The sequence below is a fragment of the Anolis carolinensis genome, chromosome 2 (assembly GCF_035594765.1).
Source record: "Anolis carolinensis isolate JA03-04 chromosome 2, rAnoCar3.1.pri, whole genome shotgun sequence".
Classification (NCBI taxonomy): Eukaryota; Metazoa; Chordata; class Lepidosauria; order Squamata; family Dactyloidae; genus Anolis; species Anolis carolinensis.
In genome coordinates, this window is record NC_085842.1 from 45,075,329 (window position 1) to 45,596,875 (window position 521,547).

Here is a 521,547-nt window from a genome sequence, read left to right on the forward strand (position 1 = left end):
CCTATGAGATTTTATTGGCTAGACTTTAGTCATAGGTGGGCTTTCCGTTGCTTTCTACTGAGGCTGACAATATGTGACTTTGCCCGAGGTCATCCAGTGGGTTTTCATGGTTGAGCAGAGATTTGAATCTTGAATGCCAGAGTTGTAGTCCAACATTCAAACCACCCTACCACTCTATCTCCCTATGAGATAAAATGTTTATATATAACATTGTTAGTAAACTATTATTTCATTCCAAATAAAAATAAGATTCCATTTGGTTCCAAAGTAGTGATTAGACTCTCACCACAACCCTACCTTTCTGTGGTGGTGAGATTGTATTACAAGAGCCAGTTCGGACACAATCCAATATTCCTTAATATAAACTCAGAATTTGCTTTTTAGCTGGTTTGATAGCAAGGCTTAAAGAGGTTTCTTATCACCTCAAGAATAAACACCATATACCTAAAACCATTTGAGGATATTATTTTTGATTGTTTTGTTTTGTACAAATAATTTGAGTATCCTTTATCTGAAATCAATAAACCCAAAAAATCCCAAAATTGTCCACATGGGTCAGTGACATAGTGACACTTTTGCTTTCTAATAATTCAATGTATACACATTTTGTTCCACGCATAAGATTATGCATTATGAAAAATATTTCATAAATTACTTTCAGGCTATAAGTGTTATGGTGAATATCAAGCATAAATGAATTTAATGTTTAGAATTGTGTCCCATATTCATTATGTAAAATACAGCTATTCCAAAATCCCGAACACTTCTGGTCCCTAACCATTTTCGATAAGGAAGCCTCAACCCATCAACGATTAGAGCACAGTTTATATTTAAGAAAACTATAAAACACTATTAAGTCAAATATTTTACTCAGACTGAGATTTAAACAAGTTTAAACTATTTACATACATTAACAGCTTAATTTCAATAACATTAATGTACATACTTCATACTAGTGTGGTCTTTTATTAAAAAGGTCAAATTTCTTAAGCCACAAAAGGTTAAAGCCTAACACAGTTGCAAAGGTGATTGACCCAATTTATACACATACCCAAACCATTTTTCTTTGCTAGAGATCCAATACTGTTCTTGTTTGACACTAGACAATGCTAAGCCTATGTTTCTGACTTAAATGAGTTGAGAAACTGAAGTTCCCATTTGTGCTCATTTCAATAGTTTGTATGCAGTGTAATGCTGTAATGTGTTTAAACGCAGGTTTCAAACACCTACCTTAAATATTCTTCACTAGCAAAGGTACAACTTTGACATGTCTAAAGAAAAGTTATTTGTATAATGCAAGTAACGACACTGGCATTCTACAAAGGAATTCCCTTTATCTTGCCCCATCTGTTTTTACATTAACAGCATGAAGATGCCTTCCCATCCAATGAAGCAATTATTTCCATTTCTTTAGCTACATTAAATCTTTTGATTTGACAGCCGAGGATTGGAGACATCCAGAAATAACCAACTTCTCACAAAAACAAAGTAGGAGTCCTGAGAAAAGAAATGTTACAGCACCATCTAGTGCTTTTAAAAACTGCACAGTAAATTTAAAGACATAGGTAGTACCTGCAAATAACATCTCTGATTGTCAGACATGAGGAAATAGATGAAGGGCTGGCTGCAAAGGACCTGGAAAGTCAAACGGCCAACATTATATAGCAAAGCATGGCTCATAGTCTAGTCAAAATCTAATAAATATTTGCATTTAAAACCAGTGAAGAAACTGTGTGTGTGCCTGGTGTATGTAAAATATCTTATGTAAAAGCTGCAAAATTCTTCAAAGTTTGGATAAAACATGTAAGGCTTTTTGTTCTTAATGTAGGCATATAAATTCTAGTTACCCATTATGTCTGGGATCCTGGTAGTTACTCCCATTGACCAACTGTTGAATGGTGCGTCACCATATAGGTAAATCCATTTGATTCTACAGGCCTACACTAAAATGGACCTGTTTCTTGTTTAAAAGTTGATAGTGTTTGTTATGAACAGCATTATAAATTCCAAAATTGAGCTAATATGCATTTTTTTGTGAGGAAAGTCCTGATTTGAATTATCTGCATTCCATTTTGAACTTCATATTAGTTTTTACAATGTGTTCACTCATGTAGTGTCTTTTTAGAAGATAAAAGAGTAATTTCTATTGTCGCCTGTCATTGTTTACTCCTGCTGTTAAAGAACTACTAATGCAGAATTGTTTTTGAAACTAAAAAAATGAGGAAACTTTGAGTATATTGTACTATAGTATTTTGTCAGCAAGATGGCTGCACGATAAAGAATACTGTACACAAATTTCAATTACCATTTGCCACATACATGTCATATGGCCCTCCTGCATATGTATGTGAAGCTTTCTGTATTAAAAGTGTCACCAAAACCAGGAAAAAATAACATTTTCAGAAAGAATCCAACTCACAAGAAGTCAATGCTAGAAATTTGCTCCCTGAGACCTTTCTCAGGAAGTTGTATTTTTTGAAAAAGATAACAACCCTGTCTATTAAAGATCTTATTTCATATTGCTCTCATGGTGAAAAAGGAGAGATTATTTGAGTCCACTGACTACTTCTTCCTCATTATAAGTAAACTGATGACTTAAGTATTCACTTTACCAAATCAAAACTTAATTTCTATATATCAGTTTAGCAAGATCAGCTCAACAAAAGTGTGTCTTGTGTATTAACACTGGAGATTTTACAGTGAATTAGCTATCAAGTGGTAAACTTCTTCAAAAATGTTGGAAGTGTAATATTTATCTCTGTATGTGTTGCAACTTGATATTGAAATCCCACTAACAAAACTTCAATTTCCAAAGAATTTTAAAAAGATTTTTAAAAGATAGAGTAGAACAGAAAGAATGGTCTCATAACAAAAATTTGCTTAATTTTTTCTTCACAACCACCTAAATGTTTGGCAAGAAATAATAAACTGAAACAATACTTGTTCCTTTTGCAAAAGCAACTTTTTTGATTTGGTTAGAATAAGTAGCTGGAAAGGCAATTGAAGGTACTATTTCTCACTTGTTCCAGGAAATCTTTTCTAACAAGCATTTTCAAACTATTTGATGGCATCTTGAATGTATTTATTCACTTTTGAAAACAAAGTGCACAATGCACACACATACACTAAAAGAATCAGCAACAATTATGGGGAATTCCTCCCCTTGACTGCTGCATTGCCTTTTCACTGAAATTGAAACCCACTGAAGTTGAAAGGCAGCTTACCTCTAAGTGGCAGTGTATTATGCTTTAGGAAGACTGCCAAACTTTTTTTTTTAAAAAAAACAAACAAACAGAATACTAGAGTTGTATTTACTTAGTAGGAGAGAGTTTGGTTACTATTAACATGTAAACCACTCTGCTTTGCTGGGTGGAAAGGCAACTGTCTGGCATTATGGGCAGCAAACAGTCTGGTTAGGGCACCAAAATATAAATACAAATACAGCTTTTTTAAATGTCGTAAAAGCACTCAAGCCTCCCATTTCAGACTGCAAAAGAAGTGAATACTATCTGTACAGCATGTATCTTTTACAAAATCAATATATTTCTCTTCCAAACATTCATTTCAATAGGAAAAATTCAGCATAGCCAGGTAATTGTCACAGAATTATCACAGGGATTAAATAGTTGCGGTCAAAGTTTCTTCTATCTGAAAGATCTGTCACACACTACTATATAGACTTAAGACAGTCTGTTTGCCTTTTAAATTAGCTTTAAGGTATAGATATAAAATTTTTAATATTAACAAATAATTTAAATGCACACAGCTGGCCATCATGAAACCAAAAGGATTCCGGCCAACACGTGAACTCTACAGTATCATCACTCTTTAGTACAAATTTTACAAGATATTTGAATTTATACACTTCGACAGTTTAATGCAACAGTTTTTTTCAAGTGGCAATTCCTGAATTAACTGTGTCTTTGTTTCAGAAGTTCATCGATCTGGGTCTTGTACATATTTTTTACATCTTCAAGGTCCAACCTCAGTTCTTCTGCCTCTTCTGCTTTTTCACCATACATCTGGAGAATTGTATTGTATCTCTGATCCAAATCCTGGACCAGGGGGAGGGGGAGAGATAATGCAATACATATGAAGTTAGCTTCCCCATTTATGAAAATATATTTTTGTCACTCAAGAAATATGCTAACTGCAAACCTAGCTAGCCAACAGTGCTTAGGGAAATTGCAAAGTTTGCAGAACTTATCTTCCCTCACTCAAAAATCCCAAAAGGCCTAAAGCATGCTGAGTGGGGAGTGAAGGCTAGCTGATATTTGTGAAGGAAAACATGGCAAACAAATAGATTTAAATGAAAAAATCTGGAAAAAGGGATGGAAGATAATCTGGAACACTGAATGGAAGTTCTTCACACATACAGAAAAGAAATATGAAACTTGCTATAAAATTACTGCTGTTTCCATTATACAGGTTGAGCATCCTTTATCTGGAAATTCAAAATCCTCCAAATTCTGAAATTATCCAAATGGGTGGATGAGAGAGTAACACCTTTGCTTTCTGATAATTCAGTGTAGATAAACTTTGTGTAATATGCAAAGGTATTAAAAACATTGTATAAAGTTACCTTCGTGCTATGTGTTATAAGGTGTATATGAAACAAATGAATTTCTGATTTCAAACATTTTGGATAGGAAGTACTCAACCTATCCCATCCTTAGTAACAAATCTACTGATTTAAACTTAAATGTAGCTCTAAATAAGTATATGTGTAGCTTTAAAAAGCCTAATATGCTTCTTAGAAAATAAACTTATTTTTAAAATTTGGCGAGGGAAAGGACTGGCGCCTGCTTTCTAAAAACAATGATCAGAACTGGGTCTGAAGATATACAGTAGAGTCTCACATATCCAACACTCGCTTATCCAACGTTCTGGATCATCCAATGCATATTTGTAGTCAATGTTTTCAATATATCATGATATTTTGGTGCTAAATTCGTAAATACAGTAATTACTACATAGCATTACTGCGTATTGAACTTTTTCTGTCACATTTGTTGTACAACATGATGTTTTGGTGCTTAATTTGTAAAATAATAACCTAATTTAATGTTTAATAGGATTTTCCTTAATCTCTCTTTATTATCCAACATATTCTCTTATCCAACATTCTGCCGGCCCGTTTACGTGAGATAAGCTAGACTCTACTGTATATTCATTTCCCTACCATTTATACTCCTTAGCTGCATCCTGTAGGTAGTTTTTTCCCAATAAAACTATGAAACATATCTAACACACAACCAAGAAGAAAGTAATCATGACTTAAGGCTTGATCTCCCTCATTATCACCTTCTGCTTGCCTTTCCAGTTAGGAATGGAGCCACTATAAAACAGTGCCCTCAAATCCCATCCCAGAAAGACAGTCCAAAGGAGCATTGTGGTCAATGGTCTGAAGGTTGGGGAGAGTTCGAGCGAGCAGTATCAACAAAGACACACTCCTCCACCCAGTTCCCAAAGACCATCCACATTTCATAATTATGCCTGAAGCCAGACTCAAGTGGATCTAGAGTAAAACTGTCTTATTCAGGAGACATGGAACTAACTTTTTAAAAAGTAAGCCTTGAATAGGCATGGGCAAACTTTGGCCCGTCAGGTGTTTTGGACTTCAACTTTCAGAAATCCCAGTCAGCTTCCCGGCTGTTAGAAATTGTTGGAATTGAAGTGCAAAACACCTGGAGGACCAAAGTTTGCCCATGCCTGAGCTAGCTGCTTAAATTGTTTTTGTTTTGTTCTGGGTCCTGGATTATTTTGCTTCTAATTCTAGAATATCTATTATATTACCTTTATTACATATTTTACATTTGAATGTTGAACACATTTGAATGGCTTTTCTATATTATGACAGTGGTTCTCAACCTGGGGTTCCTATATGTTTTTGGCCTTCAACCCCCAGAAATCCTAACAGCTGGTAAACTGGCTGGGATTTCTGGGAGTTGTAGGCCAGAACACCTGGGGGCTCACAGGTTGAGAACCACTGCTCTAAAGCATTCCCCTTCAAAAATCTGGAGAGTTTCTAAAACAAAGTTAAACTCATAATAACATGACTATATTTCAGACTACCCCTATCTAATATTGCTTGGGAAAAACAGTGGAAGAAGACTGTTGACTTCATATATCAAACGTGGTGAAGCACTGTGGAAATCAGAATGCTGGATCAAGAACATCTGGGGACCCCAGGTTGAGAACCACTGTATTATGAATTTTTTTTTAAAAGCTTGGGGCTTGACATGCAAGATCTAAATATCTAGATAATTAAAAATAAACATTGTGGTAATTTATTTATGTGGTTTTCTGGAAAAACTGTAAGCTTAAGAGTGCAGCCCTTTACATGTTTATTCAGAAATATGTCCCAATACCCTCAATGGCACTTATTCCAAAGACAGTCCGCTTGTGATTGAAAATTATCTACATTGGCACAGCAAATTATTTATTTATTTATTTACATCATTTCTACCCCGCCCTTCTCACCCATAGGGATTCAGGGCAACTTTAAAATGATGACTCTTACAAAAAATAATAAAACCAAGGTTTTATTTTTAAAAATATTTGAATCTGTGGATACAAAGGACCAACCTTATATAGCAGGGAAACATTTATACAAGCTGCAGATTTTATTTTAGATTTTATGTAATTTTAGAACCTACCCTTAATTGTGCACGCAACTTGGGAATCTCCTTTACTTTTTCTTCCAAGTCATCATTTTGATTTGTTAATTTTACCAACTCCTCTGCCATTACTGACCGAGTTCGCTCAAGGTTTCCAATCTCCAGCTGTAATAAGAAATATCTGATAGTTAGAGCTTGAAGAACGTTTTGTTTTCATTTAAAATATGAATTTTGAACTTGCACGCTTCAATTCTTTATTAGTGGCATTCAGATACACAAGAGAGTTCTAAAAATGATCATAAATGCTTTTAACGGAATACCTAGAGCACTTGTATTCTAGACAAGCTCTGAAAGTCCTGTATAGCTTATGTTGTTGTTTTCTTTTAAAGAAGATGTTGTTTAGGAAATAGTAAATAGGGACACAGGGCCTTCTCAGTGGTGGCTCCTTGGCTGTGGAACTCCCTCCCTAGTGACATCCGGCAGGCTCCATCCCCTTTGAGTTTTAGAAAGAAAGTGAAGACCTGGCTATGCGAGCAAGTGTTCAAAGAATAAGTTTCGTTGGCTTCAACTCGGACTCGACTAAGGTTTATGTACAAGGTTTTTTGGATGAATGGCTCAAGTATTTTGTATTATTTTAAATCTGTTTTTAATTGCTTATGCTTTATTCTTGTATATTGTTGTATATTGGCATCGAATTCTGCCAGTTTTGTAAGCCGCCCTGAGTCCCTTCGGGTGAGAAGGGTGGGACATTCATCCAAAGTCCAATTTTAATGCACCAGACACTTTAATAGATCTCTCGTGCCTCAAGAACGAAAGCAGTCCTATATTTCCAGCAGGCCTTTCTGAGCAGAAACAGTGAAGACTGTTTGCCCTAAATGTACAAACTGAGAAGATATTATAGGGTGCAAGCCGCATCGCGTTCCTAACTTTCTTGTGTATCAGTATCAGCAAAACACAGGATTTAGTTTAAGGTTTCATAAAAAATGTCCTTGCGGTCCATATTAAAATATTCTTTTGAAAGATATTTTCCTCTTGAGGAAGATGAAGAGAACGTCAATTACAGGAAGTCCCCGAGTTACAAAAATCTACCCCTCGTAAGGGAAATTCATGGGGAAAGGTGTTTCAACTGAAGCTTTATCACCAATCCATGTTTCCACACCAAGTCATTTTTTCAAATCCAATTATCACAAGAACAGAAAATGAGGTGAAATTTTCTGAACAGATACACAATGAAACCAACACTACAGGGGGCTTAACCCTTCCCCATACTACCCAAAGCTAAAACTAATATACCTGTTCTGGCTTACGTACACATTTAGCTTAAGAACAAACCTACAAACCCTATCTTGTTTGTAACTTAGGGACTGCCTTTATGAAGGTTACAGTGATATTTAAGCAGCTGCCAACATGATTAGGTCATGGATCCTTATGCTCAATTTTTTTCAGATTCAATACTTTAATAAGAAGTTGTTGGAAACAATTCAGCTTTGTGTCATTTCTTGTGATGCTTTCATCAGTAGCAGAGCTAAAAATGTAGAAGTGGATTTGATTTGGCTGCTGTCATGCTGTCAGGGTTTTAACCTATTCTAAGTTAATAAGCACTGACATTAAATTGATAAATGTTCCAACATTTGCGGATTGCTGGGCTTAGCAGTAAAAACCTAACTATTTATTTAAAAGTGAATGCTAAGGAATGCTAATACAAACTCACATGAACACATAGACTGGGATTAGATAGTGGAACAGATTGCTTCAGAGATTGGATGGCCGTCTTTTGTATGTTCTTTAGTTGTGAATTTCTGCATAGCAAGCAACTGTGTAATACAGCCCTTGCTGTTCCTTCCAAGTCTATGATGCTGAGTAAAAGGCAAGTCTTATAAATAGGCAGCTGGAGTAGAGCATTGTGTGCAACTCTGGAAGATCCTCTGCCCTCAGGCATGGTTGATTAATAGCTAAATTTATTACAAGTAGCTATTTTTTAGTCCCATGATCCGAATTTTGGATCCCTGCCTCACACATGACAGTGGACTTGTACTGATTAAGTGCACCAATTTGTAAGGCTGAGTTTATAAGGCTCTGCAGTCAGATTAGATAAAAGGCTATTTATTCACTTGTATGATCTATCAGAATAAAGACATTTACTAAATCCATGTTTTCCAAACTTCAATACAACATGGATGTAATAGGCATGATTTTAAAAAATAACATTGGAACATTCAGGCTAATGGTAGATTAATACAGCCAAAGTAGAACAGACTCTCTTATTTCTTTCAAGTATGTCACCAGATGTTTCAAAATGATGTACCCAGTTTTCAAGGCAGTATATTTTACAAATACAGAAAAGGTTTCAATGGTTTAAAATATACTTTACTAATTTTGAGCCAGGAACAAATTTAAAACAATAACCCTGCAAATAGAGAATATTTCATTAAGCCTTATGTTACAGAGTCGCCATTTGTAAGTGACTGATGCTAAGTGTTGTTTGTGTAGTAATCATTTGAAACTCAATAATAATAATAATAATAATAATAATAATAAAAAAACTTTATTTATACCCCGCCACCATCTCCCCAACGGGGACTCGGGGTGGCTTACATGGGGTCATGCCCAGGACAATACAATATAACAAAATATAAAAAACAGCATATCATAATACAATTAAACAATACAATAGATAAAAATGTGCAGTACAACACAAAGTCAAGAAAGCAATATAACAAGGACGGGCCGCATGAACACTAAGTTAAAACTCGGGGTGAGAAAGGGATCAGAATAAAAACCTCGGGGGACAGGGACATCAGATAGTGAAACAGTCTAGAGGATAAATGTTGGGGGGAGTAACAAAGGAACTCTATATCCCACTCTTTCAAGTGGTAAGGATTTCATTTATGGGAGGTTCACAGTTGGAGAGATAAAGCAATTTCAGATTGGCTCCATGTTTTTGGAACACTCTATATTATGGATCTTCATTGCATATTCCTTTATCTATACTGTAATTACCTGTAGGTGAGAAACCTCTCCATCTCGTAATTTTAATTGTGACTGCAGATTTTCAATAATACTTGATCCTGCTCCCATCCTGACAGCATCATATAAATTGTTTCCACTTGTAGACAATGAACCAAAGGAATGTTCATGAGGGTCATCCTGCAAGTGAAATGTGACACAGCCATTAAAATGAACATTTAAGACTCCCATCAGATGTTAATCCAAAGTGATGATTTTATGTTCAGTACTAACACTTCCAGACATTTGTAATGTTGATAAAGAACTACCTGGGCTTAAAATGGCCAGCAACAATTTAAAATAATTTTTCCTCACCTGCCCCACTGAAAAATAATAAACAAAATGATAACATTTAAAGATTAAATTAGACTTCCCACCTCCCACCTCAATTACACACAATTAAACATTATTATAATTCCAGTAATAATTTTAAACAGTTTTGTCATCCTATCTTAATTTTTATGCAGTCTTCAAAACCCGCAAGCATTTTTATGTTTTGTTTTTTTAGTAAATGTGATACATAGTTCCTATTCTTTTTTAAATTTATCAATTGACTTCTCCTCTATCAAACAAGACAGCATGTCAATTTCTGACAATTCTAAAACTTTTGGCTCCAATTTTCTTTTAGAATGTTTGTTAGTTTTCCATTCTTGTGCACAGAGTACAGCAGTCCTGCTGCAATAATCACACAAATGCATGTTTTTCACTTGATCATTTGCAAATTTCAGTAGAAATAAAGTTGGATCTAATCGTAATCGGATTTTAAATATCTCTTGTAACTAATTTTGTATCAATCTGCAATATTCTTTGGCTTTATTAGATGTCCATCACATGATTACCTTTCAGAAATATGTCATATCTGCTATCACTTGAGCAAGGAGAGTGAAATGCATTCGGAAAAATCTAAGAGCAACACTTAAAACACCATGATTTCCTGAACAACACAAAAGGAGCAAACAGAAGTAATTACCTGAGATATGAGGGATGCCTGTAGACCAGCCATATCAACCCCACTTATAGAGCTTGAACGTGAAAGTGATGGAGTACTTGAGACAGTTTCAATTGCTGATGAAATGTATAATTTACGTTCCTTAGAAAAAACATACAATATGCTGTGTAAAATAACCAAGAAAGAGTGTGCATTTCAGAGGAATAATCATTTGATCAGGTATTATGGCTATTAGAGTTGGCTTTACTCTCTTAAGTCTTCCACATGAACTTGTTCACAGAACTTGTTGCTTATTGGATGCAAAGTAACTTCATTTAATATTCACACAGAAGAATGAACTGTTTTCTCTCTGCAATCTAACATATTGGTGAAAATGCAGATTTTCTGTTTGTGCCAGTCTAGGAATTTATAATGTATATCAAAACAAGTTAAAGCTTTTCAAACTATGTCTCAGTGAGTAACTCTCTGTGAAGAAAAATGAAGCATGCTCAAATGGGATGCCGAGAAAAAAAAAAGCAGGAGAATCTAGTGGTAGCAGTCACAGCAGTGACGCCCAATGGGAAATTGAAAGAAAAGGAAAGCAGGTCAGGCAGACAGGCCATTTGTACAGATTGGGGTCATAGAAGGAAGCAAAATGCCCCTAAATGTGCATGTGTGTCTGTGTGTGTGTGTGTGTGTGAGAGAGAGAGAGAGCGCGCAAAATAGCCACACACCAATTCCAAATCACTAACTTTATTTTGAGCACTATCAAAGACACAAAAATTGACAAGCGAATATTCTAGGAAGCCCCACTTTTTCTTAAGTCTTTAAGATTTGTGTCACATTAAAATTATAGGAACTCATAAACACGATCAAGTACCTTCTCTCTTGCTGTTTCTTGTACAAACACAGCTTTCTTTTTTTCTTGTTCAACCTTTATTTTCTCCATTTCTAGCTGAGTAGCTAACAGCATCTGAAGAGAGGAAAAGAGACTTCTTTATTTATTGAGATCTCTACTTGATGAAGCAATTTTGTATAAAAGAGCTGTATATGTCAAAGAAACCTTTTCTTTCTTTGCTTCTTCAACCGTTTTCACATATTCTTCCTTGAGGTTTTCTAGCTCAACTTCATACCTGTGTATGAAAGAGAAGGCACTGTCAATAAAAAAACCCTGAAATGTGCTGAACTAGCACACAAGTTCTACTCTTTGGCAACGACAGAAGGAGAAATAACTATTTACACTGTTTTATCTCTTCTTTTTAAAACCTTTACCTTTTAATGTTTTAACTGTTTATTATTGTTAGATCTATTAGTGAACATGTCCTAAATGTTTGATTTATATATTGTTTATTTTACTGTTTATGATTTGATCTGTTTTATATGTTAAGTCGGCATTGAATGTTTGCTAATTTTCTGCTGTAAGCCGCCCTGAGTCCCCTCGGGAAGATAGGGCGGGATAAAAAGAAAGTTGTTCATTATTATTATTATTATTATTATTATTATTATTATTATTAAAGTTAGTCCATCAGCCAGTTAGTTCCTTTTCTTTCTGTGCTGTGGTTCACCCTTTCCCCCTGCATCTTAACAATTTCCCTTCTCTTCCCTTCCTTAAATCTTTGTTTTTCTCTTTGTTGCTCCTTTCTTCATCATCCTTCTCAAAACTCAAGTCCTTTTTGTGGTTCGGGAGTATCTCTATTTGATTTCTACCCAAATTCTCTTTATATTACTTAACTGTCCAAAACTTGTTTCCAAAACACTACACAAAGACTTTTCCATCATGGAAATAATCTCAGGATTTGGAATGTCCCTGGCCTGCCCAATATAAAACTTTCTTTCCCAAATATCTATTTTAAGTTGCTATTACTATAAACTTTAGAAATAATTTACCTGTTGTTTTCATTTTCTAGTTTCTTAAGCCTGGTTTTCTCTCCTTCTAGTTGAGCTTGAAGGCGGCTATTCTCTTGCCTCAGGATACTATTTTGGGATTCAGTGGAAGAAAGCTGGATTTTATTGGAAAGAAGTTCTTCTGTAGCTGCACGTTCTCTTTCAGTCTGTGCTGCCAGGGCAGTTTGAGATTCCCCTAGTAGCAAGAGAGCAAATATGGTGAATACTGGGAAGGGCATCTTCAGCAGCATGAAGGATTTCAGAACAGCTTAATTTGAACAGGCAGATAATTTGTGAAAGAGAAAGAGAGACAGACAGACAGACACTCAAAGCTTCAGAGGGGCAAACAATCTAAAAGTAGGTAATAACATGTCCTCTCATCCACCCCAGTCTGAGATGAGAGCCACCTAAGCAAAGAAAGAGAAAACTTCTATTTTCAGGATACTATTGCTGCCTGCTGATCATCAGGAGAGGAAAAGTATGATAATTCTTAATGGTCCATAGGGACAATTCTAATTATCTTGGAAATAAAGCAAACAACTTTCTAATTTTGGGGGAAGTACTTTTATGTACATTCTCACACCAGATCCAAGAACTATATAATCTTGGGCCTTGCCCAATTCTACTGCTCTACTACTATTTCTACCCCATCTTTCTCCCCATAGGGACCCAAGGTGGCTAATAAACAAATACAACCAATAAAAATTCAAAATAAGTCAGATACACTAAAAAAACCCCAAAAACCAATGTATAGGGCCCAAGTGGTCTACAGTAGAGTCTCACTTATTCAACATAAACGGGCCGGCAGAACATTGGATAAGTGAATATGTTGGATAATAAGAAGGGATTAAGGAAAAACCTATTAAACATCAAATTAAGTTATGGTTTTACAAATTAAGCGCCAAAACATCATGTTATACAACAAATTTGACAGAAAAAGTAGTTCAATACGCAGTAATGCTACGTAGTAATTACTGTATTTACGAATTTAGCACCAAAATATCACAATGTATTGACTACAAAAATGCGTTGGATAATCCAGAACGTTGGATAAGTGAGACTCTACTGTACTTTTATACAGCAGAAGGGGTTATATTCAGAAAAGCAAAATGAAGAATATAGGTCAATTAAATCAGATAGAGCATTAAAGCTGGTTCCAGATAGAGATCTGGATCTATTATAGTGAATATTTATGATGAATCCATCAAGGTTCTTGACTCCCACCAAGGGATGACAACTGGATGCCTTACCAAGCCTATCAGAGAGGTTCTTCTCCAGCTTCTCCCAGGCCAGTGTTTGTGCTCCCAAGGTTGCTTGCAAGTTTTCTATCTGTCGGAGCAGAGGCCGTGTAGCAGATGTAACGCTTTGACTTAGCTCTTGGTTACGAGACTCTGCTTCTTGAAGTCTCTGAAATAATGATATGTATAAGTAAAGGACACAATCTAAAATACCATTAATAAGATGATTTAAGGTGATTCTGGTAAATGTAATACAGTACCACATTACTGCTATGACCATTAGTGAAACGGTCCAAGAGCAAATCAAATCTGAACTTACCCCAGAAAGCTCCCTAGCCAAGATGACTGAACTGAAATTGTCATACTTTGGTTATATTTTGAGATGACATAACTCTGTAGAAAAGACAATAATACTTGGTATGGTAGACAGAAGGCAGAAGGAAAAGAGGAAGACAGCATTCCAGATGAATGACCTCAATCAAGGAAGTCATGTCCCTGAATCTGCAAGACCTGAGGCAGGACTATTGATGACAGGTTGACTATGATGTGTCTCACTCATAGGGTTACCATAAGTCGAAGCCGACTATATGACAGTTATCAATAAATATAATTATAAGTATTTTGTATTAACAAACATCTACAACAGAAGTTTCATCCAAGTATGGAATTCAGAGTCATTAGTAAATCATTTCTGCTCCACTTCATGAACTTAAGTAGGAAATTGTGTTGGAATAATCTAAAGCAGCTATTCTTTAAAAATAAATAGATGAATCTGTTGCCCCTGAAATAAAGTCAGCTCACTCAATATATGCTGCCCTAATAAATTAATTCATGATTAAAAGAACACAGAAATACAGGGAGGTTTCTGTAACATGTTCTCTTTTTAAAATGTTTTCCTGCATGTTTTGACTCAATAGAATAAAAGATTAAAGGTACGTTTTGCATAAATTAGAAACATAAATTAGAAATTGGAAAGGTAAACTGACATTTTAAAAATAGCTGCTACAATACCTGCTGAAGTTCGCTAATTTCTTGGCGCAAGTAATCCTCCTTTCTAGCTGTTTGTTGCTCTGCACGTTGCAAGGCCAGTCTCAAGTCTGCCACCTACAAAGCCGGAATAAAGAAACAATATATTGCAAACATTTTCTTGTAGCAGGTATCAGAGATGTTCAAGGTTTCCAGTTTTCTTAAAGGATTAATTGGGTACATGTAGTAGTGGTAAATATAGGGCCAAAAATACCTCATTTCTGCTGTAAGGTCTGGGGTGTAGTTAATTTGGGTTATGTCCTTTAAATTGGCTTATAATGTTTTAGTTGAATATATATTTAATGCATTTATGTATATGTATTTATGTTTTTAAAACCTTTGTGTGCCACTTTGATAAGTTTATATTTTATCATTGTTTGTATTTCGATTTTGCTGTAAGCCGCCCCGAGTCCCCTTCGGGGGAGATGGAGGCGGGATACAAATAAACTTATTATTATTATTATTATTATTGATTCCCACCCATGGGAGAAAAACACGATAAAAATGAATAAATAATAGTAGTAGTAGTAGTAATAAAATGCTTTCCATGTAATTTAAAAACAAACAGGACTTGGCTATGTTATGTTGTTTTATATTTTGTTATATTGTATTGCTCTGGGCATGGCCCCATGTTAGCCGCCCCGAGTCCCCGTTGGGGAGATGGTGGCGGGGTATAAATAAAGTTTTATTATTATTATTATTATTATTGGCTTCATGTGTTCCTGCCTGTGATTAATTATACCAAATTTTGTGGGATCTACTTGTACAACTCTAAGTTCAAAGTCATACACTGACAATAAAAAAACACTTGCAAGCATTAGTCATTCTACCTTCAACTGACCTGAATTGCTAATGCTTCTTGCTGCTGCCGAGCTTCCTCTTGTGCTTTTTCTAAAGCTAAGCCCAGTTCTTCCTTCATTTTGATTTCATGACTTAGGGCTGCTTCTTGGGCCACGCAGTCCTTTGCAGCATTGGCTTTATGAAGATCTGCAAGTTCTCTTTTTTTGCGTGCGCAGGAGGGGGCGGGGGAGATAAAACAACAGAGTTCAGATCAGGAACAGCATTTCTATATTTTGAAATACAACCCAAACAAATCATCATACATGGAAGATTACAAATAACATTTTTTTCTACATCCATCATTGTTTGTTTGGGGTTTTTTTGGCTTGTTATTTTAATCAATGGAACCTTACTTGTATGCACCGTCGAGAGCTGCTTGAACACTTCGGTTTCTCTCTTCAAGATCTTCAAGATCAGTATGGAGTCTGACAAGATCTTTCTCTTGGCGTTCAACCAGGCTATTTAGCTGCTTGATGTTCTCTCTATGCTGCTTCTCAAGGTCCTCTTTGCCATCCAATACCTGTTTGGATTGGCATCCATTATACTTTGTTTGCCAGCAGTTAAAAATAGTGAGCAATTTAAGTAATTATTACTAATTTAGGTAATAAAAAAAGAATGACATAGATACAGGGGAAGAAGATGAAGTGCCAAGTTGATGTTTCTTGCACAGTGTTTGCATGAGATGGCAAGTGGAGTTGTTGTGTTCGCTTTAGCTGTATACCTTCAAGTCGTTTTTGACTTATGCCAAACTTACAGTAAACCTATCACTGGTTTTGCTTGACAAGATTTGTTTAAATGAGGCTTGCCTTTGCCCTCCTCTGAGGCTAAGAGTGTGTGATCATGTGTTAAGTTTCCAAGGCTGAGCAGGGATTCAAATCCAGCTCTCCAGAGCCTTAGCCTGGATCTAGACTGGCCTGATTCCAGATTGTTTGCTTTGAAATGGATTATAGGAGTCTCCACTGCCAGGTAATCTGGGATCAGATCTTGGGATATAAGGCAGTGTAGAAGGAACCTTAGTCTAATGTGCAAACCCCAGTCTTCCAATATCCTGCCCAAACACTACATCACACTGAATCAGGCAACTGGAGGGAGAAGACTTACTTCCCTTACCAAACACTTCTTGAGTTTGCAATTGAAATTGTTGTACAACTGTCTCACTATACTGCCATTTGCGATCCTTACTGAATTCGTCAAAAAACCGATTAATACAGAATGCTGCGGTACATGCCTGTTATATATATATATATGTGTGTGTGTGTGTGTGTGTTATAAATATTCATTTAAAATTAATGTTTCCAAGAGAACTAAAGAAAAGTATGTAAATATATATATATGACTACTGTAGGTTTTCTTGTTGAAAATATAGTAGCACAAATTTAAACATTAAAACAAAACTTTGGCTGAGATCTTGCATCACTCATGTAGTTATGACTGCATAACTATGCATCATCTCCTGGCCTCACTCCTTAAACCTAACTTAAAAACGGTGAAGGCATTCTGCAACACAATGGCTCTGACGCTTTGGAAGATTTCAGTGAAATTCATAGTTATTGTGCATGTATATTTTTCAGATTGGGTGCCCTACTCCTCTTCAGAAAGTAGTATGGAGGTTGACAGTTATTCATGTTTATTTCTTTTTGGAATCTGCCTTTGGAGACACTTTACCAGCACTTGAAATTTTAAAAGTGAATCGCCCTCACTGCAACCCAAAGACCCAGTCAAAGCTGCCCTTCTATAAATTTGGCCAACCTGCTTCAGATGCTGCAACTCATCTTCAAATTCCTGAATTTTTTTACTCTGCTTTGTATTAATACTTTCTTTTTCCTTTTCTTTTGCTCGTAGCTTCTTGATGATGTTAGAACTTTGCAACTGCTGTTTTGAAAGCTTTTCTCCTGAAAAAGACGGAAGGGCTGGTTAGCTGACATCTGTGGATATTTAATATACAACAATGACTCTCTACAGTCCACTTCAAAACCCAGTTCACCAGATGATTTGGACAAATTTCTCAACAGCAAGGAACATAAACATTATAATGTTTTAAATCTGTTTACTTTAGCTTCATTACATTCTGTTGATATACTATTTGGCAAGACAATCAGGCCTCCTATAACACCGTAAATAACAGATATCATGAAAGATTAACCCTGTTCTAAGATTTTTAAAGTGTGTTGTAATAATACATGAAGAGGAAAGTGTAGTGTCACCCTTTTCTGCAACAGCCTTACTCTCCCACTTGTGTAAACTGATCTTATGAAAGGGAAAGGCTTATGAAAAGGAAAATTTTCTACAAGAACTCTGCAGATATTAAGCTATCAAAGGCGATTTCTATGTTAGGCTAAGATACATCTTCACAATTCATACTTCTAGGGGAAATAAAGCTGCTAAGGAAGTCACATAAAACCTGAACACGGCCATGAACACCACTAAACACAAACATACACATAGAAATGTAAGCTAAAAGACAGCTTCAGGCTTAAAGCTAAAAGATGTATTCTCAAAATACAGGATTACCAATGTGAGGTGATTCTACTTGAACCTTTATAGCGCTATAATAACAGTATGTTAGGAAAATGGAGTTGCAAACAAGTATGGACAAAGTAGGTTTTACCTGTATTTCAGCAGTAAATGTCCAGCCACAAAGCAAGCTATTTACCCACTGATATGCATAACTGCATTCCAAGACCTTGCTTTTTGAGATGCTAACTACACTTCTTTGATTCCATATCAGACCACAACAATATGTTCAATTTGCAAGCCCTAAATATTTTCTAGAAAATGCAGTAGTTCAGGAGTAACCAGCCTTGTGCATTGAAGTACTGTAATCACATGTTAACAAAACCCTGGCTTTTAAATGAACAGTTGACAACACATATTAAAATCGTTTTCCCACATACCCACCTTCTTCCAATAATCCTTTGATTTGTTCATCTTTCTCCTTTAGTAATTCAGCAGTTTCATTACTGTTCAATCTGGTTGCTAGATCTTCTTTGAGATTCTTTACTTCCTAAAAAGGATAAGAAATAATCCATTCTCTTATTTAGTTTTATATCTTAATAGTTGTACTGCAAGCTTTCCTCACTCAAAAAGGTTCATCACTACTCTAATAAAAACACTTATATCAGAATTTGGAAGAATACTGAACATGCTGATTGGGACAATCATGATAGGTATTCATCCAAGAAAAATGGAGCCACACCAAACTTATTTCTTTTCTTTAAAAAAATTAAGTGACAAAATTCCCCTGATCCGTCTTCCACCTGTACCATATCCAAATCATTTGTTCTGCGTGTTTTGAAAACTCAGCCTTGATGTGGTCTCATAGTTTGATTCCAACAAACTTCCAAATGACACTGTAAAGAAAATACATTTCATACATGGAAGAATTAATTACCTTACCTTTTTAGCAGCATCTCTCTCTTTGCATGCTAATTGAACCTTTTTCTCTGCATCTGCGATTCGCTGAGCAAACTCCTCTTTAAGAGATGAAATGCTACTGTTCTCTTCCTTCATTTTGAAGACTTCACTAAGCATAAAATGTAAACATCATTAATAACATACTTCACATATGCAATATTTATGCTCACAACTGTCCTCCTTGCATTCACACAAATAGGCCCGCTTCCCAGGAGACAAGACATAGTAGCAAGTAGCTTACATTCTTCAGGGGAAATTTGAGTTTGACATGTTTGCATAAAAATGCATGCATATTGCCTCTACATTCTTCATTCTAGCAGATCTGATGAGCTCCATCCATGCAACAGTATTTATTTCAAAGTCAGATTTTCCTCAACACGCTTCTTGTAAACAACAACTGGCACCAGTTCTTATCAAATTCCTAAAAGCACATTCCTTGTTGATAAACCTGGGTGTTGTCAAAATCAAACTGCAACTAAATTAATGGAAGTATCTCAAGAGCTGGGTCAAAACTTGGAACAGCTTTATCTAACCTCAAGTTCTTCATTTCCATTTGTAACAATCAGTAAAAGAAACAAGCCTATTTATTTTCATCCAACACACAAACATGTCACTATTAAGACAGATTCCATTTTGTTCTATACCCTTTATTGATATTAATCAATTCTTCTCGATTTTTAAAAATAATCTGTTACAATCCATTAAAATAAAAAATAATAAGTGATATCATGTAAAAAGGAACAATGAGCGATGCATTTCTTAAACCAAGGGACTGAACAACCTTCTTATTTAGTCTGTACAAATCCCAAACAAACATTAGTCACTGAAACTTACTCTTTAAGGTTATCATAAGCTTCTTCTAGGGATGCCTTCTCTTTACTAATACTTAATAGTCTAGTTTCCCTCATTTCCAGTTTCTCCATCAATGAATCAATAATCTGAAAAACATTTCAAACAGGAGGTGAGAAAGCTAGTCCAATGGCTATAAAGTCTTTTTGGGCAGTGCTGTACAACCACATTTTAAAAGATTCTCGATTTTATAAAGCAGATAAACATATTTTATATTACAAGGCTATTGCTGTTTTGGAATTTTCCTAAATATTATTTAGTCAGTGACAACTAAATAGGGTTGCCTTAGGATGGACATATGTCAAAAATGCTTTGAAGACATGCAAGAAGCAGTAGGGATGTGCAAATTTAGTATTGTTCTCAGCCTGGACATAAAGTGACATCTATAACGAGATCAAGACCAAATGTATTTATAGCAGAATAATGTTCAGAGACCAATAATTTCACCTAGATTTTAAACAAGTGCACCTGAACAAAATGGAAGCAGCTGTGGCTTAATGTTAGAGGTAACTTAATCCAGTGCTTCTCAAGTTGTCACATGTGGGGGGGCCACCACCTCCCCATCCTCTGTGTTCCAAGGACAAGTACTACTTTTGTCCCTAAAAGCTATAGCTACTTCTTCCTTTCCTGGAAATTCTCTGTGGATTGGCTTCTAATGGCTTCCTGGCCCACAGACCACCGCATTGATAGTAGTGATTTAAATCCTCAAGATTCTCTTGTGTGGACATATAAAGAGTAAAGGTGCAAAAGTAATCATACCATAAAGCACCTAAACCAATTTTCTCCTTCCTCATTACATATTATACAGTGTATTCATAGCAGGCAGAGAGATGCCCAAAAATCAGTACATTACATTCAATGACATTACAGAAACAGCCCTACAATCAAATCAATGTTTGCATTTGACAAGAAAACCATACTTTTTTTCCCTGGAACATTAGGTGGCCAATTAATACTTTGAAAGGGCAGCTGTAAAATGCAATGAAGGTCAATTCTGGTATTACCTTGCACAGCTCTTCTTTTTCACATTCTGCATTGCTTAACTTTCCAGGGCTGGGCTGAAATACCGCTGGTTCCTCTTTCTGTATCTGTCTTTGATCAGTCTGTAAAGAAACAGCCAAGACATCTGGCTGCTCCGAATTCACAGGCGTTGCACTTCTCCCACTTTCCTCCATTTCTATTTCTTCTGCAGGTAGCACAAGAGACTCATTTTGGATTTGATCAGGCTTGCTTTTCACAGATTCTGTCTCATCACTTTTCAGTACAGGGGTGCTGATGTTGACAGATGCCGAAGTGCATCCCCTACCTGACAATTCATCATCTGAGTTTATTTCACTTACGCTTCGACTGTCTAAAGACTGCACACTAAATGAGTCAATCCTTTCAAAAGCATCAGAGGAGCAGCAGCTTTCAGTCAATTTCTGAAAGTCATCTAGACGGTTATACTCGGTGCATGCAGATGCTGAGAGGAGCTGAAATGAAGTTTGCATGAGATGAAGACTAGCTTTTGAATCAGAAGCCTCTTGCCTTGAACTCACTGAGCTCTCGCTTATTACACTTTCATGGTCTAGAACTTCAATGTCACTAGTTGTGGATGTCCCTGAGGAAAAAGTGCTAACTGGAGGGGAAGGTGTATTACTTTGCCGATCCTCACTTTTGCGTTCTTTTGTGTCCAGAGCTACATTCTTTGCCTCTGAAGACAAAGATTGTGCAGAGAGTTCAGGCCTAAGTTCAGGCCCATTGCTTCCTGAACTGGATTTCACCATAACAGTGGAGTCTGCTTCTTTTGGATTTTCAGGAGATTCCGTTTGATCGTCATCTTTAGGACTATTTTCATCACACACATTTTCAGTAATAGAAACAGAATTATTTCCTTCTACTGTTTCCTGGGAATCACTGAAGTCTATCAGTTCCACATTTGAAGTTACAGGGAAATCCTCTGCTTCTGGCGGGTCAGCATCAAGAGAGTCCTGTATTGTGTTTTTTACTTCTTCTTTGGGTCGCTGGGATTTGGTGGGTGGTGTAGATACCACTGGACTTATTTGTATGTTCTGTACATCGGTTGGTGAGAGAAAGGCACTAAAGAAGGTATCTGATTCATCCACCACAATCCTCCTAACTGGCTTGGTGATGGCTGTTGGAGAAGATATTGGCTGACTTTGAGGTTCTACGGTTGAGTTGGCTCCCCATGTTGAAGTATCCCAACCTCCAGTTGTAAGAGAATTGGTTCCTATGACGAAAGAAAAGTCAAATTTTAAAAAAGGAAACAGGTTTTACATGCATTTAGATAAATATGCACTATCTAATAGTCATATCATCATCCAGCCAGGTCAATGGAACTTCAACAAGAAAAAATATAACAATATATGGTAAATATATAATGTTTACTTCCATTTTATAATTTAAAATATATTTTGTGTTCTATCACTCTAAGTAGCCTAATTGTTCATGTGCTGATGAAAAATAACTTATACTACTATTTTACTATGGTATATTTGTTAGTACTAGTTAATACATATTTGCCATTTATATAGGAGCTCAAGTGAAAATCGAAGGTTTGGTGTACTAATACCATAGCCCTGCACCCAACACCAATAAAATCTCATACAGTGAATATAATTATGGTTACAGCAAGTTTGGTAGCATCTAACCACAATACTTTTCTGTTAGCAATGAGCTTTCCAACATTTTACCACACATTATATATATAAGCTCTAAAGAAGCATAACTTAATGTTCCACTTCTCATGACTTTGGATTTCTCAAACAGTAGTGGATTCTGCTGGCTAACAGGATCCTTAATATAACTTCCCATTGCCATGATTTCAGTGTGATTCCTTGTATAAGCCCTACTAGCTAAACTAGATTTGGAGGTATATGTACACTGTGGAAGGACTGGGAGAGAAGTCTTTTGTAGTTCATGATGATGTCAACTACATTTAGCACTGCAATAAACTATGTTACTGAGGAACCAAGCTTTCACCTTTCCTTCTAGAAGCAGTTGGAAGAATACCGAATGTTTACAGTCTTATCAGAATTAAATATAATCTACTGGAAGAAGTCTTATTCAAATATTTATGAAGCTGGCTTTCAAGAAACTTTAAAACTGACCACATCTTAGATTTAAAATAGAACACTAAACCAGCTAATAGCTTTCTCGCTGGAGTGCTGAAAGAGAACACACAAGCCCAAGGTTTGTCTGTGTAACTATAAATCAGAGTTTACCATATGTACTGTCTGTAAAGTGTGGGTAAAATGCATCTTGCAGAAAATTTGTTTTGCTCCATAATGCCTAAAATGATCTCCAGGGGTGTTGAGAGCATTCCCACATGTTTGGAGACCTCCCTGAGCCTTGAAGTGTCAAACATTTTTTTTACTCTAGGGGCTAGGAAGCCCCAAAAGCATTTCTCCATATCCCATAGAAGACATTTTGGGCAATTCTTTTTTTCTGTAGGAACAAGGACTCTGGTGGCTGAATGACCCACTTAGTCTTCTACAATAACCCATCCCTCCTTTAGGACACAACAATCCCTCCAGTATTCTACTGTTCATCCATTATTCCAGTGTCAGGTGCGATCTTTCAATTATACCCTCTCAAAACTCATACAATATAATAAAAAAGAAAAGGGAAGGAGAAAATAGAAAAAATGTGATAGTAACTTTAAGATTAATTGGGGGAAAATAAAAACCACATTTCTTCGGATACAATGCAGAGTTTTGATTCACTTAGGTTAGGATCTTTAGTAGAGTTTTTCTCTTTGTTTGGCTACCATAACACCCTTATGCTATGTCCTAAGCATCTTTGCAATGAGTATTTCTTATATTCAAAATATTATTTTTTGCTTCTTTGCTGTCGATCTTTATTTTTTAAAAAATAAATAAATGAGACTTTTTGTATTTCAAAAGATTGGCACGTTCCACTATTACCACCAAAAAACCTAATTAAACATCCTAACCTTTTCAAAGGAACATAGAGGAAATGGTCTGTTTACAAGAACAAATAGATAGCATATGCACACAAGGAATTAAGATCCGGTAACTAGAATAGCTGAAAAAAATAAATTAATCAAAACACATGCCTAGTAAGCACTTAAATGTTGGCTCACACAGATCTGGACAAGTTCTAAGAACTACTGTGTATTAATCCTTATTTCAACTTCCTACATCAATACACTTAAAGGTGTCTAGACCTCTTTATACCCCCCTGGCCTGCTTACTCCACTCTTGTGCCTCAACTTCAAGAAGGGTTTCTCTGAACGGAACCTCTACTCCTTTCACCATGAACCTACTCTGATTTTGGGGTTCATCTACACTGTAGAATTAATGCAGCTGGAGATGTAATCCTAGGAGTAGTAGTTTGGTGGGGCACCAGGACTGTTTGGCAGAGAATGCAAATGACCTTGCAAAACTATAACTCCTATGATTCCATAGCATTGGCCCGGGGCTGTGGCGCAGACGGGAGAGCAAGCCATTGCAATTAACTGCAATGGATCACTGACCAGGAGGTCATAAGTTCGAGGCCCGCTCGGAGCTATGTTGTTGTTTGTCTTTGTCCTATGTTAAAAGGCATTGAATGTTTGCCTAATATGTGTAATGTGATCCGCCCTGAGTCCCCTTCGGGGTGAGAAGGGCGGAATATAAATGCTGTAAATAAATAAATAAATAATAGCATTGACCCATGGCAGTTAAAGTGATGTCTAACTGAATTAATTCTGCAGTTAAGATGTACCCTTAGATATGATCTAAAATGGAGTACAGTTACATTCCAGAATCCATCATACCAACATCATGAACACAGAAAAGTTAACATTCTTCGCTGTCCTAATACAATGCTATGCTTATATTCAGTGCTATAATCCCAAAATAGATCTAAGACAATCCTAAATTATAAATGAGTAGGATTTTTGACACATTTGCAAAATGTACACACATCACATCAAAGGAAGCTGTAGTAAAAATATGTATGCATTGCACATTCATGTTAAATAACACAGGTTTGTTTCCACTGTAGATATTGGGCAAAACCCTCAAAATACTCTATGGTAGTCATCACTTTATTCCCTCACACCTTGCAGAAATAAAGAATGTGGAGCTAGTTATGAGATCTTTACTGGAGGCTTATTCATCATCCCACAACATACTAATAAAATGTAGAGTGCAAACAAGATATAACAACGTACATCTTGCTTCTTTAAACAGCCATTCTTCCACTGTCAGCCAAATGCTGCCATTAAAAATGACCTTTCAAAACAGCTCAACTGAAGAAACAGAATTAGCCATCTGGAGACTAACAAAACAAACAAGCGTGAGGATAGAAGGAAGAGAAAAAAGCACAAGGATAAAGTAAATAGATCAGTTTAAAGGTGCACAAGATAATTTGTGAAGAAGAAAAACAGGAAAAAGAACAAAGTTGATGAAGGATGTGAATCCAGGATTTCAATAATTATCATTCTGTGATTTTAGGCCCACAATAAGAAATGGTATCACCCTGACACAAGTGCACAGGAAATATGCATTATAGCTCTTAAACCTTTTATCAGTATTCATTCAAGTTTCTAGCTTGTATATCCTAAATGAACAAATAAAGTAAAGGTAAAGTGGAATGAATAACTGCATAAATTAGCCACCAAATACTGTCAAATACTACCACCATTATTCCTAATCATTGGCCATGCCGGTTGTCACTGATGGAAGTTGTAGTTCAAAATCTGGGGAAGGGGGTTTCTAAGTTGTAGAAGACAAAATCATAGCTGACCTTTACTATTATGGTAGTGTACCATACAATTTGACAATTTAGGTAAAATTGTCTATATCAATGAGCGTCACACTGTGAGTGAATGTAAAGCAGGGCAGAGGCAATAGGTATGTGGTTGCTATGGAGAACATAGCTATATACTGCTAAAAGAAATATATTATGCTGATTATTTATGGGCTAATTACACAAGGTGAAGCATGCATATACACTGTGCACACAGTTGAAATTAAAAAAACTCTTAGCTATTACAGGTTGTGTACCCCTTATTTGAAAACTCAAAATGCTTCAAAATTGGTGGGTGGGATAGTTACACCACTACTTTCTAGCAGTTCAAAATACATAAACTTTGTTTCATGCACAAAAAACATTGCGTATAAAATTATTTGTGTTCAAGGTGCATAACTGAATTTTGTACTTAGATTTGGGTCACAGCTTTTATATATCTCATTGTGTATATGCAAATATCCCAAAATTCAAAACACTTCTGGCCTTAAGTATGTCAAATAAAAATCATTCAATTTATATTTTAAGCTAATTTTTGATTTGCAAATAAACACACACAGATGTGTGTGTCTACAGGCAGATTCCAAACACACACACACTAAATATAAATACATACATACACACACACACACGCTTTAGACAGAATAGAGAAGGGTAACACCCCTATGGGATTTGTGTTGCTGTTTGTGCCCCTGTTCAGAAAATTTCACCTCAATTTCTGTCCCCGTAATAATTGGATTTTGAAAAATTTGGCTTATTGTTGAAACAAGGATTGGCGACAAAGCTTCAGTGGAGACAGCTTTCACCATGAAAACCTTTTTAGGAGTGAATTTGCCTTCCAAGGGGTAGATTTCTCTCACCTCCTGTTGTCTCACCCCTGTTTGTAACTATGAGTCATTTGTAAGTCAGATGTTTGTAACATGGGGACTGCCTATATACTAAAATATGCCAAAATCCAAAACACTTCTGATCCTACGCATTTTGAATAAGGGATACTCAACCTGCATCTTATGCTGATCTTTTTTTCCTAATTACACACAGTGGAAAGAAAGAACAATTTGCTGCTGTTAAATCTCAGCTATTCCTCGCAGCATAATCTTTTTTGAACATTTATTCCAAAATGCCACTTCAACTGGCAGAGTAGGAGCCGAATTGGTGATTTGAGCATTGTATTATTATTATTATCAGACAAATGTTTCACAATTCTCTGATGTTGAATCTAATATGTTATTATTTGATTTATGGTTTTTTGGGGTTTTTTTGTTTGCACTTTACGGCATGGAATGTTTGCCGCTGTATGTTGTGAACCACCCTGAGTCCTCATTGGGAAGATAGGGTGGGATAGAAGCATTTTTATTATTGTTGTTATTATATTATTCTGGGTTTGAATCACCACTTGGCCATAAAACTCACAGGGTGACTTTGGGCAAGTCACATTCTCTCAGCCTCAAAGAACCTCTTCTGAACGAAAGATGCCAAGGAGATCCTGTGATCTGAAAGCGCAGAAGTGACTTGTAGGCATAATAGGAGAATGGTCTGAATAAGGATGAGGAATGAGGAGAGAAGAGAAAAACCTTGAGTTCTACACTGTAGAATTAATGCACTTCAAACCTGAAACTGCCATGGCTCAATGCTATGGAATTCTGTGAGTTGCAGTTCCATCTCTGTGAAAGATCATAAATTTACAACTCCCAGGATTCCACAGCCATGAGCCAAGGCAGTTACAGTGGTGCCAAAGTGTATTAGCTGTTCTGTGTTGTTTTGGTTGTTACTATTACTATGTATATTGTATTTTTGTTGTAAGCCGCCACGCGTCCCTTTTTGGAGAGGGGGCGGGATACAAATAAAGTTTATTATTATTATTATTATTCACACAACAACATAGTAAACAAGATAGATATGCTGGATTTCGTATCACAAAATCACAAGTCAAACACTTCCCAAGTGTTTAGGACTGTGTGATGTATTTTCAGAGGATGCGTGCAGATCCCAATAATTTGGAAATTGCTTCCAAATGCCGGCTGAGAGCTTTTGGCACGGCACCCAATGTGCCGATCACCACCGGGACCACTTGTACTGGTTTCTGCCAGAGACATTGAAGTTCAATCTTGAGGTCCTGATAGTGGCTGAGTTTTTCCTGTTGTTTTTCGTCAATGCGACTGTCACCTGGTATGGCGACATCAATGATCCAAACCTTTTTCTTTTCCACAATTGTGATGTCTGGTGTGTTGTGTTCCAGAACTTTGTCAGTCTGCATTCGGAAGTCCCACAGTATCTTTGCATGTTTATTATTATTATTATTATTATTATTATTATTATTATTATTATCATCAATATCATCATCATCATCATCATCAACAACAACAACAACAACAACAATGCAAATGCATCTCTAGAAACCAGAAAACATAGCCATTATATCCATTAGGTGCATGAAGATCGAATTGCAGCTGGAAGAGATCCCAATGGCCATCCAGTTCAATCCTATTCTGCCATGCACAATCAAAGCACTCCCGATAGATGGCCATCCAGTCTCTGCTTAAAAATCTCCAGAGAAGGACTTCAAAGCAGCATATTCCACTGCTGAACAGCTCTTACAGCCAGGAAGTTCTTCCTAATGTTCAGGTGGACTCTCTTTTTTTCTTTAAATTAGAATTCATTGCTCTGAGTCCTAGTCTCCAGAGCAGCAGGAAACAAGTCTGTTCCCTTTTCCTTATGACATCTTTTCACAGATTGTACCTCAGCTCATCTTTTAAACTGTTTTAATGATAATTATTTAAAGTTAGTGTCACTATCTTTTTACTTATTGTACAATGTTGATTATTGTTATTGTTAATTATTGTTTTTGTATACATTTTAGTTCTTTGTTTATATAGACACTAAATGTTTGTCTGTTATTATGTTGAAAACTGCTGAGTTCCCATGGGGAGATAGGGCGGGATATAAGTAAATTATTATTATTATTATTACTATTATTACTATTATTATTATTAAGTATGACGTCACACTCAACTCCTGAAACGATTCCATCAGCGTTGCCTTCGAAAAATCCTGGGTATCTTGGGTAGACAGTCGGACAAACATTAGTGTGCTGGAAGAAGTAAAGACCACTAGCACTGAAACAATGCTGCCATGCCATCAACTCTGTTGGACTGGCCACGTTGTCTGAATGCCCGATAACCGTCTCCCAAAGCAGTTACTATACTCCCAACTCAAGAACAGAAAATGGAATATTGGTGGACAGGAAAAGAGATTTAAATGGAATATTGGTGAACAGGAAAAGAGATTTAAAGATGGGCTGAAAGGTAACCTTAAAAACTGTGGCATAGACACTGAAAACTGGGAAGCCCTGGCCCTTAAGCTCTCTAGCTGGAGGTGAGCTGTGACCAGCAGTGCTGTGGGATTTGAAGAGGTACGAATGGTGGACAAATGGGAGAAACAAATGGGAAGGCACATCAAGTCAACCCTGACTGTGACTGCCTTCCACTTGGAAACTGATGTCCTCACTGAGGAAGTATATGTGGGTCAAGAATAAGGCTCTACAATCCAAGACACTACACATCCACTGTCAAGACACTACACTTGGAAGGCCATCATACTCGGACAACAAGGGATCGCCTAAGTAACTAAGTAAGTATCATTATTATATTTATACATGGCTGTCATATCTCTTCTCAATCTTCCTGCCTCACCAGCTCAATAGACATCTATCTTGAGCAATGATCAATCTATTTGCCCCCAAGGAACTAAGAATGTTTCTGTTCGATGTTTTGTTTTTATATTTGATATAACAGGTTGCATTTTAATTTAATTCTAGTTGTTGAGTCATAATTTGCTTTTATATGTTGAGTTGTCAATTTCCATTATTGTGGATGTACTGTTGTTGTGTTCAGGCATTGAATGTTTGCCTTTTATGGAATGAGTCCCTCTAGGGAAATAGCACAAAATATAAAGATTATTATTATTATTATTATTATTATTATTATTATTATTATTATTATTCTGCAGGCTAAACAGATCCCTCTTTAAGGGATTCATGGGCTCCAGACCTTTATTTATTTATTTATTAGCAACATTTATATCCCGCCCTTCTCACCCCGAAGGGGACTCAGGGCGACTTACAAGCCATACCGTGTTTCCCCGAAAATAAGACAGTGTCTTATATTATTTTTTACTCCCAAAAATGCGCTAGGTCTTACTTTCAGGGGATGTCTTATTTTTCTATGAAGAAGAATTCATATTCATTGTTGAACCAAAAAAAATGAACATTTATTCTATACTGTACAGTAGTTGTCATCACAAACCAACATAACTAAACCAGACAAACCGTGACCTCTGTCAAGAATTTCTTGTTACTGCCATTATTTACATATACAACTGGTATGTAAGCCGCCCCAAGTCCCTCTGGGGAGATGGAGGCGGGGTATAAAAATAAAATTATTATTATTATTATTTTATTTTATTGTATGTCGCAGCAAACAAGATAGATATGCTGGATTTCGTATCACAAAATCACAAGTCGAACACTTCCCAAGTGTCTAGGACTGTGTAATGTATTTATTATTATTATTATTATTTTATTATGACACAGCAAACAAGATAGATATGCTGGATTTCGTATCGCAAAATCACAAGTCGAACACTTCCCAAGTGTCTAGGACTGTGTGATGTATTATTATTATTATTATTATTATTTTATTATGACACAGCAAACAAGATAGATATGCTGGATTTCGTATCGCAAAATCACAAGCCGAACACTTCCCAAGTGTCTAGGACTGTGTGATTTTTATTATTATTATTATTATTATTATTATTATTATTATTATTATTATTATTATGTACATTTACCAACCCTGCATGCTACGGTGTTTTGTTTGACGGGCGCCGGGCATGCTTCCAAACAAAAACTTTACTAGGTCTTACTTTCAGGGGAGGCCTTATATTTAGCAATTCAGCAAAACCTCTACTAGGTCTTATTTTTTGGGGATGTCTTACTTTCAGGGAAACAGGGTATGTACATACAATATATTATATTATTTGTATAGCACAATATAAGCACTATATATTACTATATTGTACTATAACACTATAAGGAGCCCTGGTGGCGAAGTGTGTTAAAGCACTGAGCTGCTGAACTACCAGACCAAAAGGTCCCAGGTTCAAATCCCGGGAGCGGAGTGAGCGTCCACCGTTAGCTCCAGCTTCTGCAAGCCTAGCAGTTCGAAAACATGCGAATATGAGTAGATCAATAGGTACCACTCCGGCAGGAAGGTAACAGCGCTCCATGCAGTCATGCCGGCCACATGACCTTGGAGATGTCTACAGACAACGCCAGCTCTTTGGCTTAGAAATGGAGATGAGCACCAACCCCCAGAGTCAGACATGACTGGACTTAACGACAGGGGAAACCTTTACCTTACTATAACACTATATAATAATACAATTTAATAATATTAATTATATATTAAATGTAATATTACTAATAATATTACAATATAATGATATAGTACAGTATAATTATTTAATGATAGTATTGTACTATGCTAATAATATAATGTATTGTATGTGAATGTAATTTGTAAGCCGCTCTGAGTCCCCTTCAGGGTGAGAAGGGCGGGATATAAATGTTGCTAATAAATAAATAAATATTGTAATATTATTAGTAATATTACATATAATATAAATATACCATTATAATAATGTATAACAGTAGAGTCTCACTTATCCAAGTTTCTGGATTATCCAAGCCATTTTTGTAATCAATGTTTTCAATATATCGTGATATTTTGGTGCTAAATTCGTAAAAACAGTAATTACAACATAACATTACTGCGTATTGAACTGCTCTTTCTGTCAAATTTGTTGCAAAACATGATGTTTTGGTGCTTAATTTGTAAAATCATAACCTAATTTGATGCTTAATAGGCTTTTCCTTAATCCCTCCTTATTATCCAAGATATTCGCTTATCCAAGCTTCTGCTGGCTCGTTTAGCTTGGATAAGTGAGACTCTACTGTATTATTATTATTATATTTTATTACATTTTGATCATTTCAGTTATCCTTCCAGCTTGTCAATATCTCCTCTGCCAAGAATTGGACACAGTTTTCCAGGTGAGGTCTAACCAAAGCAGAATACAAAGGCACCATGACTTCCCTCGATCTAGCCAGGCATGGGCAAACTTGGGCTCTCCAGGTGTTATCGGCTGTTAGGAATTGTGGGAGTTGAAGTCCGAAACACCTGGAGAGCCCAAGTTTGCCCATGCTTAATACAGACACTAGACTCCTTTTGATGCAGACCAAAATCCCATTGGTTTATTTAGATGCTGCATCACACTGTTGGCTCATGCTCAGATTGTGGTCCAAGGCTCCTGGAGCCCGTTTACGTGTATCATTCCCATCCACTCACCCGCCTCTCCAGGCCTGGCCCGGAGGCTTCCTTCCTCCTCTTCCTCTCCGGCCTGGATGTCCAGCACCCGGTCGATGGACTTCTGCGCTTGCGACAGGGCCTGCTTGGCGAAGGTCGAGAGGTGCGAGGCGTTGAACCAACTCATCTCCTTTCCCTCAAGCCGCCTTCCTTTGGCCCTCGGCAGCCATGACAGAACCACAGGGAAAGCGAGAGAAGACCCAACCGCACGAACCAGGACAGAGCCACTGCTCTCTTCAGGGAGGAGAATCGCCCCGACCGCGCATGCGCCGCGGCCGCCCTGCGCCCGACTGCGCACGCGCCGCGGCCGCCTCCTTTGCTTCCACGTCGCCAAACAAGCCGGCGCCGGCGCTCTGGCTGGCGGGAGTCTGTTCACGTGACGGGGAGCTCCCGTTGCCATAGTGACCAAGGAGCGTTCAAGCTGGAGACGGAAAGCAAAGCCAAAGGGGAGGCCTGGAGCTGACGTCACTCTGTTGACGTCACCTAGATGATCATGATGACGACATTTATTTCTTGGTTTAGCGCTTTCTCCTCAAAACTGGGGCCCAAGGTGGCTCACAATTTAAAAGAACAACTGAAAACATACAACTGAACCTTAGAATTAAGGTCCCTGAATAAAATCCCACATTATCTGCTTTGAACTGGAATATATGGCAGTGTGGACTCAGATAATCCAGTTCAAAGCAGATAATGTGGGATTTTCTGCCTTGATATTCTGGGTTATAGGGCTGTGTGGAAGGGCCCTTAACTATGAGATGTTTGTAACTCTGGGACTCTTGGGAGACATCTACACTGACCATTTAATGCAGTTTCTATACCAGTATTGAAGTAAGTGGTTTCGCGGTGCAGATTACATACAGTACTAAATTCTGCAACCAGTTTGAGGCCCAGATGGTGAATAATACACAAACCGCAGAGCATTAAAGCCCATTGTGGGCTTTCTTTTGCACGTTTCTGTGGAAACATTGTCTGGCCACCGCAATTGAAACTATCTTTGGACTGCATGACATGGTCAGTGTCTGTGAATGCCTTATCGTGGCAAGGCAATTTTCCATACTGCCTAAAAGTTTTACTTTAAAAGGGCTTGATTTTTTTTCAGTCATGTCAGAAGCAACTTGAAAACATCTTGCAAGTCGCTTCTGGTGTGAGAGAATTGGCCGTCTAGAGAGACGTTGCCTAAGGGATGCCCGGATGTGTTAGCTGGGAGGCTTCTCTCATGTCCCGTTATAGGCTTGAGCTGACAAGCAAGAGCTCACCCCAATTTATGGATTCAAACCAGCAACCTTCAGGTCAGCAGTTCAACCGGCACATTGAACCGACTGCGCCACCACGGCTCCTTAACGGCTCGGTGAAATGATTGGACAGTCTCCTGCATGCATATCTCGGGCAAGGTTCTGGGTTCATGGAGCAGTTTTACAATGGTTCCAATCTGTCTTGGAGCAGCAAACTCCGAGGATGTATTCAGTTGCTTGTCTTCCAGGTTCACTTCTCTTTGCTTGCTGTTTTAACACAAAAAATAATTGGGAAACGATATCCAGAATTTTAGATTTTATTGCACCAGTATCCTGATGGCACTCAACTCTATCTCTTATTTCCATCTAATTTCAAGGGAGTGGAAGCTCCTCCTTTGGAGGCTTTTAATCAGAGACTGAATGGTTATCTGTCAGGGATGCTTTGAGTGTGCTTTTTCTGCATGGTGGAGGGTTGCACCAGATGGCCCATGTGATTTCTTCCAACTCTATTATTCTATCATTCCAAGTGATTGTCATGCTAAAACTGTGTCCGATGTTCATAACGGATTGGAAGAACATTGAACACATTGAATTTGGTAACAGATTCAGTTATGCTCACAGCACGGTGGTTCTCACCTTGTGGGTCCCCAGGTGTTTTGCCCTACAACTCCCAGAAATCCCAGCCAATTTACCAGTTGTTAGGATTTCTGGGAGATGAAGGCCAAAACCTCTGGGGACCCACAGGTTGAGAACCAACTGTCATAGCATAAGCTTTTCAGAAATTCAAGATGCATTTACACTGGAGAATTAATGAAGATTTATACCACTTTAACTGCCATGGTTCAATGTTATGGAATCATGGAGATGTACTTTTACAAGGTCTTTAAGCATCTCTGCTACAGATACTGCTGTCTCACAAAACTAAAATTCCTGTGATTCCATGGCACTGAGCCATGGTAGTTAAAAGTGGTGTCAAACTGCATTTGTTCTATAATATAGAGCCAGGCTCATCTGAAGCAGACTTTGGATAGTGTTTTTTCCCCCATGGGTAGCTGTGCTGATCTTCAAGCAGGCATCACTAACATGCTAACAGGTTGAGGTAATCCTTGTACACTTTTTATTAATAAATACTCTAACTGTGAAACACCAGTCCTGAATAACAATCAAGCAACTGCATGCACATTAACAATAGTATTTGCAAATATACAGAGGAATTTCATTTTTTTATCTACAGGGGAAAGTAAAACTTTTCCATATTGTGAAAAAATACACTTACGTTTTGGCAATTTTTAATATATAACAAGTCATTGAAGACATTAAATAAAGCAAGAAATACATCCCTTATTTTATTCTACTATCCGGCTGTCTGAACTAAGATTTTGAGATTTTAGAAAACAATTTAAAAATCTTTGTTTGCTTTTTTATTGTATGTATTTGGAGAATTTGCATGTTTCTAATTCATAGGTACTACTAATCTATTGACTACAATGAAATTTCCACATGCAGGAGGAAGTGTTGTCATGACTTAAGTGTAATAACAATTTTTCAAAAAATTGCTATACATCAAGATTTCTGTACATTACTGAGATTTATACAGATAACAACCAAATATTGGTTTTCAAAGTCAGTTCGAAAGTAAGAGCAATTTACTCAGAGTAAACTAATTTCCAGCAATGCTTGCAACAACAGGAATAATGTCTGGGTAAGTTGTCTTTCCTCCTGGTATAGTGCATAACAGTAGCTTTACAGGTTGTGCAAGCTTTCTTCAGTGCATATCAACATCCCTTGCATTTTCATCAAGTAGTAAAATGAAGTTTGAAGAGTACAGTTTGTGGTGTAGTGACATCTGCAACTGCAAGTTCCTGGCCATCAACAAGTCCTAGCTCTGCAAACAAGAAAAAGTTATAAGCACAGAATGCTCCATAGTAGTTCTGTAAAAAGACAAAGAAGTTCACATTTTGTTTTTATCTGAGTAGTTGCTGTTGCATTAGTATGCAAGCATTAGGGCAATTTGTTGATTAAAGCTTCAGATTAAAATGGAAATAACTGAATGAATACAAATTGGGATCTCCTTAATATGAACTCTGCCTTTGGGGAAGGGGACTAATTACACATGTCTTCTCTTTCCTCCATAAGGGTCCTTGAGTTTAAAACTTAGTGGGCACTGGGTGTGCAACTAGCCCTCCTTCCCTTTATTCTTCATTTACTGTATATGCAAAACTATTCCAAAATCCCCAAGAATCCAAAATCTGAAAACATTCTGGTTTCAAGCATTTTGTAGAAGGGAGACAATCTCTACTTTGCTGTACCCAAGAAATCTCTGGATTCTGCCAATTTTCTTTAACTTGCCTCATTTTTACAATCTAGCTTATATACTGCAATTTTAATATGAAGAACCAACAGCTATCTTTGAATAGATAATGAATTAAAGAGTCTCCTTTGTTTTGTATTTTCATGAAAGCAGCCAAAGTAAGTAGGGAGCCAGCACAGCAATTCTTCAAAAGAAGGAAATCACAAATACTGGGATTCAGTGATGTGTTTTTGTTGGATTCTACCATTTCTGCCAGAATCCTCATTTATATAATTAGATACATAGCCATTCCCCTGCTTCCGTACAAACACCATCAAGTGAAAGGTGCTTACATCACATTAATAGCTGTAAAAGACAGTTAACACATAATTTTGATAACACTGAAAAACTGCAAGGGCTCAGCTGTGAAGTTCAGTATAGCCAAAGCAGTCATTCCTTTGACTACCAAAGATCATGAAGGGGCACCTTGTTATTTACTAAGGCCAGTGATGTCTTATACATCTGATACTCATGTTTAGGTGGAAACTGAAAACAGGGGCATTAAATCTCTATTCCATTAGCTTCTCTGTCACATTTATAGGCAAAACTTTTTTTAATAATATGGCTGTGCTGTTGATTCCTAACTATTTTGTTAAACCTGACTGGGCAAATCGAATTAAATAAACGTTTAGTGATATAATAATAATAATAATAATAATAATAATAATAATAATAATAATAATAATAAAACTTTATTTATATACCGCCCTATCTCCCGGATGGGACTCAGGGCGGTTTACAGTCATAAAAGCAACACAAACATTACATAACAACATAATAACACATTATTAAACAAAGTAAAATAATACAATTATAACAATAAACAACATTTACATGACCAGATCAAGGGGACGGGAACCATAAACCCAATATATTAAAATGCATCATTTTAGGCTAGGGAAATCTTGTGCAATATATTCAGGCCCAGAAATCAGCGGTAGTCCAATGTAATTACTCAAAAACCTGCCGACACCACCAGGTCTTCAGTTCCTTACGGAAATTGGATAATGTAGGGGATTGTCTAATCTCTTTTGGCAGTGCATTCCAGAGCCGGGGAGGGCCACTGCCGAGAAGGCTCGTTCCCTCGTCCCCACCAGCCGCACTTGAGACGGTGGTGGGAACGTGAGAAGAGCCTCCCCGGATGATCTCAAGGTCCACACTGGCTCATAGGAGGAAATGCGATCACGGAGATATGCACAGTGTATATTTCACCATATGACTTTATCAAAGAGGAATCAGTTCCCTCTACACAGCTGTTTTACAATTGAGTTATATGCTTCAAGAATTTTTAAAAATGTTTTATTACCTGTCTTTTTATTGCTCTTTGTCCCTAGACAATATCCCCTTAGACCATCTTAACAGACAACGGAAACAACACTGGAGAAGAAATATAGGCCTGTGTTTATGAACATTGCGACCTTTCTGCTGTGGAACACCCTTCCCAGAGATATACAGCAAGCCCCAACCCTTTTGAGTTTTAGATAAGCCCTAAAAACATGGTTATGTGCTCAGGCTTTTAACGAATAAATGACAAAGAAGACCCAGACTGATGTATGGCTAAAGCACGAGGATATTGGATGAACGGATTTTAACCATATGTTTTATTTTATACTGTATTCGTTGTTTGTAATGGATTTTAAATGCTGTTATGATTTTAATTATGTGTCGGCATCGAATGGTTGCCAATTGTACGCCGCCCTGAGCCCCTTTGGGTGAGAAGGGCGGGATAGGAATATTGGAAATAAATAAATAAATTTCTTCTCCTGTATGATTATTAACATCTTAGTCTGATGGAGGCTTTCCACTGAAGTTTCAAAAGCGTGCATGATAAATTTCCTGCATTTTGATTGGAAAATGAAGGCATTGGTCCTGTATAGATTGTAGATTTTGTCATAAATTGCTGTAAGGCCAGCAGAGTTTGTAGTGATTGTTGTGTGCCTACAAGTAATTTCCGACTTATGGTGACCACAAGGCAAGCCAATATTGGGGTCTTTTGGCAAGATTTATTCAAAGGAGGCTTTGCCTTTCTCTGATGCTGCCAAAATGTGACTTGCCCAAGGTCACCTAGTCGTCTCCATGATAAGATTCAAACCCTTTTTCAAGAGTTGTAGTCCAATGCTAAAACCATTCCACCTCACTGGCTCTCCCTGAATATGTTTTTTTTTTTAAAGTTACCTTTTAAGGTCTTTGTAAGATTTGGCCTTGTTCGTTCTTCAATTGAAGCTACTGACTGGAATGGAGAGAAGAAAAAACATACACTTTATAATACTTTTGTTTAAACTGAAATAAACAGCTTAACTAGTCAGCTATATTGATCACCTGTATATAAAGAGTTTTATTTCTCCCATATACCGTGGCTGTTATTGCAGGAGATTTCATTTGTCTGTGGAAGAAAAATAATAATTAGTAAGACTGCAAACCAAAAATCCTAGTTTCACCACACCAAATCTGGTAAGAATGTGTTTTTAGAATTTCTGGTAAAGGCTTTTAAATAAACAGTGTATCAATCCACTTACAACGAAGCACTGTTGGTCAAATAATCCAAGACCTCCTGCAGTTTAGCTGATGAAGAAAATTCTATGTTTTGTGGAAGCTGGCTACAAGCCAAACAGTTCTCCTGTGAAGTTGCAAATGGAGTAATCAGCATCTTTGTGATGTAAATGGTATAATTCAAATTAGCACACACACTCTCCCAAAAAACACATGCAATATACAAAAGAAATTTCTGCAAATGAAGATATTATCTTGTGTTTTGTTCACCTTTTTGCAACACCATGCTAAGAATTAAAAAAAAAAACCCAGGTAGGTACACCTTTTAAAATGTGCCTCATGACTTTTGGAGTTGACATATCCTAGATTTTAACTTTGTCAACAAGATAGGAAAGAGATTGCTTTTGAAGTTCAAATATTACATACAACATATAAAATAAATTGGCAACATATACAATTTTTTTTTTTAAAAAAAGGGCATTAGCTTCCCAAAGAAAAACAACCAAATATTTCGAATTTCAGATTGAGTCATAAAACAAATGCAGATCTCTCCCTCTCCCTCCCTCTATCACTCTATCAATCTATCTTTAACAGTTGCAGTTCCCATCAAAAAATTACCACAATGCATTCCAGTTTTCCTTCTTTAATTTTTTGGAAAATGTATTAGAAAATAAGTCCAAGGAATGTCAAGAAGAAATAAGACATTTTTTCTGCATCACCAACCTTCTTCTCGGCTTCAAAAGTGTATGTGTAGAGACCATCTACATCATTAAACATCAAATAGTTGTTCAGAGGCATATATGCACTGTAATGGGGAAAAAACAACCTGTTAGCCTTTATAAACAACACATTTGCAAAAATATTTAATTAGGAAGCAAATTACCTTGTGGCTATTTTGAATACTTCCGTGGCACATATAGCTACATGGAAAAGGAGAGAGATGAAAAACCTGAACTATTTAAACATCAAAGAAGGGAAGATAATAATCAACTGTCAGATTTACAGAACCACGGACAATGAACATTTTAAGGTGTCTAAAGCTTGGATATCACCAAATGCTGCTATGCAGGAAACCTGGATTTCACTTAAATGGATCAGAGTCCATTAACTTGGAAAATTACTCTGTATCAGATACTGAATTAGATGCCAGCAGAATCTGAATCCCCATGTTGATGGCATCTAGCTTCCCTAAACTATCCATTTACATGTGTTTTTCTAAGGCCTACACCCAATTGTTAAGTCTCAAATAGAAGAGAGTCATTGAATCTCTTCTGAGGTTCTTCTGGTAATTTTCTGGTAATCTTTTGGTAATTCAACCACTCTACACTAATTTAGGTTTTACTGATGAATGGATTTAGTGTACCCAGAACAAACAACTGGATTTAGGCCTAAAGCTTGAACACTTTGGAAATCACCTTCCCAGCTGCAACATTTCCATTCTATCAGCCTAATTTTGGCCTAATTTATACATAAATAAATTCCATTGCCATCAGTGTGATTTACTTCTTAGGAAATCTGCAGAAGACTGCAACCTAAACCTCACATCCTATATATGCTAAGCATAGGTACATAAACAGTGCATTGTAACTTGTTTCCTTTTATATACACACACATTCAAGTCAAACATAAAAGTACCAAAATACCATCTCTAGCTGAAATGTTAAACATATAACTAGAACCCAAAACTCAGAGCATTACTGTACCTGCAATCACAGCATTTGTAGAAGCTACTGCTGGAATGATTCGCTTTACAACTCCTGTATTGAGAGAAAAAATGCCACACACCATTACACTATTGCTATGTACAACAGTATGTTTAACAACAGCATGAAAGATTTCTGTAGACTTAATAAAATCTACAGATGTAGTATCAACAGCATCTTGAGATAGATAGGACTCTTGTTCGAGCTGGTGCAGCTCTTATGTAAAATGCAGAAAATTAATTAGTTTGCCACCAGTTTCCCAGAGGACAACAATACAATTTGAATAGACAGCTTTTAATCAATTTTACCTTGTGTGAGCCTATAAGTTACACCTTTGATACTAAACTGTGATGCTCTTTCTAATGATTTTTCAAAAATCCACTGAATGTGTTCTGGGTCATCTCCATCCAGAGAAACACCTTCTACAAGAAAAGGTATAACTAATATTAGTCCTTCACACCCACAATTTATCATGGTTCATAAACCACATATCCTTGGAATCTCATTGAAAGAGTGACTAACAAGAAAACATTTACAGGAGCATTATTTATGTATTTGATTTAATGTATACCTCACCTTTCTACCAAAATGGGACTCAAGGTCAAGGCTTATTAAGAACTGCAATTTCTGCTACAAACACAATTTAGAGAATCAGGAAGTCACAACATGATGAGGGAGTTCTATAATTACATTTAGGTAATATCTTGCAAGGTGAGTAAAATAAACAGGACAAGGTTTTTACATTACTCAAATTTATATTTTGATTGAAATGCAAAGAATTCACCGATTACCTCCAAAAGGCTGTTCCTTGGGCCACTGCAATATTCTGACATACTCAATACAGTGTTCTGGTAACCGAGGCATTGAAGCAATTGTACACATGGGAAAATTGACCTGATGGAAAGAAATCCAAAAATTATTTATCATGCCTTTGAATAGAGGAAAACCCCACCTGTATCCGCTCAATTCTTTTTAGCTACCTGTGGTGGATAAAGCTCAAGAGTACACTCAATACAAGCTGTCATTCCAGGAATGATCACACGAGCATTTCCTTTAAAGCCTTCTGTTCCACCATCAATCAACGGTATAATGGAACTCGGATCCAACACCCCATCTTCATAGTTTAAAAGAGAAATCTGCAGAGGAAATCAGAATTCACTGCATTAGGATCATTCCCTCTACACTTAGCTCCTTATCTTAATTTATATACAGGCAGACTCTGAATGACAAACATCCAACTTACAAATGTTACAAGGGGGTAAGACAACAGGAAGTGAGAGAAATCTATCCATAGGAAGGAAAATTCACTCCTGAAAGAGTTATCATGGGGAAAAGGTGTCTTCACTGAAGCTTTAGCACCAAATCCTTGTTTCCATGACAACCCACAACTTTCAAAATCCAATTGTCACAATGACATAAAGTGAGGTGAACAGGGGCACAGACAGCAAAAGAAATGTTACAGGGGTGTTAAGCCTTCCCTATGTTATCCAAAGCTAGAATACACACACACACAGATGCATGTATATTTGGCTGGAACTACACTTTAAAAATGTACCTGTTCTGACTTACATATAAATTCAAGTTAAGAACAAACCTATAGAACTTATCGTAACCGAGGGACTGCCTGTACTTAATGTTCAGGCCTCATTTCAATTGTCTGAAGTAACTGTAGCAATAACTATGCGTAATTCTGTTGCAGAAGGTGTCCACACTAAAATATGTTGCCTTTCAAAATCCTACATTAAGTGATTTAAATGAAATCTATATATTTTCGCACTGCATAAGCTTAAATCAACACCATCCACCCTCTACATTCCAGTACCCTTTTGTATACCAAATCAGGAAAGATATTATTGTAGCTGTGGGATATATGGCAGATACACACACTGGAGATCTACCAAGACATTTGAGATACGTTACTGACACAACAGATTTCTTTGAAATGGCACAGTATGACTGGAGGTGGCATCTATACCAATTTTCCAATGGCTTTGGTATACATTTCTTAAGTATCTTATTACAGGGACAAGAAATAGCAATCCACATGGCAGTCCTGCCTCCAACACTCTTACTCAACTTTTAATTGAGATATTATAAACTTTTGCCTACAGTTTCTGAAAGGTTGTGGGAGAAAGGGAGGAATGTAGAAAAACATCTGAAAAAACACAAAATGTCCTCTTTCATTTCTCTCTCTTGATTCAAGGCAAACTGCATATGCTGTGAAAAATATATAGATTGCATTTCATATCCTGAATAGTTAATAATTAAGTGGAATTCCACTGCTCATATTTTGCAAATACTGAGCAACTTTACTATTTAATTATCAAAAATATTTACCAGCATGCCATTTATCCATCTTCTTGCAATTATTGAATCCAATCCACATACAATGATATGAAATTCTAGAAGAAAAGATATGAATGTTGTTATATTGACATAATATTTATGCCACCATCCAATATTGTTAGGATATTTTCCTGCTGGTTTTATAAATGAACTACACTTTATAAACTGAGAGTTCTGTTTAAAATATTATATTACTTTTTCAGTATACATAGCCAACATGTGCCCCTTCGGAACTTTTGCCACTACGGTTTCCATAATCCCTTATTATTGGCTACGTTGGCTAGAACTGAGGAAAGTTGCAGTAATTTTGAGCAGGGATTCTTAAACTTTTTCTACCCATGATTCTTTTCCACCCAAAAAAATTATTTATGACCTCGGATATATAGGTATTTAAATATAAAATAGGTATAAAAACCTAAACCTTTACTGACAATACATCAACATTTGCAAGACTTAATGAACAGGCTGATTTTCCATTTTATGAAGCACAGCTGAAACATTTTCTACAGAATCCACTCTAGACACTGCATGCTTTTGCTAAGAGGTTCGTGTAAATGAGTGGCGCTCAGAAAACTTTTACTGTTGCCAAATTTTTCGCAACCCCAACATTGAGCTAAGGGAATCCCATTTGGGATTGGGACTCACAGTTTAAGAAGCCCTGATCTAGAGAACAAATTGTTTTAGTCACAACTTCTCAGTCTGAGAAAAAAAATCCACAACTTACGTCTATAAAAAGATTCATCCAGGTCCTGAATCTTTTTGTAATGTCTGAAAGCAAGTTATAGTAAAGGAATTTTCTTAGGTTTACCAGTTTAGTACATAAATAGCACCGAACTGAGTATACAAGTCATACTTTAAACACCACAAAATCCAAGTCTCAAAAAACAATGTTTTAAAATGGCTCTAAAACAGTGGTTCCCCAGATGTTTTGGCCTTCAACTCCCAAAAGTCCTAACAGCTGGTTAACTGGCTGGGATTTCTGGGAGTTGAAGGCCAAAATATCTGTGGACTCACAGGTTGAAAACCACTGCTCTAAAACATTCCCCTTCAAAAATTTGGAGAGTTACTAAAACAAAGCTAGACTCATAATAATATGACTATATTTCAGACTACCCCTATCTAATATTGCTTGGGAAAAACAGTGGAAGAAGACTATTGACCTCATATATTAGTGAGGGATTCCTATCAAACATGGTGAAGCACTATGGGAAACAGAATGCTGGCTCAAGACTTTCTAATATAACTCACTCTGAATTTTCTGGTGCCTTAAAATAGATCAATATTCAACCCTAGAGCAAAAAATCTAAAAATCAGTTTAGAAAAACGTACCCTTTGAGAATGTAAATTATCTTTTAGTCATGCAATACAATAAGTCAAACAAAACATCAGGAAACATAGGAGACTGAGCATATGAAGTATAAATCCATGTTATCATGTCTTCATAAAAGGATACGGAACAACAGCACAATTGGGAATTCGGTTATTTAAAAATTCAGCAGCAACATCTGCTTTAGGCCGTCCAACATCCTTAGGTCTGTAAAATCAAAACATGTTAAAAAGCAAAATCTGTTTGCCTTTTGCAAAGGTCCAAAGGAGTTTGCTAATTATAAACAGGAAAGGATGACACTTAGTGATTCTGTCAGAGATGGCACTATCCTTGAATCCATTTCAGTCTAGTATAATACTATGTTGTAATAATAAATTCATTGTTTTAAACTACAAGTCATAGTGTTTTACTTTCTATGAATATTAATATTTCTTTATATCTACTCTTTACAGACACAGGAGAGTGAACCCAGATTTAATCATATTTAAACCAGATCTGATGAAATCAAAATATTTATTTCAATGAGTCTCTACAATATATAGTCAAGCCATCAAATCTCATTTGGTTTGGGAATCTAAGCAGGATCAGCCCTACTTAGTTCTTCGACGGGAGACCATCGTAAGTCTTACTGAAGTGAAAGAGGGTTTCTGTGATGCCTAGGGCACCTTTGGCCCCTGACCCTGTGGTCATTACTGTCCAGGACGAAGAAGACTTGGGTTTTCTCCCATGTCAGCAAGATTCAACTCCTTTCCAGATGCCTCATGTTGACATCTCCGAGCCAGAGCCAATTAACGATGCCCTTGAAACAGTGCCGGCTCTCCCAGATTCTCCAGAAGGTTTAGTGTTTGATCGTAGGGCATTTGTCCAAACAGAGAGATCGCAAAGACAAAGCTTGCAGAGAAGCGCCAGATTAGTGGAGCGTGGCGACTATGGCTAAGCCCTGTTCTCTTGGGAAGAATTTGGGAGTTAGACACCTGGTGTGGTGACTGTGACAAGCTCAGTTCTCTTGGGAAGTTTTAGGGAGTCAGGCACCTGGTTTGGGGGAACTTATGAACTTCAATAAAAGTATTGCGCTGAGAACTTTCTTTCATGGTGTCAACTTTACTTCTAACTGAGAAGCATCATCGTCTCTAGCTCTTGAAATCCAAGTGGCCTGAAGGTGTGCTACTCTTGAGTAGACCGGGCGCCGGTCTACCTCCTTGCCAAGTTTGGACTGCGTTTCAGCTCCTGCACATCCAGTTTATGCCTTGCCCTGAAATCCTGCTTTTGGACATTTACTCCAGAGAACTCTTCTTGCCACTTTGCTCCTTTTCCCCCACTCAATACTCAAGCCGAGTTTGAGTGTGTTTCGGTTTCTGGATTTTGGACTCTAACATTGGACATAAGACTTTCACTTATTGGACTAATTTGATCTTTCCTGAAAGGTCAATTGCTTATTCAACTTTGCTGTTTAATTCCTTTTGGAACTTATTTTGCTTTAATAAAGATATTATATTGTTATTGACCTCTGTGTTGGTTTTCAGTGCTCTCACTGCCTAGGGGTGTAACAGTTTCTTGTAGATGACAGCTTCATTTCACACTGCATGGGCAAACAGGAAATTTAGAAGTGTGACTTACCGAAACAGGAACTGTCTATTCAAGTTAGATACATCAATGGTGTCCATATCAATGACATGAATCTGTCTAAAACCAGACAAAGCCTGCACAGATGAAGAAATCAGGGTTACAAAAAGCAAATCAGAAACCTTTCATTTGTTAATATTTCTGGAAAAACTAATACTTGTCAAAGATTTAGCATTAAAAAAAACCCACCTCCTGGTAGGCACTTCATTGTTCACTCATTTGCTCCTCCTTTTTTAACAGCCTGGTGGCCTGCCAAGCAAAGGACTTGGTTTGCAGCCACCTGTTATCTTCATTCTCCTTTTCTCAAATGCCTCTGGATCCCTTGTGGGATCTAAAGAAGATGGCAGGTGGCAGCAAGTGGGTGTAGAAAAGGCATTTTGCTTTTAAGCACACCATGGTCAGTCACTAAACAGTAGTCTGTTTTTCAAACAAGATGCATTTTAACTTAATTAGTTTCCTTCTGGGAGTTGCTGAATTGGCTGCACCCACCACAGCAAAATTTTAAGTATTATAAAACCTCTCCTTTGGCAATTGTACTTGCAATGATGCCAATGATACTTACTAAACATTTCAGCTATACCCATTGATTCAAAAACTTTGGAGATCCCTGCTTTATACTTTATTTAAAACATTCACCCCACCAGCTCAATAGACATTTTGAGCAATGATCAATCTATTTGCCCCCAAGGAACTGGGAAATTGATGCTTCTGTTTGATGTCTTATTTTATGTCTGATGTAACAGGTTGCATTTTTAATTTAATTTTAGCTGTTAAGTTATAATTTGTTTTTATATATAGAGTTGTCAATTTTCATTGTTATGGGTGTATTTAGGCATTGAATGTCTGCCTTTTATGTTTGGAATCTGCCCTGAGTCCCTCCGAGGAAACAGGGCAGAATATAAATAAAGTTTTATTATTATATTATTATCCTACTGATGCATCAGCCCCAAAGTCAAACACAGAATGCTAACATTCCTGTTACATAAGGGATGTTTTTTAAGAGAATACTCTGGCAGACTTGATAAAATGCTTATAGAATGTAACTTGGAGTTCTGCCAGCTCTGAGATCATATATCTTTCCAGTACTTGTTTTTTGTGAGCAAACTCTGATATTTTAAACTTTGTTGTTCCAGTTTCTACTATACTTAAGAAAGGGCCAATGAAATCACTTAAATATGTATGGTTTCCATCTTAATATGAAACTTACAATTGAGTATTGAAACTCTTTTCTTAGGGTGCATCTGCACTGAAGAATTAATGCAGTTTGACACCACATGAACTGCCATAGCTCAAGACTCTGGAGTGCTGAGAATTATAGTTTGGTGAGCCAGCAACACACTTTGGCAATGAAAGCTAAATATCATGTAAACCTACAACTCTCAGGATTTCAAAGCATTGTGACTTGGCAGTTAAAGTAGTGTCAAACTGCATTAATTCCACACTGTACATGCACCCTCAGAAGCTCAACTGCTTTACACAAAATGTGTTCCAAAGTCTAACTAGTTTCATCCAGCCATAAATCATACATTTCCCTAATCTGCTGGGCCAGGTGCTGCCTGGCTTGAAATGTCAGGTTTTAGTGTATAGATGTACCTACGATAACACAGCCCCATTACTCAAACCACTACACCATACTGGTTCTCATTTACTTTTGCGCAGTGACAAACTGGAAATATGGCAATCTCAACATCAATTTTGGAAATAGCCAGAAGACACATAGAACTAAATGAAAAACAGAAATATTGCCAAACAGAAGGAAAGCACCTGATCATTTCCAATAATTATACATACAGCCAACTTTAGTTAAGAGTTGGAAAGGCAACAGGAGATCACTGTGTGTCCTGTTTCTTTCTAGGCCCTAAGAACCAGCAAGCCAAATTCAGTGGTCCTGAGTAAAGCTGGTTGGCAATTTAATAGTCAGAAGCAAATAAAAAAAAGCTGAATCTATTGAGAAAACAATGTCTTAAAAGAAGCTAGATTCCGAAGGCTCTGAAACTTAACGAGGTCTCCAACACAATCTGTCTTTTAAAGCTATCTAAAGGTAAAGGTAAAGGTAAAGGTTTTCCCCTAGCATCCATGGATTTGAAAGGCTATTCAATACTGCCAGGCACTTAGTGATATTATCTTGCAAATGCATTAGATATTCAGTTTATCATCATGTTCTATGCTCCCTGAGTATGGCATGATATTGATCTAGTAAAGGATGAGTAAAATTACACTTGTATAACAACACTTTCCTGATTCTCCACCATTAGCAGAATGTAAGGAAATCTCAGGAATAGTGTGGACTGTAGATTTTAGGAGAGCACTGGATACTAAATTTAAAAAATTCAGTAAGGGTGCCTTGTACAACGAAAACCCAGGCTTTGTTCAGACAAGGTGCCTTTAGATTCAAGGTGACGAAAAGAACCCTTGGGGTGCATCTACACTGTAAAACTGATGCAGTTTTACACCACTTTGATTCCTAAAGTGCATTGCTATAGAACCATGAGTTGACATTTACAAGCTTTTTAGCATTGTCTGCCAAAGAATACAGATGCCTCACCAAACTGCAAATCCCAAGATTCCATAGCACTGAGCCAAAGAAGTTAAAGTGGTGTCAAATTCCATTAATTCTATAGTGTAGATGCACCCAAAGGGCAATTTTGAATAGTTTGGGTCCAAAGGTGCATTGTTTGAACAAACCATGAATTTAACTTATACATGGCATTACAAAGGCCCAGAAATGACACTCCAGAGGACATTAAGACAGAACTGTCTTTGATTTTATTTTTGGACAAGCTTTCTTTATACAATTCAAATATAGTTCAACATCTAAGAAACATTTTGTAAAAGATTCTAGCATTCTGAAGCTACAGGGACCACTACTGAAATAACTATGCACATAATACTGGGATTCTTGTATGCTTTTATAGATCTGGAAAGACTGCATAACCCACTATATGTGAAGTACATCCTTCATTCATTATAAGATTGCACTGGCTTTCATTGTTGTAAGTCATTTACATTCTTAGATGCTGAAGCAATTTATTAATATGCATTATATTGTTAGATAATATTAAACCCAATAAGTCTGGATAATTTCATAGGCATGGAAGAAAAACATGCGAAATAAACATCTTCTATGTAAATAGAGCAGGTTTTCAACAAATAAAAATGAAACTGTTACCAGATTTTTCAGAAGTTCACATCCTAATCCTCCTGCTCCAATAACTAGAACTTTACACGTGTTTAACAGAAAGTCAAGGGGCTGTAAAGAACCAAGACAAACAGTTTGTTGAAAACAGGGAAATAGATTCTAACTAGTACAGTGGCACAAACTTACTACATAACATTATAGTATTTTTAAAAAGTCAAAATCAAAGTAAGTTACTGTAAATGAGTCTTTATTTATTCAGTATAGATTAGATCTGCACTGTCGCATAATAATCTGATTTTCTAAAATATCAAATGTATATAAAAACAAATATTAATAAGGACACACTAAACAAAATATATTCAAAATTTAACATACATTACTATCATATTGACTGCTTAATCTACTATTCCATGCAGTGAGAATCTACATAAATACACTCTTGACCTGCCACCTCTACACAATAAAAAGGACCTGGCGTCCTACTAATCCTTTTCAATATAATCCAAACTATTCTGAGGCCACTACTATGCCCATTCCTGAATCAATGTACATGTGAACATATCTATTCAATGGAAATATCAATTGGGTAAAGGTTTATAACCAGGTACACACAGGCATACATTTACAGTCAGAATTCTTCCTTGTAATGAAGTAACATATTTTTTAAAATGTAATGGTAACTCAAATTAAAAGGACAGATACAAAGAATAACATGGCCACATAAGCAGGAGCAACTGGTATACATATGCGGAGTATGTTAAAGCATACCAATTCCAAAAAAAACCATCTAAACCCAGTTATCATTACATATATTTCAACCTTGGACTCTATCACTCTATCAATCTATCTGCAATCTACTTGGGTATTAACAGGCATTAGGTATAACACAAAGACAAATAAGCAATTTGACATCATCTTGCTAGTTCACACACTGTTTCATGTTTACTGTTTCACAGTTTAGTTAATTATCATAATTTGCTCTTGCATACATGAAAAATTCAAGAGGTTCTTGGTATCCACAGCTACCCTTTAACCTATCCTTCATTATGCAAGATCACTGGTCAGTCACAGACAAAACTATTTTGTTAATTTCAGACATATAGTCTTGCTCACCAATGAATGCAAACAGACAGATGTGTACACAACAACAGACAACACAATACTAGAGACATTTGTATTGAAAATAACATTTTCTCACTTGAGTGCCTGGCTCGAAATCAGGGTGTGTGAATGGTCCAGATCGCTCGAGGAACTTCTTTACATGGTTCCAGCGACCGTCCCAGTCTCCATTGTCCCCACACCCACCATCAACAGCCATTCTGCACAGAACACAGAAATTCAGCTGCAAAAAACCAGTAAGAAAAGAAACACATGCACAAGAACAGTGTCTCCACAAACCTAAAAGATTTCCATTTTGCACTGTTGAGGTATTTCTCACACAAACCTTGATGAAAAATGAAAAATATTCTATTCATCTATTTTATTAATGATGAAAAATATTCTATTCATCTATTTTATTATAATTACTGGGAATACACAAAATCTTTGGGATTCAATTGATTCAATTAACATTTAAACACTTTAGCGGATAAAGAACGTATTTTCCATTCAAAAGAATTCACTATATGGGATATGTTACCAAGACAGTCTTAGAAATTGAAAGGATATAGAAACTGCCTTTGTATAATGACATCTTGAAGCTTCAGATTTGTGTTCCTCAGACAAATAGTCCGGGGAACTATTTCCTACAGGACACCTTATTGACACTAACAGAGAGAAAGAAGTTGGTAGCGTAAGCTTTCATAGACTACTGTATATACTCATATATGTCAATGTCATGTATAAGCCATATATAAGGTTTTGAGAGAAAATTATGCATTTTGATGTGGCCCATTAATAAGGGGAGGGTTATTCTGTAGAGAGGGGAAAGTGTTAGTGCCACATACAGGAGTCAGCTGTCATGACTGCTGCCATTTCCCCATCTAAACATTCAAAAAGCCAGAGGAAGTGGAGGAAATAAAGGGAGTTAATGCTTCTTTTAGGTTCTCCCAGGACAGACAAAGCTCTTGCCTTTTGTCTCTTTGCTCAGATATTATTCTTTTTTTTAATAAGAGTTAAGACACAAGAGTTACATTGGCACCTTAGATAAGTTAATCCAAGTTTTGAGGCCTGACTAAAATTTCTAGATGTATACATGAGTATATAGCAGGCATGGACAAACTTCAGCCCTCTGGATGTTAGGAATTGTGGGGGTTGAAGTCCAAAACACCTGGAGGGCCAAAGTTTGTCCATGCATGGTATACTGTATAGGGTAAGACTACTTCTTCAGGTGCATGAATTGAATATTTTCAATTAAGAAAGTGAGAAGTAAGCAGTATTTCTAAAAATGAAGTCAGCTATTTCTGGCTTGATATATAAGGTAAGCAGACAATGAAGGGCAGAGGGAGGCCAAAAAAAAGTTCACCACTGAATTTGATAAGGTGATTGAAAACAGGAGATACAGTATGACCCCCCAAATCTACATATTTGATATCCACGGTTTCACTTACCCCATGTTCCAACAAATATTTCCCTTGGAAGTGTTTGTGAGCCTATCTAGTCCTCCACTGCAATTCTGTGGTATGCTTCCAGACCAAATATAGTCAAAATGTATGGGTTGATTATTATCCATGGTTTTAAATATCAATGAAATGGGGAGGGGTGTATGGATACTGTTCACAGAAAATGAATGCAAGTCTTCAGACAAATCCAGAGGAAATTAGAAATTGATGTATGTGGCTTTAGAATCAGGGGATATTGTAACTTGCTTAAATAAATATTTTAAAGCCAAGAAAAATGCCTTTATTAAAAATCCAAAAGGAATGTGGCATGCAAGGCATTCACTTCTTTCATGACAGAGTCTTATCAGTTGCTACACATTAACAGTAGATTCACACATTAGCTGGCAAATATCTTAACTTTTTATATATAAACTGGGAATTCCTAGACTGGAAAGTGGCTTAACTTAATTGGTGCAATTCTGTAGTGTCTTCATAAGTGTACAACATGCCCAATATGATTTTGTACCCAATGCAACATTTACCTTAGAATTACGCAGATTTTCTAGTTTTTTAAAGGAAGCAATTCCAACCACTGAATGCAAAAAAAGGTGAATGCACCCACAACTACAACTCTCATCAGAATTAATGCAGCCTGAGACCACTGTTAACTGCCATGGTTCAATGCTATGGAATCATGCAAGCTGTAGTTTTACAAGGCCTTCAGCCAAACTAAAATTGCATTAATTCCACAGTACAGATGCAACCAATAAGAAACTGCACTGATGGCTGAAACAGACTTTAGAAACATTTTTGAAGTTTCAAAACCAGAATCATCTTAAGTGCAGCCATTAAGTGGGAACCACCACATTTCCTTCCTGATAATTCTTTCTCTCTGATAGAATATAAGTAGCAAAATGATAGAATGTAAGTGAGATTGTATGAAGTCTTATATTATAGCAGAATGTTGCCCCTTGATTGTAAGCTTTTTACAACACATTCTGTATACTTCGCTCCCTGGTTCCTGTCCATAATGAGTGGCCTGTAGCATGGGGAGCTTGTAGATCATGCTAATATGGAGGACAACTTTGAAATGACATGGATCTTGTCTAAATAAACCAGGCCTACTTTTTTTTATAAATACACTTGTGCCTTCCAGTGATTGCTATTTAGATTGCAGTGCCTTAGATCAGTACATGTGCCGGTAACCTCAAGGCTGGACTTCTACAATGTGCTTTACATTGGGCTATCTCTGTATCAAAATTGGAAACTCCAATTACAGTAGTTTGAAACATGGCAATCAGGTTCGTTAGAGGAACAACTAGGAGGGGATGGATTGCGCCTATATTATGGTCACTTCACTGGTTGCCAGTTGGTTTTCAGGCAAAGTATAAAGTGTTGGTTTTGACCTTTAAAGCCCTACATGGTTTGGGTCTAGGTTACCTACAGGATTGCCTTCTTCTGCACAATCGGCCCTTTAGGACACTTAGGTCCTCTGGGTGACACTCCACCCTGAGTCCCCTCGGGGAGATAGGGCGGAATACAAATAAAGTTTTACTGTTATTATTATAATTGAAGACCTGTCTCTTCCAGCAGGCCCATACAATCAATTTTAAACTGTGAATTTTAACTTTATAATGTATCAGTAATGGTGCTTTAATCTTTGCCCTATGTATTTTTAAAATATGTATTTTAATAGTATTATGTTTTTATCTGTGTGTATTAATTATGTAGTTAGGCTGTTAGGAATTGTGGGAGTTGAAGTTCAAAACACTTAGAGGGCTGAAGTTTGCCGATGCCTGATCTAAAACCTGAGAAACTGTAGTTGATTAGTTTATTGTGCTGGTGGCCTTCTTTTGGGATTTGCAGGCACAATTCAAAGTGCTGGCTTTAGCCTACAAAGCCCTAAATGGTTCGGGCCCTGAGGGACCAATCTCCTTCTATGAGCCCACATGAGCCCTGAAATCGTCAAGAGAGACCCTTCTCTCAGACTCACCACTGTCACAAGTGCATTTGGTGGGAACGAGAGACAGGCCCTTCTCAGTGATGGCCCTAAAACTCCCTTCCTAGGGAGGTGCGATCAGTCCCCTTCTTGCTGGCCGAATGTGTTGCCGAAGGCTTTCATGGGCGGAAACACTGGTTGTTGTGAGTTTTCTGGGCTTTATGGCCATGTTCCAGAAGCATTCTCTCTTCCAGAAGCATGTATGGCAGGCATCCTCAGAGGTTGTGAGGTCTGTTGAAAACTAGTCAAGTGGGGTTTATATATCAGTGGAATGTTCAGGATGGGAGAAAGAACTCTTGTCTGTTTGAGGCAGTTGTGAATGTTGCAATTGGCCACCTTGATTAGCATTGAATAGCCTTTCAGCTTCAAGGTCTGGCTGTTTACTGCCTGGGGGAATCCTTCGTTGTCTAGTTTCCAACAAACCTCCCAACCTCTGAGGATGCCTGCTCTAGATGTGGGTGAAACGTCAGGAGAGAATACTTCTGGAACATGGCCATACAGTCCGGAAAACTCACAAGGCAATAATAATATAATATAGGTAACCTTGTTTGGTCTAACTTCAGTGTGCCTGAGGCCCCCGTCTCCACAGACCATTTAGCGCAGTTCCAAGTACTGAAGACAGTGGTTCCAATGGATGGTGGTGACACAAACCTCCCCCCGAGGCGCATGAAGGGCTTTCTTTTGTGGGAGTTTGAAGCCAGCTTGGAACTGCGCTACACGGTGGGTGCAGACGAGGCCCTGGCCTCCCTTGCCCTTCCTTCCTTCCTTCCCTTCGCTGTCCCCGCACTGACCCCATCTCTCTCTGCCGCCGCCGCTCCTCTAGCCTCCTTCTTTTCTTCTCCCTATAATAAGGGGAGAGAGAATAAAAGAAGGGTCAGTCCCTGGCTCCCGCTCCGGCCAACACAGGCGGAGGGGGAGCCCCACCCGGACCCAGGGCGACAACGGCGGCAGCAGCGCCCGCCAAGACACTTACGGCTCCTCGCTCTCCGCCATCATCGCCGCCGCTGCTACCGCTCTCGCCCCACAATGCACCGCGCGGCAGGAAACCCGTCGCCGGCCGGGGGCGCCATCTTGCGGGTATAGAGGCAGAGCCAAGAAGGACTGCAGCTGCCACTTCCGGGCTTCCATCGCCGCCCTTGGCAGGGCCTAGACATCAAGAGGCCACGATCCTTACGCGCCACGGAAGAGCTTTCCTCGTGGGGCCCTTCCACACAGCCACACAACCCAGAATATCACGGCAGATAATCCATAATGTCTGCTTTGATCCGGATTACCTGAGTCCACACTGCCATATACTCCAGTTCAAAGCAGATACAGTAGAGTCTCACTTATCCAACCTTCGCTTATCCAACGTTCTGGATTATCCAACGCAGTCTGCCTTTTAGTAGTCAATGTTTTCAATACATTGCAATATTTTTGTGCTAAATTCGTAAATACAGTAATTGCTACATAACGTTACCGTGTATTGAACTGCTTTTTCTGTCTATTTGTTTTAAAACGTGTTTGTGGTGCTTAATTTGTAAAATCTTAACATAATTTGACGTTTAATAGGCTTTTCCTTAATCCCTCCTTATTATCCAACATTTTCACTTATCCAACGTTCTGCCAGCCCATTTATGTTGGATAAGCGAGATTCTACTGTAATGTGAGGTTTTATGCAGCTGTGTGGAAGGAGCCTGAGTTTGCTGCTCATGATGGGTTCTCCTTAAGGTTGCTGTAAGTCAAGGGCACAACAACAACAGATGTTACAGGTCTTTTCCATTGAGGGCTCTCCCACACAGCTGAATAAAATCCCACATCTGCTTTGAACTGGAATATATGGCAGTGTGGGATCAGATAACCCAGTTCAAAGCAGATATTGTGGGATTTTCTGCCTCAATATTCTTGGTTATAGGGCTGTGTGGAAGGGCCCATGGAATCTTGGAATAATAGAATTGGAAGAGATCACATGAGTAAACCCCCTGCCAAGCAGGAAAAGCACAAAATACCCCAGCCTCTGTTTAAAACTCTCCAAAGAAGGAACCTCCACCACACTCTGAGGCAGACGGTTCAATGGTCGAAGGGCTCTTATAGTCAGGAAGTTCTTCCTGATGTTCAGGTGGAATCTCTTTTCCTGTCAATCGAACCTATTATTCTGAGGGCCCTCCCACACAGCCATATAATCCAGAATATCAAGGCAGAAAATCCCACAATATCTGTTTAGAACTGGCTTATCTGAATCCACACTGCCATATATTGCAGTTCAAAGCAGATAATGTGGGTTTTTTTCAGCTGTGTAGAAGGGGCACAGTGTGTTAAAGCACTGAGCTGCTGAACTTACGGACCAAAAGGTCTTAGGTTTAAATCCCGGGAGCAGAATGAGCTCCCGCTGTTAGCCCCAGCTCCTGCCAACTTAGCAGTTCGAAAACATGCAAATGTGAGTAGATCAATAGGTACCCCTCCGGGGGGAAGGTAAAGGCGCTCCATGCAGTCATGCCGGCCATATGACCTTGGAGGTGTCTACGGACAACACTGGCTCTTCGGCCTAGAAATGGAGATGAGCACCAACCTCCAGAGTCGGTCACGACTGGACTTAACGTCAGGGGAAACCTTTACCTTTTACATAGAAGGGGCCACAGTTGGAAGAGACCACAAGGGCCATCCAGCCCTGTAATTATAACACTAGTAGTATTTAGTATCACTACAATATTACAAGTAGTAGTAATTAGTATCATCATAGTAATGGTATCATCATAGTATCAATAAAAAAATGAGGCAGGTAATGATGACGGAAAGCCATTGACAGTTAAAGTGGCGTCAAAGTGTTTTATTAATGTTTTAATTTATTAATTTGTCAAATTTGGCTTATTCTGCTTAGCTTGCTTAGTAAAAGGTAAAGGCTTTCCCCTGACATTAAGTCCGACTCTGGGGGTTGTTGCTCATTTCAATTTCTATGCCAAAGAGCCGGCGTTGTCCGTAGACACCTCCAAGGTCATGTGGCCGGCATGACTGCATGGAGCGCCTTTACCTTCCCCCCGGAGGGGTACCTATTGATCTACTCACGTTGGCATGTTTTCGAACTGCTAGGTTGGCAGGAGCTGGGGCTAACAGCAGCGCTCATTCCGCTCCCAGGATTCGAACCGCTGAGCTTTTGGTCAGCAAGTTCAGCAGCTCAGCGGTTTAACCCCGCTGTGCCACCGTGGGCTCCCATATATATAGCTTGCTTATATGATTTTGTTGGTTGTATTTTTATGCTATGTAATTTTGTCATTTAACTGTTGTAGGATGCTTTGAATCCCACCCATGGGACAAAAGAGGGATATAAATAATAATAATAATAATAATAATAATAATAATAATAATAATAGCACAGACAAACTACAAACAGAGGCACAACTATGTGGCCCAAATGATTCATTGGAACTTATGCCTCAAGTACCACCTCCCAGCAGCAAAGAACTGGTGGGATCACAAACCTGCAAAAGTATTGGAAAATGAGCACACAAAGATACTGTGGGACTTCCGAATCCAGACTGACAAAGTTCTGGAACACAACACACCCGACATCACAGTTGTGGAAAAGAAAAAGGTTTGGATCATTGATGTCGCCATCCCAGCTGACAGTCGCATTGACGAAAAACAACAGGAAAAACTCAGCCACTATCAGGACCTCAAGATTGAACTTCAAAGACTCTGGCAGAAACCAGTGCAGGTGGTCCCTGTTGTGATGGGCACACTGGGTGCCGTGCCATAAGATCTCAGCCGGCATTTGGAAACAATAGACATTGACAAAATTATGATCTGTCAACTGCAAAAGGCCACCCTACTGGGATCTGCACGCATCATCCGAAAATACATCACACAGTCCTAGACACTTGGGAAGTGTTTGACTTGTGATTTTGTGAAACGAAATCCAGCATATCTATCTTGTTTGCTGTGTCATACAAAATAATAATAATAATAATAATAATAATAATAATAATAATAATAATAATAATAATAACTGCATTAGTTCTACATCACAGAACCAGCCAAGGTGCCTCACTGGAAAAAAAAAAGAACAGTGAGAAATAGAGAAAAATACAAAAATATCCCGCCCTCCCGCTTGATTTCTGTCCGGCTTATTTGTCAGGCAACCATAAAAACTACTCGATTTTTCGGTTGCTCCGCCCGCCTGCCGCTGCTTATGTAAAGCCCGCCCCCTTTCTGACGTCACGGCTCAGCTGCTGTGGAAGGAAGGGAAGAGAAGTGGAGGCGGCTTCGTGATGGACGTGCAAGTGGCGCCGCTCCGCTCCTGGGACGACTTCATCCCGGGCCACGACCGCTTCGCTGTCCCGGACTTCAAAGACATCTCCAAATGGAACAACCGGGTGGTCAGCAATTTCCTCTACTACCAGACCAACTACCTGGTGGTGGCGGCCACGGTGATCTCCATTGTGGGGTAAGGAGGAGGCCCGCTCTCCTTATAAAGCCTTGGTGCATCCTCACTGGGAAGGGGGGGGGATCTTAATGCAGTTTGATACCGCGTTCACTGCTATGGAATCATGGGATTTGTAGTTTGGTGAGGCACCAGCACTCTTGGGCAGAGAAGGCCCAGGAAGACCTTGCCATTCCATAGCATTGAGCCATGGCTGACAACGTTCATTCATTCTGTGTGTTGTCGAAAGCTTTCATGGCCGGAATCACTGGGTTGCTGTGAGTTTTCCGGGCTTTATGGGCCTTGTTCCAGAAGCACACTCTCCAGACGCCTGGATCTATGGCAGGCATCCTCAGAGGTTGTAAGGTATATTGGAAACTGGGCAAGGGAGGTTTATATATCTGTGGAAAGTCCAGGGTGGGAGAAAGGACTCTTGTCTGTTGGAGGCAGGTGTGAATGTTGCAATTCATCACCTTGATTGGCAATGAAAAGCCTTGCAGCTTAAAGGCTGGGCTGATTCCTGCCTGGGGGAATGTGGACCATTTCAACAGAAAGGAAGACACCACAAAAATGAACAAAATCTGGCTAACAATATTTTTTTAAAAACTCAAAAATCAGGACAATAAATAAAGAACAACACCCTGAAAGCAGGGGAATTCCAGATATGAAACAATCAGGGCCAGCTAACATCTTCCAACAAAGAATTTCCCCAGCAGGAATCAGCCAGGCCTTGAAGTTGCAAGGCTTTTCAGTGCAAATCAAGGTGATTAATTACAACATTCACACTTGCCTCCAACAGACGAGAGTTCTTTCTCCCACCCTGGACCTTCCGCAGATATATAAAACTCCCTTGCCTAGTTCCCAATATACCTCACAACCTCTGAGCTTGCCTGCCATAGATGTGGGCAAACGTCAGGAGATAATTCTTCTGGAACATGGCCCTGCAGCCAGGAAAAACTCACAGCAACCCTGCATTCATTCTGCCCTGATTCATGCCCATTCATTCCTGGGCTTGTGACTCACTCTGCTTTGAGGCCTATGACTTGAATATGCTATTTGGCTTTCCAAAGACATGTGTGCCTGCCTATCTGCTTATGGTGACCCTAGCGATTTTGTAGGGTTTTCTTACGCAAGGAAGGTTTGGGTGGTTATGATATTTATTTCCTTTTGAAATAGAGCCTACACACCTGATACTCATTGTTGGTCTCCCCTTACTTAACCAGATCTGGCCCCGCTTAGATCTGCCTTTAGGGTAGGCATTCGGCAAACTTGGGCCCTCCAGGTGTTTTGGACTTCAACTCCCACCATTCCTAACAGCCTCAGGCCCTTTGCTTTCCCCCCTTGGCCGCTTAAGCTTAAGCTTAAGTAGCTGGGGGGGGGGGGGGAGGAAAGGGCCTGAGGCCTTGAGGAATGGTGGGAGTTGAAGTCCAAAACACCTGGAGGGCCCAAGTTTGCCCATGTCTGATCTATACTGTAGAAGGAATGCAGGCTGACATCAATTTATCCCTATGGCTCAAGGCTATGGAGTCATGGGAGTTGTAGTTCGGTGAATCGCCAGCCTTCTTGGGCAGAGGAGGCAAAAGACCTTGCAAAAAATGACAACTCCCAGGCTTCCCTTTGCACCGAACCATGGCAGTGAGAAGTGGGATCCGACTGCATATTTCTTGCAGGGTGCAATTTTGCTTAAGTGGCTGAGGGGGAAAAGGAAGGGGCTTGAGGCTGTTAGGAATTGTGGTAGTTGAAGTCCAAAAACATCTGGAGGGCCCAAATTTGCCAATGCCTGCTTTAGAGTGTTCTGGATTCTGTGTGTGAACATACTTGTTAGTATTAGGCAGATGTAATTTTGCCAGTTCCTTCCTGAAATACAGCCTACATCACCTTGATGGTTCCCTATATTTCCTTTAATTTCACTCCAGCTTTCTCTTCTTAGGGACTAGCCACAAACAAGCATTGAAAATGACAACCTTCTTCAAGCCTTTTCTAGTAATGTCTATCTGTGATCCTGTTGCTTACTGTTTCCTGCATGTATGTTCTGGTGTGCAGCTTCCTTTACCCTATGGTTCCTGAGAAGTTATAAATAGGGCTGCAGACCACATGCTGTTGTCGAAGGCTTTCACTGGCCAGAATCACTGGGTTGCTGTGAGATTTCCAGGCTGTATGGCCATGTTCCAGAAGCATTGTTTCCTGACGTTTTGCCTGTATCTATGGCAGGCATCCTCAGAGGTTGTGAGGTATGTTGGAAACTAGGCAAGTGGAATTCCATATATCTGTGGAATGTTCAGGGTGGGAGAAAGAACTCTTGTCTGTTTAAGGCAGGTGTGAATATTTCAGTTGGTCACCCTGATTAGCATTGAATGGTCTTTCAGCTTCAAGGTCTGGCTGCTTACTGCCTGGGAGAATCCTTTGTTGGGGTTGTTAGCTTTATTTATTTATTTCGTGTCAAAAGCATTGCAATCGTTAGCAATGGTCTTAATAAAGACCTTTGGTATTCATCCATTCATCCAATGCTTTTGGGGTGGAAAGATTGACCGCTTACAAGAAATGTTGCCCAGGGGATGCCCAACTGAATTTGCTCAATCTTCGAGGAGGTTCTTTCCGTGCCCCCCGGGGTTGTTAGCTGGCCCTGATTGATGCATGTCTGGAATTCCCTGTTTTCTAAGTGATGTTCTTTATTTATTGTCCTGATTTTAGGGTTTTTAAATACTGGTATCCAAATTTTGTTCACTTTCATGGTTTATTCCTTTCTGTAGAAATTGTCCACATGCTTGTGGAAGTCAATGGCTTCTCTGCAGGTGAAATGCCAGGAAAGAATGCTTCTGGTACATAGATATACAGCCTGGAAAACTCGCAGCAGCCCATACTACATGCTCTCTCTCTACTTTTTGACTATGTGACCTGTTGATAGCTGTTTTGTTCTAAGAGAGATGCCCTGGTCAGCTGGCACAGGGATCCATCTCAAACATATCTGAAACTGATAGGTTTTTGTACCTGTGTATGCTGAACACATGAGTTGTGAGTTCATCAAGCTAAAATGATCAAGGGTCTGGAGAACAAGCCCTATGAGGAGTGGCTTAAAGAGCTGGGCATGTTTAGCCTGCAGAAGAGAAGGCTGAGAGGAAACATGATAGCCATGTATAAATATGTGAGGGGAAGTCATAGGGAGGAGGGAGCAAGCTTGTTTTCTGCTGCTTTTGAGACTAGGACACGGAACAATGGCCTCAAACTACAGGAAAGGAGATTCCACCTGAACATAAGGAAGAACTTCACTGAGAGCTGTTCAGCAGTGGAACTCTCTCCCCGGGACTGTGGTGGAGAGCTTTGGAGAGCTTTTAAACAGGCTGGATTTTTGTTTCTTGAATGCATGATATAAAACAAGTTGTTTTATGGGAGAATATACATACATACATATACATATACATATATAGGCAACTGAAAAACACTTCTAAACTCTGCTGTTTTTAGGCACTGGCAAATATCTGTTTTTCTAACATATCAGAGATAACTGGTTATTCAGTCTAACAACTGAAACAATTGCCTTGCATAATTATATCTTGGTTGTATGCCAAAAGAAAAGATTCTACTATAAATGTGGTTTTGACTCTTCTCTAAAAGGCATTTTCCAAAAAGTTATGAATTTCATTTTCCAAAAACATGACACAATACATGCTAAAATAACACAAGCAAATTAGAATCAGAATGAGTATAGAATTTTAAAATAGTAATTCCCCACCCATGTACTAACCACACTTAGCCTTGCTTAGCAACCAAGATCAGACAGGATCTGGTGCCTTATTACTGCCTCATCACACTACAGCATGGATCCACTTTAAATCTGGTTTCTGCCCCCTGCAGAATTCTGGGGTTTGTAATTTAGGGAGGCCCAGGACCAGCAGTGTAAAGGCTCCTCCCTAAACTACAAGCCCCAACATTCTACAGGAGGCAGAAAATGGATTTAAAATGGATCCATGCTCTGGTGTTATTACGTCCTTTAAAGTATGTAGGTCTTAATAAGGCCTCATCACACTTGAGCATTTATCCACTTTAATCCACTTTAAATTATGTGACTGTCTTCTGCAGAATTCTGGAGTTTATAGTTTCGGGAAGCCTAGGGCATCTCTGGATGAGCAGTTTAAAGGCTCCTCCCTAAACTACAAACCCCAGAATTCTACAAGAGGCAGTTAATAGCATTTAAAGTGATTAAAGTGGATAAATTCTCAAGTGTGATGAGGCCATTAATATTCAGAATATTCCTCATGGCACAAAAATGTTTTGAATTTCACGCATTGTGGTGGGATAGGATAACTAATCATTGCAGAAAGTTTTTGCCAAATGACACGTTGAAAGGTTTAAAATGGCAGCTGCAAAAACAAAGTTTCTGGAGTATAACAACTACTTTCAAAGGAAATACCACACAATTCAACAGGAAATAACACTTTCAGACCAGGAATAGAAAATGTTTCAAGTTTTGTTATACAGCCTTGCAGAAAGTTTTTGCCAGCCAGCCCTCCATATTCATAGATTCAATCTTCCATAGCTTGAAAATATTTTTTTAAGAATTCAGAGAACAAACTTTGATTCCTCCCCCCCCACCACCACCACCATTTTGTATTTAAGGGATACTATTTTACCATGCCATTGTATGTAACAGGACTTCAGTATCCACAGATTTTGGTATCCAGATATTTGCTGTCTCAAGATTATGGGATTATGGAAACTGGAGTTTCACAAGGTCTTTGGCTTTCTCTGCCATGGCTATAAAAGTGGTGCTAAACTGCATTGATTCTACAGTGTAGATGCCTCACAGTTAATATAGAGTCAAAGCACTATAATTGTATAGTATGAAGGGAAGTTCACCTTTTTCTATTGGAGAAATCAAGGACCATCAAAAGGCCTTGAGTGCCACCTGTGATCCCAAGGCCACAATTTACCCACTCCTGTGTGCAAACATTTATTTGGGAGTAAAAGCAGTTGAATGAAGCATCATCATGTTTCAGCTTCTGTGCCTGTTGATAAGAGATTAAAGTTGAAAAGATTGTCATTTTTTATTTGTTTTATACTCTTGTTTACTAAGGGAATATATGGTGTTAGATAGGTGGTTGCAAACAATCTCTTTGTGGTTTATAAACACTTTGTCCTTAGCTTGTTTCTTGACATCACTGGGCTTGTTCCCATCCAAATATTTGCCTTAGAATGGTCATCTTAACCATGTAGACTCAAAGGGTATTATCTCTCAACACCCAAAGTACACTGGCATTCCTCTTCAGTGTGACCGAATCCATGTAGCTGCTAGAAAGTTTATATCTTTTTTCAGTTGAATACACTTCTGCAAAATGGATTTGAAATTAATCATAGATATGGCACATACATTCCTTGAGGTGAAGGCCTTCTCTTTCCTGAATTTCTTCTGAAAAATGTAGCCTACGAAGAATATATAGTATGTGGCTTTAAATTAAATGGTTTCCAAGCTAACATTTTGTTAATTTAAAATGTGACTTTTTGCACATTTGCACATGGATTGACTATTGAACAAAGTTCTGATTTATTCAAGTGTTTCAGATTTGTGTGTTTTCTTTAATAAACATAAACCTGGTGGTAAATATATCTTCAAAAATGCTTCCCTAGGCAACTTTTCATCATGTTAAATCATTTTAATCTTTAAAGTGCTTAGATAAAATTCCTTCATCTGAAGGTGTTTTGTGAATTTTTGGAAAGTCTTGATAAACTCTACCATGCACAAAAATCCTATCTAAAATGTTGCAAACCAAACCCAAACTAATAGTTCTGGTTTTGAAACTCCAGCTGCCACTTTAAAAAACCATGTCATGATTCACGTGGCATTTAATCTTTAGAAAGTAGCTCCTTCATGGCTTCCTTGGAAGACATGAATGAAAAGCTTCCCAGCTGCTCTTACGATTTTAACTTTGGAAATAATCCAGAACCATGCCATGCAAGTACTTCAGAATTATGATGTCCAAATGCTCCTAATTTGGGGTCCTTGCAGCACTTCGAATGACTTCTAATTTTAGGATATAATTCTGTCCCTTTGCAACTTGTTCATGGGGGATCAAATCTCAATTCTTCAGTGAAACTGAATATCCTTGGGCTACATGATTTGAGTATATAACTCTAGGTCGAATACATCTGTTTTGTTTTCCTGCTTTCTGCTATTATCATTGGAGATTATTCCTTCTATTGCCATGTGGCTTCAAGTGTGTTAAAAGTATCAGGGTGATATTCTTTATGTATCAAAGAGTATTGATGTCAGCCTGATGTTCACAATAATTCCTTTTTGAGTGGAGCTGGGAAGATTATAAGAATCTGGGAACTGCTCATTTTAGAGGAGTATTTTTAATCTTACAAGTAAAATAAATAAGCAAGAAGCTTTTTTTATTTTGTCTTAAGATAGATTCATCACATTTAGCAGGAACATTTGCAAGCCCATTTACACAGTTTGCTGAAGCAACATTTAATCCACTCAGAAGGAAAGTGAGACAAGGTAGAATTGGTCCTTGATGTTGCTGCCAGATATTGATGAACCGGATTTTTTGCTTATTGAGGAAGGGATATCTTGATTTTGCAGTTACTGGAACCAAGATTACTGATACTTTAGAGCAAGTTTCGGTTTGAATCTTTCTGCCTTTTCTCTCTTGCTGCCCTGTCTGCTGAGAGACAGCCTTTAAGAAAAACCAGTCTTACTTTATACAGCTTCCCCGTCATAGCCATTTTTTCCACTGAAGGCTTTGGCACAACCCTGTATTTTCCACAGCATACTGTGGTTAAACCTAAGATACATTGGCAGCCAGACATGAAAAATAGCTGTTCTATGACTTATCAAGAACAACCAGTTTCTCTCCCTCCCTCCCTTTCTCTCTTCTTCTCTCTCTCTCTCTCTCTCTCTCTCTCTCTCTCTCTCTCTCTCTCTCTCTCATAAAAGTGATATAGAAACTGGTAATTGTTTTTAACATATCTCTGTGTTGTTTCTTATAATAAACACTTCAAAGACACTAAAGTAATCATAGTCAATGGGGAAAATTGTAATTACTCCAAGCTTTATAAAATGAATATGTTTAACAATCATGGTATAAGTCTCTAAAATATGCATTTCAGAAAAAAGAACACTTGGCAACTATAGACAGCAAAATTAACATGAGATTGCATTAAAAGGATGCTGTACTGATGCGAAACATAGTCATGACAATGAGATCCGAGCTGGAGGATTAGAATGTATTTCAGATTCATTTTTAAAAAAATTAAGAGCAATGTTGATGAGGATGTGGCATGCTTAGCATGATTTCTAAATGTTTTGCAATATTTGCAATACTGTGCTGAACGAAGCAAGTATGTTGACAAATGTAGATACTAATAATAGTATAATGCAGGCAGGAGAAATAAAGTATGGATTTCCCGTGTTGCAGTGTATTAAAATACTGTATGTGATAGCCTTATTTATCTGCTGATAAGTATCCTAGTTCTCTGTTTTACTGATTCTGCATTGCATCACAATTAGCATAAGATTCCTAGTATTATATTTCTCATTTAAATGGGACAACAAAGGTCACATGTGATAGATATTTAGCTCATTTACTGGGAGGAATGGCTTGCATCACAATTCAGGCAGCATCAATTGCAAGTCATTCCAGAAGGGAAATATCTGCTGTTGAAATTGTTAAAGAAGTAGCAGTGTTATTCCCTGGTAGCATAAAAAAGGAGGAAGGGAGGGGAGAAAAAAGAAAGGTGGTATAATGGTGCTTCCATGCCCGCCTTCCTCATTTTTTATTTGCTGTTTGGTAATGGATTTATGCAGTTCATTTTATAATAATGCCACTGTAACATAGCATACATACTTAAACTGCAGTTGAAAAGTAAATGCAGTAGACTCTCAGTTAACTGGAACTCTCAAGCAACTAACAAGAAATAAAGGAATAACACATTGAAATACATGCATAATATAGTAAAAGTGTTACATTGTGCCTTTATTGGTCTTAACTGCTTTTTATTAATTTCAATTTCAATATTAGTATCAAATCAATACAGAGTGTATAGTATTGTATAGGATGGGGTGTAGTACTACTTCTCCGTGGCGGCCCCCCGCTCTGGAACGCGCTCCCTAGGGGAATTAGGCAATCTGCCACCTTGGAAGTGTTCAGGAAGAGCCTGAAAACCTGGCTTTTCACACAGGCTTTTGAATAAGTACCGCCCACTGTACGCTAAATCCTTATACTAGCAGTTACTTCTGACCAGTTGTACATGTTGGTTAACTTCTCGACATAGCCACAGAGTTCACCCCAGTTTAAGGTTCTCCCCATGATCTTATAGCACCTTAACTTCCTTCTTGTTTACAAGTTTCACTCAGTGCACTTTGCCCAGTCCATTGTATGATTTTATTGCTGTGTTTTATCATGTGTTTTATAATGACTGTGATTTTATTTTATGCCTTTTAATTTTATTTGTGTGTTTTTTGTATTTGATACTACTGTATGCTTGTTTTATATCTGTGAGCCGCCCCGAGTCCCTTTGGGGAGATGGTGGCGGGGTATAAAAATAAAATTATTATTATTATTATTAGGCCCATTTTTAATAGTAACTCTCAAGCAACCAGAAACTACATTTATCAGGCATCAAGCAATCCCCGTGGGTGCCAGTTAACTTAAAATCTACTGTAGTTCATAAATGGAAGAAGGCCTGTTAACAGTAAAAATCTCTGCAGAAGTAAGTTTCAGTCTGTGCACCTGGAAAGTGTTCTGTAGCTTAAATATGTGTCTTGTAAGCACCATATCTCTTACAAATTCCGTTTTGTCAATTAGAATCATGCTTACAGTACCTGCCGATCAATCAGGTTTGTGTAAAATCCTTGAATTTCTTTGAACCCTTGCTCATAAAGGGCATCTGCAGGAAGCAGGTGCGCTGCCTTAACTTTCTCATGTCAGTCTACCGTCTTTGTTTACACACTTGGCTCACTCTCTTCAGTGTCGCTTCACATTTTCATCACTACAGTAAACCTGAATTAGCGCTCTCTAGAGCCAAATGTTGGTACTGTAATGCCTTGTACTGTGAAAACTTCTCTTTCCCAAGCATTGTGATTAACTGTCTAGGAATAATCCCTGAGTATCAGTCTGCAAAGTCACACTTGTTCACACTCATGACAGTTCTTCAAAACCTAACAGTGTTATTATAGAAATATGATAACCCAGAAAAAGTGCTTGAAGTTGCCTATTTTGTTGAAGACCTCTTCATCATTTGGAAAGCAGCTTGGCTTTCCTCTTGAGCCCAGAAGCACCTGACCTGTTTACCTGTCATTTTTTCTGACTTAACCATATCGGCCTTTAAAAATTCAAGTATTTAAGCACTGGAGCCAGATGAGGGAATGCGGCTCTACTGTAGCATGTCATACACTGGCAATGTTATATTTGAAGATCATAGAAGAGCACTGGCTATGAAATTAAGCTTGTACTACTTGTTGTTTACCTGGTAGATTGTTGTTGTATGCCTTCAAGTTGACTCTCATTTATGGTGACTCTTATATAGGGGTTTCTTGGCAATAATTAATCAGAATGTATTTGCCATTCCCTTCGGTTGGTCAACCCAGTGGGTCTTAATGGATGAGTTCAGACCCTGGTCTTCCAGAATCCTAATCTAGCATTTAGACCAGTACACCACACTGGATCTGGTTGATAGTAGTTGAGGGACCTTATTATGAAAACTATTTAGTTACGACTTTACTATCAAACCCCACTGTATGAAATTTTCCAAGACTGTATTCAACCATCAGCTTTTAAGACTTGAAATTTTCTTTCTCTTCCTGCTTCATTTATATAAGGATTTCCTTCTGATTCTTCAGGCTACCACCAATAATAATGTTTCACTATAGAAGCAAATTTTCTGCAGTATTTTTTAAACTTTATAGTCCGCTGCATCTGTTTGCAAAGTGAATCTTTCAACAGAAACTAATCTTTTGGCTTGTTCACATGGAGTAACATAAAGGTTGTCTGCAGATCCCTTCTCTGCTCTTGGTTTCATTTCCCTTGTTCTCTGCGCAGTAGTTTCCTAACAGATACTCAGTCAGTAGTCTGTTTATGTTACGTGCTTTGCACCTCCATGTTATCTCTGCCACTTCTATATCACCTATTACTGGGTAATAAAAGCTAATCATCATCTTTCCAAGTTTTTGTTTTCATATGTTGCCCAGGTAACATGGTCAACCTCAGATTATGAGACTACTACCGCTCTGCTAGCAGCCTGCACGTATCCTGTTGGTGTCTGCTGCATTCAATAAATCTCTCTAACAAGAGCTATATTTAGAGCATATCCTATAACCAACCTTGCTTCTAAGTCCACCTGCGATATCTAATGACTTGGATTTGGAAGACTTCTCATCACACTTCAGACATGATGGATCACTTGTCTTATCACCTTAGTGGAGATGGTATCAGCATGGACCACCTGCTGTGGAACATTATCTTCTATTCATTTGAACATGTTTCAAAAAGTAATGAGCACATACCTTTCTTGGCCATTTTAGTGTTGTGACTGTTATTTCTGGCAAGTGAAATCCAGAGAATTGTCGATGGACTGATTACTTAAGATTAGTTTTCAATCAGAGGAATAGTTTTGTGACTACCCTTTGAAATATATTTGAAGATTTGAGAGAATTAGGCTACGATCTAGGATTTAAATAGAGAATCAGTTCTATTCAGCAAGTGGGATATCTTGCTGAATAAGCATGCATAGGGCCACATTTCTGAAATAGATTAAGAGATCATACAGGATGCTGTTTGAATTATGGTTCATAATTCATAGCACTGTAGAATCAAGCTTACCATATTTTGGATCAGAAATGGATCACATAATTTATAAATAAACTTTATACCCCCCCCTCTCTCTAAGGGGACTGTAATTTGCCTTATAGTAAGAGAAGCAGGACCTGTCCCCAGGAATGGTTAGTAGAAACTTGGTTTTGATGAACTGTAAGCTTCAAGCAGGAACATATCCTTTTCTTAGTCTGACTCCTTCAGAGTTTGTGAAAATGGTATTGTTGATTGGGCTTGGACTTGAGGCTAGGCATTCCTCATCTTTATATCTGAACCCTTTAAGAAACACTATTGCTCAACATTTCACCTGTCATCTTATGCTGACCTCATGAATTCGATAAGGAATACTCAAACAGGTTTTTTCCAGTTCCTTCCTCTGAGATAAGGCCTACACCATCTGGTATTCATTGAGTCTCCTATCCAAATATTAACCAGGGCTGATCTTGAATTAGCTTCCATACTCAGACAGGATCTAAATTTCAGAAGAGGTAACTGGCAAAACCACCTCTGTGTATTCCTTGTCTATAGAAATCATGGGGTTGCCATGGGTCCACAGGGAAGTTGAAGATACATTTCATCTGTTTTTGACCTGTGCATACTGATGCCCTTCCTTTGTTGATTAAACTCACCGTCAGCACTGTATGTCATCAGAAAAGGTTTGTTTACATGACTTAATTACTGTGACTGTTTTTTTGCCCATGGCCATAGTAAACAAAGTTAGCTTGAAAAAGTCCCACTTTTAATCTCTTGCACTCTAGTTAAGTTTCATTTGCTGTTGGGGATGCATAGAAAACTTGTTAGGCTACATTTTCTGAATTAGTTATGTTGGTTCTTGTGTATAATTCCAGTGAAATGTGTACATCTAAAGTGCAAAGATACTAATTGTCATGAACATTTTGTGAGTTACATCCATTATATTTGCTCAGCAAATTCTGAGAGCACAATAACTAATTGTATGGGATAAAAACTATTGCCTCGGCACAAAACAAAAATGACTTGATGCTATATTACTTTGGCATTGGCAGCAGATCAACAAAAAGAAATGATATAGTGGATAAATAAATCATTTGAATGACTCTTGCCAAATCTAGAAGGGATGCTAGATAACTACTAGATGTCTTTAACTCTTCCCCCAATAATCCCTAGAAAATAAATTATTAAATTCCCCCAAGTAATGCTGTGAGTATATTTGTTTAGGAGATGATGACTTCTCTTTGCCTATGTGACTCAGCAGATGGTTGAGTCAATGCATACAGGAATACTGTAGCTTCCATTTCATATAGAAACCAGAAACACGGTCCAGCTTAGGGTGTGGTGTTCAGCACACAATCTCAGAAATCCCTTGGTATGTTTAGAAAGTGGAAATTTGTGACTCACTAACCTAACACAGCCATCGGTATGTGGAGGGCTCCTGTATTCACCATTGAGACTATTAGAAAGAAGTTGCTAGTGTAACTTTTCTAATCAAATAGGTTTAAGTCTACAAAAGGTTGAACAATTGTCCCTCCACATTGGCATTTTTTTTTACTTTTGCAGATTTCATTATTAATGAATTAGATTGAAATCATATCTAGGGACCTCTAAGTCATCCACTGACTATAATCAATTCCCTCTAGTCATGTTGGAAGACAGAGGGATTTCTGGAAATAACACCTTTATAGTGAGTCCTGCTGGATGACTTTGAAATTCTACAGAGATATTCTCTCAAATTTTTTAAAAATAGCATTTTCTTTATTTGCAGTTTGTCATTATCGTAGGCGTTCATTGCCCCTAACCCCAGCAAATGTGGAGAGTTGACTGTACTATCAACTTCATTCTCACAGGTGCTACAATATCCTTTCCCATAGCGATATTTCAGACAAACTTAACCATGTCTTTGAATTCTACAATCCACCAGCTATGTATCAGGGCCTGAGAGATTTTTGATAAATTTGCATATTGCCCGTGGTTTGTTGACTGCATTGAATCGAGCTGATCACAATCTGATTTAAGTGGTGTACCTGAGGTAATTTGAACTGTGTCTTTTACCAAATGCGACATACTAGACCACTTCTATATAATGAAGATTCTGCTGAAACATTAGAGCAAAATGCTAGTGGTGTGATGCTCTTGTCAGACTGACTTTCTCCCTGGAGTTACTATTCAGCTTTTCTAGGCAGAACATTCAGAAAGTTTTGATCTAAATATAGCCTGTGGCTGCCCAGAAGTGACTCAGACACTGGAAACAGCAAGCAGATCTGGCCTGTTTTTAGTACGCTCCAGAATGGAGTCAGATTGAGCAGCAGGAGCAGGTGGGCAGTTGACTTGAAGCTGCTTCTCTGAAGGAAAGATTGATCTCTTGCTTTTTTAATCAAAGAAAGAGTTCTTTGTGTGTGAAGTCCAGTACATATTGTGTAATATGTGTGTGTGCATATACTTTCCAAGTGACCTCTCAGTTTATAATGGCCCCATGAATTTCATAGGGTTTTCTTAGGCAAGGAATACTCACAGGTGATTTTGCCAGTTCATTTCTCTATGTTATAGCCCACAACACCTGGTATTTGTTGTCCATCTCCTGTCTAGGTTTGCCTCATAATTAATATAAAACTTGCCTTTGTGTGTGTGTGTGTGTGTGTGTTGGGGGGGGGGGGTGTATAAGGATCAATTCTTAAGTCACATAGGAATATAGTCTCTAGATGAAGGGAAATAACATTACTTCTCTATAATGTGTCTAGTTCTGGGCTCTAGAATGCAAGAAGGATATTGATAAACTAGAATGTGTCCAGAGGAGGTCAAAGGTCTTGAAATCATGCTGTCTGTGGAGCTGGGTATGTTTAGCCTGGAGAAGAGGTGACATATGAAAGGAGGTCATATTAAATATTAAACCAGTTTGTGTTCTGCTACTCCAGAGACTAAGATACAGAACAATAAATTCAAAATTCAGGAAAAGACATTCCACTTCAACATTAGGAAGAACTTCCTAGCCATACAGTTTGTTTGACCATGGTATACATGGTGTGGTGGAGTCTCTCGCTGGAGGTTTTTAGACAGCCTTGGTGCCATTTGTCAGGAGTGGTTTGTTTATATTCTTGTATGACGGGGTTTGACTGGATGGCCCTTGTGATCTTGAAGCTGTATGATTCTATATATTTAATGACAACAAACAAAATCAACATAAAATTGTATTGAAACTGACACTAAAATTACTATATCATTTTCAATGTTATTTATATCTTGTGTGTGTGCAGATTTCTGAATCCGCTGAGCATGATCCTCGGTGCTGCCGTGGTGGTCCTGGTGTTCCTGGCGTTTGTGTGGGCATCTCACAACAAAGACTTCATTCGCAAGTTTAAGAAGCACTACCCCTTTGCCTTTGTCATCGCTATTATTCTGTTGAGCTACTTCCTGATCTCCTTTTTTGGAGGCGTCATGGTCTTCATGTTCGGAATTACATTTCCTCTGTTCTGTGAGTTCTTCTTGTGGGCCAGATACTTTTAAAATGGTTTCCATTTTCATAAGATTAAATGCTGAAGCTTCGTGTTAATCACAACCACATTGAGAAACTGTGGCTTGTGGTTTTTCATTTCTTGTCAAGAAGACTCCTAGCAGTTTTTCATCTTTGTGTCAGTTGCTTGTCTGCCCACTTTCCTTAACCTTTTTTCACATATACTCCTTATTGTATCACATAGTTATGATTTTTCATATCTCTATTTTACCTGCAAGATTTGGAACAATTGTTGCTGAATTACTGTGTCCCCCTGGGGGAGAAGAGCGGTATATAAATTGAATAAATGAATGAATGAATGAATACTATTGCCTGACTTTACTGTTGACACAAATTTGTTCAAAGCCCCACTTCAAGTATCTTAAATCTAAATTCTGTGATTTCTCCCTACACAAGGCCATTTTCACCAATTACCTCTGCTTTGCATCAGGCAACTATGGCAGGTACTAGTTTTCTGTCTTTAAAATCTTCCAGGGAATAGATTTCAGGGGCAGAAAACCCCAACAGTTGGATGTCCACTTCTGGTTCTGAGGAGTGTATGTGTATGTACTTGTTCTTAAACAGTGTTGCAATCTATTTGAAAGTTACATTAGACATCCACAACAGGCTATTTCTCTATTTTGGACCAGAATTAAAGGGCAGGAAGCCTGAAGGACTGAAGGCCAAAAAAATTCTTTGGGCTTTGCCCACCACTGCCTTATAGTGTGTCTGTGTGTGAATTTTTTAAAGCTTTTTTCCCCCAGGTGACAAAAACGATAATCTCAGATGAATTAATAATTTGATTTCCTTTTTGGCAGTGATGTTTGTTCATGCTTCCTTGCGGCTTCGGAACATAAAGAACAAACTGGAGAACAAGATGGAAGACATTGGCTTGAAGAAGACTCCGATGGGCATTATCCTGGACCTTCTTGAACAGCAAGAAGAAGGTTTCACTAAGCTGGCTGACTACCTGGCTAAAGCGAAAGAATAAATATGCATGCTGCTTGTTGTTCTTAGCTTGGGGAAGTATTTGGTCACGTCCAACATCACTTTTCAGTCTGTGAGTGTAATAATGCACAGACCGCAAAGCTGACATTTGGCAAAATGACATCTCATTAACTTTTTTGGGGGCACCTCTGAGCAAGGTGGAGAGAAGACATTATACACAAATGCATTTGATAGTTCACAGCACTCGCTTGTTTCCCAAGGGATGGGAGAGGGGATGAACAACAGGGAATGCCTTCTCCAAAACTATTTATATTTTGGTGTTTTTTCAGAAGTCTGTATTTTATGGAAACACTTCAGATGCAAAGCAGCACTTCTTTTTAGCCTCCATGTAACCAGGATGACATCACACTGACCTCAAACTAATATGAACTAGGCTAGAGAATGAGCAATGATAGCTCTTGGCTCCCAGGTTGAGTGGCTGTTGAATCTAGTTTGGGTTTTAGCCTTGAATTTTAAAGGAGTTAGCTAAGGTAGTGAACCCTGTCCCACAAACTGATTCAAAACCTTATATAGCTCCATTGAAATTCAGAGTAAAGTCTAGTGTCATGCCCTGACTGCAGACACTCCAGCCTCCGTTGCATCTTAATGAACCTCTTGAGTGGTCTATATTTTCAAAAGGAGAAGTGGAGACTCTCAGTTTAGTCAAAGGACATTTATATTTTCTTGTGATAAATCTGGATTTTTCCCCTCCTGTTTACCAACTGAACCTTTATTTTTTGCACAAAACTTCCAAGTCTACATAGATAACATCTAGCAAACAGACATTCCTTCAGTAAACCTATGGAGAGTGATCATATTTAAAGGCCAAGTCATATAACAAGACAAACATGATTTTCTCTGCATGCCACATTCAACTGCTCTACATGCTTTGATATATATAATAGTTACGTATGTATTTAACTTTGCAAAGCTTGGGATCTGCTGTTAAATTTAATTATGAATCTTAACAGTATTTGTTTAGTCCACCGTGATAAATATATATATATTTTAAAGAAAAATGAACTGGAAAGTAGAAGTTTAATTTTTGATGTCATCTCATACTTGTATTTGGGATGGGGCTATTCAGCCATTCTCCTCCTGTCTCAAAGGGGATGAAACAGTTCAAGATACCTTCATCCATCATGTGTTAAGCACCTCTTGAATATAATTTCAGTGGAATTAAATTTCATGTAAGAAAAATAGTCAAATCCACACTGCATATCACACACTCCCTATTTTTCCTTTTTCTGTATTTTTCTCCATAGAGTTGTTACAGTGGCAGAGAATATGTGGCCTTCCAGAAGTGTTTGGACTGCATTTCTTATCAGTATTAGCCAGCTTACTTGACCAGAAGAGATAATGAGAGTTGCAGTTCAACTTCATCTGCAAAGCCACATGCTCCCTGTCCTTCTATTGTTTAGGTAGTAAATATCCTCAGGTCTCCCTTCACAAACCATGGACTTTTTCCCTTTTGAACTGAGAATTGTAACATCTCATTCCATATTTTACTGTTACATGATTGATATTTTGTTGGAATTATGTCTCTAGATTCCAGGATTAAAGATAAATAAATTGGTCTTGATATGTATTTTGTCTTACTTTGTGATTAAATAGTCCCTCTAATATCTGAGTCTGAAATGTTAGAAATACTGAGAATACAATTACAGTAGAGTCTCACTTATCCAACATTCACTTATCCAACGTTCTGGATTATCCAACGCATTTTTGTAGTCAATGTTTTCAATATATCATGATATTTTGGTACAAAATTCGTAAATACAGTAATTACTATGTAGCATTACTGTGTATTGAACTACTTTTTCTGCCAAATTTGTTGTATAACATGATGTTTTGGTGCTTAATTTGTAAAATCATAACCTAATTTGATGTTTAATAGGCTTCTCCTTAATCTCTCCTTATTATCCAACATATTCGCTTATCCAACATTCTGCCGGCCCGTTTATGTTGGATAAGTGAGACACTACTGTATTTATAAATCAGTGATTTCCAAATTCTATTCCTCCAGGAATTCTCAAAAGCTTTAGCTGCCTTGACACTTACTGACCACTTAGCGTACTTTGAACCATCATAGAAGCAGCTTCTGTGTGCAGATGATTACATTAGAAACCTTGAAACCAGTTTGAGTCCCAGATGGTGATTACACAAACTGCAGAGGCAGGTCTTAAACTAGTTCCAGAATCCACAGAATCTGCCACTTGACATTTGTGGTGAATGGAGGTTTTCTTTCAACCCCCACTCTCCTGAAATGCGTACGTCTAGATCAGCGGAGCACTGCGAGTATCCACACAAAAGTTCACTTTCTGTGGAGTCACTTTTGCCATGTGATGGTGGTTTATACTAGAACAGGACTTCTCAACCTGTGGGTCTCCAGATGTTTTGGCCTTCATCACCAGAAATCCTGACAGCTGGTAAACTGGCTGGGATTTCTGGGAGTTGTAGGCCAAAACACCTGGGGACCCACAGGTTGAGAACCACTGTACTAGAGCAAGCTGATGTGCATTAAGGCCGTTATTTTAGACTTTCACCCATCTTTGTTTATAGCAGTTTTAAGCTTTTAAAGCATGCTGCAGCACATTTTTGCAGGATGCATTGTATAGCTGTCACACTCTCAAGTTGCCTTCAAACTACATTAAATGGTTAGTGTAGATGTGCTCTTAGATCAGGCCTGCACAGCCTGTGGACCTCTAGCAGTTTTGACCTCCAACTCCCAGAATTCCTGGCCATTGGACAAGCTGGGTAGGGCTTCTGGGATTTGGAGGCCAAACAAGCTGGAGGTCCACAGGTTGTACAGGCCTGTTTCTAATTGCCTTCATCAGCAAGATAGTACATAGTTACAGTGATACATTTCAGCTCTAGGAGTTGGAGGCTTACCTTTCTTTTGCCTCCTCTGCATGTGTTGTTCCATCACCTTTTATCCAGTGAATGTACGTATTGTGTAAGGTGTGCTGCTAACTAACTGAAGAGATGCATGAGAGATGGCACAATGTACAGCATCCAAAACGAAAGGTACGGCAGCTGCAGCTAGTGCGTCCTTTTGACCTGCCAGTCATACTTGTTGAAAGGACTTAGAGGCATGCAACTTGAAGGCCTCGGGCCTAAATTTACAGAGCAATGTCATGTTTAGAAACTCATAAAGATACTGCCTGAACCTGCTGTCAGCAGCTGTTATGAACAGCTGCTCGTAGTTGGCTGCTGCCACCATACTGCTTAAAAGCTGCACCATTATTTGTGACCCTTTCCAAACAACTTCATTTGAAATCAACACTGGGTAAAAAATAATAGGACATACTGCACTATGGCCTGTCAGTCCAGGTCTTATGAAAAAAAGGAATGACTTAGATCTGAGGCTCAAGAGGAAGATGTTAGGGCTTTTTTGTTTTTTCAAATTTGATATATCTTTCATACATACGTGGGAATACATTGAATATTGTATAGGACTTGAATACTCAACATGTAATGTGGGTTTGTACAAACCTTTACAAATACATGAACACAGGGCTGTAGCCAAGGGGGGGGGGGGTTAGGGGTTCAATTCCCCCCCCCCTCGAAAAATTTCAGGTTAAAAAAACCCTGCTTTACTCATGAATTTTACCTGGTTAACCAAGTCCCCATGAGTGTCCACTGATATTTATCTGTCTTAAGTGTCCACTGAAGTTTATCGATGGAGCCTGATTTCTAATACTTTTTGCTGCTTAGTAAGGACACTTTGCTCATTGTTGTGAGTATTCTTGAATTACATGTTTGTTTTCTTTTGGTGTTGTTTAATGATTGTGCAAAACCTATGAGGTGTGCAAGAGAATATCTGAGAATAAAAGGACACTTTGGATAAGACACTAAGATGTATGTATATATATATATATATATATATATATAGAGAGAGAGAGAGAGAGAGAGAGAGAGAGAGAGTCTGATAAGAAAAAAGTTCAATTAATAAGAAAACTGATCTGTCACGCTAGGGATGTTCAGTTGGTAAGGTGTTTCTATAAGATCACTACATAGTCATCTATACTTATATTCATCACTTCATAGTTCTTTACCCATACATTTCTGAAAATATTTGTCAGACTCTCTTGTCATTAATCCAGTCTACCCTTCCTAACACCTAATCCCCCTTCCCCATGTTTTTTTGCCAGCAACATGACCATAGGTTTGGCTCACCCACCATTTTTACTTTAATATCATTGGGGATGGTGATGATGCTCGAATCATAGCTGGCAAACACCAGAAGAGCTAACCCTATTCTGCCATGCAGGAATGCACAAAATATTCATGACAGACAGCCATCCAGCCTCTGTTTAAAATCCTCCAGAGGAGGATAGGCTACCACATTCAGAGGTGGTGCATTCCAGTGTCTACAGATCTTACTCAACATTAGGCTATTTTCCCAAACGTATTAACATTAGGCTATTTTCCCAAACGTATTATGATGTACTGGTAGTGATCCTACCAGTTGTGTAAGCCGCCCTGAGTCCCCTCGGGGAGAAGGGCGTGGTAGAAATATTGGAAATATTGGAAATAAATAAAGTAAATTAGTTGGAATCTCATTTCCTATATATTCACTTCATTGCTTTCTGTCCTAGTCTCAGAAGCAGCAAAAAACAAACTTTCTCCATCTTTGATATGACATCTTTTCAAATGTTTAAACATGGCTATTATGTCCCCTCTTAACCTTCTCCAAGCTAAATATATCAAGCTCCCTAACCAGCTCCTCGTAGGACATGGCTCCCAGAGCTTTTACCATTTCAGTTGCCTTCCTCTGAAGACATTCCAACTTGTCAACATCCTTCTTGTTTTTGTGCTGCCCACAACCCAACCCTATATTCCAGGTTAAGTCTGACTTAAAGCAGAATTGAGCGGTACTATTATTTCCCTCAATTTAGACACTATACTTCTTTTAATTTAACTTAGAATCACATTGGCTTGTTTAGCTGCTGCATCACACTGTTGACTAAGACTTTAAATACCTTTTGCATGTACTGTAGTCAAGCCAAGTATCCCCTATCCTATATCTGTGGTTTCATATTTTCTGCCCAAGTATAGTACATTCTATTTCTCCCTGCTGAAATCAATGTGGTCGGTTTTGGGCCAATCAATTAAGGTGATTTGTATTTTGATTTTGGCGTTTGGTGTATTAGCTCCCCTTCCTAATTTGATGTTATCTACAAATTAGCCAAATGGAACTGCTTGACTCAAACATAGACAACATATGCATCTATACGAAACTTGGCTTGACTGTAGCAGTGTTAAATTTTACGGGAGCAGGTGATAACTTTTAGTTTTGAACAGTTGGGTAAATATTATTTATATAGACAGGAAGCTTTTTGTCACATCAAGTGCTCAGCTGTTTGTGAAATGTTTAACATTGTCTGTAGTGATGAAATGTAGTTTCCCTGTAGCAACACAGAAGGGAGCCAGCATGATACAGTTGTTAGAAGGTGTCAGCCTATGCCCAAGGAGACCTAGTTTAACTTTTCACATAGCCATGAGTTACCAAGGCCAATTAATTTATTTTGGCCTAACCAACTTTATAAACTTTAATGAGAACAAAGTGAAGAGAAGAAAGAATGAACTATGCATGCATGCATGTTGTGTTCGTTCAAGGAATACATTAAATAAAAGGAAATAAACCTCTCAGACAATCATTCTAGTGAACCAGCTGGACTGTTGAAGTGTTAGCAGGCAGCACTCCTTTTCTACAACCAGAATTTTCAAGTATTCAGCACATCAAATCCAGCTCAGTGGCATGAGACACTTTCATATTCTCCTCATGGCAAATCAATAATTCAACACAGGTAGAGAAATCCCTTGAGCTAAGCAGTGGTGTGTGCAGCCCCATAATATAGCTGCATACCTGATTGTAAGGTGGGAGAACTGAAGGGACAGACAAGCTGCATAACTTCAGTTAAGAAATAAATATGCTGTAAGTACTTCATGAATTAGAAGCATGGACAGAAACACATATCTGTCCTGGTCAGCAACATATATTGTAACATCCTCATTGCTGATGGAACTATGCATTGCTAGAAACATAAGTCATAAATGAATGATCTTATGTGTACTTAGGATCTCAAAATGGGTCCTTTCCTCATGGACAACATGGAAAGGAGACTGAGTGTTTTCTTTCTTATACAGGTAATCTCCGAGTTGCAAACATCTGACTTACAAATTACTCATAGTTAAGAACAGGATGAGAAATCTACCCCTTGGAACTTCTGACAGAGTTAACATAGGGGAAAGGTGTCTCCACTGGAGCTTTATCACCAATTCTTGTTTCCACATCAAGAACATTTTTTCAAAATCCAATTATCACAGGGACCGAAAGTGAGGAGAAATCTTCTGAACAGGGGCACAGACAGCAAAACAAACACCACAGGGTGTTAACTAAAATATACTTTTGGCTGGAGTTACACTTACAAATGTACCTGTTTCAACTAACAAATTCAACTTAAGAACAAATCTACAGAACCTATCTTGTTCATAATTTTGCCTGTATATGCAAAAAGTGTATTTTGGTTTCCATCTTCTTCATGGCAGTTTAAAAAAAAAAAAATCAAGCAGCCAAGCCAGATAAGCATTTGCCATTTTTGTTGTTGTATGTCTTCAAGTTGTTTCCAACATTTGCAACCCTGTAATGGAGTTGTCTGGGGTAAGAGCATGTGACTTGCCCAGAGTCACCCAACTGCTATATAATTGGACAAGGATGGATTAGCACCTTGCTTCTAGTGACTAATCTCCAATTTTCTTCAAAGAGCCAACTTTCGTCCCCTTCAGCCTGTAGCAAACTTGCAATTTTGAGTTGGGCAGTACACCAAGCACCTGAAGTAAGCCATCTAGTAAAGATCGTGGCATCAATCATTCCCAGATTCTCCAGTCAATTAACAAGTGGTCCCAAGGGCTGTTCTGCAACAGTGCTACTCCAAAAGTGATGCTCTGTCAAATGAGGTTGGTCTGAAAGCCATGAAATGAAGGTCTCTGAAGTGTTTCCAGGAAATAAAGAAGCAATGGTAACCAATGGGCGAGAATACAGTGCCAGCTCCTGACACATTGGCGGTTAAAAGTCTGCTGATCTACCATTTCAGAAAATTTAAGAAGCACACTTCTACAGTTCAGTTTTACTGTGTGATTATAGAAGGTGGTCTTGATTGGGAGGAAAGGAATGAAAAGTTCAGAGATGCAGCAAGAACAACATGGGACTTTCAGTCAGGAATATGGAAAACCATACCTCTTTGAGAAATATTTGAGATGCCTGGTCCCATAGTTGACAGGCTGCATTCTTGGCAATTTCAAGAAAGCTAGTCAATGATGCTGACTTTCTTAGAGCAAACCTGGATAACTTGCCAGATCTGCCTTGATTATAACTGATTATAACTGAGATAACTGCTGTAATCTCAGTTATAATCAGGGCTTTTCCTCACAACAGTGAAATTTTATATTTCACAATTTACCATACCTAATGAAAAGCAAAAGCATTGATAAGAATAGTATGGTCAGACATCTGTCACAACTTAAAACGATAGAGATCTTATTGTCAAGAGCCCTAGCCAGGCAAAATCCTGCCATTATGCAGAGTGAAGTATCCACCTCAAGGAGAACACTTTGTCATGAAAGGGCAGCAAATCACTAGCTATTTAATTTGCTGTTATTTTGATTATACTGTTGGGATGCCACATGTACCAAAACATTTTGGTTGGTACAAGGCAGTGTCATTTGCCAGGCAACCAAAAATCTTGAGCAGAGTTTAACCCTCTTTTTCTTGCTCACCAGACCAAACTCTTTGGTCTACAGAAATTCAGTGATATATCTGTGGTACATATCAGTTTGCATTTTGAGAGACCCAGTACAAGTTGGCAGAGGAGAAAATGACAAACAAAAAAAGAAAGTATAGTCAGCTGTCTGTATCCACAGGTTATGCCTTCGTGGATTCAACCAAGCACAACTTGAAAATACCTCCCCCCCCCCATTTTTTTTTTAAAAAACAACCTTGATTTTGCTGCGTGTTGAGGATACACTGATGTCTAGGCATACCTTGCTGTAGCATCTCCCAATTTCAGTCTTTCTCCTGCATTATTTTATATGAGGGATACCATTTTTCTACACAATTGTATACAATCATGGATGTTGGGATCCACAGGGGGCCTGAAACCAAATCCTGGCAGATACAGAGAGCCCATTGTATAAGGGATGATGGTGAGCAATAGACTCACAAGAAACTGTTGTTTGAAGGAGGAAAATGAATTTTCTTTCTTGCAAAGATATGGTTGGACGCACAAGTAAGCACGTCAATGGAAAATTTAGTGGAGAGAAGCGGCAATAGCTGCCACCTCACAATGGGGAGGAGGATGAAGAAATTTATTCTTTTTCTAGGACCCCCCTCCCCAAAAACCCTTCTTATTACATCTCCACAGTCCTTGTCTCTTTTTCTCAACCCCTGTAGCACAGGAAAGATATACATCAAACCTTTCTAAAAGGAGGCATTTATTTCTATTTTGGGGCTCTTTTGAAGAAGAACAGACGTAGTTATGGTTTGCAAAACAATTTTTTTTGAGGCTGGCAGACATTCTACAGACCTATGGGAGAGTGAATGAGGGAAAAAGGGAAAACTCTGAAAAGGACATCACATGCTTCTGTAAATGACATGCTTGTAATGAGATTTACTGAAATAATCTATATACAAGTGGTAACATAATGAGGGAAGGTAAAGTATCCCTTTCCACTCTACCGTCTCAGACGTTAAATGTAGATGGCGGCTATAGGGCCATGGCACCAGCTTGTTACTTGAGATTAGATGGCTATTATTAACCATTCATACTGCTTCCATTCTACTCTTTTCAATCATCACTTCACCAGACAGCATGCTTCAAATGTTGTTCCCACGTCTTTATCGCTTCCACCTGAAGGAAAAACTGCCCTTGAAACAACCTGAAGTAACACTTGAACAGTCTGTGTTTGTTACTTTGTTTCTTTCCTTCAAGTTGTCTCCTTCAGCTGAACCGGGTGCCTTATTCCAGCTCTTTGGGTACAGGTACCTGTGCAGGAAGAGCAGGAAGACATGTGAATTGAAGAGAGAAAATATGAATTAGCTCCTCCGTTTCTTTCCAAAGACACAAAAGAACATCTACAAAAGATCTTCCAAATTAATAATAGAAACTGAAAGCCTAGATTTAGTACCCCCCTAGACTGGGGCATTTTTGGCATCTTTGGACACACATGTCCCAAAGGATGTTGAGTGTACTTTGAGGAGAATAGCTCCTTCCCCAAAACTTTAGATCCCAGTATTTTTTTTACAGAAGAAATAATATCTCAAGACATGCTCCGATTTCAGTAAGTCAAAATGTTGTCCTGTGTTAAAGGAACTTGTTAAAGATAAGAGTGGGTAGGATCCAAGACAGCAGTTAAAAACTCTGCCCTGAATTGCTATTACATAACTGTTATTTGTCTATAGTATTTTATACATTAAACCTACCTACTGACTGTCTGGATCCAGTAATCTTTCAATGAGGTCATCATGCTTTGTGAATGAAACTTTTGTCAATTCTATCATTACTTCTGCTTTCTTACTCTTTCTAAGAAATATATAGTTATGTATTTTGTATGGGGAGTTTAAAAAGCCAACCAAGATTAATCATGTTGCTGTTCTTCAAGTGTGATATTTTTGATGCCTTCATCCTCATATTTATTTTAGTGACGTATGGCAAAAAGGCATTCTACTATATTTTAGACATTGATGAAGTTAAGAAACGATCTTATACTGTACTGAACTGGACCACTGTGTGATTTAGCCAAACATTTCTCACACCAATTTCAAAACCTAACCAGTGTTTCAGGCAGAATTGTTTCTTAGTTCTACCTGGAGATGTAATGGATTAAAGACTTGGATCCAACACACTTGCTCTTTCAATGTATTACAACGTTGTGAAGAGTACTTAACAATTCAAGGTACTTGAGGAGTCATAAGTACAAGAAGATGGCTTTCTGAGTTAGCACATTGGTCCACATAGCCCAGTATTGTCAATTCTCACAAGTAAGGGGTGTCCAGAGTTTATTTATTATTTATTTCTATCATTTCTACCCTGCCCTGTCTCCTAGCCCTACCTGCAAATCTCTGACACTGGCTCATGGACTCCTATTCGGATACTAACCAGGTCCAAACCAGTTTGATATGTTGAGATGAGCATATTTGTTTTAATTTTAAGGAAAATGATTCTGACTAAGGACCTCATTAACATTGACAATTGGATAGCGGAGGGAACCATCTTAATTCATTCCTTACCATCTTTCCCTGTCTTTTGGGATGACCGGCCATGTACTTTTCCATCTTTTCCCATTCTTTCCCCCATTTCTTCCTCATTTTATTGAGTCAGGAATTAGGGAGCATCAAACTCCTGACAACAAACTCTTCTCTCCATTTAACACACTGGCAACACGGATTCTCACAGGCAGCCACTGGAAGTGGCCATGTGTCATGGGGTAGCCTCCGATTGACTTCATATTGCCAGCATGTTAAAATGAAGAGAATACAAAGACTGTGTGGGACAAAGTTGTAAGAGATGTTGACTGACAAATCTAAATCTAGTTGGCTACTCACTCTGCACATTAGCATAATGTTAAGATTTTTCCTAGGTCTCCTACTGCTCTGAGAACAGGTGATGATCTGGTGCAGGCCAAGATGTTTACCAAGTAATGCTTTAAGACATATTAGATTCTGGGCTAAATGGTTATACGTACATGTCATTAAACTGATCTTGCTGTATTTGGGGGCCCATTATTTTTTACCAAGACCTGGATTCCAACCTCAAGAATTCTGAGGGCATTTCTGTTTCCCCTACACTGTAATGGGGAGTAAACCACTACATTCAACTGGAATGTCTAGATCAGTGGTGGCGAACTTATGGCCAGAGCCAGTCCAACAATGAGGTGAATTAAGCGGTCGCTTTGAGTGCAAAACATACGGGGGCGCAGTCGAGACTGCTTTTTCTGTTGATTTCTTGTAAAACATGATATTTTGGTGCTTAATTTGTAAAATCTTAATGTAATTTGATGTTTAATAGGCTTTTCCTTAATCCCTCCTTATTATCCAACATTTTCGCTTATCCAACGCTTTTATTTTTCAGTGATTGGTTTGGGGGGGGGGGCAAAATTCTGTTAGTCTACACTTGAAAAATACCTAGGGCCGGCTCTGCTTATGGCACACATGCCAGAAGGCCACATAGTGCCCTCTCTCCTGGCACATGCACCATCATCCATCTCACCGCTCGTTCACCAGTCCCACTCACCGTCTTGCCGCTGCACACCCAACCCTCTGCCATGTTGCTCCCCCACCTGCCCTGCTTGGCATCCTGCCCCGCCTGCTCACTTGGCCATCTGCCCTGCTCACTTGCTGCCCCCCTGCTCTCCCATTTGCTCGCCCCATCCACTCACCCCCCCCCCCCGCTTCCCCAAGTTCCTCCACCCCATTTGGGGACTCACTGGTCTAGATGGAGCCAATATAATATAATTAATCATTCATTATATTATGAATGAACAATTTTGAGAAACTCCAGTATTTGGGATTCAATCAAAAGTGTAATACTGTATAAGGGAAGCAAAGGAAATTCAGTAGCCACTGGGAATTACCAAATAAAATGTTCTTACTTTCCAGTGGTTTTCAACCTGTGGGTCCCCAGATGTTTTGGCCTTCAACTCCCAGAAATCCTAACAGCTGGTAGACTGGCTGGGATTTTTGGGAGTTGTAGGCTAAAACACTTGGAGAACCACTGCCTTAGTCCATCCTGAAAAACCCTAAAAGAAGCACTCTTTATTCTCTCTGCCTCAGTGCTGTTTCTGGCCTTTTTGAATGGTGAGAAATGACTGCTGGCCCCTGCAGGTGACATTGGTGTTTTCATCTTTCTGCAGAATGACCCTCGATATATCCATGAGTCTTATAAAATTCCATAATGTTAATTTCCAAAATCTGCCTTTGACTGATATGAGGTAGACTTAAACATGCGTTTATATGGGTAGCTATTTTTCTATGCAGGGAATTAGCCTTAGTGTCTTAAAGTGAGGAACTACCAATAGCTTGATTTTCAACCTTGGGAAATTATTTCTGTGCTACTCAGGAAGACATAATTAAACACAGCTACCGTGGGTGACCTCCATGATTAACAGGTGCAACAGATTAGACTTTGGCCAAGTGAAAAAATCTGAGATACGCAAAATAAGGATATGCAGGCCAGCTTGTTCAGTCAGCAGCATCTGAGGTATGTAAGTGAGAGGAGAGGGGGATCTGTCAGGAAATGCACCCCACATCATGCCACACACTATTTGACTGACATTGGAGATGCCCTACCTCGGGTCAGAAGGATTTTATAAAAAATGCTCTTCAAATGTAGCAGCTAGAATAGGAAAGCTAAAAATACTGAGTTAATGAATCCCCCATCGTAGTGTCTGAACACACACGTCAGGCATATATTCTTGTGTGCTGTAATGCAAATACTGCACGTCTTGGTGCTCAGACACCCTCCTCATAAAACAATGTGATATCCTTCATGATATCCAATTAAGAGACTGGCTATTTTGGTCAGATTCAAGAAGGCAATGACACCGCTAGGCATACTTTTCAAAAGATCACAAATGATTTTCGAGCTCTGGGAACAAAGCTAAAACTGTATAATGTACATGTGATCTTTTCATCCCTCCTCCCCGTTGTAGGACATGGCTCTACAAGGGCCGGAAAAATAGTACAGGTCAATAACTGGCTCAGAAAATGGTGTCAAGAGGAGCATTTTGGCTTCCTTGACCATGGTCTACTCTTCCAAGAGGATGGACTACTGGCAAGCGATGGGGTGCATCTCACACAAGTAGGAAAACATCTTTTTGCACACAGACTCACAAACCTCATCAGGCGCACTTTAAACTAAATCCACTGGGGGAGGGGAACAACAGCCTGGCGAACACTATATTACCCACGACCACAGGGAACCGCCGTAAGGCTAAACGGAGGGCTGCACAAACACAGCAAGGACCAAGTACAGAGAGCACAATAATCTCAAATAAACAGTTCGAGGGGAGGTCACAGGGGCTTACATGTCTTTACACTAATGCTCAGAGCATGGGAAATAAGCAAGACGAACTCCAACTCCTAGCACAGCACCACACATACGATGTCATAGGCATCACTGAAACCTGGTGGGATGACTCCCATCACTGGAATTTAACCATTGAGGGCTATAACCTCTTTCACAGAAATAGAACAAAGGGGAGAGGAGGGGGAGTAGCTTTATATGTCAAAAACAGTTACGTTGCAGAAGAAATGCAAGACTGTAATCCGGGAAACCAGCTTGAAAGCATCTGGATAAGAATCAAGGGAACCGGGACTCAAAAAGATCTTGTCGTGGGTGTCTACTACAGACCTCCGAGTCAGGATGAAGGACTTGATGAAGCCTTCTGTCAACAGCTGACCAAACAGGCACAAAGAAGAGATATAGTAGTCATGGGCGATTTCAATTATCCCGATATCTGCTGGAAAACAAACTCAGCCAAGAGTACAAAGTCCAACAAATTCCTCACTTGCCTTGCAGATAATTTTATGGTCCAGAAGGTAGAAGAGGCAACAAGGGGATCAGCAACTCTTGATCTAATCTTAACAAATGTGGAAGACCTGATCAATACAGTTGAAGTGGTTGGATCCTTAGGGGCAAGTGACCATGTGCTCCTGCAGTTTGCAATACAAAGGAATGCTGAAACTAAGACAAGTCAAACACGCATTCTGGACTTTAAGAGAGCTGACTTCCAAAAAATGAAGGAATTACTGAGCGGCATTCCATGGACGCCGATATTAAATAACAAGGGAGTTAAGGATGGATGGGAGTTTTTCAAAAGTGAAATACTCAAGGCGCAAATGCAGACAGTGCCAACAAAGAAGAAAAATAAGACAAGTGCAAAGAAGCCAGAATGGATGTCCAAAGAACTTCTAACTGAGCTAAAGCTCAAAAGTGACATGCACAAGAAGTGGAAAAGGGGAGAAATCACCAAAGAAGAATTCAAACGTATAGCCAACTCCTGTAGGGAAAAGGTTCGCAAGGCTAAAGCGCAAAATGAGCTCAGGCTTGCCAGGGACATAAAAAACAACAAAAAAGGTTTTTTTGCTTATGTTGGTAGAAAAAGGAAGAAAAAGGAGGCGATAGGGCCACTGCAAGGAGTAGATGGGGTGATGGTGACAGGGGATAGGGAAAAGGCAGAACTGCTTAATGCCTTCTTTGCCTCGGTCTTCTCACAAAAAGAAAGCCATCTTCAACCTCAGCAACATGGAATGGACGAAGGATTGGGGGAAATCCAACCCCAAATAGGGAAACAAGTTGTCCAGGAACACCTGGCCACTCTAAACGAATTCAAGTCCCCAGGGCCAGATCAGCTACATCCAAGAGTATTGAAGGAACTAGCGGAAGTTATTTCAGAACCACTGGCAATCATCTTCGAGAGTTCTTGGAGAACAGGAGAAGTCCCAGCAGATTGGAGGAGGGCGAATGTGGTCCCTATCTTCAAGAAGGGAAAAAAGAACGACCCAAACAATTACCGTCCGGTCAGCCTCACATCAATACCAAGCAAGATTCTGGAAAAGATCATTAAGGAAGTGGTCTGCAAACACTTAGAAACAAATGCGGTCATTGCTAATAGTCAACACGGATTTACCAAAAACAAGTCATGCCAGACTAATCTGATCTCTTTTTTCGATAGAGTTACGAGTTGGGTCGATACAGGGAATGCCGTGGATGTAGCATATCTAGATTTCAGTAAGGCCTTCGACAAAGTCCCCCACGACCTTCTGGCAAACAAACTAGTAAAATGTGGGCTAGACAAAACTACGGTTAGGTGGATCTGTAATTGGCTAAGCGAACGAACCCAAAGGGTGCTCACCAATGCGTCGTCTTCATCATGGAAAGAAGTGACAAGTGGAGTGCCGCAGGGCTCCGTCCTGGGCCCGGTTCTGTTCAACATCTTTATTAACGACTTAGACGAAGGGTTAGAAGGCACGATCATCAAGTTTGCAGATGACACCAAACTCGGAGGGATAGCTAACACTCCAGAAGACAGGAGCAGAATTCAAAACGATCTTGACAGACTAGAGAGATGGGCCGAAACTAACAAAATGAAGTTCAACAGGGACAAATGCAAGATACTTCACTTCGGCAGAAAAAATGGAAATCAAAGATACAGAATGGGGGACGCCTGGCTTGACAGCAGTGTGTGCGAAAAAGATCTTGGAGTCCTCGTGGACAACAAGTTAAACATGAGCCTACAATGTGATGCGGCAGCTAAAAAAGCCAATGGGATTTTGGCCTGCATCAATAGGGGAATAACGTCTAGATCCAGGGAAGTCATGCTCCCCCTCTATTCTGCCTTGGTCAGACCACACCTGGAATACTGTGTCCAGTTTTGGGCACCGCAGATGAAGGGAGATGCTGACAAGCTGGAAAGCGTCCAGAGGAGGGCGACTAAAATGATTAAGGGTCTGGAGGACAAGCCCTATGAGGAGAGGCTTAAAGAGCTGGGCATGTTTAGCCTGCAGAAGAGAAGGCTGAGAGGAGACATGATAGCCATGTACAAATATGTGAGGGGAAGTCATAGGGAGGAGGGAGGGAGCTTATTTTCTGCTGCCCTGCAGACTAGGACACGGAACAATGGCTTCAAACTACAGGAAAGGAGATTCCACCTGAACATCAGGAAGAACTTCCTCACTGTGAGGGCTGTTCGGCAGTGGAACTCTCTCCCCCGGGCCGTGGTGGAGGCTCCTTCTTTGGAGGCTTTTAAGCAGAGGCTGGATGGCCATCTGTCGGGGGTGCTTTGAATGCGATTTCCTGCTTCTTAGCGGGGGGTTGGACTAGATGGCCCTTGAGGTCTCTTCCAACTCTACTATTCTATGATTCTATGATTCTATGATTCTAAGGGCTCTACAGTCAATTAGGAGCCCAAAATTCTACCCATGGTTCTTTTGAAAACTGAACATTTTAGAACCAGATATCTGAACAAACTTAAATCCTCCTCTTGGAGAACTGCCTTTACTGAGCTGCAATTTCAAGTAATGTTGTGTTAGATGGACCCTATAATCAAGTACAATAGGAAAATAGACTGTTGTCAATACCAGTGGGAAGATATTGTGCATTACATGCTACACTATCTCCAGTATAGTGACTTCAGAGAAGAATATCTCAAACTCTTCTGGACAAATGGAAGTGGGAATTTTCTGGTAGAAGTGATTCAGTTTTTTTCTGAGTTAATCCAAAATAAAGTGGCCCTTTTTACTTTGGCTGTAAAAAAGATCAGAAAGAGAGAGCTCGATAAAATTGCCACGAGGACTTAAAGTATTAATTTGATTTTTTGATACAAGTTAATCTAGAACTTGGAATGATTTTATTCTTTATAGGAGTGTGGTAAGAACTTAAGTTACTGTCTTTTGTCCTTCTTATCTTGAATGTGCAATGTATAGCTCTTTGTCATGGCCTTTGGTTAGAACAATAAGTGCATTGATTGGTTGGTATATTCTGCTTGTTGTGATTGATTACCTTATTTTGTTCAAAGAACCAGAGTAATGAAAATTTAGCAAAGGTCAAGCAACAGAGAACGAACATTGTTGGGTACCTGCCAAGGCCCACTCTTCTGCAGAAGGCTCATGGCCAAACCCTGGCCCTGCTGTTTCTCTCCCTTGCGCTTGCTGCCTCTTCACCTATCACCTTTCAGCAAGAGACAAGTGGTAGGATAACCAGAAGGCGCAACTGTTTTGCATTACCTTCCCATCTCCTGCTGAGCAATGGTGTGGATAAGGTCACAAGTGAGAGGTCAAGAAGATGGACAGGTTTAGCAGCAGCAGGGTATGGCCCCATGCAGAGAAAAAGGGTCTAAAAAGAGCATTTCACTAATGGGACCTAAGCCTGGCACACAAGGGGCGTTTTCTCCCAGAGCTCCAAAACCAAATGCCCAGATACCCCATACATCATAAATTTGGAATTGTAGCCAAAAGGTTCTGCAAAACGCAAAGGGGCTGAAATTTTAATCTAAATTTAATAAATAATCTAAAATGGATTTGTTGATAGCCCAAAACATTTTTCTCCTCACTCCCAGAATCCCCAGCTAGACTGGGTTCTGGGATCTATATAGTCATCCTTCCATATTCTGTGGTGTTAGGGGAATAGGATCTCATAAAAGTGGAAAACCACAACGGATATATTTTTACTTGAATTCTAGAATCTAGGTTCTCCAGGCCAACGATATGATAAATATTTGATGGATGTTGACCAAAGAATTGCACTGGAGGACCTAGACATTCCTGGAAAGGTCATTTAATGGTCAAATCACCTCTCGGGCTTTTGGCTAAGATCAAGCATATTCATTTTATGGTCAATGTTTGGCAAATGTTGATGGTAGAGTTGCACTGTCTCTTCCCACTGTATAATTCTATGAGTATATGACCTAGAAATTCCTACAGAAAACCTTTTAATCAAATTTGTGAATGATGAAATCCACAAAAGTCAAACTTGCAAATGTGGAAGGTTGCCTGTAGTTTCAAAATGAACGTTTCCAAGTTCTGCTAAACAAGCAGATTCCCAAATAACCACTTTTGTCTAGCCTCAAATGGTTTTACTGATATTCCAATATTTCCCTATGTCTTTTTTTGCCCTCGTCATTTGTACTCACTGGTTTCAGATAAGCTACGTTGCTCTGACGAATATCATTAAGAAGCTTATCTCTAGGAGTGATTTCCATCAGGGGAGGTGGCCGCCTTCTTGGGATAGGCTTTAATGTCTTGATCACATCTTTGAGATTAGTTTTTTCGGCTGGCTCCACATATTCTGGTATAGTGGGTTTGCGCTGTGTTCGCTTAAGTTTCACTACTTTGAAGGAGGGAGTGTTATCGTTGTCTTCATGTGCAGGGGCTGGCTTTCTTGCAGGTTCATTTTTTCTGCCAATAGAGGACACCTTGGGGATGGATGGCATTGGAGATGCCATTGGAGGAGGCATCATTGCAGCAGGCACTGGTCCTCCTAGTAGTTCCCACATCCCAGGAGGCAACCCAAGTCCATTCTCTAACATGGCTATTAGCTCCTTCTGCTGTTTTAACTGTTGCTGCTTTTGTTCTTCTATCCTCTTCTGCCTCTGTTTATCAAGATTTCTGCTGAGCAAATTAGTAACCACCATTCGAGGTCCTGGAAGCTCAAAGTGGTAGCCTATCTTAAGTAGTGTAGGGTTCGCTTTCAATAGTCTAGCAATCTCCATTTCTGCTTGATGACCCAACATACTCCTCTGATTGTGGAAACGTAGCTCGGTCAACTTTTCATTGTACTGCAGACACCTCATAATGGCAACAATTCCTTTGCCCGAGATGAAATTAGAATCAATATTCAAAGTAATAATGCTCCTGTTTTCACGTAGCATGTTGGCCAGGGCAAAAGCAACATTATCATCTGCACCCACATTGGCTAAGCTGAATGATTTGATGTTCTTGTTCTTTTTCATGGCATTGACAAAGTCCACCAGCATTTCCTTGGGGATGTTCTCAATGTTATTCAAGTTGAGTTCAGTTATGTTTGGGTCATTTCTTCGCACTTTTGCCAAACTGTCATCTAAGTTTGTTTGATTTCCTGAAGGCCTTGCACTTAACTTAATAAAACTGGTATCGAGTGCTAATTTTTTGGGAATAGCTAACTTTGATACTTTCTTCTCAGTATCTTCTTTTTCATCTGATTCTGTATAAGATGCCTCAGTATCTTGTTTGCTTTTGTTGTCTTTATCACCATATGATTTCTTGGTTACCAGATCATCTTTGTCTTTTTTATGTTCCTCATATTCTTCATTATCATCATCCTCTTCTTCCTCCTCCTCCTCCTCCTCCTCTTCGTCTTCCTCCTCTTCTTCCTCTTCCTCCTCCTCTTCATCACTTTTGTAATCTCTTATGTCTCCATTTGTTTTCTGTGTAACACTTTTCACCTTTTGATTCTCATCATTAGCACCAGAAACTTCTTCAGACTTTTCTCCACTGTGTCTCTATAGGAAACAGAATACTAAGAGCTGAAATAATTTAAATAGTTTTGACGCATTTGTTAAACAAATAAAGCTGATACAACCTTTAAATTTGCTTTCCCACCATGTAGATGTCATACTTTGAAACAAAATACAAAACTCTCAATTTTAATGTCACATATCATATGCCAAGAAGCAAAAATTCTTACTTAAATCATACTGTACTTTACTATCATTCAGATATAGATTTAGGATTAGGTAATCCTAAGGCACACATATTTACTCAGCCCAGTCCAAAAGATGTCCACGGAGGTTGGATTGATCCTGTCGTGAGACTCCTGATGTCTCCTCTATATTCACATATACAGTATCTCCCATCACCCCATGTACACACATATACACATTTCTGAACCTCATGTCTGTTTATCATTCTTGATCAAGGAAAGGGAATAGTGGGAGAGGGCCTATCAGCCATTTGCCATCCCAGATCATGGAAGATGGGCAACCAACTTAGCTGAAACCACAAGGAGCACCAGCAAAGTAAACAGCCTATTTTTCTCTCCTTCTTCTCTTTTCTAGCTGGGGAAATGGTTGCAAAGTAGGAAAACTGACAGATATGACATCGCAGTGTATTTGTACCACCTATTATGGGAGACAAGGATCCCTCTTTCCCCTTTTAAAGCTGAAACAGGAATAATAAAACTTCCAACAGTGAGAGCATACTTTCTGAACCATCACACGCACAACAAACAAATGATGCCACAACTCCACCTTCTTAGGGGCATTCATAGTAATTATTTTGTATTGTAATGCACAAATGGATGAATCAGAAGCCACATAATTTTTCTCCGACACAGTTCTATCACAGGGTATCTGCAAAGAACACACAGAGATTTCCTGGGGAAAAGAGAGAGAAGTAGCCAAGAAGAAAGGCAAGTATATACAGGCAAAGATCCTTTTGCACAGGCAGGTCTTTGGCATGGTCTTCTGTTGAAAGAGGGCTAACTAATTTGACTCTGGCTCCATCTCTCATTATTTTTTAAAATGTGAGATTTAATTAATATTTTATTATTCATTTTGATTTCATTATGGAGAATATGTTCCCTAACATCAGCAACAGGAGACTGTAATAAGCTATAATACAAAGGAGCTATCTTTCCCTCAATCTCAGTTCCAATGCATGACTACCTAGAGCACACATGTGCAGATGTCTAACCAGGTGAAGAGCTTTTATTGTACATACAAGGGATCTTTGGTTTGAACCCAAAGCATGGGCATAGCTGAACATGTAACATTGGCCAACCAAGTCCTTTCACTATGGAGGGGGGACCTGAAAGTGTTTTGTTCTCTCCAAAGTAACAACCATACACCAGGCTCTGCTTACTGTATTTCCAGAGTCTTTGCCTCTTTTTCTTAACCCCTGCCACAAAGAAAAGATGTGTATCAAGTTCTTCAAACTGCAAAACAACTGCAGGTGAGTGAGTGAATGAGAGAGAAGACACTCAAAAGCATACCACATGCTTCTGTAAATGACATGCTTGAAATAAGATTTACTAACAGTTGGGTGAGTGGGCTTATTAACAAAAGACACTCCCCATAAATGTACAGCAGAGTAACTTATTAGAAGCAGCGTGACTGAGCACCAGTAACCAAGAGTGATAAAAAGAACAAAAACACAGACCAATGTTATCTCTTCCTTAGGAAGCTTTTCTTTGGAGCAAACTAATATGGTTGCACTATTTAGAAAAACAAGGTTTCCGTAACACAAATAACATTCTTTATACTTCCTTCTTTGCTTCCAGATTGGGTTTCTTTCTCATGCAGATAAACGGCTACCAGCTTCGCTCTCACAGAGCCTCCTCTCACACCGAACTTACACAGGAGCTTCACACAGTAGCTTCACACACATCAGCCTTCACACTGGAGCTTCTCTCACTGAAGTTTCTCACACCAGGCCTTTTAACACTGAGGCCTCTTTCACAGAGGCTTACTCTCATCCTGAGGCCTATTCACACTGAGGTCTACTAAACTACAGGCACACTTGCTTATATTGAACTGCAGCTTTCCTGAGCCATTGCATCCATTTAACCCTTTCAGTGCTTGACTCACATTTTTGTAATTTAAAAAACCTAGTTAATTTTTAATATTTCTGACACTAACATCATGAGGGAAGGTCAAGTATGTTACAGGTTTGTAGAAAAACAAACTGCGTGCAGTCCTGTCCAGACTTATCCAGTCCTTTGTTGTATCCACAATGAGCAAAAGAAAAACAAGCCACGAAAATGGAAGAGAAAATCAAAATTTACTCTTAAGTAGCAGAGTCAAAAATCATAATAAAACTTCCAGCAACAAAACTCACATAAAGTCTCTGGCATTAAATTCATGCATCTTCATAGTAGGCTCTCAGCAAGCATTCAGTAAGTCCCCCAGTAAGTCCCCAAAAGACATTGTAAACATTTCCCAGATATACCCCATTCAGGGAGTGGCTCAAGCCTGTTAGCCCTGATTGTTCCAATTACTCAGCCATGAGTTGTAATTAGCCAGGTGTTTTTCTCTTAACACACACTTACACAAGTATTGATCCCACAGAAACTTAGTCACATACATGCATATACAGTAATACCCCTCCTTGTGTTAGGAGGAAAAACATAATACATTTTACATAGTACATTCAAAAAATTCCTAAATCATTTAAGACCTGTTCATGTTTCTGAACACTTAGTGGCTTTGTCAATATATCAGCCAGATTTAGAGATGTGATACAATACATTAAATCAATCTCACCATTCATTACTGCATCTCTTACACAACTGTATTTTATATCTACATGCTTGCTTCTTTGTTTTACTCTGGCTTGTGTTGCCATCAAAATGCATGTTTGGTTATCTTCATATATTTTTGTAGGATCTTCAACAGGTATTTGCAAATCTTTCAATAATTGTTTTATCACACAGATTTCTGTATAAGCTAAGCTGAGAGCACCAAATTCAGCTTCACTGGAACTTAAAGCAACAAACCCCTGCTTTTTGGATTTCCAATCTATGACTGTATTAGAAAATTTAACTAAAACTCCAGTTGTTGATTTCCTATCTGCACTGTTTCCAAAATCACTGTCTGAATATACTTCTAAAGACAGTGAGTCATCCGGACTTAAAACTAAGCAAAAATCTTGAGTTTGTTTTAAATATCTTGCCACTCTCTTAAGTCCATTCCATGCTGAAATGGATGGATTGCTTGCATATCTACTTAAAAAAATTACAGCAAATGCTATGTCTGCTCTTGTGTAATTGCTTATGTATAACAACTGCCCAATAATGCTTTTATACAAAATCGTTTCTTCAAATGGATCAGAATTTTCTACTTCATTTGTAAAACCTAAAATCATGGGTGACTGAACCCCTTTACAATCTTTCATGTTTAGCTTTTCCAAAATTTGCAATATTTTTCCTTTTTGACTCAACATAAAACCTTGTTCAGTTCTCATAATTTGTACTCCAAGGAAATACTGTATTGGACCAAGGTTTCTCAGTTTGAAATGTTTGCCTAGTTCTTCTGCAAACTGATCAATTTCTGATTGACTCTCAGCTGCAAAACATAAGTCATCTACATATACAAAAAGTATTTGATAGTCGTGCTGTATATTTCTTATATACACACATGGGTCTGCTCGGCTTCTCTGAAAACCCATTTTGGTCAAAGAATCATTCAAACAATCATTCCAGGCAAGCCCTGCCTGTTTAAGACCATAGAATGCCCGGTTTAATTTGAAAACTGTGTTGGTATTTCTGCACTTAGAACCTGGTGGAGGTATTATATATAAGTTTTCCTTTAAATGAGCATTCAGATATGCTGTGCTTATATCAAAATGATATGTTTTTAAATTTTGACACGCTACAAGACTTAAAATTAATCTTACAGAACTGGGGCTCACAGTGGGTGAGTACACCTCTGTATAATCTATGTCCCTGATCTGTGTAAACCCTCTAGCTACAAGACGCGCTTTGTAGCGTACCTTACCATCAGAATCAATTTTCTGCTTAAAAACCCATCTTGTATCAATAGGATTACTTCCTTCTGGTAAAGTTGCAGGTTCATATACATTTAACCTTTCCATGCTTTTTAATTCTTCATTTATAGCCTCTAACCATTTTTCTTTCTCCCCTTGTGGCAAACTCTCTATTTCCTCAAAAGTCTGAGGTTCATGGTTGACCAAACATACTCTTACATTTTGAATTTTAAACCTCTCAGGTTTCTTCCTGGTTCTTTCACTCCTTCTGAGACCTATGTCCTGGCTAGTACTTGGCATGGCATCTTGTTGCTCATTTACTTCTGGTCTTATAGCTACTTCTTCAGATTCACTTACTTCTATCTTGGGATGCCTAGTTCTGACTAGCTCAGGCTGAGTAACTTGACTACTTGAGAGTTGGTGACTAGCAGATGTTGGCTTTGCAATACTACTCTGCTCTGATTGTTTACCTTGCTCACGAGTTTTTTCATTTGAAATTGGAAGGAAAACTTCATGATTAGCATGTATTTTATCCCAGTTTTGGCTACGAGCAAAATTTGCAGATCTAGATATTACAATTGTATCATCTTTGTCTAAAAACTGCCAAGCTTTGGCTCCTTGAGCATACCCAACCATGGTTAACCTCCTGGCTTTATCTTGTCCTTTCTTTCTTATTGCTTTGGGTACAAAAACCCATGCCTGTGTTCCAAAAGTTCGTAAATGCCCTAATGGAGGTTTCTTACCATATAACATAAAATAAGGTGTGTTCTGAATAGGCTCACACCAGAGTCTGTTTATAAGATAACATGCAGTTAACATTGTTTCTCTCCAAAGATTTTGTGGTAACCCTGAATCTTCTAATAATGAATCTTTCACTGTTTGTATTTTCCTCACAAATCTTTCTATTTTTCCATTTTCTGCACTCTGATAAGCACATGTAAGTCGGTGCTTTATCCCCTCCTGCTTTAGAAAATGTTCCAAATTGTGTGAGGTAAATTCTCCTCCTCTATCTGTTTGTAGAGCTTTTACTCCAGCTCCAAACTGCCTCTTAACATATGCCACCCAATTTTTAAAAATTTCAAAAACCTCACTCTTTTGTTTTAATAGAAAACTCCATGCAAAATTTGAATAATCATCTAAAATACACAAAACATAAATTGCTCCACCTTTACTTGGCTGAAAAGGACCAATTAAATCAGCATGCACTAATTGAAAAGCTTCTTCTGAGTTTCTTAAGCTTTTCATACTAATTGGAGCTGACTGTGCTTTTGTTTTCTTACATACATTGCAATCCAGAAACTTCTTGCAATCTTTCAGATTAATGCCTTCACTGAAATCTTGCATTTTATATAATACTTTGAAACTTGGGTGACCTAGTGCTCTATGTAAATCATGAATGCAACCTTGATGTAATGGAGCATTCTTACTAATTACATTTACCTCATTTGTATTACCTCTTGGGGTTAAGACATACAAATCTCCCTGTAATACCCCAATTCCACATAACTTATTCCCTTTCAAAATCCTGACCTTGCCTCCAAAAAAGTTCACTGCATACCCTTCTTTATCTAGTTTCCCAACAGATAAAAGATTATAGTCAATTTCTGGAACTAAAAATACATTTCTTAATGTTCTCCCCAAATGTTTAACAAAAACTTCCCCTTGACCATGAACTGGATAAAGCTTTCCATCTGCAAGGGTAACATTTGAGCATTCAGGATCTACAGGATTCTGAATTAAATTTTTGTTGTTCACTATGTGCTGTGAACACCCAGAGTCCACATAAAATATGTCCTCATTTGCTGAACTTCTTTGGGACTTTACAATTCTTACATGCGATGAACCCCTCCTTTGGTTCACCTTCTTCCCTTGCTTCCCTTGTTGCTTTGGACAGCTTCTCTTTAAGTGGTTTGGAGACCCACAGTTGAAACACCTTTTCACCACACAGACTCTCTCTGTCTCTTCCTCGTGTGCAACTCCAGATGACTGCTTCTCCTGGGAACGTCCTGCTGTGTTTGCAGACTCCAGGCCACGATCTCTCCTTCTCTCCCAATCTGCCAAAAGTCTCGCACAAATGTATTGCAGGTTTAATTGTGATTGTGGGAGCGACTCTAGGGAATTCACTATTCCGTCAAAAGATTCATCCATTGAGGACAACACAATAAAACATTTGTTTGCCTCTGTAAGTTTAAAGTCTCTCTCCTCTAGCTGCAAAAACAAACTCTGCAATGTCTGTAAATGGTCCTTGAGACTTTCATTTCTCTTCAGTCTCTTTCTATATAGTCGTCTCGCTAGTACAGCCACTGTTGCTGCTGAGTCTGAAGCATGCACCTCTCTCAGTCTTACCCAAATCGCATTGGCAGTAGGCAGGCTGCATATATGGACGAGCTGGTCATCGTCAACACCCAGGATAAGCGTTGCTTTGGCCCTTTCCTGTGCCCTTTGTTGCTCTGCTGTAGCTGGTTGTTGGACTGGGTTCTCTGTACATTCCCATAAGGATTCCCTCCTTAAATAACTTTCCATTCTTACTTTCCAAATGGATTAGTTATTGCCATTAAGCCTGGCCATTGGGAAAGCTGCAAGATTCACCCCAGGATCCATCTTCCTTGTTTGCAAGTAAATACAAAATGCAAAACAAAACAATTTCTTCTTGCTACAGTCTTTTGTGGATTACTTCTGGAACTGGTCTGAAACTGGACCTGAGACTGGGCCCATAACCTGTTACGGGTTTGTAGAAAAACAAACTGCGTGCAGTCCTGTCCAGACTTATCCAGTCCTTTGTTGTATCCACAATGAGCAAAAGAAAAACAAGCCACGAAAATGGAAGAGAAAATCAAAATTTACTCTTAAGTAGCAGAGTCAAAAATCATAATAAAACTTCCAGCAACAAAACTCACATAAAGTCTCTGGCATTAAATTCATGCATCTTCATAGTAGGCTCTCAGTAAGTCCCCCAGGAAGTCCCCAAAAGACATTGCAAACATTTCCCAGATATACCCCATTCAGGGAGTGGCTCAAGCCTGTTAGCCCTGATTGTTCCAATTACTCAACCATGAGTTGTAATTAACCAGGTGTTTTTCTCTTAACACACACTTACACAAGTATTGATCCCACAAAAACTTAGTCACATACATGCATATACAGTAATAAAGTATCCCTTTCCACCCCACTGCCACAGAAGTTAAATGTAGATGGTGGCTATAGGGCCATGGCACCAGCTCAATTTGAACCCAAAGCACGGGCACAGCTAACCATGGACCAGCAGCCAAACAAGTACTTTATATTGTCCTCAGCAACCCAAGTGTTGAATCCATCTATTGCTGTTGTAGTTGATAGCAGGATCACTGCCTCTTTCGCTTGCTTCACCTTTCTTCCTTCTCCTCCCTCAGCTGCCCTAATACCTTGGCACTAGCAGCCACCCCATCTGTGCAGCCTGAAATGCCAGTCCTGACAAAGTGAGAAGAGAATGAAGGGTCAAGCTCCCTGCTTGCTTCCCTTGGAATCCTCTCCTGAGGCCAACTCAAGCCAAGTCAGAGGGCGAGGAAGAAGGGAATGATCCCTGCTGTCATTCCCTGCAGGAAACAACACCTGTGGCATAGCCTCTATTGATAAGCATCCAGGATGGAGGCATGGTGAATGTCAGCCATGGAGTGCTTAGTGTCAACTAGAATAGAAAAGCAGAAAACCTGAGAACATAACATTCTGGAGGGGGCCATGAGAGGCTGATTGATATTCTGCAGGCACCTCTCTTCCGTCCAGACCTCAAGAACTAGTTTTACCCTGAAGTGAGTAAAGAAGGAAGGTGGTTAAAGAGACCACACCACTGAAGGAATAGGATATATTGTACAAAAACAAAAATGTGGGTGATACCACTACATAAAAGACATGGTGTAGCTCTCCTATAGTACCTTTTACTTCTGTGACAAGAACAAAGACAGTAGAAAAAGACAAGAGAGTGGCAAATTGAGCATCCCCACTTCATCCCATAAATAAAGCCTAATCTGAAAGTTTATCATTGTTGTTCCTATGCACCTTAAAGTCATTTCTGATTTATGTTGATTCATAAGGTAATCCTATAATGGGGCTTTGTTGCCAGAATCTATTGCCTTCCTCTGTGACTAAGAGTGTGTGACTTGCCCAAAATCACTCAGGAGGTTTCCATGGCTGAGCGAGGATTGGATCCTTGGTCTCCTAGTGTCCCATAATCCAATATCTCTTGCTCTCAATCTAGAAGCATCCTGTGGCACATCAGTGCTCTGGAATATTTAAAGAACAGAAAATGCTCCAAGGCAAGTGTTCTGCAACCTTGATACTCCTTTTCATCTTCAAATTCCTTTGTAATAGAGCCTTAGATACTGAAAAATATTTACGCATTGAACTATAAGTAGCAAATAGATGCGGACAAATGTTTGGAATAACCAGAACTGCCTTGCAGAAAAGCAGATATAAATTCAACAAACAAATAAATACATTAATGTTCAGCGCTATATAATTACAGGCATCTCTCCATATTCCCTGAGGTTAAGGGCACTGGATCTCCATGAAAGTTAAAAATCAGGTATAAACAAATTGCTACTTCTCAGCCTGAGGAAAAAAAAATCTCCCTATGAATGTCTAGTTTTTACAACCAAGGTAAACGTCCATTGGAAGCTAATCATAGAATTGCATTGCTGGACCTGGAGATTCCTAGAGGAGGCTGCTCATTATGACTCATTGGAGGATCTAGAGATTTCTAGAGAAAACATTTTTAATCCAACCCATGAATCAAAATCACAGAAGTCAAAAATGCAAACGTGGATGACTGTTTACACCATTTTTATCTTCCAAAGTAGTAGCATCACAATCCTATAATGTGTATGTTTAAGTGTATCTATATAATAGGTAAAGGTAAGGCTAGTCGTGTTAAACTCTGGGGTGGTGGTCTCATCTCCATTTCTAAGTTGAAGAGCCGGAGTTGTCCATAGACATCTCCAAGATCATGTGGCCATCATGACTGCATGGAGCACTGTTACCTTTCCACTGGAACACTACCTATTGATCCCCACTCCCCAAATTTGAACCACTGACCTTTCAGTCAGCAAGTTCAGCAGCTCAGCGGCTTAATCCGCTGTGCCACCAGGAGCTACATACTTTTTGCTAATATTGTGTCCATATATATATGTCACTGGCATAACCATAAGCGTTTAGGATGGTGCTATGTGAAAAACGATACAACTTGTGCATCTTTAATCATTGTTCAGAAGGGATAGCTTCAGCACTTGTAACAGCAGCTATTTACAATGTAGGAGCATCTGGTCTTAGCGTCTGGTGAGAATATGTGAACATTTTAAATGAAAGAGACCTTGTAACTTTTGATATTTCAATAGTAATGTCTAGTATCTATCATTTGTGAATGCCCAGTGCATTTAAGCAATAATATTTGAGTAGTTCTTATAACGCCAAAAGGCACATCAGTTACTTTTGGACTAAGAGGCAGCGACTTGCTTCCACACTGAGTATTTCACCATTTAGAAAAGAGGAATGTGATATCAGAAAACACAGTCTCTTGATATAGTCCAGCATCCTATTATGCTTCATATTGTGAATTCTTCTAGAGTTCTGAGTAAACCAACTTTGCTCGTGCTCCAAACATGAAAGTTATTCAAATACGGAAGCATATTTTAGCATCTGAACTGTTATAAGATTTACTCACGAGTGAATTATGCTTCATATTGTGAATTCTTCTAGAGTTCTGAGTAAACCAACTTTGCCCGTGCTCCAAACATGAAAGTTATTCAAATACGGAAGCATATTTTAGCATCTGAACTGTTTTAAGATTTACTCACAAGTGAATTGCAGAATGCCACCAAACTCATTTCTGCTAAGCACTGTGATATATTTAGTGTATACAACAAATTGTGTGTATACATCAAATGTATATCAATAAACTACTGTCCAGAACATTATCCCTTTCTTTTAAAAAGTATTTTAATATCACTATGTTCAGGTTTAAATTACATTCATTTGGTTGGTAGTCTGTTTCTTCTATTTCTCCATATCTCCCTACTGCTCTTCCTACCACTCCATGGATCATTTGTTTTTAACACCTAGTTCCCCAAGAATATGTTATTCAAGAATGACCCTGCCATCATTACCTTTCTTTTCTCTGTAATCTCTCATAAAGACACAAATTAAATAAGACCTGAAGAATACTGTCACAGACAGAGGTATAGGCTACTTTTATGAGTTTTAAAGAACCAAGGACAATCTCATATTCAAACTAGATTATACTTACAGTATTTAGAGATTTTAATTTACCAGTAATTTAATTTTAACAGTTTAAATCAGTGGTTCTCAACCTGTGGGTCCCCAGGTGTTTTGGCCTACAACTCCCAGAAATCCCAACCATTTTAGCAGCTGTTAGGATTTCTAGGAGTTGAAGGCCAAAATATCTGGAGACCCACAGGTTGAGAACCACTGGTTTAAATGGATGAGGCTATGGAACATTCATGTAACTCTTATGGTTTGTTTTAGATAATGGTTTTATGTATATTGTACATTTTTAATATGTTGGGAGCCTCTTTGGGTCCGCCACGAGAAAGGCGGCATAGAAATTTCTGAAATAATAACAATAATAATAACAATAATAGTTTATTGCAGATTGGGTATCACTTATATAAAATACTTGGGACCAGAAATGTTTTGTATATTGTATTATTAATTTATTTTAAAATATTATTACAAACACAATGTGATATCTTGGAGATGGTCTCAAAACACAATTCATTGTCGCGTACAACTTATTATATACATAGTCTTAAGTGAATTTTATTATAAAATATTATAATAGTATAGTATAGTATAAAATATTTTAAATTATTTTGTGCATGAAACGAAAACAGTGTACACTAAACCATCAGAAAACAAAAGTTTAGTATCCCAGTCAACCATGTGGACAACTTCAGATTTTGAAGCTTGTTGAATATCAGATTTCAGGATAAGGGTGGCTTGATTTGTACTTTCTAATAGTCCTTACGTACCAGAAACCATACTAGCTCCCAAATCAAGATTTTACTGGAACTCTGACAATAAGGTAGGCCTGTTGAGGCAACCATGGGAAATATGGGATTCACTTTATTTACTCTTTCTAAATAAGTCATTATTAAAAACACAAATAGGCTTTCTCTGGGGCACTTGAGAACCATATAGTAATGGACTGATACGTATTAGTAGAGCAATATCTGAAGTGGACAAGCATCAGATCCCATGCATTAACATTATTACACTAAATGACATCAGAAAGGCTATAAGGTTCCTTTTCCTGAATAGGAAGTCACAAAGATGCATTCATACTGCTCAGTTATAGCAATTTGATGTCATTGTAACTGTCAGGACATGAGAGACGCCTCCCAGCAGGATGGTAACACATCAGGGCGTCCCCTGGGCAACGTCTCTGTAGACAGCCAATTCTCTCACGTCAGAAGCAACTTACCTCAATTCACTTCTGACATGATTTAAAAAACAGTAACTGTCATGGCGCCATTCTGTGTAAACCTGAGATTTATAGCTTGAGGGGGGTTTTACGTAGAAAACTATAGTCCACTCCCCTGGACTACTGCACTTTTGCTTTCCAGAAGAGAAATCTTGTGTTCCTTTGACCAAACTACAAAGCTTACAAAACCCAAAACTGAGCCATGGCAGTTAATATGGTTATCAAATTACATTAAATATGTAGTGTAGACATATCTCTAATATAATTTCAAGGACCTTTCCCAGGGAATAATGTAGGAGGAATGTTTTCATTTGCTATATACCTAGCCTTCCCACAGTGGCAGGCGGCTTTGAGGGTAAATGCAATAGCCCTCAAAGTAGAATGAGATGGACAAGCAGCAAACGGAAACCTGTAGTATGACTTTGTAAAACAGTGTGCTGCATACATGAAGGGAGTTGCAGTATGTGTATGTGGGTGAGAGAGACAGAATGTGGGAATGCATGGACATATGAGGATAAGAGGCAAATAGGAGACTAAAAGAAGGAATGGTGGATATGGCTGTAGAAAGAATTGATGGGAGTTGTTTCAGGAAAGAAAGAGAGGGAGAAACAGGAAAGAAAACCAAACAGTATATGGAGGACAGATGATCATGACATGCAGTTAAGCACCTTTAGGTACTAAAAGTAAGAAGAAAACAGATTAAGTGCATGGAAGAAACAGGGCACTAGAAATGGGCAGGGATGGCAATACCACAAATTTCACCCAAAACTATAGCAGAGGAGGAAAAATTTCAATTGAGTTCATAAAAAGTGAAAAGGGATGTGTTCAAAGGTGGCATGAACAAAGCAAAGCAAGGCCTATAAAATCAATGATCATTTTGTAAGTGATACAGAGAATTGTTGTAAAAATATTGAGCCATCTGTAGGTAAGATTCTAATTTTCAACAACAACCCAATAAGTCATGACATTGTTTCGAAGTTCAGTTCCATCCAAAAATGATTACACAGTATCACTTTATTTGCATAAATGTGTTTTAAAAAGGAAACCTTCAATATTTGTTGATGGACCATGTGATGATTCTTGTTCAGTTATTGATAAAACAAAAGGACATGAAATTGAAACAATGCATCTTTTGTTAATTCTCATCTGATCACTGTTAGGGGTAGTTATTTGTCAGTAAAGGTTTTTGGAAGGTGCCCTGAGTCCCCTTGGAGAGATACAGTGGCCTATAAATAAAGTATTTATTTTTATGTGTTCTGTGTTCTTCTTTTACATGTAAATTTATTTTTAACTTCATTCATTTTTCCAGGTTTTTTTCCGTGTCAGAAGCGACTTGAGAAACTGCAGGTCACTTCTGATGTGAGAGAATTGGCCATCTGCAAGGACGTTTCCCAGGGGATGCCAGGATGTTTGATGTTTTACCATCCTTGTGGGAGGCTTCTCTCATGTCCCTGCATGGAGCTGGAGCTAACAGAGAGAGCTCATCCAGAGTGGGAAGGTGAGTTATGGGCTTTTCCAAAGTACATGCAGCTGATCTCTTTACTTTCACCACCTAAACATAGATGGGGGAGTCAAATCATAGGTGAGATTTTCACCTTCGTTGGGGTAGGCTTTTTGGGCAATGATATGGCATAAATTAAAATGACAGGTTTTAATTAAGTTAGCTAAAGGAAATCCCCACTTTTCATCATAGATATCATTAATGTATGCAACCTGCTACTAACTTTCCCATACATGTGTTTAGAGTTATCACAGGAAATGAGAACAATCGTTTTGAGTAACTACTTTGTGTAAGATTCAGCCATATTCTAGTCAATGGTTTAAGTTTGATCAGTACAATAATTAAGGATTTTGTCATATAGACAACACAATAGCTGGATTCTGTAACTCTGTCTGGATCTACACTTACGTATATCCCAGAATATGATCTCAGATGATCTGCTTATCCCAGATTATCTGGCAGTGTGGACACATATAATCCAGTTCAAAACAGATAATCCAGTATCAGATCCTGGGATATGGGGGAATGTAGATCCAGCCTCTAACTGCAGTTTTTGCTAATTTTATTTGTTGTCATATTCGCAAAAATGAACAAAACCCAATTGTTATTTCCAACTAGCCTAGGCCCATTAAATTAGTGAAGACCTTATCCATCAACACAAACACACATAATTTCCATTGATTCAAAGTTTCTGTTCTAGTTGGTAATAACAACTAGAATTTAGGTCTAAACCAGGCATGGGCAAACTTCAACCCTCCAGGTGTTTTGGATTTCAGCTTCCACAATTCATAGCAGCCTGTAACCTGTTAGGAATTGTAGGACCTGAGGTCCAAAATACCTGGAGGGCCGAAGTTTGCCCATGCCTGGTCTAGATGTATAATTTCTAAGCGGGTGGAACAGTTAGTATAACACAGAAGATGGCTTTCCTTGTTTCTGACATTCTTCCATTTGTGCTTTTTGAACACATTGTTTTTTGCCTGTACAAGCTCCCCTTATCTATTAATTGAATCACTTTCCTCTTTTCCAGAGGTCTTTTCCCAACACATCCAGAAACACATGCACACAAACACTTTGGCTACATTGTAATTGATGTTTTGAAATGTTGTGTGCACTTGTGGCTCTCACATTCCTGGTATTACTTTTAGCTAGATGAATATTTTGAACATTGCTGGGTTTCAATTGGTGTTTCCATCCCACTTTCATGTTTTGTTTTAAAGTCATTTATTGCATTAAAAGAAAAGTGAGATATTTAAATAATCTTCTAAAGCCAAGAATGAAGAACGTTATTGTTTATGGTTAGATGCAGGTATGATGCTTTTTATATACTTGCCTTGGATCTCATGCCAGAAGAATGGCAGGATATAAATTCAATAAAACAAATAAATAAACTTTTGAGCCACTAAGTCCATCCCATCTTATTGCAGTAGTACCTCAAAAGTTCAGGTTCTTCCAGACATATTTCTATATTGAGCATATGCTTGTCTCATAGACATTTTAATGCAGAGAAGGTCTTTCTTTGATTTCTGACTACCTTTTCCAAGTCAGAGATTTGTACCTAAATTACGAAGCAAGTTCTTTTTTAGAAAATGGAAGATATCTCTGTTCCTATCTGTGCCTATATTTATAAAAATTTAAAAAACAGTTCCCCCCAAAAGCAGGCTGAACAATTGCATTAGTTGATTCTGGAGGATACTTTTGGGAATGGGTGGCACAGTTATTGCCACTTCAATTTGTTAAAATTAAAATATAACAATCAAGATCCAATGGATTGACAGTGGAGTAAAAGCCACCCTTGGCTTAGTAAAATTGGATCACCATAGCTCACACATGATCACCATAGTAGCAAAGGGATGTCAGCATTTTGTAATTAGGTCTTGATGTCTTACTACACATAGAATCATGGATAAATGCAGTGTGATTGTCAAACTATGGTCAGATGTGCAAGAAGTGTAACACAATGGAAGTCTGGTCAATGTATCTTGATAATTTCCCACTGAAGTAAATAGCAGTCCTCTGAGATAAACTGATGGTGCATCTACATTGAAGAATTAATGGAGTTTGATACCACTTTGACTACCATGGCTCAATTATATGAAATAATAGGAGTTGTAGTTCGATGAAGCACCAATACACTTAGGCAGAGAAGGCTAAAGACCTTGCAAAACAACTTCCATGATACCATAGCATTAAGCCATGGCAGTTAAATTGGTGTCAAACTGTATTGATTCTACTGTGTGGATATACCCCGAGACTGTATGTTTCATTCATAAAAAGATCTTAAACAAACAAAAAATCAGTTTGTAACATTTTCTCTAACTAGGTACAAAACACTGAAAGCCTATTTTAAACAATACTTGTTTATTCCATTGTTCCATTGATTCTTGGCAATAGCTAAAGTTATATAAGGTTTCAGTACTGGGATATATCAGAATAATATATTAAAAATAAGGACTGGCATTTCCTGCTTCTTACCTCCGATGGTAGGAGTGTGACTGGCACCCTCTCGTCTTCATGCATCCGCCTGGATGCCTTCTGCCAATACAGGTAGTCAACCAGCGATCTGTGATCAAAATTTCCTGTTGGAGGTTTCTCAGTCTGATCTTTCTGTATCATCCCAACTGGCACTTCAGGGTCTGGAGCCATGACTTCCATTTCACTCTGTAGTTCCTTCAGTTCTTCTGGAGACAGGTTTGCTAGAATTTCATCTTCATCAATCTCCCCGGAACAAATTTCCTCTTGGTCAGAGTTTTGGCTGAACTCGGACATCTTGCTGGCTGATCACAGCTCCAAAAAAACAAGCCCTTAAAGAAAAGTTAAAAACAACAACCAGAGCTGGTGAATAGTACAGTAGTTCTTCTACAACTCAATGAAAACCCTCTATGTTCCTATCTGGCTTTTGTCAGAAATGATAGGACAACTTGATCATAGAAGAGTCTTGTGGACGAGTGAGTGGGGACTGGAGCATATGGTAAATCTATATTAAGCTGTGCTTGGCTGGAGGAAGAGAATTTATGGAGGTGCTGCCATATTCTGTTTTGAGCAACTTGTGTCAGCTGTGTAAGCCCTCCTGACATTTCAGTACAGCTGCTGTGGAGCTCTGCAGCATCTTCGTCGTAATTTTCTAGAGGAGTCCCCTTGGAGAATGAGTTTTCATGGCTCATGAAAAAAGGTAATATTTAAATTTAGGGAAATGAATGCCACTCCTGGTGGTCACTGTTTGAATTCCATACTCTTTATTCAATTCAAGCTTAAGTAACACTTGGGCTTTGGTCCAGCGATTTTCACTTTCTGTCTGACAAATCTTTTGGGAAGTGATTGATTTATGAGGACCAGCTTAAATGACTTTGGCAAATATCATGGTATTTATTGTCCCTAGCATTTAGAAATACTCTCTGAGCAACACGCTATAGAGTCACTGGCATTCTGGATAAACAAAGCAAGGGACTAGAACAACAGCTGAAACAGCACCAGGTAGCTATTTTTAAAGACAAAATAGTAAGTGGTAAAAAAACTGAAAACATTTGAGTAGGTAACACACGTCTGGTAACACCTGTAGTTGCATATATGTATATAATGAGATGGGAATCAAGTCTAAACATGAAATACATTTATGTTTCATTCATTATACACATAGTCTGAAGGTAAATATATACCTTCTGTCTACATTAATTTGTGCATGAAACACAATTAGTGTAGACAGAACGGTCAGACAGCAAAGGTGTCACTGTTTCAGACACCTACATGGACAATTTTGGATTTTAAAATTTCAGATGCTTAACTTGTAATGACTTCAATTTAGTGGTATAGAAAATTATAGAGTTGCTGTGCAAATGCGAGTTTCTAATACTCCCCATTCCTTTAAACCTCGCAGTTGACTCAAATATTCTAATGTTTGAACGGCCACAGTCAAAAGACATATTGAACATGCAAAGCCGATGATAAAGCATCTTTCCAGAAAACAACACAGTCCCTCATTTCTGGAAAAAAGGATAGCAAGACCCAACTTTATCTGAAAGCAGAATTTTGTGACTTGGAATTGCTTTTGCATGCCCCTTGATGATGTATGAAGACTCAAGTGCTTTCCAAACATTTGAAATTCTGTCATGCCAACAAATGGAGAAGACAGGCAACTTCACACCAGCTGTCCTCAACCCTCATGTTGTTGTCCACACATTGATAGACTATATATGCACAGCTAATCAACATGTGAAAATCAAGGGCACAGAAAGTGGACTGAATCCTGCTCTCCTTCCACCTATCAGATGTAGTCTACCCATGTTGAAAACAGTTTCCTTGCAAGCACTGATGGGAAAAAGACACTCCTGATTTATTCAAGTCCATTTCCAACTATTTAAGAAAATGTGTTCCAGGTCTGGAATCACATACCAGTCTTGAACATATATTTTGTGATTGGGATAAGTAAACCTGAATCTTGCTTGGCTGTTGCATAGTACATAAAATATAATTTCTCATGAGAATAATGCAATTATCCGTTTATGGTGATGAAAGATGAACACAACTATATATTCTGCCTACATTTCCAGTCTTCAAAGGCTCATGTATTGCTTCTTCTGTGCATAATTAACATTATACTGGTTGAGTATCCCTTAGAATCATAGAGGTGGAAGCTACTACAAAGGCCATCAAGAATGCACAATCAAAATACTCCCAATAGATTAGGTTTGGGTAAACTTCGGCCGATAGGCTATTAGGAATTGTGAGAGTTGAAGTTCAAAACACCTGAAGGGCCAAAGTTTGTCCAGGCCTGCAATAGATGGTCAACCAGAAGGTTTCTGGATTTCAGATTTTGGGGGGATTTGAGAAAATTGCATATATATAATGAGATATTTTGGAGATGGGTCAAAAAGTTAAAATTCATTTAAGTTTCTTATACTCCTTATACATATAACATGAAGGTCATTTGATACATAATATTTAAAATAATATTGTGCATAAGCCAAAGATTGTGTAGATCATACCTCAGAAAACAAGGGTGTCTCTGTCTTAGCCATTCATGTAAATAACTTTGGATTTGTGGAGCATTTTGGATTTCAGCCCCAAAGCAGGATGACAGTTTATCCCTCCTCCTAGCAGCAGCTTTCCATGCAGTTCTTAACACCTGGCTAGTTTCCTGATTTGTGTAGAGAGGAAATTGGATCTACACCCTAAGGTAGGGAAAGGAAAGCTGAGGAGACAGTAGTTGTATTTTTCCTATGCAGAAGAAAAATAGTGGCTGGCCTATGAAGAGATGAGTTTAAGGACTTCATCACATTGATGTTTTTCAGCATCCTGGTGGCACAGTGTGTTAAAGCACTGAGCTGCTGAATTTGCAGACCAAAAGGTCCCAGGTTCAAATCCCAGGAGCAGAATGAGCACCTGCTGTTAGCCCCAGCTCCTGGCAACCTAGCAGGTTGAAAACATGCAAATGTGAGTAGATCAATAGGTACCGCTCTGGCGGGAAGGTAACAGCGCTCCATGCAGTCATGCCGGCCACATGACCTTGGAGATGTCTATGGACAACGCTGGCTCTTCGGCTTAGAAATGGAGATGAGCAATAACCCTCCAGAGTTGGTCACGACTGGACTTAACGTCAGGGGAAACTTTTACCTTTTTTAATGATGCTTGCAACAAGCTGGGAGGACAGAGCCAGCTGGATGACAGAGCCTGCTGGATGATATCAGACAACACACGGCAACTTCTAGTAGGGCTCTGTTCTTCTAGTGTGCTGCAAGCATCCTAGGACACTGAAAAGAGAACAGGGCTACTGTGGGGAAAAGATGAGCAACAACGCTTTCCCTGTGGAATGAGTAAGTGGATGATGCAGGTGATGCAGGGTGCAGGGTGACCACGATGTATGGCAAATCCACCCCACAATTGCCTATAAATTGGACCTCAGTATAATGAGGTCCTAAGATGAAATGTATAGTAGCCTTGGTCCCCATAAAAAAGATCAGGACAATTGAACAGTGGGGTGGCTTTTAAATTTTCTTCCTCCACTGATTAAAAGCCTTCCCAGTTCTGAAGCAGCTATTTACACCAGAAGGCAATCTCCAACTTGGACTACATCTACAACTGCTGAAATACTCCAGAGTAATCTGCTTTGGAGCTTTTGGAGTCCAGACAGCTGGCTGATAATGCATTGGAGTTCAGTGTCACCACTGTTTCACCAAACAAAAGCCGATCTTGCACAGAACCATTCTGGCAACATTGCATTTGATGAGGTCCCAACAGGGCACCCAACCATGTGAACAACAGAAACAACTAGGCTTTGCTAAGTAGCTGCTTCAGAGTAGTGACACAGCAGTGGGCCTTTTTGATGGACATATACTGATTGCCCTGGATCCAGCCCACACTTATCCACACTTTAAAAACATGGAGTCACTCCAGAGTTTCCTGGAAGCTCTGGAGTAACTTGCATACTCCTTGTGCCAGAACACTGGCTGGAAGCAGTAGTTCTGTGACTAAACAGTGGACTGCTCACAGTAGTTGCAAGTTGAGCTTGCTTAATCTGGCCTATATAGGGGTAAAAATCATGTGGCCCTCCAGAAGTTGTTGGGTTGCAAGTCTCTTGCCAGCCTACCCAATGGTGAGAAAAGTTGAAGAACTGCAGTCCACCAAAATATGGACGGCAGCATAATTCCTATCCCTGATCTAGAAATATTAAAGAGCAAAAGTGGCTATATGATTCATAAATCGATATCATCAAGAATATAGCAAGACAGTGTCCATATGAGGATCATGAGGCTCTTGGCATTAGTTGCTTCCCATCTTTCCTGAAATGGCTAATAGAGTAACAGGACATTCTAAAAATTACAGGAAGAACAGAAGGCGGCCTGCCCCACTTCTTCAAGTTTAGACAAGTTGTCATAGAGAAAGACATTTTGTTTACAATTCTATTGCTCTAGAGAGTGAGGGCAGGCCACCTTTCTGTCTGTCTACCTTATAAAATCTAAGCAAACATCCACATTAATTTACAGTTAGAGTTCACAAAACAGTGTGGGTTGGTTGTGTAGTCAAACGATGGTAATTGGGCTGGCATGGACTAGGAGAGTCCAAATCCGAAATAGTTCTCAACCAGGGGCCTGATAGCGACCTCTCATAATCTAACCCTTCTCCTCTTCATATGCTAGTGAGCATAAGTAGGTCTTCAGTTATTTTTTGAAGGAGAGAAAGGATGAGACCAGCTTTATTTCTTTAGGGAGGGAGTTCCAGAAGTGGGGGGCGACCACAGAAAAGTCCCTCTCTCTCGTTCCCACCAGCCGTACTTGAGATGGGGGTGGGACCGAGAGCAGGGCCTCCTCCGCTGATCGCTGGTCTGTAAGAGGAGATGCGGTTGGTTAAGTAGCCTGGACCCGAGTCATTTAGGGCTTTAAAGGTACTAACCAGCACTTTGTATTTAACCCGGAAGCAGACAAGCAGCCTCGTATATCCCACCTTTCTCCCAGAATGGTACATATTTAAGGCAGCTTCAAAGTATGATAAATCAAAAACATAGTAAAATTTAGAAAGAATTAAAATCAGTTCATAATACATTTTAAAAGCATACAAAAGGTCTAAAAGATGAAATATAACTGATAAAATAGAAACCCCTCTCAATACATCAAAGGCCTGCTTAAATAAAAATGTCTTTGGCAGTCAGTGACCTCTCAAAAAAGGGCATTCTATCTTTCAATTAAAAGAAAGGAAAAGGGAGAAGAAATAACATTATAACATGAGGGGTTTTTTCTCTCTCTCTCTCATGTAATTTTAAAAGGTTTTATATCACTGCAAAGTGTTTCTCTATAGTACATATTCCAGAGTATAGAAGTATGGTTTGCAATGATACAATGTAAATGAGGATGAAAGAGATGGATAGGGACTGAGGGTTCAAACGGACAATTAAGAAATAACTATTATGAGAGAAATATAGTATGACCCCTGTATTCTTGCAAGATACGCCCCAGGGCTTCACGTGGATAGGTGAAATCATGGATAATAGCAAACTCTATTGAAATGAAGGACTTCTGCCTCAAGAATAACATAATGCTGGAGAACATGGAAATGCCTAGACAGAACCAATTTTGTCAGACGTGAATAAATGTAACTGAGGATATTGGTCCCACAGATACATCGGTCATACTTTGTGCTCAAGATTGCCCCATCAGCTGTTTTCTGTCTCTCCATTGGGAATCAAATACTATTTTATATGTAAACTACTTTGATGTTTCATTAGGTTAAGTGATGTATAAAAGTTTATTAAGTTGCTATTGGATTTTGGCTATATGTTTTTTTGTCTCATAGTTAAACACCTCTCCATATTAGAGATTCTTTCCATAATAAATTGTCTGTTCATTTTTGCACCTCGGTTGTACAGTTTTTCTCCTGGTCTTTGCTAAAGACCTTGACCTTTCAGATGAATCCGAGGCTGCTTCAGTTACATAGATGTGATCTGAAAAAAATGGGTAGGTTTTCCTTCTGGGAGAACCAAGCAGCTAAGCTAGTCCAGATGGTTGCTAAGGCGGTTCTTGTTTGTTGTGGCGAGAAGAATGTTTAGCTGGAATGATAAGAGGAGATCAGACATGACGTGTCTAATGACATCTATCGGTGTCTTTCAGATGTCCAAATAGGATGCAGAATAAGGAAAACATGGCAATTGGACATCTCTGCTTTCAGGTAATTATCATAATTTTAATAGAATCATCAGAATGTCATGGGTGCTTCTATCCTTGGGCTGCAGTAGATTCTGCCACTATCAAAGTTTGCAGTCATCACTCAACAGAAACAACACCTGATAGAAAATGTTAGCCTGTGACTACAACACCATCACTTTTTTTGTCCTTTATGATTTCTAAACATCTTATCCCTGATGAAGAAGGCAACAAGGCTCTGAAAACTGGCATATCTTTTGTGCATTTTGGCTGGCTAATAAAATTATCACTCTTTTGTAGAGTTTGTATTTTGTTTTAATTTATTGCATGGCCAATACAACTACCTCTGTATGCATTTTCTAATCATAATTCTTGGGTTGTCTACATCACATTGCTTCTAAAACTGTAGGTCCCAACTTCACACTGGGTTTTCTTAGCTCAATGTTGGGGTCCCAAAAAAATGAGCAAATAATTAAGGTTTTCTGAATATCACTAAAGACTTCTTCACACAGGGCCTCATTTTGCTGCTTTTAATCATGGCAAGGATGGGGCCTGCCATGTGCCATCATATGGTGCATGACATTCCTCCCAAAGCGCCTTTCGGTGCTTCATCTCTACTACGTGGAGGAAAGTGTAGTTTGGGTAGCTTCAACAGAGCTACCCACACTTTCCTCCCCTTTTTGCCATGTGATGCCAGAAAGGGTGTAGGAGCAATGCACATTGCCACCCTTTCTGCAATCTGATGAGGGGAGGGAAAGAGTGCCAAAGCACTCTCCCATTCCTTCCATGAGATAAGGGGAAGAGGGAGGTCCCTGGGGTGTCATGAGTGATTGCCAGCACAATGGCATGGCCCGAAAGGGCAGTGTAAAGACATCCCTAGTGGCTGTTTTAGACATTTACATGAATCTGTTGTGCAATGTTTACAGTGGTCTCTGCAGAAGATGCTTCAGCTGTACTTCATACAAAGGAAAACCAGCCTGTTTAGCAAATGCTGGTTTCTTATCAATAGATGTTTCATTTTTATACTTATTTTATATATTTATATTGCTGGAGTCATGTAAAAATTTCACAGGCCAAAAACTGTCCCAAGAGGGAAAGGTTAAGAAGCCCTACAACCTCACTGTATGGGGGAGTTCCCCTGTGCCATTTCGCCAGCAAGTGTGATGAAACGGCAGGCACAAGGGATGTTAATAGCATCACTTTGGTCTGGGAAAATTCATTGTGAAAAATTTCTGCCAGATAAGCCCCCATTCACACTTCAGCACATACTGGCAGGCAACCCTTGTTATTTCTGGGCCTGATTTACCTTGCAGTTCAAAGGGTGGCTGGCAGTAGACTATATCGTACTACATTCCTATGCGAGGGCAAAACATCAAACAGTGATGCTCTTTTCTTCTTCTTTTCTGTTTTGCTAATCTAAAAAATAAAAAGGATGAGTCAATATCCCACCATTTCTGAAAGATGGAGCAACAATTTCACTGGAAAACTCTTAAAATATAGTGCTACCTCTTGATTCAGGATGAGCAGAATGAGAAGCATAGGACTCTGTCTCATATGAAAGCAGTCTGGGTCCATCTCTTTGACTGACAGGCACTGGCTCTCTGAGTTTTTGAAGGCAAGCCTTTCCCAGCTGTTCTCGGTGCAGCTGGTGATTGAACATGGACTCTGCTATGCGTAAGGCATGTGTTCTGCCTCTGACCTCTGGCTGTTTTCTGAACTAGAGGGACTACGTGTGCTGCACATCGTTTTAGAAGAAGACCTCCCATTACCACATGGGGGTAAATAGAATTTATCCAAATATAGTGGTTATGATGGGGGGAAAGAGTTTACATCTTCCCTGGCTTCATTTTTTTCCTTGTATTTTAGTCAATGTTCTCCAACTCCATTTGCATTTGAGAACATTTAGATAGGATTTACTAGAATTCAAATATTACTAGTCCCATGGCCTAAAGGATAAAAGGGAGTTTTAAATTCTTTTTCTTTAACATACTCACAATAAACTATTTTAAAACAGTGTCAGAAAAGTTCCAAAATCAGCACTGATGAAGCTGAGCATAAGTAATAAAGTCTATGGCCACTGGTGTTAGGTTAGTATAAAATCACTTTTTCCCAAGTGCTTGTATGAATTTTTAGGCAGACAAGTAAATTAAATTACCAAAGAGAAAGTACTTATTTTCAAGAAATAGAAGCAAACTATACAAAACATTCTGTACAGAATGAAGAGTTTGAGCTACTTCTTTGCCTCCAGATGATGTCATTTGTGCCATCTACCTGGACATTATAAGTCCCTATAATTAGAGTAATAGTGTACCATGTTCATCTAGCTCCTATCATTGACACTGAATAGGTCACTGCCAGGAGGAATGTCATGAAGCTTCAACACCTCTTTTTGCTGTTTGCTACTGTATCCTTTGCCTACTTCACACTGCTCCATTAACATTCTCAAGTAGATATTCATGTCTAGCCAAAAGACGTGCTCCCATGCTCATCATAATCATGATTTTATGCCCAGGTGAGTGGTATGGAGCTGGTTCATAATGACTCACCTCAGAACAGTATATAGAAGAGAATTGCTTTCCTCACTAAGCCCAGGAAAAAGGAGAAAATCATAATGGCAAATCAAGGATTCAGGTTTATAGTATCTCATTGCGTTTTTCATCCCAACATTATAGCAGTATTTTTAACATGGGGCAACACATGAGTCCTCTCAGAGAGAAAGGGTGGGTTATAAATAAAGTTTTGTTGTTGTTGTTTGTTGTTTGTTGTTGTTGTTGCTGCTGCTGCTACTGCTGGTACATTGTAAACTAGCCAGTCCTGTAAGATGGTTTGTTTGGTTCCTTGTTCCTTATAACATACCTTCCTGCTCTGTACTATGTTGTATTGTTTCTAGGTTGCTTTTGGAGATGCGGAGATCCAATATTATATCAATGGGCTCTATATCTCCTGTTCTACATATCCATCTGTTTGCACCTCTGGAAGGTATCTGACATTTAGAGGCACTTTCCTGATTATAGTCTCTGATGGTTTATATCTGATTGTACAGTCAGCTGTCCAAATGTGCTGGGTTTAGGGGCCCCATGAAAGTGAAACACTAAAAAATGCTATTTTTTTACCTGAGAGAACACCTCTTTAGGAAATTCTTGGTCCTCCGGCACAGGTTCTATGGTCAAATTCTGCTGGAAGATGTCCATAGAATTACACTGGAGGACCTAGAAATTCCTAAAGGGGTGTTCTGTCTAGGTCCTCCAGTTATGAACAAATAATGTTGACCATAGAAATGTTGTCACAATGTTTTCCTTATTTCAGTAGTTAAGAGCATTAGAAACCTAAGCAGAAACATAGCAGAAAGGGAGGTTTCTGACCCATCTTTGTGTTTTGTTGCCGAAACAACCTTGTGTAAATGGCAAAGACCTTTCTGAATAGTATTAGAAGAATATGGAAATTTCATCACAAGAAGAATGGACAATTACATTGTTTAAAGTAGCAGAAATTGATAATGTATCAGTTTTAAGAAAAGATAAATCACTGAACAGCTTTGGGAACCTTTAATGGTCTTTTTGCAAAAAAGAGGTGAGAAATTGGTAAATGTGGGTTCTGAGAATTAATAGGACTTTATTGCATGAATGTGCTATTTCACTATAGTCGCACTAGCATTGAAAACAGATATATACCAAATTGTGCATCTTCAATATCATACCTCTCTTCAGTCATGCAATTTTGCCAGTTTAGCAGTTCATGATCTTGTGATTGTACCCCTCCCTACCTTTGTAACCCCACTTCTCATACTTTGGCAGAAATAACCACAATTGTAGATTCTCTCTTTTCATTGTTTGTATGTTAATTTAGGGTGAAGTATTGCATACCCACCAACATTTTGCAGATGAAACCAGGATATGTAGCCAAGCAACTTGAGAAGAACAAGCTATGAGAGGCTCCTGCAGTTTGCTTTTGCCTGCATCTACATGGAAGGATGAGATTGCACTCTTTTGGCTCTCTCTCCTCATTGAATTGAATGAAGGAGGAGAGAGACAACTGGGACATTTTGAAAGCAACTGAAAAATGAGAAACAGAGAATTGATCAGGATAGTTGCTGTCAAATCAGGACACTTGGAGAGCATGCGATTGACTGGAAATAAATATTGTCATTTCCTCTCTTTTTGGAAAGAAGAAGCTGGCTTTTATTTTATATTATGCTTCTGTAAGCACAACATCAATCTCTCTTGTAGCACAGTCATCCATAAATGGATTCCTGATGTTATCGAATAAATCAACTGTGGTCTCTTAGCTGGCATCTTATTCTCTCAAACCATGCCATTTGGGTCATCGAAGCTATCCTTTCACCGCTTGCAAATCTCCTGCTGATTTCTTGCCTGTAAATAAAGTGCTTAGCTGTCCTCTTATATTTCCCTGATCTGCATCCATTCCATCTTGAAGTCATGAGGGCCTCTGATCTCTGAAGTTAAGGTCAAGACTCTTGTTTGAGCAGAGCCGTAGTCAAGGATAGCAGATATTGTTGGCACTAAGGAGCGGCAGATTAAATGCGTGATTTCCACATTATCTGGTGACTGACAGAACTGTATTCTTAGGAGAACTAGTGAGACCCAAACAGTATGCACTGATAGCATGGAGTTTTGCTTTCTTTATATATCATTGCACTTGTTTAATACAGCAATAAAGAGCAAAAACTATGAGCCTGATAAGTAAATTGGTCTCCATCCAGGACTATCCAGGCAAGCACCTTACAAAATACACTGTATAATATAAAATCTACTAAACCACAGTGTGTCAGTGTGGTGTGGCAGTTTGAGTGTTGAACTATGACTGAAGGAGGCAGGAATTTGAATCCCAGTTCCATCATGGAAACTCACTGGGTGACCTTGGGTAAGTCACATTCTCCTAGGCTCAGAAGGAAATGATGGCCAACCTCTTCTGAATAAATCTTGTGAAGAAAAATGTTTATAGGCTCAATTTAGGATTGCCTTAAATTGGACACAACTTGAAGGCTAACAACAACAACAACGCCTCCCATTATCTTCTTTGCCGCACTCTTCTGTAATAAGAGATTGAGTGATAATCCATTTCTATCCATTGCATATTGAACATGATAAACAATATGAAATAGTAGCATATTGTCAGAAGTAGATGAAATCTTTTTTATTCTTGTAATAAAAAATATATTGGTTTTCATTATTTGAACATTCCAGTGTTTACTTAATCTAGAATTGTAGGTTCTTTAGAATTTGTTTTGTTCTTCCTGCTGTTCTAGAACCAGATTCCCATTCAAATAATCTAATGTTTATGCATTAATTCATTTCTATAAGTAACTCTTCATCAATTTTTTATTGCTGAGAAATTATCTTTCTGATTTTACATTTAGGCTTACAGTTTAAAATTATTTGGTTTATAATACATTTTCTGTATGTATATGTGTGTATCTATTGTTACTTTTAAACATTGACTCCTAATGTAATTCATTCTCAATGTACCTTACATGTTCCATCTTTAAAACAAATATATTACATTATTTGTCTCTTTTCTATTACAGTAGAGTCTCGCTTATCCAACGTAAATGGGCCGGCAGAACAATGGATAAGCGAATATGTTGGATAATAAGGAGAGATTAAGGAAAAGCCTATTAAACATCAAATTAGGTTATGATTTTACAAATTAAGCACCAAAACATCATGTTATACAACAAATTTGACAGAAAAAAGTAGTTCAATACGCAGTAATGCTATGTAGTAATTACTGTATTTATGAGTTTAGCACCAAAATATCATGATGTATTGAAAACATTGACTACAAAAATGCATTGGATAATCCAGAATGTTGGATAAGCGAGTGTTGGATAAGTGAGACTCTACTGTACTCATAAAATTACATTAATCAAGGCATCAGTAGGTTAAATGTTTTTGAATATTTACATAAAACTGTAATTTAAGATAATAAGACTTTAATAAGATAAGACTGTCCAACTCTGATTACCTATATACTCAAGTATAAGCTAACCCTAATATAAACTGGCCAGGACCCTCTTTTGAGTATAAGCTGAGGGGGGCTTTTTCAGCTGTAAAAAGAGCTGAAAATGTGGCTTATACTTGAGTATATATGGTAAGTAAGCATTACTCAATACATGAATGAAAAGTAACAGCATTACCTATTGTTACTCTCTTATTTTGGAAAAAAGCACTGTTATTCCCTAATTACTCCCCTCGCCAACAATAACATGCAATATCTGGATCCTAACTAGAGTAGAATGATTCAAGCAATTATTGAGCGATAAGTGAACACTTATGGAAATCTCATTGATTCAATGAATCCACTGTATTTAAGTAATAATGCAGGTATTGTCATTGTGTTATTTCCAAGCTATGGAAGTGTCCACACATGTGTATACAGAAGAATAAATTTCTTATTCAGTGTCTGTTTCCTCCTATGTTTTTTCCCATATGCACAAATAACTATAGCAGGAATCAGTCAAATCAGAAAAACACAACAATGCTGATAAACTATTTTGCAGGGCAAAAATGATGGTGAATTTACAGGCATAGCTGCTTGTACAGGCATAGCTGCTTATTAATTTTGAAAGAGTTATCATTTCCCCTATTTTCATACACAAAATCTTCATCAAGCTAAGGCATTCTTGATACATGGCACTTAAAAAATGGAGGAAATTTTGTAATGGTTATGTTTAAAATAAACCATATGAATTTTGAGGAAAATGTAGTATTTAAAGATAACTGTTTCTAGCCAATTTTGTTCAGGAGGAGTTCCTGTTGTCACACTAGCAATTGCTGGTAGAAGGCACTCTCTAACACAAGTGCCACTTGAGTATCCAGGCACAGAGCTAAATCAATCAGCAGCTTCAGCAGAAACACACAAGGTCAAGCTTGTACTGTGAACATTTCATCTGTAATAGTCCAGCATTAAGGTACAAGCTTTTAAACATTATTCACAGGAAAAAAGATTATGCATTAGGTATTTTATAAAAACACCTTCAAGCGTCCCTGTCTTCATCTGTTGGTTTCTTTGCACAGAACATATCAGAAGATATGAACACACGCACGCACACATGAAAGCAAATACATTTGAAGTTTTTCTCAATAAATGTTTGGAAAACTAAAGTTCAAAAAGGTAGGTGAGTGAAAAATTGTCAGGCTACAATTTTAATTTGCAACACTGAAATAATAGGTGAATGGATAAATGGAAATAAAGAGAAAGAAAGAGAGATGCTATTTATAATGCTGCCCATTTCAAAGTAGGCGTCCCTCTAAGAAATGCAATTTAGTTCTGGATCAGTACTTGAAAGATAAAGAACTTGTCCCACACATACTTAAGGTAACATAGATAACAGTAGCTAAGTTTGGACTTTCACAATCAGCCATGTCTTGTGCGAAACATTAAAGCACAGCATGGGTTTATGGTTCCTAATGCAAGAACTTACCTACAACATATGCAGGCCTATGCATCCCAAGAAAGTGAACTAAACCACCACTTTTCACACATTTTCAGCATCTTCTCTAAAAGTTTCAGTCGCTCATTCCATCGGCAAATGAAGAGCACTGGTGGATGAAAGAGAAGGCAATGACAAACACATTCACCATGGCCTCCTCATGTATCACCATTTTAATCCTAAATAGTGGGGTCATCAAAACATGCCTGAAGTGCCTTAAATGTTGAATGGGTGCTATTTTTAAGATAACTGATGGGACAAGTGCTGACTCCAAATACTTCAGAGCAAATTCTGTCCCACTAGTCTTTCAATTTTGCTGATCCCCCTCCCCTTGTACCCGTCTCATTTATTGCTCTCGGTGTGCATGCCTTCTGGTTGTGCCAGAACACTTTGCAAGAGCCAATTGGAGAGAATGTACCCATGAAATCTAAACCGTGTCTCGTTTGTAAACTACTTTGTAACTAAGAGTGATGGCAGGGAGTGGAGGGGGGACCTAATGTGGAAGAACAGTCAGGCACTACATTATGCCTCTCAGTGCTCTGTAATGTAATATCAGGATTATAAAGGCTCAGATAGCAACATCAGCCTTGGTTACCAGACCAGTCACAGAGATGCTTGGAAGGGATCCTGGAGATCAAACCTGGGCATAGTAGATTTCTACATTCTAGGTGCTCAGCTCTCTGCTTTAAGAAACTACATCTAAACTCTTTTCTGAACCAACTGGACACTTAACACTGAGTTCAGACCACAAAAAAATTCATTTCAGTTCTTCTTAGCCATAATGACCTTAGACTACTGGATCTCAGACAAACCCTGACCTGTCATCATTATATTGACCCACAGATTATCTTGATCTATTTGATCAGGGCTGGTTATGGCATGTCACCTTGGTGGATAATCTTGACCAGCAAAGTTCCCGTTGGTTCTACTGGACCTCACCGTAGCTTCTGATATTATCAAATATGGTATTCTCCTTGGACCACTCTGCTGGGATGAGATCTGGAAGCAGTGTTTCATAGTGGATCATTGCTTCTTGAAGGAGCAAGCCCAGAGAGTGGAGATCAGAGATTCCTCTTTGACTTCTGGTCTATTAAGTCCCTTAGGGCTCATCTTAATCCCCCATACTATTTAACATCTGTTAGTCAATGTGCTGTATTGAAAGACCAGAACTTGAAACTTGGTAGGTGGCCATGTGTAAGTTACATTCTTCAGCCTCTAAGATAGACAAATCTTGCCAAAAAGTCCCAGTGATAAGTTTGTTTTAGGGTAGGAACAGGCTCAACTAAGTCAGGCATGACTTGAAGGCATGTGATAACAACTATTAAACAGCTACATGAAGCAGCTGGAAGAGGTTTCTAAAGGTCTGGCACTGATGGTTTCCTGAAGATACCCAGCTCTATTTCTGCTTTCCAACAAAACTCAAGGAAGTGGTTTCTGTTTTAAATTGGTGTCTGGAATCAACAGAACAAACTGAATCTTAATCCAGGAAACACAAAGGTGTTTTGAAAGGCAGATCACAGTACAGGGATTCAGCCTGTGCTGGATAGATTTGCACTCTCCCTGTAGACAATGGGAAAATTAACTTTGAGATAAGAGTGTTTTGAGTTAAGAGTTCAGTCATGGCACAAATTAAACTCTTAAGTCAAGATATCACTGTATTAACTATATTTATGTATAGAGTTTATCATTAATTCATTAAAACATATATCTACAAACAGGACTGCACAAAGATTTTCTCCACTGCTTTTCTTAAAAATAAAAATCTAAATGATTCTATCTGACTCATCAGTCAGGAACAGAGTAATGGACTAAATGGACCTTTGGTCAGATCCAACAAGTCCATTACTGTGTTCGTACATTTTAATTTTTGGCTAGCACAGGACATTGTGTGATATGCCCCTCAGGAAACTTTCAAGCAGAACATGCTGGTCATGTATTGTCATTTTCTCCCTATATCTTGAAAACAGAGGTCAGCTGCCCCCTGAAGACAAAGCATCTATCATTTGGATCAAAAGTCATAGCTGTTGATAGATTTACCTTCCATAGACTCTTCTAGCCTTTTTAAAAAGGCCACCAAAACTGGCAGCTAAAGAGAGCTCCAGTTCCTCAAATCTAGCCAACCCAATCTGTCTGATGATAAAAACAGCTCTGCCTGTGCCTTTTTCCAATTATATAATAATATAATAAAACTTTATTTGTATTCTGTCCTATCTCCCCGAGGGGACTCAGGGAGGATTCCAACATGAAATGGCAAACATTCAATGCCTCCATAAACAAACAAATACTGAACATAAAAATTCCAATTGAATTTCCTAGTTGATGAGGAGGCAGATGTTCTTTTTTTTCTTTTTCTTTTAACTTTTTTTGGAGTAAAACTACCTCTTGTGAGGAAAATATTAGATTGCCAATCAATATTTTCCCTAACAAGAAAACATGGGATTCTCAACCAAGTATTTTCTTCACAGTAGTACACACTTCCCAAATGAATAATTATTTGATGAGAAAACATGGGGATCTTGAATAACTATTTTTCCATGACAGAAACATGGGGTTTCTAATAACATCGTTTTCTCTTTCATGTTAAATGATCCACAAGAGATTATCCATCCAAATGATTTCTTGAAGGTTCTGGTTCTGGGGCTAAGTCAACACTCATGTCTGGGGCTTCATGTCTGTTATGGCAACTATGGACACTTCTCAAATAGTATCTGCCTGGGAGATACTGTCAAAGTTCTGACTGATTTGTAAACAAATCATAGAATCATAGAGTTGGAAGAGACCACATGGGCCATCTAGTCCAACCCCTTGCCATGCTGGAAAAGCACAATCAAAGTATCACTGACAGATGGCCATCCAGCCTCTGTTTAAAAATCTTCAAGGAAGGAGCTTCCACCACACTCTGAGGCAAAGAGTTCCACTGCTGCTAATGGAAATGTTTGGGTTATTTACAGTATTTATCCTAACAACATACAGAGCTCTTGCCAATGTTATGGGCTGAGGCAAAACCACATGCACATGTGCCCAACTTTGTCTAGGCCCGGGGCTGTGGCGCAGGCTGGAGAGCAGCCAGTTGCAACCAGCTGCAATGAATCACTCTGACCAGGCGGTCATGAGTTCGAGGCCCGCTCGGAGCCTATGTTTGTCTTGTCTTTGTTCTGTGTTAAAGGCATTGAATGTTTGCCTATATGTGTAATGTGATCCACCCTGAGTCCCCTTCGGGGTGAGAAGGGCGGAATATAAATGCTGTAAATAAATAAATAAATAAATAAATAAATAAATAAATAAATAACATATTCTCCTTCCTATCAGAGCATATGAGAAGGCTGGCTTAACTGGGGTGAAAAGAACAATGGAATAGGAGGGACAATAGCTAGAACACAGTTTAATTTTTCCAATTCAACAACTAGAAACTGGAAGGCTGAACTCAATCACCCTTGGCATCCATTTCAATTCTACGATGTTGTGACTCTATGAAATTTGAACAAGCGTTACAAATTCACATAGTGAAAGGATCCTGTTGTGTCTACATCCAAACAGATACAGCATAAATAAATGCATAATTGTCCACTCCATTTTCCTGGCAGGACATTGGACTAGATGCCCTCTGGGATCCATTTCAATTGTATGACTCTATGATTCTCTTCCTTTCTTGGTCCATAGATTATCAGACTTCCTTCATAGGAGGTACCTTAGCTACTGCCTTGCATAAAGCACAATGATAACATCATAATCTAATATGACATCAACTCTACCAATGTACTGTCATGTCATCTTGCATCTCCTCTTTCCTTCGCTTTGCAGAATGAACCAGAAATCCATGATCTTATACTGTTTGAGAAGCGCTTTAGCCTTGTATTTCCATTCTTTTCATAGTTTTTCACTTACTTTTGTCATTTAAGGAACACTGCGATCTGTTCTGTTCATGCATTCAGTGTTCAATTATGCTGATGATGGTACAGCCCGAACCTTCTTTATTCTTATCTTCTATGATGACAGATATAGACAGAGTTTGACAACTGTTCTAAAAATGTTTGTCTCTCTCATAGCTGTCACTTTAAGGTTTATCAGGTCTCTTACAAAAAAACAAATATTTTCAGATCATTGGCTGCAATCGGAGGGCTTCTGAGGCTCACCCCCACCCCACTCGGCTTTTGGGCTAGAGGGATAAAAATCACCACACATGGAAGGCATTTCGACCCCTTTTAGCCCACCAACTTTTAAAACGTTTGGGTCTTCCCCAGAGTGGTGTTGTTGTTGTTGTTGTTATTGTTGTTGTTGTTGTTGTTGTTGTTGTTATTATTATTATTATTATTATTATTATTATTATTATTATCATCAAGAACCATTGATACACATCAGATGTAATTGGGGGACACTGTTCTCCCAGACTCAGCTTAGGGTGCCAGAATAACTGCTGTTCTTAATATTAATATAAATATTATTATCAAGACCCATCGATACACATTGGATGTAATTGGGAGGCACTGCTCTCCCAGACTCAGCTTAGGGTACTTGAGCAACTATTGTTATTTACATTAATATTATTATTAACACCCATTGGTACACATCAGTTGTAATGGGAAAGCAGCCCTCTGTCAGTACCTGTTTATTGTTACGGGGCTGAAATGGAAGGAAAACGAAAGCAAGCGCGATGATTGTGCAGCTTTTATTTTTGTCTCACCTCTAGTTTCCTACAAAAATGTCGTCATTTGTTTTGTGTAGATGAACTGTTGAAACAAAATGATAGCATGAAGGAAATTTTTAATGCACATCTCTAATGTAAAGCTCCATCGTGCCTATGCCCAGAAGCAGATGAAAGGCCCATCCTGCATACCAACTGCCTCTGCCCTATCTTTTAACCATCATTGACCATAAAATTGTGCTGGCCAACCTAGACATTCCTCAAGAGATGTTTTCATAGGTTTTTAAAAAAACCATTTTTGTGGGGGTCATATGCTGCTAACCTCAGCAAATGTGGAGGGCTGACTGTGTATATAAATGTTGATTTTGGTTATTAATAATTATATTTTATAGAAAGAAGGTTGATTATCTAATGTATGAGAAAAGCATTGAAAGCTGTTATACATTAATTACTGCTGAAGAAAAAAAAATGGAATTCACTTTCTTTTGTTTTTTCCTCTTTTTTGGTATCTATTTTATTTATTTTCTTTTTTTTCTTTCTGTTTTTCTTGTTTTATACACTGTTATCATTTTGTCTTTAGAAATCTTTAATAAAAAACTCAGTACAATCAAAATAATGAATGGCCAATGTCACTGTTTTTAACAGTAATATAACTAATACATAGTTTTAGAAAAGATATTATAAAATCTGATCTGAGCAGATTAGCAGTATAGAAAAACTTAGTGCTCAAAATGAAAAGATATAGGTGGAACATCTCTTAACACTATGCACCCATAGGTTAACATTAATACATTATCTTCAAATCCAGACTGCGGCCAGTAATATTGGAATATTCATATACATACTTAGCAACTTTTCCCAATATGGTTTATTTGTTTTAAAAAACCGAACTCTCATCACCAAAGACATCGGAAATGCTGTTTAAATGGGTGTTGCTGCCTTTAACTCGTTTCTTACTTAAGGTGACCCTAATGTGAACTTAACACAGGGTTTTCCTGGCCAGATCTATTCATAGAAGCTTTGTCATTGCCTTCCTCTGATCCTGACAGAGTGTGGCTTGCCTACGATCATCCTATGGGTTTCCATGGCCAAACAGAAATTTGAACCCCAGTCTCCCAGAGTCCTCGTCTAACATTCATATCATTATACCACATTGACTCTTATGGTTAAATGGGGTTTATAATTAGTAATTAGAAACATCTGGACTTTCCATGTTAAGAAGGTCTTCCTATCTCAATTCTTGAATGGATTAGTGAGATATTCAGGGTAAAATTCACAAATGAGAATATTAATGTTGATTGATGTTAGGTATCATGCTGTTTTAATGAATGGAAGGCGGTTATTATTTTTAATCAGAATAATAAAAAGATAGTCCCCAATTCAATCATACATTTAAATGGTATTTAAACGAATAATTGCCATTAGCTCCAGTTTCAGTCAACGTAGCAGTTTGAAAACATGCAAATATGAGTAGATCAATAGGTACCACTCTGGCGGGAAGGTAACAATATTCCATGTAGTCATGCTGGCCATATGACCTTGGAGGTGTCTTTGGACAATGCCGTCTCTTCGGCTTAGAAATTGAAATGAGCACCAGCCCTAGACTTAATTAAAAAGATAATGAATTCCCTAAATCACAAATCCACAAATCCACTATGAACAATAGTTAACCAATCACAAAAGTAAATATTTTTTTACAACTTATATACAACAACAATGAACATGTATACAAAGAACATAAGTCTGTTATATTCACAGTGACTGATTGTAGCCAAGAGAGTTCTACCAAATAATCTTATAACAATAATTTTCTTCTGGAGAGCTTGTAAAGATCTTCAAAGTACTGTATGTCAAAAGTTTATAACATACTGCATTAGATGTTCTTTCTTGCATGGGATAAAGGTACCCAGCACAAATTCTTTGGAGCAGACTTCTACTTAATGGCAGTAGTTATTTTACTTTAAAAGTTTATAACATTTGCTGTCCTAAATGTTCTTTCTTCCTTGTGGGGTAGAGTTATCAAGCATGAATTCTTTGCAGCGAACTTCTCCTTAATGGCATTAGATTCCTTACTCTCTTGTAGATAGAAGTTTATAAACCCAAATGTCTATGAAAAGATATTCCCCTTCTACCTTGCTATGGAATCAGATGAATGCAGAGCATAATTTAGGAGAACTTGATGTCCACTTCATTTTGTAATTTCATATTTTTTCCACCTGAGGAAGACTTAATATAGTTGAAACTGGTCTGGAAATCCTATACGTGGAAATCCTCCACAAGGAAGCGGAAGCTCCACACAAAGCATTATTAGAGGAATATCTTTTCATAGGCATTTGTTGTTGTATATAAGTTGTAAAAAATATTTACTTTTGTGATTGGTTTACTACTACGACTAGACTTAATGTCAGGGGAAAACTTTTACCTTTTACCTAATATGAATAAACAAACAGTATCGAGAAGTTCTACAAGAGCCAACAAGGCTTGAAATGGAACAGGTATGGAATGTTTGTTGCTTTTCTATTCAAGCTGGGGTGTTTCGTGAATAATTTTGGAATATTCTCTCTGCTTTTCATGGGAAATTTTTCAGGCTGTAGTAAGGCTTGCATGGCGCTAGAGGTCCTTGTTGCTTCAGGTCAGAAAAAATGACAGGCTTTTGGTTGCAAATACTACAAGCAACCCAGTAGGTTTTCTAACTTCTAGCTTTAGGGCAGAAAGGAGAGTACCACTGTGGCAATAGTTGGCAAGTTTTGAAGAAGAGAGATTGTGAGCATCCAGTTTACATGGCTTTTAGATTTGTCACTGTTGTGCACTTTTGAGTAATTTCTGACTTACAGTGAAAGTAAACTGAACTTATAGGATTTTCTTGGCAAGATTTGTTCAGAGGGGGTTTGCTTTTGCTTTCTTCAGGGGCTGCAAGAATAAAAACCTTAACAAAGATTGGAAACCATTTGTAAACTATGTTAAAAAAAATAAAGAAGGAAAAGTTTTTATAAAAGGCTTCATAATTTAACCTGTTAAAATCTGTATCAGACCAGAAGGAAGAATATAAAAACAATGTAATAGAAAGAAAGAACGGAATTATATATGAATGTCTCCAACCCAAGGGATGGGAAGTCACTACATTGGGAGGGGTGGGAGGAGGGGAGAGCATAACCAAGCATAAATACTGTATAGATGTTAGGAAGTATTGTATTGGTTCATGCATATATACATGTATATAGATTTGTTTCACTGTGTTTTATGAATATGTTAATTGAAAATAAAAACATGGTAATCATTAAACTGAAAAAAAAACCCTACCCAGGTTTCCCAATCAGTTGCCATGATTGAATGGGGATTTGAACCCTGGTCTCCAGACTTGTGGCCCTGCTGAAACCATTACCCCATGTAAAGGTCAAACAGGCTCTTACCATCATATGTGGTGGAGCTGTAGGAAAGTACAGAAATACTGGGCAACTATTCTAAAAGAAAGTAATAAAATTTTACAAACTAAATTTGAGTTTGAACCTGAGCTTCTCCTGCTAGGGCTTTATGACCCTCAAATTAAAATTAGTATTAACACAGATAAACTTTTTATTTTCTTTATCACGGCAGCAAGAATGGTGTTAGCGAAACAATGGAAATCCGGAAAAGCTCCTGCAAAAGAATCCTGGATAGATAAAGTGTTGGAAATAAAAGATATGGACAACTTAACCTTTTTGATTAGAAGAAGCAATGGAAGAGCGTCGAAAGCAACAGATTGGTCATGTTTTGAGGACTACTTGAAGAAAGAAAAATAAGACGCTAATATTACACTAAGAACCATGATGAAACTATCTGGAAGTCAACCCTACCCCTCTCCCCCGATTGTTTAACCCAACCTAAAACCCCCTATCCCGACATGTCTCCTCCACCCCCTTCTAACCCACCCCACCCTTTACGGTACCCCCCCACCCCAAGTCTCTCCCCCCCCTCCTATCCCATCCTCTCTCCCCTGTCTTAGTCTATGTGTTTGTAAAGAAATTCTTCAATAAAAATTATTTTTTTTAAAAAAGAAGAAACCATTACCCAATATTGGATCTCGGCTTTTTAATTACTGAAGATACGAGGGCTGAATGAAAGTAATGCCTCCTCAACAGATGGCAGTACTGGTATGCGGCAGGCACTGGCTTGTTCAGTAGACTCTCCTCTACAGTTCCATCTGGCAGGAAGCCTTAGCATTGAATGGTTGTGTTGTTAAAGTGTGAAGTATTGAACCCTGCACAGATGGTCGGTCAATGTGACTTAAGTAACGTGCAGTCATTGAATTCTTGGCAGCAGAAGGTATCACCCCAAAGGAAATTTATCAGAGAATGCAAGCTGTTTATGGTGATTGTGTTGATGTGAGTACTGTGTGTCACTGGGCAAGTAAGTTTAAAGATGATGAGGTGGGAACATCTGACTTGCGTGACAAAGAGTTTGTGATAGCAACCACCGACTTTCACAAGCAAAAGGTTGACAGATTGATTCAGGACGATCATTGTATCACTCAGAGAGAAATTTCAAGCATAATTGGCATTTCACAAGAACATGTGGGTCACATTATTGCTTTGCTTGGCTATCGGAAGATCTGTGCACGATGGGTACTGTGAGACGCTGGTTGCGGAAACAGAGTGTCGACTTCTTCTGTGACAACTTCAGAAAACTTGTTCATTGTTCTACCAATGTAGCCAATTGTCTGGTGATTATGTGGAAAAGTGAATAGTGGTAGTTAAAGAGCAGATTCTAAGGATTATTTCTGCGTTTGATTTATTAAAATATACCCATCCAAACCCAAGTAACGAAGGTGGAGACATTACTTTTCATTGGACCCTCATATAAGGAGCATCAATGGAGCCCCTGGTGATGCAGCAGATTAAATCACAGAGCTGCTGAATTCACTGACCGAAAGGTCAGCAGTTTGAATCCAGGGAGTGGGGTGAGCTCCCGCTGTTACCTCCAGCTTCTACCAAATTAGCAGTTTGAAAACATGCAAATGTGAGTAGATCTGGGAAGGTAACAGCGCTCCATGCAGTCATGCTGGCCACATTACCTTGGAGGTGTCTACGGACAACACCAGCTCTGTGGCTTAGAAATGGAGATGAGCACCACACCCCAGAGTTGGACACCATGCTCTGATGGGAAGGTAACAGGAGCATCAGTGGCAAAACCTGATAGTTATATTTCTATATATCAGCTCCTAGAACACTTGATCCAAGATGAGCTCCAGTTAGAAGATTCCGGATGTTGTTATCCAAAATGTTAACTTGTCCAAACTCTGAATGGTTATTAGCCACAAGAACCTAGCAGTCGTTTCATGTTAAAGGGAGATTTAGAATAATTTCTCACTATGGTTATAGTACTTTGCTTCCACTTGAAATATGGCCATCATTTCATGCTATGAAATCCTGAGGTTTGTAATTTTGAAGATCTACTAGAAGAGCATTCTGGCCAAGAAGTCAAAATGTCCCTCCATAATTTGCAGATCCCAGGATTTCATAGGTCAAGAAACATGGCAGTTAAAGTGAAGTCATATTGCTAAAATTGTGAAATGATAGTGTGTGCAGAAATGCCTTCAAATTGCCCGTTGATTTATGGCAATTCATTAATTTCAAGGGTTTTCTGAGGCAAGTAACCCTTAGAGGTGGCTTTGCCAGTTCTTTTCTCCGAAATATAGCCAACAGCACATGGGATTGATGGGCTCCCACATAAGCAGCCAAATGCTGGGTTAAAACAAGAAAGGAAACCTTTGTCTCCAGGCCATTCTTGTATAATCTCTGAAAACATTTCATTGGTCAGTGTATGTATTAGAGTGACTCAATATAATGTGAATTGTGATTGTCATATACCTTAAAGCTATTTCCAATATATGATGACTTTAAGGTGAACCTTATTGTAGGTTTTAATACCAGCTTGATACCAAACATCTTGTAAGCACATGGAATACATATCAGGTAATTTTGCCTATAGGCCCTACCCACTTATCTCTGAATCTCATCAAGATATCAAAATGTTGTGTTCTAAGTACAGGGCCGGCCCTAGGAAATTTTCAAGTGTAAGCAAGCAGTAATTTTGCCCCCCCCCCCCCCCCGACAAACCAATCACTGAAAAATAAAAGGTAGAAGGTAGAGGTGAATAGAACACACACACGGCACATATGGTCCCTGCATATGTGTTTGTGTGTGTGTGTGTGTGTGTATGTATCTTATATATACATACACATACACACAATGTGGAAAATATGTGGCAAGGTAGATAGATAGGTAGGCAGCCACGGCAGAAGAACCCTCCCTGGAGCAAGGCCTAATAATAATAATATTAATAAATCATCCCAACAAAGGATTCCCCCAGGCAGGAAGCAGCCAAGCAGCTGAAACATTTATACCTGCCTCCAACAGACAGGAGTATCTTTCTCCCATCCTGGACATTCTGCAGATATATAAACCCCACTTAATTAGTTTCCAACTTCTAAGGATGCCTGCCATAGATGCAGACGAAATGTCAGGAGAGAATGCTTCTGGAACATGGCCATACAGCCCAAAAAGCTCACAGCAACCCACTTGTATTTATTGTATTACACAAATGTAATGTGCACCTCACTTTTGGAATAGTCACTTAGGCAAAAAAGGTGTGGCTGAGATTGATGTAATATGGTAATTTTGGCCTTCTTACTCTGATAGAAGCTTCAATAGGGCTACAGTAACTAGGGTTTGGCATTTTAGAGAATATACTCAGCATAACTATGGTGCTTATCCTCTGCTGAGCATGAGAATGATGAGCAGACATTCTTTTCAACCTCTGACAACTCTGATGGCAAAGCTGGGGTGATTTACTTGAAGTGGGGACAAACTTAGTAGATGTGGGCGAAACGTCAGTATTTTAAAAACTCTAAAATCAGGACAGTAAATAAAGAACACCACTCAGAAAACAAAGGAAACAATCAGGGCCATCTAACACCGCCCAACAAAAGATTACCACAGGCAGAAAGCAGCCAGGCTTTGAAGCTGCAAGACTATGTAATGCTAATTAAGGTACCTCAGACAACAGTTCTTTTTCCAACCCTGAACATTCCACAGATATATAAACCCTGTTTGCCTAGTTTCCAAGAGACCTCACAACCACTGAGAGAAGAAGGAGGGAGAGAGGGAGGGAGGAAGAAGAGGGGGATCCTCAATCAGGGCAAGCTAACACCTCCCAACAAAGGATTACCCCAGGCAAAAAACAGCCAGGTTTTGAAGCTGCAATGCAACTTAATGCTAATAACGGTGGCCATTTGCAACATTCACATGTGCCTCAGACAAGAGTTCTTTTCCCCATCCTGAACATTCCACAGATATATAAACCCCACCTGCTTTGTTTCCAACAGACCTCACAACCACTGAGAGTGCCTGCCATAGATGCAGGCGAAAAGTCAGAAGAGAATGCTTCTGGAACATACCTATAAACTCACCAGAGAGACTGGGAAAACTGCCAATGAATGTCCATGCAGTAGAAAGGAGATAAGGAAGGAAGGAAGGAAGGAAGGAAGGAGGAAAGAAAGAAGGAAGGAAGGAAGGAAGGAGGAAAGAAGGAAGGAAGGAAGGAAGGAAGAAAAGAGTAAAGGATGGGAGGGAAAAGGAGAGGAGGGAGAAGAAGGAGGGAGGAAGGGAAGGAGGGTGAAGAGGGAGGGCGCCAGGGGATCCTCAATCAGGGCAAGCTAACACATCCCAACAAAGGATTACCCCAGGCAAAAAGCAGCCAGGCTTTGAATCTGCAAGGCTATTTAATGCTAATAACGGTGGCCATTTGCAACATTCACATGTGCCTCAGACAAGAGTTCTTTTCCCCACCCTGAACATTCCACAGATATATAAACCCCACTTGCTTTGTTTTCAACAGACCTCACAACCACTGAGAGTGCCTGCCATAGATGCAGGCAAAACGTCAGGAGAGAATCTTTCTGGAACATTGCCAGATAGCCCATGAGCCGCCATCTTGATTGGGCCAAGTGCGGGCTAAGGAGGGGGCGGGGCCAAAGGGCACTTCCAAGGCACTCCTTCGGAAGCAGGGGGCGTGGTCTCCTGGGAGGGGCGTGCCCTCCGTGCCCTTAGGCCCCAGCCCTGCCCCCTCCGCAGCCTCAAAGCCTGGCTGCAAGGCAGAAGGGGAGAGCAGGTAAAAGAGGAAGGAGGGAGGGAGAAGAGGGAGAAGAGGGAGGGCGCTTTTGGGGGATGGTGCTGTGCGTGCACGTTGGTGCACGCACAGAATTAGGCCTCAACAGCGCCCCCTTCCACGTGCGCCCGAAGCCGCGGCTTCATCCGCGTCAACGTTGGACCGGCCCTGTCTAAGTAATAAGAATAATCTTGGCTAATGTTAACCCTTTCTTACTTTTCAGGTTCAAATTAATTCCGGCTGCATCGTTCCATATTCTTCTCTCCCCATCTCCAAGCTCACAAAGAGTTAGAAACCAGGCTATCTCATTGTTATTACTAATAGTATAATATTTATTTATATATTACTGTCTTTTCCCCAGATTAGAGCTCAAAGTGTACAAAAAGTAACTAGTTACAAAAAGTAACCAGTTACTCAAATAATGCATTATTGTAGTGCATTATTTGTAGTGCATTATTTGTTGTAGTGCATTATTTGTAGTTGCAATGCATTATTTGAGTAACTAGTTACTTTTTGCAGAAATGACTGAACTGAAACAATATTGCATTTTTTGCCTGAACAGCCAGAGCTCTAATGCACTTCTTTTCAGAGTAATGTATCAGGTATCTTTTATTTATCACTCATTACTGGGTGTGTTCTGAAGAGGTTAGTCTGATTATAGTATAAAATAGAAAATATTTACATTACAGAGGTATAAAATAATATAGGACAATAATATGTAATTTAAGTGACTATAATAATATGTAATCTCTGCATCCTACAACAACTTACCACTGTTGCTGTGCAAAAACTGGCTACCTTTGTTGTACTATGAGGGGACGGATAAGTCAGAGGATAATCAGGATAAAATAAACCAGCTTTTCCAGGTATACTTTGTAAAACTGGAGTAATAAAATAGTGTTGGAAGTCACAGTAAAAGGAATGATACTATAAAACTGTTCCCACGTCTTAGGTATAAAAGTTCACAATCTGGAACATGACTACATCTTCCCATTAGTACTCCAGATGGCAGCACATGAAATTTGCAAACACTTTCCTAGATTTGTGGATATTTATTTTTATTTTGTTGTATTTTATTTACAACCCATCTTTTTCCAGGTGGGGGATAATTAATTAATCAACTAAACTTCAGGAATAAAAGCTCACCTCCTGTCTCTGAAGGCCAAATGACTAGAACGTGCACTCATTTGATTTGCAACTGAATATCCCAAATACACTGTCATATATTTTCTTTGGCTGTGCTGTAACTCATAGCAGGACAGGCATTTTGTGAGAACTCGAGACTAAGCACTTTCTCATCTGTCTTTTCGCACCTTAATTAAAATGTGTCAGTAAGAGTTAGGAGGGCCAGCCTTTTGTGCATAACTTATACATCCAAACCATAAACTCTGTAGAAATTTGACCAATCTTTAAGCATAAAATACATTGCGCACACAGCTCATGAACCTGAAAATAATGTCTCAAAAATGTTTAAATAGATTTTAAATTTTTGAATGGTTGTTGTGTGCCTTCTGGTTGTTTCCAAGTTATGGAGACCCTACAGCATACCTATCATGGGATTTTCAGAGTGGCTTTGCTTTTCTTTGCTCTAAGGCTGAAATAGTGACTCTTGTTCAAGGTCTTCCATGACTGAGCCTGGTACCCAGTCCTGGCCCAATGCTCAAACCAGTACACCACACAAATGTATTGATATTGTTTGATACCATATCTTTTCTTCCAAATTTCATTGCCTTCTCATTTTAGGTTTTAAAATAAATCTTACAGACGTGTTGTTTGAGGGAATGGGTCTACTTAAGTTTAAACTAATTTATCTGGTTTTATTTTGTTTTTAAGTATTGTAAATTGCCACGCCAAAGGAACTGCAGTGATATGGAGGGAATCCAAAGAAATGCAATGGAGATATCTGATCCCACCATATGTGGTTCAGGTCAGAATGTATATGCCTGTGTCAGCAAGAACTATTTCCTCTGCAGGCCCATTCTGTAGCGCATCTACTCTGGCATTAGAGAGCATGCCCAGGTGGCTCAAGGGCAGATGCTTCTGTGTGGAGAAGCTTGCATCTTAAAGACATATGGCCCTTTCCATGGTGAATCATACAGTTCCTGGCCACAGTTCTCATTGAAGAATATAAGTCTCCATGAGAGTGTTTACACTAGGTTTCTCTTTACACTGCCTATACCACCTTGCAAGATAACTTTTCAGCACCATCTAGAATACATGGAAGAGGGTAATAGGGGGCTCTGTTCTCCCAGCTATCCCAGCTTCCCTGTAGTGTTGCTTCCAATATCGTTGCAAGAACTGTTGCAGGCCTGAGAGACGTGTAGACATTTTCTCCTAGATTTCTAAACACCTATAGTGCTTTGTTAATTGCAAAGCTATATGACCATACTCCTGTATGATGTAATATTTGTTGTGCTTTGAGGGAAACTAGGGGTGGGGGAGAGCTTAGAGAACCATAGAAAAGGGACTGAGGGCACATCATCTATGGCTCACCCTTTCCCTACCTTTGCTTTTTATTGCCAGAGAAAAAGAGAGACACATGTGGATTTTGTCTGTCTCATGTGGTGTGTTTACTTTTTAGATATTATGCATCTTGATTAAGAAGAGTGAGAGGTATTACTTGTAGAAACGTATCTTGGGCCACCCCTGCTAGTGCCCCATTCTGTGTGAAAGTGAGTTGCAGCCAGGACTGCCCTTTTGCAGCAACAAAGTAATTCCAAGATTAAATCTTTGGCTGCAGTGTGTCAACACATTTACTTCTACCACTAATAGCTGCTGTTGCCCAAGGTGTGTTGCACTGTCATGGTGAAACACATGCATCAGCAAATTATTTCTGCTGGAATTCAGGCCAGGAACTGTGGCTCCTTTCATGGGCATATTAAAAACTGCCCTATATTGAGTCAGGGCTTTGAAGTCCTGTCTTGTGCTCCCTGTTTGGTAGAGGCTCCTTCCTTGTCCATCTACTTAGGAAGCTTTTTGTTAGAAATGCCAATGAATCCTAGGCTTTCTGTTTGGGTTTTGTAACTGAACAAGAGTCCATCTGGTGAACCCCAGCATCATGTAAGGTTCTGGCTCGAGTGCTGGGACCAAAACATTATATTTAATATCCTTGCTCAAAGTCATATAACAAAGCTCAAGCTTCTATGTTAAGGACACATGGTATACACTTCTTTTAGATCAATTGTTCTCACCCTGGGTTCCCCAGTTGTTTTTGACCTGCAACTCCCAGAAATCCCAGCCAGTTTAACAGCTGTTAAAATTTTGGGAGTTGAAGGCCAAAACATCTGGGGACTCCAGGTTGAGAACCACTGTTCTAGATGGAACTAAGTTACACCTCACATCTCTGTTCCCTGAAATCTATATTGGCTAGTGGAAAGTGAGGACAGCTGAGAAGCGTCCAGTTATGTGATTATAGCCTGGTATATACAACAACATATATCACATGATGGTATTCCTTATCACTTATCACATGATGTATTCTTATCCTTTTCTCATCCCAAGTTTTAATTAAGTGTCTCATGCGGCCCGCCCTGATATATATATATATATATATATATATATATATATATATATATATATATATAGTGTTGCAGTGTATATGATTATTTATTGTATTGTTTAATTGTATTGTGATATGTTGTTTTATATTTTGCTATATTGTACTGTTCTGGGCATGGCCCCATGTAAGCCGCCCCGAGTCCCCGTTGGGGAGATGGTGGCGGGATATAAATAAAGTTTTATTATTATTATGATGGTATTCCTTTCCTATCACTCTTCTAGTAGGAGACCATAGGAAGTTTTTTTTAAAAAAAAAAATAGATTAATTTGTGTTAGAAAAATAAACACTTTTCAAGATGATGTCCAACATCATGGGATAAGCCCCAGCCAAAGATGTTATTGCTCTGTTAGAATTGCAATCTGCCTGCCTTGTGTGATAAACCTCTAGGAGTATACACTTAGAGAGCCTGACCAGGGGAATCCCAGGCCAATCTGAAGGTGATATCAGTGGCCATATAAGCAGAAACACACTCCAAAGAGTCCAAAATCAAATGAGGCAAAGAGTCTTGGACTGAATCCAAAACCAAGAAGAGAGCTGCCAGAGGCATTAGTCCAAAGTCAAGGCAAATATCAGAGTTACAGAAAGTCAGGGAAACCACACACAGTAGGAGGCATTGGATCAATTGTCCACAGCAGCAGAATCCTCAGGGATACCATACCCTCCATCCATACCTCACAACCTCTGAGGATGCCTGCCATAGATGTGGGCGAAACGTCAGGAGAGAATGCTTCTGGAACATGGCCACACAGCCCGAAAGACATACAACAACCCTGTGATTCTGGCCATGAAAGCCTTCGACAACACATTCCTCAGGGATAATTTATAACCAGCAGTAAATTAGACATGTTGGCTAAGCATAATTTATTTAAGGTGGATGAGTGTCTTTCTGGAACCTGTATTCTTGGCATTTCAACTGTTGGCATTTGATAAGATGCAGGATAAAGGTATGTGAATTTTGGATGTTGTATTTTGTCCATGGAGGCCTTCTCCAGGTAAGGCATGACAGAAGATGCAATTATTCTGTACATAGGCATATAGCCAGATGTTTTTCAGCCATACCCTACTCTCTGACAATCACTACATGGCCATGTGAAGGTGTTCGGCATGAAAAGGTAGGGACAGGTCATCGCTTGAGAAGGGTAGAGAATTTTCACCTTATCAGTAACTAAAAAGACAGAAAGGATCTATATATGTACTCTTCAGCCTGTCTGCCTATGGCACTGACAAGGTGTCAACTCTGGGCCAGACTGTGGTGCAGCTGGTTAGTAGCCAGCTGCAATGAATCACTACTGACCAAGAGGTCATGAGATAGAAGCCTGGGTCGGCTGGAGCTACCAACCCTTAATAGCCTAGCTCGCTGTTGACCTAAGCAGCTCGAAAGATAGCTGCATCTGTTGAGTAGAAAATTTAGGTACTGCTTTATTTGGGGAAGCTAATTTAACTAATTTACAACACCATAAAAACTTCCAGCAGTGTGTGGAAAGGAATGAGGAAGTACTCCACCAAAGACTCTGTCACAAGTGGACGATGAAGTGGCAGCTCCCCCTGTGGCCAGAATCGAGCATACCCGCATGAAGCTGGAAGCTGGAAAATGTTAAAAAAAATTTGCCTCTGTGTCTGTCTATATGTCATAATGGCATTTAATGTTTGCCCTGTATATGTGCATTGTGATCCGCCCCAAGTCCCCTTTGGGGTGAGAAAGGCAGAATATAAATATTTTAAACAAACAAATAAATAAACTCTGAACCACCCATAAAGTATGTCACACAGCAGAGGTGGGGAGGGGGCCTAGCATAAAATGGGAAATGCAACAGCATATTCCAACACATGCAGTATATTTTCACACTGATACACCCATATTCATACTTTCCACTCCTACCCCCAACATAGTCATTCTGTGGTCCTTCTGTGTTGAGTTGGTGGGTTAGTTTTGTTTGTAAAAACACCAAACCCTTTAGTTACATCTGAAAAGATCAGGGTTTTCCTGCATGTGTTGACACTTCTTTATTTCTCTGTGGTGCCTTTTTGCTTCCATTTTTGTTGACACTCAGTGGAGCAATTAAAAAGTAATTGGATCATATTCTTTATAAAAAAAACAATACTTCATCATTTGAAGTTGCATGCATTCATTGCATAAGATACACAAGAGTGTGTTAAGATTGTTTTATTCATGGTTTTCTCGCTTTTATGAGGCTCCTGCACTAACTCCAGCAATTGAGGATGGTTTGAATGCAAATGTGTTTGTGTGTCTAAGAATGCAAAGAAACTGACAGCCATACTTGCTTGTTTTGTCAGGGAAAATTTCTACTCTTTTGATCATATGGAAAGAACAGGGAAAGTAGAGGCAACATATTGAATCATACTGAAGAGTCTATCATAGGAAAATATCATTGCATTTCAGTGATTAGTTATATATGAACTGGCTCAGTATTTCATTATCTTGCAGTGCATGGTGCAGATGACAGAAAAGTTGGTCGAGTTATGTAGTTTCAGTTTACAGAAGTAAGGACTGTTGGGTGAAAGTCCACTGGCCTTTATCCAAAAGTAGGTGGTGAAGCCAACACTCTGATTCATATGACCTAATTTCCTCATTACCTTTATTCACACAAACATTAGCTCCGTTCTCCTCTTAAAGCTATGCCTCACATCAGCTGCCTGGTCATTTGTATAAAGAGATGCAATTACAGAAAACAATACATATCATCCTCACTTGTTTTTCATGTGAATGCAAACAATAAATGCATTCCTCACATAGAATGCTGGAACTAGCATGATTGTTAAGAGCTGTGTCCCTAAAATACATCTTTCCCAAGCTCTGGTGTTTAGTTGCACGAAGGACCTATCATACACTCCAGCATACTCTTACTTTATGGCTCTTGTCAAGGGCAAGAAAAGTTTTTCCCAAGAAAACTATTCCAGAACCAGCCTGATGTTGAAAGCAAGGTTTGCTTTATATTTTCAACTTTGAAGTGTCAGTGTACCAAGCAAGAGGATGGTTGAGTTGCCTTGAGTTTTCCAAGCTGTATGGCCATGTTCCAGAAGCATTCTCTTCTGTCGTTTCACGAACATCTATGGCAGGCATCCTCAGAGGTTGCGAGGTCTGTGGGAAACTAGCCAAGTGAGATTTATATATCTGTGGAAGGTCCAGGGTGGGAGAAAGAACTCTTGTCTGTTGGAGGTAAGTGTGAATGTTGCAATTGGCCACCCTGATTAGCACTGAATGGCCCTGCAGCTTCAAAGCCTGGGTGCTTCCTGCCTGGGGGAATCCTTTGTTGGGAGGTGTTAGCTGGCCCTGATTGTTTCCTGTCTGGAATTTCTGTTTCCTGAGTGTTGTCCTTTATCCTGATTTACTGGTAGCCAGATTTTGTTCATTTTCATGGTTTCCTACTTTCTGTTGAAATTGTCCACATACTTGTGGATTTCAATGCTTTGTTGTCATTGTGTGCCTTCATGTATGGTAGTTTCTGACCAATGACAACCTTGAGGAGAACCTACTGAAGGCTTTCCTTTGGCAAGATTTATTCAGAAAAGATTTGCCATTGCCTTTTGCATTTTTGATCCCCGGGCCTCTTTTCTGATCACTCCTGCCTTTTTCCCACCCTCTGTCAATAGATTTGGGGCTAGCTAGTGTTCAGTCTTGTATTGCAAAGAAAAAAAAATTCTGGGTCCCCCCCCCCACCACCACCACTTATAGTTTTTGACAGTGCCCCAGTTCCTAACCTGTTGAATTAGTGGGAAGGCTTTTTGAAAAAAAAAATCTGTTCCTGGTTTAGAAGTGTTATTGCTGTTTAATTGTGCAGTACTTACTTTGAACATACAGTAGAGTCTCGCTTATCTAACATTCTGTATTATCCAATGAAGTCTGCCTATTAGTAGTCAATGGTTTTGTAGTCAATGTTATCAATACATTGCAATGTTTTGGTGCTAAATTCATAAATACAGTAATTACTACATAACGTTACTGTGAACTGAACTGTTTTTTTCTGTCAATTTGTTGTAAAACATGTTTTGGTCTTAATTTGTAAAATCATAACGTAATTTGACATTTAATAGGCTTTTCCTTAATCCCTCCTTATTATCCAACATTTTCACTTATCCACCATTCTGCTGGCCCTTTATGTTGGATAAGTGAGACTCTACTGTAGTTGTTATACTCCAGAAACTTCATTTTTGTGGCTGTCACAATTTTGTTGAATTGGTTAAGACTCTATGAGATACACATGGAAAAGGTAAAAGGTAAAGGTTTCCCCTGAGGTTAAGTCCAGTCATGTCTGACTCTGGGGTGTGGTGCTCATCTCCATTTCTAAGCCGAAGAGCCAGCGTTGTCTGTAGACACCTCCAAGGTCATGTGGCTGGCATGACTGCATGGAGCGCCGTTACCTTCCCGCCAATGTGATCTACTCACATTGGCATGTGAAAATTATAGCAAAATGTGCTGCACGATGTCCCATCAAAAAAAGAAAAGAAAAGTTTTTGCAGTTTAATAAACCTTTTCCATGTTTTTATGATAGAACCAATTAGGAAATGACATTTATAACCCAGGAACAAAAATCGTGCTACATAGTGTGATCAATGCCATGAAAAGATATCCCCCTCCTATTCCTTTTTTTCTAATATAGAAGAAATGTGGCTGCGGCTTGCTACATTTTTCCAGTTGTACTAGTTCCTATCTCTTTAAAGATGACTAAAGGTGATCATGATAAAACCTACATGACCAAAGCATATTGAGATGACCAAAGCATATTGTGATCTGCCCACAGCTGGTGTTACCAGCCAGACCAGATGAGCAGACATTGACTCCTACCTCAGATAATCATCTGGGCATCACTCATTCCAACAGAGACACCCTTGCAAGATGTGAAGAAACAGGGGTGACTTCTCGGGTGCAAAACATTTTAAGAAGTTTCCCGTGAAGGATACTGGACAGGAAACACTTGGCGCCACAGGGATGCCTTGACTAACAAAACTGAGCAGTCTTGGGTTGAGACATTGTGAAAAGAGTGATGTTCTATGAATGAAGCACAGACCAAGTGGAGAACCTAAACTATAAATGCCTCAATTCCACAGGATGCAGCCATGGCACTTAAAGTGGAATCAGTGCTGTAATTGTGTTGTGTGTTGTATTAGTTGAACAAGGGTTCAATTAATTGTATTTCAAGATACTTAATGAAGTTTTATTTCGTGTCAAAAGCACTGCATTTAAATAAGTTTAAAACAGATAAAATAAAGGGATCGCAACCAGCTAAATAGTTTTAGACCAAAAGTGGGCAATAGCGACCGCACTGTCTGTAGCTTTAAACAACTCCTCCTTCGTACATGAGGCAGGACATTGTGGACAAGCATACATATGTGGAGTTGTTTGTTCTGTTCCAAAGTCACACAAGGTGGAGGATTCCTCCAGGTAGTGCCATCTTGCCAGGTTGTCTTTTGATCTGCCCACTCCACTTCTGAGTCTGTTCAGGGCCTAACAAGTTGCCCATTCTTGGTTTGCCCCTGGAGGCAGATCCTCATGAGGGTTCATTTGGGATTGTCTGGTTTAGCTGCCCAAAGGAACATTAAGAGAAGTGGTAGTTCTCATGAAGTTTTTCCTTGATTTGAGTCTACTGGGAGGAGGCTGATAGCTATGCAGTGGATGGCTTTCACAGTGTTCAACCTTCTTTCTCTTACAGTTAGCAGCAACTTCCCATTGCACACAAGAAGGCGCAATGCCAGTTAGCTTGTAGTGTTTATCAATAGGTGTAGGTTTAAGGCATCCTGTGATTATTTTGCATGTTTCGTTCAGTGCTATGTTCACCTGTTTCGCATGGACAGACTTGTGCCAGACAGGGCAGGCATACTCAGGTGTTGGGTAAGACAAGGCCAGGGCTGATGTTATTAATATTGGGCCTGCAGCCCATACACTGCCATCATTATGCACTTAAAAAAGTCAGTGCGATAGAAATGAGATGTTCTACCAAACAAAATATCAATAAGCTCTTAAGGCAAAAAAGAGATAATTTGGAAATACTTAGCTTCTTCTTGGAAAGTTAAACTAGATGTAATGGTGTTGATACTGGGCCTCTTCACATCAAGCAAATTCAACAACTATAATTCCACATAATAAATACCAAAAAGAATGGCAGCCATATGTCTGCGCTCTATATAGGTTTTGATTTTATACTGCAACCAACTCTAGTAAGAGATTAAGATGTAGAAAAGCGTAAGTAAATTAAGGCAATAAAATAGTGAAAACATTTAATAGCATATTTGTAAGTTTATTGACCTATACAAAACCACAGGTCCTTTTAAAAAGTCAAGAGCAGTAAAAGAATAAGCAAAAAAGATATTCTTCTTTCTAAAAGGCTATACAAATATGCACAAAAAGAAATAAATTAACTTTGCTTTAATTTTCCATTTTTATTCCAAACGTTAATTCTAATAATACAAATGACTAAGGACCAGCTTAACAAATGCAAAACTTCTCTGTGGATATATATACATATCTATATATATATACGTTTGTATGTGTGTGTGTACATAACCGTGTGTGCATCTTTATAGAGTTCTTCTTACATGCTTTGGAATCATCAGTAAAAAAAGATCGAAAAACTGTTTTCCAAAAACTTTCTATTTACAATATGAACAAGGAGTGATGCATCCTACATTTTTTGTTTAAAAAAAGATCCTTGAACAGCACCATTGTATAGCATCGCAAAGCATAATATGGCTGAGAAATAAGTGTCTTCCTTGACAGTTTGTAAAATTACATAGATAATCTAGAGCAAATTTGTTCCTACAGGTAGATGATATGAGGTAGGCTGATCCCTCCCAGATGAAACCTGAAGCTGATTGTTCATTTTATTTTCACAAAAAATCCCTAATAAATATCCACCAATTTATTAAAAGGTGTTATCTATCACATTGTTGCTTCAGTCTGTAAAAGTCAGTCCACACGTGGAAACAGGCTTCCAATCACAGTGTATATTCTAGAGCAGGAATGGACAAACTTCGGACTTCCAGGTGTTTTGGACTTCAACTCCCACAATTCCTAACAGCCTAGTGGCTGTTAGGAATTGTGGGAGTTGAAGTCCAAACACCTGGAGGGGCGAAGTTTGCTCATGCCTACTCTAGAGAGATGTGGGGCAACATGTGATCCATACTATCAGCTCTCAGTCCAATTCAAATTGTGACTAAATCCTGATGATCTCCCTCCTATTTTTTGTCCTCTGGTCGTAAACAGTATAGACAACATTTTGAAGCCAGTGGAGGAGCAGTGGGCATGCTCTGGGCCTTTTTCACTGGAGCAAGCACCTGAACAGTGCACCTATTTTTCAGGTAACATCCATTTCACAATTATAATGCCCTTTGATTTTAAGGCACTGTATGGGTTTTTACTATTAAATGTATTTGCATCCATCTCAAAAGTATGAGTAATACTGGCCAACACAACCACATTGTTCAGTACATTGGACATCTTGTTACATTGGTAGCTCATTCTTAGGCTCATACCCAAATGGAGGAGGCTTCAAGATGGAGGAATACCAAGTACTAAAATATGACATCTTTCCCCCGTAACATATTTTTGGAAAGAAAAAAGGCAAAAGAAAACACGGAAAATTAAAGATGGCGTTATCTAAATCTGCCATAAAATTCCTCAAAACAGGGGAACTGCACTATAAAATCCTTGCCTGGGAAAACAAATATTTCCCAGAACATTTTATTGTGAAACCTGCATGCGTTTTTGCATAAATGAACAGATATAATGAAAACCTGCTCAAGTTGAACTCTCATTGTCCAGAGAAGAACCTTCTGTAGGCTCAGCTTTATGTGGGCCATTGCAATGTGCAAATGCAATTTATTCTCCCTCTGTGAACACAATTAGCCAGCAAACCTTAAAACCCTCTTTAAACCTCACTCAAAATACTGTTTAAAAGCACAAATATCCTTCAAGTAGTTGCAGTCTCAGTTAGTCTTCTTCTCCATTTTTGCTTTGTTCTTTCAACGGGTCACAAACAGATCAAGACGATGTGATGGAAAAAGGGCTCCAAACACTGCAATTTTCTTTCCCATTGAATTGTGCTGCTAAAATAGTCCCCACAGGAATCGCCTTTCCACCTTTTTGGAGCTTTGCAATATCAGCAACTTTCCGCCTTCTTAAAAAGAAAGTGTTTTCCAAAAATACTTTAACTACATGTGGGTAGGAAAGGAGATTTAAAACCTGGCTGCTGAGGCTCCTGCATTATTTGGATTCGTATTTTTGTGCTTGTATGGATAAGGATTTTTCCATCTTTCTTTCATTGAGCAATTTTTATCATTCCATGATGATGTTCCTTTTACAAGTTGTACCAGGAAGCTTATATTTATAGGAAGAGCATAAGGTGCAAGGCACATAAAGGTAATGGAAGTAGAGGGCTGGTTCACACTAAAGTCCCAGGCTTTGCATCCTCATGCCAAAACAGTCTTTGCTCACTGTCTTCCAAATTACCTTCCAATTGGTTCCGGTCACCAAGCTCATTGGTATCAGCATATGTCCTGTAAAAGAAATAGGTTCATCAATGACATAAAAATGAATTTGGATTTCAGGTGCAGCTCTACTTGGTTGTCTGTTGGAAAGATCCTCTTACACTCAATTATCACCTCCCGACTTATTTTAAAACTAAAATGAACAGGACTTCCACCAGGGAGAAAAAATTGCCAGAGTCATTCTGGATCAAAATTGGAAAGCAAATCTATTGTAATAGAAAAAAGCCAGTGAGGCAACATTTCTGCAGGTAACGATGTTTTCAGTGAATATGGGTTTGGGCGAGAAATCATGCACGAGGCTTTAAATTATAGGTCCTGACCCCTAGCACTGGTAAATGATAACGTTTGTAATGTAATAATTTACTTCTATCTCATTTCCTCCTGAAGAGTCAGAATAGGTGAAAATAACGACTAGCATTTTGTTGGTGAATCACAATGGCATATGTTGACTATTGTCATAACTCACTTTTTTGGTTGCTGGGGAGATCAGAAATTTATTCCAACAATGCAACATACCTTGTAGTTAGCCTAGCACCCACAGCATGGCAATTTCTACCCTGTGTCCCCCAAAATAAAACCTACCCTGAAAATAAGACCTATCATGATTTTTCAGCATTTCTGAGGATGCTTGAAATAAAAGCCCTAGATATAGTTCATTTAAAAAGTCAATTTGGAAAAATAAGTCTGGCCCTGACAACAAGCCCTAACACATTTTTGGAGCAAAAGTTAATATAAGACCCTGCCTTATTTTGCGGGAAACAGGGTATGGCCAGAGCAGGAGATGAGCAGGGATGCATCCAACTAAATTATTGTAGCTACTATTTGGACATCAAATATAGAGATTTCCTGGGGATCCCTTTGAGATATCTACTGATACCTGTTGAAGCACATCTAGATATAAGAACATTGCTGGACATCTCCTTGCTCATCTTGATGCTCTCCAACACTATGGAAATGTCTACGTTTTTGTGAGAAGGCTGCATGGTTTCCAAGTTAGTTGGGAAGAAACCATAAAATGGAGGAGCTAGCACGTTTCATACTTTCAATGGCTCTATGCCCAGGGTGTAGTCTGTTAAGACCCTAACCAGGACTATGTTATTTGCCTATAGGCAAAGGGACACTGTTTCTAACAAGTAAAGAAATGTTGGTGCAATATACAATCACATTTTAGTGATAGTGTGGGGGCAGAACAGAGAGAAAGCATGAGCCCTTGGAGGCGTTAATGGATCATAAAGCAATTGTACCACAGGAGAGTACCTCTTTTCCCTCTCATCTTCCCTCCTAACATTTACTTTAAGCTGACTGTGTATTCTGGGGCCTTTGGTCCAGTTTGCCCTTTTGGTTTCATTTTGAGAGAAGGTTCCATTACACTAGATTATGTTTTTCAGAGTTCATTCTTTCACTCATTCATTTGTGCAGGTCTTATTAATCCTTTGTTACACTTTGGGGAGATTTTATTTTTCCTAATCATAACTCTTCCTAATAATTTCTACATAGGCCTAGACTTTCTTGGATTTCTAGCTGGTGGATATAGAATCATAGAATCATAGAGTTGGAAGAGACCTCATGGGCCATCCAGTCCAACCCCCTGCCAAGAAGCAGGAAATCGCATTCAAAGTACCCCCAATAGATGGCCATCCAGCCTCTGCTTATATTTCATATAGTGTGTGAAATCTAATTTCTAAAGGCTTTTTTAAGGTTCTACCTCCCATCTCTTGAAGAGACTCATACTTCACTACAGTATTTTACATTTCATCATATTTTGTTTCTTTTTAGCCTGATGTTTCTATCTGAATGATTCTCAAAGCAGTCTTCCTTGATTTGCACTCAGAGTCTCTAGGGACTTTTACCTTGTAACAGTTAGCTCAACCTTTTCTTCTTTAGCCTTTTGGTCAAAGTCCTTAATGGGTGGGAATGTAGTGAAAGTTTTAACTAGAGTCCTGGTGAAAGTTCAGAGGTGACTGTAGGGTTTTATAAAATGCAGTTTATGCTCAATTTTGCATACTTTGTATAAAGAGATCCTATAATGCAAGTTATTGTCTACTTTTTCTCTCTCATCTCTTTTATTTATTGTACCTTCGTTCCTGTTTCCTTGTTCAATTGTTGTGACTTAAAAATCCATGAAATATATTGTACATATATCTCTAGTCATTCCCTCTTACTTACTGGGCTGAATGAAGAGCTGCATTTTTCAAGTCAGTCCATTAAATAAACACACTAAGGCTAGCATCCTATTAGTGATTTATGTTGACATTACTATCCTTTATGCCAATGTAAGGCACTTTTTGGGACAGTGTGAGGGAGTGGCAAGGTGATACCAGAAAGAGCTGTCCTGCTTGGTATAAAACAGACTGCTTTCAATGCTATCCTCTCCTAGATAGTTGCAGAACTTTGGGTCATTTAATCCATCATTGGACCTGATCATAAATATAGTTTGGCATAGTTATTCAAGCCAACGGTTCTGCAGCCCAGAAGTACAAGACACAGAGCTAAAAATCAGCTGGGATAGTTTACACACCTTTGTAAGGATGCCAATACCACCATCTCACTAGATATGTCAGAAAACCAGCTCAGTGATGGCATGGAGATGGAGAAAGCAAGCTAATTATAAACCAGACACAAAATGACCATGAGTACTTGTTATACAGAGCTAACCACAGTGAGCACAAGTGTATTTAAATATGACCTCATATCTGCAAGCACAAGGAGTCCCTTTGTTCCGTTGGATAACAGGTGGAGTTAAGAAAAAGAAGGAAATAAGCTGCTGACACTGAACTAAAATCATAGGTGGGTCAATATGAGAGGTTGCATGGCAGTAATTGAGTCTATCACCAAGTTATGACAGATTTGCTATGAAAACAAGGAAAAATGAGAGTGGAAATTGTCACCCCTAAAGAAATGAGGGTATCAGTTGTCCGAAACTAGTATCATGTGAATGTGTTCTCACTATATTTTATCTTACATAATGATTATCATTATGCTACTAAGAACCATAAATCAATCTATATTGTTCTGGCCAAAGACCCTGTTAGTGTTCTAGAGATACTGATATACATGTGTCTTCACCACGCTCATAAAGTAGTATGAAATGAACAGTTCACATATAAATAAGAAGCACAAAGTGAAAGAAGACTATCCTACAACATGCTAATATACTGTAATATCACAAAATACAACTTTTTCTTATGCATTTTAGGACTCTTGCCTAGTACTGCAGGCTGATACAGCAATACAATTTAATTCCATTAGATTCTTTATATATGCAGTTCCTTGATTCCCTAGATTTCGGCTAGGGCTTTTGTTTAGGGCTGATTTGGTTTCTAATTTTCAGCATTGAAATTCATGAAGCAATTTGTGTTTGTAAAGCATAAAATATGCCTGTTTAAAGTGCCCAGCATAAATGTCGGTATGTGGTGTAGTACTAAGAAAACAGCTACTGTTCTGAGGCAAAAGACTAGCCTAACAAAAATAACCTAATAAGCTTGTGAGAAAAACATAAACAGTGAATTGACTTGTAATGAACCAGAGAAAGGTACCATATGAAAGTGTTATTAAAACATCACTGACTGTTGCAATTGGAAGGAACGCAGTCAAGAACTAGTAGTTACCAGGTGTTACATCACAGATGAAAGACCACTGAGATCTTTAGCTTGATTAAAGGAGAATATTGTTTACATAAATAGAGATTGCTAAAGATCTCAGCTGAATTGACAGAGAAAAGTAGCGTATGATATTAAACTGGCTCAGAAGAGACAAACAGCAGCATGACTGCAAGTGTCAGCCTCCCACATATCAAGATAGCTGTTTTGTAACCACTGTTGTCGGCTCATAAAAGCACATACAATGTTGGTGAAATTTAGGCTATAACAAATATATGTTTTCCATTATGCTTGTAGTGGAAACTTCTATGGATATAGAAATGCCTAGGGACACTACCTCTCTTGGATACCTTTGTGTAATACCTCACATGTAATGCAAAGTATATATTATGTTACCTTCAAAATAATGTTACATGGCAGGTAATTATATTACTTGCAATGTGATGTAATGAAGTAATATGTCTAGACATTTAAAATATATGTTCCTCCCTAAGAGGAGTATATATCACTGTGAAGAATAAAATACTGTAGCCTAAAAGGCTAACCGGTGGCCGAGCCCCCAGTGGGGCAGTGGGTTAAACCACTGAGCTGCTGAACTTGCTGACTGAAAGTTCGGCGGTTTGAATCTGGGGAGCAGGGATGAGCTCCCGCTGTTAGCCCTAGCTTCTGCCAGCCTAGCAGTTTGAAAAGATGGAAATGTGAATAGATCAATAGGTACCGCTCCGGTAAGAAGATAACGGTGCTCCATGGAGTCATGCCAACCACATAACTTTGGAGGTGTCTACGGACAATGCCGGCTCTTTGGCTTAGAAATGGAGACAAGCACTAACCCCCATAATCGGACACTAGACTTAATGTCAGGGGAAAACCTTTATCTTTAAAGGACTAACAGATAGTCTGCTCAATCTTCCATATCAAATAGCTTTAGATTACAAGACTTAAAAGTGCTTAAGTGGCTTGTTGATTGTAACTCTGCCTGGACTTTACTGCAGTCCATGAGTTAAAATAATTCATAGAATCATAGAATCATAGAATAGTAGAGTTGGAAGAGACCTCAAGGGCCATCTAGTCCAACCCCCCGCTAAGAAGCAGGAAATCGCATTCAAAGCACCCCCGACAGATGGCCATCCAGCCTCTGCTTAAAAGCCTCCAAAGAAGGAGCCTCCACCACGGCCCGGGGGAGAGAGTTCCACTGCCGAACAGCCCTCACAGTGAGGAAGTTCTTCCTGATGTTCAGGTGGAATCTCCTTTCCTGTAGTTTGAAGCCATTGTTCCGTGTCCTAGTCTGCAGGGCAGCAGAAAATAAGCTTGCTCCCTCCTCCCTATGACTTCCCCTCACATATTTGTACATGGCTATCATGTCTCCTCTCAGCCTTCTCTTCTGCAGGCTAAACATGCCCAGCTCTTTAAGCCTCTCCTCATAGGGCTTGTTCTCCAGACCCTTAATCATTTTAGTCGCCCTCCTCTGGACGCTTTCCAGCTTGTCAGCATCTCCCTTCATCTGCGGTGCCCAAAACTGGACACAGTATTCCAGGTGTGGTCTGACCAAGGCAGAATAGAGGGGGAGCATGACTTCCCTGGATCTAGACGTTATTCCCCTATTGATGCAGGCCAAAATCCCATTGGCTTTTTTAGCTGCCGCATCACATTGTAGGCTCATGTTTAACTTGTTGTCCACGAGGACTCCAAGATCTTTTTCGCACACACTGCTGTCAAGCCAGGCGTCCCCCATTCTGTATCTTTGATTTCCATTTTTTCTGCCGAAGTGAAGTATCTTGCATTTGTCCCTGTTGAACTTCAATTTTTGATCAGATATTAATAATAGGGACCTCCAGACATAAATGATCTCTTAGTCTAAAGAGATAGTGGTGGAAAACCATGTCCGTTTCAGTTTTCCTCTCAGTTTTTACCTTCAGTGCTACTGTCATATAGACTCACATAGGATTTAGGTGGAAATTTGCTTTAAAAAAAACCTACCTGTAATCCTTATACTACCTTTCAGAGATAAAATTTGTACCACACCAATGTATTTTTAGCCCAGTTCAATATTTGATTTAATATTTGTGAATAAGGATAACTCACATGCTATTTATAGAGCAAAATTCACACAAAGAAAAAGCTAACCGTTATAAGATATAGCTGTTCTCCATAAGGAACTATATGCCAATATTCCTGCAACTGCTGAGACATCTTTCAAGGGACGCTAATAATTGTATTGTGCTCAGCTCACCTGCTCTGCAGTGTGTGGCTGCCATACATGCTCCCGTAACAGCTGTGGTAAGAGGACTGCGACAAGGTGTCATAATCCGAGAGTCCAAGTGCAATCTGGTTCCGCCAATTTCCAGAGGTGTTTGCAGAAGATGCTAAAATTGGGGGCAGGGACAGAGAAAGAAAAACAAGAAAGTGAGTAATTACTTTTTATATATCAACATTGTGGATTCAAGAAGAGCTTTTCCTTACACAAATACTAAGAAATGTGGTCATATTCAAAGGCTGTCTTGCCACAATCAGATACATGACAGATGGAAAGCCAATGAAAGCCACTGTGAGGAACAGATCCATGGGACTCGTTATCACCAGGGAAAAATGCAATTAGCTATACAGATAAATTCAGAGAAGTAGGACTTAAATTCATGGGTAAGAATGAAATGCTCTTCCAGTTTGATTAAAGCAATCACCTCTTTATTAATGTATGTTGAGACTCCAAAGTGGAGATGGGGCAACAGAGTGAACGGTAGAAATTACTTCTTTATTCCTCCCAAGTATAGTGACTCTTGACATCTGCCAGAACCCTCCTCCTGTAAATATGAAATGTGTGACTGCTCAAGTCCTTTTTAATATACCATACTCCCCAATAAAATAGTGTCTCTAATGGCAAACTGTTTTTTTTTTAATTTGAGGGAAATATTTTCAAGCTTTGGATAACTAATCCATGGATACAAAATGCATGCATGTGCCGATTGTATTCATTTTTAAAAAAACCAGAATACATAATTACAGAATAAACATAAAATCTCTTCTTTGCCTTCCCAAAAGACACAGAAGTTGTCCAGATTTAATAATGATGACACTTATCAGGTTTTTTTTTTACTATAATCTAAATTCAGTAAGCCTGTGTTTTCATACTTTCATACTACAACATCTAAACTAGGGAACCACCTAGATCACAGAACTGTCATTTTTATGGTTTCCCACTTTCATAATAATTAGCTAATTGAACAAATAATTAATAAGGCTTCTTAGACTTTGTGCATTTACTCTGTTTCTTTCAATGGGCTAGGCATATTCCATTGTTGTACAGGAAGAAGCATATCCCTCTGGGCAGCTAAACCAGGAAATCTCAAATGGATGTCTCACTACGAGGGTTTGCTTCCAGGGGCAAACCAAGAATGGGCAACTTGGAAGTCTCTGAACAGACTCAGAGGTGGAGTGGGCAGATCAAAGTACAACCTGGCAAAATGGCACTACCTAAAAGAACCCTCCACCTTGTGTGACTGTGGAGCAGAACAGACAACATTGCTTGTCTGCAATGTCCTGCCTCATGTACAGAGAAATCATTGTTTGAGGCTAAAGACAATGTGGTCATTGTTGCCCATTTTTGGTCAAGAGATATTTAGCCGCTTATGCTCCTTCTATTTTTATGAGTTTTATACTAATTTATGCAATGCTTTTGATACGAAATAAATAAAATGTGAGACATTCTCACAAACTTCTCTCATTGTACCACAATAAGGGCTGTCTCTGCTGTTGTCTTGTGTGGTTAAATACTGCAATAATTATCTGGATCTGGCCATCATAGGAGACAGGATATTGGACTGGATAAGCCACCTGTGTGAGCCAATAGGTTTTCTCTAACCTTCTTACGCTCCTCTGCATTGTTGACACCCAGGTAAACCAGTTTGACCATTCTTTCCAAAAGCAGTGTGATAAGGCTTTTAAGCTACAGCTGTAGTTTTTCCTGTATGTCATCATATAATGCCACATGTAGGCTGACAGAATGTGAATATTAATAAAATATATTGCATATTCTGCATAAAAAATGAATAGTAATAGTAAGCCATGCTGATATTTATTCATTTGTATGCACACACACTTATGTTTCTTCGAACTGTGAGATGGGTCTTTCTTGCCTGGTCCTATAGTCTATGTCAGGATGAAAATCACCTAACCCTTTATAATTGCCTAACTGCAATTTCCATCTTTCCCCATCATTGGCTCTTCTGGATAGGGCTACTTGTAGTTGCAGCTTGGCAGTGGAAGGCTGTACAATGCCCATTCAATCCAATTGTTAGTCACAAGTAGAACAGCTCTACTGACTTAGGTTGTTTTACCTGTTAGCAGCTTATTCTCCTCTAACTGGATCTGATTATTGGATTTAGGGCTATTTATTTACCATTTATTTTTAAATGTAGAAGTTTTCTTTCCTTGCAGGAAAATTTGGGTTGGATCCCATGAAAACTCCAATGAAATGTAGTGAAAAATAACTATGATACTATGGTATAGAACGTAGTGAGGGATATTACTGAATAAAAACAACGTGAATAAGAATAACCAAATATGGCTGTAAACCTGCTTCAGCAATAACAAAACTTGTCTTGGCCATTCTCCTAAAGCATCAGAAGCATTTGGCTTAGGCAGGCTGTTCTGGCACAACACCAGAGAAACCCCTACACAGTGATCCTGCCAACCTAATCTTAGACAGTCCAGAAGGCCTGTCTGGAGGATTCCAAGTGACAGAGGGAATGACATGGGAGAAGGTGTCTCTTACGGGGCACAGGCTGTTCACTACTTTAAAGGTTTTAGGTACCTTGATGTAGACCCCAAAACTAAGTGGCAGCCTACAATGTTCCACTGGAAGAACTGTAGTATGTTCTTCACAGCAAATCATTTTAAGGAGCCAGACATCTGCTTCCTGCAGTTCCTGGACACATTTCAGAGCATTTTCAAATAGATTGTAATAAGCCAAAAGTGATATTGCATGAAAAAAGAACCCTGTTAGTGTTAATTAACATTTTGGTCATAATTTTCAAACCTTTACCTAGATCTGAGTTGTTCTAATTCCTGTTTAAAAATTACCCAGTAGTTACTTCAATCCCATGGAGAACTTGCAAATCAACCAATAGTTACCTGAAGAAAAAGACGAAGCACGACTGCTTTGACAACATGGCACCTGCAGTCCGGCAAAGCCCAGGCTTCTCTGTGACCCTCGGTCAGTGTCAAAGCCTGCCTGCAGGCCAAGCCCGTGGTCCTTCTGCCCTGAGGCACGCTGGTACCAGCCACGAAGATGTTCAGCAACTAGAGCTTTGTGAATGTTTTTGGAGATGCTCTCTGCTTTCACAGATGGCTTCCGTGGTAGGCGCAGGGTGGCATACGGATTGTGTGGAACCCTTTCCATCTCATCTTCATGGAAAGACCTGAACTCCCGATAGCGGCGTTCATATCCATAGTGTGCTGATGAACGGTAAGAAGGGTTGACAGTGTACTGTCCCTCTGTGCCATTCTCATACACATAGCCCCCATTGTAATATACATCACACTCCAAGTAAGGGGCATAGCCAGTAATGTAGCAATTGGTCGGTGGTTGTCCTTGAGATTTTTGGTAGACACCACCATTGCGGATGTCCTTCTGGGCTAAGTTTGGCATACTTCCTGAATTAGAAGCAGAGATGTTCTGTTTCTTGGATCGTCTCCTGTTCCTTGTCCGGTTGTCAAGGGTCTGGGTGGTATAATAGGGGCCTGAATTTGGGGTCACACAATAGTATTCCGCACTCGACTGGCTGGTGTAGGATGACCCATCATCTAGGATCTCTGTACTGCTACTTCTTTGGGAATTTGAAATGGTGAACACTGGCTTTTCACTGGCCAACTCAGATAAGGCATTCGTCTGGGACTCTAAGCTGCCACTCCGCTGTCTGCTGTGCTGAGGGGACCGGTCTGGCCTGGAAAAGGAGAAATGTGTGTGTTTGCTACAAGTTCGGCAGACAGTCATATCCAATTATATTAAGAGATAACTTTGCCTACAGAAGATGGTAGACTTAGGGTTTAAACAAGAATAAAACTAACAATTTACCAATAAAGGAGAATATTTACGGCCATATAATGGGAACCTTCCTTCCCAACCAACCATGTGCACTGAATATCATCATTTTTTAAATTTATACTCCAGACTTCTGAAGAAGTGGGCTGCAATCCACAAAAACTCAAACTACAGTAGAACAAACAAGTCTTAAAAAGCCACAACATCAATTGTTGTGATAGACACTGTAGCATCTTCTTTCTTAGTGTTTATCCAAAGGAAATCCAGAACGGAATAGAAGGATAAAGAACATCCAAATGTAGTAAGATCCAAACTCTACAATACACCACAATAAACCCATGTGTATACAGGCAACTGGAGATTTTTTTAAAAAAGAAATGGTGGGTGGCACTCTGTTAATGTCCTATATACAAATATGTTACTTATGTGCTTGCATCTCTCTTTTTGGACTGGATAAGGGGGCAGTTCTCCAGTCTTTTGCCAATCTCAGCAGAGACTGCTTCTACATACTGGAGAGGAGAGGAGGGAGGAGGCAACTCAGGGCCCATCCAATTTATGTCCCATTGGAATATTAGCAGGAAATGTGAGTGATCAGTTGAGATTCAAAGATGGGAAATAAAGTACCCCCACCCACATGAACTATTGAATTAAAGAACATGCTTCTTATATATAATGTTGTGATGGTCTTTCAAAGGCAAAGAAAAGGCATCAAAATCTGTCATGATCCATCTAGAGGCAGAATACTACAAGACGGATATTCCTCAGGGTTCGTATCAAATCTGTGAATTTGACATGAAAAATAAATGCCAGGACTGAGCTTCCTGCAGAAATGTTTGAGCAGAATTTTCTCTGGAAGGAAATAGGTACTGGTATAGGTTTCAAAAAGAGCCGAGCTTTAATCAGAGTGCAAATGATTGCCAATGTTTCACCAACTTCTCATTTTCTTTCCACAGAGAATGCATTCCAAAAGGGGGCTCAAGCCAACTTTTGATTTGGCAGAAGGTGCTTCTGGGGGTGTTGTGGCCCGAGAAGAAACAGAAAAGCCTAACAGCTGTTATAGCCTGACATTTGCAAATAATAAGTGTATATATATATAAAAAAACAATGCATGTGAATAAGATCAGATGCTGGAAGTTCCTGTTTTGGAAAAAATAAAGTTTCCAGTCTGGTCTATATTAAGTCTAATTTCCAGCATTCCATCACCCTCTACAACATGTTCTTCAATCAGATGACCTCCATATGTTTTGGACTAGAACATCCACTAGCCTTCTCCACTGGCCATGCTGGCTTTGACTGATAGTAACTGCAGTTCAAAACAACCAAACATTGGTGGAGCTTTAGATAGCCTGTGATATTAGTAACATCTAGCTACTAAAGTCCTTTTCTGAGAAATTAGATAACATAAACAATGTAAGAATAAAGTGCTGCTAATTTTCCTATGGCCATCTATGTCATCAGTAACGAAGTTTGATGGACAAAAGAAAACTAAGCACAAAAGAATTAAGTATGTTTACACCTCACAAAAACTGTAACTGATTATTACACCTGAAAAAAAAACTATAACTGATTATTTCCAATAGCACAGGCAAGATGTAATTCACATAGACCATAAACCCAAATAGACTCAAAACATAAAATTATATTACAACATCTCTAAGAGATTCTCATATTTTTTACTGAACTCACTCCCTGTACCCTTGGGGAGATAGGGTGGAATATAAATAAAGTTCATTGTGTTGTCGAAGGCTTTCATGGCCGGGATCACAGGGTTGTTGTATGTTTTCCGGGCTGTATGGGTTGTTGTATGTTTTCCGGGCTGTTACCTCACAACCTCTGAGGATGCCTGCCATAGATGTGGGCGAAACATCAGGAAAGAATAATTCTAGAACATGGCCATACACAAGACTGGTTCGTAATGAAGGCCCTTTAAGCCACGCTTTGGGCGCAGCCCTTGCTGGGTGCTCTCGCGGCAGCAGCGACCATTGGGTCGCTCACCATGGAACAAGGAAGTCCTTGCTATTCTCGTGAGATTTCGTGAGATTTCTGCAAGATCTTGCGAGATCTCGCAGAAATCTTATGAGATCTCGCAGAAATCTCGTGAGATCTCGCAGAAATCTCACGAGATCTCACAGAAATCTCACGAGATCTTGCAGAAATCTCACGAGATCTCACAGAAATCTCACGAGATCTCGCAGAAATCTCATGAGATCTTGCAGAAATCTTGCAAAATCTGGTGAGAATAGCAAGGACTTCCTGGAGTTCCACGGCTAGAGAGTGCACCGCCGCCACCGCTGCTGGCGGTAAGTTTGGGGGGGGGTGCGTGGCCCTAGGTTTGCGTACATAGTGAAAAAACGTAGGGCCGCTTCTGGCCATACAGCCCGGAAAACATACAACAACCCCATAAATAAAGTTATTTATTTATTTACCTTTTAGGGTTAGGGGGTAGTATTGCCTGGCTAACGCTACACACACACACACATACACACACACACACACACACACAGAGCAAAATATACAAAGGAGTCCAAAAACTTGGCAAGAGTCCCCCCCCCCCAATGCTCCAAGAACATAGGGCAAAATACTTTGGCACTTGCAGGCAGAAAGAAGGAAACCAATGTACCTTAAATGCGTGCTACTGTATGCATTCCGTGTGAGAACTGGTGTTGTGGGCATACTTCTTCCACCATGCTGCTGCCTCTCAACAGTGCGGTATGGACTGCTATGTGTTGACAATGGATCTCTGTGATTATAAATAGAGGAATGAGGTCACAATTCCAATGTCCCCAATAAGATGCAAAGTGGTGGCATTATTTGCCTATATACTGGAAGATCAAGATTTGTAGAATGCAAGAGTAGATTGTAATAAACAAGAACAGTCAGTTGTATAAATTTCATAAAGGAGAACAACACACTACTTAGTTTATGGAAGAGCTATTAAATTGGGAACTAAAAGGAGGAAAACTCCAAAAGACAAAACAAAGGGAAAATGAATTAGGATTAACACAATATTTGACCTGTTTTTGGAATGACAGTGCAAGTTCACAAAATAGTATTAAACACTGATGTGAAACTGCACATCCCAAACAATGGCAGCCATTGAAAAGTAGTTCTTGTCTGTGCTTAAGTGAATTCACATATATATTGTGAGCTCCACATTTTTGGTTTGTATGCAACTCCTTTATTTCATCAGGGGCTGTTCAGAAAGACTTTCTGATTACAATATTAATGTCAAAAATACATTGTATGATTTTATTACAAGAGCTTTCCCGGAGACACTACAGATTGCAGTGAGAAGGGAAAGTTTGAAAATAACGTGGGTGGAGAAACTTTGCATATTGCCCAGAATCAAGAATTTTGAACTTTTTTTCCCTCTAGTCCCACAAATATTGTCACTTTTGTTTTAATCCTTTTCTTTCCCCCCCCTCTAATGAAGTAATAAACCAAGGAAGTTCCACAGCAATGCTAAACACATTTGCATTCAATTCTCAAATGAAAGCTAAGAGACAAAAATTATAAACAGAAAATATATAAATGTATCACAAGTCACTTGCATGTTTTTTTCTGTAGCAGAAATTATTATTTGCTGTTAAAGGCAACCCCCCAGTTACAAACATCTGACTTACGAATGACTCATAGTTAAGAACAGGGATGAGACAACAGGAAGTGAGAGAAATCTACCCCTTGGAAGGGAAATTCGAAAGAGCTGCCATGGGGAAAAGGTATCTCCACTGAAGCTTTCTCACCAATCCTTGTTTGCACAACAAGCCCAATTTTACAAAATCCAATTATCATAGAGACGGAAAGTGAGGCAAAATCTTTTGAAGAGGGGCACAGACAGCAAAACAAACACCACAGGGGTGTTAACCCTTCCCTATGCTATCCAAAGCTAAAAAAGATATAATTTTGACTGGAGTTACACTTTAAAAATGTACCTGATCTGACTTACATATAAATTCAACTTAAAGACAATCCTATAGAACCTATCTTGTTTGTAACTTTCAGACTGCCTGTAAATAAATAATAGCAACATTTAAAAAAGAGCACTTTACATTTGACAACAGAGGACAGAACTCTTAAAAGCAAAGCTAAGCAAATAGGAACAGAGTAAATGCATTTCTTGGCAATGTCAAATGTTGTGTACCTGGAGTGCCTGGATTCCAAGAGCTGCTCATTCATGGAAGACTTTCTGAGATGCAGTCTCTCCACCCCAAGGGATTTGGGTGGTGGAGTTTTTGGAGAAAGTGGCACAGAGTTTATTCTTTGGCCTGGCACAGTGAGGGAATCATTGCCTATTTAAAGAAAACACAGTTATGTGAAAACTGAGTTAAGTAAGCTTATTTATTTATTTATTTATTTATTTATTACATGCATTTATACCCCGCCCTTCTCCCCGAGGGGACTCAGAGCGGCTGAGCTCTGCCACTTCAAGCTAACTTAACCATGTAAGGTCACTTATTACGAAGCTTTGGGCTATACAGAATAGTTCAAAAATGCCAAGGAAACATTTTTATGGTCTGAAAGGTGAACTATTGTGTTCACCTGAATAAGATCTTAATTTTAAAAAAATAATCTTTATTAAATTTTTCTGTATAACTTAAAATTTCAGCAGGTTCGACAGAGAGAGAGGAGGAAGGAGAGAGGGAGAGAGGGAGAATGAGAAAAGAAGATGAGGAGTAAAATTAAAAGGAGAAAAAGAAAAGAAAAGGGAGAAAAGAGAAAAATAAAAAAAGCTAAGTTGACTTCCGAACATCTTCTTTGAGGTTTCCATCTTTTCTTCCTTCTTTAATTTTTTTATTCTTTCTCCTTTTCTTCTTTTTCTAGTTTCTGCTTTGGTGAGTGGTGTTGCTGTTACTCTTTTTTTCAATATTTTATTTTTATTTTGTTTTAAGTATTCAATTATTCTACTTCAATCCGTTTCACTCATTGGTTCTCCCTTATTTTTTGCTATCAGGAAGGTAAGCCTATCCATGTTTCTTATAACACTTTTGTTAACCACTCGTTTTCCTCCGGGGTTTCCTTTTATTCTATAGTCTTGCATAGCAAATTACTGCTGCTGAATAAGATCTTAAGAATATAATTTAGATTAAACAGATTACATATGGTAGGACAACAGAATTAATGGGAGCACTTAACACATTTAACTAAATCTGTTTTTTTTTATTAAAAATTCTTGTTAAATAAAAATAAAAGAGATTTAGTTAATTGTGTTAAGCATTCCCATGAATTCTGATATCCTGCTATATGTGGTCTGTTTAATCTAAATTATATTCTTAAAATCTTATCCAGGTGAACACAGTAGTGTCACTATTGTGTGAACGTATACTATCATCCTATATTGTCAGCAAATTTCTATACTAAAGAGCTAAGCAATGCATGACTTGCATATAAGACCACAACAGCAAAACAGATATATTATTTTATAAGGAATGAGACAATAACATAAAGGGCAGCCAATAATATAAAATTACAGTCATCCAGGTGTTAAAAATTTCATTAATCCTCTTTAGAGATTTAACAACTAAGCTTACATAAAATACTACTTTTTAAATAAGTAAGTGGGGTTTTTATTTAGCCATTCCTGCTTTAAACAGTGGCAGCTTATGGAGAAAAGTCCAAAATGAAGCGAAGGCCCCCTGCAAGCAACCATTGATTTTAAGTAAACTATTTCACCTCCCAAAAGAAGGCCTCTCTGTTTCCTACAGAACAGATTCTTGGATTCTTTAGTCTTACAGCTACCAACTGCTCATAAATAAGTCTTTTGGATTCACTTTGGCATTCCTGAAGCAGAGGGAACCAAGATAACATAATGTCGAACCTTTCTAGCACTGAGCAAAACATTAGCAAAAAGTTTCTATGCATGTTTGCATTGAGATGTGCATTTGGATGTAAAGAGTAAGAAAAAGCAAGCTAGAAAACAAGCCCTGTGAAAGACAGGGTTAAGGTTTGCATTTCCTTGGATGTGTGGCTGGGATTGCAGGAGTTTGGAAGCAAATGGTTCATGGAGAGCAGTTGGCTCTGCTTATTCGTGAACAGTTGTATTTTAATTCTCTTTTACAAAAAGAACAACAGCTGTGAGAAGCAGAGAAATCAGAGCGGAGGGCTAGTATCCTCCTACTGATCTGGAGTGTATACTTTGAGAATAAACAACTAACTTCAGCGTGAACTCTTTATGCACATGATTTTATGAATAATAATAGTTAAAAAGGAAAGAGAGAGGCTGAGGCTTCCTATTTCTAATGCTCCCTAGATGGGCTCATCTTGCCTTCTGTACATTAACTGAAACAGATGGAAAGAACTAATAGACTAGATAGATTAGACACAGACACAAATATAGACAAATGGGGAACACTGGATTTATTAGACATCAACTGTACATTTTACTCCAGGAATAAATTTAGCTCTCAGGTGGTTTTTTTAAATCTTAAAACAAGATTTCAGATTCAGAGGATGGTTTCAGACAAGATTTATTATGCTACTGCCCTGCCCTGTTCATTGCGTTTTATAGGAGCTATGCTTTCCACGGTGTTGTCCTCTACTGGTAACGCTTCCTAGATTTTATTATCACTTCCATTTTTGTCTTAGACAGTATCAGACAATATATTACTAAGAAAAGGCAGAATAACTACAGAGTTCCTTGTAACTGGTAGTGGAATAAAAGTTATGCCTGAAACCTGAATAATATAAATGTTCAGCACTGGTTTCTCATTTATAAGGTTCTTCTTTGGGAGAGGGAAAACTATACAACCCTAATAGCTCAAGACATTTTACTTCCTGAGCTGAATGACCATACCAACCCAAAGACCTTCCCCACATTACACCTACAGACACTGGTGGCTGGAAATCTCCATGTCATTGAGTCAGTGAAGCCACTCTAAGTTGGAGTCTGAACTTTAAAGAGGCTATCTAAAGTACAGAATGTTTGCTCCTAAAATGGATTCAGCACCTTGGACAGCTTTTCTAAAGTTTGGATTAAAACCCAAGAGACAATTCATTGTCTCATGGCAGGGTCCTGGAGTGGATTTGTTGCTCACCAGCCTCCATGGCCTACAAAAGTCAAATAATCTAAGAGGTGGACGTTACTTTAAAAGTGTATTCCACATGAGGATAGCTACCTATGAGTTTCAGGGCATGTTACCCAAAACCCAGAGGTCTATCCACCCATATGAAAGGAAGAGTCAGGAGCCACTGCATCCTTCTCCATACAACCCCAGCATCTGCAGCCTTAGTCTGCTTAATGGAAAAGTGAACCCTATTATTAAAATACATTGAAACTCTTTCATTATTTGCTATGTGTCCTTTCGTTTCTGTTTTGCTTTTTCTAACTATTGTTAATATTTTTGAAAGCTAGTGTGCTACTACCAAATAACAACTAAACAGCAATAGATGGAAGTCCATTTCTGGTTTTATAAAACAGGGATTTTAAAAAATGTTAAACAGCACAGGATCCCAAATACAGTTTCAGTGGAGGCTTCCAGGAGAGGTTGGTCATAAAAGAACTGATCTAAGGAGCCTGGAGGTGGCAAGGCTAGCAACAAGAGTCTTGAAAGGCCATATGCAGTCCCAGGGCTGTACTTTGCCTACTCTACAATACACTTTTAAAAGAATCTGTTGGATCTCAGTAACAGATTAATGCTATTAAAATGGAGAAGGAAAACATCTTCAAGGCACAGTTGTTGTTTTTTTTTGTTTTTTTTTTTTACAAAAGTAATCCTTCTGTATTTATCTTTTGGCTGCTTATATCTATGTTCAGTTCCATTTGCTATTTGGCCTTGCATTGTTAGGTGTCCTGAAAACATAATTTGATGCCGTAATGGATGGAAGATTATGGGAGATGAAGTCCAAAAATGTAATATTCCCAAACCTGGCGGTAAAGAGGTCATGATAAAAATAAATGCCCCCAAGTGAATGCAATTTTTTAAAGGCCAGAAATTAAGGATTTCAATATGACCTTTGGATAAAATGAAGGCCACTCTATGAAGAGGAGAAAGTGCTAACACTGCCTAGGGGGCCAGCCTCTCCTGGTCACTGCAATTTTTCCCCCTCAGGCATTTTAAAAAGTCAGAACAGCACCACTAGCTGCCGTGAGTCCCCTTTGGAGGAGACAAAATGGGGTATAAAGAAGAAGAAGAAGAAGAAGAAGAAGAAGAAGAAGAGGAGGAGGAGGAGGAGGAGGAGGAGGAGGAGGAGGAGGAGGAGGAGGAGGAAGAAGAAGAAGAAGAAGAAGAAGAAGAAGAAGAAGAAGAAGAAGAAGAAGAAGAAGAAGAAGAATAGGGGGTGGTGTCTGTGCTTCTTTTAAGTTTTCCTAGGACAGACTAAGGTATCACCTTTTACCAGTCTATTCAGAGAAGGAGATAGTTCCTTGTTTGATAAAAAGTTAAGATACAGTATTTATGCACCTTATGCTCATGGATATGTCTATTCAGGTTTTTTGAATCAATTTTCTAACACTTCTAGACTTATTCATAAGTAAGTACAGTAGGTAGATTGAATTAAAAGCCAGTGCAGATAAGTAAGAATGTATTAAAATGGTATCTCATTAATTCTAATACTGATGGAACCAGAAGCCTTGCTCTTGGAGCTGACCTATCAGAAAAGCAGTTGTCAGATGAAAATTAAGGGATACTTGAAATTGCAGATTCATGAATATAAAAGTCGCACATTTCTGCTTCAGTACAGTAATAATTAGATAATGGGAAGGGAGGGGAGGAGGGCGTTTCCTGAAGGCTAATGACTAGCTGAAGGTGTATGTGGCTAAACCCAGCCCATTGTTAGCTTGTAGGAAATACCCAACCCAGATGCCATTACAGCAATTAAATAAACCCTGGGAATCTTAAAAAGAAATAAATAATGATTTGCAAATGTGTTAAGTGGTGAGTTAAATCTCTCAAGTAGAATAAGTAACTGTACTAGCAAATCAGCACTCTTCCTTTTACTGAATTAGCAGGTTTTTGGGAGGGGGGTTCACAGAGGGACTTAATTCAAGATTTAGTTCAGAATTAAAATAATCTTCACTTTCTAGAACTGTTCACAGCTTCAAATTCACAAAATGAAGTGACAATGACGATAGCAGAGAAATCTGAATGATCGCATTCTTGCAATATATATTGCATACAAATAATAAAAAATATCAATTAAAATCTTTGGATTTTGGCTATTACTTTGGCTATTACTTGAAAAAATACTGAGTTTAGATTCTTTGTAATGGCAATTGGGACAAATTATGTGCGTGATTAATGGAAGGGAAGAACAAACTTCAGTGAGGTTCAGCAACTGCCCAAGTCCTACTCACTAATCTAATAATGGACATAAAGCATTGCCTTCCTGTTTCTCCATGTGCTTTTAAATGACAGGTGGAGGAGGAAATGTCCCTAGACCAGTGACTAGATACTTCATGTCATTGGATGCTGCCATGCTAGAACTCCTATGATTCCTAGTAGAATGAAGATTGATGGGATTTGTAAATCTAACAATGGCCTAAATTCTGTTGTTAGTCCTGACTATAGGAGACCTGTCACATCAGTAGGAATTATATTTGTGTTGACTAACCATTGAATTGATTGAATGAGTGTGCTGTAATTGAAATTAACCAACAGGATGCTGGCCATTATTTGGGGAATCAATGATGTAAACTACTATTCCAGACCGTCAAATCCTCCTTTAGCATTAAGCCCAACATTCATTTGAATGGCTGTGGAAAATAGAGATATCTGGGAGACTCCATGACTTGTTCTGAATCCTTCATAATGAGCCTTTACATCTGTCCAGAACCAACATGTAGTTCTGATTCTGTGAGCTAGATCTGAGTCCTTGCTCCTAATTTTCTACTAACCCTTTTGAATCTGAAAATTGTACTTAATGCTCTAATTTGAGCTCAAACAAACACTTTGCTCATGCTGGCATTTAACTATCCTCCTTGGAGATTCAGGTTAGTCATCCTCTGACTAATCTTATAAAGATTAATAAAACATTGCGGGGTGGGAGCAAGGGCACTGTTAAAAACCATGAGTGGAAATCAGGACAAACTAATCCAAGTTTCAATCTAATTACTATACGCTTGTTTTATTTACACTAGAAATGGAATTTATAAGCTATATCTAGCTCTATTATACTTTAATAAAGGTGTGGTAAAAAAATTCCCCTTGTGCCAAAAATGAAAGGGCTTTCCACATTTCAACTGTTTTATGTGTTATGTGTTTTTAACTGATGCCTCATGTTTTATTTTAATATGTTGCTATTTAATATGATCCACCAGGAGAGAAGCAGGCAAGAAGCTACTACACTACTACAACTATTTCTAATATCCAATGGTATAATACATATAATATACTTCAGTGTTACCTCTTTTTATTCTTGACATTTGAGAAAAGTTAATTCAAAGAGGTGATTAGAAGCAACATATCGCTCCCCCTCCTACTACACCTTGTAGTCCATGAAGTTTTATTCCACATAGTTTAAGAGGTCTGTCAAACTCTACAGAAAACTTTTTTGGGAGTGACACAACTGGGTGTAAGAAAAGGATGTTATGGGAGACTTTTCTTCAGAAAAGGACCCATTTGCTCCATGGGATCAATCATTGGGAACTCGCTTTTACTAGAAAGCTTGGCTTTTTGTAAGGCACCGATTGGCATAATGTATCCACTTCTAGTCTTGGGCCGCTGCCTGGAGAAGGCAATGAGGCCCTATAGGAGGCACTGTACAATTTACAGTATGAAGTTGAGTTGAAAAACAAGAGCTACCTACCATCTTCAAATGTTGTTGTATCAGACAAAGAGCTGCTCTCAGATGGAATGATGTCCTCTGTGGGGGAAGAAAATTGATGGTTAAGAAGTTTGGAACACTAAATACAGAGAATGACCTTTATAACTGAATACGCTCATACAGGTAAATGCCCACACAGAGGTTAAGATATAATGAGGTTAAACCAAACTAATAGGGCAAGAAAATAACCACAAATATAATTACGAACATCTAACCTAAAAACAAATCCAAAATAGTTTTTCAGAAAAATAAATATCCTTTGCATAGTCAGAGCTTCAACTGGTCACAGACACCAGGAAAAATAATGCTAGATGAATCAGCTGTTAGCAATTTTTAAAATTCTTCTCCATTTTACAATAGGGCCTATTGATGCTGGGCTACATATAACCATAACATTTGTTGCACCCTGCACAAGTGTTTAGCTCTGCAATGCACAACAGTCAGACCAGAGACTTCTCTAGTCAACCAGGACAAGTGTCACTGATAAGACCATGGGTATGATTTCCAAACACATACTTAATCTCTCATTAAATCTGCTATTTCCTGTCACTCTATCTTCTACTGAGTTGCTCCAAAAATCCCTAGCTGTGATGTTCATGAGGTCTATCAGAAAGCCAGCCTCTAACTTTCTGAAATGACACTATATAACATGATTTTTTTCCTGGGTTATTAATGTCATTTCCTAATTGAGTCTATCATAAAGACATGGGAAATGTTTATTAAACAGCAAAAACTTTGTTTTTGTGGGACACCCTGCAGCAAATTTTGCTGAAGTTTTTCAATGAATATCTCAACGAATCTCAACTAATTGAACATAGTTTGTGGCAGCCACAAAACCGAAGTTTTTAAGAGTATAAAAACTACTTTAAAAGTAACTACTGCACAATTAAACTGGAATTATACTGTCAAAACAGAAACAGAAACTTTTTCAAATTTTGTTATATAGTGTAATTATTCTTTTTCTCAGAATAGGTGCTGTCAGCTCCATTGAAAGGAGCTGTTTTAAAGCCTTTAAGATCCAGAAAATTCAGAATGAGGATAAAGCGTGAAGGTGCTGCTAGTAATGCATTGAGAATAGTTTTCTTAGGTAGCTGAGGCACTTCGGAAATGCAGACATTATTGATAGGCTACATTTTACAGTTGTCTTGTCTCGCAAAGAGTCTGAGAATTTAGTTTAAAATAGTACTATAACTTGTAAAACAGAAACTAACCAAAAGGCAGTAATTGCCGCTAATGTGTGTGACTCAAAGACATTTTTCCAATTACTATTTTATTTGTTCTTTAGCATAAATTTAAAAAAATCAAGCTTTTAGTCCTTATTGAAAAGAAATACTTAAATACAGCCACTATCCATTTCTGTCTTTCTGCTACTGAGTGTCTAGAAATTAGTGTGTCTCCCCTCTTCATTATGGGCCTGCTTTATATATTGACACACATCTATCTTCCTTTTTTGTTTTAAGCAATCTTCAACAAAGAGCTCTTCCAGATGAGGAAAAAAGTACTAGGTTTATCAGCAGAGATTGTATTTCCAGCATCTTCATTCCCATTTAAATCGCCCTCTGAGACCAATCATATTTAAGTATAGAGGAAAGCACAGGAATAATATGATGTGCTCCAATTATTACTTACTGCATCATGTCCCTTTATAAGCCTTTCTCTTGCTTTTCTCAGAACCTGCAGCCAATTTTTGTACTCTTAAACTTTTTGCAAAAAACTAAGCAACCATGGGCAGTCATTTCTTTTATGTGCAAACATTTTAATGTTTTAGTACTGGAATGGCTGCATAATCTTTAAGAGTGTCAAGCCGCCAATTGAGATCCAATGCTCCTGACAGAGCCAAGCTGACAGATTCCTGAATTTGGAGGCAGGGGGAAAACATGAAATTAAGAAGTTGGTGATAAAGTTAGTGACTGCCGCTAACTTTATCAGGAAAAGCTCTAGCAAAGTAGGTCTTTTCATTTCACTGCTCCTAGCTGGAATAATAGTAGAGAAAGATACAACTACCCAAAAGCATAATAGCAGCCCTGGTAGATCGGACTAAATGTTTAGGCTTTGTTCCTACAATGGCCAATTAGAATCAAATGCTAACTCAAGAAATTAAACATCCAGGATTCTGCCATTATGTTTAATAGTCATAGTCACACTTCTAAGGTTATGGTATGGCTGCTCTGAGCTGAAGTTCAGATATTTGACACAGAGGCAGTAGGTTAACTACAGATTTTTAAAAAACCAGACATTGTCTAGCATAGGTGATGCCAGACAGACTGTCAATGTCCCAAAAGTCATCATACCAGCAGTAATGTCTGCCTGCAGCGCAATTTCCATGGCTTAGCATAAAGCTGCTAGGCTTCCCTCCTGCTGCAGAGTTCAGGGCAGATGGAGCTGGTGTCTTATTGGTGCACAGCCACAAATCAGCTCATGTATTGGCACCTGTGCTAAGAATGCTCCAATACGAATCGTCCAGTTTTCACTGCCAGCCATTGGTATTTCTGATACTTTCTTCTACTTGATTAAAGCACCCGTTTTGGTTTATCTAGACATTCACTCCCTGTGAACGCTATAATCACTGTAATCCTCTTAGTCTTCATTCTGATGAGCTGAACCTAGACCAACTCCTTACGTTCCTCCCTGCAACAACTTGTTTTCCAACACTTGAGTCATTCAGGCAGCCCTCCTCCACACATTTCAACCTTTCATTCAAAACACAGGCACCAGCTATGGACCAATCTCTCATACCGATCTATTTTGCTATATTCACCCTCCTACGTGTCTGTCCAAAGCTGTGTTGCTTACAACTAGATAAATGATTGATATTTGGGTTACCAAGACAATACAGAGTAAAGCACCTGAATGCACAGAGCCCTCAGAAAAGCCTCAGACTAGACAAGATTCAGATGTTTTGGTTTATTAGATGAAATAGTCATTATATTATAACTTTTAAAATGCAATGGAGCCAGCTCTCTGTTATCCATGAATTCTCTATCCATAGATTCAGTCACACCTACAACTTGAATAAATATCAAATGCCATTTCATATCACACAGCTTTACCACACCATTGTATATAATGGGACTTGAGCATCCATGGATTTGGGTATCCACAGGCCCCAGCTGAAACCAGTGGCCAACTGTACATTCAGAGAAAAAAGCTTTTCACTTAGGGGGCCGGGCTGTGGCGCAGCTGTTGAGCAGCTGCCTTAAATCACTCTGACCATGAGGTCATGAGTTCGAGGCCAGCCCGTGGCGGGGTGAGCACCCGTCAATTAAAAATAAAAAATAGCCCCTGCTCGTTGCTGACCTAGCAACCCGAAAGATAGTTGCATCTATCAAGTAGGAAATAAGGTACCACTTATAAAGTGGGGAGGCAAGATTAACTAATTTACGACCAGGAATGAGGAAGTGCCGTCAGTGTGGATGAGGAAGCAGCTGCTCCCCCCTGTGGCCAGAATCGAACATCCCCTCAGGAGAAGGTTAACTTGCCTCTGCGTGTGTCTCTCAGTCTCTGTTTGATGTGTTTATGGGCATTGAATGTTTGCCCTATGTGTGTTATAATGTGATCCGCCCTGAGTCCCCTTCGGGGTGAGAAGGGTGGAATATAAATACTGTAAATAAAATAAATAAAATTAGATTCTGTCTTATTTTACATTAGTCTTTCATTGTTTAAAAATATAATTCAGATTGGAGATAGAGACTAGCATCTTCGCGGTGACATACTCGTGTAAGTACAACATGCATCTTTGCCGGTCTTCTTTTTGTTGTTGCCAAGTGCACCCACAGAGTATTCAGAGACCTTCTCCCTGGACACACCATTTTTCTGGGATAGTCCCCTCTCTTGGGGAATTATCTGGCTAGATCAAACACAGAATGAATGTATCATCTGCTGAGTCTTGAGGACCTTGGGCAAAGTCACAGAGCTACAAAGATAAAAGGGGACCCCACAGTTACCTATTGCTGCCTGTAAAATGGTGCTCTTTGCAAAAATCAAAAACATGGTGTGCAAGGGAAAACAAAGGCCACCAACTATTGTTGAATTGTTGTGTTGTTGTATTGTATGTGTTATGATTGAGCCTCATGGCTCTGTTACTGACAGACGTGGGCGTAAGACTCCTCGGGAGTCAGATACTCTCGAGGAGCGAGAGAGAAAAAGACTGCGAGACATATTTGCAGCACCATCTGACGAAGAATCTTTCGAAGGGTTTACGGAGAGAATGGAGGAGGGGCTGGTTAGCTCAGAGGAGGATGAGATGGATTGGACTCGGGTAAGGGAGGAATTGGGTGCCACTGGCCATGATGGGACAGAAGATGAATGGGGACCTTCAGGATTAGACCCATGGCTTAGCTGGAGGGATGGGACGGGATCCACAGCTGGAGATGCTGTTGGGCGTAGTCAGAGGTGTTCCAGCTCTGACGAGGAAAGTGATGAGGAAACGCCCGGGTTAAGGAGGACAGCTGACAGTGATGAAGATTTGTAACTGGCATAAAATGGGGCTTGGGAGCAATTGCAAATTGCGTCGGGCAAGGTAATCTGGGCAAACGCTTGGGATCCGTGTGTGTGTGGGACGCTTCCCTGAAGACTTGTGTGCTTTCCTGTGCTGAGACGTAAGTTGATTGGAATCCAAGGTCAGACGGCGGGAGGGATTGTGTGGGCATTTGTTTGTGCAAACCTGTGCTTACTCTTATTAGCTTGACCTTCCGTCGTCTTTCTGACGGACGCCATCTCCTGCTTTGAGAACCCGGACTGAACTGACCACGGCTTGTCTTCCCCCCTTCTTGGACTTGGAAAAACTACAAACGTCTGCTTCTGGCTTTGATCTACGGAACGGAACTGGTCTACTCTACTTCTGCAATCCTTGGCTGAATTGCTCGTGTTGGAGATCCTGTCTACTGTGTGTGTGTGGGAGCGACGCAAGTTACTCTAAGCACAGTGCTGGCAGCAGAGAGGAATCTGCTGCCAATTAGTTGCATTCTTTGTATCTTTTGTTCCTTGGCTTTTGTTCTGTTAATACCTAGGCTGAAGCAAGCAGTTTGTTTTTACCCGGATTAAACTCCGGTTTAATCCGGTTTATCTTTTGAACATTTACTTTTGTCCCTTTTTGCTACTAAAGGCAAAAACTGCCTGGCCCTTGTGTTTTTACGGGCATTTTTGAGTTCTGTAATCTAATAAACTCTGTTACTTTGAATCTTGTGGCGTTCTGTCTTTGACAGATTGCCCGACGCCCATAAAAAGTTTATTGCAGCAATAAACCCGTCAGGAAGACGATGGATGAGTTAAGAGCCAAAGTAGACCAATTGCAAACGGCCTTTACCGTAAGCCAAACAGCTTTTGCTGTGAAAGGACATGTTTTGACTCCTGAACGCTTTGACGGAACCAGGTGCAAGTTGCCAACCTTTTTGGCACAAGTGGAGCTTTATTTTTCACAGCTCAGTGTTCATGCTTTTCCTACTGACACTAGTAAGGTGGCTTTTATTTTGAGTTTGTTGACCGGTCCCGCAGGACAATGGGCCACTAATTTAATTTTGGGAAATGACCCAGTCAAGGACAATTTGAATAATTTCAAAAAGTTGTTAACTGATACTTTTGGGGATCCTCTCCGCACGGAGAACGCTGGGTGGGCTCTGTATCGGTTGAAACAGGGAAAGGGGACTGTTTTGGATTACTTAAATAAGTTTAACCTGTATCGCCACCAGCTGGATTGGGGGGAAAATGCATTCATGCTTTTATTTACTGCCGGGTTAAGTGATATGCTCCAGGATGAATTAGCACGCTTGGAGCCGGCTGAAAGCTGGGACGCCTTAGTAGCTAAGGTGCTGCGTTTAGACGCAAGGTTCGAGGCTCGTAAACACTCAAAAGCAATGTGTGCGCCACCCATGCATGTAACCAGGGCACCTGTGGTGATGGGGGAAGAGCCCATGGAGCTTGGGGTCTTTAAAAAACTGTCTACAGAGGAAAAGAGCCGTAGGAGGCAGCTGGGCTTGTGTTTGTACTGTGGGAATGCTGGGCATTTTGCCAAAAATTGTAATGTGAAACCTTCCCAGCTTTCGGGAAAAGGCCAGCCCTAGTGCGACGTGAGTCCAACGCACTAGGGCTCCTCAAGCAGTCAACTGAGGGGAGGAAGCATGTTTTCGTACCCATTACATTATCTGTTGGGGGAAGGGAACTTGTTTCTACTCTGGCACTGCTGGACTCAGGAGCTACGGTCTCCTATATAGATATTGAGTTTGCTAAGAAGCATGGCATTCCTAGAGTGCGCAAGGCATGCGACGTGTGGGTGGAGGGAGCAGATGGGAGACTGCTGGAGACTGGGGTGGTTAACCAGGAAACCTCAGCAGTAACGTGGGAGGTGCAGGGAGTAACGGGAACGTTTGTGTGGGATATTACGAGCTTGCCTAGATATGATGTGATCCTGGGGATGGATTGGCTAGCTGTAGTAAACCCACAAGTGGATTGGGCAACACGTAAAGTGATCTTAAAGAGGCAGGATTGTTGCACTTTAAACGTTACTCATGCTGATATGGAGGGAGTGCCTGCTGAGTATGGGGAGTTCTCTGATGTATTTTGTAAAAGAGAAGCGGACAAATTACCACCGCACAGGCCATATGATTGCGCCATCAAGCTGGCAGAAGGTGCGAAACTGCCAGCAGGGAGGCTGTATGCCTTGACTGTACCGGAAAGGCAAGCTTTGCGGGAGTTTTTAGATGAAAATTTAGCCAAGGGGTTTATTCGCCCATCTAGTTCTCCAACTGCGGCACCAGTATTCTTTGTAGCCAAAAAGACTGGGGAACTTAGGTTGGTCTGCGACTATCGGATCCTAAACAAATACACCATTCGGGATAGGTACCCGCTCCCTTTAATCTCGGAACTGTTATCAAGGGTGCAAGGGGCTAAGGTCTTTACCAAGCTTGACCTGCGGGGGGCCTATAACTTAATCCGTATACGGGAAGGGGATGAATGGAAGACGGCATTTAACACGTGTTTCGGATGCCACGAGTTCCGAGTCATGCCTTTTGGGCTTTGTAATGCTCCTGCGGTCTTCCAGAGGTTCATGAACGATGTGTTCAGGGACCTAATTGACCAATTTTTAGTGATTTATTTGGATGATATCTTGATTTTTTCTAAGGACGAGAAAGAACATCGTCAACATGTCAAGCAGGTTCTGCACCGACTGCGGGCTAATGGGCTTTTCGCCAAGGCTTCCAAATGCGTCTTTCATGTGCCTGAAGTGGAGTTCCTAGGTCATGTAGTGTCAGGTAGGGAACTTAAAATGGACCCACATAAGGTTGACGCCGTCAACTCATGGCAGGAGCTGAAAACTAAGAAGGATGTACAAAGGTTCTTAGGTTTCGCTAATTACTACCGGGAGTTTATTCCGAATTTTGCAAAGCTCACGGTACCTTTGACGCAGCTTCTGCGCAAGAAACAGCCATTTGTGTGGGGGCGGGAAGCTCACGAGGCGTTTCTACAACTTAAGTCTAGTTTTCAATCGGACAACATACTAACCCATCCTGATGTTGACAAACCGTTCGTGGTAGAAGCGGACGCTTCTAGCTACGCGTTGGGGGCTGTATTGTCTCAGAAGGACTCCTCAGGGACCTTGCGTCCCTGTGGATTTTACTCGCGGCAACTAACACCCTTCGAGCAGAACTATACCATATGGGAGAAGGAGTTGTTGGCGATTAAGGTGGCGTTTGAGGTGTGGCGGCACTGGCTTGAAGGGGCACGGCACCAGATCGTGGTCAGATCTGATCACAAGAACTTAGAGCACTTGCAAACAGCAAAGAAGTTAAACCAGCGTCAAATCCGATGGGCTTTGTTTTTCTCCAGGTTTAACTTCAAGGTGCAGTTCGTAGAGGGGAAGGCAAACTTGCGGGCCGATGCTTTATCCCGCAAGCCGGAGTTTAAGACCAATGAGCAGGTTGTATGTCAGACCATCTTGCCTACTGCCTCTCTGTGTGTTGTAGATAATGAGCTCGGGTTACATGACCAGATTCTTGCGGCTCAGAGGGATGATGTGTGGACACAGGAGCAACTGATGCTGCTCTCAGCAGGTAACCGTACCATACTGCCGCATCTACAAGATCAAGACGGAGTATTGGTACGCAGGGGGCAGGTCTACGTACCAGTGGGGGCCCTCAGGTTGGAGGTGATTAGAGCCCACCATGACGAACCCATGGCTGGGCACTTTGGCAGATTCAAGACCGTGCAGCTCATTACCAGGAGCTATTGGTGGCCAAAGATGCGGCAAGACATTCTGCGCTTTTGTGACAGCTGCGCCGTTTGCCAGCAGAGTAAGACGCCTGTTGGGCGCCCTAGAGGGTTGTTGTCGTCTTTACCTGTTCCGGACAGGCCATGGCAAATCATTTCCATGGATTTCATTTCAGATTTGCCTAAGTCTGGGGGTTATACTTGTATTTGGGTGGTGGTGGATTTATTTAGTAAACTGGCTCATTTTATTCCTTGTTCAACCATTCCGGCGGCCCCTACGTTGGCCTTACTATTTACAAAGCACATCTATCGTTTGCACGGAGCACCCGAGGTGATTATTTCAGATAGGGCTCCGCAATTTGTGTCACGCTTTTGGAAACATTTCCATGAGTGTTTGGGGACTAAGTTAAACGTTTCTTCAGCTTTCCATCCGCAAACGGATGGACAGTCGGAACGGGTTAATGGGCTCTTAGAGCAATATCTGCGTTGTTTTTGTTTAGACCAACCCACGGCTTGGGTGAAGTGGCTACCGGTGGCGGAATTTGCTTACAACAATGCGGTGCACACATCTAGTCAGCATACGCCGTTTGAGCTAACTTATGGTTTTCACCCACGGGGAGGTGTGGCGCCGTCGACCAATGTGGTCTCTTCGGACCCTGTGTACCGCTCTACGGAAATGGCTGCATTGCATGATGTTGCCCGTCGCTTACTGCTGGAAGCTAAGGCAACGCAGAAGACTCAGGCTGACCGCCACAGGCAGGCAGGGGAGGAGTTGGAAGAAGGGGATTTGGTGTGGTTATCTTCCAAACATATTAAACAGGCTGGGGGAAAGTTTGCGCCTCGGTATTTGGGTCCCTTTCCTATCGTTAAAAAGATTTCTTCCGTTGCGTTTCGTTTGCGTTTACCGTCTAGTTTAAAGGTCCATCCAGTCTTTCATCGTTCACTGTTGAAACTTGATACCTCTAGTCGTCGTGGTGCTATAGCGGAGGGTATCACTGCCACTTCTCCGCCATCGGGGGAGGAGGCCTTTGTGAGAGGGGATAGTGTTATGATTGAGCCTCATGGCTCTGTTACTGACAGACGTGGGCGTAAGACTCCTCGGGAGTCAGATACTCTCGAGGAGCGAGAGAGAAAAAGACTGCGAGACATATTTGCAGCACCATCTGACGAAGAATCTTTCGAAGGGTTTACGGAGAGAATGGAGGAGGGGCTGGTTAGCTCAGAGGAGGATGAGATGGATTGGACTCGGGTAAGGGAGGAATTGGGTGCCACTGGCCATGATGGGACAGAAGATGAATGGGGACCTTCAGGATTAGACCCATGGCTTAGCTGGAGGGATGGGACGGGATCCACAGCTGGAGATGCTGTTGGGCGTAGTCAGAGGTGTTCCAGCTCTGACGAGGAAAGTGATGAGGAAACGCCCGGGTTAAGGAGGACAGCTGACAGTGATGAAGATTTGTAACTGGCATAAAATGGGGCTTGGGAGCAATTGCAAATTGCGTCGGGCAAGGTAATCTGGGCAAACGCTTGGGATCCGTGTGTGTGTGGGACGCTTCCCTGAAGACTTGTGTGCTTTCCTGTGCTGAGACGTAAGTTGATTGGAATCCAAGGTCAGACGGCGGGAGGGATTGTGTGGGCATTTGTTTGTGCAAACCTGTGCTTACTCTTATTAGCTTGACCTTCCGTCGTCTTTCTGACGGACGCCATCTCCTGCTTTGAGAACCCGGACTGAACTGACCACGGCTTGTCTTCCCCCCTTCTTGGACTTGGAAAAACTACAAACGTCTGCTTCTGGCTTTGATCTACGGAACGGAACTGGTCTACTCTACTTCTGCAATCCTTGGCTGAATTGCTCGTGTTGGAGATCCTGTCTACTGTGTGTGTGTGGGAGCGACGCAAGTTACTCTAAGCACAGTGCTGGCAGCAGAGAGGAATCTGCTGCCAATTAGTTGCATTCTTTGTATCTTTTGTTCCTTGGCTTTTGTTCTGTTAATACCTAGGCTGAAGCAAGCAGTTTGTTTTTACCCGGATTAAACTCCGGTTTAATCCGGTTTATCTTTTGAACATTTACTTTTGTCCCTTTTTGCTACTAAAGGCAAAAACTGCCTGGCCCTTGTGTTTTTACGGGCATTTTTGAGTTCTGTAATCTAATAAACTCTGTTACTTTGAATCTTGTGGCGTTCTGTCTTTGACAGTATGTGGCATTTGATTGTGCCATTGTGAGTCCCCCTGGGGAGAAGAGTGGTATATAAAATAAATAAATAAATAAATAAATAAACTATGACTGTATTGGGAGTGACTTAATTTAAAGAAGCCGAATCTAGATATTCTTATGGACAGACATGGAAGAGAGCTACTTTAAAACTATTGCAGGCATTTTGGATATTCTAGGCAGCGTTGCTCACCTTGGTGTGTGTTGTTTATGCATTCAGTCTTTCATGGGCCTGGGATTTTACATTCTGGGGCCACTGGCAACAGCTTGACAACATCTCTAACTACAGCTCTTACAAAAGACTTGTCTTTACAGGCACCTACACTTTCTTTTACAATGAATGTCTTAAATTTCCTATTATTGTGTTATTTACTTCTCAACAAGACACACTTCATTCTTGTCATTTTTCTGGATGCTCAAAAACTGACATGCCATTTTTACTCTTCTCTTTCATTCTCCTCTCCCTGCCATCTCTTCTTACATTTGTTGTTAAGTGAATGAGAACCCTTCTTTAACTGAGTGCTAGAATTATAATGAAACCAACATCAACTAAGACTTCTCTCCCCCTCATTGCTCTTTCAGACACAGAACATGAAGTTTCTGTTCAGATCAGCAACCGACTTAACAGAAACGAGGTACTACATTAGTTTCGGCAAGAAGGATGCCACAGTCCTTCTCTGCCCAGTAATTCTTGGGTTTGCATTCTCCCTTGAACATGCCTGTGCTTGTGCGGCTGCACTTTGTCTATATTCCCTTTCAACCACATCTTACATAAAACATTGCAGTTAGATTACAGGTAAGCTTCAGATTTTGCGGCAGCAGATATTGGGGGAGGAAACATTGGTTTTGCCTGGGCAAGACTATATGTTGCTTCTCTGATATTTGAATCCAAATCATGCATTTTATTTTATTCTATTTGATGGAAATACATACTTCAAATAAACTAGTATTAAAAACATTGCAGTTAGATTACAGGTAAGCTTCAGATTTTGCGGCAGCAGATATTGGGGGAGGAAACATTGATTTTGCCTGGGCAAGACTATATGTTGCTTGTCTGATATTTGAATCCAAATCATGCATTTTATTTTATTCTATTTGATGGAAATACATACTTCAAATAAACTAGTATTAAAAACAAACCCAGATCCTGCCCATCTGATTAGAACATCAATTTTGATACCTGATGGTAAGGTCAGGGTTGCCTTCTGAGCAGGTTTCTTCCCACACTTGATCCTATATTCATTAATGGAGTTCTCAATCTCTTGAAGCTTTTTCACTGCCTCGATGTATTCTTGCTTCCTTTTCTTTTTCACATTTTTGCACAAGTCAGGCTCACCAGCAAGCTTTTTTGAAGCCTCCACCAGCTTCTGCTGTATGAAAAAGTTGCTTTCCAGGTTCTGTAAAGTTGGGTCCTACAAAGAACAGAAGATAGAAATAAAAATGTGGATTTTACACACTGGACCCTAGATTTAAGATAAGCTTTAAAACCTGAGCAATGATTACAATAAAAAACACAGCGTAATGCACTCCATTATGTTTAATGAAGAATAGGTTGAATCTCTACAATCTTGTGCAGGATCAGATGGTGTAATGTTGAAAGCTGATGTCCTATACCATAGTCTCTACTTCTATCCTCAAATGCCACATATATACTGCATCAGTGTATCTCAGGAAGTAGTAATTCACAAAAAGCTGATGCTAAAATAAGCCAGCTGTAAAAGTACCACAAGATTCCATTTTCTGTCTTTCCACCCTCTCCTGTTTTATCCGTTTTACCATGACACTTTCAGGATGCTTATAAAATGGCCAACAAAAACTAAAATATCCAGATCTCTCCAGCATCATCAATGTGTTTGTGCAGCATTGCTGTGAACAAACTGCTTCCAAGCTCTTCTATAAAAAGTTTACCAAGGTCCAAACATTGATATAATGCTGTTCTGAAATGCAATTAGTCAATGTTTGCAAACAATTCTGAATGCCATAAATGAAAGGAGGCACACACAAGAGTAAAAAAAAAATCCAGTATCTTATTATGTCTTGCATCAAAAGCTTTTATATTGATATATACAAAAGACAGCTCTATTTTTATTTGCTTCATTTAAGACAGTGGTTCTCAACCTGTGGGTCCCCAGATGTTTTGGCCTTCAACTCCCAGAAATCCTAACAGCTGGTAAACTGGCTGGGATTTCTGGGAGTTGTAGGCCAAAACATCTGTGGAACCACAGGTTGAGAACCACTGATTTAAGAGAATGGGTTGCTATTGGCAAAGAGATCTGAAATACCCCAAAGCCACTAAGGAAGTTAAAAGTCAAGGCAGTTTGCATTTGAAGCATGCAAGGACATTATGATAACATACAAAGGTGCAAAGCAAGAGCTGGAATGCATATAATCTTTTTCCTGGAGAAGATCCCTGAACTTTGAAGTCTCTATATAACACATCCATATATAAATACAGACAAACATTGGTATTCAGGACTACCACAAAATAGGAGTTCTAGTCCTAAAAGTAGTTTCTCAAACTATATACTTCACCCTAATCAGCCTCTGCCAATCAACACATTTTTCTTTGTAGCATACAGGTGTATTGGGATTGAGAACCTATTTCAGTTTATTGTTTTTATAGCCTTGTAACAGAAGGCTAAATGGCATAATATAGTCAATGAAATTGTTATTTAAACTGTTTATCACAAATAATTTGGTTTTCTTACCCCCAATTCCTGGGTGGAACAAAGTCATTATCACTGTCACCATCAATATCGCTATCATTGCAGTGCACAGGGTAATTCTTCCTACCCAATCTATTTCTTACTGGGACATAATAGTTACAAAATTCCGACGATATGTGGAAGTTGAAAAAAAACTGCAATCCTTCAGAAAGTAAGGGATTAACTGCTAAGAGAGACCATTATTTGTAGAAAGAGGGTATGAAAACTCAATCTTATAGCCTCTCCTAAGGCTTCTCCTCTTACACCCCAGCAGAATGAAAACCACATCCTTTGATACACCTCTGCATGAATAAAGAGCATCTGTGTATCTATCAGGTTACTACAGCCAAGATTTTCAGCTTGTCTGTCCTCCTATGCTATTTCCCACTTTATCCCTGAGTAAGTGCCACAACAGTACCTAGCAGCCAACAAATAGTGCGATGACTTTTCAAAAAAAGTCAACTTACAAGGAATTCAAACTAAATATGCTGAAACTTCACACAACGAATTCACCCCATTCTCTTGCAAGGCAGCATTCCCTTTCAACAGCCACATGCTACCTAAGTGAGTTAAAGAGAGTAGTTTCTTAACCACCACATAAAGGTAAAACATGTATACAATCTAAAGAGAAGCCAGAGTAATTTGGTGGAACCAAATCTGTGAAGGACACTCCTATGTGTTACAAGCTTTCCTGAAACCAGCAGCTGCAATTCTCAGTAATTTAAATAAAGTCGGCTGAGGTTCTTGACTGAGACTAGATAGCTTCTAAAGCCATTACGTAAGAGCTAAATTCTGCACATAAATAATTAAGAGAGGCTTAATGTTCGCTTCAGAACGTGCCTGCACATATTTCCAGCAAACCTCCTGTCTAAGATCTCCTTTCACTAACTTGACAAAAACCAAACAGTAAAAATATATACCTCAAAGCCAACAGCAGCCTCAATGTTTTCAAAGGTGTTCCATTAGTACTTTTGGTTGCCCCATTTTGCCAATGAAACCTCCAACAGGACTTGTACTTACCTCTTCACTGGGAAGTAGGTTGTCATCCAATTTAAATGTTGTGCCAATACGCCTTCTGACATGAGGCGGTTTCTCTCCTGTGCTCAGAGGATATTCTTTGGGCATTTTCCCCGTGATTTCCTATGTGGAGGAAGAAAATGCAATGTTAGGAACAGTAGAATTAGTATGTTATGACACACCAGAAACACACACAGAAAGACACACACACATGGAAAGCAACAAATAGGCCTTACCGCTTCTCGTAAGCATATTTTCTTTAGCTCTTCCACTTTCTGCAGAAGCTTCTCCTGTAAAAGCTTTTCCTTCTTTCTCAATTCCAAGATCTTCTCTTTCTTTTGTTCTTCACCAACCTCTGAATCTTGAGAGCCTGTAAAAGCAAATCATTCTTATTATTTCTGACCCTTAGGCTTTGAAGGCAATTTATTTTGTGACCCTTCATCTGCACACAAGGAGGAGGGATTCACAGGCTTGGAAAAATGCTCAAGATTTACATTCTCAAAAAATGAAAAGAGAAAAACTAAAAGCAGCACTTCTTGTTGCTCACTCTTGTGATTGTTAATGCTCCTTTTCTTGGGTCTTGAACCAACAAAGTGATCTGACATTTTTTTCTTAGTTCAGAATGGATTTTTTCAAATCATAACCATATTACTTTGAAATGCAACAGGCACTTCTGATTCCAGCAGAGACAAACATGTATACACCTGCCCTATAAATGTCCAGACTCATGAGGTTGAAACACCAATCAGGAAATATGCAAAAACCAAGTTTCTGGTATTGCTTGATTTCTACCTTTCAATTTCTTGGGGGGATATTTCTTATAGCTCTAGAAGTACTAGCATCTGTAGATTGCCCTGGTCATTAAAGAGGGCTTTAAATATGTGTACAGTCAAAACAGTTAACATCTCTCCCCTCACTTCCCATTTGTAGTGAGGCAGGTGTGGGGAACATTTGCACTTCCCTCCAGATGTTATGGGCTACAAGTTGCACAATATTTTACCATTGGTCATGTTGGCACAGGCATCTGGTACCTGATGTCCAAAAAGAGCTCCCCACCCTTGTTCTACAGATATTCACGGTACAAAGCTATGTTATGTAGTTCAACCTCATACAACTAGACTTTTGTTCAGTATATTAAACTGCAAGCCTAAAATATGGGCAAAGTGGTTGCTGCATCGCTGACAGAGCTAGGGACTATACAGGATGCCTCTAAGTCTTGAGAGCTCCAGAACAGCTGAGTGAGGCAGAAAGAAGAAGATACCAACTTGTATCTACATGGTTCTTATGCTGCTCTGAATGTTGCTCACACCATTCAATTTACCTGCGCTAAATTAGAGCTGATGTCTTACTGTACTAGAGATCCATTAAAATAAATTTCCTTTCCTTAGAGACAATTGCTTGTTATGTGGCCATATAGGGTAAGGATGGGTAGAAAATAATATCTGTAGTGAGACTAGTTTTAGGAATGACATCATGCTAGCCTTTGCTTTCCTGCACAGAGAATAGATCAAAATGTCTGGTGGTAGAAAATGATACTGTTAAGTATCATCCCCTGCAGTCAATGATGCTGCTGACTTGAACTAATGTTGGCTCTCTGTATCCACAGTTTCTGCATCCATGGATTCTATCAGCCATGAATTGAAAATATTCAAAATAAAATTCCAAGTTTACATTAGGGGCATCATTTAGTACGCAACTGGAGCTCCCGGTGGCACAGTGGGTTAAAGTGCTGAGCTGCTGAATTTGCTGACTGAAAAGTTGGCAGTTCAAATTCGGAGAGAGGGGTGAGCTCCTGCTGTTAGCCCCATCTTTTGTTTGAAAACATGCAAATGTGAGTAGATCAATAGCTACTGCTCTGGCAGGAAGGTAACAGTGCTCCATGCAGTCACATGACCTTGGAGGTGTCTATGGACAATGCCAGCTCTTTGGCTTAAAAATGGAGATGAGCACCAACCACCAGAGTCGGACACGACTAGACTTAATGTCAGGGAAAAACGTTTACCTTTTTACCCTTTACCTATGACTTTAGCATCTTCATATTTTGGTATTCACAGTGTGTGTGGGTGTACGTGCATGCATGCTGAAGCCAAATCCCAATAGGTTTGAGGGCACACTGTAGCCTAGAAGAGAGGTTGTGTCAGGACCCAGGCTGCAGAGCACCAATAACCATACACAGAGGCCAGAATCTATCTAATATCTTTATTGTAGGAGTATATAAAGTTAATAAAAACAAGTGTAGAAAATAGTCCAGAAGTAGACCTTTCAGGAAAGGTCAAAATTAGTCCAAAGAAACAATGTCCAATATGAAATATTAAGGTCCAAAGTTGTAATCCAGTAACCGAAACACTCACTTTGCCAAGCAAAGTGAGGGGAGATGACAAGGTCCTTTAGTCCATGAAACTTAAGCAAGGCTAGGAAGTAAACTTGATTCTTGGAACACTAGGCTTAATTCAAGGCAACAAGAAACGAGGAGCAAGAACAGGATCCGTGGTAAATTCGTGGCGAGGTCCGGGAAGCAAGGCAAGGTCCGTGGAGCAAGACAAGGTCCTGGGAAGCAAGGCAAGGCTGGAAACGGGAACAAAGGGCTTGGACGCGGGAGTAGCATAGTCCACACACAACCTACTCCCGAAACTGACGAATTGACTCCGCAAGATTCCTACGTGGGCAAAACACCTAAATAGGGTCTCGTTTTCCCGCCAAAGAACAATTCTCTGGGGAACCAGAACCGAAAGCCATTCTCTGTGTCCAGATGCATGACTCCCTAAAGTTTCCCATGGGAAGCAGGCTTAATCAGCTGAATGCCTGGCAGCAATTCTAGCGCTCCTGCGAGACGCCTCTTGAGCGCCTTTCTGTTGTTTATAATAATCACGGCGAGAAAATGGGGGAGATTTCGGCTCAAGGCTTGTTTGGCCGACTTCTGGAAGGCAAATCTCCTGCAGGTGCAAGGGCTCCAATTCTGGCTGGAAAAGCTCCAATTCAGGCTGAAACGGTGGGAAACCTAAGTTTTCCTCTTCATCTGTCACAACAGTGCCAGGAGCGGGACTACATGGCCCATGAGTCATCACACTATCCCCCTCCTCAAGGCCCCCCTCAAAAATGGGCTCTCTTCCCGAGGTGCGGGGCCGCGGCTTGGCGGGGTAGGCCTGGTGGAAGCGGCGGGCTAAATCGGGGGCATGGACTGTGGAAGCGTCTTCCCAAGAGCGTTCTTCAGGGCCAAAACCTACCCAGTCAATGAGATACTGAAGGCGGCGGCGATGAAAGCGAGAATCCAAAATGTCCTGAACCTCGAATTCCTCCTCCCCATCCACCAAAACAGGAGTGGGGGCCGGTCGGTCTGCATCAGGGCGCACACCATCCGCCGGAAGGAGCAGGGAGTGATGAAACACTGGATGAATGCGCATAGAGCGCGGAAGTTGGAGTTTGAAAGTCACGGGGTTAAGTTGCGCCACCACTGGATAGGGACCAATGAAATGGGCATCTAGCTTCCGGCAAGGGCGGTGGGAGGGCAAAAAGCGAGTGGACAGAAGAACCCGGTCTCCTACCTTGATTTCGGGGCCCAGCTGGCGATGTTTGTCAGCGTGGCGTTTATAGTCCTCCTTGGCTTGGTCTAATTGCTGGAGCAAAAGTTGTTGCACCGCTGTGAGTTCTTGCAGCCAGTCCTCTGCTGCGGGAACTTCTGAGGTTTCAATGACAGAAGGAAAGAAACGTGGATGGAAGCCGTAGTTTGCAAAGAACGGGGTTTCTTTAGTTGAAGCCTGGACACCATTGTTGTAGGCAAACTCCGACAGCGGCAACAGGGTAGCCCAATTGTCCTGCTGATAGTTTACATAACAGCGAAGGTATTGTTCCAAAGTGGCATTGGTGCGCTCAGTTTGCCCATCCGTTTGGGGATGGTGAGCCGAAGATAAACGAGAGTCTATGCCCAATAGTTTTTGTAGTGCTCTCCAGAAACGAGAGGTGAATTGAGACCCACGGTCTGTGACCAAACTCTTGGGCAACCCATGTAATCTGAAAACATGCTGAAGGAATAAATCTGCAGTCTCTTTGGCCGTGGGGAGGCCATCGCAGGGAATGAAATGGGCTAACTTGGTAAAAAGGTCCACCACCACTAGGATCGTGGTGAATCCAAGGGAAGGTGGTAGGTCAGTGATAAAATCCGCAGAAATTATTTCCCATGGACGAGATGGAGTAGGAAGGGGATGCAGTAGCCCTGAGGGCTTCTCCCTTCTTGTCTTGGAACGCTGGCATACCGGGCAGGTATTGACATATTTTTCCACATCCTTGCGGATCTTGGGCCACCAGAAATCTCTTAGGATCAAATGCATGGTTTTAAATAATCCGAAATGCCCTGCTGGCTTGCAGTCATGACACAGACGAAGTGCCTTTTCCCTGCCCGGTCCTGGAGGGATGTAGACGTGATTTCTATAGCAAAGCAACCCATCCTTAAGCGAGAAGGGAAAATGCAGTCCTTGGCGAAGTTGATCTTGAGCCCAGGCATCCGCCTGTTGACTGGCCCTGATTTCCTGAGCACAAAGGGGCCCTGGAATAGAGGAAGTAGATTCAATTGGAGTGGATTTGGTGTTCCCCACTGTGAGCGTGGCAAAGTTCTCGGGCTGCAGCAATTGGGATTCAAAGGTCTCTCTGCGCCCTGCAGCATATTCTGGTTTCCGTGATAGAGCATCTGCTTGCTTGGTCTGAGCTGGGGTTACATAATGGATCTGGAAGTCAAAACGCTCAAAGAATAAAGCCCAGCGCTGCTGCCACTGATTTAACTTGCGGGCAGTTCTTAGATGTTCTAGATTCCGATGATCAGTATGGACCTCAATGGGAAATTTGGCCCCTTCTAACCAATGTCTCCAAGTTTCAAAGGCTGCCTTTATGGCCAAAAGTTCTTTTTCCCAAATAGTGTAATTTCTCTCTGGGGCTGTTAGTTGACGGGAGTAAAAAGCACAAGGGTGAAGATGATCTCCCACTGGTTGCAAGAGTACAGCCCCAATTGCCACATCGGAGGCGTCAGCCTGCACAACAAAAGGGGTTTTAGGATCTGGGTGCTGAAGGATTGGCTGGGACGTGAATAGTTTCTTTAGTTGCTGGAACCCTTTCTCTGCTTGCTCCGTCCAGCGGAAAGGCTGTTTCCCACGGATGCAGCTGGTGATTGGATCAGACCAGCGGGCAAAGTCTGGAATGAACTTGCGGTAATAGTTCGCGAACCCCAAGAAACGCTGCACCTCTTTCTTGTTGGTTGGCGCCCGCCATTCCAATACTGCTGAAACCTTTGCCGGGTCCATGGAGAGCCCTAGTGGCGAGACACGGTATCCCAGGAAATCTACCTCTTGTAGATCAAAAGCGCATTTTTCCAGCTTGGCATAAAGTCCATGATCCCGCAATCGTTGTAACACCATTCTGACGTGGTTCTGATGTTCTGATTGTGATCTAGAAAACACCAAAAAATCGTCCAAGTAGATGATCAAGAACCGATCTAGATAATCCTGAAAGATATCATTGACAAAATGCTGGAACGTTGCGGGAGCTCCACATAAACCGTAATTCATGACCAGGGACTTGAATAATCCAAATTTAGTCTGGAAGGCGGTTTTCCACTCGTCCCCCTCCCTGATGCGAACTAGATTATAAGCCCCCCGAAGATCCAGCTTGGTGTAAACCTTGGCCCCTCGAAGCCGGTCTAAAAGGTCCGAGATCAAAGGCAGGGGATAGCGGTTCCGCTTCGTGATATTGTTCAATGCTCTATAGTCCACCACCAAGCGTAGGTCCCCCGACTTCTTTTTCACAAACATCACTGGGGAAGCGGCTGGGGATTGAGAGGGTCTGATGAACCCCTTGCGGAGGTTTGACTCTATGAACTCCCTGAGAGCTTCTTGCTCTGGTTCAGTCAGGGAGTAGAGGTGTCCTCGCGGGATCGGGGCCCCCTCCACCAAGTCAATGGCACAATCAAAAGGTCTATGCGGGGGGCAGTTTCTCGGCTTCCTTCTCATTGAAAACATCCCAAAAGTCTGAGTATTTCTTGGGCAAGGTGATGATGGATTCAGCGTCTGTGGCATGGCAGACCTTGGCTACAAGACAATGGTTTTGGCAATATTTAGAAGCAAACTGCAGTTCTCTGTTGGTCCAAGAGATGCTGGGGTCGTGGAGTATCAGCCATGGGATCCCTAGAATCACAGGGAAATGAGGAACCTTGGTAACAAAGAAGGAAATCTCTTCCATATGTTCCCTTATCCACATTCTGGTGGGTTCAGTCCATTGGCTTACTGGACCTGTCTTTAGGGGGCGGCCATCTATGGCTTGCACCACCCGGGCGTTCTTGAAATCGTGATATTGTAATCCCAGAGAGTCGGCATACTCTCTATCAATGAAATTGTTTGTTGCTCCTGAGTCTATCATGGCATGGATCATGACGGGTCCTTTTTTTGCTGACCACAAGGTGACCACTAGGAGAAATAGGACCCCGGTTGGCGGCTCTTGAGTGGGGTTTTTGACCGGGTTGGCGAGCCTCTCTACGCCCGGTCGTTGGCTTCCCCCGCCGGCTTCGCGCCAGCCGCCCCGGCCGTCTCCGACTCCACGGAGGACGCCGCCGCCAAACGAGCGGCGGGCTTTCTTTTGGCTGGGCACTCTCTGGCAAAGTGGCCCCCGTCTCCGCAGTACCAACAGAGGTTTAAACGTTGGCGGCGGGCCTTCTCGGCAACGTCTAACCTGGGGCGCACATTGCCCAATTGCATTGGCACCTCCCCGCTTTCTCTGGGGTATGGGGCTGGTGGCGGGGGTCTCCACACTGGACGTGGTTGAACGCCGGCGGGAGCGGGAGGTTTTGCCCCAGCTCTCCCACTCTGGCCTCGGAGCCATTGTTTCCTGTTGGCAAGCATGACTTCGGCTCGTAAACATTGGTCAATAAGTCTTTCAAGAGAGTTCGGAGGATCCACCTTGGAGATTTCTTCCAACATCTCGATATTGAGACCCTCCCGAAACTGTCCTCTGAGGGCTATGTCATTCCAACCGGTGCTTTGAGCCAGCACTCGGAACTCGGCTATGTACTGGGACAAGGGCCTGTCCCCTTGAGAAAGGCGCCGGAGTTTGTGGCCGGCCGCCTCTAAATTGTCCTCGATCCCCCAAGTCGCCTTAAGGTGGTTTAGGAAGTTCTGCGCGGAACTTAGGTGTGGAGAGGCTTCATCGTACAGCGCCGTGGCCCAATTGGCCGCGGGGCCGTCCAGGAGACTGTAAATCCATGCCACCTTGATGTCTTCTTGGGGAAACTCGGCATGAAGGGCTTCTAGGTATGCCTGGCATTGACGACGGAAAACGTGAACCTTGGAAGCTTCTCCAGAAAACTTGGTTGGCAATGCCAGGGCAGGGAGACGGATTCCGCGTTCCTTCAAGCCCCGTATTTCTCCCTCCTGCGCATGGATCATATCACGGATTCTGTCCACTTCATCCTTGGCGATGGTGTAGCTGAGTGGCTGGTCTCCTGGCCCGGCTCCGGTAGACATTCTGACCTAGGTTAATTGGTGCTTAAGGTGGCGGAGTCAAACTGTCAGGACCCAGGCTGCAGAGCACCAATAACCATACACAGAGGCCAGAATCTATCTAATATCTTTATTGTAGGAGTATATAAAGTTAATAAAAACAAGTGTAGAAAATAGTCCAGAAGTAGACCTTTCAGGAAAGGTCAAAATTAGTCCAAAGAAACAATGTCCAATATGAAATATTAAGGTCCAAAGTTGTAATCCAGTAACCGAAACACTCACTTTGCCAAGCAAAGTGAGGGGAGATGACAAGGTCCTTTAGTCCATGAAACTTAAGCAAGGCTAGGAAGTAAACTTGATTCTTGGAACACTAGGCTTAATTCAAGGCAACAAGAAACGAGGAGCAAGAACAGGATCCGTGGTAAATTCGTGGCGAGGTCCGGGAAGCAAGGCAAGGTCCGTGGAGCAAGACAAGGTCCTGGGAAGCAAGGCAAGGCTGGAAACGGGAACAAAGGGCTTGGACGCGGGAGTAGCGTAGTCCACACACAACCTACTCCCGAAGCTGACGAATTGACTCCGCAAGATTCCTACGTGGGCAAAATACCTAAATAGGGTCTCGTTTTCCCGCCAAAGAACAATTCTCTGGGGAACCAGAACCGAAAGCCATTCTCTGTGTCCAGATGCATGACTCCCTAAAGTTTCCCATGGGAAGCAGGCTTAATCAGCTGAATGCCTGGCAGCAATTCTAGCGCTCCTGCGAGACGCCTCTTGAGCGCCTTTCTGTTGTTTATAATAATCACGGCGAGAAAATGGGGGAGATTTCGGCTCAAGGCTTGTTTGGCCGACTTCTGGAAGGCAAATCTCCTGCAGGTGCAAGGGCTCCAATTCTGGCTGGAAAAGCTCCAATTCAGGCTGAAACGGTGGGAAACCTAAGTTTTCCTCTTCATCTGTCACAACAGTGCCAGGAGCGGGACTACATGGCCCATGAGTCATCACAGGTTGGTAAGCCTATAGGCTACTGTGACTTCCTACCCCAATTAGTTTGAGAATGTCCCGATGCCTCTAGAGCTCTCTTCCTCACTCCCTGTCCTTTTTTTCCAGATTAAAAACAACGTATTTCAGTATTAGAGGCTACTCCCCCTCCCCAAATATCCTATAAATGACTATTCATGTTCCACATGGGCTTCTGTAGATGTAATTTGCCATTTTCATGCCATTTCCTACCAACATCACTGAGTCGAGAGTTAGAGGATGCAGATGTAGCCAGTCAGGGTCCATAGATGGGCAAAGCTGCCCATTCCTGAACTAGAACCTGGCAGGTGGTTCTAGAAAAAACAGATTGCATACTTGTAAGGGATGGAATGTGGAGCAAGAGTTGGCACTCACTTCCTTTAGACATTCTAGATAAAACTGCAGGTGTTTAAAGCAATCTTGGATTTACTCTTATGATCACTTATTTTGATGTGATTCTTGGGGAGAGGAACACATGCACCCACAATTTAAACTGGCTGGTGTTGCTTGGTCTTTTCTTTGTTCTGACATGATTGCCACATTGTTTGTTTTTAAAGACATCTCTCCATGTCATGGCTTGCAATCCAAAATAAGTAAATGGAAGGAGGCGCACAGGAAGAAAAATTCTTGTTCCTTGTGCCTCCTCACCTGAAAACCTGTCTGTAGAGTGGAGCATGTCTCTTGAATAACGTGAAACACAAGGAGTTTCTGGGGCAGGGTGGAAATGGCCTACATTTCTGGCTTAAGCCAGCCATGACTATGTAGGACTTAGAATGGAATGGCTTAGATGGGACAAGTCTCTACCTGATTTGAGGTGACTGTACCCTCCTCAAGCAGCCTCACACGTCCCCTCCTAACCGTCCAGAAAAGTAGCATTGAAACAAGACAGACATCTTACCTGAAGATATTAAGCTGCCATTGCTGGCCATTATAAGTTGATTCTTAGCCTCCAAAGCTGCTAGTTTTGAAACTTTTGGGGTTCCCATATCTGTAAGGTCCATTGCAATATCATCCAAACTTCTCGCTGAGGGAATTTTTGCCTGAAAATAATTTAAATGGACATATAAAATCATATTATTGTCAGGTTATCTCTAATGAAATATCCAAACCAAAAGTTATGGGACGTGGCATTTCATTATGCTTGAAGGTCTAAAATGGTTTCTTCACTACTTAACATATTTCCTGAGCATTGATTACTAAGACATGAACCAGGCTGAATAATTAGATCTCTTCTGAAAGATCAAGCAACAGTTGCCAAGTTACCAAAGTTTTTCAACCACCAGAGGTCATTTGTGGTGAGTCAAAATAATGTTTAAGTAACCACAGAGGGATGCATTTGCCAATTAGAATTTCTATCTTTACACTGTCAATAAACCACAGATGACTAATCTGTATATTTTTGGGCAGGTGGGCTGGAAAATGTTGAGGGTTCATTTCCAAGGGGGATATAATTATGTAGAGGGTATTCCAGATGCAAAGGACAGATCTACATTCTAAGAAATGGCACTTAATCATTTTAACTTACTTTGCTTTGCTTTCTGTCCAAGTAAAACTGATGTTGACTGATTGCCATAACCCAGATGGACTTGATCAGAGAAGTGTTTGCATACCAGGTTTGCACTACGAGGCCACTGTGTCCAAAAGTCCTTCTTGACACCGAGATTCTGAAGCAGAATTTAGAAAAACTATATGAAGTTGTTGCTGAGACATCCATATACCCCTCCATGCCCTTTTAAAACAGATAAATGAAACACATTCTTGACTATAGTGGCTAAAACACAAACCTATATCCTTCTAAATAACTGGCAACTATAGTTTTACTTTTTAGTATGTAACCTATTTCTGCTCATCAACTGGTCAAACAATGCCAGGGCTTGGACCGCCATAGGAGAATGGCTGACACGATGAAATGCTCCTCAAAACAAACAATTCCTTTCACACAGAAAATTAGATATCAGTAACAAGTTTTCCATATTTAATAAGTACAATAATAATTATTGTATGGAGGGTTTTTCAGTCATGACAGATCAATGGAAGATGTACAATCCAGATATAGCTTCACCACCTCAGTGAGAAAGAAGTTTCTGTTACATTCAGACCCTTGACTTTACTTTTTTAGAAAGCAGAGCTACATATACAAAAAATCCCTCTCTTCAGGTGTACAATATACAGTTGGGAGCCTAAGAGAACATTTTTGGCAATACCAGAGCTGGTGAAGAAAAATAAAATTCAAAGCAGAACATGCTCTGATGGAGAAGGAGGAGAGTGACCTAACTGACCTCTTTCAAAACTAGAATGGCATCCGCTGGAACAAACTTTCATGTGTGATACCAACATTAGGGAGAGCACAGATTTTAGGACAGCTGTCTTTCTACACAACCACCCTGGCTTGAATTGCAGTGTAGGATTTCCCATTCCTATTTTCACTGGAAAAAAATCCTATCAATTGAACAATACTATTGGGAGTCCAATCTTTAGAATTCAATGCATGAAAAACAGATTATATCTTGACATTGCACACTCACCTACGAGGATCATGAACCTCAACAGCAAACTTCTTCTCACGGAAATAGAGATTCTCCAGTTGTTTCCATTGAAATAACTGAGGAAAAAAAATAGGAAACTCAATGATTTAAGAACTGTATCACATTATTAACAATTTTATGGAGTTTTCATTTGAGAGAAACTCAAGTTACAGTTGAGGATTAATGTATCAAAATGTTTTCATACCATAGGCATTTGTACCATGTAATACATTATTGTTTTAGTTGTAACAACACATATTACAAATGGTACTGGTCACATAGTTTTACAGTAGATTAATAATAATAATAATAATAATAATAATAATAATAATAATAATAATAATAATAATTTTTTTTTCTTATACCCCGCCCCATCTCCCCGAAGGGACTCGGGGCGGCTTACATGGGGCCAAGCCTGAATAGAACAATAAAAACAAGACAAGAAACCAATGAAACCAATAATCAAACCATAAAAACAAGTCATAAAAATGTAATAATGTAATGCCTTTTCTTGCTGTCCTATACTCAACCCTCAACCAATCTTTTCACTATGTGTCTTTAATAAACAATGCTCTGTAAGAAGCATATCAAACATTATTTCCCTTCTCTGAACAATGTTTTATCCAGACCGAACTGAATAGTCTGAATCCCAATGGTGGTCCCAACTAAAGCAAATCCATTGATGCAACTGAACTTACAAAGTGTTGCCTTATCAGGTTATAATTGATTCAACAGTTTATTCTAGTTAGTCTAACAATAGGATTTTGTCCAATGTAAGAAAGAAAAAAGATAAAATGTAAACATTTTCTTCATAAGATCATGGTACCTCCTCACACATAGTTCTGGTTTACTTTGTTCATAGCCTGGGCTTCAGAAGCATCTAACAATGGAGCATGAATCCATCCTTTAAAAAGCTTGACTATCAGATTATGAAGTCACACAATCCCACATCCCATATAAGACTAATTTGATAATGTCATTTTGTGAATACTGCTCAAGATATAAAATTGTATTCTGACTGCATCGTGCTTTCTTCCTCAGGATTCAACATAATTCCTTTTATGGAAATCATGAGCTCATCATAATGAAAGCCATTTCAGGGTTGTTGTATGCTTTCCAGGCTGTATGGCCATGTTCTAGAAGTATTCTCTCCTGACGTTTCGCCCACATCTATGGCAGGCATTCTAGAACATGGCCATAAAGCCCGGAAAACATACAACAACCCTGTGATCCCGGCCATGAAAGCCTTTGACAACACAAAGCCATTTCAGAAGTCTACTCCAGATGGATAGTCCCCTCTACAGATAAAGCCATAACCACCAATTGGCCTGTTGGAAGGACTTCAAAAAACAGAGAAAACGACTAAGGCAGGCAGAAGATTGCCCCACATTGCTGCTTTACCCAAACAGCCTTCTCTTCCTCCACACATAATTTATATTTTATCTTGATTATAGGTAGCAGTCACCTTGGAAGTTTTTTATTGTTGAAAACTAAAAGAGGGGTATTAATTGTAATAATGATTAAACATCAACTGTAGCAAATGATACTAAACTTAAACACAATAAACAATCTAGGCTAGGACAGTTCTGGTTATTTACACCAGTGTAACAAGGGGTTATGTCAGCATAAGTACTTATAAAGATGCTGTGCAAAGAAGTATCCACTACTTGTTTCTGTAGTGTCTTCCCACTATGTAATGTAGTTTCCTGGTCACTGGCTGGCTGTTTTGTGCAGACAGGGAAATGAGCTGTCTTTGTCCTTTAGTGTAAAAACACAGGAGTTTTTCATCCCAGCAGCTCTTTTATAATAATCATCTGAGTGTTCAGTTACTGTGTAGGTGGTGAAGGCTACAACACAACACTTATTTACCTGAGTACATCATGGAATTCAATGAGCCTGAATTAAATGAGCCTGGCTTCTAAACAGATATGTATAGAGTTATAGTGTAGGTAGCATTTTTCAATAAAGAAATACTATTAGTTCTTCTGGCTAATCCAAATATGTTAATACAGGAACTTGACTGCAACATTGAACGTAAGTGAAATTACTGCACATAAAACATAGTTGTGAACTGTAGCCATTCATTTCTTTTGTCTTCCTTAATTATGTTTTGCTTTTTAGCATACTACTGATAAAGACATCTGAAAACCAAGATTGATGGTCAAGTTCTCCACGACATCTTGATAGTATACACCCAGTTCCCATCTCTGGAAAAACTACCTTTGGTAACATGACATTTTTTACATAAGCTCAGCGCTATGACAATAATGTCCATGTGGCATCATGGAGGAAAGCCATCTCCACAGTAACCTTAAGAAAGAGAACAGAAAAGCCTTCTGCACCCACTCCCCCGTCTCTGTATTAGGCCATCCTCTATCAGTCGGGTGCTCTCTAGTTGTTTGACCACTACTTCCTATCTAGCAGGGCAACTCATTGGTGATGAGGAAATTGTAATGTAACACATCTAGGAAGCACCATGTTGGTGAAGGCTGCATTAAACATCAGTGATGCAGCTCAGAATCTGATCCATTTTCCAGAATCTATAGAACAAAGACCCAGAGAATGTGTGGGATGAGGTTGGGTGCAGAAATTCAAGCAGGACAATAAAAAGCAACAGATGTTTTGGCAACAGATGACAGAAGTGGAAGATATGTGCCCCTCCAAATATTGAACTGCTGCTCTCATCAATCAGCATAGGCAATGATGAAGGATAATAAGAGTTGCAGTCCAGCAACACTTGGATGTACCCAGAGAATAATGATCTTTCAGCCCACATCAGAGTTGGTTGGTAGTTTGCTTGTCAGTGGGCTGATGAAGAAGCTCTGCATTTTAGTCTGAAGTGTAAAGGACTAGCCAAGGCAATGAGCATTTTTTGGGAGTTGAATGAGCATCCTGAATAATTGCTTGAAATTATTTCACTGCCATGGTAAATGCCAGTCACCACTGGTATAGTATGCTAGTCATCATTCATGGGGCCAGGATCTGGGGTTTCATTTATCCGTGCATGATGAAGTATATGCTCTCCAGGTATTTCCTAGGTCTTCCAGCATGACTTTTTGCTATATTTCAATAGGGTTCATGGTTATCTATGATTTGTATATCCACACCAAATCCAAGAAAATACTTCCCATAGATATGAGGGTTGCACTATACATATGACTTCCTCTATGTGAAGTGGCAATAAAGGTTAAGAAGCACAAATTGCACTGGAAGCAATGTGTTACATTTTTAAAGTACTACTAGAGACCAATATGCTGATACACATGAGGCAGGTTTACCTGAACTTCACCAGAAAAAAATATAATCAATAAAAATCTCATATACAAGTTTGACTGCATAAAATATTTAATGGCAGCATTTTCAAAAAGATAAAATGGGAAATGTAAGAAAACCATTTTTGTTTTACTAGGATTGTTAATAAATAATAAGATGCAATTATGATTTATCCAGTACTAGTTTATGTAGTGTAGTAAAAATAAATTTGTTTGGAGGCCTAATGTTGTGACTGCGCCTTCGGGGATTATGGTTGATGGTGATGGAATTCGAAGAGGAAGAAAAAACCCTCGTGATGAGGGTTCACTGGAGGAGTTGCGCAGGAAGCGACTTAGAGAGCTATATGGGGGATCTTCTGAGGAAGATTCAGATGGGGAGATGGATGCTGAAGAACAGGTGGTGGCTGGGGAAGCGGGCACTGAATGGGCACAGCCACCGGAGATGTCTGGGGATTTGGGGTCTATGGATACTTCTGAACCTGGGGTTTCTGCAGGAGCTGATCCCAATTGGGATGCTTGGAGAAGGGAGGATGGTTCTTTAAGTGTTCATGGGGCTAAGTGTGGGCAGGATGATTGGGACTCTGACGAATTGCTAGGTACTCCAGATCCACGAGCTCTAGCTGTGTGGAGTTCAGACTCTGAGTAGATTTGGGACACCTGGTGTTTGGGTGTGAGTGTTTGGTCACCCAGGAGGAAGGGGAATAAAATGGGAATGTTTGGCCAGTGAACTTTGCGTGTGGCAAGGTGTTGCTGAGGCGCCATTGGGATCTCTGTGCTCTCGTGAAGACTGGACTTGGACTGTGATTCGGATCTGCTGATACCATCTTTGTGCCTTTTCGTGGACCTGGTTTGGATGACTGCACCCTCTTCGGACTCTGGATTGGTATTTGACCTGGCTTCTGTCTTCGCCCTCTGACTGACTATTTCTCCCGGCTTCTGACTACTGGTTTGTCTTTCGGAATTTCTGCTGCCTCCTGACCTGACCTTGGATTCTTCTGACGACGGCTATTCATCATCCCTTTGAGGCTCTCGGCTTAGCTGCACCGTGGAAGCAGTTTTACTGCTTTTCTAGTTTGTTTATTTTCCAGCAATTAACTCTATTTGTTTTCCAAAGCTGAATTGAAGCGTTATTTAGTTTTTTATTGAATGCCAGCATGGGAAATTAGCGTGGCTCATTTTTGAATTACTATTGTCCAATCTACTCTCGAAACACTGATAAGTGAAGTGTTTCAAGGATATTTCCTGTGTTTATGTTATTTTTTGGCTTATCTTCGGAATAAACTCTGTTTTGTAACTGGCGTCTGACTCTTGACTTAGATCAGCAACAAATGCATGTAGGCAAAGGAGTTGGAGAATTATAACCTAACCATGCATAGTACACTGCAACAACATGTAGAGCATGACCCCAATGGCACAATAACATCAAATTAGAACTAGAAAACACCATGCAACTAGGGACTTTGGTGGCCTTCCGACCCATCAGCCGTACCCAATACAATCAATGGTAAGAGACTCTGGAAGGTAGAGTCCAATAGCATCAGTAGCATCAGAAGAATCACTGTTGTTATCAGTAGGCTCTGCAGAGACCTATGTGATAATTAACTACTTCTTTGCCTGCTTTGATGTCTTTATCACAAAGAGCACAAAATAAGAAAAAGTAGAATAGATATAAATCTAAGACATTTTCTGATGCAGATCAGTTTGGTATTAAGTATTACTGCACACTGGAACTAATAACGTACATTTGCTAGTATTGGAAAGCCAACTATACTATAGGTAAATATATCATAAAAGGTAAAGGTTTTCCCCTGGCGTTAAGTCCAGTCGTGACTGACTCTGGGGGTTGGTGCTCATCTCCATTTCTAAGCCGAAGAGCCGGCGTTGTCCATAGACACCTCCAAGGTCATGTGGCTGGCATGACTGCATGAAGTGCTGTTACCTTCCCACAGGAGTGGTACCTATTGATCTACTCACATTTACATGTTTTCGAACTGCTAGGTAGGTAGGAGCTGGGACTAACAGCGGGTGCTCATTCCGCTCCGGGGATTTGAACCTGGGACCTTTCGGTCTGCAAGTTCAGCAGCTCAGTGCTTTAACACACTGCGCCACCACCAGGGGCCCAAATATATCATATTAATAAAAAAATATATCATATTCAATCCAATAGAATTTCAAATGAATATTAATATTGGGCCACACAAGAGTCTGATAGTTTTTGTATTGTTATGGATAGCTTTTATATAGTTGATGCTTATACTACAATCTAGTGTAAAAGTCTTACTTCTCGCAGATTTTACTAGGAAAAGTGTTAAGTGGATACTTTATCCTGCAGTTATCATAGTGTTGTGAATGTGAATATACTGTTTGGTAAGACTATCCTTTCATGGTATCATTTTAAAAACCCTTGTATTGGATGCATTATTGTGATAACATATATTCAGAAGTCAGCTTTCTTGTATGAAAATTATAGAGAAAAATAATCTTAAAGATTATTTGTATTCTTAAAAGAGATTTTGAATTCTTTCAGAGAAATTGAAATGTGAACTCTGTTCCTCTATGGTTGAAGAGTACCTGAAAGCTGTTCTGCTTATACCACAATCTGATTGAGTCTGGCATTCAGGTGCTGGCAGAAACAGTTATGCCTTAGGGATCTCTGTATAGGAAATGCCCGATGTATTGCACAGTTCCTGAAATCAGTTCCATGTTCCACCTTTCAGTGGGAACAGGAAATAAGAGTGAAGCAACAGAGTGGGTGAAGAAACAAGAAACATGAGTGGAGATGAAGAGTAGGGTCCTATTGAATAGTCCAAGTTATAGTGGGAAGAATCAATCAACGGTTGGATGGTGAGACAACACCTAATTCATTCAGTGGCTGTACTCTAATTGGGTAACAGTAGGAGTCAGTTTGTGGGAAATGAGGGACCTGGTGAACAGAAGGGCAGTATAATGAAAGGGTGGGGAGATATTGTATCCTAGCCATTAATCTGATGTTCTGTTGGAAATGTAAGCAGCTGATTAATACTGAGATCAGCAGGACATTCGCTCTGAGCAGCCTACATGAATTGGCAGCTCTTCTGAAGAATCTTCTCTAGCTTTACTCAGAGATGTCAATGACTGAACCATTAAATTACACCCCCTTTCCTTATTCCATGCCAGATAATCCAACTTCCCATGGAGAAATGTTTCCCTCTGTTCTTGACCAATCCAAGGCAATCGTTATCATCTATCAACAAACTAGAGATAGTCCCCTTTTGACCCTCTGAGCTTATAGACCAGTGGTTCTCAACCTGGGGTCCCCAGATGTTTTTGGCCTTCAACTTTCAGAAATCCTAACAGCGGGTAAACTGGCCAGGATTTCTAGCAGTTGTAGGCCAAAAACATCTGGGGACCCCAGGTTGAGAACCACTAGTATAGACAGAAGGTACATCTACACTTTAGAATTAATGCAGTTTGATACAACCTTAACTACCATGGCTCAGTGCTATGGAAGCATGGGAGTTGTAGTTTTGCGAAGTCTTTAGCCTTCTCTGCCAAAGAGTGCTAGAGCCTCACCAAAGTACAACTTCAAGGATTCCATAGCATTGAACCATGGTGATTATAGTTGTGTCAAAATGCATTAATTCTACACTGTAAAGCCCTTCTCAGTTGCTGTAAAACAAAGCTAGCAAGTTTTCATAGCTGCTTCAGGGACAATCAAGAGACAACGAGTTTGCCCAGGTGGAGTCTATAGAGCAAGTGAGGTACTAAACCTTTTGTTGTCAGTGTTGATGTATGAGATGAGGAGATACCCCAAGGGTTGGTATTTGGGTTATGAAAACAATTTCCCTGCTTGCTGGGCAAATCAAAGTGAAGGCAGAGCATTTTAGAATGGCACAATTCCAGGTTTCATCTAGCCTTTCCGCCTCTCATAAAGAATTACTCTATTTAAGTAATTTTTGGTTGGGCCAATAAAGACTCCACTGTTTTGTGGATTTTGGACATTATTGTGTTTAAGTAATTTACTGGACAATCAATTCTGCACATACTTTTGGGGAAATAAATTCCATGGTCTACTGACAATCCCAAGTTCACTGTTCTTAGGAATGCAATCCTACAATTTTCTCTCATGAATGTTAAGCTAAAAGTAAACTCCAACCTGGATTACTTTCCACTACATGTAGGTAAGAATATAAGACTGCTCTGAACAAAAGTGTTATTCAGTGCTTGGAAAAGCTACTTTTTTGGAAAACCATTCTGGAAATTACCCAGCCAGCATACTAGGGCTCATGTTAGCTAAAGGATTCTGGGGGTTAATTTGAAAAAAAAGTGCCTTTTCTAAACTCTGGTTGTATTTAGTCCTTTAAATGTAATTGTATACACACATTAACTGTCTTTTGAGCAGTCATCCAAAGGATCCAATTCAACAAACGCAGTGTATGCAGCTGCTAAGTTTGCAGTGTATGTCCACAAAAGGACTCAGTGAGAAATTTCATGTTTCTTATATACAACAGTGGGATATAATATTTTGAATAACTCTATACCATTGCAGCTGCTAAACATAAACTCTAGTCCACAGCACTAGGCAACCATACAATTCTAATACACAAAAGATTACATTTTTGAATGCACTTATCTCGTGCCATAAATAAAGCCTAATCCTTCACATGTGTCCACAAGAAGAGCCAAGGACTGCTCATTTTGCAAGCCTTTCATCTTCAAAAATCTTGCCAATTCTAAACTGCATCTGTGCCCAAACTGTGTTATATGATGATTTTATTAAAAAGTGCTACACATAAAACCAAATTGTGGTTTCAAACAAACAAAAAACAAACCCAAACACTTCTTACATGCTAGAATGCATCAACAATCTTTACTGTTGACAAATCCAAACCGAGTTCCATAAAACCAGTATAAACACCCCCAAAATAGCATATAGGTTTTTGAGTGGGTTTCTTCTTTCTTTTTGAAGTGGAAGACTATCTATAACAAACTAGAAATCAAACCGAGGAGATAAACAAGTAGTCTTCTGCATCAAAAGGGGGATTTGAAACCTTTCAACCTGAGAGATTGTTTCAACAGCTAGGGAAAACCAAGAGTTCATTACCGTTAAATATTTATACTCTATGAAGTATCAGACCGGCTGATTTCAATCAAAACTCTTCCCATCCGCTTAAGTGTACAGTTCAGGTCACTGACTACTAATGCCATCTCCCTCTCGCTCTTTCAGAAAAGAAAACTACACAACTTAATGTAGCACTTGCAGCAGAAAAAGGAAGACACAAAAAACTCGGATGCAAAATTCGCTGTACTTACCTGGATCTTTGTGGAAAGGTGTTCTTCTGAAAGTTTCGTCACTCCATGTTTCAAAGAGGGAAGTTCTTTGGGTTTTTTTTAATGCCTTAGTATAGATCCACGTCGAGCCCGGATCCCCTCTTCGGAGCAGCAGGATAACTTCCTGTGTCTCAAAGCCTCTGCTTGGTTTACAGACACTTAGGTGTAACTCTAGTTTCGCAGACTGCCTCCCTCCTCTGACACACTGCTGACATCATCAGGTTTTTATCAGCAAGGCTGCCTCCCTTTTCCACCTTCGCTCTCCCTCTCTCCTTCTCCAGAGATAGCAGAGAGCACAGGAGGGCGAAAGAGAGAGAGGCAAAGCCCATGGGTGTCTCAGAGAAGGAGGGGCATGCCTTCAAGCTAGCAGAGAGGGAGGGAGAGAAGGGGGAGGTTTCAGCTGCAGCTCTAGCCCAGTCAAGGAGGAGAATATGTCAGAGATCAAAAAATGTGGCTCTCCCCACCAGTCCTATCAAAAGGCAACAGGTTTTACAGGAAGAGTGTGCCACATTCCAGTGGCACTTCCCTGCGGTGCCGATTGACCGGAGACAGAGAACGAGAGAGGAGTGTGTGAAACAAGATCTCTTGAGAGCACTGGTATTTTTTTTTAAAAAAATCCCCCCTCCCCAGCCTTATCACTCTGACTAATAGTGACTCTGAATATGCCTCCTCCTCTATACAATTTCCTTTGGCATTTTTATTCACAACAACAGTCAGTGGGCCATTGGTATGATACAGTCATAAAGTTGGAAGAGACCCAGTGGGCCATCTAATACTATCCTTGGCTATGCAGGAAGATACAATCAAAGCACTCCCAACATATGGCCAAAAAAATCCAACAAATGCTACATTCAGCAAAGGCCAAGAGGGATCCTCTCACCTCTGCAGGAATCTACCATATACTATGTAGCTGTGGACAAGTGTACATAGGGACCACCAAATGCAGCATTGCCCTAATACGAATCAAGGAACATGAAAGGCACTGCAGACTAACCAGAGAAGTCAGCAATAGCAGGGCACCTGATGAAATAACCTGGACACAACGTATTATTGGAGAACACAGAAACGCTGGACCACTCTAACAACCACCATGTCAAACTACACAGAGAAGCCACTGAAAGACACAAGCATGTGGACAATTTCAACAGAAAGGAAGAAACCATGAAAATGAACAAAATCTGGTTACCAATATTAACAAACTCTAAAATCAGGATAGTAAATAAAGGACAACACTCAGAAAACAGGGGAATTCCAGACAAGAAACAATCAGGGCCAGCTAATACCTCCCAATAAAGAATTCCCCCAGGCAGGAAGCAGCCAGGCTTTGAAGCTGCAAGGCTTTTTAATGCTAATCAAGGTGGCCAATTGCAACATTCACACCTGCTTCAAACAGACAAGAGCTCTTTCTCCCATCCTGGACCTTCCACAGATATATTAACCTCATTTGCCTAGTTTCCAACAGACCTCACAACCGCTGAGGATGCCTGCCGTAGATGTGAGCGAAACATCAGGAGATAATGCTTCTGGAACATGGCCATACAGCTTCCTTTTAAAAGAACTTTAGCAAAGAAGAGTCTGGGGTTTGGTTCCAGGACCACCTATGTGTTGTATACAAAGGCATAATAAAATGGCAAGACTGAGGTTTACCATTTGGATTTTTTAAAAGAATATTTTCAAGCCATGGATGCTGGAATCCATGGCTACGGAAGGCTGGCGGTGTATACCTCCTTCTTTGTAGTATAGGTACCATGTAAGAACAGTATTAGGAATCTAGGAAGAGAGGCAACAAGGGATGCATCTACAATGTATAATTAATGTAGTTTGATAGCACTTTACTGCTCTGGCGCAATGCTATGGCTCATGGGAGTTGTGATTTATCAAAATTTTTAGCTGTCTCTGCCCAAGAGAGCACTAAATGATAACTCCCATGATTCCATAGCATTGAGCCATGACACTTAAAGTGGTGTCAAATTGCATTAATTTTACAGTGTAGATGCACTACTGGTGGGCAAAAAAGTCTGCAGAGAAAGTGTTGAGAGATTAATAGTTATATGATACCTGATGGTTCATTGTTGAGAACTGCAAGTTACTTGCCAAAGATGATTATTGGTTAGAATGAGGGCTATAGCCAAGGGGGAGGGGGTTTGAAATTTTTCAGGTTAAAAAAAAAACCTGGTTTACTCATGAATTTTAACTGATTAACCAAATCCCCATGAGTGTCCACTGAAGTTTATATGTCTTGAGTGTCTACTGAAAGCCAAGGATCACATCTCCATTCAGCTTTGAAGTGGTCTAGGTGCTTTTGGATCAGCTGATAAGTTTTAGTTTAACCTATCTTAAAGGTTAGTTGGAAAGGCAGTTGGGTGGGGAGAACTAATTTCTCTAAACTTGTTAGAGGAAAGCTGAGATTTAAACAAACAGGGGAACCATGAGATATACATGGAATATATAAAAGTGGTCCACATCAGTGGTCCACAAGTGCTCTTATATGCATTTTAATTATAGTTCTCTTATTGTCAAAGCAGTACTAGTTTTTGAATATATATCAATGGTGGGGTAGTTTGCCTACCTCCTTTCAGTTACATTTTGTAGAGGACATCATACACCTTAACAGAATGGGTTTAGAATGACGTTGTCTCATGGCCATGAAGAACAGTACTCAAAAGCTAGTAAAGTGATTAGAGTATTTTATTCAGACAACATGGCCAGTTCAGCAGAGCTGATGCTGTAGGAAGAAACAAAGACTAGCATTGAAGCAATGCTCCTACAGCATCAGCTCTGCTGAACTGGCCATGTTGTCTGAATGCCCGATCACCATCTCTGAAAGCAGTTACTATACTCCCAACTCAAGAACAGATAATGGAATGTTGGTGGACAGGAAAAGAGATGGGCTTAAAGCTATCCTTTAAAAACTGCGTTATAGACACAGAGAACTGGGAAACCCTGGCCCTTGAGCGCTCTAGCTGGCAATTAGCTGTGACCAGCTGTGCTGTGGAATTTGAAGAGGCATTGTTTCTTCCAGCACGCTGATGGTTGTCCGCCTGTCTTCCCAAGAGACTTGCAGGATTTTTCATAGGCAATGCTGATGGAATCGTTCCTGGAGTTGAGTGTGACATCTGTAGACGGTTCATGTTTCACAGGTGTGTAACAGGGTTGGGAGGACAATAGCTTTATAAACAAGCACCTTTGTATCCCTATGGATGTTCCAAACCTCAAACACTCTCTGCTTCATTTGGGAAAATGCTGCACTCACAGAGCTCAGGCAGTGTTGTATTTCAGTGTCAATGTTGACTTTTGTGAAGAGGTGGCTGCCAAGGTAGCAGAAATAGTCAACATTTTCTAACATTACACTATTAAGCTGTATTTCTGGGATTGTAGAAGGATTTGTTGCTGACTGCTGGAAGAACACTTTGGTTTTCTCGATATTCAATGAGAGGCCGAGCTCCTCGTATGCTTTTGCAAAGGTGTTTAGAGTGGCTTGTATGTCTCCTTCTGAATGTGCAAAGACTACGGTATCATTGGCATATTGGAGTTCTGTAACAGATGTTGTCCATTAAAGCAGTAGAAAAACACAACATATTTGTATGTGGAGGACACACTCAGAGAAAAAGAGAGAGAGAGAATGGTCTAGCACTTCCTTTTGTTAGGACCAGAAAAATATGAAGAAGAAATCCCAGTTCAACTTTTGGTGAGGAAGAATTACGTTCTAAAAGTAACCAATAAAAGCATGATTTTTGTTCCAGGGTGTGAAGTTACAACTTGACCCTGGTTCAGTCATGCCCTTTTTCGTATCAGTTGCATATGCATTTATCATGTGTATACAATATATTTTATATGAGCATGGAGACACACATGAAATAGCCCTAACCAGACTGACTGGTGCCAATCCAAGCCCATTCTAGGAAGTAAGCCAATGCTAATGATTGGCCTTTGAGGAAGTGGTACAAAAAGTGAATCAAGGGACTGGCTCTTCAGAGATGATCATGGGCCAGAATGACTTACTTCCCAAAGTAGTTATTGTGAAGGTAAAGTATTAATAAGGGAAATGTACTACACTACTTTCAATTCCCTGAAGGCAAAGTGGGGTATAAAACTAATACAATTAATCAGTATTTTGTCTTGCTGAGTATCCAGTGTCAGGCAAGAAGGAAAAGGGGATATCACATCTTGTGAGATAACTGCATCGAAGACTATCAGTCTGGTGTGATGAGGAAGGAGGCGGTACTTTCCCTAACCCATAAAATATGCCACATCCTCAAAGATGTATATCCCACTGCTGCAAGCCAATACAGTCATTATGAAATACATGCACAAATAAACAGCATCTTCAAAACAGTTTTCTAGTTGATTAACTAATTAAGCCTTGAAACTTTTATTGAAGTCAAGTATCCAGGATCCTTGGGTTCATAAACTTGAGTTTTACTGAAACTGAAAAAGTGGGAGCCAATCAATATGATCCCAATGTCTTAACCCTACTTCTATGGACAACCAGCTTCTAGGTGCTGGAAGGTTAATAAAGCAGCTCATAGGATTCTTTTGTGACCAACAGCAGATTTTAGAACCTGGAAAAAAAAAATCACCTTTTGGAATCAAAGTCCCAAGAATTCCCATCCCATATTGGGAACTTAGTACAAACTGTGATTTTCCTAATGCTAAGTTTCAGCTGTGGATACACTTTTTTTTCTCTTCGGAGTTTTAGTTGTGTTCTCCTCCATGGCAGGATTTTGAGATTGGATGATCTTTATGGTCATCTCCAATTCTATGATTTTATGATTTGCCTTCCTCAACCTCATACTCAAACATGTATATGACATAAAGCTATGAAAACAAATTAAAAGCTTCATGTGTTTTGTAAAAAAGATACTGTTTTGACTATTTTCTTTGCTGGACCCATATATGAGAGAAATATTACCATGCAGAAACTCCTTAGTGGAAAGAAAAAGGAATGCTCCATATCATACAAAATGAACATGATTGCATTCTGTTCAGCTTCAGAAAGCTTCATTTTCAAACATCTGTGACCACAATTGAATAAACAAGCTTAGGGCTGGGATATACTTGTAAGTTAATAATTCAGTGGCCCTGACATTCCTCAGTTCTTATTAGGCACAATCAGCAGGAACATCTCCTGCATAACTTTACTGAAAATAAGGAGACTTGTGCAAGAATTCAAGTATTTCTACTACTGCACCAAGTAAGAAATGATCTGGGGAAATAGGTCTGCTGACTAATAAGCATGATATTCAGTGGAGAAATAAACGTTACAAGCTTTCTCCCCCTGTACATATTGACAGTGTTATCACAAACTGTTCTAGAGTATGCAGATACCACAAACTTTCAACGATTTATTTGCAAACAGGACACACTTCTTTTCAATCAAACGTACTCCCAAGTTAGCAGTCCTACTGTATCTGGCACATGTTTTGAAACAAAATACAGTGTTCCTTTTATCATTATGAATTTGCAAGACTTCACAAAGTAGGAGATTACAGAACAAACTATGTGTAATTGATAGTAACCAGAAATGCTATAGACACACAAAAACAATAGTTTCCCAATTACCGAGCAACAGTTAAAGGTGTTCTTTTCTAATAATTCGGAAAATATTAAGAACATAAAGTCAAGGAAGGCAAAAGTACATTGGACAATAAATTACTACTTTGATCTTAGAAACTTTAAGAAAAGGAATAGATGCAGATTATACTTGCAAAGTTATTATTACTTCTGGCTACTGTCACGGAAAAGATACACATCCCAATTCAATGGCTTCAAGGCATTTAGGACCTACATAAATCAACATTGCCAAAGGACTGTTCTGGTCTCATCTTTACAGTGTTAGAACCACACGGTGAAAGTGTGTGGCTTATCCTATCCGTATTTCCTTCCTTTGTGAATTGGAAACTTGGCATAGCATGCTGAATAAATGACAGAACCAGGTATAAGAAAAACAGACTTATCTTTAGAAGCGGGAACATGGAATTAATTTTCCTACAGTGGCTTTGGAAATATGATTCATTCAGCTGGAGATTTCATTTATAACTCACAACTTGTGGAGGAACTCTGGAGAAATACAATATATACTCAAATATAAGTCAACCTCATGTATAAGGTGAGGGCCAAAACTGTGGATTTTGATATGACTCATGAATAAGTCAAGGGTTACTTTGTGGAGAAGGGAAAGTACCAATACCAGCTCAGGAGGTCAGCTCCCATAACCACTTCTTCCCAGACATTCAAAAAGGCCAGAAGTGCAATGATGGAGAGAGAGAGGATGGGGTGGTGTTTTTTTTAGGTGCTCCTGAAAGAGACTAAGCTTGTGCCTTCACCAATCTATTTAGACAAAATGATATTTCCTCTTTTTTTTTTTGATAAGAGTTAAGCTAAAGCAGTCACATTGATCTGTAGATAATGTAGGTCTTTTGGGATGGTTTTTCATCTAAAATGTCTAGACATACACAGGATATATGTTGTAGCCTCTCATTCCATGCACTCATCAATCCTAGACCCATTTTAGCATCTCAAAAACATACTTTATTTTATGCTTTCAGACTACAGAATTTGATTTCCTTGTTCCTAAACAGAATAAAGAGACTGTGGATTTTTGGTTTCAGAGCACATGCAAAAGGTCCTTTCCTGCTAGAGCAGTAGTTCTCAACCTGTGGGTCCCCCGATGTTTTGGACTTCAACTCCCAGAAAACTGGCTGGGATTTCTGGGAGTTGTAGGACAAACACCTGGGGACCCACAGGTTGAGAACTACTGTGCTAGAGGTACAGACCTACTATTGTACAGAGAGAGGCAATTATACAGATTCAAAACAGATGAGAAAAGCAACAGCCATTAGTGTTGGGAGACAGAGCTACAAGTTGTCAAGAGGGCTCTCATGCATCTTCTAAGCTACTCTCAGGTGTGACAGAGGACAGTAAGCCATTGTCATTGTTGTAGCCTTATTCAGATGCCAGTCTGCCCAACGTCTGTGCATACAATTGGGGCAAAACACCTTGGGCCAGTCATGTTTCCAGCCACCTATTCTGTGATGACTCAAAGGCTTGCAGTTACCTCTGAAAGGCACTCCCTATCACATGTGCTCTGGGCTCTACCATTTGTGCTTCCCTGCTGGGAGCAGGCTTGCAAGTACACATTTCTCTTTTTAAAATCACTCCTATGCAGGGAAATATATTTTACACCCTATTTTATAGGGTTAAATTCAGTCTACAATCCTACAGAACTGACTATAGAAGGTGCACAATTCTCATACAACTGAAAGAAATATATTAATAAAAAGACACATGCCTTTTAGAGGATCAAAGAAAGCTATCTGTGATCCTTTGAGAATCTGGTAAAGAAACAGCAGAATACACAGTTCATATAAGGTCTAAGGAGAAGTCATGTCTTTCTTCTTCTCCACTAGTTAAAGAGAAGTGATGCAGTGAGAAGGGAAGGGGTAACCCCTGACAAGATTCAACAGCTGGACCTTTATCTGCAGATACAAAACAGTACCTGAGATGAAGCAAATGGAAATCAGGGAACAGCACAGAGTGAAGTTCAGGAATGTACGTCAGCGCATGAGTCATGCAGGTGAGCCATATAATATTTCTTAAGGCCACAAATAAGATAAGCTTTGGGCATAGGGTGGATATGTTCACAAGATCTTCCCTGTTTAAGACAGCCTGCTTAATAGAAGTAAAATCCAGTAATATATCTGAACTGCAGATAAAGAGGAGCCTTCAAAGAACAGGTGGTGAATTGTCTGGAGAGCGAAGTCAGGACTGTGACAATCTCAGCTCCAATTTGCACACAGGCATGGGGTATCTTTAATGGCCCTGCACCAGTAATTTTAATGCTCTCCAGGTTTTTTTAGAAAGCTCATGAAAAAGATGAATAATCATCATATGTCTTACTCTGAGAAGGCAAGATTGATTCAAAACATGATAAAGAAATAAAAACATGCTTTCAAAAAACAGAAGATATCTATAACACCAAAGACTAGGTTTCTTTTTTTAGAAAAAAACTCAGTATGATCTTGTTTCCTTTTAATTCCACCTTGTGTTTTTGGTTGTTCTGGGTGTTTGGTGGAGCACATTCGCCTCTGACCACACAAACACTCCTCAAAATATGTGACATTTGTATGCTATGCAACATACTAGGATTCCTGTTGGTGATCAGAAAATATCTTAGAATTCACACTCTACAATTTTCTAAGAAATCCCAGGGCAAAATGATTTTGGCTGGATCATGCACTCTCAATATTTGGCTGTGTCCTTCTGGGAAGGCAGTGCATACTATCACAAGAGGTCTACACTGCACCTTCCTTTGCACAAAAGGTTCGTGGTTGGGATGTTCAACTTGGTTTTATTGCACATTTTTAACCAGAAACTACTGCTTCATTTTATTGAGTATTTTATTTAAATTGAGTTGTTTTTTGTTAATTTCTGTAATTGTTGTGTTATGTCATTTAGTGTTGTTATTGATATTTATAATTGCTGGTGTATTTTGTGTTTGTATGGCACTATCATGTGCTGCTCTGTAAGCCACCCCAAGTCCCTTTAGAGAGATGGTGGTGGGATATAAATAAAATTGTTGTTGTTGTTGTTATTATGGCACATCTTAAATTAAAGGGGGGAAAGGGGGTGGGGAGGAAATTAGCTAAAGATTAATTTTACTAGAATTTGAACTATAGTCCTAATGGTTCAAATGTTTATATTAATATTACTCATGGCTCTGTATTAATTTTAAAATATTATTTATATTTAACAGAAGCTGAAATGCAGCTAAATAGAACATAAAGTATATAAAATAGTTTCATAGTTGTCTTTGCTTAAGGAGAGGGGTTTTGTATTTAATGTTTTTTCTCTTTATTTTTTTTTAAAGGGGGTAGTATTTATTTGTTAATTTTAGTTGACAAGAATGGGAGGGGATAATGGGGTGGGAATATTTCATGGGGTTATTTTTGTGCTGGGTTCTTTTATTTTGTTTATTTTTTAATTTGTGATGAAAATCTAATATTAAGATTTTATTTGTAACCTGCCCTATCTCCCCAAGGGGATTCAATAACAACAATAATTTTACTAAAAGAGACTATAATACAGCTAACCACAGTTGCCTCTCTTAGCTTTATCAGGCAGTTATACTACACTAACCATTCATTGATGTTTTTAGCTGATGGAAGTTCAACTATTGTGCAGTCACTACTACGGAAGGAAGAAACGGATGTATAACTATGCAAAAGCGAGCAGGGAGGAATTATAAAATTCATTTGCTTTTTTTTGCTCTTTTATAGTAAGCAGAGCTGTGCCAGCTTCCACCTCTCTCCTTCTGCCACACACAAACACACCTTTGTTGGGAGAGGATGATTCTTAGGGTTCATGTTGAAATTAAAGGATGCTTGTAGTCATCTCTGACAACAGTTTCAAAGAATGTGGCACTGGCTAAAGACCAGGGGAAAAAAACATGCTTAGTTACCCAGCTGGAATACTGCCAGAAAAAGAGGTCAACACACCTTAATCTTACTAGAGGTGCCATATCTTAAAATCACAAAAGCTTTCCAAGCCTGGAATACAACACTAATGGAAACCGTATATAGTCAGCATTTCCCTGAAATTGTGGGCAGAGGAAGCAAGTTGCGACATATTGAAACTTTCAGATCTTGCGAGATATAATCCCTACATATTGTGGTTAATCTGTAAACTATAGTGCTGGGAATTATAAAGTTTTGTAGGAAACAGCTGACAACGGAAAATGAATAAAAGTTTGGTGAGTAAGAGTACATAGAGTGAAAAAATATAATGAAAAGGTGGTGTTAAGATACAGAATGCTCCCTGTCCAAACTGACGTTACAGAGAAAATCAGTATTAATCCCAATAGATCTATTCAAGTCATAACTAAATTGGACCAAGCACTAAATGCCTTTTGTATTAAATGTTTCCATATTTCTATAAATATATCATCATCATCATTATCATCATCATCATCATCATCATCATTTAATTACTTATTAATCGCCCTCCATCCACGATGCTCTAGGCGATTTACAAGATAAAATTGTAAAGGATAAAAATACATACATACAAATATTGATAAAAATTAAAATAGATTAAAAGCTCTAGTAAAGAGCCATGTCTTGAGTGCTAGGGTAAAAGGCCCTAACTCACGCATGGCTCTCATATAGGGCGGCAAGGCATTCCATAAGGCAGGGGCAGAAACAGAAAAAGCTCTGCGCCTGGTCCTCTCCAAGTGCACTTCTCTAGGACCCGGTACATAGAGTAAGTCTTGTTGGGATGGTCGTTGCGACCTCCGATGATGGGAGAAGGAGAGACGGTCCCTAAGATACGATGGGCCCTGGCCGTAAAGAGTTTTAAAAGTCAGGACTAGCGTTTTATATAGACCACGGTAATCAGTTGGAAGCCAATGCAGATGCTGCAGCACTGGTGTTATGTGGTATTTCATGGGTGTTCTTGTGAGTAGCCTGGCTGCCGCATTCTGAACAATACGGAGCTTCCGGGTCGTGGACATCGGAAAGCCAACATACAGGGCGTTGCAATAGTCCAGCCTAGATGTGACCGTGGCATGGATGACTGTTGCCAGAGCCTCATCAGATAGATAGGGTGCCAATTGTCTCGCTTGTCGTAGGTGGAAAAAGGCCTGTTTGCTGGCAGCAGCGACCTGAGCTTCCATTGTCAGCTGCGAATCTAAAACGACACCCAGGCTCTTAACTTTAGGCGAAGGAGATAGGGCAGCACCATCGAAGGTGGGTAGCAAGTGGGTCAGACCAGTTGAGCGGCCATGCCAGAGAATCTCAGTCTTCGCCGGGTTCACCTTCAATCTACTAGCATGTAGCCAGTTCGACAGAGCCTCCAGACATAAGGTGAAATTGTCTGGTATTGACGTTGCTCCAGGCTCCAAGCGCAGAAGGAGTTGGGTGTCGTCTGCATATTGATAGCAGTCTAGGCCAAAACTCTGAGCCAAACTAGCAAGGGGTCTAACGTAGATGTTGAAGAGAAGAGGGGAGAGAATTGCACCTTGGGGTACCCCACATAGGAGGGGAGATCTGTCAGAGACTTGACCCATATACTCCACGCATTGGCTCCGGTTTAGCAGAAATGAGTTGAACCAATTGAGGGCCTGACCGCGAACTCCGGACATGGCGAGACGGTGAATCATTAGATCGTAGTCAACGGTGTCAAACGCTGCGGTAAGGTCGAGAAGTACCAGTAGCGCTGATCCGCCGCTATCAGACTGGTGACGAAGTTCATCTGTAATGGCAACCAGGACTGTCTCCGTCCCATGGCCAGAGCGGAAGCCTGACTGGAAAGGGTCCAGGCTGGCTGTATCATCCAGAAATTGTTGCAATTGTCCCAGGACAGCCCGCTCTATCATCTTACCCAAGAATGGGAGGTTGGAGACAGGACGATAGTTGGCAAGGGTCATGGGATCCAAGCTAGGCTTCTTTAGCAAGGGACGAACCCTTGCCTCTTTTAGGTTGTCCGGGAAGACCCCCTGTTCAAGAGAACCATTGATGATATTACTCAACGGATCGAGTAGACCTTCCAGGCAGCTCTTCACCAGCCAGGAGGGACACGGATCAAGGGAACAGGTGGTTGGTTTTGCAGCAGCTAGGATTCTAGCGACATCTTCCTTGTCAAGCGGAGTAAATCGGTCAAAGATAGGCCCACTAAGCGGCCACAAAGTCTCAAGCTCACTTAAGGTATCAACTGTAGGGAGCAGTTCCTGCTGAAGCACTGTGATTTTATCAGTGAAAAACTTCTGGAATGCCTCTGCTGTAAGAGCCGTGGTTGCTGGGTTTTAGACTAAGGGAGCTGGACTGGTCAAAGCACGAACGATTTTGAATACTTGAGCTGGGCGTGATCTAGCAGAGGCTATTAAGGAGGAATTGTAAGATTTTTTAGCATCCTTGACGGCTGACTCGTAGGACCTGCGAAAAGCCTTGAAAGCGGACAGTGACACCTCGTCGGGTTTCCGTCGCCACCGATGTTCCAGCCGCTTTCGTGCTTGCTCCATCGTCCGTAGCTCATTAGTGTACCAGGGGGAGCGATTCCGGTGAGGGCGAAGGAGGCGTCTGGGGGCAATCTCATCCAAGGCAGCCAACAAACTGACGTTCCAGGTGTTGACTAGCTCATTGAGAGTGACGCACGCAGTTCCCAGGCCCTTAAGGGCATTCAAGAACCTAGCAGGTTCCATGAGTCTCCTAGACCGAGCAAAGATTGGTGTGGTAGGATGGGGAGGAGGAGATGGAATCTCAATCCGGGCCTTCAGGACAGCGTGATCAGACCAGGGAACATCAATTACCGCAGATAGAGATGTTTGTACTCCGATATTAAAAATCAGGTCCAAAGTGTGGCCGGCCCGATGAGTAGGGCGAGTCTTGAGTAGTGAGAGCCCCAGAGCTTCAAAGGTTGGTACTAAGTCCTTAGTCACAGATGAAGATGGCAGTGCCTCGACATGTACATTAAAGTCACCCAGAACAATAAGTCTGGGGAACTTCAGGACCCAGTCCGCCACAAGATCTAATAAATTCAGCAGACTTTCTCCCGGAGACCCAGGCGTGCGGTAAACTACAAGAATGGCTAGGGATTCCCTACTAGCCAGGACCACACCAACACACTCAATACCAGCTATCTTTGGAGTTGGAATAGCTTTGATGATAAAATAATCACGGGAGAGTATTGCTACCCCTCCACCCCGACCCCCACTCCGTGGCTGTTGAAATATCTGGAAGCCTGGAGGTGTCAGTTCATGTGAGGGAATGTTAACACCCTCACGGATCCAGGTCTCTGTAATACAAACCAGGTCCGCTGCTTGATCGAGAATAAAGTCAGAGAGGGTAGCAGTTTTGTTGACAATAGACCTAGCATTGAATAGTAGCAGGGACAGGAGGGGCGTTGGTAGCACCTTCTCGGCCGTATGCCTAGGGATGGAACGCAAGTTGGAAAGAGAACGAGTTTCCAATCGACTCGACCTCACTCTGGCACTTGACCTAAGACTACAGTTATCATACTTGGGAATATCACGTAGGACAGATGAAGGCCGAATCTGTCGCTGACTTTGTCTCTTTTTAGAGACCAGCATGCTATCATTCTCATATATCCCTCTCCCGATGATTACTGGGATCGTCCTCCCAGTTCTGGGTTCGTCTGTAGTGTCAAAATGATATCAAAATGATAATGTCCGATTCTATAGGAAAGCATTGATACACATAACTCGGTAGCTGCATTGCACATATATACATTATTGTTTTTGAGAGTGGAATGGAAATTTTAAATACTCTCTTAATCCCAGAGCTCTGAAAAGTTACATTTTTGGATTATAAAACCCTGAATCCCCCAGCCACCTTTGAAGTCACCTTCTGTAGATTTTGTGTTTGTATCAAGAACTTTGGAACCCTGATTTAAACAAAAAAGCCAAGTGGCCTCTGATGCAGTTATGTCTGTTTTGAAGAGGAACCAACAGTGCTTCTGAAAATCTGATGCTATGACTTTGGTTTTGCAATTCCAGTGTTACAGCAATGGGGACTGGAGTAACACCAGCTCAGTGCTTCAACACACACGAAGAAGGTTCCAAGATCAAACTGCAGCATTTCAAGTCAAAAAATCAGGTAACAGGTGAAAGGGAAAAAGATTTCTGCCTGAGGCCATAGAAAGTTGGCATCAATCAGAGTAGCAGACAGTTCTTGGGCAAGACAGACCAATGGCTTGACCTACATAAGGGAGCTTCTTGCTTTCAGTCAGATGCAAAGGGGCCCGCCTCTCTCTGGACCTCTATCTAAGAGGCAAAGATATGAAGATAGGAAGATACGGAACAGACCAATGGAACGGCCCAGACTACGCCTATGGCTCATGTGATTTACTCTGTTGCTCAGAATCAAATGTTAATGGTTTTAATTGTATTTTAATGTTTTATTTTTAAATAGTTGTTTTTGTACTAAGTTTTGAAAGGCATTGAATTGTTGCCATGTTGTGAAGCTGCCTTGAGTCCCCTCCGGGGTTGAGAAAGGTGGGGTAAGTCATAGGGAAGAGGGAGCAAGCTTGTTTTCTGCTGCCCTGCAGACTAGGACACGGAACAATGGCTTCAAACTACAGGAAAGGAGATTCCACCTGAACATCAGGAAGAATTTCTTCACTGTGAGAGCTGTTCGACAGTGGAACTCTCTCCCCGGGGCCGTGGTGGAGGCTCCTTCCTTGGAGGCTTTTAAGCAGAGGCTGGATGGCCATCTGTCGGGGGTGCTTTGAATGCGATTTCCTGCTTCTTAGCAGGGGGTTGGACTAGATGGCCCATGTGGTCTCTTCCAACTCTACTATTCTATGATTCTATGATTCTAAACATACCGTAAATCAACCAATAAATAAATAAATAAATGTCAGTTTGATCCTGGATGTCAGTTTGCTCAGTAGAGGTTGTGGCTTTGCCTCAGTGTACCACCTTCTGAAACATCACTTGGGAATTGTAGTTTATAAAGGCAATTCTTCAGGCTCTAGCCTTCAGTGAGATAGGAATTTAGACATGTGATATACTCCTGCATTAGGTGACTGTAAGTTTAGTACACACTTTCCTTTAGGGCAGTGGTTCACAACCTGTGGGTCCCCAAGTGTTTTGGCCTACAACTCCCAGAAATCCCAGCCAGTTTACTAGCAGTTAGGTTTTCTGGGAGTTGAAGGCCAAAATATCTCTGGATCTACAGGTTGAGAACCAGTGCTTTTGGGGTTTTCCAGAAAAAGCAAAAAAAATAAAATAAAATTCATTGTCAGCAACTCTATGATTGGATTGTGGAAGAAGGCCCTACCAAAACCTTTTTGCTTTCTGTGGAGTAAAATTAAAGGTCTACCAAATCTCTCATAAGGACATAACTATTTATTGCAGATCAGTACTACATGTTCCTCCTTCCTGCCTTCTCTGAATTCCATGATTCACTCAAAGCAATTTGGACTTACAAGTCACAGGATCCCTGAGCCAGCTGCAGTCCAGAAGAGCGACCTTCCAAAATCCTGTCATTTCTAAAAGAACACTTTTCATTTTTTAGGCAAAATAAGAGTTTCAAGGCAAGCAGAGTCTGCCCTATGGGTCATGAGGTCACAGTCACCATTTTCAGGTCTGTACCACGTGCCTCCCTGCATGTCTGGATCTGTCGGAAGGGCTGAGCTACACATTTAGAGGTAATCCTAATGACAATTTAGAGCAGTGGTTCTCAACCCGGGGTGCCCAGATGTTTCTGGTCTACAACTCCCAGAAATCCCAGCCAGTTTACCAGCTGTTAGGATTTCTGGGAATTGAAGGTCAAAAACATCTGGGGACCCATAGGTTGAGAACCACTGATTTAGAGCAGGAGTAGGATGCACCATTTTAAAACTTTCTTGCATCTATGCCTGGGAAAAAGAAGAGCAAACTCATTCTCCTAGACATGGTAAAAACATTTCTGATAAAGGGAAAGAATTCAAATGAGTGATTTTTAGAAATTGCTCCAGTGCCCTGCTCTTAAGTAGGCCATTGAGATTTAGTGGTAAAAGCTTCTGTATATTTCTTGAGAAACTGTACTGGAGTAGCCAATGCTTAATACCCCTTGACTGGAAATGCTATTGTAGCCCTGGTTAAAACAATTGGAGTGGGCTAAGGAAACAAGTGCAATTGAGTGGAATAGCTGATTAGAAGAGAGGCTGTAAATCATCTATATATAAAAAAGAGTGATGGCATCACGGCAATTCACAAAACAACAAAAGTACAGGCCCCCCAACCTCAAAATTTGACAACACAACCCATCATCCACGCCTCAAGGTTGATACAACAAAAAGAAAAGAAAAATAAAGTCCTAATTAGAGGGAGAGCAATAATTTTTTTATCCAATTACTGCCAGTTTAGAGGGCTAATCTCTGCCCACTTGGTTGCCTAGCAACCAAGGGACAGCCAGGTTTCAGTTAGGGGACAGGTAGATTTAGGCCTCACTTAGACTTCTTCCACAGATTATCTAATTTGCACTGGATTATATGGCAGTGTAGACTCAAGGCCCTTCCACACAGCTATATAACCCATTTATAATCTTATCTGCTTTGCACTGGATTATCTTGACTCCGCACTACCATATAATCCACTTCAGTGTGCATTTTATACAGCTGTGAAGAAGGGGCCTCAGATAATCCAGTTCTGAGCAGATAATATAAGATTAGAAATATACAGTAGAGTCTCACTTATCCAACGTAAACAGGCCGGCAGGATAAGTGAATATGTTGGATAATAAGAAGGGATTCAGGAAAAGCCAATTAAACATCAAATTAGGTAATCGTTATACAAATTAAGCACCAAAACATCATATTATACAACAAATTTGACAGAAAAAGTAGTTCCATGCGCAGTAATGCTATGTAGTATTTACAGTGGAGTCTCACTTATCCAACACTCGCTTATCCAACGTTCTGGATTATCCAACGCATTTTTGTAGTCAATGCTTTCAATATATCGTGATATTTTGGTGCTAAATTCAGAAATACAGTAATTACTATATAGCATTACTGTGTACTGAACTACTTTTTCTGACAAATTTGTTGTCTAACATGATGTTTTGGTGCTTAATTTGTAAAATCATAACTTAATTTGATGTTTAATAGGGTTATCCTTAATTCCTCATTATCCAACATATTCGCTTATCCAACCTTCTGCCGGCCCGTTTATGTTGGATAAGTGAGACTCTACTGTACTGTATTTACAAATTTACCACTAAAATATCACAATGAATTTAAACACTGACTACAAAAACATTGATTATGAAAAGGCAGACTGCGTTGGATAATCCAGAACATTGTATAAGCGAATGTTGGATAAGTGAGATTCTTCTTTAATATGAAATAATTACTGGGATAGAATAATGCAGAACAATATAATCTCTAAAACCAGGACAGTAAATAAACAGGGAAATTCCACACAGGAAACAATCAGGGCCAGCTAACACCTCCCAACAAAGTATTCCCATCATCAAAGTCTGGCAAATCCTGTTTTCTGAGGGCCACAGACAGTAGAAGCACATAAAATATTGCAAACAACACCACTCTGAAAACAAGGGAATTCCAGACAGGAAACAATCAGGGCCAGCTAACATCTCCCAACAAAGTATTCCCATCATCAAAGTCTGGAAAATCCTCTGTTTTCTCAGGGCCACAGACAGTAGAAGCACATAAAATATCGCAAACAACACCACTCTGAAAACAAGGGAATTCCAGACAGGAAACAATCAGGGCCAGCTAACACCTCCCAACAAAAAATTCACTCAGGGAGGAAACAGCCAGGCTTTAAAGCTGCAAGGCCATTACATCCTAATCATTTTTCCTAATTGCAGCATTCATACTTGCCTCCAACAAACAAAAAAAACCAATTAGAAATATTGTATTTTCACAACCTTTAGGAAATAATATCCCCTGATGGCGCAGCGTGTTAAAACGCTGAGCTGCTGAACTTCTGGACTGAAAGGCCACAGGTTTGAATTGGGGGAGCGGAGAGAGCCCCCACTGTTAGCTCCAGCTTCTGCCAACCCAGAAGTTCGAAAACATGCAAATGTGAGTGCATCAATAGGTACTGCTCCGGCGGGAAGGTAACGCCGCTCCATGTAGTCATCCCACATGACCTTGGAGGAGTCTATGGACAACGCCAGCTCTTCGGCTTAGAAATGGAGATGAGCACCAACCTCCAGAGTAAGACACGACTGGACTTAATGTCTGGGGAAAACCTTTACCCTTGACCTTAACTACCACCAATTCCTCAATACTTTATTTCCCATACCACCATACTTCGCCACAGCAACGCGTGGCCGGGCACAGCTAGTATCAATAAAAAAGATATCACAGAACTTATTCCATTCTTCTGTCAGTGGTGATTTATGGTAGTATAGGAAGGGATGAAAGACGCAAGAGGCAAACCCACAGAATAGGATGATGTCCAGAATCAGTTGATAGCTTCCATAGCAGCAGGACAATGAATCTGTTCTGACTTCTAGTTGAAACTTCAGAAAATATATCCATGCGTCTGAATGTATTGGGAGAAACTGATCTCCTCTCTGCCCATTTCAAACACACACCTTTACCAAACATGTCTATTTTTTCACCTTGCAAACACTCTTAGTTTTAATTGCATTTGCTCACTTTTACAGTTTGTTGTGCATGACAAATACAGAACCACCCACTGTGTAAAGACGAAATCGCACTCTCCACTTCTCTTCTATGATGCCTTTCTTTAAAAGGTGTAACTGCTTTCAAAAGCTGTCTGGACTCATAATTCAAGAGCCCTCTTCCCTTCCTTTAGACTCTGGTTTCCCACACTTCCTTCTCTGCTTACATTGACTAGCTGTCTCAAAAACTCATGTTTGGGATGTAGTGGGGAAACAAACATCTGGCATTCATTGCACCAAAAATCCTGATGAGAGCATAAGAAGATATAAAATGGACCAAACCAAAGGACTGTCTAATCCAGGTCAACACAACCTGTGACCCTCCAGGTATTTGGTCTTCCAACTCCCAGAAGCCCTAGCCAACTTATCCAATCATCAGAAATTCTGGGAGTTGAAGTCTAAAACATCTGGAGGGTCACTGATTGTGCAGGTTAGGTCTAATTCAACTATCTTCAGTTGACACAGCCTAGTCTGTGGCCATGTTGAAGGATTCTGAGAGTTGTTGTCCACAGAAAGTAAATTTCAGAAGCTTTGTCAATTCTTTGGTATCACAAACCTGGCTCTATGGCAAAATAATATGCGTAATGGAAGCAAGGATCAGTTAATCCCTTTTCCTAACTTCGATTATATATCTAATACATTGAGATGTGATGTGTGGCATTCTTTCTACGTGAGGAACTTCCTACTCTTGAACATCTGGTCATCTCCGTACTCTGAAGGTCTGAAATGGATCTCACATTGAGACACCTGAAGATTCAAACTTTTTCTAAAATGTTGGCCAGATGTAGCAATATTTGTATACTTATTTGGATTGTATTCTTTATTTGGACTATATTTAGAGAAGCCCAAAGAAGCTAATACCCTTTAGCAAAATGTGCAAACATCAGAAAAATGCACACCAGCTGCTGACCCTGAATCACTCTGGAGGCAAAAAGAATAGCAGAATAACCAGCTTTCAGCTTAGATGAACATGCAAAGCATAAAGGTGTGGCTGGGAAGAAACAAGGTGCATTTACCCTACGGCATAGTTGCTACACGTGCTCCTTGTTTCATCCAGAAGAAAGTGAGCCCTTCAAAGGACTCCAGATCTTCTTCCAAATATTTATGGTTTGCTGAGGAATGAAATTGGAATGGCTTCTTTGCCCACTGCCACGTGCTCAAAAAAAGGGAAAACGACTGTTAAAGGAAAGTGCTGGGTAACATCATCTTGTTTGTAGGGCTCATTTTCTCCTGGCAATCAATTAAAGTGGCAAATAGGGTTTTGAGGTATTGCGTCCCAACTGAGAAGCGATAAGAGATTAAACACAACCCCACAACCTGTGTGCATGTTTCAATGTCATGTATCTGAATGAACACAAGGTTGCTTCCATTCCAGAACGAGTGCTTCAAACAGCCTCACACATAAAGAAATGTTAATGAGCAACTTTCTTCTAGTATTGTCACATAACCAAAATGATAGGTAAAGGTAAAGGTTTCCCTTGACGTTAAGTCCACTCGTGACCGACTCTGGGGGTTGGTGCTCATCTCCATTTCTAAGCCGAAGAATCATTTTCTAACCAAAATGATACTTGTTTGTAATAGCACAGTCAAAATACTTTTCATCGAGACGCTCCATCAAATCTGTCATACCTGGAGCAATTGTGATAAGAATGCTCTTTCTTGTGTCGCTTATATGAATCAACTGGTAACAATGCTAAGTCCATTTCAAACCCGGGTGGGAAAGTAGGCTGGGGGGGGGGGGGGGGCACGGTGGTACCTGTAGCCAGCAATGTTACTTCAGTACATGAGGCAGGAAAATACCCTATAAACAGTTTTCATTGCCCACTGCAATCAAAATATTAAAGTAGATTATTAGCATTCTGTGCTGAAGTGACAAGTATATTTTGCTGCCTGAAGCAATTGCCAGACTCTGCCTTATGGTAGGATCAGCCCTGCAGCTCACTGTTAAAGAGCTAAGAAGCAGGACAAGTATGGAGGAAAAGGAACCAAGGAAAGTCACAGGACAATCCTTAAGGACTGGAAATTTAAAGTAATAATTGCAGTACAACTTCCATATCCACAGGGGATATATTCCTGAACTTACCATTGAAATGGGAAACTGGATAGTAGTGAGTCCTATTGAAATGAATGACTTATCATAGAGTTGGTCTGGATGAAATGGAAAATTCCCAGAGGCACCTATGGTCTAGGATAGTGGTTCTCAACCTGGGGTCCCCAGATGTTTTTGGCATACAACTCCCAGAAATCCCAGCCAGTTTACCAGCTGTTAGGATTTCTGGGCTTTTTACATTAGCCCAGGTATATAGATATAAAAATCAAACATTTACTGATAACAAATCAGCAAGGCCTTCTAATCAATGAAGTACAGCTGAAGCATCTTCTGCAGAGTCCACTGTAATCACTGCGCATTGTTGCTAACATATCCAGGTAAATGTGTAAAAGAGACAAGGGATCAAAACCCACGGTTTCACAAGCAGTGGTCTAAGCAAACACTAGGAAGACCATTGTGTATCCAAAGTGACCCTACCAAAATGACCCCAGTGGTTACTTAATTCACTTCCTTTTGACTAAGAACTTGAGGCACAGCCTCTGAGGAAGATCACACATGACTACTTTGGGGATGTGACAGAATTGTATGAAAGACCTTTCAAACATTTTCCAATTTTCCTTCAGGACATATTATTTCACCGTGAAAAAGTGATCCCCTTCCCCTGCTTAAAGAAAATACTCTTTTAAATGTAGACATGGAAAAATGCTTAGGAGAAACAACCACAACAAACACACCCAGTGGAAAACAAAGTACGTACATGCTGAATTGCTTTAAGTTTGCTGATAATCCTGGGAGGATAATAAACAATATAAATGTTGTGCACGTGATTGTCAACCACAAGTCCAGCAAAAGAGAACTGTTCCTGCTCCACAACTCTCCTCTTAATGCACTTTAACAAATAGCCTAAACGCAAACCTTTCTAACTTCTTTTCCCGAATGAAATTTGAACAGATGTAATACATCTGAAAGAGCTTCCCAGGGGAAATGCCAGCAAAGGTTAGATACCGGCACCTGCAGTCATAAGGAGGAACATTCCTTCTCTAAGACACATATTTCATCCCTGTCAAAACAAAATTTCCTGAACTCAGTTGTTTCAAATGGCTGGAGAACAACAGCCAAATGTCTACTTTATTATGCTGGCCCCCACATAATCCACTACATATACATGCAGACTTACTTTTCTGGGCTTGACTTTATCTTGTAAATCGTACTGGCCAATTCCTTTATAACTGATTCCAAGCCACCAAGGGATTCCTTGTTTATCCTGTAGCACAAAAGAATACAAATAGAGAGGCCCAAGTCAGAGTCAAGAACTGCTGAGCTGATCGAACATCTAACTACTGTGTTCTGCAAGAAGTATCTGAAGGTTAGGCAGCTCTTTGTTAGCACACCTACAGTCACCCGAGCAAATTATTATTGTTAAAAGTGGTCCGCCATTCCTTTCCCAGTTGGAATATGCTGTGCAAACAGACAGAAAGCACCAGGGAAGAGAAACTGCGTTCTTTGAAACAGAGGCAACAGGCGGGGCAAGAGTGTAGGAAAATCCATGGGCAGTAAAACATCAACAGCAAGAGAGATTTGAAAAGGTATGTGTCTAAAGTACAGCTGCACTGGACCACATGTGAAAGGAAGGAGTAGGCTATGTACACAGGCAACACAAACCTATAGATATTTATTCTGGACTACATCCCATTCCACTTAAGATTGGAACATTTCATGCATACATTACTTTACATGCAAAACAACGAGAAAGGAAGTAGGTAAAATAGTTCTTGCTGTTCTAATGTCTTTGCTCAGTGAAACTGAAAGCTTTCGTTTTCATAGAACTTCAGGCAATATGATAACATGTAGCACTTCATAGCAAATAAGTTCTTTCACCAATCCTTACAACTTCCTTGTTACTTAAGTTATGACTAGTACTGACCTCTTGTTTCAGATGAATGACTAAAATTCTGAAACTGTGACTGGCCTGAAAGTATCTAAAAAAAATCATGGCACCTGATAGATCCCAAATTCTGAGAAGCTTTCAAAGATGCTGAACTGGGTTTTAGTTTAAAATTTAAAGCTGTAATCTAAGGTGTTTGTTCTGTTTTGGACCTAAGGTTTAGAAACTTGGATCAAGTTTAGGTTACAACCATGAGCAGATTTACTGCCCTAGTGACATGGGAAGCAGAAACCTCCCAGTATGGCAGAAGTTCACAGTAGCCACAGCAACCTTAAGTAGTGTCAAAGATTCCTGTAGATCTTCAACCTCATCCACTGCCCTTCTGCCGACACACACACACCAGTTGGGTGTATGAATGTGAGGGCAGGGGAGGGAAAGATGTTTCCTATTCCTCAGTAGAGCATTATCAGGTTTTTGTTTGTTTTCTTTCCAGTCTTCCTAAACCAGTGTCGTGCTAGTAAAAGAAAATAGTAGTAGTAAGAGTAGCCTGCCCCCAGGATATCCTATTTGGGGTTTTTACATTTGCTACCACCAGCAATAGGTTTCCCTCCATACAAACATCGGTGGAGTTTTAATCCACTGAAAGATAATAACAGAAGAGAACCTGTGTTATATCCTATTTTTTTCTGATATTAAACATTTGAAATTAGGATGAAGGTTCATTTACCATTAGTTTTGTGTTGTGACGTTTGTCTCCTTCCATAACATGTTAACATATCTCTACAATCTATAACTTAGTTGTGTTGGATCTTGTAGCAAGAAGTTCATAGCATAAGCTTTCATAGACTTAATCTACTTCATCAGGTAACATGGATTTCACAGATATTTTGGTAAATAAGAGACCTGTTGAGTAATTCTATAACAGGCATGGGCAAATTTCATCCCTCCAGGTGTTTTGGACTTCAATTCCTAACAGCCAGAAGTTTGCACATGCCTGTTCTATAAGCTTAGTTTACACCAATTGTGTCCAACCTGTGACCCTCCAGGTGTTTTGGACTTCAGCTCCCAGAATTCCTTGCCATTGACCAAGCTGCTCAGGGTTTTTGGGAGTTGCTGTCCCAGACACCTGGAAGACCAAAGGTTGGGCATCACTGGTTTGCATGAAGAGGGGATTGACTCAATTATCTGCACTTCATGAGATATCTGAAAAGAGGCATCTCTGCACATCCATTTTTTGTGTGAGCCATCCATATCAAATGTAGGACCTGAATGTCCCATTATCTTCACCATGCAAGTACTACAACTATATTAAAAATATTGCCAGACATATCAGGGACATGTTTTCAATGAATCAAAAGGAGTTCAAACGGTGTAACAATTCAGCAACTGACACTGTATCTATGCAATATATATATATATATATATATATATATATATATATATATATTCATATGTGCCCAAAAGTCAGCATGGTATAGTGATCTGAGCATTGACCAAGGCTGTAATCCAACTGGTTGATCTTGGGCAAACAGCATTCTCTCAGCCTCAGAGGAAGGCAAAGGCAAATTTTATCAAGACAAACTCATGATAGGTTTGTCTTGCAGCCACCATAAGTCAGAGATTACTTTAAGGCACACAACAGCAATAATGTACTTTATGTGTCATCTAAACATTCCAATTCAGGGAAATAAGAACAGCTTGAAACAGTTTTTAAAAACATTTCACCTTCCACTTTTGCCACTAACTCAGCTGTGTTAATAATGAATAAGGCTTTCAATTTGTTTCTGGTCTTAGCTTAGATACTAGTGATGATCTTCAAAGCCCTAAAGGGCCTGGAACCTTAATGTTTGTTGAAATAATCTCTCCCTATATGGATCTGACTGAGAATTCAGATCTTTCAAGGGAACTCTTCTTCCAACAGTGGCTTTGACAATCCATTTGTTGTGGCTTGATTAGAACCAACATTGGTTTCTTTTAGGTACAAGGTCAAGATGTAGCTTTTTATTATACAGTTTGGGGCTTAATTTATTTGTTACAGTTCAGTTCAGTTACAGCATTAGAATTACAACATTACAACATGTAATTACAAATTACAGCATTACAAAATTTGAATCCTAAATAATATCCTAAACTTATGGTTTAGCGATAACAGATGTCTCCAATCTATACAAGTTGAGTAACTGTCTTTGTATCATAGGACTAGTTAAAGTTCTAGATTAATCCCCTGAGTGCTTGTTATTACTCTTCCATCGTTATAAGTTGCTCATAAAGCACTTTGGCTTTTGGCTGCTGCGAAAAAGAATTTAGCCACCCGATCTGTCACCCTTCTACATATCTAAATAGTTTAGTGTGTTTTTACTTTGTATAAATCATGTATTGATTTTCATTAGTAGTTGTTTATATTGTTTTATCTACTTACTGCCTTGAAATCTCATAATAATAGGATAGAAATATTTGAACAAATAAATGTTGAAACATGCTACAAAATCATTTTAGACACACCTCTCTTTTCATCATTTATTTACTGAGACTATCGTGTGACTGCATACTACTGCTTCTCCAGAGACCAAACTAATGCAGTTCACAAACTAACAAGGTTTCTGGTTAAAATGATTCTTCCCTCTTTCAAGTCAGGTTAGCCTGTAATGGGGCATGGTAAGTGACCATATTCACCATGTCCGCAACATCTTCTGTTTTTAAATACTCAATGACTCAGAAGCAGCATTTATAATTGAAACTCTTAATTGGCATATACTAATTCATTATTAAAGCACTGTGAGACTCTTTCATGTGTGCCTTCGTAACAGGTTGCATGAGGACACAAAGAGAGTCCAAGGAACCATCTAAACATGACCACATCCTCTAACTTCTTTTAGAATAATATAATAAGGTTCTAAATATGCAGGGCTGTCATTTCCAGCATGCATTACTATCTACAGTCTAGTATTCTTTTTTCAATCCCATAAATATAAAATAATGAGGTTTCTCATCAGGGGCAGCTTGGTGGTGGAAGTCCCTCCCCAGAAAAAATTCATCTGTTGCCTACATTTCCATCTTTCAAGCAACACAGATATTTATATTCTCCCAATCATTTCAAACCAATTTTATCTATATCTATTTTTACTTTTTATATTTGAAGGGAAATTATTGTTTCTACAAAGTATTTTGGTTTTAATTTTGTGTTTTGTAGTGTTTTACTTATTGTTGTTGTGTACTTTAAAGTCATTTCTGACTTCTTGCAACCCTATCATGCGGTTTTCTTTTGGAGGTTGAGAGTGTATGATCCACCCAAGATCACCCAATGGGTTTCAATAGCTGAATGAGGAATCACACTTTGCTCTCCAAAGTTGTAGAGACCATCCACACTGCAGAATTATAGTAACCTGACACTATTTTAATTACCATGGCTCAATACTATAAAATCTTGGGATTTGTAGCTTGTTCTATTACCAGAGCTCTGTGACAGAGAGGGTAAATATCTCACAAAACTACAAATCTCTGAATTCCATAGCATTGAGCCAGTTAATGTGATATCAAACTGTTATAGTTTTATGGTATGGACACAATCATAGTCCTATGCTGAAAGCATTATACCATGCTGACTCACTATTTCAATTAGATCATTATATTTTATTGTGAACCTCACCGTAATTTAGCTGGATGGCAAACAACATATACATAACTACCTAGAAAACCGTAATCAGTACTCTCTGCTAACAGTGCTTATGCAAGAATCTCTTGTTTCCAGATGAACCTCTCTTTCTGAACTTCCTCTATTTGCAATAAGCATGATATTTAGGTTTGTTTTCAGAACCACTAACCTTTACTCCATAATAATGGACTCCGTAAGTAGGCAGAGCTTCAATCACTTTCATGTACCTACATAAGGAGAATCACAAGTGGATCAGTTGCTCTGGACAATCTTCTAAAAATAAATATTTTCTAGCTGATGATTTTAGAATGATAGCTACTTTTGTTTTACACAATAGCAGTTTTAAAAAATGCTCCTTATTGTTTGCAACAGATCATTTAACACCAATGATTTAAGAAATCAGTTATAAAGCAACATGCTACACCACCAAAATTTCCCAAGTGTTCAGCAAAATGCAATCAATGTTTTCTCATTTTTGAGGAGGGAAAGATCTCCAGTTCTTATTGTTGTGGGGAAGTTTGCCAGGTGCTCAGTCTGTTCTTCTTGGCTGTAGAACAGCTGAACTCCATTACAAACTTGGCTCCAGTTCTAGCAGCTGAACTCCACAATATAAGTCTGAACTATTTTCCAAATTTAGTTCTGAGTAGTGCACTTCCACTGTAAATGTAGATGACCTACTTTTATGCCTATGTGACAGAAATCTGAATAAGAAAACACACACAAACTTCAAAAAGATATATCCAGGAAATGAGATCTGATCGGCAAAGTACCCATTGATAGGATTTGTCAGTTGTTTACACAGCTTCTGCTGTCAGATCAATTCCTGGTTCTGCTCCAGGTTATGAAATGCATTTATCGGCTGACAAAGAAACCAAACGCCTTTGGATAAAGGGTAGTGCGGGTGTGGATGGAAGAAACCGTCTGAACGTACTGCAGGGCTCTAAAAGATCCAGAACAGATCTTATTTGTCATTTTGAGCTATTGGAAAAGTTTCTCCTTTCATTATACTATCACTGGCCACCAACCACTAATAACTAAGTAATCAGGCTGTGTTTCAACACTCAGGTAGGTAAAGATAAAAGTTTTCCCCTGACATTAAGTCCAGTCATGTCTGACTCTGGGGGTTGGTGCTCATCTCCATTTCTAAGCCGAAGAGCCGGCGTTGTCCGTAGACACCTCCAAGGTTATGTGGCTGGGATGTGGCTGCATGGAGCACCGTTACCTTCCTGCTGGAGCAGTAGCTATTGATCTACTCACATTTGCATGTTTTCGAACTGCTAGGTTGACAGAAGCTGGGGCTAACAGTGGGTGCTCACTCCACTCCCCGGATTTAATACGCTGCGCCACTGGAGGCCCAGTACTCAAGGTATTATCAAACCTCAAGGAATTAACAAACCCTCTATTACAGCCCAGCTTTCCCTCCAAAACCCAAGTGAGACACTTACTCAACAATTGCTTGTCCTCTGCTCAGACCCTTATTTTTGATATACAGTTCAATGACTCTGTCTTCACTGTGGATGGAAGAAACAGAATGGTCCATTAGGATGAAAAGGACTGTTTTGTAAAAAAAAGAACAGCTAATGATTTTTTAATATACACAAAAGTCGCTTCACACTCTTTCTCTGCAAAGGAAATGCATTGCAAATTCAAGAAATGAATTGTGGAGCTTGTATCCAAAAAGGTACCAAATCCATCTGAATAAATTTTACAAAATTTTACAAAAAAGTACTGAGGATATGCATTCTTTTGCTATAAAATGCAGTTTTCCAGGACTGTGCCAAAATAATTTGATACATTTTGATAGCTTTGATCTGTACATAATATGCTGCTCCTAGCCAACAATATGCTGGCATATATCAATCATTTTTCAATTTGGGAAATGTAGTACCTTTTGAGAACAAACTCCACAATTATGCCCAGAGCTCAGAAATGTTTCTTTTTTGGGACTACAACTTGCCGACTTTCGAAGCCAGGAAGAGTACTTACCATGCTAGATGAATGATTCTGGGAAATATAGTGTTCAAAGTAACTTTCCAAGCAGAGATTCTGCAATTCATTAGACTGAACAGTACTATTGGTCAGTTCTCTTGACAAAGCATGCTGGGCTCTGGTCTGTAATTAAGCCTGCAATATTGCGCAAGCTTTGTGGGAAGCTTGTAGAAAAATGAATTTTTACAAAAGCAGGTGGAGCTTTGTCAGCAGGTGTATCCTTGCTGCCATCCCTGTCAGACAGAACTGTTTCTAGAGAACTTGGAGCTAAAAATGAGCAGTGACATGAATTGGGGTAGTTGTACCACACTTGTCAGAAAACCTATGCTGAATGATAAGTTTCCTCAGTCTACTGTCCTTCAAATATGAATCACAATAATTATTACAGGCTTTGACTGTGTCCATAATCCACAAGTTAGACAGGGCTGTTATATAACAAATCTATACAAAAAGATACATACACTTTATTCCATTTTTAGAACTAGGTCATATAACTAGCAAAGGTAATTTTTCTATTCCTATTTTCCTATATCGGGTCACTAAGTACATAGCAATAATGATAAAGTCACACTGACCTATGTGGAATTGCTATTATTGCCCTTTGTCTCAGGCAGCACAAAATTTTAGATCAGCCCAGGGTGTCAACATTATACAAACAGATGTGTAAGAATGGCCGTGGATTTTACCTGCAGCTTAGTGCTTTATTTCAGCTAAAAATTCAAGATGAAAAGTTCCTTAAGAAAGACTGAGAATAGCAAGTTACATGCAACATTGCAGTAAACTAATAGCATTTATTCAGTCACAGAAAACTTCTCTTTTCAAATTAAACCCCTCATTTATTGGCATACTACCTAGAGCATTGGTTTTTCAACCTTTGGGTCCCCAGATGTTTTGGCCTTCAACCCCCCAGAAATCCAAACAGCTGGTAAACTGGCTGGGATTTCTGGGAGTTGTAGGCCAAAGTACTTGGGGACCCACAGGTTGAGAACCACTGACCTACAGGATCCTCGGAGTTGTAGTCCAAGAAGGATCATAGAGCAATGGATTCAAATTTCAAAAGGGGGGAAGCTTCCGCCTAAACATTAGAGATAACGTCCTCATAAGAGGAGCTATTCAGCAGTGGAATATGCTGCTTTGGAGGATGATGGACTTTCCTTCTGTGGATAGCCATCTGCTGGGGAATGCTTTGGTTATGCATTCCTGCTTGTCAAAAGGGAGTTGGACTGGATGGCCCTTGGGTCTCTTCCAACTCTATGAGCCTATGATTCCAAGGAAACTTTCCTAAGGTCTTCCACAGCTAGATATCCAGGTTACCACAGTTGCACTTTTTACTAAAGAATCATCTTTGACTTCTCCACAATCTTTTGTCTTTACTTAACCAGCAGTAGAGCTGGAAAAATAACTGGTTACAAGCTACTGAGTTCACCCAGGAGTGTGTTTGTGTATAGAGTTGCATCCTGTTCACATGCTTAGCAATTGTTTTCTTAAACATATAAATTTATCTTTAAATCCTGGATCCGAATTCAAATATGCTTGCAGCCTTCTAAACTTTTTTGACAGTGTTTACTTCCAGAGTTTGGATTAACCACAATCTATACTGTTTATTCAACTGCTTTCTAAATAGCTACCATCTAAAAGGAAAGTTCAACAGTCTCATAAAAGTATTTACATGTGTGTTAGATGGGTGTGGGAACCGGTGTGGTGGATTCTGTCCAATGCTTGATGGGCTAGAAAAACCAAGGCTCCAACTCGGGCTCAGCTTCAAGGTCACTGAATGACTTTGGTGACACTTATTTGACTTTTCCTATTTCTCTGCAGGGCTGTGGTGTTGATAATGTGAGCAGGAAAAAGGAACTGTGAACACGGGACTGAAGAAAAGGAAGGCTACAAACAGAACCAACAAGCAAATTAAATAAATGTCTTACCAGTATGCAAGAGAAGGGTGCTCCTGAAGAGTCTTAGTTGGGAAGGCAGGCAAGCTCTTTAGATCTTTCCTTGCAGTTTCATCACTAAAAAGTTAAGAAAAAGAAGAAAACAGCTTGAATGTGATGAGAGTATTACTAGTGTAGAATCACAAAAGCAACCATTGGTTTCTTATGGCAAAGGAGGCTGTGCTTTAGCTACTTAAAAGCAAGTTCATTCATAGTGTACCGCAGGCTGTCATAGCAACGTAACCCTATAGGCCTTCTTGCATGTCAACTATGAACAAAAGGGTTGCACTTACATTACTATTCTGATTAGGAGCACAGTGCTATTGAGAAATTCCCGTGACTGGGGGAAAAAGAGCATTCACTTGCTCCTAGTCATCACTATTGAATACTGTCCCCCTAACAGACACATTTGGTTATAAATGAATGATAAAACCATACTTTTAAACCTGAAAATGGATACTGAAATTTCTAAAGCAAACATTTATATTTTAAAAACTATTTTGATAAAAAAATAAGAGAAATAAAAGAGAAAAATAGGTGGTTGTCATTTTTAGTAGGGTGTTTCAAAGGAGGAGGTTTTTAATTGCTTTAATTAAAAAATAGGGCAGAAATCTACCTAATTATTTTGGTTGTTGTAAAAAAGGAGGAATTATTATTTATTTTATTTCCTTCCCACTTTAACTCTCTTTAAAAAAACAAAGCAGCTCACAATAAAATCAAAATAATTCTTTTCTGAATTCCAAAATCATCCAAAATGGTTCGTTCAAGTAGCTGAGAGAGTGAGATCTTTGCTTTCTGGTGGTACACACATTTTCTTCCATGTACAAAGTTGTTTAAAATAGAATGCATAAAATAAGATTAGGGTATGTGTATGTGTCTAAGGATTATATGAAACATAAACAAATTTCATGTTTAAACATGGATTTATTTATCCATGATTTATTTATTTTTATCTATCTATCTATCTATCTATCTATCTATCTATCTATCTATCTATCTATCTATCACCACAGGTATTCCAAACTAATAATAATAAATATCCAAAATCCTTCTAATCCAAGGCATTTTGATTAAGGGATATTCAATGTGTACACGCTTAATCTGGCTCATCTGTTTCTGCAGGATTTCTGCACACTTCATCAGAAAGCAGCAAGCACTGACATGACTTTTGTGACTAAAGGTTCACTAGGCTGTCAGTCATGAACAGTTTTCTAGCAGAGCAAGCTGGTTTTGTGTTACACAAGGTTTCCAAATTCTTGTTCAGATCTAGGTTGCAGAGTTCACTACACCCTTAACTAATTTAGCACAGGGAAAAGCACAGGCACCCTTCTCTCAATCTCTGTGCAGAATATTTCTAAAGGCATGTATCTTGCCAGTAAAATATGAAGGATAAGAAGAACGAATGAATCATTTCCCTGCAGCACAATAGCATCACATTAAGGAGACATTTCCAAACATTTCTATGGTTAGAAACTTCTCCTTTTGGCGAGGTAGGAGAATCTTCTTGTTGTGTTCACTTTTGACTTGTGGAGACCATAAGACCATATCACTGGGTTTACTTGGTGGCTCCTATAGTTGTACTGAACTTGTAATCAGAAATATCAAGACTCTCCAGATTGGAGAAGGCTTCTCTTCTTAGTTATTGTGTGGTTTAGTGACTAGAAGGTACATATTATTAACAACACAATTTATGAACCAAGTCATTACAGTATTTCAATATTTCTGAAATGGGATGGAGGAGGTAATCCACAAATAGCGTATGTGGTTGTGTGGAGGTTCTTGTTATAAACACATACTTTAGGTATTTCCAAACCCTTCTAACACACACACACACACACACACAGTGTGCTTTATGAGTGAGCAAAATGTGCCCTTCCAGTCATAGTCTTCTACAATGAACATTCCAATAAGTAATCCAAGAAGGATTCTGTTTCATTAGGTGGATCTCTACAGAATCCAGGCTGCAACCTGCTGCAGGCATAGAACGTGCCCTCCTTAGACAATTGTCTGGAGGGCAAATACCTGGTGAGGACTTAAGTAAAAAAGCAGATCTTCAAGGGATTTTCCTAGAACTGGTAGAGTGGGATTTTTTTTTTTTTGCTGACTTAAAATAAGCCCATCTTTCAGAGTCTTACATTTTTAAATCACTTGGAAACTAAATCAAGAGATGACACAAAGTTTTTTAGATGTTCACACATGCTCATGCTTGTCACCTGATGACTATATAGCACCATACAGTGTTGTATATTTGTGAGTAGTCCACTGTGGCTCTAAGATGACAGACAAAGATTGCAATTCTGTTGCACTACTTGGTTGCATTTTCATTAGGGACAAATCACATAAAAGTAATGTAAAAGTCAATTTGCCAAAGTCAAGCATGGTGTCATAAAATATTTTTTAATGTCATACCATTGTGGCTGCAGTTTTTTCCCCCTGCTCGCACAGTTATACTGACATATTGAAACACAATTACAATTGTTCCTCCACATTTGTGGTTTTGATTCTTGCAGATATGATTATTCAGATTTGATTACAATAGGTTATCTCAGAATTTCTTGGTCCCCCCAGTGTGATTCAGTGATCAACTTCCACCAGTCCTGCTGGATGACCTAGAGATTTCTAGAGAGAACACATTTCAACTGCCAATGCAATTCTATGGCCAGCTTCCAATTGAGTCCTGCTGGAAATTGCTAGAGAAATCCCAGTCCACTTTAATGGTGCCAGCAATATCCTATGGAATCCTGGAACTTTTAATTTAGGGAGGGATGCTTAGTGTTTTCAGCCCAATAGCTCTAACATCTCACCAAATCCCAAGATTCAATAGGAATTGTCATGGCAATAAAAGTGGAATCATAACACAACAACCCTTTGGTGCGAAAAGGCCATAGGAAATCAATCCAGAACTTCACATTGCCTTATATAATCTCACAACCTAAAACATTCCAATGGATTCTATGTTAATACTCCATTATATAGTAATCAAGTGATATTTATCAAATCAAGTCACACCATGTCTTCCCCAGCCTGGTATCTCGAGGTATTTCTAACTTTTCAACTCCCACGAAGCCAAACCAGGATGGCCAATGGTCAGGAACCTTGGAGATTGTAGTCCAAAGTCTCTGTTCTATGCTTGGTGGGAGTATGTGGCTTTCTTTAAAATCCAGGGAAAGAGATGAACCTACTTTCATGCTATGAGCAGACCTTGAATCAAGGATAAAGACACTGAAACAAAGCCTTATGCCTCTAATCTTGACTTTAAACCAGCTCACAATGTGTGTCACATATAAATGGCAGCTTCTTAACCTACTTCAGAAGTCTTCATTAAAGATAAAGGTGCAAACAGGCATTAAGGGGTTTTCACTTAGGAAAGATATTCAGGACTAAGGATTATAGGCTGGTTAGACTAGAAGAAAACCCGAGGATCTACTAGGTTTCAACCCAGAGTCCTTAATGCAGGATCAACCTTCACTTAAACTATCATGACCTAGATTACATGAAGTATGTCAGTGAACAAAGAGCATGTCTAGGTGTCTGCAAGCAAAGAATAGTGTGCCAATAAAATAATCCAAATGGATCATTAAATGAAGGCAATGATAAACTGCAGGTGACAGTTTAAACAAATTTCTTGTTCACTAAATAATAGCAACTGGAAGGAAAGATTTTTCCATCCTCTAATTCTGTATTTCTTCAATCTCAAGACATACTTTTTGCCATATAAACATTTCTAAAAATGGGGTGTGTCTCAGAATCATGGGTGCTTTTTTCCAGATATAAATAAAGCCCCCTTTTCTGTTGGTGGTACTGAAATTTATTTTATTCCCTGCATTTTTCTTGGAGCTGCCGTGCAGTGAAGATCATATCCACTGTTCCTCTGGAGGGGTAGAAGCCATTCTGGGATTCTGGGAGAATGTCTTCTGAGATAGTAGAAGACGGTTTGCAAAGATTCTTGTGAGGATTTTCCTAGTGGAGGTTAGAAGGGAGATACCTCAATAATTTCCACAATCTATTATTCCCCCCCCCCTTTTTTTTTTTTTTTTTTGAAAAGGGTGGTGATGGTGGCATCCTTAAAGTCTGCTGTGATTTTCTGTTGCCCACACTTTTTCAATGAGCTGGTGGAGTTGTTGTGTCAGCTCAGGTCCACCCTCTTTAAAGATTTCAGCAGGGATCCCATTTGGTCAGCTGGCTTTTTTTATGACTAATGGCTTTGCTGAGTTCCTCCAAACTAGGTGGACAGGGAAAAAGATTTAAAGATGGGCTTAAAGCTATCCTTAAAAACTGTGGCATAGACACCAAGAACTGGGAAGCCCTGGTCCTTGAGCATTGTAACTGGAGGTCAACTGTTACCAACAGTGCTGTGGAATTCAAAGAGGCATGAATGGAGGATGAAAGGGAGAAATGTGTCAAGAGGACGACGACCAAGCCAACCCTGACTGGGACCATTTTCCATCTGGAAACCAGTATCCTTACTGCGAAAGAACATGCAGATCTATTCTAGATCTCTATAGTCACCTACGTTCCCACCACCAAGACCCTACACTTGGAAAGCAACCATACTAGCTCTGTAACCTTTCCTTATTTCAGCTCCCATTGTTGAATTCAGAAGATTATCTGCAACTCAGAAAGTCACTCAAAACCCAGTTTGCGGAAACTGCAACCATAAAGGATGTCCATTATTTGAAGGACCTAATTTCACTGAGCTGGATTCATATTGGGTATGTAACAAACAGGCTGGTGGATACAAATGTACTTGTTTCCTCCTCACTGTGGGAGTGAAAATGTGAGATGGGCCCAGGGAATTGTTCATTATTGACAATAGACATTGGTTCAGTAGATTGCTCCCTTAGGATAGACAGATAGAGTTGAGTGTCATCAGCATACTGGTGAAACCACACTCCAATGCTCTGGAGAGTTTCATGTAGATATTAAAAAGGATGGGTAGGTCAGTGGAGGGACTTCGGCTCGTTCTTTTTTGGGCTTTATCATAGCTGGTATCAATTCGCATTTTCCCTCTTGATTCTTACCATGAAATTGATTTTACTACATTTAACTTGTGCTTAAATGTTTGTCAAAAGCCTTTGGAAATCACTGAGGCCAGAAAGACATTATATACAGTATAGTCTTGCTTGTCTAACGTTCTGGATTATCCAATGCAGTCTGTGTTCCGCCTGGATCAAAAGCTGTTTCTCTAGGCAGCAAGGACTGAACTTTTTACAGATTTAACTTCCAACAATGTTGTTACTTTAAATTCATTTCATGCAATTCTATCTTTATTTGTAGTTAATTTTTTAGTAGTCAATATTTTTGTAGTCAATGTTTTCAATACACTGCGATGCTTTGGTGCTAAATTCATAAATACAGTAATTACTACATAATGCTGCCATGTATTGAATGGCTTTTTCTGTCAATTTGTTGTAAAACATGTTTTGGTGCTTAATTTGTAAAATCATAACGTAACCACTTGGCCTGTTTATGTTGGATAAGTGAGACTCTACTGTACATTGAAAATAAATGCAGCGAACTACTGGGAAGCAGATCCTAACAAATGTGTATTACTTTGTTTCGAATGTCAGAAGAACACTCAAGTTGTTTATAATATCTATACTTTCTTGAGAAGCCCCTAATTTTGAAAAACCTCATCGTTGCTTGGATTTTAAAAAGCAGAACCTTAAATGAAGACTTTCATATGTGCCTATGCACGCTAATATGTCATGGTGTAGAAAAAAGGTGCAAAATGAAACCAACAAACACCACGTTGATTTTCTAACATTTTAAAGAGGTTTAAGTGAAATACATGAATGTATAGGTTAGGCAACCTAAGTCATTCCTAGGAATCAATGATAAGTTTGACAATTATTATTCTACAAGCACTTTATTATATATGCATTACCAAAGTGAAGAGTGCTGGAGCCACTGTTTTATTGATTAAATGAGAATCTAAAGAAACTGTAATAAAACTTTGCAACAACGAGTGGACTGTGGCAGCTTTGGATCATGCTTCATGGCCAGCTAAGAAATTGAGAGGACCTACTTAACTGAAGGGGGAAAGTGACACTATTTTTCTACTGTGGATCTCTTCTGAAACTCAGTAGAAGCTAAAACTCCCTAAATTTTAATTGTTACCCAGACTCAATTTGACAGCTCTCTTGGCAACTGTGAGAGTCTCCAAAATGTCTTAGATACAGAATTGCTATTTTAAGCCAGAGCATAATACTGCATTACGAGAGTGAAAAGAATTGAATAGGTTTAGGGTTTGACAAGTCATACCAAAATATACTTAACTTTCTAAGTTACAGGTATTTTTACATTTAGTTACAATAGGTTGAAATACAGTATCATGTAATATTGTATTCAAACCCTGAACACTATAATTTTCAGCAAACAAAGAAAGTTTAGTTCCACATATTCAAATGATCAGTCAAGAAAAGAATTTCATTATACAAAAAAAATGTAATTTCACCAACCTATCTATTTTGATTACAAAAAAGCTATTGGTGACATTTTTGATGGATTGAGAACCTCTGATTGTCTTTTTGCAGAAATATGAGAATAACTTGAGCACTTTAGGTTTTGACTATAAATAGGGTTGGTTAGGCCGAAGAAGTGGATTCTTTTAGCTGAAGAAGGAATGTTTTACAGTAAAATGACAATTGTTAGGAAATGCAAATCCTTTCATTTATCATTTCTACATTGTTTTTTAATTTCCATTTTCTTTCTTTGTTTGTATGTTTAATTTATTGGGAAGATTAATTAAACATGACTAAAGAAAAGAAAAGAGCAACTTGTTCTGTCTTGGAATTCTACTACCTACTTTATGATTATGAATACGTGTTATGATACAGAAGTAACCCACTCCAAAATAACCAATGTTTGCACTTATCTACATCCTATTATTCAATACAGACTAAACCTAACATCCTAAAGACTCTTTGCCCCAGAATAGTTTATGGGTGGGAACTGTCATTTCCAGCCTTTGGATACATTTGAGGTCAGCACCTGTTCCTGAGAAATGGAGATATAGTTTGAAAAGCCCTGCCTCCAAGACCTTAAGGGAAATTCTCTAATAGCTCAGATGTAGGCTAAACCACTCCTTGTAAAAGAGGTGTATCTGTGGGAAGTGCTTGCTTTGATTTAGCTGTGTTACTTTGACTGATCAAGCTGGGAGTTGGCATAAAGTTGTTTAGTATTCATCAGTATCTATAGGCATAGAGAAAGGTTAAGTCTAGTTGTATCCAACTCTGGGGTTTGGTGCTCACCTCCATTTCTAAGCCGAAGAACCGGCATTGTCCGTAGACACCTCCAATGGCATGTGGCTGCCATGACTGCATGGAGCGCCATTACCTTCTCACCGGGGTGGTATCAATTGATCTACTCACATTTACATGTTTTCGAACTACTAGGTTGGCAGAAGTAAATATGCACAGTTGGAAGGTATGATGTTTAATCTTAGGTATTGGCAGTTAGTTACTGCACTGTGTCCGCCCCTGGTATTAGTAAACAGTATTAATGCAAAGCTGTGTTCTTTCGGTGTACTCTTCTCTCGTTGAGCAGCATTTGAAATAACAGCAACCTCAGAATAAAAACTCTAAACTAAGCTCCATTTGACAACATTGTCTTATTCAAAAGTCGGGAACAAACAAAATTCTGGTTGTGCATACTGTACTTTGACCATTTAACAAATATAAACAACTGTGTGAACATGGTCCTCTTTAAACGTAGATGTATTACCAGTAATGTAACTCAGGAGCAAATGCAAACATTGTTATCTGAACATTTACTGATTAACCAAAAACACTTGATAGTAGATGCCTTATGGTTTATGTTGGTTCCGACTATGTTAAGCACTAAGGTATTGTTGTCAATAACCTATTGACCTCTGATGGCAAGAGATGAATAATCACATTGTCTTAAGTCTGGAGGAAACAAGAATAAAACTTAAACAATACAAATAAACATGCCCCTGCACACAGGAAACAAGTCATCTGGTGAAATATAGGTTAGAAACCTTCTCTCTCATTTCTTTGGCACCAATGGAGGAATGGAGGGACTATAGCATTCCAAGCAGACAATCTGATATGGTTTTGTATAGGGAAAACTGCATTGTGTGATACTACAGCATGAACAGATTACAGGTAATTAATGACATACCGAGTTCCTCACTTAATCCATGTTTTCTCTGGATTAGGGAATCACCAAGTATTGTGAACCTACATGAACCACAGCAGGGTTTTTTTTTTGTTTATTTCGTGTCAAAAGCATTGAATAATAAATAAGTTTAAAAGTGATAAAATAAGGAGTCACAAGCAGTTAAATAGTTTTAGACCAAAAGCGGGCATCAGCGACCGCATTGTCCATAGCTTTAAACAACTCCTCCTCCGTACATGAGGCAAGACATTGTGGGCAAGCATACATATGTGGAGTTTTTTGTTCTGCTTCACAGTCACACAAGGTGGAGGATTCCTCCAGGTAGTGCCATCTTGCCAGGTTGTCTTTTGATCTGCCCACTCCACTTCTGAGTCTGTTTAGGGACTTCCAAGTAGACCATTCTTGGTTTACCCCTAGAGACAGACCCTCATGGGGGGCCATCCAGTTGGAATTGCCTGGTTTAGCTGCCCAGAGGGACACCCTTGCTGTTGCTGGAGGAACATTAAGAGGAGTGGTGGTTCTCATGAAGCTTTTCCTCAATTTGAGTCTAGTGGGAGGAGGCTGATAGTCATGCAGTGGATGGCTTTCACAATGTTGGACCTTATTTCTCTCACAGTTAGCAACTTCCCATCGCACATCAGGGAGGCCAATGCCAGCTAACTCAACAGGTGTAGGTTTAAGGCATCCTGTGGTTATTCTGCATGTTTCGTTCAGTACTATGTCCACCTACTTCGCATGGACAGACTTGTGCCAGACAGGACAGGCATACTCACTCAGCAGTTGAGTAAGACAAGGCCAAGGCTGGTGTTCTTATTACTTGTGGGTCTGCACCCCATGCACTGCCAGTAAATTTCCGCAGGATGTTATTGCGTGCAGCTACTTTGTACTTGATGTTCATGTAGTGTTTCCCATATGTTAGTGCAATGAAATGTTATTCTGATCATGTTGCAGAAATTCCAGTTAGACATTATGATTAAGGGTCTGGGCTTTTTTTACTCACTTAAATTTATAGCACAAAACCAATCCACCAAAAGATTTTGAATGTCTGCTTAATAAAGGTTCAATGATTAAGGAATGCTAAACAAAAAAACAAAATGGGTTGAGGAGGTTTATAGCTCAATGATGCTTGCAGTGTCTACTATCAATACTACTGTGATTACATAATGTAAATTATAGTCAGAGTTGCATGATCTGCAGCCTACAATTCAAAAAATGCTTGTCATAGTAAAATTAATACCAAATAAACTTGATTTTAGGGTCACTCAATGAAGCTGGAGTGAAGATTTAAAGCAAATCAAGGAAACTACTACTTCATTCACTGCAAACTCAGCTATGAGTTTTGCTACCAAAAGACACAGTGCCTGTTATCAATGTAATTTTCAAAGATGATTAGATACATTTATTGAAGATAAGGCTATTAATGGCCACCAGACATATATTTCCTTCAGGATCAGAGGCTCCGTGCCTCTCACTATCAGTTGCTGAAGAGTATTTACAAGAGGATATAACTGTGCTCATTTCCCATTTATGGATTACCAATGTCTGTTTCTCTGCTATTTGAACAGAATTGTAGACTTTAACATAGGGCCCATATCATGAAACATGAATGGCAACGTCTACCCAACCCATGTTGAAAAGCTTGATGCTGTTGGATGTGGATATGGTCTAATACCAATAATAGGACACTTCTAGATATCTTAAAGGCACCAGATCCTGTCTGGTCTTGGAAACTAAGCAGGGAAAGCCCTGATTAGTACTTGGATGGGGCACTTGCAATGAGTACCTGGTGCTATAGACTACTTTTCAAAGGAAGGAACAGCAAAACACCTTTGAGCATTCCTCATCTAAGAAAACCCTATGAAATTCATGAAGTGCTTTAAATAAACAGGTGATTGGAAGGAAAATGCAAACAAATAGAAAACAACAAGGTGCTTCATAGTACAATGATCTACTAGTATTTACACCTAGACACATCTATATAGTCTTACTGACTCTTCCTGACCAGCATTTGTCAAGGCCATCTCCAGCAGATACATATTTAATATAGAGCACAAGCACAGTTTTTGTCAGTTCGCATGTTTGGGTATATGGCTGATACATTTACAAAGAGAATTTGAAGCTGAGGAGCTTGCACCTTCTGCCAAAGACCAATGGCACATGATCTCATTCAATGTCAGCATGGGACCCTTACAACTTTCTAAAATGACCTCAGGGTAGCAGACTCACTTCCCCATGCATCAAGGAGAAAGGCAATCTGTTTCCCTCTACTTGCAGATTTATTGTTAAGCAAGTAGGGATTATTCACGGTCTACATGATGCCAGGAGAAGACCCTAAAGCTGTTGCAAGCAATGAACTTGTTGTAGCTGACATTCATGGTTTCTTCCTCTTTGCACAAAAGTCAGATTAGCCCAATTAGTTGTGGTTCTTTTGTGTGGTCGCAAAACGAAAAGCTTGTTATCATAGTGCTATGTCCAGATAACAAAAGACCCTTCAGCCTACAAAAAAGGCACACACAGACCGGCAGAGAACCGGTAAAACTACAAGGGAAAGTAGCATAAAAGTGCAAGTACTGTACATATTGTATCAGCAAAAGAAACATGAAAAAGCTTTAGAGCTATTTATGTGGCGCCATATATATAACACAGGTCTATTCTCTGCATTTCTCTCTTTACTAAGACCCACATACACTTGCAAGGTTCTAATTAACTGCTGGCTTCCTTTTAATCTAAACCAAAACGCTGTCTCTCTGCTTCAGAATAAGATCTAAAATTAAGCCAGCTCCAAGCCACAAGTTGACCCAAACAATAGTTCCCGAGTTTTGATTGAACTAACAACTATGCTTTGTTACAAACTGTTTTGCTCATACGGTGCAACCCCCTTATCTACAGATTCAGTATCCATTGTTAGATTTGCCATGATTCTGTGCATATTTAATAAATAAATGTTTAAACTTTCTGGAGTTAAAGGAGAAAAGAAGAGAGAGACAGAAAAAACAGGAAGATGTTTAGTCCTGAGCTCTGCTGGTGCTTTACCTTTGCCCATCTTATATTCAAGAGAATCTGACAGATTAGTCCCAAAGGAGTTGTTGCTGTGTGCCTTCAAGTCATTTCAGACTTATGGTGACTCTAAAATAACTGAATCAAGAGGTTTTCTTGGCAAGATTGGTTCAGAGGGGATTGCCATTGCTTCTCCCTGGGGCTGAAATAGTACGACTTGGCCAAGGACACTCAATGGGATTCCATGGCCAAATGGGGATTCGAGCCCTGGTCTACAGAGAGTACAGATATGAAAATGAAAACACCTCTTGGAGACTCCTGCTCTATAACTTGTCAGTGACTTCTGGTGGTATCTTTTGTTTATGTTTTGTTTTATAGCAAAAAGAAAAAGGTGGGTTCATGGTGTAAAATGTAGCAAACAGATGCATGTCTGTTTCGGGATTTGAGCAGTTGTTTCCTTAGAAGTGGTACCTAACCTCTCATCTTTATATTTAACATTTACAACATTTACTGTCTTCTCAGTGAGTTTACCATGGGATTGAACTATGCATATTTAGCATTTATACAGCATGCCTGACAACATGCTTTACAAGTTACAGAAATTGGAAAATGTCGTATTCTTTCCATTTGATGTAGATGTCCCTGACTGTCAATTATGCTGCAGCAACAGTCTGCAAGATATATTTTGTATAAACCATTTCCTCTGACAAACGGTGTTTATCACCAAAAGTAATGATACCAACCCCACAACCTCCCTTAAACTTGTCAGCTGCCAGGAATTCATTACGTTGTCTGTGTTATGCTATACCAGGCAGCAGTTATCTTTTCAGCCCATGGCCTATAATGGAAAACCCAATGTGTCAGCTATTTAAAGAAAATAGAGCCCTCCTGGCAGCAATGTAATTAACTTCTAGGGAGAATGTATGGTCATGTCTGAAAAAACATGACTACAGAAAATGAAATTTGAGATTATCTGCTAGGAAATAAAACTTCCTAAAAGGGAAGCATTCTAATGCTTAATGGACCTGGGAAGGTGAAATCTATTCCTGTTTCCTTAGCTGTGCAAATGCAAATGAATGATGTCAGGGCAAGATTTTCTCCCCCAGCAACTGATTTACAATGTCCCTTTGGCACTGCTGGGATGCTACAGTTTGGCCAGTGAAAAGGTGCTGCACAACGGGGTTACAGATATTGTTTAGTGCCTGGAAAAAGTACCTTCGTTGGAATAACATGGGCTATACCAGTATAGGACATCAAGAGATATTGCATAAGTACATGCTAAAGATGAGGTACTTTGGCCACATAATGAGAAGACAGGAAAGCTTGGAGAAGATAATGATGCTGGGAAAAATGGAAAAAAAGGAAGAAGGAGCGACCAAGAGCAAGATGGATGGATAGTATCCTTGAAGTGACTGGCTTGACTGGTCCATGAGGTCACGAAGTGTTGGAAGTGACTGAACGAATAAACAACAAGGCATGCTAAAGCAGACAGACTCAAAATGAACTCCTCCAATTTTTCCTCAGCAAGCAGAAATGATTAAAAACCTATCAACAACATCTAGAAATTACTCAGCAGAACAGATACCAACCATGCTGTTCTGTGGGATGATGGAAGTAGTCCAAAACAAGAACCTTTTCTAAATTCTGAAGATGGAGTACTCTCTCCCTGGTTTAATGCAGATTAGCATGTTGATGACTGAGGTTCCTTTTTTTATACTTAAACTTGAAAAGAATTATGTGATTACAAATCTTCTCTGTTAATATTGGGGTTCTTCTCCATGTCTGCACCACAAACAACTGCTACAAAGTTCATCCCATGCCGAAAATTCTTGTACCAATGGGGTTGGATTTTGCTCCTCTTCCAATTACTTTTGAGCCCAGTCTTCTGTGCACAGTGATGGAGACAAATGGATTAAAGAAAAATGCTTGAGAGGCCAAGCTGTAGCAGTGGAGCCATTTCCAGAAGCTATGGATATTTGCCTCCCAGCAGCAACTTTTCTGGGTTTAATCTTTAAAAAAAACCTCTCAACAATACTACTCTTGCTGGGTTGTTAAAAGTCAATGAATCAAGGGGCCTCATGCTGCTGCTCAATGTCCAGCTAAACCCTCCCCAACGGGTAGCTATATGTAAATTCTCCAAAGTGGAAAACTATCAGTCTCCTGTTTTTAACACTGTATCCTGATTGTTGATTTTAATGATTGTTTTTACTGATGTTGATGTTTTTTACTTGGATAATTGTTTTATTGCTTTGTTATTGCTCCCCTTCGGGGAGATGGGGCGGGGTATAAAAATAAAGTTGTTATTATTATTATTATTATTATTATTATTATTATTATTATTATTATTATTTATTACATTTTTTATTTCAGTGCTTATTGATTCTTTTGATTTATATTCCATCTTTCTCCCAAAATAGGACTCAAGACATACATTGAAGAAGACAACAGATCTCACTGATCTTGGAAGCCAAGGAGGGTTAGTACTGCTTAGTTCTTGGATGGGGAACTATATGCTATATTTCCGAGGAAGACAAAAAAAACCTATCTCTGAATGTTCCTTGCCCAAGAAAACCTTAAGAAACTTAAGGAGTTTCCATAAATCCTCAAGCAACTTGAATGCACAAACACAGAGAGACATCTACTATTGCTTCTTTATGATGAAGATAATTCTGAACACCTACGAATGTAATTTTCTTATCTCTCCAGTGGTAATTTAGCATTCCAAATTCATATTTCAAATACCTGGGGCCCATTCACACTGTGCAGTTATAGCACTATTATGCACTTTTATTTGAAGGTATACATATACCTTCAGTTCGCCTGTGGCCTCATAAATTACAGACTTTTCTAAGGCAAGGAATTCTTACAGGTGGTTTTACCAGTTCCTTCCTCTGAAATATAGCCTACAGAACCTGGTATTTAATGGCAGTCTTTCATCAAGTACTAGCCAGGCTGACCCTGCTTAGCTTCCAAGATCAGATGGTAGTTCCTTTAGGGCAGTGGTTCTCAGCCTGTGGGTCCCCAGGTGTTTTGGCCTACAACTCTCAGAAATCCCAGCCAGTTTGCCAGCTATTAGGATTTCTGGGAGTTGAAGGCCAAAACATCTGGGGACCCACAGGGTGAGCACCACTGCTTTATGGTATTTATTCAGCATTAATTGCCATGGTTCCATGTTATGGAAACCTGGGTTTTGTAATATGCTGAGGCCTAATTGATTAGTGTGGATTGCATGATGAGGACTTTGGAAAAAGCAGCAAAGTGTGTCTAATATGATGTTACCACCACACTGAACATTGTACTTTCCTGCAGAAGAATTGTGAGCTAGAGATCTAGTTTGTGAAAGGCAGGTGTAACATATCTATTTCTGCAGCATTGACAGAAGGCTGTGTTAGCCCCCATGAGACCATGGGTGATGCACTTCCCCAATACCACCTCACTATACCTTTTAGTCCCTAATGCCTCCCAATGCCCTCTAGGGACTTTGGGAATATTTTTGGTTTTTAACTCCCTCCGCAGGTCACCTTAGTTTCACAAAAAGTTTTTTCAAAACCAGAAATGTCCAGTAGTAATATTAATAGTAGTTATTGTTTCTGTTATTACTACTACCACCACCACTGTTGTTATTGTTATTATTATCCCATTTTTATCTCAACTGAGATGCAAAATGATGTCTTCTCATGGAAATGTAAAAGTCGTAGCTCAGTAAGTCATCACAACATTAAAAATGCAATTTAATATCTATAGCATATAAACATTAAAATGGAATTAAACATACAAATCAGTTTACATGACTTAAAACATGGGGTTTTCTTGGCAAGATCTGTTCAGAGGGGACTTACTTTTGCCTTTCTGTGACACTTAGGCAATGTGACTTGTCCAAAGTCACCTCTCTGGGTTTCCATGGTTGAGCCCTGTTCTCCGGAGTCATAGTCCAATGCTCAAACCACTGCATCACACTGGCTGTCATAGCTGCATCCTACTTTCTATCAAAACTCTGGAGAGTAAACGTAACCCTGGCACATATTTCTGCACATACTGCCCAATGTTCCCCATGTACACAATAATGAAAAGAAAAAGCAAGAGACCACCAGCTTTCTTGGCTCTTCTGTTTGTTTACTTAAGAACATGTGTTAGAAAGACAAGTCACTCCAGTTGTAAGAACTTTTGCAGAGTGATTCAAACTTTTAGCAGATGACTATTTTTAGCACTTTTTGTTTTGGCAAAAGAACAGACACAAACTGCATCCCTGATGTCTTCTTTTCATGGGAACATAAAGGCCATAGCTCAGTAGGGCAGCATTGGCTTTGAAGTTCTCAAATTCAGTTCTCAGCCAAAAAGGGTCAGTGGCAATTAGCAGTGATAGGATAGGCCCCTTACCTGAGACTTTGGAGAAGATGTGCCAATTAGAAAGCTCAGTGGGAAGCTTCGATTTAGGGAAGGAGTGGGGATAATGTAGCCCCAAGGATAGTAAAGCCTTTCTGCAGCCCTCACTCCCACCCCTAGTCCCTAAATTAGCAAAATTAACATAGAGAATTCAGTCTCCGGAGCAGTACTTCCCAGGCTATCTGATATGGGAGATAGTACAACCTGAGTATCCCTTATCCAGAATTCCAAAATATTCCAAAATCCAAACTTATTTCCATGGTTGGCTGAGATAGTGACGCCATCACTTTCTGATAGTCGATGTAAACATACTTCGTGCATGAAACACAAAATTATCAAAACGTTGTTCATAAAATTACTTTCAAGCAATGTATATGAGGTATATCTATACACATAAAAAAGTGAATTATGTGTATGTGTAGGAGGTGTTCACTTACACAGACAGCCTGTCGTCCCCACAAACAACTATAGTTCCCACTGAGCAAAAGACACCAATGGCCCTCCCTCCACTGACATGCAGGTTATAGTGAGCACCATGAATATGTAGCCCAAACCCTGCCAGTGTCCTCCAAAAACACGATTCTGCCCCCCACCCAAGTGAAGGCTTTCATGTGGGGACTATTTCATCCTAGATGTTCTGTTTTTCCTCCAGAATGGACATCTCAGGGTTTCTTAATTTGCATGACCCTGCCCACAGCCTCTACCTTAACTCTTTCCAACCCTTTCCTATGGCACATAGTTAACAGAGCAACTGAACAAGAGGTTTGGCGAGAATTCACCCTGATTTACAAGGGCTGTACTTGACCTGCATCCAAAGAGCACTGTTAACCCAACCAACGATGGATCTGGACCAAATTTGCCATGGATAATGGGACCTGCAGGACCTTCACTGATGCTGTGGCCCCCACCGACAATGGACTGGTACCAAACCTGACACAGAGAAGTCCCATGACCAACTGAACATAATGCAGGGGTTTGGGGGAATGGACCTTGATTCTGGGAGTTGTAGTTCACCTCCATCCAGAGAAAACAGTGACCCCCACCAACAATGGACTGGGACCACACTTGGCCCAGGGAAGCCCCATGACCAGCAGAACGTATGGTGGCTGACAGCTAGGAGCCCCCGTGGCCTAGTGGATTAAAGCCTTGCGACTTGAAGGTTGGGTTGCTGACCTGAAGGCTGTCAGGTTCAAATCGACATGAGAGAAGCCTCCCACAAGGATGGTAAAAACATCAAAAACATCTGGGCGTCCCCTGGGCAACGTCCTTGCAGACAGCCAATTCTCTCACATCAGAAGCAACTCAGGTTGCTCCTGACACACACACACACACACACACACAAAAGCTTGAGAATTGGCATTGGTTCATAGACCACCAACTTCAGTAGCACTAGAGAACTGAATTTTGTAAGGAAAATTTAGAAGAGGTGGTTTTAGTCTCATGAATAAAAATGCTATCCTAAAGTGCTTAAACCTATCCCAAGAACAGCTTCAGCACTTTTGATCACTGAAAGTTCAGTTTAAAAGCCAGAACAGATTGATTGGTCAAAGGATAGAGCAGAAAGGGGGCAGCATTTATGGGCTTGTTATTCAAACATTGTTTAAAATACAAATCATGAAAGAACCTACTAATATTTTTTTAAATTAACTATTCCATGCAAAATACAGAAACTCTGAACAGAATATTCTTTTCCTCTATGTATCTGATCTCGAAAGCTATTTAGGGTGAGGTCTAATTAGTATTTGGATGGTGGTCTGCCAAACAGTACCAGGTGCTGTAGGCTAGATTTCAGAGGAAGGCAACGGCCAATCCTGTCTGAATTTACTTGCCAAAGAAACCCCTGTGAAATTAATGGAGTTGCCATAAATCAAGAGGCACACAAACAGAGAGACCACATTTTAATATCTAAAAGCACTGGATAAATCATGGGAACAAAGGAAGCTGAGTTATACTGAATCAGATATTTGGTTTCATAGAATCATGGAATTGTAGAGCTAGAAGGGATGCCAAGGGTCATCTAGGATCATCCACTCCCTGGTGATGAGCTAAAGCATCCGTTAACAGATGGACGCCTACACTCAGTTTAAAAACATCATATGAAGGACAACCTTCTTTCCAAGGCAGTCTGTTCTGCTGCTAAACAGCTCTTATGATCATCCAGTTTTTCTTGATTTCAGATGAAACTTACTTTCCTGCCCTCTGAAGTGGCAGAACTTGGCTCATATTTCATATGATGGCTCTTTAAATATAGGATGGTAGTGATCATATTACTTCTTACCCTTTGGAAGGCTGGCACATAGAGCTTCACATGATTACTAGTAGATGTCGCTCCCAGAGCACAAACAGTCCCTAGGCCCCGTCATTTGTAAGATGGTGACCCCATGAGATAAGACCTAATGAGATATTCTGCATTTGTGGAACTATGTTTTAGATTTGTTTCTGGCTCAAAATAGTTAGTAATGTTCATTAAACCATTTGTGGCTTTTTGTGTAATTGTAATATACTGCCATTGTGAAATACACTGCTTTGAAATTGGGTCCATCATTTTGATACTTCCAGTAGTTTGAGTTTCAGGAATTACTAAGAATGGGGCCTGGGAACTCTGCACTCAAAGCACTACAACTGAGGTATAGAAAAATATTCTACCAGTAGTACGGATAGCTTTTGGTGGTTCTGCCAATTACGTCCTCTGAAATACAGCCTACAACACTTATTTATTTTATTTATTTTTTCATTTATATACTGCTTTTTTCAATCCCTGGGAGGACTCAAAGTGGTTCATAACAAAGTAAATGGCAAAATTCAATGTCCCACAAAATATAAAATAAAACACATTAGTAAAATCGCATATAATCGATTAAAACCAGTAAACTATAAAACATCGGACACAGACAACATAAAACATAGAACATTTGACACTGCACCAATCCCGAAGTTATCTTGACTACTTCATCTCACTCCCCAAATGCTTACTTGAAAAGCCACATTTTAAGTAGTTTCCTACAGTAGTATTCATTGACAATCCCCCATCCAATTACTAACCAGGGCTCACCTTGCTTTAGCAAGGACTGATGGGATCTGGTATTTAGTCCTCAGACACAACCAACTGTGCAAAAAGACCCATGGGAGGTAAATCACAAAAATAAATGCCTGTGCCTTTGCTTTTGTGATTTATATCCCACCTTTTCCCCCAAAACAGACTGGGACAGCTCACAATAACAGGACTGATAAAAGCACAAACGGATACAAGCTCAAACATAATGAAACAAATGATAGTAATAAAACACTACTCAATTAAAATGCACTTCAAATCAAAAACAAATTATGTATCGCTTAAAATCAAGTACAACACCCAGTCATTACAAACTCCTTTTTCAGGTGCTACTCAGCCCGCCTGACGAAATGGGAGGCCTCAGTGTTAGCCTTTCTAAGGGATCTATTGTTAACTCATTCATAGAAGCATAGAGTTGGAAGAGACCGCATGGGCCATCCAGTCCAACCCCCTGCTAAGAAGCAGCAAAATCGCATTCAAAGCACCCCCGACAGATGGCCATCCAGCCTCTGCTTTAAGCTGCTCCTCATCCAGTTCTTTAAGCCGCTCCTCATAGGGCTTGTTCTCCAGACCCTTAACCATTTTAGTTGCCCTCCTCTGGACACTTTCCAGCTTGTCAACATCTCCCTTCAATTGCGGTGCCCAGAATTGGACACAGTATTCCAGGTGTGGTCTGAACAAAGCAGAATAGAGGGGTAGCATGACTTCCCTGGATCTAGACAGTAGACCCCTATTTATGCAGGCCAAAATCCCATTGGCTTTTTTTTGCTGCCGCATGGCATTGTAGGCTCATGTTTAACTTGTTGTCCACGAGGTCTCCAATACCTTTTCACATGTACTGCTGTCGAGCCAGGCATCCCCAATTCTGTATCTTTGCATTTCATTTTTTCTGCCTAAGTGGAGTATTTTGTATTTGTCCCTGTTGAACTTCATTTTGTTAGTTTCGGCTCATCTCTCTAATCTGTTAAGATCATTTTGGATTGTGTTCCTGTCTTTTGTAGTATTAGCTATCCCGCCCAATTTGGTGTCCATGGCTCCAACCTTTTATCTAAATCTACATAACTTCTTTTAAAAATAAAACACATTTACTGTTCTATCAAGAAAACCAGGTGGCTTAAAACACATGGCAATCTTCAGCAACACTGGCCATATTAAGTTCTATAAAAGGATCACATCTGAAAACCGTCTCATTGTGAACTGTTTTGGCAAAACTCCCTTGGCAAATTTCAAGGGGCTCTGTATCTTCCAAATGTGCCACTTTGATGCCAGACTTTCTCTAGCTTGAACTGAGAACAAAGCCTTCAAGTGAGCTGGCTCTTTACTCTCAATGCCTCAAGCAAACTTTGCTTTTTCTTCCAAATCGCTGTGGCTGCCTCCCCCCAGGCATTACTGTCTCATTAGCAGTGCACAATATTCATGTTGATACAACAACCGCATGGGCCGATGTCTGGTTAAAAATGGACTTTTCCTCCCCCTATCAGTTGCACTACTTAACAAAGGAAAAACAGAAGTAAAAATATGTACATATCAGTAATCCTGGAAAAAAAGTAACCAGACAGGAAAAGTTAGAAGTCTAGAGGTTTTGTGTCTGCAGTTCTTCACAGTTTGGGCACTAATTGAAAACTACAGATTTTTTCCCCTTCCTGTCTGCAGTTTATCTAGACTACATGTAGTTGTAGTAGACTGATACCCCTTTAACTGATATGGTTCTAACCTACACAGTGATAGAATTTGTAGTTTAATCATTGATTCCTCTTGCCAGGTACCATGAGTACTGTAATTTAGCAGAGTACACCAAGGTTGCACCTACACAATAGATTTAATAGAGTTTGACACTTTTAACAGCTATGGTCCAATGCTATGGAAATAGAGGACTTGTAGTTTTACAAGATCTTTAACCTTCTCTGCCAAAGAATGCAGATGCCTCACCAAATTACAACTCTAATGAATCTGTAACATTGAGTCAGGGCATTTAAAATGATGTCAAATTGCATTAATTCTACAGTGTAGATGCACCCTCAAATTTTCTAACCTAAGCCCCTCACCAAACCACAAACCTCAGGATTCTACAGCAGTGGTTCCCAACCTTTTTTTTTTTTTTTTGATCAGGGCCCACTTGACCAAGGACTGCTTTGACCAGGGACCACTCTCTCCATTAGTACCAAAAGGGTTACAAATAAGTTTTTGGTCAATTTTAGATTCGGTTTGGTTATTTGGTTATTCATGCTGATTCAGAAAATTGCATTGGATAGAGCACTTTAACTCTAGTTTCTGAAACAGAACATAAACCATCCAGTAGTCGCCATCTGCTCGTCCACAGAAAACCATATTTAATAATCTAGAGCTGATGTGGTCTATCCAATGCTATGGTCAGCTCTGCAGAAATAAAATAAATAGGAGCGGAAATAAAATAAATAAATGAAATAAATAAAGAGGATGGAGGTTTGCGGACTGTATTTTCATTCTCGCGGCCCACTGCTAAAAACCACTGTTCTAGAGGATGTAACTATAAGACCTAAAGTGGTATCAAACTACTTTCACTCTGAAGTCCAATGACACTAGTAATTGAATGCCAGTGTGTAACCTTCATTCCCCACTCTACCCTATTGCACAGATATAGGTAAAGGTAAAGGTTTCCCCTGACGTCAAGTCCAGTCGTGTCCGACTCTGTGGGGTTGGTGCTTATCTCCATTTCTAAGCCGGCATGACTGCATGGAGCACCTTGCAAAGATACAACCATGACTTTAATCACACTGGTTTTAACTTTGCCTTCACTTATTCCCTTTTGTAACATTTTGCCTGGAAATCTCAAATGTATTTGTACTAAAAGTATTGAACCAATATGAATTTAGAAAAGTTTTTTAAAAACCCTCTCAAATAATGTGGAAGTGGATCTGCCTAATAGTAAAGGGTATCTGCTGGTACTCTCAAGATTCATTCTCCAATATCCCTGCTTAAAAAGATCCAAAGGAAACTGGAAAACTGCTACCAGAGTAAACAGAACTAGGTTACATGAACCAATAGCATAAGGAAACTATTGATTTGCCCCAAATTTGTGTGTGAGAGAGAGAAGGAGAGGGAGAGAAATTTGTTGTCTTTTCATCAGATTTAATTTAATACTTCTAAGGGCCCTCCCAGGCAGGCCCTATATCCCAGAATCTGAACTGAGGTTTTCCGTTAACCCATATTATCTGGCAGTGCGGACTCATATAAATGCTTTATGTTCAGATTTTATGTCATTATATAATTTTTGTTTGATTACATTTGGTTTAATTTATTGATGTTAGGTTCTAATGTTGTTTTCATATGTGGGGTTTTTCTGGAAATATTATGTCGATATTTGTTTGTTCTACGGAGGCATTGAATGTTTGCCGCTGTCTGTTGGAATCCGCCCTGAGTCCCTCTGGGGAGATAGAGAATAATATTATTATTATTTAATCCAGTTTAAAGCAGAAAACCTGGGATCAGATCCTGGGATATAGGGCTTGCAAGGAAGGGCCCTAGGTTGTTGCTTGTGACATTTAGCCTGCAATCCTTATGTAACCTTTATGGGCTAAGGTTGTACTGAATTAATTGGCACTATTTCTGAGAAAAGGTGTACAGAATCACACTATGAGAAGGATGACTCTGAAATAGTAAAGTAGAATGCTCTCTATTTTTCTCTACTTCCCATACACACACACATACACACCAAAACAACAAACAAGTCCCTATCAGTCACAATCTTGGATTTATTGTCAATGCCTGGTTTCAATATTCCCTTTTTCTGTGTGAAGCTAGGACTTGGTATTTACTGAGTGTTATGACTGGCCCTTCAAAAACAGATGCTTTGCCCACCTGCTCTTCCACCAACTGTTCGAACATTTTTCTCAGCCACTGAATCAATGCTATTATTGTTTACATGACCATTCTGAAGCCTCCACTACAGGCGCATCCTAAATCATAGTGATATAGGGGATTTCAAGTGTGCACATGAGGTGGCGTAGTGGGTTAAAGCCTTGTGACTTGAAGGTTGGGTATCTAACCTAAAGGTTGCTAGGTTCGAATCCAACCCGGGGAGAGTGCGGATGAGCTCCCTCTATCAGCTCCATGCGGGGACATGAGAGAAGCCTCCCACAAGGATGGTGAAAACATCAAAACATCCGGGCGTCCCCTGGGCAATGTCCTTGCAGACGGCCAATTCTCTCACACTAGAAGCAACTTGGTGCAAGTCGCTCCTGACACGAAAAAAAAATTGCAATGTTTGTCATATTAACTCAGTTCAATCAGTGTTGACCCCGGTGGCGCAATGGGTTAAACCCCTTGTGCTGGCAGGATTGCTGACTTAAAGGTTGAGTTGCTGACCTGAAGGTTGCCGGTTCGAATCCAACCTGGGACGAGCGTGGATGAGCTCCCTCTGTCAGCTTCAGCTTCATGCGGTGACATGAGAGAAGCCTCGCACATGGATGGAAAAAAAAAAGTCAAAACATCCGGGTGTCCCCTGGGCAAAGTCCTTGCAGACGGCCAATTCTCTCACACCAGAAGCGACTTGCAATTTTTCAAGCCGCTCCTGACATGAAAAAAAAGTTCAATTAATTAAACTTGCAGTCTTTAACACATTGAGTAGGAAATAAACCTCCTTCAATACAATGGGGGCCTTCCTTCCAAGAGAATATGTACAAGGAATGTAGGAATCTGCCCTATAATGAGTCAGATTTACTCAGCCTAGTACTGGCTGGCACTGTCTGTCTGGAGGTTTTCCCCTTAACACTACCTGCAAATACCAGGGACTGAATCGAAGACCTTCTGCATATAAAGCTGATATTCTAATATTGAACTGTTTGCCCTTCTCTGAACTTTTCCTAGTTCAGACTGGTCACAGTTCTATGTCTGTTTACCTGGAAGTACTGTATATACTCATATATAAGTCTACAAATGTTAGTTAAAAAACTGACTCCCCAAAATTGGGTCAAATCATCCACAGGCCAATGTCACTATCTTATCTTAACTCCCATTAAAAAAGAAACCATCTCCTTCTTTGAGTTGAAGGGTGAGAGGTGAGAATTTAGTCCCTTCCAATAGAACCTAAAAGAAAGCACAAATCTGCTCTACTCTCCCTCCTATGGCATTACTTCTGGTCTTTTTGAATGCCAGGACCCCGAGGTGACATTGGCCTTTCCCCCACTTCACAGTATGCACCTCGACCTATCCATAGGTCCTATCAAAATCCATAATTTTGGCCCCAAAACCTGCCCTTGATTTATACATGACGTCAACTTATACGTGAGCATGGTAAGCTCCTCAGCACCGCAGGATGTATTTCCAAGTAAACTTGCAAAGACTTGTGCAGACAGAATCTTTTAGGCTGCCACCCAATAGCTACCTACTTGGAAGCAAGGTTTGCTGAACTTGATGCAAACTATTTTTGAATAGACATGTATAGAACCACACTTTAAATACAAGAACTCACCCAAACTATAGCTGGTAGGCAGGCACCACAATGGAAGAAGCATCACACCGTTTCATAGCTTTCATAGCTGAAGGCTTTCATGGCCAGAATCACTGGGTTGCTGTGAGTTTTCTGGGCTGTATGGCTATATTCCAGAAGCATTCTCTCCTGACATTTTGCCCCCATCTATGGCAGGCATCCTCAGAGGTTGTGAGATCTGTTGGAAACTAGGCAAGTGGGGCTGTTTATCTGTGGAAAGTCCAGATTGGGAGAAAGAACTCTTGTCTGTTGGAGGCAAGTGTGAATGTTGCAAATGGCCAGCATGATTAGAATTTAATGACCTTACAGATTCAAAGAAGCCATTGAAACCCACAAGCATGTGGACACTTGCAACAGAAAGGAGGAAACCATGAAAATGAACAAAACCTGGCTACCAGTATTAAAAGCCTCTAAAATCAGTACAGTAAATAAAGAGCAACATTAAAAAAACATGGGAATTCCAGACAAGAAACAACCAGGGCCAGCAAAATCTCCCATCAAAGGATTCCCTCAGGCAAGAAGCAGCCAAGCTTTGAATCTGCAAGGCCATTAAATGCTAATCAAGCTGACCATTTGCAACATTCACACTTGCCTCAAACAGACAAGAGTTCTTTCTCCCAACCTGGACTTTCAACAGATATATAACTCTAATTGTCTAGTTTCCAACAGACCTCACAACCTGAAGATGCCTGCCATAGATGCAGGCAAAACGTCAGGAGAGAATGCTTCTGGAACACGACCATACAGTCTGGAAAAATTCACAACAACCCACTTTCATACATAGCTTGAAATCCTTTTCCAATATGGTGTTCTGCAATGCATATGTACATTGTTATCACAGTACAAATAGACTATACTTCCTCTATTAAATTTAGTTATATACGTGTACATTAATTATTTGTACAAGAAACAAAAAACAATTGACTGAAAACCCCATCATAACAAAAACGGAAAAATGTTTGCAGTCAAAACAATTGGTAATGTCATAATTTATTTTCCTAGCAAGTTATATATTGTTTACCTTAACAATGTTTTGTAAATAATTGTTAGTAACATACAAAGCCATTAAATAACACACCCCCCCCCCCCCCGGCCCGGTAAGAGTGAGCTGCCCTGAACTGTGCAGACACCATTTCTGAGTAGATCTGCAAGGCTCTTAAAACTACTTGTCTGCCATATTAATAATATTTTTTCTTAATTTAATTGTGCAAGGGCAGAAGTACTGATGCTTAACCAAATAAAAGAAATTAATAACATGTGCATTATGAAATATCACTCCAACTGACCAAGCCTAATCTAATTATCATTAGATTATTACTCTAATCCTTGAACCAAATCCAAGACATTGAGGTTAATTTACTCAGCTTTCCTTTTTGCTTCCCTCTCTCCTGATTGCTTCCCTCTCCTTTGAATGACTCTTGCTTATTCTTCATTTGTACTTCATGTTGTAGATTCTTTTTCTACATGTCCAGCTTCTTCCCCATATTTGTTTGGAATGAACTGGCTCAAGTAGCACATCTTTCTGAGACATTTTGGAATTGGGAAATCTGACTAAGGACCTCATCCCATGAAAAGGGGGGGGGGGGGGAGAGAGAGCATCATCTTAACATGGTGATTCGGTTTGGTTATTTGGGGTTTCTGATTCAGAAAATTGCATTGGATAGACCTCATCAGTTCAAGTTTCTGATACATAACATAGGCCATCCAGTAGTCGCCATCTGCTCACACACAGAATCTATATATATAAAAGGGTAATGAAATTTCAGCCTAGGACAAAACAACAAAACTACACATCCCAGAAACACTAAACTTGGCAGCACAATCCCTCATCCATGCCTTTACGTTCATACAACAAAAAGAAAAGAAAAATAAAGTCTTAATTAGAGGGAGAGGAATAATTGTTTTTATCCAATTGCTGCCAGTTAGAAGGCTAAGCTCTGCCCACTTGGTCTCCTAGCAACCCACTCAGCCCAGGGGACAGGCAGAGTTAGGCCTCACTTAGGCCTCTTCCACACTGCCTATAAAATACAGATTATCTGATTTTAACTGGATTATATGGCAGTGTAGACTCAAGGCCCTTCCACACAGCTATATAACCCATTTATAATGGACTTAATGTCAGGAGAAAACCTTTACCCTTTACCTTAACTACCACCAATTCCTCAATACTTTATTTCCCATACCACCATACTTCGCCACAGCAACGCGTGGCCTGGCACAGCTAGTACCATATATAATAATCTAGAGCTGATGTGGTCTATTCAATGCAATTTTCTGAACCAGCACCCCAAATAACCCCAGGAACAGGCCTTAAAACAAAGACACCCAGAATTTTTTTTTTTGTTGGGCTGTGTTATTATCTGTAGTAGTAACGGTGAGGCCGCGGACCATATTTTATTTCTTGTGGACCACTGGTTGGGAACCACTGTGCTAAAGGGATCCTCATGATGGGTCACTATTTCAAAGATTACTACAGCATGACATTACGTCCGTTTGGGGCCCACTATGGTTTACATCTGAGTTGACATGTTGCAGACTGCATTGTAAGAAACAGGATATAATGATGTTTTCAGCATTTCTTCCAGGATCTCAGTAACTTAAAAGCAACTTTCCTTCCCCCGCTCCCACCCGCTATTCCACCAAGATTTTAACAAATCACTCTAATTACCAAGGAAATCGAAACAAACAACTTCTGCTTGCCTAGAGCAATCAGACAGTTTGGGTATTTGCATATCTAATAATATTAACCAAAATCAGTGGCATTTTTGCTATTGCATTTACATGTATATATTTTTCATGAGAATTAGAAGAGTACATTTGTGCACAAATTGTAGAAGGAGGGATATTAATACTATTTCTTTTAAATAGAGTTTAGAAGTTACTTTTCTGGAACAGAACTAAACAAATCCCTCAACCAGCATGCCCCCTCATTTATTTCAATTTATTTATATATCATGCCTTTCTCCTAGTATAGGACACAAATGATTAAAAAATGTTACCAAAAAAGGGCCTTTCCCATGCTCTGGTTTGTATTATTTGTATCCTTCCTTTACTCCAGGCATTCCCATACAAAATTTCCTTCATCCATGGGGATGAAGCTCTGGAACTGCTCAGAGATTAAATGGCAAAGCAATTTGGGTCTAATCTATCAAACTATATTTGATGGTCTAAGTATTAACACAGCACCACAGTAAAACCTGGGTAACATGAGTTTTCTAACTCTTCCTTTTTGGCAGAAAGGCTGTATTTTCCTTCCCTCTTAAAGCAACCACATACACTCTGATGCAGCGTAACTATTCAGAAATAAATGAAAGTTACAAGTCTTAGCACTCCAAGCTAAGTTCTGAGAGTAGAGTGGAGATTGGTAAGCTTCGTGTTCAACCACATGCTGCCCAAACTTGCTGTTTTAACATGATATGCTAGCTCAGTTCTCTGAGGACCTTGACACAGGGCGATGTGGTCACATTGCTTTACTAGCAGATGCTGGAATATCCTGAATACATATGGCTCTCACAAGGTATCCCAATATGACATTAAGCAGGTAAACAGGTCGTACCTCACCAGAAATGTGGCTGCACAAAAAGAAGAACTATTTGCATGACCAAAGCAATACACTGAACTCTGAACTTGCATATAAATCACTAAATTTAGGACTGTGGTTCTCAACCTGTGGGTCCCCAGATGTTTTGACCTTGAACTCCCAGAAATCCTAACAGCTGGCAAACTGGCTGGGATTTCTGGGAGTTGTAGGCCAATGTGTCATTGCACAACATAGGAAACTTTGCCATAGAAGAAAGCCAGCCTATTATAAGAGTCAGAGCGTCACACTAAAGTGGAAGATACACCTGGGTTCAAATCCTGTCAAGAAATGGTTGACTATCATTTGTCCAAGTGATAGGACATTGCAAATTACACTTAAGTGTCTATGTAGGATGAGTAGGTATTATCATCATTGCAGTATTATCATCATGCCCACCATGTCCTGGGTTACTAGTTGTTGGTGTTGGTTAATGTTTTATGATATTTTTACTCTGCTGTTTTTAATTATTTTAATTAGATTGTTGGAGCCTCCGATGGCCTAGGGGATAAAAGCCTTGTGACTTGAAGGTTGGGTTGCTGACCTGAAGGCTGCCAGGTTCGAATCCCACTAGCTCCATGCGGGGACATGAGAGAAGCCTCCCACAAGGATGGTAAAACATCAAAACATCTGGGCATCCCCTGGGCAACTCTCTCACTCCAGAAGCAACTCCGGTTGCTCCTGACATGAAAAAAAAAATAGATTGTTCATGTGTTATTATGTTTTTAATTGTATTTTAGCTTTTAATCTTTGTTTATGCTTGGCATGGTCCCCATGTAAGTCACCCCGAATCCCTTTGGGGAGATGGGATATAAAAATAAAGTAGTAGTAGTAGTTGTTGTTGTTGTTGTTTTACAGTGTGCAGTTCCTAGTACAAATGTCAGTACCATACAGCAGCTTTCAAATGAAAATAACAAAAACATCCAGCACACTACATTGCTGAGTAAAAGTTCACTTCATTTTGCTTGAAATCACTCAATTTCTTAACAAATGACATGTAGCAGCGTGCCTATTTATTAGTTTGTTTAAATATTAATCTCTTATCCTGTAACCGAGAATGTCATGGCAAGGTACAGACAATGAAACAACATTAAACAATCTAAAACATTATGTGTTTTATAAATATGTGAGCTGACCTCAATGAAATCAATTGGATTTGAGAGCCAACATATGCATTATCATTAATGGCTATTGGAAGATAGCAGCTTCCTCCCATATTACAACAGAACCAATTAGTTTTTGGCATCAAACATCAACTTTTTTTCCTGTATCAAATGCTAGTATGCTATAGTGGGAAGTATACATCATGGGAAAATGCCTCCCTTGTTAATCCTTGTTGGTGCTAGTAGTGTATGGCTCCAATTTAATCAAGCTAAAATGTTTATGGCTATTAGCCATAGGTCATTACAAACAAATGCAACAGGATACAATGCAATTTTAAAAGACCTTCAATATAGACACAAATCCAAATAATATAAATATTATAAACCAAATTAAAATATTTTTTAAAAAACAGTTTCATTGAATGGAATTTTCTTGGTTGAACCTGTACTAATCAACAGATATGGCATAATATTTGTGCCAACGATGTTCAACTTGCAATTATTGATTCACACGCAATTCACTAAGTATAGTAAGCATGGATATGTAAATCAGATGTCTTTGTGAATGGACAGAGTGTTATCCAAAGCGTTAAGATACGCAGCAATTCTGTGCAACCCGGAGCATAATGGTGACCTATATCTCAACATCTCAATGCATAGCAGACTTGGAAGGGCATCTAATTAAGAACACAGCCTCTCAAGTGACACCATCCGACTGTTGGGAAACCCACTTAATTGTTTTGTCCAATTTGTATTCTGCTTGGTGGTTTTCATAACACACAGCAAATCCTTTTGTGGATTAGATCAGATTAACGTTAAGAGTTTTAATCTGTGATTAATTGGTTAATCTTACTAATTTCAAGACTTAATGCTTTCCGCCTGTTTATAGGAATCATCACACATAATTGTTACTTGCATTCCGTTAAAAAAATACCCAGTGACTGATCAATCATGACACTTTTAGGTGGAGGATGTTTTGCCGCCAGCGACACTTGCTTCCATCCACACAATTGCTGCAGATTATGTAGGGAGTGTGCAAATCCATGGGGTGATCTCTACTAACTCCCAAATATATCAACTGAATGGCAGAGTCAACATGAGAGGCAGAGTTGGCACCGAGTAAGGTTCCTGTATTCATGTTTAACTCCTTTTACCTCATTGTTCTTTTGTCATGCAAACAGCCATCCTACAAATGCTGCTTGCCCCTCTCTCTCATTAAGTGTTAATTTATCACATTGGTTCATTTATACTTTACTGTTTCCCCAAAACTGAAACTCAGGGCAGCATATGAGAGAAAAGGGGAACCAGTAAAATCTATGTAGGCAAAAAGTTTCCTTTAAAAAGTATACTTAAAGTAGCATTCAACTATCTAGTATTCCAAATCCCTATTGGGCTAAAAAAAGCAACCCTCTCATTAAAAATGGTACAGAGAAGTAGATTTTCCATAAAGATTCAGCTGGGAAATGCAAAATCTCTTAGCTCTGTTATAGGGTTGCCAGAACAGTCACTGAATGTGCATCTACAATGTAGAATGAATGTAAAGGTAAAGATAAAGGTTTTCCCTGACATTAAATCCAGTCGTGTCCAAGTCTGGGGGTTGGTGCTCATCTCCATTTCCAAGCCAAAGAGCCGGCGATGTCCATAGACACCTCCAAGGTCATGTGGTCAGTATAGCTGAATGGAGCACCTGCTGAAGTGGTACCTATTGATATACTCACATTTGGATGTTTTCAAACTGCTAGGTTGGCAGAAGCTGGGGCTAACAGCAGGAGCTCACCCTGCTCCCCGGATTTGAACTGCCGACCTTTCAGTCAGCAAGTTCAGCAGCTCAGCGGTTTAATCCTCTGCGCCACTGGGGGCTGCCCCAGAATGAATGTAGTTTGACATTATTTTAACTGCCATGGATCAATGCTATAGAATTTCAGGGAATTGTAGTCCATCAAGGTATCAGCACACTTTGGCTGCAAGGGCTAAAGACCTTGCAAGAATACTATACTTTATGATTCTATAGCATTGGACAATGGCAGTTAAAGTGGTGTCAAACTATATTAATTTTACAGCGTAGATGCACCCTGTATTTGTTTTGAAGCCATCTTCTCTTCTGAACTGAGAAGGCTATAAATCAATATAAGCCATATAAGAAAAACAAGGGTGATTATACCTACACACAAAGCTGAAAGCATTAAGCCTTTAAACTGGTTAGATTAACCGATTAAAGCATAGTATGAAGTCCCACTAGGTAGGACTTCACAACTTCTCATTTCCCTCCCAAACCCACCTTTCAGCCATTGCCTCTGCCAAGAACAATCACTTATTGGCAGCAGTAGAACATGTAATAGTAGAGAAACATTCAGCTATACCCCCATAGCTAAATGCACAGTGCTACATCTTCCTTTACCAGGAGCAGTTGACTATTAAAGGTACAGAAGCCCTGTAGTCAAGACAATCCTGTTCTGTTAATTGATTGATTTTAATTATGAGTTCCTGTCCCTGGATGGAAGTCAATAATGATGGATATGACAACAAATCCATGCAAAGGACTGTCATGAGTCCTAGGTTTCTACACCGCCTAAAAGTATTTGTAGAACAATAGTAAACATATCATTTTTCCTTTGTGGAAAGGCAGGCAAGGAGTAAAACATTAACATTAACACTGCTAAAGGTAACCTTCTGAAGATTTGTTTGTTTAGTGAGTCACTATTAATTAAGCTCTTTGTCTCTCTTGCACTCCTTCGACTCAAGCACAACTTCCGTTTTATTTTATTTTATTTTTATTTCCTCCCCTTCCTTCCTTCTGGTCTGCAACTGCACTGAAGTGGCTGAGTTTTACAGGTAGGGTGGGTCACAAGAGGTGAAGGCTGTCCAATTTATGGATCAGTCAGCGAGAGCTAGACCCAACTAGTCTCTCCCAAGCTATTATACAACTATGAGGTCAAGAGCATAATGGGTGAGGCCCTGGCGGGGTAGCCACAAAAGACATGCTGTACACTGATCTCCTGAGCAGGCAGCTGACAAACTTCATCTTTCTGGGAAGAAATCAAAGCTGTTTGCGAACAGCATCATTAATGAAGAAAAGCCACCTTGGGTTTTCTTTTAAAAATGGAAAACAAAGCAAAGGAACTTTCCTGCAAGAGGATCCTGCTAAAGAAGGCTGGGAATTGTTTACACAAGCTCCACCTTATTAAAGATTAGCTCATGTAGGCAAGCCGGCTCTGTGGCACCCTGAAAGAGAACATCTTGATTCACAGCCATTCACAAAAGAATCACATCCCCACAGCCCAGCCGGTCAGATTTCGCCCCAGTTACTGCACTTGTTTCACTCTCTCCTGCCCTCATTTCCAGTTAGAAAAACAATCCATTCAAGTAGTGGAATGCAAACTGAAGAGAGTATAATCACTTTGTATGCAAACATGTTTTTTAAAAGAGAAAGTAATTACCTCGAGTAGTCCCCTTTGGCTTCCTACAAGTAGGGAGAAAGAAATTCATGACATTAAAATACTATTTCTTTAACTTTAAATCTTCCATCAGTAACAGCATTGTTAAGAACAACCCAACCCATATTACTCACAAAGCTCTGGTTGTGCATGCACATTAAAAGGATTTCATTAGTTTTACCAAGCTATTTTTTTAAAAAAATACTTTGTTCTTGGAATAGAACCAGGTAGCCCGTCCTTGGCATTCTCAGCTATAGTGTGCCAGAAGCCAAAAAAAAAAAGGCCAGCCCTACCTAAGTCTGGCTTGAATCAAAACAACACAAGAGTTCAAAATGTCAAAGCCCATTATCGGTTTGTGGCTGATTTTGTTTTCATGTTAGAAGCAACTTGAGAAACCGCAAGTCGCTTCTGGTGTGAGAGAATTGGTCGTCTGCAAGGATGTTGCCTAGAGAACACCTAAATGGTTGATGTTTTACCATCCTGTGGGAGGCTTTTCTCATGTCTCTGAATGGGAAGCTGGAGCTGACAGACGGGAGCTCACCCCACTCCCTGGATTCAAACCGCCGACCTTTCTTTCAGCAGTCCTGTCGGCACAAGAGTTTAACCCACTGTGCCACTGTGCATTTTTGGGAACTGAAGAAACAAGTGTAAAGATTCTCCAGTTCAACACCATCTCACTCCTACTTTCTTTCAGTATTAGAGATACCCAGATATCATTTGCATAATGAGGAAAACATATGAAAACATGAGGCAACAATATAGTTAATTCAAATAACTCCATCCAACTCCTGGCCCCACCCCAAATACATTTGACACCACACTCCTCCTACTCATGTGCTTTTACTCATACATGTTTACCTGGACTTTGTAGAGTAGCAGATTTGCAACACTCTTAACCATGCATTCATACTATATATTTGTAAAATTGATATATTCATGACATCAAATTCATGCAAACTACAGAAACACCAATATGGTTTGTAAACTATGGGCATTTTAGAAAACATTTTGCAAATTACAAAAAAACACACTGCGATTTGGGAGAAATCTTACCTGTAAAATCAAAGCGGCTAATCTGAAGACCGTCTCACTTTCCACCTCAATATGCCCCTGTTCAAATAAAGGGAAAATGTTAAGTTGACACTTCAAGGTCTACTGCACTGGGATCAATCCCTCTCCCCCTTTCACCCCTGCTGAATCTGGTTGTCTGTCACTGGTCAGCACGCTGGTTTTCCTTCAATTGCGGATCATACCATTACAGCAAAATGGGTAGATGTAATTTGAGCTGCAAAGCTCAATTTAACAGAACAGGACTTAACATGGATAACTAGAAAAATCACACCGCAAAAGAAGTAGAGTGCATCGAGAAAGGGGGTAAGCAGACCTGAGGATTGCCTGCAATCTTTGATGAATCACAACTTCCCCTTGTAAATGTAAGCACATTTGCACCCTACAGGTTCCCAAGCTTTGGTTGGCTGCGCTGGCTGGATTGAATTCTCTGCCAACACACTTCGGTCAATGCAGACTGCTGAGTTTTAAGTAAACACACACATTCATAACACACACATGTAGTGAAATGTGGCGCAGGTTGATTTAGAAGTGAATCCCCAACTGTGCTCAATGGAGCAAATGTATAGAAGGCTTCAGCTTCATTATCCTTTTTGGGTGATGTTTAGGGGACATGAGCTATTATTTTAGCACAAGAAGCAACACTTGAAAGAAGTCAGTGCACATTATGTTCAGACACTGGATGATGTTTCTGCAAATGAATAACTAAGGTTCATAATACTTTTGAATGCATAGGGCTTTTCAAGCCCTTAAACATTTCACTCCAACAACAGCACTGCTGGATACGTTGCTAATCTACCTGTTTCATAAATGGAAGGCTTCTGCTAAAAGGCAATGATCTGCTGTGGTTGCCAAGAAATCCAAGCACTAAAACTTCCTTCCCAGCAGATAGTCAGGATTCCAGAACTGAAGAGCCGATAAACTTCAGAACAAACCAAAGATGGCTTTCTGCTTGCTAAGTTTCCTTTCTACTTCCTGTGTAATTCTACTCCTTGTCCCAGCCCCATTGTAGAACTCAAAAGTTGGCACCACTTATATCTGGGCATAAAGATAACAGTGTCTTGAAATAAAATTTCATCATTCATATTTTATGTAATTCTAATTTATGGCAATACTATCATAGGGCTTTACTGGCAAGGTTTATTCAGAGGAAATTAGTCACTGTCTTCCTCTAAGAGTGAGATACTGGACTTGCTCAAGATCACTCAGTGGATTTCCAGGGCTGATTGGGTATTCAAATGTTGTCTACTTGAGTCGTAGGACTTCGTGCCATGGGGTGGAGTGGGGTGGATCAGGGGAAATCATCTTCTTCGTGTAGTGTTTTCTGTGGCTTCCTTCTCCTGTTTCTACAGAAATCATCCATTGGCTTTGCCATCACACTTTTTTAAAAAAAGAGAACTTCTCAATTTCTATACAGCAAAGTATCTTTACTTTGTCATTGCAAATGCCCATTAATAAAAAATAAAATTAATATAAATGTATTGTTTTGTCTGCTATCCTTACAGTAATGGTGATAACTGTATTTTTGGGGTGTATTTAAGGACCACCCACAGGATAATGTCACAAAAGAAAAAGAACACGGGAAAGGAAAACAATTTCCATCACACCTGAATTCCACCATTGTAAACCATCTCTATGCACAGGGAACCATCTGGAGTCGATTTCGCAAGCATTTTAAAAATCCTTGTGTTTCTACAAACTTAAGAATCGGGCTCTAATGGGGAACTAATGGAACAATCTTGCGTCGTTTGATGGCCTCCATTGAACTTTGTGCTTTAAGTGGATAGAAACACTTGGAGAGGCACCATAGGATGTGCTCAGTCCAGCACTCAACCACTGCACCACATTGAAAGGAATAAATATCATGGGATGGAGTACAGAGAAAAAGAATTAAAATTATGTTCTATGGCTGAATGGAAATAGTTACCCAGGCTTCTTTGATCCAAGGTCTACTAATATGCTGTCTACTGTAATCTGAAGTATAGTCAGCCCTCACTTTAATGAGGGCTAGAAGTGCAGGAATCCCACAAAAGTGGAAAAATTGCAGCCCCCCACTCCAGGTTTGCATTTGGCTGCCAAAAACTGGGACCATGTGAACATTCACAAGGTAGCCCCAGCTTCAGGAGGTGGACCAGTGGGGGAGTCCTCACTTCTCAAGGCAGGAGTTTCCATGTTACTGTTTTGGGTACAGGAGTTTCCTATTCCCAGCAGAAGGAGACATGATGGCACAACTTTAGAAAAAGGAAATAGGTGTACATTTACAAATTCTATACGCTGACACATAAACAGCCCCGGGGATCATGTAGTTTGTTGGCATCAATCCAAGCACACATCATTTTAAACTCAAGACAATGGTGAGAGGGTTCCATGGGAACCTGTGCATGCTCATGTATAATGTCACAATCTTATTTTCAGAAAATAGTTCTGAAAAGGGAAAAAGAAATATGAACGGAGAAGGACATTTAGGAGTCAGGAAGTCTGTTCTCAGCTTTCTCTGACATAGGTAAGGCTAGAATTACACAACTGCATTTTTCACAATAGTTTAGTTCCCAGCCTGTGATGTTTTAAAAAGGTGTTGTACCCGAGTTAGATGTGAAATATTTATGTGGGTTTTTTTGATATCCTGTGAAAAGCTCGGCAGAAATGGAAGTGTTCTTTTGCTCTAGACATATCTTTATTCTTTCAGACTCTTTTGTTGTCACAGGTGCATGTTCTAGCATACCAATATTTCCACATACCCACGCTTCTAATCTTTGATGTGTGCCTTCTTCAAGTTGATTTCTCCATATAGTGAACCCATCACAGGGTTTTCTTGGCAATATTTATTCATAGGAGGCTTGCCTTTGTCTCCCTCTGAAGCTGAGATAATGTGACTTGCCCAAGTTCAACCACTGAGTTTGCTTGCCTGAGAGCATAGATTCAAATCTTGGTCTCCAGTCATAGTCCAGTGCTCAAACCATTCTGCCCCTTATCTTGCCCTTTGCTAATTCTACTTTCTGGAAATAAGAGAAGTTCAAGCAAGTGAGCTTCCCCATAAACAATACGCCATGTGCCTTAAAGACTCTGAAAGTTTGCTTACAAATGTGGGAGGATCATTAAAAAAACAAGATATGAACAACAAAATGCCATTAACAATCCACAGAATATAGTCTGACAAATCTTACTCTGACAAGAGACACACGTAGGTCCTTAATAGCTCCATGACATTTTAGACCTTGCTTTTAGTGACAAACTTATCAGTTCAACGTCTCCTTGCATCATAGCTCTTAAAGTGAAAAAGATCTCTACCTAAAAACGGGACCTTAAAGAAAACCTGCTTATATACGTAATCCTTGTTACAAAAGTCAATGCCTCAAGCTACTATAAGGAAAACTGTCCTAGCATTCACATTTGCATATGTCCTTGGAGTGCTCTGTAACTGCTTTTCATGAAGGGTCATGTAGATTTAAAATTTAGCAATGCCGGTAGGAGAATTATAGTATATAATATGTTACACATTCATTTTTCAATATACCAAATGTGAAATAGAAAGACAGAGGACCTTACTTGTCAAGAGTCAGACGCCAGTTAACATACAAAACAGAGCTTATTCCGAAGATAAGCCAGAAAATAACATAAACACAGGAAATATCCTTGAAACACTTCACTTTTCAGTGTTTCGAGAGTAGATTGGACAATAATAACTCAAAAACGAGTCATGCTAATTTCCCATGCTGGCATTCAATAAAAAACTAAATAACGCTTTAATTCAGCTTTGGAAAACAAATAGAGTTAATTGCTGGAAAATAAACAAACTAGAAAAGCAATAAAGCTGCTTCCACGGTGCAGATAAGCCGAAAGCCTCAAAGGGATGATGAATAGTCGTCGTCAGAAGAATCCAAGGTCAGGTCAGGAGGCAGCAGAAATTCCGAAAGACAAACTGATAGTCAGAAGCTGGGAGTAGCCGTCAGTCAGAGGGAGTAGACAGAAGCCAGGTCAAATTCAATCCAAAGTCCGAAGAGGGTGCAGTCATCCAAAACAGGTCCACGATAAGACACAGCGAGAGCCAAGCTAGGTGATATCAGCAGATTCAAATCATAGTCCAAGTCCAGTCTTCATAGAAACACAGAGATCCCAATGGCGCCTCAGCAACACCTTGCCACACGCAAAGTGCAGTGGCCAAACATTCCCATTTTATTCCCCTTCCTCCTGGGTGACCAAACACTCACACCCAAACACCAGGTGTCCCAAATCTACTCAGAGTCTGAACTCCACACAGCTAGAGCTCGTGGATCTGGAGTACCTAGCAATTCGTCGGAGTCCCAATCATCCTGCCCACACTTAGCCCCATGAACACTTAAAGAACCATCCTCCCTTCTCCAAGCATCCCAATTGGGATCAGCTCCTGCAGAAACCCCAGGTTCAGAAGTATCCATAGGCCCCAAATCCCCAGACATCTCCGGTGGCTGTGCCCATTCAGTGCCCGCTTCCCCAGCCACCACCTGTTCCTCAGCATCCATCTCCCCATCTGAATCTTCCTCAGAAGATCCCCCATATAGCTCTCTAAGTCGCTTCCTGCGCAACTCCTCCAGTGAACCCTCATCACGAGGGTTTTTTTCTTCCTCTTCGAATTCCATCACCATCAACCATAATCCCCGAAGGCGCAGTCACAACATTACTCACAAAGAATTCCATGTTTACAATGAAATTTTGTATCATTTAGTTCAAATATTTTAAAAAACAGAACCCATATTTGATGAAACCACATATAAGTGCCACAATTTATTTATGGCAAATATTATTCATAAAAGTCTCAACTGAAGTCCTATTCTCCCACAAACTCCCATATTAAGGAAATTTGTGGAAACCCAGTATAACTTCCAGAAAGTATTTAAGAAAGTTACTTTTAGAACTCTAATGCCCAACATCTCCCAGCCAGTATAACCTAAGGATTTAAAGTCTAATAAGGTGGCGTTTTCCTAGTACTGGGCCCGGGCTGTGGCACAGGCTGTTGAGCAGCCAGCTGCAGCCAGCTGCAACAAATCACTCTGACCAAGAGGTCATGAGTTCGAGGCCAGCTCGGAGCCTGCGTTTGTCTTTGTCTTTGTTCTATGTTAAGGCATTGAATGTTTGCCTTATATGTGTAATGTGATCCGCCCTGAGTCCCCTTCATAATAAATACTGGTTCCAAGTAGAAGCCCCAAATCTCAATGCACAATATATACATTATACACTGTCTCATGTGATGAATGAATACATTTACACTTGTTTATATGCCTGGCAAATTAGATACACTTGCATATACATGTATACATATACATGACTGCCATGTAGGTTCGGTTTAGTCATATCTATGGAAACAATTTGTTTGCATCATGGGCCTCTGGGTAGCTTTCATGTGACTATGTACTTATGTAAAGATTCAAGGAGAGGGGAAATCAACTCCATATGACTCTTTCATTTCCAATTCCACCTCCAATATGATGTATATTAATACACAAGTCTGCAAGAGATAGGAATCTACTCATATTCAATGAGAGATACGTGTTAACAGTGAGAGTTTTATTCCAATCTGCATTTCAAGAGACTCACTCCGTTCACTTTATTAAATATTTTGCATGTAAATAGTAATTTGGCGTTCGATACCCTAGAGACCACTAATTTACGCAATTATTCAGTGTCCCCTTACAACAGCCTTCCACTTGGACTGTAAACATAGGCCTGTTTAAGCATGCAAAGAGCAACGGTAAGCTTGACAGTTCAACACATAACAGGCTTATAAAAAATTCAGCAGATGACAGATGAGAAAAATCCCAGCGCTGTGTTTACCTCAAGACAAGACTTCATCTCATAGAGAAAAAAATGAATAAAATATCAAGCGTCATCTTACGATCCCTATGTTGGAACAAACAAAAGACTCTTTTCAGTTCTAGGCTTGGAAAAGTTCCTTAAAAATTGAAAAAAGTTGGATTCATCAGATTTGAATGTGCCTGTTCCTTGTCTAAAACTATTCAAAGGAGATAAACCTGGTCAAAGAGAGTCTAAAAATGTTGGTTGTGTTTATCCCATGCTACCAATTAACTCAGCACTGTTTGTCAAGCTGACACAGATAAACTTGTATTGACAAGATGTCAATGCAAGTTGATCTCAAGCAAGAGATGGTGAACAGGATGGCAACATGAATTGGTAACTAGAGTCTCCTCTTCTAACCAAATGAAGTGATTATGGGGTAGAAGCAAACTATTGTTTCATTCTGTTACCAACTTCAATTTTCAAAGACCAACCCAAAGTAAATACAGCTATTTGATACTTTGCTATAATTGCATAGAAGGTATATATAGCCATGTAAGCAAGCTTGGTCAGGCTGGGTTGACTGGAAGGATGAGTAGTATCAAGAAACCAGAAACAATTTGTGGGCATGCCCAAAATGGCAAAGATGTGGTCATAATAAAGTATAAAGATGATCAAAATAAAGACATTTGCATGGTATAATGTATAGGCGTTCAATCAAAACAGGTGCTTTGAATGCGATTTCCTGCTTCTTAGCAGGGGGTTGGACTAGATGGCCCATGTGGTCTCTTCCAACTCTACTATTCTATGATTCTATGATTCTATGGAGATATCTATTTTAAAGCTAGATGTTTTATTTCACAATCACAACTAAACCAACTAATGAAATTAGTTTTACATTAATTTTACATACAGGAGAAAAGAAGGTCATATACATTTAGGTGCCTTTTGTCAATCTGACCCACTAGCTGTCTTGGATGCCACACGAAGCCATGTTTTAGAATTATTGAAATCAAAAATGTATTTTTTGGAGCAAGGAGTTTAGAGTAAGGCATAGGCAAATAAATCCTGCCAACAAATATCATGATAGATTGACCTTGGGGTCACCATGGCTGGATGTATAATGCAGTTTAACTGCCCTAAACTGCATTATATAGGTATACACCAGGCACTGGCAAACTTCAGACCTCCAGGTGTTTTGGATTTCAACTCCCACAATTCCTAACAGCCTACCAAGTGTTAAGAATTGTGAGAGCTGAAGTCCAAAATGCCGGGAGGGCCGAAGTTTGCCCATGCCTGGTATACACTAATCAGATTCAAACTGTATTATGTGGCTGTGTAGATCCAGCCCATAAATCAGGAATAACTTGAAGGCCTTTTTAGTATTTGAACTTAACCATGGTTGATTAAAATAAGCCACCTTTGTTTGGTTGAGATGGCACAGGAAATTGTGGTAGAAAACTAGCCACGATGCAAGAGGGAGAGAAGGAATGTACAAGCCTGGGAGAGGACTAGGCCTGTTCTCCTAATGCTTAGGATTATATCCTAAATTGTGCCCATCCTGGGTTGCTGTGAGTCTTTTGGGCTGTATGGCCTTGTTCCAGAAGCTTTCTCTCATGACATTTCCCCCACATCTATGGCAGGCATCCTCAGAGGTTGCGAGGTATCCTCACAACTTCTGAAGATGCCTGCCATAGATGTGGGCAAAACGTCAGGAGAGAAAGCTTCTGGAACATGGCCATACAGCCCAAAAGACTCACAGCAACCCAGTAATTCCGGCCATGAAAGCCTTCAACAATACATTGTGCCCATCCTGCGAACAATCACCAGATGTCCAAGATTGTAAAATGGAGTTCAGAACAGAATAAACTTTTGTTTTTTTAGTGTAGGGATATCTTAGGCCTCTGAATTACTTTATTAATTATTTTTAAAATAAACTGATATTGCCACTTGTAGGCTAAATTATCTGCTTCATGGGTGTTTCTAGGTTTCACTCGGAAATATGGGTAATTCCTCCTGAACTTAAAGGAATCCTCTTTACCTGTCCATGCACTTCAGGTTGCTTTTGTAGTATGATATGTCTTATGCTCTTGCATAACCTAACATCAGCACATTCTTCAGAGCTACTGGTATCCACTGGTCTTTACTTTGTAAAGACAAGAATTTAGATATTTTTGTTGACATGCAAGGTCAGCTCTGGAAGGTTTGGTGAACTCTGGGGTGCATGAGTCTGTATGGGCTTATCTAAAGAGTTTGTTCAAATAAATAAAGGCCAACAAGCACAAATTAGGCATTAAACAGAATTAAGGCCAAGGCTGTTTCTCAACCATCATGTTCAACTTATCAATGTAAACATTGACAATTTGGATGAACTCCCCCCCCCCCCCCCCAGTGTTGTGGTGTTCAAATTTTTTGGAACAGAGAAAAATGCCAAATATTTATAAAAATGCATTTTGCTGTTTTCAGGTACCACAGAGCAAATGGTGGATTTTTACAAGCTGCTATCCATTCTATTATTTTCTAAAAAAAGACCTATCCATTTGCTATTTCAGCAACCTCTGTATTTAATGTCTGTCCTTTATGCAATTAAGATTGTCTTTTCTTTTTTTCTTTTTGAAGTACTGTGGCCATCTTATTTTTCTCCCATGAAATTTAATGAGGTACCTGAGGCCAAAACATAGTAAATTAGCCAAAGAAAATGAAGTGCTAATTCTTGCTTTCAGTTATGTACTTGGGAACAAAACAGATGTATAGCATGGATTGGGGATGTACCATAAATCAGGAGAATACCTAGACTCCTTCAGCACTTACTTCTTTAAAATATACATGAGCAGCAGTTACAAAAAGCCCATATCCTTGCTTACACCTAGCTTGAAAAGGACAAAAAGCACAGAGAATTAATCCATGTTTACCTTCACAGGTCATGCTATATAAAAGTAATTTGGTCTCAAGTACAAATGTAAAACAATACTGCACTATCAATTTGAGACCGGATCTCTTGGAGGGAAACCTAACTAAACCATTTTGTAAAGATGCCAACCTTCCATGGAGCAATCCAAGTAATAAAGATTTAAACATATAGAAGTTGAACCTGCACAATAATGATGGGAGTTTAGAAAGGTTAAAAGTTCATACTCAAAGTCTGGAATAGCACACAAACAGTTCTGCGGTAGATGTGATATTCTGTTCTTCATCACCGACTAGGAATGCGTTTAGAAGGATCACTCATGGAGCCCCCAGGAAGTCTCTGAATGAAACATTTGGGGGCAGGAGCTGTACTAACATGAGATCTATGAAAGTATTTGTATTTTCTTTTACCCAAACATAGGAATGCTTTGAGAAGGCATTGCAAGGGAGTATAATCAATGGAGGACATCATTAGAAGACCCTACAAAATTTGAGGGGGGTGGTGGCGGCAGCAGAGTGATACTCTAATAAGATCTCATCTGAAACCATGTTTCTTCCTAAGGAAATCAGGACTTCATTTATGATTTGCCCAAAGTCATACTGTGAGTTACATGCTTCTCCAAGAATATGAATTTGCATCTCCCACATAGAAGCAAAGCATTCTAGCCAGAAAACATCACTGGTGTTTAAGTCGCTATTTATTTTGGAAGAGTAAAAAAAAACCCTTCATATACAGAGTTGAGGAAACCTAAAATACAACCAGAGACCAAGATTCAAGCACACCAAAGTGAAAGCTGTAGAGCATTCTTAACTCTAATAAATATCAGGTCACTGAGAATTTAGAATAACCACTCAGCTAAGCAAAAAAAAAGAAAAAGAAAAAAAGGGAGAAATAATGTGCTTTTCTTGGAGTCATAAACTTTAGTGTTCTTTTTAAAGGTTGGTGCCAGAGGCAGGTACTGATGGTGGGAATAGTCTCAAGAAGTAAAAGATCTAGATAACCACAGGTAATTACCTATGACTGATAACATGTTAGAAAGGAGAAAGTGAAGGGAATGGAAGAAAGAGTGTAGGTGAAACTGAAAAGGAAAGAAGACTATGAGGAAGGGAGGGGACCATGTCCTGGGTGTGGATGCCCTGCTAAGATGACTAAAATAGAAGAATGTCATGTTAGAAAAACACAATGATATGTTTTAAAGGTAAGGGCAGCCTCACACTTGGAACAAAGATTAAATCATAGCTGAGTTTGGATATATGCTAAACTATGGGCTAAATCACACATTGTGGCATGTAGCCAAGTTTTGCTCTGTACATAGTATACTTTGGTTTCAATAACTTTTGACAAGGTTCACCATGATATTCCTGCAAACAAGCTGGACAAATGCAGGCTGGGAAGTGCTGCTGTAATTATAATTTTGAAATTGGTTGACCAAATAAATCCAGGGAACATTCACTAATTGTTCTCAATCCTGGAGGAGACATGATCAGGGGAGTTATAGAGCCACTCAACTTTGGTGAGATATCACCCAGAATAATGTGTCCAGTTCTTGGCATCACAGGTCAAGAAAGAGATTGATAAGTTGGAAGGTGGCAAGAGAAAGTTGACCAAGATGACCTAAGGTTGAGGGTCCAAGTCTCATAACGAAAGACTTAAGAAGTTGGTATGCTTGACATGAAGAAGAAAAGAGTGTGAGGTGACCTGATAATCATCTTTAAATATCTGAGATGTTAGAAGATGAAGCAAACATATGTAGTTTCAACTTCTCCATGCTCATCATTGAGCCTGAAACCTCAAGTTTCGGCAATGGCCAGAGGAACATTCACATAATTAAAACTTGTGCACCAGCTGCGTCTGTACCTTGGGAAGTCAGATTTGACTGCGGTGGTCCATGCTCTTTTTACATCTCAAATAGACTACCGCAACGAGCTCTACATGGAGTTGCCTTTGAAGACTGTTCAGAAGCTTCAAGTAGTCCAACGGGCTACAGCCAGGTTTCTTACTGGAGCAACATACAGAGAGCATACCACCCCCCTGTTGCATCAGCTCCACTGGCTGCCAGTCTGCTCCCGAGCACAATTCAAAGTGCTGGCTTTAGCCTACAAATACCTAAATGGTTCTGGTCCAGCTTACCTGTCTGAATGTATCTCCCTCTATGAGCCAGTTAGAACACTAAGATTGGCTGAGGAGTTCCTTGCAGGTGCGATTGGTGGAAACAAGAGACAGGGTCTTCTCAGTGGTGGCCCCTCGGCTGTAGAACTCCCTTCCCAGTGAAATTAGATCGCCCCCCTCCTTCCTGGCATTTAGGAAACAACTTAAACTTTGCTATTCAAGCAAGCATTCAGGGAGTGATAGCAATAATGAGGTAGTCAAATGACAATCTCGGGGTCAATGTAATGTCTACAATATCTGAAATGTTTTATGTCTTTGTCTGATGTTTTATAGTTTTAATGGTTTTAATCCATAGTTGTATGCTACTTTAGATATGTGATGTATTTTTATATATGTGGGGCATTGAATTTTGCCATTTAGTACATTGTGAACCACTTTGAGTCCACCCAGGGGTGAGAAAAATCGTATGGAAATGCAATAAATAATAATAATAATTTCAGAAATAAAATAAAAACCTATTTCATGACTTATGAGACTGTGTCTAGTTGAAGATAGGATTATATCATGCATGTGGGGAGGGAAAGTGTATTACAAGTTTGTCGTCCCACAGAAACTTTGCTTGTGGTCTCTGAAATAGCAAATCAATAGATATTCCCAAAGAAATAATTGTGTGAAAAGTTTGGAACTCTGATATCTATGAAAAGAGCTCAGCAAGCTGTCTCTGCACTTTCTTGCCTCATTTTTCAATACTAACCCCACTTCTCCTCCTCCTCCTCCTTTAGAGCACATACTAGGTCTATCTTTAGAAACAGAAATGATAAATCTAGTCTCCGCAATGTATATTTAAATAGTCACAGACAGAAACAGAACACCCTTTGGTGCAAGAGAACCCTCCCCTCTTCCTGACATGAGATGGAGGAATTGTGAAATGTTTGTTGTAAAACTCACAAGAGCTCTTGTCTTTACAAACTGGCAGGTAGCCAGACATTGTAAACACTCTAAAACCTGCTTTTGGGTGTTCTTTTTTTTCCCTCCACTAACTGCAAAATGACTAGGTGTAAAAATATCTCAGCTGAATTCTTCCCTAGACAGTAAATTGTTTCCTGAATAAAGAAAAAGAACCACCAGACTGACTGAAAGATCAAACATCTGCATACCTGCTTGGGGGTAAAGGGATTTATTTTAAGGTAAATATGTTTAGGACTGCAGCTTTAATTAATCAGAAAGCCTTCTTCATTGATGGATGTTAAAGTCTGGCAAAAATACCAAATCAAATAGATGGCCAACTGCCAAAATATATAAAATAATTCTTTACATGGGCATTAAAGAAATTATTTGTTTTCAAGTTTTTAAATTTAAATTTTAATGGCTTTCCAGCTAGAGAAGTACAATGTATTCTTTCCCAATTCTGAAATAAACTGTAATTTGGAAGACTCTACTCCAAAGCCTACAGGAAAGGAGATTCCACCTGAACATCAGGAAGAACTTCCTCACTGTGAGGGCTGTTAGACAGTGGAACTCTCTCCCCCGGACTGTGGTGGAGGCTCCTTCTTTGGAGGCTTTTAAACAGAGGCTGGATGGCCATCTGTCAGGGGTGCTTTGAATGCGATTTCCTGCTTCTTGGCAGTGGGTTGGACTGGATGGCCCATGAGGTCTCTTCCAACTCTACTATTCTATGATTCTATGATTCTAAACCCTTCTTGAGAAATGACTCCAGTAAAAGTCAAACTATGCTATAAATATCACTATAAAGTTTTCATTATTCAATGTAGAGATATTCAGTCTAAATACATTTATCTAATTTTCCCATTAGAGTCTTTTGTAAAGATTAACGAGGATTATATTTTCTTACTGGAGATATTCAAAGCCATTATTAAAGTCCCTGGTGTACCAGTTGGGTGGTGCATAATATAATGATGACTAGTGCACAGATGGCAGAAAACTCAACTTTTATGCAACAGGACACAATATAGAGGACATCTATATAAAGTGGCAATATGTGCAGCAAAGAAAGCTTTCTTCTCTGGACATATTGTGCCTGCAGATTCACAACCAGGTGAGTTGTTCAGAGTGGTGAGAGGCTTAACCCAGTGCTCTCCCCTTTTAGCCCATTGCTAAAACCTTCAGTAGCTCACTGTGATGCCTTTAATAATCTTTTCACAGATAGTCTCCCACACAGAGCTGACTTAGATGCTGTAATTGGAGCAGAATTCAACAACAAGGTGTCCATCAACTCTGTGAGTGGGATTACACTGAATCAGTTTAAATTAGTGAGTACTGTTGATGTGAACAAACTGCTGGGGCAAGAAAGGAAGATAGCTTGCTTTCTTGATCCCTGTCCTTCTTGTCTAGTCATCCAGGAAGGAGATGCAATGAGATTTCAAATACAGCAAATTCAATGCATCTCTTAGGGAAGGGAATTTTACACTAGTTAGACCACGACTGAAAAACCCCTCCCTGGGTCCCCTGGATCTTAATAACTACAGACCAATGTCTAACCTTCTTTTTTTGGGGTAATGTGATTGGGAAGGCAGTCTTGTTTCCTTGACACATTTCACACCTGCTTCAGAGCAGGATACGGAGTTGAGACTACTATGGTTGCTTTAGTGCATGATCTCCGTCTTAACACTGACAAGGGGTGTGTGTCCCAGTTGGTGCTTTTAGATCTCTCAGTGGTTTACGATACCATCGACTATGGTATCCTTCTGGAACACCTGGGGGTTTGGGAATCAGAGGCACTGTGCTGTAGTAGTGGTCGTATGTCTCAGGAAGGTTCCAAATTGTGGTGCTTGAGGATAGCTGCTCCTCAAAAAAGGAGTTGTTACGTGGTATCTCAGAAGATGCCATTCTATCCCCAATGTTTTTCAACATTTACATGAAACCACCAGGCGAGATCATCTATAGGCATGGTGATAACACCCAAATATATTTCTCCATGCCTTCCAAAACAGCTCTAACTAAGAATAGTGTGTCTTCTCTAAACAAATGTCTGAAAGAGGTAATGGGCTGGATGAGGAAAAACAAATTGAAACTGAATCCAGACAAAACAGGGGTGCTTGCCATTAAAGGTCCTAATCTGGGGGTGAAGGTGTGTCAACCAGTTCCGATGGGGTTACACTCCCCCTGAAAGACTGTGTTCAGAGCTTGGGAATGCTCCTAGATTTGTCTCTCCAAATGTCAGCCCAGGTAGATGTGACGGTAAGGAGTGCTTACTACCAGCTTCAGCTGAGCTGCCAATTGCGCCCCTTCCTAGATTTGGAGGACCTAACGATAATAGTGCACACACTGGTAACGTCAAAGTTGGACTTCTGCAATGTGCTTTACAATGGGCTACCTCTGTATCAAGTCTGGAAACTTCAATTAGTTCAAAATGCAGCAGCCAGATTGATCACAGGAACATCCAGGAGTGACCATATTACACCTATTCTAAAGTCACTCCACTGGGTGCCAATTAGTTTCTGGGCAAAGTAAAACATATTGGTTTTGATATTTAAAGCCCTACATGGTTTGGGCCCAACTGGCAACTACCACCCAGAGGCCCATTCCATCGGCTGCCCCAAGGTTGTGGAAAGACCTGCCAGAAGAGCTTTGACAGCTACATCAGCTGTTGGAATTTAAGACACATTTGAAGACCTATCTCTTCTGGTGGGCCTACGCTGTCAATTTTAAGTTGTGAATTTTAATCTGGATTTTATTAGTGGATTTTAACTTGTATTTTAACTCTGTGTATCTTGTTGCATATCTTTTAATATTTATTATTTATTTATTTATTTACAGTATTTATATTCCGCCCTTCTCACCCCGAAGGGGACTCAGGGCGGATCACATTATAACACACATAGGGCAAACATTCAATGCCCATAAACACATCAAACAGAGACTGAGAGACACACGCAGAGGCAAGTTAACCTTCTTCTGAGGGGATGTTCGATTCTGGCCACAGGGGGGAGCAGCTGCTTCATCATCCACACTGACGGCACTTCCTCATTCCAGGTCGTAAATTAGTTAATCTTGCCTCCCACTTTATAAGTGGTACCTTATCTCCTACTTGATAGATGCAACTATCTTTCGGGTTGCTAGGTCAGCAACGAGCAGGGGCTATTTTTAATTTTTAATTGACGGGTGCTCACCCCGCCACGGGCTGGCCTCGAACTCATGACCTCATGGTCAGAGTGATTTAAGGCAGCTGCTCAACAGCTGCGCCACAGCCCGGCCCTAAAACAAGAGATAATAGTGCTTTATCTCTTGTTTTAATTATGTTGTATCCCTCCTCAAGCCACAGGGAGAGGTGGATAATACTGTTGTTGTTGTTGTTGTTGTTGTTGTTGTTGTTATTCAGTGATATAAAGTATTACAGCTTCGTGATCTACCTTTAAGGGGTTTTTCCCTGAAACAGGGTCAAAAATACCCGGGACCCCTGTAGACTTGGGACTTTATTTGGACTTTACTTTTGAAGACTTTTTTGAGAGCGGTGCTCCATCATTATTTTCTTCAATCCAGTATACAGCAACATGACCAACCATCTGTTTGGAAGATATTTTCATTGACTGTATCCCTGAAGCCTATATGTATTGGAACCAATACCAGACTTGAACAACTTTTGTGTTAGAGCTGTTGCTCCTTTTCATTTTGTCGGGTACGGCCAAATTGAGCTTTGTACGGGGAACTGTAACAATATATGTCATTTGGACACATTTTCTTTGTACATAGACAGTCGTTTGTGTGTATAGATACTTTACAAGTATTCTGGGACTTTGTATAGTAACAACAGATAAGAAACCTGGGTATGTGAAACTCTAAAGTTCCTGAGAGGAAGACACAAGGGCTGGAACAATTTCTTGCTATTTGCCATCCTTAAGATAATTCTTTAGTCATTCTCTCTTTGCAGTATCTGCTCACTTTCAACATTTACCCTTAAGCCTTCATTTTTGTGATGGGTTGGCCTCTGTGACCTAATCTGGCTTTGAGGTGGACAGTATTTATTTCCTGCCCTTTCTCCAGAGATCTTAGGATAGTGTACCAATAAAATCAATGTACCCCATTTAAAACAATATAAATAATGCAACCATTTTATGGCAGGACAAAAAAGCATAGTAAGCAATTCACAAAATACATATTTAAAAAGTTAAAATTGTTTTAAACCAAAATCATGTACATGGGGGGTTCTTGTAAAACTGATCAAGCCTCTAAAGCTTTCATAATCATGTTTTCACTTGGTGCCCTAAAGCTATCTATCTCTTTATTTGAATTCTATCCAATTGGAATGGGAATATTTATGCACTTCAAGTGATGCTGACATCCTGACTGCTGTTTCTGGATGTGTGATAGGTTACTAAAGAAAGAGCAGGCAGAACCTATTATTCCTCAGACATCATGGAAAGTGCCAAGTGAAGCTAAATAAAAGGATGCTTACATTATGCAGCTGGCAAGCTTTTGAGAACGGTTTGGTTAAAGGAGAGGCCATCACTGAAGGCTTATAAAAAAGACCCAGGTCAAAATGTGATACGCAAAGGGATGCATTTGTCACAGACCACTGATTCCTAAAAACCTCCACTTCCACTGAAAAAAAGAAAAAGATATTTCTAGGGATGAAAGTTGGAATGTGGACTACTTGCCTTGTTTCTTGCATCCCCCAATGAAGTCCTCTTTAAACACATAGGCTCTTCCAACAACCTCAATGTATACACATTTTTATTAACATAAATTTATTTTCGTGTAAAAGAAAAGTTGCTCTGATACAATATTTTCCTTTTTGCAGCATTGGTATAAATTACGTATGGGGTTTTTTTGGTGTCAGGAGCGACTTGAGAAACTGCAAGTCGCTTCTGGTGTGAGAGAATTGGCAGTCTGCAAGGATGTTGACCAAAGGACACCCAAATGTTTTAATGTTTTTACCATCCTTGTGGGAGGCTTCTCTCATGTCCCTGCATGGAACTGGAGCTGAGAGAGGGAGCTTAACCACACTCTTCCCAGGTTGGATTCAAACCGGCAACCTTCAAGTCAGCAACCCAACCTATCCTGCCAGCACAAGGGTTTAACCCACTGCGCCCGGGGGCTCCATGGGGTGGGAGGAGTAGAAACAACATTATTTAGCATTTCCTTGTGAATAATAAGTGACTCTAGGTCTAGGAAATCAACTGAACAGTTATCTATTGGAGAAATAAGGTCACCATCCATGCACTGTCTTCCCTTTCCATCACATCCTTCAAAGAATATCCCATATGCCTTGACAAAGAGTGTGTCACATAAAAGGTTAAAACCATCAAGAAAAGTTAAACATCATGTAGCAACCTAACTTTAGCCATATTTCTTCCTTAATTCTGAATATGATTCAGGGTTTTTTTGTGGGGGGGGGGGGGGGAGTGGGAGAAGGCAACCGAATTATGGTGCAAACTCTCTCTGCTCAAACAGGACTAGCAACCAGTGAAAGGATTCAGTTTGATTTAAATAATGCAAGTGAATCATATTGAGAGTGCAAACCAGGTGGAGATGGAAACAAACCCGCACTAAACTGTGCAGGCAGGTTTATCCTCCAGGTGTGCAAAGCAGCGGTTTCACTTGGAAAGACCTTGTGCAACACTCCTTGTTAAGGGTCCACCCAGTGTCAAAAGACAAGCCATTGGAAAGATGGTAGCCTTTGCTTGAATTAAAGCGGTTGGCTCAGGTGCCAGAGTGAAGAAGCGACCGATGCAAAATCCCATTACTGAGTTTGATCTGTCCAATCTGTTGATTTAAGAAAGCCAAAAGAAGCCCAAGGAAAGAAAGATAAAGGCAGGAAAGGGAGAGTAGATGCACTCAGCAGGGTATAATTAAGTTATTTGATCTTCTGTCTATACTGGGTATTTAGTTGCTTGGAGCAAGGGAGTTTCCTGGGTGATTCTAGGACAAATGGGTCAAGCATTTGACATCTTGCTTACTGTGGAAGCCTCCCAACCTGTTAAGGGACTTTCTGAAGGGCTGGGGATAGCTGAGGATGTACTTTACATTACAAAGTGACATTTTAGCAGCCCAAATTAGAAGTCTTGCTGTGCTGTAGATATGCACAAAGAGAGACTATAACTGATAATTAAGCTGCATTTTTACTCTCCAGAAGTGTGTGTTGATTTCCCAGACGTGTCCTACTGTATTGCTAGCAATAAAAATACTCATTGTTCTAATGGGCTGGTATAAGGTGTGGCACTCTATGTACTGTTGGGGAAGCTGGTATACCAATACTATCACATGTATGTTTTATGTTTATGGGGACCATGTCCTATGCTCAGTCTCAGAATGGAAGTGGTAGTCCTTAGACATTCAGTTCAATGAGACTCTGTAAATATGCTTACAATTGCAGCATCACAGGGTAGCCCTATGGTCCCAACTATATGATAGTGGTAGTGACGGCTGCTATTGTAGTAACAGAATGGAATCCTCTCTATTTATCATATGCCATGTAGACCCTCCAGACCAGGGGTCCCCAAACTAAGGCCCGGGGGCCGGATGCGGCCCATCAAAGCCATTTATCCGCTCCCCAAGGCACAAGGGGGCTGGGCTAAATGACCCAAGGGGTCTCTTCTCTTACAACCATTATTATTATTATTTTATTATGACACAGCAAACAGGATAGATATGCTGGATTTCTTATTATTATTATTATTATTATTATTATTATTATTATTATTATTATTATTATTACTAACATTGAGGCTGGGTGGCCATCTGTCAGGGGTGCTTTGCTTGTGCTTTTGGTGCACAGAGGCAGAAAGGGGTTGGACTCAATGGCCCAAGGAGTCTCTTCCAACCCTCTATTATTATTATTATTATTATTATTATTATTATTATTATTATTATTATTATTAACATTGAGGCTGGGTGGCCATCTGTCAGGGGTGCTTTGCTTGTGCTTTTGGTGCCAGAGACAGAAGGGGGTTGGACTCAATGGCCCAAGGGGTCTCTTTCAACCCTCTTTATTATTATTATTATTATTATTATTATTATTATTATTATTATTATTAACATTGAGGCTGGGTGGCCATCTGTCAGGGGTGCTTTGTTTGTGCTTTTGATACACAAAAGCAGAAGGGGATTGGACTCAATGGCCCAAGGGGTCTCTTCCAACCCTCATTATTATTATTATTATTATTATTATTATTATTATTATTATTAATAATAATAATAATAATAATAACATTGAAACTGGGTGGTCAACTATAGTCCGGCCCTCCAATGGTCCGAAGGATTGTGAACTGGCCCCCTGTTTAAAAAGTTTGGAGACCCCTGCTCCAGACTATACAGAATAATTTTTGTTCACCAACTTCAGTTCTCCAAAACTGGAAAGAGTGTATGCTTTCTTTACAGGATTCCTGACTTAATTTGTGCTTATTTCCAGGTTTTAAATGCAAAGACTTGTGTATTAGCTTACGAAGAACTAGGTAAAGGTAAAGGTTTTCCCTTGGCATTAAGTCTAGTCATGTCCGACTCTGGGGGTTGGTGCTCATCTCCATTTCTAAGCCGAAGAGATGTCCATAGACATCTCCAAGGTCATGTGGCTGGCATGACTGCATGGAGTTCTGTTACTTTCCCGCTGGAGTGGTACCTATTGATTTATTCACATTTGCATATTTTTGAACTGCTAGGTTGGCAGAAGCTGGGGCTAACAGAGAGAGCTCGTCCCGCTCTGCGGATTAGGACTGCCAACCTTTTGGTCAGCAAATTCAGCAGCTCAGCAGTTTAATGTGCTGCGCCACCATACAAAGTACTACCAGCCATATAATGCCATCCTGTAAAGCTAGCAATGCTTATTTGCTAACTACTCCTTCAACAGGATCCTGGCTTTTATTGATCCTTACTACATTTTTATAGTTTTTAAACTTGATTTTATTTAATCCAACTATTTATATTTGTAACTCTTCATCGATTTCTGGTGGATGATTTTCAAATTTGTCCCAAATCCAATGTGGTGTGGTTGTTTGAGAACTAGACTATGACTCTGCAGAGCAGATTGGGATTCAGCCATTTTAACTCAGTGATTAACTTTGGGCGAGTCACATATTTTCAGCCTAGGAAAGCCCCACATCAATGTCACCATAAGTCTGAAACAACTTGTAAATACACAATAACAACATCTATTCGTTGATTTGTCCAAAATCTGCTACAAAGCTCTCTTTTCAAGATAACTTTTCAATACCATTTGTAGAACTAAAGTTATTGTGCATAATTCCAAAGCTCATAAAGTGTTTGCCAACAATAAATGAAGAGAATTAGTACTCTAAATAAGATTCACAAACTATGTTCAGCAAGAGCAAGATAATAACAACAACAATGTATTAGAAAGCAAAGCACTGGTGCCTAAAATCTATTGGTCAGTTCAAATAACAGAAGATCAATTGATAACTCTTGTATGGTGAGCTACATGCAGATAAATCAGTGATTTAATGCATCTATTCTAATTAGGACTAATAGTAAGATCCAGATCTAAACATGCAAACACAGCAATAGACAAGCTGGAAAGAGAATTGTTCTCTTCCAAGGACGTTACTAACACCACTATAATGCAGCCAATCTCACAATCAAATGTCCTAAGACTCAGACTTGGTGTGGGTCTGTCTACCAGCCCATGAAGCATCCATTCTGGTTCTGGTTCAGAAAAGTATGCAAGTGAATAGCCAAGTCTACAGCACATTTTAATATGTTACCTGACAGTTGACACTTAATAGTCACAATCCTTTCTTTCAATACTTTTCTCTTAAAAAGTATTTAGTAATCAAGACAGTCTACACAATTGCTATTGATCTAGCCTGGTTTCTGTACCACGCCCCACTATCTCAGCATCTGTAATTTTGGGCTCCTACAATCCTGGTATTTATGTAAGTTGCCCAAGACCTTTGGCAGTTTACAATTAGTTCTGCTCCAATCTTTGAGTAATCTGTGCATCCACTGATTAGTTTCACTTATCCTGTTTAACTGTGTTAGGAAGAGTTTCCCAGCTGTGGGCTACATGAATATAAGGAGATTTACAGAATATGGTCAATTGTTAAAACCAAGTAGGGTACATCCATTGGTTCAATCGGAACATGGTAACTGAAGCCTTATGTTTGGCTGCCTTAAATCCTGGTTTTGGCAAAAAACATAAAGTATAAAGAAATGAAATGCAAAAAACAAGTTCCATTCATTTAATGGCTCTACTCTATTGGGGAGTAATAACCAGACATAGGAAAATAAGAGCAGGCAAAGGAAATATCTGAGGTTTTGAATCAGATATATTTAATCTTGAATAGTCAGTGGTTTCCAACCTTTGGGCCTCCAGGTGTTTTGGTCTTCAACTCCCAGAAATCCCAGCCAGCATACCAGCTGTTAGGAGCTCTGGGAGCTAAGGCCAAAACACCTGGAGGCCCATAGGTTGGTAACCACTGGATTACATGGACGGTCTCATTTTGCAACTCAGGTTTTAATCCAGAGCAGGGCAGCAGAACTAGATCGGGTAGAGAATAGATTGTGATCTATTGTCAGATCTTTGAGTAATTTATTGGCAAGTATTTCTAATTCCCCAAAGCAACATCAAAATGGCTTCCTCCACCATTGCATCTTTCAAAATAATTGCTGAAACAGAGGAAAGCTGTGGGTAAGTGAACTAGGTGTAGGTTTTTATTTTATCTGTTTTACCACTTTTGTTACTTAATTCTGAGAATGTGATCTGCCCAACCAGAAATGCTGAGATTCATTTTGCACTTGGCTCAAGTTGGTGGACTTCACAATTCTAGGAGAAAACAAGTTGACCCAACAAGTCTGAAATCTGTCCATCTCTGCAGTAGACTTTCCCCCAAACATGCACAAAAGATAAAACACTGTGGAGACTATTGAAGCTTGTGGATGCATTCTTCTATTGAAACTTGTAGAAGTGGGTGAATGTTCAATCAGTGCAAGTGAGGTTGAATATAAACACTTCCATCTTCACATATACTTTTCACTGAGGCCTAACCGAGGCCTAACCAAAAAAACTGTCTTAGATTATATAGGATTGTTCAATTAAAACAAACAACGTTAGTATGCGATAGCTGTGAAAAGAGAAAAATCAAGGCTTGGTATCATGCAAAAGAGCTAACAGAAGGAGAACAATATGAAGAGCTTGCCCATAGGAAGGGCAGGGAATAAATAAATAGGCTGAGGATTTTAAATGCAATGTGCAGGTGAAGTCTCTCATGTTTGTCCATCTCTTTACACTGCATCTCAGGAGACTGGCTTACATCTACTCAAAGGTATCTTCCACATCTATCTCAGTGTCTCTTACCATTGTCTTTTATTGCCAAAGGGGACAAAGTATGAATATTTGACAAGTGTATGAAATCTGGATCTTTGAAATTTGAGTCAAACACTGCTTCACAAGTTACTGACCCTCAGTTTCAGACTCCAGAGATAAAATGGAAGTACTGTCAGGTTTTTTCTCTCTCTGTAAATGTGGAAAGCAACAACAGCAACTCTGGCATTTCTTTTAAAAGGCATGTCATTATAACATTCCCATAATTAAGCTCTGTCTAGTTCTAACATTTTCAAATGTAATACACTAGACTCTCAGTTAACCGAAATCAATCAACCAGAACGCTCAAGAAACTAGAAAAAGTAACTAAAATTGTATACTGCATTCATAATACAGTAAAACTGTCTTACAATAAGTTAAATTTATATTTATTTGTCCTAATTTGCTTATAATTATTTTAATATTAATTGCAAATCACTACAGAGTTTATGGTATGGTATAATATGAAGTATACTATCAGCTAAGCCCATTTTTAATACTAATGCTCAAACAACCAAAAACTACATTGATCCATCATCTACCAATCCACATGTGTGCCGGTTAATCGAGAGCCTACTGTATTAAAGAGCTACATAAATTTCCAGTCAAGAGAACTTAATTTTTTTTATTGACTCTGCCCTCTGTCATTTAAAATCCCTCTAAGATACACAGAATTGTGCTACCTCACCCACAAATGGAATAAAACTACTGGCAAAAGCAACAAAGACTGCCTGTCTGTGTTCCCATTATTTCCTGTAGTATTTAGAGCTCGGCTTCAGAGATGACTGTACAAACTGGTATGTTGTATGGATGATGGGAGCAGATAATCTCTATTGCTGATAAGATGCAGGCTATTGGGGCATTTCATGAAATCCAATTCTAAACTAGTTTTACAAGGTAAAGCCATACCAGTGGTGGAGTTAGAGAGGGAGTTTTTAATTGCAAATTTTAAATTATTGATGTACAAGCATTAAGTGAGCACAACTTACTGACCAACACATTTTTATTTCACCTAAATTTGAATATCCAGCAACACAGCTTTATCACTGTTGTCCTGAGATACTTTCACTTTTCCCCACTTTCCCACTTTTTTCTTGTGTTTTTAAACCACAGAGCGACTCCTAGGACAGAGATGAAAACTATTAGACCTTCAGATGTTGCTAAATGGCAACTTCTGGCAGCCCTGGCCAGCATACCCAACAGTTAGAAACGATAGGAGCTTTGGTTCTACAATATTTGTAGGGCCACACAATACCCAATGCTTCCCTATAGAAATAGCTTCTTCCATTTTGGGCTACCAGGCAGATTCAACAAGAAAAGAGTGCCTGGCACCAGTTATCCTGATAGCAATTAATACACACCTAGTAAAGGAAAAATGTCCAGTCCAGACTGTATACAGCACGAGGATTTTGGATGAATGGATTTTAATCATATGTTATATATTTTTATATTGTTTTAATTGGATTTTCATTGCTGTTTTAATTATGTATAGGCATCAAATTGTTGCCAATTTTGTAGAAGGGCGGGATATAAATGTTGGAAATAAATAAATAAATAAATATACAACACACATAGCCTTTGAAAGCAATCATTGATGCAGAGTATTTACAATGCTCTCTCTCTCTCTCTCTCTCTCTCTCTCTCTCTCTCTCTCTCTCCCTCCATATATCACACCCAATCACAACCTCTGGATTAGCATGTGAGTTGAACCCACGAGTTGGCAAAAACAACATGAGCGATGTTTATATTTTGACAGTTTTCGCTTTTCTTTTGCATACATAAATATGTATACATTCCTCTGCACGCCCACATACTTATCCACACCCAACTCATTCATCCACACTTTCCTTCCCATCCTGATCTAGATGTACACCCTTGGCCGAGGCAAAGAGTTTTTGGGCAAGGAGTGTTTGTGTCTAGTAAACTTGCTCTGACAGATCCAGAAGCCAAATCTAACAGTGGTTTAAGATGCTTATTGAAAGGAAAAGATGCTGCACATGTTGAACCTTATTCACTGGGTGCTGAAAATAATTTTCTTAAGGGTCCCTTTAAAAAAATTCTTTAGCATGTATTTTCCTCTGTCACACTCTTCCATCTTAAGAGGTTACAGAACAAATAATCATATACACATGTAGAGTCTGCTTAAACATTTTCCCACCCACTCCATTCCTTCACTACAATTTCCTCTCTTTAGTCATTGGTTGAACCCTATTCCCTTATTGACTTTTTGACTGACCAGGCAAGAATATCTCCATCTTTCTATTTCTTTGCCATCATTCAGTCTATTACTGATTACAAATAGGCAACAGTTATGACCAAAACAGCTTTTTTTGGCTTATGGTGGAAAGGTATAATAGAGCTGGGTCTCATCTGCATACTGAGAGTACTGAACCTCCGAAGTCAGAAGGCATTTCTCAGTGCTTTCCTGCATATGTTAAAAAGGATGTGGGACAGAACTGAGTTCACTACACAGCTACAACACTTTGACACTTTAACCATCATGGTTCCAATGTATGGCATGTGAGGAAGTATATACGTAGTATTCTCTGACAGAGAGCTCTAGTATCTCATACAAATACAAATTATAGGATTTATGTCACAGGCATAGCATCAAACAGCTATATTTGTGGTGAGTGATAATCTCATGCTTATCAGTTACATCTCTGTGCTTGATAAGCACATTTTAGTTCAAGTTGAGGGCAATGTTCATCAGGTATACTGCCTTCTTTTTGCCATACCACCCATCCAATGACAGATATCTGAAGTTTTCTGTCTGGACAGGACAAAGGCCAGGTCAAAGGGGCAAAGTGGATCACTCAATGGCAGATGGCAAATATGAACATAAGTGTGTCTCTATCAAGCCACTGTTTGCTTTAGCACAAGGGTAGGAAAATGTGGCCCATGGTGTTCGACTTGCCCACAGCAGACTTTTGGGGGCTCCAAGGTTTTCCCAAGATTCCCCTGACATAAAGCTGCCGAAAACAGTTCTTTTATTTTTTCCTGAAAAGTATGTTAAATATCTTGCAGCACCAAAGGGAGGAAGGGAGAGGAAGAAAAAAAAGAAACGTAGCAGTGCATTTAAGACTAACTGGTTTTTATTTTCGCATGGGTTTTAATTAATATAAACCTACTTCTTCAGATGCAGTACTGTTTTTAGATGTAGTATTGAGTGGCATTAAGGCTTCAGGCACAACAACTCCCTCAGTGGTGAATAGAATTTAAACTTTGACACATGCAGCCCAAACCCTCTCTTCCACCTAAGATGTTTTGATGACATCTTTGTCATTTGGTGGCATGGAAAGCAATTACTTTAGAAGTTATATCAAATTTCAAAGTCTTCCACTCTACCATCAATCTGAGCCTAGAACAATCCAAACAACAAAATCAGGATTTTTTACAATGCTGTGCAACTATACAATGGACCTTTACACACTGTGCTCTAAAGAAACCTCAATGAAGTTGCACATGTTTATATGCCTCCAGTTTTCACCCAGAACACAATGACAAAATCTGTTGTTGACAGTCAATATCCCTGATACTGCTCAGACCCACAAGACAGAAATTCAAAACTTTTGGAATTACAGCAGGCATTTCTCAAGCAATACCTAACCCCAAGGAGGTGAAGGCATAAATCAACAATACTTAGAAACCATCAACAGATCAGAAACACAAAAAATGACAGAACATCCCAAGTGGCCACATAGAGTTCTCATCTTAGACTACTCAAACTCATAGTCAACAACTACAACCAATTATGGAGAATAGTACTGCCCTTTCACAAGCTCTGAGTGGTAAACCTTTATGGGTTTCAGACAGCTTCTAAATCATAAACAATGACTATATTCACTTGCAACAGGATATAATGAATGGCAATACATGAACAAGACCATGTCACAAACTCAAATGTGGACTCTGTTCCAACATCTACACTGTGAGCAAAATTGCAATAGCTAATAACATCACTTGCAATAGTAAAGGTGCATATATTAGCACTTCCTCCAGTTTGATACATATCCAGTGCCAGCAATATCCTTCTACACTCTACATTGAACATATCTGACAAGAGAATTAATGGACACAAATCTGACACTAGAAATGGCAATATATAATAAACAGATGAAGAACATTTGCACAATTTAAACCCTCCTTCTCCTGAACAATTGTAAGCATCCTTGTCCATTAAGTAGCATTAATTCTTTTTTAAAGTGTAATTGTTGACATGAGTATATATTATTAATACATATCTTATTTGGTTTTTTTTTTCCAGTAAAGGGATCAAAATGGGGACTTTGGAGACTTTCTGGAGCCAATCGGGCTTGTGCACATAAACAATAAACAATAGCTTATCCCAATTGTACTTTCCTCTCTTTTCAAACTGAATCACCATTTTTCAGTTGTGTTCACCGTAACCATTCATTACAATTGCTCAACACTTTGCTTATGAAAATATACTATGAAAAAATGAACATCATCACAAAAAGACAAAAGATACTTTGATTTCATGCATTCAAGTTTAATGTAAGGAGATATTGGCATACCACCATGCTTTAAAGTGGAAAATGTTGTATGTTTTTACAGGTTATTAGATTCAAGCCATTCAAGATCAGGTTTCACAATGTGACTCAAAAAACCTTGAATGGTTTATGGAACATATCCTGCAATTTCTGTCATTTTTTGTTTTGCCCATGTTAATATATATGTTCACAAATGAGACTTTTAGGACTAGAAACATAGTACCTTGAAATTGTATGGGAAGAAATGGTAATTACCTTATGCACACAGGACTTTGCATTCAGGAAAAACAGTTCTACTGTGGTCTTGTCCTTTAGAAAAGAAATGCTTTCAATGTAAAACCTAAAAGAAAGAGGTCAGAAGCAACATCAATATTCTACTGTAGTTCCAGCTATAAAGCAACCATAATCTACTGGTTTATGTTAGAACACAACAAATAAATCAGTTTAATATCTCATGGAAGACATTTGACTAGCCAAATAATTATGATTTTTAAAATGTATTATTTTTATAACCCATCTTTCTTCCAGGATGGAACCCAAGGTATAATAAAGTGTCCGCTAAAACAAGAACAGTTAAAACTATGTGTGATATGAAAATTTTAAAAAATAGATAGGTAAAGGTAAAGGTTTTCCCCTGACATTGTCTAGTCATGTCGGACTCTAGGGGTTGGTGCTCATCTCCATTTCTAAGCCAAAGAACTGGCATTGTCCATAGACGTCTCCAAGATCATGAGGCCGGCATGACTGCATGGAGCGCCGTTACCTTCCCATCAGAGTGGTACCTATTAATCTACTCATACTTGCATGTTTTCAAACTGCTAGGTTGGCAGAAACTGGAGCTGACAGCGGGAGCTTACTCCGCTCTCTGGATTCAAACCACCGACCTTTCAGTCAGCAAGTTCGACAGCTCAGCAGTTTAACCCACAGCGCCACAGGGGGCTCCTAAAAATAAATACTCTTAAAATGAAAGGTTTTAAAACTTTTGTTTAAAATACAAAGATCCAAAGACATCAACCTTATTAAAATTACTTTTACACAACTAATTAAAAGTTGGATGTTTCTTGGGGACTCTTTGCCTACAGGCAAAAAGACTAGAGAAGGATTCAGCTAAACCATCTCTGGAAGGATTCAGCTAAACCATCTCTCCATAGTCTGGGAGCATCCACTGATAGTTAAGCTGGTATCACACTGCATTAATTCTACAGCGTAGAAAAAAAAATTGCCAGACAAAAAAAACATTTTTCTTATTAAGACAGAGCACTGATAGACATGTTGAAAGGTGACAGGTCAAGAGATGTACAGAGAAACCTCTGTGAGTCCTGCACATTCTAGATAATGAAGGGCGTTAAATCTTTAATGAGGCCATAGCTCTGTGGTATCTGCAGAAGAAGAGAGAGTTGCATCTCAACCTGAGAACTCGCTTTGGACAAATAAGTCAGAGACTTTATGTCAGGTCCATGGCACAAACTAGGTCATGCCAACCCTACTGTTGGCATGTGAGTCACAGCAAGCATATCTCCCATCTTTCAAACAGAAACATACGGAGACTTCACTTGTTTTCTCACATTTTGGCCCAGAATGATAAGGGGCATAAAAAGCTTGTTTCAAGTTCTGGTAGCATCTCGAGCTGGGGAATTACCATAATTTCAGTTTTTTTCAAAGCCACCTTGTCTAATGCTTGTCCTCCAAGCCAAAATTTGAAGATCACTTTCTTGATCAAAGATGAGGGGGGTCTGTGCCTTGGAAAAGTAAATTTGAATAGTTTTGCAAGCTGGATTGGGAAGTGTTGTTTATATGATCATGCCTACAGGCCAGAATTTTCCCATGGTTGCTTACCAAAGGCTATAGATTAATTTGCCAACATTTAAAAAATATGGAAGTACTACATCTGGAGCTCTACAGCTATATTGGCTTGAGAACCAAGAGCAGTGGTTCTCAATCTGCGGGCTGCCAGGTGTTTTGGCCTACAACTCTAGAAACCCCGGCCTGTTTATCAGCTGTTAGGATTTCTGGGAGTTGAAGGCCAAAACGTCTGGCACCCACAAGTTGAGAACCACTGCCTATGAGAAACAGACTAAAATTTTCATCTCAATGTCAGGGACCTCTGTATTTAATTGGCCAGTGATGAGTTCTCAAAAATAAGCTGAACTTGCTTTGGCACAGTGTTACAAGATCATGATATCAGAATCGAAAGTTTGCTCAATAAAGACAAAAAACTTGCCAAGACCAATAGATTAGAAACTGTGAATGAATCTCACAATGAAGTGCAGCTGAACATGATAATTGCAAAAGAAATCTGGAGTAATTTTGCTCATAAATATGCATATATATTTTTCTTTACACAAATGTTAGATAGCATCTTTGAGATTAAGCTGACAATCTTTTTGTTAAGGAAGCAGCCACACCTGTAATCTCAAATGATGTTTAGAATGCTGTTCACAATGAGCTAAGAACTGAAATGTCAAAGGATACTACCACGCAAGAAACTTCTTATTATCTGAAAAGGAGTAGCACAAGTCAGAACCACAGACAGGAAAGGATGTCAAAAGAAATGACAAGCATATTTTTGTGGTCTCGCTTTGTTGGGTATGTTGCCATTGTTCTCGAGATAGTAATATTTCCTTTACTATTCGAATAAGGTTTGCAGTCAATTCAAGTTGCCACCTGGCATGAACCCAACACAAGGAATTTGTGTGAATTGAGAGTGCATAAACTGTAGAATTAATGCAATTTGACACCACTTTAAGGCCTACACAACTTTTTAAAAGGTGAGTGGAGGAGCCTAAAGGTGCCTGGCAAAAAATGGCCAGTAATATCCCCAAAATAATAATAATAATAATAATAATAATAATAATAATAATAATAATAATAATAATCTTTATTTATACCCCGCCACCATCTCCCCAATGGGGACTCGGGGCGGCTTACATGGGGCCATGCCCAGAACAATACAATATAACAAAATATAATAGAACAACAAATCATAACACATTAAACAACACAATAAAAGAAAATATACACTACATTAAACAAGATCAAAGAACAATAAAACCAAGGGCGGGCCACATGAACACTAGATTAAAACTCGAGGTGAGAAAGGAAGTACGAGTAAAAACCACAGAGGACAGGATCATAAAGTGGCGGTGCGATCTGGAGGACAAATATTGAAGGAGAGCAGCAAAAGGGATGTATGTAGTGATTACTCTCCAAAGGCGCAACGGAAGAGCCATGTTTTCAGGTCTTTCTTAAAGGCTGCTAGTGTGGGGGCTGGGAAGGTACAATTGCCTAGTGCCTCTGTAGATGTTTGCATTGTATAGGTGGATGTTAGGGATGAATAACAATGCACTTTGGGGAGGGTGCCATGACTTTGGTCTGTAAATAAGTGGGTTAATTGGCGCCCAAACATGGTTGCAACACAGCAACTGAAACCTCTTATTATAATGAGTTGAGTATTCATTAGCTTGGATCCTAAAATAGTTTTATATTAAGTTTAAGGAATATGAATCTGGGTTGCTGTGAGTTTTCCGGGCTGTATGGCCATGTTCCAGAAGCATTCTCTCCTGACATTCACAACCTCTGAGGATGCCTGCCATAGATTATCCAGCGATTCTGGCCATGAAAGCTTTCTCCCATCTCTTCCCTTGTGGCTACAAGACATACTAGAGAGAGCGAAATGTGGATTGTGATGAAGGGACTGTTGAAAAATTGAACCAAACTGGGAATACTTTCTCTGAGTATAACGTATTTCATAACAATATGATGGGAATGAGTTCCATGCATGCTGCCTTGAGTTACAAGGAGGAAGGGCAACAAATAAAAGTGAAAAATAGTGTCAAAACAGTCAGCTAAAAGAATTCATGAATGTAAATCTGGCTATAAAAAGTGGCATTTAAATTTCTATTCTCTCCTCCATTGTTTTCTTCATGGACTTTATCATACTGAGGAGGTGGAGAACTGGTAAAGCAGGATTGTCTCCTTTGGTGATAGTCCCTCTCTTACAACATAATATGATATTAATTGCTAGTCCACTGCTTTCCATCTCTACATGAAGCTGCTATTCTATGGCATTTTCACAACATGGTATACAGATACTTATCAGTATTGTCATCCTTCACAATGCACTGCTGTTGGTGTCATGCAACTCTGATGTCTCAGCAGTGAGAATATGCATTTCTGGGTAAGCTGTATCATCCTTCTTCCCACTATGGTGCTTCCCCACTTTTTCAAATTTTAAAATATACTTCTGAATTCTGAGAAGTGCTGGGTAAAGAAATAATGCTCCTTTTATTAGTGAAGGGAGAGAGGGAGACGAGGGCAATCCTGCTGCTGATGTTATAGCATGCCTCCATCGAAGTGCCTAGATATCATTGTATCATGTAAGTCCTGGGACTATGGCACAATCACAGCTATTGATGGGTTTTTCCTGTCAATGGTGGGGGATAGCAGCAAACCAGCAATGAATATCTATGCTGGCTGCCTTCTACACCAGTTCACTACCTGCATGCAATAACGTCCTTTTTATCTTTGTGTGCGGCTAAAGAATAGGAAGCCTTGGAATATGGATATTTCCAAGGCCAGTAAGGTGCTCTTCAAAGAAAAGGTTCCCTAGAAGTCAGCCTTTTTACCATGTATAGAAAGATGGTGCTATATCTTGAATTCTGACTCATCTTTTAAAGGTTTAAATAAAGAATTTGGAACATGATGTAGCATGTTGTGTTGGGAAATGATAAGGGAAGTGTGACACAGCCACAAATACAAATGGCACTTTATTTTAAAAAAATATCCAGCAACACAAGAGAATCAGCTCAACCTGGTTATTCAGAGTTAATGAATTAAAAGAAATTCAACATCAAATCATTGCTTGCAATTTCACACTACTAATATTTATTTTGCACATAGGATTATTACTTACCTGACTGCAAAAAACAAAGCTGCTGGACCGGGTTTCTTGGGCAAATCATGATCCAAAACTCTGTGATCTAATTGTAGCCAGATATTCTGACCCCTGGAAGTATAAAATAAGATTTAAAATGAAGCAAAATAAAAAATCATATACAAAGAAATGAATCTGGTTGCATATTAAGAGTCAGGAAATGTGCATTGCACACCCATGTGTCTCAGTATGCACCTTCACAATTCACTAAGAGTGCATCTTAGTGCCTCTGCTACTTAATTAAGTATATGTAAAGTTATGTTAATCGAGGAAGTAAATATATGAATGAATGAATAAATAAATAAGATGAGGCATTCTGGCAGTTGTTTTTTTAAAAAAGAGGTAAGGGAATTCCAGTCATTCTTTCCTTCAGAGCTAAGGGCCAATTAATACACTGAGATATGAATGTAATCAGGTGCTATAAACACAACAGGCTCAGCCTTTCTTAGAGCAGGTGAAAACAGGTCTAGCTTACATATCACACACGGCATAGATTTTAAAAGTAATGAATCTTATTGGTTTGAACATGGTTTCCAAGCATGATCACACAACTGAGCACTCAACTCTTAATTTTTCAGTGGGAGAAAATTATTACTCACCCTCCTTTCCAATAGTGTAGTAATCCCTCCCTCCAAAACAAACCAGGTTTCACTGATAAGTCTTTTTTCCACTACATTATAAATCAAACCAGACAGAAGGTAAAAGGGCATCTTTCTAATCCATTTTAGCCAATCTGATGCCCTGTGAATTATTTAATTTATTTGTTATTTAATTAATTTACTTGAAGACGTGGCTCTTCACACATCTTGCACTTTATCCCATACCCTCTCTCCATTACTGCAGCTGGCATTTATTTTATTCCAGTAATTTACCGTCATGGTTAGAGGATCACAGCTTGATTTAGTCTGAACTGATGTTTTATACGTTGCATGTGTTTTACTTTATTGAATTTTATACTGTGTTCACTTTTATGTTGTTTTTAGGCACCTTGTGCTGTTTGTAAGCCGCTCCAAGTTCCTTCAGGGAGATGGTAGAGGGACATAAGAATAACGTTTTTATTATTATATTATTATTTATTTAGTTATAATATTTTAATAGCACCTTTTGCACTACCATTAAGGCATGTAATAACCTCTTACAAAGAAAAGAAATTACAAATTATTAAAATAACCATGCAAATGGAATAATTTAAAAAGCTATGTTGCAAGTATGTAACTTTTCCCACTGAAAGTGAGGAAAGCATTATCAGAGAAAAACAGAGTTGGAAGGGGCCCCATGGGTGATCAAATCCAATCCCTGGCTCAATGCAGGATCTCACAGTGGTTCTCAACTCCTATAAATCCTAACATCTGGTAAAATGGCTGGGATTTCTGGGAGTTGTAGGCCAAAACATCTGGGGAGAACCACTGAGCTAGAGCATCCCTAGCAGGTAGTTGTCCAGCCAGAGCATAATTCTGAAAGGAATGCACACCACAATTAGGTGGAAGGCAATCTGAAGTGAGGAAGACCACATTCCAGTTGGATAGACTCCATCAAGGAAGCCATGGCTCAGAGTCTACATGACTCTAGGAGGCTGCTGAGGATAAATGACTTGAAGGTCTCTAATCCACAAGGTTGCCATAAGTTAAAGTAGACTTGATGCCAGTAAACAACAACTAAAGGAAGTCCGTCATGCCTGGCAAGCTGGACTCTGCAGGAACTGGTGTCCTCAGGAGCACCTCTCCCCTAAGCAGTTAAGGACTCAAAGGTGGTGGATGAGAACATTAATCAACTCCATCAAAATAGGGATTATAGCAGTTACTGTCCAAAATCTCTGGAAGACACCAGGTTAGGGCAAGCTGTTCTAATTAACCACTATTTGCCCCTTTACTGCTGCACATTACAGTGGTGTATGAAGAATTACAACTGCATGGATGCAGAAAGTCCCCACAGTCTGTTGTCACCAACAAAATGCACGATCAACCATAAACCAGGTTATTGTCTAAACAGACTTTGTAAAACCAATGATCCCTTGACATACATGCTGATTTTGACCAGTAAATTTAAGATAAGTGGAAAGGAATAAACTTTGTGTCTTGACTGTCACCAAAGAAAATATCACAACAAAATCCAAAAATCTACAAAACAGCAGTATCTTTATTGGTCAACCAAAATCCACAAAATAGCTCTTGCAGTCTTTTGAAGCTACATTGGTTTCTTCATCGGACAAGGATGTTAAACATTATATTGAAGAAGAAAAGGATTTTGGATTTTGTTGCAATTTGCTGGACTACATGGCTAGCCATTGACTTCATTTCCATGAAATATTGTAGGAAATCTAGAGAAGTTTTTAATAAACTAGAGCTAGACTGCCCTCTGGAGGTTGCAAGTGCATACTTAAAATACTGCAAAAAGCACAGCATTCTTAGATATCTTCAATTCTTTAAAATTGGCTATTTTATTAGTTTTTTAAAAATCTCTCTAATGTGTCCAAACAAAAACTATGGCTGTGTTTTGAGGCAAATGTTACACCCATTTCTAGGGGGGGGGGGGGGGAAGCAATTATCTAAGTAGAAATGCTGCTGGGAGAGCATGCATTTGTGTGTGTGTGTGAATACATGTAAACAAAGCTGTGATATTTTTTAACAAAAAAGAAAAGCACATACAAAATCTCTCCTTTCTTTTCCAGGACAACTTTCCCAAGTTCAGCTAGCATTTCAAAAAATATACAATGACAGAAGCTGGTATCACAGGTGGTAACAGTCTGCAGTTCAGCACTCCCAAAGAATAAATAATGAACACTACATCGTGTGGGTCCAGGTTACCTCTGCCCCTTAGGATACTGAGGTTCCCATTTCTGGAAGAGATCTGACAGCCAAATGAGCTGATGGACTTCAAGACCTAATTAAAGACCCGTCTCTTCCGGCAGTCCTACCCAGTCAACTCACCATCATTATTTTGATTGACATTCTACTACTGATTTGTAACCTGTGTTTGGTGAATGTTGGGTTTTTATAATGGTATGTGTTTTATCTGTGTGTTTTATTGTGTGTGTGTAGTGTTGTCAAAGCCTTTCACAACCTCTGAGGATGCCTGCCATAGATGTGGGTGAAACATCAGGAGAGAATGCTTCTGGAACATGGCCATACAGCCCGGAAAACACACAACAACCCTATATATGTAGTGTTCATATGGTTTGATTTTGTTGCACCCCATCTTGAGCCATTAGGAGAGGTGGGTAATAAATAATGTATTATTATTAAAATGTATTATTAAAACATGGTAAAGTACATGCCATGTACACATATATGTAACTGCAGGTTTAAGTAAAGCAACAGTGGAAACTGAGCATATTTAAAGATTTTCCAAGGCACACACAGCCCGAAAGACATACAACAACCCTGTGATCTCGGCCATGAAAGCCTTCGACAATACATTTTCCAAGGCAGCTTCTTTGTTACTGAAGTCATACATACATACACCCCACCCCTTAGGATCCAACTTTTACATATGGAAAGACTTTGATTCTTCTGTGTATGTCAGAACAACATTGGGGAGTTTTGTTTTGAAGAGGTGCTATACAAGGGAAGCAAGCACTGGACTGCTACTTCTCTCTTCCTTGATTTACGGTGTTTCCATATGGAAGACTGGGGTATGGTTGGTCAGTTACTATAGATCAGTTCGTTATTGTTGGCATTTCTCTACCCAGCACCAGAAGTTGCTCACTTTGGAAATAAAGTAGACACTAGTAACATGAAGGTATAACAAACAGATGATCAACTTGGTACCTCCTCCTAACAACAATTAGACAACTACTACAGAGTAATTTGCTACCCAACTACTACAGAGTAATTTTGGATAAACCAATATTGTTCTTTGTCTATATAGTAAAAAGTGGTTTACAAAATAACATATACTTACGTATCATCTATGAATGTGATCCCAAAATATTCCTTTTCTTTGAGGTTGAAATGTGAAGCTACCAGATCTAACAATTCTCGTGACAAAAGTTTAGGCTGTTGAAAAGAACAACATGGGTTATATGATGTTTATATGTACTGAGGCAATTGGCAGCCTGCATGTTAAACCCTTCTGATGTATAGACATTTCTCTTTCTGCAGCCTAAGTTTCCTTACAAAGCGCTTTTTACATTTGATGCAAAAAGAGATGGGGGATGTGTGTGTTATAATGTTATAGGATGTTATAATACACGTAATTCACGCACCATTGGCAATGTAGACTAGTGGCAATCGTTCCTCCAGTTCAATATCTGGGAAACGACACATTACCCTCTACTCTTTTATCTGATAATTCAGATTATGTATAGCGACAATGCTTGACTATCTCCATATTATGAAGAATATTTGTTTGAAAAAGATTAGCAGAGAGGGAATTCTGTCAAAATGCCTAGTCTCGTATATCTAAAAGAAATCTAGTCTCTTTTGGCACACTGAAGTCATTTGAGATAGTACAATTATAAATACTTAAACATCAAACTAAATAATACATGTAGGTGAGGATCATTCCACTTATATGTCTTCTGAGGCTTAAAGGAACAATTGAGAAGTCTGCTCCACCTGCTGTGTTACAAAATCATGGTAATATATCTCTCCTAAATTTTATTTGCTTTGGAAATCAATATGCTGTAGAGGTTTGAGCCTTAGACTACAACTCTGGAGGCCAGCATTGAAAATCCTATGCAGCCATGGAAACCCCTGGGTGACCTTGGGCAAGTCACACTCTCTCCGTCTCAAAGGAAAGCAAAGGCAAACATCCTCTGAACAACTGTTGCCAAGAAAACCCATGATATGATTGCCTTAGTGTTGCCATAAGTTGAAAATGACTTGGAGGCATACAACAACACTGTGTCTCCCCCTAAATTTTATTTTCTCTAGATGAGAAAAGTTCTTTCAACATATTTTAAAGCATTTACCCTCCTGGTTGCTCTCCTTTGGATAAACCCCAGTTTTCTGGGGTTCTTTTTGATATAATGTGCTAAGAAGGCCACCATATTTCAGTTGTTAGTGCTCACTAAAATAAACCCACATAATCAATGTGATCTTGGTAAATAAACATTTGAATACATTCCAAATCCTAGTTTGGAATCAATTCCAGAGGCAGCCTGACTAACATCTGCCCACACCACCTGGGATTCTGTACAATGCATTTTCATATTTAGAAATATGAATGTCCTCTCTGAGACAAGAACAGAAATGGATGGTTGCAAAAAGACGTAACTATAATGACATTATGAGATGAGATGAAATGTGTGTGGCTTACCTGAACCAGCAGCTCCAACTTTCTGTCATCCAGAAGCTGTACCTGACAGTGTCTCCCTTCTGTCATCTGCAAAGGAAGGAAACGTTGTTAATTAATTAACAATTAATTTTATTGAAGATTCTCAGTTTGGTTCATTAACCAAACCAAAGATCATTCTTTCTGTTTTAAAATATATGTCATGAAAATTATTTATATGTTTTGCTTGTTTTGCTATACAGGCAGTCCCCGAGTTACAAACATCCAACTTACAAATGACTCATAGTTACAAATGGGAATGAGACAACTGGAAGTGAGAGAAATCTACCCCTAGGAAGGGAAATTCACTCCTAAAGGAGTTATATGGAAAACATGTCTCCACTGAAGCTTGATCCTTGCTTCCACACCAAGCCAAATTTTTCAAAATACTGGGGAAAGGGAGGTGGAATCTTCTGAAAGGTGGCACAGATAGCAAAACAAACACCTATGAGATGGATAGGCTTGGACAGTATGACCCGGTGAGTTCCATTTTTCCAAGTTACAGTTCATTACTCCAACCATTACACTATAATCAGCCTACCCATTCCATCCTCAAATCCAAAAGATTTTTAGCCATAACAATCTTCTTTATACTGTCTTGAGACTAAACCAGTGTATTTGCTTCTATGTTTCCACTGAATGCTTCCTTATAATTGAACAAGTTTATCCATCAATATAATATTGTCTGTTGTGACTGGCAGCATCTTTCCAGGATCACAGACATAACTCTTTGTCTTTACCTGCCAGGGTTGGTTCTACTAGAAAAGGGAAGAACAGGTAGATCTGCAGGCTCCATGTCCCATAGCCTGTAACCTATAAACCTCCCTTTAACATTTTGGAAAAGGGTGTGTGAGGTGTGAAGGTCCAAGCTAACCTAAGCATCCCCATGACCTCCCTGTTTCAGAACCAGGATTGATCAACTACTGATTTCACTAGGCATCCTCATCCTGCCTATACACATTTTTCTTTGTGGAGGACAAAAATCTTATTACCAATCTATATCTGAATACAACACCGAATCTGTTTCTCATTTAACTATCCTAGTCATCTCTTTCAAATACAGAATACACTTATTCAAAATTTCTTGTCATGGGCTTAGTAGTGGAGGATATAGTTCTGTAAAGGTAAAGGTTTCCCCTGACGTTAAGTCCTGTCATGTCTGACTCTGGGGGTTGGTGCTCATCTCCATTTCTAAGCCGAAGAGCCGGCATTGTCCGTTGTCAAAGTAAGTATTGTACCTTAGCACTTATCAGAAAAGGAACCGCCCCCTGCTCTGAATCAAGTGGTGTCCTGGGAGAACCTAAAAGAAGCACAGATGCCTTCTACAATTCCAGTTCTTCTTTATGGGTGAGTCCCAAAGAACAATTGCCACATTTTCCCATGCAGACATTAAAAAAGGCCAGAAGTAGTGAAGTGGTGGAGAGAGATGGGGAGTTGGTTCTTCTTTTAAATTCTTCTGGAATTGACTGTTATAACCTTTTGTCACTCTGTTCAGATAAGGGAATGGTTCATTTATATATACATATATATGGAATTTTTTTCATGACTTGAGAAACTGCAAGTTGCTTCTGGTGTGAGAGAATTGGCCATCTGCAAGGACGTTGCCCAGGGGATGCCTGGATGTTTTGATGTTTTTACCATCCTTGTGGGAGGCTTCTCTCACGTCCCTGCCTGGAGCTGGAGCTAATAGAGGGAGCTCATCCATTTTCTCCCTGGGTTGGATTCGAATCGGGTCAGTAACCCAACCTTTAAATCATCAGTTCTGCTGGCATAAGGGTTTAACCCACTGCACCACTGGGGGCTCCATATATAAGAGATAAAATTGTATGTTAACATTTAGGGAATGGTGAAAGGCCTCTTTAATTGACTGGGTGGGGAAATGGTGTCAGTGGCAGGGGTGCAAAATGACCCCCCCCCCCAACTCATTCATGGGTTGTATCAAAATCCGTAATTTTGACCCTATATCCTGTCCTTGACTTATACATGAGGTTGACTTATACATGACTAAATATGCTAAGCTCCAGAAAGACAACTTCCAACACATTGATTTTTGAAGCCAACATTCAGATATAGAGCGGGAAAGTCACCTTTTTCCAAGCTCATTGATTGATTCAAGTGGGAAAATAAGCAATAAAACTCAACAAACCTACTTTGTTCTAAAATAATTGCTAGCCTTGTATTGAAGAACTGGAGTATAAAGGAGGCCTAAAGATTTATTGGAGATGGTTGGAGAAGCATCAATTGTTATCTAGGAGGACAATATCAGTAACCTAGTAAGGTTCAAAACTAAACAAAACGGTGTAATTCATTTCCTCTCCTTTCTGTTCTGAAGTAGAACAGAGGTTTTCACTGAACTTAAAAAAAACCTCAAATAGTATGAGAAAGATAATGCTAAGATCAATGTGTTGCCAAGGCTCACAGAAATTCCAAGGAAAAGGAAACACAATTATTAAATAAAGATCCAGTTCTCATGATTTTCTTTCTGTAAACTCAAACACTGTTGGATATTTCTGCTGTTCTTTAAGAATGGCAGCCACCTCCTTCACACCAAACATGCTGTTATAGGCAATATTTTTAGACTCCGCATTGTCATCAGCTTATACAGCATGTGTATTTTGATGTTATACAAACAGGAAGACTAAAAAAAGAAATAAACCTAATTTAGATTTTTTTAAAAACCAAGGAATGACCTGTGTATAAAAATACAGAGCATCTTTGTAGCATGGAGGCCTTTGGAGAAGGTATTTCCAGACTGCGGAAATCTGATGTAGTTTTTCCTGTCTTGAACTGTGATTTTGTTTTCGCTGCATAGAATTCCATCTGGTTGGGCAGGCTACATCTGTCACCCTTTCTTTTATTACAGGGCTGTATTTTAGTACACCAAAAGTATTTTTAAAAAGGTAAAACTCCTAAGACATATTTCAAAACAACAATTTGAACAAACTCAGGATAAAAATTGTCTGTGGGTTAGTCAGCATCAAGGTTTTCCCTTTACTTGTTTCCTTCATCTATGCCTCTATTAACTCTTTCTATACTTGTCTGTTTCCTATGGCTGCCTTTGTATTTTCCTTGTCCATTATTTTTGCAGTATATTTGGGAAATTTGTTGGCTGAGTTGAAAGACAAGATGGGATCTCCTCCTACTCAGAGGCGGTTCAACCACCAGGCCAACTAGGCAGTTGCCTGTGGCACCATCTTATTGGGGGCGCCATCGAGGCAACTCCTGTCTCCTGTGGCCTGCCTCCACAAGGTATTGAACTGCTTTTTCTGTTGATTTGTTGTAAAACATGATGTTTTAGTGCTTAATTTGTAAAATCTTAATGTAATTTGATGTTTAATAGGATTTTCCTTAATCCCTCCTTATTATCAAACATTTTCGCTTATCCAACGCTTTTATTTTTCAGTGATTGGTTTGGGGGGGGTGTGATGTCTCATGGGCCATGTAGTCCTGTTCCTAGTATTATTGTGACAGATGAAGAAGAAAACTTGGATTTCCCACCGTTTCAGCCAGAATTGGAGCCTTTGCACCTGCAGGATATTTGCCCTCCAGAAGTCAGCCAAACAAGCCTTGAGCAGAAATCTCCCCCATTTTCTCGCCGGGATTATTATAATCAACAAAGAGGCGCTCGCGAGGCGACTCGCCGGAGCGCCAGGATAGCTGCCAGACAATTAGCTGATTAAGTCTGTTTCCCTTGGGAAACTTTAAGGAGTCAAGCATCTGGACACAGAATGGCTTTCGTTTCTTGTTCCCCAGAGAAAGTGTTCTTTGGCGGGAAAACAAGATCCTATTTAGGTGTTTGCTCTCGAAGGAACCCTTGCGGAGTCAATTCGTCAGCTCGTGGAGTGAGATCGTGTGTAGACTTCGTACTCCAGTTCCCAGCTCCTGAATCAAGTTCCCTGCCCTGCCTTGTTCCACGGATTTCTATGGACTCAGTTCTTGTTCCACGATTGCCTTGTTTCAAGTTGGACCTTGCCAAGTCTCAAGTCTTGCCTTGCCTTGCGTTTTAATCCACGGACCCGGCTTCTCGGATTCCAGCCTTGTTTTCCTTTCCTTCGGATTTACCTTAAGCCTCAAAGACTATGGACAGTTCCCCACACTATTGCTTGCCAAATAGTGTGTGTTTCGGTGAAGTGGATTATAACTTTGGACTTTAATATCATATATTGGACATTGTTTTCCTGGACTATATTTGACCTTTCCTGGAAGGTCTACTTCTGAACTATATTCTACACTTGTTTTTATTGACTTTATATATTTCTTTAATAAAGATATTAGATAGATTCTGGCCTCTGCGTATGGTTATTGGTGCTCTGCAGCCTGGGTCCTGACAGGGGGGGGGGGGGGGGCGCCAAAATTCTGTTCGCCTACACTTGAAAAATACCTAGGGCCGACTCTGCTTCTACTCCATGTACACCTTTCAAACTGGTACATACAGTTTTATCACATTTCCTCACTACCTCTGTTCCAAAGTCTCTACCACCAGAAGTGGTAGGCTCACTCTTTTCAATGGCAGGATCAAGCCTGGTTGATGTGAAAACCTTAGTGGAATTTCTTCCACAAAATTGAAACAACATAATCACGATGTATGTATTTCTACCTCTCAACCTGGAGGGTTTTTTTTTACCTCTTTAAAGTCTCATATTGAGAAAATAATGGAATGCAAAGTTTCACTAATCGACACAACTGTTGTAGCTCTTACATCTCTTTACCAAAGATGTAGTTCTTGGCTCTCTAACACAGAAATCTAAGGACCAAATTACAAATCCCAGGATTCCACAGAATAGACTCATGGCAGATAAAATGGTGTCAAAGTGCTATAACTGTGTGATAATCACTTTCTCTGGAGTCACTAGAGATAGTTTTATGCTGTCACTTAAGTTTCAAATTCTGAGAAAAAATGACACAAAATCCTACCTCCTTGTACAAACCCTTTTTGCACATAAAACCTAACATGCTGGAAGTTTAACTCAACCCTGAGATTAAAATGTGAGTGAATGTATGTGGTAAAATATATCAGCTAGTTCTACAGGCATAGCGTTCAGAACAGCTCAGAGGGTTTATGGGTTTCAAGGGAGGATCTTACACATCTCAATATTAAAATTTCCAAGGCTGGGAAGAAGGTTTTTCCCTGTTAAAATATCCAGAAAGATCCTCTCCCATTCCTCCAGCTATTTAGCTAAATCGGTTAAGCTTCTTGTGGAATGCCTTTCTGATTTAAGTGTGGTTTATCTCATATTAGCTTAATCCTGTTACCAGATGAATGAACATAAACCTTAGTTAATTCACTCTTAATTGAAAAGCAAGAGTGTCTATGTTACCAGTGAAAAACTGGATTAAGTTTCAATATATCATCACAATGGATGCATGTAACCATGATGCTAGCAACAGCCAAAGGAAGACACAGGGAACACAAATTCACCAGAAGCACCAGCTAGGATCTTAGCCTAATGAAAAAACAAATGTGTTTTCAGAAAAAGCTAATTAGCTAATGTACCTAAAGATCAGCAAATCTGCCACCTTCTGCTCCTAAAAGAGCTAATTGTTTGCACCCTTTTGGCATAACAAAATTGCAACCTAACACAGTCAGCCCTAAATATTTATTGAGATTAGGGTTGTAGGACATGAAAGTGGAAAAGCTGCAAATCACCCTGTATACTATAGAATCTCTAGGTCCTCCAGTATGACTCTATAGTCAACTTCTGGAGAAACTTGCATGATGAGAAGAGGAGCAGAAACCAACTGTGCTAGCGGGCAGAACTAGGTCTGCCACTAAGTCCATTCTGTATACTTTACTGCCCTTGGTATGGTGGAGGGTAGTACCTACTCATCCATATTCAAGTTGTATTGGGAGGGAGGTTGGGTCCCAAAAGACAGCAGTAGAGGGGAAGGAGAATCAACACCGAGGCAAACTATCTTCTCAGGAAGAGAATTTTCCTCAGAGTAAGAACAACTTTTCTTTTTTATAGATGGCTAAGACTGAATCTTGAAATCTATTGTTGAAGTCAGTCAAGTGACAACACTCCTAGATAATACTGTACCTCTGAGGCAGAGCTGAGTCTGTCAGATTTATGCTTGAATGAAAAAGAGAATTAGAAGTACAAGAGGGAAGACACAATACTCTAACTGCTAGGACTCTGTGGACATCTAAGCCACAAAATCTAGCATTTCACAGAGCCTCCTTTTTTTTCTTTTTTTTTTGCTCCACCAATATTCTTTTTTGCTCCTTTGGTAATGATGATGACATTGTATGTTTCATTTTATTTGTGACTCTCTAAAACAGGGGTCCTCAAACTTTTAAAGCAGAGGGTTGGTCCACAATCCTTCAGACTGTTGAAGGGTCAAATTATCATTTGAAAAAAAAAGTCGAACAAATTCCTATGCACAGTGCACATGTCTTATTTGTAGTGCAAAAAACAACAACAATGAAAGAACAATACAATATTTTAAAATAAAAACAATTTTAACCAACATACACCTATCAGGATTTCAATGGGAAGTGTGGGCCTGCTTCTGGCCAATGAGATAGTCAAGTTAATTAGGACTGCTGTTGTGTGCCTTCAAGTCATTCCAGACTTTGGGTAAGCCTAAGTCTAAAATTGAGGGTGGGGGCCAGGTAAATGACCTTGGAGGGCTGCATCCATGGGCCTTAGTTTGGGGACCCCTGCTCTAAAAATTGCCGGACTGCAACTCCCATCATTGCTAGTCCACAGAGACATTGGTTAAGGATAATAAGAACTGCATTCCAACATATTGAGAGATGGAAAGTTGCTCACCTCTGAACTACATGGTATCAATGACATTTGGATTACCAGTAGCTTCATGAACTTATTTTGCCAGCAGGGCAAAAATACTTTCAGAGTTTACATTGAATAAAGAAAATGCACAACAGAAGGGAGAAATGTGGCTTGATTGTGTGCATAGAAATAAACACTTGGCTTGAGCCAGATTCTATTGAAGAAAAGGCCCAGGGCAAAGGAACTTAAAAATCTACACAAAATGCTCAAATGATTGCTAATGTTTATATTATTGAAAAGTTCATGGCAACAAAACCACAAGGTTGTAGAGTGGGATACAATAAGCACATCTTGGAAAGGTTTTTTTTTTTTTTTTGGATTACAGCTTTCAGAATTTCCTGGCTCTGTCCAAATAGTCACTTTTCACATCTCTGGGTAGATGATTGAAAAACTACAGTTTTGAATCTTGAATCCTGACAAAAACTAAACTGTTTTCAAAACCACAGTCACACTAATTTTAGATCTAAGTTCAACTGAAATCAGTGGGACCTCTCAGTAGATACGAAAAGGATACAAAGGATGTTTCTACATGTACTTATAAACATTATTTGTGTGTAACTAACTAAAATGTATATACTCTAGAAAATCATTATCCTCTCATTACTCTAATTCATTTGCGGCTTTTGTATGTACTAGGTATGTTCTATAATAGAAGCATAATTTTTTTTTTTTAGAACACCTTCAAACATATACTCAAGCTACAGCTTCAGGAAATAAATTTCATTATTATGTTACCTATGTTGAAGTAGACAAATGCACTGACACCTATCAAATTTGTCTCAAAGAAATAGCATTCTCTAATAGCAAGATTAAAACCAAGTCCAGAATAAAATTTTGTGGTCTCATGTGTCTTGACAAAAGTAGCATTTCTATTCATCCCTCAAGACATGTTTATTCAAACATTCTTGACTTAACTTGGTAGGCATACCCAGCATGCCCAACTTAGAATACTGGTGGTGTTAATGAGGTTGACTCAACGTGATGTGAGTTGTAATTCACCTTGCATAAAGAGAACCCAGTGACTCCCACTGATGGCAAATCTGGACTTAACTTGTCACATAGACCCAACGTGACCAACAGAATGTACTGGAGAGGTTTGGGGGGACTGACCCAACATGATGGAAGTTGTAGTTCACCCTGCATCCAGAGAACCCTGTGATCCTCACCGATGACAGATCTGGACCAAACATGGAGCAACAGAAATACTAGAAGGGTTTGGGGGGACTGACCCAGTATGATGAGAGTTGAAGTTCACCCCACATCTAAGGAGCGCCCTGAACCCCACCAATGACAGATCTGGACCACACTTGGCACACAGAAGCCCATGACCAACTTTAAGTACTGGTGGAGTTTGAGGGGGATTAACCTGGCATGCTGTGAGTTGTAGTCCATCCACATCCTTATGTATTTTCTTAATGGGACCATTCATAAAATTCAAAACAATGATGTTTTCAAATAAATTGTGTTACAACTTACCAAATATCTAATCTGGGCATTGCCGGGTACCTAAGCTAATATATATATATGAAAGTCAAAATATGTATGTGTATGTATCTACAAAAAAGGCTGTTGCTAGGTGAAGTGGCCCTCTGTGGCATCACTGGGAAAGCAAGGTGAGGGAAAGGGGGGGGGGGAGAAAGAAAGAGAAAAAAGAACATAAACAAAGGAGAGGAAAGGAAAGACAGAAAGGAAGAAAGAAAAAGGAAGGAAGGAAGACAAAGGAAAGGGGAGAAAGGACAAAGTAGGCGGCAGCAATTCAAACAACACCTGGGTAACAATGGGTATATATGATAGTACTTCAATAATCCTTTAATGTGGTCCCAGTTTTGTACACATATGCAAAAGGAACAGTAGCAAAGCCCTCAACATCACATCTCCCTCAGAAATCATCTGAGTGGCACTACAAAGCTAGGGAGGGTCCAGTGCACTCTTGGCCACAATGCAGTACATGGATATCTCAGCTGACAGCCAGGCTTGAAATTAGTCAGAGGTGAAAAAAACAGACACACAGCAATGTGAGAAAAAAGAAATGGTAGGTGTGAGGGTAAGGCAGGATCGGGTGGGATCAGCAGGATGACTCAGGAGAAGATATGACATGAGACAACAAAGGCCAAGAATCTGTACAAATGAGCTCAAAATTAGGCTATTGCTCAGGCAAGGAACTAAAGCTGATCTGGAAGTTTTTATTAGATTAATTTAGCAGTAACCAATGGATGGGCTTAAACGGAATTGTCTTCACTAGAGAGTGGAAACGATAGCTTTTCAGATTGCAACCCCCAGAATTCACCAACCAACATGACTACCATATATACTGATGAAGAGATTTTGAAATGTAATGTTTTGCAAAATTAACTTTTTAAATTCTGTTTGTCAGTATACAAATCAGAGGCTCAGCGTTTAATACCAACTAATCTAGTCCTCTATGAAAGCAGTGGGGGGGGGGGGGGGAAGAGAGAGAGAGAGAGAGAGAGAGAGAGAGAACTGGCTCAGACCTGAATGTTGGAAAAAGGCCAGATAAACTGGCTACAAGGACTAAGGCTGAGATTGGTGTGCTTTGAGACTTTTGCCGGATGCAGCCCTGCTGTCCAATACAAGCAAGATTGGATGGAAAGCAACAGCAGACACATGCCTTTTAGATGCTGTTTTCCAAAGCCTTTTTGGCTGTGCCCTGTTACCTTTGGCAGGGTCTACAACTACTTTGGGATAGTTTCAGAATTACTCAGAGAAAGCTTAGTTGGATTCTAATATGCTGTTTTTTAGTCTACGTAGAGGAGGATTTATGTGGGTTTTTCTGCCTAAAAAAAGAATGAGCAGGGGATTTCTTGGCTCCTGCAGAACATCAGCTGACTTTCATGTAATCTCCACCAGCTGAACCGGTTTTAAAGAAACAAACAAACCAAAAACAAAACAAAACCCCAACTAAACCCTGGCAAGGTAACAAGTGCATAACCATTCCCATCCTGAAAAGTGAAGGCAGAATTCATCTTGGCTATATGTATACTGCATTATCCATCTTTGATCACATCCCAATCAATCAGTATCTGCACCAAGGTGATCCAAATGCTATGCCAAAGAATATGTATATGTGTGCATGTATTCTGAATTTTTTTAATCCTATTTTCAACTTGTTTTTGTGTGCTTTCAAGTTGTTTCTAACTTACGGTGACCCTAAAGCAAAACTGTCCTGGGGTTTTCTTGGCAAGGTTTGCTTCAAGTGGGGTTTTTTTTGCCTTCCTCTTAGTTTTGGGGAGTGGGGAATTACCTAAGGCCACCCAGTAGGTTTTCGTGGCTAAGTCATATCAATGCTCAAACTACTACACTATGCTGGCTCTCTGCAATAAGTAAGAATAAAATAGATTTCACTCCCCCCACTCACCCAAAAAAGATATTAATTAATCTATGTCACCCCTTCTGTTTCTCAGCTGCCTATATGTAAACTTACCAGCAACAACAAAACAAACACACTAGCTCTATGTGCTACGCTAATAAATTGTTTCTGTATTGCTCTTTAAGTTCCTGAAAAAATGCCAGAATCGGTGAAGTTTTTCACTGCAGTCACAGAGCCCAGGGAATGGGATTTCCTGAATGAAAGATGGAATCACAGGTTGCCAGGTCAAGTGAAAAACCACAGGAAATAGTACACCCACGTCTCCCTCCCTCTCACCCGCCCACACCCCACACACCCATTCCTGAATTGCCTCAAATGCTAGTTATGAAAGAATAGGAAGCAATCAGCACAAAACAGCTAAGAACACAAAGTCAATAAAATACTGCATGTACATCTGCTTTCCTTGGCAGCAATACTGCAGTGTAATTAGAGCTTGTGTACTGGACACTCATCCCACTTTACAGTGGCCAGACAGCAAGTCACAGTGACTGACCAGTCAAAAGCTTAGGAGCTTGTTTTGTTCCACCTGTTTGGGCAGAGCTATTGCTAATCCCCTGAGTAATCACATGAGATTGGATGACTCCTGTAGTAATCGTAATTCCTATAGTAACAGGCTATATATATGTGGTTGATGTGGTTGAGCTTTTGAGTTATTTCTTACTTATGGTGGCCCTAATGCAAACTTATCACAGGGTTTTCTTGGCAAGGTTTAGCACGAGAGGGGCTGCCTTTGCCTTCTCCTGAGGAAGTGTGACTTGTCCAATGATATGTATACCTATACATGTATATTTTTCAGTTGAGATGTATTCTTATCTTTGTAACTGACACCAAACCATTAACATTAAGTTCGTAGGAACAAACAGAGATCCAAGAGTCTCCACTCAACATGAGATCCACTGCTTAGAATGCTGGACTGGGATTTGAGGCATCCACATTCAAGTGCTACTCAAGTCATAACACTCACTCAGTGACTATACATACTCATGTTAGCCTAATTGGCCTCACTAGGCTGTTGGAAGGAGAAAGCAGAGGAGACAAGCCAGGAATTTGACTGAAGGAAAGGTAGGGCTACAGACATAACATACACATAACCTCTTGATGTGACTTTACTTATTTATTTATTCATTCACTTTATTTCTGCCCTGCCTGTCTCACCCTGGTGGGGACTCAAGGCAGCTTACAAAATTTGGCAAAAATACAGAAAAAACCACATCCATCAAAGTATAAAACAGTCTAAACATATAAGCAATTAAAATACATATCGATAAAACAGATAAAAACCACATAAAATGCAAAGTCATAATCTCATACTCTATGTTAGCCCTAGTGATCTATTAGCTCTTCCCACCTTCTATTGTTGACATTTTAGAATGGGCCAATCAGTCAGGAGTACATCCTATGGGAAACAGGCTTTCAGCTTATATGCACATTTTTTTTACTTTGCTATGTTTATCCTGAAACAATTGTCACCTGTGATAGCAGCTAGAAATTGAATATTGGCATGAAGAAGCTTATTATCAATGTAACATAGCTAGGGTTAACTGTGGTGTAACAGTTACTTTTATAGTTACAGGATAGAGGATAGTATTACTATTTAGGAGAGTTTTGAACCACAAGTCATTCACTGGTCTAGGCTGAGCTTCCCTTTTCCAGAATTCTGAAATCTGAAATACTCCAAAATCTGAAATGATCCACATGAGTGACTGAGATAGTCACACCTTTGTTTTGTAATTGTTCAGTTTACAACTTTGTTTCATAATTCAAAATTACTTCCAGACTATGCATATAAGTTTTATATGAAACATAACTGAATTAGACAGGTCACATCTCCAAGATATCTCATTATGTACATATATGTAAAAATAGGTATTCCAAAATCAGCATCAGCTGACAGGGGACAAACAAATCTCACTCAAGAGATGTTTAACAGTTACCAACTGAAAATAACCCTGTACCAACTTTTACAGATAACTAAGAGTAACTGCTTTCTTACTTTCAAACAGCAAAAAATGTTGCTCTCAAATTCTTAAGTATAAATTAACTACTAGTAGAAAAGAGAGCTTGGAACGGTAAGTTTAAGTAATTATTTTTTTAAAAAATAACTTTCCAAGCTCTGAAAGAGGGGGAAAGAAATGCAAATGGATTTGACAGTGTTGGGTTTTTGTGACTCATTTAACCTCAAAATAAGGGTGTGGATCAATGAGCCCTTTCTAAGAGGCTGCTAATGAGTTCCATGCCAGCCGTTGCACCTCTCTGTGCCAAGCCTTGCATCAGCCGACAGGGAAGAACAAATCTCACTCAAGAGACGTTTAACGGTTACCAACTGAAACAATGTCTCTGTGCCAGCGACATCTTGCCTGCCCTCTGGACACTTTGGAATGGCTCCTTGATGGCAGTAACACTGTGTCAAATCATTCCCCTCTGAAGAATCCCAACACCAAAAGATGTACCAATGTGCTCTTTCTGTAACTTGTGATGATGATGGCCAAGTTACCAGGGAGCAGAAGATGGCTGGCCACGTGTTTGTGAGGAATTGAAGATGCTTCTTGTAATAATGACAATAAACATTTTTATTGTAAACAATTCCTATCTTCTAGACACTGTGCATCACACTAATATGATATAAGTAAAATCAAACTTTCTATACGTACAAATTATTTCATATTCAGTTTGCCATTTTAAACATGTGCTTTCATTCTCTGTAGCTATTTACTCCCAATTCATATTTCTTTTTATTTAATGCACTAAAGAGCCAAAGGACTATATACATATGCATTTTCTTATCTTCAAACCACATGTTCTTGGAGTTTTAAAGAGCTGGCTGAAGTGCAAAAAAAGGCCCAACATAACTCCATCTGTTAAGCCTACTTGTGTTTCCCCTAAATAAAGACTATTTGGAGCAGAGACTCGCCCAGTCCCAGACTTCTTCCATTGCCAGCTTATCTCTAGGAAATGACCTTACTGTTTCTTGCTTTGATTACAGATTCAGAAACAAAAGAACTCCCAAATGAGTTATTAAAGTTTTGCATAGAATAAGAGGCAAGGAACTTAAAAATGTTAATAAGACCTATTCTGATATTTCCCTTTTACTATTTCTAAGTCACAGTCACAAATCAGCACTTCCAGCAACAGATCTCCGATCTAAATTGCTAAGCGGTCTAATGCAGTACTGCTCAGAGTGATGATCCATGGAGTGATGCCAGTCCCTGATTGACTGGCTGCTGGTTCATGGCACATTTCAAGGAAAGAAAGACACAATTGTACCCAATGGACACAAATATGGACCTAGTCCCTGGCAAGTAGCCAGCAAGGTGAAATGGCGTGAGTACTGGACTAGGAGAGATTAGGCTTCCTGGGCAAATTATATACTCTCTTCTGGTAGCGGTGTGTGGGATCTATATGAAAACTGCACAGATATCAGGAAAGAAAACTGGAATGCTGCATAACAGCAGAGGCAGTGCTTAGGGAGGTATAGTGTCTGAAAAGCAGCAGCTGAAGCCCTTTTAAACAGTGGTGCTTGGTGGCATTGGAAGAATAGTCACATCCTTGTCTCACATCATTCAATCTGTACATGCCATCCTGTCTGTCATGCTCCATCTACAGCTCCACACAACCACATGGGTTTTGACAGTTGAGAATTAATAATAATTATTATTACAAACTAAGTTCAACCAAGTACAACCAAAGTACAACAGTTGAGAAGCCCCTGGTGAAATATAATCTAAGATTTGGAGTGAGCAGCACTTAGTACTGCTCGCTCCCTTCTTGTATTCTCCTATCCTTGTGATATTTTCAAAGAAACAAAGCCTAAAAGATAAATATACTGGTCTGGCAATTTTGGAGACAAAAATCAGAATTACTCTATATACTCATAAATAAGTCTAGAAACTATAGTAAAAAAAGCAACAGAAAAAGCCTGTGTCAATTAACTCGCCCAGTGTGAATATTATACCTTAACTCTTATCAAAAAAGGAACCATTTCTTCTCAGAGTAGAGCAGCAAAAGGAAAGAGCTTAATCCATCTTGGATGAAATGGAAGAAGCATTGATTCACTCCACTCTACCTGCCATGGTGCCACTTCTGGTCTGTTTGAATGCCTGGGTTGGGAAATTGTGGAAGTAGTTGGGGCGGCTGGCCATCTGAGGTGATTGGCGCTTTCTTATCTTCATGGAATGGCCCTTGACTTATCGACAAATTGCATCAAAATCCATAATTTTGCCCCCCACACCTGCTCTCAATTTATACATGAATTGGACTTATATGTGATCATACACAGTAATTTCAAGTGATCCAATTTAGGTCAGTCCTAACAACTGTATGGGGACTACTATTATGTATGAATTGGGGATTGCTCTTTTAATTTACAACACTTTTGTTGATTTTTTTAAAAAATAAAAAGAACCATGAAACGAACTAGTTTCTAGTTGTGTGGAGCTTCAATGAAATGTTGGGTGAACACATCTCGGTTCACACAAAATTACTTTCTTCTCTCCTCCCCTGCTCTCTCATAGCCCCCCAGCATTTAATTTTGAACTTAGTTTAAGAAAGAGCCATTCTAACCATAGAAAACAAATTACCTCAAGATATGAGCATTTGAAAGCATACACACTTTAAAGAATAGATTGGGGAAAATCCTGTATCAAATCCCCCAAACATCCCAGTCCCATGCAGAGAATTTTTGCTTCTTCAGATGCTCAGACACAGTCCTTTCTAAAGGCAAAAGTGGACACCTTGTTTTGCCTCAAGTGCATTTTTGATGTGGAGATGATCTCTTATCTTTCAAAATAGATCATGACCCTTGCCCACTCTGCAGAGTCTAGGACTGCTACGTAACAAAGCATTATTCTTCTGTGTAGTGTTTAGCTCTGAAAATGAATTTTTTAGAGTGTGCATTTCAGGAGTCAGAGCTAACTCAGATTTATGACTGAGGGATAAGGGAAAGGGATATAAATCAGTTGCCATAAATAAGGTAAAATCTCAGCAGTCCCCTTCTCAGTTCCTCTACCTTTTTAATGGACTTTTGAAAAGTTGACATGCTCTAATGGGGGCATTATGTAACTTTGCTAGACGACACAATGGATAAAATTTGTTCACAATTATGTGGTAATTATTTGTTGATAATTATGATGTAGGCAGTGACAGAAGGAGCAGAAAAAAAGCTGCAAGTAGAGCAGCCAGAGTGAAGAAATTGGACAAATAAGTTGTCCTCATCTACCTTCCTGTCACTGCTGTGAAACCCTAAAAAAGTACAAACCATGGCTATTTTTCAGCCCCTCAGCATTTCTTACCCTCATCCCAGGGCCCACCCCAACAGAGCAAAAATATGACAAATGCTCAAACATGGGGGAACACTTTAGGCTATTTTTTAAAAGAATGAGGATATGAGTATTTAAGGACAGATAGTACCCCAAGATCCAATGGAAGGTCAATGCAAGCCGTTTCAACCCTTGGATCACTCTGCTTCAACTGTTTTTCATAAAATATTCTCTGGATATATGGATAGAAGGGTTGAACGCCATTTACAATCTGTTTCTTCATTATACACCTGAACCAAGGACTCCTGAATTTCCCCATCATTTGGAAAGTAGAATGTGCAGTATGCAACAAATATGCATGTTCTATGAGAATGAATGCAAGTTAAAATGTGAAAAGGGAAATTATAAGACATTAATGTTATTACTTGCCCGTGTGTTTGTGTTATGGTTGAGCCTTATGGCTCCGATCCTGGGAGACGTGGTCGTAAGACTCCTCGGGAGTCAGACTCTCTTGAGGAGCGAGAAAGGAAACGGCTCCGGGACTTATTTGCAGAACCAACTGATGAAGACTCCTTTGAGGGTTTTACCGAGGGAATGGAGGAAGAGATGGTTAGCTCAGAGGAGGATGATATGGAATGGACTCGTGTGAGGGAGGATTTGGGTGCCACCGGCAATGATAGTATGGGAGGCGACTGGGGGGTTGCAGGATTAGACCCGTGGACAAGCTGGAGGGATGGGACGGGATCCACAGCTGGGGATGCTGTGGGGCGTAGTCAAAGGTGTTTTAGCTCTGATGAGGAGGATGATGATGAGGCACCTGGAATTAGGGTAACAGCTGACAGCGATGAGGAGTTGTAAACTGGCATAAAATAGGGTCTAGAATCCAGGGCTAATTGCGTTGGGCAAGGTAATCTGGACGAACGCTTGGGCTCTTGTTGGGAATTTCCTGAAGACGGGTGTGATTCGTTTGTTGAATACGTAAGTTACCAAGGACACTGGGCATAGACGGCGGGAGGAACTGTGTGGGCTTTTCCTGTGCAACTTGTGTTTAATCTTAATAGCTTGGACCTCCGTCGTCTTTTTGACGGACATTAATTGCCTACCCTGGATTGACGCTGGACTGACTGACTGACTTCGACCTTGGACTATCCCTTCTGTGATTATCGGTGGAACTGGTGAACTAAAGACGTCTGTACCTGGCCTTCGACCTTGGACCGGATTGGGACCCCGCTGACTGCTTCTGCCCTGATTGATGTGTTTGGACCCGGAGTTCGCTTGCTGCTCGGAGGAGTAGCAACTAAGTTTATCAACCACAGCTTTTGAGTAGCAGAGAGTTATCTGCTGCCAGTTATTTATGTTTCATTGAATCTTAGTTTACCAGTTTTGTTTGTTTTAAGAGCCAGGCTGAAGTAAGCATTTTTGGTTTAACCCGGATTAAACTCCCGTTTAATCCGGTTTATCTTTTGAACTGTTTTTTAGTGTCTTTTCGTATTGAAGGCGAGTTTTTGCCTAGCCCTTTGTCTTTTACGGGCATTTTTGGTTCTGTATCTTTAATAAACTGTGTTGAATCTTATCTGGTGGCGTTCTGTCTGTGACAGTTTGTGTGTGTGGTTATAATGGGATTCGTTTTCCAGTGTCATTATTTAATGTGTTAAACCAGCAACAGTACGAATATTTGATGCATTCTTTTTACACCCCATTTTTCAATGTTCAATTTTAAAAATTAAAGGAAATGCATTTGTAGCGTTATATGGAAGTGTATCACATCAAGTTGTTGTATGCCTTCAAATCATTTCCAATTTATATAGACCCTAAGGTGGACCTATCATGGGGCTTTCTTAGCAAGACTTGGTCCAAAGAGGGTTGCAATGTTCTACTGAGGCTTGTCCAAAGTCACTCAGGAGATTTCCATATCCAAACAGGGATTCAGACCCTGGTCTCTTATAACCTTAGTCCAATCCGCAAATCACTCCACTACAATGGCTGTAATATGGTGATATATGCTACTTTTGAAAAGAGAAATGGCCGTGAATTCCTTTTTCTGAAGGCAAACACACAATGCTGGTATGCCCCAGTGGCACAGCGGATTAAATCACTGAGCTGCTGACCGAAAGGTCGCTGGTTCAAATCCGGAAAGCAGGCTGTGCTCCTGCTGTTAGCCCCAGCTTCTGCCAACCTAGGCGTTCAAAAACATGCAAATGTGAGAAGATCAATAGGTACCGCTCCAGCGGGAAGGTAATGGCGCTCCATGCAGTAATGCCAGCCACATGACCTTGGAGGTGTCTACAGACAATGCCGGCTCTTCGGCTTAGAAATGGAGATGAGCACCAACCCCTAAAGTAGGACACGGCTAGACTTAATGTCAGGGGAAAACTTTTACCTTTACCTTGCACAAGCAGTTTCCAGGCTCTTCCTGAGACACAAGGCTTAGGAGAAAAGTTGCATCAATGAAAACTGAGCTAGGGAGGAAAATATTAAATCTTCCCTGTAACTGTCTGTATGTTGGCGTGGATTCCTATATTTTAAAAAATCCCTTCAACCTTTGAATAATCCCCTATAGCTGCTGACTATATATTTAACATAATTATTGGTTGCCTCCCTGTGAACTGCAAAAAATGTGAATACCTTTGCTTTGTTACCTCTGAGCTTAGTTATAAGGAGCAGAAATTGGAGAAAAAGTGATAGTTTCTATTTAGGGTTCTCAAGCACAACATCAACAGCAATAAGGGAACCCTTGATGATGCAGCACCAAAAAGAATGCTCTGAGAAAGGGGAAACATGGAACACAGATTTAAAAACAAAAGCAAATGGAGGGGAAATGGAGGTGAATATCTATGGGAAAAAGACAGAGTGTTACAAAGGCATTGGGGGTGGGAGATTTTTCTTTAATAGATCTAAGGCACCTGAAGAAAAAGAGTTAAAAGCCAACACTGAACTGTTTCTCCATGGGTAACAAAGAATGCAGTCATTCTGAATTCACAAAAATGAAATGAAATGGTGTGCTTCAAAAATATTTGTGAACCCCTGGTGAATTATTAGTTCAATAGAATACAAAGGTATCTTTGTCCCATCTACTTCTGTTAGATTTTGACCTCTTTTTAAATTACACAATGTAACAACATTTGAAAAAAAAATCTGTTCCTGGTTTGAAAGTGTTATTTCCTGTCTAACTGTGTGGTACTTACTTTGAAAGTAGTTGTTATACTCCAGAAACTTCATTTTTGTGGCTGCCACAAACTATGTTGAATTGGTTGAAACTCTATCAGATATTCATTGAAAAACTATAGCAAAATGTGCTGCAGGATGTCCTGCAAAAACAAAGTTTTTGCAATTTGATAAACTTTTCCCATGTTTTGATGATAACGCCAATTAGGAAATGACATTTCTAACCCAGGGACAAAAATCATGTTACATAGTGTAATCTACCAGTTCTCTTTGCATCACCTTGCAACTCTCTTCTGGCCCGACATGCTCTCCCCACTCACTCCTACGTGATCCTCTGATCCGGTGCCCTAATTCTCTGTGTATTAACAAATGAACTAGCTGAGCAGGAGATTTGCCAGAAGCCCTCCTACACGCAAGTAAAGAGGTCAGACATGGAGACATCAGCAGCTCTGTCAAGGGAAATACAAGCTAGAGTACTATTGTCCAGTAAGTAATTTCACATGGAGTTAAAATATTTCATATAATGAAAAACATAAGTCTTCAGAGAAATCTATAGTCTTGGCTCCAGCACAAGTGGCAATGCTGATTTGGTTTACTTTGGTACTAACAATAAAATAAGAGGTTATAAGGGAAACATACAAACATATATAAATATACATGCACACACACACATACATATGTACATGTGTGTATATCTATATCTATCTATCTATCTATCTATCTATCTATCTATCTATCTATCTATCTATCTAGGCATACTATACACACATATGCTTGTATCTGTGGGAAAAAATAAGTTTTAACCCATTCTCAGAATGTCAACAACTACAGCAAGGGTCAGTAACTATAGAGAAACCATTGCTTCTTCTTTCTCTCACCTGACTACCTGGTTCTCTGCTGAATGATCAATTTCTTTGTAGAGTGTACAAAAGTGGCTCTCCACCTTTTTGGGTTTAGCTTTTGCAAATTTGATTAAAATGTTCTCTCTAGGAATATCTAGGTCCATAACTATGCTGGAGGACCTAGAGCAGTGGTTCTCAACCTGTGAGTCCCCGGGTGTTTTGACTTTCAACTCCCAGAAATCCTAACAGCTGGTAAAATAGCTGGAATTTCTGGGAGTTGTAGGCCAAAAAACATCTGGGGACCCACAGGTTGAGAACCACTGACCTAGAGAGTCCTAGAGAAGTGTTCTCCCAGATTATAAAAAATAACAGCTATTTTCTTTATGTTTTTCCCACTTTTGCAAGAGTGCTACCCTGTTTCCCCTAAAATAAGACATCCCCAGAAAATAAGACCTAGTAGAAGTTTTGCTGAATTACTAAATATAAGGCCTCCCCTGAAAGTAAGACCTAGCAAAGGTCTTGTTTGGAAGCATGCCCGCCGAACAGAACACGAGAGCATGCAGGATTGGTAAATGTACATACCATAGATTGTTGTACATGGAAACCATGGTAGTAACATGTGATGCCCCATGGGCCTTGTAGTCCTGTTCCTAGTACTATCGTGGCAGATGAAGATGAAAACATGGGGTTTTCGCCGGTTCAACAAGAGCCGGAGTCCTTTCACCTGCCGGATGTTGATGTTTGTCCTCAAGAATTCAGTAAAACAGACCTTGGGCATTCCTCGCCTCCGTTTCCCAGGAGGGAATCTTACTCTAGAGACAGAGGAGTCAGAGAAGCAAATCGCAGGAGTTTACGGATCGCTGCCAAACAACAGGCTGATTAGGCCTGCTTCCCTTGGGAAATTCTAAGGAGTCTTGCATCTGGACAGAGTTGGGTTTCGCTTCTCGTTCTCTAGGGAAAGAGATTGTTGGCGGGAAAACGAGACCCAATATAGGTGTTTGGCGCAGGTGATTCTTTGCGGAGTCAACAGATCAGCTTCAGGAGTGAGATCATGTGTGGACTTCGTAACCCCAGTTCCTTGCCTCCCGGATCAAATATTCAAGATTTTTCATCGCTTTGCTTTTAACCACGGACCTTGTTCCAGGATTCACTGGTTACCTTGTACCTAGTCACGGACCTTGTTAAAGAACCAAGTTATATCCAGCCTTGTTCCAGCCTTGTTGTCAAGCTACATTGGACTCTTAAGACTCCGACATTTCCCCACGCTATTGCTTGGCAATAGTGTGTGTTTTGATATTGGATAAAGAACTTTGAACTCTAATATCATTTATTGGACTATACATTTTTGGACTATATTTGACCTCATTTGAAAGGTTTGCTTCTGAACTATATTCTTCACTTGTTTTTATTGCTTTTATATATTTCCTTAATAAAGATATTAGATAGAGACTGGCCTCCGTGTATGGTTCTTGGTGCCCAGCTGCCAGGGGTCTGACATAACAAGAAATTCTTGATAGGATTCACAGTTTGTCTAGTTATGCTGGTTTGTGATGACAACTATTGTACAGTATATAATACTGTTCAACAATAAATGTGAATTCTTCTTAATGGAAAAATAAGATATCCCCTGAAAATAAGACCTAGAGCATCTTTGAGAGCAAAAATTAATATAAGACACTGTCTTATTTTTGGGGAAACACGGTATGTACCTAGCCTCTGCAAATATGGAGTTCTGACTGCATCATACAACTCCAGAAACTCCTTTGTGAAGATATGTATACACACTGTGTTCTATTGAATGAAGCAATTCATGTATTTTTAGATAATTTAAGTAATTTTATAGTTTCCTTATTAATGTAATAAATGAAATTATATCTTCATTTTTAGTGTAACCTCTGAGGAAGGCCGACTCTGATAGTTGCTCAAATGTGTTGGGTTTTTAAAGCAAATAAAGCAAGTGATCATTGATCAGTCCATAGTGCTTGTTCTCCTGACTTGCTCTGACTGTTACTATAGCTCTACCACAACACTCTTTGGAAATGGCAAAAGTAACATCTTCCTATATTACATTTGACTACTGTAGTCTACCTTAAGGGATACAATCTATATACAGGCTGTCCCAAGTTACGAGCAAGATAGGTTCTGTAGGTTTGTTATTATGATGAATTTATAGGTAAGTTGCATTTGTGTGTGTGTGTGTGTGTATCGCTTTGGATAGCATAAAGAAGCCTTAACACCCTTGTGGTGTTTGTTTTGCTATGTGTACCCCTTGTCAGAAGATTTCACCTCAATTTCTGTCCCTGTGAGAATTGGATTTTGAAACATTTGGCTTGTTGTGAAAACAAGAATTGGTGAGAAAGCTTCAGTGGAGACACTTTTCCCCCATGATAACTCATTCAGGAGTGAATTTCCCTTCCGAGGGTTAGATTTTTCCCACATCCTGTTATTTCACCCCTGTTCTTAATTAGAAGTCATTTGTAAGTTGGATGTTTGCAACTCAGGCATTGCCTGTAATGCATATAGTTCTGTCTTTTAGCTGGCTTTTCTGACATCTTCTCCACTTCTTCACTTGAGCAGCCAGTGCTTAAAGGCAAGGCTGGCCTCTCGCTTGAGAGACATGAAAGGAGGTGAGCTAGAAACTATCACCAAGGTTGACTTTCTGCAGATGTAAGTCAGAAAGCAGGCAGTTTGCTGCCAATTCATCTGTACTGTGATTGTCACCAAAAGGGACAGAGTGCCAGCCAAGCATACAAAGGGCACAGCAAAAATGTTGACATGAAAAATCCACCTCCTCACCTTTCTCCACCAGCCTTCCAATGAATAGTTTTGACAATCAGTCTGCTCTTTGATTGCTAATGCCACAAAACAGATTACAATTATTGTAGTTTGCATGTATGTGTGAAAATAAATCACTAGCCATGTAGAGATTAAGCAATGACCTTGACACAAAACATTAAGAGGAAGTAAAGTTCCTCAGGATCAAATTGATGTGCAGTAACTAAGTAGTTACCATCTTAAAAGTACAGGACCCTAATTGAACCCATATCACAATATCTCTGAACTTCTGGGCTGAAAGAATGCATAAGCATCACTAAAATTACCCTGGAAGCAATAACACTTTGATCTATTTTAAAAGGACTAAGACAGGGGTGCACAATGGTTTGCCTTGGCTTGGATTCCCTGGGCCACATTAAAAGAAGAATTGTCTTGTGCTACACACACCACTGTAAAACTGAAGTCACACATGCGTACAAATAATGAAAGTATATGATGCATGCTGTGGCATTATGCCTGGTACATAATACGGACTTTAATTCTTTTTCACAATTCATTTTACGCAAGTCTTTTTGCTCTTTATTTTATTAATACATTTTAACAGATTTTTGTTTCTTCTGTTTGCAATTATAATTGAAATTATGATTAATACTCTGATATTTGTGGATGTAACATACTCTGATTATTCCATTCCAATCCATTGTCATCTACAAAGTTCGCACTTGAGAACTGCACAATTGAGTTACCAAACAAATTCTTACAATCTTTTAAATAAGTTTTGAATTTTGTGTTGGACTTCATTTATACCCGTCCTAGGCCACATATGGCTCATAGGCAGAAGGCTGGACAAGCCTGGACTAAGACATAAGAAGATGGTTTGCCCTCTACCTTTTCAGACTGTATGTCGGTTTAGAGAAAAACTCCAAGGGTTCTCAACCTGTGAGTCCCCAGATGTTTTGGGCTTCAACTCCCAGAAATCCCAACAGTTGGTAATCTGTCTGGGATTTCTGGAGTTGTAGTCCAAAACACCCGGAGACCCACAGGTTGAGAACCACTGGCAGCAGCTATCCAGATTCTCTGGCAAAGATTTTTCGCACCACCACCTAACTGAAGGTTTTAATTAGAAATACCAGAACTGAACCTGGTAATTTCTGCACCATCACTGGGCCAGATTTCCCGTAGCAGCTTCCATGTTAGTAGAGCTAATGCATTTGTTTTAGACTTTTCTTTGAACTTTAAAGGAACTATCCAAAGTGCTGAACTCATGCATGGCTAGGGGCCAGGATCCAAAGTGTTCAAACTAAAATCTAGATTAGATTCATTGCATCACTGGCATGGAAACTACCAGTTGTCACTGCATATTTTAAGTTATGGGGAGGCACAATGCACATCCAAGAGGGTTTGCTTCTGCATAGGTAGCCATAGTGTGAAAACAATGGAAAGGGCTTCAGTGGGGAAGATAATGAATGGGTCCATTCATTATCTCTTTAATTACTAATGACTGAATATAGGGTAAAAGAAAATATAGACTAATGGTAGATTGATATGGTTTCCTAAGCAGACAGGACCACAGCCCATGTATTTAGTCCCACAAATGACGGAATCATATAAGGTGGAAGGAACTGCAAGGACTGCTAGGAAACACAATTAAAACACTCATGAGAGATGACTGTTCTATCTCTTTGAAGGTGGAGGGTTAGGAGGCGCATTCTGCTGTTGAACAGATCTTCTACTAAATGGGTTTTTCTGAGTGTTTAGATGGAATTTCTTTTCTTGCTTCCATTGGTATCTGTTCTCATCTCAGGAGCAAAAGAAAACAAGATTGTTCTACTTTCTATATGCAATTTCTTCAGACATTTAAAGATGTCTAGATTGGTTCAAGTGCTGGACTATGACTCAGGACCAGGGTTTGATTCTCCACTTGACTATGGAAACCCACTGAGTAACCTTAAGCGAGTCCCACACTTTCAACCTCAGAGTGAGTAACCTTAGAATCACCAGATGGCAGAATTGACTCAGAGGCACACAACAACATCTAATCATATCACCTCTCAGACCTCTCTTCTCCAAGTGAAACACACTCAATTCTTCACAGTTTTGTTTCTTTCTCTAGGCATGCTTTAACTTGTTTCCTCATTTATATTTATGCTTTTTTATATTTTGTTCCAAGGACTAACACTAGCAGCTTTGTAACATGTGTACTCCTTGTTGCAATCATCTTTGGGCCCAAGATCCTAGGAATTTCCGAGAACGCTTCCCCAGGAGAGAGTTATCTCCCCCTGGTCGAGGAACCAAATGATGAGCTAATGCTCTGGGAGGAGTTTTGCAATGCTGTTTGTTTTTCAACCCCTCTTGAGCACAAATAACAGTCTCATCTGAGCAATGAAACTTTTGCTTAAAAGAAGAATAAAGATACTAACAAGGAACTAAACCAAAATTTCTAATCTATACAAAGCCATAGCTTTGAAAGGAAAGAGAAATGAGTACAGGGGAGCTGGTGTAGTTTTAAAAGATGATTTAGCCTAGCACTGGCAGCATTATCCTCTTTACGATCAAGGAGAATTGCCTGTTGCCATCTGCACAGGAGATCAGGGGATCTGCTAATGACTAATTACGATGTGACCGTCTTTCCTGGCACAAACTGACATCGAGGATCAGCTCTCTTCCATAATGTGCAAAACTGATGCAAAACTGTTTTGAATACAAAGCATTTTTGAAAAACGGGGGGAAAAACCATTTTAATTAGATATTATAAAAGGAATCTGAAACTCGATTTAGATTGTGGCTGAACAAATGCAAGAACTGCCCCAAATGCTGAAGGATTTGTGTGTGTGTGTATAGCTTTGAGTCACCTTTAGACTTATGGTCACCCCAAGCATTTCACATGGTTTTATTAGGAAAGGAATACTCAGAGATGGTTTTGCTAGTTCTTTCCTTTGACATAAGTCTGCATCATCTGGCATTCATTGGCAGTCTTCCATCCAAGTACTAACCAAAGCTGACCTTGCTTAGCTTCCAAGATCAGACAAGATCTGATGCCTTTAGTACTTCACATTTATTATTTCCATAATGTTAGTGCTTGAAAGTATCATGTCACAAGTAACTATATTTATCTATATGGCATACATTTTGAACCAATTAGGACATAACAATACTACTTTGGAAACAATATAGTAACAGGCAATGTTATTATTTTTCAAGTACATCTACCTACTATTCAATACTTTTGTGGGCTTAAATGTCTTTCAAGAAGTATTTGTTTTTTGTTTTTTTTTAACAGCCATTTTCTTTTTAGATCAAAAAGAAGTGAAAAACAGGGTTGTTATGTGTTTTCTGGGCTGTATGGCCATGTTCCAGAAGTATTCTCTCCTGACGTTTCGCCCACATCTATGAGAGGTATACAGCCCAGAAAACACACAACAACCCTGTGATTCCAGCCATGAAAGCCTTTGACAACACAGAAGTGAAAACAATGAGTAAAATAACAAGTTAATGAGTTCCTTGGCAGGGCAGCATTTTTGAAACAAGTGACACACTCTCAAAGGTTTTCATACCTGTCTTGCTTGGATTCAATAACATTGTGATGAATTAAGATTTCCAGGAATGGGCATTTGCTTCACGGGGGGAAAAAGAACCCCCTTTTTGTCAGTAATAGTTATTAAAAGGAATGGTTATAAATAGAGTCCTCAGTAACACATAAGTTTTGCCAAAGGGGGTTCATCTGTTCTTAGTGAAAGCCAGAGAACTCAAGTGAATTTCTATTACAACAAAAACAAGCCACTGACTTATCCAGCTGATCCTCAAGCTCTGACCTAAGATAGGATAATCTATACATAAAGCCACCACAACAAATTCCTATCTGACCTTTCTCTGAAAGTTTTCAAGGTATGGATTTCTACAAGCTAAACAGGCTGAATATGCCATTATTGAAGTATTCTTACAGTTAGGAAAATTCAGAATTCTAAAATCCAATATTTCCACAAATGTAGCTGAGCTAGTGATATTTTTACTTTCTGACAGTTCACATGTATCAAACACAAACAAAATCCAGCCTATTACGTCATTTTATGTGGCCCACAAGGCTTTCGATGCCAAGGTATTTTAAAGTCTTAGAATTACGAATGGCCATTTGAAGGCAACCATAAGACCGATGTGGCCCTTGTTGAAGATGAGTTTGACATCCCCATGATAGTTCCATGTATATGGACTTTGTTTCATGCACAAAATTATTATTTCATTGTGCATAAAATTATCCTCAGGTAGGAAGGTAATGGCGCTCCATGCAGTTATGCTGGCCACATGACCTTGGAGGTGTCTACGGATAATGTGGGCTCTTTGGCTTAGAAATTGAGATGAGCATCAAACCCCAGAGTCAGACATGACTAGACTTAATGTCAGGGGAAAACCTTTACCTTTACCTTTTATGTGTATAGGACAGTGGTTCTCAGTCTGGGGCCCCCAGATGCTTTTGGCCTACAACTCCCAGAAATCCCAGCCAGTTTACCAGCTGTTAGCATTTCTGGGAGTTGGAGGCCAACACATCTGGGGACCCACAGGTTGAGAACCACTCCTTTACAGAGACCAATGTATAAAGTATGATCTTTAGCATCAATACCTTAACTAAACAGCTTTTCAGCTTTGAAAAACCCTCTCCAAAAAACTACACTGGGCACTAATCAAATAATCTTTTTGGCAACAAGTTAAAATCCAATTGGTAAAAAGTCAATTTGAAATAATTTAACTAACTAACTAACTAACTAACTAACTAAATATTACAGAAGCAAAGGCTCAACAGTTTGGAGGGAAGAATAATTCCACAGGACTGTTGCAAAGCATTTCTAATTTCTTAAATTATTACGCAGATCAACTGACTTCAAGAAGCGTTATTTAAAATAAAACTGAAGTCCACTGGAACCTGAATGCAAAGCATTATAGCAGCAGTGGAATGGCTTGCTAAGACCAATTTGCAACCCTCCCATTAGAACAAAACTACCACTGTATGGGAATACTGGGTGTGAAACAGCAATCCTTTAAGTTTCATTGGTCCCTTTTATCCAGTGCCTCACTGTGCTATTTCAAAATTAACAATTTCTCTCTCCCATCTGGAAAAATAATTATAGGGACCATCCTCTGTTTGTGAATTATCATTTTGGAAAATTAACCGAGGGTGGAGAGACAGAGGAAATGTTAAGAGCGCAGCTGTCCAAGCTAACTAGATCTGAATTACAGGAAGCATAAATGGTCTATTTCCCTCTTCATTCCTCTATCACAAGTTACAGTAGGTGTAGAGCGATCCGAGTACACTGCCAAGCTGGACTTCAGGAATTTGTCAGCATTTTGCCCAGCTGAACTAAAAGAAACTTTCCTCACATCAACATGAGCTTCTATTTCTACATTACAACAGTCTATTTTCAAGAGGTTTAAAGCAGCCTTCCTCAAATCTTGAATTGTTCAACAGTTTCCCTATTCTCTGTGGGATTACAGCATTCATTTGATTTCTTGGGCAGATTGAAACAACAAAAACAAAGCAATGTTGTCATCATGAACAACAACAGAGCACTTTTTGTAAAATTACAAAAAGCTTAAAGAATACAATACTATACAAAAAATCAGTACAGGCATTTTAAAAAAATCACACTAATCTAAAATTGAGATAGATACTATATGTAGCCTGCTCCAGTATCATACAGCATCCTGAAAATTCATTTTCTTTGTATACTTCTGTCATTTCTTCTCTGTGGAAAAAAAGTTTGCTGTAGAACATTGTTTTTAAATGTGTGTATTTTACCTGATGCAGAAGAAACTTAAAAGAAAATGGTGACTAAAGGATGTTAACTATACTAAGACCCTTTGGAAGGCGCCTGAATAAAGATGGAATATACAAGCCTCCCATCTGTTGCCATTTTCACCGCTGTCTAGTTGTCTTTTAACTTGGATGGATCTCTGTGATTTAGAACCATAGAAAATGAGGGATCCCTATCAATATTCTCCATGAGAAGAAGTCTCTCCCTTTCAAAAGGTTGCTTTCCATATGCAGAGACCAACAGACATGATCATGGTGGGAAGCAGGGCTACTGCATTCATCCTCATACTCCATCCTCCTGCAGTTACTTTGGCTACATTTTGAAAATGGTTAAAACTGTAGGAGCCAAGAACTCAGGGGGAGTAGAATTATCACCAAAAATGTCTCAATGTTCCCAAAATAGAAGAACCCCCTACAGTATTACACAAGAAAGGGTTGGCATCTGCTTGTGCCTTGAGGTATATGACCTTCTAAGCAAGAGGATAACATTCTTGGTGAGCTCTAAGCTTCAGCCTTCATTTGGGAGTCTGGCCAAATCCTAATATTATTGGAGTTAGCATTTATTGACTGGCAAGGGAATCTGCTGGGGTTGCAAATACCCTCTGTGCCAACTCTTCCATCAGAACCTTCCAATGCAGCTTTTGAGGACAGGCTACTATATTTTGTATGGAATATATAAGAGAACATAACAGATCACAATACTGGTACTTTCAGAAAAATAAATAGCATCTACCATTACTGGATGCAAGAATACTGTAACCTTACTTTAGGCTATATTCTGAGGACTCACAAATATAAATGGCTGGTACAAGATTGAGCGAGAGATATTACACAAAAGTAACAGAGAGAGCATCTTAAGATAGTCAAATATAGTGCATAGAATACAAACTTTCTGCTACTCATGACTGGCAGACTGCCATTCACTTTACCAAAGGGCCAGTCAAACTCTGCAGCATGGATGTGGAACAGCTGTGAACTAATAGTTGTTCTAGATATATTTCCTGTAGGAAAGGCTGAAGGAACAAGCCTAATTAGTCAGCCCTAATGTTCACTGGGGTTAGGGGCACAAGACAAGTGAAAAATAGTGAATAAAACTGCTATATTTTCAACCCGAGAGAACACTTCTTTAGGAATCTTTAGTTCAGGCCTCTTTAGCCTGCAGCCCTCCAGATGTATTGGACTTCAGTTCATAGAATTCCTGACCATTAAAGAAGCTGGCCAGAGCTTTGGGGGGTTGAAGGCTTGAACACCCGAGGGGCCACGAGTTGAAGAGGCTTGCTCTAGGTCCTCCAGTACAACTCTATGACCAGTTCTAATAGGGGTTGAATATAGAATAGTACTGGAAGACCTAGAGATTCCTAAAGAGGCATTCTCTTTAGGAATCTCTAGGTTCTCCAGTGAGACTCAATAGGCAGGGGTCCTCAAACTTTTTAAGCTGAGAGCCAGTCCATGGCCCCTCAGACTGTTGGGGTTGGAATATATTTTGGGGGGAAAATGCACCCTGCACATATCTTATTTGTAGTGCCAAAAATTGAAAGAACAATATAATATTTAAAGTGAAGAACAAATGTTAACCAACATAAACTTACCAGTATTTCAATGTGAAGTGTCAGCCTGTTTTTGGCTAATGAGATAGTCAAGTTAATTGCGAGTAATGTTGTTGTGTGCCTTCAAGTTATTTCAGACTTGGGGTAAACCTGTTTGGGCAGGTGGCGGGTAAATGACGTTGGAGGGCCGCATCCAGCCCACGGACCTTAATTTAAAGACCCCTGCTCTATCGTCACAGTGGAAGACCTAGAGGTTCCTAGAGTAAATTTTTAATCAAGTCAAGTTAAATCCATTAACTGTATATGGCTAGTTCATGGTTAGAAGAAATGCAGACAGGAATCAGCATAGCTACAGAAAATTCACCAAGAACCAAAGTGTGCTCAGTAAGCTGACAAGTCAACAACTTGGAGAACAAATCAAACAGTCTGGGAACAAGAGCAGATACAAAAAGAGAGCCCCACAACAGTGTTCAGCCTCTTGAGTCATGGAAAAGACCAATCAAATAATTTATACAGAAAAATATACCATTGTACATCCAATGACTCATTACATCAATAACCATCACTGACTGCAACTGAGATGGCTACATCTTCATCCATTTTGAAACAGAGCTTTCATATATGTCCCTTCCCTCAACAGTGATGAAAAAGCATGTGCAAGGAGGTTAAAAGCATCTGAGAAATTCTTACTAACCTGAGAAGTACAGTAGGGGAGTAAAAAAGGAGGGATTGACATTTTGTACTTGGCAAAGCAAGCAATCCACATTTAGGACATACAGAACAATAGGAAGGAAATGTAAGAACAACTTTCACTCTTATGTAATAGATTTTGTAGCAACTTAGAGACTACTTGAGAGAATGATGTTGGAAACATAAACTTTCCTAAGATACCTCCAAGGGAGTTGATTAAGTCTATAAAAGCTTATGCTAGCTTCATTCTCTCATGTGCTCAGGTACAAGACTTATACATGCGTTAGCCTTAACTCTTAACTCAGTGTACCTTAACTCTTAACACAAAAAAAACCATCCCTTCTCTGAGTAGAGTGACAAAAGGTAAGAGATTAAACCATCCTGGGAGAACCTAAATTACCTTGTCTACTCTCTTCTCCATGGCCTTTTTGAATGCCTGGGCAGAAAAGTGGTGGGGATGGCTAGGGGCAGCTGTCCCCTTGAAGTGGCATTCATGCTTCCTCCTCTCTGCTGAATGATCCTCAACTTATCCATGGATCATATCAAAATCCATAATTGTAGCCTCAATTTCTGACCTTGATTTATACATGGTTGACAAATACCCGAGTATATATGGTAGTCTTCAAGGGACTACAAGATCCCATTGCATACTGATGTTGCAAACTAATGTGGCTATATCTTCCATTGTTGTCACGGTCATGGGCAGCCCTTTCCACTACTTTGACACTCTACTCCAATTATACCATGATCATAAAACTGCTTCATTGTATCATCCTATGTTAAGTCCCATTAATGAGACTTACTCCGAGAAACACCAATGGGTTCTAAGAGGTAAAGTGAGCTAAAAGACCTTATTGGATCATTGAAGAGGCACATAGTCATAGAAAGAACACCAATAACAGGCCCCCATGGTCACAGTGAATGGACTGCCAAAAGTGAACATACTAACCCTATTTCCACCTTTAATAGTTCTATCATACTCCTCTCATGGAGGTTGACTTTCTGAAGACAAGACACCATCCTAAGCATAAAGGGATTGTTTTCAACCACTTATCAACACAGTACAGAAAATTCTCATTATCAGAAAGTTTATTAGCAAATGAGGACAGCATATGAGACATAAAGTGAGACTAGTGCATCCTCCTTTCCTTGCATGTTCACTCTGCTTAGTACTTGAACAGTCAAAAGAAAAGCTATTAATATATGATATGGTTCTTAGGCCCTCCTTTGAATGCTGTCATTGGACTGAGAAATCTTAGAACTTTTGCTAAGGTACTACTATTGCCCACGTCTCTGAAGTTCTGCAGAGAATTCTGAGTGCAAGACCAAACTACAAATCCCAATATTATGTTGGATGGAGACATGGCAGTTAAGTGAGTATCCAACTGCTATAACAGGAAGTGTTGATACTCTCTGGAATTCAAGTACATTAAAAACTTCCATAAAAGAATATCACAGTGCATATCCGTTATTGGTTATACATCAGAGTACAGTAAGCTCAGGAGGACTTTCTTTACAACCATCCATCCACTCCTATTTCAAACCACATCACAACATGTACACACAATGGCAGTTTAAATATTCCACCACAACTATCCATAACTCTCAAGGCATGCAACAGCTCTTTATGGGGAATTTACAATCAGGAAGAGCCAGAAATCTATAACTGTCTTTAAAGCCAAAACAAAAGTCAAATTTCTTGAAAGTCGTAGCCTTAAAGCCATCACATGGCACTGCACTCTGACTATGTGGCTTTAAAAATGTGTTTGTTACGTTTTTGCCATTTGTCTGAAAAAAACATTACAATAGTATAAAAGGATGGGGAAGGAATTAGCAGGATTATTTCAGATATTCTCAATTTGTTCATCTCCTGTTTCATCCAGTACACAAATCACAAGTGTATGGCACACAGTAAAACAATTTATCATCAGGAGAATTGAGTTGCAAGAAAAGAGACTGTGGATATAGCAAGTTTCTCTCCTTTTCACAGCTTTTCATACTCTGTCTGTTTACTTGATAGATACTAAATTCATCCCATTTGATTAAAAGGCAGGCAGTGGTACAGGAGAATTCTCTTTGAAAGGCATCAGCATGGAAAAAGACAATCAATCCCAATTAACAGTTTCCAGAAACATTGGTGGGCATTTTGCCTGGGAAAGATTTCTGTACGGCACAGACTATTTTAAAAAGCACATGTGTCAAAATGATTAAAATTGTGCGAAACAGACTTCCATAATGGACCTCTCATTAGGTATTTATGGAATCATAAATCCAAAAACTACATTATATCTGGTACAGAAATAACCTTTGTCTGAGAACCTGATATTTCATTCAAGAGCATCCCACAGGTGTGCAGATCAGGCCGAGCTACAGATGAACTTTTCCTCCACTTCCCTCCTCCCCCAAACAGCCCGCAGGAGTTTTGGTTTTGTTACCTGATACATGTCCCTTATCCCACACCAGGCTCTCAGCGCTTGGTGGCATCCCCTCACTCTTTCCGTGTACCACCTCCTCAGCGTGGAGACGGTCACGTTCCAAACAAAGCGGCTCCCATTGAAAAGGAAATCTTCCACTCCACACATGAACACCGAAGCCATGATGTGCTCTTTCAGAGCTCCAGCCTGGCAAGGCACACACTTTGCCCTGCCTCCAGCTTGTCAGTCCTCTTTTTTTAAAAAAAAAGTAAAATAAATTCAACAGCACAGGCGTGTGTGCTGTAGCAGACTCATTTCCTATGGCACTGAAAAGGGTAGCAGGGGTGCCGCATGTGCAAGAGGCCAGGGTCAAGCCTGACACAAACTCCTCTTTCACTCTTCTCTTCCCTGGGCAGGCTCCCAGACATGCCTTGGCGTTGCTTGAAGTCCGGCCAACGGCTGCAGTGGCTCGAAGCACACACAGCAGCCTTGTGTCCTTCTTAACAGCTTATATAAATCTCCGTTAAGCTTCGGTTGCTACCACTATGGATTCTAATTAAACGTTTAACCTATTTCTGTGGTGTGCACGCCTCTCACGAGGACCTCATCTGAATTGCTGAGGCTGGGAGGCAGGGAAGGCGGAGGAGAGGAAGGAAAAGAGAGACAGAGCACAAACAATTCCTCTCAAGTAATTCAATACTCTGCTTCTTCCAATACACACTTTCTCTGTGCCACATTCAAAGGCACAAGGTATGAATACACAAAACTACCTCCAGCATCTCCCAAAGAAATAAAACTCTTGTTGCTTGGACTTGGATCTTAAGCAAAGGCACTAGAAACTGCATACAGCTTTGAAACCATATAAAAATAACAACCACCCTGTCATCTTTTTTGGCTTCTGTTCCCAGAAGACAAAAGAACAATCCCCCAGGTAATACAGCACTGCATGTTTCCCACCAGTCTTGTGTTTCTGTTATTATACAACACAGGGGAGAAGAATGTTGTCTTGCTAGCTAAAAGGAACTGTAGTTTTAATTCTCTACTAAACTAACGGTAATCCTATTAATGCAGCACGCACAGCAGGAGGAAAACAGAGGAGACTCACACAGGCTGAGCCTTTCACCATGTGGACCACAGTAAATAAACACTCAGCGAAATAATAGCCCACAAGAGAATCCCAGGCTTGCCTCCATTGGGCTAAAATTAGCCTGCCAAAGTCCATCCCTTCTGAGAATTAAACCGTTAATGCCAGAAAACAGTACCCCTTAGTTTTTATGGGCAATTTGATGTCAGGGTTTGAAAAACAACCTGCTCTTTTAAAAAAGAGCTCTCCTGTGTGATTTGTCTATGCCAAAGTTTTACTGAATTGGCAAAGGGATACTATAGGGATTCCTTTGGACTGGCTATCAATTCTTATCAATAGATATTGGTTGCAGCCATGGAGTGGAAAATACTCCAGACAGAGCAATTGAGCAGACAAACTAAAGGAGTCTCCCATGAAAAGGGAAAGCTATGGAAGACAATCTTGGTGACAAAATAAGAGTGGGTGATAACTAGAGTTGGCAGATCATTAATGTTTGTATCGAAGTGGGAATGTGAACAGGTATTATTATGTGTACATGAATCTTTTCCAGTTTTGAATCTGGCAACCAGATTGTTTTCTGTTTGAATCTGTTTGAATCTGGCAAAAAATTGTATGTTTTATTTGTCCAATGCTACTTGTCACAAGCTTCTGATCTGACCTTAGCATTTTGTAATATAATGTATTGGACATGTTTCTTCATTTGCACATGTGCAAATAACCTGTTTATATGGAACAGGAAAGGTAGATATATACAAAACAGAGACCAGGTTTAAAAAGTCACAAACAGAAGGTAAGTTTTTTTGTGTGTGTCATAAGCGACTTGAGAAACTGCAAGTCACTTCTGGTGTGAGAGAATTGTCAGTCTGCAAGGACATTGCCCAGGGGATGCCCGATGTTTTGACCATCCTTGTGGGAGGCTTCTCTCATGTCCTGGCATGGAACTGGAACTGATAGAAGGAGCTCATCTGCATTTTCCCTGGGTTGGATTAAAACTGGCAACCTTCATGTCAGAAACCCAACCTTCAAGTCATCAGTCCTGCTGGCACTAGGGTTTAATCCACTACACCACCAGGGAGTCCTACAGAAGATAAGTAATGTTTTACACAATGAAATACTCCACCATCCATAGTTTTTAAATATCCCCCCTCCACACAAAAAATCCCATAAGCAGATCTAAATTTTGTATGTTCATAAAAGGGATACCATTTTACTCTTCCATTGTACATAGTGTGACTTGAGCATCCACAGATCATAATAGCCACGGAGGATCCTGGAACCAAATTCAGTGGATACCATGGGCCCACTGTGTAAAATTTCATTGTGTAGAAGATAAGTAATGTTGGTTCCAGGATCCTCCATGATTGCTATAAAAACACGACTTTGGCTAAAAAGTTATAAATACATCTGCAGGAACGTATGGCTGATGTCATAATGGACCTACATCAGTGGTGATTCTGGCTCTGTTGTAAATTATTCTAGTTCCATGTTAGTATCATCAGGCTTTTCAGGATCTTTGTGATCCTGTAAGATGGAATAGCATTTTTTTCAACAATGTAACTTTTTCATTATCATGTCCAAATTTCAACAGTTACTGTTTTCAACCATGTTCTTGCTTCCTGAATTTCAACAAGAGTAAAGGAGAACATCTGTGCGGTGACAGCAGGCCTTCTCAGAAAAAAACCAACAACGAACTAGGTGGGGGAACACACACATTATGACATCTGTACGTAACAGCCAAATCATTTTCCGGCTGAAATACAAATAAGACAAACAAGGGAAGTATAATTTCAATTACTGCTTCTCCACCCCAGCCCTTTAATTCAGGGGCCAACTCAGAACTATTTCAATTTAAAAAGGGAATGTAATTTCCACACTGGTGTTCTTAATTCAAAAGCCAACCCTGGCTAATCTTAATACTTGGCAGTCATATGGCCACAGCTGGCTCAGCCTACACTAACACAGGCAGCATGGGTTCATTGAAGACCATCAGCTCAACAGCTTGTGTGACTAGAAACGTAAATGCTGCCACACATGGGAAATCTTCTACATTTATAATATACCTCGTTCTGAATAAAGAAGTTACTGTTGATTATTAATGTGGTTTATAAAGCTGGATCCTAATATTTTTAATGGAAGTTTTCTGAGGTGTGATGACTACTAATTTAGCTACCAGATGATCCTATACTACAGATATTAGGGGAAACCTTTCCAAAGAACTAAAAGATTTTAAAGTACCCTGGCTGGAAGGGTCTAAAGTAGCAATTTTTAAAATGTAATGGTTCCAAGCCTGGTTAAATGATCTTCATGATTTCAAAAGTAACAACATGCAGTATTGTAGCTCAAACTTATGACCATTGTTTATATATCCTTGGGTTTATACATTGGCTCTTTGTTGTTGTGTGCCTTTAAGACATTTCACACTTAGGACGAGCCCAAGCTGAAATTATCACAAGGTCTTCTTGGCAAGATTTGTTCAGAGGGTGTTGGCCCTTGCTTTCCCCTGAGGCTGAGAGAGCATGATCTCCACTAGGTTTTTGTATGTGTCGGAAGTGACTTGTGAAACTGCAAGTCGCTTCTGGTGTGAGAAATTTGGCTGTCCGCAAGGACCTTGCCTAGGGGATGCCTGGATGTTTGATGTTTCTACCATCCTTGTGGGAGGCTTCTCTCATGTCCCTGCATGGAGCTGGAGCTAATAGAGGGAGCTCTCCCCAGGTTGGATTTGAATGGGCAACCTTCAGGTCAGCAACCCAACCTTCAAGCCATCAGTCCTGCTGGCACAAGGGTTTAATCCACTGTGCCACTGGGGGCTCCAATCCACAAGGTCATTCAGTGGGTTTCCATGGATGAGAAGGAAGCTGAATCCTAGTATAGTCATATTCTCAAACCACGATACCACATTGGCTCTAACTGAATAACACTTTCCATATATAGTACAATAACTCTTTGTATGCTTTTACCTATATGTTCTCATATCTATAAACATCTGTTTTCATTTTCAGGAGCTGTAATGAGTCACAGGTCTGAGAAAAAGGCAAGCTGTCCATGAAGAAAATATATACTAAAACTAAATAAATTAGGAATTCTCCTGGACGTCAAGTGGGACATGGGAGGATGCAGACTGGATGCAAAAAGGCGGTCAAAGAGCACATGGATATGCAAAATGCTTGGCAAGCTCCCAGATCATAAGATATAAAATGTGTATACTGTATAATTTATAAAAATCGTGTATATTGAATTTACATTAAAATAAAAAGAAAGAAATTGCATTATGATCCCTAAATATAACTAAGATACCCATAAATCTTTCCCAATGTGTGCTACAAAAATGCTTATTTCGCTTTGTCGAGGGCAGAGCTTTCCGAACTGTGTGATGTGACACATTTGTGTGTCAGCTGCAGTGTGTAGGTGTGTTGTGCAAATGTAATGAGAAACCTCTGAGACTGTATGAAATAAGCAATACCAATTTGCACGCATTTTATGCAGCAAAGATGCCAATTAGTATGGTGCACTAGTATATCCCCCTTGGAAAATCTTGGAAATCTTGGAAATGTATGTTATCTTATAAATCATATACTGTATATTTAAATAAATAAATGAAAATAGTTTATGAACAGAATTCAAAACAGTCTTAACAGATTAGAGAGATGGGCCGAAACTAACAAAATGAACTTCAACAGTGACAAATGCAAGATACACCACTTAGGCAGAAAAAAATGAAATGCAAAGATACAGAATGGGGGATGCCTGGCTCGACAGCAGTACGTGTGAAAAAGGGCTTGGAGTCCTCATGGAAAACAAGTTAAACATGAGCCAACAATGTGATGCAATGGGGGAAAAGCCAATAGGATTTTGGCCTGCATAAATAGGAGTCTAGTGTCTAGATCTAAGGAAGACCCTCTATTCTGCCTTGGTCAGACCACACCTGGAATACTGTGTTCAATTCTGGGCACCGCAGTTGAAGGGAGATGCTGACAAGCTGGAATGTGCCCAGAGGAGGGCGACTAAAATGATCAGGGGTCTGGAGAACAAGCCCTATGAGGAGTGGCTTAAAGAGCTGGGCTGTGGAAGAGAAGACTGGGAGGAGACATGATAGCCATGTATAAAATATGTGAGGAGAAGTCATAGGGAGGAGGGAGCAAGATTGTTTTCTGCTGCCCTGGAGACTAGGACGCAGAGCAACAGCTTCAAACTGCAAGAAAAGAGATTCCATCTGAACATCAGGAAGAACTTCTTCACTGTGAGAGCTGTTCAGCAGTGGAACTCTCTGTGTTGGAGGCTCCTTCTTTGGAGGCTTTTAAGCAGAAGATGGATGGCCATCTGTCAGGGGTGCTTTGAATGCAATTTTCCTGCCTCTTGGCAGGGGGTTGGACTGGATGGCCCATGAGGTTTCTTCCAACTTTATAATTCCACACATTATGTTGTTACAAATTATGTATGTGTCTGTATCTCTTATAACAGGTTGGTTTAACTGCTGGTTTGCTAGTAAAAACTGAATTACTGTGTTGCAAAATGATACATGCCTCAAAAGTGTGTCACCAACATGAAATATTTGGAAAGCTTTGGTTTAGGATGATTCACCCTTTCCTATAAAACTGTCCCTACTGAGATGAATGGTTTTGTACCCTTTACAAGATGTGCATCAATATGAAAGAGCAGAGAAAAGACAGGTCAAATGCCCCCAAAATGGAAATGGCTTCTTACAACCCTATCTTTGATGTACAGGAGGAAGATTCACACATCTTTGAAGAGCCTGGGGCCGGGGGGGGGGGGGGGGGACAGGAAGCAAGGTTTATTTTTCTTTCTTCATACATATGCAGTTTGAAAATATGAAAAAGGTGTGTGTGGGGAGTTCAAGGGGATAATACTAAAATAGATCAAGTGCATTCCACTTTGTATGTCACATTTATGACAAAATTATTTAACTACAAAAAATGGTAAGAGACAGACAGAGAGAAAGGGGGAGAAAAGGTCTTTTAAGTTTGTCAATAGTTTTGAACTATAGTTCAATGGGTTAAACCCTTGTGCTCACAAATGGAAGGCAGAAGGATCATTATCCACAGTAGAAGTGCTACAGCAGAGCCACAAACTCCTTAGTGGAATTTACAAAAGCTTCAGGAGAGTCTACTACAAACTCAAAGTCTACTACAAAGAACCCTCAGAAGCTACCTGAAGAAGGGATTTTGATCCAGAAACAAGGATTACAAAATACCCGGGAATCCTTGTTGTTCTACATTGTTTTACAATTCTTTTGCGCATTTTCAAGACAATTATTTGCATGGGACAATGATGAAATTATCTGAAGTATGAACCACAGTTTACAGAAGAAATCATCAGTTTATTCCTTTGACCATGCATTTCTAAGACTTTTATTTATGTGGGACAATACTGGAAACTAAGTGTTGTACTCAGTTACTGAACATACTTATGTTATTGAAAAAACATACAAACATGAATATGTTTGTTGTAATGTTGTAAACAATTTTCATTTCTGCATTATTCATGCACCTGTAAGGATTACAATTTGTCTGTTACCAGTGGTCTATCCGGTATATCAGTTAGTAATAGACAACTGTATCTCTATACTTATTATAGATTTCTGTGTACTTTAGTGTTAAACCCTTGTGCCGGCAAGACTGCTGACCAAAAATTCGGCAGTTCGAATCTCAGGAGCAGGGTGAGCTTACGTCTGTCAGCTCTAGCTTCCACGGGGACATGAGATAAGCCTCCCACAGGACTGTAAAACATCCAGGTGTCCTGTGAGCAACGTCCTTGCAGACATCCAATTTTCTTACACAAGTTGCTCCTGAAAAAAACCCTAAAGTTTGTAAGACTGAAAAACTAAAGTCAGAAAGTGAGTACTTTAAAACTCTAGCTGTGTCTTGAAACAGCTCAGCCTTCCCAACCTGCTGTTTTTTATGGACACTGGAATACCGCTCTTATCATCCTCAACTCAGCTTGCATCTTTACCTATTCTCAAGTGATATTAATTTACCCCATATTTTGGAGATTTAAAAAGCCAGATAATAAAATGCCATCACTTACTCGCAATGGAACTTAGTGTGATTTTACAGGCAATGGCAAAGCAAATTATTTTCTGCTAAAAGATTGTATCAGGCTGCACATGTTTTATAGTTACAGGCTGATATCTCTCATGTAAAATGCTTGGATTTCAATTTTTTTCCAGATTTTGCATTATCTTATTTTCCTGGTGACATATTTTTTAGATAGGATTCAAGCCTAAACACAAAATTCATTGGTCAGTGCATTAAAATGTAATTACAACACAAAAACATTTCAGTAAAGAGCAGAACACTAAGTGTAGGGGTTTTCAGACTTTCTACCTCCAAACCACTGGAAGGTTGTTTCTAGCAGCTAAAAAAAAAAATGCGATTCTAGGTTGCATCAATAGGAGTATAGTGTTTAAATCAGGTATAGGCAAACTTTGGCCCTCCAGGTGTTTTGAACTTCAACTCCCACAATTCCTAACAGCCAATAAGATGGCTGGGATTTCTGGAAGTTGAAATCCAAAAGACCTGGAAGGCTGAAGTTTGTCCATGCCTGGTCTAGACTGAGGGGAGTCACAGTCCCATTCTATTCCGCTTTGGTCAGACCTCACCTGGAATACCATGTGTCCGATTCAAGAAGGATAGTGACAAGCATGAATGTGCCCAGAAAAGGGCATCCGACAGGGTAAAAGGTCTGGAAAACATGCTAGAGGTGGCATAGAAAGTTGGGTGTAGTTAACAGGAAGAAGAGAGGATTTAGAGAATGTTAAATTGCCTCTGCATCTCTGTCTCTGTCTCTATGTTCATATGGCACTAAATGTTTGCCATGTATGTGTACATTGTGATCCGCCCTGAGTCCCCTTCAGGGTGAGAAGGACGGAATATAAACACTGTAAATAAATAAATAAAATAAATAGAGGGGATATGATAGCCAGGTTTAAATATTTGACAGAATGTCATACTGAAGATGAAAACAGCTTGCTTTCTGCTGCTCAAACTCCAGGATGCAGGGCAACTGATTCAAGAAAAGTGATCCCACCTAAATGTTAGAAAGAACCGAGCACAATTCAAAGTTCTGGCTTTAGCCTATAAAGCCCTAAATGGTCTACCTGTCCAAACGTATCTCTCACTATGAACCACCTCAGAAATTACCAGCTGTTAGGATTTCTGGGATTTGAAGGCCAAAACATCTGGGGACCCACAGGTTGAGAAACACTGCTCTAGGAAGTAGAGAATGACCAGAAGCATATAAGCTCAATTACAATTGATTATCCAGACACATTTCAGAGTGCTGTTTCTGTATGTAAAGGGATCTTGTAGCATCTTTGAAAATAAAACAGAAAACGCTTATGCTACAACCTATTTCTCCCAGTAAAGACTTTATCACACAAAGCTGCATTCATGTGAGCAGCTAAAGAGGGTACATACCAGAATGAACACCCTCATTACCATGCCTCTCTCCATTCATACAACTGTGCCAATCTGTGGACCCATGGTCTCTGAGTTGTACCTCTTCATATTCCCACAACCATACCTTCCTGCACTGTAATTTTTTTTGTGTGTGAAAAGAATTGTAGTTGTACTGGTGGATCATTTTTAATAAGCTCAAGTTTGTGTTTTGAAAAATTAAAAAAGCTCTTGAATAACAAGAGGAAGGGGGCACAGAAGTAGAATGGCCCAAACTGCATAAGCCAAGTGATGGGAACATGGCAGGATGGTTGGTTATTGACTGATTTTGCCCAACAATAGCAGAGGCTGAATTAATTGCAGAGAGGAAGCAGACCAGCAACAAGATAAGCACAGCATCATGTAATATGGATGGTTTGCTTCCCTCATCTCAAATGTGCTACAAGATCCCTTTGCACACAGTTATTCCCAAGTAAGCATGGACAGGACTGCTGCCATAGGAATGACTATTCTGCATATTGGAGCAGTCGGATCTTCCCTCATTTACTGCCTTAAAGAAAAGAAATTCTAGCTGTATTATGGGATTGTACTGACCATGCTTTGAACTGGATGGGTGTAGCAGGTTGCTGCTAATTTCCTAATCCTCTCTCCTTGCCTCCAGCTAACTTCTGATTACGGTTTCTCTGGTGAGTCCTCCGATAAGTCCCTGTGAAATAACCTCAAAGGGCTCAGCAACAGGAGGTGATCCTACCAGGGGTCCTTTCTACCCAGCAGGGTGGCTCTGAGACGGCAGAAAGTGCCCTTGGCATTTGCGAGATGCTTAAAATATAAAAAGGGAAACTGAAGAGGCCAGGTAATTATAGTTGCATGAATTGTTTTCATGGCTGAAATAAAATGATCGAAGCCCAAGAACTATCCTGAGTTGGCAATTATGATTTTACAGCTTCATTAATCTGTGGAAACCGGGAACAGCAATGCAGAGTGATTGAACATTATGCAGAGAATGGCTCCCTACTAGCAAACAGAGATAGCCGTCTCACGCCTATTTTATGGCATTTTGTTTATCTTTATGAGAGTTCAAAGCTTGTTCCAGAGCATTAACCTATAGCATGCTTCCTCAAAGTTTTTAACCCCTGGGAGAACTCCACCCGGCACCAACCATGGCAAAGCTAAAGTTTCTTTGATCTCTGTGATGGATCTCTTGCTGAAAGAAAGTTTATTGGTATCTGTTAATCACATGGCCAGTAGGTATCTGTATGGCTAAACTGTATTGTTCCAGAGATAATTTGACAAGAAGGATGTTCTCTACAAATAGAAAGGGGACATGATCCCAGAACATCATTCCTATCAGCAGAGGTTGAAGATATTTCTTATTGTACTTCAATTCCCAGAATCCCCTACGGCTCAGTAGTTGTCATCCTCCACGTCAGTACAATATTTTGGAGCATGCCATTCTAGAAATATGCTCAACTAAACTCACAGTGTAACCCTAAAACAACTCCAATTAGTTGCATATTTGGAACAACTTTTAGAAAAGTAGCTGTGTTAAGCTGGATCTACATTACCAAAAAGAGCAATGTAGTCTGAACTGCATTATATGGCAGTGTAAACCCACATGATGCAGTCTGAACCTCACTGAACTGCATTATATGAGTTTACACTGACTGAAAAGATTTATTATGGTCTTTTTGTACACTACAGCTCAATTCATCAAATGGATGAAACGATCCTCAAGTTATAGGTACCATCAGCCCTCTATATCCATGGTCTCCGAATCCATAGATTCAACCATCCATGGCTTGAAAATAATCCCCAAAACATCCACAAAGCAAATATTGATTTTGTTATTTTACGTAAGAGACACCATGTTACCAAGCTAATGTATATAATGGGCTTTGAGAATTAATGAGTTTTGGTGTCTATGGGTGGGTGGGTGTCCATTCTGGACCAAATCCTAGCAGATACCAGGGGCCCACTGTGTTATCCAAAGACCTACCTATGTTCTATTCCAGTGGTTCTCAACCTGTGGGTCCCTAGATGTTTTTGGCCTTCTACTCACAGAAATCCTAACAGCTGGTAAGCTGGCTGGGATTTCTGGGAGTTGAAGGCCAAAAACATCTGTGGACCCCAGGTTGAGAACCACTGTTCTAGTCCAAGGTTAATTTAAGATATTTGCTGCCTAAGATGAAGCAGCAAATCATGTATCCTTCATACATTTAACTAAAGCTATGGAGTACCTAAATCTCACATATAATGTTGGTACATAAGGCAGAAAATCTCTCAAACATCTCTACCCTTCTATGACCTGGAATAGTCATAGCATAATACAACAATAAAACACCACATGTATAAAAAGAAAATAACTAACAATTTGCAACTTTTTTTAGAAATCCAAAATTGACCATTTGAGGTGGCTCTGCCTAATTCTTTATAATGGTAAAACAAGTCTCGAGAATGAATAAACACATACAAACCACTGTTCAGTATTTTTGTTCTGAGTTATGGTTATTTATATCTGCCATCTGAGGATCATGCAATTGGTACTTAAAGCTTGGGCCAGAAGAGAGATGCTTATGTTAAAGGTGCCAAAAGACCAGAATATATTGTGACTCAGAGAAAAGTTATGTTTATGTGTTTCCATTCCAGGAAACTACAAAACTGTCATTGGTTTTTGAAGACAATAGGAATAGGTCAGCACATAAAGATCTCCGAATGGTTATTGCAATATGAACCAATATGGATTTTAAGGATAATAAAGGTAATTAAGATTCCTTCTGTATTAATGAGGTACTAGCACAATTAAGGTTTGGCAGGCTAGGACAAAAAGAAAGTCAATAATGATCTAAGATTTGGAGAGGCAGGGAATCAATAGCCACTGTTTATTAGAGCAGATTAAAGCTGGCAGAAATGCCACTCAGATGTGCACAGAACATCTAAAAATCAGATCTCAGCATAATCCAGGCCATTTGACTATGGAAGAGAAAAATGACTCGGTTTGTCATTGAGAAACTGAACACTCATCCCCAAAGCAAAACTTTAAGAATTATTCAACTAAAAGCGAGCCATATTTGTGACAAGGTTTAAAAATGAATTGGTGGAAAATTCACTTTTCTTATCTAGAAGGATCAAGTTAGATCGAAAGTCAAGATCTATTCTTGTAGAGCAATGGCATGCCACAGAGACATCTCCCTTTCCTATGTGAATCACATGAAGAGGCTCCAAGTTTACAAAGACATTTAATAGTTCAATTTTTCTCTGCCCGTTTCCTTCAATCTCCACATCTTGAGCATGTATCTTTCTATGTGCAGGTTTCCATGCAAGCTGTAACACTGCACACAAAGAGTCGTAGTACTTAAGGACCCATGTTCTTCAAGATATCTGCATACATGGGTTTTACCAATGGCAGGAGCTTAGATCTTCCAAATTATTTGAATACAACTCTCATGATCCCTCAACATCTTCCATGCTGGCTGGGGCTGATTAGAGCTGAGAGTTCAACAACTTCTGAAGAGCCACAGGTTCACCATCCTTAATCTATGCAGATGCAACCACAACAAATAATCACTGGGATCAGGGGCAGAAACAGAGGGGGAATGCACTTTCAAGTGGTGGGAAGTGATATGACACCATGTATCACCAGTTTTGTCACTTCTAATTAAGGAATAAAAGTTCCTCACCCCTGATCTATGTGTTTGCTTTTTATCAATGAAAAAGCAAATGCCCTATTGAGGGATCATTAGGCAAAGGAGAGAGAGTAAAGCTGTGAATATCATATTGGGTAGACATTGGACAAATGTGTGCTGTGATCATACTGGGCATATTGATCAGTGCAGTTTAAAAAAATCCTTAGGAATATGCAGGGAGGGCAAAACAAACCACAGCTGCTAGACATGATGATATGTATTCTTCAATAACCAATTGGTTGACTGTGCGTACATGGATTTCAAGAGTTTTCTCAACTAAGGAATATTCAGAAGTGGTTTTTGCTGATTCCTTCCTCTGAATTATAGCATACAGCACCTGGTAATGAATGGCAGTCTCCCGCCCAAGCACTAAACCAGGGCAGACTCTACCTAGCTTCTACGATCAGACAGGATATGGTGTCTTTAAGGTATATTTAAGACCCTCAGTTAGATGGCTAGTGGAGCAAAAGTATCTGTTAATCATACAAGGAGTGGAGACTGGCCACTTCTTCCCTAGCAGCTGGTGGGTGGTTGGATGCTCTCTTGTTCAGCTTCTTCCTATAGGACACAGATTAGTTGTGGGACTGTATCCAGATGCAGCTTAATTACCCCAGCATAGTCAATTCCTCCCACACAATGTAAAGCTGATTCTTCTACTCAGTTGTTCAACAGCAGTAAGACTATGCCTGGAAACACCTCACAGCTGATCAGTAGCCAAGGATACAACTGGAAGGCCCCTTCCCTTCAACTTCTGTTATGCACGAAGGGAAAAGATGTTGAAGAATGTATTGCAAATACTATCTCCTCCACAACACTTCCTAAAGCACATACACTGCTGAAAGCAGGTGTACATCTACTTCACATTGCCTTGCAGATCTTGGCAGGCTGAGAGGCAATAAATAAACATCATAGAGAAATTGCCTTCAATATTGGCAGGAGCAGAATATAAATTAAGCGTTAGAGGTCTCTATTCATCGTACGCTATGGAAAATGATCAAATGCTATGAAATGGGGATTTGCTATTGTATTTCTGCCCAGTTTGTGGGCTTCCTGTGAGCATTTGGAAGGCCAATGTTTAAGTAGAATATCAAATTGGACAGGACTTTTGTTTGATCCAGAAAGACATTTCTAATGTGTTGTCGAAGGCTTTCATGGCCGGGATCACAGGGTTGTTGTATGTTTTCCGGGCTGTATGGCCATGTTCTAGAAGTATTCTCTCCTGACGTTTCACCGACATCTATGGCAGGCATCCTCAGAGGTTGTGAGGTATGGAGAAACTAAACAAGGAAGGTTTATATATATCTGTGGAGAGTCCAGGATGAGAGAAGACTCTTTGTTAGTTGGAGGCCAGCGTGAATGTTGTAGTTAATCAGCTTAATTAGCATTGAATAGCTTATTCTAATGGCTTCTTCCTGCCTGGTGGGGAACCTTTGTTAGCTGCCCCTGTTTCCCATATCTGGAACTCCTCTGTTTTCAGAGTGTTGCTTCTTATTTACTGTTCTGATTTTTTGAGTTTTTTAATACTGGTAGCCAGATTTTGTTCATTTTCATGGTTTTCTCCTTTCTGTTGAAGTTGTCCACATGCTTGTGAATTTCAATGGCTTCTCTGTGTAGTCTGACATGATAGTTGTTGGAGTGGTCAAGGTTCATTTCTAATGTTCTCCTTTTTTTAACCCTTCCTGCCTCCCCCCTATCCTATATTATCTCCTTTTCCTTCCCATTTGTATCCTGCTGCTGGCCAGTAGGTTACCTCGAGAGTGGGAAGTCACAATCATTGCAGATATAAATGGATCATTTGTGGAGTACTTTCAAAATCAGTCTGATGCTTTTAATCTGACCCTTGGCCAATATATAAATCACAGGGATTACAGGCAATGAATATATTAACACATTGCCTGAATGATCAAATTATTGTTCTCACTGACTTAGGATCAGATATATTTTTTCACAGCAAAAATATGGTTAAAAGCCAGGTTGGCAATCCAAGGTAATGTAGATTATTTTCCCCCTCCTCTACAGAAAATGAACACGGAAGCAGCATATGCTTTCTACAACCCTGACACATGTTGTCTCCAATTAGGAGTGCCAAGAGCTACAGCCAGCACTTTTAAAATTGTGCCTACACAATTTTTTCCATCAAGACGGTGCATTCCAGTGATGTGTTTTCCAGAGGGACTCAGACACCTTAAATACATTGGCATTGTTTAATCTCAGTATGGGAAGAAATAAGTTGGCTTTCTAAGTTGTGGGTTTGACATTTGCAGTCCCTATGCTGCAAGACCTGGCTCTCAGCTTCACTGCTTAAAGCCTTATGTCTCTTTTGTAAACCATGCCTTCACATTCTTCTCCTTTGAGTGTATTTCAATGTTTGTGCTTCTCACGCCAATCTATTCACACAAGTCTTGGGTACTCCATCCAACTATGCAGCTTGAGGTGCTGCTGATATTCTTTCTCCCAACAGTCTCTACAACCTACATCATTCACAGTAGCTATTTAATTAGCAATCAGATGTGAGCAAACACAACCACAAAGAAACCAACAACTTCTCATTTCTCTAAACTTCAGGCTTCTGTAACATATCAAGAGCATGGCCTGAAAAATATTCGTATTTTGCATCTTCCATATACCATATGACCTATGTACCAATATGGTTTTAAGAATAATCAAGTCAATAAAAGTTCTGTGTTATTAATAAAGCCCTGGCACAATGAATGTTCATCAGGCCAAGAGAAATGAGCTAAATTTTGGCACGAGGACTCAAAAGCTTGAAGCCTTGCAATTCCTTCTATATTCCTACTTTGACAAATATTGTATGTCTGTGTCGTAATTACATCCATATTTGTCCATCCAGAACACTGATAAGGGCTCCAAAACTATATTTGCATCAAATTTTTATTTGTACCTTCAAAAATAATTATTGGGGTGCTTTGCAATAAAATAAATATAGGCAGAAACACAAGGACCTATGGTTTATAAGTGTGGCAGAAGAATGGCACCAGTGTGCCAGCACAATTAGTCATCATTTTTTCCTAACATCCAAGAGCAGGCAGGAAAAGAGAACACATTTGTCAAAACTGAACAGTTCATAAAGGGTTGAGTTTCCTTCCATTCCCAGATGAAAAGAAGGGGAAGCAGGAAGGCCCTGCCTCTAAATTATTTCTTCCTAAAATGTGGGAGAGGGGTGGCAACAAGCAGGTGTTAGATCATTGCTTTTTGCCCTGGTGCTAAGAGACAAGTTAAACTGAGAATAGACAGAAAGCAGTATTTTATATTTTTATTGGGTTTCCCCAACACTAGAAAAACTCAAGACAGCGTACAAAATATTCAAACCAAACTGATTACAACAGATTCATAAAAATGAACAAAAGATATTTTAAAATGCAATTAAGCATGATATAGGAATTAAAATATAGAAGAGAAAAACCAACAAAACAGCACAGTGTTACAAATGCATTTTTATCCATTCCTAAAAGCCAATGGGAATTAAATCAGTTTCACTTGTTGATGAAAGGAAAGCAAAGGGTGACCCATTCCAGCTTTCACAGAAAGAGAGTCCATTAAGTCTGAGAGCAGCTACCAAGAAAGCCCTTGCCCTTGCTCCCATCATGTGTTCCTAAGAAGAGAGTGAGACAAGCAGATTCTAGAGCTTGGACAAACTAATATAGGGACTGGAGTCATACACACTACTCAAATTGAACTCAGAAACAGACTGGCAACCAGTGGAGCTGCTGCAACAAGGGGGCTGTGGATTTCCTTTAACCAACCCTAGTTAACAATTTACTGCTGCTTTTTGAGCCACCAGAAGTTTCAGGGCACTTTTCATAAGTACAGTAGAGTCTCACTTATCCAACATAAATGGGCCGGCAGAATGTTGGATAAGCGAATATGTTGGATAATAAGGAGGGATTAAGGAAAAGCCTATTAAACATCAAATTACGTTATGATTTTACAAATTAAGCACCAAAACATCATGTTATACAACAAATTTCACAGAAAAAGTAGTTCAATACACAGTAATGCTATGCAGTAATTACTGTATTTACGAATTTAGCACCAAAATATCACTATGTATTGAAAACATTGACTACAAAAATGTGTTGGATAATCCAGAACGTTGGATAAGCGAATGTTGGATAAGTGAGACTCTACTGTAGCACCGCATGTTACAATAACTCAGAGGCAATGTAAATCAAGGCATGTTTCATCACAATCAGATCAGATAGCTTCAGGAATCATAGAATCAGAGTTGGATGAGACCATATGGGCCATTTAGTCCAACTCCCTGCCATGCAGGAAAAACACAATCAACACATCCCTGACAAATGGTCAACCAGCCTCTGTTTAAAAGTTTCCAAGGAAGCAGCTTCCACCACACTCTGAGGCAGAGTGTTCCACTGTTGAACAGCTCTTACGGTTCTTCTTAATGTTTAGGTGGAATCTCCTTTCCTGCAATTTGAACCCATTGCTTTGAGTCATAGTCTCCAGGGCAGTGGAAAACAAGCTTGCTCCTTCCTCCTTATCACAGCCTTCCAAATATATACAGTATATATGGCTATCATTCTCTCATCTCAATTTTCTCTTCTGGAGGCTAAACATAACCAGTTCTTTAAAATGCTCCTCATAGGGCCTTTGACCATTTTATTTGCCCTCCTCTGGACAGCTTCCAGCTTGTCAAAATCTCTCTTAAACTATGATGCCCAGAATTGGACACAGCATTCCAGATGAAGTCTGACCAAATGGACATTACTGATGTGCTAGCTGTAAGGGTGCAAAAACAATCACAGTCACTGTACAAAGCTGGACTTCCAGGCTCAGAGTTGCAATCAGGGATACACACAATATTTGGACCTCTATCTTCAGAGGAAGTGTAAACCCCTTCCAGCATAGGCTGAATCCCTGTTCTCAGATCTGCCTTTCAAATGACCATGAATGGCTCTGTCTTGTTTAGATTTTAGAAGAGGATTCACTAGTATGCCAGAATACAAGCTTGAAGGAAAAGGACAAGGAAGATAGTTCTATAAGACACTGGATTGACAATAAAAAGATGTTTAATCAAATAGGAATTGGAAATGTTAATTTCTAACATCCTTTCTCACAAGCGGTGAGAAAGGACGTTAGAAAAGGATATCCTAAAGGTGGAGGTCAGCTCTGCCCACATTCATTGTTGTAGGATAGCTGTGTCAGCCAAGATAAAGGACAAGGAAAGGGAAGAATCAGGGGCACACCAAAAGGAGTGGAGGAAGGAGAAATAAGCCCGAATCTGCTGTCAGAATAGTCTGAGGAACAGGTGGAGACACACACAAAGGGGTGAATCACATACTGTCATTTCGATAACGTGTACTCTTGGAACACTAACTAACTTAACTAGAGCTTCAAAACATGACTTTTTGGGACTGCAAATCCCAGAATTCATCAGCTACTAACTATTCTAATTCTATGAATTCTAATCCAAAAACATTACTTTTCCAAGTTTCCTTTCAAGTGTCATACCTTTCCATTATGCAAGTAAGGACCTTATTATCATTTTCCTACTATACTCAGAAACCTTTCCTTGCAGGGCAGCTGGTCCAATCCCTTGATTGTGTCAGTTGCCCCTTTCCTTACCTTTTCCAGACCAACAGTACTCTTTTTAGTTAAATCCATATACCATACTGCTGTTGCTTTACCAAGTTATACTCTGATGCTTCAGATGTGATCCCGAGGTCTTGAAGGCTATGTCAGAAGAATGCAAGATCTGGCAAATTGGCAAGGTTTCATGTATTGGTCTAGTAGCAGATTGGATGTCATTGTCTACAATCCAGGTGATGATCTGACCACAATAACTGTGTGTGAATGCTATGGTCTGCATCAGTGGAATTATTACACTAGTTAAATCACAGAACTTCAATGCATCCAAAGTGGATGTACCATTATAATGCCATTAATATAAAGCAATTTCTCTGGCCAAGTTGTTTAGCGGCAGGTCTGATCTTCTGTTGCCAAGAGATCATTAAAGAACACATGTTATCCTTAGAGAGAGCATAAGGTGAACAGGGCTTGTCAGGGGAAGCCATTTGGAGCAGGAAGAGGATGCCTGGCACTGAAGCAGGACTGTTCATAGAGAGTTATTGAGACACCCATAGGAAGGACAGACTTCAATTTTAAACTTCTCTGCCACCCACCCATATGGATCAGTCTAACTCACAATAGCTTCTGCATTGCCATGGTTCATATACATTATTGCAGAGAACAGTGCCCATCAGAGCAGACAGGAAATATTAGAATTCAGCTGTTGTGGCCAGCAAAAGCACATGGGCTATGGTGAGAAACTCCTAGCCCCCAGACCAATCTAGAATCAAACACTGGATCATTCTCTCTATGGAGACAAACTCTCCTTTTCATCCCCAGTATTCAGTCCTAGTTTGGCTTGGACTGTTTTTTTTTGTTTTTTGTTTTTTTTGGAGGGGTAAAATGAGATATTTTGTGTGCTTGAGAGCTTTCTGCATAGTTCAGGAGGAAAACCCCTCTCCCAAATCACACTACTTTCTTCAATTTGAGGCGAGTGTCAGGTTTAGGGAACTTGATGGAGCCTCAAAGGCTACAAAAGTGAGGTTCAGGGATCCAGTTTGCACATTCATTAAGAAATGTGTACAGAAAAAAGAGAGACACGGCATATAAAATAGTTGTTACAGAGCAAACAAAAAAAATATAGTAACACTTATTTGGAATGTGACGACTTTGATATGTCTCCAATGTGGAATTATGTGTCCACCAGGAAGGACCACTCAAGTACACCATCTGTTGTCCACTAAGGTTTCTCTTCCGATACCAGTAATAAGGAGCTTTTTGTCATTATGCTGCTTTCTGTGTGCCATTGAGATGGTAACTATGGATGGTTTCTGCCATCAGAGCAAGACATCTGTCACCAGCCTACTAGCCATTTGGGATGCTGTTTAGTGGCAAGTAGGAAACAGATACATTATTCTGTGGCATATGGGATATAATGTTCATAATGCCAGATCCAATGAATACTGCTTGATGATACTACATGTCCAGATAATATTTCAGAAAGAAATTTTCCAGCTGTTTAATTGTCATGATGGAGCATCAGAATACCAGCTGGTTCATTTCTGGGAAAGTGAGTATTTCATTATGAGATTGCTGCCATATTGATCTTAAAGCTGAAGGAGGAGATGTTTTTATATCTCTGTATATGCATGTTTGCATGTGTCCATCTCTCCCTCTAGCATATAACATGCATTTGATAGAAGAGAAAATGAAAAAGTAGTGCAAATGAGATAAGATCTGAGTAGAAAGGGTCAGTCCTTCTCTCAAGCGGCCACACGCAAGCCACAACTCTATGAATGAGGAGAGAAATAGTACTTTATCATTTTCTTACTGAGTACTGAACACAGGCAGATCCATGCACCAAGGTCCATCATACTACCCCAAATATGTCAAATTTTATTTGATTTCAAAAGCTAGGTAGAACTGAAATTTGTTAATATTTTGATGGGAATATCAGTAATCTCAGGTGAGTCTTGGAGTGAATTTTCTCGGCCTCTGGTGTAATTCTATGGTTGCCTTCCACCAGATGTTCCACCAGAAGTTGACAACAAAATTGCCCTGAAGCCTAGAGAGAACACTTCTCTTGGCATTCCTAGGTCCTAAGCAATTCTATGGTATGCTTTGGCTGGAAGCTCAGGTAAGAAAAAGTATATGTGAAAACCTCAATATGTGAAGGATCCTCAAGCAGATCTCCCATATAATACTCGGGTCTACTGTACATTCTTCTAGCTCAGCCTGTCCAATCTTGGACAGTTCGACAATGTGTATGGGCAGAAGCTGCTTGGTTTGTCATTTATTTCAAAATAAACTTTCATAGGAGGTGTTAAAAGGTTGGAGTGCTTTTTTCAGGATGCAATAGCTCCAGAGATGCTGCCAAATGTCTTCATTTGTAGCAAACAAATCCTCCTTATTGCCTTTGAAACTAAGGAGTTCCATTGCATTCCGATTAGGTGAGATGGGTGGAAGCAAAGTATATTCTGTGGGCTGATGCTGAAGAATAATGGCTGATTTATTAAACATCTGGGAAGAAACTGAGGGAGAACATGACTGTTTCTCAGATAACAGGTGTTCTTGGAAGGAATTATTTGATATTGCCCTACATACCCTTGTATCTATTCATAGAGCAAAGATTGTATTCATAACGCTCCCTCTTGTGGTGACTCCAATCAATTAAAACACATGGATGAGAATGAATAAATTTGCACAAAGGTTGTACCCCAGCTTGATTGTGTAGTTTCTTGCCCTTTAACACGAGTCCTTTAATACCACACTGAAATCAGTATGGGAAGCTACGTATCATGTAGTCACAACTGTATTAGGTTATGTCTGGCCACCTAACTGGAGCAGTCAAGGGTTGAAGGTTGAGTTTATTCCTGTCATGCATATGGATAGTCACACGATCAGATAGCTTTTCCCTGTTTTCTGCAATTCTGAGCATCCACTTGCACACCTGGACTGGGTGCATATCTGGTTGCATTATCTCACCTCTCACATGTGTTGCCCCCTTTAATTTGCTGCCTTGTTTTTAATATGGCTTTATTATGCAACAAAGACAAATAACTTATTTATTTGCCATATTTATATCTTACCCTTTTCACCCCGAAGGGGACTCATAGTGGTGCACATAAAGGCACAATTTGATGCCATATAACACATATCCAACAAATAAAACATACACATTAAAACAACCGCTAAAACATTTCAACATTAAAATTATTAAAATCACATAATCCAGTTTCAGAATCCAATTCCATTTCAGTTATCATTGCACCTTTCCCCTTTCACTTACTGCACTGATAATTTTCCAATAATTATGCTTTATAACATAAAACAACATATAAGAAAAATCACATAAACACATATAACCTAATAAAACTGGAGCTACTAATAATGAACACTGCAGAAGAATGAAATGTAAAACAAAAAAGACTGGGATGGGGCAAAAAACATAAAATCATTATATGATGTATTATTTAAATATAGCCGTATATGCAATCAAGGCATCTAAGCTGCAATCTGAAGCATCAAATCAACAGTGAGTAGCTAATAGCTTTTTGGAGTTTTGACTTCATTTTAAAGGAGCTGTTCAAGATGTTGAATAATATCTTCCCCAGAATTCAGAACCTTGAATAAATTCTTACGTTCTGACCAAAGCCTGGAGAAGACTGAGTGTCCTATTGATATGTAAGAAAAGTTTGGTCTACTGGGAACTGGGTTTCCTTTGCACTGCTTTAACTCTTCCCTTCTGATTTTTCTGTTGTAGTCTATTCCACATTGTGTTTGTTACTTGGACAGATTGACACATTCCTTCCACCCAACCAATTCAGAAACTGTTAGCTGTGCAACATGCCGAGGTACAGACTTATCCAAGCAATGCTCCAAATATTATCACCAAATACTACTATTGTTACCAGCAATTATAACTACTCCACAGAGGTAACTTGGAAGGATAATTCACATCCTTGCATACAAGGAACAGAAAAGTCCATATATGCAGTGTGTCTGAGTGAATCGCCAAATGACAGCAACTGAAAGAGCTACATTTTCCAGTTTGGACTATAGACACAATTGTAGCTCAGTTTACAAGAGACAGTGCCAACAGTGAAGAAGTGGGCCATCACCTTATCCTTCAGACACTGACACAACAGTGGCTTATAGCCTCTCCAGAATTGTTTTTATTCTGAATGAATGAATATAGATGCCTTATTTCCACCCCTGCTGTGCTGTCTGGAAACAAAATCAATGTAGAGGACAAGAGGGGTCAATCCCGTAAACATTATAGCATTTTGAATCTGGAGCACTCTTTTAAATATTTTGAAAACAACTGCTTTTCTCTGATATATGTATGCACCTCTCAGTGCATACATAGATCACTTCTTACTTCTCTGTCTCTATGTAATTAGTACCTCTCCATCTCTCAGACCATGTCTTACTCATATCTAATCCCTTTAAAATGTGTTAAGGCTTGATATTGTAGGTGACATTTTACTCTCATTCTATTTTTCTTGTTCTTCTTTCTCATTGTTTTGTTTGTTTCGTCTATCATTCCAAAGCTCTATTTCAAGACAAGCTCTGATTTTGGAGGACCTCCGCACTGAATGATCCATTCCCAGGAACTCCACCATCTTTTCACTGCTGTTGGTGCTCTCATCTGCTTTCCTCTATCTTTACTCCCATTTTGCCCCAGTATCCACAGGGATAACTAGGTAAGTACTAGCAGAAACTGTTGCCTCCCTTCTGAGTGAACAGAAAGCAACAATGAATGTCAGAACCAAATGAGGACAGTTGTTGGGAACATTACTATTTGAACTGCAACTACTAGAATCCCCAATATGGCATGGAGAATACTGTCCATGCTGATTGAGGGATACTGGGGGCTGCCGTCTAAAAAGTAATGTTTCCAAGCTGCCCTGCAAGGATCTCAGCAGTACCTGATGACACCAGCGTCCATCTACAGCTCTGGTACAAGTGAAGGCTCTCAAGAACAAGCATGAGCCTCAGAATATAGGGGAGGCGAGGGAGAGTTGTGTTCCCTGAGGCTAAGCCAATGGAAGGCTGGGGCTAACCAATCACCAAGCATCAGAGATCAGAATCAACAAGATACCTATTTAGTTGAACCCCATGAGGAACCAGCAGCAGTGTCCTCCTAGCTTATAGCTATCTTTGCATTCACTGATATTTCCCTTTAATTTTGTGCTTTAAATTACTTTATCATGTTTAGTCTATTATTTTGCCTTCTTGACTTATTATGAAATCTTCTCCTATTATATTCATTGCATTCTGTGTTTTTACTGTTTTGCAAAAAGATGCAAGTGTGCAAAATTCATAATGACCTACACCACCATATAAAGAGTCCCAGAGTTCCCGAGCACAAATATTGGAGACATCTGACATTGTATAACTCCTGATGGATGTTTCACCAAATAGTTTCTGCTAGAAGAACTGATCATATTATTAGAATCCCTAAAGGCATTTTCCAAATTTAAAATAATAGCTTTTGTTTAGGCAAAGAGAGAAAGTCTTGTTATTAAATGCCAATATCCTATGCGTATAAATGCTTAGACAGTCATTGCCTCAAACAAATCACAGTAATTACTGCAAAAGGAGACTAAAAAGCACTTCGCCTGAGGGACAAATGAGGAATATAAAGCTCTTCTGAAGATTTTAATGCTACTCAGTACATATGGAAATCACTTAATCAAAGACTCTCTTGCATCTCTTGTTCCTCAGATGTTAGAACCAAGCATAGAGAAGAAGGCAAGTGAACTTGCACCTTTGTGCCCACAGCTCCTGCCTCATATATGCAGCATGGCACTGGCAGACCTCAGGGGCACCAGGGAAGATAGTAGGATTATTGCCTTCCCTCTCTCTTTGTGTATAGGTTCTCTGTGGGGAGAATGAGTGAAAAGAAGTCAAGGGCATGTCAAAACTCATCTCAGCTTCACAGTTGGAGTAATATAGCACTCCTCCCCCCAACATTTTTAGATTCCAAAGGTCTTGAGGTCAATCTCTCTCTCTCTCTCTCTCTCTCTCTCCCCCCCCCCCCCCATATGGTTTTTAATTTTCTCCTGGAAAAGATCGAACCATAGCTTAGTTTATGATGTTTTAGCTGATGATGTATTATGTGTGGATGTATTTGTTTTGGCTTTTATTTTGTAAGCCACTTTGAAGCGGGATAGAAATGAATAAATAATAATAATAATAATAATAATAATAATAATAATAATAATAATCACACAGTCGTAGACACTTGGGAAGTGTTCGACTTGTGATTTTGTGATATGAAATCCAGCATATCTATCTTGTTTGCTGTGTCATAATAAAATAATAATAATAATAATAATAATAATAATAATAATAATAATTTTCCTCTACCTTGGGAAGTTTCTTTCTTTTCTTTTGCTAATTAATTTTTATTTAGACAAATTAATACAAAACCTACATGCAAATGTACAAACAACAACAACAACATTTTATTTGTAGCCCGACCTATCTCCCTTAGGGGACTCAGGGCAGCTTCCAACATAATAGAGGAAAACATTAAATAGAATCATCATCATCATCATCATCATCATCATCTTTATTTTTAGACTGCCCCATATCCCTGAAGGGACTTAGGGCAGTTTCCAACACTTAATGGCAAACATTCAATGCCAACAAAGAAACATATGAACAAATTGCATCAAAACAAAATGAGTCAAAAAATAAAACAAGAATTACTAGTACTTAATACCAAATATCAAATGTATCAAATTTGAATATCAAATCCATTTCCTTCAATTCCATTTAACAATATTGTACATTCTAATCCTCTTTCTCATCATATGCTTAGGAGCATAAGAATGTTTTAAGTTGCTTTTTAAAAGTGAGTACGGAGAGGGCCATTTTGAACTCCTTGGGAAGGGCATTTCAAAGATGGGAAGTTACCACCGAGAAGGCCCCCTCTCTCGTTCCCACCAGCCGTGCTTGAGACCAGGGTGGGACCGAGAGCAGGGCCTCCTCAGCTGATTGAAGAGTCCAGGCAAGTTTATACAAGGAGATGCGGTTTTCTAGATAGCCTGGGCCTGAACCATTTAGGACTTGGTAAGTAATAACCAAAATAAGTTAACAAAAAAGTTAAAAAAATACCTTTTCTAGAATAAAAGAAAACATATTACTATTACATTCTAAACATCAAAAAACATTAACTGCATACAATCTACATTATCTAACCTAAGGGCTTTACATTCTCTGTCTGATGGTTCTATTCTCTCAATTTTTGACACCCATTAAATGAAAAAGAACCATTGATACATCCTTTCCCCACATAATAACACTCTTTTAGTAAAAAAAAAATATGATGGAGGTTTGACCCCATCTTTGCTGGAGGAACACAAGTTCACTCATTTTCATAATCAAATTGCCAGCTGTCAGAATCATTTAGTTTTTCCAATTTTGAGCATAGATCATTCTTGCTGCCATTATCATGTATAACAATAATCTTTCACATTTTGTATTGAATTGATCATCTAACATCCCAACCTGATAAAGTTCAGATTTCATTTCAAATTTAACTTTAACAATTTCTCCTAAAATCATACCTTGGGAAGTTTCTAAGCTACAAGCTACCAATGTGATCAGGTGAAAAGCACACAATACTACTACTATTACTAATTACAATAGTTTACAATAACATAGAATCATAGAATCACAGAACTGGGAGAGACTACAGTTTTGATGCTGCATATCATGCAAAAATTATGGTATATCGTGTTCCAAAATGAGTGGATATGCCACAACATCAGATTGCCCTAAAACACAACCCATACACTGGACAAGAAGCAGGAAAGAGGTGTAAAATTGCAGAAAGGAAGATCAACAATTTAAGATGTGCCAATGATGCTACATTACTTGCAGAAAACAGCAAACAATTTAAATGATTACAGAGGAAAATTACAGAAGAATAAGGCAGAGTTGCACATTAATGTTGAGGAAACAAAAGTAAGGGTCACAGGTGACTTGCATAACTTTAAAGTGCGTAATAAAGGCATTGAAATGTTTTGCATACCTTCGTTCAGTCATTAATCAAAATGGAGACTTCTGATTAATGACTAAGATTTGAAAGGGAAGCTATAGTAAGATCTGCAAATGTAAAGATGTAGCATTCCAACTTCTGTGTTTGGATGGAAAATCAACTCATTTGAAATGCAGTGCTGAAGAAAAGTTCTAAGGATACTGTGAACTGAGAAGAGGACAAATGAATGGCTCTTAGAGCAAATCAAACCAAGATGATAAAACCAATGCTGTTGTACCTTGATTACATCATGAGAAGACACAATTCACTAGAAAAGACCATAATGCTTAGGAAAGATAGAAGGTAATAGGCAAAGAGGGAGACCACACTGCCACTGAGTTTATAAGATTTAAGCAGGCCACTTGATAATTGGGGATCCAATTATCTTATTCATAGGCTCATCATAAATTGAAAACAACCAAATGGCAACAAACAACAAATTACAAAAGCCGTCAACAATGCCTTCAGGAAGCTCACCCACCCAACGTACCACTCAGACATATCAAATGTAGAATTCTTTGGCATCCTCGCAGCACCCACTCAGGCAAATAATCTTTTCATATGAAGTTACAAATGGATTTCCTGACGCTAAGGTTATACCCACATATCTCACAGCTGAGTAGTGTATTAGTGCTCTCTTACCATACCCCGTGGACAAAGTAAAAGTCCTTTTGGCAAGTAGCCTTACCTTTATCTTAGCCACAGGCTTTTGCCTGCTTAATTCTCAATGCAATATTTGTTAGCCTTCCATTAATATGGGCACTTCTTTTCATCCTTCCAGTTCTTTCATCTGTTTTCCTTTATCCATTTTTCTGTAAGAAAACAAAATGGCAAGGTTCATTTTAGCTCTCTTATGCTTTCAAAACACCTAAACATTCAAAAGAGACACTACTGCAACTGGGTACCCTAGGTATCCCTAGGAAAAATTCAACACAATTTCCCATTATTTCCCCTAAATGCCAGAGGCTCATTAACTAAAGAATATGAGTTACTAATTGACTTGTTAAGCAGATAAAATAGAATGAAAGTACAACATCTCAGTGTTTTGCCTACTTTTTGATGGCTGTGACCTATAAAGCTCCATATAAGCTGGAACATATTTTTCTTCAAGATCATATCCTCAATTATCTGACTGGCTTGGGTTTATGATATTTGTAGGAGGATCTTAATTCCTGTATCTTCAAAATCATAAAATCATAGTTAGAAGAAACAACCTGAGTCACTCAGTGCAAAAATGCACAATTAAAGCACTCCCAAAAGATGGCTAACCAATCTTTATTGAAATTGTATTTGCATTATGGCAGGCCTTAAGCATCTAAGGTGAGGTGTTTTATTAAGGAAGCTGTTGTTTCTGGTTAATTGTATTTTAATTGTACTTGTTTTCATTTGAAATTTATTATTATGAGCCACCTTCCGTGTCACAGTACAAACTTGTATGGAATTTATTTCTATTTTAATATTGTATGCTATGGATTTTAAATTGTAATGTCTTTTAATGCTGTAAGCCATTTTGTGTCTCAAATAGAGATAAAAGCAGAATAAAGGTAAATGTTTTAATAATGATAAGAATATAGGGATAGATAAGCACCCAACAAGGTAAGGTGCATAATATTCATCTATTCATGATGGCAGGAGGCCTATTCCTGCCAAGCACTAAAGCATATGAGGATAATGAAACATTAATACAGTGTTCCTCTTAGAGACATTGTAAAAAAAAAAACCTGGTATTGACAGACAGTAAGATAGCTGAGGGGAAAAAAAGACTTGGGGTTTCCTTTCAGAATAATCATGGGAATGCTCAATAAAGACCACTTAGAACCACAGAATCATAGAGTTGGAAGAGACCACATGGGCCATTTAGTCCAACCACCAGAAAAAGTGACGTCTTCCAAATCTGAAAAACTTCCAAAATTTTGATTTTTCTGACCCGCCAGATTTGGAAAAACCTCAAATTTTCCAGAAAAAGTGATGTCTTCCAAATCTGAAAAACTTCCAAAATTTTGATTTTTCCGTGCAGGAAAAGCACAATCAAAGTATCCCTAACAGATGGCCATTCAGCCTCTGTTTAAAAGTTTCTAAGAAAGGAGCTTCCACTGCACTCTGAGGCAGAGAGATCCACTGTTTAACAGCTTGTACCGTCAGGAAGTTCTTCCTAATGTTCAGGTGGAATCTCCCTTCCTGTAGTTTGAACCTATTGCTCCTAGTTCTGGTTTCCAGGGCAGCAGAAAACATGCATGCTCCCTCCTCCTTATGATTTCATTTCACAGATTTATACATGGCTTTCATGTCTCCTCTCAACCTTCTCTTCTGCAGACTAAACATACCCAGTTCTTTAAGACACTCCTCATAGAGATTCATGGTCTCCAGATCTTTGATTATCTTAGTCGCCCTCCTCTGGACACCTTCCAGCTTGTCAATGTCTCATTTGAACTGTGGTGCCCAGAATGCAAAGGCACCATGACTTCCCTCGATCTAGACACTATACTCCTTTTGATGCAGCCCAACATCCCATTGGCCTTTTTAGTAGCTGCATCACACTGTTGGCTCATGTTCAACTTGTTGTCCACAAAGACTCCAAGATCTTTTTCACATGTACTATTGTCGAGCCAGGCATCACCCATCCTGTATCTTTGCATTTCATTTTTTCTGCCTAGGTGGAGTATCTTACATTTGTCTTTGTTGAAATTCATTTTGTTATGTTTTGGCTCAGCCTAATGTGAGACACTACACAAGGGACAATTTTTATGGGAGAAGGAGAAATAAAGATTGTGAAGGGAGACAGAAAAGTTTGGGCACTGGGCACTATAAAATATATTTTTATGTGGAAACATTGGTTATATATAGTTACTAGCTGTGCCCGGCCACGCGTTGCTGTGGCGAAGTCTGGTGGTATGGGAAATAAAGTATTGAGGAATTGGTGGTAGTTAAGGTCAAGGGTAAAGGTTTTCCCCAGACATTAAGTCCAGTCGTGTCTGACTCTGGAGGTTGGTGCTCATCTCCATTTCTAAGCCGAAGAGCCGGCGTTGTCCGTAGACTCCTCCAAGGTCATGTGGGATGACTACATGGAGCGGCGTTACCTTCCCACCGGAGCAGTACCTATTGATGCACTCACATTTGCATGTTTTCGAACTTCTGGGTTGGCAGAAGCTGGGGCTAACAGTGGGGGCTCTCTCCGCTCCCCCAATTCAAACCTGTGGCCTTTCGGTCCAGAAGTTCAGCAGCTCAGCGCTTTAACACGCTGCGCCATCAGGGGATATTATTTCCTAAAGGTTGTGAATATACAATATTTCTGATTGGTTTTTTTTGTTTGTTGGAGGCAAGTATGAATGCTGCAATTAGGAAAAATGATTAGGATGTAATGGCCTTGCAGCTTTAAAGCCTGGCTGTTTCCTCCCTGAGTGAATATTTTGTTGGGAGGTGTTAGCTGGCCCTGATTGTTTCCTGTCTGGAATTCCCTTGTTTTCAGAGTGGTGTTGTTTGCGATATTTTATGTGCTTCTACTGTCTGTGGCCCTGAGAAAACAGAGGAATTTCCAGACTTTGATGATGGGAATACTTTGTTGGGAGGTGTTAGCTGGCCCTGATTGTTTCCTGTCTGGAATTCCCTTGTTTTCAGAGTGGTGTTGTTTGCGATATTTTATGTGCTTCTACTGTCTGTGGCCCTGAGAAAACAGGATTTGCCAGACTTTGATGATGGGAATACTTTGTTGGGAGGTGTTAGCTGGCCCCGGTTGTTTCCTGTGTGGAATTCCCCTTTTTATTTACTGTCCTGGTTTTAGAGATTATATTGTTCTGCATTATTCTATCCCAGTAATTATTTCATATTAAAGAAGAATCTCACTTATCCAACATTCGCTTATACAATGTTCTGGATTATCCAACGCAGTCTGCCTTTTCATAATCAATGTTTTTGTAGTCAGTGTTTTAAATTCATTCTGATATTTTAGTGGTAAATTTGTAAATACAGTACAGTAGAGTCTCACTTATCCAACATAAACGGGCTGGCAGAACGTTGGATAAGCGAATATGTTGGATAATGAGGAATTAAGGATAACCCTATTAAACATCAAATTAAGTTATGATTTTACAAATTAAGCACCAAAACATCATGTTAGACAACAAATTTGACAGAAAAAGTAGTTCAATATGCAGTAATTACTGTATTTATGAATTTAGCACCAAAATATCACGATATATTGAAAGCATTGACTTCAAAAATGCGTTGGATAATCCAGAACGTTGGATAAGCGAGTGTTGGATAAGTGAGACTCTACTGTAAATACTACATAGCATTACTGCGCATGGAACTACTTTTTCTGTCAAATTTGTTGTATAATATGATGTTTTGGTGCTTAATTTGTATAACGATTACCTAATTTGATGTTTAATTGGCTTTTCCTGAATCCCTTCTTATTATCCAACATATTCACTTATCCTGCCGGCCTGTTTACGTTGGATAAATGAGACTCTACTGTATACTGATAATCTTAAATTATCTGCTTAGAACTGGATTATATGAGGCCCCTTCTTCACAGCTGTATAAAATGCACACTGAAATGGATTATATGGCAGTGTGGAGTCAAGATAATCCAGTGCAAAGCAGATAATATAAGATTATAAATGGGTTATATAGCTGTGTGGAAGGGCCTTAAGTCTACACTGCCATATAATCCAGTGCAAATTAGATAATCTGTGGAAGAAGTCTAAGTGAGGCCTAAATCTGCCTGTCTCCTAACTGAAACCTGGCTGTCCCTTGGTTGCTAGGCAACCAAGCGGGCAGAGATTAGCCCTCTAAACTGGCAGCAATTGGATAAAAAAAATTATTGCTCTCCCTCTAATTAGGACTTTATTTTTCTTTTCTTTTTGTTGTATCAACCTTGAGGCGTGGATGATGGGTTGTGTTGTCAAATTTTGAGGTTGGGGGGCCTGTACTTTTGTTGTTTTGTGAATTGCCGTGATGCCATCACTCTTTTATATATATAGATGAGAAATAGCCCCCAGTGAATGCCATCTAGTCCAACCCTTTGCCATACAGTGTCATTTGCTGCTTTTCCTTTTTCTGTTTTGTGACAGAAAATATCTCTATCTGTACACCAGAGGGCAGACTCTGCAAAATTACAGTTTTACTGACTGTGGCTTCTTTGGTATTTTTATTGTTAAGAGGAACTAATAGTTTGTAAAGCTTTAAGTTACCAGCAGATTTTATTTTGTTAACATGTCTGTGAAATTTTCAAAGTTCATAAAAAAATTTTGTGGACTACAATTCCCATCATAAATTTGCTGCATTTGACTAAGTGAGCAGCTCAAGCAAAAAACTAAAACTAAAAACTAAACCCCAAACCCTTGTTTATATTTTGGGAGCCACATGGTTTGTTGATGTCTTTATTCCTTGAAATCACACATTATCAGGCCTTCCATTCTACCACCAATCTGAGCTTTAACCAGGCCATTCAACAGGTTTCACTTCTTGGGTGCTACTATTCAACTACATTTATAAATATCACCTTATATGAGAAACCTACAAACTGTTGCAGCACATGCTTACATGTTTCCAGCTTTCATCCTGAAAACATCACAAAATCTATTATTTACAGTGGGGCTCTGTGACACAACTGTATCTGTTCAAACCCATCAGACAAACTTACAAATCAATATTTAAATCAGGCATTCCTCAGACTACAATATCCAAAGAAGGAAATGAAAAACTGATCCAAAGGACTAGATTAGTGCCGAAGAATAAACTACTATAAAACAAGCACTGAAGAGAAAAATGATAGAATATCATTTGTTACCTAGAGTTCAGAGCTAAAATCAGTGACACATATCAATAATCTATGGCCCATCCTACACAACATTTATCTCACATAGGTGGTAAGGGTTTTACTTGTGCAAAGAAAGCAAGCTAACTTCACAAAGTTACAGATGTTGCAATCAAAGAGATCCTGAAATAGAAACCAGGCATTATAGCTGACCTGGAGCCCCATGTCTACTCCAGCAACCTTATTAAAGGGCCTAATGCAAAGGTTGGGAACTATTGTCTACTACTAGTAAAGGTAAAGGTTTCCCCTGACGTTAAGTCCAGTCGTGACCGACTCTGGGGGTTGGTGCTCATCTCCATTTCTAAGCCGAAGAGGCGGCATTGTCTACTACTACTATGTTCATATTTGACCTTTTTTCTTTGGAATGCATTATAATTTCCATTACTACATTGTAACCATGAAACTCATGCCACGAGGTTTCGATTATGCTTATTACATCATATTTGTCTTGTTTTAAGATTTCAAGTTCATCTTGTTTATTTCTGTGCATTAATGCAGAGATATCTAAAACTATGGGCCATTCTCTCAAGCAAATTTTTTCTAAGTATTCTCAGCTCACTCTTGGGTTTTGAAGATATTGGCCCAAATCCTCCTGTATCATTTAGGATATTGTCTCCAGTACTTGGTGCCCCCTTGCTCTCTGGAATATTGTCTCAATTTTCTATATAATTAAGTTACTTCGCATTTTTTAACAATGGATTTAACAGCTTTCTGGAAGATGTTCTAAGTTTGGAGCACAACTTTGGTACTTTTGCACCCCCATTTTGTTTCAATAATTCCTTATGCTCTTTGTTTGCTCTCCAACAAACTCTGGGACTTATCACAAACATAGACACACTGTAATTCTATGATGAATTAGGCTTTGCAACAGAAAAGAAGCATAATAACAATACTAAGGAAGCACACTGAAGACTTATCAATAAGCTATTGGCTCTACTTTTATTTTCTGTCTCCTATCAAGTTAAGTTGGAAAAAAGAAGACTACAGAATGAAATTCATTCCATTCTGAAGTATGGAGCATAGGCTTCACACAGTGTTAATCCAAGCAGTTCAGGTCTCCTAAATCATGCTGAAAATACATTGAGAAATGGGGCATTAACTGGCTTTGATGGCAATCCCAAATCTTTGCTGAGTAAGGCTTCTCTAGGTTTTAATAGCTTCCCACAGAAGTCATAAGTTATAGGAATAGATAATAAAAGAACATGTAGGAGAACAGATGAGAAAATGACATTGCACATAACAAAAGCTAGTACTTAAACTCTCTAGTCAATTTTCTTCAACTGCCAACTATTCCACCCCTGGCTCTAAGGAAGAAGAGTATCTTCTCCTAATAATAAACCAAAGTGGTGAGTGCCAACAAAATTTTGGCTAAAACTGAGCCTCTGAGAAACAAGAGGAGAGCATTGGCATGCATAGAAATGCCCATATAGGGACAACACAAGACAATATGTCACCTGAGGAGAGAGAACCTTCCTCCTTTTCATCCCTGCTTTAACTCTTGATCTTTGCTTGTTGCAGTTTTGGTTTTTCTGCTCCATTAGTGACAGAAATACAAGGTCGTTTCTTAGAACAAGGAATCTTGGAGTGAATACAGAGATCGCATATAGTCTTTGCCATGATGGTGGGAAATACTATTTAAAGTTACTAAAGACTTTATAGCAGGTTAAGCAACCCTCCAGTTCATGCAACAGATATAGCTCACTGGAAAAAAAAAACCTCTCCAGATTTCCACCTTGTTCTTCAGGGAGTGGAGAAGTAAAAGCTTTTATCTCTGATCAGAGTTTTTTTTTTTTTTCAGAAAGAAGAACTTCTCCCTCCTGAGTAATAGAAATACCTTCTTATTCACTGCAGATTGGAAATAATCAAAATACTTCTGGCTATTATTCAGACACAATGTACATACACCATTCCTTTCAATCCATTATTTTAAACAAAACTACCTGACTGCTAACCTAATGTACAAAATATACATAAGAAGTGAGAACACACACTCCTGTAACTATAAAAGTAAGTTGATAGTTATAGTTATGCCACAGCAGTTAACGTATCTCCCATTGCATTACATCATCACCACCACATCATTATCTTCTTCATCATCACCATCATCATCTGCATCTATATCCCGCTTTTTCTCTCTAACAAGAGCCCCAAAGCAGCTATCAGAACTAAAAACAATACAATATAAAAATTGAAATAGAATTAAACAAAGTAGACTAGAGAAACGTTGTCAAACCAACATGGGTAGAGTATATAAGTGTATCTGGATTTCAGTATGGCTTTTGACAAGGTCCCCCATAACCTTCTGTCAAACAAACTAGTCAAATGTGGGCTAGGCAAAACTATGGTTAGGTGGATCTGTACAGTAATTGGTTAAGTGAACGAATCCAAAGGGCGATTCTCCCCAATGCTTCCTCTTCATCCTGGAAAGAAGTGACAAGTGGAGTGCCGCAAGGTTCTGTTCTGGGCCCGGTTCTGTTCAACATCTTTATTAATGACTTAGATCAGTGTGGTTCAACCTTTAGTTACCCGAGGGCCAATCAAACTTGAGTACAGGAATGTGAGGGCCAGAGACATTCCAGAAAGAAAACGTTTCTTAAAAACTTAAAGCAGTAAGAAGGGAAAACAATTTTTTTTCCAAATGTTGAAATAAAATATTTTTCCAGTAAGAAGGGCGGGCCATGGGTTAGACAACACTGACTTAGATGAAGGGTTAAAAGGCATGATCATCAAGTTTGCAGATGACACCAAATTGGGAGGGATAGCCAATATTCCAGAAGACAGGAGCAGAATCCAAATGATCTTAACAGATTAGAAAGATGGGCCAAAACTAACAAAATGAAGTTCAACAGGGACAAATGCAAGATACTCCACTTAGGCAGAAAAAATGAAATGCAAAGATGCAGAATGGGGAACTCCTGGCTCAACAGCAGTACATGTGAAAAAGATATTGGAGTCCTCGTGGACAAGTTGAATATGACCCAACAATGTGATTTGGTGGCAAGCGTCTAGTCTAGTCTAGCATCTAGATCCAGGGAAGTCCTGCTCCACCTCTATTCTGCCTTGGTCAGGCCACACCTGGAATACTGTGTCCATTTCTGGGCACCACAATTTAAGGGGGATGTAAACAAGCTGGAATGTGTCCAGAGGAGGGTGACTAAAATGATCAAGGGTCTGGAGAACAAGCCCTATGAGGAGCGGCTTAAAGAGCTGGGCATGTTTAGCCTGCAGAAGAGAAGGCTGGGAGGAGACATGATAGCCATGTATAAATATGTGAGAGGAAGTCATAGGGAGGAGGGAGCAAGCTTGTTTTCTGCTGCCCTGGAGACTAGGACGCGGAACAATGGCTTCAAACTACAGGAAAAGAGATTTCACCTGAACATTAGGAAGAACTTTCTCACTGTAAGAGCTGTTCACCAGTGGAACTCTCTGCCCTGGAATGTGTTGGAGGCTCCTTCTTTGAAGGCTTTTAAGTAGCGGCTGGATGGCCATCTGTCTGGGGTGTTTTGGATGCAATTTTCCTGCTTTTGGCAGGGGGTTGGATTGGATGGTCCATGAGGTATCTTCCAACTCTATGATTCTATATTACAAGTACCTAACTAGCCACCCCCCACAATCTAACAGTACTTTCAGTTCCTTCACACCACTTACTCCAAGAGTTGTTTCACTATTTGGACACCTTGACTAGCACAGCAATTCCTTGTCAGCCCTGATCTATCACTTCTCCTTTAGCCCAAAAGCAGGAAGTTCCGTGCTCTAGTACCCTCAGAGCAAGGTTAGACATGCTGCTTGTCAGGCAAAGCTGTCCAGTCTTGCAGTTTGACTGCCAAGGAAATTTGGAATGAATGACATCTGCATATGATCCACCATTTAGCTACAGTATGAGCATTTCAATCCTGGAGAAAGTGGTGAAAGAAAATAAAGACCTTTCTATTAAAACCAATCTAAGAAGGTGATCCAAAGTTTAACATGTCATAAGATAATATTTGGAATTTTAAAAAAAATCTTTTCTGGATGAAGTAAGCAAAGGTTTAAGCAAGAGTGCCATAGTCACTGCCATGAGAAGTTCCTTGCCAAGGATGCTGAAATTTATTTATTAACTGTTATACTCTAAGAGAATTGGGAAGTGTGATTAGTTACAAAGCCTGAAAAATGTCAGGATTCGTCAGGACTCCAATAAGGCCACATTCAGTTCAGACAGTGATATTCTTGGCAATGCAAATGGATCTCAGCGCTCCAAGAGAAAGACTGCCAGGTCCATTCTCACAACACAAATCCCTGTCTTTATATCTAATCAGCCAAATGTTGCTGAAGTTTGTTTTTCCAAAGTTCAATGATAAAACAGACTTGGATCAAAAAGACCCATGAGCATTAGGAGAAAAAGGGTTCCTTGAACATCTAACAAAGATTTGTAATAAAACTGTTCCTGTGCCTTCAGGTTGTTTGTCAGCTTCTGGTGACCCCATGAATTTAATAAGAATTCTCTTTGACGAGAAAGACTCAGAGGTGGTCTTGTCAGATCCTTCCTCTGAAATACAGACAATGGCACCTGGAATACATTGGTGGTCTAAGAATTAATCAGGGCTGACCCTGCTTAGCTTCCTAGATCAGATGAGATCTCGTGCCTTTGGGGTATTTAAGCCCTCAGAACCGTCCCTGAACTCAGGCTTAAAATCAAAAGACATTGCAAGACAAAAGGAAAATGACTGGGAGAGAAGAAGAAGAAGAAAACAAATTTGAGTATATATAGGTGTGCTTCACCATGTGTTAAGGACTATGCAGACACCTGCAGTCTTTGTTTTTTTCAACTGGTTTTCCTGCACGCACACAGATCTCTGGATGCAAAATGTGCAATTTATTTGCTGACATGTTTGAGGATTTTACAATCTACTTAGCTAGATAAATCTTGAGCTATTTTCCTTTAAATACTGTGTGGCATTACAGACCATATGATCAAATATATCCAGTTTTACCAACCAGCAGCTGTTTTTAATAATCAAGGTGCTGAATCCCGCAAGCCTTGCTGTTCAAAGTAGTTTGACGATTCTTCCTCGTCATCATGCAATTTCTTTGGTAGTAACTAACTATAATTGCATTTAGCCTACCTGCAACTCAAAAGTAAGTAATAGTGTTCTGCATAGGGAACAAAATTTACTTCCTTCAAAACCTAGGTAATTCCAAGTGAAACCAAGGTCAAAATTGAAATAAATGTAAATATTTTTAAATAAAGCACAAGCCCTGTAGCCACATAGGATACATTCCTGGACTTTATACAGATACGCAATACCACAGATAAGGGAACCTTGTTGAAATAGAAGGCTTTTGGCCCAAGAAGATCATTAAATTGTACTAAAAGACCTAGGCCCCTTCCACACAGCTGAATAAAATCCTACATTTTCTGCTTTGAACTGGACTCAGATAACCCAGTTCAAAACAAATATTGTGGGATTTTCTGCCTTGATATTTTGAGTTATATGGTTGTGTGGAAGGGTCCCTAGAAAATTCCTAGGCATTACATATTTTATCAACAGTGAATAAATGACGCCACAGATACTGATCCCATAGAGACAGGGGTTGTACTATATACCATTCTAAGGAAATTGGTACACAAACATGATGAGTATTTCCACCAACAAAGTTTAGCCTATGGACAAACATCAGCCTATGGAATAATACAGCAGCTACATATTGTTACCTGCCAGATATCTGAAAATTCCCCCCCCCCCCCAAGTTAAGAGGAACAAAGTTAATTTGTGAAGGTACCTGGCAGTGGTGCTTCAAGCATAGCTGTCCATCTCTAAACGTTTATGGCAGAAAGAGAATGTATGGATCATGATTATCCATCTATTAATATCATCTGTTCTTCAGAATACAAATGATTCCATTCTATCCTGAAGTGACTTATCAGACGTTTTGTCCTTTTTCCTGGAAACTTCCACACAGCAATTTGGCTTGTCTAGAATATCTTGAACTTATTGAGGGTAGATACAACAGTTAGCCATGCTAGGAAAACAACCACATTCAAGTCTAATAAGAGTTTGGTTGAATTCATGTCCCTTTCTTTGTTCCTCCTCCTAAAAGCCATTATCCACGTATGGTTACTTAGTTTCATTCTAAGGGCACGTTTCCAAAATCGAAATGCCACTGGCATTTCTTCTCAAGATGGAAATGTTACTGTGTTCTCACTGGCATCCATGCCAAAACAACTTCTAAAGTTAGAGCACCGTGGGATACAAATGCAATTGGGAATGGACACAGTAAATAAGTATAAAGTACAAGGGATTTTTTTAAAAATCATTAGCTAAGGGAATCAAAATGCAGGAAAAAAAACAATCTTAGGGCAGTTTCCAACAACACTGTTACTTCATTATTAAGATAGCATCATGCAATCCAGTCCTTTGCAAAATGAAGCTCGAGAACTGATCATCCCATGGAAATGTTTATCATTCAAGAAAAGTGTAAAACCTAGACATATAAATAAAAATTGCATATGCTTTTTTTTTAAAAAAAAACCCCGAGATAACTCTTTTCTTGGCTTTTGTAGGTCCTCCAGCATGATTCTATAGTTAACTTCCACTGGTCATATTTTTTTTTCATGTAGAGCAGCAACAGAGGTGGCAACAAGTACAGCAATCCACAAATAATCCAGTCTGTGAATGCTAAACACACAAATGTGGAGAGATGACTATATTCATAAAGTATCTTGATAGTTTTATACAAAGAGTTGATGAACAGGTTTGGAGCCCCTTGGTATACAGCAATCTGACTTTCAGAAAGGACATGATAGGACAGGAAAAGAAACATTTCATCTGAACTGCTTACATGGCTTTTTTCCCCTACAAGGACATGTTTGCTGCTATGCTTTGCAGCTCCCAAAAAGCACTTTTCATCAGTCAAGGCAGGTCTGATCTAAGTTTGTTGGCTCTACAAAAGAAATAACAAAAATGTTGGTGGTGCAGCTTCCAATATTCAAACCACTATTTTATACATGGCCATGGTCATTGTTTTGGGGTGAAAGCCTGCATTAATGGTTAAGAAACCCTTTGAGGCAGCAGCAGAATAAAGTTGTGGGACAGGATAAGCCTCCATTAACATGTAAACAACACACTGAAACAGATACACAAACTCCCCCACAGCCTTGTGTCTCTATACTGGAAGAAAGTCAGGATAAAACCAACAGCCAAACAAAGCTAGTAGACCATAGTGACTGGCAGATGCTGGGTGTCACTGTCAAAATAGTGACTTTTGCTTATTGTTAGCTTATATGTTAGTATGTACATTGGTGCACATTATCTGTCAGTAGTTTAAAACATGCTGGTATTGAGAAATGAGTATATGTGATGTGTGTACTTTTTGTATAGACTGTATGTATATATCTGAGCAATGCATATACACTTTTAAGTGACTTTTGTAACCTCTGGGTGAATGCCTTGCTCCCAAAACCTCAGGACTGTTACATTAATTTAACTAATATATGCCGAATAATGTTTGCTTGAAAGTTATTATTAAAAATAGATCTTACTAATACGATATGTCAGACTATAGAATATCGAATACTCTGTATTGACTTGATATTAATATTGAAATACAGTAATGAAAAGCAAATAAAGATAGCAAAAATAATAAAAATAATTTTATTTCTTACCCATCTCTCCTCACAGCTCAAGGCGGGTTACAACATTGCTAAGCACATAATCAAAACACATAATCATTTTAAAACACTCCATAGAATACACATATTTCTCTATCTGGAACCTGCCCGAGAGGTACGACCAGAACCACTGCAGCACAGTGCCTCTGATTTTCAGCCCATCCAGGCACTCTTGAAGGATACCATCGTCAATGGTTTTGAAAGCCGCTGAGAGGTCTAAAAGTTAGTTTTTAGTACTTTTAGTACTAACAGGGACACACTCCCCCTGTTGAGATGGAGATCATCAACTAAGGTGACCATAGCAGTCTCAACTCCGTATCCTGCTCTGAAGCTGGACTGAAATGGGCCAGGGAAGTGTGTGCCATCCAAGACGGCCTGGAGCTGGAGGGCATCTGGCTTCTCAACCACCTTGCCCAAAAAAAAAAGGAAAGTTGGAGACTGATCTGTAATCATTAAGGTTCAGGGAATCAAGGGAAGGCTTCTTCAGCAGCGGTCTAACTACTGCTTCTTTTAAACTGATAAAGTTAACTTAAAATGTAACAGTTTTACTATGTTACAAAAATCGGTTTTTGTGTATTACAAAAATTGATATCTGGCAAATACCTGTATATCTGTATTTTATTTTAAGTGAACTAGATGTATGTTGTATGTTGTGTTTGTACTGTCTGTTCTTGATAAGGCCAACTGGTTAATCAATAAATTGTTGCTGTTGTTGATGATTTCATTTGAATGTATTATTTCTTTGATTTGTTTGCCATTTGTTGAGAGTTTCAGTTATTTGAGTTCCAGTTAACAGAGACTCTACTGTCCTCATGAACCCGACCATTTCCAAGTGCATATGTATAGATTTCTGTTTTCAGGCACTCAAGGCACTCAGTCATTTGCTATAGATCTATGCCACTACTTCTTACAGATTTTGAAAATAGCTAAAAAGATATCACAACTCATTGGGAAAGATGATAAATGTTTGCAAGAAAGGAGGAAGACCACATCACACATAGCATGATTTCATCCAGGTATCCAAGCCCTAAGCAGGGCTGCTGGTGAATGGTGCTCTCCTTCATGGGGTTGCCATAACTCATAGTTCAACCTGACAGCAAATAACAACAACAAGGCAGCCAATCCCCACCCTAGAGATAAGTGAAGACCTTTGATCGTTGATTAGCAAACTCCACAAATGTTTTGCCACATGGGGCAACACGTGATGCTACCACCAGGATTAATTACACTTCTCAAATCTCCTTTATATTAGTAACCGCCTGTCCTACTTTACAGAGTATGATGCAGTCTGAAGACATCCTAAGAAGGCATCTAAATTGAAGACATCTGAAGGCGTCTAAAGTGAAAAAGAAAGTAAAACAGAACCCCAAAGCTGTCCATCAAATGCCAATTTCCTTTTGAACTGGGGGAGGGGTATTCTTCCAGATGTTGCTGAACTGTATTTCCCAGTATTACTTGCCGTTGACTAAGTCGTCTAGGGCTTGAGTCATGGCAGTTAAAGCACTGTCAAACTGCATCAATTCAACAGTGCAGATGTATCCTAGACTGCTCAGAATTGTAGTCTAACATCACCTGGATTCATACTCCTGTTGTAAATTATTGTCACTTTTAAATTTCATATAGATACATATAAATCCATCTTTGCATTTTCTTTTCTCTATATTTTACTTCATTTCATAATGCCAAGTCCTCTTTTGTCCTGTTTGGGCAATACACAAGTAACCATCCTAATTCTAGATATCAATGAACAAACCTTGCATTCTGTAGAATTGCTCTGCGACACAGACCCAATGGTCAAATCTGTTGCTTTATCCCAGTAATGACCTCACAGATATTTTTGTAATTATCACTTTGGTTTTCCTTTCTTTTTGCTCCCATTTCTCTCCAGATGCCCCAGTTTAGGTTTTGACCATTCCATGCTCAACCATCTGCCTCCTTTCCTCCTCTTAACAGCTTACTTTAAAAATCCCCTCCTCCCTTCTGTCTGATGCTTCCTTGTACCAAAAGCCCTAAGCTTCCCACATCAGTTTGGTGTTTGGATCTAATCTCCTTTGGATCCAAAGCATATATACTGTATTACTTGCAAGATTTAACTACAAGATGATTAATTTGGCCCTGTGCTTCAGACATAGCAGATAAAGGAAAATCTAATTTTCTTTATCGAGTGTGGCCTTCAATGGATCAGAGAAATCATTAATTTGATGAATATTTTATCTCCCAAATAAGAAAAAAGAAGGGTATGCTTTTTGGGGGAAATACCTTATCATCATTTCTTATTATGTTCATGACTCTAATTCTATCTCTTTTATGCTGAACCAGTCGTGGCATTTCTATTTTTCAAATCCACGATGACAACTTCAAGTTGATTTTTAAACTAATCATTAGTTACAAGAACTAGTTAATGCATTCTAATACATTGGAAATCCTAAATGGTAGGTTGCATGTTAAATTACACACAAATATATATGCCACCTCCCTCTCTGCTAGTGTTCAAGCTGCGGGATCCATGAGCTCAAAGAAAAGCATAACAGCTGGTTATCGATTGGCATGGTATTGGTGCCCCTCAGGTAAAGTGAAGAGAACTAAAAAAGCCAGGTCTTCTGTCTGCAATTGTCTCACCACATGGTGTGAAACTGATGCAAGTTTTTATTGTGAAAAAAAAAACTATACAGAAGTTAAAACTCATTAAATCTCACAGATTGCACACTTTGTTATATGCAACCAGTCTAATGCAGAGCCAATACAATGCATGTTAAAGCCAGCCTGTAAATATATTTAATCTTTATATGCATTTGTAAGCACATATGTATCGGCTACACTCTCTCTGTGCTTCTGTCTGTCCATCTATCTCTATTTTTGGATGCACCCCCTCAGCAATATGCAAAGGCCTTGCAAGTCTCATTTGCATGTCAATGCTCCTAATGCTTTCTGCAAAGCCAGAGTTTTGCAGCAGCTGAATCATATTAATCAGACGAGCTTGTCCCTTTTCTAGTTTCCAGTAATAAGAGACAGGTGGCTCCTCACAATGCACCCAGAATCTTTGAAAGGCCCCTTGCTCAGCAAACTACTGGAGTGAGCGGTAATAATGTGGACAATTAACATTCATGCTTCAGGGCATACTGGGAGGGGAGGCACAAAAGGCTCGTAGGAATTTAACCACATGTACTGATGAATAATTAGGCAGTTGTCGCTCAAGTACATGTCTGAAGACAAGCAGAAAACTTTTCAGCTAAGTGATTTCGAATGGGAATAGCACCGCCTAGTTGATTTACATTCCTTAAGGGAAAATGCTATAGCCCAGGGAATAGATTGGGGTGAAGACCTAGACATACAGCTACTGCTTTTAGCCATCATCAACTAATTCAGTTAATCCAACTGAATGATATGAGCCAGAGAACTACCAGAATCCTGGCTTATCAGTTGTGAGCAGTGTACTGGTGTATGATACTCAGTTGCTTCTGCTCACAACTGGGGCAGCTAAACAAATCATGAAGCTTTACTCTGTAACCACCACCATTGTACCCTTCAAATCTGGCATAGCTTCCACCAACCCCAAAAAAGAAACCACCGTTTTGGAAAGTTTGTTTCTCTTGGAAACCAGAGAGGAGAAAGAACCACTGTTTTGGTGGCATGATAAGCAAAGCATGGAACAAGGTCCTATGATTTGATTGTTCCTGCTGCAAGAGGAAACTACTAAGCAGAATTGCCTAGAAATTTATACATAGGTGACAAACCAGGTACAGGCAGTCCCCAAGTTATGAACAAGATAAGTTGAATTTGTTTGTAAGTCAGAACAGGTACATTTTAAAGTGTAACTCTAACTCTTTTAGCAGTAGATAGCATAATGTTGAACATCCCTGTGATGTTTGTTTTGCTGTCTGCAACCCTGTTCAGAAGATGTGTTCACCTCGCTTTCTATCCTTGTGATAATTGGATTTTGAAAAATTTGGCTTGTTGTGGAAACAAAAATTGGTGATAAAGCTTTAGTGGAGACAACCTTTTCTATGATAACTCATTCATGAGTGACTTTCCCTTCCTAGGGGTAGATATCTCTCACTTCCTGTTGTCTCGCCCCCATTCTTAACTATGGGTCATTTTTAAGTCGGATGTTTGTAATTCGGGGATTACCTGTACTCTGTTCTCTGGCTTATGGGGTCACCTGAATCCACTATTATTAAAACTGGACAAGTTATGCTCTCCTCACTTCTAAAATGGAAAAAATAGTGATGTATCTCACATTTGCATTGTCAAGATAATAAAAGCACAATAGTATGTTAATTACTATGAACAATGGTTTTTCCAGCACTCTTGCTATCTGAGTACAGAATGATCTCCATGGACACCTGAAACCATGGATAACAGAGAACCCTATGTTTTGACTATACTTAGGCCAGAAGCATACCAAAAAATTGCACTGGAGGACCTTGGCCCCTTCTACACTGAAATCAACAAGGGAGAGGGCATTCTCGGTGGCTGTTTCTACCCTGTGGAACATGCTCCCAAAAGAAATTAAAACAGCTCCCTCCCTTGTCTCCTTTAAGAATCAACCAAAAACCTTCCCGTTAAACAGGCATTTAGCGAAGAAAACTAATCAGGAATGGCAGTAACATTATATGTTATGGACTGGAGTAGAGTGCAATAGAAGTCTCGATAGACTCATGAACTTGAATGTATACTGTAGTTGTTTTTCTTAATTTGTTTATCCTATTATGCTTATATTGATGTACTTTGATTGTTATGTGATTTTAATATGTTATAATCCGCTTTGGGTCCCATGAGAGAGAAAAGCGGGATATAAATAAAGATTTATTATTATTATTATTATTATTATTATTATTATTATTATTTATGCCATATAATCCAGGTTATCAACACAGATAAACCACATTATCTGCTTTGAACTGGATTATATGAGTCTACACTTATCTCTCAATTGCTGACTATGTAATGTATGTTGTTATTTTGATTGGAAACCGCCCTGAGTCCCCTCGGGGAGATAGGGCGGTATATAAATAAAATTTTATTATTATTATTTTATTACACTGCCATATAATCCATTTCAAAGCAGATAACCTGGATACAGCAATGTAGAAGGAGCTCTTGAGAGGCCCATAAATACTGGTGTGAGAGGGCAGAATATTCTTTGAACCATGGGGAAGTAGATATTGAATTCAAGGTGAAGAGGATCATACTGTATTCCACAATTTTCACAGAAGATATCATTATAAACTTGTTTTGTTTCTGATAGGGTGAAAATGCTGAAGATCTGATGTAAGACAACAAAGTAATATTTTCATCATTAAACTATAAAAAATAGGATTCTAGCTGGCAAGCAATAAATACAAGGGATGGAATGTGACATGTACATGTGTAACTTGATATTATGTGCACGTGTGTCTTGTTCTGTATGGTGTATAAGTAACTATACACTAGTTCTTGTAAACTGCCCCAAAACTCACCTCTCCATGCCAGCAGTTATCAAACATCATTTATCAGTTATCGAACATCGGGGTATTTTAATCTAATGATTTTATCTTATATTGCTGCTATAGTCCCCCCACCTTTGAAGTTGACTGAGTTGCATTGGTGGTTGTTTGATATTATTACTGTTGTATAAACCTTTGTTTTAACTTCTGTTAAACTGTGTATATTGTTAATGTATTTGCACTGTTACTTTTGTAACATTGTGAGCCGCCCCGAGTCCCCATGCGGAGATGGTGGTGGGGTATAAATAAAGCTTTATTATATTATTATTACTATTATCATGAGAGCACTGCTACAGCAGTTCAGTAGCAGGGGAAGTGAGGGGACTGGAGGAGGTGACCAAAGTACTGAGACAGTGCCTTGTCTTAGCTGCCGTTACCAAACAGAAGAAGGAAAGTGAAGTTGTTCTCAGGACCTCTGGATGGAGCATAGCCTTGTTTGCTTCATCTGTTGGAAGACTGCAACCAGAAAAAAAGAGTCCCCTCAGCTCAGTAGTGTCCTTGCCTTTCCCTGGACATTAAACAGCTGTAGCAGCACCCCACAGGGCCTAACAGCTGCCTAGGAAGGCACAGAATTCCACAAGTAAAACACTATGTTCCAGTATCTAATTCAGAACAACCTTCAAAAAAATATTAGTTCATATTTTTCAACTTTCTATAATCTGTTTGCATTTATTTTGTTTTTGTTTCAGGGTTTTGAGTGTTTGAGCAGCAAGATTTCTGCAAGCGCACAAAACCTGGGGGAAATTTATATGTGCAAGTCCCAAATCTCACTCAGTCATGAAATTGACTGGGTGACCTTAACTAAATCACACTCTTGCAAAGGAGAGCCTGGGATAGAGTTGCCTTAAGGTTGCCATAAGCTGGAAATGACTTGAAGGCAAACAACAACCACAAAAACAACAATACCCATTATCTCGCATCCTGTAGATCTGCTACCAGGGATTTTAGAAAATAGGCATTACTGAGCTGGATGGATCAATGCTTTGACTTACTATATAAGATAAATAGAAGTGTGTTGTGTAAGAACTTTGCCTGTTAAGTTATTTTTAAAACTAGAAATAAGCTTTCATTAAACCACTTCTTTTCTTGAAAGACATTGGCATTGATACCAGAGTCAGACCATAGTTATTCCTATTTCAATTCATGGTTGTGAAAGCCACACAGTGTGGAAAGCTGATTAAAATAAAATCAGTACATTTGAAATGCAGTGCTAGAGAAGATTTCTACAAATACCATGGACTGCTAATAGGACATGTGGATTCTATAGCAAATGAAGTCTGAGTTCTCACTAGAAATCAACATGATTAAACTGAAGCTATTGCAGTTTGGACATATAATAATATGAAAATGGGGCTGGATTGATTCCATCAAGGAAGCCACAGCCCTGAATGTGCAAGACCCAAGCAGGACACTTCTTGGCTGGGAGTCCTGGAGATCTCTCATTCACCGGAGTAACATAAATTGAAAGAGACATGACGGCAAAAAAGCAATGTTTGATTCCTGCCCCCCCCCCCCCAAATTCTACATATATTGGTCCTATTTCTAATTGAGAGTCTCAAGTAAGGCACATTGTTGAATTAATGGAAAGTACATTGTTGACTTGCTACATTTCTACTGATTCAACAGGTGAAACAACAAAGCACAAGTGATAAACCCTAGTTGTCAGTAAACCAGTCACATTGAGGAAGGAGGAGAACATAAGAATTTCCATCATGTCTGGAAGTACAAGATGTATGTATGAATGCCAAACCACAATCTGATCCTCAATACACAACAATTCCCATTGGGATCAGAAAATGCCACACAGCTCACTGATCTCCAGATTTTCTTTTGCTTAATCTTGATATGTAGGAGTTATCCATAGAAACAACATGTCTAAAAGCAACAGGAAAAAATGTAAACAAATGTATTATACACGTATATTTCACAGTCTTCTAAGTCTAACAACTGACTCTCACTAAAACTTTTCTCTACAGCTGAAAATTTGGATTAATGATGCAAATGTTAAACTCAACCAGCAACGTCCAAGTCCTCACTTCACCCTTTACCTTTTCTTAATATTTGCAGAATAAATCCCATTTGTAGAACTGTACCAAATCAAAGACTGGCTCCCCAGAGAGAACTTACATAACAGCCTGGTATTAGGAACTGTGCTAAGAGCAGTTCCTAATGGTGGGTCATTATGTTTTCCCCCAGGAAACTAATATAAAATTAAATAGTAATCCACATCCCTCTTTACTCTCACATGTTTTCTTGAGGTTACATACACCAGAAAAAAACAAAAACGTCATTATTGCCCATAGTTCCCAAAAGTTATTGCAGACAAGTCCTAAAAACAGAAAAGCACATTTGGCTCCTCTGTACTCAGTGAAGTATATTAATCTCATTTCAGGGGTGAAATTCTGAGAAAAATAAAGAGCAAGAGACAGTTTAACAAAAGCCACATGGCACATCTTTTCTCATAGGTGATTCCAACAGCCTGCTGTATATTTACATGATCATTCATCTGGTCAATCAGAAGTCATAATATTCCTCAAAAAAGGAGCCTATTAGGGTGGAACAGGAACACAGTTATGTGCTATTAACCCAGATGTGATTTGTTAGGTAGGACAAGGTATGTCAAGGCCTAAATACCCTAAAAGCACCAGATCCCATCAGATCTTGTAAGTGCCAGAACAGAACATAAAATAAAACATAATTTAAAAATACAGTTGAATAAAACATATAAGCGTATTAAACAACAACTTGAAACTCAATTAAAACAGCATATATCAACCAATGGCAGAAGCTACTGTAAATGTGGCCAAGCTGTAAATGATCAGACAGGATAAATGCAATGCTGTAACCATGGGATGAGGGCATGGGATAAAGTGCAAAGCTTCATAACAGTTAATACTTGAATAGGAGACTGCCAATAAGTACTAGTTCTGTATGCAGAAGGAACTGGCAAAACCACCTTTGAATGATCTTTGCATATGAAATTGGTGGGCTTGAAGTAAGTCAATAGCCAACTCGAGGGCACATACATCATAAGAACCTGAACACATAGAAGTTTGGGCAACTGAGTGGGAGGGAAATCTCAACAATTCTATCAGTACTGCTTCTTTACTTTTAGACTACTTGCCAGAGAATTTTTAAAAATAAGATAACATTCCATAAGGTCCAGATTCTCTCTTATCTAAGATCTGGCTGGCACTTGAGACAGCAACTACCATATAGAATACCAGGACTGAGGCTGTTTCCCAGAAGAAAAACTAGCAAAACCACTTTTAAACATTCCTTGCCTTAGAAAACCCTATGAGGTCACCATAGATTAACAGTGAGCAGGAAAGCACATAGGTCGTCTTCATGTTCAACGAAAATTTGTTTTGTATTATACCCCCAAGGTCCTTCTGCAACCTTGGAACTGCCATACATCAACTGGGTTGAGAAACTGGGTTTGACTTTTACCAAGGAATACTTATTTTGTATGTATTCTGAAATTCTATTAATAAGATTTATATAGTAAGGTTTCAAACAGAGATGGATGTTGGCAAGCCAGATGTTCAACACCAATCTTTGGCCTGACCTGAAGTAGGATCCTCCTTTCCTCATCTTTTCTTTCCCTCATTAGAATTAATTGAGGAAATACTGGGTTCTGGACAAGCATTTTGGTTAAGGGAGACAACCTATACCAGTTTGTTTCTTCTATAGTAGACCACTGGAATGTGGTTGGAAATGTACAGTCCTCTATATAAATGTTATACTGTATATGCCACAATTGGCATGAGACAATAGGATATTATTGCTTCAGGCAAGGAAAGATTGCATAGTGGAGGAACACTTTTCAGACTACAACTTTAATCAGAGTAACAGATTTAAATTCATAGGAGGGACAGCAATAATATCTATGTAGGAAAATTCTGAATAATGTGGGGTTGGCATTAGATTGTTCCATCTCACATATGGGATGGATTCCTTTTTTCAAAGTGGAACTGCTTAAAGTTCAAACCCTCCTATAGAGGGAAGGGAATACAGCAGGGAAATTTAATTAGGAGCACTTTCATGATTCATCTCAGTGTAAAGGACTATTCCCTGTGCCTGATTCCCCATCAACACAGTGAACATTTCAATCAAGTCTATAGTGCCTAGATTAAGGGAAGCAAATGTACCATTCTCACCTGGAATACTATGTCCAATTCTGGACACCAAAATTCAGGAAGGATATTGACAAGCTTCAACGTGTCCAGAGAAATGTGTCCAAAATGGTGAAATATCTGGAAACCAAGCCCTATGAGGAACAACTTGGATATGCTTAGCCTAAGGATGAGAAGATTAAGAGGGGACAGTCTTGTTTAAATCTTTGAAGAGGTGTCGCATTAAAAATTGAGCAAGCTTGTTTTATGCTGCTTCACAGATGAGGACATGGAGCAATGGATTCAAAGGACATGAAAAGAAATTTCACCTAAACATTAGGATCTCTTTCATAGTGGAAGATGCTGCCTTGGAGTGTAGTGGAGCCACCTGTTCTTGAATGGCAGAAAGGAATTGGACTGGTGGTCTCTTTCGATTCTATAATTCTAAGTCATAGCTGATTAAAAATGTCTTTTTATTTCTTTATATTAATTAGAGAAAGAATAATCCCTAAAATGAGATATTGATATTTATTCATCCATTTAGAAAAATATAACAATAAAGCGAAGGAAGAGTTTGGCTAACAGAGTAGAGGAAAATCATTTTAAGTGCTCAAAGGTTTAAATCTGGTAAATGTTTTATTACGTATTTTATGTTCTCTATCAATATCCTGATCTGCCCATTCCCAAAGGAAAACATCAGTTTTTGGAAAATTCAGTCTTTTATCACATTCATGTTTAAAATTACTTGAATGAAAATTCACAGGAAGATGAAAATACTCTGAAATATGGTTGCTCAACTAAAGGGAGGTCATTAAAAATGACTAGCAGTACCCAGAGGACACTTAGAATTTATGACTTTGCATCCTTGCATTTATTAACTTAGCAGCAGATAAGATATTTGTCTGTAGCACTGTAACACTGTACAGACTTTGAATAATAGATTGTCTTCTCCCTTTCACATCTAGGCTAGGCTAAGTTCAGTCTTAGCCACATTGTCCAGCTTCCCAACAATTAACCTGGGGCTGTCAGGTCCTATTTTTTAAATTACTTATGCACAATCAGTCACATTTTGAAGGCTGATAAAGAGTAGAGAGAGACAAAGTGTACATCTATCCTGCAGTTTGATGTCATGTTCACTGCCATGGCTCAGTACTATGAGATCCTGGGATCTGTAGTTTGGTGAGACATCAGCATTCTCTGGCAGCTACAATTCCCGTGATTCCATAGCATTGAGCCATGGCAGTTGAAGTGCTGTTAGACTCCATTAATTCTATAGTGTAGAGAGACACCCAGACTTGAAAACCATTATGTTTCCTCGAATTGGGTGGAAACTAACTCATAAAATTTACCAATTTAAGGTAAACACAGCCAAAGAGGGCTGAGGGTGTGCAATTTTATGCATTTTGGAGGAACTCTGAGTGAACTTTTTGAGGAAGACTGTGGTTAATCTACAACTGAAATGAGCAATGAATGTGTGGCCTTCCAAAGGATATTGGACTGTAACTTCCAGCATTCTTCACTACTGGCTCACTGGCTAGAGTTGTTGATAGCTACTTCATCCACTCCTGATTTACTGAATGTTCCCAACTCCATCATACAAGTCACTTTTTCTTTACAAGGAAATTAGCATATGAATTTACCAACACTTCATATAAACATATATCTGGAAGAACTTCCAGGGCCATCTAGCAGGAACCCATAGTTAAAGCATCCCTGATAGGTGGCCATCCAACTAATATTTAAAAGCTTCCAACAAAGATTGGTCAACCTCTATTTGAGGTAATATTTTCTCATCAAATGGTTTGTACTAGCTGTAAGTTCATCCCAATGTGTAGTTGGAATCTCCTTTCTTGTGATTTGAATCTTGCTCTTTGGAAGAGCAGAAAACAAACTCCTTCCATCTTCCACCTGACAGGCCTTCAGATATTAAAAGATAGCTATCAAACCACCTTTCAACATTCTCTTCTCCTGGCTAGATGTGCAAGTTTGCATCAAATATTCTGCATCATCCTTACAGCAACTTAAGCCTCCGCTCCCCTCCCTTTCTAGATATATTTCTGATTTAGCTTGTACCAGGTAGCTACACAAGGCCACTTTCATAAGCTCCCCTGTATATCATCCATATTTCAGTGTTAGATTTGGTGTGACAAGTCAATTTTCTTTTATGTTAGCCCGTTGAAGTGAAAGGGCAAATCGATTCTATTATGACCCTACCAAATTACTATACTGGTTCTGGTTGCTTTATATTAAGAGGATTATTACATGTTATCCTTCACTCATGCTGAATTGTATCCCGCACCACATAACATGGTTCAAATATGTTCAGGACTTCAGTTTCAAAAAACTTGAAGGTTTCAAAATCTGAATTTTTCTCATTTCTCTAAAAGAAACACCCTGCAAAAACATTTTTCTCTCTCAGACATATTTCTATCCAGTCTGAAATTAAACATTTCCCAACAACCTATATTGGGACCTTTGTATTCGATGGTGTTTAGCTTCAGTTGCCACTGCCACCACCACCACCCCATGGATACTCAAGTCACATTATTTACAATGGTATAATAAAGTGGTGTCCCTTATATAAAATGATAAGATCAAGATTTGCTTATTGATATTTTTAAAATATTTTCAAGTCATGGATGGTTGAATCCATGGATGCAGAATGTGTGACTATGAAGAGCTGAGGGTACTTTTAAATTATTGCTTGGCTTGGTATGAATACAGATCTGGTAGTCTTCACTACTGGTACTGTGGAAGAGTTAGAGAAAAGTTGAGCATCCTTTCTCCTCAGAACTTGGAGAAATTACTTTTTGGACAACAATTCACAGTGACTGCACAAATGATGGGATTATGGGACTTGTAGTCCAAAAAGTGCCATTTTGTATTCCCCTTGTTCTTTCTGCACCTTTTTTTTTAAAGTTCATCTTGATATAGTCTTACAACCAGGGTAACGTGACTGAATGTGGAAGCGTGGTATCAGTACGGAGGCAAATCCACTCTTATCTGAAATCTAAATGGACCAATGAAAAGTGTTGAACCCAGAGGCGGTCCAACCATAAGGCGAAATAGGCATTTGCCTGTGGCGCCATCGTCCCGGGGGCACCATCGTCCTGGGAGGAGGACACCACTCTCCACCTCCTTCTCTTTCGGGCCTTCCAGCGGCTGCGCTGGGCCTTCCGGCCAGCACAGACTCACCTTCGCACCACGCGAGCCCACCTTTGGGGCCTTCAGAGATTGTGAGGTCTGTAGGAACTTGGAAGCTAGGTATGTGGGGTTTATATATCTGTAGAAGGTCCAGGGTGGGAGAAAGAACTTTTCTTTGAAGCAGGTGTGAATGTTGTAATTAATCACCTTGATTAGCATTTAATGGCCCTGTGGCTTCAAGGCCTGGCTTCTTCTTGCCTGGGAGAATCTTTTTTTGGGAGGAGTTAGCTGTCCCTGATTGTTTACTGTCTGGATTTCTTCTGTTTTCAGAGTGTTGTTCTTTATTTATTGTCCTGATTTTAGAGGTTTTTTTTAATACTGAGGGCTATCTGGGTTATCTAAGTCCACACTGCCCTATATCCCTGTTCAATGTTTAGTGCTAAATTTGCAAATATAGTAATTCCTACATAACATTACCATGTATTGAACTGCTTTTTCTATTGATTTGTTGTAAAACATGATTTTTTGGTGCTTAATTTTTAAAATCATAATGTAATTTGATGTTTTATAGGCTTTTCCTTTATACTTCCTTATTATCCAACATTTTTGCTTATCCAACGCTTTTATTTTTCAGTGATTGGTTTGGGGGGGCGCCAAAATTCTGTTCGCCTACACTTGAAAAATACCTAGGGCTGGCTCTGGTTGAACCCTTGTCTCTGAAGGAGATTGGTAACGTGAATAGCTCTTTAAAAAATTAAGACTAAATCCTGAAGTAAAATCATTACCTCATTAACATTGGTGATATCGATCTCCACTAGGAAGTCTGACTAGGCCAGTCAATTCATTTAATTCTACTCCTAGCCTCAACAAACAGTCTTACCTACTCAAAACCAACAAGGAAACCATGCCCTAAGGGGGGCAGTTTAGGGATGTGGGTGTTTAGCCTAGAGAGAACATTAAGAGATGACATGACAGTCATGTTTATATATTTTAAAGGATATAATATTATAGCTGCAAAATGTTTTTTAATATTGTTCCAAAGCTTAGGATATGGAGCAGTGAATTCAAACTAGAGGAAAGAGATTCCACCTAAATACTAAAAAGAATTTTCTGATAGTAAGAGCTGCTCAATAGTGCAACACATTGCCTTGGAGTGTGATAAAATTTCCTTTGGAGGTTTTTAAGGCAAGGTTGGATGGTTATCCATTGGAAGTGCATTGATTGTGTATCCCCTGCATGGCAAGAGGGAGTTGAAATTGATGGCCCTGGTGATCCTTTCTAACGCTCAAATTCTACGAATTAGCAGCAATTAATTCATTAATGTTCTGAGTTTAGGAAAGTTCCTTTTTGGATTTATTTGTGGATCTTCAAATGATTGCCGACTTACAGGAACCCTAGGGCAAACATATCACAGGGTTTTCTTGGCAGGATTTGTTTGAAAGAGGTTTACCACTGCCTTCCTCTGAGGCTGAGGGTGTGTGATCTGCCCAAGGTCACCTAGTGGGTTTCATACCACCCTGGTCTCCAGAGTCATAATCCAGTAGTCAAATCACTGCATCATATTGCCTCCCCATTTTGGTTTGCATTCCAAGAACCTTTCAACCAACATGACCAGGAGGCAATATAAACTCATATAGACTTCTGAGCCAGCATTGTAGAATTGTTCCCATTCTGCAGAAGGAATATGGCTCCAGCTATAGAAGTGAGCTACTGTTCCAAAAAGTGTTAGGGGTAATCTACCTATGAGACCTACTGTACATAGGCCCTCATGATGAGCACATGCATATGTGGAAGTATGGTTATGGACATTCCTGGTATCTCCCAAGTATTTCAGAAAATTGATCTTGAAAATGAAGGAAAAATCAATTCAAATACTGCTTTTATTTATACAGTGGATTACAGCAAAGATTTGCCCATCAGCAATTGCCCAGTAAGCAACATGCCCATCCAAAATGTTGTGTTTATTATGCATACACAATGTATATCAAGTGCCAGTTCTTTCTGTTCTGAGACCAAGGTACACACAGTACAAATCTCTCAATAGGGTATCTACTGGAGAGCAGCCACAACATGTTGTTATGGAGTGATGTTTTTGTCTGAACTCCATTACCCTAATTTGGGGGATGTGGGAACCACAGAACTCAAATAATTAGTTGGAGTACAAATGCAGATGCCTTTCAAAATCAATACAGCTAAATCAATTTGCTCTAGCCAACAGTAAACCACACACAGTGTCAATTTTAGCACAACTCCAAGCATGTTTATTCAGAACTGAATCCATGACCTATTAACTGGGCTTAAGGACTGTATCCTCAAATCATTCCTGTGATGACAATATGCCATGTCAAAACTGCTGCTGCTTTTACTTGCCCACTGACCAGTCTGATGTAGTGCCTTGAGTGTTGGACTCGAGACCTCATCACACTCAGGTCCTGAAACCGGCAACAGCAGGGGGATTCACCAGGCAGCTTGGCAAATCCATTGGATAGCAGGGGAAACCGTCGCTCCACACTCTGCATCACCGCTTTCCCCATCACATGGGGGAAAGCATTGCCACTTAGCTTCCCCCAATCTATCTAATGAGAATACAGAGTGCCCCGCCAGAAGTAGCCTTATGTGGTATGATGGCCTCCATCAAGGAAGCTTCCTGGAAGGTCCTAGGTGTGATGAGGTTCTAGGACTCTAGGAGACCAGGGTTCAAAAAAAATCACTAGATGACCATATTCTCTGACTCTCAGCCTAAGAGAAAGGTAATGGCAAACCTCCTCTGAATAAATGTAGCCAGAGATAGAGAACCTATAAAATAGAGTTAACAAAAGTCAAAGTCGAAGAAAGGTCTGAAGAAGTTACAACAAGGCAAATATCAGGCACCCTCAGTGCTACCTTTCCGCAAACAGATTTAGACTTTTTTATTTCAACTGATCTTTGAAGGCTCATTGCTCAAAAGGGCTGGATCCTATAGAATTGTGCTACAGTGTCTGTGTTTTGTTTGTTTTTTTCATTTTTTTAGAGTTATATATTAGACTAGTTTTAATTCATGGATAATTTGATTATATTTTAACTTTTGTATTTTGTATATTTTAAGTACAGCAGAATCTCGCTTATCCAATGTTCTGGCTTATCCAATGCAATCTGTCTCCCGCCCGGATCCACAGTTATTTCTCTAGCCAGCAAGGATGGAACCCTTTACAGATTTAACTTCCAACAATGTTGTTACTGTAAGTTCATTTTATGCAATTCTATCTTTATTTGTAATCAATTTTTTAGTAGTCAATATTTTTCTAGTCAATGTTTTCAATACATTGCGATGTTTTGGTGCTAAATTCGTAAATACAGTAATTACTACATAACGTTACCGTGTATTGAATGGCTGTATGTCTCCTTTAATTGTGGTAAGCTACTTTGAGTCCCCAACTGAGAAAAAGCTGGAGTACAAATAAATATAATAACAACGACACACCTTTGAAAGAATAAAGTAGTGACTGTTTTAATAGCTGGAAAAATAAGCAGAAGCTACAGAGATAACCTGCCACGTTTACCTCACACTAGCTAAAATGGCACATCTCTTGGGTAATCAGGAGTTGAAAAGCTGTTCTCTGGAGTTACTTCAGTACAAAGGAAAAATACATAACAGAGAGCAGATATAATGCCAGTATTACGTTGCTGCTTGTAATTATTACATGCCTGCATAAGGAGGTATCCAATGTCACTTATGCGAACAGATCTTCTTCATCTTATGACACAACAATCAGGCTTAAAAACGGGTTAGTGTATGGTCACATCAATGTCCATCCCGTATGTGACCTGTAACACATACCAGAATCTCATTGAAGACCTAGACCAGTGTGAAAAAGACTGACCTAGAAGTGCTTATAAGAATAAAGAAGATATGGCACCTAATCCTTGGTTGGAATAACTACCTCGGAGTATTCCTTGCCTAGAAAAACTCTTAGGAAATTCATGAGTCACCATAACATATACAAATACATATTTGACTGTGAAGTTTGAGATTTTGATGACACCTTTCTGAACATCTGTTGAAAGTTCTGCTCCAGCATAGTATACCTGCATGCATTGAAGGGGCAGCATGATAGCACCCAGTGGCCCAAATTCTATATATTCTCATGTTCTAGACCTGTGAAAAGCATATTGTATATACATAGATAATTCAAAATCCAAATTCCCTATCGGCTAGTACAAAGGATGGAAGAAAAGCAAAGTGACAACCTTCTGAGTAACCAGCTCTATCAACTTACCCCCAACAACAGCAGTTTGCCAGATGGAGGAGCATCAAAATATTAGGAAGTGGTGCCTGTGATTTCTTATTTTCTTTAACCTTTCCCATTCCCTTTTCCTTTTGTGTCCTTTCTTTTCGAGATTGCAAACCTGAGGACCCAGGCTTTCCATGCCTTTTGTTGCCTTCTTATTTTACTTATATATCCTGAGATGTATGAATAGGAAAGGTTTACATTTTTAAAATCACCACCTGTCAAAGACAAGCTAAAATGCTGGACCATACCACCACCCCTTTCTCATTTGTGAAGACCAAAATACAACAGGTCACATTCAGAGGATTGTTTTCTAGAACTGGGTCAACAAACTCTTTGATGGAAGACTTTGCATTAGTTTCTTTTAGAAACTATGAAAAAAAATTCTCTTTCCACATTCTCTCAGTTAATATTAATTGAAATCAGTAACGGATGTTGGTTCTTCTTCGATTCCTTAGTAGCATCATTCACTTTTCAGCCCTGCGGGAGCTCCTAAAGTTCATTAAAAGCAATAATCTCACTTGGCATCCACAATGTTGAAATCATGTTTCAAATGGTTTCCTTTTCTGAAAGCTCAGTGGGAGAAAAGGACAATACAAAGCCCCTTTCCCTGCACAGCCTGAAGACACCTTGATAAGGCACAGAGAGCATTCAGACTCTATGAATCCACAGTTTCCAAGAATTTGGGGTTTATTGAAAGCCATGCTAGAATGGAGGCATTCAAAGAAAGAATATGAAATGCTTTGAATGTGCCAGCTGAAAAGCTGGGAACAGATTCCCCTTTCTGAACATGGAAACTAAGTGAACAGTTGAGGGGGCAAAGGGCAAGCTAATATGGGAAATTCTCGTATCTTCTTTTATGAGTATCACATCATTAAAATCATATAATCTGAAGGAAAGGCTCCTTTGAGGAACTTGGGTTTTAGCGTTCCTGTATGCAATAAAAATGTGTTTCTACTGTAGTGGAGGAGGAGAACAGATAATGCAACTGGGTCTCTCAGGTGTGGAGAGGTTTACTCAGATGCCTCCCAATGGATGTGAGCCCTGTAAACAGGATCCCCTTCTCAGGGCCCTTCCAGACAAGCCCTATATTACAGTATCTGATCCCAGGTTTTCCTCTTGAAACTGGATTATATGAGCCTACACTGCCAGATAATCTGGGATAAACAGAAAACCTGGGATCAGATCCTGGGATATAGGGCCTGTCCGGAAGGGCCCTAAGTTATTTCCTTCTGTTTATAGTTTGCTTTGGCTGACCTGTAAAATTTATCTTAAGTACTTATACATTTAAGTGGAGCATATGCTTATGTACATAACAACTAGGCTTGTGCATTTCAGCTGAACCTTGATCCATTGCTGCTGGCCAAATTGAGGAGACCCGTGGATCTGTTTTTGTGTGCCTCTCGAAAACAGGCAGGTTGTTAAATTGCCGCTTCTGATCCGCAGTTAAAAGATCTGAGAAGATCCAGCCCATTGGCAGTCCTCTTTCTGTTCCTGAGATCCTTCCCTTTCTTCCTTTCAAGGGAGCCTGCATTTGAGCAACGGGGTTAAGGAAGCATCCCTCCTGGGACCCTTTCCTTTCTTTCTTTCAAAGGTGTCTGGGTTTGAAGAATGGGGTTAAGGAAGCACCCCTCCTAGGAAACTGTTCCTATATTCCTTTCAAGAGAGTCTGGGTATCAGGAAAGGGGTTAAGGAAGTATCCTTCCTGGGACCCATTTCCATCTTCCTTTTGAGGAAGTCTGGGTTTCAGGAAAGGGGTTAAGGAAGCACCTTTTGTGGGACCCTTTCCTATCTTCCTTTCAAGGGAGCAAGGGTTTAAAAAGAACGGGGTTAAGGAAGCACCCCTCCTGGGACCCTTGCCTTTCTTCCTTTCCAGGGAATCTGGGTTTGAAGAATGGGGTTAAGGAAACACCCTTTCCTTAGTCACAGCTTGTGTAAGACACGTCAAAGCATTCTTCTATTCTGATTGGCCCAACAAGCAGGGCTCACAGGGAAACCCATACGGGCAACACACGACAGCCTCTCCGCACCATGTGGTGTCAAATAGGGGAGGAGGAGCCATGATTAGCTACCACGTGGTTCCATCACAAATACAAAATGTGACGTCTGAGCCTTTACCATTCTAGCCATCCCACCACGCTGAACAAGCCGGATTGGCCAAAGGGAACCAATCACTCCGAATCTGTGCACCAGCCTAATAACTGAGTGACAACAGCACACACAGCGATAAGGAAATAACAAGAATGCAAACACAGTTCAGCCTTGGTATCTGCTACCGTTTGGTTTCAGGACTCTACCTTGATATCAAAGTTCGTGATTGTTCAAGATCCGTCACATAAAATGGTGTAAAAAATGGTACCCATTATATTAAATGGCAAAATCATCTGCATAAGCTGTTGCTATTTCCACATTTTATACCTTTTGTAATATTGTACTTTACTTCTATCACTTGTGTAAGGTTAAGTATTCATTACAGTCTTGTTTGGTATGTGTTCTTGCTTTTGGGAGCCTCGCCTCTTATATTTAGAGATAAGAAATGGCCACTACTTTTAATGCAGTACCCCAGGCAAGTGGTGTGAAGGACTTATTCTATTCTATAATAACTCCAGTAGCTAGCCTGGGTGAGCAAAATGTGATTAACATTCTTATCCTAAAACAAGGGAGGAGAAGAGAAAATTAATTTGCTCATAAAATAGCCTCAGCCTTTTTAACAGTTCAGCTACAGGGTCCCTTTTCTCTGCTATAATTTATGTATTCTGCACCTAATAAATTGAAGAGCCTTTTAAAAATCCTTTTTCAAGCTATCTCTTTGACTCTAAATTCCCCTGTTACTTCTTGTCAACACCTGCAGTGCTCTTGTTAGTAAAACCTATTCCAGTTACAGCTCGCTGGATCTCTACTTTTATTTTCAGAGCTTGAGAATTTTATATTTTAACACTATAGTGTCCGGAATCACTTGCTGGCAGGGGAATTCTAAGAAAAATAGTAACTTCTTTCCAAGTTCTACAATGTTTTTCTGCTTACACTATAGAAATATATGAATAACACTGAATCTCCAGTACATAATATTGCCATCCAATAACAAAGCAAGTTCTTGATTGTAACACCCAAAGACGGAAGTTATTTATTTCAGTTTTAGGGCCATATTTAAAGTATCTGAAGAGAGAAAAAGGACAAATGTTATATTGAGAAGAATTCAGCTTCCAAAAATCCTAGCTGTTTACTCAATATTACCTGCTAGTTGGCATGAATTGAATATCTCTTATCCAACATGCTTGGACGAAGATATTTTTGATTGTTATGGATTTTGGAATACCTGTGTTTACATAATGTGGGATCTTGGAGGTGGGACTGAAGTCTGAACACGGAGTTCATTTCTGTCTTACTTATACCTCATGCACACAGCCTGAAGGTAATTTTGTACACAATGTTTTACATAATTTTCTGCATCAAAGTTTGTGTATATTGCATCATCAGAAAGGAAAAGTTACTATCTCAGCCACTCATGTGGATAAATTTATAATATTTTCAATTTTTGAATTCCTGATAAGAGTTACTCAAGTTGTGATATCTGAATCTATTCTCTTTTGGAGAGTTCTGGAGAAATGGACAACTTAAATAGTGGCAATTCCATGACTGTACATTTCTAGAAGAGCCTTGAGGAAGAAACAGCAAACTATATTTGGTGGTGAATTTGAGAGCTGTATTCTTTTTACATACTATACCTTTGTAGTGATCATTGCTTGGATGATAGTGGTAATTTAAACACTGTGATTAGAAGGCCTTTGGGCATAGTAATTTTAAATTAAAAAAAACTTATTTCCAGCAACAACCTGGCTTTCTTGTAATACATTCAAGAAAGGCCCCTTCCATACAGCTGAATAAAATCCCACATATCTGCTATGAACTGGAATATATGGCAGTGTGGACCCAGATATACCAGTTCAAAGTAGATATTGTGGGATTTTCTGCCTTGATATTCTGGAATTTAGGGCTGTGGAAGGGCCCAACGAGAGCCTAGAGGAAGACAAGCAGGCATACACATTCAAAGGACTGAACTGCAAATGAATCAGGAGATAAGGAAGAAGAAAAGAAAGTTGGAGAAGAACACAAAGCATAAAAAAGAAACCAGTCAATTTATGACAAAGAAAGCAGAGAGGAACAGATTCATCACCTGAGGTAAGTGGATCAAATGAACTGTGCAGTTTCTGGTTGTAAGACCAGGATATTACAACAGATATTAGTCCCCCTTCCACCAGCCATGGTTTTGCTTCCAAGGTTTCAGTTACATTAAAATATTAATTGGGAAATTCCAGAAATTCATAATTTTAAATTGCATATCACATTTCCATAACTTATATTACAGTAGAGTGTACTAATTTAATAACAGTTATTGTTGTCACTCTCTTAATGTGAATACTTTATATATTTCTTATTATTAGTATGTAGTATATATGTATAAAACAAAGAAGTATTTATAGGGTTCGGTACTATCTGCAGTTTCAAGCATTCACTGGGGGGGGGGGGGGTCTTCAAACATACCCCTGCAGATAAGGTGATATTACTATAGAAGAGTCTGATGGACACAGCAAGGCATGCACTGGTATTATCAAATGTCTATAAAAACAAATAAAGAAAAAGAATTCTTCTTCCATTTCAATGCTATGCACTAGAACCATTGTCCTACTGCATTACTGTAAACTGAAGAAGCCAGTGTCTTCATGCAGGCATTGGCTGGCACCCTGCAAGCCTGTGTCCAGAACTCTACAACTGTGAATACATTCCTCTGCAGAAACAGTCAGATATTTTTGTCTCATGTGGAATGATTGCATTCAGTCCACAACTGCAATAGCAGAGTTGTGCATGTGATGCCACTCTACATGGATGTGCACTGTGGCGTGTACATCGATGTGTTTGGTTCAGTTACGCAATAGTGTCATTCCAAACCAAGGCTGCACAGCTGAATTAAAGTGCAGTTCCACGTACAGGGATTTATGCTATGCAACCCTGTTATCTGATCTCAGCCAAGGTGAGAGGGATGCTTCATATGAGTATTAGAGTGTGGAAACAGGCTTACCCCACCCCACCAAGGCACTGGCCTTCATGCCTACAGTTTGCCATGAGCAGCTACACTCATAAAATGTATTTATGATCTAATGTTCTTCATTCTCCCTTTATAGACTTCTATGCAATCAGGGCCACTGCAGGGCTTGCAAAAATATTTTAAAAGCACGGGGAGGGATTTCAGGAGAGAGGAAACAGACTAATCATATGATGATGCTCAGTGACTGAATATTGATCAGGGCAGGGAAAAAGAACTTGCCAGTTAGGAGTGGAATGGAGTATCTGAGGATGTGGACAGGATCCTTGGAGAGGTGAAAGCCACTGCATGTGCTTTAGACTCCTGTCCTTCCTGGCTCATAAAAGAGGACAGAGGGGGACTGTTTTATGAAGTGATTAATGCATTTTGTCCCCATGCTGTTTAACATATGCACGAAACTGCTGGCAGAGGTCATCCAGAGTTTTGAAGTTGGTGCCACCTATACCCAGATAACACTCAACTCTACTATTCTTTTCCATCTAATTCCAAGGAAGCAGTTCCTGTACTAAACCGGTGCCTGGTAGCTGTAATGGACTGGATGAGGGCAAATATATTGAAGCTTAATCCAGAGAAGACAGAGGTGCTCCTGGCCAGTTGAAGGGCAGATATGAGAATAGGGATTCTGCCTGTGTTAGATGGGGTTAAACTCCCCTGGAAAATGCAGGTTAGCATTTTAGGGGTACTCCTGGATTTGGGTCTGAACATGGAAGCCCAGGTATCAGCAGTGACCAGGGATGCGTTTGAACAAAAAAACAAAAAAAAAAGCTAATGCAAGCAGATAAAGACTGTTGTCAGCCAGGGCCGGCCCCACTAATGAGGCACCTGACGCTGCCGCCTCGGGCGCAGGCCCGGGGGGGCGCCGTCAGGCTGGGCGGGAGGCGGGGCACCGCCCTGACGGTGCCCCGCCTCCCGCCCAGTGCGCCCTGGCCCGTCTGGCCTGCTAGAAAAGGCAATCGCGGCCTGGAGAAACCTCCGCTGAGTCTGGCCTGCTACAAAAGGCCAGACGGGCGAGCGGGGGTAGCGTGGGAGGCGGGGCCAGCTCTGACGCCGCCCCCCCCGCCCAGCGTGCCCTGGCCCCGCCTCCCACGTTGCGTGGGAGGCAGGGCCAAGGCACGCTGGGCGGGGGGGGGAGCGGCGTCAGAGCTGGCCCCGCCTCCCACGCTACCCCCGCTCGCCCGTCTGGCCTTTTGTAGCAGGCCAGACTCAGCGGAGGTTTCTCCAGGCCGCGATTGCGGCCTGGAGGAACCACCGCTGAAGTCTGGCCTGCTACAAAAGGCCAGACGGGCGAGCGGGGGTAGCGTGGGAGGCGGGGCCAGCTCTGGCCCCCCCCCCCGCCCAGCGTGCCCTGGCCCCGCCTCCCACGTTGCGTGGGAGGCAGGGCCAAGGCACGCTGGCCGGGGGGGGGAGCGGCGTCAGAGCTGGCCCCGCCTCCCACGCTACCCCCGCTCGCCCGTCTGGCCTTTTGTAGCAGGCCAGACTCAGCGGAGGTTTCTCCAGGCCGCGATTGCGGCCTGGAGGAACCTCCGCTGAAGTCTGGCCTGCTACAAAAGGCCAGACGGGCGAGCGGGGGTAGCGTGGGAGGCGGGGCCAGCTCTGCCCCCCCCACCCAGCGTGCCCTGGCCCCGCCTCCCACGCTGCGTGGGAGGCGGGGCCAGGGCACGCTGGGCGGGGGCGGGGCCAACTCTGGCCCCGCCCCCTCACTATTCGCCCTGGCCCCGCCTCCCACGCAGCGTGGGAGGCGGGGCCAGGGCACGCTGGGCGGGGCCAGGGCGCCGGTGGCGGGGGCGCTTTTCAGCACCCCCGCTTCACATCAAAAAATATCTCCGGCCGGCCCTGTTGTCAGCAGGCATTTGGGGAAGGAGAGTTGAGGATTAAGGGATTTAAATGCTATTTTAAGTCCAGGATTGTTAGCCAAATTGAGTCTCCATGTGGATAAAGGTGGGGTATAAATAAAGGAAATAATAATAATAAAATAATATCTTGCAGGTCAGCATGGCATCATAGGCTGGCAGCCATCCTGAGCAACAGAAGCACTCCACACTGGAACATTTTATTATGATCTCTGATGGTCAGATTACAGCCACTGGTGCATATTTTTATGAGAGCAAAACAATACCCCAGAGCCATCATTCCAAAAAGTTTTAACCTAAAGCAGCTAAAACAGGACTTGTCTTTAATAAGAGATTCCCCACACTTTCCCCTACATATATTTGAAGAAAATAACACATTACATTACAGGTTGCTGCATGTAGCACATTAAACATCCAAAACTGAAATTCACCTTCACATCCTCAACAGTTTGTAGTCATAAAAAGCAGCTCCTAAACTTTCTATCCCACTGCCCTCACAGATAGAAAGCTTTATCACATCCAACGAACAGGAACACTGCCTCTTCCTTGAATCTGCATCAAGGAGTCAAATGAGTATTTATGGGTTCAGAATGCTATAATTAGGAAGGACCAGCAAAGAGAAAGGTGATTAAAACAGCTCACCGTGGAGTGTAACATCTTTGCTGAAACACCTGGAAACACATTTCCTTTTTGACTGAGAACACAGCGGTTTTCTATTTGAAGCAAGAAACCATCTATTACATTGGGTAAAACCTTCTGGAGAGCCGTGGCACTTGATCTTAAATGTGTTCCTTCTCCCAAGGACAGGATGCTATTCTTGTATTCTTGCAGGAGTGTGATTTAGAAAGGAGATGCAGACAGGGCAACAAAGAATTGTTTGGTGGAAAAGCGGTTGGAAATGAATTACGTGCAGAGACAACAATCTTCATGGTCACCATCAAACAGCTTATTTTTGTGTTTAGCTGCTATTAATGTGTACTGAGGCAGTCATGCATTGGCTAATGGTACAAACAGGACTCTGGGCACATTTAGTTTGATCACGGCAGCATACTAAAGATCTGTGACCATTCAAGGTCAGCACATAGCCCTAGCCTGGACAGATGGATTCTGCTCACAACTGAATGTCAAGCTGCCTTCAGTGAGAGAAATGGACTGAAGTATAGGCTGAGCAAAGCTCAGGAGGAGAAAAAAAAAAAACAGAATTCTGAACCACAATTCTTATTGCTGCCAGCCAGGATAGATGGAGGATTCTAGGAAGTGTCACCAATATCAGTAATTTATCCAAACTTTGTGACAATGTGACAGCAGGGGACGACTTTCACTGTGTTATGAAATTCCGTATTTTTATGGAAGGTTACTATCTAATTGCAGTATATATCCCAATATATTATAAATTACCAAGATAAAACACAGTTTTAGGGTAAAAATTATGTGATTTGTGAGTAAAGAACATTTTTGCCATAAAAGCCTGAAAATATATTTAAAAACCTTGGCTATTTTCTTGATGGGATGCCTCAGTAAGTCGAGAGACAGTAGGTCCTTGGTATCCACTGAGGTTTGGTTCCAGGGCCCTCAGTGGATATGAAATCAGTAGATGCTCAAGTCCCATTATATGCAATTATGTATTTTTTTAATAAAAAGACATAATGGCATAGAAAACATTCAGAAGTATTCTTTGCATTTGCTCTTAGCCACTACAATCACGCTGGATTTTTGTTTTTCTTCTTTTTATTGGAAGCCCTCTTTGTTAGTCACTTTGATGTTTCTAACTAATCAGACACAGTCATTATTCAAGAACACTGAAGAAAAGGGGGCTCTCATGAAGCCACAGGGAGGAAGAGGCTGCTGTTTGCTGATGCTTTAAACCTCTGCTTCCTAGTTGGTCCTTTTGGTCTTTGCTAGACTGAAGCCCTGACTCTGAAAGACCGCTTTCCATCAATCTCCAGCTGCCTTCTTACCAGCATGGATTATAAAAGTAGGACTATTTCTGGGGGGGGGGGGGGGGGGGGGGGAGTCTGCCACTAGAGAGGTGACAACAATAAAGGGGAGCTGCTTCTTTGGAAACATAAAGTTGAGGAGATGTCCTAGCCACTTTTAATATTGGCTTCTTAGTGTAATCATGGTGGCCGAGGAGATAAGTGAAAGTTTTCTCTGCAGCTGCTCAGGCTCTGGGAGACCAGGGAGGCCTTCTGTTGGCAGGCATTTTTTTTTAATTCCAACAGGGTTTTTCTATTTATTTATTTACCACACCTTTTCCCTCCTTTCTCACCCCGAAGGGGACGCAGGGTGGCTTTACAAAGGCAACAATTCGATGCCACGTACACATATAGGTAAAGGTAAAGGTTTCCCCTGACATTAAGTCCAGTCATGTCTGACTCTGGGGGTTGGTGCTCATCTCCATTTCTAAGCCGAAGAGCCAGCGTTGTCCGTAGACACCTCCAAGGACATGTGGCTGGCATGACTGCATGGAGTGCTGTTACCTTCCTGCCGGAGCGGTATCTATTGATCTACTCACATTGGCATCTTTTCGAACTGCTAGGTTGGCAGAAGCTGGAGCTAACAGCGGGCGCTCACTCCGCTCCCGGGATTTGAACCTGGGACCTTTCGGTCTGCAAGTTCAGCAGCTCAGTGCTTTAACACATTTCGCCACATATCTATAAATAAACAAATGTATTAAAATCCAAACCAATTAAAAACATAAACATTAAAACATAAATTAAAAATCACACAATCCAGATCATATTCCAGGGCCGATCCAAGTCATCATTTTGCTATTTATAGGCTCTTACTGCACTGCTCCCATTTACTGACAGGAGGTAGGGGACTAATCTAATTTCACTGGGGAGGAAGTTCCATAGACGAGGGGCCACCACTGAGAAGGCCTTCTCTCTTGTCCACCAGTAATGTTTGTGAGAGGGGGTGGGTGGGACCAAAACAGCCCCCCTCCCTGATGATCTTATCCTCTGAGGTGGATCATGGAGGAAGATACATTTGGACAGGTAAGCTGGGCCAAAACTATTGATGGCTTTATAGGCTAAAGCCAGCATTTTGAGTTGTGCTCGGTAACAGGCTGGCAGCCAGTGGAGCTGATGCAATGGGAGGGTTGTATGCTCCCTGTACACTGTACATGGATGGTGCCCATTGGACCACGTGAAGCTTCCGAATAGACTTCAAAGGCAACCCCATGTAGAGCACACTGCAGATGTAACAAGAGAATGTGCCAGTTTTAGAACTGAAGATTTTTAAAGAACAGGCTTTAGGGCAGGGTTGTCCCCCTGCAGCCCATGGGCCACATTTGGCCCAGGATTCCTGCCTATAAATGCAGATCAACACAAAAACACACACAACGTAAAATTTTCAAAACTTACTGAAAACATTAAGAAATAGTAGCACCTTTACATGCCACGGGATAAAAACCACCTAATAAGAGGTTTGTTGCAGGGAATCTTCTATTTTCCCACAATGAAGTATTGTAATAGTACTTCCAGTGAGACTGAAGTTCTTAGATTATATTACTCAAAGAGCATATATTCCCACATTCTGCAATATTAATGTGCACACATTTCTCTCCCTCTAACCAAAAGTGACTTAGAGTTGTATTACTTCAAACACGAGAAGCTCAAAGAGATTTATGAGAAGCAGAATAAAAGACAGAAGTATTGCCTGAAATTTTAAGGTAGTAAGTATTAAAGTAATGTACATGTTGGCATACATTTTAATGGATCCTTGTGGTTTGATTAAGCCAAGCTTCTGGATTCTATGGGTGGCAAGCATTTGCTTCTTAGGAAACACTCCTAGTGGCTCCATCTCTTGGACACAGCCACCCTCAAGATCTTGGCACCCACATTCTGTTCCATTCAGCACATAAACAAAATACAAACACCACCACATACCCTTTCCCTTTATGTTTTGCTCTTCAGGGATTAATGTCACAAGTAGCAGTACAAATACAAATAGTGTCTCAGCATTTTATGTTATTTTAACTTTTAATATTTTTAATGAAGCCAGTCTCTCTCTATATCTTAATTTTTGTAAACCACTTTGCATTCTAGGGCTGGGAAACAGGTGGAAAATAAATGGCAAAGTAAAAATACCATCTGGTTCAAGTGCTGACTTGTACTCTGTTGTGTGTGCAGAAGTGACAATAACCTAGAGCAGTAATAAAACATGTACTGTAGTCCAATGGTTTATAGGATTCCAGTTTTTTATTTGTTATTGTTGTGTGATTTCAAGTTGTTTCCAAACTACAACAACCTTAAGGTGTCTTTCAGGCAAGATTTGTTCAGAAGGTGTTTGCCACTGCCTTCCTCTGACTTGCCCAAGGTCACCCAGTTGGTTTCATGTCCAAAAGGGGATTTGATGCCCAAAAGGGGACTCTTGCATCCAGAGTTCTATATCCAATACTCAATCCACTAAATATATAAATATGATGCTGCAATTATCTTTAATTTGATAATTTAATTTGCATCTGTAATTATCTTTAAAAGTAATTTTACAAGCTATGAACAGTACCAATGAAATTATTTCATTTTCATTCTACAGAATGGCCACCTTGCCTATGGATTCTATACCCACAGTTTCAATTACACTTCAAATCGCCAGAAATGTTAGTAGGACATGCTAGGTTCTCCAGTGTAATTCTATAGTATGCTTCTGGCCTAAGTACAGTAGAGTTTCACTTATCTAACATAAACAGGTCGGCAGAACGTTGGATAAGTGAAAATGTTGGATAATAAGGAGGGATTATGGAAAAGCCTATTAAACGTCAAATAATGTTATAATTTTACAAATTCAGCACCAAAACATGTTTTACAACAAATCAACAGAAAAAGCAGTTCAATACATGGTTCAATACAAAATAACATTATGTAGTAATTACTGTATTTACAAATTTAGCACCAAAACATCACAATGTAGTGAAAACATTGACTACAAAAACATTGACTATTAAAAAACTGACTACGAATAAAGGTAGAATTGCATAAAATGAACTTACAGTAACAACATTGTTAGAACTTAAATCCGTAAAAAGTTCAATCCTGTGAAGGCAGACTGCGTTCGATAATACAGAACGTTGGATGAGTGAAGGTTGGATAAGCGAGATTCTACTGTATAGTCAAAATATAGGGTTCGCTATCATCCAAAGTTTCACATATCCACAGTAGAATCCTAGAACACATCCCTGTGCATATGAGACTCGTATTGTATTTTTGTATCTTCTGGATTAAATCTTTTACTCAGAACTGGAATAGACTCATTAGATTCACTGGTTAATGGTGAGTCAGCACATAGGCTCCATGAGTCTATTTTAGTTGGGAGTAAGAACAGAATATATACTTCTATTTTCTGTATAACCTGTTTTTACAGTTTGCTGCTGCTTGTTCCACAATGTTAGCATGCATCAAGCTTTCCCAACTTAAAAGAAAGCTGAAAGACATGACAAATCAAAAGAGAATTTCAACAAAGCAGTTTGGTGGGGTAACCTTGCTTTGAAAAGAATACCTCCCATCTCTACTGAATCCAGCTTCAGGAACTTTGTAAGTATATATCCAATCTTTTCTCTATTTTAAGACACTTCAAGGGAAGGAATTCAGTACATCCAGTGAAGGATTACTGTACAAAAGAACACCGCTGAACTACAGGGAATTAAAAAGGAAACACTTTCTGCTCCATAGATAACTTTTCTGAATACGTAAGAATTGGGAGGAAATGGACACAACACTTCCTCTCTGCTCTGTGTTTGTCTAGCGCAAAATGTAAAAAGCCATGGTTGTTGGAAAATATATTGTCTCTGGGACTAGACTGAGTTTAAACAAAGGTGTGCAACTTGAAGCCAATGGTTCACGTGTAGCTCTGCCTGATTTTGTAATTCGTGCATCATTACTGCCAAAAAGAAATGTCTAAATTACTGTAGTGAGAATCACACAATTGGAAACATCCAGGAATAACAGCTCTCCTTAAGGACTTTATTCCACAAAATCTCTATTCAACTACAATTGCACTACCATTGGTAGTAGATGCTTGTTGGGTTGACCAGCTTAGATATAGCACCACCCTTCAATCACAATTGCACTAATTCGTGGACCCATAAAGTGCTTCTGCATACCATCACAACCCCACCTTTCCACACTACCATACATTTTTAAAAATACTATAGAACAATTTTTCAATTCTAAAAAAAAATGCAAGTATACTTAATACAAAGTAAAGGGGGGAAAACAGCTTTGAAATAACTAGAGGGAGAGGGAGAGGAAGAGAATCCTGCACTCCGACACTATTTTACTACCAGCATGCAAGCATACCCATCCCACCAAGGCATGTGACAGGAAAGTTGCAAATTGGGGGATATTGGCAGATTTTACCTATGACCAGTAAGGGACGGGATAATCACAAGGAAAAGGCAGACCAGCAGCAAGATGCACATAGCGTAGTGTGATAGGAACCATCACCGAAGACAACAGTCCAGTTGCAATGCTAGTTTTTCTGCCCTGTATGATAAATACTCACAATGTTACTTATCTCAAGTTTAAAATATGCTGTTTTCCCATGTCTCAAGACTGGTTTACACAGTTATGGATAATTACAAACACAATAAGAGGTTATTTTATGCGATTAGCAATAATATGTGGTCTTATAGATTTATTTTTGTTTAGCATGAAGTACATCATTGGCAAGAACTTAGAAGTTGCTGATCTCCTCTTCTTTGAAGGTTTATAAAAAGAAGTTGGTTTAGGAGTAGCCATCTGTCAGGTGTGCTTTAACTACCTTTCCTGTGTGATAAAAACCTGAACTAGATAGCCTAAGACAGAGTTTTTCAAACTGTGCTCCTCCAGATGTTTTGAACTTCACTCCAACAATTCCTAACAGCTGGTAAACTGGCTGGGATTTTTGGGAGCTGAAGTCCAAAACACCTGGAGTAGCAGAGTTTGAGAAATACTTGTCTAGGCTGTTCCTTCAAATTCTATGATTCTAGAATCCAGCATCCTGTTTCAATAAATATGAAAGTTGAAAAGACTGCTTTCAGTACAAATATGTGGCTCTTAGAATAAATTAAGCCTGAATTCTCCCTAGAAATCAAGGTGCAGGTGATAACCTATAAAGCCCTATACAGCTTGGGCCCTTCCTATCTACGTGACCACATCTCCCTTTATGAACCAGCGAGATCTCCCGGGGAGGCCCTCCTCTCGCTCCCGCCACCGTCATAAGCATGGCTGGCTGGGATGAGAGAGAAGGCCTTCTCGGTGGTGGCTCCTTGACTCTGGAACACAGAGAGATCACAGAGAGATCAGACAAGCCCCTATACTGTCCTCTTTCTGCAAGGATCTCAAAACTTGTGTTGTTCCTGCAGATTTTTGAGCAGGATTAGTCCTAGCCCCCCCCCCCCCCCGGGTTATTAACTAGGACCTTGCTCAGCACTTTACCCACTTCCCAGCTCTATGATATTCTGTTGCCCTTGTCTTGCCTGCACTTTATAGTTGGCCTTGCCTACTCTGAAGTCCTTGTCATTATATCTGGCCCTGCTGAAGGAGCATTTTTAACTGTTGTTTTTTTTTGTGGTTGTTTTGAATTGTATGTTCTTGTTTCATGTTTATTACTCTTTATTATGTTTAATTTGTTGCATGGTTTCTTTGCTATGCTGGAAACCGTCCTGAGTCCTCTCAAGGAAGATAGGGTGATATATAAATAAAGTTTATTATTATTATTACAGTAGAGTCTCACTTATCCAACATAAACGGGCCGGCAGAATGTTGGTTAAGCGAATATGTTGGATAATAAGGAGGGATTAAGGCAAAGCCTATTAAACATCAAATTAGGTTATGATTTTACAAATTAAGCACCAAGACATCATGTTATATAACAAATTTGACAGAAAAAGTAGTTCAATACGCAGTAATGCTATGTAGTAATTACTGTATTTACGAATTTAGCACCAAAATATCATGATGTATTGAAAACATTGACTACAAAAATGCATTGGATAATCCAGAACATTGGATAAGCAAGTGTTGGATAAGTGAGACTCTACTGTATTATTATTATGATTATTATTATTATTATCGTCTTCTTCATTCACACAGTCGTTTCCGACTCTTCGTAACCTCATTATTCTTATTGACTAAACTGAGACTACAATACACTGGACATATCAGAAGATTACTTATTTTAAAAAGGCAATAAGGTGTAAATGGTAGGAAAAGATGATCAGATTCAAGGTGGATAGACTTCATCAAGGAAGTCTCAAAACTGAGTTTGCAACACCTTATTAGGGCAGTTGGTAAAGGGAATCACTTGATCTCTTATTAGTAGGGTGACAACAAATCGAAGTCAACTTGAGAGCAATTAACAAGAGCATGAGAACATTAAAGTTACCTTGCTATTGTTCTCTAGAATTCACAGGCATCTTGCCCCTGAACTTGGAAAATCTTGAATTATAGTCACTGACAATTTCATGCTCTGTGTCTGATGCTCTACGGACTGAGCTATCTGGGCTCTGTAAATCTAATCTGAACTCTGTTATAATGATCAATTATGGTAGTCAGCAAAGTCAGCAATTCCATGTGTGTGAAGACCTTGCTTTGTCCGTCTTCAATTTCCTAACTACTTTTATTGCATGGCCCTGAATTCTAGTATTACAGGAGTAGGAAGATAAAGCAATATATACCTTGCATGTGAATGAAACATCACAGATAGCATAGCTATACAGATTTACAGCAGTAGAATTGTTGATTACATGGATTTGCACATTCAACCAATTCTCTGGAAAAGTATTCTAGAAAGCGGGCTTGGCTATTAATGGAACCAAATGTAACAGTGCTATGCCTTACCATCAGGGGACAATGGGGCATATATGTAACTAATACTAGATAAATGTCATGTGTTGGCAGAGTTTTCTGGTATTCAAGTCTTTGGTAATCGCAGTACCATAATTAACCACTCATTTATTTAAATATATATTTATTAAATTATAAAATAACGAAAGGAAAACACGCTGAGCACTAGTAATAGGCCATAAACAAACAAACAATTAGGTTAAACATGCACACATGTCAGGCCAAATCCTTATGCCACAATATTTCATCTGTTTCTGGTTGGTGGATTTCAGGGTCCTATCAAAAGACAAAATAGATCCCACTTGTCATGACTTCTTCTCAACTGCTGCACACACATGTTTATTCTAAGTATATAAAACAAATGAAGGGCTTTGAATCGTCAACAAATAAAAACATGCATTTGTAAACTGCCCTTAAATGACCCAGTTCTCCAAAGTCCATCTCTCTATCTCTTGAATACATACACACATCTACCTTTAAATATATGCCACCATCACAAACATAGAATAAAGTTCCTGTATAAGTTGAAACTACAAAATATTTTCTTATCTACTAAGAAAGACATGCAAGATGGCACTATTGCTAATACAGTAGAGTCTCACTTATCCAACACTCGCTTATCCAATGTTCTGGATTATCTAACGCATTTTTGTAGTCAATGTTTTCAATATATCATGATATTTTGGTGCTACATTCATAAATACAGTAATTACAACATAACATTACTGTGTATTGAACTACTTTTTCTGTCAAATTTGTTGTATAACATGATGTTTTGGTGCTTAATTTGTAAAATTATAACCTAATTTGATGTTTAATAGGCTTTTCTTTAATCTCTCCTTATTATCCAACATATTCGCTTATCCAACGTTCTGCCGGCCCGTTTATGTTGGATAAGTGAGACTCTACTGTACTAAATTATGCTGCAGCTCTCTTCTTTAACACTTATCCCCAAAATTAAACAAAGCAGAGCAGTTGATCTAAGCAGATACATTATAAAAATTAGGTACTTGTAGTTACATTAACATGCAAAAAGAAACCGCACATCTATAACTCAAGACATTGGTTGTAAATTGCCAGGATTTTATAGTAGGATGTTAAACCTCTATGGAATTGCAACTATACAAGACACTAAAAAGATAGAAATAGTATAAATACTGGAAAAGGCAACACAGAAGATGCTAACACTGGGATCTGAAAATCTGTGATGACTCATGGGCCTTGTAGTCCTGTTCCTAGTACTATTGTGGCAGACGAAGAGGAAAACATGGGGTTTTCGCCGGTTCAGCAAGAGCCGGAGTCCCTTCACCTGCAGGATGTTGATGTTTGCCCTCAAGAATTCAGCCAAACAGGCCTTGGGCAGAACTTCCCTCCGTTTCCCAGGAAGGAATCTTATTCTAGAGAAAGGGGAGTCAGAGAAGCCCAACGGAGGAGTTTACGCATAGCTGCCAAACATCAAGCTGATTAGGCCTGCTTCCCTTGGGAAATTCTAAGGAGTCACACATCTGGACAGAGTTGGGTTTCGCTTCTCGTTCTCTAGGGAAAGAGTTCTGTTGGCGGGAAAACGAGACCCAATATAGGTGTTTGGCGCGAGGGATTCTTTGCGGAGTCAATTGATCACCTTCAGGAGAGAGATCGTGTGTGGACTTCGTACCCCAGTTCCTTGCTTCCCGGATCAAGCTTCAAGCCTTGCCCTGCCTCGCGGTTTTACCGCGGACCGCTTCATGCTTCATATTTTGCCTTGTCTCCAGTCACGGACCTAGTCAAGAATCAAGTTTATTTCCTGCCTTGCTGTCAAGCTTCATTGGACTCTAAGACTCTGTTATTTCCCCACACTATTGCTTGGCAAAGTGTGTGTTTCGGTCAAGTGGATTAAAACTTTGAACTCTAATATAATTTATTGGACAATACATTTTTGGACTATATTTGACCTCATTTGAAAGGTCTGTTTCTGAACTATATTCTTCACTTGTTTTTATTGATTTTATATATTTATTTAATAAAGATATTAGATAGAGACTGGCCTCTGTGTAAGGTTATTGGTGCCCAGCAGCCAGGGACCTGACAAAATCTCTACCTCAATTTTCTTGCATTTAACCAAATCCCATCTCCACGCCCCACCCCAGTCTTTTCATATCATGCTGTGAGACTTTGCTTCTCCTTCCTCCACAATTTCTCCACATTTTCCTAATGCATGCATTTATTGCTATATTTACCTAATGTACACATTTCCCCCACTGATTGAAGTGTATTTGCAAGCATTTTTTAAATCAAAGGCATTTTAGCTGCTCACATTTTTAAAACGTGCAAATTGTTTTGTGCGTGCTTTATTTCTCTGAAACACTCCATAAACCTTAGAGATGCGCTTTGTTCTCAGAACGCCTTGTGACTGCAAAACAAATTTCATAAAGAAAGGATAATTTAACAAAATTCTCCTTGGTCTCTAGATAAGAAATTGATGTTTCTATGCACACCCACATATATATGGGTGAGGTGGACAGTTTCACACTGCATTTTGCATCAAGATGTTTCTGGAAAGTAACTTCTCTGAATTTCAGGTTAAGTAAGAGGAGCCGTTAAACTCTTGTGCCGGCTAAACTGCTGACCTGAAGGTTGGCGGTTCAAATCCGCAGGACGAGGTGAGCTCCCTTCTGTCAGCCCTAGCTTCCCATGCAGGGACATGAGAGAAGCCCCCCACAGGATGGTAACATCCAGGCATCCCCTGGGCAACATCTTTGAAGATAGCTGATTCTCCCACACCAGAACCAACTTGCCTCAATTCGCTTCTGACACAATTTTTAAAAAAGGTCAAATAAGATGCACAGCTATATTCAAGCTGGGAATCATGAATGCCTTGCACATAAGTAACGTGGGGTTAATGTTATGAAATCAGGGTAAATGGATGGCTATATGACCTATTTTAGTCAACATAACAAATACTGGCCACTGCTGGAGGCAGGATATCAGTCTTTGGGAAACAATAGTCAATGCCTTAGAGCAAACCCTGTGTCCCCACGCATTAAGTTACATTGAACATCAACAGAAAAGCAAATAGCAAAGGGAACAACATGAAAGTCAAGATAGTACACAAGTCTCCACTCGCATGCCTGAATACCTGTCCTCATTTCCTTTTGGGGTCACTGACCTGGCCAAAGTAGTACTTACCATTTCAGCCAGTCATGCAGCATCGATTGTTCAATTCATTTTTTTTCTGCATTAGAAATCTCGGACAGATGCTTATGACCTGGGGCACCAACACTCATATCCTGGTTTTTCTCCCATGATTTTATGACTGAATAACTGAACATCTGCTCCAGTGTGGGAGTAATGGTGCAAAGATTACAAATGCTCACTTCTTATCAGTTTTATTTTAAAAACGTTTCGGATTAAAACAGCAATCCTTCACAATGAAAAAGTACCACCAAAGAGAAGCGGGTTTACTGTATATACTCATAAAACAAAACAAAAAAAAAACCTGGGTCAACTTATGCACAGGCCAATGTATCTAAAGTATTGTTTTTTTAAAAGGAGCAATCTCCTCTGAGTGGAACAGCAAAAGGCAAGAGTTCAGTGTGTCCCAGAAGAACCTAAAACAAGCACCAACTCCCTCTACTCTCTCTGCCATAGTAGGGCTTTCAAATGCTTGGGTGGGAAAATGAGGCAGCATTGACACTTTCCCTTCTCAGTGGAATGACGCTTGACTGATCCATGGACTTCTCCATCATTTCAAACTGTATAGTTTTGGTCCCTGAACTTAATTTTTGCCCTCAACTTAAACATGAATATACAGGCAGTCCCTGGGTAACAAACATCCAACTTACAAAGAACTCATAGATGAGAACGAGGGTGAGGCAACAGGAAGTGATGAAAATCTACCCCTAGGAAGAGGAATTCACTCTTGGAAGAGTTATCATGGGGAAAAGGTGTCTCTACTGAAGCTTTATCACCAATCCTTGTTCCCACAACAAGCTTTTTTTTTCCAAAATCCAAATATCACAGGGACAGAAAGTGAGGTAAATCTTCTGAATAGGAGGATAGACAGCAAAACAAACACCACAGGGGTGTTAACCCTTATTTGTGCTATCCAAAGCTTATACAACAACAACAACAACAACAACAACAACAACAACAACAACAACAATTTATTTGTTTATATTTTGCCTTTCTCCATGAGGGGACTCAGAGTAGATTACAGAATATAAACAGACACAGGCAAACATTCTTCAATGAGACGCAAATACACAGCAAAGGCAAAGGTTTCTCCTTTCATTTCCAGCTCTGGAGGCGGTGTTGGTCTCTGGCTCTGGGGAGATTCTCGTCTCTGTTTCCAAGCCAAGGAGCCTGTGTTGTTCGTAGACACCTCCTGGTTGTGTGGCCAGCAAGATTGCTTGGAGCGTCTTTTTGTCTTTTCCCTGATGAAGCAGTACCTATTTATCTATTTACATTTGCATGTTTTCAAACTGCTAGGTTGGCAGGAGCTAGGGCTAACAGCGGGAGCTCACCCCATCCTGCAGATTCAAACTGCAAACCCTCAGGTCAGCAGTTCAGCAGCACAAGGGTTTAACTCATTGCGCCACCACAGCCCCCTAATATATATATTTGGCTGGAGTTAATTTATAAAATGTGCCTGTTTTGACTTACATATAATCTCATTTTATGAACAAACTTGCAGAATCTATCTTGTTTGTAACTTTGGAAATGCCTGTACATGGTACATCTCAGTAAGTATGTATGGCTGGAATGGACAACTGTCGCAGGCTGAGGGGCTGTGTTGACCCCAGGACACTCAAAGGACTGTGATCCTCCACATAAAAAGATCCCATTTCTGCCCTCAAGTGCTCCCTGAGTTGCATAGGATACATGTTTGTGATGTTTTTGCTCCCAAGTTATTGTTGATCCCTTTGGGACCATAGGGGAATTTACTCCCACAGAGTACATTATCTCAACTCAAGCTATATGAGGAGTAATACAATGCACAGTTCCTGGGGAAAACGTCCCATTACAGAACATTTAGGTCTTCATAAGCATGCTCAGGATCATATTGTGTCAATAGAACCAAATTTCAATACCGCAAATACTCTTAACTTTGCATACTATGCACAACTGCTTTTCGTTCAGAACACAAAAGACCATTTTTTCTCAATATGGATATTCATTGTTGTAGATGTGGGCTTGGACAATTTTCCCTTTCCAATCACTAAGGAAAACATCCTTTCATCTCAAAACTATTAATAGTTCCCCATGTTGATCCTGTGCCCGCCACACACACAATGTCATTGGAAAGGTCCCATTTTTCTCAGTCATTTCAAACGGAACTGTGAAGGGATTTAATTCCATGACAGCATACCTTACTTTAATTATGGTGTGAGAGAAATTAAGTATTTGAAACCACTGATTCAACCTGATTTGTCCTCACCAACTACAACTGGTGAGTTATATGCTTGTTATAAAACATAGATCCTGAAGTCTGGATGTTTCATGGAATTGTGGTCACTTTAAAAATTGAAACCAGAAGCTTTCCAGCTCCTCTTCTGGAAAGAGGAAACGGAGGGAGTGGGAGAAAAAAGAAAACCAAGATCTAACACAGCTGCCTGCCTGACTAAGGAAGTCCCGGTGCTATTTGTAGCAGTATGATGTCTACTGAACAAAACAAATGGGACAACAGGAAATTTACACAACTGCAGATTCCCTGCAAATCATTTCTTCCTGCCAAATATCCTTATTAAAAGATTTAGGCTTCAAACGTGCACACAATTAAACAGGAGTAGGTCCCACTGAAATTCTATCTTTTGGATAGATAGAAAACTGCACTTTTAGGGGGTGAAAATGATGCAACCTTTAAGAGCTTGTTGGATTATGGTTTACATCATTCCTTGCAACTGCTTACACTTGCTAGGGCTACTGGGGTTGCAGTCTAGCAATGCTTCTTTTGAGTGAGGATAGGCAGCCAAGGGTTGAAAATCTCTACTTTTGTACACTTTGAGATAAAACCCCACCAAACTTCCAGCTGGCCTTACTTTGAGTTGTCAGTTAAAGAAGCGTAACCTTTATGTATTTGATATCAGCAAAGAACACTTCCTGTTATATACTGGATTTGAGTATATTCGTTCAGAGGTTTTTAAAGAAGTAAAACATAACAAATTTGGGTCACAATACATGCTAGTAAAGTAAAGTAAAGGTAAAGGTTTCCTCTTGACATTAAGTCCGACACTGGGGGTTGGTGTTCATCTCCATTTCTAAGCCGAAGTGCCGACATTGTCTGTAGATGTCTCCAAAGTCATGTGGCCAGCATGGCTGCATGGAGAGCTGTTACTCTCCTGCTGGATTCGAACCTGTGACCTTTTGGTCCGCAAGTTCAGCAGTTCAGCGCTTTAACACACTTAGCCACCGGAGGCCCCAACACATGAGATGGGTTCTGTTAAATTTGCCCATGTTGAATCACTTCAGTGACATGGAGTAATGGGCATTCCTACAGGTTGTCTCTGTTAGGTCCCAGCCAGCTAGGTCCCAGCCAGCTAGGGCACCAAGGCCTGCAGTGTTTCGGGACCTGCACTTTGACATAGATAATGATGAGGAATTTACTGACATTACACCCTCCACAGAGGGGCCTTTACAGCTGCAGGTGCCTGAAAATGTTGATGCTGGAGATTTGTTAATTGGAGAGGATTATTCTAGTCCTCCCTCGCAGATAGAGCCAGATGTGGAAGAAACACTCGGGAACGGGGTTTTTAATCGTAGAGATTTTGTGACTAAACAAAGAAGTGCAAAACAGGAAATCCGCCGCAGCCAGAGACTGGCAAACAGATGGGAAAATGGGTAGCATTCCTTTGAGAAAGTTTTGGGAGTTTGTACTCGCCAAATTCTGAACAGCCCAGATGCCTCTTCCTGTCTCTTCCTCTTCGCTCCTGACCATGCCATGCTGATGTTCCTGTATGTTAAGAGATATGTAGTTTCCTGAACTGTTTTTCTTTGGAACTAAGATGTTTTTGCCTGTATGACCATCATCATACAAGATTGGAGCTGGTAAATTGGACCATGTGGACAACTTCAACAGAAAGGAAGAAACCATGAAAATGAACAAAATCTGGCTACCAGTATTACAAAACTCCAAAATCAAAACAGTAGATGGGAACCAACACAATGAGGACTTGACTGAACAAAGGATGCCCCCAGGCAAGGGACAAAACATTTCCAGTGCCAATTAGGGTGATTAACTGAAACATTAATGCTGGCTCCCAGTGACAAAGAACTCTTGCCACACCTTGGACTCTACACAGATATATATTCTTTCCTTTCCTGACTTAGTTTATCCATACCTCACAACCTCTGAGGATGCCTGCCATAGATGTGGGCGAAACGTCAGGAGAGAATGCTTCTGGAACATGGCCACACAGCCCGAAAGACATACAACAACCCTGTGATTCTGGCCATGAAAGCCTTCGACAACACACAGCCCAGAATCTGTTAAAAGTGTGTTGTTTGGTAGATTCCCTTGCGGTGTCAATAATGCTATTTGGAGAAAGGTTTCTCCGTTCCTAGTTCCTGTTTCAAGCCAAGTTTCCAGTTCCAGCCAGGTCGTGCCATGCCACGACTCTCAAGTAGACCCTGACTTTACTTCAGATGTTATTCCTTGTTCCTGATTCAAGTTTGCCTCATCTTTAACAACTTTGTTACCTTGATTGCTACGAAGCATTTCCAGTGGATAGAGCTCTGTTTTCTGCCAGCCTTGCCTCCCTGTTTAACTTCATGGACTTTGATTTCTTGGGAGAGCTATCGAGTTCTCATTGTGGATTATAATATCGGACCTTTTCCTTCACACAATTGAAACCGTCATTGACTTTCTGAAAAGAACTATTCCTTACTCAGACTCTATACCTAATTTATTTTGAATTTATAATTGTTTTAATAAAGATATAGTGTGTTATATTGGCTCTTGTCTGGTTTTCAAGTGCTCACGCTGCCTTGGGGTGCAACAGTCTCCTACCAAGTATTTCTCTCCCAAAATCCTGCTTCATGAGCCTGGCATGGTTTTTTTTTAAATTAATTTAATAATTTGGAATACCACAATTTCAAGATATCGTCACTTTGTTTTTCCTATCATTTCTCCTTCATAGTAATCTTGGCTTTTGAAATTGTACTACTACCAACTTTTTAGTTTTGTTTTCCCTTTTTTTACCAACTACAGTAAGTTCTAGTGTCTAGTAGTTTTTGGACTTCCACAATTGAGTGTAAGGAGATTGGGAGGGAAAGAAGAGGAGCCCAGATAAGTGGTTTATGCCTTAAAAACAATGCCTTCTGTCTCCTCTATGGATAGTTGAGCTATAGGCAGAAGGAGGCGATCCTTTGTGATGGGGCTAAGTAAATGGAATTCCATGCAAAGAAGATGATTCTACTCACAAAGAAGATGATTTCCCTCACTTTTCCCAGCTCCATCTGATGAAGTCCTAAGAGGGCTGGTTTAGTCAGATGGATATATTTAGCCTGGAAAAGAAAAAGCTAAGAGGACAAATGATACTCATGTTTAAATACATGTCAAGATGACATATTTACATGGATCTCCATGATTGCATCTTCCCCTATGAACTGGCGCGAGCCTTAAGATCCTCCGTAAAGGCCCTCCTCTCGCTCCTGCCACCATCTCAGGCACGGTTGGTGGGGACGACGGAGAGGGCCTTCTCAGTGGTGGCTTCCCGGCTCTGGAATGCCCTCCCTAGAGAGATTAGGCAAGCCTCCACTTTACTCTCATTCCGTAAAGAGCTGAAAACCTGGTGGTTTAAGCAAATTTTTGAATAGAGTCTGTAGACCCTTCAGCTAGGCCCTTGTTTAGCTTTTTATCCACCCTTGCCCACCCGGTATTGGAATACCTGGCACAATTAGCACTTTATAGTTGGCCATTCCAATGCTAAATCTATTTGGATTCATTGATGGAGTTTTGTTATTAGGTTTTAAATGGTGGATCACGTGTTTTCTTGATTATTTGTTATGCACATTTGTTATTGTGTCTAATGTTTTAAATTGCTGTATTTTAACTGTCTGTATATTTTTTAATGTTGGAAACAGCTCTGAGTTCCTTGAGGCGTTACGGTGATATATAAATAAAGTTTTATTATTATAGTATTATTATCTGTCTTTATTTTTGCTGCTCCAGAGACTAGGACATGGAGCAATTGAAACAAACTACAAGAAAAGAAATTCCATCTAAACATTAAGAACTTCCTGTGAGTAAGAGATGTCCAACAGAGGGATATACTACTTCAGAGTATGGTTGAGTCTCCTTCATTGGTGGTTTTTAAATAGAGGCTAGATGACCATTTGTCAGAATGCTTGAATTGTATCTTCTGGCATGGCAAGAAGTTGGATTGGATGGTCCTTATTGTCTCTTCCTACTCTATAATCAATTTTGCTTTCTCACAATGACCCTAATATCATATGGTTCCTGTGCTCTTTGAGAAATCACAGTAGGAGCTGAAGCCAGTCCACTGCCGTTACTCAGAATGCAGTTGCCTTCTACTGTGAGATAAAGGAAAGGATTAATCAAAGCACACTTTTCTGAGAGTCCCTCAAAGCCAGGCAGTCCATAACCATGAAAATATGTCAGATGTCTTGCCCAACTGTTCTCAGTAATCAACTACATACATTTCACCTATTTTCTTGCCAGTTTGGCATGTCCAAAAGACTTTTTGCATGATCCATCTGCTTGTGATGTCTCCATCATTCATCTCAACCATGCTTCTACTGAGAAACTGGCAGGACAAACAAATGGCATAGTATGCAGGAAACCAAATGAAACATTGAACTGTAGGTTGCTGGTGAGAAATAAGGAAATGACAGAAAGAGCTAGACAAAACAGTCTGACACAGAAATGGAAATGGAATCTAAACAGACATTGTATTGTCTTGTCACATTAAAATAAAAACATTTGAGAGCACCAACATACAAGCAATAATAAAATATTGTTCCATAAACATATTTATAAATAGTGGCTGATGATTGCATAGAATGTAGAATACAACAAATATAAGTATCTGAAATGAAAGTGTAAAGATCTTATTACTGATTTGCCCAAAGGCCACTGAACAGGCCCCCAAATATTATTCAGATAACAACAATGCTACCTAGACTATGTTAGATGTAAATGATAGACAAGTTGTGTATCCAGAATGCTTCCTTCTTTTGTGTATTCTACCTTTTTGTATCTGGTTGAGGGGACCCTGGTTTAATAACCTGGATTATGTACCACAGTTAAATCACGGTATCCCAGGTGAGCTGCAGTCGGAGAACAGTTCAAAGAAGCAAGGGCAATAGTACATAACCATACAGTCATATGTACAGTTGCACTGACTCAGATAATATCCTTTGAGAGAGATTCAAATAGTTCTTAGGTGTCCAAGTAAAAAGTCTTCTTCCAGCAGCCCAAAAGCAAATCCTCTCTAAAAAAGCTCCTGCACAGAAAACTATACGTAACTGTTACCAAAACTCCCAGGCTCAGTTAGCTCCCTGGGTGTAACCCAACCAATCAGCTTCGTGCTTTGCATTTTAAGTTAACACACTTACCAACTGGTTTGTACATGCTCTAACAAAGTCTACATAGGGTCCACCAAACACAGTGCCCAAACGCAAATCAAGGAACATGAAGGCACTGCAGACATAACTCAGCCAGAGAAGTCAGCCATAACAGAGAACTTGATGAACCAACCTGGACACAGCATATTATTTGAGATCACAGAAATGCTGGACTACTCTAACAACCACCATGTCAGACTACACAGAGAAGCCATTGAAATCCACAAGCATGTGGACAATTTCAACAGAAAAGAGGAAACCATGAAAATGAACAAAAGCCAACTACCAGTATTAAAAACTCTAAAATCAGGACAGTAAATAAAGAACAACACTAAGAAAACAGGGGAATTCCAGACAAGAAACAATCGGGACCAGGTAACACCACCTAACAAAGGATTCCCCCAGGTAGAAAACAGCCAGGCTTTGAAACTGCAAGGTTTTTCGATGGTAATCTGGGTGGCTAATTGCACCATTCACACTTGCCTCAAACAGGCAAGAGTTCTTTCTCCCACCCTGGACTTTCCACAGATATATAAACCCCACTTGCATAGTTTCCAACAGATTTCACAACCACTGAGGATGCCTGCCATAGATGTGGGTGAAACATCAGGAGATAATGCTTCTGGAACATGGCCATACAGCCCGGAAAACTCACAGCAACTCAATGCTTTTCATATTAGCAGTGACAGTTAAAGACAGAGTAAAATCTCCCAATTCAGAAATCCATCCATAATCATTCAGCCTCTTCTCTCCCCATTTCTACTATTGCTCAAGATGTATTCTGCATTTTCTTTTTTTTTATCTTATCAAACATCTGGAATGTTTTGGAGCAATCTCAGACATTTTCACCTATTCCTTCTTCCTGAAGATTGCCACAAAACAATTTATCCGAAGGGAAATGATATCAGACAAACAGTACACTCCCCACCCAACCCCCAGCTCCCTCTGCCATTATTGTATTTTATTCTAACGGGTCAAGAATTCATTATGGATGGGTGAGCCACAAAGCAGAAAAACACAAAAAGCTAATTGAAATTAGGACATTTCATCTTTCAGAACACACTGTCCATTAGCTTCTCCCAAAAGACCTCATCATTTCAAGGTATGATATACAATGGGGTTAATGTTTCTTTTTTTTTTAAAAGAAACTAATTCTGGTTAACCATAGGTTTTTAACATAGTAACAAAAAACAGACATAATATGGTGCAAGGAAAACCTGTTCTGTCCTGTATATTTGACAGAAACAAATGTTTCCCTGTGGCAATTATTAAGTTAACTAAAAACAAACAATCATTACCCTATTAAAATATACACAAGCAGAATGGATGCTAAGCCAGACATAAATCAACTATTTTGAATTAATAACATTTTGAAAGCACAGACAAGGGAGCAGTTTTGGACCAAGGAAAGGGAACATCCGTTTTAAAACTGGCACAGAGAACCCATGTCTCTTCAGATATAGGTGAAAAACAGATGAAAGATGAAATCCAATAACATGTGGAGGAGCAACAAGTTTAGGATTACCAGATCCGGATCATGCCAGGCCCCTTGTGATGTGAATTCACTGTACCACTCTATTTAAGACTAATTCAAATCTAATTCAACCAAGCGCAAAAATTTAAGTCCACACAGCTCTAAACAGGAACACAATGTAAATGTTCACATTAGTGAGTCTTCCACAATATGATCTGCATTCAATTGTACAAATTACAGTCCACTGTGTAAGAGATTAGTGGGTACTCTTGTTTGGATGGGGAGCTGCTTCCTCTGCATTTCCTCTTCCTGCATGAAAACAGTCCAAAATTATCTACGTACAAATCGCCAATGGTAGAGTACAGAGAAAGAGATAGTGAGCAGGAAGCACACTTCAAAAGGACTCATACAGGAAACACCAGGCTACTACATCACAGATCATGGAAGACTGAATAGATAGGGGTCAGGCTGTTATCTTGTGAATTAAAAACATATATGGAGCCCCAGGAGGTATCTGGGCCATCAACTTACTAAGAAAAGCTTTGGCACATCATGACATGAGATGCTTTTTTCTTGTGCCAGCAGACTATAACCAGTGGTTCTCAACCTGTGAGTCTCCGGGTGTTTTGGCCTACGATTCCCAGAAATCCCAGCCAATTTACCTGCTGTTAGGATTTCTGGGAATTGAAGACAAAAACATCTGGGAACCCACAGGATGAGAACCACTGCTATAAACCTTTGCCATCAAGAGGCATTATTGTACTCTAGGGGGATACAAGATACTACACAAGTGTGTTCTTTAATGGTGCAAGATCTCTGGCCTATGGTCTATAATGTTTCACAATCAAACCATCAAATTTTCTGAGTTTCTCAGAGGTTAGAAACACAACTGTAAACAAGGGCTCAAATATGTCTACATCAAACCAGAACACTGTCACTCGGTGGTCCAAGCAAGGAAGATACTTCATCCCAAAGTGGCAGAATGAGAAAATTCAATTCCTTACCGTCTTGGGTCAATCCAAAAAGTTAGGGTTTTGTTCTCATTTAATTGTTAAATTGGTAGCTGTCTGGAACACATAACCTGACAGGTTGAGCATATCATAGTTTTATGTGCAAGATTTATTCTGAAGGCGTTTTATATTGGAAATAGCAACCTTCTTCCAGCTCCACCAGTAATTTGTTTTGTATTCTGTTTGCTTACTGTATTGTACATGTATGTCTTGATATACAGCTTTCCCTTTATTCTAAGTTTCTTGTGGTTGTAGGAGGGGCTGCAGACCACAACTGCTCAGACTCAGTTTTAGACTTCAGGCTCCATTAGAAGACAGAGAGACTCTATTAGATTTTGGACTGTTAAATACAAAGTCATGTTGCTGTTGTTATAAGAAAGATGCCCTGTGTTATCTGTGCAGAGAAGCTACTTCAAACCTATTTGTAACTGGATTGACAAGTTATGTACCTGTATGCTGAATACATGAAGGTTGTGAGTAAACCAGATATGTTACTTTTAACAAAGTCTACTTGATTTTTGTCTCTTGGGAGCATGATATAGAAATAGGATGTTCCATGGGAGAGTAGATGTTTTTTGGGCAGTGAGAAAGAACACTTCCGAAATTCTGCTGTTTTTGTGCATTGGCATAATCTCTGTTCCTAACAGATCAGAGACAGCTAAGTTATCAGTCTAACAACTGAAAACCAAATTGCCTTGCATGAGTACATGTGGTTATTTAGCACTGAAGAGACAAGTTTTTGGCTCTTCTCTGGAAGATCATACTTTTACAAAAGGTTATGATTTTCAAATGGTTGTGAATGCCATTATTCTCCAAAAGTTTATGGAAATTCTGGTTTTCCAAAAGGTTATGGTGTTTTCCAAAATGTTTGTATGTCTTTAAGACATTGGATAATTGCCCTATGTAAGCTGCCTTGAGTCCCCTTCGGGGTAGAGAAAGATGGGGTATAAATTTGGGTAAATAAATAAATTATGATCCCTAAAAGGTCATGCATTTCCAAAATTTTAGCTATGTACCATTTGATAGGAAGTAGCTAAAATGGACTGGATGTTTTTCCATGCAGAAAAATTAGATGCTAACGCTTAGCCTAGTCATCTCACTGACAGCCTACTTCTCTGTGTGCAGTTTTTTCAATGTATCTTGACATTTATTTACTTGGAATAGGACACCATGCATTGCAAATATGTCATCTGCACTTCCAACTCAATAAGAATAAAGCCACAGCCATCCTAACATTTTCTTATGGTAATTTTTCTTTCCTAAAAATTAAGACAACTTAAATCCTTTTTCTAACAAAATAATTTAGCTCAAACTTTCAATTAATTTGAGTGACTATGTTCAAGCTGATGTTCATTTTAATTACTACCCGGACAGTCTGTTTCACTTTCTCTTTATCAGTACAAATGAGAACAAAGTGGCAGGGAGCCATGCCGTGGGGGTTTGAACAAGTTTCGCAGACGTCTGGGTCTATTCATCATACATCTGCCTCATTCTACTTTTCATCTACAGACCAAGTTTAATCCCATTGGTTCAGTCAGGTGAGAGAGGGCAGCTCATTGGGTTGAAGCACTCCGTTGAGACCAGCATAAAGAAAAGGAGAAGGAAGGAAAGACAGAGAGAAAGATTTTAACCATTTCAGACAATTTGTTTGATTATGTATGCGCTTCACCAAACCCCAACAGTTCAATGATAACACCTAAGAAAGAATAAATATCAGGCAGCAAAGTAATCCAAAGTTGTTTGTGTAATTTTTTTAATATATCTAATATTGTGCATAAAATAAATAGCAAACATTCTCTATTTCGTGTAATTAGAGTTCTCGTCAAATCCATATAAGAAAAATTAAATAAATAAATAAATAAATAATATCTGCTTACCAATGAAAAACTTCCAGTGAACAGAATGGGATTTATTTTTGAGTAGATATTTATAGGATGATGTGGTAAGGCAATCTTAAAATGAAAGGCCTTATCCTGGTTCTATCATCTCGCTGAACAATGGGAAGACCATAGTCCACCTTTCAAATGAGTCACAGAAGGTTGACTCAAGTCCTTTTGATGCCAGAGGCAGAGAAGCATGAACCAGAAAAGTGGCAAATTTGGACCAGCAAGTATTCAGTGTGACAGACACATTCCCAAGAAAAATTAAATTAAACATGCACACCACTCCTTTTCTTTTTGTCCAAACTAATTCTTCCTGGCTTCATCTCCAACAGTGGTTCTTTCACAATACATTTTCATAGTACACTATGGTTCCATTATAAATGCCATGGCGTCATCCCATGAAATTCTGAGAACTGGAGTTCAGGGAAGAGCACTTAAATATCTCACTCAGAGATCTCTAGACTCCTCGGGATTTCACAGGACAGAAAAATGGCAGTTAATGTGGATTTAATACTACTCTCATAACGTAGAATGAATGGCCTCCTGGATTAGGTAATAGATTGTATTTGCCTCTTCTAGACCAGGTAGGCCCTGGACAAAGATAGATCAGTACAATATATTGTTCTGGGAAATATTATTTTTTTCCTCCATAGCAGAAGAGGAGATGTCATCATCACGACCAATCGAAATTGTTTCTGTGAGCTTTGGCTCCATTATTGGCTCTTTACCAAGTGGAAGGACCAATCCCAATGTGGTAAAACACCTGTATAAGCTTAATAATAGTTTGTCCAAATAATAATAATAGTTTGTCCAAATACTCTGTACTAGATCCCCTACTAGCTAAACTTTAGACTTGGATCCCATCCCCAAGATACCTCATTGTGTTTGTGCAGAGGTGGGTACTGTGTGGCCTCTTGGCCACATGCAACTTTTGGAGGACAATAAGTGGCCCTTGGAGCTCCCAAAAACCCTTCCTGACATTGACCCAACACTCTCCCCCACCTCAGCTTCACACACAGAAATATTATCTGAAAATTCTATTTTTGACTAAAATATGCTCTATGAAACACAGATTTAAATTCTGATTCACTCTGATACCGTAAAATGCCTCACCCCACTTATTTTTAAGAACTGCTTGATAGCGAAATAGGCTGCCTCCGAGGGAGGGCTAGCCATCTTTAGAAGATCAGATAGATATCTTTCAGGAATGCTATAATTGTGTAATTCTCATTTAGAATAATAGAATCATGGAGTTGGAGGAGACCACATAGGTCATCTAGTCCAACCCCCTGCCATGCAGAAAAAGCACAGTCAAAGTACCCCTGACAGATGGCCATCCAGTCTCTGCTTAAAAGCCTCCAAAGATGGAGCTTCCACCACACTCCAAGGCAATGAGTTCCACTGTTAAACAGCTCTTACAGTGAGGAAGTTCTTCCTAATGTTCAGTTGGAATCTCCTTTCCTGTCATTGGAACCCAATGCTCCGAGTACGACTAAATGGACCTTATGGTCCATTCCAACTCTAAGAGGCTATAACTCTATGGAATTGGCCAGAAATAACTTCCAGATCCCAGAACACAACCTCATGTTCACCAAAAGGGTAACAAAATGGACCATATAGTGTTGGAAAGAGCTAAAAGATTTCTTCTGCAATAATCAACTCTTGTCTAATGGATCCCCTGTCCAAAGCAACTTAATATTTTAGAACCATACTGGAATATGTCAGCCTACACCAAAGCAGTCAAGAGTCTTGTATCATCTTGAAGATTACATGGATGTATTGTTTTACTGCCTATGTATTGGTTTTCAGGCAATAACATTGAATGGCAAGAGTCTTACAACTTCATCACACCAGCCTGCTCTCTTGCCACCATCACAATAGTGTAGGGAATGGAAACAATCTGGCTTTAAAATATTCATTATCGCACCATTCTGCATTAATGCCACTGCACTGCTTTAGAAATCTATGGTCCCATGATCTGTCTTCCACACAGCCTCAATAACCCCATATTTCTGCCCTGTGCTCTATCCAGTCTATCATTTGGCTGATATTATTTTTTATTTTTGTTTCTATCACAATTTTGCAATTATGGCATTATGATTTTTTTTAAAAAAAGAAAAGAAATAGAAAACAAGAGAAACAGCTTGGGGATTGCAACCAGTAGGAGGGAGGAATCATACCCACTGAAGCCATATGACTGCTGACATATCAAAACTACAGTGGAAGAGAGCTATCATACAGAAATCAATAATGGGAAGATAGCAATATCTAGAAATATTGATGGATTTTACCTGTCAGTGAAAAGGTGTACTACGCGATAACGAGATGTCAAGCAGCAGAAAGACAGACATAGCATCATGTGATAAGTACCAGGCAAAAATGCTATTATCCTGCTGAAATTCCACTTTGCCAGCCTCGTATGATAAAGTCCTTAGATAAGGCCCAAGAAACCCACATTTAGATCTCATAATTTTGGTCCAGTAATTTCACTTGGCTACTTCATCTGGTTCCTTACGAAAATGAAATTGTGAAACAGGCTGTATAAACAACTCATAAACAACGTAGAGGAAAAGTAGAATTCAAGGTAAATAATATATATTTAACAGTTGTTGAATCATTTGAAATGCAGATGCATGTAATCTGAAGTGGGTGGAGTGGAACACAGTGCTCAAATGTGATAAGACTGAGCCCATTATTAGGGGGGAAAGATACCATTGAAAAACAAGAAGAAAGGAAACAGGCACAGAAAACAATGCAGGAAGAGGGACTATTCTAGGAAACCGAGGAGGAAATAGAATGAAACCACAAAGGAAAGGCAGTACAACAAACAGCATGAAACAACTGACCCAAATTACACCCTACGTAAAGTCAGGATCTGATTTTGGAAAAGTCTGCAGGAAAGTGAAACATGTAACACTTGTAAATCAACTAAAGGCTTTAAGTTTCATTTTGGTGCAAAACAAGAAGCAATCTCAGCAGTTCTGCACCTCAATATTCCAAAGTATTAAATCAGGACCACTGTAAGATCTTGATTTAATGCTTCTCTTAAGGAAAGAAAAGGAGAGAACTACTTTTAAGATAAGGAAAAAGGAAATCTATCCTTCCTTCTGCCCTTGCGACACCCAGAGGGCATACCTAAACTGAACACTTAAATGGGTGTGAAACTGACAAAGAAGGAAGCGATGTCCCAGTGTGGACAATCATATGTGGACTCCTGGAACTGCTTTGAGACCTAAATGGTGCTTATCTGCACCAAAGAGGCTGGCTTTGAACCAGTTCTAGGATCCACAGTATCTGCCCTTCCCAACTATGGAGAATTTCCCCACCACAGTGCATGAAGTGCCAGAGTGCCCATCCCATAATCTCTTCCGCCCTTGAATGTGGTTTACGCTAAAGTGTGGTGATACACATTCTCTATTTCAGAGTATCCTGTTTTATAGTATTTAATGTGCATTGCTGTGCATGTTTGCAATGTGAATTATCTAAACAAGATGCCTTCAATGTGTTGTCGAAGGCTTTCATGGCCAGGATCACAGGGTTGTTGTGTGTCTTTCGGGCTGTGTGGCCATGTTCCAGAAGCATTCTCTCCTGACGTTTCGCCCACATCTATGGCAGGCATCCTCAGAGGTTGTGAGGTATGGAGAAAACTAAGCAAAGAGGTAAATATATATCTGTGGAAAGTCTAGGGTGAGAGAGGTCAGTGTGAATGTGTGTAGTTAATCACTTTAATTAGCATTGAAAAGCTTATCTGCTGTCTTCTTCCTGCCTCTGGGGCATCCTTTGTTTAGAGTCGTTAACTGCCCTAGGTTGATTCATGTCTGGAAATCCTCTGTTTTCAAAGTATTGCTTTTTATTTACTGTTCTGATTCTTGAGTTTTTTAATACTGGTAGCCAGATTTTGTTCATTTTCATGGTTTCTTCCTTTCTGTTGAAGTTGTCCACATGCTTGTGGATTTCAATGGCTTCTCTGTGTAGTCTGACATGATAGTTGTTAGAATGGTCCAGCATTTTTGTGTTCTCAAATAGTATTCTGTGTCCAGGCTGGTTCATCAAATGCTCTGCTATGGCTGATTTCTCTGGTTGAATTAGTCTGCAGTGCCTTTCATGTTCTTTGACTCTTGTTTGGGCGCTGCGTTTGGTGGTCCCTATGTAGACTTGTCCACAGCTGCATGGTATCCGGTAGACTCCTGCAGAAGAGAGAGGATCCCTCTTGTCCTTCGCTGACCGTAGCATTTGTTGAATTTTCTTCGTGGGTCTGTAGATGGTTTGTAGGTTGTGCTTCTTCATCAGCTTCCCTATGCGGTCAGTAGTTCCCTTGATGTATGGTAAGAACACCTTTCTTACCCCAGGATGCCCCAGAGGCAGGAAGAAGACAGCAGATAAGCTTTTCAATGCTAATTAAAGTGATTAACTACACACATTCACACTGACCTCTCTCACCCTAGACTTTCCACAGATATATATTTACCTCTTTGCTTAGTTTTCTCCATACCTCACAACCTCTGAGGATGCCTGCCATAGATGTGGGCAAAACGTCAGGAGAGAATGCTTCTGGAACATGGCCACACAGCCCGAAAGACACACAACAAGATGCCTTCAAATTGCTTTGAGGGATCAGTGTAGATGCGCCTAGAGAGAATCAGTGGCGGACTGAGGAACACCGAATTTGACAGCTCAAGGAGATCCCCTGTAGTCCATTACATTATCCTCTATTCATTCATTTGTTCATTCATTCGCTCTCTCACAGGCCCGTAAAGCCTGGCAGGTTTGAACAAGACCCCCTACCCACCCCTTTTAAAGAGCTGCTTCAATCCCAGCCTGAGGGAGGGACTCCACACACTGCATGGAAAGGGGCTTCTTCCCCATTAAGTGCAGTAAGCCCCCCAGCTCTTCTCTTTCTCTCTTTCATCCTCTCTCCTATTCACTCTCTCCTAACAGACTCTTAAGAACAAAGCACATGGAGCACGCGTGTATATGTGTGTGTTGAGAGTGTCCAAAACATATATACACCCTTAACAGCTTATCCTTTTGGAATTTATTTGTTTATTTACCATTTCCCCTCAAAAACATGTATACAGGCAGTCACGTATGTATACAGTCAGTTCTGAAATTGAATATATATATATATACACACACACACACACACACACACACACACACACACACACACAGAGAGAGAGAGAGAGAGAGAGAGAGAGAGAGAGACTTACGGCTGGAGTTATACTTTATATGGAGTTACACATACACACACACACATATGCCAATTGCATGTTTTGGAAAGGGAAAAGGGAAAGTTTAACACCCCTGTGGTGTTTGTTTTGCTGTCTGTGCCCCTCTCCACCTCACTTTCCATTCCTCCAATAATTTGATTTTGAAAAATTTGCCTTGTTGCAGAACAAGGATTGGTGCTAAAGCTTCAGTTGAGACACATTTTCCCCATGATTATTCTTTCAGAAGTGGATTTCTCTTTCCTGGGGATAGATTGCTCTCCTTTCCTGTTGTCTCATCCCTGTTCTTAACCATATGTCATTGTCAGTTGGATATTCGTAACCTGGGGACTGTCTGTACACCCTTAAAGACTCTTAACAGTAGAGAAGTAGAGAAAATTTAAGAGAAACTTTTGAGGGAAATGTGCAGCTCCCTGCTTTGACAAGACAAATTTATTTATTTATTTATTTATTTATTACATGTATTTATACCCCGCCCTTTTCCCCGAGGGGACTCAGAGTGGCTTACATTCTGCCACGAGGGCCAGCAACAAATATACTATAAAAGCAAAACAATTAAAACATGATAAAAACATGATAAAAAGTATACAAAAATTAAAACGCTGCAAAGCAGCGATATTGCACCATCCTCAGTCATTCACTACTGCTACAATTACAGATTTGTGACCCGATTACAACAGCCAATGAGCTTAGACAAACTGTGCAGGGCTGAGCAGGGAAGGGCCATGCATGCATCTACACTGGAGAATAGATGCAGTTTGACACCCTTTGAACTGCCATGGCTCAGTGCTCTGAAATCCTGGGAGTTGTAGTTTTGCATGGTCCTTAGCTTATCCTATCAAAAAGTGCTAGTGCCTCACCAAACTAGTGCAACCATCATTTCACAGCATTGAGCCATGGCAGTGAAAGGAGCATCAAACTGCATTTATTCCACAGATGGACCCCATGAGAATGGTAATTGAACATCAAATGGTCACTGAAGATAGAATTTGTCATTCTGATTAAATCGTGGTTATAGTATTTAGGCTTCAAGAGTGATACATTCACTTAGCCCTCAAAAGGTCCCATGTTGGGGAAAAGGTGGTGTAATCCAATAAAGAAATAAATAGTGCATTGGGGGAGGGGACACCCAGTGTGAGTGTTACATGTATATGTTTTGGGGAACACTCAGTGTCTGTCTGTGTGTGTGTGTGTGTGTATGGGCAAACACTTTGGAAACGTGTTGTCGAAGGCTTTCATGGCCAGAATCACTGGGTTACTGTGAGTTTTCCAGGCTGTATGGCCATATTCCAGAAGCATTCTCTCCTGACGTTTCACCCACATCTATGGCAGGCATCCTCAGAGTTTGTGAGGTCTGTTGGAAACTAGGCAAGTGGGCTTTATATATCTGTGGAAAGTCCAGGGAGGGAAAAAAAAACTCTTGCCTGCTTGAGGCAAGTGTGAATGTTGCAATTGGTTTGATTAGCATTGAATGGTCTTGCAGCTTCAAAGCTTAGCTGCTTCCTGCCTGGGGAAATCCTTTGTTGGGATGCAATGCCAAACACAGTGCTTAAACATGCATCAAGGAACATGAAAGGCACTGCAGACCAATTCAACCAGCGAAGTCAGCCTGAGCAGAGCACCTGATAAACCAACCTGGATACAGCATATTATTGGAGAACACAGAAATGCTGGACCACTCTAACAACCACCACGTCAGACTACACAGAGAAGCCATTGAAATTCACAAGCATGTGGACAATTTCAACAGAAAGGAGGAAACCATGAAAATGAACAAAATCTGGCTACCAGTATTAAAAAGAACTTTAAAATCAGGAGAGTAAATAAAGGACAACACTAAGAAGACAGGGAATTCCCAACAAGAAACAATCAGGGCCAGTTAACACCTCCAAATAAAGAATACCCCCGGCAGAAAGCAGCCAGGCTTTGAAACTGCAAGGCTGTTCAATACTAATCAAGGTGGCCAATTGCAATATTCACACTTGCCTCAAACAGACAAGAGTTCTTTCTCCCACCCTGGACACGGATATATAAACCCCACTTGCCTAGTTTCCAACAGACTTCGCAACCTCTGAGGATGCCTGCCATATAGATGTGGGCGAAACGTCAGGAGAGAATGCTTTTGGAACATGTTTTTCTTTAGATGTTTCCTAAAGTGAGTTGCCATGAGTTTGGCCATAAAGCCCGGAAAACTCGTAGCAACCCACTTTAGGAAACACCCAATATGTGTGTGTTTGTATACACTTAGGTGGCAGCCAGTGCATGTGTTTGTGGGTGTATATCTTTTGGAGGGCTCCCAGATTGTGGGTGTGTGTACACATTTGGGGGAACCCCTGTGTGTGTATATATTTTGGGGATCTCCAAGGCATGTATGTGTGTAAAAGGTTTGGGAGACACTCAGCGTGCATGTGTGTGTGTGTGTGTGTGTTTGGGGGACATTCAAAGCAAGGCAGGCAGCCAGTTTGGAGAAACCAGGAGAGGGCAGAGGAGGGAAACACAAAACACACACCACACAGACAGACACACAGACAAACCTTTTTTAAAAAGCATAGCCTTTTGCTTGAAATTGAGGGCTTTGTTCCTGAAGATCCCCAAGTACAGTAGAGTCTCACTTATCCAAGCTTCGCTTATCCAAGCTTCTGGATGATCCAAGCCATTTTTGTAGTCAATGTTTTCAATATATCGTGATATTTTGGTGCTAAATTTGTAAATATAGTAATTACAACATAACATTACTGCGTATTGAACTACTTTTTCTGCCAAATTTGTTGTATAACATGATGTTTTGGTGCTTAATTTGTAAAATCATAACCTAGTAAAGGTAAAGGTAAAGGTTTCCCCTGACGTTAAGTCCAGTTGTGACCGACTTTGGGGGCTGGTGCTCATCTCCATTTCTAAGCCGAAGAGCAGGCGTTGTCCATAGACATCTCCAGGTCATGTGGCCGGCATGACTGCATGGAGCGCCGTTACCTTCCTGCCGGAGTGGTACCTATTGATCTACTCACATTTGAATGTTTTCGAACTGCTAGGTTGGCAGGAGCTGGAGCTAACAGCGGCCGCTCACTCCACTCCTCAGGTTTGAACCTGGGACCTTTCGGTCTGCAAGTTCAGCAGCTCAGTGCTTTAACACACTTCGCCACCGGGGCTCCAAGGAAAAGCCTATTAAACATCAAATGAGGTTATGATTTTACAAATTAAGCACCAAAACATCATGTTATACAACAAATTTGACAGAAAAAGTAGTTCAATATGCAGTAATGTTATGTTGTAATTACTGTATTTACGAATTTAGCACCAAAATATCACCATGTATTGAAAACATTGACTACAAAAATGGCTTGGACAATCCAGAGGCTTGGATAAGCGAGGCTTGGGTAAGTGAGACTCTACTGTACCAACAAAACCCTTTGTGGAATGAAAAGGCGGGGTATAAATAAACATCATAACAACAACAACAACAACAACAACAACCAAATGGGGCTGAGAAAGCAGCAGAACGGGAAGAGGAGTAAGGCACCCGAGTCTATCCTCTTTTAGACAGACTTTATTTATTTATTTGTGATCCAATTTCCAATTAAGTTGCCTTGTTTTGATATTAAGTTGTATTGTTTGGAAACAAAAACGACTGGGAGGCTTCTGAATGGCTGGTTGCCTGCTATCCTGAAAGTTCCCATGAATCACAAAAGGCAATGCCCACACAACCCGCGCGCCTTCCTCCTCCCCTTGTTCTTCTTCCTAAAGCTTCGCGCGTGGATACCCCCCCCCCCCCCGCGCCAATAAATCCCCCTCCAGGAGACTGACAATGGCTGTGCCTGCCTCTCCCAGCCCCGCTCCCAGCCAAGGGGACCCTCGTCTCCCTTGACGCTGCGGAGGGGCGGCATCGGCACCAGACAACAATGCCCCGGCCGGCACCCGCTCCCTGCCCACGCCCCGCTACCTTGGCTTTTCGGCCGCTTCCACGCGGTGCCAGGGCTGGACCCGCAGCAGGTCCTGATGAGGAGCCTCAAAGGAGCCCCTGCTCAGTGGCGCTTCGGGGCTCTTCCCACCCGCGAGCAGGCGGGCGGGGATGCTCTGTGGCTGCCGCTTCCTCCTCCTCCTCCTCCTCCTCTTTCTCCTCTTCTTCCTCAAGCCTTGCCCGAGTGGCGCTCCCTCCTCTCCTCGGGATGGGCATGGTCTACCCCTCGGTGCCAGCCATGGATCTCAATGGGAGCCCTCTTTGCCTCCTGCGGCTCTCGAAGGAGGAGGAGGAGGGACGTGGGAAAGAGAGAGAGAGAGAGAGAGCCCTGGCAGACACGGGAAGGCGGGGCCCGTTGAAGGATGCCGGTTCCTGCAGAAGGGTAGTCTCTGGGCGCGTCTACACTGTAGAACTCGTGCAGCCTGGTCCCGCTTTAACTTCCCGTGGTTCGCTGCTAAAGGAATCGTAGAGGTTGGCCGTTTCACAAAGTCTTTCCCTTGAAATTCACAAGCATGTGGACAACTTCAACAGAAAGGAGGAAACCATGAAAATGAACAAAATCTGGCTACCAGTATTAAAAAACTCAAAAATCAGAACAACAAATACCCTGTTTCCCCTAAAATAAGACATCTCCTGAAAATAAGACCTAGTAGAGGCTTTGCTGAATTGCTAAATATAAGGCCTCCCCCGAAAGTAAGACCTAGCAAATTTTTTGCTTGGAAGCATGCCCGCTGAACAGAACACCAGAAATGTACGTACCATAAAGTGTGGTACATGGAAATATTGGTAGTAACAAGAAATTCTTGATAGGATTCACAGTTTGTTTGGTTATGCTGGTTTATGATGACAACTACTGTACAGTATATAATAAATGTTCATTTTTTTGTTCAACAATAAATGTGAATTCTTCATGGAAAAATAAGACATCTCCTGAAAATAAGACCTAGCACATCTTCGAGAGCAAAAAATTAATATAAGACTGACAAAGAGTTCTTCTCACACCCTGGACTTTCCACAGATACAGTAGAGTCTCACTTATCCAAGCTAAATGGGCCGGCAGAAGCTTAGATAAGCGAATATCTTGGATAATAAGGAGGGATTAAGGAAAAGCCTATTAACCATCAAATTAGGTTATGATTTTACAAATTAAGCACCAAAACATCATGTTATACAACAAATTTGACAGAAAAAGTAGTTCAATATGCAGTAATGTTATGTTGTTATTACTGTATTTATGAATTTAGCACCAAAATATCATGATATATTGAAAACATTGACTACAGAAATGGCTTGGATAATCCAGAAGCTTGAATAAGCAAGGTTTGGATAAGTGAGACTCTACTGTATATATAAACCTTCCTTGCCTAGTTTCTCCATATACCTCACAACCTCTGAGGATGCCTGCCATAGATGTGGGCAAAACGCCAGGAGAGAATACTTCTGGAACATGGCCATACAGCCCAGAATACATACAGCAACCCCGTCTTTCCCTTGCCTTTGGGTGCAACTCCTAGAAATCCCAGTCAGTTTACCAACTGTTAGGATTTCTGGAAATTGACGGCCAAAAACATCTGGGGACCCCAGGTCAAGAACTACTGGACTACACAAAGAAGCCATTAAAATCCACTAGCATGTGGAAATTTTCAACAGAAAGGAGGAAACCATGAAAATGAACAAAATCTGGCTACCAGTATTTAAAAAACTCTAAAATTTTGTTACATACTGTTATTATTATCATTATTATTACATTTATCTAGCTTTTTTTCTTAAAGAGACTCAAAGCTGTGGACAGTAGTAAAAGCAGGACAATATACAATTTACGAAAACCTAAATGTTGGAATAAAATGAAACCTAGGTAAAGGAAAAGGTTTTTCCCCTGACATTAAGTCTCGTCGTGTCTGACTCTGGGGGTTGGTGCTGATTTCCATTTCTAAGCCAAAGAGCTGGTGTTGTCTGTAGACACCTCCAAGGTCATGTGGCCAGCGTGACTGCATGGAGTGTCATTACCTTCCCGCCAGAGTGGTAGCTATCTATCTACTTACATTTGTATGTTTTGAACTGCTAGGTTGGCAGAAGCTGGGGCTAACAGTGGGAGCTTACCCTGCTCCCCGGATTCAAACTCCTGACCTTTTGGTTAGCAAATTCAGGATATCAGCAGTTTAACCCGCTGTGCCACCAGGGGCTCCCGAATGATACCTAGAACTATGTAAAACTGAATCATAGAAATACAGAGTTAGAAGAGACCCCCTAGATCCATCCATTCCAACCCCATTCTACCATGCAGGAACACACAATCAAAGCACCCCCAACAGATGGCCATCCAGTTTCTGCTTTAAAATCTTCAGATGAGACTCCACCACCTTGCGATGGAGCATATTCCTCTGCAGAGCAGCTCTTCCCCTCAGGAAGTTCTTTCTAATATTTAGATCGGTGGTTTCCAACCTTTTTTTTGACCAGTGACTACTTTGACCAGGGACCACTCGCTAACTTTAGTACCAAAAGGGTTACAAATCAGTTTTTGGTCAACTTTATATTTGGTTTGGTTATTTGGGGTGCTGATTCAGAAAATTGCATAGGATAGATCACATCAGCTCTAGTTTCTGATACAGAACATATGCCATCCAGTAGCCGCCATCTGCTCACCCATTGTTGTTGTTTATTCATTCAGTCGACTCCAACTCCTTGTGACCTCATGGACCAGCCCACGCCAGAGTTTCCTGTCAGGCATCGCTGCCCCCAGTTCCCTCAAGGTCAAGCCAGTCACTTCAAGGATACCATCCATCCATCTTGCCCTTGGTCGGCCTCTCTTCCTTTTTCCTTCCATTTTCCCCAGCATCATGATCTTTTCCAAGCTTTCCTGTCTTCTCATGATGTAGCCAAAATACTTCATCTTTGCCTCTAATATCCTTCCCTCCAGTGAGCAGTCGGGCATTATTTCCTGGAGGATGGAGTTCTTGGTGACCCCTGGTGGTACACAGACCACAGTTTGGGAACCACTGGTTTAGATGAAATCATTTTTCCTGCAGTTTGAATCCATTGCTCCATTGTGTCCTAGTCTCCAGAGCAGCAAAAACAAGCTTGCCCCATCCTCAGTGGGACATTGTTTCAGATTTGGTGTCATCTGCAAACTCGATAAGCATGTCTTCATCATGTCATTAATAAAGATGTTGAACAGCACTGGACCTAGGACACACCCTCGCAGGACCCCACCAGTCACTTCTCTCCAGGATGAAGAGGAACCATTAGTGAACACCCTTTCGATTAGTCCACTCAACCAATTTCCCAATTCACCTATCAGTAGCATTGCCTAGCCCACATTTTATTAGCTTTTTATAAGAATGTAATGGGGAACCTTGTCAAAGGCCCAACTAAATCAAGATATGCACCCTGACTCTAGAGACCATGTTTGGAATCCCTACTGAGTGAGGTTGGGCAAGTGCCACTTTCTCAGCCTCACGGGAATGCAATGGCAAACCTCTCCTGACCAAACCTTGTCAAAAAACAAACAAACCCCGTGCCATAGGTTGGAAATGACTTGAAGGCTTTATAGTGATTTGAGCACTGGATTTTGACTAGAAACCAGGGTTCAAATTGCCACTCTGCCATAGAAACCTATTGGATGAGTTTGGACAAAGCACCCTTTCTTAGAGGAAGGCAACAGCAAATCTTGCCAGGGAAACCCTTTGTCTTAGGGTTGCTATAGATCAAAAACCACTTAAAGGCATGCAACAACAACTAGTACAACTACAAAGAGCCATCATGAAATGGAGATATGAATCTTCCATTCAAACACACCCGAGTTATTTATGATTCTCTCAAATAGTGAATGAAGAAAAAAGCACTGTGGTGTAAAAGGCAGAGAATAGAGCAAGAGCCAAGTTGTCACACTGATGTGTACTCAGTTTGGCGCAACCCCGTTATTGTCCAGCCCACTCCCCCATAGTTTCATATACAGTAGAGTTTCACTTATCCAACACTCACTTTTCAAACGTTCTGGATTATCCAACGCATTTTTTTAGTCAATGTTTTCATTCCATTGTGATATTTTGGTGCTAAATTTGTAAATACAGTAATTACTACATAGCATTAATGTGTAATGAACTACTTTTTCTGTCAAATTTGTTGTATAACATGATGTTTTGATGCTTAATTTGTAAAATCTTAACCTATTTTGAAGTTCAATAGGCTTTTTCTTAATCTCTCCTTATTATCCAACATATTCGCTTATCCAACGTTCTGCTGGCTTGTTTATGTTGGATAAGTGAGACTCTACTGTAGTTTAAACATAATTTTATTTTTATTATGCTTTTAAAACATTATATACCCATTTGAATCCAATGCTAGGGAAAAGCTGGGATGTCAAAAAAAAATCAATAAAACCTACAACTGTCCAACTGTCAGACAAAGTAAATACAACAGAAAGGGATATAGAATCTAACTCACAAAAACAATAGAAAACAAACAAATGAGGTGAGAAAAATAAAGTATAAGAGTATAACATGGATTCAAAGATAAGCTATTAATGAACTGATAAAATGTTTTAAAAGACAACTGAAGTTTAAAAAATAGCAGTAAAGGTGAAGGTCCATAAGAAATGAATCAATAACTGAAAGAAAATAGATGGCCACAGTTCTTGACAGGTTTTAATTCAAGCAGAGGCTTAATACATTTCAACCAATGATCTTCTTCAGTGGCCAGTGAAGTTCTTATATTTTTCAGACAAAGATGAAAAGGACTATAAATTTTTATAGATGAAAAATAACTGTTCTTCATTACCTACAGTTTAATCCCGACTTCGTTTTCCACAAAATTCAGTGGCAGTAATTCCCAGGTAGAGGTGGTGTGGTGTAGTGATTTGAACATTAGACTATAGGTGTGTCTATACTGTAGAATAAATTCAATTTGACACCACTTTAACTGACATAGTTCAATGCTATGGAATCCTGGAAATTGTAATTTTATAAGGTATTTAGCATTCTCTGCCTAATAGTGCTGGTGTCTCACCAAACTCCACAATACTATAGCATTGAGCAATGGTCATTAAGTGGTTTCAAACTGAATTAATTTGACAGTGTAGATGCACCCTGATCTGGAGACCAGGGTTCGATTCCCTGTTTGACCAGGGAAACTGAGTGAGTTTGAAGGAGTCATACACTTTCAACCCCAGAAAATCCAGTGACAGGTTCCCTTCACGGCTGCCATAACTTAGAAATGATTGGAAGGCATGCAACAAGGCTACAATTACAATCAGCCCTCCATATTCAATGGGGTTAGGAGCACATTACTCCCCTGAAAGTAAAAACCTGCACATAAAGAAATTGCTGAGAGAACAGCTTTCTAGATATTTTTAGTTTTTCCAGCACAACACTATGGCCTGCTTTCACTGGTAGCTGACCATAGAATCTCCATTTACTCCAGCATAACTGGAGAAAGTTGACCATAAAGTCACACTGGAGGACTGAGAGATTCCTATAGTGAACATTTTTAATTAATTTAGTGAATGCATTGTCGAAGGCTTTCATGGCTGGAATCACTGGGGCATTGTGTGGTTTCTGAGCTGCATGGTCATGCTCTAACAGCATTTTCTCTTGACGTTTCATCTGCATCTATGGCTGGCATCTTCAGATTCACAGATGCAGGCAAAATGTCAGGAGAAAATGCTGACAGAACACTGCCATACAGCCCAGAAACCACACAACACCCAACTCAGTGAATAATCCAATCTGCAAAAATCAGAACCACAAATGTGTAGGGATGATTAATATGCACCCTGATGTGAGCTGTTTGCAAATACAGTAGAGTCTCATAAACTGGCCAGCAAAACGTTGGATAAGCAAATATGTTGGATAGTAAGGAGAGATTAAGGAAAAGCCTATTAAACAGCAAATTATGTTATGATTTTACAAATTAAGCACCAAAACATCATGTTTAACAACAAATTTGAAAGAAAAGGTAGTTCAATGCGCAGTAACGCTACGTAGTAATTACTGTATTTACGAATTTAGTACCAAAACATCACAATGTATTGAAAACATTGACTACTAAAACACTGACTACTAAAAGGCAGACTGTGTTGGATAATCCAGAACATTGGATAAGCAAATGTTGGATAAGTGAAATTCCACTGTACATCTCTTTTTACATGTGATGGGGTCACATCCTTTCATCCCAACATCGTAATCTCTACGTCCGCACATCCCATAGATTTCAGCAGGTACAAATTGCAGTCTCAATGACATCTCTGAACTCAAATGTTTTACAAGCGCACACATGTTCCCAGCATTCTGAATGCAAAGTACTAATTAGTACTATTGGATAATACTGCCATCTTTAATGCAAAAATCAATTATGGAATAGTACTTTACCATTATTGCACCGATCACTCAGCTGGATTCCATCAGATAATCTTAGGGATTTATCTTGTCACTCAACTGAGAGACAAAAACTATAGATCTTGGACATTTTGAGGTGCGGAAAATGACTGCAGATAAATGGAAAGTTTGCAGCATGGGAATTTATTGTGGTATTCAGCTGTGAAATGATATATCTCAAGTTTTTCAGGCCTTATTATGTTGTCAATCTGGCAAGTGACAGCCAAGGAAAAAACTCAGTGCAGGGATGGCTACAGAGACTGGCTGTATGTATCAAACTAGTACAGCCTATAGGGATTGCTCTGGCTTTCCTGAAGACAAGAGGGATTTTATAATAAACTTAAATGTTATCTTCATTCCATATTAGTTAGCAGGTCAGAGAAATATTTGATTCTTTTATTGACTAAGTCTGTGTGTCACCTCAAAATAATGACTCAAGATGGCTCATAGTATAGCTGAATTCAAAACGCAGTTGAAACACAGAATAAATTTGCCAAGTTCAAATACTGAAATACAATTAAATTTACCAAAGTAAAACACATCAATAAATTAAATACAACAGTTTTATGGTTAAAGTCTCTTCCTAAAAAATGAATTTCTTAACAGGCTAAACTGCTGAGTTACTGAACTGCTGACCGAAAGGTTGGTGATTTGAATCGGGGGAGCGGGGGGAGCACCCACTGTTAGACCCAGCTTCTGTCAACATAGCAGTTCGAAAACATGCAAATGTGAGAAGATCAATAGGTACTGCTTCTGTAGGAAGGTAATCGCACTCCATGCAATCATGCTGACCATATGAACTTGGAGGTATCTACGGACAACATCGGCTCTTCATCTTAGAAATGGAGATGGGCACCACCCCCCTGAGTCGGACATGTCAGAGGAAACCTTTACCTTTACCTTACTAAATAACAAGAAATTTGACTGTCAGCAGAAGGACAACAGGAAGGGAGTCAGTCTCGCAACCCTAGGAATGGAATTCTGCAGCAACTTTAATCACCAGGTTATTACTATCACTATAATCCAGAAATGTGGTTCATTGAGAACTTTACCAGACCAACCTGTCATCTCCTTGCAATTGCATTATTTAAGCAAAGAGAAACATACCATTATTGGAACAGTCTATTTCGCACCTAGTGCAATTGGGCAATGTTGGTGCTTTGTTGATGCAAATTCCTGAGATCTGTCTTCTGCACAGCCTCTCTTCCTATCCATGTTTTCACTTCCCCTGCACACTTCCCCTGCCCTGTTTTTCTACAACTGCACACCATCACTCATGGTGGTGACTCAGACTGATGCCCCAAGATTGCCATGTGCCTGGCACAGAGATGCTTTGGCCAAGTGGTGAAAAACAGTCATGTGCTTAGTTTCTCTTAACTTTCTCTTTTTACCATCTTACTCTAAATCTCATGTCTTTGCCTGAATAAGGAAGCATTTCCCTGCCACTCCTCCAAATTTTTTCACAATCCACACCATTAACAACCCACATCCTCTCCTTGTTTATCCAGGGCAAGGTAAGAAGTATATAGGGTGTTTGAAAAAGAACTCCCTATTCACCATTTAATTTAAATGGTGAATAGGGAGTTCTTTTTCAAACACCCTGTCCTGTGTTTCACTGCATAATACTTGCCATTGTGAAATATTTGCACCCCCTTTTTGCCGCCCCCCCCCCCAATTGGTATATTTGATTTCTTTGAGTAATAGTTGCATCCTTAATTTGTCACCCACTGCATTCTCTCACTTGCTCACTAGGCTTGTGTAATCCGGGTAAACTGCAACCTATCGATTGGTGTCCCAGATTTGGGGGGTGAGTCCCGATTAATTTTTCGGCCCTCCCCACAGAATCTGGAGGTTTTGATCTGGGAAGCCGAAAGATTTGTTTTTTCTTCCGTCCCATTATTGGGGGGGAGGGACTTCCAGGTTCCCCTTCCTGTCATTTTAGGCATTGTTTGTCCTAATATCCTGTTTCTACTCTAGAGAAAAGGTGCTGCAGTCAGGCGTGTGCGCTTTCTCTCCCAGGCCTGCACCATGCCATGTAATCTTTCCAAGATATTTTAAGAAGGCTTCTTAAAGCTGTTTTTACTCTAGTAGAGAGACACTGCAGGCAGGCACATGTGCTTTAAGGAAGCTTCTTAAAGTAATTTCTTCTACTCTAGAGGAGAGTGCTGCAGTCAGGCATGCATGTTTTAAGGAGGCTTCTCACAGTTGTTTCTACTCAAAGAAGAGGTGCTGCAGGGAACCATGGGTGCTTTCTCTCCTGGGCCTGCACCGCACACTCTTTCCAAGGCATTTTAAGGAGGCTTCCCACTTCCAGGTAAGGAAGAGCAATGACCTCCTGGAGCTATCCTCCCTGGGCTTCCTTTAAAAACCCTCTTTTTTCTTGGCACGCTTCAACCTTTTTTTTCTGCTTTGGGTTTAATGCTTCCTTAGAGCTGTTTCTAGTTTCTACTCTAGAGGAGAGATAACTAGGTGGTAATAGTTTTCAGGGAATGAGAGTTTTCGTTTTGTTTGCTAAGCTTAATAAAAAAAATTAAACTGTGATGCTGAATGGGGAGGAGGAGCCGAGATGATGGTCCCGTCATGGAGGGGAATTCATGAGGGATGGGCCCTTGCCATTTCAGGTACCCAAACAAATCGAAGAAGCCAGATTGGCCAAAGGAAACTGCTAATAATGGATCTGTGCACAACTCTATTTCCCACCTGCCCCTTCCAGCTACAGTGCTTCCCTTGCCTGCTTTAGGACGCGGCGAAGTGAAACAACATAGCTTGCAGGGGGCGTCATTTTTTCACTGCCTAATAGTTACACACACCCTCTTTTCAGCCACTTGGTCCTTATTGCCACGGATAGCCAGTTCTGCATCCCAACCCCTATAACAGTTATATTTCTTAGTAGACATTTCAATGCTATAAGTATGCATCCATTTGCCAACCACAAATAATCTTAAATCAACGTCAAAAGAGTAAGTGCTTTATAAAGGCCAGCCAGAATGTACAGCTGTGGACATAAATATGCTTTATCTGTTTTATTGCTATATTATTATCACTTTTTAAAAAAGAAAGATAGGCTCTATAAAACATTTTTGCCTCGTGTAAGTTTGAAGGAAGGATTACAGAGAGCTAGAATAGATAAAACACTGATAACTATTAAACCTATTTTTTCTGCCATTCTCACAAGTAATCTAAAATTGCAAATCCTTGAACTGGGTAGAAGAACTCCTGCCAATTTCCAGATGAAGAAGAGATATGTGGTGGTGGGAGGCAATTCCCTATTGAAAGGAAAAGAGGGGTCTAATAAGATGTCTCGAGAGGTGTGCTATCTCCCGGAGTGAAGATCCACAATGCAACAGAGAGGTTGACAAGACTTATCAAGCTCATCAACCATTAAACCCGCCTTCTGAACCATATTGGAACAGAGAACGCTGTAAAATGTAGCCTTCCATATAATACAAGGGATTCTGAAGCTCTGATTAAGACACTAAAGGACCTTGGGAGACTGTTATTTCATTGCTCCTTCCTGTTGAAGGACATGGTACAGATGGCAAAAGAAGAATAGTAGAAATTAAGGACTGGTTTTACAGAAGATTCCATTGGGAAAGATTTAGCTTCTTGAACCATGGTCTACACTTCTTGCAAGAAATGGGTCACATTTCATAGTGATGAATAACAACAAAGTTGCCAAAAGTTTCACAAACCTGATTGGGAAGCCTATAAATGAAGGACTGAGAAACTATTCCAAAGAGCAGGGGGATACCAAGTACTAGGGTCAATAGTCCCAATAATACATGGGGAATTGAGCTAACAGTAGAAGAACCCAACAGTGGGCAGAGAAATAACAAGAAATCTGTTGGTGAGAATGACCCATAGTCTTAGATAGACATCACTGAAACCTTTTGAGATAAAACTCATGATTGGACTGCAGTAATGGATGGGTAAAAATCTATTTCAAAGAAACTGAGCAGACCTGCCAAAACAGACTACCCATGACAACTAAGTATCCCTCATAGCACACTATAAGAGAACAAACCACTGCCCTGATGCTATGGTTATGGGCTTCCTAAATAGATTTGGCTTTCCCTTATTGAAAACAGCAGGCAGAGTTATGAATTGTACCCTGTTGATCAGCTAAATAGGTAGATGACAAATAAATAGAATCTTCTGCCCATGTAGACTGGTTGGAACAGCTGATAAATACAATGCATCCTTTGAATTAAACATATAAAATATGTGATGCAATACTTATTTCATGTTTTACAGAAATAACCATGTATGTAATCCAGCTGTGTTCGTCCTTTTACATCTGTCAAACCCAGCTTCTTCCAAAAGCAAAGCACTTTGTTTATTAGCTTTGATAGCTCTGTTCTCTGAGATGTTCTTCTGCACTGGCTTATTATTTTAAATAATACATGTTATTGCTTTCAACTCAAAATTCAATACTGTGAGATTAAACCTCTTCATTTAAAATCCTGCCACCATAGCACGTAGTATGTAACATGGATATCATGAGCTGCTTGTTCTACATCTTTTATTTTTCATTTTTAAAATGTGCAATGTCATAGGGAAAGATAAAACTGAGCCAAAATCATTTGCAGAATTTCGTATCAGAGCCATTGTTTGCCAATTGTGATGTGCAAAAACAAAGTGCTGTGGGAAAACAATCTCAGCAATAGTATAATCCTGAATGATTTCTCAGAAGTAAAGTACTATTTTTGATGGAATTCATATTCTAGTAGGTAGTGATGCAGCCAATAATTAGACTTTCAACTTAATGAGACAAAGGTGAATGTTTGAGAGACAGTAATTCCACCATCTTTTTGCTCTTCAGCTCCTCAGATTTAGCGAGAAAATAATTATCAGGAGCTGCATATTCCCCATAATCCACACCCAATTACCAATCCCACAATTCCATAGGGTAGAATAATAGTGCTATAACTTTAAAATACAGATTTCAGAGAACTGTCATCAGTTGCAATAAACTGCCATACATGACTGGACTGCAACATGTGGGCCGTGTATTTTCCCTGCCTTCCACTCAAAAGCATATACAATTAGCTTGAATACCTGGTTGAAGAAGAGGGTATCTACTATCTAGCTAGTGATGGAGAATTGACTTGAATGGAGATGTAAAATTGAAACATGCAAGGATCTAGTTCCCCTTGATATTCTCATTTGGACAGCCAGGGTGCTTCCAAATGTTGAAATAAGTGCCTGTGTTGATGATAAGGTATGGAGGAAATTTCAGAGGCATTTCAGTGATATTAGTTCTACCATGGCACAATTCCACTTCCAGTTCAGACTGTAAGATCTTATGATGGTATAATGCAGTGGTTCTCAACCTGTGGGTCCTCACAGCTGGTAAACTAGCTGGGATTTCTGGGAATTGTAGGCCAAAACACCTGCTGATGGATTTCTATGTACTTTACCCATTGGCACCAAGCAATAGGACTGTCCAGGTCCATAGAAGTTGTTGAACAGGAGCATGACCAGTTATAACCAATGGTTACAAATTATGTGAGTTGTAATCCAACCAATTGCAAAATTCAGAGCTGTACTGGAAGGGGTGGAGAGGCAAAGAATATATTAATAATAGAACAAAATAAATGTGCATAAAGATGCATATATTTATCTTCACCCTCCTGCCATATAAAACAGATTTACAATGCACGTTAAAATATGTTTTAACAACACAGTCTTGTGATTTCAATTTTACCCCATAAAACCATTCTAAAGAAAGCATACCAAAAATGCAGTGCTAAAAGTAACACCTCCCCTCCATCAAATTCTGTGTCTGCATAGATGTGAGTGTGGTGGGGCTATTTTTAAAATGCCGGTGCAGTTAACTGGATAAAATAAATCAGAGAACCTAATCAATTTGTCCATCTTTCTCCCATATTCAAATCAATTAAAACAGGATTTAAAACTTTGAATGGAAATAATTGGCTGCCCTGATCAATGGTAATAGCATTTTTATGACTCTGGCTCAAGGAAAAAAGAAATGGGGGGGGGGGGGAAGCGAGAATGGACAGACATAACATGTTGCATCCCTGCTCTCTTGTCTTAATTCCAAGGGTTTAGGGAAAAAGGAGATCGCTTGAAAATAATGATACTTCCTCTCTTTTTCTTCCCTATCTATTCTATTTGAACAGATTATATCCCTTAATTGTTCTACACCAATTATGGAAGTCATCCCACCAAATCTCTGTTGTACTAGACCAAGGGTCCTCAAACTTTTTAAGTCGAGGGCCGGTCCACAATCCTTCAGACTGTTGAGGGGCCGGATTATCATTTGAAAAAAAAATACAAATTCTGATGCACACTGCACATGTCTTATTTGTAGTGCAAAAACAACAACAACAACAACAACAACAATGAAAGAACAATACAATATTTAAAAATAAAAATAATTTTAACCAACATACATTTATCAGGATTTCAATGGGAAGTGTGTTCCTGCTTCTGGCCAATGAGATAGTCAAGTTAATTAGGGTTGTTGTTGTTGTTGTTGTTGTTGTTGTTGTGTGCCTTCAAGTCATTTCAGACTTTGGGCGAGCCTAAGTCTAAAATGTATTTATTTATTATTTATTTATTTACTGCATTTATTTACTACATTTGTATCACACCCTTCTCACCCCAAAGGGGACTCAGAGTGGCTTACAAATTATATGTACATACAATGTATTATATTATTAGCATAGCACAATATTAGCATTATATATTACTTTATTGAACTATACCACTATACTGTAATATTATTAGTAATATTATATGTAATATAGAATATATAATTAATATTATTATATGGTATTATTATTAGTGTTATATTGTATTACATTATAATATTATCAATATTATATGTACATACAATATATTATATTATAAAACTGAGGGCGGGGGCCAGGTAAATGACCTCGGAGGGCCGCATCCGGCCCCCGGGCCTTAGTTTGGGGACCCCTGTACTAGACAATCGTATTTGCTTTTCTGCACTAGGACTTCGAGATCATCTTGTTTGTTTCCCAAGCACTGTACATTGGCATACAGACATCTAAAGCACCTCTTGTTATAATCTTTTATTCTGTTTATGAGTTTTAAGTACTTCTTATTATCTTGTTTAGCTTCTAGATTTCAGACAGATGGTCAATCTATCATTGTCAACCCCTCCAGGATTTGTTTAAAGCATTCTTGATCAGATTCATCTGCTTTAGCAAAGACATTCTTCCCATTTTCATGATGTATACTTTGTCTGTATCAATAGTTCTAGGAAGTCAAGATGGTGGTCCCAAAAGCCAAATCTCCAATAGATACATACCACCTGCATAGTCAGTTGTTCACTTGCAGTATCTTGCAGTTCCTGTGCGGTCATCTATCTTTCACTAGAAGAATTGACAAGAATATCATCTGTGCCTCTAAACCAGGCCTATATAACCTGTATTTGGGACTCAAACTCCTAGAAACCCTAGTCAGGTTGTCCAAGACACCTGGAGGGCCACAGGTTGTGCAGGCCTGCCCTAAACACTTCACTTTCCTAGCCAGGGGTTCATAGTCCAAGGTGATCTACTCTGAAGTGTTCTCAGAAGAAAGGTGTAATGCCCGATGTTCTTGATCAGCTAATATTGCCAACAGCAAGAACTGGGGGGATGCACGGTTTCTTAACAGCTGATGTGTCTATATGCCTTGGATGAGCATGGCATTTTTTTAGGAGAAGGTAGCTTCTAAATTCCATTTTGCACTCAGAGAGGTTTTGAATACCTTCTGTATGGTCTGCCGCTGATGGTTACTATCCTCCAGGAGGCTCTTTCATTGTTACAGACCTCTTCATTTTCATTAGCAGTTTCTTCCTCTTGATCCAGTAGGATCAATTCCTCCTTGTTCTATCCAGAAAGTCATTGTGTTCTGACGTGGTGAATAGTCTCAATAAGTTACTCCAGTCCATTGACCCTTTTCCCCAAAACAGCAACCAGTTTGCACTTGTTGCAAGAATTATTAGTGAGGTTTTCTGGCAAGAAGACAAACATTGCACATACATACCAGCAACATCAACAGATATTCTTCCTTTAGCCCTACAACTATTTTTCACCATTTTCAAACTGTAATAATTGCTACTGATATGACTGCATGCACCAAAACGCATACGCTACTGGCCTTTACAGGCTGAGCTGAGCTCCAAACATTAAGGTAGCAATTATATAGAGTTCGTGGCTGTTAGCTTCAACCAAAGCAAGTACTGACTCAGCAGAGGTCCTGCCAAGTTAAATCATATGCTCAAGGAGAGCATATGACAAAAAACACATTCCCAATAAGCCTTCAACCATACACAGTCAACAAGGCAAGAATGGCCCCCAAAGCATAGCCCCCCAGAGATTTTTTTTATCGATAGATTTAAAAGAATTTTTAAAATGTCACCATTAACAACAAGCAATCTGGACAACACAATCTGAATCCACAGATTCTACCATCCACAATTTGAAAAGAATAATTTCCTCTCCCAAACCAAACCTTGATTTTGCCACTTTATATAAGGGACACCATTTTACTACAACATTGTTTATAATGAGATTGAGCACTCATGGCTTTTGCTATCACAAAGGTTCCTTGAAAAAAAAAAACACAGCAGAGGCCAAGGGCCCACTTTGCAACATATTCTTAAGGGCCATTTCCCCTTAAACAGCCAACAGTTTCTAAATGCCTATGGAAACAAAAAAGTTTTTATTCACCATTAGAAGGAACCCATAGAAAGGACTGATGTGGTCTCTCTAGGAAAGGAGTTCTAAGATCCTGGGAGTACTCACCAAGAAGGTCTTCTACCATGATCTACTCACTGGATATATCTGTGAAGGTAGTGGAATGATGAGAAGGGGCTGCACCCAAGTCGGCTTCCCACAGAAAGAACAACAAGAAGGGAGAGGAGTAGCAGCACTCACAGCAGTAGTCATGGTTATGAAGTTGCCAGTGCAATCTGGACAGCAGAGGTAATAGGTAATGCAAACTCCATTCACATTACTAAATTATAGTGCTATGGTTCCACTTTAACTGCCAGGGTTCCCTCCTATGGAATCCTGGCAGTTTAGAGAAGAGTATTGAAAATCTCCCTAACGTGCTGTAGTGCCTCCCTGAACTACAAACTCTAGCATTGGAACCATAGCTATTAAAGGGAAATCAGGGTGCTAAAATTGTACAGGGTGAAAGAGACCTCAATAAAAGTCTTCCCCAAAATAGTGAGATGTGCCGTAGTTCCAGTGAAACAACAGAAAATAGTATTTCTCTAGTTTGCGATTATATAAATTAGCATATGCAAATATTATGCAAATACACTCTTCTGCAATACCTAAGCAGTAAATAATATTTATTTAGTGTGCATCTTTATAAATTTGCATATGCAAATGTTATGCAAATACACTCTCTCTTTCTTCTGCAATACCTAAGCAGCCACACTAAAACATAGCCATAAAGAATCATTTGTTTTGGCTGCTGCATTCTAATTCCTTCCAATGATACCTGTACATTTTCTACACCTCTGTTCCTTTTTTACACATTCAAGTAATTGTATAGACAATAAAGATATATTTACCTCTTGGCAGTTTTGTTGTTGTTAAGTCATTTCTGAGTTATGACCACCAAAAGTAAGTTCCTAGGACCTCATCACACTGAGGTCACTGAACCAGATGATAGCGGGAGGTATTCAACATGGATCGTGGTGAATCCAGTGGGGACTGTGGGGAACCCATCACCTGCATCACCCCTACTTCATCCTACTGGGAGAAAAGTTGCCACCTGGTTTTCCCTCACTGTTCTCTATGCAACACAGGAGGCCTCTTATGACAGTTCACCCTCACTTCAGCCATGGAGCCCCACCGAAAGTTGATTGACATTGTGTGCTCGGATCTGGCGGGTTCTCTTGGTCTCCAGAATTGTAGTCTCAATCACTTAATCCCTCTCATTCTCTGTATAGCTCAAATCACTGCATTACATTAGCTCTTTCTCCGCACTTTAATGTTAGCTAGAGAATTCCACATACCAACTTTATCTAGGATGCGTTATAATATGTTTGTTTATGTGTTGTTTAAGTTCTATCCAAATATTTTCCATACTGTGTGTAATTGACTATATCTACCTATCTACAAGTAGGTAAATTATTTTATGTGACTTGTTTTATACTTTTGTAACGTTTTTACCTGTTGTATGTTATATGTGCACCTTGGACTGCTTTGTAAGCCACCCCGAGTCCCTTCGGGGAGATGGTGACAGGATATATATAAAGATGATGATGATGATGATGATGATGATGATGATGATGATGATGATTGGGGTCCATCAAAAGCAATGGATCTTATTTTCTGAGTAAACATGCATATGGTTGTATTGAAAGGTAGAGCATTTTTTGTTTCTGTCCTTGCATACATCTTATTTATGACTTGTAAGTTTAAAGAAGTTAACCTATCATGGGGTTTTCTTGGAAATATTTGTTCAGAAAAAGTTTGCCTTGCCTTAATCTGAAGCTGAGAGAGTATGGGCCCATCCAGACAGGCCCATAGCTTGGGACATGTTTGGGTTTTTACTGGGGGCATCCAAATGATGCCCCCAGTAAAACCAATTAATTTGGAACAAAGCAGGTATTGCTTCAAATTAGTAAAACACCCAGTAAGATCCAGATATTATGTAAGATATGGGTCTTAGCAAGTGTGGGTCCTGTGAGAATTGGGCCTGGGGATAGCATCTAGCCACTGGGGAAGGAAAATCTGGGGTTTGGAGTGGGCAGTAGCTGACTTTAGCCAATTTCCAAGATATTAAGCAAGGCAGTTTTACAAATCTGGAGTCTTTGTAACACTTTAAAGATTAATTTCATTTGATATAGTTTATACAATTTCATAAAGGCAGATTTCATAAACAAGGGGAGATAGCTGGCCAGACTATTCTGAAGTTGCAGAGAAACAATCTTTCAACATTACAAAAATGGTTCAAAATTAAAAAATTAAAATACATTTATTTTTAATTTCCTGCTGTCTAGAAGCACCCTGTGACTTGCCCATGGTGACCCAGTGGGGTTGCATGGCTGAGCAGGATTTCAGATCCTGGCCTAGCGTCATAGTCCAACATTTAAACCACCACAGCATACTGGCTCTCATTATATTAATTTTACAAGTAATTTTTTACTTTCTTATTTTTCCTGTTATGTTTTTGGCAGGCTTTAAAATCATGGAAGCTAAAAGCTATTGACTTATGATACAAAGATCAATCGATATAAAGTAATCAAAAGGTTATCATTCCAACCAAAAAGAAGTGTAGTGAGCCCTTTCTGAGGTACAGCTATATCAGGCATGGGCAAATATTTTTGCCTTGGGGCCGGATTGTGGGCCCAGCCAGGAGGAAGGGGGGCCAGGAACACGCTGGGGAAGATCCAGGAAAGGACAGGGCCAGGAAGGGGCAGGGCAGAGCTTGGGTCATCCTCAGGTTGTCCTCCCAGCATAAGGATGGGTCTGCTTGTCTCATCCTTATGCTGGGAGGAAGGTGGGGCACAAGGCAACTGTCCCGATCCTCCTTCCCATCCTCTTCCCCCGATCCTCTTGCCATTATGCTGGGAGGAGGATGAGACAGGAGGCAGCTGAGTGTGCTCTGGAGGGCTCTCAGCTGTCGTATGCCTTCCTCAAGCTGTCTTCTCAGCATACGGACAGCCGCTCACAGTGTTCTTATGCTGGGAGGAGGGGGAGACACACAGTGGCTGAGAGTGCTCCAAAGAGCTCTCAGCTACTACGTGCCTCCCTCCCTCAAATGTTTCGCATAAGGATGCAGTGGGTCATTCATCTCTGTCCATTCAGGTGTAATTATGAGGGGATCAATTTCTCTATAACATTGCTATTATTATTATTATTATTATTATTATTATTATTATTATTATTATTACATTGTATTTGTTGAGCGCTTCTCCCTATCCCTTGAGGTGGAGTACAACATGGTTAAAACAGACAGACATCAGCATATATTGAAATGCACACCACAAAGACCAACAACAGTACCAAGAAAATGCAAATTAATTTTCACAATTTAAAGTTGACTCAGTCTGCCTTCTGGAATGCAGCACAATAACGATAAGCAACATTTTGCTATTGGAAGGAACAGAAAAAATGAGGCCAGAATAAGCCCCCCCCCCCCCATCCCACCTCTTCATTATGAAAGTTATGCTTGCATCTATTCCAGCATCATGTTAACGACACATGCTTAAACAATTTTCTAGTTACAAACTGGCAAACATCTGGTAGCTGTGACATGATTAATACTTTCATATTTGCACATAATATGATGTGTGTTTATTTCAGCACCCAGTGCATATTCAGGGATTATACTTTGTTGTGTGCTGAATGTATGCATATTCATGTGTACAGGCTACGGCCATGAATACTAATTTGCATATTAAAAGGGGTTTCCTTCTATTGCTTTTGTGAAAGGAACTTTAATGATGGGAGCATCTAGACAAGCAGCTGATATCTGGTACATTCTTGTGCCATTGAAATTTCTCTACCTAAAAGATATTGGCAGTCCTCACAAATTTGACAAAATATGAAGGATCTATCTCAGAATGATCTTTTAATGGGGTATTGCATGCTTTTATTTGATTTTTTTTGCTGCCATTTAATTTTTAATTTCAGTTATAAATTTTAATCTGTTTTAATTTAGTGGTTTTTAATAGAATTGCTTATCTAATTTGTCTTTAACGTTTTGTATCAAATAGGTTTTAGCTGTGTTTTGTCATAATTTATTATAAGCCACCTTGGGTCCCGTATGGAGGGAAAATTGAGATATAAATTACATAAATAAACCCCTATTGGTGATGCTGTCTCTCTCTGGTAGGATTTGTAGTTCAATAGCATCTGATGGGACCATAGGATTTCCAATCTGAACCAGAGAGCAAAGCCAAATTGTTTCCCCACTTTTTACAGTATTCCCATAGAAACAGGCAGACCAGGTCTTATGCATCTCCCCCTGCCCCATGCTAATGAAAACAAAAGGAGAAAGCATCACTAAAAGGAGAACTAAAAGGAAACCAATCTGCAATAATAATAATAATAATAATAATAATAATAATAATAATAATAATAATAATAATAATTGCAGACTGTGCAAGGAAACTTACGAAACCATTGATCATATCCTCAGCTGCTGTAAGAAAATTGCACAGACAGACTACAAACAGAGGCACAGCTATGTGGCCCAAATGATTCATTGGAACTTATGCCTCAAGTACCACCTCCCAGCAGCAAAGAACTGGTGGGATCACAAACCTGCAAAAGTATTGGAAAATGAGCACGCAAAGATACTGTGGGACTTCCGAATCCAGACTGACAAAGTTCTGGAACACAACACACCAGACATCACAGTTGTGGAAAAGAAAAAAGTTTGGATCATTGATGTTGCCATCCCAGGTGACAGTCGCATTGATGAAAAACAACAGGAAAAACTCAGCCGCTATCAGGACCTCAAGATTGAACTTCAAAGACTCTGGCAGAAACCAGTGCAGGTGGTCCCGGTGGTGATGGGCACATTGGGTGCCATGCCAAAAGATCTCAGCCGGCATTTGGAAACAATAGACATTGACAAAATTACGATCTGCCAACTGCAAAAGGCCACCCTGCTGGGATCTGCGCGCATCATCCGAAAATACATCACACAGTCCTAGACACTTGGGAAATGTTCGACTTGTGATTTTGTGATATGAAATCCAGCATATCTATCTTGTTTGCTGTGTCATAATAATAATAATAATAATAATAATAATAATAATAATAATAATAATAATAAGTAGTTCCTATCTGATATCTCGCAGACAGTTCTTGTGTCCCCAAAACAGTAAAGAGATTTCTTGATGCTGCATAATTTATCACCTTCATCTGAAACCCAAACATGCTTTGTAGGTGACATAAGGCTTATATCAAGAAGCAGCAGTTATGAAGAATAATGATATCTCTTGCCACTCCTCAAGAAACCATTCACTAGGCCTACCTCCCCAAATTTGGCACTTTTCAAACGTAGTAAACCACATTTCCCATTGATCCTATCTGACAAGCCAAGTTAGAGTTATGGGGTATTATTCCTTGGCATGAAAATATGGAAATATTTAATCTGTGTCCATGGATGCTTAGGGTGAAGGAGATGGAAGCTTTGTGTTAATACCTTTTTAAAGCCCCCAAGGGCCCTGGCCTCTGCCAGCATGACTAAAAGCAATGTTCTGGCTGAGAATGGTGCACTGAGAAGGGGGGGGAGAGCAAAGAACAAAACCCTTTTAAATCCCCCGGCTTATGCCTCTAGGGAGATGGTCCCAGACTGTCTCTGTCACTGATGTAGCATGAATAACTAGACAACTAATTAACAGTGGATGCAAATAATGAACATCTGTGAAACCAGACAGCTGAGCTGCAGGAACATGGAGAAAGGGGCTCCAGAGCGGAATGGCAAACCATGCTGGTGTTTGACAAATCTTCATTTTTCAAATGATTAAATTTAGGAAATCTGGCTTGACAACAGCTGCCTCTTCAGAGGGACCAGCATCATTTTTATTTTATTATAATGTCTCCAGCATAGTAGAGTGGAAAGGCTGCACGAGAAGGAACAAAACATTGCTGTAGGTCAATAATTCATTACAGGAAAACATCAGAGGCTGTCTTGGGGGGAGAGTTGGCAAGTGTGGGTGAAGTGGGGTGATAATGAAAGAGATGAATAGAAGGACATGAACAGGACCAACATCACAACACAGAAAATGTTTGAATGAACACTTTTCTACATACGTAGTATGATTGTGTTTTCAACACGTGCCTACAAGTGTGTGTTGTTTGAGAAGAGATTTAAGATTTCAGATAACACTGTTGAATAAGCAAATATAATTTGGCCTGTATTTACATCATTTGAATTTCAGAGCGTTGGAGAAAGAGGGGTGTTTTAATTAATGGCTCTCCGTATTCGTGGTTTCTGCATCCATGGATTTATCCACAGATTGAAAATATTTTTTAAAAAATCAAGAAATAAACTTGATTTTCTATTTTATATAAGAGGTATCATTTTATTATGCCATTGTATATAATGAGACTTGAACATTCACAGATTTGGGCATCTACGAGAACCAAACATTAGTGGATACTAAAAGCCCATTGTATAGCATGCCTTGCCAAACAGATTGAAATAGCTATTGAGTCTTTCCCATCTGTGAGACATTCTTCTGTTTTGCATATCTTTGGACAGATTTTAGGTAAAGCTAGAGTAGATTCGGTCTTTGAAACTTGAAGCAGTTGTGATTGGTATGAGTTATTTTCTCCCAAGTGCTTGAGTCCAGATTCCACTTCCTTTTCTAAAATTATTCATTTCCTTGAATGAATCTGTGATAATGTCATGTCTTTTATAGAATTCTAAGGTGGAATATGCTACTTCTGAGTGTGGTAGAGTCTCCTTTTTTGGAGGTTTTTAAACAAAGGGTGAATGGCCATTTGTCAAGAGTACTTTGATTGTGCGCATAGTATGGAGTCATCACCTTCTATTTCTCTGCATTAATGATTATATTATTTCTCTTTGTCCTTGAACACAAGTCACCAGGACCATAGCCAGAATTTTGGGGGGGGGGGGGTGTTGAAACTTTTTTTTTAAAAGCGAATCATGAAGAGTAGTTCCATAACACAAAATAATTTAGAAATCATGCTCCATCAATAAACTTCAGTGGACACTCAAGACAGATAAACTTCAGTGGACACTCATGGGGATTTGGTTAATCAATTAAAATTTATGAGTAAACCAGGTTTTTTTAATACCTGAAAATTTTCAGGGGGGGGGGGTTGAACCCCTCCCCTCCCCCCAGCTACAGCCCTACAAGTCACTGAACAGTGCATTCGGAGTTCTTGCCTTCTTTCTGACCCCCTTCCTGTTGTTTTTCACCAGTCATTACAGATTTACACATCTAAAGAACTTTTTGGGTCTTTTTGGCTGAAGACAGTGTCTTTTTGCATTCCTCTCTGACAATCATCTGGCTTCAGGTGATATGAATGTATACAGTTGCTTCCTGTTTGCTTGAAGAATGTGCTTGTGATGAGCAAACTGTTGCCCTCGAAAAATTCAATCAGTCACTATCCTGCCCCATTTCTTCATACTAGGCCTAATTTTTAAGACTGTCTTTGATTCTGCTCAGTTTACAATTTTTGTATTCCAAATTACCTATAACAATAAGTACTGCTTTGACGTGTCAATTTTCTTCTGTACTTCAGCACAGCATCTTTTAATTTCTTCTTCTTCTGCCTCTATATTTGGAACTTATATTATGGTTATTTTGGTGTTATTTGGTCAAAATTTGCAGTATATCCTTTGACTGATTTTGCTACATCTTTACTCATTATTAATGTTGCCCCATTTCTTACTAGAATTTCATTTTCTGGATAAAACACTGTAATTATCTGACTCAAACATCCTATATCTGTCCATATCTGATTCTCACATTCCATGTTCCTCTAGTATATATTGTGTAGTTTCAGACTGAGCAGATCAACCTTTAATCCACTTGCGTCTTTAGCCACATTAAAGGTAAAGATTTCCCCCTGACATTAAACCTAATCGTGTCCAACTCTAGGGGGTGGTGCTTATCTCCATTTCTAAGCCGAAGAGCCGGCATTGACCATAGATGCATCCAACTTCATGTGGCCAGCATGACTGTGTGGAGTGCCGTTACCTTACTGCCAGAGCAGTGCCTATAGATCTACTCACATTTGTATGTTTTTGAACTACTAGGTTGGCAGAAGCTGGGGCTAACAGCAGGAGCTCACCCTGCTCCCTGAATCCGAACGGCCAACCTTTCAGCCAGCAATTTCAGCAGCTCATTAGTTTAATCCGCTGCACCACTGGTGCACACTACTATTTGTAATTCTCGTTTGCTCTACACCACTGCCTCATTAAGTGCCATCCCACCTTAGAGTGTCATTTTCTGTAGTGTCAGTCTCACTTTTCATTTTGGATTGTCTCATCATAGGATTTTCATGTGAAAAGGTATGCCTTCTTCTGCTTAGGATTACCAAGTGTCAGCTATGGTGCCACTGCTGTTGTCTTTGAGAGATCTTTCTTCAAGGTCATCACCATTACTATTACTGCTCAATAGGTTTGGGTATATTTGTCTATCTTTTCAGCAAGAGCCTGTCTGACATAGGAAGCCCTACTAGCAGCACTGCTGCCATTGACATACAATCCCACTACTACAGAAAAGCAATGCCACAGTGAATTAGATGAAATATCCAAAAGTGATCTAAAAGGCAGTTTGTGTTGAGATTCCCTTTCTATGACAGTATTACATTTGTCAACCAGTTGCCCTAGCAGGCAGCTCCTGATGAGCTAGAAAGCTTCCTGGTTCTAACCCCAGCTGTTCCTTTTAATTAGTAAAAAAAGTGCCATGGCCTAGCTTGGTTGATGAACAATAGCCATTCAAACAAGGTTATCCGTTTTTGACCTCAACAAGACTCTGGTGGTTACTTCAATACTAGGAAGGAGTCTAGTATTTATAGCCTCTCCTCTTGCAGTGACAGAAATGCCACCTCTGACGGGAAGCAGAGGTCACCCTTTGGCTTGCTGTTTTTGGCTGTTGCTGACCTCTAATGTGCTCTTGGGATAGCATCAGAATTACAGGTTTCCTTTTGTGTCATTTATTATTGCTATTGTCAACTAGCTATTTTATTATTCCTTTACTTATATAGTCAAACCAGTATATGTGGTGCTTTACAAACAAACAAATAAACAAAGAACAGTCAGCTCTACAAAACTACTCTTCATGATTCACTAAAAAATTGCTTCACCACCCTTCCCTGTTTTTTTTTTTTCTCGCTATGTGCCTGTGTGTGTGTATACATATCTTGGAAATGGGACCCAAACCTAAACACACAATTCATTTCTATTTCATATACTCCTTATACACATAGCCTGAAGGTCATTTTATACACATTATTTTTTGATAATTTTGTGCATGAAACAAAATTTGTATACATTGAAGCATCAAAAAGCAAATGTGTAACTTACTCAGCCCCCCATGTGTATTATTTCAGATATTAGAATATTTTGGATTTTGGAGTTCTGGATAAGGGACATTCAATGTGCAATACAATTTGAATTGCAAGCAATCCATATGATATTCCCATGAGCACAAATCCAGAAGAATCCAAAAACATAGCCAAGCCATTCAATGTTAGTTATTTAATCCTGACAGCTTTAATCCCCACCACGAGAGGGGTTTTGTCAAGGTAAGAAGTGCAAACAGCACATTCAAGATCAAACTACCCCAAGATAATAATATAACATAGAATAGAACAGAGTGTAAAATAATATAATATTACAGGTTGAATATCCCTTATCTAAAATGCTTGGCACCAGAGATATTTTGGATTTCATATTTTTTAGGATTTTCGAATATCTTTGTTTGCATATATATTATACATAATATGGTATTCTGGACATAGGACACAAGCCTGAACTCAAAATTCATTTATGTTTCATATATACCTTATTCACATGGCCTGACAGTAATTTTATACAATATTTTAAGTAATTTTATATCTGAAACAAAGTTTGTATACACTGAATGATCAGAAAGCAAAGGTGTCACTATCTCAGGCATTCATGTGGACAATTTTGAATTATGGAGTATTTTGGATTTTGGATTTTTCCCATTGGCTAAAATGTGTATGTACATATTTATCCTAAATATTCACATTTTTATTGTATATATTTTGCAAATGAGTTCATGCTTTTGTGCTCATTTTTCCTTTGCACTCCAGATGTCAGAAATGTATGGACTTCCAAGATAAGATGTTCCCATTCCTTTTGCAAGTGCAGCAAAATGATTATTTTCATAGAGAAATGTAAACCCATTTCCATTCCTGAGCCAGAGTCAAAGTTAATGCTTAGGGCATGAAGGAAGTAACCCATCTTCTGGGAAGATTTGTTTTTTCTCTTTCACAATTTATTCTAGAAGCTGGGGGGTGATGGGAAGGTGGGGTAGTGGAAGGGCAGTTTGCTTGTACTAATATTTAGTCTCTCAAATAATTAAATAATTACATAAAGAGAGAGATATGAAATAATTCAATTTGCATTTAACAGTGGGATTTACCTTTGTGTTGACTCAGCCCCTTCTACACTGTCATATAAAATCCAGATTACCTTCTTTGAACTGGATTATATGGCAGTGTAAATTTATATACTCCAGTTCAAAGCAGATAATGTGGATTATCTCCTTTGATAATCTGGATTATATAGCAATGTAGAAGGGGCCTTACTTCTACACAACTGATTCAATAGGTTTGCTCCATGGGCATAAACAAAGCACATCCACTGGAATCCTCTTGGTGATTTATGGTAGTGTAAGTAGGAGTTATACTCCCCTAAGTACTTTTTAGGATGTTTGCTCTGAGATATTCAGTATCTCTTTGTGCAATGACTTTCCTTTGGCTGTGCAACAACTTTTGTTGATCTCTCCTCTGACCTGAATGATCAATGATTGGCCAGGGAACTTCACCAAAATAGTTCCCTTATGCTATTGACTGACTAACACCCATCAATCTGATGAATATGTTCTGTAAATTTATTTATTTTTTATTTACTACATTTATATTCTGCCTTTTTCATCCCGAAGAGGACTCAGAGCGGCTTACAAATTATAAATATGATAGGAGGACTTCTAGTTTGCGTGACTGACTCCTTGTTCAGCTGATTGAGGCTCTAAACTAAAGCATCTTTTAAAAAATTGTTCGTACTATGATAATGAAAGGTTTGTATTCTATTAATTTCTTACTAACCCAAAGCATGGGGCATGCTATTACATAGCTACTGTGTTGAGAACTGATGCTTCTCTTGATATCTCCTTGAGGTTTTGCAGGTCCTTTTGCTGAACATCTCTGGTTCAGTGTAAATGTTGCCCTGAAGTAAATTCCCCAGTGAAGATGTTATTAAACAGATATACCACAAAAGTTTACCTTTCTGGCATCAGGTAAATATTTTTCCAATATATTCTCAACAAGCCATCACACTGTATTGGTTTGAGTCTTGAACTAGGACTCCAGAAGATCAAGGTTTAAATCCTACTCTGCCATGGAAGCACCCTGGGTGAACTTGGGCATGCCACACTCTCTCAGCTTCAGAGTAAATCAGTGACAAACCCCCTCTCCATAAATCGTGCAAAAATGCCCCAAAAATCCTATGCTGGGATCACCATAAATTGTAGTAAGTTAGAAGATACCTATAAAAAAGAACAAAGTCTCTTGGACTAGATGAATTCTTCCTTAGACACAAAGGGACTTGTCATGTATAATGCCCAGGAAGAATTTAAACCACAAGATACCATTGCAGCCTGGAATTGCGTTAGTGCATTATGTATTATGTTAACTGTTTTTTTACTCCTAGGACTACAAATCAGTTGTGAGAAAAAGTACAGCTCTGTTTGTTCCTAACAGATTATTTTTCTGAAGGCTTTCTTCCAGGAACTTCAGTGCTCTGAGCATTTTCCCTCTTACCATCACCTATACTGACATATTTACACCAGCACAGTGCCACAGAATTTTGGCCTCAGTTGAGTTTCCAAAGCTACCACTTGTATTGAAATACCACTAATATATGGAAAGCTTGAGAGTTTCTCAGTAGTGACACTGTGGGTTAAGTGGAAGGTTTGGGGTTAACAAGTTGGTACTAGTATCATTTGCTACCCTCAGGCTGCATAATGCATTTTGCTCTCGTGTGAACCATAGCCATGTGCTGTTCAGGAGAAACACAGGAGTTTTCCGAGTCAATCTCAGCACATTGTTGACCTCTACCTTTTAAACACCTGAGTGACTTGGCAGATGGGATTTTAAGAGTTTATGGCTCTTGAAGTTTAGTACTTTCAAGACAATGTTTCATAAATTATATCCTGGGAAGGAAAAAGAAGGAGAAGAGTGTTTAGATTTGGTGTCAGTCAGCATAGAATTATATCCCTGAGCCTTTATTAATCAAGGGAGATATACAGCCTTTCCTACTCTTCCAGGCAGGGAAGGTCAGAGATGTGGATTCAGCACTGTACCAGCCTATTCATCACAGGATGTCTAAGATGTATATGCTTTCACTTCTACGAAGAACACAGTAGAGACTCGTGGTGCTGAATATGCATCTTGATCAACAGAGCAAGGATTTACAAAACCAGGATTCAATTTTTGTAGCAACAGCTGAATGTGAACGAAAGAAATTTGTTACCGGATGGTGGTGTGGGCCAATTTAAAATATGGGGTATATTTGCTGCAGGCTTATTTATGGGATTGGTATCTCACCCATCCTCCAAAGAGCTTGGAGTATGGAGATTATATTATAGGTTGAGAATTCTGAAAACCAAAATACTCCAAAAATAGAAATTGAGATAAAGAAACCTTTGCTTTCTGGTGGTCCAATACACACAGACTTAAGACTTCATCCCACAAGAGAGGGGTAGCAGGTGTTCCTTCTTTAAAGAAGATGGAAAATTTACCCACCCTATCACACAGGATTGCCTTCTCCCGTTTCTAGCTCAGCCACCTGCTTCATTTCTCATCACACATGTTGGTGATATCTCCTCCCATATCAAGTAGATTAGCACAGTTTTAAAACCCTCCTCCACAGATTCAAAAGGGGGGATCCCTCCTCTCTCCCCCTTCTCTTTGAATTCCTTTTCTCGAGTAGACCAGCACACTTTGGAAACACTGTTTTCATTGAGTCTTCCCTCCTCGTATTTGAATTCCTCCTCTCAAGTAGACCAGCATACTTTGAAAACACTCCTTTCAATGGGGCCCACACTTTCTTAGATCACTAATGGCAACAGAAGGAGCATCGACCGGCACTTCCAAAAATGGAAAGTAAACAGAGAAATCCACCACTTCCCATTCTAAGTATAAAAACACATTTTTAGGCATTTCTAAGTGTAGTGAAAGGAATTGACTCCTTCCCATCTTTCTTATCTTCAGTGTGTTAGGAACTGGGTCCCACGAGCAACCACTGGAAGCAGTCCTGCATTATTTGATGGGCACTTTGGGATTTTATCTTTGAAGTGTGTAGACATAGAGGAAGATAACCATCTGATGAAGTCATTTCTTGTGTGCACAAAATTGTTAAAAATATTGTGTATAAAGTTACTTATATACGCAAAGTTTTTAAGGTGTATATGAAATATAAATGAATGTTATGCTGAGAATTGGGGGCCCTATCTCACGAGGTATATACAAATATAGCCAAAACACTTCTGGTCTTAAGCATTTTTTGTCAGGGAGTCTCAGTTTATATTGTATATATTCACAACTATCCTGTCAGGTAGATTAGGCACCAGATAATATATCTGGTCTGACACCACCAAACAAGCTTCATTCTTTTGTGTTCCTCCCTCCCTTTCTCTTTTTGTGTCCCTGAATTTAGTCATCTGAATAGGCCAGGTGCCAGTAGGCCCGTGAATAAATGGTGAGATATGGGAGGAGAAGTCTGCATCCCACACAGCTTATCTTGTCCATGCTGCATTGGCATTCTGCCTTGCCCTGTTGTCAGCACCACACAAAGAGCTTGGAATAATTAGTTTTTTGGGCTACAGTCCACCACCACCATTTATGGCCATTGGCCATACATTTCATGGTTGCTGTCTATAAATAGTATAGGGAATTCGCTTCATCTCAAGCAATAAAATATCCACTCCTCTAATGATAGAAACTGGATTTGTTTATAGTATTTTGAAAGATTGGATAAATTGTCATGAACAAATTTTCAACTTAACTTATTTGGCAAGTTTTGTAGGTATGGAAAAGATTCTTTCCAAATATCCCTGGCTTCTGCTACTACCTGCATTATAATATTCCCTACATCATAGGTTCCATTATTATTATTATTATTATTATTATTATTATTATTATTATTATTATTATTATTATTAAAAAAACCTTTTAACAGCTACATGGCAGGGTATGACGATCTTAATAAAATTAAGGTACCCCTGCTTTAAAAAAATGAATTTCTTTATTTCCAAACCTATAATACACAAAACACCCAAGCAATAGGAGTAGGTGAAAAAGGGAAAACTTTGTGGGTTCACAATGCGTAGGGGTAGAGTTAGGGCCCCACAGAAAAATCACAGACAGAGTTAGAATTCCGCAAGGGAAAGGTTTGGGAACAGCTGCCCTACATTGTCATTATTTCTGAATTTCTCCAATATCACTGGCATCTGTGGATTTGAAGAGTTTAGAATCCACCAGGAACTCTGATTGTGGCACTAGTAAAAAAAATGCAACCTATGCCCTCTACTGGGCAAGAAAAAAAGCTGTCTGTGGATACATATTTATTTATGAATATAAGTTGAACATCCTTTATATGGAATTCCAAAATCTAAGTACTCCAAAATCCCGAATTGTCCACATGGGTAGCTGAGAAAACAATGCCTTTCAGTGTACACAAACTTCATTTCATGCTTATTTTAAGAAACCTGCACATAAACCACCTTTAAGCGGTGTGTGTGTATATATAAAAATAAATGAATTCCATATTTAGTCTTGAGTCCTATCTGCAGGATATCTCATTATATATATCCAAATGCAAGCATCACAACATATGAAATATGGAACAATTCTGGTCCTAAGCATTTACAGGATCACGTTCTCTCCTACAAACTGATCAAGCTCTGTGGGAATTGCCACACACATTCCTACCACCTTCCAGGTACATCTATTGGGTCTGTGAGAGATGCTTTCTTGGTGGTTACTTCAAAACTCTGGAACTCTCTTTGGAGAAAGGTTAGGCTGCTTCCTCCCTTCTCATATTTCCATTGTCATGCAAAATCTTAAAAAAAAAACATTCTAGTGGACTATGGGAACAGACCTTTTTTTTAAAAGAGCTTTCTAATTATGTCATACCACTTTTAAAATATTTTTAAAATGCACCTGAGGAGGCAGACTTAGAACTCCATCATATGAAAGTGTAGGAAAGAAGGGAAAAGCTGGGGGAACTGTCATATTCCATCCCCTACCATTGAGATCCTGTGCCTTTCCATCTTCATAGATGTCAGCCATCCCACATGCTTTCCCTGCTTCTCTCTGGCTTCTCTCCACCTTCTGTCCTTGGGAGTCAGGTAGTGCAGAGAAACGAAGAGAAGACAGGGAAGACTGTGTGAGATGATGTCCTAATGCAGTTCCAAACTAGGGTTAGGCTGTGACTACACTAGGTGAAATAATCTGGAGTACTTTCCTCAGGAGCTGTCCTAGAAATACCATAGGTGGCCCAAACATACCAGTGAGAAAATGCCCCAAAGCCATTTTATATTTCAGACAGAGATCACATCAGAACTGGTGCTCTGTCCTTCTGGGGCTAACACTGTTGCCACCACACTTTTGTTGGCTGGAAACAGATCCCATCTTCTTGGAGGCCACAGCTGGCCAGCCAGCCATGTGATCACCACAAGCAACATTGCCAGCAAGGCACTACTGGGAAGCCGCTTCTGGCTAGTAAAACAGCAGTGGGTCTTTTTGACATGTGGGCACTGGTTCTCCCCAGATTCAGCCCAATCAGTCTGCATTCAAACATACCAGGAGGCACTTGAGATTTTCCAAAAACACCGGAGTAACTTGTTCTTCTTGTGATGGACTAAAGTGGTGGTTCTCAACCTGTGGGACTCCCAGAAATCATAACAACTGGTAAACTGGCTGGGATTTCTGGGAGTTGTAAGCCAAAACACCTAGGGACCCACAAGTTGAGAACCACTGGACTAAAGGCAGGGATTAGCACTTCTCCTGTGAAACTGGCTATATGTCATCTGGACAGTGCACAGTGGGTTTGAGATAAGAATATTTTATTTGGCTCATGCATATATGGAGCTAGTCTTTGAAAGCTTATGCAACTAGTTTGTTCCCATGGTCTCTAAGGTGCTGCAAGATCATTTTGCATACTGATATTACAGACAAATATGTTATTGAAATATATGATTTTGTTTTAGCCTAATGATTATTTAGTATGTTTGCATGCCTTAGCAATTACAATATTTCTCTTTCTTTAAAGGCTTGCTTGCAACATTAAATACTTATTACCTGGCAAGACATTTCTCTCTTCTCACTCTCCAACACATCTTCCTGTGCAACCTCAGTGACATCCATTTGCAATTTAATTAATTTAATTAATTTTAAACAATCCAGCCCCTTCTGGCAGCATCATCTGCATGTGACCTCTTTGCTCAGGTGGCTTCAAAGCCAGTCACTAAATAATGAATGGCAACACTTACAAGGGAGTTTGGTTGAGAAAGGAATGTGGCCATTAAGTAAGAAATGGATCTGAAAGTGACTTAATGTCATTTATATTCTGCTCCCCTCTTGAGACCCACCACTGAGTTCAAAACAGACCTGAAATAAATGTGCATATAATATGCTGAAACAGGATAACCATAATTTCTGCCAGTGTAGAATTTGCAAAATTTGGAGAAATACAAAGAAGGAAGAAGCATCTAACACAATGTGCCAACTGTTAGTTTTCTAGCAATAGTCTGAGTCTAGCCAAGTTTTTGGAAGGTGCGGGGAGTTGGTTGGTTCCTTTTATTGCAAGTCGTGGCCTTTTTCTTGCCCCCAGGAAGCTTAGTAGACTGTGATAGGCTCCCAAATTAGAAAGCACAATAACACAAATAACAACTGGAAGTGTTTGCTCATATACCATTTCACAGATGGAAACCAAGGCATGTGTAACCAAACCACATTAGTTGGCCTATGTTATTAATTGGGAAGAGCACATAAACTAGAAGAGGATGCTTTTACAGTTTGCTTTTACGCAAGGGCTCTTCTACATGGACCTAATAACCTTTACTCACTATGCATTGGATCCTGGTTTCCCCTCAGTGCTTTGCCACATCTAGTGGGTATTTGGGGGTAAGAAAAGTTGAAGGATTCTCTGGAGTTTGCCTATAGGTACCACTAAAGTAATTTTATAAATGTAATTCAAATGGGATAAACATTTACTTGGGACCTCATTATATGGAAGTTTCCCTCCATTTCTACACACTTCAAAGATGGACTCCCATGGAGCCCATCAAACAATGCAGGACTGCTTCTGGTGGCGGCTTGTGGGACTCTTTGCAGCATGTAGAAGCAGCACGATTTCAAAGATGGGTAGAAATTGTCTCCACTCCTTCCCTGCACAAAGAAACACTTAAAATTGGCATTTTTCCTTGCGTTGTGAAGTGGTGGATTTGTCTGATCACTTTGCGACGTTTTGGTGTGGGCATTCATGTGGATGGTCTGCTAATGCTCCTTCTGTTTCCATTAGTGGCTTAATGATGGTGTGGGTCCCATTGAAAGAAGTGTTTTGAAAAGTGTGTCTGTCTCCTTCAGCATAATTTTTAAGGGCAACGGTCCCATGGAAAGTGGTATTTCAAAAAGGATGCCTGTTTTAAAAAGTTTGCTGGTATCCTTGAAATGGTTAAGCTAAGGAGGTGATTCTGTGTGATGGGGGTGAGGAAATTATCCATCTTCTTTAAAGATGGCGCTCCATGAAACACCACCAAATAAGACAATTCCATTCGCCGTCCCCCCTCCTTAATAATAATAATAAAAATAATACACTTTATTTATATTCCGCTTCACATGAGTCACTGCCACCATCTTCTTTCCACACTGATCAACACAAGAAAAAATGGACAGATTGAGTTTATGTTGCTGCCATTGCCGTTTCAGTTAGCTATAACTAACCGGAACTGACTTTCAAAGATAATAGGTAGTTTTGTTGATGTTTTCACTCCTTTTCTTCCTACCTGGATATCAGCATAATGATATACTGCAGCAAGCAAAGCTTATTGACTAGTTGCTAGCCATCTTACTGCATTTTCTCTAATAGACAGATTGTCTTGTTTGCTTGTTTGCACAAATTGACAAACTGATGTGCAGAAAGAGGAAGCTCAAGTGCAGGCGCTTATAAACAGGAATAGCTTACAACCTTACATACAGCCCAGAAAACATACAACAACCCATACAACAGCCTACAATCTTGATGGGCAATTTAGTGTCCTACACAAAGTGAGCAAACTATAGCAGCGTAGGACCAACTGATATAGAAAAGATCTAAGCTACTGAAAAATCACATTCAAGAACCATAAACAATAGAACTGTAGCATAGAAGACAGAGAGAGTAAACGGCAAGCAAATACGTAGCTTTCAGCTTTCTTCTGGATCCCGCTAGGATCCAGTTAATCATAATATATATGTTGATTGAGAACCACTGGTTTATAGTGAGCTCTGCAAAAAAAATATGCTTCACCTGTATTTCATAAAAAGAGAAATCAGACTGTTTAGCAAACTTTGAATATGTTTATTATTATTAGCAATGTTTGATTGCATACAAAGATGTCACAAAAATGCTCAGGCAGAAAGTGGTCATGAGTGGAAAAAATTTGAAGGAGCCCTGCAATAGACAGACAAAAAATTATGTGTGCTGTGTGCTCAAAGTAGGTAGCTTGTAACCAGACTAAAGGTCCATGTGGAATTACTGCAGTTGGACACTACTTTGACTAGCATGATTCAAGGTTATAGTTTTACAAGGCCCTTTAGCCTTCTGTATGTGCCTTACCAAACTGCAGTCACCAGTATTACACAGAACTGAACAATGCAGTTAAAGTGGTGTCGAACTGCATTACCCCCTACATCAGGGGTCCTCAAACTTTTTAATCCGAGGGCTGGTCCACAATCCTTCAGACTGTTGAGGGGCCGGATTATCATTTGAAAAAAAAACAAACAAACAAATTCCGATGCACACTGCACATGTCTTATTTGTAGTGCAAAAACAACAACAACAACAAGAACAATGAAAGAACAATACAATATTTAAAAATAAAAACAATTTTAACCCAACATACATTTATCAGGATTTCAATGGGAAGTGTGCTCCTGCTTCTGGCCAATGAGATAGTCAAGTTAATTAGGATTGTTGTTGTTGTTGTTGTTGTGTGCCTTCAAGTCATTTCAGACTTTGGGCGAGCCTAAGTCTAAAATGTATTTATTTATTATTTATTTATTTACTGCATTTATTTACTACATTTGTATCACACTCTTCTCACCCCAAAGGGGACTCAGAGTGGCTTACAAATTATATGTACATACAATATATTATATTATTAGCATAGCACAATATTAGCATTCTATGTTACTATATTGAACTATACCACTATACTGTAATATTATTAGTAATATTATATGTAATATAGAATATATAATTAATATTATTATATGGTATTATTATTAGTGTTATATTGTATTACATTATAATATTGTCAATATTATATGTATATACAGTAGAGTCTCACTAATCCAAGCCTCGCTTATCCAAGCCTCTGGATAATCCAAGCCATTTTTGTAGTCAATGTTTCCAATATATCGTGATATTTTGGTGCTAAATTCGTAAATACAGTAATTACAACATAACATTACTGGGTATTGAACTACTTTTTCTATCAAATTTGTTGTATAACATGAAGTTTTGGTGCTTAATTTGTAAAATCATAACCTAATTTGATGTTTAATAGGCTTTTCCTTGATCAGTCCTTATAATCCAAGATATTCGCTTATCCAAGCTTCTGCCGGCCCGTTTAGCTTGGATTAGTGAGACTCTACTGTACAATATATTATATTATAAAACTGAGGGCGGGGGCCAGGTAAATGACCTCGGAGGGCCGCATCCGGCCCCCGGGCCTTAGTTTGGGGACCCCTGCCCTACATTGTAGATGTGCCCTACAGCATTTTGTAAATAGATTTTTAAAATGCATTTTAAATCTCTCCCTCCCTCTCCCTCCCTCCCTCCCTCTCTCTCTCTCTTTCTCTCTCTGTCAATCTATCAATTGCCCCACTGCCAGTGCAAGAGGCCTACCATCGCCCTGTCCCAGATTGAGGCCCAATACTGCCTGTTGTTGAAACGGGACCCTCCTCCCGTGCAGGAGGCCTACCACTGCCTACCAGTGCTACGCTGCCAGATTGGGGTCTTAGTTCCAACTCTGGGCCTTTTTTGAGGGTTGTTGTTTGGAAATCATGACTCGGCACTTTTTGGGTGAGAGGGGCAGGGTAAAAATAATACAATGCTTCAAGCTACAGGAAAGGAGATTTCACCTGAACATTAGGAAGAACTTCCTGACTGTGAGAGCTGTTCGACAGTGGAACTCTCTGCCCCAGACTGTGGTGGAGGCTCCTTCTTTGGAGGCTTTTAAAGAGAAGCTGGACGGCCATCTGTTGGGGGTGCTTTGAATGTTACTTTCCTGCTTCTTGGCAGGGAGTTGGACTGGATGACCCGTGAACTCTTCCAGCTCTATGATTCTATGATGATGAGGATGATGTTGTTGATGATGATAATGATGATGATGATTATAACGGACAATCCAGAAAAAAACCCCAAAAAAATCTTTAGATGCTGGAACACTCTTTTGACAACAACTGACCAAGACAGCAGCTAAAATCCTGCTGCAAAATCCTGTGTTCCTTACTCATTTCTAAGGTTACAGCACCATGGTCCCCTGTTTTCCTTCAATTAGTAGAATTTTCATAATGCTGTTCCAAGACACTTGATGCCAGCTATTAATTACTGAGAAGCTGTCCATGAAATACTTTGTATTGACCATACTGGCAGGATTTGGTGACAGATTGAAAATTGGACTCATCATGTAGGAGAAGACAAGCTGCATATTCTGCATTGGAAATTATTTCTTACTAGGCATTGCTGAAAAGAAAGAGAGAAGGAAGTAAGGTTTAGATTTGAAACACAAAGGGGATAAAGCTAATTACAAATAAAAAATGCCCTATAGGCAACAATAAACTAATTTTATTGAAATGCGGTAAAAGTTGGCATTTGAATTCTGCAAATCAACATCACCATGGTTCTAGAAATTGGCTTTTAATGACTTTGTTTGTAACCCATTTTGGCTATAGAACATTTTTACCAAGAGCAGGCAGTACTCTTGACCACAGTGGTGTGGTCACTTGTTGTGGCAGATATCAAAAGGAAACAACAGGGCATTATAGAATAATAATAATAATAAACTTTATTTATACCCCGCCACCATCTCCCCAACAGGGACTCGGGGCGGCATACATGGGGCCATGCCCAGAACAATACAATTTGACAGAATATAAAAAGAGCAACAAATCATAACACATTGAACAATACAATAAATGATAATATACATTACAACGCAAAATCAGAAGAACAATAAAAACAAGGGCGGGCCACATGAACACTAAGTTAAAACTTGGGGTGAGGAAAGGAATAAGAATAAAAACCACAAAGAACAGGGTCATAAAATAGTGGTGCAATCTGGAGGATAGATATTGGAGGAGAGCAACAGGGAAGATGTATGTAGTAATTACTCTCCAAAAGCACAATGGAAGAGCCATGTTTTCAGGTCTTTCTTAAAGGCTACTAATGTGGGGTCTTGCCTAATATCAACGGGCAGTGAGTTCCACAATCGGGGGGCCACAGCAGAGAAGGCCCTCTCGTTCCCACAAGGCGGGCCTGAGATATCGGCAGTGGTGACAGGAGAGCCTCCCCTGACGATCGAAGGGATCGGGCAGGTTTATGATAGGAGATACGGTCACGAAGGTAGGTGGGTCCCAAACCATTTAGGGCTTTATAGGTGATGGTCTGCACCTTGAATTGGGACCGGAAAATAAACGGCAGCCAGTGGAGCTCCTTAAACAAGGGAGTGGATCTTTCCCTGTAACTCGCCCCCATTATTAATCTGGCAGCCGAGCGCTGGACCAATTGTAATTTCCGAGCCGTCTTCAAGGGAAGCCCCACATAGAGCGCATTGCAGTAGTCCAGTCTAGAGGTAACCAAGGCATGGACCACCGTGGTCAAGTCAGACTTCACGAGGTATGGTTGCAGTTGGCGCACAAGTTTGAGTTGTGCGAAAGCCCTCCTGGCCACCGCCGACACCTGCGCCTCAAGCGTCAAGGAAGACCCCCAAACTGCGGACTTGTGATTTCAGGGGGAGTGCAACCCTGTCCAGCACAGGTTGCCACTCAATACCCCGATCCGACGAGCGACTGACCAGGAGAGCCTCTGTCTTGTCAAGATTGATCCTCAGCTTGTTCCTCCTCATCCAGTCCGCCACAGCGGCCAGGCACTGGTTCAGCATCCGAGGGGCTTCCTTGGAGTCAGATGAAAACGAGTAGTGGATTTGCGTGTCATCTGCGTAGAGATGGCAACGCCCTCCAAAACTCCGGATGATCTCTCCCAACGGTTTCATGTAGATGTTGAATAGCATGGGGGATAAGATAGACAGGTCAATGGCTAGGGGTCCGAGCAGGTGTCCCCCAGCTTCACCATCTGTGAGCGGCCCTCCAGGAAGGACTGGAGCCGCAGCAAAACCGTGCCACCGAGCCCCATCCCAGAGAGCCTCCCCAGAAGGATACCATGGTCGATGGTATCGAAAGCCGCTGAGATGTCTAAGAGAACCAGCAGGGTCACACTCCCCCTGTCCAGCTCCCTGCGGAGGTCATCCACCAAGGCGACCAAAGCTGTCTCGGTACTGTGCCCAGGCCTGAAGCCAGACTGCGAGCGGTCCAGAAAATCAGTGTCATCGAGGAACTCCTGGAGCTGCGTGGCAACCACCCGCTCCAGAACCTTGCCCAGAAAAGGGAGGTTGGAAATTGGTCTGTAGTTGTTACATACAGATGGGTCTAGGGAGGTCTTTTTTAATAGCAGTTTTACTACCGCCTGCTTAAAGCAGGATGGAACTGTCCCCTGGCCCAAGGAGGCGTTTATTATAGCCACAAACAATCCAACAACCCATCTTTGGCCAGCTTAACCAGCCAGGAAGGACAAGGATCCAGAGCGCAAGTGGTCGCCCTCACAGACCCAAGAATCCCCTCTAGTACATGTTTGAAACAGGTTGTTCCCCCTAAACCTATCTGTTTTTTTTGGAAAAAGAAACCATATCCCTATTAAAACTGGAAGCAATCTAATATTTCAGAGCAATCATATTTCTATTCTTGTTTTCCCCAGGCAACAAGCTGTATGCATTGAAACTGACCAAGTTTAACTTTTGTAGTAGATTAGTACATTAATCTAGTTCTGTGAATTCTCCAGATTATAGAATCATAGAATCATAGAATAGTAGAGTTGGAAGAGACCTCATGGGCCATCCAGTCCAACCCCCTGCTAAGAAGCAGGAAATCGCATTCAAAGCACCCCCGACAGATGGCCATCCAGCCTCTGCTTAAAAGCCTCCAAAGAAGGAGCCTCCACCACGGCCCCGGGGAGAGAGTTCCACTGACGAACAGCTCTCACAGTGAGGAAGTTCTTCCTGATGTTCAGGTGGATTCTCCTTTCCTGTAGTTTGAAGCCATTGTTCCGTGTCCTAGTCTGCAGGGCAGCAGAAAACAAGCTTGCTCCCTCCTCCCTATGACTTCCCTTCACGTATTTGTACATGGCTATCATGTCTCCTCTCAGCCTTCTCTTCTGCAGGCTAAACATGCCCAGCTCTTTAAGCCGCTCCTCATAGGGCTTGTTCTCCAAACCCTTAATCATTTTAGTCGCCCTCCTCTGGACGCTTTCCAGCTTGTCAACGTCTCCCTTCAACTGTGGTGCCCAAAATTGGACACAGTATTCCAGGTGTGGTCTGACCAAGGCAGAATAGAGGGGGAGCATAACTTCCCTGGATCTAGACGCTATTCCCCTATTGATGCAGGCCAGAATCCCATTGGCTTTTTTAGCAGCTGCATCACATTGTTGGCTCATGTTTAACTTGTTGTCCACAAGTGATTAGAGTCACATCATCATGGAATCTCAAAAGAAGCACCTTTGAAAGTTAATGAATTGTCATTCCACACCTGTATCTAGTTTGTTAACAACCTCAACCTTAAATGTGCCAAGAGCACAAGAAGAATTCAGCTTGAGCGATGTTCTAAAACACAACATTGTATACGTTCTGGTCAGTATTGATAGAGAATAACAATTATTTTCTGTTATAACCTAGAGAGAAAAGAGGGGTTTAAATGTTAACATTTGGTTTGATATTTATGGAAAACAAAAACCTATAAAATGTTGGGTTCATTTTCATATCAAAGGTTATTAAGCAGTAGAATATAGGTGCTATTGCTCAGTTATGCTTGTTAAAGATTTGAAACAACATTTGAGTCAGTCATAAAAGAGTAAAAATAAGAGGAGTCCTGCTAAAGTAGACTAAAATAAAGGCACAACATGCCATTCCCAATAGTCAACTGGTTACAAGCACTGCCATCTTTCTACTTTGTTACTATTCTGGCAACTGGTACTAAAGGATAGATGCTCCATTTTTGTACTGACTGTTGTGGTCAACCCAATTTTATTAACCAGTCATTAAATCTAAATTTGTGTTGGTGTGAATGATGAAGCACAAAATGATTAACTTCTGGTACAGTCCTTTTTAATGAAATTAGTGAAGGGCTTGTTTACACTGGCTCTACAACCCACATTAGGCCAGAAATCAACCACAAGACTTCAAGGGACTTCTTGTCTGTAACATGGGGTAAAACCATGCATGTTATACCCCAGCCACCTTTGGGTTCTGAACCTGATTCAGAAATGAACTTTGACCAGGATGAAGCTTATTCTGACCTTTCTACGAGTTCCTTCCAATTACAGATCCCAGCTGTGGATAGCTCCGATGCTTCCTTAATTGGGAGAGATACTGAAAACATTACTCCCGTGGTAGAACCAGATGTCCTGAGTTCCCCAGGGAATGTATCCTTTAACAGAAGGGAGCTTTTGCATCGCCAGACATCAGAAAATCAGGAGCTTCGAAGGAGTAAATGATTGGCATCTAGAGGGGATACTGGATAGGAGATTTCCTTGGGAACCTTTGGGGAGTTGGTTTCCCTTGGCTGTGATTAGATCTAAGATCCATAAAAGTGGATCTTAGATCTAATTTTGAACAATTCATGGTGTCAACGTAGTGACTTCTGAGAACACTTCACTGATTCCAGTTCCCTGATTTCACCAAGCCAAGTCTCCAGTTCCTGGCGGCCGAGCCTAGCCGCGACTCCCGATTTAATCCGGAGTGAATTCACGTCCTTGCCTTGTTCCTGAATCCAGATTGCTTTTAGCTTCATCTTCTGTCTGCCTTGATATCAAAGACTTCCTAGTGACTGTGGACCTTGTTATTCACTCCTGCTTTTTTGTTGTTTCCCCGCTCAAGAACTTTCCAACAGTTTTGAGCGTGTTTCAGTTTCTGGACTTTGGGCAATAATATTGGACATATTTTTTCAACTCTTTGGACTAATTCATACCATATCGTAAAGGACTATTGCTCACTCACCTTATCCACTTATTCTTTCCTGAATTTATAATTGTTTTAATAAAGATATTATATGATTATTGGTCTCTGTTTGGTTTCCAGTGCTTACGCTGCCTTGGGGTGCAACAATGGATTAGAAGAAATCACAGGGAATTTGCTAGAGTTTTTTCACCTTCTTTTTCCTACCAGTAGTTGCAGAAGCTGCTAGTGGTGGCCAGGAGCTTATGAGGCTCTTTGGCAGTCTGAGAGCAGGGACAGGGGACATCCAAGGTAAGGTAACCATCTAGCAGGGTCAAACTGGGTTCAACGTGACTGGACATTCTGGACTCTGTCCCTTGTTTTAGGGAGATGGTAGTGGGCTGAAATACAATTCTGAGTATAGCTACTCTGGACCAGTCATAGATAAATTGCCTCATGTAGATCAACCCAACATGATTGATGAAGTTACCAAATTGTGTTCACAATTGTCCAAAATGTATCTAAGGACTTTTACATACAACACAATTATGGTACAAGGATTCCACTTTAACTATCATGACAACATCCTATGGAACCTTTGCCAGTTTCCCCATATAACCTTCTTTCTTCTAAGTAAACATTATGAGAGACTTTAGGGAATTTTATTAAAAATTAAGGGGTGGGGATAGGGATCTCCTTTTCTATTCAGACAGATGCGTTGATGTTCACATTTTATTGTAAATTATGATGCACATTTAAATAATTTTATCTTGGCAAAATATATAGAAGAAGCTAAAACTGATTTGTTTAGCAAAGCTAGGTAGAATAATATAATAAAAATAGACTGAAACTGATAAAAAAGCATCTAAAATGTATATAGTCCAGCTGTTAGGGGAAAAAAATCTCAAACCTAAATTTTTAAAAATAAGAAAATGCTGGATTTGAACATTTAAACATGCAACGTTTACACTTGGAAGGCCATATGTGTTTTACATTTATGGACATCAATATTCAAATACATCAACAGCAGCAGTGGCAACAACAAATAGGACCTCTGGGAAAAGCAAGCAAGTATGGTTTCAGCAGTGATAGGGGCTCAGGGAGCAATTCCAAAACGTTCAAATGAAATAATTAAAGACTGGATCAGAATAGTACAAGTACAAAAAACAACACTGCTTAGAATGTGTCAAGTTACTGGACAATACCTCACTGCATTCTTGCATTGAATCCAAATCACTGATGGGTTGGCAGAGGCTGGGGCTAACATCGGAAGCTCACTCCGCTCCCCAGAATTGAACTGCTGACCTTTCGGTCAGCAAGTTCAGCAGCTCAGCAGTTTAATCTGCTGCACCACTGGGGGCTCCTCATTGCTATACTCCTATTGAGACAGCTTAGAATCGCATTGGCTTTTTAAAGTGCTGCATCACACTGTTGACTCATGTCCAGCTTTTGGTCTACTTCCATTTCACATAGACTGTTTTCAAGCCAGGTACCACCCATACTATATCTGTGCATTTCATTTTTATTGCCTAAATGTAGTACCGAACAAGAGAAATCGTTAACTTTCCCATCACTTCTGTAGAGCCTTTTGCAAATGGGAAGGTGGCCCGAGGTGCATTCCCATGGTTTTAGTGATGTTTTGTATTAATATTTTGATGGATGCAAGCTATTTTTGATGCATCTCATGAATTATAAAGTAATTGGTTCATAAATATAGCTTCACTTCACAACCGTTTCTCTGTGTGTTGCAGATGAATAATCTGTTTCTATCCACAGACCCTGCCGTTTGGTTATCGGCATGAAAATTGGAATGTAGGAAGCTTAGGTGGCATTTGGCGAAGATGAAAAGGCTGCAATTGCCTTCAGGGGGACATCTGTGAAAACGGAGGTGTTTAACTTTTCATTTGATGAGTAGATTGTTATAATGTGATAGATAGAAGCCTTTAAGGAGTGCTGAAATGGAAATTGTTAAGCCTTCCTTGTATCTAATACTAATAGGCAGATTTGTTCAGTGTTCACTGGAATGAGATTAAGCATTGTCATGTGAAGCTGTGGTTTTATTTAACTTTTTGCACAAGTCATGGACTTTGAAAAATCAGCAAAGTCTATCCTTTCACTTTAAAAAAAATAATCAGAAAATAATTTTAATATAGGATTATCATTCCCACTTCTGACATTGTTCACGCTAACACCTCCTAAACGCAGCACTTGATTTGGTGTTGGTTCCTTGCTGTGGTTTTCCACGCGTATGGCTGACGACATGAGACAAGGCTTTGAATGATTAGAACTGACATAGTGGACAGTCTCATCTTTAGTATGACACAATTATGTGTTCAGATATGATTTAATTCATGTCCTGGCCAATTGATGTTGATGGCTTAGAAGCATTAAGCACCTGTAAAAGGTTATCACCTCCGGAGGTCTGTGTCAAGACAGGTTCGCTCTTTGCTTTAGAATGCAGCCCATGGGAATATTTGATTGTACTATTCTGCTCTGACATTTTAAAAGGAGAAACATATAAGAGGAACCTGTTCATTTTTTCCTTGCTCCACACAAATATTTTAGAGTGACATCCATGAATCTTGTGGAATATTCAGCATAAGAATTATGCTAATTTTTCCATAAGATTCATGGATGTATATTAAGATGGAGAGAAAGACAGGGCGAAAGGGAGTTGGTAGAGACGGCAAAGACCTTCTAGTTCAATCTCCTTCTGTGCAGCAATATAGAAGAAAGACACTTCTGTAAGGTGGATATTCAAACACTCTTTAAAAGTCTCTAAAGAAGGAGAGTCCATTACCTCAGTCACTGAAGCAATCTGTTTCACTGTCAAACAGCTCTTGCAGTAAAAAGGTTCTTCCTAATGTTTACATGGAGCCTCCGGTGGCATAGCAGGTTAAACTGCTGAGCTGCTGAACTTGCTGACCGAAAGGTTGGTGTTTCGAATCCAGGGAGCAGGGTGAACTCCCGCTGTTAGCCCCAGCTTTTGCCAACCTAGCAGTTCAAAAATATGCAAATGTGAGTAGATCAATAGGTACCGCCTCATACATTATAGTTGCCGCTCAAGAAACTGTTGCCTTGGGTTGGAAAGAGCAAAGAAAGTGGGAAGTTAAAAAAATGGTATGGATACCTAGTTGACTTGATTTTCCAGGATTACATCCTTGAAAGGAGAACCAAATATACATCAGGCCGAATAAAAAAGAACTAGGATCTGAAATGGGGAAGATCGATAGATAAAGTCAAAGGAAAAGGAAAATATAAAGAACTGAACCATTCTCTTTTTACGATTGATCAATGAAAATAATATCTAAATGAAGGAAAGTACTGTTCCCAAAGGGTGGGGGGAGGGGTGAAATACCAATAGATACAAGTGGGAGATAAAGGTGAAATAAGCAAGGTTAAGATTACTAAGAAAATACCATTTGATATGTATATTGAAATGGTGATGGATTTTGATATTATTCTACCTATGTTCACAATAAAAAACATATTGGAAAAAAATAGGTACCGCCTCGGCGGGAAGGCAACGATGCTCCATAATGTCATGCCAGCCACATGGCTTTGGAGAAGTCTACGGACAATGCCTGCTCTCCGGCTTAGAAATGGAGATGAGCACCAACCCCCAGGGTCAGACAGTACTAGACTTAATGTCAAGGGGAAACTTTTACCTTTTTAATGTTTACATGGAATCTCTTTTCTTGAAATTTGAATCCATTGATTTGTGTTCTAGCTTCCAGAAGAATAGAAAACAGTGAAGACTCCACCACATATGTGACATTGCTTCAGATATCTAAAGATGTCCATCATGTTTCCTTTCAGTCTTTTCTTCTCCACCTTCCTGAGCACATGAAGTCCAGAAGAAGATTAATTAAGAAGAATTGATACTCAGTTTCTAGATAGAAAACTGCCATGCTTTAAGATACCGAGGACAAATTTGGTGTAGGCATTGCATGTCATCATTAAAATCTGGTTAAGCAAATATAGGACTCCTACAAGTACAGGGCAGCTCTATTTTCACGACCTCCCTTTTCATCCTCAGGGTATATTTTAAGGTTTTCTTGCAAGTCCGAAGAAACCCAATTTTGAGAAATTTTGAAAGATTCCACTTTTGGTATTTGTACTTTGTATGTGATGTGCACATGAGATCCCTCATAGTCTGGATTTCATGGTCTCCCTCCTTTCCCTCTCACCAATGATGAAAAGAAATAATTTGGCACCAGCACAAATCTCAGAGCAGTACCTTTATACTTCAGGGTTAAAAATAATGATCTCTAAAGTCTACCTTTGACTTTAGATGTCATTATTTTCACCCCTGGTGTGGTGCATTATGCATTTCTAAAGCACAGGCCAGGCTCTGATGCATTACTTCTGCTTGTTACAGAAATAATCCCATCAAAATGCCCCATGGGGAATGGAATACGGTGGCTCTTCTATGCCATGTAGTGAAATTGGCCCATTTTGTAGTGCTTTTAATTGAATTGAAGTTGTCAGCTCACATGTCCTTGGGAAACGGTTGGAGACTCAAATATGTTAATCAAACAAGTTTACAATGAGAGTTTGTTTGTTGCTCATCATAATATAGCCAACAGCTGACAGTCCAATAAAAGGAGGTTTTGGTTTACAATACCATTTTTAAATTCCATTCCTTGTCATATTGGGACAAACAAATTTAAAATGTTATATAAAGAGAAGTCGGGCAGTGAGGCCTGCAACCCTGTAAATCTATGCACAGCCTTTCCATGTCAGTGACAGATCATTCAAACATTTTGATTTATTTCAGCCCACTAACTGTAGGGCACATTTTTTAATTTAAATTAAATCTTTCATATAGAGGGTATATTTTACATGTGAATTTGATTTACAAAGAGAACACTATATCATTTTATGTGCTCCTGAATAATGAGATGGAAATTTTAAAAAACCAACCAGCTTCTCACATTGTTGGTAGATTGGTTTCATATATTGGTATATATGAAAAGGATCTGTAGGGCTAATTTTACAACATGCTGCTCACCTTCCATGATGAAGGGTTTTGACATGTATACTGACAGTTGCCTATTAAATATGCATATTGTGGTCTAAAGACAAACTGTAGGAGGTATTTCAACAGTGTGCTTGATCCAGTGCGCTTATTATAGCTCCTTTAGCCATACAGCTCAGAGTCAATGCATTATTTTTCACAGTTGAGTAAAAACGGCATGACAGATGACAATCCTAGGCAGGTTGTACAATGTACATATGCAACATCAAGTGAGAAGACAATCCCGCAAAACTATCCCCTATATCACTAGGGAAAGATGTATACAAAATGGGTAGAAAATTGGGGAAAATAAATATAAATGTATCTGTGAGTATGTCTATGTATGCAGACTGTGGAATTTGGAGAGATGACGGAATACTTGAGAGGACAATGCAGTCAGATGTAGATTGATCAAATTTATTCCCTCCCATTTACAGTTTGATTTCCACTGTCCTAAAAAAAAAATAAGAGGCAGATCATATTGTTTTATGACAGTTACCATTCCTGTTTACAGTTCTCTCTCTCTCTCCCTCCCTCCCTCCCTCCCTCCCTCCCCTCCTCTTCTCTCTCTCTCTCTCTCTCTCTCTCTCTCACACACACACACACACACACACCATGTCCTATCTAATCAGATCTTTTCCCAGCTTTCTCCATCTCTTTAAGGGCTTCATCACACTAGAGCAGGGGTCCTCAAACTTTTTAAGCCGAGGGCCGGTCCACAATCCTTCACACTGTTGAGGGGCCACATTATCATTTGAAAAAAAAATACAAACAAATTCTGATGCACACTGCACATGTCTTATTTGTAGTGCAAAAACAACAACAACAACAACAACAACAACAAGAACAATGAAAAAACAATACAATATTTAAAAATAAAAATAATTTTAGCCAACATACATTTATCAGGATTTCAATGGGAAGTGTGCTCCTGCTTCTGGCCAATGAGATAGTTAAGTTAATTAGGGTTGTTGTTGTTGTTGTTGTTGTTGTTGTTGTTGTGTGCCTTCAAGTCATTTCAGACTTTGGGCGAGCCTAAGTCTAAAATGTGTTCATTTATTATTTATTTATTTACTGCATTTATTTACTAAATTTGTATCACACCCTTCTCACCCCAAAGGGGACTCAGGGTGGCTTACAAATTATATGTACATACAATATATTATATTATTAGCATAGCACAATATTAGCATTATATATTACTTTATTGAACTATACCACTATACTGTAATATTATTAGTAATATTATATGTAATACAGAATATATAATTAATATTGTTATATGGTATCATTATTAGTGTTATATTGTATTACATTATAATATTATTATCAATATTATATGTATATACAATGTATTATATTATAAAACTGAGGGCGGGGGCCAAGTAAATGACCTCGGAGGGCCACATCCGGCCCCCGGGCCTTAGTTTGGGGACCCCTGCACTAGAGTTTGGATCCAGTTTAAATCCACTTTAAATCCACTTTAGGGAGGAGCCTTTAAACAGCTCGGCCAGACAGGTCCTAGGCCTCAGCAAACTACAAACCCCAGAATTCTGCAGGAGGCAGAAACCTGATTTAAAGTGGATAAATGCTCAAGTGTGATGAGGTCCAAATTTGATCTGCCATTCTCTATTTTGTGCCTACCTTGTATCAATCATAAAGAGCTCATCCTTTTTTCCCCGTTGGATCCAAACATCATATGTCTTGATATCATAGACTTAATGTTACAGAGTAATCTATCAACTGTTCAATTGAATTTTTGGTCTATTTGATGAAGATGATGAGAATGAAGAAAATAATAACAATAGTAATTCTTTTTATTTTTTACCCGTCTCTCCTCAAAACTCAAGAAAAAGGTAAATTTAAAGAAGAAACAAATGCATAGGCTGGGATTCTGCATGTAGTTCCCCAAGTGCACTTACGCTGGGCTTTTCTTCCACGTTTGGGACAGCTTCTCATACTCTCAAATTTTTCAGAGTTTAAAATGAGAATCCCTGTGGTGAAGAAAAATCAGAGTGTGGTCAAGATGGGAAAAGTTATTAACGAGGAAGAATGCAGAAGCAAGAAGGGGCTGCAGCAGTTTTCATTTGCTTGAGTCTGCAGAGAAGGGCAAGATTTCACTTTTTCTCCATCCTTTCTAAAGTTCCATGCAAACTACTTTTGCCTTTTGAACTCAGTTTATAGCTACTGATTTTTTTTTCATGTCAGGAGTGACCTGAGAAACTGCAAGTCGTTTCTGGTGTGAGAGAATTGGCTGTTTGCAAGGACGTTGCCCAGATGTTGTTATCATCCTTGTGGGAGGCTTCTCTCATGTCCCTGCATGGAGCTGGAGCTGATAGAGGGAGCTCATCCATGCGCTCCCTGGGTGGGATTCGAACCTAGCAGCTTTCAGATCAGCAACCCAACCTTCAAGTCACAAGGCTTTAATCCACTATGCCACCGGGGCTACTGAAATAAGCTGTGAGAGGAAAAAACAGGGACATTTTAATGAAGCTAAAAAGTGGGACAATAGAGAATTAATCAGGACTGTCCCTGCCAAATTGGAACAGTTGGAGAACCTGGTTTTCACAGAATCATAAAATCATATAACCTTATCAGATGAAAAATGAAATACTGCTTTCCTGTACGCATTCCACAGTATTTCGGGATGGGATACATACAGCATGCAGATGATATTGATCATTACTGCATTTCTTTTCCTTCCATTGTAAGTAAAATAAGGCACTTTGTCTGTTTGCACAGTCTCTAGTTGATCCTTCCCATTCTGTTGTGTTCTCCCCCCCCCCAAAAAAAAATATTTTGTGCAGCTATGCAACTTTGAGATTTTAGAGGACCACTCTCTTGAGAGGTCAGTCCAGCTTGTTTCCACTTCTGCTACATCTCATTGTGAAATTGCAGTTTTCCAATTTGAAATGGTATCTTTGTAAGAGTACTTACAACCTTTCCCTCACTGTGACCAGAAGTCAAATGGCATTTGATCTAACAAAGGAAAGTCAGCAGCAGTATGCTCAAGGGAAATGTCACAGCCTTAGCTGTAGATCACATCGGATGAAGGGCACCTCTGGAGTGCGCCGAGAAAAAAGGAATGGGAGAAGAGGAGTGAAAACGCTAAGTAAATTGTTTTCAAAAAGGTTCAAGTTGCACACTTGATGGAGATAAGGGGTGTAATGCAGCATAGGATTACATTCATTGGGACATGTATGCATAGCGTGTCAGATGAAGGATTATCCCCTTTGTGATAAGGTGCATAGAGAGCCCCAGTCTAATCCTTTTCAGCCATTCAGAAACACACAATCAAAGCTCTCTTGACACATGGCCATCAAAACGTGGTTAAAAACTTCCACAGAAGAAGGCTTTACTACACTCTCAGTGTATTCCACTGTCAAACAGCTCTTACCATCAAGAAGTTCTTTCTAATGTCTAAGTGGAATCTCATTTCCTGCAATGTGAATCTGTTGCTCCGTGTCCTAGGGTATATCGACAGTAACCATTTATTGCATTTTGAAGGCAGCTTGACAACATGATGATTAGACAACACATGCTGCAAACACACATTGCAGCATGCTTTAAGACTGGGATAAGCAAAGTCAGAGGATAATGTGCATCAGTGTGAAATAGTGTAAAACTCATCGCACAGCAAAATCGACTGCAGAATGTGAAACACTGTGTGGACAGCCAAAGTACTCAGCTGATCTGCACATGTTCATTCTAGCAGGGGAAGTTGAAGAAAATTGCTATTATCTGCCACTGTCAGGCCATGGATACCGCAGATTTTGGTACAGGTTGGAGGCCAGCTTCTGTGGTATGTGTAAAAACCCTTAAGGCCTTGAACCAGTTCCATCATCCACACAGTAAAATTCCTTCCTTCTATGCTGGCTTCACCTGGATTGAGTAGCAAAGACCAAGGGCAGATGTCTTCACTGTGTCTGGTTGTGGTGCCCAGGTTGTGCCAGTCAGCTTTTGTATTATATTATAACTAGCACCCACTTTTTGCTTGATAGTAAAGCAGTGCTTCTTGTAAGTCAGAGCATAGTCCAGGGTAACTCCCAAGTATTTTGGTGAGCTGCAATGCTCCAGTGGGATTCCTTCCCAGGTAATCCTCAGAATTCGAGATGCTTGTCTGATCTTAAGGTGAAAATGAGACATTCTGCATTTTCACAGGATGTCTACACCCCACACCACTGGAGAAATTATACTGTTTAGCTGGTATTGCACCACCTGACATCCGTCGGGAAGTAGCAGCCAATAACGAAAGGACCAAGGCATCAATATCTCTGGCCCATCCTTTTTTCAGATATCAGTCAGCACACCAACGCCTTAATCAAGAAATAGCTTTCTAAGATCTAGAGATACTTGCAGGAACACCTCAGCAAGCAAAAGTCCAAACGTGGCAGGCTAAAACCCAGAACCTCAACCCATAGCTGATACTGGATGAGACACTCCCCGCTGGGCACACAAAAGACTGGGTGACTTGCAAAGCTCTGAACAGACTGCACTCTGGCACCATGAGGTGTAGAGCCAATCTTCAGAAATGGGGCTAAAGAGTGGAGTCCACAACAGGCAAGTGTGGAGAAGAGCAAACCACAGAGCACTTACTGCAATGCAGCCTGAGCCCTGCCATATGCACAATGGAGAACCTTCTTATAGCAACACTAGAGGCCCTCCAAGTGGCTAGCTTCTGGTCAAAACTTTATGTTTTTAAATACATTATAACTGTATTCTCAATTTGCTTCTGACACAATAAATAAAATCTGGATTGAGTTGCCAGTGTAGATGCATCACTAGTCTCTGAATCAGCAGAAAACAAGCCTCCTCCCTCCTCAGTATGGCATCCTTTCAAATATTTAAACATGGCTATCATGTCTTTTCTTAACTTTGTTTTCAGTTTTTGTGCATGTCCATTTAGGAATATGGCCAAAATTAGAGGGAGGTGGCAACTGCTCTTCTCCCAGCTGCAAAATTATATTTAGATTATGCTGGATGCACATAAAGGCTCCCTTTGTACCCCCTGACCCTCACTAAATAGCCATGGGGTCATGCGCCATTACTTTGAAACTGCCTTATGAGCAAGGGAGATGCCTTAGAATTAATGTAAAATCATATATCCTTGTGTAACTATTTTATGCTAGCCAACAAAATGCATGCCTATATTGTATTATGCTAGTGAGATTTATAGCCCATAAAGCAAGTATAATTCCTGTGTCTCATATCTGCTGATTTTCCTTTGCTTTTTATTCATTAACAAGACATGAATTTGGACTATCCATAACTTGGAAAAGTTGCTTTTTTGAACTGTAATTCTAATTTGCTGTTATGTGAGAGCTCCTGGATTTGTAGTCCCAAAATTAACTTTTCCAAGATCTGGGTTTACTAGATACTTCTGTCAGGGAGGATATGTTCCTATGCTCACATATCTGTAAAGAAACCCATTGAACTCAGTATAAATTAGGTCTGAATTGACATGGATAGACTTACCCTGTGAAAGACCTGTTAAGATATCAGGTTATTTTGGACATGTTTATTTTTAAGATATATAACTTTTATCTTTATAAAATCTTTCTTTTTAGCCTCTGATTCACCTAAATTTGAACTTTCATCTTCATCCATTAATACTATGATATTGATTATCCCATAGATTGCACATGATTTATAAAGTGAGAGGGGATACATAGTAATTTTAAATAATTTTAAAATAATTTCTCCAACTAGAGATGGAGAACTATTGATTTTTTTGTTCTGTTTTTGGAAAATGTCATATTAAAGGTAGCAGTAGTAGCAGTTTAAACTCTAAATAATGCATGGTAGAAAGGTAAGCAGTACATTAAAGTGTTCCATCCTGATTTCACTTAATATCATGCTGTCAGCACTGAATAGATATTAAATTTATGGAGGAATTAGTGTTGTACATTTAAGTAGTACATTTAAGTATCCATCTAAAACACTTTCCCAGGTTGAACACGCACACTCTCTTTCCAAGGCAAGGAGGCATGTTTGGATGCACATGAAAGCAGCCTTTCGTGTTGAGCAGATTTTCATGTGGGGAGGGAACTTCCTGTTTTATGCTTCCGAAGAAACTGAAGACATGAAAGAAATGGTAGAAATGTGCTAGGAACAAATTTCACACACATGCCTGCACTGTAATGAAACATTGCTGCAAACTTATAGTTCTTTAGTAAGCCTCCAGTCTTTGCTGTTACGTGAGACTTTTTTGGTTCAGCTGAACATGTTTGGTGACTCCCTTCAAATCTGATGTTTACCCCCTATTGACTTTTCAGTATTATAGAATCCCTGCTGAGAATATCACTCTGTGGCTGAGTTGTCTGTTCTGATTATTACAAATTAGTTCAGTTGTGTACCTCAAGAGTAATAACCTGAGTCAGTACCAATTGATTTCATGCGATTGACTCCTTAGTAACTGTGATTGGAGTGCAATCTCCCAGACTTAACATCTTCTGAAATAAAATAGGGAAAGAATTTCACTGTAATGAGCTTTAATAAATGGATTAATCACTGGTACATATTCTGTTTCCATCTCTCTTTTTAAGCAGTAGATTCATATACTTATTTAATTTAATACAATTCAATAAAGCCATCATTACCACACTTGAAAATGTTTGAGAACTGACATGTTTTCTATTTCAGTGTGTTAATGATGGCTTTATTGAATTCTTTTAGCTAGTAATATTTTAAGAACTGATATAAAACCAAGATTATCTGATTTGAACTGGATTATATAGCAGCGTAGACTCATATAATCCAGTTCAAAGCAGATAATGTGCATTATCTGCTTTGATAATCTGGATTATTTGGCAGTGTAGAAGGCAGTGTAGAAGATGACTGTGTAAGTGATCTTTACTAAAGGTTATTCATGTATCTCTGTTCCTTACATTTTTGGGTTGTACTGGAAAATAATTCGTATTCGATTGCCGTCAAGCATATGTGTTATTAAAATTCAGTGCAACAGAGCACATCCAATAAAAAGTATCTCTTAATACTTAATATACATTCTATGGTCATTTTTATCTCATTGACATTGCTATCAAACTCTACATTGCACAAGTAAGTAACAAGAACAGAAAAAGCTTAGAACAACACAATTTAAACACACAAAGAAGCAGTCTCTGGGTGATGAAGGTTTATGCTGTCATAAATATGCTAGTCTTTCAGGTGCTGTAGTTTGCATCAATATGGGTTTGTAACTTGGAAAGTACCTTAGCAATAGTACATCTTCCTCAACCTGGTACCTTTCAGATGTTTTGGCCTTTATTTTCCAGCATCCTTTATACCATTTACCACTTTAAATGGAGTTGATGGGAACTGTAGACTAGAGCATCTGGAGGGCATCTGGTTGGCAATAGCTGTATTAATATAATATAGCACATCACAATGTTTTGCAACAATATTTTTCTGTACTCTAGATTTAGTTATGAGTTTATTCCTCCAAAATATACATACACATACACAAACCACACCTCAAAAATCCAAAGTCTGTCTTGTTGAGATCACTACGTGGACATTTTTTTTTTGTTTTTGGGATGCTAAGAAATATGTATGTAGACCAAAAAAGGTCTAGACCACACACTTTAACCATGATGTGAATGAAAACAGAATTAACAGAATAAAACAGTTGTAATAAAGCTTGTCTTGTCCATTTGAAGTTACAAAGCATCTCCCTCTAGATGTAGCATGAATTTCTTGTCTACTTATTAGGGTCATAACCATAGAATTACTAATCCTTCACTATTCAATATTTGTATTTGTATTATAATCCATGCACTCACTCTCTCTCTCTCTCTCTCTCTCTCTCTCTCTCTCTCTCTCTCTCTCTCTCTCTCTCTCTCTCTATATATATATATATATATATATATATATATATATATATTCTGTGATTCTGTATTCTGTGATGGTGTGCTTAAATGTATTTATTTTATGCTATGCATCTTATAGTGATGTGTTTAACTATGTTGTGCCCCATCTCAAGTCACTAGGAGAGGTGGGAAACAAATAAAATGCATCATCATCATCATCATCATCATCATCATCTAATTTGCTTCTTGAAGGAGGATCAAGTCATTTGTGCAACTTTCATTCCCTACAAAAAAAATCTTCAAAAACATCAGAAATTTCAAACCCAATTTTCAATTCAGGAATAATTCTGATCAAATTCCACATAGAGAGGTTTTCTATGCAGGAATTAGCATTTTCTAATTAGAATAAAAATTTCTGCACAAATTTCTGTGTGCAAGTGTTAGACAAAATAAGTACCGAATGGTAAAGCTTCTCACCTGTGGAAGATTCTTCTCATCAGTGTTTCTTGTTGCTCAAAACATAGATTTTTGAATAATTCCTTACAAAATTCCAGTAATTCTTTTCATATTACTAGACACTTTCTTCTACAACACTCCAAAGGAAGAATGCATGTGCCAGTCTACTGTCACTGATCACACTTTTGGCAGTGAGAGTAGATTGAATGCCTGAACTGCATTTTTGCAAAATACACATTTATCAAAGGCTAAACCCAGTGAGTGAAGTGGAAAATGCATCTGAATACAAAGCATTATTATTTATTGTAAAGAGAAATTTACCACAATTTACAGACAACTGTGGCAAGAAATATATTATATGATTTTAAAATATACCGGAAACCTCGGTGTTTAACTTCCCATCCTGGGAAGTTAAAATACAATTTAGCTGTTCATGTTTGGCCGGATATATTCTTTGTGTTGGAAAAGAGTTTTGGCACAGAATTTTACCCACCCAACTGGCCATTTTTAAAATTCCTGGATGACAGAGCCTTGATTTGGCAAAGGACCCTCTAATTTCAATACATTTTCCAAAGTTTCTGAGATAACAGGGAGTTTCAGCGGCGTTCAAAATTAGAGGCATCACAGAAATGTTGATTGTGTACTCTGGCAGGTTTTGTAGTTATTTTCGGCTGGCATCATATAACTATCTGCCAATGCACCATCCAAAAAACAATCACAGGCAAAATTAACTAAGAAAAACCTGTTTAAATTATATCCCAGGGTACTGCAACAATATAACCCAACTCTCTTAGGGTCTGTTTGGAAGAAAGGCATCATTAAGCTCACTGTGACTAAAGGCACATCTCCACTGTAGAATTAATGCAGTTTTACATCACTTAAGATTTCATTGTTCAATGCTGTGGCATCCTGGGAATTATAGTTTTACAGAAGTGTTTATCCTTCATTGCTAAAGAGTGGTGATGCCTCATCAAACTAGACCTCTCAGGATCCTCTATTGTTGAACCATTGAAGTTAAAGTGGTGTCAAACTGCATTAATTCAATACGTACACACAAGCAAGTGTGTGTATGACTGAAGTATTATTATTATTATTATTATTATTATTATTATTATTATTATTATTATTATTGACACAATGACATAGTCTGACACAACAAACAAAATAGATATTATTATTATTATTATTATTATTATTATTATTATTATTATTTTATTATGACACAGCAAACAAGATAGATATGCTGGATTTCATATCACAAAATCACAAGTCGAACACTTCCCAAGTGTCTAGGACTGTGTGATGTATTTTCGGATGATGCGCGCAGATCCCAGCAGGGTGGCCTTTTGCAGCTGGCAGATCGTAATTTTGTCAATGTCTATTGTTTCCAAATGCCGGCTGAGATCTTTTGGCACGGCACCCAATGTGCCCATCACCACCGGGACCACCTGCACTGGTTTCTGCCAGAGTCTTTGCAGTTCAATCTTGAGATCCTGATAGCGGCTGAGTTTTTCCTGTTGTTTTTTGTCAATGCGACTGTCACCTGGGATGGCGACATCAATGATCCAAACCTTTTTCTTTTCCACAACTGTGATGTCTGGTGTGTTGTGTTCCAGAACTTTGTCAGTCTGGATTCAGAAGTCCCACAGTATCTTTGCGTGCTCATTTTCCAATACTTTTGCAGGTTTGTGATCCCACAGTTCTTTGCTGCTGGGAGGTGGTACTTGAGGCATAAGTTCCAATGAATCATTTGGGCCACATAGTTGTGCCTCTGTTTGTAGTCTGTCTGTGCAATTTTCTTACAGCAGCTGAGGATATGATCAATGGTTTCATCGGTTTCCTTGCACAGTCTGCATTTTAGGTCAACAGCTGATTTTTCGATCTTGGCCTTAATTGCATTTGTTCTGATGGCTTGCTCCTGGGCTGCAAGGATTAGGCATTCTGTCTCCTTCTTCAGGGTCCCATTCGTGAGCCAGAGCCAGGTCTTCTCCTTATCAGCTTTTCCTTCAATTTTGTCAAGGAACTTCCCATGCAATGTTTTGTTGTGCCAGCTGTCACCTCTAGTTTGTAGTGTGGCTTTCTTGTACTGGTTTTTTGTCTGCTGTGCTTTGAGGAGTTTCTGATTTTTGATAATAATAATAATAATAATAATAATAATAATAATAATAATAATAATAATAATAATTATTATTATTATTATTATTATTTATACCATGCCTTATCTGTTCCAAAGGAGACATTTCAAGCTAATGTAAAGCAGATAATTATAGAATCACTAAGGAATGATGTCTCTCTTAATGATCTGGATCACCTTTTATTTCCAGCCCATGATCTGAAATAACCAGTCTGTTTGACCCTAGAAAGCTGCCTGCAATATCTGATGCTATAGCCAAGCTGGAGCCCAAATTGGTCCCTCAAATGGAAGCTGGGCTTAAATCCAATGTTTAGCCCATTGTATTGTAGACTCATTACATCAATTAAAACTAGGCAACCTAATATATCTGTTCATTCCATTGCTCTTATAGATGTACTCTAGCTGGAATAAATATTTGATTTAAGATGTAGTTCTTATGCAGGCAAAGTAACCAAAGAATCAAAGTCAGATTGGTCTATTGTAGGGATGAGAGTCCTATGATCCTCCAGATGTTGTTAGATTGCAACTCCTAGCAGCCCTCGCCATAAGCTATACCGGCTAAGGTTGCTGGAATTTAAGAGCCCAACGATATACCTCCTCCTTAGCAATCTCCATCATCCCATTGTTGTTATTCATCCTTAAAAATCATCACAGATCTCCTAAAACATGGATGATTCAGTGATATTTATTCTGGCTTTTTGTTTAGCTACCACACTGTGAAACTATGGATCAGGAATGATGGGACATTTCAACCTAAAGTATAGAGATGATGTGCCACTCTTTGGACAATGAGTCACAGGTAGGGAATGGTCACTTTCAGCAGATAAGGCTTGTAATAACCCAATTATAAGATGGCTGATTTAAGTATAAATATCTGGGCTCTGACAACCAAGCTCTTCCTCAACAAATAAATCTGCCTTTCCTGTTAACACCTCTTATTAACATCAATGCTCTTTAGATAGGAGTTCTAAACACAATTCTTGTTTCGAAATTGTTTCTTCCATCCAGGCTACTCAAGATTTGGTCCTCCAGTTATTTTTGACTTCCTTTCCCAGAACCATCAGTAAGTATAGATCAAGAGCTGAAGTTCTGAACATCAGGAAAAATAATGCTCGAGAACCACTGGGATGGGTTATCTTTTCAGTGATGCATTTCAATCCCTAGATCTGCTTTTTCATTCCTTTGGGCTGTTTTTCTCATCTTAATCCAATATGCACTTCTAAGGTCATCTGTAGTATATAAAAGTTGAACACATTTTGTTGTGAAGGTAAATTCATGGTCCTCAGCCTACCACCTTCCCATTTTCCTTGCCTTTTAAATCTGATTGCATCTGCTCCTTAGAGAAGTGCCTTCACACTTAACTCCTGGTATCATCATTATTTGGCATCCATTATTTATTATTGAGAAAACAGAATATCTAACCATTGTTAAATTCCACAAGCACCTGAACCCCTTGGATACATCAACTCATATATGTGTGTCTGTGTGTGTGTGTGTGTGTGTGTGTGTGTGTGTGTGTGTGTATATATATATATACATACAGTAGTCTCACTTATCCGACCTTCACTTATCCAACATTCTGTCTTATCTGAAACTCTTATTTGATGCCCCCCTTTTCCTCCAGCATTTTCCCTTCAATTTAAGGAGTGCTCCCCAACTCTCTCTCTCCTGTTGCACCCCTAGGCTGCGTAGGCACTAGGCTTGATCGATCCATGAAAAATTTGATTCTAAACTCGTTTCAATACTAGAGGGGGCAGTTTTTTCGTTTTTGTTGCTAATAACGAATTTGGCCCCCAAAATTTTTCGAAATTAATGAAAATTCGTTATTTTCTAAATTAATTCGTTAATGGCGGACGCGCATGCGCGGTGGCCCAAAAACAGCCCGAAGGGGGGGGACTTAGGGGGCTCTCCCGCCCTCATTTTTTGAGTGATCTTCTTCAAACTTGGTACAGTGGTAGAACACATTTAACACTGATAGCTCACCAAAATGTGGAACGTTTCCCTTATCCTCTGATTTTTGGCAAATTTTCATAGCTTTTATAATAAACCTTTTTTTAATAATTGCAGTAATCTGTTCCTGGTTTGAAAGTCTTATTTCCTGTTAAATTGGGTTGTCTTTACTGTGAAAGTCATTGTTCTACTTCAGAAACTTTGTTTTTGTGGCTGAAACTTTGTTAAATTGGTGTGTGTGTGATATATATTGTGTATATATATATATATAGTCCCTGCTTGTGTGTGTGTGTGTGTGTGTGTGTGTGTGTGTAGGTAAAGGTAAAGGTATCCCTTGACGTTAAGTTCAGTCATGTCTGACTCTGGGGGTTGGTGCTCATCTCCATTTCTAAGCCCAAGAGCCAGTGTTGTCCATAGACACCTCCAAGGTCATGTGGCCGGCATGACTACATGGAGTGCCATTACCTTCCCAGAAACACCCAGAAAATGGGAATTCCAGACAGGAAACAATCAGGGCCAGCTAATACCTCCCAACAAAGGATTCCCCCAGGTAGGAAGCAGCCAGGCTTTGAAGCTGCAAGGCTATTCAATGCTAATCAAGGTGACCAATTGCAACATTCACACTTGCCTCCCACAGACAAGAGCTCTTTCTCCCACCCTGGACCTTCCACAGATATATAAACCCCACTTGCCTAGCTTCGCATAGACGTCAAAACCTCTATGTCTGCCACAGATGTGGGTGAAACGTCAGGAGAGAATGCTTCTGGCACATGGCCATAGAGCCCGGAATACATACCACAACAGTGTGATCCCGGCCATGAAAGCTTTCGACAACACAACCACAGTATCCATTCAAGTTCATGTAGCGTAGTATGGAATGGAGACCTGTATTGGGGGGAGGGAGGGTGCGAATCTGGGCCCCTGGGAGCAGCCGAGGACGGGCCTGGCCCACACCCCCTCGCATCCCGGGCCTCTTCCTTCCTCTTCCTTTTGTTATTTAAACTATATATTGTGAAATTATGGTGTGTTTTTTTTCATGCGTGTTCTGTGTTCAAGATAGGGAGACCAAAGAGGAAAAGCAAGGGAGGGACGGAGGCCCCAACACTTCCGGCTCCCATGCGAACTCCCCCCTTGTGTGCCTTGGAGGGTGGAGCATGCGCACTGGCTCTCCCTTTCTCTATGGCTCTTTTCAGGTCGCTTGGGAACCCGAAGTGCCTCCTCCCTTTGCCTTTGTGTCCAAGAAGGAGAGAAGGACGTTGCAAGGTTTGCATTGAGGGTGTTTCTCTGGTGGGTTTGGCTTGGAAGGGGGCTCATTAAGGCCCAATTAATTAATGCACTGAGCTGAGGCGAGGCGGCGGCGGCGGCCATTTCCCCCCTCCGTCTTCCTCCTCCTCCTCGGCCTCCTTCCCCCTCGCCCCCTCCCATTGGCTGAGCCTCCCATTGGCTGAGGGGCAAAAGGAAAGGAGTTTGGGTGCTTTGCAAAAGCTTTTTTTTCTTTTCGAAAAAAACGAAGAAATAAGAAAAAACGGCCTCTCGCGATTCGAAACTGCGATATCCAGACGTGTGGACAACCAAGGTTCGATATTGCTTCAAAACAATCGAAAAAAACGAATCAATAACGGTAAACGGGGAAAACGAATTATTTGAGCAAGCCTAGTAGGCACCTCAAAACCACATTGGAGCCCCAGAATATAAGCAAGCAAGCTGTTTATTGGAGATTATATGCAAGCAATAGCACATTAAAATTCAGAGTCAATAAAATGGGTTTAAATCCACAAGAACAAAGTACAGTAGAGTCTCACTTATCCAACATAAACAGGCTGGCAGAATGTTGGATAAGCGAATATGTTGGATAATAAGGAGGCATCAAGGAAAAGCCTATTAAATATCAAGTTAGGTTATGTTTTTACAAATTAAGCACCAAAACATGTTGTACAGCAAATTTGACGAAAAAAGTAGTTCAATATGCAGTAATGCTATGAAGTAATTACTGTATTTATGAATTTAGCACCAAAATATCATGATGTATTGACAACATTGACCACAAAAATGCGTTGGATAATCCAGAATGTTGGATAAGCGAGTGTTGGATAAGTGAGACTCTACTGTACTTGATAAACTTGAAGCAAGAGTCTATAAAAATCACTCAAAGACCATAGTCCACACTGGATATGAAAGTAAGTCCCACGAAAGATCTCATGAATAGTCCAAACAAGAGTTTCAAGGATCAATCCAAGGCATGAAACAAACTGGAAACACAGGAAAATACACTGGAATTGTCAGGTCCCTGGCTGCAGAGCACCAATAACCTTACACAGAGGCCAGTCTCTATCTAATATCTTTATTAAAGAAATATATAAAATCAATAAAAACAAGTGAAGAATATAGTTCAGAAACAGACCTTTCAGATGAGGTCAAATATAGTCCAGAAATGTATTGTCCAATATAAGATATTAGAGTTCAAAGTTTTAATCCACTTGACCGAAACAAGCAATAGTGTGGGGAAATAACAGAGTCTTAGAGTCCAATGAAGCTTGACAACAAGGCTGGAAATAAACCTGATTCTTGATTAGGTCCGTGACTGGAGACAAGACGAACATGAAGCATGAACAGAATCCGTGGTAAAACCGTGAGACAGGGCAAGGCTTGAAGCTTGATCCGGGAAGCAAGGAACTGGGATTACGAAGTCCACACACGATCTCTCTCCTCAAGCTGATCAATTGACTCCGCAAAGAATCCCTCGCGCCAAACACCTATATTGGGTCTCGTTTTCCCGCCAACAGAACTCTTTCCCTAGAGAACGAGAAGCGAAACCCAACTCTGTCCAGATGCATGACTCCTTAGAATTTCCCAAGGGAAGCAGACCTAATCAGCCATTTGTTTGGCAGCGATTCTCAGGCTTCTCCGATTAGCCTCCCTGACTCCCCTGTCTTTAGAATAATTTTCCCTCCTGGGAAACGGAGGGGAGTTCTGCCCAAGGCCTGTTTGGCTGAATTCTTGAGGGCAAACATCAACATCCTGCAGGTGAAGAGACTCCGGCTCTTGCTGAACCGGCCAAAACCCCATGTTTTCCTCTTCGTCTGCCACAATAGTACTAGGAACAGGACTACAAGGCCCATGAGTCATCACAGGAATGCAGGAAAAAGGCTCCAAATTTAGTCCAAGGTACAGAGTCCAAGCTAGAACACACAACAAGGGTCTTGGCTGGAACACAAGGTAAAAATCTTGGCTGGACACAAATCCAAACTGCAAAATCAAAGCAAGGGTGGAACCTGAAACAAGATACAAGGCCGCAGAAATACACATGAAGCAAAGATCTTCCTTCTTGAATTTGCAATGTTACCACCTCTGGCTGTGTGAGAGAAAGCAAGGCTTCTTATGGAAAAGTCAAGGTCCCATACTGTGAGAAGGTTGCTCATTATTTTGTTTCTAAAGCAGATACCTACTCCTCCTAATACACTCCTTTTCTTTTCTCAACTGAGTTATTGCTTTCCTCCTGTCAAGCTCATTATCCCTCTCCACTTTATCCGTTCCTACATCCAAACTAGAATTTCCATCTGACACCTGGAGATCCGACCTTGACTGCTTTGAGAAATGTGGTTCAAACTGCCTGCTTGCAAGGCCAGAATCTACTGGGACAAACTCTGGCTGCATCTCAGGCCCAAACTCAGAGTCCTCTGGCAAGGCAGGTGAAAGGAGAAACTCTGGCTGCGCCTCTGACAAGGCAGCTGCAGGGGTAATCACAGGCTGAATGGGGTCAACCTCAGGCTCACCTGACAGGTTAGAAGGAGGCTGGGCTACAACATCTCCATTCTCAATAAGTGAAAAAGGCAAGACAAGGAGGAGGAGGAGGAGGAGGAGGAGGAGGAGGAGGAGGAGGAGGAGGGATGAAAGGGGGAAATGTGGCAGGACCGGAAGCGGAAGCGGCCTCCCTCTTTCCCTCTGTGATTTCCACGCTCCTCTTCTGCATCTGAGCACTTCCTGCTGGGCCACTATAGCCCTGAGGCATTGCCTTGCCTTAACCCTTTGAGTCCTTGTTGTTAGTATTCTAGGTGTCTAGTGCTGGTTACAATGGGTAACAGTAGGAGACTCCGTATTATCCAACATTTTCATTTATCCCATGTTCTGCTGGCCCTTTTATGTCAGATAAATGAGACTCTACTGTATATGGATTATTCCCATTGCTATTTGGAAACACAAGTTTTCGAAATGCAAGTCCAAAAATCCCTTTTTAGATGACAAATTCCAAAAAATCCACAGATGTGGGATTTTGGAATTTGTCATCTTAAAAAGGAACCTAGCCAAGCTTTACTATCAATGATAACGTAAACTACAATAGTGAATGCTATATACTTACCCAGAAATGGCATTTTCCCTTCTCCATTTATTTAGTTTCTTAAACAGGCAGCCTAAAGAAGAGTTCTGGATTAATTGGAAAGTCATCCCAACCCTTAAGTGAGCTATTATTTTACTGTCTCTGTAATGTTTTTAAACAAATTAGATGGGATACCAGGACAACTAGTTAATGGAGTCTCTAATGTTTCCATATATGGTTGTGTGCACATCTGCCACAAATGGATTTTGTGGGAAACTCAATTACATTTCAAGGGAAAAAAACATGTTCTTTTTATCTTTCAAGTTGCTTATTATTGGCAAGGGTTCCCTGTGATGTAAGGAGTTGTGTTTTAGTACCTTGTTTTGCTTTGAATAATCTTGTTTCTAAAATAAGCCACAGGTCCCCTCCATATAAAATGGTGTTGATAACTTCAGCATATGGTATGTCTGCCAAATAGGAATAGAAACAGTAATGGTTTTTCCCCCCTCAAATAATACCACTAGGCTGAAATTTATTCCTCTCCTCCTGTGGATCCTTTGGGCACTGAAACAGATGTGTCCAAATGATGCAAGCTGATGGCAGGCGTCTGAGTAGCTTTTGGGTGACCAGACCAAGGAAGTAAACATGAGATTTAAATAATAACAACAACAAGTAAAAGGACGGCATGGATGGTGGTTTCGTCCTTAGAAATAAATAACAGGCACATTCCAATTTAAATCTAGCATTTTTTGCTTCCATGGATTTTATTTGGCGGAGAACTACAGAAAGTTCATGAATATTTATCCCTTTGAATTTAAAAGTCAGCCTTTCTTTGTTTTTATGGATTACTTATATTACATTTTAATAGCCATCTGTGATTTCTCATTTAGGATATCTTCCCTTTGTGATGTGATTTTTAATCAATCTTGTTATCTGCCGTCAGCTCAGATAAAGGAAAAAGAGGTATCAGTCAAATCAATTGAAAAATAAACACGATTGCAAAAAAGCCCGGGGCTGCATCTACACTGTAGAATTAAAGCAGTGTGACAGGACTTTAACTGCCTTGACTCAATGCTAAATCCTGGAAATCTTAGTTTGGTGAGGCACCAGGATCATTTGGTTGAAAAGGTGAAAGATTTTGTACAACTACAGCTCCCATGGTTCCATAGCAGTGATTCATAGTGGTTAAAGAGGTGTCAAACTGCATTAATTCTACAGTGTAGATGCACCCTGGGTCAGGCCCAAAAATTCCTTTTACTTCTCTTATGTATCAGCGTAACAATGGTAGGTGCAAAGTGCCACTAACAACTTGGTATAATTTTGTGTGTGTATATGAAACATTGTTGTATCTTTGCAAAGGGTGGTGGACACTAATAACAAAAATCAACACTTCGATTTTTTTCAACTTGATTTAAAAGATATTCGGCTTACTTTTATGTGTAGAAAACTGGGCTATGGAATATCACAGTGAGAATCATAATAATGCTAGTGACTGGGTGAGTTTTCCGGGCTGTATGGCCATGTTCCAGAAGCATTCTCTCCTGACGTTTTGCCCACATCTATGGCAGGCAGCCTCAGAGGTTGTAAGGTATATTGGAAACTTGGCAAGTGGGGTTTATATATCACAGATAGATATCACGGATATATAAACCCCGCTTGCCTAGTTTCCAACAGACCTCACAACCTCTGCCATAGATGTGGGCAAAGCATCAGGAGAGAATGCTTCTGGAGCATGGCCATACAGCCCAGAAAAATCACAGCAACCCAGTGATTCCGGCCATAAAAGTATTCAACAAGACAACGCTAGTGATTGTTGTTTCCTTGAAAAAAAATTACAAACACCTCATCTACATATGGTATATAACAACAGCTTGCTTTCTGTTGCTTCTGGGATTAGGACATGGAGCAATAAATTTAGATTGCAGGGGGAAAAGATTTCACCTAAACCTTAGGAAGAACTTGCAGACTGTGGTGGAGTCTTCTTCTCTGAACATTTTTAAGCAGAAGGTGGATGGCTATCTGTCAAGAGTGCCTTGATTGTATATTCCAGCATGGCAGAACAAGGTTGTACTGGATGGCCATCCTGGTCTTTTCCAACTCTATAATTTGATGATTCTGTTATATAAATGGACCACTGAAAAGAAGCTTCTTCTACTGAAGTTTTCTTATGGCTGATAAACAGTAAATTCTAGCCCTGTACTGCCACCTGCTGATAGCATTCCCAAATAGCATTTTTCAATTAGTGCTACTTTCTTGTATTAAGTCTTTTTCCCCTTTATGCACAGTTTCTTTTTTATCATGCATTTATTTTTTTTAGCAATATAAGTATCAATTTACAATTTTTAAAGTCAGTCATTTTCCCATACATCACTTATACTTCCTGCACATCCGTAAAAGCTAATATCTCCTACCCTCCTCCATCTAAAAACAACAATCATAAAGTAAAATAAAATAATAAAGTGTTAAAATGGACTTCCCGCCTACCACTTTAAAGACATATGATAAAAATATAATTGTTATCCCTCTAAGTTCTTGTCTTACTTTATCTTACCTTTATGTGTGGTTGGTTTCATAGGTACAATTTCCTCTGTTCTCTACAAGTTTTATTGTCTTGCTATATGTCATTTCGTATAATTCTACATAATTCTTACTGACTCAGGGGATGGCCTAAGCCTGTTTAAAGCCATTGCAACCAGGCTTTCCAGTCATTCTAGATCAGTATCTTGGTATCTTTTAGATGTTTTGGACTACATTTCCTGTCCTTCCTGACACCTTGACTTCCTGATGGCAGGGTTGATGGCATCCAAAAAAAAGGGAAGACATTGTGTTGTTAAAAAACAAAAATCCGAAACAGACTTTATTATGCAATTTTGACTGGTGATTCTCATTTTGATTAGTCAGTGAAACTAGTCTTTTAGTCTAAACTTCAGTGAGTTTTCCAAGATGCTGAACTTATTTTGGGAAATATATTTCTCTACCTTGAATAATTCCTTTAAAGTTGATAGTAAAACCATCCACCAAACTGACATGGAAGTCATCAGCCATGACTATGCAGAAAAGCATAAACTAACAACACACATTAATGATTTTTAATGTGTTTTACTCTTACGTTTGTCTTTTAATGCCATATTTCTTTCATTGTATGATGCCATTGATTATAAGATGCAAACTTCTTTTTTACACAGGTAAAATATAAAACTATTAAGCGCATATATTTAAAAACATAGAACAAAGATGAAAACATCAACACTAATAAAGAGCAAATTTAAAATTCATAGTTTAAAATTGATTGGATAGATCTGCCAGAAGACATAGGTTTTTAATTGTGTTTAAAATTATGACAACAAAATTAGCTGTCATTAGTTTCTATATGTGTATGTTTATGCATACTTCAAACCGTGTGTGTGTGTGTGTGTGTGTGTGTGCGTGTGTATGTGTTGTTTATTTGTTCAGTTGTTTCCGACTTTTCATGACCTCATGGACCAGCCCACGCCATAGCTCCCTGTCAGCCATCACCACCCCAGCTCCTTCAATGTCAAGCCAGTCACTTCAAGGATAGTATTCATTCATCTTGCCCTTGGTCAGCCCCTCTTCCTTTTTCCTTCCATTTTCTCCATCATTATCTTCTCCTGTCTTCTCATTATGTGGCCAAAATACTTCATCTTTGTCTCTAATAGCTTTCCCTCCAGTGAGCAGTCGGGCATTATGGACTGGTTTGATCTTCTTGCGGTCCAAGGCACACTCAGAATTTTATGCAATGCTTTTAAAAATGTTGTGCACAAAATAAAGTTTGTGTATATCAAGCCACCAGAAAGCAAAAGGGTCACTATCTCAACCACCCATGTGGACAATTTGAGAGTCATTTGGATTTGGGAATTCTGGATACGGGATGCCCAACCTGTATTAGTATTCCACATCAACAGGAATAGGAGTTTAGCTGATGTCAAACAAGTTCACCTCCATCAATGGTGCTGATCCTGGGGGCATTTTCAAACAGCATGTGACTGCAACATGCCATATGGTCTGCAATTCTTACATCTGATGTTATGGTGTTTTCTGTGCTGGTGTAACTCCATGAATCAACAATATGGGGATATGGGGAAGTCAGAAGCCAGCAAAAAGGGAAGCTGGCCTTTCGTTTATTTAGCAGAGATTTTTTTTTTGTCCACGAGACATCTCTTACTCATGCCTTTCCCCCAGGGTTGAATGCCCATTAACAGTGTTCATAAATATTTGAAAAGATGACTGAAAAGTGTTGAAAATAGCATATGTTTCTAAATTAAAAGACACTTAAAATGTCATTATTTATTTTAATAAACATAATGTATTGGGTAATAGACATGGAAAATAAAGGTTCCTCACTGTTCTTGCTTTACTCCTCTCTACTTTTTCCCTTTTTATTCTTCTATTTTTTTAAAGTATTTTTTATTTTAGTTGCATGTTATTTTCAGCTGTACATTTTGATATTTTGGTAATATTGTAAGTAAAGGCCCAATTCTTCAATAAAAACAGACAAAAAATAATCTCACAAAAACCTGTATGCTATGGTTTAGCTGTAGAGAGGAATTGTTGGAATCAATTAAATTTAAGCCTCGATGTTTCATTGATTTTAATGGGCCTGTTCTAGGAATGGATAGCCACCAAGAACCCTTGAATTCAATGGAATATACAGTCAGTTCTCCATATACACAAATTTGTTATCCAGGGATTCAACCAACTACAGCTTGAAAATATTTGGGGAAAATTTCCAAAAGCAGACATTGATTTTGCCTTGCTGAGTTCTATACTGAAGTTTAGGTATATCCCGCTATAACCTCCAGCCAATTCATAGATCCTTAGACTCTTTTTGGCAGTCATTTTTGGGTTGGTCACCATTTTCTATAAAGGGCCCCATGTCATTGTATGTAATGCCTAGGACTTGACATCCATGAGATTTTGGTACCCCTGGGGAGTCCAGAAATGAAATCCTAGTGGATACCAAGGGCCCATTGTCCTTCCAAATAAGGCGTGCATAGGATTGTGCTGTAACTATGATTGGATGCATCTTTAAGGACAAAGCAGAGAAGATTTCTGAATATATTCCATGGATCTGTTTTCAAAATGCATGAATCAGTCTTACATATGGCAGATTAGGATCATGCCAAACATTTCCTGCTGTCCCAATAGCAGCATCCCTATTGAAGCTGCTCTTAATTCCAGGAAGGAAGCTTGGTTATTTGCCAATTAAAATGTTCCTCCTGGTTCATTTTAAAAAAAAGTGAAACACAGTGTTATCTACATTATAGTTGTTTTCTATTGTATGGAATCCTGGAATTTGTAGATAATTGCCATTGGGGGGGGGGGGGGAATGGTGAGGAGCTCTATAGCAGAGAATTCATAGTACATTACTAAACTATACATGCCTGGATTCCATAGGATGGAACCATGGCAGTAGAAGTGTTATCAAGCTATTTTAATTGTGTAACGCTGACACACTCGTGAGTGTGTGTGCGTGTGTGTGTGTGTGCGTGTGTGCATGCATGAGAAATGTTCTCAAGTTGTCTGTTACATATGTTGTCATTGTGAGCACCATCTTGGTTTTTTTGTTTGGAAAAACTAAATAAATTACAACACTCTGAAAACAGAGGAATTCCAAACATGAAACAATCAGGGACAGCTAACACCTCCAAAAAAAAAAAAGGATTCTCCCAGGCAGGAAGAAGCCAGACCTTGAGGCCACAGGGCCATCAAATGCTAATCAAGGTGATTAATTAAAACATCCACACCTGCCTCCAACAGACAAGAGTTCTTTCTCCCACCCTGGACCTTACATAGATATATAAACCGCCCTTGCCTAATTTTCAACATACCTGACAACCTCTGAGGATGCCTGCCACAGATGTTGGTGAAACATCAGGAGAGAAAGCTTCTTGAACATGGCCATACAGCCCAAAAGATGCACAGCAACCCTGTGATTCCAGCCATGAAAGCCTTCAACAATAAATAAAATGAATGTACATTCTCATTCAAATTTCTGCAATTCATATGATTTCTCAACCTCTTGGGTAACAGGCTTTTGGAGAAGACATTGCAAATAAAGGGAAACAGCAAAAGTCATGTTATGGAAAAACATAGGCATTTGACACAGAAAAAGTACTGGCATCAATATATGGAGAGTCTGGATCAACCTTTTATTTCCTGGGCAACACAGAATAATTGACAAAGACAAACAGAGAGAGTTGAGTGTGGGAGGCTCTAAAGTTATCTCATTTTGTAATCCATTATAACCACCCCACATTTCAAGGATTACTGTGTAATTTTTAAAAGTTTCAAACAAGAACAAAACATCCACACCAGATTTTATCCACATGTGCTGATAAATGTAAATGTCTAGGGATTCAAAAGTGTGTATTGGAAGAGAGGATGTTAATTTAGTCTTAATGCACCAGACCTAGCAACATTAGTGGATGATGCAATGAAAAAATTGACTTTTAGATTACGATGGGCAACTTTGTAGTGGTCACTTGCCCATTCCCCTCATTCCCAATGGGCCACACTGCTCTGAGGGTGTGAAATCTTGGGTTTGCCTTTTCCTCTCCTTTGCTTCAGTTCCCTCTGTTTAATTATTCCCAATAGTGTAGATGCCTCCATTTGTATTCATTTTTGTGAAGAGCATAAAAATCCCCCTAGAGGCCAACCTTAGTTGGTCTCTTCCATTTGCCTGTTCAAAGCTTTCTTGCTTGACTCCTTTTTCTTTCTGCAACAAAGCTACAGTGATTAGAGGCCTGGTCATTGTCTGGTAGTCTTAGGCCCAGCAATCTAAAACAGGCATCCTTAGCACTAAACTCTGTATTTAGCATTATTCATGTACCATCAGTCCCAGTGACAACAGAAGCTTGTGGTCAGCCTAAGTTTCACAAAGTAGAAGATCAAGACAGCTTATAAGCACCATTGCTTTACACCAGAGGCAAAAGACTTTCAAGGATTCCAGAGAGATTACTGCAACCACCAACATCTCCTTTCGCAATACATTGTTTTAAGCTATTTTATAATAGTTCTGGGTGGAGTTAACCCTTTATTCATCTTGTTTTGAGTAAAGTGATTTTGGTTATCTTTTCACCGTACCTGAAGTGCCTCTGTATGTTAATGGTCTTGATCTTAACAGAAGGTATACAGATAACCCCCGAGTAAAGCCAGACACCATAGTTTTCCCAAAGGCTAGGGTGTGCCATCACAGAGAGCACTCCCAAATGCCTTTATTTTTGTCAAAGTCCTTCCTAAAATGCCACTCAGAAGTCACTTCCAGCCTGCATTTCATGAAAAGTGAAAAAATAAAGGTATCTGGGGATGTTGCTGGACTATAAGGGGCTTTCTTTGTTGAACTGGAGGAGTTTTTGCATATTTTGAGGGCTTTTTGTGTAATTTTCAGGTAAAAGTGCTGGAAAATGAAAAAAAAATTCAGGATGTTCCCTGCCACAAAAGTAGGGTCCAGGGTCTGCATTCATACACACTGTGATTTAAGTGGTATTCAAACAAACTTGGTATACAAAAGAAAAATTAAGCCAGAAATGTCAGGGATGCTGGTCTCCAGCAGCAGTTCTAAATGCTTTAGCATGGAACACATGCAACCTTTTGGCCAAGCTAGATGAGAAAATGGAAATCTGAGATCACATCTTTTATTGACTATTGCTCCTGGATGCCTAAGTGGCAGCTGAAGCCAGGAGTCCTTTTGTTCAACTTTGATTCATATACTAGTTCTGCAGTTTCCTAGAAAAAACAGATATGCCTGCTGTGATACATGCTTCCATCTATTATTATTATTATTATTATTATTATTATTATTATTATTATTATTATTCCCTGCCTTATCTCCCCAAAGGGGATTCAGTGTGGCTTGGCATAAAATCATTAACATACAATTTAAAATATACAACTATACAAACATTAAAACAGAATTAAACACAAAGCACACTAAAAGAATAAGTTAAAATCCATCAAAAACATAAAAACTACAGCACTCTCTGACTAGATCTTAAAACCGTCGTCTTTAAAAAGGTTTAGCCTGCTGCCGGAAAGACAGCAGGGAGGGGGGCATTCTGGCTTCCCTGGGAAGAAGGAAGTTCCAGAGTTGAGGGGCAACCACTGCGAGAAAAAGCCTGGGCCCCTACCATACAGCTGAATAAAATCCCACATTTACTGCTTTAAACTGGACTATATAGCAGTGTGGACTCAGATAAACCAGGGTGCATCCACACAGGGTGGAAAATGCACACTCTCCCACATTTTTACCTGGGGTGTCCAAATGATGCCTGAGATAAAAACGAATTCCTTTGGCACAAAGTAGGAAAAACCTGCTTTATGCTGAAATAATTTGCCAGCTGGAAAGACCTGGGTCTTTCAGAAGACCCGGGTCTTTCTAGATGAGGGTACTGTGTGGACTGGGCCCGGGGATTGCGTTGTGTAACTTTTGGTCCCAAGCCACACAGCTGTCTCAGGATTTATGTGCCCCTGGAGCCTGAAAAACTCAAGACAGCCCCCACCCCCTCCCAAAAACTCCTTTTAAAAGCCTTAAAAAGAAAAAAAATAACTTACCTGGCTGGCATTTCCCTGCTGCTGGCCCTCTCCTGGCATGTAGAAATGACACACCAAGAGAAGAGGGGGAAGGAGGAAAATCACTCCTGGCTCTCCCTTCTCCTGGCGCATCATTTCTAAATGCCAGAACAGGGTTAGCAGAAGGGAAATGCCAGCTGGGTAAGTTATTTTTTTTCTTTTTAAGGCTTTTCTGAAGGGTTTTCTTTTGTTTCTGGGTGGACCCCCCCCCCCCCCGAAAAGTACAAGCTTTCTGTGGTGTGTGTAGCCTGCAATGCGGGCCCAATTGGTTTTTTAAATACCTGATTGAGTGCACATTAAAGTCCTGTCTGGAACCGCACCCAGTTCAAAGCAGATATTTTGGAATTTTCTGCCTTGATATTCTTGGTTATATGGCTGTGTAATTAATTTTAATTGAATTGCAATGTATTGTGTTATTTTTATATATGTGCTTTTATTGTAAGCTACCCTGAGTCAGAAAGGTCGCCTCTTCCAATTTCAAACTGCTTGTGGTTTATGGTGGACGTTATATGATCAAAATATGAATGTTATATGAATGTTTGCCTATATGTGTAATGTGATCCGCCCTGAGTCCCCTTCGAGGTGAGAAGGGCGGAATATAAATGCTGCTGTAAAAAGAAGCTTAGTTGGTGCGTAAATGGCACAGAGCCTTTTCTGTAGTAGCATCCCAAGATGGGTTATACCATCACATTCCCAGGTCACATTTAGGTAGGCAATGGAAATATTTATATTTGTCCAGTCTTGTATGGTTTGTGGTTTGAGGCTGAATATATATATTTTAAAAAATCCACTTTTAATCATTTGTCTTATGACATTCATTTATTATATTTGAGTGAAAGCATCCCGTGAAAGGTGTCAATGTACAAACTTAATGAATCTGCTATACAGTCTATAGCAATATCTTTTAGATAAGAGGCACAAGTAATTTTAGCAGTCTTGGCAAATAAGGTTGTTTTATGTGTGATGTATGGGTCACAGTCTGATAGTGACTGGTATATTTCCACATAAGAGCTGGCAACTTAAAAGGATTCTACAATCTGTCCCTAGGCTTTTGATAAAACTGGCAATAATGTAAATAGTCTGAAAGATACTGCCAACAAGTGCCTCAGAAACTTGTCTTGACAAACCTCCAGTAATTTAAGTTGTAACATCTTATCCACAAGATCTTAATGCCATATTGTAATTGGGCAGCTACTTTCCCTATAAACACTTTCAGTACATGAATTACTACCTGCTGCTCCTCAAATAGAAAAAAAAATCTAAGTCACATAAGGTCTCTTCTGTGTTTTTGATGTTTTGTAGCCCAGTCTTCCAAGAATTTCTCTTATCAAAACATATCTCTAGACATTTAAAGAAGAAAACCGGTTCTATTTTATTTCCACCTGCATTCCAATTATATTTAGTTGATTGCTTGCCAAAGTCATCACCTTTGATTTAATATAATTTCCTCTAATTTCTGTTTGACAAAACTCATAAGGTTTATTAAGACTTTTCCTCAGCCTGATTTTCATAGATAGTAGTACAAGGGTCCCCAAACTAAGGCCCGGGGGCCGGATGCGGCCCTCCAAGGTCATTTACCTGGCCCCTGCCATCATTTATAATATAATATTTTTATATCAGTTTTAATAATATAATATATTGTATATACATATTATTATTATTATTATTATTATTATTATTATTATTATTATTATTATTAGCGACATTTATATACCGCCCTTCTCACCCCGAAGGGGACTCAGGGCGGTTTACAAGTATATATACATACAATATATTATATTATACAACTATATTGCAATATTATTAGTAATGATATTGATAATAATATTATCATTTTATACAATATAATATCAATAATAATACCATATAATAATATTAATTATATGTTATGTATTACATATAATATTACAGTATAGTGGTATAGTTCAATATAGTAATATATAATTGTGCTATGCTAATAATATAATATATTGTATGTACATACAGCTGCTCTGAGTTCCCTTCAGGGTGAGAAGGGTGGGATATAAATGTAGTAAATAAATGTAGTAAATGAATAAATAAATAATTTTGGACTTGGGCTTGCCCAAAGTCTGAAATGACTTGAAGACACACAACAACAACAATCCTAATGAACCTGACTATCTCATTGGCCAGAAGCAGGCCCTCACTTCTTATTGAAATCCTGATAGGTTTATGTTGGTTAAAAATATTTTCATTTTTAAATATTGTATTGGTCTTTCATTGTCATTGTTGTTATTTTGCACTACAAATAAGGTATGTGCAGTGTGCATAGGAATTTTTGTTTTAAAATGATAATTTGGCCCCTCAACAGTCTGAAGGATGGTGGACCGGCCCTCTGCTTTAAAAGTTTGAGGACCCCTGTAGTAGTACAATATCTTCAGTAATAATAGTAGTAGTGCCATATATACTCGAGTATACACTGACCCAAATATAAGCCGAGGCACCTAATTTTACCAACAAAGAACTGGGAAAACTTATTGACTTGAGTATAAGCCAAGGTTGGGAAATGCAGCAACTACTGGTAAACTTCAAAAATAAAAATGGTATCTGTCTCTTCCTTCCTCCCTTCCTTCCCCAGTGCTTACTTTGCTTTCTCTTTATCCGTCCTGGGCCCAGTTCTGTACTACATCTTTATTAGTGACTTCAATGAAGAGTTAGATGGCATGATCAAGTTTTCAGGCAACACCAAATTGGGAGAGATAGCTAATACTCCAGAAGAACAGGAGCAGAATTCAAAATGATCTTAACAGATTAGAGAGATGAGCCAAAACCAACAAAAGGAAGTTCAACAGGGACAAATGCAAGATACTCCACTTAGGCAGACAAAAATGAAGTGCATTATTAGAGGCTGAGTTGCCACTTTTTGAGCCTTTTATTGTGGTGTTCCTGCATGAAAGAAGGAGGGGGTTGGGCTACTTGGCCTTTGGGGGTCTCTTCCTACATCATAATCATCATCATAATCATCATCATCATCATCATCATTATTACTTGAGACTAGGTTGTCACTTTTTGTGGCTTTTATTGTACTTTTCCTGCATGGGAGCAGGAGGGGGGTGGACTGCATGGCCTTCCTACACTATTATTACCTTCACGAAGCATGCCTTCTCATGAAATCCACAAGCATGTGGACAATTTCAACAGGAAGGAGCAAAATCTGGCTACCAGTACTAAAAAACTCTAACAGAACAGTAAATAAAGAGCAAGACCCAAAAAGCAGGGGAATTCCAGACAAGAATCAATCAGTATATAGGGTTTATATATCTGTGGAATGTCCAGGGTGGGGAAAGAACTCTTGTCTACTTGAGGTACATGTTAGCCACCTTGATTAGCATTGAATGGGCTTGCAGCTTCAAGGCCTGGCTGGTAGCTGCATGGGGAAATCCCTTGTTGGTAGGTGTTAGCTAACACCTCCCAACAAAGGATTCCCCCATGCAGCTACCAGCCAGGCTTTGAGGGGGAAGAATTTAAAAGGAAGAAAAAGTGAAGAGGAAAAGGAAGAAGGAAGGTGAAAAAGAAGGCAATGAATGAGTTCAGCAGGACTTGCCTCGGATTTCTTTTTTGCAGGCAGGCAGCAGAGCAGCGACAGGAAGGAAAGGGAAGGGGGGAAGGAGGGGAAGGGAGAAAATGCAGCCTCCATGGAGCATGCCTTTGCTCCTCCCACTCCCGCTTCTCTCCTGCCTCGCACCCAGTATGGCAGGGACAACACAGGAGAGGAAGAGAAGGAGGGAGAAGGAAAAAAAGAGATACGTGAAGGAGATGAGACTTGTGACTTTGGGAGCGAGAGAGAAGAAGGGTGGCGCATGAGGAAGGAGGAGAAGGGCAGCGCGCGACTGTTGTGTCCAGAGGAAAGAAGGTGCCTTCCTCTCTTCTCTCGAGGGGAGGGTCCTGGTCTTTAAGCCCCACACTTTCCTGCCAGGACTTTCACCCGAGTATAATCCGAGGGGCGCTTTTTTAGTCTTAAAAAAGGGCTGAAAATTCAGTTTATACTCGGGTATATATGGTAATAATAATAATAATGTTATTTCTTACCCGCCTCTCCTTATGGCTCAAGGCAGGTTACAACATAGCTAAAAACATATAACCACTATATAAAATTGTTAAGATTTAACTTTATACTTGCACAGTCTCAGCACCTTCCAGTAGCTTACACCTGCTCAGTACTTTCAGTCTTCCAGTCTGCTTCCACAGTAGACACTTGAGCACATGCCCGGCCATTGTCAGTTTTTACTACTGTCTTTCCCCTAGTCTAGATGATATTACAGACTCACCACAGAACGTAGTATCTTGTCCTAGTAGACAGGTTTAATTGCATATAGACTTCACAACAAAAAAAAAGGGGGGGGGGGATACACTGAATTTATTTATTTATTTATTTACAGTATTTATATTCCGCCCTTCTCACCCCGAAGGGGACTCAGGGCGGATCACATTATAACACACATAGGGCAAACATTCAATGCCCATAAACACATCAAACAGAGACTGAGAGACACACGCAGAGGCAAGTTAACCTTCTTCTGAGGGGATGTTCGATTCTGGCCACAGGGGGGAGCAGCTGCTTCATCATCCACACTGACGGCACTTCCTCATTCCAGGTCGTAAATTAGTTAATCTTGCCTCCCCACTTTATAAGTGGTACCTTATCTCCTACTTGATAGATACAACTATCTTTCGGGTTGCTAGGTCAGCAACAAGCAGGGGCTATTTTTTATTTTTAATTGACGGATGCTCACCCCGCCACGGGCTGGCCTCGAACTCATGACCTCATGGTCAGAGTGATTTAAGGCAGCTGCTCAACAGCTGCGCCACAGCCCGGCCCCTATTGTATATAAGGAACATGGTTCCTTATATACAATACAATTACACATAGTAATCCTTGATTGGTTACCAACTAATTGACCCAACCCAAACTCAGGATTGCATCCAGGTGCAATCACCTGGAGTAGGCCCAAACACATTCCCCAAGTGATTTCCCATATACAATCCATCAGCATTCCCAATAGAAGCCCATTAGCAGTGCATGACTCAATACATTGTAAAACCTAACAAAAATACACATGTTTACATGTATTTCTACAAAATACATATATTAAAATACACAGAACAAAATTTAAAATATAGTGAGTTTAATGAAAATATTCAGGATATTGGGTTGCTGCTGCTTTGTTTTATGATATTTACTTTTGCAGACAATCATGAAGTCACTATTTAGGGTAGTATGGGAATATCTAAAAATCCTACTGCTAAACTACGAAATTACAATTCTAACTATTTCTCCCTTTGGGGAACCTGTGCTATGTGCCTTAGATAGGTTCCCCCTACACCCTTTAATGGGGAAACCCTCACACAGTGTTATGAACCTATTAACAATTGTACCAACCTTTGTGGGCTTTTAAGAACAAAGATTCAGTCATAGATTGCAATGTATGCAATTTATATCATCACTAGAAAAAGTAAACTGGACAATATGGTGTTCTTCCTCTTCCATGGAGACTGTGTAAGCAGCATAAGAAAAGGGGACTATGTGGAAAAGAGGAAGATGTTTGTATAATCTATCATCTAGGGGAAAGAAAATAGCTCCTGATGAAGTTACTATGGAATTAATTAACCAGCTAGCAAGTATACATGGAAACAAACCAAAGGTGTCCTCTAGAATGATTAATGAATATACCTATCTGGAGTTTGTGGGAAAACTGCGGTATCATGGATGGCCAGTACTGCATCTGAAGCTACATCCTCTTCCTAATACTCCCCTCATTCATTGCACTGAAAATAATAGGGGTTGCTATTATCTGTGGCTTCATGTATTCATGCAAAGTCCACAACACATGCCTTATAGATATGGGGGTCATGCAGTACTACAAATATTCCAGAGTAACTCTTCCTGAGCTGCATGTCTCAAGGTGGTTCCAGACAGCGGTAAGGTCCGTGCCAACCTAGGTTTTAAAATCCCGGGTTGGGGTGGACTGTAGTCTGCACACCAGCTGCAAAAGCCTACGTTTTTGCAGCTGGGTCTCTAGATGCCCTCTTAAAACCATCCGGGAGAGCAGCGAGACACTCAGACCCTCTCCCCCCACAAAAGCCTTTAAAAACTAAAATAATTTACCTGGCCACCATTTGTGAGGTGTTGAAGATCTCCTAGTATGTAGGAATCATGTGCCAGGAGGGGGGAGGAAAACTGATCCTGCTCTCCCTTCTCCTGATGTGTGATTGCTACACACCAGGAGAGCTCCAGCACCACACTAATAGTGGCCGAGTAAGGTATTTTAGATTTTAAAGGCTTTTGGGTGGGCGTTGGGGAAGGGGTCTCAGCCCTCTCATGTTTTCCGGGCTGATTCAGGACTTCTAAGGTAGCAGCCTAGACAGCAGACATAGTGGGTTGGACCCATGCTTTTTAAGAAGGTTCGGATCAAACCCACTATCAAATTATCTCGCCACACAGCAGGATTTCCTACTTTGTGGTGAAAGCATTCATGTTTTTGTGGGGTGTCATCTGGACATCCCACTTGAAGAAGCAGGAGGGTGCATGTTTTAGGGCCTGTCTGGATGCATCCTCATTTACAGCCAGCACAGTGTACTATAGTGGTTGGAGCAATGGAATCTGACTCTGGAGCAGGGCTTCTCAAACTTTTTCCACTTGCAACCCCTTTCTGCCCAAGAAATGTTTATATGATCTTAGATGTATAGGTATATGAAATAGATATAAAAATCATTTACTGAAAATAAATCAGCATTTGCAAGGCTTGCTAAGTAGGCCGATTTTCCTTTTTCTAAGTACAGCAGAAGCATTTTCTGTGGAGTCCATTGTAAACACTGTATGTTATTGCTAACAAATGTTTGTGAATGGTTGGCATTCAGAAACCTTTTGCTGTTGCCAAATTTTTCTTGACTCCAGCTTTGAGCTAAGGGGACCCCATTTGGTGCTGGACTCAGAGTTTAAGAAGCAGTGCTCTAAAGAACAGGTTTCAAATCCTCATTCAGTCATGAAAATGCATTGGGTGGGTGTGGACAACTCATACTTTCTCAAACTATAGAAACACAAAGGGAAATGCCCTCTGAGCAAATCTTGCCAAGAAAACTCTGGCTTTGGGTCACCATAAGTCAAAAATGACTTGAAGGATTTAACTGACACAACAAATGTCTCAGTTAAATCTAATTCCCAGATGGAATTTTTTACTAGTCAAAATATATAGGTAATTCTTACTTATGTAGTTTTTCCATTTTTACTGTGTTACTGTGCATATGGATTAATAGTTTTCAGAGGAAACATTTAAAAATCATTTGTTATATTTACTTCACATTCAGATCAAATAAAGATTTTCACCTAATCTGCATAGTGGAATTTTCAGGTCCAAATTTAGACCCAAGTGTTGCTTATGTTAGAATGACACTTTTTAATTAAAAATGAAAAGTTAGGAATATACAATTTAAAAATAGAACTCTGTCGAGTTAGGTGATAGAACTACAGGTGGCTGTTGTTGAATTAATGCTGAAATGCACTGAACAATTCGTTTTTTCTGTTGTTTCTGAAAACAAAAAATTACTATCTCATTTTGTATCTGCTTTGATAAACTGGCTGACACTAGTTAATATGTGTGACAAAAAAATTCTTCCAATGACCTGTAGAGGGAGATAAACAGTCAGTCTCACCTTTTGATGCTTGTGGATTTACCTAGATGTCCCAGGAGTGATTTAACTTTGCATGTAAAATGTATTTTTCCAGCTTCTGTTGAATAACTTTAAAAGTAATTGTATTTTCCCTTTGGTAGTGGTTTTTGTTGTTATGAGTCTCCAAATACAGGATTATCCCTTGGTGGTGTGTGGCACTATACACCCTAAAGTAGTGGTTCCCAACCTTTGCTCCTCCAAGTGTTTTGGACTTCAACTCCCAAAAATCCCAGTTTACCAGCTGTTAGGAATCATGGGAGATGAAGCCCAAAACACCTGGAGAACCAAAGGTTGGGGACCAATGCCCAAAATCCACCAGATCCCATCTGATCTTGGAAGATAAGAAGGGTTAGCTCTGACTGCTACTTGGATGAGAGACCATAAATTAAGATCAGAAGCAGTAGGCGATATTTCAGAGGAAGGAACTGGCAAAATCTTCCCTGAGTATTCCTTGCCTAGAAAACCCTATAAAAATCTTGGGTGGTCATAAGTTGAAATATGACTTGATGGCACACACATATATATACAGGATGCATCTGCATTGTAGGTTTAATGCAGTTTTATACCCCTATAACTGCCAGGCTTCAATCCCATGGAAGTATCAAGCTGTAGTTTTAAATCAATGCAGAGGGAGGGGATTACCTGTTTTCCATGTTTCCACTGCTGCTCTCTGCCAGTCATGGAGCTCCATTGGAGTACCTGGTCATCACCTGTTGTGTCTGCTGATGCCAGATCACAAACAAGCAAGGAGGAGGGGGGATTGAATTCCTCTTTCTTTCTGATCGCATGGGTGTTGTATCCTAACATCACAGATGTGACCATTGTGATCAACAAGAACTCAGATAGAGTTCCATGGGGGTGATCCAGGTGATGGCTGGAAAGGGTATTGGTATTCGTCTGAACAGTGTACTGTTTCAAAATGGACCTGATCCAGCTATCCAGACTTCTATGAGGCCCCTAGATACTATGGAATTTTCAGCAAACCCTGGAGGAACCCCTGACTTAGCCTAAAAAGGGGCAAAATTGTATTATTTATTTATTTATTTATTTATTACATGCATTTATACCCCGCCCTTCTCCCCAAGGGGACTCAGAGCGGCTTACATTCTGCCACGAGTATTAAACTCCAAAACCCCCAGAATATTCACTGGAAGTCTTGTGTTGTGGGGATACCGGTGCATTTGCAGTGAGTCCATGATTTTTGTCCAGTGTAGAAAAGCCCATGCTAATCTGTTGAGATCTCAGAGGATCTTCCAGAGATCTCAGTAGATGATGTAATTATTCTGTGTCCTACTATGGGGACATAGACACTTCCTTGATTCACCCTCCCCACATCCAATCCACCAGCCATTGCATGGTTATTGCGGGAGTGCTGCACAGCAAAACAGAAAATTGGGGTGGTAGTCATTACAGGGGGAAGAAGTGAATATGAACACAACAACAACAGCATACATACAAGTACATGTTAGATTCATTCTTACATACATCAGTAATAGGATGACAGGATTAGTATTGGTGTAGGAGAGGGTGCTCCTTTGGCTGGTGAAATATGTCTGTTAGTCCTATTAGCATGTGATTTTCCTCACCTACATTTACTGTGATTTGTTTTGTGGTTGGCCACAAGAATGTAAACACAGGAGAACCAGGCAGTTCCTGTAGCTAGCAGGGAGAATGTGAATATAAGTAAATGTGCATGTTTTATCCAGTGAGATCTTAGGTTTATTGGTGAAAATGAAACGAGGGAGGAAATAATTCAGATTTCCATTCATGGTTTGAAGAATCAAGAAAGTTTTTCTTTCATTGGATTAGAAACAAATATTGTAAAAGACAGAAAATAGGAAATGTGAAAGAAAGAAGGAGGATTCTGTGGTGAATAATAACAATAGAGTAGTAATAGAGTTTGATTCCTGGATCTGTAGAGGGTAAGTTCCCAAACTTTGAATGGGTACGCGAAACTGAAAATAATAATAAGTTGTGCTGAAATGAAGAATCACATAGAGTCACACTGAAGTATCTAGAAAATATCTAGAAAGGACATATTTGGACAGGTGTGGAACTTATACTGGGGGTGGGGGTCACACTACATTGCTAATACCAGGAGAGAATTTATGTTGCATAAATTCACAAATTCTTCATTACACTGCAGAAGCACAACGAAACCTTGTTAGTAAATCACAATGATGTCTATTAGGATCCCAGCAAAATGCTCCAAATTGGATCACTGCTCTTCTGATGGACATTGTATAATTTTGATACACATTGCAGAGTGTCTTGATGGACACTGGATCAGGGTAAGACATTTTGTTTAGTCAGGATTTAAATGAGCAAGGAAGTGTCTTACTGGGGTGGCTCAAATGTTAGTCTTGTTTCTGGGTATATTTGACATGTGGATTCCAAAAATGGCAGCAGTTCCCCCCATTAGCCATGAGATACATTACAGAACATATACTGTATACTAGTCTTCATCTGCTCTGACATAGAAAATCATAATAACCATAGCTAAACAATCAGAACTGATGCGGTCTATCCAATGCAGTTTTCTGAATATAATATAACACCAAGAAAAGAATGAGAAGGGGGGCTGTGTTATTTATTTTTAAAACTGTTGTATGTCTTTCAAATACTTTATAGTGTTTGATGTGCAGATTTTTAATTGTTCTTAAAATTTAGGTGTTTTCATTTATTCTCTTTGGGAGTTGTCTTGGGTTCTAATCTGGGGGTAAAGTGGTATATACATGAAATAAAAGAAACATTGGTGCATTGGACATGGCACATAATTCACTATACCACTACAGTGGATGCACATATATAGTAACATCACAGCAAACCCTATGTGAACATGGATATTGCAAAATTTCTCAACTCTATTTCCTTCATACATACGTCTGCTTACAAAGATGCAGATCTCATAATGAATTCCAGTCAACAGCAACAAAAATGTGAGAATCTAATGAGCTACTGTTATTGAAGGGAAGATGTAATACAAGAAAAATAAATGCTTTAGCATGTAATCTTATGGGAAATTATTTCATAAAATTGGATTGGCTCATTTTAAAATATGTACTAAACAAAACCCCAAACATCCTTGGGAGAATCTCTTGAGAAGAACCATACTACCAGGATGCAAACTAGAGTCCGCATCCTAACCAAAACCTATTGGTGAAAATATTCAGATATTCTGAAAAATAGAATATTTACCTTAGATTCAATTAGTCAGTGGTTTTTGCAAGCAAACATAATAAACTGCCTAAACCAGAAACTACAAAAAACACCCTTCTTTACAATATTGTATTCATCTGTACCATCAAAGGAACATTTTTCAATTTAAAAGATAAAAAGAGGCATTGCTCAGGTTTTGAATAAGTTCTTTAGGTTACCTGGAGTTTCATCCTACCTCTAAACCTGTTTGCTTTCATAGCTCTAAGCAATTCTCCCTTCCAAAAAAGTCTCATGGGAATCTTACTTCTTTACATGATGGACTAAGAAGCAATTTGCACAACTGTTTAAGTAATGGACATGCCACAGGATTTACAAATCTTCAATTAATCTTGTGGCTAAAGGGGAGGAGAAAGAGCAACCCTGGACAACAATAAGAGGATTGACAAAAATGACAACAATGCTTATTGTTATTTTTGTAATATCTGGATGCATGAACAACATTCAATAGATGTGATTCATGCATCCAGACACTGACCATGTTTACCGAGAAATAAATTATGTTAATTGCAGTGGAATGTATATGTCTAAGCAAGTGTGTTTAGTGTGCTAATCTGAGGTCCTCTTAAAAAGAACACTTTGTAGTTCATTGGATTCAGTGGGAGATTAAGCTTCTGCTGAATTATTTCAAATAGAAAGCAGTGATAGTGGGAAGTGCCCACTTTGATACGAGTGAACATTCTGCCTCAGTGCAATGCAAACTGCAAAGCCTGTCCATCAGTAGGAGTCACTACCTCCCAGCTGTGGCCTCTGCATAGTTTGCAAGGTCAGTTCAACATAGAGCACATTGTTGTCATCTACTGAGAAAATCACAAAGGCATGAATGACAGACACCAGCACTAAAAGTGTGTATTTGTGCAGAGGGGAGGTCGGAACCACAGGCCTTCCCATCATGTGTTTGAAATAGCTGGTGAAAGATTTTCCTGGTCATTTGTGCATGGTATTAGAAGACCTCCGTTTACTGCAAAGGACATGTACTGGTACAAATACACGTTTAGGTATAGTGTCAGCACTGCCACTTAGCAGAGGGGTGGAATAACTCCATCTATGTTCTATGGGGTCAATTTTAAATGAATATTGAAAACACAATCTCAATTTAAATTTATTTTAAAAACATCAAAAATTACATAACAAACTGAATATACATCAATTGTCCCCTCAGTTTCATGCATACAATGAGGTTCAATTGCAAGATTTGATGGCAGGGTTCCACTCCATATACTACTCAGTAGTATTGCAACTTTGGGTGCAAAGCTTAAAGCCTTTATTTAAGGTAATAGGGGCCAAACTCTAGTTCCTTTCTATCTTTCCTTTTCTTTCTGAGCTGAACTACTATGTACATCCCCTTCTTTAGAGTTTCCCTACTTACTGGGGGCCCTTCTACACATTCATTAAAACCTGAGAGGAAGCGGATTAAAGGGGGGAGTGGCTAAATGGTGTTTAGCCAAAGTGCAGGAGGAATCGGGATAAGGGCTGAAAAGCATGTGTTTAAAATGTGCCCTTAAAACCTGATTTTCCTGAGAAACACACACCTTTCAATGCCTTTGTATCACAGCAAGCACGTGCTTTCCTCCCCTCTCCCCATGTGGACTCCTCCAGAGCATGTGTGTTTCCGAAAAGTCCGAAACAGCTGATCAGCTGTCAAACGGAGACACAGGTAGCTCAGGGAAGCACAAGTGGAAAGCAAATACAACTTTCTCAAACTCTGTCTTTTACATTTTGTAATGTTAAACAGAACTTGAATTAACAATTAGGGGAAGACAGAGATCTGAAGGAAGCTTTTTTAAAAAATTGCTCTGCTATGTGCTGGACCTCATTTGTGCATATGCACATCTCTGGAGTGATTTTTTTTTTAAAAAAAATCTTCCAAGGAATGTCCCCAATGCACCCTTCTTCTTAATTTGCTTCAAAAAAAAAATAGCCGTGAGGATGGTGGAGGACTATGCAGCGGGACTGGCAGATCTGTGTTTCGACTCTCATTTGGCACTGTATGGAAGTGTCCTGGGTCAAACCAATACAGTAAAAACCATGGATTTGATATCCACAGTTTCCCAAAAATATTTCCTTCTGAAATATAGCCTCCACTGCTATTGCATGCTATGCTTCCAGCCTAAATATAGTCACTCTATAGGTTTTGCGATTTCACAGCAGGGTCTTGGAAATATCCTCCACAGATACGGGGGTTGTATTGTAGTTCATTGTCTTACAATGCCAACAAACCCTCAAGCATCCTAGGATATTAGGATCAGTGAGCTGGCTCCCCACCCTCCCAAGATGGATCTTTTTATTGCTGTCCTATCTCCCTCTAGCCTCCTTAGTAGGCTATATCTTACCATGTTTGTGCCATTCAGTTCTGCCTTGCTGCTTACTGTCCACTTGTCTTTTTTTGAGTGAGTTGAAGAAAAAAGGAGGAGGAGGAGGAGGAGGAGAGCATCTGTGGTTGCTGAGATGAGAAAACATCAGCAGTGCATTCTCCTCCTGCAGGATTTCATAGATTGCAGCCATGACCACTATGGTGGAATTCACATACTATAATTGAGTAGCTTGAAATGCCCCATTATCTGGGCACACCCACCTCTGCCAAATCCTATTATTGTGGCAGAGAAATTGCATATTAAATGGATCATCTAAAAATACCAGATATCTAGAATCTGAGTCACTAATCCGCTTGTTGCAGAACAGCAATGATTGAGTGTGACTTGGGGTGCATCATAATTGTGCCATAGGTTACCCACAGGCCTAAATATCCTAAAACAGTAGTGTCAAACTTGTGGTCCTTCAGGTGTTTTGTACAGTTCTCAGAATTCTTGGCCATTGAACAAACTACCTAAGGCTTCTGGGAGTTGGAGGCTCAAACATCTGGAGTGACACAATTTTGACACCTCTGCCCTAAAGCACCAGATCCCATCTGATCTTGGGAGCTAAGCAAGGTCAGCCCAGGTTAGAACGTAGATGGGAAAAAGCCAAGGAATACCAGGTGCTGAAAGCTATATTTCAGAGGAAGAAATAGCAAATGACCTCAGAGTATTACTGACCTAAGAAAAACCCTATGAAATCTATGGTGTCAGCATGACTTAACAGACCACTTGGAGGGGCACACACAGCTTACCCATATCCAGGGCCCTTTCACATGACACAATTATATATAGGATTATAGTCCACTTCAGCAGCCATAGTTCTATCCTATGGAACTCTGGGATTTCAGGAGGGACATTTATAACTCTAAGCTAAAGAACTCTAGTTCCGTAATTCCCCTAAACTCCAGGATTCCATAGGATGCATCCATGACAGTTCAAGTGGAATCATAGCACTATAATTGTGTAATGTAAAAGCCCCTACTTCCAGAGTCATAAGATCAATAATGAACCACGATAAGGTGTGGAACCCAGCAACAAGCAGTCACATCCAGCAAATAAACTCACACATAAACTACTTTGTGTGCCTTTGCTTCTAACCTCTCTCTTCCACCCCACCCCCTCCCACCCATGGCCATTAGTTCTGTATTTCTTGGGAGGGATCAAACTGCACTGTTTGCTTTCGATGTCAATTGCTTTCTTTTGATCTATTACGGTTTTTGGATTTTTCTCTAAATGTCCTCTCAGATTCAGTAGTAATTGGATTTTTGCATCCAACCCGGGGAACTGACTAATAACACAGCATAACTCCAACACCTGCTATGAGAAAGGATATGTTTTTAGTGACTCAGCATTGGCAGAATTTTTTCTAAAAAAACCTGATTAGCCAGGTGCAGCCCTCCTAGGCAGGCAATGAAAATCTGCTGCCAAATTGAAGGTGTAACGTACACCATGTACTGCTGTGAGAAAAAAGGAATGAAATGCACATTTCAGGTTTTAGCTAATGAGAAAAGAAAGAGAAAACTAGAATCTACTTTTTGAACCAGCTGCTCCGTGTCTCATTATCATCACAGAGGTGTCACAAGCTATTTCAACAATGCAAAGTGTAGGAACTGTCAAGATTTTATTGCCGCTCTTGCTGCTGTTTATAGGAAAATTAGTGCATTCAAGGAGTGTGCTAGAATTTCCTGAATCTCAAAATGTCCATATTGAAACAGCCTTGTGCTGTTTACTTTCTGTCTTTACTTCTGCTCTTTCCAATTTTACTATTGGTGGCTCTCCAAGATTTATTCCTTAAAATAGGGACCCTCCAAATGATGTCTGGTTGCATCTCCATGATCCCTCACTGCTGGCTAACACTGCAGGGAGCCCATCAACATCTGGAAGGGCAGAGTTGCCAAACCAGTTAAACAATACATACTTTGACCACCAGATTTAGTGAAAACAAAAGACATTCAGGTAAGGGAACACCTGTTGACAACAATTGTTCTCACCTTGTTGCGCTTGATGCTAATACCAAGAAATGTGCAGCTGTATTCTCATAAGCTAACATTCTCCCTATGTGCTATCTTTCCCTTTTCTATTGTGTGCTGTTTTCTCCTTGGATGGGAGCCAGCATCTTTCAGCTATCCTTAGCAAAGTATCTGGGTGCTATCATGAATCACATCAGCGACAATCAGTAAAGCTTTGAAAACAGCAGCAGATCACTCATTCTATATTGAGTGTGAATGGTAGGATGCTGGGTTAAGTGTGGTCCACAATTAAGATCCCAGTGCTGAATTCATTTGGGAGACAGAATCAGTGAAGAAAAGTTTGTTAATGGAAAAGTACAGGCAAAAATCTTCTACCTCAGTAACCCAGTTCTATAGAACTTCTGTTGCACAAACATGCAATTCCACTGCAGTCACATTATGATTGATAGCAAATACATACTGGCTTGAGCAGCTTTGATTTCACATCTCTTTTCAATTGCACAATTGCACTGACTTTATCATTCATATTCCCGCAATCATACCTTGGCATACTATTGTAACTCGAATTCAAGGAAAATACAGATCACCAAGATAGTAATGATTAATTATGCAACACAGACTATACCTATCTTGCCATTTCAATAAATTCCATGAGAGTGTTTTACAGAAAGGTGGACAGAATGTTGATCCACCCAGCATTTTCTGTAATTATCCCATTCAAATTATTTTTTAAATGAAAAAAGACCTCATGTTATGAGGGCAATTTTGACAGGTGTTCAGGCCTCAAAGTTGTTTAAGGCCTAGAAGATATAATACACACATACACACACGCATAGAAGATTATCTCCTTGGTTCATGTGGCCCCTGGACTTTGAGAAATTGCCCACTCCTCTAATAAATGATAATAATAAAAAGGAATGAAATAGCAAGGAATGATCCTTGTTGCTATTCTTCAGTTTTGTGGGAGGATCACTGAAGCTGCTATGAAACGTTCAAAACCCTTTTTTTATGCTGGATGGATACACATCTTGTCTTCTAAATGAATATCTTCCAGACAATTTGGCATCCCAAATGATGCAGTAGTAGTCAACATCTGTCAATAGATGAAAGATGGCATGGCATAGCTTTCACTATTTCATTATCTGACATGGATCATTCAGCATTGGACAATACACGACATGCAGTAGTTGAGATCTGCCAGTTTGTAACAGTTAGCTTGAGTCTACCATGTCAAACTCTGCCCCTTCTACACTCCTATATAATCCAATTCAAAGCAGACAATCTGGATTTTATATGTCAGTGTAGAAGGACCTGAGAGCAGCCCTTTTTAATAGCATATAACAGCTGGTATGTAGTAGGAGCCAACATTTAGCAGTACCTGGTATATGGCAGTAACATTAACAGTATCTGACAATTAGTAGCCAATATTTGACATGATCTTATACTTGACATGAAGGGACAATATTTGATAGCATAAAATTACTCTTTTCCCATCCTGGCTCCCAGATAGTGGAAAAACTATGGTTTTTAATTTTTGATTTTAATTAACAGCCATCAACTCAACTGCTGCAGTGCTTGAGCAATATTTTTGCAATTGATGGCTGGTCTTCTTTCAGTTTGTTCTGTGAGTAGTTATTTCAGTGGCTGCTCTGACCAAAGCTTGGAAAAGTTAATTGTTGTATGCCAATTTCCAAAATCCCTGGCTGTAAGACCCTGAATTTTGTAGTAAAAACCCCACATTTTCCAATATTTGGCAGGTACATAAAGGCAGCGTGAGGCAACTGAATATAATTATTATTATTCTATGTTAACAAGTATTCACATACACATGAAAATAAGGATGGTTCCAAATAAACATTAAACCCACTTCAGAGGGGGTTTAAGAAACCTGCTCCTAAGTGGGTTTAAATACACACAGGTAGGGGGAAAAAACAGGCTTTACCCATTGGCTGTCCACATGCCAATCTGAATATTTCTGGGATAACATGTGGCCATCCAACCCCCCCCCCAAAAAAAAATCCTTAAAAATAAAAAGGAAACTCACCAGGGGCCATTTGACTTCTCCTCCTGCCTGAAGGAACATACCAATGACTTGCATCCCCTTCAGGGTAGAGAAAGGTGGGGTATAAATAGGGTAAATAAATAAAATGATACCTGAAAATGAGGGGGAGCCAGGGGTGATTTGCCCCCCCCCTTTCTTTTCTGGGCATCATTGGTATGTTCCTTCAGACAGGAGAAGCCAAATTGCTCCCAGTGAGTTTCCTTTTTATTTTCAAGGTTTTTGGGAGTTTTTTGGGGAGCGGGTTGGTGCCCTTGATGTTTTCCGGACTGATTTAGCCCAGAAAAATGCAGGACTGCTGCTTGGACTGCCCCCTCAGAAGCCCAGACAGTGGAAATAGTGGGTTTGACCCACACCTTTCAAGAAGGTACAGATCAAACCCACTATCAAATTATTTTGTTACAAAGCCGGATTTGCAAACACTTTTCTATGGGATGTCATCTGGACGTCTCACTTGAAGAAACAGGAGGGTGCACATTTTAGGGCCTGTCTGGATGGGCCCCAAGTAGGTAATAGGTAGAACACAGGATGTGGCTTCCATTCAGCCTCAGGACTTGACATCTCTCTTTTATGAAGCAAACTGCTGAAGAGCCATGTGTCAGAGAGCTCAGCATCCCAAACAGGTAATGAATCATTCAGGAAGGAATAGCTGAATTCAGAAGGGGTTAGTCTCGATACTTCCCTTTTTTAGCACCTCTGGGTTTCAACAAGGGAGGACTTATTTTGTGATGAGCTTAGTTAGGATCTTCCTAAAGAGATTAATCATAATTTGAATACAGAGCAGGTGATGTCATATCTGGTACTGGAAACTTTTTTCTTTGAAGAGGCTATTTGCATGTACACAATATTCTTCTTCGGGATAACTTTGTACATAGCATTATATAAATGTAACTCAAAGACCGGTGGCTGTCTAAATTCACACACACATTGTTTTCTTCTCTAAAAGGAGAAATGCTAACAGCCTGTGATGGCATCCAGTGTAAAAGCCAGATATTAATATCTCCTCTTGCTGCTATAGCCGAGAAACAAAATCCAGGACAAGGTTAAGTCCTAGTGCTTGAAACCAGTAGAAGTCTCCAAGACAGCGGGATAAAAAACTGTAATTCGCTGCATTTAGGCCCCGTCCACACTGCTGTATAAAATCCTCATTGAATTGGATTATCAGGCAGTGTGGACTCAGATAACCCAGTCCAAAGCAGATATTGTGGATTATCTGCCTTGATATTCTAGATTATATGGCTGTGTGGAAGGACCCTTAGTCTTGGGTTAATAAAAGGCCAGAAACAGCACAATGGTGGAGAAACTAGATGACATTTGTTCTTCATTTAGGATGTCCTTGGATAGACTAAGGGTCCTTTGACAGAGCCATAGAACCCAAAATATCAAGGCAGAAAACTCCACTATATCTGATTTGAACTGGGTTATCTTAGTCCACATTGCCATATATTCCAGTTCAAAGCAGATATTGTGGGATTTTATTCGGCTATGTGGAAGGGACCTAGCTCTCATCATTTCCTACTCAAAGATGTGGATGATTTCTTTTTTGATAAGAGGCATAGGACTCACATTGACCCATGGATAATTCAACCCAGGTTTTTTTCTAGACTTCTATATGAGTATTTAAAGTAATTTTCATATACATGAATATAAACACACACACACATTTGGGACTGCAGCTATCAAAATGGCTTTTGCATTCTGCCAATGTGTGGCCTGCCCATCACTGAAACAGATTTCTCACCATATAAACGCCCCCACCTCCTCCTCCATATGCTACACATCAACCTTCTTAATGAGGGATATTTTGTCTCCCTGGCAGGCATGAGATTTTTTTTAAAAAATAATGTAGACAGGACTTTGGCATCTACTTGACTATTAATTGATGGGGAGATGGTGTTTTTTTATATTGGTCTGTTTTGAACTGTGTTTTAGACTGGTTCCCATGTTTTGATTGTATTTGTTTTCTAATTTGGATTTCATTGTTCTCAGCTGTCACGATTGCCCTTTTTCTTGGCAGAAAGACAGGAAATGAATGGAATGAATAAATGGTCAGCCATATAATAGAAGCTTAACTGTCAGGGTTGTGGCAAGCAGTGGCCATAGCAGAACTGTGGTTTGGCAAGTTAAAAACCACAAGGGTATTCCTCTCAGCAATACCTGAGTGCAGTTTTGCCCTTTCATCTTTGTGTCTGTGTCTCGTGCCCCTCTCTTTCTAGCCCCCTTCTTTATCCCTATTTTGAAAAGAGCACTGTCCTGTAATGTTGCTCTTTAAAATGCCATATATTTTAAATAAGTCTATACTCAAGACTCAGTGGTGCATTTTTGTACAAATGTCAATAGCATTGGAGTTCTTTTTTCTTCTCCTACAGTACTTCTCTGTAGTGCTTCACAGAGCTCTCTTGCAGGCTTTTAGGGTTTATGGTGGGACTGCTAATTTTGGGAGAAGGAACAGGATCCAGCAGAAAGATCCTGTTCTACATTAAAAAATATGTCAAATGGGTAGAACAATATGGAGCTGAGGCACTTCTGCATATAAGAGTTAATAGTAGGAAGAGGACATAATTATACCCTGTTTCCCCTAAAATAAGACATTCCCAGAAAATAAGACCTAGTAGAGGTTTTGCTGAATTGCTAAATATAAGGCCTCCCCCGAAAGTAAGACCTAGCAAAGTTTTTGTTTGGAAGCATGCCCGCTAAACAGAACACCAGAGCATGCAGGATTGGTAAATGTACGTATCATAGAGTGTTGTACATGGAAATAATGGTAGTAACAAGAAATTCTTGATAGGATTCACAGTTTGTCTGTTTATGCTGGTTTGTGATGACAACTACTGTACGGTATATAATAAATGTTCATTTTTTTTGTTCAACAATAAATGTGAATTCTTCTTCATGGAAAAATAAGACATCCCCTGAAAATAAGACCTAGAGCATCTTTGGGAGCAAAAATTAATATAAGACACTGTCTTATTTTCGGGGAAATACGGTAGCTGTTTAATACTACATTAACTACAATGGCTTAATGTTGTGGAATCTTGGGATTTGTAGTTTTGTAAATTTATCCTTTTTCAGAGAGCTTGGATACCAACAAACTATACATCCCAAGATTCCATAAGATGGTGCTATGGCCATTAAAGTGGTGTCAAACTGCTATAATTCTGTAGTGTGGATGGTCTGACACAAGATCCACCTGCATCCTTCTTTCTTTTAATCTTGAATAGCATTGTCTGCAGGATTCTCCTTCTCTCCACAAGTGTGCTTTTTACATTGATATAACTTGTGTGTTCCTTCCTCAGTTTTAGCACTCCTATGACTTTGGTCAGATCAATGATCTGTTATCCCAAAGCTGATCCAGCATGGCATACATCAGATTGGCCTCATGGTGGTTTTTTTACAGCTGTTCCCCAGCTGTTAAAGTAATCCCAACCACCTAGAGGCATTGGAGCCAGTTTAGTGCCACCAGACGACAGTCTTCTCCCATTCTTTGTGTCATGGTGGTCTCTGGGTGCAACATAGGTTCTACCCATCAACCAGATGATGGAAGGACAAGAGGGAAGAGGAGCAACTATCCCCTCCTTACCCCCTTTCTTCCCCAATTGTCCCATCGCCCCAACTGATGTCACTGCTAGTGACAACCAACTGGCAAGACTCATCTCACAACTGGAAATCACTATGGCAAAGCGTAAGGAGGGGGTGGTAAGTGAGCCAGGAAGACATGAGAAAGCAGTATAAACTGTTCTGGCTGGTTATGACTCAGAACTGGCCAACTGTTTATGTGGACCCTAAGTCACAGGATACTTTGAATTCTGGGACGGGGTCAAGGCCGCCTTAACATACCCTTGCCTTGTGTTACCTTTGATCAGCTCTGTAGGGCGTTTAGCTGCCACTGAGTTGATCAGGGGCCCTTTTGCATTACATGTAGATGTCCTTTTGGAAGAACATCTCCCCTGAGTTTGTATCACTAAGCAATCAATAGATATTGTTTCAAATTGAAATTATTTTCAGATTTTATTACACTATATAACAAAATTTGAAAACTTTTCTGTTCCTAGTCTGATTGTGCAGTACCTACTTTGAAAGTAGTTGTTACATTCCAGAAATTTCGTTTTGTGGCTGCCACAAACTATGTTGAAATAAAGAATACCACTCAGAAAACAGAGGAATTCCAGACATGAAACAATCAGGGCCAGCTACCACCTCCCAAAAAAGGATTCTCTCAGGCAGGAAGAAGCCAGACTTTGAAGCTGCAAGGCCACTCAATGCTAATCAAATTGGCCAATTGCACTATTCACACATGCCTCAAGCAGACAAAGAGTTCTTTCTCCCACTCTAGACCTTACACAGATATATAAACCCAACTTGCATAGTTTTCCAACAGACCTCACAACCTCTGAGGATGCCTGCCATAGATGTGGATGAAACGTCAGGAGAGAATGCTTCTGGAACATGGCCATACAGCCCGGAAAACTCACAGCAACCCTATGTTGAATTGGTTGAGACTCAATGAGATATTCATTAAAAAACTATAGCAAAATGTGCTGCAGGGTGTTTCTGAAGTTTAATAAACTTTTTCCATGTTTTAATGATAGACTCAAGGAAATAACATTTATAACCCAGGAACAAAAACTGTGTTACATAGTGTTATCAACCGGGCTTGGTCCTGTTTTTGTTTTGTACAGAAAAGAAACATACCTTTGCCAGATTGCATATTATGATGCAATGACTCAGCCCTGCTGCCTCCCATTTCTGTGTAATAATATTTCAAGTAATGGGGATGGTTGAGCATTTAACAGCTTGCAATCCAAAAATGCTTGTGGACACATTACAAAGTGGTTTGACATAACCGCTTCAATGAGTGTGTCAGCAAATGATATTCCGGGAGCTTTGACAATATGTTTGTAAGACTTGCTAATGAAACCCACACTCCATCACCTCTGAACAATTAGCTCAAACCACAACACAAGGAGAACAGATTGTGTAAAGCAAAACAGCAACGCTTGTTTCTAATGCTCTCTTTCTCTCTCTTCCTATATATTCCAATTTAGAAAGTGATTGAAGTAGTTATTAATTATAATAAAGCGTTCAAATATTTTTAAACTGAGTCAGAAATGAGGCTGTTTTCCAAAAAAAAAAAAAAAAAAAGGAGGATAATGGTACAGTAATAATAATAACAAAAGAAACAGAAGTTGGAAAATCTGGAGGAACACATTGGATGGCCAATGTTGTTACAGAAGGGGAGTGTCTCCCCTCCCCACCCACACTTCCTCCTAACTTAAGACAGAACGAGAAAAGTGCGAAAAGCACAAGGATTCGTGACTCAGCACTTCTGCTCTCTCTTGGTTTCTGCACTTAACGTGGGAAGTGGGACTTGCTATTTACATGTTTAAAAGCCCCACTTCCCATGTGATCGTGGGGGGGGGGGGGAGGAAGAGCACGAGCATGAGCCAGTCATGCTGTTTTGCTTCCCACTT

General features: G+C 39.6%; 5 protein-coding genes and 2 long non-coding RNA genes across 14 annotated transcripts; 3 read left to right on the forward strand and 4 right to left on the reverse strand.

The window, feature by feature from the left end:
* Positions 1-852: 852 nt before the first annotated feature.
* tmf1 (TATA element modulatory factor 1) lies at positions 853-32,273 on the reverse strand. Its single transcript, XM_062969693.1, has 17 exons — positions 31,973-32,273; positions 20,810-22,035; positions 19,791-19,894; positions 18,939-19,065; positions 18,441-18,546; positions 17,292-17,434; positions 15,896-16,062; positions 15,544-15,700; positions 14,688-14,780; positions 13,689-13,845; positions 12,442-12,634; positions 11,618-11,687; positions 11,435-11,527; positions 10,597-10,716; positions 9,621-9,767; positions 6,660-6,785; positions 853-4,055 (listed from the first exon to the last, which is right to left on the reverse strand). Exons 1-17 carry the CDS (start codon positions 32,115-32,117, stop codon positions 3,912-3,914), a joined length of 3,318 nt encoding a protein of 1,105 aa, XP_062825763.1. The 5' UTR covers positions 32,118-32,273; the 3' UTR covers positions 853-3,911.
* A 2,043-nt stretch (positions 32,274-34,316) lies between these two features.
* On the reverse strand, positions 34,317-53,841 carry uba3 (ubiquitin like modifier activating enzyme 3). 3 transcript variants are annotated; one of them, XM_003217803.4, is made up of 18 exons: positions 53,713-53,830; positions 53,531-53,581; positions 49,399-49,519; positions 48,231-48,311; positions 45,056-45,138; positions 43,565-43,645; positions 42,836-42,879; positions 42,103-42,167; positions 40,746-40,901; positions 40,557-40,659; positions 40,074-40,187; positions 39,766-39,819; positions 38,946-38,982; positions 38,786-38,867; positions 38,089-38,189; positions 37,892-37,955; positions 37,748-37,802; positions 34,317-35,107 (listed from the first exon to the last, which is right to left on the reverse strand). In XM_003217803.4, exons 1-18 carry the CDS (start codon positions 53,733-53,735, stop codon positions 35,019-35,021), a joined length of 1,404 nt encoding a protein of 467 aa, XP_003217851.3. In that variant the 5' UTR covers positions 53,736-53,830; the 3' UTR covers positions 34,317-35,018. The 3 variants fall into 3 exon arrangements, with proteins under 3 accessions (XP_003217851.3, XP_003217852.3, XP_062825764.1); XM_062969694.1 differs by lacking the exon at positions 34,317-35,107 and adding an exon at positions 36,249-36,949 and having other exon boundaries at positions 53,713-53,831; XM_003217804.4 differs by lacking the exon at positions 53,531-53,581 and having other exon boundaries at positions 53,713-53,841.
* A 3,083-nt stretch (positions 53,842-56,924) lies between these two features.
* arl6ip5 (ADP ribosylation factor like GTPase 6 interacting protein 5) lies at positions 56,925-73,981 on the forward strand. Its single transcript, XM_003217802.4, has 3 exons — positions 56,925-57,159; positions 71,171-71,388; positions 72,225-73,981. Exons 1-3 carry the CDS (start codon positions 56,984-56,986, stop codon positions 72,395-72,397), a joined length of 567 nt encoding a protein of 188 aa, XP_003217850.1. The 5' UTR covers positions 56,925-56,983; the 3' UTR covers positions 72,398-73,981.
* lmod3 (leiomodin 3) lies at positions 73,629-120,633 on the reverse strand. Of its 5 annotated transcripts, XM_062969696.1 has the most exons (5): positions 120,457-120,633; positions 114,319-114,428; positions 106,858-107,186; positions 90,085-91,431; positions 73,629-81,440 (listed from the first exon to the last, which is right to left on the reverse strand). In XM_062969696.1, the coding sequence occupies exons 3-5, from the start codon at positions 107,149-107,151 to the stop codon at positions 81,414-81,416; spliced, it is 1,668 nt and encodes a 555-aa protein (XP_062825766.1). In that variant the 5' UTR covers positions 107,152-107,186; positions 114,319-114,428; positions 120,457-120,633; the 3' UTR covers positions 73,629-81,413. The 5 variants fall into 5 exon arrangements, 3 of the variants coding, with proteins under 3 accessions (XP_062825766.1, XP_008103600.1, XP_062825765.1); XM_008105393.3 differs by lacking the exon at positions 114,319-114,428; XM_062969695.1 differs by lacking the exons at positions 114,319-114,428; positions 120,457-120,633 and having other exon boundaries at positions 106,858-107,444.
* On the forward strand, positions 107,467-119,436 carry LOC103277972 (uncharacterized). Its single transcript, XR_505799.3, has 3 exons — positions 107,467-107,554; positions 112,980-113,037; positions 116,859-119,436. It is a non-coding gene; the product is annotated as an uncharacterized LOC103277972 (long non-coding RNA).
* A 22,411-nt stretch (positions 120,634-143,044) lies between the features above and the next one.
* On the reverse strand, positions 143,045-428,237 carry frmd4b (FERM domain containing 4B). 2 transcript variants are annotated; one of them, XM_016991676.2, is made up of 24 exons: positions 427,912-428,237; positions 358,244-358,367; positions 299,089-299,154; positions 297,730-297,824; positions 293,809-293,901; positions 289,152-289,236; positions 262,310-262,366; positions 261,260-261,282; positions 229,096-229,179; positions 226,627-226,692; positions 225,351-225,408; positions 220,822-220,908; positions 190,855-190,931; positions 189,855-189,993; positions 189,228-189,369; positions 180,080-180,213; positions 179,847-179,966; positions 177,302-177,533; positions 165,690-165,746; positions 159,091-159,238; positions 157,570-157,689; positions 154,040-154,851; positions 151,143-151,275; positions 143,045-145,322 (listed from the first exon to the last, which is right to left on the reverse strand). In XM_016991676.2, the coding sequence occupies exons 3-24, from the start codon at positions 299,152-299,154 to the stop codon at positions 145,208-145,210; spliced, it is 2,943 nt and encodes a 980-aa protein (XP_016847165.1). In that variant the 5' UTR covers positions 358,244-358,367; positions 427,912-428,237; the 3' UTR covers positions 143,045-145,207. The 2 variants fall into 2 exon arrangements, with proteins under 2 accessions (XP_016847165.1, XP_008103597.1); XM_008105390.3 differs by lacking the exons at positions 358,244-358,367; positions 427,912-428,237 and adding an exon at positions 331,798-332,317.
* LOC134295990 (uncharacterized) lies at positions 157,186-230,156 on the forward strand. The gene is made up of 3 exons (XR_010002537.1): positions 157,186-157,249; positions 206,846-207,012; positions 228,989-230,156. It is a non-coding gene; the product is annotated as an uncharacterized LOC134295990 (long non-coding RNA).
* Positions 428,238-521,547: the final 93,310 nt, after the last annotated feature.

Excerpts from the sequence above, each read along its gene's own strand:
- tmf1 (XM_062969693.1), bottom strand. The coding sequence starts at position 32,117 with ATGAGTTGGTTCAACGCCTCGCACCTCTCGACCTTCGCCAAGCAGGCC. Across the intron at positions 15,701-15,895 it reads GCTCTCGACGGTGCATACAA|AGAACTTGCAGATCTTCATA; the intron begins GTAAGGTTCCAT and ends ACGCAAAAAAAG. Across the intron at positions 9,768-10,596 it reads AGGCATCCCTCATATCTCAG|GATGACCCTCATGAACATTC; the intron begins GTAATTACTTCT and ends TTTCACTTGCAG.
- uba3 (XM_003217803.4), bottom strand. The coding sequence starts at position 53,735 with ATGATGGCGGAGAGCGAGGAGCC. Across the intron at positions 40,188-40,556 it reads CAAGGAACAGCCTTTTGGAG|AAGGTGTTTCTCTGGATGGA; the intron begins GTAATCGGTGAA and ends CTTTTCTTGTAG. Across the intron at positions 35,108-37,747 it reads TCTTACAAAGACCTTAAAAG|AGCTAGGACTTGTTGATGGC; the intron begins GTAACTTTAAAA and ends TCTTGTTTGCAG.
- arl6ip5 (XM_003217802.4), top strand. The coding sequence starts at position 56,984 with ATGGACGTGCAAGTGGCGCCGCTCCGCTCCTGGGACGACTTCATCCCG. Across the intron at positions 57,160-71,170 it reads ACGGTGATCTCCATTGTGGG|ATTTCTGAATCCGCTGAGCA; the intron begins GTAAGGAGGAGG and ends GTGTGTGTGCAG. Across the intron at positions 71,389-72,224 it reads AATTACATTTCCTCTGTTCT|TGATGTTTGTTCATGCTTCC; the intron begins GTGAGTTCTTCT and ends CCTTTTTGGCAG.
- lmod3 (XM_008105393.3), bottom strand. The coding sequence starts at position 107,151 with ATGTCCGAGTTCAGCCAAAACTCTGACCAAGAGGAAATTTGTTCCGGG. Across the intron at positions 91,432-106,857 it reads TCACACTCCTACCATCGGAG|AGACACAGTGGAGAAAAGTC; the intron begins GTAAGAAGCAGG and ends TGTTTCCTATAG. Across the intron at positions 81,441-90,084 it reads ACGTAGCTTATCTGAAACCA|GTACCTGTACCCAAAGAGCT; the intron begins GTGAGTACAAAT and ends CTTCCTGCACAG.
- frmd4b (XM_008105390.3), bottom strand. The coding sequence starts at position 331,959 with ATGGCTTCGGTGTTCATGTGTGGAGTGGAAGATTTCCTTTTCAATGGG. Across the intron at positions 220,909-225,350 it reads TCCATTATTATGGAGTAAAG|GATAAACAAGGAATCCCTTG; the intron begins GTTAGTGGTTCT and ends TTTGTGCTACAG. Across the intron at positions 154,852-157,569 it reads TACAGTAGCACGCATTTAAG|GCCAGACCGGTCCCCTCAGC; the intron begins GTACATTGGTTT and ends CTCCTTTTCCAG.